Source organism: Pelobates fuscus, chromosome 4 (genome assembly GCF_036172605.1).
Source record: "Pelobates fuscus isolate aPelFus1 chromosome 4, aPelFus1.pri, whole genome shotgun sequence".
NCBI lineage: Eukaryota > Metazoa > Chordata > Amphibia > Anura > Pelobatidae > Pelobates > Pelobates fuscus.
In genome coordinates this window covers 388,540,539-389,064,781 of record NC_086320.1, presented here as the reverse complement: position 1 = coordinate 389,064,781, position 524,243 = coordinate 388,540,539, and the positions used below count along the sequence as shown (strand labels likewise).

The 524,243-nt window shown below is 45.4% G+C and overlaps 2 protein-coding genes across 5 annotated transcripts; both read left to right on the top strand.

Annotated features, from left to right (window-relative positions):
- Positions 1 to 45,395: 45,395 nt before the first annotated feature.
- On the top strand, positions 45,396 to 50,268 carry LOC134609507 (zinc finger protein ZFP2-like). The gene is made up of 6 exons (XM_063453167.1): positions 45,396 to 45,449; positions 45,809 to 45,935; positions 46,352 to 46,483; positions 48,193 to 49,038; positions 49,114 to 49,562; positions 49,873 to 50,268. Exons 1-6 carry the CDS (start codon positions 45,396 to 45,398, stop codon positions 50,134 to 50,136), a joined length of 1,872 nt encoding a protein of 623 aa, XP_063309237.1. The 3' UTR covers positions 50,137 to 50,268.
- Positions 50,269 to 51,228: 960 nt separating this feature from the next.
- Positions 51,229 to 436,938, top strand: LOC134609276 (protein HEG-like). Of its 4 annotated transcripts, XM_063452927.1 has the most exons (13): positions 51,232 to 51,617; positions 72,773 to 72,919; positions 118,548 to 118,694; positions 155,112 to 155,240; positions 208,935 to 209,050; positions 275,423 to 275,481; positions 292,235 to 292,383; positions 334,061 to 334,189; positions 334,550 to 334,592; positions 334,990 to 335,027; positions 342,438 to 342,522; positions 371,092 to 371,254; positions 436,546 to 436,938. In XM_063452927.1, exons 1-13 carry the CDS (start codon positions 51,524 to 51,526, stop codon positions 436,660 to 436,662), a joined length of 1,416 nt encoding a protein of 471 aa, XP_063308997.1. In that variant the 5' UTR covers positions 51,232 to 51,523; the 3' UTR covers positions 436,663 to 436,938. The 4 variants fall into 4 exon arrangements, with proteins under 4 accessions (XP_063309001.1, XP_063308998.1, XP_063308997.1 ...); XM_063452928.1 differs by lacking the exon at positions 155,112 to 155,240 and having other exon boundaries at positions 51,231 to 51,617; XM_063452929.1 differs by lacking the exon at positions 72,773 to 72,919 and having other exon boundaries at positions 51,233 to 51,617.
- The last annotated feature ends 87,305 nt before the right edge of the window (positions 436,939 to 524,243 follow it).

Below are 524,243 nucleotides of genomic sequence, written 5' to 3'. Positions count from 1 at the left end.
CATAAATTTAAACTCCTTAAAAGAAAATAATGGACAATTAGAACAGTGGGCTGGAACTGAATGGGTTGTTAGTTTTTTCTTAATGTTATTTAGGTGTTCTAGTATTCTAACCTTCAGAATCCTTTTTGTGCGTCCCACATACTGTTTTCCACACGGACATTGCAGCAGATAAACTACAAAGTCCGTGTGGCAACTAATTTCAGATTTCACCTTAAAGACCTCCCCCGAGATATTACTATGGAAGACCTTCGTTTTGAACAATGATGTGGTAGAGCAAGCCTTACAAATTCCACATCCCTTAAATAAACCAGAAATTGAAGAAGAATTGGTGTTCCTGTGTTTAATAGCATAACTAGGAGCCAATAGATTCTTGAGATTGTAATTTATATAGATTATATAGTAAAATGGGCCAGAATTATTGTAGGCTCTTTTTAATTTTATGGTGGTCAGTATTGTACTGGGTTATGAACGACGATTTAAAGTTTGCATTTTTATTTTTGGTCGAATTATATCGATCCTCTAACAGGGAGTTACGTTGTAATGAGCCAATGGAGCGGATTTCTTTATCCAATGAGTTTTTATTGTAACCCCTATCGATAAGTTTTTTCTTTATATGTAGTGATTGGGCCTTAAAATCCCCAAAGTTAGAGCAATTTCGTCTCACACGTGTAAACTGACTTCTAGCTATGCCCCGTAGCCATGGTTTATGGTGGCAGCTTTGTTGGTGTACAAAGCCATTGCCATCCGTCGGTTTGAAAAAACACCTTGTTTGTATTTGATCTTGGTCACAAAAAGGACAAGGTCCAAAAAATGGATTTCGTATTTGTTCCATTCTGGGGTGAATGAATTCTGGGGTTCTCATTAAGGTAACAAACAAAATTCTGAAAATCAACCGAAGACCCCTTCCAAATAATAATAACATCATCGATGTATCGCCGCCATAGGACCAGGCTCTCCCTCCAGCCATGCCCAGACCACACGAAGAGCTCCTCCCATCTTCTCATGTAGGTGTTGGCATAGCTGGGGGCGAACCTGGTACCCATGGCGTTCCCCGTGATCTGTAAATGATAATCACCATTAAAGAAAAAATAATTGTGATCCAAAATAAATTGAACTGAAAAAAAATAAAATCCCTGTGGTCTACCGATAATGTGTTATCTTGAGACATATAGTAATCAACTGATTCCAGGCCCAAGGAATGGCTAATTACGGTATACAGAGAGGTCACATCTAGTGTGGCCCAACTGTATTCCGACTTCCATTCAATACTTTCGAGCTCTGGTGGATTAGGGAGGCGTTTATGTGTTTTGGGGAGAAAATTAAATATTGGTATAACGGGGTGCTTTTTAAATAAAAAATCAAAAATTGTTTGAGTTATAATCCCATTGTTGAATGCTTTTTCCAATAAGATCCTAAGCTCTGAATTGAAACGGAATGTAGGATCATTTGGAAGAATAGTATAGGTATTTTTGTCTCCCAGGATATTGGCCGATTCTTCTAGATCAGTGATGGCGAACCTATGGCACGCGTGCCACAGGTGGCACGCCGGGCCCTCTCTGTGGGCACGCGGCCATAGCTTTGCCATCACTGCAGAGTAGGCGCCTGCCTGCCCAAAACGGCAGGCGCCTACTCTGCTTCCGTGTCGGCAGGACCGGAAGCAGGGGGGAGGGATCGAGGAAGCAGCTCTCCCGTCCTCCCGCGAGCTGTGTGGAGCGTTGCCGCGCGTTACCATGGCAACGCTCCACACAGCATCGCGCGGGAGGACAGGAGAGCTGCAGGACCTGTCCTCCTGTCCTGCATACCACCACCGGACCACCAGGGATGGCTGTGTTCCCCCCTCCCCTTCACCAAAGGTAACAAGAAGGGAAGGGGGGGGGATACTGATTTAATAACGTACCCTTACTCCCACTACCCCCAGCACCCCTACTCCTTCTACTCCCCCTACTCCCAGCACCCCTACTCCCACTACCCACAGCACCCCTACTCCCACTACCCCCAGCACCCCTACTCCTTCTACTCCCCCTACTCCCACTACCCCCAGCACCCCTACTCCCCCTACAGCCAGCACCCCTACCCCCCTTACCCCCAGCACCCCTACTCCCACTACTCCCAGCACCCCTACTTCCAGCACCCCTACCCCCCTACTCCCAGCACCCCTACTCCCAGCACCCCTACTCCCACTACCCCCAGCACCCCTACCCCCAGCACCCCTACCCCCTTACCCACAGCACCCCTACCCCCAGCACCCCTACCCCCCTTACCCCCAGCACCCCTACCCCCTTACCCACAGCACCCCTACTCCCCTTACCCACAGCACCGCTACCCACAGCACCCCTACTCCCCTTACCCACAGCACCCCTACCCCCCCTACCCCCAGCACCCCTACCCCCAGCACCCCTACACACAGCACCCATATCCACAGCACCCCTATCCCCCTACACACAGCACCCCTATCCACAGCACCCCTACCCCCCTACACACAGGACCCCTACCTACAGCAGCCCTACACACAGCACCCCTACCCCCCCCACACACACAGCACCCCTCCCCCTCCCCCACACACAGCACCCCTCCCCCTCCCCCACACACAGCACCCCTACCCCCCCCACACACAGCACCCCTACCCCCCCCCCACACACAGCACCCCTACCCCCCCCACACACAGCACCCCTACCCCCCACACACAGCACCCCTACCCCCCACACACAGCACCCCTACCCCCCCCCCACACAGCACCCCTACCCCCCCCCCACAGCACCCCTACCCCCCCCCCCCCCACAGCACCCCTACCCCCCACAGCACCCCTACCCCCTCACACAGCACCCCTACCCCCTCACACAGCACCCCTACCCCCTCACACAGCACCCCTACCCCCTCACACAGCACCCCTACCCCCCCACACTCACAGCACCCTTCCCCCCCACACTCACAGCACCCTTCCCCCCCCCACACTCACAGCACCCTTCCCCCCCCACTCACAGCACCCTTCCCCCCCACTCACAGCACCCTTCCCCCCCACACTCACAGCACCCTCCCCCCCACACTCACAGCACCCTTCCCCCCCCCAACTCACAGCCCCCTTCCCCCCCACACTCACAGCACCCTTCCCCCCCACACTCACAGCACCCTCCCCCCCCACACTCACAGCACCCTTTCCCCCAAACACACACAGCACCCTTTCCCACAAACACACACAGCACCCTTTCCCCCAAACACACACAGCACCCTTTCCCCCAAACACACACAGCACCCTTTCCCCCAAACACACACAGCACCCTTTCCCCCAAACACACACAGCACCCTTTCCCCCAAACACACACAGCACCCTTTCCCCCAAACACACACAGCACCCTACCCCCCCACACAAAGCACCCCACCCCCCCACACAACATTACACACAGACACATACACTGCACCCCTCAATGCAGTATATGTGTGTGTGTTCAGCAGTCTTTATGTATTCAGCAGTGTGTGTATTCAGCAGACTGCGTGTGTGTATTCAGCAGACTGCGTGTGTGTATTCTGCAGTGTGCGTGTGTGTATTCAGCAGACTGCGTGTGTTTATTCAGCAGACTGCGTGTGTGTATTCAGCAGACTGCGTGTGTGTATTCAGCAGACTGCGTGTGTGTATTCAGCAGACTGCGTGTGTGTATTCAGCAGACTGCGTGTGTTTATTCAGCAGACTGCGTGTGTGTATTCAGGCAGACTGCGTGTGTGTATTCAGCAGACTGCGTGTGTGTATTCAGCAGACTGCGTGCGTGTATTCAGCAGACTGCGTACCTCAGCATGTGCGTGTATTTAGCGGACTGTGTGTGTATTTAGCAGTCTGTCTGTGTCTCGGTGTGTATGTGTTCAGCAGTCTGTGTGTTTGTTGGAGATACTAATATAAGCTTAATTTATATCATTATTTAACATTTTTATAATTTAACTCTCTGTTGTGTTCTTCTTTTAAAACAAAAGATGTTAACTGTACGAGTAGTTTTTTTCTAAACGTAAACCTCAGTATTCAGGTTTAATTGCCATGTTGGCACTTTGAGGGGAAAAAAAGTTGGCATGTATTGCGGTTTGGGCACTCGGGCTCAAAAAGGTTCGCCATCACTGTTCTAGATAATAGGAGGTGGTCATCAGAACTATGCCACCTCCCTTATCCGCCTCCCTAATAACTAGGTCATCGCTTTCCATTAGATTTTTAAGAACCCTTTCTTCTCTCTTAGTAAGATTAGAAGTTTGTGATCTTTTAATGTCCTTTGTACTGAAAGACTTGAATGTTTGGTTTACCATGTGTTCTAATGTTTCTAGGAAAGGGCCCTTGCCTTTGTGCAGGAAAGAAGTGTGACTTCGGTTGGAATCTGTATTTGGAAGGAATTATTGAAATGTTCAAGGTATCATCTAAGGGTAATGGATTAAGGAGGAAGTGTCTCTTGATGGTTAGTGAGCGAATACATTTCTTTAGATCTATAAAAAGATTGAAATCATTAGAGGTCTTACTTGGGGCAAATTTAATTCCCTTAGATAGTAAGTTTTAATCTCTTCAGATGTCAAAGGAGTTTTGGTTAGATTAAAGATACCATTATCTATTTCCCTTTTGTTCTAATGAATAGGTAATTTGTGATGATTGATTTAATCCTCTGTTCTCACTCTTTTCGTGGGTGAGTTCTGGTACAGAGGGGTAAATCTGTTGGGATGTTCCCAAGTGTCCATTCTTGGGCGGAAATAATTGGTGATAGTTTTTTCCTTTGGGCCCCGGGGTCTCCCCTGAAAATTTTGTTCTCGATCATTATATTGAGTGTTGTTCCCACGGGTCTCTGTTCTATCCCTTGTGGTTCGAGCATGTGACTTTACATCATATGCTCTTTCTGGAGATTTCTGAGTGGATGGGAGTTAATTGATTCTTTATTGGGAAATGGAATAGGATGTATTTCTAACCTGTCATAATTGTATATTGTTTTATTTTTATACACGGTCCCTGAGGAAGTTCTTTATAGAACGAAACGCGTAGGACCATACCGTTGTTATATTTATTTTAATATATTTTATTGATGGTGATTATTCACCTTTTATCAATAAAAACATATTTTTTTCTACTACCACCCATTTGAAGTCCTGAGTATTATTAAGAAATCCAACGAGGAATCAAGGGATCATCAGCCCCCCATATCTACCGGGGGAGGCACCCTATGAGCGATTTATTCTCCGTTATCTTGTGAGTGCATTCTTATACAGCGCATGACATGTGTTAAACTGTACTTCACTATGTCTATGTATTTTGTATGTTCCTTTTAGAATTACTCTCAGCCGTATCCCGCAGTTTTGTTGTAGTGTTTGTGATTAATATCCTACAACCTGCCCCCACCCGGGGAATTAATATCCTATATCCTGCCCCCCCTGGGTATTAATATCCTACATCCTGCCCCCCCCGGGGTATTAATATCCTATAACCCGCCCCCACCTGTGGTATTAATATCCTATAACCTGCCCCCCCCGGGTATTAATATTCTATAACCCGCCCCCCGGGGTATTAATATCCTATAACCTGCCCCACCCGGGGTATTAATATCCTATATCCTGCCCCACCTGGGGTATTAATATCCCATATCCTGCCCCACCCAGGGTATTAATATCCCATAACCCGCCCCACCCAGGGTATTAATATCCTATAACCCGCCCCACCCGGGGTATTAATATCCTATAACCTGCCCCACCCGGGGTATTAATATCCTATAACCTGCCACACGGGGTATTAATATCCTATATCCTGCCCCACCCGGGGTATTAATATCCTATAACCCGCCCCCCCGTGGTATTAATATCCTATAACCTGCCCCCACCCGGGGTATTAATATCCTATATCCTTACCCCCCCCCCCTGGGTATTAATATCCTAGATCCTGCCCCACCCGGGGTATTAATATCCTAGATCCTGCCCCACCCGGGGTATTAATTACCTCTTTTCTCCCTCCCCTGTCCCTTAGTGTACCTCTCCCCTCCCTCCCCTGTCCCTTAGTGTTCCTCTCCCTTCCCTCCCCTGTCCCTTAGTGTCCCTCTCCCCTCCCTCCCCTGTCCCTTGGTGTACCTCTCCCCTCCCTCCCCTGTCCCTTAGTGTTCTACTCCCCTCCCTCCCCTGTCCCTTAGTGATACTTTCCCCTCCCTCCCTATCCCTTAGTGATACTCTCCCCTCCCTCCCCTGTCTATTAGTGTTCCTTTCCCCTCCTTTCCCTGTCCCTTAGTGTTCTTCTCCCCTCCCTCCCTGTCCCTTAGTGTTGCTCTCCCCTCCCTTCCCTGTCCCTTAGTGTACCTCTCCCCTCCCTCCCCTGTCCCTTGGTGTACCTCTCCCCTCCCTCCCCTGTCCCTTAGTGATACTTTCCCCTCCCTCCCTATCCCTTAGTGATACTCTCCCCTCCCTCCCCTGTCTATTAGTGTTCCTTTCCTCTCCTTTCCCTGTCCCTTAGTGTTCTTCTCCCTTCCCTCCCTGTCCCTTAGTGTTCTTCCCCCCTCCCTTCCCTGTCCCTTAGTGTACCTCTCCCCTCCCTCCCCTGTCCCTTAGTGTTCCTCTCCCCTCCTTCCCCTGTCCCTTAGTGTTCCTCTCCCCTCCTTCCCCTGTCCCTTAATGTTCCTCTCCCCTCCCTCCCCTGTCCCTTAGTGTTCCTCTCCCCTCCCTCCCTGTCCCTTAGTGTTCCTCTCCCCTCCCTACCCTGTCCCTTAGTGATCCTCTCCCCTCCCTCCCCTGTCCCTTAGTTTTCCTCTCCCCTCCCTCCCCGTCCCTTAGTGTACCTCTCCCCTAACTCCCCTGTCCCTTAGTGATCCTATCCCCTCCCTTCCCTGTCCCTTAGTGTTCCTCTCCCCTCCCTCCCCTGTCCCTTAGTGATCCTCTCCCCTCCCTTCCCTGTCCCTTAGTGTTCCTCTCCCCTCCCTCCCCTGTCCCTTAGTGATCCTCTTCCCTCCCTCCCCTGTCCCTTTGTGTTCCTCTCCTCTCCCCTCCCTTCCCTGTCCCTTAGTGTTCCTCTCCCCTCCCTTCCCTGTCCCTTAGTGATCTTCTCCCCTCCCTCCCTGCCCCTTAGTGTTCCTCTCCCCTCCCTCCCCTGTCCCTTAGTGATTCTCTCCCCTCCCTCCCTCCCCTGTCCCTTAGTGATTCTCTCCCCTCCCTCCCCGTCCCTTAGTGATTCTCTCCCCTCCCTCCCCGTCCCTTAGTGTTCCTCTCCCCTCCCTCCCCTGTCCCTTAGTGTTCCTGTCCCCTCCTTCCCCTGTCCCTTAGTGTTCCTCTCCCTTCCCTCCCCGTCCCTTAGTTTTCATCTCCCCTGTCCCTTAGTGTCCCTCTCCCGTCCCTCCCCTGTCCCTTAGTGTACCTCTCCCCTCCCTCCCCTGTCCCTTAGTGTACCTCTCCCCTCCCTTCCCTGTCCCTTAGTGTTCCTTTCCCATCCCTCCCCGTCCCTTAGTGTACCTCTCCCATCCCTTCCCTGTCCCTTAGTGTTCCTTTCCCCTCCCTCCCCGTCCCTTAGTGTACCTCTCCCTTCCCTTCCTTGTCCCTTAGTGTTCCTCTCCCTTCCCCCCGTCCCTTAGTGTTCCTCTCTCCTCCTTCCTCTGTCCCTTAGTGCTCCTCTCCCCTCCCTCCCCTGTCCCTTAGTGTTCCTCTCCCCTCCCTCCCCCGTCCCTTAGTGTTCCTCTCCCCTCCCTCCCCTGTCCCTTAGTGATCCTTTCCCCTCCCTCCCCTGTCCCTTAGTGCTCCTCTCCCCTCCCCTGTCCCTTAGTCTTCCTCTCCCCCACCCTCCCTTCCTTAGTGTTCCTCTCCCCTCCCTCCCTGTCCCTTAGTGTTCCTCTCCCCTCCCCCTGTCCCTTAGTGCTCCTCTCCCCTCCCTCCCCTGTCCCTTAGTGTTCCTCTCCCCACCCTCCCTTCCTTAGTGTACCTCTCCCCTCCCTCCCCTGTCCCTTAGTGTTCCTCTCTCCTCCTTCCTCTGTCCCTTAGTGCTCCTCTCCCCTCCCTCCCCTGTCCCTTAGTGTTCCTCTCCCCTCCCTCCCCGTCCCTTAGTGTTCCTCTCCACTCCCTCCCCTGTCCCTTAGTGATCCTTTCCCCTCCCTCCCCTGTCCCTTAGTGTACCTCTTCCCTACCTCCCCTGTCCCTTAGCGTTCCTCTCCCCTCCCCTGTCCCTTAGTGTTCCTCTCCCCTCCCTCCCTGTCCCTTAGTGATCCTCTCCCTTCCCTCCCTGTCCCTTAGTGATCCTCTCCTCTCCCTCCCCTGTCCCTTAGTGTTCCTCTCCCCACCCTCCCCTGTCCCTTAGTGCTCCTCTCCCCTCCCTCCCCTGTCCCTTAGTGCTCCTCTCCCCTCCCTCCCCTGTCCCTTAGTGATCCTCTCCCCTCCCTCCTCTGTCCCTTAGTGTTCCTCTCCCCTCCCTCCTCTGTCCCTTAGTGCTCCTCTCCCCTCCCTCCCCTGTCCCTTAGTGCTCCTCTCCCCTCCCTCCCCTGTCCCTTAGTGATCCTCTCCCCTCCCTCCCCTGTCCCTTAGTGATCCTCTCCCTCCTCTGTCCCTTAGTGTTTCTCTCCCCTCCCTCCTCTGTCCCTTAGTGCTCCTCTCCCCTCCCTCCCCTGTCCCTTCGTGATCCTCTTCCCTCCCTCCCCTGTCCCTTAGTGATCCTCTCCCCTCCCTCCCCTGTCCCTTAGTGATTCTCTCCCCTCCCTCCCCTGTCCCTTAGTGATCCTCTCCCCTCCCTCCTCTGTCCCTTAGTGTTCCTCTCCCCTCCCTCCTCTGTCCCTTAGTGATCCTCTCCCCTCCCTCCCCTTTCCCTTAGTGCTCCCCTCCCTCCACTGTCCCTTAGTGATCCTCTCCCCTCCCTCCCCTGTCCCTTAGTGATCCTCTCCCTCCTCTGTCCCTTAGTGTTTCTCTCCCCTCCCTCCTCTGTCCCTTAGTGCTCCTCTCCCCTCCCTCCCCTGTCCCTAAGTGATCCTCTTCCCTCCCTCCCCTGTCTCTTAGTGATCCTCTCCCCTCCCTCCCCTGTCCCTTAGTGATCCTCTCCCCTCCCTCCCTCCCCTGTCCCTTAGTGATTCTCTCCCCTCCCTCCCCTGTCCCTTAGTGATCCTCTCCCCTCCCTCCCCTGTCCCTTAGTGATCCTCTCCCCTCCCTCCCCTGTCCCTTAGTGATCCTCTCCCCTCCCTCCCCTGTCCCTTAGTGATCCTCTCCCTCCTCTGTCCCTTAGTGTTTCTCTCCCCTCCCTCCTCTGTCCCTTAGTGCTCCTCTCCCCCCCCCCTGTCCCTTAGTGATCCTCTTCCCTCCCCTGTCCCTTAGTGATCCTCTCCCCTCCCTCCCCTGTCCCTTAGTGATTCTCTCCCCTCCCTCCCCTGTCCCTTAGTGATCCTCTCCCCTCCCTCCTCTGTCCCTTAGTGTTCCTCTCCCCTCCCTCCTCTGTCCCTTAGTGATCCTCTCCCCTCCCTCCCCTGTCCCTTAGTGATCCTCTTCCCTCCCTCCCCTGTCTCTTAGTGATCCTCTCCCCTCCCTCCCCTGTCCCTTAGTGATCCTCTCCCCTCCCTCCCCTGTCCCTTAGTGATCCTCTCCCTCCTCTGTCCCTTAGTTTTTCTCTCCCCTCCCTCCTCTGTCCCTTAGTGCTCCTCTCCCCTCCCTCCCCTGTCCCTTAGTGATCCTCTTCCCTCCCTCCCCTGTCCCTTAGTGATCCTCTCCCCTCCCCTGTCCCTTAGTGATTCTCTCCCCTCCCTCCCCTGTCCCTTAGTGATCCTCTCCCCTCCCTCCCCTGTCCCTTAGTGATCCTCTCCCCTCCCTCCCCTGTCCCTTAGTGATCCTCTCCCCTCCTTCCCCTGTCCCTTAGTGATCCTCTCCCTCCTCTGTCCCTTAGTGTTTCTCTCCCCTCCCTCCTCTGTCCCTTAGTGTTCCTCTCCCCTCCCTCCCCTGTCCCTTAGTGATCCTCTTCCCTCCCTCCCCTGTCCCTTAGTGATCCTCTCCCCTCCCTCCCCTGTCCCTTAGTGACTCTCCCCTCCCTCCCCTGTCCCTTAGTGATCCTCTCCCCTCCCTCCCCTGTCCGTTAGTGATCCTCTCCCCTCCCTCCCCTGTCCCTTAGTGATCCTCTCCCCTCCCTCCTCTGTCCCTTAGTGCTCCTCTCCCCTCCCTCCTCTGTCCCTTAGTGCTCCTCTCCCCTCCCTCCCCTGTCCCTTAGTGCTCCTCTCCCCTCCCTCCCCTGTTGATACCGGAGAAACTGACGGAAGCCAAGCACAGAGAGATGGACACAGGTTTCTTCAGGAAGGAAGAGATTCTTTATTGGATCACCGATCGGGACTCAGAGGGACTAACGTCACCAAAATACAACAAGTTCTGAGCCCCGGACAATAGTGCAGGCTCCTTATATAGGCACATAACTCCTCCCATATTAAGCTCCACCCGCACATTCTCTTGACCAATCAACACAAATAAGAATTAACTTCCTGCTTGACCGCATGGCCTGTCCAGCACAATGGAGGAGGGGAATACTACATCCTGTATTCTTGCACATGCTCCGTACACTACTGATCGTATCTTGCCTCGTGCAACCAACTGATCGATACGTCAGCATATGCACGTACACATGCCACGTGGTAATCTCGGCCTACTAAATTTATTTTTACCGAGATTCCACCACATTCCCCCCTTTGATGCCTCTTGATATTTCACAATTACTTGAGGCATCACTTAACCTTAGTTTGCATACACCGCAAGTTACCTTGTACCAGACCAGACTTAACTTATGATGTGAATCTTTAACACTCATCTTCCTGCATTGGTTCTCCCTGATCTAGAGCCTTATATTTATAAATTGCCATTATCTGTGCAGCAGCCTTCCTCTCTGCTATATTTCCTATCAGACTTTGCACAGATCTAACTACTAAGGGTATAAGACACGGCAGGAGTAGACACAACATTAAAATCAGTAGGACTCCACCTACCACATGCGCTAGTTTTACCATATGGCTAGTAAGCTCAGCTATTGCTTGCCCTTCGTCATCTATTTGAAGACAGCAATTGCTCAGGTTAAACTTCCCACATACACCTCCCTCTACTGCCAAAAGGTAATCCAAGGCTAATCTATTTTGGTAGACTGCTGTCCTCATCCTGGTATTATGCTTCGCTAGAAGATTGAGCGCTTGTGAGGTCTCGTTAATAATAATCTCAACCACCGCCTGTAATCTTATAATACGGTTGAGCATATAAATAGGGGTTCTATAACCAAAGGTACCGTCTTCTGCCCACGTGGCTGGCCCATAATAATCTATAATACGCTGGGGAGGCCATTCATTATCTTCCCAGGCGCCTATCTCTATGGGTCCCCTTTTCTTCCTATGATTCACATCATATACTTTAACACCTAAAGTCTCACCTGTTTCAATGGGTAACAAGAAGAAGGATGGTTTGAGCATACCCAACACACATGCCCCTTCCCAGTCCTGTGGCAACTCCGAATAGGCTTTCTTACCACAGATCCAGTACAAATTTGCTGGGGCTCTCCAGGTAGATGTGATGGATAGATCAAACCACACATCCTTTAAATTGGCGTATCTAGCAAACGGGTTAGATGGTTCTGAGACATCTGAAGCCGACCACCAAGTTGTATTCTTTGTATCATCATCATAAGCTTTTTGCCCTAGACAAGTTAATTCTCCTACAGAAGTATTATACATTATTCCTTTCCTTGCTATGCAAACATAACCTATGATGGAGGTCTTTAATCTCCACTCAGATTTACCTCTAACACTCATATGATAATCGGCTTGTGTAGATATTAATTGGTCAACTGCCTCAGAACCGGACATTACCTCCTTTGCTTCCCAAGGCCATTGGTCTCCCATGTTAGTACCTCCACACACATAGCAGTTGGTAACATTAAGACTACCGGCAATACTTTCAGCTAAATCAATGAACAGGTTTTTAGCATTATGGGGGATCTTATTATCTATGTTCATCTCTTCATAAAAGGAATGGTATACTTGATGAGTCTGGGAGGATACCGTATCAGTCTCTATCCCTATAAACAATACTGTCCCAGGATCTAAACCCGTCCCATATATTTGAAACCCAAATAAATTACCATACTTGTCTAAGAACTTGTCGGGGTTATTTATAAGTATATGGACTGGGTTGCATTCCATAGACTTACAATATGGGCTGGTAGGCAACTTAGTCACTATCATGTCCTTGTCTACTGTCTGTCCCCAAGTTGCCCACCCCACACAAGACCAATATGGGCAAAAGTTATAATCTCTATTTGGGCATCTAGGACTCACATATTTATTTTTATTACTGGGACAAATATATTTATCGTTAGACCCATACGTCCTCTCCCATCTAAGATCCCCAAATACATTCCACGGCTTTCTACCACTTGATATCGCCTTACATGCATCAAATAGCAGAACACCCGAAGAATATACGGATTCTAATACTGTCTTGTTAATTAGGGTCCCCTGAGGATCTCCATTCCTGAGAGTCAACCAAATTGTACGAGGTTGATACTCTGGACTGAAGCACTTAGGTTCTCCTACTCCTAAATGGCACACACTATATTCTATATTAAGGTATCTACATCTTGATACATCTCCTTTACACTCGTATTGTGAATGCCAAATTAGGGTTTGGGAAATATGGTTACCTGTTCTTGTAGTCTTAATGCATACCTCACAGCTAGGAGTGTCGGTACCTCTACCTTCCTGAATATAAAAATACACATAAATAAACATTATCAAAAACACATCTTTCGTCGTCATCCTCAGTCTTCGTCCGTGCGAAGGCACCTCAGCTTCCAGGATGTAAGGGCTGCAGGGAATGGAGTTCTGCTCGTCTTCACAGGAGTCCCTTCGAGACTTTCCCTGGCTTATACACTATATGTCGGTGAGCGGACAGGCTTTATTATGGCCGTCTAAACACTCACTTCACCAAATCTCTGTAACAATAAAATTTATAATCCACAAAGTTCCTCGTTACTCCGACTGAGTCGTGCGTTTTAACCGGATCTTGCAGGGATTCTCTGGATCTGCTGTAACTTGCCAAGAATCGACTGCTGCTGGTTTAACCCTGGAGTGATGTATCCACTGAGTCACTTCGGCTACTTTTATCGCTGTAGGGGTAGACAAAAGAACAACATAAGGACCTCTCCACTTGGGCCCTAACTGTACATTATTCCACTCTTTAATCCACACTTGGTCTCCTGGGTGGTAACTATGAACTGGGGGATAAATATTCACAGGTAATCTATCTTGTACCCATTTCTGTACCTCCTCCATAGTCTTACCCAACTCTACAACCTGCTGCCGGGTAATTCCTTCTCCCAACTGACTCAAATCCCCCCTTAAGTTACCAAGTACGGGAGGTGGTCGCCCATACATGATTTCAAAAGGAGAGAGGCCCATCCTTCTGGTAGGGGTACTGCGGATTCGCAATAGAGCTATGGGTAAGAGAACGTTCCACTTAAGTTGGGTTTCCTGACACATCTTAGCCAACTGATTCTTAATAGTTCTATTCATTCTCTCTACCTTACCAGAACTCTGGGGTCTATATGCAGTATGAAGCCTCCACTTTATACCAAGCATATGAGTCAGTTGCTGTAGGCACTGGTGAACAAAAGCTGGACCATTGTCCGATCCTATAGAGCAGGGTAGTCCATATCGGGGTATTATTTCTCGTAACAGGAATCTCACAACTTCTCCTGCTTTCTCTGTACGAGTAGGACATGCTTCTACCCAGCCTGAATAGGTGCACACAATTACCAGCAGGTAACGATGTCCACCCGACTTAGGCATCACTGTAAAGTCAATTTGTAAATCGGACATGGGGAGTCCCCCCATAAACTGGACTCCTGGTGGCTTTACTGGTCCTTGTCTTGCATTATTTTTAGCACACGTTACACATCTTCGTACAATGGCCTGAGTCAAGTTGGACAATCTTGGTATGTAGAAATGTTTTCTGAGAGATTCTTCTGTGCTGTCTCTCCCAGAATGTGTCCCGTTGTGATAGTTTTGGACAATTTCTACCGCTAGTGATGCTGGAATGACTATTCTTCCATCTTCTAACTGATACCATTTGTTCTCCAAATACTTTCCAGATTCAGTCTTTAACCACTCCTCTTCTTGAGCTGTATAAACTGGAGTCCATTGAGACAGTGGAGTTGGTATAAGAGCAGCTATATGCCCCACATACTCCTGTCTTCCCGATTCAGCGGCACGCTTAGCTGTACTGTCTGCCATCCGATTTCCTTTAGTTACATCACCATCTCCTCTCAGATGCGCTCGACAATGTATAATACCGACTTCTTTCGGCTCCCACACTGCTTCCAATAGTTGTAGGATTTCAGCTGCATATTTGATTTCTTTGCCTTCTGAATTCAATAGTCCTCTTTCTTTATACAAAGCTCCGTGGGCATGAGTGGTTAAAAACGCATACTTGGAGTCCGTATAGATGTTCACTCTTAAACCTTCAGCCAATTGTAACGCTCGTGTCAGTGCTATCAATTCTGCCTTTTGTGCTGATGTTCCTTTTGCCAGTGGCCGAGCTTCTATCACCTTGTCTATTGTTGTTACTGCATATCCTGCATAGCGGATCCCTTCTTTCACATAACTACTGCCGTCGGTATAATATTGAACATCGGGGTTCTGGATGGGAAAATCACGAAGATCTGGTCTACTTGAAAATACTTCATCCATTACTTCCAAACAATCATGTTGACTTTCAGTAGGTTGTGGCAAAAGGGTAGCTGGATTTAAGGTGTTTACAGTCTCTAAATGCACTCTTGGGTTTTCACACAACATTGCTTGATACTTGGTCATACGGCTGTTACTAAACCAATGGTTTCCTTTGTAATCCAACAACGTCTGTACTGCATGTGGGACTCGTACATAAAGTTCTTGACCCAGAGTGAGTTTATCGGCTTCAGCTACTAGCAGGGCGGCTGCAGCTACGGCTCTTAGACAAGGTGGAAGTCCGCTGGCCACTGCATCCAGTTGCTTAGACATGTAGGCAACAGGTCTTTGCCATGATCCCAAGTACTGTGTCAATACTCCCACAGCCATTCTTCTTTGCTCATGTACATACAGGTAGAATGGTCGTGTGTGATCAGGTAGACCTAATGCTGAGGCACTCATCAAAGCCTTCTTCACATCTTTAAATGCCGTTTGCTGTTCTTGAGTCCATAAGAAGGGGTCGTGCTCTGTACCTTTGATAGCTGCATACAGAGGTTTTGCCAGTATCGCGTAGCTGGGAATCCATATCCTACAGAAGCCTGCTGCCCCCAAGAATTCTCGCACTTGTCTTCTATTCTTGGGTATCGGTATTTGGCACACAGCTTCTTTTCTCTCTGGCCCCATAATTCTTTGACCTTCAGAGATATGGAATCCCAGATATTTGACAGTTGGCAAACACAACTGAGCCTTCTTTCTAGACACCTTGTATCCTGCCTTCCAGAGAATGTGTAGTAGATCGTGCGTTGCTTGCTGACATATTTCCTTTGTAACTGCTGCTATCAACAAGTCATCTACATACTGTAACAATACACACTCTCCTGGGATGGACTCGAAATCCAGTAGATCTTGACTTAGAGCTGAACCAAATAGGGTAGGTGAATTTTTAAACCCTTGGGGCAGTCTTGTCCAGGTCATTTGGCGTTTTGAGCCCGTTACAGCGTTCTCCCATTGGAAAGCGAAAATACATTGACTTTCTGCGGCAATTCGGAGGCAAAAGAAGGCATCTTTGAGGTCTAAGACTGTGAAGTAAGTAGCCCCGCCCGGAATTAAAGCAAGCAGGTTATATGGATTGGGTACAACTGGATGTATACTAACAACCGCATCATTGACTGCTCTCAAGTCCTGCACAGGTCGATACTCATCTGTACCGGGCTTTTGAACAGGCAGCAATGGGGTGTTCCAGGGGGAAGTACAGAATTTTAGGATACCATACCGTATGAACTTATCCAGATAAGATTGTATGTTCTTCTTAGCCTTCTGCGGGATGTGATATTGTCTTAGGCTCACTGGATAAACCCCAAGTTTTAGTTCAATTTTAATAGGTGGAATATTGCGGGCCAGTCCTGGTGGGTTGTTCTCTGCCCAAACTCCTGGTATGTTGAATAAAGACTCATCACTCCTAGGGTTTTGGCTAGTCAACGCTGTATAAAGTCGCCACTCTTCTTCCTTTGGTACGGATAATGTCATAATACCTGAAGGTCCATTAAACTTTAAGGATGTTGTTCCATTTGGTAGGAACGTAATCTGCGCTTGTAATTTAGATAGCATATCACGTCCCAGCAATTGGACTGGACATTCAGGCATATAAAGGAATTGATGTTTTACTACGTGGCCTCCCAATGTACAGAGTCGACTTTTAAGAACCGGTTTTTCAGCACTTCTTCCAGTTGCTCCTATCACAGTAATAGTCCTTCCAGATGGAGGAGCAACTAGATTAGTCACCACCGAATGTTCAGCACCAGTGTCGATCATGAACGCACTCCTTTTTCCCCCTATTGATACATCGACCATAGGCTCCGCTCGACCAAGGGGGATGGAGCCCGGTCGGTATCAATAGTCCTCCATGACAGTGTCAGCCAATCCTACAAAGTCCCTGCCTTCTCTATCGCAGGACCTTTGCGCTGCTGGAAAATACCTGTCTTCCCTAACACTTCCTCTGTTCCCATTGCTCCCTCTATTACCATTACTCCCTCCGGGGCCTCCTCTACCTCTCGCTCTGCCTCTAAAGTTTCCGTATCCTGCCCTGGGTTGGTCTCTCTCGTACTGCTCTCTTTGCGGACACTCGTTCCTCCAATGCCCTTCTTCCTTGCAATACGCGCACTGATTCCTACTCAAAGGCTCCCTATTCCATCTACTATCGCCTCTATCTGGGCCCCGTCTATCTACGCCTGCGATCGCTACCGCTAGCATATCAGCCTTTTTACGCATCTTGCGCTCTTCCTCTTTCTTACTTTCTGTTTCCCTATTCATATACACTTTATTCGCTACCTCCATTAGTTGGGTGATAGACATTCCTGCAAACCCTTCTAACTTCTGTAGCTTGCGCTTAATATCTCCGTAAGCTTGGCTGACAAAGGCGGAGTTCACCATTCGGGAATTATCTGCGTCTTCCGGATTAAAGGGGGTATACAAGCGGTATGCCTCCAATAATCGGTCATAAAAGACACTGGGCGCTTCATCACTTTTCTGAATCACCTCAACTGTCTTCGACATGTTAATGGCTTTCTTTCCTCCGGCTTTCATGCCAGCAATTATAGCGTCTCTATAGGCTCTGAGTTGAACCATATCAGCACCATTTACATTCCAATCGGGATCGGTGTTAGGATAGTGTGTTGCGGCCCATGCTGCTGGATTGGCTTGATTCAAAGCACGGGCTCTATCCTCTAGCGCTTTAATGGCCGCTTGATTAATTCTTGTCCTTTCCTCATTGTTAAACAAAGTCATTAATAACTGCTGGCAATCAGCCCATGTCGGGTTATGTGTCTGAACTATCGAGGTGAACAGATCAGTCATAGCTTGTGGTTTCTCAGTATACGAGGAATTGTGGGTCTTCCAGTTTAAGAGATCGGTTGTAGTGAACGGGACATATACGAAGACTGGGTCAGCATGTGCCATTTGACCTGCGGCATCAATATAGGCTGACCCGGGATTCAGACGAAGAGGCATCTGATAATGTTTTAATTGTTGGGTACCGGTCAGTTGTCGGGTTTGTATGGGGCTATGTGGAAGGGCGTCAGTTATGGGTTCCAGTCGGGGAGAAATAGGGTATGAGGATGTAACGGCTACCCAGGTAGAGAGAGGGTATCAGCCGTTGAAGACGTCCTTTTTCCCTGCAAGCTGCTGTGGAGAAGTAAGCTGATGTAATCCCATCCACGATATCCAGAGCAATAATCAGGTTCAGCTGTAACAGGAGCAGAATAACATTCCCAAATAATCCCCTTCCAAGAACGAGACGAGGCTACGTTTTGAAGGGTCAAGATGAACTGAGGACTGGAACACCCAGCCTGCTTTTTATTAGAAAAGGGCACACACAGGACACTCCCAGGGGGAGGATAAAAACAACCAATTATACACAGGGTAACACCCCCACGTCTCCTCCCCTCAGATAACCACATAACACAATTATAACGTACAATATTTTACCCCAGTTCTGGATGTACCCCAAAAACAGGGGGTACACCTTTAAGTCCAGCACCGCTTGAGAGGTCTTGATTAGGGGAACAACCTGTCCAAAAATCAGCCCGTTTGGATGAATGGTTCGGGAGATATAGAGTTCCAAAGTTTTGACCGACCGCACAGACCAACTAGCCGAAAATAGTTCCATGAGTTCTGGCCTTGCGGTCGGTCTCTGTTCGCACGGTAAAAAGGTACGAAAATCCTGCCATCCATTCGAATCGCGGGGTTCGCTGAAATCCCCATAGATGATTGAGTATAACTACCGAATGGTGGGACGTTCGGTAGTTTCCGTACGAACTTATGGAGGTCTGGAGGACTCAGCGGTGTTTGCCTGTTTGCGTATCCGTTTTTAGTTCCATGCGGTTATAGGCAAACACCGCTGTTCGTACACAAGATGGCCGCGAACACGTGTAAAGTCCCGAAATGGCGGCCACCTATATTTCACATACGGGATTCGTACGGAATCAGACGAACAGATGAATGAACCGAATAGATGATTAAGTTGTGATTCCCTTGTTTGCTTCACAGCCACCAGAGATTTGTAAGGATCTGTTACACTGCTCCCCTTTTGTGGAACACTCCGGCAGACCCGGATTGATCCTTTTCGGGTCAACTTGGGGCTGTCCGGTCCCTTGTTAGGGCAATAGTTCTGTTTGCCTGGACAGACCATCGGCATTCCCATTAAACCTGCCAGGGCGGTATTGAATGGAGAAGTTGTAGGGTTGCAGTGCTAGGCTCCATCTCAATAAACGTCCATTATCTCCAGCTACTCTATTCAGCCATACCAGGGGGTTATGGTCGGTGATTAGTGTAAATTCTTGTCCGTACAAATATGGGGTGAGTTTCTTTAATGCCCAGACCAGGGCTAAGCATTCCTTTTCCACTGCCGCGTAACTCACTTCTCTAGGTAACAGTTTTCTACTGAGATACGCGACAGGGTGCTCGCCTCCATCTTCTCCGACCTGGCTTAGAACTGCCCCCAGTCCATACATGGATGCATCTGTATGAACGACAAATCTTTTGTTAGGGACGGGGGCAGACAGGACAGGTGCATGAATTAGAGCATTCTTTAGGGCCTGAAAGGCGGTTTCACAGGCGGGAGACCACAGGACTATCCTAGGCAAGTTCTTTTTGGTTAGGTCTGTCAAGGGTTTTGCGATGGTGCTATAGTCAGGGACAAACCTCCTATAATATCCTGCCGTCCCCAAAAATGCTAAGACTTGAGTTTTGGTGTGGGGTGTGGGCCAATTAGCTACAGCTTCAACTTTAGCGGGTTCTGGGCGCTGCTTCCCACATCCCACCCGGTGTCCCAGGTACTGGACTTCGGCCATGCCGAAGTTACACTTTTCTGGTTTCAGAGTCAAGCCTGCGGCCCGAATCTGATCCAGTACGGCCTCTACATGCCTTAAGTGCTCTCCCCAGGTTTCGCTATAAATCGCAATGTCATCCAGGTACGCGCAAGCGAAATCCTGGAAGCCATCAAGGAGGCGGTCCACTAAGCGCTGAAATGTAGCCGGGGCATTTTTCATCCCAAATGGCATGACCTTGAACTGGTACAAGCCAAATGGGGTGACAAAGGCCGACTTAGGGATAGCCTCCTTGGCCAGGGGAATCTGCCAATACCCTTTACATAAATCGATGGTGGTCAGATAACGTCCCCTGGCAATACGATCTAATAGCTCGTCTACTCGGGGCATGGGATATGCGTCTGTCATGGTTCTGTCATTGAGACGTCGATAATCGACACAGAACCGGGTAGTTCCATCTTTTTTGGGAACTAGGACCACAGGTGAGGCCCACGGACTGTCAGATGGCTCTATCACTCCTAGTCTTAACATCTCTTGGATTTCCTTCCTCATCTCCTCTTTTACTGCCTCCGGGATCCTATAGGGAGTTTGTCGGAGAGGGGTTTGTCCTGGGGTCTCTACATAGTGAGTGGCTAAGGGAGTGTATCCGGGCTCTTGGGAAAACGTCAACTCCTTTTCAGTCAGCAGTTGTCGGATCTGTCCCTTTTCAGCGGGGGTTAACCGCTCCCCTAGTTGTACGGTATTGAGCAGGGTCTTAGGTTCCGAGTTAGCTAATAGGTCGGGTATGGGTAAGCTGTCAGGGTCTTCAGTGGCTGGTATACATATGGCGGCTATATCCTCGGGTCTTTCTTGATATTCTTTTAATAAGTTTACGTGAAAGGACTTCTGGATCCTTTCATCTTTGCTGCTGGCAATTACATAGGTGGTGTCACAGACCTGTGCTACCACTTTGTAAGGGCCCTGCCAGGAGGTCTGGAGCTTATTCCCTTTGACAGGTCTAAGCACCAGCACCTTCTGGCCTACTTGGAACGTTCTCTGGCGGGCGCCCTGATCGTACCAACATTTCTGACGCCCCTGGGCCGCATGGAGATGGTCCCGTGCCATCCGGGCTAACTGTTCCATACGGTCCCGCATTTCTAGCACATATGGCATGATGGGGACACCCTCATGTTCCGTCTCTCCCTCCCAGTGCTCTCGGATGAGGTCGAGAGGGCCTCGTACTCTCCGGCCATAGAGCAGTTCAAAGGGAGAGAACCCTGTGGATTCCTGCGGCACCTCCCGATAAGCGAACAGGAGGTGCGGCAAGAATCGTTCCCAGTCTTTGTATTCCGCTGTAAAGGTCCGTAGCAATTGCTTTAGGGTACCGTTAAAGCGTTCACATAGACCGTTAGTCTGAGGGTGGTACGGGGAACTAAGTAGGGGCTTAATACCACAGACCTTCCATAGCTGCTGGGTTAGGTCTGCGGTAAACTGGGTCCCTCTATCGGACAAGATTTCCTGAGGGAATCCCACTCGGGTGAATATCCCGACTAGAGCACTGGCGACAGTGTCAGCCTGGATATTCGTCAGAGCGACGGCTTCCGGGTAGCGAGTAGCATAGTCCACTACGGTAAGGATGTATTTCTTACCAGAGGGACTGGGGTTAGGTAGGGGTCCCACTAGGTCGACTGCCACCCGGCTAAATGGTTCCTCGATCACAGGCATAGGTAACAGTCGAGCTTTAGGGTGATCCCCTCTCTTCCCTACCCGTTGGCATACGTCACAAGTACTGCAGTAACGTCGTACATCCTTTGAGATCCCCGGCCAAAAGAAGGTCTGGGTGATCCTGAAGGTGGTACGGTTACCCCCTAGGTGTCCTGCCAACGGAATGTCGTGGCCAATTCGAAGAAGTTCCAACTGGTATTTTCTGGGTACCACTAGTTGGCGCTTCTGCGAAGGGGGACAGCCTCTCTTTCTGCCTCCTGTCAGTCTGTATAACCTGTCCCCATCCCATAGAAAACGTTCCTGTTTGCCCCCCCTACTGTCTGCTAATTCTCGATACTTTTGGAGGGTGGGGTCCTCTCTAGTTTCCCTCCCAAACTCCTCTGGGGTGTCCCAAGTTATGGGCCTGTTTGTCGTAGTGGGGTTACATGTGGGTGCTGGGCTTACCTGGGTCTCCCGGCCTGTATTAGGATCATCTGCGACACGGGTCTGTGAGCGGGTGGTTACGGGACAAGCGGCAGCAGGTGTGGGCAAATATGCTGAAGTCAAGGGGCCAATGTCATTTCCCAATACGACCTCGGCAGGCAAGTTGTCCATAATGCCAACTGTGGTTTTTCCTGATCCGACTCCCCAGTCTAAGTGTACTCGGGCAGTGGGCAAGCGAAAACAGCGCCCCCTGCGACCCGAACAGCAACAGTGCGGGTAGACACATTCTCTGGCTTTACTAGGTGTTTTTGGATCAAAGTGATGGTAGCCCCGGTGTCTCTTAGGCCTTGTGCTATTTGTCCGTTCACCCGAACTTCCTGTCGATGATGTTGTCGGTTATCTGGAGAAGCAGCTTGTATGGGATCTGCTTCATACAAAATCCCCAGGCATTCCTCAGGGCCCATTTCGGCTTCCAGACAGTGAGCCGCAGAGGGTCGTGATGCAGGGGCCTCTGTGTTGGGAGTTGTGCGTCTCCAGTTGTTGTTATTCAATCTTAGGGGACAATATCGGGCAATATGTCCGAGGTTGCCGCAGTGATGGCACGTCACCTTTGACAAATCTCGGGGGTAGTTGGTAGGTCCCTGCGGACGTGGTGGTCCTGGTGGGACTGGAGCTCGAAACTCTGGGCGTGAGACAGCGGCTGGGGTACGTGGCTCTATCTTATGAGCTGGTCGTGTAGTACCCTGGCTTACTCTCCTTGTCTCGGCGTATTCATCGGCCAGCCGAGCCGCCTCATTTAAATTAGCGGGGCGCCGGTCTCGTACCCAGTCTTGTATGTCCGTAGCCAAATTTTGGAAGAAATGTTCCATTAAGAACAATTGCAATACCTCCTCTCCGGTGTTGGCCTTACACCCTTGGACCCAATGTGATGCCACTCTTTGTAGTCGATTGGCCCATTCCATGTGGGAGTCCACAGCTTTCTTTTTGGACTCCCGGAAGCGGCGACGGTATGCTTCTGGGGTTACCGCATACCTGGTGAGCAGTGCCTCTTTTACTTTTTGGTACTGCGTGATCTCCTCTGTAGTGAGTGCTCGAAAAGCCTCATTAGCTTTTCCTGACAATTTTCCCGCCAGGATAGTGACCCATTGCTCTGGCGGTATTTGATGTAGAGAGCACTGCCTTTCAAAGTCAGCCAAATACCCATCAATTTCCTCTTCATTTTCCACAAAGGTTTTAAATGCAGTGAAGGGAATTTTCTTTGCCGTAGTAGTGGGTAGCGGGGTAGGAACTGTCTGTGTAGTGAGCTGTCTGGCTCTTACCAGTTCCATTTCTTGTTCCCTCTTGGTTTGGATCTCTTCCCTTGTTTCCCGGAGCAGTTGGGTTATTAGTTCCATAGACGTGACTGAATACAACGCTAATCTCCGCTGTACAATTGCCGTAATCACATCGTCCTCACTGATGGGTGCCATGGGTTCAGTTACCTCCATGGACCTATCCATCTCGTCCAGCTCCAGCAGGTCAGCTATCAGCTCCCTCCGTGGTCTGTTGCTGGCACTCCTACCACGATTCTCCAATAAATCCTTTAGTGTGGGTCTTTTCAACTTGGCATACTGTGACTCCATTCAGTGCTTGTTCTTTGGATAAAAGGACCATCCCGCCGCTTGCCACCAATGTAACGGCTACCCAGGTAGAGAGAGGGTATCAGCCGTTGAAGACGTCCTTTTTCCCTGCAAGCTGCTGTGGAGAAGTAAGCTGATGTAATCCCATCCACGATATCCAGAGCAATAATCAGGTTCAGCTGTAACAGGAGCAGAATAACATTCCCAAATAATCCCCTTCCAAGAACGAGACGAGGCTACGTTTTGAAGGGTCAAGATGAACTGAGGACTGGAACACCCAGCCTGCTTTTTATTAGAAAAGGGCACACACAGGACACTCCCAGGGGGAGGATAAAAACAACCAATTATACACAGGGTAACACCCCCACGTCTCCTCCCCTCAGATAACCACATAACACAATTATAACGTACAATATTTTACCCCAGTTCTGGATGTACCCCAAAAACAGGGGGTACACCTTTAAGTCCAGCACCGCTTGAGAGGTCTTGATTAGGGGAACAACCTGTCCAAAAATCAGCCCGTTTGGATGAATGGTTCGGGAGATATAGAGTTCCAAAGTTTTGACCGACCGCACAGACCAACTAGCCGAAAATAGTTCCATGAGTTCTGGCCTTCGGTCTCTGTTCGCACGGTAAAAAGGTACGAAAATCCTGCCATCCATTCGAATCGCGGGGTTCGCTGAAATCCCCATAGATGATTGAGTATAACTACCGAATGGTGGGACGTTCGGTAGTTTCCGTACGAACTTATGGAGGTCTGGAGGACTCAGCGGTGTTTGCCTGTTTGCGTATCCGTTTTTAGTTCCATGCGGTTATAGGCAAACACCGCTGTTCGTACACAAGATGGCCGCGAACACGTGTAAAGTCCCGAAATGGCGGCCACCTATATTTCACATACGGGATTCGTACGGAATCAGACGAACAGATGAATGAACCGAATAGATGATTAAGTTGTGATTCCCTTGTTTGCTTCACAGCCACCAGAGATTTGTAAGGATCTGTTACAGAGGATGTGGGAGCTTGGTTTTGGGAAAAGGTAGTAAATAAAACACTTCGGGTCGAGCTAGAAGAAGCTTGACCGGAAGTCTGAAGTGGCGCCAAATCAGGATATTCAGATCTAATGGGGGTTGGCTCTGATTCCGGAAGGGGAGATTTAGTACGAGAGGGGGTGGATTCTGTACTGGAGGAGGAAGCGGAAGTGGATGAGGGCAATGAGGGAAGGGTTGCAGGACTTCCTGCATTTGCGTCACTAACTCTTAAAGGAAAGTAAGGGGGCGGTAAAGGGATCTCGGACTCAGGGGGCGTGTCCAAAATGGGCCTAACACCAGTCCTAGTGGACAAACAAGTCCTAGCCACCATGAGGCGACATTGCTCCTCGTGGCACGTCTGGATCCATTTTGGCGAGTCATTTACGGCCTGTCTCCAACAATCAATATAAGGAAACTGCCCGTAAAGTTCAGGCCTACCTGATACAGCCACGTGTAAGCGCTGTACCAGAGTTGGATCCAAACTGCCACGTGGCGGCCATGCCGCAACCAAAGTAGGCCACTCCCTAGTACACAAAGTGACCAAACGTACAGGAGACATTTTAACCCCAAAATCACAGGTTTTGAATCCCTTTTTAAAATTCTTCACCATACAACCTAAGGGATCCGGAATCGTTGACTGCGACGCGCCCATACTTATCAATGGAACGTCGTTGACAACGAATACTATGCACGCGTACTATTCAACAGTCACACCCGTTTCCTCTGGCAACAGCACCACGTGGTACGGTTACCAAGTGAAACGTATACAATAACACAATAAAAACTCAGGGAATTCCCGTACACACACAGCTGTTACACCAGTCACTAGATAATCAATATTATGCCCTTTGGCGAAACTATACAGTCACCCACGCTATAATTCTCTATATATGAATTACCCGTCTATAACACACCCCAGTAACATCGTCTTTTACAAATAGCGGTTACAGTACGGTTAGCATAGGTCAAAGCACAAGTTATGGTCACAATACAATTATTAGTGGTTATGGTGTTAAACATGCAATGGACGACAATTATTAGTACTTATATACAGTGTCAGTAAATATACACTGCAGCGCCACTCCAAACAAGCACCTCGAGGAGGACCCGCCCCCAACCATGGCATACTAAATCAACGCGCTACCTGCAAAGATGCTCCCGTTGTGCTGAACGCTCCTGGAGGAAGTCTCGTACACAATCAGACTTTCTCCATTATAGATTCATATTGTGTTCATACAGTGCAGCCCTTGCCCTTGCCAAACAGTCCTATTTTTCCACTCTCATTAGTTCATGTTCCCGCAACCCCAGGCGTCTCTTTCACACCTTTAATTCTCTTCTTCGCCCTGCTGTGGCCACCCCCAAAACTAACCTTACTGCTGATAACTTCGCATGTTACTTCACTGACAAGATTGAACAGCTAAGGAAAGAATTCTCCCCTCCTTGCCTTTCTGTTTCTCAATCACACATAGATCATGCCTTTCCTACCCTTCAGACATTCTCCCCAGCTACTGACCAAGAGGTGGCTGCTCTTCTTTGCTCCTCTCGCCCCACCACTTGCCCGCTCGATCCTGTCCCATCTCACCTTATTAGATCTCTCTCCACTTGTCTCGTGCCTTCTCTAACACACATCTTCAACTGCTCGCTCTCCTCTGGCATCGTCCCTGCTAACCTTAAACATGCCACTGTAGTACCTATACTAAAAAAAACATCCCTCGACCCATCCACCCCCTCTAACTACCGTCCCATATCCCTGCTCCCTTTTTCCTCAAAGCTTCTGGAAAGACTTGTCTTTAACCGTGTGTCTCATTTCCTCAATTCCAACTCTCTCCTTGACCCTCTTCAATCTGGCTTCCGCCCTCTCCACTCTACAGAGACTGCCCTTATCAAAGTTACTAACGACCTAATCGCAGCTAAATCCAAAGGCCACTACTCCATACTAATTCTTCTTGACCTCTCAGCGGCCTTTGACACCGTTGATCATGCTCTCCTTCTTCAAACTCTTCAATCGCTTGGTCTCTGTGACTCTGTCCTCTCATGGTTTTCCTCTTATCTCTCCCAACGCTCATTCAGTGTCTCCTTTTCTAATGATACCTCCTCCCCTTGCCCTGTCTCAGTTGGAGTTCCCCAAGGCTCCGTCCTTGGTCCCCTTCTATTTTCTCTTTGTAGCGGAATGCAGTAAGCCTGTCCTGCAAAATGCCTGTGTGACTGTGTTCGTATAATTTTTCCCTATGTTGAAATTGCTGTTCGTCTGTTTATTATGTGAATTATATGTTATTCGGTAGTTTCCATCCGTACTATATACTTATGGAAACTACCGAACGGAGGGGCCACCCCGGAGAGAAGTGTGCCAGCAATTAAGGTTCACATTCTTTCCAAACCGCAAGTTAACCGGCTCATTAACATTGTATCTGGGTGGCCGCCATTCGGCATGCGTACACGTGGCGGCGGCCATCTTACGCATGAAAATCCCAGCGGTGTTTGGTCGTCGAGTGTCTGGAACTCAAATCGGACACTCAGACAACCAAACACCGCTGAGACCTCCAGAGCTCCGTAACTGCCGAACGGAGAGACATAACGAATCCCCATTCGGTAGTAATAAAGTACCGAATGAGGGAATCACTATCTAGGTGAATGTAAATGTGGATGGCAATTGTAAATGTCTATTTTAACTACCGAACGGAGACCGACCGCAGGGCCCATTCTCATGGAACCCTTTTCGGATACCAACTCGTGTGCGGTCGGTCAAACTTCACTTGCCTGTAACTGCCGAACCCCTGGTCCGATCTGGGTGAATTTTGGATATTATATTCACCCAGATCAGGGCTACCCAGCGGTACCCTGATATTAAAGATATATGATGGTTTAGGGGTACATCCAAGTTTGGGGTAAACTACTGTACAACTTAAGGGGATTATGACTCACTCTGAGGGGAGGAGATGTGTGGGAGGTAGCAAGAATGGTATTGGTTACTGTCATAATTGCTGTAGTCCCCTCCCTTGCATGGGAGCAGGCTTTATAAGAAACCTTGGAATAAACGATTGTCAGTTCTACTCCTGAAACTGTGTGTCGTCCAGTTATTGGGAGTGCTGTGGGGATACTGCTGTACCGTTTTACCTGCTGGAAACTCTGCTGTGGATTTACTAATGACTTGTTCCTGAGCCTTCCTTGGATCTAAAGTGGAGAATAGCTGCGAGAAATCAGCTCTCCGCTACATTGGTTGGCAGCGCTGGGATCCAGACTCACAGAGGAACAAGGATTAATGGAGATTGACCTTTCTACGCTAAAAAGAACCACCTTGAAAGACCTTCTGGAAGCAAAAGGTGTTTCTGCCAGCAGCAAATCCAAAGCAACGCTTATCACCGAAGTAATGGCAGAATACAGAGCAGAGGAGGTCCAGGCCACGGAACAAAGACCTGAAACAGAACAGGAGGAGTTCCAAAGGCAATTACAATACAGACTGGCCTTCTATGGGGAAAACCCACCCACAGAGATCATCTCTAAAACCATGACAGAGGTGCAGGAATTTGTAAAGAGAAACAGGAGACCACAAACACCAGAAAGAGGTACCGCAGGAGCTATAGCACAAGAGGGTAAGCCCAAAATTCCCTACCAAGCTTTTAAAACGTATGTGGAAGCAGAGGAGGATATAGATGCCTTCCTACAGGACTTTGAGAGACTATGTACACTGCATAACATACCAAGGGAAGAGTGGGTACCCATATTAGCGGGACGGCTGTCAGGAAGGGCAGCGGAAGCCTACCGCACTGTACCAGATGTGGAAATTAGGAACTATAACCGGGTGAAAGAGATTATCTTGGCCCGGTATGCAATAACACCAGAGGCATACCGGAGACGTTTCAGGGAATTGAAAAAGGTGGACAAAGATTCACATGCGGAGTGGGCTTGCCGACTAGAAAGGGCAGCCCTTGGGTGGATGCAGTCGAGTAAAGCGAGGTCCATGGAGGACTTATTACAAATGCTGCTGTTGGAGCAGTTTTATGAGGGGATATCCTCAGAACTGCAGGAATGGGTGAGGGACCGTAACCCCACCACCCTCACCGAGGCTGCCAAAAAGGCAGATGACTTTATGGATGCTCGCAGACAAACCAAGACAGTGGGTAACAAACCGGCCATGCGGCCACTGGGGGTAAATTCATTTTCTCCTAACCCTCAACCCCCACCAAGATCCCTTCCTCCACCAGCACCAGCAGCAGCGCAGCCGAGATACCGCACACCTGCTTCTGTGCAATGCCACCGATGCCAGAGGTGGGGACATTACCAACGAGATTGTCCGCAGTCCAGGGAACGCAACACCTGGATCCGACCAGGGCCCCCACCACCACCACCGAGAGCAGCAGCACATCATTACCAGGATGAGGTACCACTTCCCTACAGCTCTGCCGTTCCAGTCACGACTGTGGAACAGTGGGAAGTGCTGCATGAGGCCAACCCCTTACAGGCACAGGCGGATAACCGCCAGCACCATAGGCAAACCGTATATCTGGAAGGGAAGCCTATGCAGGGGCTCAGAGACTCAGGAGCCACCATCACCCTGGTGCAAAGCCATTTGGTTCCAGATAAGGCCAAACTGAATAAGACTGTGGCTGTCAGGGTTGCAGGGGGAGCCGTGTATCGGCTAGACACAGCCAGGGTACATTTGCATTGGGGTGCGGGGTACGGGAATGTGGAAGTGGGACTAATGCCGCAATTACCTGCTGAGGTGGTCCTGGGGAATGACCTGGGCAAACTCACCTCCGCATTTGAACCACAACCTACTGAAGAAGCACACCCAGTAGTCACCAGGCAACAGGCCCGCACCCAACAAAACAACGCACTGCCGGAGGTCCAGGTAAGAGATTCCTCCCCTTCCCTAGACTGTATCCCTTGGGCCCCTCCTGACGAGTTTGTAGCCGAGGTAGTCACTGACCCCACCTTACAGGTATACCGAGACAAGGTCACCTCTATCCAACCGGGGGCGGAGGGGGAAAGATTTGTATGGGACCGACAGTTATTATACCGGGAATCAAGTAAACAGATAGATGGGTCAGACCCCATTACCACAAGACAGCTGGTGGTACCTCAGAGGTACCGAACCGAATTACTCCGGATAGCGCACGATATTCCGCTATCCGGACATTTGGGGGTCAGCCGTACCAGATATCGATTGACCCAGAGTTTCTTTTGGCCAGGGATTAGCCAGGAGGTACGCAGGTACTGTAATACCTGCGACACGTGCCAGAGGGTGGGAAAGAGGGGGGATAAGCATAAGGCGAAGCTGCACCCCCTACCCATAATTGAGGAACCCTTTCATAGGGTTGCCGTAGATATTGTAGGTCCCTTCCGGAAACCCAGCCCCTCGGGCAAACGATACATCCTGACTGTAGTGGACTATGCCACGCGCTACCCCGAGGCGGTAGCTTTAACTAATATACATGCAGAGACGGTGGCTGAGGCGCTGATGCAGGTTTTCTCCCGGATGGGGCTACCCAGGGAGATCATCTCGGATCAGGGCACTCAGTTCACGGCAGAGGTTACCCAACAACTCTGGAAGTTCTGTAAAATTAAGCCTATAATTAGTGCTCCGTACCACCCCCAGACTAATGGGCTCTGCGAACGGTTCAATGGCACCTTAAAGCAGATGCTCCGAACCTTCGCAGAGACTCACCGAGACTGGGAAAAATTCCTGCCGCACTTACTGTTTGCTTACAGGGAAGTGCCGCAGGAATCTACAGGATTTTCCCCTTTTGAGCTGCTATTCGGGAGGAGAGTAAGGGGACCCCTAGACTTGATTAGAGAACACTGGGAAGGAGACCGTAGCGTGGACGGTACCCCTATTGTACCATATGTGTTGGCCCTCCGAGATCGCCTGGAAGCACTCACCAAGACGGTAAAGGAAAACCTACAGGCAGCTCAGACGCGGCAGCGCACCTGGTACGATAGAGGCGCCAGGGACCGCAGCTTTCAGGTCGGACAGAAAGTTTTAATTTTAAAACCTGTTCGACACGATAAGCTACAGGCCGCCTGGCAAGGCCCTTATAGAGTGGTAGAACAACGATGTGACACCACGTATATAATTGGCCACTGCGCAGGGAATGGGGGGCGACGCATGATCCATGTGAACATGCTGAAACCTTACCAGGAACGTTCAGAGGAGGTGACAGCGATCTGCGCCCCCACCTCTGAAGAGAGCGACAGCCTACCCCTCCCCGATCTGTTAGAAGACGGACAGCTGGCTGGGGATTTAGGAGCAGTTGTATTGGGGGATCGGTTGAGCCCACAGGAGCGTATCGAGGTACAACAGCTACTGCAGGAAAAGCAGGAAACCTTTTCTAATGTACCTGGATACACCCCTCTGGCTACCCACCGAGTAGACACCCCAGGTCAACTCCCCATGCGCCAGACCCCGTACCGCATCCCTGAAGCGGTCCGGGAGAATATGCGCAAAGAAATTGAGGAGATGATACAATTAGGAGTGATTGAGCCCTCAGATAGTCCCTGGGCATCTCCAGTGGTCCTCGTACCAAAGCGGGACGGCACGACCCGCTTTTGCGTGGACTACAGGAGACTGAATGAGAAGACCGTATCCGACGCATACCCGATGCCTAGGATCGATGAGTTACTAGACCGGATGGCCAGGGGGCAATACCTTACCACGATTGATTTGTGCAAAGGGTATTGGCAGATTCCCCTGGCCCCGGACGCCATCCCCAAGTCCGCCTTTGTCACCCCATTCGGCCTGTACCAATTTAAGGTCATGCCGTTTGGGATGAAAAACGCGCCGGCTACCTTCCAGCGGATGGTGGACCGTCTCCTAGATGGGTTCCAAGACTATACCTGCGCATATCTCGATGATATTGCCATATTTAGCGATACCTGGCAGGAACACTTGGCCCATATAGGAGCGGTCCTAGACAGGATCAGGGAGGCGGGTTTGACCCTAAAACCTGCTAAATGTAGTATCGGGATGGCCGAGGTACAGTACCTGGGCCACCGAGTGGGCTGTGGTAAGCAGAAGCCGGAACCCGCCAAAGTAGAGGCAGTATCCCAGTGGCCTACCCCGACAACTAAAACCCAGGTGTTAGCCTTCTTAGGGACAGCAGGGTATTATCGGAAGTTTGTCCCCAATTATAGTGCCCTGGCCAAACCCCTCACTGACCTGACCCGTAAAAACCTTCCCCGCCAAGTAACCTGGACCCCGGAGTGTGAGCAGGCATTCCAAAACTTGAAAGATGCACTTGTTAATGCCCCTGTCTTGGCCGCTCCCAATCCAACTAAACGTTTTCTTGTTCACACAGACGCTTCTATGTTTGGATTGGGGGCAGTATTAAGCCAAGTCGGGGCCGATGGCGGAGAACATCCCGTGGCTTACATCAGTCGCAAACTTTTACCCCGGGAAGTAAGCTACGCCGCCATCGAGAAGGAATGCCTGGCTGTGGTGTGGGCCTTGAAGAAATTGCAACCCTATTTGTATGGACAGGCTTTTTCGCTGCTCACGGATCACAACCCGTTAGTCTGGCTGAACCGGGTGGCTGGGGACAATGCCAGGCTGCTGCGCTGGAGTTTGGCGCTACAGCCTTTTGACTTTAACATTCAATACCGCCCGGGTAAGCAAAACGGAAACGCCGACGGGTTGTCGCGACAAACTGATCTGGAGAAATGATCCGTGAGCACCCCGGTCATCCCCAAGCCGATCCGTGTGGGATCAGACTGTGTATGCCGGCTTGTGGGCAAGGGGGAGCAGTGTAGCGGAATGCAGTAAGCCTGTCCTGCAAAATGCCTGTGTGACTGTGTTCGTATAATTTTTCCCTATGTTGAAATTGCTGTTCGTCTGTTTATTATGTGAATTATATGTTATTCGGTAGTTTCCATCCGTACTATATACTTATGGAAACTACCGAACGGAGGGGCCACCCCGGAGAGAAGTGTGCCAGCAATTAAGGTTCACATTCTTTCCAAACCGCAAGTTAACCGGCTCATTAACATTGTATCTGGGTGGCCGCCATTCGGCATGCGTACACGTGGCGGCGGCCATCTTACGCATGAAAATCCCAGCGGTGTTTGGTCGTCGAGTGTCTGGAACTCAAATCGGACACTCAGACAACCAAACACCGCTGAGACCTCCAGAGCTCCGTAACTGCCGAACGGAGAGACATAACGAATCCCCATTCGGTAGTAATAAAGTACCGAATGAGGGAATCACTATCTAGGTGAATGTAAATGTGGATGGCAATTGTAAATGTCTATTTTAACTACCGAACGGAGACCGACCGCAGGGCCCATTCTCATGGAACCCTTTTCGGATACCAACTCGTGTGCGGTCGGTCAAACTTCACTTGCCTGTAACTGCCGAACCCCTGGTCCGATCTGGGTGAATTTTGGATATTATATTCACCCAGATCAGGGCTACCCAGCGGTACCCTGATATTAAAGATATATGATGGTTTAGGGGTACATCCAAGTTTGGGGTAAACTACTGTACAACTTAAGGGGATTATGACTCACTCTGAGGGGAGGAGATGTGTGGGAGGTAGCAAGAATGGTATTGGTTACTGTCATAATTGCTGTAGTCCCCTCCCTTGCATGGGAGCAGGCTTTATAAGAAACCTTGGAATAAACGATTGTCAGTTCTACTCCTGAAACTGTGTGTCGTCCAGTTATTGGGAGTGCTGTGGGGATACTGCTGTACCGTTTTACCTGCTGGAAACTCTGCTGTGGATTTACTAATGACTTGTTCCTGAGCCTTCCTTGGATCTAAAGTGGAGAATAGCTGCGAGAAATCAGCTCTCCGCTACACTCTTTATACTGCCTCTCTTGGCAAACTTATTACCTCTTTTGGATTTCACTACCACCTGTACGCTGATGACACCCAGCTATATCTCTCCTCCCCGGACCTCTCCCCTGCCGTCCTGCAACGTGTCACTGCTTGCCTTTCTTCCATCTCTGACTGGATGTCCTCCCGCTTTCTGAAACTCAATCTCTCAAAAACTGAGCTCCTTGTCTTTCCTCCTCCTAATACTGATCCTCCTCTTTCGCTCTCCCTCCAAGTTTGTGGTACCAACATCAGTCCATCCTTGCAAGCGCGCTGTCTTGGCGTCATACTTGACTCTGGTCTCACCTTTGAGCCTCACATCCAGCATGTTGCCAAATCCTGTAGATTCCATCTTAAAAACATAGCCCGCATCCGCCCCTTTCTTGCACCAGATACTACCAAGGAGCTTGTCCATGCTCTAGTAATTTCCCGCATGGATTATTGTAACCCTCTCCTGATTGGTCTCCCCAATAGCCGTACTGCACCCTTACAGTCCGTAATGAATGCTGCTGCTAGATTGATTTTCCTCTCTAGTCGTTTCTCTCACACCTCACCCCTCTGCCAGTCCTTACATTGGCTTCCTGTATGCTATAGGAGTCAATTCAAGGTACTAACTCACACCTATAAAGCACTGAACAACTCTAGCCCCTCTTATATCTCCTCACAGATCCATAGGTATGTCCCTTCTCGGTCTCTCCGTTCTGCCCGTGACCACCTCCTGTCCGTTGTCCGCACTCGTACGGCCAACTCGCGCTTGCAGGACTTCTCACGGGCGGCTCCCTTCCTATGGAATAGCCTGCCTACCGCCATCAGACTCTCCCCTAGTCTTGCATCTTTTAAGAAGTGCCTTAAAACCCATCTCTTTAGGAAAGCTTATGGCCTCCAAGACTAACCCTTACCTCACATACCTGTCTCTTGCCCTCTCCTAAAGGGCAGCCCACCTTATTTGATTGTAAATTCCTGTCTTAATGTGTTTTACACCCCACCTCCTATAGAATGTAAGCTCGTTTGAGCAGGGTCCTCTTCAACCTATTGTTCCTGTAAGTTTATTTGTAATTGTCCTATTTATAGTTAAATCCCCCTCTCATAATATTGTAAAGCGCTACGGAATCTGTTGGCGCTATATAAATGGCAATAATAAATAAATAAATATACAGGGTTATGGTACCGTGCACTATAATACAGCAACACACTATTAACACTCTCGCTAGACGGCTGAGCTCGCGCTATCTAACAAGATATACACTTTACTAAACAATCTTTAACACATTTACAATTCCCAACTAAACTATTGGCCAGTACCTTGAATGGACTACCTAAAACTATGTACACCCGTTTTGGTTAGCCACACTGCCCAAGCACCACATATAGCGAGCTAGAGGACCGAATTTACACAGGCGCCTCTTAGTCGATTACTATCAAAAGTCTAGTGGGTTCCAAATTTACACGCCTTCCCACTTAGCGAAGATAGGTTGAGAGCTAGCGAACCGAATTTACACAGGCGCCGCTTAGTCTCCCGGTCCCTCCGACCTAGCGAACGTAATATACACCCTAGAACGCTAGTCTAGACAAGACACCGGTGTCCGGCTAAGGCTATTTACACAGGACCCCGCCTGACTAACCAAATCAAACGGTCTGACTAAAGAGCGTTCGATTGAGCGGTGCGCCTTCGCTCCTTCCATCCGACAGAGGGGGCAGATTCCATACACAAATAACCCCTTATGGGCCTACCGCACAATCGGTATACCCCTAGTGGGTCTGCCGTCTAGAACAGCAGTTGTCTTACCTCCTCGTTCCTGAACCTGAGTTCACACTCATCGACGGGGACACCCCAGCACTTCTTACGTAGAGGCCGATGATCTCCTGGACAACAGACCAGTGGCGCCGAGACGAAGGGAGGTCCACGCAGAAGTTCAGGGGTGCAGCCGTAGAGAACGTGGGCAAAGATAGACCGTCTCACGCCTCTGCTTCTCAGCTACCGTTGAACGATGAGCTTCCCGGCCAATGCACCAAATGATACCGGAGAAACTGACGGAAGCCAAGCACAGAGAGATGGACACAGGTTTCTTCAGGAAGGAAGAGATTCTTTATTGGATCACCGATCGGGACTCAGAGGGACTAACGTCACCAAAATACAACAAGTTCTGAGCCCCGGACAATAGTGCAGGCTCCTTATATAGGCACATAACTCCTCCCATATTAAGCTCCACCCGCACATTCTCTTGACCAATCAATACAAATAAGAATTAACTTCCTGCTTGACAGCATGGCCTGTCCAGCACAATGGAGGAGGGGAATACTACATCCTGTATTCTTGCACATGCTCCGTACACTACTGATCGTATCTTGCCTCGTGCAACCAACTGATCGATACGTCAGCATATGCACGTACACATGCCACGTGGTAATCTCGGCCTACTAAATTTATTTTTACCGAGATTCCACCACACTGTCCCTTAGTGATCCTCTCCCCTCCCTCCCCTGTCCCTTAGTGATCCTCTCCTCTCCCTCCTCTGTCCCTTAGTGCTCCTCTCCCCTCCCTCCCCTGTCCCTTAGTGCTCCTCTCCCCTCCCTCCCCTGTCCCTTAGTGATCCTCTCCCCTCCCTCCTCGTGTTCCGCCTTATGGACGCGCCGGCCCTGCATCCGCTGGGCCACTGCCGCCTCTCACATTATCGGCAATATCGGTGTCAATAGTGGCCAATACCAATATTTGCCAAAATCCAGAATATTGGCTGATAATATTGGCTGAACCGATAATCGCGATTATGGCGATTTCTGAAAGATGGCGCAAACCAAACGTAGATTAAACTGCCCCAGTGTTTCTATTTGTATTGTGTGCCAGACTGTGCCATGACGCAACTGGATTGTGATGTCACTTGCTAAATCGTTAAAGGAACATAGTGACCCACACAGGGGCTTACCTGGGGTATTTACCTGGGGAGCACGGTGAGTGGACTCATGGGCTGCACTGGCCCACAACAGACAAGTACAAATACAATTATTTATATAGCGCCAACATATTCTGCAGCGCTGTGCAATAGGTAAACAATACAAAACACTAACACATACGGCAACTGTTGGCGAAAATGAGCTTACAATGTAAAGACCCCAGGCTGTCGGACAGCAGTGGTTATGGTCCTTTCATATAAAGCCACAGGATCAATTCTATTACTTTATTCTACAGTTTCCACAGTCACATGGTGTGCCCTATCATAGCGAGCACTGTGCACTGAGGCATGCCGGGAAATGTAGTTTTCTGCAGTACAAAAGACAGGAAGTGGAAAAAGGTTCCTGCACTCCCATCATGCACGGCGGTGACTGCAATGGACTGAAGCATCTAGGGAAAACTAGGGCTTAGGGACATGGTGAGAGACCTGACCCATCCTGCAGCATATTGCACCCTGACAGACCCATTCTGCAGCACATTGCACCCTGACAGACCCATTCTGCAGCACATTGCACCCTGACAGACCCATTCTGCAGCACATTGCACCCTGACAGACCCATTCTGCAGCACATTGCACCCTGACAGACCCATCCTGCAGCACATTGCACTCTGACAGACCCATCCTGCAGCACATTGCACCCTGACAGACCCATCCTGCAGCACATTGCACCCTGACAGACCCATTCTGCAGCACATTGCACCCTGACAGACCCATTCTGCAGCACATTGCACCCTGACAGACCCATCCTGCAGCACATTGCACCCTGACAGACCCATCCTGCAGCACATTGCACCCTGACAGACCCATTCTGCAGCACATTGCACCCTGACAGACCCATTCTGCAGCACATTGCACCCTGACAGACCCATCCTGCAGCACATTGCACTCTGACAGACCCATCCTGCAGCACATTGCACCCTGACAGACCCATCCTGCAGCACATTGCACCCTGACAGACCCATTCTGCAGCACATTGCACCCTGACAGACCCATTCTGCAGCACATTGCACCCTGACAGACCCATCCTGCAGCACATTGCACCCTGACAGACCCATCCTGCAGCACATTGCACCCTGACAGACCCATTCTGCAGCACATTGCACCCTGACAGACCCATTCTGCAGCACATTGCACCCTGACATACCCATCCTGCAGCACATTGCACCCTGACAGACCCATCCTGCAGCACAATGCACCCTGACAGACCCATCCTGCAGCACATTGCACCCTGACAGACCCATCCTGCAGCACATTGCACCCTGACAGACCCATCCTGCAGCACATTGCACCCTGACAGACCCATCCTGCAGCACATTGCACCCTGACAGACCCATCCTGCAGCACATTGCACCCTGACAGACCCATCCTGCAGCACATTGCACCCTGACAGACCCATCCTGCAGCACATTGCACCCTGACAGACCCATTATGCAGCACATTGCACCCTGACATACCCATTATGCAGCACATTGCACCCTGACAGACCCATTCTGCAGCACATTGCACCCTGACAGACCCATCCTGCAGCGCATTGCACCCTGACAGACCCATCCTGCAGCGCATTGCACTCTGACAGACCCATCCTGCAGCGCATTGCACCCTGACAGACCCATCCTGCAGTGCATTGCACTCTGACAGGCCCACCCTTCAGCGCATTGCACCCTGACAGAATTTCCTGCAGCACATTGCACTCTGACAAACTCACCCTGCAGCGCATTGCACTCTGACAGACCCATCCTGCAGCACATTGCACTCTGACAGACCCATCCTGCAGCACATTGCACCCTGACAGAACGTCCTGCAGCACATTGCACCCTGACAGACCCATTCTGCAGCACATTGCACCCTGACAGACCCATCCTGCAGCACATTGCACCCTGACAGAACGTCCTGCAGCACATTGCACCCTGACAGACCCATCCTGCAGCACATTGCACCCTGACAGACCCATCCTGCAGCACATTGCACCCTGACAGACCCATCCTGCAGCACATTGCACTCTGACAGACCCATCCTGCAGCACATTGCACTCTGACAGACCCATCCTGCAGCACATTGCACTCTGACAGACCCATCCTGCAGCACATTGCACCCTGAAAGACCCATCCTGCAGCACATTGCACCCTGACAGACCCATCCTGCAGCACATTGCACCCTGACAGACCCATCCTGCAGCACATTGCACCCCGACAGACCCATCCTGCAGCACATTGCACCCCGACAGACCCATCCTGCAACGCATTGCACCCTGACAGACCCATCCTGCAGCGCATTGCACTCTGACAGACCCAGCCTGCAGCGCATTGCACTCTGACAGACTCAGCCTGCAGCGCATTGCACTCTGACAGACTCAGCCTGCAGCGCATTGCACTCTGACAGACTCAGCCTGCAGCGCATTGCACTCTGACAGACTCAGCCTGCAGCGCATTGCACTCTGACAGACTCAGCCTGCAGCGCATTGCACCCTGACAGACTCAGCCTGCAGCGCATTGCACTCTGACAGAACTTCCTGCAGCACATTGCACTCTGACAAACTCATCCTGCAGCACATTGCACCCTGACAGACCTTCCTGCAGCACATTGCACCCTGACAGACCTTCCTGCAGCACATTGCACCCTGACAGGCCCAGCCTTCAGCGCATTGCACCCTGACAGAACTTCCTGCAGCACATTGCACTCTGACAAACTCATCCTGCAGCGCATTGCACCCTGACAGACCTTCCTGCAGCGCATTGCACCCTGACAGACCCATCCTGCAACACATTGCACCCTGACAGACCCATCCTGCAACACATTGCACCCTGACAGACCCAGCCTGCAGCACATTGCACCCTGACAGACCCAGCCTGCAGCACATTGCACCCTGACAGACCCAGCCTGCAGCACATTGCACCCTGACAGACCCAGCCTGCAGCACATTGCACCCTGACAGACCCAGCCTGCAGCACATTGCACCCTGACAGACCCAGCCTGCAGCACATTGCACCCTGACAGACTCAGCCTGCAGCGCATTGCACTCTGACAGACTCAGCCTGCAGCGCATTGCACTCTGACAGACTCAGCCTGCAGCGCATTGCACCCTGACAGACCTTCCTGCAGCAAATTGCACCCTGACAGACCTTCCTGCAGCACATTGCACCCTGACAGACCCATCCTGCAACACATTGCACCCTGACAGACCCATCCTGCAACACATTGCACCCTGACAGACCCATCCTGCAACACATTGCACCCTGACAGACCCATCCTGCAGCACATTGCACCCTGACAGACCCAGCCTGCAGCACATTGCACCCTGACAGACCCAGCCTGCAGCACATTGCACCCTGACAGACCCAGCCTGCAGCACATTGCACCCTGACAGACCCAGCCTGCAGCACATTGCACCCTGACAGACCCAGCCTGCAGCACATTGCACCCTGACAGACCCAGCCTGCAGCGCATTGCACCCTGACAGACCCAGCCTGCAGCGCATTGCACTCTGACAAACTCAGCCTGCAGCGCATTGCACTCTGACAAACTCAGCCTGCAGCGCATTGCACTCTGACAGACTCAGCCTGCAGCGCATTGCACTCTGACAGACTCAGCCTGCAGCGCATTGCACTCTGACAGACTCAGCCTGCAGCGCATTGCACTCTGACAGACTCAGCCTGCAGCGCATTGCACTCTGACAGACTCAGCCTGCAGCGCATTGCACTCTGACAGACTCAGCCTGCAGCGCATTGCACTCTGACAGACTCAGCCTGCAGCGCATTGCACTCTGACAGACTCAGCCTGCAGCGCATTGCACTCTGACAGACTCAGCCTGCAGCGCATTGCACTCTGACAGACTCAGCCTGCAGCGCATTGCACCCTGACAGACCTTCCTGCAGCAAATTGCACCCTGACAGACCTTCCTGCAGCACATTGCACCCTGATAGGCTGCGGTACAAGTTTCCCGGGTGTTCGTGGTGTCTCGTAGCCGACATACTTTTCCACACACTCAACAACCATGTACCGCTACCTGCGTTCGGGTGACAAAATGGCCGCCAATTCTTGGAGCACGTGTGTTCGGTTATACGAACAGTGGCCACACAGGGAAAGCACTTGAACTAGTTGCCCATTTGTGGTCGGTAATTATGAAGTGTATAGTGGCCTCCGGATTACCCGACCGGTTACAGCCGCTAATTCCCTTTCTTCAGCCGGTCTGGAACCACTTAAACTGCAACGAGACCCATTTTCCCCCAGTAACTGGACAAGACCTAGTTCTGGAGGTGCAACACAATTTTATTGGCCACACACGGCTTTTATGCATAACCCCGTGTAAGGTGAATCACATACACATCCCAAAATCCTCCCCCTCCCCGAGGTCCCAACGCGGGAAGGGACTCCGTTCTCTTTGTCCCCAAAGCCCGCCACTAAATCCCTGGGGTTCCCCATACCAACCGCCAGGGGTCTTCTTCCCAAGAAGCACAGGAAAAACCCGCCTGCGGGAAAAGAGCTGGTTTCTTTCTCCATCAGGCTCTTGAAAGCCCTCCAAAACTTGCCAGTGCCCACACCAATCTCAGGGATCCTCAGTCTGCTAGTCTCTGTTCACGAGGTCCAGGTGTGAAACCCAGACAAGGGAAGCGTCTCCTTTCTGGGTACGAATGCTCCTCCTGGATGGCGTTAGTCTGTACGAATGGCGGCCACCCAGGGGAACACTCAATTACTTTCCTTGTGGTTTCACACTTAGGTTTTAAGTGAGAATGTTCTGATTAATTGGTGCGAACGTTCTAATGGGGCACTGGGGAGGGGAGGTCCTCGTTCGGAAACTAACGAGTCAGGTAACAATCCACGAACGCTGGCGTTCATCTGTACCACTGGTGGCCCCCCAGGGGAGCGCTGATTAATGGTGCCGGTTTGACACCATGTTGCGAGGTGCAAAGATTCTAAATGAACATTTTAAATGGGGTTATCAGGGTGGTCCCCATTCGGGAGGTGAATGGATTCCCATTGTGGGGGCGCTTCTGAATGGGGAGCAGGCACAATATACAGGATGGGGAGAACACACATAATATAAAGAAATGCAATTCATGGACAGACAGCGGTCCCGCCACAAAGTGTGAACAAGGGGACCACACAGAGTTGGTTCAGTAAACAAACGGAGGGTGTACGGACAGCCGAACAACAGTAATAACATTTTATTTCACAAATCCATTCTACTGCAAGCTGTAACTAAGTATTTGGTGAGAACTGTTTACCAATGATCAGGGTGTGGAGGGTTGATTACTTATGGTCTGTGGGTAGATACTCCGTCTCTAGATTAATTGCTGATGGGCCGGTGGGTATTGATTACTGATGGCTGGTGATCTTACATCTCTGGATTGATTTGATTACTCATGTGCCGGTGGGTAGATATTCCATCTGGGGGCTTATTGATTACTGATGGGCCAGTGGGTAGATATTCCATCTGGGGGTTTATTGATTACTGATGGCTGGTGGGTAGATATTCCATCTGGGGGTTTATTGATTACTGATGGCTGGTGGGTAGATATTCCATCTGGGGGCTTATTGATTACTGATGGGCCAGTGGGTAGATATTCCATCTGGGGGTTTATTGATTACTGATGGCTGGTGGGTAGATATTCCATCTGGGGGTTTATTGATTACTGATGGGCCGGTGGGTAGATATTCCATCTGAGGGTTTATTGATTACTGATGGGCTGGTGGGTAGATATTCCATCTGGGGGTTTATTGATTACTGATGATCCGGTGGGTAGATATTCCATCTGGGGGTTTATTGATTACTGATGGGCTGGTGGGTAGATATTCCATCTGGGGGTTTATTGATTACTGATGGGCTGGTGGGTAGATATTCCATCTGGGGATTTATTGATTACTGATGATCCGGTGGGTAGATATTCCATCTGGGGGTTTATTGATTACTGATGGCTGGTGGGTAGATATTCCATCTGGGGGTTTATTGATTACTGATGGCTGGTGGGTAGATATTCCATCTGGGGGTTTATTGATTACTGATGGCCGGTGGGTAGATATTCCATCTGAGGGTTTATTGATTACTGATGGGCCGGTGGGTAGATATTCCATCTGGGGGTTTATTGATTACTGATGGGCCGGTGGGTAGATATTCCATCTGAGGGTTTATTGATTACTGATGGGCTGGTGGGTAGATATTCCATCTGGGGGTTTATTGATTACTGATGGGCTGGTGGGTAGATATTCCATCTGGGGGTTTATTGATTACTGATGGGCTGGTGGGTAGATATTCCATCTGGGGGTTTATTGATTACTGATGGGCTGGTGGGTAGATATTCCATCTGGGGGTTTATTGATTACTGATGATCCGGTGGGTAGATATTCCATCTGAGGGTTTATTGATTACTGATGAACCAGTGGGTAGATATTCCATCTGAGGGTTTATTGATTACTGATGGGCTGGTGGGTAGATATTCCATCTGGGGGTTTATTGATTACTGATGGGCTGGTGGGTAGATATTCCATCTGGGGGTTTATTGATTACTGATGATCCGGTGGGTAGATATTCCATCTGGGGGTTTATTGATTACTGATGATCCGGTGGGTAGATATTCCATCTGGGGGTTTATTGATTACTGATGGGCTGGTGGGTAGATATTCCATCTGGGGGTTTATTGATTACTGATGGGCTGGTGGGTAGATATTCCATCTGGGGGTTTATTGATTACTGATGATCCGGTGGGTAGTTATTCCATCTGAGGGTTTATTGATTACTGATGAGCTAGTGGGTAGATATTCCATCTGAGGGTTTATTGATTACTGATGGGCTGGTGGGTAGATATTCCATCTGAGGGTTTATTGATTACTGATGGGCTGGTGGGTAGATATTCCATCTGAGGGTTTATTGATTACTGATGATCCGGTGGGTAGATATTCCATCTGGGGGTTTATTGATTACTGATGATCCGGTGGGTAGATATTCCATCTGGGGGTTTATTGATTACTGATGATCCGGTGGGTAGATATTCCATCTGGGGGTTTATTGATTACTGATGATCCGGTGGGTAGATATTCCATCTGAGGGTTTATTGATTGCTGATGGGCTGGTGGGTAGATATTCCATCTGAGGGTTTATTGATTACTGATGGGCTGGTGGGTAGATATTCCATCTGGGGGTTTATTGATTACTGATGGGCTGGTGGGTAGATATTCCATCTGAGGGTTTATTGATTACTGATGATCCGGTGGGTAGATATTCCATCTGAGGGTTTATTGATTACTGATGATCCGGTGGGTAGATATTCCATCTGGGGGTTTATTGATTACTGATGATCCGGTGGGTAGATATTCCATCTGAGGGTTTATTGATTACTGATGGGCTGGTGGGTAGATATTCCATCTGGGGGTTTATTGATTACTGATGAGCTAGTGGGTAGATATTCCATCTGGGGGTTTATTGATTACTGATGGGCTGGTGGGTAGATATTCCATCTGGGGGTTTATTGATTACTGATGGGCCGGTGGGTAGATATTCCATCTGGGGGTTTATTGATTACTGATGAGCTAGTGGGTAGATATTCCATCTGAGGGTTTATTGGTTACTGATGGGCTGGTGGGTAGATATTCCATCTGGGGGTTTATTGATTACTGATGGGCCGGTGGGTAGATATTCCATCTGAGGGTTTATTGATTACTGATGGGCCGGTGGGTAGATATTCCATCTGGGGGTTTATTGATTACTGATGGGCTGGTGGGTAGATATTCCATCTGGGGGTTTATTGATTACTGATGGGCTGGTGGGTAGATATTCCATCTGGGGGTTTATTGATTACTGATGATCCGGTGGGTAGTTATTCCATCTGAGGGTTTATTGATTACTGATGAGCTAGTGGGTAGATATTCCATCTGAGGGTTTATTGATTACTGATGGGCTGGTGGGTAGATATTCCATCTGAGGGTTTATTGATTACTGATGGGCTGGTGGGTAGATATTCCATCTGAGGGTTTATTGATTACTGATGATCCGGTGGGTAGATATTCCATCTGGGGGTTTATTGATTACTGATGATCCGGTGGGTAGATATTCCATCTGGGGGTTTATTGATTACTGATGATCCGGTGGGTAGATATTCCATCTGGGGGTTTATTGATTACTGATGATCCGGTGGGTAGATATTCCATCTGAGGGTTTATTGATTGCTGATGGGCTGGTGGGTAGATATTCCATCTGAGGGTTTATTGATTACTGATGGGCTGGTGGGTAGATATTCCATCTGGGGGTTTATTGATTACTGATGGGCTGGTGGGTAGATATTCCATCTGAGGGTTTATTGATTACTGATGATCCGGTGGGTAGATATTCCATCTGAGGGTTTATTGATTACTGATGATCCGGTGGGTAGATATTCCATCTGGGGGTTTATTGATTACTGATGATCCGGTGTGTAGATATTCCATCTGAGGGTTTATTGATTACTGATGGGCTGGTGGGTAGATATTCCATCTGGGGGTTTATTGATTACTGATGAGCTAGTGGGTAGATATTCCATCTGGGGGTTTATTGATTACTGATGGGCTGGTGGGTAGATATTCCATCTGGGGGTTTATTGATTACTGATGGGCCGGTGGGTAGATATTCCATCTGGGGGTTTATTGATTACTGATGAGCTAGTGGGTAGATATTCCATCTGAGGGTTTATTGGTTACTGATGGGCTGGTGGGTAGATATTCCATCTGGGGGTTTATTGATTACTGATGGGCCGGTGGGTAGATATTCCATCTGAGGGTTTATTGATTACTGATGGGCCGGTGGGTAGATATTCCATCTGGGGGTTTATTGATTACTGATGGGCTGGTGGGTAGATATTCCATCTGGGGGTTTATTGATTACTGATGATCCGGTGGGTAGATATTCCATCTGAGGGTTTATTGATTACTGATGAGCTAGTGGGTAGATATTCCATCTGAGGGTTTATTGATTACTGATGGGCTGGTGGGTAGATATTCCATCTGGGGGTTTATTGATTACTGATGATCCGGTGGGTAGATATTCCATCTGAGGGTTTATTGATTACTGATGATCCGGTGGGTAGATATTCCATCTGAGGGTTTATTGATTACTGATGATCCGGTGGGTAGATATTCCATCTGGGGCTTTATTGATTACTGATGATCCGGTGGGTAGATATTCCATCTGAGGGTTTATTGATTACTGATGGGCTGGTGGGTAGATATTCCATCTGGGGGTTTATTGGTTACTGATGGGCTGGTGGGTAGATATTCCATCTGGGGGTTTATTGGTTACTGATGGGCTGGTGGGTAGATATTCCATCTGGGGGTTTATTGATTACTGATGGGCCGGTGGGTAGATATTCCATCTGAGGGTTTATTGATTACTGATGGGCCAGTGGGTAGATATTCCATCTGGGGGTTTATTGATTACTGATGGGCCAGTGGGTAGATATTCCATCTGGGGGTTTATTGATTACTGATGATCCGGTGGGTAGATATTCCATCTGGGGGTTTATTGATTACTAATGATCCGGTGGGTAGATATTCCATCTGGGGGTTTATTGATTACTGATGGGCCGGTGGGTAGATATTCCATCTGGGGGTTTATTGATTACTGATGGCTGGTGGGTAGATATTCCATCTGAGGGTTTATTGATTACTGATGGCCGGTGGGTCGATATTCCATCTGAGGGTTTATTGATTACTGATGATCCTGTGGGTAGATATTCCATCTGAGGGTTTATTAATTACTGATGGGCCGGTGGGTAGATAATTGGAATTTGTCTGTGTGAACCAATACAATCTGCATTCATGGAGGCAATTAACATAGTCTTGTTCTGTTCTAGGACTCTGTGACATTTGACGACGTGGCCATATGTTTTTCTGAGCATGAGTGGGCTTGGTTAGAGCAATGGCAGAAGGATCTGTACGTTGAGGTGATGTTGGAGAATTACCGGATCCTGCACTCTCTCGGTAAAAACCTAAAGAACTCTTAAATCCAATGTTCAGCCACTTTGCAAGCAGATTGGAGCTTTGTGATTAACCCTGTAACTGCTCACCATTGCACCCATCAAAAGCTCAACACTATAATCACTTGTGGATTTTTAGCACTGAATTTCTAACCTTGAATGTGGTTTCTTTCATATTGAATGGATTTTAATACACTGAATGGTATTCCCTCGACATCAATCTAGTATCAGTGCAGTTTGTCCATTACAGATCTAGTCTTACAGCATGCCCTCTGTTATGTTGAAATACTGGACTGTGTGTATAACAACGCTTCCACAATTAACTATATATTTTCGTTATCTGCCCATGTGCTTGTGTCTAATGAAAATATGCCATTTAGTAGATCCCACTGAGTGTTGGTTATTTGTTCCCCTCCCCAGACCCCGCTGCAGTGAAGCCGGAGATTATCTGGAATGTTTGTCACGGAGTGGAGTCGGACACAGATAATAAAAACTTTGCTCGAACTCTGGGCCAACCAGACAGAGAGTACGGACAGGCACCCCAAACTCCAGGTCAATATACCAGAGATTGCATTAAACTTTGGTTTGTTTGATAAAGATTTTGTGAATGTTTCCCATGTAGCGGGACACCTGGTAACCCGACTGGTTACCCCCACTAATTCCCTTCCTTCAGCCGATCAGGAACTCTTACATGGTTAGGGGACCTAGCTCTATGCGCTCCCAGCAAGCTGGAACAGCAGACACAGGGGTTAAATCTTCCTTCCCTCCAGTAACCAGACGAGACACCGTTCTGGAGGCTAAAACACAGATTTTATGCACAGACCCCCACAGGGGGTCTCCACTCAGTACAACACATCCCAGGCAGGAGGGGGTTGGGTTACAGATAGCCATCTCCCACTCTGGGAGATACCAATAGGATACACATGAAAAAACATTCCATACAGGGGGTAAAATTTGGGGCTCGGCGCCCCGGGAAGGAGTCACGTGGATCAAACCTATATCACTAGATAGCCCCGGGTCCCTTCTGGGTTCCCTGCCAATAGCGGGGCTATCGGATGTACGGAGCCCGAGATATCGGCGTCTAAAGTCTGGGGCTCGAGGCTCTGTACCTCCCCGAAATTAGTTCCATTGAGTTGCTTAGTTTATTCCGGCGAATCAAACTTCGCGCCTAAACCAAGCAACAACCAATCGGCTGAAAGGGCGCGATCAGTGCTCAGGGGAGGAGAAGAGTTTCTACGCCCAATTTAAAGACAGGGCGCTAAACTCGGTTGCACCAATTGGTGCTGGAGGAGGAGAGGGGTTCCTCCACCCAATCAGGAGAAAGGGTGCAAAACCCCATTTGAACGGGCTCTTCTTCTCTGATTGGTCGCCTGCGCCCAGCAGCGACCAATCAAGAGAATGTCGCAAACCCAGTTAATGGGCACGCCCACTCCCAATTGTAAGCACAGACTTCCATGCGGCCAGCGGGACTCTGCAGCCGTGGGACCGACTCACAGCTCCAGGGATTCCCTGCTGGCGCGCGCCTCCCTCTCTCTGGTAACTATCCCCACGCAGGTATCCACCGGAGAGAGAACTTTGTAGCTCCCGGGCAAAGGGGCGGAGGGAGAACCAATGATTATAGCTCCGTTGGGAGTGGGTTGGACGATCCCTGACACAGGGACGCGCAGGCCGCTTCGGGATATGAATGCTCCCCCTGGTGGGTGTTCGGTTTTACAAACCAGCGGCCACCCAGGGGAAGCACGCAACGCTTGTTTCCCTTGCGGTCTGCGGTTTTCACACCTTGTTAGCGAGGTGTGAACATTCTAAATGGAGTATTGGGTTGGTCCCCGTTCATCTGAGCTTTCCCAAACAGGGAGCAGGTTAAACACACAAATCCAACACAATTACATATAGATACATGGGGAAACTCGTGAGAATACGCGTTGGGAACACAAAATACAAGGGGAAAACATGCATAATCAGTGGGCATGGTACTTAGTAGCGGTATCCCGCCACATCCCATATGCAGGGTCAGCCTGGCAGAACGTGTGAGTATCTCCAAAGTTCCGGATGTAACTGAGAATGTTGTTTATAAAGTAAAAAAGGAGCAATGTCCAGTCTGCTCTGTGTGCGGCCCCTGCCCAGTCTGCTTTGCTATGTTCTGTATGCAGTGCTTATTGTTGGTAACTTGCAATCTGTCCAATGAAGTGAGCCATTCCCTCTTTGTGAGCTGAGTTTTGGGTCTATGTTTGGAATTTGATACAGTTTTTATCTTATTCCAGATCTGTTGCTCCAATTATCTTTGGATGAAATTAAGGACAACAATCAACGTCTTCCTATCTGTGGGTTTTATCCCAATGGTGACTCCTTCAATCTTAGATCCACCCAGCCTATGCCACAAACAAGCACATCTCTCAAGAGGACAACCCAACTCCTGGTGGAGGAATACACGATTGAAACAGGACTGAAAGAAAGAGGAAATTGCAAAACCAAACCTGCTCATAGAAGCAAGAGAATCAAAGAGAAGAGAAAAACTGGGAATAAGTATGAGCTTAAGGAGGACAATACTGTCAGCATCAATAGCGAGAAACCGGATTCTGGGGAGAAACTTTACATCTGTACCAAGTGTGGCAATACCTTCAGTATTTGGCAATCACTAGTTCGGCATTTCGGTGTTCATGCCACTGCCAAGCCATGCACATGCTCTGATTGTGGCAAATACTTCACTTATAAATCCAACTTCCTTCTTCACCAAAGGTCCCACTCTGGGTTAAAAGCGTTTCGGTGCTCTGAATGTGGGAAGAGTTTCATGCGTAAGTCATCACTGGTCGTACATGAGCGTTCTCACACAGGAGAGAGGCCGTATCAGTGCAACGACTGTGGTAAAGCTTTCATTGAGCATGCCAAGCTGCTTAGACATCAGCGGATTCACACTGGCGAGAGGCCGTTTGTATGTAACGCATGTGGGAAATCTTTCAATGACTCCTCTGTACTAAATCGTCATTATAAAGTGCACATTGCAGGTAGTGCTTTAAGCTGCAGCACCTGTGGAGAATTGTTCTATGAGCCGTCCACATACAACAAACACATTAAAATCCACAAACAGAAATCCCTCGAGAAAGAGAACAGTTGAATATTTTGTGGATGGGGAATGTTCGCTAGAAATGAAACACGTCATTGATGCTCGTAATGAGTGCTTACAGGACCTGGGCCTATTACTCCCAACTTGGACCAAACACGCAATGAAAGCACTGAATTCACGGTAGATTTGTTACAAAACTCTGAGCTGGTGGGAGCTTGTCCTGTGGAAGACTCCAATGGCAGTAGTAAGTGTGCAGCTAATATATTACAAAATTCCAAGCTGGTAAAGTGCCACACTTTGGTGGAAAAGAAAACATGGCTTGAGCATGGGAATGATTTGTTTAATTACCACTTCCAAAAACCTGATGCAAATCAAAATTGCCTTGATATGGAAGCTCAGGTCAGGACTTCTCCTGCAAGTAGTCTCAGACCAAGCAATCAGACCTTTATACCAATAACTCGCCAGGGTAAACACTTGCCGAAGTTACCCCATATTAAAGGTGAGGGTAATGAAAGCGTGCTTCTGAAGTCTGAGCCAACCTCTCCAAAAGAGCCTTGTGTTACTGGGGAAGTGAGTGCAAGCAGTGTGTGCGTGTTACAGGACACAGGGTTAATAACACATGAGATCATTGTGAAGAGACCACAATGGATGTATGGGGGAAAAAACAAAATGCATAAAACAAGAAAAGGTTGATAACGTTAAACCATACACATGTAACGAGTGCGGCTAAGCATTTGCCTATAATGCTCGCTTACTAATTCATCTGAAAAGTACAGAGGAGACATATCGCTGTGAGTGTGGGAAGAGCTTCCTGGAGATGATCCATCTTTTAACGCACAAGAAGACTCACTCCATCGATGAGCTCTTTAAACGCTCGTAGTGTGGGAAAGGGTTTACAGGTAATACCCACCTCTGCAAGCACCAGGGAACACACAAAGCAAAGAGGTTATTTGAGTGCTCCGAGTGTGGGAAAGGCTTTAAGGCCCCGGCCAAGCTGCGCAGACATCATAGGACCCACACAGGGGAGCGGCCTTTTCAGTGCCAAGACTGCGGCAAACGATTCAACGATTCCTCCATCCTGAAGAGGCACAGTAAAATCCACAGCATGAAAGCTCATACATGTGCAGGAAACGATTTGCTGTAATCTCTGAGCTCCACAGACATTCTCAATCTCATGACCGGTGACCCCACAAAATTGGGTTATCGCTCAGTGAGCAAAGCTCACCTATGGGGAAAGTTTGTGTTTATTAATTAAACGACAACCTGTTCTCACATGTATTCTTTGTTTACATTTAGTTATATGTTCTTTCTTTGATCACCAAAATTTCCTAAAGTTAAGCCAGGAATATTATTAGCTGAACCTCTCTTCTGATTTTGGCAGAATCCACTCTATTGAACCATCATTAAAGTAAACTTATCCTGGTCCAAAGGCCTCTAGCACTAGCAAGTTTCCCTGTTATAACTTAGCGCCAGTCTCCTTTGCCCCCCTCTAACTTTTAATGGGGGGCTGGGGGGAGAGGCGTTTTTGACATGATTAGAGCACATTGAGTGTACTCTGCCCTCCCGGAGATATTAGTAAATGGTTTAATATTGGCAGACATTGGCAGGTAAAAGTCACCCAAGGGTTGATGAATATGTATGTATCCATTTTATCTCTACTGCTGATGCCCGCCTATAGATAATATTTACCACCTATTCAGAGATCAGATTGAGTACACCTTACAAAATGCACATCTCAACTCAGTACGTTGACAGATCTCCCCTGCTTGTATGCGCTTAGTGCTGCGCTCTGAGTAGACTCCTGGGAATGGGAGTCTCATTATGTAGACAGATTTCCCTTGACTGACTGAGCCGTATTAATAATGCCGCATTATGTAATGTATGTATTGCCCGATGGGATACCACGTTATATAATGTATGTATTGCCCGATGGGATACCGCGTTATATAATGTATGTATTGCCCGATGGGATACCGCGTTATATAATGTATGTATTGCCCGATGGGATACCGCGTTATATAACCTATGTATTGCCTGATGGGATACCCCGTTATATAATGTATGTATTACGGGATGGGATACCGCGTTATATAATGTACATATTACCGGAATGGATACCGCGTTATATAATGTATGTATTACGGGATGGGATACCGCGTTATATAATATATTCTAATATGTGTTCCCTGAAATAAGGTTGGCATTCCTCTGGCTATTGATCTTGCAGTCACTGATTATCTGTATTCTCTCAGTAAAATTGTCAGATCAAAACCCTCTCAGTACATTACAGGGGAATGTCCGGTGGCTCCTCCCAGACAAATAGAGAGATTTGGACTCTGGTCTTCTTGTCCTGTCTCTCTGCGAACGCTTCCCTTGACACTGAAACTGCACGGGAAGACACAGTGTGTAATCTGTTTATTAGAAGGACATTCCTTTCTTCATTCATCAGGGACCCTTAAACGTGGAGAACAATGAACTCTTGATAGCTACATTATTTTATCCCAAACGATCTTTAGGGATCTTTCCACAAGATGTTCCTTGGAGCAGCCAGTAGACTTTGCTGGTGCCCTCAACTTATCATCACTTATCTGCTATGCCTCAGCCAGCTCCTCCTTGCCCAGAAAGGTGAGTCCTTGTTACTGCAGACCCAACAGAACTGGCCCAGTGATTAGTGAGTCCATGTTACTGCAGAACCTACAGAACTGGCCCAGTGATTAGTGAGTCCATGTTACTGTAGAACCAACAGAACTGGCCCAGTGATTAGTGAGTCCATGTTACTGCAGAACCTACAGAACTGGCCCAGTGATTAGTGAGTCCATGTTACTGCAGAACCTACAGAACTGGCCCAGTGATTAGTGAGTCCATGTTACTGCAGAACCTACAGAACTGGCCCAGTGATTAGTGAGTCCATGTTACTGCAGAACCTACAGAACTGGCCCAGTGATTAGTGAGTCCATGTTACTGCAGACCCAACAGAACTGGCCCAGTGATTAGTGAGTCCATATTAATGCAGACCCAACAGAACTGGCCCAGTGATTAGTGAGTCCATATTAATGCAGACCCAACAGAACTGGCCCAGTGATTAGTGAGTCCATATTAATGCAGACCCTACAGAACTGGCCCAGTGATTAGTGAGTCCATATTAATACAGAACCTACAGAACTGGCCCAGTGATTAGTGAGTCCATATTAATGCAGAACCTACAGAACTGGCCCAGTGATTAGTGAGTCCATGTTACTGCAGACCCAACAGAACTGGCCCAGTGATTAGTGAGTCCATATTAATGCAGAACCTACAGAACTGGCCCAGTGATTAGTGAGTTCTTGTTACTGCAGAACCTACAGAACTGGCCCAGTGATTAGTGAGTCCATATTAATGCAGAACCTACAGAACTGGCCCAGTGATTAGTGAGTTCTTGTTACTGCAAACTGCTCCAGCTATTGGTGAGTCTGTTTACTGAAGTACCAGTCCAGTGTCCAGTTTAATTTTATCCAAAAATAATTTTTCGATGTTTAATTAGATCCCAATTAATAGACAGTTGTTTCTCATGATGAATGTGAGTGATTTGGGTCTCTCTCTCTCTCTCTCTCTCTCTCACTCTGTCTCACTCTCTCACTCTCTCTCTCTCTCTCTCCCTTGCCACTTTCTGCGGGCCAGGCAATCTAAGTATGGGTTTTAGAAGTGTAACTTAATTAAAGAGCAAATGTATCTGGCTTCTTTTGGAGAAAGCTGTGATATTTACAATTAAATATATGGGTGGAACTACACCAGCCACCCGTCTGCCTCCAAGATTTACTGGCCCAGATTTAAATTTTACGGCTCCTTCAGGGAGGATCCATTAATGTCACACGGCTCCTTCAGGGAGGATCCATTAATGTCACACGGCTCCTTCAGGGAGGATCCATTAATGTCACACGGCTCCTTCATGGAGGATCCATTAATGTCACACGGCTCCTTCAGGGAGGATCCATTAATGTCACACGGCTCCTTCATGGAGGATCCATTAATGTCACACGGCTCCTTCAGGGAGGATCTATTAATGTCCCACGGCTCCTTCATGGAGGATCCATTAATGTCACACGGCTCCTTCATGGAGGATCCATTAATGTCACACGGTTCCTTCATGGAGGATCCATTAATGTCACACGGATCCTTCATGGAGGATCCATTAATGTCACACGGCTCCTTCAGGGAAGATCCATTAATGTCACACGGCTCCTTCAGGGAGGATCCATTAATGTCACACGGCTCCTTCAGGGAGGAACCATTAATGTCACACGGCTCCTTCAGGGAGGATCCATTAATGTCACACGGCCCCTTCATGGAGGATCCATTATTGTCACATGGCTCCTTTAGGGAGGATCCATTAATAATGTCACACGGCTCCTTCATGGAGGATCCATTAATGTCACACGGCTCCTTCAGGGAGGATCCATTAATGTCACACGGCTCCTTCATGGAGGATCCATTAATGTCACACGGCTCCTTCAGGGAAGATCCATTAATGTCACACGGCTCCTTCAGGGAGGATCCATTAATGTCACATGGCTCCTTCAGGGAGGAACCATTAATGTCACACGGCTCCTTCAGGGAGGATCCATTAATGTCACACGGCCCCTTCATGGAGGATCCATTAATGTCACACGGCTCCTTCAGGGAGGATCCATTAATGTCACACGGCTCCTTCAGGGAGGATCCATTTATATCACACGGCTCTTCTAGGGAGGATCCATTAATAATGTCACACGGCTCCTTCAGGGAGGATCCATTAATGTCACACGGCTCCTTCAGGGAGGATCCATTAATGTCACACGGCCCCTTCATGGAGGATCCATTAATGTCACACGGCTCCTTCAGGGAAGATCCATTAATGTCACACGGCTCCTTCATGGAGGATCCATTAATGTCACACGGTTCCTTCATGGAGGATCCATTAATGTCACACGGCTCCTTCAGGGAGGATCCATTAATGTCACACGGTTCCTTCAGGGAGGATCCATTAATGTCACACGGCTCCTTCAGGGAGGATCCATTAATGTCACACGGCTCCTTCATGGAGGATCCATTAATGGCACATGGCTCCTTCATGGAGGATCCATTTATATCACACGGCTCTTCTAGGGAGGATCCATTAATAATGTCACACGGCTCCTTCAGGGAGGATCCATTAATGTCACATGGCTCCTTCAGGGAGGATCCATTTATATCACACGGCTCTTCTAGGGAGGATCCATTAATGTCACACGGCTCCTTCATGGAGGATCCATTAATGTCACATGGCTCCTTCATGGAGGATCCATTTATATCACACGGCTCTTCTAGGGAGGATCCATTAATAATGTCACACGGCTCCTTCAGGGAGGATCCATTAATGTCACACGGCTCCTTCAGGGAGGATCCATTAATGTCACACGGCTCCTTCATGGAGGATCCATTAATGGCACATGGCTCCTTCATGGAGGATCCATTTATATCACACGGCTCTTCTAGGGAGGATCCATTAATAATGTCACACGGCTCCTTCAGGGAGGATCCATTAATGTCACATGGCTCCTTCAGGGAGGATCCATTTATATCACACGGCTCTTCTAGGGAGGATCCATTAATGTCACACGGCTCCTTCATGGAGGATCCATTAATGTCACATGGCTCCTTCATGGAGGATCCATTTATATCACACGGCTCTTCTAGGGAGGATCCATTAATAATGTCACACGGCTCCTTCAGGGAGGATCCATTAATGTCACACGGCTCCTTCAGGGAGGATCCATTAATGTCACATGGCTCCTTCAGGGAGGATCCATTAATGTCACACGGCTCCTTCATGGAGGATCCATTAATGTCACACGGCTCCTCCAGGGAGGATCCATTAATGTCACACGGCTCCTCCATGGAGGATCCATTTATATCACACGGCTCTTCTAGGGAGGATCCATTAATAATGTCACACGGCTCCTTCAGGGAGGATCCATTAATGTCACACGGCTCCTTCAGGGAGGATCCATTTATATCATACGGCTCTTCTTTTATTGCCGCCCAAGGCAGATTAGACAGTGTAGAGCATTGTTGGGCTTTTCATACAGCTAGGCTCTGATCTCTGCGTATTGTCTGACAACCTCCCACAATATCATTTAACGTCAGAGGGAGATACACCAAGGGTCTCCTGGCTTCATGCCACCACTAATTAATCAAATCATTCCTAAAGATCAGCAATCATCAAAAATGTAACTCGTCAAAAGTACTAGGTAAAATCCAATTCGTCATTATCCACTCATATAGAGGCAGCCTTCAGCGTTGTCTGCTAGACAAATCTCGCAATACATACACAACAGTCTATGCATTTCACATTAGGGATGTGCATGGGCAAAAAATTTGATTCAGTTCGGAAATTCGGGTAAGTAAATAAATTGGGCACTTCGGTTTAGTTCGGGACTTCGGCAATTCGGACATTCGTAAGCATCCCTCTTTTTCCACCACTACCAGTTACACATCTGTAGGGCTCCATAACCACCACATCCACATCTAGGGGTAGGGTTAGGTGCCCCGACTGCCACCACAACCACTTACACATCTGTAGGGCTCCCAGTGCCAGGAATTAGCTCTTTGTTCTAGATTCCTGTCATCATTCACGTAATTTTCCCTCCCTCTCTTGTTTTGCCACTTTTCAGAAATCCAAAGCACTTCGGCACTTCTGAAATTCTTCAATTCAGTTTGGCACTTCGGTAATTCGACACTTTGGCAATTCGGCTCTATTCGGTACTTCCAAAATTCAGTAATTTGGACATTACCGAATGTCCGAATTGCTAAAATTGTCCGAATTTACATTCAAAACGAATTGCACATGTCTATTTCACATTAACACATACTTTATTAAGACATTCTCCTGTGTACATTCTAAGGTAACTGCTCTTCAGTAGCGGATAGGTAGTATAATCCACAGGGTCTCCGCTGGTAGACAGGAAAAGCAGGTAATAATCCAAGTAGGCAGATACAGCATGCAATAATCCAGGTAGCGTTATAAGAATCCTTCCCTCCCAAGAACTAGACGACACATAGGCTGGAGGTCAACTGAGCTTTTAATCACAGGTCACCGTATTTATGGGATTCCCCATGCAAGGGGTTTCCCTACTGACATTTCAGGGGTTGTACCGTAGGGGACTACATGGGGAACTGAATAACCTGAACATTTCTCCCATCATGCACTGCTGCACGAGAGGGATACTCTCACTAGAATATACAGTTAAGTGGATTATCCCTCCGTGCAGCAGAACTGACAATTTACATTAAAACCCATAACTTTTATATTATTTGTTATATTTAAACGAATGGATGTTCGGTAGATAGCTGGGGTCTGAGCACACATTTCGTGAAAGTACCGCTCAGATCCCAGCTTAAATAACCGAACGCCGCATGAAATACACATTACATTTAAGTTCACTTCAAACTACCTATTTAACATATGGGAACAAACTACCGATTTAACATATGGGAACAAACTACCGAAGGACCGGGACTCCCGAACGGCTTGGAAGTCCAGCGGTATTCGTGCCGTCGAGTAGCCGATTTTGAGTTCCAGGCGCTCGACGACCAAATACCGCTGGGCTAACAAAGGATCCAAGATGGCCGACCGCCGCGTGGTCGGTAGCCGAACGGCGGCCACCCTGAATCCTTCTAATTACCGATTGCAACACTTGCAATCCTTAATGGGAGCCACACGACCTCCTGTGTGTGGTCTCCCTTCGGTAGTTTGGTTGTTTCACGAACAGTGTTGAAATTCACTATTCGTGAAACGATTTGCAGGAAGACTTGCGGCTTTCATGCCGCCAGCATATGAACGCCATTGTTTGCAAGAACCACACTACATACACTTGGTTCTTAAAGGCATACATACACATTTGTAACACAATACAGTAAATACAGTTTAAAGTGTCTGGATTTGCCACAAAAACTCATTTTTTTTTTGCTTTGTACATTAAACCTCTAGGATATCCTTCAGAATGAACACAGGTGTACTTAAAGGACCTGTTAACCCTGCAATGTTATTGATGCAGGAGTTCATAGGAAAGCATTGAATACAACGTGGAGAAGCAAGAATATGCGCAGCATTGGCCAGACATGCACATCAGCTCCCAATGTTCCTCTATGAGGCTGGACCTCCTTTATGAGGCAGAGAGTAAAAAGCTTTATTTTATTAATTTTTATGCAAAAGAAAGGGGTTCACCTATATATCACTACGGGCACTATAGAGTTAGGAATACACATCTGTACTCCTGACATTATAGTATTATTTTAAATAAACTATACCCCGCAAAGAACACAGATTGTGACAGAGCTCCTGTTCTCAGAGTACCTCCGCTCAGTTCGCTTCCTAGACGCTTGCCGGGACCCTGGGGCAGTTCAACCACAGTCAACAAAGCTTGATTGGGGTCTCTGCAGCTTTTCCACCTGAGTAGGCTGCAGCTCTCTCCTTACAGGCAGGTATCGTCCCTGTGGCAGGATCGCTGCCTGTTAGTGATTTGCTGTATGTCATTCCCTTTAATTTTCCCCTATATTGTGTGTTTTCTTTTGGTTTACCTACTCCCCATTCAGGAGTCCCCATACGAACGAGTTCTGTTCGCCTCCCGAATGGGGACCCCCTCGATACCCCATTTAGAATGTTTGTTTGGAACGTTCATACCACGTTAGAATGTTCACACCTAAGTCAACAAGGTGTGAAAACCACAAACCGCAAGGGAAGCCTCAACATGGCGGCCCGTTCCTTAAACAAACGCCATTCAGAGGGAGCATTCGCGGATTGCTTCACACTAATCAATTAAAACGTTGGCAACTTGCAACATAAATGTGAAACCGCAAATTAAGTAATTAATGAGCACTTCCGAGGGTGGCTGCTGTTTGTACAGACGAACGCCGGCCATGGGGAGACACTTCCCTTACTTGGTTTCACCCAGGGACCCCGCGAACGGAGACTGTTGATGTTCTGGGGCTCCCTAAAATTGCTGGGGAAACTCTTTGGGGACAATGGTGGTTTGGTGGGCTTTCTGTGCCTGGGAGCCCAGAAGGAGGGAGTCTTTCCCACGCTGGGACTCCCAGGTACAGAGGGTCCTGGGAAGAAGACCCCCTGCCACGGGAAGTGGGAAACCCTGTACTTGGGCGGCGGGAACTGGGGACAAAGGAACTGGAATCCCTGTCACACGCACAGGCCCCAGGGAGGGGGAGGACCCTGGTAGGTGACACCAAATGGAGGGACAAAGGGATTAGGGTCCGGTTCCGTCATCCAATCACTGGGAGGGCCCTGGGAGGGGACATTGTCTGTATGAGTGATCCACCCCTTGCATTGGAAAGTATAAAGCAGAGTATGGCTAATAAAGTCGTTGTTGTACCCCTGGAACTGTGTGTCGTCCGGTTACTGAGGAAAATGGGTCTCTTACTTTATTATTAGCGGGGGTAACAAGCCTATATCAAGGTCTCTGCGGTACAAGCCTATATCCTCGCACGGAAGAAAGGGCAAACCACCCACAATTAGATGAACGAAGGACCAGAGAGAGGTCCCCAGAAGGCCCGGCCCGAAAGGCCAAGTTGCCCTTTGCCGCCTTTAACCCCTTAAGGACCAAACTTCTGGAATAAAAAGGAATCATGACATGTCACACATGGCATGTGTCCTTAAGGGGTTAAAGAATTCAAGGAGGCAGAAGAAGGCATCAACGACTTCCTGCAGGACTTCGAACGCCAGTGCTTATTGCAGGAAGTCGCCCCCGCAGACTGGGTCACTATCTTGGCCATTACCCTAACAGGGAGGGCGGCAGAGGCATACTGTCATGACTGCTAGTGTGGTCCAGCATGCAGAACTATGTAACATCTACATAGACAGAACAGAAAATGATAGAACGTAAACCAGTCCTTAGAATGGCCGGACTAATACGTTAAAGACAGAGAAAGGTCAAGGGATAGCCGAGGTCAAGAAAGCCAGAAATATACAATATCAATAAACAAGCCAAGTCAGGGAAACCAGAAATCAGAATAGTCGGGAATAGCCAAGGTCAAAATACAGAGAATATCAAGAACAGGACAAGAAAACGCACTCTCTGGAACCAGGAACGGAAACCACGACAGGGCAATGAACTATGGAGCTTCTGAACCCAGAACGTGCGTGTGCGTCGTGACATCACACACACGTTTGTGTCACCCTGGGGGACGGAGCTATATATGGCCTCAAACGCATGGTCGGCACCATCTTTAATCCGGGCATGTGCCCAGGAGAACCCGACTGAGCAGCTCCTGTCTCACCGCTGAGCAGGTAAGCTCAGTTCTTCAGCACAGTCGCACCGGTTGGGTGCGACCGCACCTCGTGGCAAGCCGGGGGCCGTGACACCTTTCGAGATGTACCAGCAGACCAGATCCAGAAGTACGAGTAGGCCAAATAAGTCCTCCTAGCCTGGTATGTTGTAACCCCAGAGGCGTACTGCAGGAAGTTCAGAGGGACCAAGAAAGGTGAGAAGGATTCCCATGCGGAGTGGGCATGCCATATCATCCGAGCCACCAAGAGCTGGATGGCCTCACAACAGGCCAAGTCACCCGAAGAGATTCTCCATTCTTTTTTACAATGGGCTCCCCACAGAGGTGCAGGAATGGGTGAATGACTGGCAGCCCAAGACCGTGACCGAAGCAGCCAAATGGGCTGACGAGTATGCAAATACTCTCAACGCCCTGCTCCCTCTCTCAGCTACCGATTGTCAGGGTGGTGGTCCAGTGCCCGGGACCCAGACACTGTCCGGGCGGCGGTGCAGGACCGGGACCCAGTATGCCTGATGTTCAAAGTTGGAGTCACAGCGTGGAGGTGGATTAGCAGGGTAACCGCACGCCCCCTGGTGTTGAGCACCAGCGTTTGTGCAGCCACATACCAAGACCCTGAATCAGCTTCAGCGGATACCAGGAACTAAGAGCTTGGAAATTAAGCAGACCTCCCAGGAGCTGAATAGGGAGGTCAACAAGATTGTATCCAGTACTAGAAACAAGGCAAGACTAGAGATAGGCACCAAACATGAAAACAAGACAGAACTAATAGAACCCAGAACCAGAGAAGGATAGTAAGCTAAACCCAGAACATATACACAAGACATGAGGAAAACAAACATAACATGGGCATGACTAGACAGGACTGGGTATACAAACTAAAACAAGACAAGATAACAAGGCAAAACAAGAGGAGAAATAACTAAGTACTACATATGGAAATCATAGGGATTTAGTCACACTATATGATCATACATTGCATAAGCCTGCCAACAACGCCAATGTACCCCATATCTGGCAGGTCCTACACTGCCTAATGTATGCTAAAACAACCAAAAGACATATATAGCACTTAGCATAAAGAAAACCAGACATAGAATAGAAAACCAAAAACCAAGAAAAACTAAACAAGAATTGTAACAAGAGTACTGGATACTAGAAGCCAAGACCAGACATCTCCACAGAAAAGAGCAGGACGTGACACCGATCTCCTCATCCGACCTCTGCTACAACCCAACCCCTCAACCACAGCTCCCCTTCATGGCATCCTGGTCCGGTCACCCCCCCAGCGAGCTTTCCCCGGGGCAGAACTGCGATGTTTCCAGGGCCTCCACATAAAAATTAACAGTCCCTAAAACCGGGGAAAGCCCATGTGGGTCACCCCCGTAGTCCCTACTGGCTCTCTGCTACCACCATGACCCCACAGAGTTCCAGAGCCCTGACGAAGAAGCCTGGACCATCCTGCATGAGGCGAACCCAGTCCAGGCCGCCCATGATAACTGGGATCACCACCGACTGGCAGTGCGGCTGAACTGGCACAAGGTCCAGGGACTCTGAAAAATCAGAGCCTCTCTAACCCTGGTGGGACCCCAGCTTATCCCCGAAGAAGAATGGATAGGGGGTACTGTCGCCGTCCGAGTGGCAGGAGGGAACGTACACTACCTACCCACGGCCCATGTTCACCTCGGCCCATGTTCACCTCGGCCCATGTTCACCTAGGGGCGCCGGAGCCCAGAGACTAGAAGTGGACCTTATGGATCGACTAATTAAAACTCAAAATTTCTACTATAAAAGACCAATAGAGTGATCAGGAGTAATTGGAAATAGTGAAATAGGAATATAATTCAAACAGTAGGTTTAATGTCACGAATAGTTAGAAAAAAAAACATAGACCTGGATTAACATGGATCTGTTAAGTAGTAATATCGCTGAATAGACAAAGACTCTAAAAATCTAGATGCCTATTGCACAAGTTAAAGTCCAACTGGGTAAATCCAAGTGATAAAAATAAATAAATAATTGATAAATAATGGAGCTGTATCAGCTAGGTGGATCCCAGAACGATTGCCTACTATGGTATAAGTAGGAAAGAATACTGGTAAAGCTGGAGATAATGTAGTATCAGTCTAATAACCTTCAATGGAATTAAAACTGTGACAGAACCATCCGTCTGTCTATTTCTTTGGTGGATTCGGCTATTTTGTGCCATCCGTCTAAATGACTGATTTGATATATTATGAAGCATGTTTTACCGTTCCAGCCTGTTTCCAGCCGTTCGCATCATTTCGCACGAACTCCGTGTATAACATATAGGTGGCCGCCATTTCGGGACTTTTGCACGTGTTCGCGGCCATCTTGCGTGCGAACAGCGGTGTTTGCCTGTAAACGCATGGAGCTAAAAACGGATACACAAACAGGCGAACACCGCTGAGACCTCCATGCGCCCAGAAATTCGTGCTGGAACTACCGAACGACGGGCCATTCGGTAGTTACACGTAATCAGCTATGGGGAATCCAGCGAACTCGGAGATAGTTGTGGATGATGAGAATTTCGTATAGTTTTAACAGGCGAACGGAGACCGACTGCAGGGCCAAAACTTGTGGAACTCTTTTCGGCTAGAAAATCCGTGCAGTCGATCAAAACTTCAAACATCCATAACTCCCGAACCCCACAACCGAATGGGCTGGAATTTGGACAGAGTGTTCCCCTAACCAAGACCTTTCAAGCGGTGCTGGACTTAAAGGTGTACCCCCTGTTTTTGGGGTACATCCAGAACTGGGGTAAAATATTGTACGTTATAATTGTGTTATGTGTTTATCTGAGGGGAGGAGACGTGGGGGTGTTACCCTGTGTATAATTGGTTGTTTTCATCCTCCCCCTGGGAGTGTCCTGTGTGTGCCTTTTCCTAATAAAAAGCAGGCTGGGTGTTCCAGTCCTGAGATCTTGTTTGACCCTCAACACGGAGCTTCAGTCTAGTTATTGGGTGGATTCTTATTCACGCTTAAGGACTATTTATGGGAAACTTATGCCGCTTGGTGGATATCGTTTTTTGGTTGTTAGCGGCAGTTCGTGGAGTTCGGTTCGGGAACCTGAGTACATTCACGGATCCCGTTCGGGAGATTACCGCTTCCCCTGGTTATGGTTCGTGGATTATACATTATACGAACAAAGACTTGATACGGTGAGAGGGGAAGGTGGACTAAACGGCGATTTACTTATTAAGACAAAAGGTGTCTTAACAAAAACCAATACATAAATGATGAAATGATACAACCTAAACCAAGATATGTATCAGTTATGACCGCAGAGTGTTTGCAGTATACCAAGTCTGTGCCGGATTCTGTGATGTACAATAAAGAGACAGGGTGCTCTCTAGTAGAAATGTATTAAAAAGATGAACACTGTTAAAGACAGATAAATAAATATGCACTCATAGAAGGGTTCAAAGTCGTGGCATGAGATGCCAGGTCGGTAGCCTACAGACCAGAAAATCCTCGTAGCTCCCTCCTGCCGGCCGGATCGGGGGAAGTGTGGATCTCTGTGAGGTGTCAGACACTGGATACTTGATAAAGACCTTAACAGGTTGAAACATTGCAATAAATCTGCCTGGAGACAATCGCAGTGAGGGCCTGGGATTTTTTCTATTTGTACATATCCCTTGGGGTTCTTTGCTGACCTAAGCTCAGAAGCACCCTGTGTTTAATTGTTGTGTACCTTTTTTTCTAAGACACTGGATACACGACGCGTGCGTTCCACTCCGGCTCACGTATCGACTACCTCCAGAGATGCTGCTCGGCAACAACCTGGGACACCTCACCTCCATCTTTGTCTCCGTCCAGACCCTGGAAGAAGCCTACCCTGTGATAACCCGGCAGCCAGCCTGCACCACCCAAGTCAGCTCACACTCTGAGGCTCATGTGCCACTCTACACATCCCAGGTCCCGTAGAAGGCCCCATAAGCGAGCCTCCCGCATCAGTCCCCCACCCTTTGGGTGCTATTGCCATCCCTACACCAAGAGCCCTGGGATCCTACCCCTGACCTGGCCCCTATACCCTGGGATACCCCAACTGAGTTTGAGACAAGGATAAGGCAGCCCCGGGGGACATAGGGAAAGACGTGGAGCGGTACATCTGGGAAGGGGGCGGTTGTACCGCATTGCAGTGAGAAAGAAACCATCTACAGCCCCTACTACCACCAAGCAGCTGGTAGCGCCCAAGAAATATCGGTATGAGCTGCTGAAGCTAGCCCACGATATTCCCATGACCGGACATTTGGGAAGGAGTGGTACGGCTTCTCGGCTCACTCAAAGCTTCTGCTGGCCAGGCATCTCTAAGGATCTGAGGCAGTGCTTCCAGACCTGCGATGTCTGCCAGAAGCGGTGCAATCGACACAAGGCCCCGCCCCATCCCCTCCCCGTTATCGAAGATCCGTTCGACAGAGTAGCTGTCAATATCGTAGGCCCCGTAGCTAAGCCTAATCCCTCTGGGAAGAAGTACATTCTGACCATCGTGGAATACGCGATTCTGTATCCCGCGGCAGTCGCCCTGAGCAATATTCGGGCAGAGACTGTGGCTGAAGCCCTGATAAGAGTGTTCTCCCGGATCGGCTTTCCCCAGGAGATCCTCTCGGATGAGGGCACCCAATTCACTGCCGAAATGAATCACCAACTGTGGAGGTTATGCGGCATTAAACCGATTCTAAGTTCCCCAGACCAATGGCTTGTGTGAGCGCTTCAATGGTATGTTGAAGCAAATGCTCAGTACCTTTGCAGAGACTCACAAGGATTGGGAGAAATTCCTGCCCCATCTCCTGTTCGCTTATCAGGAGGTGCCCCAGGAATCTACAGGGTTTTCCCTGTTCAAGCTGATATTCAGGCGGAGGGTGAGGGGGCACCTAGACCTAGTTTGGGAACACTGGGAGGGAGCTGGGGAACAGAAAGGGACCCCCATCATCCCATATGTGCTGTAGTTTAGGGACCGACTGGAGGAACTCACCCATTTACTAAGCCTCCAGGCGTCCCAGAGACGTCCGTGCACGTGCTACGATCGGGGCACCAGGAGCCGTAGCTTTCAGGTCGGGCAGAAGGTTTTGCTACTGAAACCCGTCCGACATGACAGACTGCAGGCGGCCTAGCAGGGCCCATACTGGGTAGTGGAACAGAAAGAGGACGCTACCTATGTGATCGGCCCATGCTCGGGTACCGGAGTCAGACGCCTGTTACATGTTAACATGCTGAAGCTCTATCACGAGACAGAGGATATCGCTGCCATTTGTGCACCAGCCTAGGAAGATTACAGCACTCTTCCCTTGCCTGACCTGCTGGAGGATGGAGCTCAGGGAGGGTCCATAGAGGAGGGGCTGATTAACTGAGAGAGAGTGCAGACAGGCACAGCAGATGCTGTCTGCCAAGCGAACAACGTTCTCCATTCTGCCCGGGTATACCCCCCTGGCCACCCATAGAGTGGAGACCCCCAACCAACCGCCTCTGCGGAGGCTGTGCGGTGAAGTATGCTGCAGGAGATCCAGGAGAGGCAATGGTTAGGGGTCATAAAACCATCCACAAGCCCTTTGGCCTCCCCAGTAGTCCTGGTCCCAAAGAAAGGTGGGACTACCCAGTTCTGTGTGGACTACAGGATGCTCAACATTGGACGCATACCCTAAGCTCCGCATGGATTAGCTGCTGGATAGGATGGCTTTGGGCCAATGCCACACCACTATTGACCTTTGTAACGGCTACTGGCAGATCCCCCTAATGGTGGCTGCTGTCCCCAAGTCCGCCTTCGTCTATAGGAAATTTGTCCACAACTACAGTGCCCTTGCTAAACCCTTCACTGACCTGACCAAAAAGTCTTTGCCCCAGCAAGTACACTGGACCTGAGAGTGTGAGCAGGTGTTCCAAGCCTTCAAGGACGCCCTGACATTTGCCCCTGTCTTGACTGCACAGATACCTCCATGTTTGGGTTAGGAGCTGTACTGAGCCTGGTCGGGGATGATGGCTGTGGTGAAAGTGACCTCGCCACTGGCTTTTGAAGGAGCCTGTTTGCCAGCCTCCTACCTTGTGACTAAGGCCCCTGCAATAGACCTGGCTAAAATACTTCAAACAGGCTCCGTTCATGCAATTGGGACTATATGATTCATTTACCGAACAACCGCACGAACAGAGACCACCCTGGAGCTTGTTAACACCTATTAACAACTTTCTCACCACAGTGTTTTAATTGTTCGTCTGGATGGGCGCAATTCTTATGAACAACCACAAGGTGGCGCCCATCTTGTTTGCATGAACGCAGGCAGCAGTGTTTGGGCATGAATCTCATGGAACTGAAATCGGATACAGAAACTCCCGAACACCGCTGGACTTCCATCCATGCCTGCATTCGGTTCTATACCAGTTAGAAGAGCATTGTTCGGTGGGATCATTCGTCTGGATGAAGGGAACAAGCTCCAGGATAAGACTATTGACTCCGTTCAGTAGTTTGTTCATTTTCAAACTACCGAACCATTCCGACCGCAAGCCCTGATTCTCTGGAACTGTTTTGGGCATGGGACCATGCCTGCGTTCGGTCAAATAAATGACTTCCAAAGAATTTCTGAACACCTGAACTGATCTGGGTGATTTTTGGATATGTTGGTCGCCCAGATTCAGGGCTATCAGGGGATGTAACTTTTGCGGGGATATCATGTGTTTTGAGGTAATTTGGGGACTTTTTAGAAATGTATGTTTTTTCTGTGCATGGAGAAAATTGGATTAGAATTAGTAAATTACTGATCCAATTATCTCCCAAGCAGAGGAGAGGGATCGTGTGTCATGTATGGGAGTGGCTAACATTGGAAATGTGTTATTATTGTTTTTTAAGTTTGTGTCCCTGTTGCCAACAAGGTCCACGTGGGCATACCCCTTGCATGGGGACTTGCATAAAAGGCCAGTGTGGCTACAATTAAAACAGACTTACTTCCCCCTCAATCTAGTGTTCTGTCTCCTATTGTAGGGAACTGGTATACAGCTATCACTACTAGCTCTTGTAAGATCTCACAGCTACACTCTCCTGGAGGAGAAGCCTTCCCACTGAGTCCCTGGATCCAGGAGTTTGGTCCAGGGTGGGAAGGGACGGCGAGACCCCAACCGAGCTGCAGCGGTTTGTGGGGTCTATGGCGCTTATAGTGTCCAGTGCGGTGCGTATGGTCCTCCGCACCAGCTAGGAAGCGGTCTTGGCGGAGGTACCCAGGGATTCAGGGAGTACGGGGGGTACAGGGAGCTCCGTTACAATGGTGGAAAACACCCCTTGGCTTACCTCAGCAGGAAGCTGTTGCCCAGGGAGGTAAGCAGGGCTCGAGTCCTGCAGGAACGCGTGGGAACGGCGTTCCTGCACTTTTTTTACAGTGGGAATGCCGTTCCCGTTGCTCCTGCAGGAGCCCCCGTTTTCCCCGTATTATGGGGTCCAGTGGGGCTAAAGCCCGTCGGGCGGCGAGGGAGCTGCTGGTCTGTCTCCTCTGCTCCCTCGCGCGCTGTCTACGGAAGCCGAAATATGATGTCATATTCCGGCTCCCGGCATTAATAGACAGCCCGCGAGGGAGCAGAGGAGACAGACCAGCAGCTCCCTCGCCGCGTGTATCAGGCACCACCGCCGCCCGCCGGGCTTTAGCCCCACTGGACCCCAGGGACAAGTCCACGCCAGCTCTCCAGGTAGGGAGGCTGGGTGGACAATTGTTAAGCATTTTGTAAAAATGTATGTTTGTGAGTGTGAGTCTGGGAGTGTGTGTGTCTGGGAGTGTGAGTTTATGTGTGTGTGTGTATGTGTCTTTGTCTGTGAGTGTATGTATCTTTGTGTGTGTGTGTGTCTGTGAGTGTGAGCTTATGTGTGTGTGTGTGTTTAACTGTGAGTGTCGAAGTGTGAGTGTGTGTATGTGTCTTTGTCTGTGAGTGTATGTGTCTTTGTCTGGGAGTGTGTGTGTGTGTGTGGCTGTTAGTGTGTTTGTCTGTGAGTGTGTGTGTGTCTGGAAGTGTGTGTGTGTTTGTCTGTGAGTGTCTGGAAGTGTGTGTGTGTCTGTGAGTGTGTGTATGTGTCTTTGTGAGTGTATGTATCTTTGTCTGTGAGTGTGTGTTTGTCTGTGAGTGTTTGTTTTTCTGTGAGTGTGTTTGCCTGTGTGTCTGTCTGTGAGTGAGTGTGTGTCTGTGAGTGTGTGTGTGTATTTGTTTGTGAGTGTATTTGTGTGTGAGCCTGTCAGAGTGTGTGCGCATGAGTGTCATCAGTATGTGTGTGTGCGTGCGTGCGCCCGTGCATGCGTCTATGCATACAAGTGTATATTTGGGGGGGGGATCTCGGGTGAGTTCCCACACTTTTCCCCCCAGGACTTGACCTCTGGAGGTAAGCTATGCCGCCATTGAGAAAGAATGCCCGGCTGTGGTGTGGGCCCTCAAGCAGCTGCAGCCTTATCTGTATGGACAGCAATTTACCCTGCTCACATGGCTCAACCTGGTCACAGGGGACAATACCCAGGCTGCTACGGTGGAGCTTGACCCTACAGACCCGGTAAACAGAACCCAATGGGTTGTCCAGACAGACAGCCCTAGATAGACAGCCCTAGACAGCCCTAGATAAGTGATCCGTGAGTACTCCCCTGGACATCCCCAAGCCGATCTGTTGGGATCAGACTGTGTATGCCGGCTTGTGATTAAGGGAGAGCTGTGTGGCAGGACCGCTGCCTGTTAGTGATTTGCTTTATGTCTTTACCCGTAATTTTCCCCTATTCTGTGTGTATTCTTGTGGTTTACGTACTCCTCGTTCAGAATTCCCCATACGAACGAGTTCTGTTCGCCTCCTGAACGGGAACCACCTCGATACCCCATTTAGAATGTTTGTTTGGAATGTTGACACCTCGTTAGAATGTTTGCACCTAAGTCAACGAGGTGTGAAAACCACAAGGGAAGTCTCGGCGCATGAGTGGCGGCCCGTTCCTTAAACAAACACCATTCAGAGGAAGCATTCGTGGATTGCTTCCCACCTCATTCGGCACCCGAACGAGGACCTCCTCAGCACACTTGGAGTGTTCACACCAACCAATTAGAATGTTGGCAACTTGCAACATAAGGTTGAAACCAAAAGGAAGTAATTAATGAGCGCTTCCCTGGGTGGCCGCCGTTCATGTCCCAAAAGGAGACACTTCCCTTGCCTGGTTGCACCTATGGACCCCGCGAAAGAAGATGGTTGCCGTTCTGGGGTCCCTGAGATTGCTGGGGGCATTCTTTGGGGACAATGGTGGTTTGGCGGGCTTTCTGTGCATGGGAGCCAAGAAGGCGGAATATCTTTCTCGCACTGAGACTCCCAGGTATAGAGGGTCCTGGGAAGAAGACCCCCTGCCACGCGAAGTCGGAAACCCTGTACTTGTGTGGCGGGAACTGGGGACAAAGGAACTGGAGTCCCTGTCACACACACAGGCACCTGGGAGGGGACACCGAGTGGCGGGACAAAGGAATTAGGGTCCGGTTCTGTCATCTGACCTCTGGGAGGGGATATTGTCTGTATGATTGATCCACCCCTTGCATGGGGAAAGTATAACGCTGAGTGTGGCCAATAAAGTGGTTGTTGTACCCCTGGAACTGTGTGTCGTCCGGTTACTGGGGGAAATGGGTCTCTTACTTCATTACTAGGAATGATTGATACTGGATTTTATTAGTAGGAAGGATTAATACTGGGTATTATTTGTAAGAAGGATTGATATTGGGTATTATTACTAGGAAGGATTGATACTGGGTATTATTTGTTGGAAGGTATGATACTGGGTATTATTACTAGGAAGGATTAATACTGTGTATTATTAGTAGGAAGGATTAATACTGGATATTATTAGTAGGAAGGATTGATACTGGATATTATTACTAGGAAGGGTTAATACTGGGTATTATTAATAGGAAGGATTGATACTGGGTATTATTAGTAGGAAGGATTAATACTGGGTATTATTAATAGGAAGGATTGATACTGGGTATTATTAGTAGGAAGGATTGATACTGGATATTATTACTAGGAAGGGTTAATACTGGGTATTATTAATAGGAAGGATTGATACTGGGTATTATTAGTAGGAAGGATTAATACTGGGTATTAATAATAGGAAGGATTGATACTGGGTATTATAGTAGGAAGGAATAATACTGGGTATTATTTGTAAGAAGGATTGATATTGGGTATTATTACTAGGAAGGATTGATACTGGGTATTATTTGTTGGAAGGTATGATACTGGGTATTATTACTAGGAAGGATTAATACTGGATATTATTAGTAGGAAGGATTGATACTGGATATTATTACTAGGAAGGGTTAATACTGGGTATTATTAATAGGAAGGATTGATACTGGGTATTATTAGTAGGAAGGATTGATACGGGGTATTATTAATAGGAAGGAATAATACTGGGTATTATTTGTAAGAAGGATTGATATTGGGTATTATTACTAGGAAGGATTGATACTGGGTATTATTTGTTGGAAGGTATGATACTGGGTATTATTACTAGGAAGGATTAATACTGTGTATTATTAGTAGGAAGGATTGATATTGGGTATTATTAGTAGGAAGGATTGATACTGGGTATTATTACTAGGAAGGGTTAATACTGGGTATTATTAATAGGAAGGATTAATACTGGGTATTATTACTAGGAAGGGTTAATACGGGGTATTATTAGTAGGAAGGATTAATACTGGGTATTATTAATAGGAAGGATTAATACTGGGTATTATTAGTAGGAAGGATTGATACTGGGTATTATTAGTAGGAAGGATTGATACTGGGTATTATTACTAGGAAGGGTTAATACTGGGTATTATTAATAGGAAGGATTGATACTGGGTATTATTAATAGGAAGGATTGATACTGGGTATTATTAATAGGAAGGATTGATACTGGGTATTATAGAAGAAAGGAATAATACTGGGTATTATTTGTAAGAAGGATTGATATTGGGTATTATTACTAGGAAGGATTGATACTGGGTATTATTTGTTGGAAGGTATGATACTGGGTATTATTAGTAGGAAGGATTGATACTGGGTATTATTTGTAAGAAGGATTGATATTGGGTATTATTACTAGGAAGGATTGATACTGGGTATTATTTGTTGGAAGGTATGATACTGGGTATTATTAGTAGGAAGGATTGATACTGGGTATTATTACTAGGAAGGATTGATACTGGGTATTATTTGTTGGAAGGTATGATACTGGGTATTATTACTAGGAAGGATTAATACTGTGTATTATTTGTAGGAAGGATTGATATTGGGTATTATTAGTAGGAAGGATTGATACTGGGTATTATTACTAGGAAGGGTTAATACTGGGTATTATTAGTAGGAAGGATTAATACTGGGTATTATTAATAGGAAGGATTAATATTGGGTATTATTAGTAGGAAGGATTGATACTGGGTATTATTAATAGCAAGGATTGATACTGGGTATTATTACTAGGAAGGGTTAATACTGGGTATTATTAATAGGAAGGATTGATACTGGGTATTATTAATAGGAAGGATTGATACTGGGTATTATTAATAGGAAGGATTGATACTGGGTATTATTAATAGGAAGGATTGATACTGGGTATTATAGTAGGAAGGAATAATACTGGGTATTATTTGTAAGAAGGATTGATATTGGGTATTATTACTAGCAAGGATTGATACTGGGTATTATTTGTTGGAAGGTATGATACTGGGTATTATTAGTAGGAAGGATTGATACTGGGTATTATTTGTAAGAAGGATTGATATTGGGTATTATTACTAAGAAGGATTGATACTGGGTCTTATTTGTTGGAAGGTATGATACTGGGTATTATTAGTAGGAAGGATTGATACTGGGTATTATTAGTAGGAAGGATTGATACTGGGTATTATTAGTAGGAAGGATTGATACTGGGTACTATTTGTTGGAAGGTATGATACTGGGTATTATTAGTAGGAAGGATTTATACTGGGTATTATTAGTAGGAAGGATTGATACTGGGTACTATTTGTTGGAAGGATTGATACTGGGTGTTATTAGTTGGAAGGATTGATACTGGGTATTATTAGTAGGAAGGATTAATACTCCTTTTATTAGCAGGAAGGATTAATGCTGGGTATTATTAGTGGGAAGGATTAATACTGTGTATTATTTGTAGGAAGGATTGATATTGGGTATTATTAGTAGGAAGGATTGATACTGGGTATTATTACTAGGAAGGGTTAATACTGGGTATTATTAGTAGGAAGGATTAATACTGGGTATTATTAATAGGAAGGATTAATATTGGGTATTATTAGTAGGAAGGATTGATACTGGGTATTATTAGTAGCAAGGATTGATACTGGGTATTATTAGTAGCAAGGATTGATACTGGGTATTATTACTAGGAAGGGTTAATACTGGGTATTATTAATAGGAAGGATTGATACTGGGTATTATTAATAGGAAGGATTGATACTGGGTATTATTAATAGGAAGGATTGATACTGGGTATTATTAATAGGAAGGATTGATACTGGGTATTATAGTAGGAAGGAATAATACTGGGTATTATTTGTAAGAAGGATTGATATTGGGTATTATTACTAGGAAGGATTGATACTGGGTATTATTTGTTGGAAGGTATGATACTGGGTATTATTAGTGGGAAGGATTGATACTGGGTATTATTTGTAAGAAGGATTGATATTGGGTATTATTACTAGGAAGGATTGATACTGGGTCTTATTTGTTGGAAGGTATGATACTGGGTATTATTAGTAGGAAGGATTGATACTGGGTATTATTAGTAGGAAGGATTGATACTGGGTATTATTAGTAGGAAGGATTGATACTGGGTACTATTTGTTGGAAGGTATGATACTGGGTATTATTAGTAGGAAGGATTTATACTGGGTATTATTAGTAGGAAGGATTGATACTGGGTACTATTTGTTGGAAGGATTGATACTGGGTGTTATTAGTTGGAAGGATTGATACTGGGTATTATTAGTAGGAAGGATTAATACTCCTTTTATTAGCAGGAAGGATTAATGCTGGGTATTATTAGTGGGAAGGATTAATACTCCTTTTATTAGCAGGAAGGATTAATACTGGGTATTATTAGTAGGAAGGATTGATACTGGGTATTATTAGTAGGAAGGATTAATACTCATTTTATTAGTAGGAAGGATTAATGCTGGGTATTATTATTAGGAAGGATTAATACTCTTATTATTAGTAGGAAGGATTAATACTGGCTATTATTAGCAGGAAGGATTAATACTGGGTATTATTAGCAGGAAGGATTAATACTCTTATTATTAGCAGGAAGGATTAATGCTGGGTATTATTAGTAGGAAGGATTAATGCTGGGTATTATTATTAGGAAGGATTAATACTCTTATTATTAGTAGGAAGGATTAATACTGGGTATTATTAGTAAGAATAATCTATGCTGGAGAGGGCTTTAACTTGTGACATGTCTATTTTACAGAACCCCATGTGGATAGCATGATGTCAGAAGCAAGCATTTCACAGGTCACCAGTGAGAGAAATCCGTGGACATTCAATAATAGCTCAGGTATTGAAGGAGCCATCCAATCTACTCCAACATCTCCCCTCACTACGGAACCCTTAACAGGTCTGTATTCATAATTAGCTGAGTATTTAGTTACTCCATGTTCTGCCAAATACTCTAAGATTCATTGATAAACTCAACATTTATAGTAATGAGGAGTGGTATCAAATACCAAGAAGGATTAGTACTGGGTGTTTATAGTAAGAAGAATAGATACAGAGTATTAATAATATGAGGGATTGATACTGGGTATGATATGAAGAATGGATATAGAGTATTATTACCAAGAATGATTAGTACTGGGTGTTTATAGTAAGAAGAATAGATACAGAGTATTAATAATATGAGGGATTGATACTGGGTATGATATGAAGAATGGATATAGAGTATTATTACCAAGAAGGATTAGTACTGGGTGTTTATAGTAAGAAGAATAGATACAGAGTATTAATAATATGAGGGTGTAGCGGATTGGTACCGGGCTGTCCCACGACATGTATGAGAATAAGTGTATTTGGTCATATGGCTGGTTTAATGTGTATGTACATGTATAGAAAGCATGGTATCCGGGTATAATGACAGTTAAATGTATGTAAAGAATTGTATTCCTCTAGTTGTTCGGTAGAATCATTCAAATAAAACAAGGGAATGAAACTACCGAACAACCAGACCACCCAGGAATGAGTGTGCCTCCAATTACCGTTTGCAACAATGTTGCAAACAGGTAATTGGCAATCAGTGCAGTGTGGTCTTTGTCCTCTGGGTGGCCGCCATTCGGGAAACAAACACGTGGCGGCGGCCATCTTAAACTACCGAACAGCGGTGTTTTGCCGTCGAGTGTCTGGAACTAAAATCGGACACTTGACTAGGCAAACACCGCTGAGACCTCCATACTTCCAGAAATTCGTATGGAAACTACCGAATGACCCGCCGTTCGGTAGAAAGAGCCCCATAAACAAGGGAATTCATTCAAACCCTCTCCAGGCTCTATAACACAGGCAATTCGCCTGTTTTCATTCCCTTGTTTGTGACCGACCGCAGGGCCAAAATGCATGGAACTGTTTTCGGATACTTTACCCATGCGGTCGGTCAAATCTTTGGAACCCCATATCTCACGAACCATTCATCCGAATGGGCTAATTTTTAAGTATGTTGGTCCCCCAGAATAGAGCTATCTGGGGATGTTGGATTTGTGGATGTACCCCAAGTATTTAGGGTACATCCAAAACTCGGGGAAAACTGTGTACACAATAAGGGGATTATGATGCTAGAGGAGGGGAGGAGATCTGTGGGAGGTTACTACTTAGAGATTGGATAATGTCTTAAGTGTTAGAACCTCCTCCCTTGCATGGGAGAGGGCTTTATAAGGAACTGTGGAATAAAGCTAGTCAGTCTACTCCTGAAACTGTGTGTCGTCCAGTTATTGGGATTGCGATGGGGATACTGCTGTATTACTTTACCTGCTGGAAACCTTGCCTATGGACTTAACATCACCTTGTTCCTGAGCCTCACTGGAATCTCTAGTGGAGAATAGCTGTGCAAGATCGGCTCTCCGCTACATTGGTTGGCAGCGCTGGGATCCAAACTCACAGAGGAACAAGCGTAAATGGAGTACGGATGGAGATTGATTTTTCTGCGCTAAAACGCTCCACGCTAAAGGACCTCCTAGAGGCAAGGGGTATACAAGCCAGCAATAAGAAGAAAGCAGTACTTGTTACAGAACTCATGGCAGAGTACAGAATGGAGGGCGATTCAGTTCCGGCACAGAGGGAGCCGGGAGGAACACCACAAGGATCGGAATTCCAGAGGCAGGTTCAGTTCAGGCTATCCTTTTATGGGGAAAACCCCCCAACAGAAATTGTTACCAGGACAATGGCCGAGGTACAAGAATTCATCCTAAGGACACAGGCACCAGAACAAAGCTCTGCAATTAATGTGCCACAGGAAGGTAAGCCTAAAATACCATACCAGGCTTTTAAAACATATGTGGAGGCAGAGGAAGATATAGACGCTTTCCTGCAAGACTTTGAAAGACTGTGTGCACTGCATAAAATTAACGCAGAGGACTGGGTACCTATTTTGGCCGGAAGGTTAACCGGGAGGGCAGCAGAGGCATATCGGACTGTACCTAATGACGAAATAAGGAATTACAGTAAAGTGAAAGAAATTATACTCGCCAGGTATGCTATAACACCCGAGGCATACCGGCGGAGGTTCCGGGATCTAAAGAAAGCAGAGAAGGACTCGCACGCAGAGTGGGCATGCCAATTACAGGGGGCAGCGCTCGGGTGGGTGCAAGCTAGCAAGGCACGTTCTATGGAGGATGTAATACAAATGTTGCTGATGGAGCAGTTCTATGAGGGAGTAACCAATGAGGTCCAGAAATGGGTAAGGGACAGAAACCCTACTTCCCTTACCGAGGCGGCTAGGAAAGCGGATGACTACCTGGATGCACGCAGGTCACAAAAACCTGCAGCTCCAAAAGCAACCTTTAAAACATTCGGGGGAAACAACTACACCCCAGCTCCACCGAGACCGCTACCACCACCTCCACCACCCGCTGCACAGCCCCGGTTCCGACAACCCACCGCTGGCCCCTGTCATCACTGCCAGAAGTGGGGACATTATAAAAGGGAATGCCCGCAGCTACGGGACCGTTCCACCTGGATTCGTCCAGGCCCACCTCCACCCAGGGCGGCCGCAGCCCACCACTACCAGGACCTAGTCACCACCCCATATGGTTCCGCAGTCCCCATTACTACTGTGGAACAATGGGAGGTACTGCACGAGGCAGATCCGGTCCAGGCCAATGTGGATAATCTACGGCACCATCGACAGACGGTATATCTGAATGGTACAGCAGTCCGGGGATTACGAGATTCGGGAGCCACCATCACTTTGGTACAGAGCCACCTGATTTCAGATCAGGCAAAACTGAACAAAACTGTTGCCGTCCGGGTAGCTGGGGGAGCAGTGTACCGGCTACCTACAGCAAGGGTACATTTACATTGGGGAGTGGGGGCAGGGGAAGTGGAGGTGGGGTTGATGCCACATTTACCGGCGGAGGTTTTATTGGGGAACGATCTGGGGAGGCTCACTTCTGCTTTTGAGCCCCAGTCACCCACCACAGGAGAGGTCAACCCTGTAGTCACCCGACAACAGGCCCGCACCCAGGACCACAACACACTGCCGGAGGTCCAGGTAAGCAACCCTACCCCCCCTCTAGAATGTGTCCCCTGGGCTCCACCTAATGAATTTGTAGCTGAAGTCGCAACAGACCCCACGTTTCAGGTGTATAGGGACAAGGTTGGCACGGGTTCCCCCGGGGCGGAGGGAGAGAAGTTTATCTGGGATAAACAACTTTTATACAGGGAAACAACCAAACAGATTACGGGGTTAGACCCGATAGCGAGGAGACAATTAGTGGTACCACAGCGGTACCGGGCTGAATTACTCCGGATAGCGCATGATATTCCGCTATCCGGACATCTAGGGGTTAGTCGCACCAGGTACAGACTAACCCAGAGTTTCTTCTGGCCAGGGATTAGCCAGGAAGTACGCAGATATTGCACGACTTGCGATACCTGCCAGAGAGTGGGAAAAAGGGGGGATCGCAGGAAGGCTAAACTTCACCCCTTACCCATAATAGAGGAACCTTTTAGCCGAATAGCGGTGGATCTGATAGGCCCCCTCAATAAAGTTAGCCCGTCAGGAAAACGGTATATTTTAACGGTCGTAGATTATGCCACCAGGTATCCAGAAGCAGTGGCTCTGACCAACATCCACGCTGAGACGGTCGCGGATGCCCTCATGCGGATATTCTCCCGGATGGGATTACCCAGGGAGATTATCTCGGATCAGGGTACCCAGTTTACCGCAGAATTCACCCAACACCTCTGGAGGATCTGTGGCATTAAGCCTATTATCAGCGCCCCTTACCACCCCCAGACGAACGGGCTCTGCGAACGATTCAATGGTACCTTGAAGCAGATGCTCCGAACCTTCGCAGAGACCCACAAGGACTGGGAACGATTCCTGCCGCACCTCCTATTTGCATACCGGGAGGTGCCGCAGGAATCCACAGGGTTCTCCCCGTTTGAATTATTGTTTGGAAGGAGGGTCCGAGGCCCATTGGATCTTATTAGAGAGCATTGGGAGGGAGACCGGAGCACAGATGGCACTCCCATCCTACCATATGTGTTGGCCTTTCGGGACCGCCTAGAAGCGTTGACCAAGACGGTACGGGAAAACCTTCAGGAGGCCCAGACCCGCCAGCGTACATGGTATGATCGGGGAGCCAGGGACCGTAGCTTTCAGGTCGGGCAGAAGGTACTAATTTTAAAACCTGTCCGACATGATAAGTTACAGGCCGCCTGGCAGGGCCCATATAAGGTGGTGGAGCAAAGATGCGATACCACCTATATTATCGGCCCCTGCACAGGGACTGGGGGGCGACGCATGCTCCATGTGAACATGCTGAAGCCCTACCACGAGCGTACTGAGGAGGTAACCGCCATCTGTGCCCCTAACACGGAAGAGTTTGACAGCTTACCCCTCCCCGATTTGCTGGGGGATGGGCAGCTGTCCGGAGATTTAGGGGAGGTTACGCTGGGAGATCGGCTGAGCCCACAGGAGCGGATCGAGGTACAGCAACTATTGGAAGAGAAACGCGACACGTTCTCTAATGTACCTGGATACACGCCTCTGGCAACTCACCGGGTCGAGACCCCAGGGCAACTACCCATGCGCCAGACGCCATACCGCATTCCAGAAGCGGTACGGGCAAACATGCGTAAGGAGATCGACGAAATGCTCCAACTGGGGGTGATTGAACCGTCAGACAGTCCTTGGGCATCTCCTGTAGTCCTCGTACCAAAGCGAGACGGTACGACCCGCTTCTGCGTGGACTATAGGAGATTGAACGAGAAGACTGTATCTGACGCCTATCCGATGCCCCGGATAGACGAGTTACTGGACAGAATGGCCAGGGGCCAATACCTCACCACTATTGACTTGTGTAAAGGGTATTGGCAAATCCCCCTGGCCCCAGACGCCATCCCGAAGTCGGCCTTTGTCACCCCATTTGGCTTGTACCAGTTTAAGGTCATGCCATTTGGGATGAAAAACGCCCCAGCCACCTTCCAAAGGATGGTGGATCGACTCCTAGATGGATTCCAGGACTATACATGTGCCTACCTGGACGATATTGCTATTTTTAGCAATACGTGGCAGGAACACTTAGCTCACATCGGAGCTGTACTAGATAGGATAAGGGAAGCAGGTCTGACCTTGAAGCCGGCCAAGTGTAGTATCGGCATGGCTGAGGTACAATACCTGGGACATAGAGTAAGGTGCGGTAAACAAAAACCCGAACCCGCCAAAGTAGAGGCTGTAGCCCAGTGGCCCACCCCTAGGACTAAGACCCAGGTTTTAGCGTTTCTAGGGACAGCAGGGTATTACCGGAAGTTTGTTCCCAATTATAGCGCCCTGGCCAAACCCCTCACTGACCTGACCCGTAAGAACCTTCCCCGCCAAGTAAACTGGACCCCGGAGTGTGAGCAGGCATTCCAACAATTGAAAAATGCACTGATAAATGCCCCTGTCTTGGCAGCTCCCAATCCAACTAAACGTTTTCTTGTTCACACAGACGCTTCTATGTTTGGATTGGGGGCAGTACTGAGTCAAGTCGGGGCCGATGGCGGGGAACATCCAGTGGCTTACATCAGTCGCAAACTGTTACCTCGAGAAGTAAGCTACGCCGCCATCGAAAAGGAATGCCTGGCTGTGGTGTGGGCCCTAAAGAAGCTACAACCCTATTTATATGGACAGCCCTTTTCCTTGCTCACGGATCACAACCCGTTAGTCTGGCTGAACCGGGTGGCTGGAGACAACGCCAGGCTGCTGCGCTGGAGTTTGGCGCTACAGCCTTTTGACTTTAATATCCAGTACCGGCCGGGTAAGCAGAATGGAAATGCTGACGGGTTGTCAAGACAAACTGACTTAGAGAAATGATCCGTGAGCCCCCGGACATCCCCAAGCCGATCCGTGTTGGATCAGACTGTGTATGCCGGCTTGTGGGCAAGGGGGAGCAGTGTAGCGGATTGGTACCGGGCTGTCCCACGACATGTATGAGAATAAGTGTATTTGGTCATATGGCTGGTTTAATGTGTATGTACATGTATAGAAAGCATGGTATCCGGGTATAATGACAGTTAAATGTATGTAAAGAATTGTATTCCTCTAGTTGTTCGGTAGAATCATTCAAATAAAACAAGGGAATGAAACTACCGAACAACCAGACCACCCAGGAATGAGTGTGCCTCCAATTACCGTTTGCAACAATGTTGCAAACAGGTAATTGGCAATCAGTGCAGTGTGGTCTTTGTCCTCTGGGTGGCCGCCATTCGGGAAACAAACACGTGGCGGCGGCCATCTTAAACTACCGAACAGCGGTGTTTTGCCGTCGAGTGTCTGGAACTAAAATCGGACACTTGACTAGGCAAACACCGCTGAGACCTCCATACTTCCAGAAATTCGTATGGAAACTACCGAATGACCCGCCGTTCGGTAGAAAGAGCCCCATAAACAAGGGAATTCATTCAAACCCTCTCCAGGCTCTATAACACAGGCAATTCGCCTGTTTTCATTCCCTTGTTTGTGACCGACCGCAGGGCCAAAATGCATGGAACTGTTTTCGGATACTTTACCCATGCGGTCGGTCAAATCTTTGGAACCCCATATCTCACGAACCATTCATCCGAATGGGCTAATTTTTAAGTATGTTGGTCCCCCAGAATAGAGCTATCTGGGGATGTTGGATTTGTGGATGTACCCCAAGTATTTAGGGTACATCCAAAACTCGGGGAAAACTGTGTACACAATAAGGGGATTATGATGCTAGAGGAGGGGAGGAGATCTGTGGGAGGTTACTACTTAGAGATTGGATAATGTCTTAAGTGTTAGAACCTCCTCCCTTGCATGGGAGAGGGCTTTATAAGGAACTGTGGAATAAAGCTAGTCAGTCTACTCCTGAAACTGTGTGTCGTCCAGTTATTGGGATTGCGATGGGGATACTGCTGTATTACTTTACCTGCTGGAAACCTTGCCTATGGACTTAACATCACCTTGTTCCTGAGCCTCACTGGAATCTCTAGTGGAGAATAGCTGTGCAAGATCGGCTCTCCGCTACAGAGGGATTGATACTGGGTATGATATTAAGAATGGATATAGAGTATTATCATCAAGAAGGATTAGTACTGGGTGTTTATAGGAAGAAGAATAGATACAGAGTATTAATAATATGAGGGATTGATACTGGGTATGATACAAAGAATGGATATAGAGTATTATTACCAAGAAGGATTCGTACTGGGTGTTTATAGTAAGAAGAACAGATACAGAGTATTAATGATATGAGGTATTGATACTGGGTATGATATGAAGAATGGATACAGAGTATTAATAATATGAGGGATTGATACTGGGTATGATATGAAGAATGGATATAGAGTATTATTACCAAGGACGATTAGTACTGGGTGTTTATAGGAAGAAGAATGGATATAGAGTATTATTACCCAGAAGGATTAGTACTGGGTGTTTATAGTAAGAAGAATAGATACAGAGTATTAATAATATGAGGCATTGATACTGGGTATGATATGAAGAATGGATATAGAGTATTATTACCAAGAAGGATTAGTACTGGGTGTTTATAGTAAGAAGACTAGATACAGAGTATTAATAATATGAGGGATTGATGCTGGGTATGATACGAAGAATGGATATAGAGTATTATTACCAAGAAGGATTAGTACTGGGTGTTTGTAGTAAGAAGAATAGATACAGAGTATTAATAATATGAGGGATTGATACTGGGTATGACATGAAGAATGGATATAGAGTATTATTACCAAGAAGGATTAGTACTGGGTGTTTATAGTAAGAAGAATAGATACAGAGTATTAATAATATGATGGATTGATACTGGGTATGATATGAAGAATGGATATAGAGTATTATTACCAAGAAGGATTAGTACTGGGTGTTTATAGTAAGAAGAATGGATACAGAGTATTAATAATATGAGGGATTGATACTGGGTATGATATGAAGAATGGATATATACTACTATTACCAAGAAGGATTAGTACTGGGTGTTTATAGTAAGAAGAATAGATACAGAGAATTAATAATATGAGGGATTGATACTGGGTATGATACGAAGAATGGATATAGAGTATTATTACCAAGAAGGATTAGTACTGGGTGATTATAGTAAGAAGAATAGATACAGAGTATTAATAATATGATGGATTGATACTGGGTATGATATGAAGAATGGATATAGAGTATTATTACCAAGAAGGATTAGTACTGGGTGTTTATAGTAAGAAGAATGGATACAGAGTATTAATAATATGAGGGATTGATACTGGGTATGATATGAAGAATGGATATAGAGTATTATTACCAAGAAGGATTAGTACTGGGTGTTTATAGTAAGAAGAATAGATACAGAGTATTAATAATATTAGGGATTGATACTGGGTATGATATGAAGAATGGATATAGAGTATTATTACCAAGAAGGATTAGTACTGGGTGTTTATAGTAAGAAGAATAGATACAGAGAATTAATAATATGAGGGATTGATACTGGGTATGATACGAAGAATGGATATAGAGTATTATTACCAAGAAGGATTAGTACTGGGTGATTATAGTAAGAAGAATAGATACAGAGTATTAATAATATGAGGGATTGATACTGGGTATGATATGAAGAATGGATATAGAGTATTATTACCAAGAAGGATTAGTACTGGGTGTTTATAGTAAGAAGAATAGATACAGAGTATTAATAATATGAGGGATTGATACTGGGTATGATATGAAGAATGGATATAGAGTATTATTACCAAGAAGGATTAGTACTGGGTGTTTATAGTAAGAAGAATGGATACAGAGTATTAATAATATGAGGGATTGATACTGGGTATGATATGAAGAATGGATATAGAGTATTATTACCAAGAAGGATTAGTACTGGGTGTTCATAGTAAGAAGAATAGATACAGAGTATTAATAATATGATGTATTGATACTGGGTATGATATGAAGAATGGATATAGAGTATTATTACCAAGAAGGATTAGTACTGGGTGTTTATAGGAAGAAGAATAAATACAGAGTATTAATAATATGAGGGATTGATACTGGGTATGATATGAAGAATGGATATAGAGTATTATTACCAAGAAGGATTAGTACTGGGTGTTTATAGTAAGAAGAATAGATACAGAGTATTAATAATATGAGGGATTGATACTGGGTATGATATTAAGAATGGATATAGAGTATTATTACCAAGAAGGATTAGTACTGGGTGTTTATAGGAAGAAGAATAGATACAGAGTATTAATAATATGAGGGATTGATACTGGGTATGATACGAAGAATGGATATAGAGTATTATTACCAAGAAGGATTCGTACTGGGTGTTTATAGTAAGAAGAATAGATACAGAGTATTAATGATATGAGGTATTGATACTGGGTATGATATGAAGAATGGATATAGAGTATTATTACCAAGAAGGATTAGTACTGGGTGTTTATAGTAAGAAGAATAGATACAGAGTATTAATAATATGAGGGATTGATACTGGGTATGATATTAAGAATGGATATAGAGTATTATTACCAAGAAGGATTAGTACTGGGTGTTTATAGGAAGAAGAATAGATACAGAGTATTAATAATATGAGGGATTGATACTGGGTATGATACGAAGAATGGATATAGAGTATTATTACCAAGAAGGATTCGTACTGGGTGTTTATAGTAAGAAGAATAGATACAGAGTATTAATGATATGAGGTATTGATACTGGGTATGATATGAAGAATGGATACAGAGTATTAATAATATGAGGGATTGATACTGGATATGATATGAAGAATGGATATAGAGTATTATTACCAAGGACGATTAGTACTGGGTGTTTATAGGAAGAAGAATGGATATAGAGTATTATTACCCAGAAGGATTAGTACTGGGTGTTTATAGTAAGACGAATAGATACAGAGTATTAATAATATGAGGGATTGATACTGGGTATGATATGAAGAATGGATATAGAGTATTATTACCAAGAAGGATTAGTACTGGGTGTTTATAGTAAGAAGACTAGATACAGAGTATTAATAATATGAGGGATTGATGCTGGGTATGATACGAAGAATGGATATAGAGTATTATTACCAAGAAGGATTAGTACTGGGTGATTATAGTAAGAAGAAAAGATACAGAGTATTAATAATATGAGGGATTGATACTGGGTATGATATGAAGAATGGATATAGAGTATTATTACCAATAAGGATTAGTACTGGGTGTTTGTAGTAAGAAGACTAGATACAGACTATTAATAATATGAGGGATTGATACTGGGTATGACATGAAGAATGGATATAGAGTATTATTACCAAGAAGGATTAGTACTGGGTGTTTATAGTAAGAAGAATGGATACAGAGTATTAATAATATGAGGGATTGATACTGGGTATGATATGAAGAATGGATATATACTACTATTACCAAGAAGGATTAGTACTGGGTGTTTATAGTAAGAAGAATAGATACAGAGAATTAATAATATGAGGGATTGATACTGGGTATGATACGAAGAATGGATATAGAGTATTATTACCAAGAAGGATTAGTACTGGGTGATTATAGTAAGAAGAATAGATACAGAGTATTAATAATATGATGGATTGATACTGGGTATGATATGAAGAATGGATATAGAGTATTATTACCAAGAAGGATTAGTACTGGGTGTTTATAGTAAGAAGAATGGATACAGAGTATTAATAATATGAGGGATTGATACTGGGTATGATATGAAGAATGGATATAGAGTATTATTACCAAGAAGGATTAGTACTGGGTGTTTATAGTAAGAAGAATAGATACAGAGTATTAATAATATTAGGGATTGATACTGGGTATGATATGAAGAATGGATATAGAGTATTATTACCAAGAAGGATTAGTACTGGGTGTTTATAGTAAGAAGAATAGATACAGAGAATTAATAATATGAGGGATTGATACTGGGTATGATACGAAGAATGGATATAGAGTATTATTACCAAGAAGGATTAGTACTGGGTGATTATAGTAAGAAGAATAGATACAGAGTATTAATAATATGAGGGATTGATACTGGGTATGATATGAAGAATGGATATAGAGTATTATTACCAAGAAGGATTAGTACTGGGTGTTTATAGTAAGAAGAATAGATACAGAGTATTAATAATATGAGGGATTGATACTGGGTATGATATGAAGAATGGATATAGAGTATTATTACCAATAAGGATTAGTACTGGGTGTTTGTAGTAAGAAGACTAGATACAGACTATTAATAATATGAGGGATTGATACTGGGTATGACATGAAGAATGGATATAGAGTATTATTACCAAGAAGGATTAGTACTGGGTGTTTATAGTAAGAAGAATGGATACAGAGTATTAATAATATGAGGGATTGATACTGGGTATGATATGAAGAATGGATATATACTACTATTACCAAGAAGGATTAGTACTGGGTGTTTATAGTAAGAAGAATAGATACAGAGAATTAATAATATGAGGGATTGATACTGGGTATGATACGAAGAATGGATATAGAGTATTATTACCAAGAAGGATTAGTACTGGGTGATTATAGTAAGAAGAATAGATACAGAGTATTAATAATATGATGGATTGATACTGGGTATGATATGAAGAATGGATATAGAGTATTATTACCAAGAAGGATTAGTACTGGGTGTTTATAGTAAGAAGAATGGATACAGAGTATTAATAATATGAGGGATTGATACTGGGTATGATATGAAGAATGGATATAGAGTATTATTACCAAGAAGGATTAGTACTGGGTGTTTATAGTAAGAAGAATAGATACAGAGTATTAATAATATTAGGGATTGATACTGGGTATGATATGAAGAATGGATATAGAGTATTATTACCAAGAAGGATTAGTACTGGGTGTTTATAGTAAGAAGAATAGATACAGAGAATTAATAATATGAGGGATTGATACTGGGTATGATACGAAGAATGGATATAGAGTATTATTACCAAGAAGGATTAGTACTGGGTGATTATAGTAAGAAGAATAGATACAGAGTATTAATAATATGAGGGATTGATACTGGGTATGATATGAAGAATGGATATAGAGTATTATTACCAAGAAGGATTAGTACTGGGTGTTTATAGTAAGAAGAATAGATACAGAGTATTAATAATATGAGGGATTGATACTGGGTATGATATGAAGAATGGATATAGAGTATTATTACCAAGAAGGATTAGTACTGGGTGTTTATAGTAAGAAGAATGGATACAGAGTATTAATAATATGAGGGATTGATACTGGGTATGATATGAAGAATGGATATAGAGTATTATTACCAAGAAGGATTAGTACTGGGTGTTCATAGTAAGAAGAATAGATACAGAGTATTAATAATATGATGTATTGATACTGGGTATGATATGAAGAATGGATATAGAGTATTATTACCAAGAAGGATTAGTACTGGGTGTTTATAGGAAGAAGAATAGATACAGAGTATTAATAATATGAGGGATTGATACTGGGTATGATATTAAGAATGGATATAGAGTATTATTACCAAGAAGGATTAGTACTGGGTGTTTATAGGAAGAAGAATAGATACAGAGTATTAATAATATGAGGGATTGATACTGGGTATGATACGAAGAATGGATATAGAGTATTATTACCAAGAAGGATTCGTACTGGGTGTTTATAGTAAGAAGAATAGATACAGAGTATTAATGATATGAGGTATTGATACTGGGTATGATATGAAGAATGGATATAGAGTATTATTACCAAGGACGATTAGTACTGGGTGTTTATAGGAAGAAGAATAGATACAGAGTATTAATAATATGAGGGATTGATACTGGGTATGATATGAAGAATGGATATAGAGTATTATTACCAAGAAGGATTCGTACTGGGTGTTTATAGTAAGAACAATGGATATAGAGTATTATTACCCAGAAGGATTAGTACTGGGTGTTTATTGTAAGAAGAATAGATACAGAGTATTAATAATATGAGGGATTGATACTGGGTATGATATGAAGAATGGATATAGAGTATTATTACCAAGAAGGATTAGTACTGGGTGTTTATAGTAAGAAGACTAGATACAGAGTATTAATAATATGAGGGATTGATGCTGGGTATGATACGAAGAATGGATATAGAGTATTATTACCAAGAAGGATTAGTACTGGGTGATTATAGTAAGAAGAAAAGATACAGAGTATTAATAATATGAGGGATTGATACTGGGTATGACATGAAGAATGGATATAGAGTATTATTACCAAGAAGGATTAGTACTGGGTGATTATAGTAAGAAGAAAAGATACAGAGTATTAATAATATGAGGGATTGATACTGGGTATGACATGAAGAATGGATATAGAGTATTATTACCAAGAAGGATTAGTACTGGGTGTTTATAGTAAGAAGAATGGATACAGAGTATTAATAATATGAGGGATTGATACTGGGTATGATATGAAGAATGGATATATACTACTATTACCAAGAAGGATTAGTACTGGGTGTTTATAGTAAGAAGAATAGATACAGAGAATTAATAATATGAGGGATTGATACTGGGTATGATACGAAGAATGGATATAGAGTATTATTACCAAGAAGGATTAGTACTGGGTGATTATAGTAAGAAGAATAGATACAGAGTATTAATAATATGATGGATTGATACTGGGTATGATATGAAGAATGGATATAGAGTATTATTACCAAGAAGGATTAGTACTGGGTGTTTATAGTAAGAAGAATGGATACAGAGTATTAATAATATGAGGGATTGATACTGGGTATGATATGAAGAATGGATATAGAGTATTATTACCAAGAAGGATTAGTACTGGGTGTTTATAGTAAGAAGAATAGATACAGAGTATTAATTATATTAGGGATTGATACTGGGTATGATATGAAGAATGGATATAGAGTATTATTACCAAGAAGGATTAGTACTGGGTGTTTATAGTAAGAAGAATAGATACAGAGAATTAATAATATGAGGGATTGATACTGGGTATGATACGAAGAATGGATATAGAGTATTATTACCAAGAAGGATTAGTACTGGGTGATTATAGTAAGAAGAATAGATACAGAGTATTAATAATATGAGGGATTGATACTGGGTATGATATGAAGAATGTATATAGAGTATTATTACCAAGAAGGATTAGTACTGGGTGTTTATAGTAAGAAGAATAGATACAGAGTATTAATAATATGAGGGATTGATACTGGGTATGATATGAAGAATGGATATAGAGTATTATTACCAAGAAGGATTAGTACTGGGTGTTTATAGTAAGAAGACTAGATACAGAGTATTAATAATATGAGGGATTGATGCTGGGTATGATACGAAGAATGGATATAGAGTATTATTACCAAGAAGGATTAGTACTGGGTGATTATAGTAAGAAGAAAAGATACAGAGTATTAATAATATGAGGGATTGATACTGGGTATGATATGAAGAATGGATATAGAGTATTATTACCAATAAGGATTAGTACTGGGTGTTTGTAGTAAGAAGAATAGATACAGAGTATTAATAATATGAGGGATTGATACTGGGTATGACATGAAGAATGGATATAGAGTATTATTACCAAGAAGGATTAGTACTGGGTGTTTATAGTAAGAAGAATAGATACAGAGTATTAATAATATGATGGATTGATACTGGGTATGATATGAAGAATGGATATAGAGTATTATTACCAAGAAGGATTAGTACTGGGTGTTTATAGTAAGAAGAATGGATACAGATTATTAATAATATGAGGGATTGATACTGGGTATGATATGAAGAATGGATATAGAGTATTATTACCAAGAAGGATTAGTACTGGGTGTTTATAGTAAGAAGAATAGATACAGAGTAATAATAATATGATGGATTGATACTGGGTATGATATGAAGAATGGATATATACTATTATTACCAAGAAGGATTAGTACTGGGTGTTTATAGTAAGAAGAATAGATACAGAGAATTAATAATATGAGGGATTGATACTGGGTATGATACGAAGAATGGATATAGAGTATTATTACCAAGAAGGATTAGTACTGGGTGATTATAGTAAGAAGAATAGATACCGAGTATTAATAATATGATGGATTGATACTGGGTATGATATGAAGAATGGATATAGAGTATTATTACCAAGAAGGATTAGTACTGGGTGTTTATAGTAAGAAGAATGGATACAGAGTATTAATAATATGAGGGATTGATACTGGGTATGATATGAAGAATGGATATAGAGTATTATTACCAAGAAGGATTAGTACTGGGTGTTTATAGTAAGAAGAATAGATACAGAGTATTAATAATATTAGGGATTGATACTGGGTATGATATGAAGAATGGATATAGAGTATTATTACCAAGAAGGATTAGTACTGGGTGTTTATAGTAAGAAGAATAGATACAGAGAATTAATAATATGAGGGATTGATACTGGGTATGATACGAAGAATGGATATAGAGTGTTATTACCAAGAAGGATTAGTACTGGGTGATTATAGTAAGAAGAATAGATACAGAGTATTAATAATATGAGGGATTGATACTGGGTATGATATGAAGAATGGATATAGAGTATTATTACCAATAAGGATTAGTACTGGGTGTTTATAGTAAGAAGAATAGATACAGAGTATTAATAATATGAGGGATTGATACTGGGTATGATATGAAGAATGGATATAGAGTATTATTACCAAGAAGGATTAGTACTGGGTGTTTATAGTAAGAAGAATGGATACAGAGTATTAATAATATGAGGGATTGATACTGGGTATGATATGAAGAATGGATATAGAGTATTATTACCAAGAAGGATTAGTACTGGGTGTTTATAGTAAGAAGAATAGATACAGAGTATTAATAATATGATGGATTGATACTGGGTATGATATGAAGAATGGATATAGAGTATTATTACCAAGAAGGATTAGTACTGGGTGTTTATAGTAAGAAGAACGGATACAGAGTATTAATAATATGAGGGATTGATACTGGGTATGATATGAAGAATGGATATAGAGTATTATTACCAAGAAGGATTAGTACTGGGTGTTTATAGTAAGAAGAATAGATGCAGAGTATTAATAATATGAGGGATTGATACTGGGTATGATATGAAGAATGGATATAGATTATTATTACCAAGAAGGATTAGTACTGGGTGTTTATAGTAAGAAGAATAGATACAGAGTATTAATAATATGAGGGATTGATACTGGGTATGATATGAAGAATGGATATAGAGTATTATTACCAAGAAGGATTAGTACTGGGTGTTTATAGTAAGAAGACTAGATACAGAGTATTAATAATATGATGTATTGATACTGGGTATGATATGAAGAATGGATATAGAGTATTATTACCAAGAAGGATTAGTACTGGGTGTTTATAGTAAGAAGAATAGATACAGAGTATTAATAATATGAGGGATTGATACTGGGTATGATATGAAGATTGGATATATAGTATTATTACCAAGAAGGATTAGTACTGGGTGTTTATAGTAAGAAGAATAGATTGAGAGAATTAATAATATGAGGGATTGATACTGGGTATGATACGAAGAATGGATATAGAGTATTATTACCAAGAAGGATTAGTACTGGGTGATTATAGTAAGAAGAATAGATACAGAGTATTAATATGAGGGATTGATACTGGGTATGATATGAAGAATGGTTATAGAGTATTATTGCCAAGAAGGATTAGTACTGGGTGTTTATAGTAAGAAGAATAGATACAGAGTATTAATAATATGAGGTATTGATACTGGGTATGATATGAAGAATGGATATAGAGTATTATTACCAAGAATGATTAGTACTGGGTGTTTATAGTAAGAAGAATAGATACAGAGTATTAATAATATGAGGGATTGATACTGGGTATGATACGAAGAATGGATATAGAGTATTATTACCAAGAAGGATTAGTACTGGGTGTTTATAGTAAGAAGAATAGATACAGAGTATTAATAATATGAGGGATTGATACTGGGTATGATATGAAGAATGGATATAGAGTATTATTACCAATAAGGATTAGTACTGGGTGTTTTTAGTAAGAAGAATGGATACAGAGTATTAATAATATGAGGGATTGATACTGGGTATGATATGAAGAATGGATATAGAGTATTATTACCAAGAAGGATTAGTACTGGGTGTTTATAGTAAGAAGAATAGATACAGAGTATTAATAATATGATGTATTGATACTGGGTATGATACGAAGAATGGATATAGAGTATTATTACCAAGAAGGATTAGTACTGGGTGTTTATAGGAAGAAGAATAGATACAGAGTATTAATAATATGAGGGATTGATACTGGGTATGATATGAAGAATGGATATAGAGTATTATTACCAAGAAGGATTAGTACTGGGTGTTTATAGTAAGAAGAATAGATACAGAGTATTAATAATATGAGGGATTGTTACTGGGTATGATATGAAGAATGGATATAGAGTATTATTACCAAGAAGGATTAGTACTGGGTGTTTATAGTAAGAAGAATAGATACAGAGAATTAATAATATGAGGGATTGATACTGGGTATGATACGAAGAATGGATATAGAGTATTATTACCAATAAGGATTAGTACTGGGTGATTATAGTAAGAAGAATAGATACAGAGTATTAATAATATGAGGGATTGATACTGGGTATGATATGAAGAATGGATATATACTATTATTACCAAGAAGGATTAGTACTGGGTGTTTATAGTAAGAAGAATAGATACAGAGAATTAATAATATGAGGGATTGATACTGGGTATGATACGAAGAATGGATATAGAGTATTATTACCAAGAAGAATTAGTACTGGGTGATTATATTAAGAAGAATAGATACAGAGTATTAATAATATGATGGATTGATACTGGGTATGATATGAAGAATGGATATAGAGTATTATTACCAAGAAGGATTAGTACTGGGTGTTTATAGTAAGAAGAATGGATACAGAGTATTAATAATATGAGGGATTGATACTGGGTATGATATGAAGAATGGATATAGAGTATTATTACCAAGAAGGATTAGTACTGGGTGTTTATAGTAAGAAGAATAGATACAGAGTATTAATAATATTAGGGATTGATACTGGGTATGATATGAAGAATGGATATAGAGTATTATTACCAAGAAGGATTAGTACTGGGTGTTTATAGTAAGAAGAATAGATACAGAGAATTAATAATATGAGGGATTGATACTGGGTATGATACGAAGAATGGATATAGAGTATTATTACCAAGAAGGATTAGTACTGGGTGTTTATAGTAAGAAGAATAGATACAGAGTATTAATAATATGAGGGATTGATACTGGGTATGATATGAAGAATGGATATAGAGTATTATTACCAAGAAGGATTAGTACTGGGTGTTTATAGTAAGAAGAATGGATACAGAGTATTAATAATATGAGGGATTGATACTGGGTATGATATGAAGAATGGATATGGAGTATTATTACCAAGAAGGATTAGTACTGGGTGTTCATAGTAAGAAGAATAGATACAGAGTATTAATAATATGATGTATTGATACTGGGTATGATATGAAGAATGGATATAGAGTATTATTACCAAGAAGGATTAGTACTGGGTGTTTATAGGAAGAAGAATAGATACAGAGTATTAATAATATGAGGGATTGATACTGGGTATGATATTAAGAATGGATATAGAGTATTATTACCAAGAAGGATTCGTACTGGGTGTTTATAGTAAGAAGAATAGATACAGAGTATTAATGATATGAGGTATTGATACTGGGTATGATATGAAGAATGGATATAGAGTATTATTACCAAGGACGATTAGTAGTGGGTGTTTATAGGAAGAAGAATAGATACAGAGTATTAATAATATGAGGGATTGATACTGGGTATGATATGAAGAATGGATATAGAGTATTATTACCAAGAAGGATTAGTACTGGGTGTTTATAGTAAGAAGAATAGATACAGAGTATTAATAATATGATGTATTGATACTGGGTATGATATGAAGAATGGATATAGAGTATTATTACCAAGAAGGATTAGTACTGGGTGTTTAGAGGAAGAAGAATAGGTACAGAGTATTAATAATATGAGGGATTGATACTGGGTATGATACGAAGAATGGATATAGAGTATTATTACCAAGAAGGATTAGTACTGGGTGATTACAGTAAGAAGAATAGATACAGAGTATTAATAATATGAGGGATTGATACTGGGTATGATATGAAGAATGGATATAGAGTATTATTACCAAGAAGGATTAGTACTGGGTGTTTATAGTAAGAAGAATAGATACAGAGTATTAATAATATGAGGGATTGATACTGGGTATGATATGAAGAATGGATATAGAGTATTATTACCAAGAAGGATTAGTACTGGGTGTTTATAGTAAGAAGAATGGATACAGAGTATTAATAATATGAGGGATTGATACTGGGTATGATATGAAGAATGGATATGGAGTATTATTACCAAGAAGGATTAGTACTGGGTGTTCATAGTAAGAAGAATAGATACAGAGTATTAATAATATGATGTATTGATACTGGGTATGATATGAAGAATGGATATAGAGTATTATTACCAAGAAGGATTAGTACTGGGTGTTTATAGGAAGAAGAATAGATACAGAGTATTAATAAGATGAGGGATTGATACTGGGTATGATATTAAGAATGGATATAGAGTATTATTACCAAGAAGGATTCGTACTGGGTGTTTATAGTAAGAAGAATAGATACAGAGTATTAATGATATGAGGTATTGATACTGGGTATGATATGAAGAATGGATATAGAGTATTATTACCAAGGACGATTAGTAGTGGGTGTTTATAGGAAGAAGAATAGATACAGAGTATTAATAATATGAGGGATTGATACTGGGTATGATATGAAGAATGGATATAGAGTATTATTACCAAGAAGGATTCGTACTGGGTGTTTATAGTAAGAAGAATGGATATAGAGTATTATTACCCAGAAGGATTAGTACTGGGTGTTTATTGTAAGAAGAATAGATACAGAGTATTAATAATATGAGGGATTGATACTGGGTATGATATGAAGAATGGATATAGAGTATTATTACCAAGAAGGATTAGTACTGGGTGTTTATAGTAAGAAGACTAGATACAGAGTATTAATAATATGAGGGATTGATGCTGGGTATGATACGAAGAATGGATATAGAGTATTATTACCAAGAAGGATTAGTACTGGGTGATTATAGTAAGAAGAAAAGATACAGAGTATTAATAATATGAGGGATTGATACTGGGTATGATATGAAGAATGGATATAGAGTATTATTACCAATAAGGATTAGTACTGGGTGTTTGTAGTAAGAAGAATAGATACAGAGTATTAATAATATGAGGGATTGATACTGGGTATGACATGAAGAATGTATATAGAGTATTATTACCAAGAAGGATTAGTACTGGGTGTTTATAGTAAGAAGAATAGATACAGAGTATTAATAATATGAGGGATTGATACTGGGTATGATATGAAGAATGGATATAGAGTATTATTACCAAGAAGGATTAGTACTGGGTGTTTATAGTAAGAAGAATGGATACAGAGTATTAATAATATGAGGGATTGATACTGGGTATGATATGAAGAATGGATATAGAGTATTATTACCAAGAAGGATTAGTACTGGGTGTTTATAGTAAGAAGAATAGATACAGAGTATTAATAATATGAGGGATTGATACTGGGTATGATACGAAGAATGGATATAGAGTATTATTACCAAGAAGGATTAGTACTGGGTGATTATAGTAAGAAGAATAGATACCGAGTATTAATAATATGATGGATTGATACTGGGTATGATATGAAGAATGGATATAGAGTATTATTACCAAGAAGGATTAGTACTGGGTGTTTATAGTAAGAAGAATGGATACAGAGTATTAATAATATGAGGGATTGATACTGGGTATGATATGAAGAATGGATATAGAGTATTATTACCAAGAAGGATTAGTACTGGGTGTTTATAGTAAGAAGAATAGATACAGAGTATTAATAATATTAGGGATTGATACTGGGTATGATATGAAGAATGGATATAGAGTATTATTACCAAGAAGGATTAGTACTGGGTGTTTATAGTAAGAAGAATAGATACAGAGAATTAATAATATGAGGGATTGATACTGGGTATGATACGAAGAATGGATATAGAGTGTTATTACCAAGAAGGATTAGTACTGGGTGATTATAGTAAGAAGAATAGATACAGAGTATTAATAATATGAGGGATTGATACTGGGTATGATATGAAGAATGGATATAGAGTATTATTACCAATAAGGATTAGTACTGGGTGTTTATAGTAAGAAGAATAGATACAGAGTATTAATAATATGAGGGATTGATACTGGGTATGATATGAAGAATGGATATAGAGTATTATTACCAAGAAGGATTAGTACTGGGTGTTTATAGTAAGAAGAATGGATACAGAGTATTAATAATATGAGGGATTGATACTGGGTATGATATGAAGAATGGATATAGAGTATTATTACCAAGAAGGATTAGTACTGGGTGTTTATAGTAAGAAGAATAGATACAGAGTATTAATAATATGATGGATTGATACTGGGTATGATATGAAGAATGGATATAGAGTATTATTACCAAGAAGGATTAGTACTGGGTGTTTATAGTAAGAAGAACGGATACAGAGTATTAATAATATGAGGGATTGATACTGGGTATGATATGAAGAATGGATATAGAGTATTATTACCAAGAAGGATTAGTACTGGGTGTTTATAGTAAGAAGAATAGATGCAGAGTATTAATAATATGAGGGATTGATACTGGGTATGATATGAAGAATGGATATAGATTATTATTACCAAGAAGGATTAGTACTGGGTGTTTATAGTAAGAAGAATAGATACAGAGTATTAATAATATGAGGGATTGATACTGGGTATGATATGAAGAATGGATATAGAGTATTATTACCAAGAAGGATTAGTACTGGGTGTTTATAGTAAGAAGACTAGATACAGAGTATTAATAATATGATGTATTGATACTGGGTATGATATGAAGAATGGATATAGAGTATTATTACCAAGAAGGATTAGTACTGGGTGTTTATAGTAAGAAGAATAGATACAGAGTATTAATAATATGAGGGATTGATACTGGGTATGATATGAAGATTGGATATATAGTATTATTACCAAGAAGGATTAGTACTGGGTGTTTATAGTAAGAAGAATAGATTGAGAGAATTAATAATATGAGGGATTGATACTGGGTATGATACGAAGAATGGATATAGAGTATTATTACCAAGAAGGATTAGTACTGGGTGATTATAGTAAGAAGAATAGATACAGAGTATTAATATGAGGGATTGATACTGGGTATGATATGAAGAATGGTTATAGAGTATTATTGCCAAGAAGGATTAGTACTGGGTGTTTATAGTAAGAAGAATAGATACAGAGTATTAATAATATGAGGTATTGATACTGGGTATGATATGAAGAATGGATATAGAGTATTATTACCAAGAATGATTAGTACTGGGTGTTTATAGTAAGAAGAATAGATACAGAGTATTAATAATATGAGGGATTGATACTGGGTATGATACGAAGAATGGATATAGAGTATTATTACCAAGAAGGATTAGTACTGGGTGTTTATAGTAAGAAGAATAGATACAGAGTATTAATAATATGAGGGATTGATACTGGGTATGATATGAAGAATGGATATAGAGTATTATTACCAATAAGGATTAGTACTGGGTGTTTTTAGTAAGAAGAATGGATACAGAGTATTAATAATATGAGGGATTGATACTGGGTATGATATGAAGAATGGATATAGAGTATTATTACCAAGAAGGATTAGTACTGGGTGTTTATAGTAAGAAGAATAGATACAGAGTATTAATAATATGATGTATTGATACTGGGTATGATACGAAGAATGGATATAGAGTATTATTACCAAGAAGGATTAGTACTGGGTGTTTATAGGAAGAAGAATAGATACAGAGTATTAATAATATGAGGGATTGATACTGGGTATGATATGAAGAATGGATATAGAGTATTATTACCAAGAAGGATTAGTACTGGGTGTTTATAGTAAGAAGAATAGATACAGAGTATTAATAATATGAGGGATTGTTACTGGGTATGATATGAAGAATGGATATAGAGTATTATTACCAAGAAGGATTAGTACTGGGTGTTTATAGTAAGAAGAATAGATACAGAGAATTAATAATATGAGGGATTGATACTGGGTATGATACGAAGAATGGATATAGAGTATTATTACCAATAAGGATTAGTACTGGGTGATTATAGTAAGAAGAATAGATACAGAGTATTAATAATATGAGGGATTGATACTGGGTATGATATGAAGAATGGATATATACTATTATTACCAAGAAGGATTAGTACTGGGTGTTTATAGTAAGAAGAATAGATACAGAGAATTAATAATATGAGGGATTGATACTGGGTATGATACGAAGAATGGATATAGAGTATTATTACCAAGAAGAATTAGTACTGGGTGATTATATTAAGAAGAATAGATACAGAGTATTAATAATATGATGGATTGATACTGGGTATGATATGAAGAATGGATATAGAGTATTATTACCAAGAAGGATTAGTACTGGGTGTTTATAGTAAGAAGAATGGATACAGAGTATTAATAATATGAGGGATTGATACTGGGTATGATATGAAGAATGGATATAGAGTATTATTACCAAGAAGGATTAGTACTGGGTGTTTATAGTAAGAAGAATAGATACAGAGTATTAATAATATTAGGGATTGATACTGGGTATGATATGAAGAATGGATATAGAGTATTATTACCAAGAAGGATTAGTACTGGGTGTTTATAGTAAGAAGAATAGATACAGAGAATTAATAATATGAGGGATTGATACTGGGTATGATACGAAGAATGGATATAGAGTATTATTACCAAGAAGGATTAGTACTGGGTGTTTATAGTAAGAAGAATAGATACAGAGTATTAATAATATGAGGGATTGATACTGGGTATGATATGAAGAATGGATATAGAGTATTATTACCAAGAAGGATTAGTACTGGGTGTTTATAGTAAGAAGAATGGATACAGAGTATTAATAATATGAGGGATTGATACTGGGTATGATATGAAGAATGGATATGGAGTATTATTACCAAGAAGGATTAGTACTGGGTGTTCATAGTAAGAAGAATAGATACAGAGTATTAATAATATGATGTATTGATACTGGGTATGATATGAAGAATGGATATAGAGTATTATTACCAAGAAGGATTAGTACTGGGTGTTTATAGGAAGAAGAATAGATACAGAGTATTAATAATATGAGGGATTGATACTGGGTATGATATTAAGAATGGATATAGAGTATTATTACCAAGAAGGATTCGTACTGGGTGTTTATAGTAAGAAGAATAGATACAGAGTATTAATGATATGAGGTATTGATACTGGGTATGATATGAAGAATGGATATAGAGTATTATTACCAAGGACGATTAGTAGTGGGTGTTTATAGGAAGAAGAATAGATACAGAGTATTAATAATATGAGGGATTGATACTGGGTATGATATGAAGAATGGATATAGAGTATTATTACCAAGAAGGATTAGTACTGGGTGTTTATAGTAAGAAGAATAGATACAGAGTATTAATAATATGATGTATTGATACTGGGTATGATATGAAGAATGGATATAGAGTATTATTACCAAGAAGGATTAGTACTGGGTGTTTAGAGGAAGAAGAATAGGTACAGAGTATTAATAATATGAGGGATTGATACTGGGTATGATACGAAGAATGGATATAGAGTATTATTACCAAGAAGGATTAGTACTGGGTGATTACAGTAAGAAGAATAGATACAGAGTATTAATAATATGAGGGATTGATACTGGGTATGATATGAAGAATGGATATAGAGTATTATTACCAAGAAGGATTAGTACTGGGTGTTTATAGTAAGAAGAATAGATACAGAGTATTAATAATATGAGGGATTGATACTGGGTATGATATGAAGAATGGATATAGAGTATTATTACCAAGAAGGATTAGTACTGGGTGTTTATAGTAAGAAGAATGGATACAGAGTATTAATAATATGAGGGATTGATACTGGGTATGATATGAAGAATGGATATGGAGTATTATTACCAAGAAGGATTAGTACTGGGTGTTCATAGTAAGAAGAATAGATACAGAGTATTAATAATATGATGTATTGATACTGGGTATGATATGAAGAATGGATATAGAGTATTATTACCAAGAAGGATTAGTACTGGGTGTTTATAGGAAGAAGAATAGATACAGAGTATTAATAAGATGAGGGATTGATACTGGGTATGATATTAAGAATGGATATAGAGTATTATTACCAAGAAGGATTCGTACTGGGTGTTTATAGTAAGAAGAATAGATACAGAGTATTAATGATATGAGGTATTGATACTGGGTATGATATGAAGAATGGATATAGAGTATTATTACCAAGGACGATTAGTAGTGGGTGTTTATAGGAAGAAGAATAGATACAGAGTATTAATAATATGAGGGATTGATACTGGGTATGATATGAAGAATGGATATAGAGTATTATTACCAAGAAGGATTCGTACTGGGTGTTTATAGTAAGAAGAATGGATATAGAGTATTATTACCCAGAAGGATTAGTACTGGGTGTTTATTGTAAGAAGAATAGATACAGAGTATTAATAATATGAGGGATTGATACTGGGTATGATATGAAGAATGGATATAGAGTATTATTACCAAGAAGGATTAGTACTGGGTGTTTATAGTAAGAAGACTAGATACAGAGTATTAATAATATGAGGGATTGATGCTGGGTATGATACGAAGAATGGATATAGAGTATTATTACCAAGAAGGATTAGTACTGGGTGATTATAGTAAGAAGAAAAGATACAGAGTATTAATAATATGAGGGATTGATACTGGGTATGATATGAAGAATGGATATAGAGTATTATTACCAATAAGGATTAGTACTGGGTGTTTGTAGTAAGAAGAATAGATACAGAGTATTAATAATATGAGGGATTGATACTGGGTATGACATGAAGAATGTATATAGAGTATTATTACCAAGAAGGATTAGTACTGGGTGTTTATAGTAAGAAGAATAGATACAGAGTATTAATAATATGAGGGATTGATACTGGGTATGATATGAAGAATGGATATAGAGTATTATTACCAAGAAGGATTAGTACTGGGTGTTTATAGTAAGAAGAATGGATACAGAGTATTAATAATATGAGGGATTGATACTGGGTATGATATGAAGAATGGATATAGAGTATTATTACCAAGAAGGATTAGTACTGGGTGTTTATAGTAAGAAGAATAGATACAGAGTATTAATAATATGAGGGATTGATACTGGGTATGATACGAAGAATGGATATAGAGTATTATTACCAAGAAGGATTAGTACTGGGTGATTATAGTAAGAAGAATAGATACCGAGTATTAATAATATGATGGATTGATACTGGGTATGATATGAAGAATGGATATAGAGTATTATTACCAAGAAGGATTAGTACTGGGTGTTTATAGTAAGAAGAATGGATACAGAGTATTAATAATATGAGGGATTGATACTGGGTATGATATGAAGAATGGATATAGAGTATTATTACCAAGAAGGATTAGTACTGGGTGTTTATAGTAAGAAGAATAGATACAGAGTATTAATAATATTAGGGATTGATACTGGGTATGATATGAAGAATGGATATAGAGTATTATTACCAAGAAGGATTAGTACTGGGTGTTTATAGTAAGAAGAATAGATACAGATAATTAATAATATGAGGGATTGATACTGGGTATGATACGAAGAATGGATATAGAGTATTATTACCAAGAAGGATTAGTACTGGGTGATTATAGTAAGAAGAATAGATACAGAGTATTAATAATATGAGGGATTGATACTGGGTATGATATGAAGAATGGATATAGAGTATTATTACCAATAAGGATTAGTACTGGGTGTTTATAGTAAGAAGAATAGATACAGAGTATTAATAATATGAGGGATTGATACTGGGTATGATATGAAGAATGGATATAGAGTATTATTACCAAGAAGGATTAGTACTGGGTGTTTATAGTAAGAAGAATGGGTACAGAGTATTAATAATATGAGGGATTGATACTGGGTATGATATGAAGAATGGATATAGAGTATTATTACCAAGAAGGATTAGTACTGGGTGTTTATAGTAAGAAGAATAGATACAGAGTATTAATAATATGATGGATTGATACTGGGTATGATATGAAGAATGGATATAGAGTATTATTACCAAGAAGGATTAGTACTGGGTGTTTATAGTAAGAAGAACGGATACAGAGTATTAATAATATGAGGGATTGATACTGGGTATGATATGAAGAATGGATATAGAGTATTATTACCAAGAAGGATTAGTACTGGGTGTTTATAGTAAGAAGAATAGATACAGAGTATTAATAATATGAGGGATTGATACTGGGTATGATATGAAGAATGGATATAGAGTATTATTACCAAGAAGGATTAGTACTGGGTGTTTATAGTAAGAAGAATAGATACAGAGTATTAATAATATGAGGGATTGATACTGGGTATGATATGAAGAATGGATATAGAGTATTATTACCAAGAAGGATTAGTACTGGGTGTTTATAGTAAGAAGACTAGATACAGAGTATTAATAATATGAGGTATTGATACTGGGTATGATATGAAGAATGGATATAGAGTATTATTACCAAGAAGGATTAGTACTGGGTGTTTATAGTAAGAAGAATAGATACAGAGTATTAATAATATGAGGGATTGATACTGGGTATGATATGAAGATTGGATATATAGTATTATTACCAAGAAGGATTAGTACTGGGTGTTTATAGTAAGAAGAATAGATACAGAGAATTAATAATATGAGGGATTGATACTGGGTATGATACGAAGAATGGATATAGAGTATTATTACCAAGAAGGATTAGTACTGGGTGATTATAGTAAGAAGAATAGATACAGAGTATTAATATGAGGGATTGATACTGGGTATGATATGAAGAATGGATATAGAGTATTATTACCAAGAAGGATTAGTACTGGGTGTTTATAGTAAGAAGAATAGATACAGAGTATTAATAATATGAGGTATTGATACTGGGTATGATATGAAGAATGGATATAGAGTATTATTATCAAGAATGATTAGTACTGGGTGTTTATAGTAAGAAGAATAGATACAGAGTATTAATAATATGAGGGATTGATACTGGGTATGATACGAAGAATGGATATAGAGTATTATTGCCAAGAAGGATTAGTACTGGGTGTTTATAGTAAGAAGAATAGATACAGAGAATTAATAATATGAGGGATTGATACTGGGTATGATATGAAGAATGGATATAGAGTATTATTACCAAGAAGGATTAGTACTGGGTGTTTATAGTAAGAAGAATAGATACAGAGAATTAATAATATGAGGGATTGATACTGGGTATGATACGAAGAATGGATATAGAGTATTATTACCAAGAAGGATTAGTACTGGGTGATTATAGTAAGAAGAATAGATACAGAGTATTAATAATATGAGGGATTGATACTGGGTATGATATGAAGAATGGATATAGAGTATTATTACCAATAAGGATTAGTACTGGGTGTTTTTAGTAAGAAGAATAGATACAGAGTATTAATAATATGAGGGATTGATACTGGGTATGATACGAAGAATGGATATAGAGTATTATTACCAATAAGGATTAGTACTGGGTGATTATAGTAAGAAGAATAGATACAGAGTATTAATAATATGAGGTATTGATACTGGGTATGATATGAAGAATGGATATAGAGTATTATTACCAAGAAGGATTAGTACTGGGTGTTTATAGTAAGAAGAATAGGTACAGAGTATTAATAATATGATGTATTGATACTGGGTATGATATGAAGAATGGATATAGAGTATTATTACCAATAAGGATTAGTACTGGGTGTTTTTAGTAAGAAGAATAGATACAAAGTATTAATAATATGAGGGATTGATACTGGGTATGATATGAAGAATGGATATAGAGTATTTTTACCAATAAGGATTAGTACTGGGTGTTTTTAGTAAGAAGAATGGATACAGAGTATTAATAATATGAGGGATTGATACTGGGTATGATATGAAGAATGGATATAGAGTATTATTACCAAGAAGGATTAGTACTGGGTGTTCATAGTAAGAAGAATAGATACAGAGTATTAATAATATGATGTATTGATACTGGGTATGATATGAAGAATGGATATAGAGTATTATTACCAAGAAGGATTAGTACTGGGTGTTTATAGGAAGAAGAATAGATACAGAGTATTAATAATATGAGGGATTGATACTGGGTATGATATGAAGAATGGATATAGAGTATTATTACCAAGAAGGATTAGTACTGGGTGTTTATAGTAAGAAGAATAGATACAGAGTATTAATAATATGAGGGATTGATACTGGGTATGATATGAAGAATGGATATAGAGTATTATTACCAATAAGGATTAGTACTGGGTGATTATAGTAAGAAGAATAGATACAGAGTATTAATAATATGAGGGATTGATACTGGGTATGATATGAAGAATGGATATAGAGTATTATTACCAAGAAGGATTAGTACTGGGTGTTTTTAGTAAGAAGAATGGATACAGAGTATTAATAATATGAGGGATTGATACTGGGTATGATATGAAGAATGGATATAGAGTATTATTACCAAGAAGGATTAGTACTGGGTGTTTATAGTAAGAAGAATAGATACAGAGTATTAATAATATGAGGTATTGATACTGGGTATGATATGAAGAATGGATATAGAGTATTATTACCAATAAGGATTAGTACTGGGTGTTTTTAGTAAGAAGAATGGATACAGAGTATTAATAATATGAGGGATTGATACTGGGTATGATATGAAGAATGGATATAGAGTATTATTACCAAGAAGGATTAGTACTGGGTGTTTATAGTAAGAAGAATAGATACAGAGTATTAATAATATGATGTATTGATACTGGGTATGATACGAAGAATGGATATAGAGTATTATTACCAAGAAGGATTAGTACTGGGTGTTTATAGGAAGAAGAATAGATACAGAGTATTAATAATATGAGGGATTGATACTGGGTATGATATGAAGAATGGATATAGAGTATTATTACCAAGAAGGATTAGTACTGGGTGTTTATATTAAGAAGAATGGATACAGAGTATTAATAATATGAGGGATTGATACTGTGTATGATATGAAGAATGGATATAGAGTATTATTACCAAGAAGGATTAGTACTGGGTGTTTATAGTAAGAAGAATAGATACAGAGTATTAATAATATGAGGGATTGATACTGGGTATGATATGAAGAATGGATATAGAGTATTATTACCAATAAGGATTAGTACTGGGTGTTTTTAGTAAGAAGAATGGATACAGAGTATTAATAATATGAGGGATTGATACTGGGTATGATATGAAGAATGGATATAGAGTATTATTACCAAGAAGGATTAGTACTGGGTGTTTATAGTAAGAAGAATAGATACAGAGAATTAATAATATGAGGGATTGATACTGGGTATGATACGAAGAATGGATATAGAGTGTTATTACCAAGAAGGATTAGTACTGGGTGATTACAGTAAGAAGAATAGATACAGAGTATTAATAATATGAGGGATTGATACTGGGTATGATATGAAGAATGGATATAGAGTATTATTACCAAGAAGGATTAGTACTGGGTGTTTATAGTAAGAAGAATAGATACAGAGTATTAATAATATGATGTATTGATACTGGGTATGATATGAAGAATGGATATAGAGTATTATTACCAAGAAGGATTAGTACTGGGTGTTTAGAGGAAGAAGAATAGGTACAGAGTATTAATAATATAAGGGATTGATACTGGGTATGATATGAAGAATGGATATAGAGTATTATTACCAAGAAGGATTAGTACTGGGTGTTTATAGTAAGAAGAATAGATACAGAGTATTAATAATATGAGGGATTGATACTGGGTATGATACGAAGAATGGATATAGAGTATTATTACCAAGAAGGATTAGTACTGGGTGATTATAGTAAGAAGAATAGATACAGAGAATCAATAATATGAGGGATTGATACTGGGTATGATATGAAGAATGGATATAGAGTATTATTACCAAGAAGGATTAGTACTGGGTGTTTATAGTAAGAAGAATAGATACAGAGTATTAATAATATGAGGGATTGATACTGGGTATGATATGAAGAATGGATATAGAGTATTATTACCAAGAAGAATTAGTACTGGGTGATTATAGTAAGAAGAATAGATACAGAGTATTAATAATATGAGGGATTGATACTGGGTATTATACGAAGAATGGATATAACCTTTTTTTCCAAGTATATGTAGTAAATGTCCTTAATAAATTAAAGGGGCCGTAGTCACAGGGTAAAAGGCTCGCCAGTAGTCCCCTCCAAAACCCAGTGGCGAGGTTGTTTTCGTCACACAATGTAACTATGTAAGGAGACTGGGAATTCCAGGAACGGAATAAAGGAATGAACCCAGGAACCCAACATAAAGAAAACCAGACATAGAATAGAAAACCAGAAAAAGCAAGAAAAACTAAACAAGAATTTTAAAAAGAGTACTGGATACCAGAAGCCAAGGCCAGACATCTCCACAGAACGGAACAGGACGTGATAATATATTGTGCTCATTCTATAATTTAAAACTAGTTAAAAAATAATTAGCCAGATATTAAAATATAGGGATTTTATGGGAATGGATATCCTCATATGGAATTAAATAGTAGTTTCAACAATTCATTTGATACTAAGGAATATACTACTAAAATATGTACTAAAAACATGTACTAAAATATATAAATATATTGCTTTAAAAATAAATTACAAAATATGACATTTCATAGTGTTTAAATTAAAAATCCATTGCATCTCCACTTGACCATTTTTTTAAATCAGGTCCCTCCTCTCCAATTCATAGTTATTTTTTGAATACCCAAAAATTGCACATGTTGAGGATCACTGTATTGTTGAAGCTTAGAATGTAGGGAAACACTTGTTTCTCAAACCCATTTCCAATGTTCCTCACATGTTCTGGATTCTAATGCAGAGGTTCCCTCGTGGTTTTACCTGTATATGCTAGACCATAAGGACAAGTAATCATATAAATTACTTTGTAGAAAAAGGGGGTAGTACTAGCGCTAATTTAGTGGATGTGATATAAGTGAATAAGCTGCTTCAACACCAAATTCTTATCTTTAAACAATAGTGAAATAGTGGATACAAGGTGAAGCGCTGTATATTTTAAACAATAGGATAATACCTTAATTTCATACACAAAAGTCCATATGTGACATATAATACCTTGAAATAAAACACAAATAAAGACAAAAATAGTGTATCCTGTGATATAAATAGATTAGTATAGAATGAAGTAAATTTCCCACTCACACTTTTAAGAGCTAATAGATATAGCTCAATAAAATCGCTTGTAGGATCCGTAAAGGCGATCCTAATCCCTTCTTTTGGTGGGAGTTCTTCCTCTTCCTTGGTCTCTAAAATCAGGAGAGGTATATGGTGCAGTACCTTAGATATAAAATCTAAAAAAGGGTAAAGCAAAAGGGGTACTTACAAACCCAGAGCCATCCAAATCGGCTCTGATCAGGAGTGTATGTGGTTAAGGACCACAATCCTTCTTTGTGCAAATAAAAGTAGCAGGAACAATGCCAGTAGTGTTAAAAAATATAAATACCGTGTATACTCGAGTATAAGCCGAGTTTTTCAGCCCATTTTTTGGGCTGAAAAACCCCAACTCGGCTTATACTCGAGTCAAGGTCTGTATTATGGCAATTTGCATTGCCATAATACAGACTGGGGGGAGAGGGGGCTGGCAGAGCTGTAACTTACCTTTCCTGCAGCTCCTGTCAGCTCTCTCCTCCTCTGCGCCGTCCGGTCAGCACCTCGGTCAGCTCCCAGTGTAAATCTCGCGAGAGCCGCGGCTCTCGTGAGACTTACAGTGTAAGCTGACAGAAGAGCAGAACGGACGGCGCAGAGGAGGAGAGAGCTGACAGGAGCTGCAGAACAGGTAAGTTACAGCTCTGCCAGCCCCCCTCTCCCCCCCACTGAACTGCCACTGGACCACCAGGGAAGGAGAGCCCCCCTCCCTGCCATATATCAAGCAGGGAGGGGGGACGAAAAAAAAAAATAAAAAAAATAAGAAGAAATAATAAAAAAATAATAATAATAATAAAAAAATAATAATAACAAAAAAAAGGGGTATAAGGACCACTATGGGAGGGGGGGGGTATAAGGACCACTATGGGAGGGAGGGGGGTATAAGGACCACTATGGGAGGGTGGGGGTGGGTTAAGGACCACTATGGGAGGGAGGGGGGTATAAGGACCACTATGGGAGGGAGGGGGTATAAGGACCACTATGGGAGGGTGGGGGTGGGTTAAGGACCACTATGGGAGGGAGGGGGGTATAAGGACCACTATGGGAGGGAGGGGGGGGATAAGGACCACTATGGGAGGGAGGGGGTATATGGACCACTATGGGAGGGAGGGGGTGGGATAAGGACCACTATGGGAGGGAGGGGGTGGGATAAGGACCACTATGGGAGGGAGGGGGGGGTATATGGACCACTATGGGAGGGATGGGGGGGATAAGGAACACTATGGGAGGGAGAAGGGGGATAAGGACCACTATGAGAGGGAGGGGGTGGGATAAGGACCACTATGGGAGGGGAGAGTCAGGACCACTGGGGGGGGGGGTGAAGGAACACGGGGGTGGGGAGGTAAGGACCACTGAGGGAGGAGGAGGGGAAGTCAGGACATATGGGGGGGGAGGGGGCGGCAAAATTGTTTTTGCCTACGGCGGCAAATATCCTTGCACCGGCCCTGCACACACTGCATTCACACACTGCATTCATACACACACACACTGCATTCATGCACACACACACTGCATTCATGCACACACACACTGCACTCATACACACACACACTGCACTCATACACACACGCTGCACTCATACACACACGCTGCACTCATACACACACACATACGCACACACTGCATTCATTATACACACACTGTAAATAAATATTCAATTAATATATTTTTTTTAGGATCTAATTTTATTTAGAAATTTACCAGTAGCTGCTGCATTTCCCACCCTAGTCTTATACTCGAGTCAATAAGTTTTCCCAGTTTTTTGGGATAAAATTAGGGGCCTCGGCTTATACTCGAGTATATACGGTAAATACTTTATTTACATAAAAATATATAACATTATAAAAACACTTTACTAGGCATTAAAAAAGTCCAATTCCATGAAGACAAGTAATCTCCAAGTTCCCAGGACGCGTTTCGCTCTGTCAGTTTCCTCAACTGGATATGTAAAAATGGAAAAGTCTTTTCTTTGATGGAGTAACATGTGATCATTTGTTTAATTTTAAAAATGTTCTTATTCTCTTGTGGGTGATTAAATTCTTTTATTATTCATTTTTTGCTATTTGAGTTCCTACAGGCACCACATAAGCCTCAGCCATAAAATCCATTGGATTCATTAAAAAAAAACTCTATTTTTAATCGTCTTAGGTGGTATATGGTTGGGAACTAAATTGCTCTGTAGATTTTGCGCACCCCTATATGTTTTAGTGGGTTTCTCAGGAGTATGCTGTTTAAGATGGTATCGTTCTTTAAGATCTGCTAATATTTGTTAATAGTTTTCTTTATTTTTGCAGTTAAAATCACTAATAAAATGTAAGTGTTGATAGTCTGTGTCTTTAATTTTTTCTTTATATTGTATTAATGCACTCCTATCTGTACCCTTTACCTCATCATAAGCTGCCTCTAATAGATTATCCTGGTATCCTTTTTCTTTAAAATCATTTATTACTCTATCCGCCTGTTCCTGAAATGTTATCATCTCTGCAGTTATGTTTAATTTGCAATAATTGTGCTTTAGGCGCATTCAGCAGCCATGGAGATAAGTGGCAACTCTTCTCCCCATGTAGCTGTTGACGTCAACCTTCTCAAAGAAAGTGAAGGTTTTCAGTGCATTGCCATCTACGTAAATATTAAGGTCCAGAAAGTCCACTGACATTTTGCTGAAATTACTGGTCAGTGTGATACCCCAGTCATTACAATTCAAATAAGTTAAAAAAGTAGCTAATGATGGCTCATCTCCTTTCCATATAAAAAATGTCATCTATGTAACCGCGATAGACCGCAAGGTTGACAGCCCACCTATGATCACTATGAATAAATATATGTTTCCACAGTGCCATAAACAGAATTGCATAGCTGGGTGTGAACCTCATCCCCACAGCCGACCCACAAATTTGTAGAACAAATTGTTCACCGAACCAAAAATTATTATTTGTTAAAATCCACTGTATCCCTTCTATAATAAAATCAATTTGTGGGTCTAAAAAAATATCCTGATTTTTCTAAAAAAAATGTGACTTGGCAACTGCGTCTATTCGTGCCGGAAAGAACCGAACGGACCGACATTCGTGTGCTGGATGGCGGAGAAGGGAGGTCGGCGGTTTCAGTGGTGTTCGTGCAAAATAGTGTCCGTTTTCAGTTCCATAGTTTGGGTGCCGAAAACCGCTAGCCTTTCGGGACTTTAAAATGGCCGCCGTGGTAGTTACACGAACAGCGACCTCCCAACGTTTACCAAATAAGCTGCGGTTAACCGCAGCTCCTGGGAGGTCAATTGATGGCACACTCCAGCTCCCAGGTGGTCAATCGTTCGGCAGTTTATTCGGTAGTTTGTGAAATAAGTGAACGGAGGGTATGGACAGGCAATTAACCGAAAGATTAAACAAAGGCAACGGAATAGAGCATAGTTCCAAGACAGAGGGTTCTGTCACAGACACCATACAACCTGTACATGGAGGGGAATTTTTTACTTGGAAGACTTTGCTGGATACAAATATTAGTGTTTCAAAACAGTAAAATGTATTACAACGACGATATCGTCAGTGAAAGTGAATTTTTTTGCATTTTTCACACACAAATGGCACTTACACTGATGATATAATTGTTGTGATACATTTTACTTTTTTGAAACACTAATATTTGTGTTCAGCGAAGTCTCCCGAGTATAACAGCACCCCTCATGTACAGGTTTTATGGTGTTTTCAAAAGTCACAGAGTCAAATATAAGGCTTGCGTTTCAGTTTTTTCACATTAAAATTCGCCAGATTGGTTATGTTGTCTTTGAGACCAGGAATGAAAATTACCCCCATGATGGCATACCTTTTGCAATAGTAGACAACCCAAGGTATTGCAAATGGGGTATGTTCAGTCATTTTTAGTAGCCACTTAGTCACAAACACTGGCCAAAATTGGCGTTCAAAATAGTTTTTTGCATTTTCACATATTAACATTAACTTTGGCCAGTGTTTGTGACCAAGTGGCTAGTAAAAAAGACAGGACATACTCCATTTGCAATACCTTGGGTTGTCTACTATTGCAAATGGTATGCCCTCATGGGGTAATACTCATTCCTGGTCTCAAAGGCAACATAACCAATCTGGCGAATTTCAATGTGAAAAAACTGAAAAATGTAACATGCTATATTTGTAACATGCTACATCTGTAACTTCCCAAAACACCATAAAACCTGTACATAGGGGGTACTGTTTTACATGTGAGACATCGCTGAATACAAATATGTGTATTGTATTGCAGTAAAAGCAAACAGTATTATGACATTCACAGTTAGAATGTCACGTAGAGCTAAACATTTTAGAAAAAATCTTATTGTAACGGCACCCCAGGCATAAAGGGGTTAAACCGCTGTTTAGTAGATCTTCCCCTTCCAGAGACACAGGCACAGCTACTGCAGAACCCCAAACTCCCGAACAGGATACCAAGTAGCACTCCAAACTCCCGAACTGTCTCCTCTTTGGATACACAGCTCTGCTGCTGGAGGGGGAGACCGACTGTCTCCCCTTTGGCTAAAAAGCCCTGTTGCTGCAGGACAGGACCGACCGTCTCTGCCCCCGGTAGCTCAGCCTGCCGCTGGGGAATGGAGACTGGGCTCCCAATTCCCTGTACATTGCTCTGCCGCTGGGGAATGGAGACTGGGCCCCCAATTCCCTGTACATTGCTCTGCCGCTGGGGAATGGAGACTGGGCTCCGAATACCCTGCAATTCACTCTGCCAGTGGGGGGCAGGACCAGCTGTCTCTGCCCCCTGTAACTCAGCCTGCCGCTGGGGAATGGAGACTAGGATCCCAATTCCTAATAAAACACTCTGCCGCTGGGGAATGGAGAATGGGCTCCCTATTCCCTGCAGATCACACTGCCGCTGGGGAATGGAGACTGGGCTCCCAATTCCCTGCATATCACACTGCCGCTGGGGATCTGAGCCGACCGCCCAGCATCCCTGTAGCTCACCCTGCCGCTGGGAAGGGAGAACGCTGCTCTCCTCTCCCTGACCGGTACACTGCCACTGGGGAGGGGAAACGATGCTCTCCACTCCCTGCACTTCACACTGCCACTGGGGAAAGGAGACAGGGCTCTCTATTCCCTGCAAATCAATCTGCCGCTGGGGATCTGGGCTGACCGCCCAGCATCCCTGTAGGGCCAGTGGAGAGACCTCAGTCCCATCTCCACCTGCCGCCTGGGGTTCCTCCCAGTAAAGCTCTACAATATCTTCCCAGCTGAAGTGGTCTCGATCTGGGTCTGTCACCTTGCTGTCCTGCTGAGCCTTCCCAATGGAGTGGGAAGAGATCTCGGTAGTCCTGCTCCAGTTCCCACTCCAGGGTTGCTAGGTGAGCCAGGTCTTGCTCTACCTCATGGGGGTCATCCCAGTCATGCCTAGCCTCCCTCTCGTAGAAAATGTCCTGAGGTCTGGTCAGCGCAGGGCTCCCGAAGTCAGGCTCTGCAAAGGACTCCCATAACAAGCCAGGACCATCAAACTCCTCTCCCTCTGGCTTGTCATGCTCGGCTGTCCAGGGTATATACTGTGCCATATACCACCAGAGCGCCTGGTAGGCATCCTCCAGCCATAGCTTCTGCCATACCCGGTGCTCTAGTTCCTTCACCCATTCCTCCAGGGGCTGCACTCCCAGGAAGAGCATCCGCAGGGCCACTTGCTTCTGCAACCGCTGCTCTTCACTGGGGAGACTCTCACCCCGTTGGTATTGTACATTATCCAGGGCCTGGTGCCAGATGCCTTTCCTTAATGCATCCCGGCCATCCAGGTCCTCCTCCTCGTATAACACTGCTGGTTCCATTCTGTTGCTTTTAGGGTCGCTGTACTGGGACATGCGTTGCCCCCCAACTTGTAAATCCTCGGAATGGTGTCTCCTGTAGCTGTCCTTCTGGTTGTGGGAACGATCGTGCCGCTTGCCACCAATTGTAACGGCACCCCCAGGCATAAAAGGGGGTTAAAAGCCGTTTAGTAGATCTTCCCCTTCCAGAGACACAGGCACAGCTACTGCAGAACCCCAAACTCCCGAACAGGATACCAAGTAGCACTCCAAACTCCCGAACTGGAACCTCACAAATAGCTGCTAGCAGCTGAACAGGAAAAGCACCCAAGCGGCTTACACTCCTGGCAATCAGTCTCTAACAGCATACAGTAAATCCCCCCAAGAACGAGACAAAGCTCCGTGTTGAGGGTCAAGCAGTGAACTGACAGAGCTGTGGGTTTATTGTTCTTATATACACATTAGTACCACCCACAGGGTTTTGGAAAACAACCAATAAACACGTACAATACACACACACTCCCACACAAAATCCTCCCCTCTGCCTGTGACACAATTACCTTACACAATGGGTAATGTAATTATCACAGACAGAGAAATACAGTTTTTCCACATTATTCACAACTTTAAAAGTATGCATCACATTCACATAAAATTTTTCAGAATCAGCATACTCCAAATACCAACATACGTCAAAAGCATACAATTTAGTCCAGTGGGTCAAAAGTTAGATCAACGTCCTTTGTGACCAAATGAAGCATGGCTTTTCTGCCCAAAACCAGTTCCACATAGTCTTCTATCCTGGAGATAATTGGGAAGTAATCCAATTATCTCCAAGGACAGAGGCAAAACTCCATTAAGCACATGGCAGTAAAAAGACAGCAAAATACAATAAAATACACAAGGTTACATTTATTACATAAAATACAGACATGCAACATATCCCCAGATAGCTTAGGTCTGAGCACACATTATTACTGAATGGCGCTCAGACCACACACATACAGTTCAATTGCCATGGAGCCAAAGTTTTTCCTATAGTCTTTCATTATACGAATGGGCTCCATTGCATAGCTATCTGGGGTATCACCGCTCAAACAGGGCAAGCACCGAATGACCCAGCTTTCATGTCTTTGCAGGGGAAAATCAAGCGTTTCAAGATGGGGCCATTGTCTAAAGGCAGCAGGCGGGCAACCAGGCTCCTCCAATGCACAGTGGCGAGATTGGTCTCGTCACATGGGTATTATTAGCAGGAAGGATTAATACTGGGTATTATTAGTAGGAAGGTGTGAAGGATTTGTATGTATTTACCTGTGTGCCTTCAGTTATGCCTTCTCCCTGCAGTTGAAATTTGTGTAATAAGTTAAATTCAGTATGATAGGAGTTATGTATTTTTGTATCCTTTTGTGTTTTACTGGTAACATGTGCTCAATGGAGTCTGCCTCTATCCCTGGATATAATTGGATTATTTTCCCCATTGTCTCCAGGATAGAGGGCTCTGTAAAACCGGTTTGGGCCAGATAGCCATGCTGCCAGCCAGGCCCCAAAAGATACTTTACTAACTTCTGAACCCCTGGTCTGATTCATGCCATTTTTTTATATGTTGTTCCCCTGAATGGATTGATTGTGAATATATAATTTTTTATGTGAATGTGATGTATATTTTAGAAGTTATGAATATGCTGTAAAAACTGTATTTTTCCTGCCTGTGATAATTGCATCTTCTATTGTATAAGATAATTGAATCACAGGCAGAGGGGAGGATTTTGTGTGGGCTGTAACCTCTGTTTTATTGGCTACTGTAGATAACGTGTGTGTCCCTCCCCTGCATGGGAGCAGGGCATAAAAGAAACTGTAGCTTGAATACCTGTTGTTGTTACTTCCAGTAAAGTCTAGTTCCAGCATTAAGCTTTGGCTCATGTGTGGATTATTTTGTGTTACCAGAGATTGGGAATATTCTTTTATGGGGAAAAAGGGAATACTGGACAGTGATATAAACTACTACCGTCACAACTGGTGGCAAGCGGCGGGATTTTCCTTTCTTTTCCCCTGCACAGAGGATTCAAGGAAGGCACTAAGTGTATAGTGCATGGAGGGCAACGCTAGCACTCGTGCAGCGACCCTGGCTTCAGAGGAACTCAAGGGATAGAGCTAGCTATGGGCAGCGTCCCTATCCACAGCAACATGGAAGGATTGCTAGCAGCAAAACCAAGCAGGTCGTTATGGCTGAGTTAATGGAGCTAGACCGGGAGAACTTGGTTGCAGCAACACCAACCATTCAGGAGATGGAGACACCAGCGATTCGGGAGAATGAATTGCCAGCCAACAGGGAGATTCGGGAGATATTAGCGTGGTTCGGTCCGAACCCAACAGCTGACATTGTTCTACAGGTAATGAACATTGTAGCGAAAGAGGCAAAACAAAAGAGGGAAATAGAGCTGCAAATTAAGCTAGCTGAAACCCTGGCTTCGGAGGAACTCAAAGGGATGGAGCAAGCTAGCCCCCGGGCAGCGTCAACCTACGAGGAGGAGTTCTTATGGAGGCTACAAAATGCCTTGGCCCAGGAGTGTGGCCCTATTTCAGCCGAGGAAGAGCTGGCCTGGAGAGATGGGTTACGGCGAGATCTCTGGCACGAGGCCTTGGAGCGGACATGAGGTTCATGGGGAGAAAATCTCCTAAGTGAAGCACAGCGCAGTCAGAAACAAGCGGCGCTGAGGATGCCCTTCCTGGGGTGTCTACCCCAAGCTAGGGGGTGCTGGAACTGCAGAGGTTGATCGGAAAAGAACTGTGGCTGGATGAGGCATACCGGGCGCTACGGTGGTTCTCAGTCCAGAGGTGCCCCTGGATGGCTGAGAGGCCAGAGGGCAGTGACTATGATGGCCCTGGTCTGTTATGGGAGGCATTGGAGGAGGACAGTGACTTTGGCAGCACCAAGGAGTCCAGGTATTGGGACATCAGGGAATGGCGATTGGATGCACTGGAGCTCCCTGATGCTACTGACCTGGAACCAGATATCACCCGCCTGATCACCATCGAATGGGAGCTAGAACAGGATTACCATCAACTGTTCAACTTCGCCCAACCACTGTCCCTCAGCCCAGAGGGTCACCTGGACACCATACCCCCTTCTGTCCAACCAGCCCCAGAGGTGAGCGACCTTATAGAGCGGTCCTGGGGAGACCCACAGATAGCAGGTGGAGATGGGACCGAGGTCTCTCCACCGGCCCTACAGGGATGCTGGGTACCAGGCCCAGATCCCCAGCGGCAGTGCATATCACAGGGAGAGGAGACACCCGGTCTCTCTTCCCAGCGGCGGCCTGAGTTCCAGGAGGAGAGGATGGCAGATCCCTTCACCTTACAGCAACCAGCGTCCTGGGGAGGGGAGGCAACCGGCCTCCCTCTCCTCCACCAGCCAGAGGTACCGGAGATAGTAGACCTCATGGACTTGTTCTGGGGATGCACACAGATGGCAGGTGGAGATGGGACCGAGGTCTCTCCACCGGCCCTACAGGGATGCTGGGTACCCGGCCCAGATCCCCAGCGGCAGTGCATCTCACAGGGAGAGGAGACACCCGGTCTCTCTTCCCAGCGGCGGCCTGAGTTCCAGGAGGAGGTGATGGCAGATCCCTCCACCTTACAGCAACCAGTGGGGCCAGCCGGGCCCCCTCTCCCACCGCAGCAGGAGATGCTGGGTGAGGGGGATAACAACTCCAACTACACTGGCGCAGATGGGACCGCGGTCTCTGTGCCAGTCCTACAGGGATGCAGGACGGGCGGTCCACATCCCCAACCAACCCCGCAGGAATGCCAGGAGGAGGAGGTAAGCAAAACTTCCCCTCCCCAGCTACATCCCAACTGGGTCCTAGGGGCAGTGGATGAGCCTACAATACCCACTGACCCCCTCCCAGCAGCAGAGCTGGCATCTGGACAGAACGTGGTTTGCCTCTGCCCTCCCTTTCCCCTGGTCCAGAGCCTGGCTTACCAGGGGGTACCCCAGCGGAAGAGCTGGCATCAGGGCAGACCACTGCTGGCCTCTGCCCCCCAAGTAACCCCAGCTGTCTGCCTAGCTGCACCAGGGAGACCGTGGGTACTACACCATCCCACTACAACCTGGAACCTACAGACCAGTACCGTTTGTCGTGGGGGGGCTACTCTGCTAATTTTTATTCGTGGGTGGGCTGCCTGACTAACCGGGGTACTGACAGACGGAAGGTCAGGGACCTGCGCGCCTGGAGAGGACTACTCGCCGGCCTCTTGCCTTGGGATTATGGACCCAGGGAGGTCTGGCCCTTTGAATGCTGTATGTGGGCTGGCCCGCCAAACAGACTTATTCTGGGACTAATGACTGGCAGTCCCATCAGCCCCACTGGACCCGGAAAGGTCCAGTCATGTCTGCCGGAGCAGGGAGTAAAAGGGGGGCAATTGTGAAGAATCACCCTCCATTCATTCGGTACTTTCCCTCCCTGCTACTTTATTCATGGATTTATTACTGTGATGAAGTGCCCTTCGCCACTTGTGCCTGGAGAGGACTGCTTGCCTGCCTCTTGCCCTGTGACTATGTACCCTGGGAGATGTGGCCAATTCAATTCAGTATGATAGGAGTTATGTATTTTTGTATCCTTTTGTGTTTTACTGGTAACATGTGCTCAATGGAGTCTGCCTCTATCCCTGAATATAATTGGATTATTTTCCCCATTGTCTCCAGGATAGAGGGCTCTGTAAAACCGGTTTGGGCCAGATAGCCATGCTGCCAGCCAGGCCCCAAAAGATACTTTACTAACTTCTGAACCCCTGGTCTGATTCATGCCATTTTTTTATATGTTGTTCCCCTAAATGGATTGATTGTGAATATATAATTTTTTATGTGAATGTGATGTATATTTTAGAAGTTATGAATATGCTGTAAAAACTGTATTTTTCCTGCCTGTGATAATTGCATCTTCTATTGTATAAGATAATTGAATCACAGGCAGAGGGGAGGATTTTGTGTGGGCTGTAACCTCTGTTTTATTGGCTACTGTAGATAACGTGTGTGTCCCTCCCCTGCATGGGAGCAGGGCATAAAAAACTGTAGCTTGAATACCTGTTGTTGTTACTTCCAGTAAAGTCTAGTTCCAGCATTAAGCCTTGACTCATGTGTGGATTATTCGGCGATACCAGCGATTTATTACTCTGTGGATTACTTGCTGATTTTATTTTATGGGAAGAAGGGAATGCTTGACGGAGTAACGGATTGTACCGTCACAGAAGGATTAATACTGGGTATTGTTAGTAGGAAGGATTAATACTGTGGGGATATTTATGGGATAATAATAGTAAACAGTTGAGAATTGCCCACTATTTCAATTCTCAGATCCCAAAGATCGTTATCGTGTAAGTGAAATGTATTCCATATAAATAAAATCACAATTTGTTATAAAAATAGATACAATTTATTGTGACAATTTATATAATAATAATATGTAACATGCGTGATAATAATCAATGAATTTTAAGTATAACACGAGTATGCAATACAAATGGCAATACATTCCAATGGCTAAGACAGTATAGAATCTACAACATTAGCTGCCAAGAGAAGATTTATGACGATACTTCACAGAGAAACGAAAGTGAAACTTACACACAGACACAGAGCTGCAGCTTAAGGCCATAAAACTTTAGCTGACAGTTAGAGTAACTCTTTCAATGCTGGTTATACCTCCTAGGTAATTAAGATCTATTCTCATGTAATTTTAAATAAAATAACATTTAAACCAGCTCATTAGTCATTTCCTGGAACCATCCAATAAGAGTAATCTACCATGTTCTATAAGCAGAATTTTAACTTGCCTAAACAGATATTTTATCTTATTTTAGGGCAAATCAATACACCTGGATAAATATCACAATATTCTAACATGTGATATGTCACATTAATTTATATAATTATTCCTTTCTATCTGCAGAATAGAATGCTTAATTATATATTCTTTAGTAACTAAGATTTCTAAATATCGAAATCTGAACGTGATTTATCCAGTCATATATCATGCTATTAGAACATTTTAATTAAATTAGATTAATTAAATGAAACCAGTATAATTACCAGTTGAGTAGACATTCTCATCTGATGAGGAGGTAGTCTCAGGAACTGAATGGATGAGTGATGGTGTGTAAGAAATTCTGAGTGCCATGGAGTGGATATCTGTCATGGATTTCTCTGCATTGCCCCCGACTGCTCACCTCTTTGCTTCTTTGCTTCCTTTGCATCTCCCTCTCTCCCCTTTGTCTTAACTTTTTTAAAGGGAAAATTCACTAGGTGATAGACCAATAGAAAACTGGAGGGGTGGTTACCTTCCAGATAGCAATTTAAGTATTTGGTCTATAGAGGGCAGTCTCGTCCCAATAAACATTCCTATCCAGGAAAGAGTTAATTTTTCCTGGTGGCTATTTTGACGTCATTTACCTTATCTTTATGGTTGTCTATAACTTAAGTTTTCTGTCAGTTCAAAGAGTTTTTTTAGGCTTTCTTCAGACTATGTGTCTCCAATTCCTGCTGTAATTTCTAATATGACAGTTCGTAAACTAAGTTTCACCTTTCTCTTACAATGGTAATCTTATACAATATCGAAAGTAAAATTTAATTATTTAATCTTCTCTGTCATAAATGTCTGGTTTTAGAATTAATTATATTCCATTAGCATTTAGACAGTCTGTCCATCCCCCGTTCTCATTTCTTATCAACAGGTTTGTATATACTAAGCATTCCTTAGCTTCTGGCAAAGTGGTTAGTTTTACAGAAGGGATAGAAATCTTGTGTCTTTTGTTAACTTGAAAATAACAAAATGAAGTCTGCTCTGTTCAGAGTGATTCTGACAATATACATTTTAATTTCTATCATAGCACAAAATGTCTGCCGATATAAATACCCTGACAATGCTCTTATTATTAGCAGGAAGGATTAATACTGGGTATTATTAGTAAGAATAATCTATGCTGGCTTTAACTTGTGACATGTCTATTTTACAGAACCCCACGTGGATAGCACGATGTCAGGATCATACATTTCACAGGTCACCAGTGAGAGAAATCCTGGGACATTCAATAATAGCTCAGTTATTGAAGGAGCCATCCAATCTACTCCAACATATCCCCTCACTACGGAACCCATAACAGGTCTGTATTCATAATAAGCTGAGTATTTAATATCGTTTAACATCGTTTTTCCACCAGAAGCTTATATGGTATAATTTTTCCCTTTATGTTGAGGACTTTAATAGAGTTCACCAGACATAAAATTATTGCACCAGAGATGCTCCAGGCTTCTATTATGCCAATTTCTAAACCAGACAAAGATCCTGCATAATCTTCGAATTATAGGCCAATTTCAGCTATCAACCTAGACATTAAGGTGTACTCTAGAATTTTGGCCGATAGGCTCAAAGGGGTCATTATGCAGGTCAGCACCAGCCCCCCTTTGCTTTGGTTACCCTCGATGCCGAGAAGGCCTTACACCGTGTTGGATGGAGGTCTTGGGCTCTTTTGGCATTAGGGGCCCCTTTAGAGGTTATACTGTGGCCTTATATAGGGACATGCAAGCCAGGGTTTCAGGCTTTATGTTCCAGCCTGATTGGTTTCCAATACGAAATGGGACACGGCAGGGCTGCCCATTAGCTCAATTACTCTATATTCTTTCTATTGAACCCTTGGCAATAGCCATTGCACAGAATACAGATATTAGGGGGATAACTGTGAACACATCTGAGATTAAGATTTCACACTATGCAGATGATGTGCTCCTGTCTCTCACGGACCCTGACGGTTCACTCCCGGTAGTGTTTCGCCTGATTAAGGAATTCGGTAAACTCTCTGGTTACAAAGTCAACATTAAAAAGACACAAATTCTGATAAAGAGCCTAACTAGACCTAGAGTGGATACACTTAAGGAGGAATTTCAATTTGATTGGGAGGCGAAGAGTATAAACTATTTAGGTGTGAGACTATCTTTGGATCTGTTACACGTGTTGTTCGTGTTGTTACTGTCATCTAACTAACCCATGAAGTAACTCATATCGTTTCATGTGACGAACTACCGTACAAACTATAAGACTCCCAGGAATAGTCATGTGTGGCCCATTAAGCCTTGTTAACCTCTTTCACCCCTAAACCACCAAACAAAATGCTGAACGACAGACCACCTTGCATGTGGAGTGTGCCGCTTATTAGCCTCCCAGAAGCAGCAGTTTGCGGTTAACCGCAGCTTAATTGAAGAACGGCTGGGTGGTCGTCGTTCATACGAATGAACACGTGGCAGCAGCCATCTTAAACTGCCGAACGCCCAGCGGGGTATGTTGTCGACCACGTGGAACTGTTTTTGGTCACTGTTTTACACAAACACCCCTGGGACCTCCAGACTTTCATCCGTTTATAAACATACGAACGCAGCGTTGTTCGGTACTTTCATACTCACGAACTAGACCGACCCTGATGACAAAAAAATTATGGAACTAATCCTGGGCTGAATTATGCCGAACGGTCGTTGAGAAAACTTTAGCCCCATGGCGATGCAACTGTATTCGTGAGATCTGAGCGATTTTCGGATATATTGAGCGCTCAGAACCAAGCTATCCAGGGATATGTTGAACATAGGGTTTGAATTATGTATTGTCACAATTCTGGGAACCAAAACACGCTAACATACACACAGAAAAGGTGCAGTACCGGACCTTAGAGTGGCCGGGCTAAGCACACAAAGAATAGTCAGGAACAAGCCGAGTAAGGGGAACCAGAAGACAGAATAACGAGAGACAAGCCGAGGTCAAAGGGTAGGAGAAAGTCGCAAGGTCGGATAAATAAGCCAGAGAGTACGTAACCAGAGAGAAACACAAGTAGAACAGCAATACTAGAAAGCAAAGACCACAACAGGGCAGAGAGAGACAGGAAAGGTAAGTATTTAAACCCATTGCTTAACTCTGATTGGATAATTTCCAATCAGAGTTAACAATCACACGTGGGAGATATCTATACCTCCCACTGTGATTGAGTCACTGTGCCTTTAACGGCGGGTCAGGTGGCTGACCCCGGCGTTTACAAAACTGGGCTGTCTCCCAGCGTGCAGCGTCATGCATGCTGCCGCTGGGGGACGAAGAGGAAGACGCGGGCGGCATCCGAGGCTGGGAGGAGATTGATTGCTAGGAGTGTAAGCTGATGTCTGCTTTTCCTGTTCGTCTGCTAGCAGCTATTCGTGAGGTTCCAGTTTGGAGTGCTATTTTGTATCCAGTTCGGGAGTTTGGTGTTCTGCAGTAGCTGTGCCTTCTCTCAGAAAGGGGCATATCGCCTAAACGGATTTTAACCCCTTGTCTGCTGAAACAGACCGTTACAAAGACCATTCGTCCTGGTGCGCATTAGTGAAGCAGCGCAAATACAATTCCACAGACTGATTAGCACGTTCGGCTGCACCATTAGATTGCGGGTGATAGGAGGAAGCGAACGACAAGGAGACCCCCATCTCAGCACAAAAGCCCCTCCAGAACCAAGAGACAAATTGAGGGCCCCTGTCAGATACGATATCCCGAGGTACCCCATGTAAGCGGAACACTTCCTTGGCAAACACCTGAGCAAGCTGAACCGAAGAAGGCAGTTTCTTAAGCGGAATAAAGTGTGCCATTTTGGAGAACCTATCCGTCACAGTTAATATCACTGTCTGCCCATCAGAAGGAGGAAGGTCTACAATAAAATCCATGGATAAGTGGGTCCATTGTGTCTTGGGTACAGATAGAGGCATCAGTAGACCCAGGGGTCTAACATTAGACTGCATACAGACCCGACAAGCCTGTACAAAATCCACCACGTCTCGCTTAAGTGAAGGCCACCAGAACTGTTGAAGGAGGCCCTTATAAGTCTTGGTAACCCGCAGATGACCAGCAGTTTTGGCAGTGTGAAATAAAGTTAACAACTTTTTTCTGTCCTTTCTTTTAAAGTATAGTTTACCAGCCGGCGTCTCAGGGGGTGCTTGGGTTTGGTAAGTCTTAATACTATCAAGGAAAGGAGATGAGAGGAGTTCGGGAGTGGGGTTAACAGATTCTAAAGGTTCATACTGTCGAGAGATAGCGTCAGCTTTGGCAATACGGCAACCAGGTCTATATGTAATAACGTATTGGAAAGAAATAGAGACCATCTCGCCTGCCGGGCGAACAACCTTCTAGCATCAGCTATGTAGGAGAGGTTCTTATGATCTGTTATAACCAAAATTTTGTGTCTAGAACCCTCTAATAAGTACCTCCATTCCTTAAAAGCTAACACAATAGCTAATAGTTCCCTGTTCCCAACATCTTAATTCTTTTCTGAATCAGACAACCTTTTTGAAAAGTAACAACAGGGATGGAGGGGTTCGTTATACGATAACCTCTGTGACAGTACTGCTCCCACACCTGATTCAGAAGCAACTACTTCCATAACAAAGGGGAGAGAAGGATTAGGATGGTGTAGCACTGGGGCAGAGGCAAATGCCTTCTTGAGAGTTTCAAAGGCCTTAAGGGCTTCGGGAGTCCAAACCCTAGGGTGTAGACCTTTTTTAGTCAGCTTCGTTATAGGAGAGATAAGTGGTGAAAGGTTTTTTTATAAATTTCCTATAATAGTTGGCAAATCCTATAAAACGCTGGATAGCCTTCAGTCCTTGGGGAAGTGGCCAGGACAGTATGGCTTCCAATTTAGCAGGATGCATACTGAAACCCTGTTCGGAAATTATATATCCTAGGAATTGCACAGAGGTCCGTGAAGGAATGCGGAAGGAGATACAGGAGATGACCCAGCTTGGAGTTATCGAACACTCCGATAGCCCTAGGGCTTTGCCTGTAGTCATGGTGCCTAAGAAAGATGGGACCACCCAGTTCTGTGTGGACTACAGGCGGCTCAACGAGCAAACCACCACTGATGCCTACCCGATGCCCCGGGTAGACGAATTATTAGATCGTATTGCCAGGGGACGCTATCTGACCACCATAGACCTGTGTAAAGGCTATTGGCAGATGCCCCTGGCCGAGGATGCTATCCCCAAGTCGGCATTCGTCACCCCATTTGGCCTGTACCAGTTTAAGGTCATGCCCTTTGGGATGAAGAATGCTCCGGCTACATTCCAGCGTATGGTGGATAGACTCCTCGATGGCTTCCAGGAATTTGCTTGTGCATACCTGGATGACATTGCGATCTACAGTGAGTCCTGGGAAGAACACCTGGTTCATGTAGGGGTAGTGCTGGATAAGATTCGGGCCGCTGGCCTGACATTGAAGCCAGAGAAGTGCCATCTAGGCATGGCTGAAGTGCAATACCTGGGTCACCAAGTGGGGTGTGGGAGTCAGCGAACGGAGAACGGAGCCAGCCAAAATAGAGGCCCTGGCTAACTGGCCCACACCTATCACTAAGACCCAGGTATTAGCCTTCCTAGGGACGGCAGGGTACTACCGACGTTTTGTCCCTGAGTACAGTACTATCGCCAAGCCCCTGACTGACCTGACTAAGAAGAACCTCCCTAAGCAGGTCCTGTGGTCTCCAGCTTGTGAAGCCGCGTTTCAGGCACTAAAACAGGCTCTTGTAAATGCTCCTGTCCTGGCTGCCCCAGTCCCTAACAAACTTTTTCTTGTACATACAGATGTTTCCATGTATGGACTGGGGGTTGTGCTGAGCCAGGTCGGGGAAGATGGAGGAGAACACCCTGTCGCATATCTCAGCAGAAAGCTATTACGCCGGGAAGTGAGCTATGCGGCAGTGGAGAAGGAGTGTTTGGCCCTGGTCTGGGCACTGAAAAAGTTGAGCCCCTATTTGTATGGACAGGAATTTTCCCTCATCACGGACCACAATCCCCTTGTCTGGCTTAACCGGGTGTCAGGAGACAATGGTAGAATGCTGCGGTGGAGTTTAGCTTTACAACCTTACAACTTCACCATCAGCTACCGACCCGGTAAGCAGAACGGGAATGCTGATGGATTGTCCCGGCAAACTGACATCCCTACCACCTCCTAGTCCGGTCATCCCCAAGTTGACCCGCCAAAGGGTCAAGCCAGGTCTGCCGGAGTGTCCCACAAGGAGGGAGCCGTGTGACAGATCCGTCTGCATAGACTAAGATTGCTGGTTCGTCTGTTTGCCTCTATTTCGTTTAATTGCCTGTCCGTATGCCCCTGTTCGTGTATTTCTCTAAGTACCAATTGAAACTACCAAACGGACGGCCACCCAGGAGAGGAGTGTGCTGCTGGTTAACCTCTTGGACCCAATTAGAACGTTGTGGTTAACCGCAGACACCTCTCTATTCTATCCGTATGGGTGGTCGTCGTTCGTATCCGACCACGAGGCGGCGGCCATTTTGGAACACGCGAAGGACCAGCGGTGTTCGGCGAGGATTCTATGGAACTAAAAATAGACACTTTATCTACCGAACACCGCTGAAGACTACCGACCGCCGTCTATTTCGTCGAGGCATACGAACACCGGTCCGTTCGGGAGTTTGTAACGTACGCATGGACTTAACCCGGATAGCCATCCCATGGAGTCAATCGTATACCGAAAGACTTGTGAAAGACTTTGACTCCATGGCGATTGAACTGTGTACATTGGATCTGAGCGCTATTCGGTAGAAATATGCACTCAGATCCAGGCTATCTGGGGATACGTTACACGGAGAACCTACATTCGGTAATTTCAGAATTATGTATTTTATTGTATTTTTATTGTAATAGTTAAAATGGCGATTTGCCTCTATCCCTGGAGATAATTAGGTTTATTCCCAATTATCTCCAGGATAGAGAGGAGGGATTTATGTATGTATGGGGAGGGCTTACACCTAAGCCACTGCGATTGGATACTGTCCAATAAATTTCCCAGTCTTCCATCTGGTCCCCTAGGGGAGTGTCCACCAGGTGGGAGGCCTGCATAAATACCGGGCAGGTAGCCCCCATTAAACAGAATCCTGTTTTACCCTCAAGACGGAGCTTGGTCTCATTTGTGGGGGAATTGCTACTGGGAAAGTGTATTTCGTTTATTCTAGCCGTGAAGGGAGTTCGGGTGATTGGATGTTCGTGAGATACCGCACTTCCCTACATTCCGTTCGGGAGTTTGGCGGTCGGCTGTGCAAAGCCTGCATTTCTAAAAAGGGGGATTATCGACTAAGCGACGGCTTCACTTATTTCGGGGGTGAGTGTCGTAACAGTGGGTATTACTAGTAGGAAGGATTAATATTGGGTATTATTAGTAGGAAGCATTAATACTGGGTATTATTACTCGGAAGGATTAGTACTGGGTATTACTAGTAGGAAGGATTAATACTGGGTATTATTAGTAGGAAGGATTAATACTGGGTATTATCACTGGTAAGGAATAATACTGGGTATTATTAGTAGGAAGTATTAATACTAGGTATCATTACTAGGAATGATTAATACTGGGTATTATTACTAGGAAGGATTAATACTGGGTATTATTACTGGGAAGGATTAATACTGGGTATTATTAGTAGGAAGGATTGATACTGGGTATTATTAGTAGGAAGGATTAATACTGGGTATTATTAGTAGGAATGATTAATACTGTGTATTATTAGTAGGAAGGATTGATACTGGGTATTATTACTGGGAAGGATTAATACTGGGTATTATTAGTAGGAAGCGTTAATACTGGGTATTATTAGTAGGAAGGGTTAATACTGGGTATTATTACTGGGAAGGATTAATACTGGGTATTATTACTGGGAAGGATTAATACTGGGTATTATTACTAGGAAGGATTAATACTGGGTATTATTACTGGGAAGGATTAATACTGGGTATTATTAGTAGGAAGGACTGATACTGGGTGTTATTAGAAGGAAGCATTGATACTGGTTATCATTAGTAGGAATGATTAATACTGTGTATTATTAGTGGGAAGGATTGATACTGGGTATTATTACTGGGAAGGATTAATACTGGGTATTATTAGTAGGAAGCATTAATACTGGGTATTATTACTGGGAAGGATTAATACTGGGTATTATTACTAGGAAGGATTGATACTGGGTATTATTAGTAGGAATTAATTATACTGGGTATTATTAGTAGGAAGGATTGATACTGGGTATTATTACTGGGAAGGAATAATACTGGGTATTATTAGTAGGAAGTATTAATACTAGGTATCATTACTAGGAATGATTAATACTGGGTATTATTACTAGGAAGGATTGATACTGGGTATTATTACTGGGAAGGAATAATACTGGGTATTGTTAGTAGGAAGTATTAATACTGGGTATCATTACTAGGAATGATTAATACTGGGTATTATTACTAGGAAGGATTGATACTGGATATTATTAGTAGGAAGCATTAATACTGGGTATTATTAGTAGGAAGGATTAATACTGGGTATTATTAGTAGGAAGGATTAATACTGGGTATTATTAGTAGGAAGGATTAATACTGGGTATTATTAGTAGGAAGGATTGATGCTGTGTATTATTAGTAGGAAGGATTAATACTGGGTACTATTAGTAGGAAGGATTAATACTGGGTATTATTAGTAGGAAGGATTAATACTGGGTATTATTAGTAGGAAGGATTGATGCTGTGTATTATTAGTAGGAAGGATTAATACTGGGTATTATTAGTAGGAAGGATTAATACTGGGTATTATTAGTAGGAAGGATTGATACTGGGTATTATTAGTAGGAAGCATTAATACTGGGTATTATTAGTAGGAAGGATTGATACTGGGTATTATTACTGGGAAGGATTGATACTGGGTATTATTAGTAGGAAGGATTAATACTGGGTATTATTAGTAGGAAGGATTAATACTGGGTATTATTACTGGGAAGGATTCATACTGGGTATTATTAGTAGGGAGGATTAATACTGGGTATTATTAGTAGGAAGGATTAATACTGGGTGTAGCGGATTGGTACCGGGCTGTCCCACGACATGTATGAGAATAAGTGTATTTGGTCATATGGCTGGTTTAATGTGTATGTACATGTATAGAAAGCATGGTATCCGGGTATAATGACAGTTAAATGTATGTAAAGAATTGTATTCCTCTAGTTGTTCGGTAGAATCATTCAAATAAAACAAGGGAATGAAACTACCGAACAACCAGACCACCCAGGAATGAGTGTGCCTCCAATTACCGTTTGCAACAATGTTGCAAACAGGTAATTGGCAATCAGTGCAGTGTGGTCTTTGTCCTCTGGGTGGCCGCCATTCGGGAAACAAACACGTGGCGGCGGCCATCTTAAACTACCGAACAGCGGTGTTTTGCCGTCGAGTGTCTGGAACTAAAATCGGACACTTGACTAGGCAAACACCGCTGAGACCTCCATACTTCCAGAAATTCGTATGGAAACTACCGAATGACCCGCCGTTCGGTAGAAAGAGCCCCATAAACAAGGGAATTCATTCAAACCCTCTCCAGGCTCTATAACACAGGCAATTCGCCTGTTTTCATTCCCTTGTTTGTGACCGACCGCAGGGCCAAAATGCATGGAACTGTTTTCGGATACTTTACCCATGCGGTCGGTCAAATCTTTGGAACCCCATATCTCACGAACCATTCATCCGAATGGGCTAATTTTTAAGTATGTTGGTCCCCCAGAATAGAGCTATCTGGGGATGTTGGATTTGTGGATGTACCCCAAGTATTTAGGGTACATCCAAAACTCGGGGAAAACTGTGTACACAATAAGGGGATTATGATGCTAGAGGAGGGGAGGAGATCTGTGGGAGGTTACTACTTAGAGATTGGATAATGTATTAAGTGATAGAACCTCCTCCCTTGCATGGGAGAGGGCTTTATAAGGAACTGTGGAATAAAGCTTGTCAGACTACTCCTGAAACTGTGTGTCGTCCAGTTATTGGGATTGCGATGGGGATACTGCTGTATTACTTTACCTGCTGGAAACCTTGCCTGTGGACTTAACATCACCTTGTTCCTGAGCCTCACTGGAATCTCTAGTGGAGAATAGCTGTGCAAGATCGGCTCTCCGCTTCATTGGTTGGCAGCGCTGGGATCCAAACTCACAGAGGAACAAGCGTAAATGGAGTACGGATGGAGATTGATTTTTCTGCGCTAAAACGCTCCACGCTAAAGGACCTCCTAGAGGCAAGGGGTATACAAGCCAGCAATAAGAAGAAAGCAGTACTTGTTACAGAACTCATGGCAGAGTACAGAATGGAGGGCGATTCAGTTCCGGCACAGAGGGAGCCGGGAGGAACACCACAAGGATCGGAATTCCAGAGGCAGGTTCAGTTCAGGCTATCCTTTTATGGGGAAAACCCCCCAACAGAAATTGTTACCAGGACAATGGCCGAGGTACAAGAATTCATCCTAAGGACACAGGCACCAGAACAAAGCTCTGCAATTAATGTGCCACAGGAAGGTAAGCCTAAAATACCATACCAGGCTTTTAAAACATATGTGGAGGCAGAGGAAGATATAGACGCTTTCCTGCAAGACTTTGAAAGACTGTGTGCACTGCATAAAATTAACGCAGAGGACTGGGTACCTATTTTGGCCGGAAGGTTAACCGGGAGGGCAGCAGAGGCATATCGGACTGTACCTAATGACGAAATAAGGAATTACAGTAAAGTGAAAGAAATTATACTCGCCAGGTATGCTATAACACCCGAGGCATACCGGCGGAGGTTCCGGGATCTAAAGAAAGCAGAGAAGGACTCGCACGCAGAGTGGGCATGCCGATTACAGGGGGCAGCGCTCGGGTGGGTGCAAGCTAGCAAGGCACGTTCTATGGAGGATGTAATACAAATGTTGCTGATGGAGCAGTTCTATGAGGGAGTAACCAATGAGGTCCAGGAATGGGTAAGGGACAGAAACCCTACTTCCCTTACCGAGGCGGCTAGGAAAGCGGATGACTACCTGGATGCACGCAGGTCACAAAAACCTGCAGCTCCAAAAGCAACCTTTAAAACATTCGGGGGAAACAACTACACCCCAGCTCCACCGAGACCGCTACCACCACCTCCACCACCCGCTGCACAGCCCCGGTTCCGACAACCCACCGCTGGCCCCTGTCATCACTGCCAGAAGTGGGGACATTATAAAAGGGAATGCCCACAGCTACGGGACCGTTCCACCTGGATTCGTCCAGGCCCACCTCCACCCAGGGCGGCCGCAGCCCACCACTACCAGGACCTAGTCACCACCCCATATGGTTCCGCAGTCCCCATTACTACTGTGGAACAATGGGAGGTACTGCACGAGGCAGATCCGGTCCAGGCCAATGTGGATAATCTACGGCACCATCGACAGACGGTATATCTGAATGGTACAGCAGTCCGGGGATTACGAGATTCGGGAGCCACCATCACTTTGGTACAGAGCCACCTGATTTCAGATCAGGCAAAACTGAACAAAACTGTTGCCGTCCGGGTAGCTGGGGGAGCAGTGTACCGGCTACCTACAGCAAGGGTACATTTACATTGGGGAGCGGGGGCAGGGGAAGTGGAGGTGGGGTTGATGCCACATTTACCGGCGGAGGTTTTATTAGGGAACGATCTGGGGAGGCTCACTTCTGCTTTTGAGCCCCAGTCACCCACCACAGGAGAGGTCAACCCTGTAGTCACCCGACAACAGGCCCGCACCCAGGACCACAACACACTGCCGGAGGTCCAGGTAAGCAACCCTACCCCCCCTCTAGAATGTGTCCCCTGGGCTCCACCTAATGAATTTGTAGCTGAAGTCGCAACAGACCCCACGCTTCAGGTGTATAGGGACAAGGTTGGCACGGGTTCCCCCGGGGCGGAGGGAGAGAAGTTTATCTGGGATAAACAACTTTTATACAGGGAAACAACCAAACAGATTACGGGGTTAGACCCGATAGCGAGGAGACAATTAGTGGTACCACAGCGGTACCGGGCTGAATTACTCCGGATAGCGCATGATATTCCGCTATCCGGACATCTAGGGGTTAGTCGCACCAGGTACAGACTAACCCAGAGTTTCTTCTGGCCAGGGATTAGCCAGGAAGTACGCAGATATTGCACGACTTGCGATACCTGCCAGAGAGTGGGAAAAAGGGGGGATCGCAAGAAGGCTAAACTTCACCCCTTACCCATAATAGAGGAACCTTTTAGCCGAATAGCGGTGGATCTGATAGGCCCCCTCAATAAAGTTAGCCCGTCAGGAAAACGGTATATTTTAACGGTCGTAGATTATGCCACCAGGTATCCAGAGGCAGTGGCTCTGACCAACATCCACGCTGAGACGGTCGCGGATGCCCTCATGCGGATATTCTCCCGGATGGGATTACCCAGGGAGATTATCTCGGATCAGGGTACCCAGTTTACCGCAGAATTCACCCAACACCTCTGGAGGATCTGTGGCATTAAGCCTATTATCAGCGCCCCTTACCACCCCCAGACGAACGGGCTCTGCGAACGATTCAATGGTACCTTGAAGCAGATGCTCCGAACCTTCGCAGAGACCCACAAGGACTGGGAACGATTCCTGCCGCACCTCCTATTTGCATACCGGGAGGTGCCGCAGGAATCCACAGGGTTCTCCCCGTTTGAATTATTGTTTGGAAGGAGGGTCCGAGGCCCATTGGATCTTATTAGAGAGCATTGGGAGGGAGACCGGAGCACAGATGGCACTCCCATCCTACCATATGTGTTGGCCTTTCGGGACCGCCTAGAAGCGTTGACCAAGACGGTACGGGAAAACCTTCAGGAGGCCCAGACCCGCCAGCGTACATGGTATGATCGGGGAGCCAGGGACCGTAGCTTTCAGGTCGGGCAGAAGGTACTAATTTTAAAACCTGTCCGACATGATAAGTTACAGGCCGCCTGGCAGGGCCCATATAAGGTGGTGGAGCAAAGATGCGATACCACCTATATTATCGGCCCCTGCACAGGGACTGGGGGGCGACGCATGCTCCATGTGAACATGCTGAAGCCCTACCACGAGCGTACTGAGGAGGTAACCGCCATCTGTGCCCCTAACACGGAAGAGTTTGACAGCTTACCCCTCCCCGATTTGCTGGGGGATGGGCAGCTGTCCGGAGATTTAGGGGAGGTTACGCTGGGAGATCGGCTGAGCCCACAGGAGCGGATCGAGGTACAGCAACTATTGGAAGAGAAACGCGACACGTTCTCTAATGTACCTGGATACACGCCTCTGGCAACTCACCGGGTCGAGACCCCAGGGCAACTACCCATGCGCCAGACGCCATACCGCATTCCAGAAGCGGTACGGGCAAACATGCGTAAGGAGATCGACGAAATGCTCCAACTGGGGGTGATTGAACCGTCAGACAGTCCTTGGGCATCTCCTGTAGTCCTCGTACCAAAGCGAGACGGTACGACCCGCTTCTGCGTGGACTATAGGAGATTGAACGAGAAGACTGTATCTGACGCCTATCCGATGCCCCGGATAGACGAGTTACTGGACAGAATGGCCAGGGGCCAATACCTCACCACTATTGACTTGTGTAAAGGGTATTGGCAAATCCCCCTGGCCCCAGACGCCATCCCGAAGTCGGCCTTTGTCACCCCATTTGGCTTGTACCAGTTTAAGGTCATGCCATTTGGGATGAAAAACGCCCCAGCCACCTTCCAAAGGATGGTGGATCGACTCCTAGATGGATTCCAGGACTATACATGTGCCTACCTGGACGATATTGCTATTTTTAGCAATACGTGGCAGGAACACTTAGCTCACATCGGAGCTGTACTAGATAGGATAAGGGAAGCAGGTCTGACCTTGAAGCCGGCCAAGTGTAGTATCGGCATGGCTGAGGTACAATACCTGGGACATAGAGTAGGGTGCGGTAAACAAAAACCCGAACCCGCCAAAGTAGAGGCTGTAGCCCAGTGGCCCACCCCTAGGACTAAGACCCAGGTTTTAGCGTTTCTAGGGACAGCAGGGTATTACCGGAAGTTTGTTCCCAATTATAGCGCCCTGTCCAAACCCCTCACTGACCTGACCCGTAAGAACCTTCCCCGCCAAGTAAACTGGACCCCGGAGTGTGAGCAGGCATTCCAACAATTGAAAAATACACTGAAAAATGCCCCTGTCTTGGCAGCTCCCAATCCAACTAAACGTTTTCTTGTTCACACAGACGCTTCTATGTTTGGATTGGGGGCAGTACTGAGTCAAGTCGGGGCCGATGGCGGGGAACATCCAGTGGCTTACATCAGTCGCAAACTGTTACCTCGAGAAGTAAGCTACGCCGCCATCGAAAAGGAATGCCTGGCTGTGGTGTGGGCCCTAAAGAAGCTACAACCCTATTTATATGGACAGCCCTTTTCCTTGCTCACGGATCACAACCCGTTAGTCTGGCTGAACCGGGTGGCTGGAGACAACGCCAGGCTGCTGCGCTGGAGTTTGGCGCTACAGCCTTTTGACTTTAATATCCAGTACCGGCCGGGTAAGCAGAATGGAAATGCTGACGGGTTGTCAAGACAAACTGACTTAGAGAAATGATCCGTGAGCCCCCGGACATCCCCAAGCCGATCCGTGTTGGATCAGACTGTGTATGCCGGCTTGTGGGCAAGGGGGAGCAGTGTAGCGGATTGGTACCGGGCTGTCCCACGACATGTATGAGAATAAGTGTATTTGGTCATATGGCTGGTTTAATGTGTATGTACATGTATAGAAAGCATGGTATCCGGGTATAATGACAGTTAAATGTATGTAAAGAATTGTATTCCTCTAGTTGTTCGGTAGAATCATTCAAATAAAACAAGGGAATGAAACTACCGAACAACCAGACCACCCAGGAATGAGTGTGCCTCCAATTACCGTTTGCAACAATGTTGCAAACAGGTAATTGGCAATCAGTGCAGTGTGGTCTTTGTCCTCTGGGTGGCCGCCATTCGGGAAACAAACACGTGGCGGCGGCCATCTTAAACTACCGAACAGCGGTGTTTTGCCGTCGAGTGTCTGGAACTAAAATCGGACACTTGACTAGGCAAACACCGCTGAGACCTCCATACTTCCAGAAATTCGTATGGAAACTACCGAATGACCCGCCGTTCGGTAGAAAGAGCCCCATAAACAAGGGAATTCATTCAAACCCTCTCCAGGCTCTATAACACAGGCAATTCGCCTGTTTTCATTCCCTTGTTTGTGACCGACCGCAGGGCCAAAATGCATGGAACTGTTTTCGGATACTTTACCCATGCGGTCGGTCAAATCTTTGGAACCCCATATCTCACGAACCATTCATCCGAATGGGCTAATTTTTAAGTATGTTGGTCCCCCAGAATAGAGCTATCTGGGGATGTTGGATTTGTGGATGTACCCCAAGTATTTAGGGTACATCCAAAACTCGGGGAAAACTGTGTACACAATAAGGGGATTATGATGCTAGAGGAGGGGAGGAGATCTGTGGGAGGTTACTACTTAGAGATTGGATAATGTCTTAAGTGATAGAACCTCCTCCCTTGCATGGGAGAGGGCTTTATAAGGAACTGTGGAATAAAGCTTGTCAGACTACTCCTGAAACTGTGTGTCGTCCAGTTATTGGGATTGCGATGGGGATACTGCTGTATTACTTTACCTGCTGGAAACCTTGCCTGTGGACTTAACATCACCTTGTTCCTGAGCCTCACTGGAATCTCTAGTGGAGAATAGCTGTGCAAGATCGGCTCTCCGCTACACTGGGTATTATTAGTAGGAAGGATTAATACTGGGTATTATTAGTAGGAAGGATTAATACTGGGTATTATTAGTAGGAAGGATTAATACTGGGTATTATTAGTAGGAAGGATTGATACTGGTTATTATTAGTAGGAATGATTAATACTGTGTATTATTAGTAGGAAGGATTGATACTGGGTATTATTACTGGGAAGGATTAATACTGGGTATTATTAGTAGGAAGCATTAATACTGGGTATTATTACTGGGAAGGATTAATACTGGGTATTATTATTAGGAAGGATTGATACTGGGTATTATTAGTAGGAATTAATTATACTGGGTATTATTAGTAGGAAGGATTGATACTGGGTATTATTACTGGGAAGGAATAATACTGGGTATTATTAGTAGGAAGTATTAATACTAGGTATCATTACTAGGAATGATTAATACTGGGTATTATTACTAGGAAGGATTGATGCTGGGTATTATTACTAGGAAGGAATAATACTGGGTATTGTTAGTAGGAAGTATTAATACTGGGTATCATTACTAGGAATGATTAATACTGGGTATTATTACTAGGAAGGATTGATACTGGATATTATTAGTAGGAAGCATTAATACTGGGTATTATTAGTAGGAAGGATTAATACTGGGTATTATTAGTAGGAAGGATTAATACTGGGTATTATTAGTAGGAAGGATTAATACTGGGTATTATTAGTAGGAAGGATTGATGCTGTGTATTATTAGTAGGAAGGATTAATACTGGGTACTATTAGTAGGAAGGATTAATACTGGGTATTATTAGTAGGAAGGATTAATACTGGGTATTATTAGTAGGAAGGATTGATACTGGGTATTATTAGTAGGAAGCATTAATACTGGGTATTATTAGTAGGAAGGATTGATACTGGGTATTATTACTGGGAAGGATTGATACTGGGTATTATTAGTAGGAAGGATTAATACTGGGTATTATTAGTAGGAAGGATTAATACTGGGTATTATTACTGGGAAGGATTAATACTGGGTATTATTAGTAGGGAGGATTAATACTGGGTATTATTAGTAGGAATGATTAATACTGGGTATTATTACTGGGAAGGATTGATACTGGGTATTATTAGTAGGAAGGATTAATACTGGGTATTATTAGTAGGAATGATTAATACTGTGTATTATTAGTAGGAAGGATTAATACTGGGTATTATTACTGGGAAGGATTCATACTGGGTATTATTAGTAGGGAGGATTAATACTGTGTATTATTAGTAGGAAGGATTAATACTGGGTATTATTAGTAGGAAGGATTAATACTGGGTATTATTAGTAGGAAGGATTAATACTGGGTATTATTAGTAAGAAGGATTAATACTGGGTATTATTAGTAGGAAGGATTGATGCTGTGTATTATTAGTAGGAAGGATTAATACTGGGTATTATTAGTAGGAAGGATTAATACTGGGTATTATTAGTAGGAAGGATTGATACTGGGTATTATTAGTAGGAAGCATTAATACTGGGTATTATTAGTAGGAAGGATTGATACTGGGTATTATTACTGGGAAGGATTGATACTGGGTATTATTAGTAGGAAGGATTAATACTGGGTATTATTAGTAGGAAGGATTAATACTGGGTATTATTACTGGGAAGGATTAATACTGGGTATTATTAGTAGGGAGGATTAATACTGGGTATTATTAGTAGGAATGATTAATACTGGGTATTATTACTGGGAAGGATTGATACTGGGTATTATTAGTAGGAAGGATTAATACTGGGTATTATTAGTAGGAAGGATTAATACTGGGTATTATTACTGGGAAGGATTAATACTGGGTATTATTAGTAGGGAGGATTAATACTGTGTATTATTAGTAGGAAGGATTAATACTGGGTATTATTAGTAGGAAGGATTAATACTGGGTATTATTAGTAGGAAGGATGCATACTGGGTATTATTAGTAGGAAGGATTAATACTGGGTATTATTAGTAGGAAGGATTGATGCTGGGTATTATTAGTAGGAAGGATTAATACTGGGTATTATTAGTAGGAAGGATTAATACTGGGTATTATTAGTAGGAAGGATTGATACTGGGTATTATTAGTAGGAAGCATTAATACTGGGTATTATTAGTAGGAAGGATTGATACTGGGTATTATTACTGGGAAGGATTGATACTGGGTATTATTAGTAGGAAGGATTAATACTGGGTATTATTAGTAGGAAGGATTAATACTGGGTATTATTACTGGGAAGGATTAATACTGGGTATTATTAGTAGGGAGGATTAATACTGGGTATTATTAGTAGGAATGATTAATACTGGGTATTATTAGTAGGAAGGATTTATACTGGATATTATTACTAGGAAGGGTTAATACTGGGTATTATTAGTAGGAAGGATTGATACTGGGTATTATTAGTAGGAAGGGTTAATACTGGGTATTATTAGTAGGAAGGATTGATACTGGGTATTATTACTGGGGAGGATTAATACTGGGTATTATTAGTAGGAATGATTAATACTGGGTATTATTAGTAGGAAGGATTAATACTGGGTATTATTAGTAGGAAGGATTAATACTGGGTATTATTAGTAGGAAGTATTGATGCTGTGTATTATTAGTAGGAAGGATTAATACTGGGTATTATTAGTAGGAAGGATTAATACTGGGTATTATTAGTAGGAAGGATTGATACTGGGTATTATTAGTAGGAAGCATTAATACTGGGTATTATTAGTAGGAAGGATTGATACTGGGTATTATTACTGGGAAGGATTGATACTGGGTATTATTAGTAGGAAGGATTAATACTGGGTATTATTAGTAGGAAGGATTAATACTGGGTATTATTACTGGGAAGGATTAATACTGGGTATTATTAGTAGGGAGGATTAATACTGGGTATTATTAGTAGGAATGATTAATACTGGGTATTATTACTGGGAAGGATTGATACTGGGTATTATTAGTAGGAAGGATTAATACTGGGTATTATTAGTAGGAAGGATTAATACTGGGTATTATTAGTAGGAAGGATTAATACTGGGTATTATTAGTAGGAAGGATTAATACTGGATATTATTACTGGGAAGGATTAATACTGGGTATTATTAGTAGGAAGGATTAATACTGGGTATTATTAGTAGGAAGGATTTATACTGGGTATTATTAGTAGGAAGGATTAATACTGGGTATTATTAGTAGGAAGGATTGATACTGGGTATTATTTATAGGAAGGATTGATACTGGGTATTATTAGTAGGAAGGATTAATACTGGGTATTATTACTATGAAGGATTAATACTGGGTATTATTAGTAGGAAGGATTGATACTGGGTATTATTAGTAGGAAGGATTGATACTGGGTATTATTACTATGAAGGATTAATACTGGGTATTATTAGTAGGAAGGATTGATACTGGGTATTATTAGTAGGAAGGATTGATACTGGATATTATTACTGGGAAGGATTAATACTGGGTATTATTAGTAGGAAGGATTAATACTGGGTATTATTAGTAGGAAGGATTGATACTGGGTATTATTAGTAGGAAGGATTAATACTGGGTATTATTAGTAGGAAGGATTGATACTGGGTATTATTTATAAGAAGGATTGATACTGGGTAGTATTAGTAGGAAGGATTAATACTGGGTATTATTTATATGAAGGATTAATACTGGGTATTATTAGTAGGAAGGATTGATACTGGGTATTATTAATAGGAAGGATTAATACTGGGTATTATTACTATGAAGGATTAATACTGGGTATTATTAGTAGGAACGATTGATACTGGGTATTATTAGTAGGAAGGATTAATACTGGGTATTATTAGTAGGAAGGATTGATACTGGGTATTATTAGTAGGAAGGATTAATACTGGGTATTATTAGTAGGAAGGATTGATACTGGGTATTATTTATAGGAAGGATTGATACTGGGTATTATTAGTAGAAGGATTAATACTGGGTATTATTACTATGAAGGATTAATACTGGGTATTATTAGTAGGAAGGATTGATACTGGGTATTATTAGTAGGAAGGATTAATACTGGGTATTATTAGTAGGAAGGATTGATATTGGGTATTATTAGTAGGAAGGATTAATACTGGGTATTATTAGTAGGAAGGATTGATACTGGGTATTATTAGTAGGAAGGGTTAATACTGGGTATTATTAGTAGGAAGGATTAATACTGGGTATTATTAGTAGGAAGGATTGATACTGGGTATTATTAGTAGGATTTAATTATACTGGATATTATTCGTAGGAAGGATTAATACTGGACATTATCAGTAAGAATATATTTAATAAGGAATTATAATGAGTTTTTTGAGGAGGGCTATTTTGATGTATAGGTTATGCCCCTGCAGGCTCACTGCTTGATTGTCTGCCATTTCAGAGTTAAATTACTTTATACAGCCCTAGTCACACCTGCCTGGCTGTGCAGTGAGCCCTGTGCAGTAAACTGAGGAGGGAGTGATGCAGTGAGCAATGTGCAGTGAGCTTGGGAGGGAGCTATGTAGTGAGCAATGTGCAGTGAGCTTGGGAAGGAGCTATGCAGTGAGCAATGTGCAGTGAGCTTGGGAAGATGCTATGCAGTGAGCAATGTGCAGTGAGCTTGGGAGGGAGCTATGTAGTGAGCAATGTGCAGTGAGCTTGGGAAGGAGCTATGCAGTGAGCAATGTGCAGTGAGCTTGGGAGGGAGCTATACAGTGAGCAATGTGCAGTGAGCTTGGGAAGGAGCTATGCAGTGAGCAATGTGCAGTGAGCTTTGGAAGGAGCTATGCAGTGAGCAATGTGCAGTGAGCTTGGGAGGGAGCTATACAGTGAGCAATGTGCAGTGAGCTTGGGAAGGAGCTATGCAGTGAGCAATGCACAGTGAGCTTGGGAGGGAGTTATACAGTGAGCAATATGCAGTGAGCTTGGGAAGGAGCTATGCAGTGAGCAATGTGCAGTGAGCTTGGGAGGGAGCTATGCAGTGAGCAATGTGCAGTGAGCGTGGGAGGGAGCTATACAGTGAGCAATGTGCAGTGAGCTTGGGAGGGAGCTGCAGTACGCAATGTTCAGTGAGCTTGGGAGGGAGCTATGCAGTGAGCAATGTGCAGGGAGCTGGGGAGGGATCTATACAGTGAGCAATGTGCAGTGATCGTGGGAGGGAGCTATGCAGTGAGCATTGTGCAGTGAGCTTGGGAAGGAGCTATGCAGTGAGCAATGTGCAGTGAGCTTGGGAGGGAGCTATACAGTGAGAAATGTGCAGTGAGCTTGGGAAGGAGCTATGCAGTGAGCAATGTGCAGTGAGCTTGGGAGGGAGCTATGCAGTGAGCAATGTGCAGTGAGCGTGGGAGGGAGCTATACAGTGAGCAATGTGCAGTGAGCTTGGGAGGGAGCTGCAGTACACAATGTGCAGTGAGCTTGGGAGGGAGCTATGCCGTGAGCAATGTGCAGGGAGCTGGGGAGGGATCTATACAGTGAGCAATGTGCAGTGAGCGTGGGAGGGAGCTATGCAGTGAGCAATGTGCAGTGAGCTGGGGAGGGATCTATACAGTGAGCAATGTGCAGTGAGCTTGGGAGGGAGCTATGCAGTGAGCAATGTGCAGTGAGCTTGGGAGGGAGCTATGCAGTGAGCAATGTGCAGTGAGCTTGGGAGGGAGCTATGCAGTGAGCAATGTGCAGTGAGCTTGGGAGGGAGCTATGCAGTGAGCAATGTGCAGTGAGCTTGGGAGGGAGCTATACAGTGAGCAATGTGCAGTGAGCTTGGGAGGGAGCTATACAGTGAGCAATGTGCAGTGCGCTTGGGAGGGAGCTATGCAGTGAGCAATGTGCAGTGAGTGTGGGAGGGAGCTATGCAGTGAGCAATGTGCAGTGAGCTTGGGAGGGAGCTATGCAGTGAGAAATGTGCACTGAGCTTGGGAGGGAGCTATGCAGTGAGCAATGTGCAGTGAGCTTGGGAGGGAGCTATGCAGTGAGCAATGTGCAGTGAGCTTGGGAGGGAGCTATGCAGTGAGCAATGTGCAGTGAGCTTGGGAGGGAGCTATACAGTGAGCAATGTGCAGTGAGCTTTGGAGGGAGCTATGCAGTGAGCAATGTGCTGTGAGCTTGGGAGGGGGTGGCAGTGAGCAATGTGCAATGGTAAGATAGTGAGGTGTGCCATCAAGAGTTGTGATTTGAGTATTCTGCACTGAGGAAAGCGGGGTGTAAAGGATTTCCCTGTGTTTACCTGTACCCATTCGGTTATTTCCTCTCCCTGCTAGTTAAGTGACTTTAAAGTATTCGTTGTTTATTTCTGTGTTCAGGACATTTATTCGTTCTACCTAACGGAGACCACCCTGGGTAGCAATCAGAACTTAGAACACCAAGTAACCACGAAAACCGCAAGGTAATTGAGTGATTCTGGGTGGCCGCCATTCGGCATACGAACATGTGGCGAGAACAAAGGATGGCGGCTATCTTAAATCTCCCGAACGCGGCCAGGGGGACTTACTCATGGATTGCCTGGAACCATTTTCGGCATGGCAATCACACGAACACCCGGTCTCTAGTGTTGTCGCGAACCCGGCTTACATCAGTCGCAAACTTTTACCCCGGGAAGTAAGCTACGCCGCCATCGAGAAGGAATGCCTGGCTGTGGTGTGGGCCTTGAAGAAGTTGCAACCCTATTTATATGGACAGGCTTTTTCTTTGCTCACGGATCACAACCCGTTAGTCTGGCTGAACCGGGTGGCTGGGGACAATGCCAGGCTGCTGCGCTGGAGTTTGGCGCTGCAGCCTTTTGACTTTAACATTCAATACCGCCCGGGTAAGCAAAATGGAAACGCCGACGGGTTGTCACGACAAACTGATCTGGAGAAATGATCCGTGAGCACCCCGGTCATCCCCAAGCAGATCCGTATGGGATCAGACTGTGTATGCCGGCTTGTGGGCAAGGGGGAGCAGTGTAGCGGAATGCCGTAAGCCTGTCCTATAACATGCCTGTGTGATTGTATTCGGTATATTTGTCCTGTGTTAATTTTCCTATTCGTATGTTTTCGGTGTGAATTGTATGCTATTCGGTAGTTTCCATCCGTACCATATGCATATGGAAACTAACGAACGGAGGGACCACCCCAGAGAGAAGTGTGTTAGCAATTAAGGTTCACCTATTTCCTAAACCACAAGTTAACAAGCTCGTTAGGATTGTATCTGGGTGGCCGCCATTCGGCATGCGTACACGTGGCGGCGGCCATCTTACGCATGAAAATCTCAGCGGTGTTTGGTCGTCGAGTGTCTGGAACTCAAATCGGACACTCAAACAACCGAACACCGCTGAGACCTCCAGAGCTCCGTAACTACCGAACGGAGAGTCCTAACGAATCCCCATTCGGTAGAAACAAAGTACCGAATGAGGGAACCAATATCTAGGCGGATGGAAGTATGGATGGCAATTGTAAGAGTATGTTTTAACTGCCGAACGGAGACCGACCGCAGGGCCCAATCTTATGGAACCCTTTTCGGATACCAACTCGTGTGCGGTCGGTCAAACTTCACCTTCCCGTAACTACCGAACCACTGGTCCGATCTGGGTGAATTTTGGATATAATAGTCACCCAGATCAGGGCTACCTAGCGGTACCCTAATATTAATGTTATGTGATGGTTTAGGGGTACATCCAGGTTTGGGGTAAATTACTGTGCAAGTTAAGGGGATTATGACTCACTCTGAGGGGAGGAGAGGTGTGGGAGGTAACAAGCTCCCTTGCATGGGAGCAGGCTTTATAAGAAACCCTGGAATAAACGATAGCTAGTTCTACTCCTGAAACTGTGTGTCGTCCAGTTATTGGGAGTGCTGTGGGGATATTGCTGTACCGTTTTACCTGCTGGAAACTCTGCTGTGGATTTACTAATGACTTGTTCCTGAGCCTCCCTAGGATCTTAAGTGGAGAATAGCTGCGAGAAATGAGCTCTCCGCTACAATAGGGTCACTTGGCAGATATGGATTGACACCTGTCCTCAAAACCCCTGATACACACTGACACAGAGCAGAATAGAGACTGTTCCCCCTACATAGGGTCACTTGGCAGATATGGATTGACACCTGTCCTCAAAACCCCTGATACACACTGACACAGAGCAGAATAGGGACTGTTCCTCCTACATAGGGTCACTTGGCAGATATGGATTGACACCTGTCCTCAAAACCCCTGATACACACTGACACAGAGCAGAATAGGGACTGTTCCTCCTACATAGGGTCACTTGGCAGATATGGATTGACACCTGTCCTCAAAACCCCTGATACACACTGACACAGAGCAGAATGTTCCCCCTACATAGGGTCACTTGGCAGATATGGATTGACACCTGTCCTCAAAACCCCTGATACACACTGACACAGAGCAGAATAGAGACTGTTCCCTGTCCACAGAGACCATGATACACACTGACACAGAGCAGAATAGAGACTGTTCACCGTCCACAGAGACCATGATACACACCGACACAGAGCAGAATAGGGACTGTTCCCCCTACATAGGGTCACTTGGCAGATATGGATTGACACCTATCCTAATGATCCCTGATACACACTGACACAGAGCAGAATAGAGACTGTTCCCCCTACATAGGGTCACTTGGCAGATATGGATTGACACCTGTCCTCAAAACCCCTGATACACACTGACACAGAGCAGAATAGAGACTGTTCCCTGTCCACAGAGACCATGATACACACTGACACAGAGCAGAATAGAGACTGTTCACCGTCCACAGAGACCATGATACACACTGACACAGAGCAGAATAGGGACTGTTCCCCCTACATAGGGTCACTTGGCAGATATGGATTGACACTGTGACGAACCCTGCTGCATAAGACCTATATTGCTGGTTCGTCTGTTTTCATTGGATTCGTGGATTTCCTGTCTGTACGCTGTTGTTCGTACGTTTTCTAAAGTACCGATGGAAACTACCAAACATCGGCCACCCAGGAGAGGAGTGTGCGGCTCATTAACACCTTGACCACAAATTAGAACGTTGTGGTTAACCGCAAACACCTCTCCATTCCATTTCGTACGGGTGGTCGTCGTTCGTATGCCGAACACGAGGCGGCGGCCATTTTGGACACGAGGCGAATCAGCGGTGTTCGGTGCAAAACCCATGGATCTAAAAACGGACTCTTTATCTACCGAACACCGCTGGAGACGGCCGTCTCTCCTTCTATTCCCTTGGAGGCATACGAACACTGTTCCGTTCGGGAGTTTCTTTCATCCGTATGAACTTACCCAGATAGCCGTCCCATGGAGTCATTCGTATACCGAAGGACTTATGAGAGACTTTGACTCCATGGCGATTGGACTGTGTACATCGGACCTGAGCGCTATTCGGTAGGAATATGCCCTCAGATCCAGGCTATCTGGGGATACGTTGCACGAACACTATATATTCGGTACTTCTGATTTTATGTATTTTATTGCATTTTTTGTGTTTGGGTTTAAAATGGCGATGGTTCTCCCTAATTATCTCCAGGATAGGAAGAGATGTATTATGGGTAAAATGGGAAGAGCTTGTGTTATAGCCACTGTGATTGGCTACTGTTTAACATATTGTTCAGTCTTCCACCAGGTCCCCTAGGGGAGTGTCTACCTGGTGGAGACCTGCATAAATACTGGGCAGGTAGCCCCCATTAAACACATTCTGCTTGACCTTCAAAACGGAGCTTTGTCTCGTTTGTGGAGGGATTGACTATTGGGACAGCGTTTTCGTTTATTTCTAGCTGTGGAAGGATTTCGGATGGATTGCTGATCGGGAGTTACCGCATTCGTATGCTCCGTTCGGGAGTTTTATGATCGGTTATACTGGAATTGCATTTCTGGAGAAAGGGGATTATTGACTAAACGGCGGCTTCACTCTCCAGGCGGTGAGTGTCGTAACAGACACCTGTCCTCAAAACCTCTGATACACACTGACACAGAGCAGAATAGAGACTGTTCACCGTCCACAGAGACCATGATACACACTGACACAGAGCAGAATAGAGACTGTTCACCGTCCACAGAGACCATGATACACACTGACACAGAGCAGAATAGAGACTGTTCCCTGTCCACAGACACCATGATACACACTGACACAGAGTGTCCGCGTGAAATAGGGCCGTGAGTAATGACGTCACGGGTAGCCTGCCCATAGTATCGCATAGGGTGGAAGAGCTGATAGGACATCTGAAATGTATTGGGATGGAGATGCTTAATTGTTCTCCAAAATGCTTGACACCACCCCATAGTGAATCTCTGCAAACTTTAATACCATCAGAGGAGGAAGAATGTGGCAGCCCACTGGGATTATTCGAAAAATTTCAAATTGATGATTTTCCAGACCCTGGGGTTGACATTAGTCCAGATTTACATCTTGTGACCCATGAGGATGTTCCAGGCACTACTTGTGAAATAAAGACAGATAATAAAGTGAATGATCCTTCTCCTTGGGACTTGCACCCTGTCGTTGAAGGTGGAGTAGGCAATGGCAAGAGCATGCTGTGGGTAGTCAGTGCAAACACTCTCTTCCCGGTGAATAATGAGGAGACTAACTATGATGACGTTATTTGCGTTGAAAGTAATGATGCCAGAGATCTTTTGAAACCATATGGAAGGAACGAATTGGTTAAAAGAAAGGCAAGAGACCACCTGCATATAGACAAGAATACGCATAAGAGAAAGAAGAGAACAGGTGAAAAAGAGAAGCTGCAGACTGCCTATCTGTCACGATACCGGGGAACCCAACACGCTAACACACACACAGACACACACACAGAAAGTGTGCAGTACCGGTCCTTAGAGTGGCCGGGCTAAGCACACACAGAATAGTCAGGAGACAAGCCGAGTAAGGGGAACCAGAAAACAGAATAACGAGAAACAAGCCGAGGTCAAAGGGTAGGAGAAAGTCACAAAGTCAGTATAACAAGCCAGAGAGTACGTAACCAGAAAGCACACGTTCACAATCAATACTATGAAGCAAAGACCACAACAGGGCACAGAAAGACAGGAAAGGTAAGTATTTAAATCCTAGCCTGAATCCTGATTGGCTAACCACCAATCAGTATTAACAAACACACGTGGGGGATATCTATACCCCCCACTGTGTTTGTTGCACTGTAGCTTTAACGCCGGGTCACGTGAGTGACCCCGGCGCTTAGATAATAGTGCCGGCTCCCAGCGTGCAGCGTTAGACATGCTGCTGCTGGGAGGAGGAGAGGAGGACGCGAGCGGCGTGTCAAGAGGAGAGGACGCCGCTCGCTTATCGGTAAGGGGAGAAGGGACCGCGGGCGGCGACGGACCGAGGGTGAGTGCTACGAGAGGATTGCAGCCTCCCCTCACCGCCGCCCGCGGAGCCCTGACACTATCTGCAAATAGTTGAGTTATGTCCTGAAGATGTCCGTGTTACCACAGTGCAGACTCTGTTTGATACACTACTGAGGAGAGTCAGAGAAACCCCAGATCTTCACGTATTGGATGAGTCGGTGCGTGGAGTTGCAGAGAACGTAGAACAAGAAATATTTAAACTTTTCCTGTGTACGGACAGCAGATATACATAGGGTCACTTGGCAGATATGGATTGACACCTGTCCTCAAAACCCCTGATACACACTGACACAGAGCAGAATAGAGACTGTTCCCTGTCCACAGAGACCATGATACACACTGACACAGAGCAGAATAGGGACTGTTACCCCTACATAGGGTCACTTGGCAGATATGGATTGACAAATCCCTGACAAACAGCTACCACATGCAAGGAAGGCAGCAGGGGCGCAAATGACCCACTCCCGACGCGGGAAGGTAGTGACGACAAATAACAATACAGGACTCTTTAGAGGCCCTGTAATTGTAATCAGTCCACTTGAAATCCTTTAACTTTGATCAATTGGAGGGAAGTCTGGTGCAGAGCCACTGACCCATGCGCAGGGCCAGCCTTAGGCCTTTGGGCGCCCTGTGCAAGAAATCTTCACCCTGTCACACCCATGTGCAAGAAATCTTCACCCTGTCACACACACACACACAGGCAGACAGCCATACACACGCACACACACAACTGCGACTGACTAGGTTTGTCACCTCCTCAAAAGGACACATGAGCCTACAGGCATTGCGCATGAGCGTCCAGTAACGTGGCAAAAAAATTCCCAGCTCCCCAGAGGCTGTCCTAGCACCCCGGTCATACAAATATTCATTAACAGCTTTTTCTTGTTGGAGCAGGCGGTCGAACATTAGGAGTGTTGAATTCCAACGTGTAGGGCTGTCGCAAATCAAGCGCCTCACTGGCATGTTGTTTCGCCGCTGGATATCGGCAAAGTGAGCCATGGCCGTGTAGGAACGCCTGAAATGGCCACACACCTTCCTGGCCTGCTTCAGGACGTCCTGTAAGCCTGTGTACTTATGCACAAAGCGTTGTACGATCAGATTACACACATGTGCCATGCACGGCACATGTGTCAACTTGCCCAACTTCAATGCCGCTATCAAATTTTTTCCGTTGTCACACACCACTTTGCCGATATCCAGTTGCTGCGGAGTCAGCCACTTTTCCACCTGTGCGTTCAGGGCGGACAGGAGTGCTTGTCCGGTGTGACTCTCTGCTTTCAAGCAAGTCAAACCCAAGACGGCGTGACACTGCCATATCCGGGATGTGGAATAGTACCTGGGGAGCTGGGGGGGGTGCCGTTGATGTGGAGCAAGAAGCAGCGGCACAAGAGGACTCAGCCGAGGAGGTTATGGAAGAGGATGGAGTAGGAGGAGTAGAGGAGGTGGCAGCAGGACTGCCTGCAAAACTCCTCTGCAATGCCACGCATTCCTTGCTTGTCAGCCGTCAGCAGGTTTACCCAATGCGCAGTGTAGGTGATATACCTGCCCTGACCATGCTTTGCAGACCAGGTATCAGTGGTCAGATGGACCCTTGCCCCAACACTGTGTGCCAGACATGCCATGACTTCCTTTTGCACAATCGAGTACAAGTTGGGGATTGCCTTTTGTGAAAAGAAATTCCGGCCGGGTACCTTCCACTGCGGTGTCCCAATAGCTACAAATTTTTTGAACGCCTCAGACTCAACCAGATTGTATGGTAAAAGCTGGCGGGCTAATAGTTCGGACAAGCCAGCTGTCAGACGCTGGGCAAGGGGGTGACTTGGTGACATTGGCTTCTTACGCTCAAACATGTCCTTGACAGAAACACATGACTGTGGGCAGATGAGCGGGAACTGCTCAAGGCGGGAGACGGAGTGGCGGATGGTTGAGAGGGGGCAAGAAGGACAGCAGTGGTTGACGTGGCTGAAGATGCTGGACCAGGAGGAGGATGGCGGCTTAGAGTAGGCGTGCTGCTTGTACTCATGTGTTGATCCCATAGGCGTTTGTGATGTGAGATCATGTGCCTACGCAAAGCAGTTGTACCTAGGTGGGTGTTGGACCTCCCACGACTCAGTTTCCTTTGGCACAGGTTGCAAATGGCATCGCTGTTGTCAGAGGCAGACACACACAAAAAATGGCACACTGCTGAGCTCTGCAATGACGGCATTCTGGTGGTGGACACAGCATGCGTTGATTGGCGTGCTGTCGGGCTGACCCCGGGTGCCGATGCATGCTGTCTGACTGTGCCACTAGCTCCTTGCGACGACCCCCCCCCTGCTTCCAACTCGTCTCCTCCTCCTCCTCTCTGTCTCCCCATCTGAACTTTCGCCCTGTTCTTCTTCTTGCCGAGCGGGCACCCACGTGACATCCATGGACGCATCGTCATCATCAACCGCTTCGCTTGTATCTGACAACTCAGAAAAGGAAGCAGCAGCGGGTACAACATCATCATCATCACACCGTACCTCCATGTGTTTAATGCTGCCTGCCTGAGACATATCCCTGTTATCTACATCCTCTAGCAATAATGGTTGCGCATCACTCATTTCTTCAAACGGGTGTGTGAAAAACTCCTCTGACATACCAAGTAAAGCGGCTGTGGTGCTAGTTTTGGTGGTGGCGGCAGGCGGGTGAGTGCTATCTTGAGAGGTGCCGGAAGCTAAGCTGGAGGAGGATGGTGCGTCAAGGTTCCGAGCGGAGGCTGTACAAGATTGGGTGTCCTGTGTTAGCCAGTCAACTAAGTCCTCAGAACTTTTCAAGTTCAGGGTACGTGGCTTCTGAAAACTGGGCATTATTCTAGGGCAAAAGGGAATCACAGCACCATGACCACGACGGCCCCTGCGGGGTGGCCTGCCTCTGCCTGTCATTTTTTTTGGGATTAGTGGTACTATGCGTGCAAGCTACTGTGAGACCAGATATGATTGGCAATGTGCACTGGAACAGTTCTGCAGAGCACACGCTGAAGGAAGGACTGACAGAGCCGCTTGAAGACAAGTAACTGCTATTCAATCTATAACAGTGAAAAACAAATTTTGGTTTTAAAAGCACGCTATAGAGACACCAGATATGATTGGCAATGTGCACTGGAACAGTTCTGCAGAGCACACACTGTAGGCCTGAGACACCCGCTTGAAGACAAGTAACTGCTATTCAATCTATAACAGTGAAAAACAAATTTTGGTTTTAAAAGCACGTTATAGAGATACCAAATATGATTGGCAACTGTCAAAGCACGCTGGAACAGGTCTACAGAGCACACGCTGAAGTAGGCCTGACACCCAGACGCTTGCAGACAACTAACTGATCTTCTATTACAGTGAAAAAAAATGATTTCTTTAAAATCTAAAGCTTAAGCTATCGTTAAAACAGATATGAGTGGTGGCACTGACTGTGCAAATGGGCAAGGCATCCAACCTGACACAGAAGCTGGCAGGCAGGCAACTGCTCTTCTATTACAGTGAAAACAAATTATTTATTTTAAATGTAAAGCTTAACCAATTGTTAAAACAGATATGAGTGGTGGCACTGGGCTAGTGGGCACAGTATCCAATGTGAACCTCACACAGAAGCTGGCAGGCAGGCAACTGCTCTTCTATTACAGTGGAAACAAAATTTTGGTTGTAAAAGCACGCTATAGAGACACAAGATATGAGTGGCAACTGTCAAAGCACGCTGGCAGGGTTGTGCAGGGCACACGCTGAAGGAAGGCCTGACAGAGCCGCTTGAAGGACACTGACTGTCTGCTATTAGCTTACACTGGAAACCTTTTTTCTTTGTAAAAGCACGCTAAAGAGACACCAGATATGATTGGCAACTGTCAAAGCACGCTGGCACAGGTCTGCAGAGCACACGCTGAAGTAGGCCTGACACCCAGACGCTTGCAGACAACTAACTGATCTTCTATTACAGTGAAAAAAAATGATTTCTTTAAAATCTAAAGCTTAACCAATTGTTAAAACAGATATGAGTGGTGGCACTGGGCAAGTAGGCACAGTATCCAATGTGAACCTCACACAGAAGCTGGCAGGCAGGCAACTGCTCTTCTATTACAGTGGAAACAAAATTTTGGTTGTAAAAGCACGCTATAGAGACACAAGATATGAGTGGCAACTGTCAAAGCACGCTGGCACAGGTCTGCAGAGCACACGCTGAAGTAGGCCTGACACCCAGATGCTTGCAATCTTAAGCTATTGTTAAAACAGATATGAGTAGTGGCACTGACTGTGCAAATGGGCAAGGCATCCAACCTGACACAGAAGCTGGCAGGCAGGCAACTGCTCTTCTATTACAGTGAAAAAAATTATTTATTTTAAATCTAAAGCTTAACCAATTGTTAAAACAGATATGAGTGGTGGCACTGGGCTAGTGGGCACAGTATCCAATGTGAACCTCACACAGAAGCTGGCAGGCAGGCAACTGCTCTTCTATTACAGTGAAAAAAATTATTTATTTAAAATCTAAAGCTTAACCAATTGTTAAAACAGATATGAGTGGTGGCACTGACTGTGCAAATGGGCAAGGCATCCAACCTGACACAGAAGCTGGCAGGCAGGCAACTGCTCTTCTATTACAGTGAAAAAAATGATTTCTTTAAAATCTAAAGCTTAACCAATTGTTAAAACCGATATGAGTGGTGGCACTGGGCTAGTGGGCACAGTATCCAATGGGAACCTCACACAGAAGCTGGCAGGCAGGCACCTGCAATTACATTACACAGGAAAAAAAAAAAAAAAAGCAGCCTGATGTTCTAGCCCTAAAAAGGGCTTTTTGGGGTGCTGTCCTTACAGCAGAGATCAGATGAGTCCTTCAGGATTGTAGTGGACACTGAATACCCTAGCCTAACTATCAATTTCCCTATCTAATCAGCAGCAGCTAAACTTTCCCTCCTCTCACTAAGCATGCATCTTCCGAATGAATCGAAAATGGATGCTGGGAGGGAGGTTGGAGGGTGTGGAAGGGAGGGAGTGCTGCTGATTGGCTGGAATGTGTCTGCTGACCGAGAGGCACAGGGTCAAAGTTTGCCCAATGATGACGAATAGGGGGCGGATCGAACTGCGCATGTGTCCGCCCGCCGCGGCGAACGCGAACACGCTAATTTCGCCGGGAACTGTTCGCCGGCGGACAGTTCGGTACATCACTACCGGTCTCCATGGAAGTCCCGTCTGACCTATTTCCACTCACAGTATCAGACTGGCGTTCAGGAGTTTCAATCAACCGAATGAGGGGAGCTTTGTATCACACAGCCTGGTTACAATGCTGCTACCCATCCCATGTGTTCCCTATTAAGGGTTAATAAGTAAAGGGGTGTATATAAAAAATACCCCTTTCTGTCTCATTAGAGATATCTTTGCCAGAAGCTCAAGGAAGCAGGCTGAAGGGTCAGTGTTAGGACCCGCTTAGGGGGGGTCTGCCTTGACGTTGGCAGGCGGGCATCCCTCCAATGGCCATTGGAGCAACTAAATGACCTCCATTTGTCTAAATATACATAGGGATTAAGGAAAAAGCGCAAGTAACATTTTCTTTTCTTTGGTTTTTACTATATATTGGGGCTGATGTGTGTTGTAGTCTTTGCTGCTTTAGCGCAGGACTTCTCTTTTTGTATTAGCATTCACATGTAACCATATACCGTATAACTGTGGTGGTTTTCTGCACGAACGGAGACCGGCTCTTGCTACCAATTTCATGGAACTCAGATACAACCACACGGCGAGCCGGTCAAACTTCCACACGTTGCAACACAGAAACTACCAAACGGATTTTGCAATGTGCAGTGAGCTTGGGAGGGAGCTATACAATGAGCAATGTGCAGTGAGCTTGGGAAGGAGCTATGCAGTGAGCAATGTGCAGTGAGCTTGGGAGGGAGCTATGCAGTGAGCAATGTGCAGTGAGCTTGGGAGGGAGCTGCAGTACGCAATGTGCAGTGAGCTTGGGAGGGAGCTATGCCATGAGCAATGTGCAGTGAGCGTGGGAGGGAGCTATGCAGTGAGCAATGTGCAGTGAGCTTGGGAGGGAGCTATGCAGTGAGCAATGTGCAGTGAGCTTGGGAGGGAGCTATGCAGTGAGCAATGTGCAGTGAGCGTGGGAGGGAGCTATGCAGTGAGCAATGTGCAGTGAGCTGGGGAGGGATCTATACAGTGAGCAATGTGCAGTGAGCTTGGGAGGGAGCTATGCAGTGAGCAATGTGCAGTGAGCTTGGGAGGGAGCTATGCAGTGAGCAATGTGCAGTGAGCTTGGGAGGGGGCTATACAGTGAGCAATGTGCAGTGAGCTTGGGAGGGAGCTATACAGTGAGCAATGTGCAGTGAGCTTGGGAGGGAGCTATACAGTGAGCAATGTGCAGTGCGCTTGGGAGGGAGCTATGCAGTGAGCAATGTGCAGTGAGTGTGGGAGGGAGTAAAGGGGTGTATATAAAAAATACCCCTTTCTGTCTCATTAGAGATATCTTTGCCAGAAGCTCAAGGAAGCAGGCTGAAGGGTCAGTGTTAGGACCCGCTTAGGGGGGGTCTGCCTTGACGTTGTGCAGTGAGCAATGTGCAGTGAGCTTGGGAGGGAGCTATGCAGTGAGAAATGTGCACTGAGCTTGGGAGGGAGCTATGCAGTGAGCAATGTGCAGTGAGCTTGGGAGGGAGCTATGCAGTGAGCAATGTGCAGTGAGCTTGGGAGGGAGCTATGCAGTGAGCAATGTGCAGTGAGCTTGGGAGGGAGCTATACAGTGAGCAATGTGCAGTGAGCTTTGGAGGGAGCTATGCAGTGAGCAATGTGCTGTGAGCTTGGGAGGGGGCGGCAGTGAGCAATGTGCAGTGGTAAGATAGTGAGGTGTGCCATCAAGAGTTGTGATTTGAGTATTCTGCACTGAGGAAAGCGGGGTGTAAAGGATTTCCCTGTGTTTACCTGTACCCATTCGGTTATTTCCTCTCCCTGCTAGTTAAGTGACTTTAAAGTATTCGTTGTTTATTTCTGTGTTCGGGACATTTATTCGTTCTACCTAACGGAGACCACCCTGGGTAGCAATCAGAACTTAGAACACCAAGTAACCACGAAAACCGCAAGGTAATTGAGTGATTCTGGGTGGCCGCCATTCGGCATACGAACATGTGGCGAGAACAAAGGATGGCGGCTATCTTAAATCTCCCGAACGCGGCCAGGGGGACTTACTCATGGATTGCCTGGAACCATTTTCGGCATGGCAATCACATGAACACCCGGTCTCCATGGAAGTCCCGTCTGACCTATTTCCACTCACAGTATCAGACTGGCGTTCAGGAGTTTCAATCAACCGAATGAGGGGAGCATTCACATGTAACCATATACCGTATAACTGTGGTGGTTTTCTGCACGAACGGAGACCGGCTCTTGCTACCAATTTCATGGAACTCAGATACAACCACACGGCGAGCCGGTCAAACTTCCACACGATGCGACACAGAAACTACCAAACGGATTTTCGTGCAATTTGGATATGTTACTCACAGTATCCTCAGCTACCCAGGGATGTGGTTTTTATATTCCTATGTCATGTATAAAGTGTATTTCTAAAAATTTGGAAAATTGTTAATGTTTCTGGCCAGCAGATAATTGAGTTTAGTATTGTGGCGAAACCGACCTCACCACGTGTCCTTGGAGGGGGCTGATTGCCCGCCTCTTGCCTTTGGACTATGGACCAGACTTTATTGGAATGTGATACCCCAGATAGCCATACCATGGAGCATATTCATATAATGAAAGACTATGGGAAAGACTTTAGCTCCATGGCAATTGTACTGTGTGAGTAGGATCTGCGCTATTCGGTAGTTTTGTGCGCGCAGATCCCAGCTATCTGGGGATAGGTGAAATGTCTGTGTGTTATGTGTAAATGTGACTTTATGTATTTTAAAGTGTTTTATGTCGTTTTGCAACCATGTGGTTAATGGAGTCTGCCTCTAGTCCTGGATAATTGGATTACTTCTCCAATTAACTCCAGGGCAGAAGGGAGGAAACCAGGGTGCATTGTGGGGATGTTTTTCTGCCAGCCAGGAGGGACAAAAGATACTTTTAGTAACTTTTGAACCCCTTGTCGGATTCATGCCATTTTTTAATATGTTGTTCCCCTGAATGGATTGATTGTGGATATGTATTTTTATGTGAATGTGATGTATGGTTTTAAAGTTATGAAAGTTGTGTAAAAGTATATTTTGAACTGTATGCATAATAGGATTATGTGTCACACTAAGGGGAGGGGATGTGTGGGATGTAACATCTATGTCATTGGCTCTTTTATGCCTCCCCCTGGGTGTGGCCTGTATGTGTGAGTTGGAAATAAAAGCCAGGCTGGATGAGCCAGTCCAGAGTTCCTGTTTAACCCTCAAAATGAAGTATCGTCTCGTTCTTGGGGGGAATTGGATTGTAAGCTGACTGCCAGGAGTGTAAGCCGATGTCTGCTTTTCTTGTTCAGCTGTACCAGTGTTCGTGTGGCTCCAGTCGGGAGAACGGTGTTTGCAGTAGCTGCCTGTGCATCTGGAAAGGGGGATATCGCCTAAACTGGGTTTTATCCTCTTGTAAGTGAAATGGTCCGTTACAAGTATGTTGCTGAAACTCAATTATCTAGCATGGCCCAGAGGAGGAGTCTGTTACTGTTTAAATTGAATGCCTGTTGCTTCCAGTAAATCAGTCTTGTTCCAGCATTAAGCTTTGGCCCATGTGTGGATTATTTGGCGATACCAGCGTTATTTTACCCTGTGGATTATTGTTGCTATTCTGCTATTGGGAAAAAAGGAATATTAGACTGTAATACAAATCACTACCGTCACACGGGGAACCTAACATACCATATCCTATCTTTGTATAACGCTTCTTTACTAACATACCATGTCCTATCTCTGTATACCACGTTATTACTAACATACCATGTCCTATCTCTGTATACCACGTCATTACTAGCATACCATGTCCTATCTCTGTATAACACGACATTACTAACACACCACGTCCTATCTCTGTATACCACGTCATTACTTACATACCATGTCCTATCTTTGTATAACACTTCATTACTAACATACCATGTCCTATCTCTGTATACCACGTTATTACTAACATACCATGTCGTATCTCTGTATACCACGTCATTACTAACATACCATGTCCTATCTCTGTATACCACGTCATTACTAACATACCATGTCCTATCTCTGTATAACACGTCATTACTAACATACCATGTCCTATCTTTGTATAACATTTCATTACTAACATACCATGTCCTATCTCTGTATACCACATTATTACTAACATACCATGTCCTATCTCTGTATAACACGTCATTACTAACATACCATGTCCTATCTCTGTATAACATACCATGTCCTATCTCTGCAGAACACGTCATTACTAACATACCATGTCCTGTCTCTGTATAACACGTCATGACTAACATACCATGTCCTATCTCTCTATAACGCTTCATTACTAACATACCATGTCCTGTCTCTGTATAACACTTCATTACTAACATACCATGTCCTGTCTCTGTATAACACAATATTACTAACACACCACGTCCTATCTCTGTATACCACGTCATTACTTACATACCATGTCCTATCTTTGTATAACACTTCATTACTAACATACCATGTCCTATCTCTGTATACCACGTTATTACTAACATACCATGTCCTATCTCTGTATACCACGTTATTACTAACATACCATGTCCTATCTATGTATAACACGTCATTACTAACATACCATGTCCTATCTCTGTATACCACGTCATTACTAACATACCATGTCCTATCTCTGTATAACACGTCATTACTAACATACCATGTCCTATCTTTGTATAACACTTCATTACTAACATACCATGTCCTATCTCTGTATACCACGTTATTACTAACATACCATGTCCTATCTCTGTATAACATACCATGTCCTATCTCTGTATAACACGTCATTACTAACATACCATGTCCTGTCTCTGTATAACACATCATGACTAACATACCATGTCCTATCTCTGTATAACGCTTCATTACTAACATACCATGTCCTGTCTCTGTATAACACTTCATTACTAACATACCATGTCCTATCTCTGTATACCATGTTATTACTAACATAGCATGTCCTATCTCTGTATAACACTTCATTACTAACATACCATGTCCTATCTCTGTATACCATGTTATTACTAACATACCATGTCCTATCTCTGTATAACACTTCATTACTAACATACCATGTCCTATCTCTGTATAACACTTCATTACTAACATACCATGTCCTATCTCTGTATAACACGTCATTACTAACATACCATGTCCTATCTCTGTAAAACACGTCATGACTAACATACCATGTCCGATCTTTGTATAAAACACTTCATTACTAACATACCATGTCCTATCTCTGTATAGCACGTTATTACTAACATACCATGTCCTATCTTTGTATAACGCTTCATTACTAACATACCATGTCCTATCTCTGTATACCACGTTATTACTAACATACCATGTCCTATCTCTGTATAACACTTAATTCAGTATAGTCAGCTCGCCTCTCACTGTGTTTTACCTTCTCCTTCCAGGTGGTCTGAACTGCTCTCATCACACAGAATGCCCCCCGTTCAGCTCCTGTGTGTCCCCCTACAGTGGAGTCTCTATATGTCAGTGTGACATTGGGTATTATTTACATTCGGTCCTGGGCTGCGTTATGGGTAAGGGTTTCTTTGTCAATGCTGATTTATCTATTACAGTTTGTATGTACGACACATGGTAATTCATTGAGTGTCCATAGTGTGTAAACATTGATACATATGTGTGACGTGGTAAAAAGTGTGTCTGTGTGACGTGGTAAAAAGTGTGTCTGTGTGACGCGTGTGTGACATGGTACAAAGTGTGTCTGTGTGACGTGGTACAAAGTGTGTATGTGTGACGTGGTACAAAGTGTGGCTGTGTGACATGTATGTGTGACATGGTACAAAGTGTGGCTGTGTGACGTGTATGTGTGACATGGTACAAAGTGTGTCTGTATGACGTGTATGTGTGACGTGGTACAAAATGTGTATGTGTGATGTGGTACAAAGTGTGTCTGTGTGACGTGGCACAAAGTGTGTCTATGTGACGTGGCACAAAGTGTGTCTGTGTGATGTGGTACAAAGTGTGTCTGTGTGACGTGGTACAAAGTGTGTCTGTGTGATGTGGTACAAAGTGTGTCTGTGTGACGTGTATGTGTGACGTGGTACAAAGTGTGTCTGTGTGACATGTATCTGTGACGTGGTACAAAGTGTGTCTGTGTGATGTGTGTAACGGATCGGCGGGCACCCTGACTGGGTACCTACGTTGAAGGATGCTCCTAGCGCTTCCTGAGGACTCCAAGCACTGCAGCAGACACCACAACCACCGTAGACTCCTCCAGAGAACAAAACCGGAACCAGCTACTACAAGAGCTTAGCAGTTATTTAGCAATGGAGTATGACAAGCATAGCAATCCCTTGTAGCAGATTCCCCCAATAAGAGACGGCACTCCAACTTGAGGGGGAAGTTATACTCACTTTTAATGACACACACTCTGCTTTTATGCAATTCTCCCCTGCAAGGGAGACGCCCACATACAATTATACATTACCCAATCACACAATGGTTACATCCCACAGATTCCCTGCCCTTAGCCTGAGAGGTAACCCAATTATACGTACAATTTAAACTTCCTTTTACCCAACTTTCATAACTCTAAAACCATACATCCAATATTAACAACAGTTACATATTATCAGCACATTCCAAATACAAACATACCCAAAAACCATTCAAATCCGTCCAGCCGTTCGGGAGATAAGTATAAGTCACTTTTGACCGACCGCAAGCACATTTTCCTGCCCAAAACAGTTCCATGGATTTGGGCTATGCGGTCGATCTATTTTACAACGAGAAAATGACTAAGTCCCATTCAAAGGAGCATTCGAATCTTCGAACGGGACTTAGTCTCCAGCCGCGGTGTCGAAGAAGGTACGGGTCAGCGGTGTTTGTGCAATCGGGTAGCTGCAAACAGTTCCATAGATTTGGCTGCACACACCGCTGACCGCGTTCGAATAAGATAAAATGGCCGCCGCCATGTGTTTGTTTGTCGAATGGCGGCCACTTCAACGACTTCGGCACTTCGACGACTTCGGCACTTCGACTGCATTCGAAGTGCCAGTTTAAAAGTTGCAACACTGCTCCAAAGTATTTAAAGGGCCAGGAACAGCAGACAAAAACCCATTGTGCCCAAATCCAGTTCTTACAGAGTTAATACAGCCCAGGGCCATAGTCGCAGGGCAGGAGGCTAGCAACCAGGCTTCTCCAGTGCACAGTGGCGTGATTGGTTCCGCCACAATGTGTATGTGTGAAGTGGTACAAAGTGTGTCTGTGTGACAAGAATGTGTTAGCGATTTGGGAGTGTGATCATCTGCCTGGAAGTGAATCGTCTTCAGTTTATACGATTAGTTACATCATCTGCAGATACTGATATGTTGACGTTTGATGGCATGGCCTTTAATAAACAGAGTTAGACAGCTGGGCATCCGCCTCGAGAGAGCGGCTACAAAACCCTAATGTTCGTGTTATATTTAAATGTTCGTAGTGCTAGAATGAAAGTGAAATTACAAATATGTGCAAAACAATGCCTTACTAACACACTTTAAAAACATACAAAAGTTTCCATACACCACTCAAAAGAAGTTTCACAGAATTATTATTATGTTATTATGTTATTTATATAGCGCCATCAAATTCCGCAGCTCTTTACAATTTGTCTAGATATGTCCATACATTTAAATAAAAAAAGGGAAGAGAAAAATATATAAATGACGATATTCCTTCCGGGAGGTGGGATTTGTTACCACTTCCGTGCGTAGTGACGTAGGTAGCGTAATGAAGTATTTTGCAGTAATAGCTGCTTCCTCAGATATACCTTTCCATTGCCCGCACGTCACTTATAAGTCCACCCGGCGTGGGCGTATGCTTACTTCAGTCCGTAATCCCTATGAAATAGTTACATAGTTACATTGCTGAAAAGAGACTTGTGTCCAGCAAGTTCAGCCTTCCTCACATTTGTTTTAGCTGTTGATCCAAACATGGTATGTTAGTAATGAAGCATTATACAAAAAAACCTAGTCTGAAGCGCTTCCAATTTTGCAACAAACTTCTTGACCCCCAGAATGGTAGTCAGATTTATCCTTGGATCAAGCAGTTATTACCCTACATTAAAAGATTATATCCTTGAATATTCTGTTTTTTCTAGTATGCATCTAGTTGCTGTTTGAACATCTATATGGACTCTGATAAAACCACTTCTTCAGGCAGAGAATTCCACATCCTTATTGTTCTTACAGTAAAAAAACCTTTCCTTTGCCTTAGACGAAATCTTCTTTCTTCCAGTCTAAATGCATGGCCTCGTGTCCTATGTAAAGTCCGGTTTGTGAATAGATTTCCACACAATGATTTGTATTGGCCCGAATATATTTATATAATGTTATCATATCCCCTCTGTTTTTCTAAACTAAAGAGGTTTACATTTGTTAACCTTTCTTCATAGCTCATATATCTCCAAACTCAAAAAATCTCCAAACTCAAAAAATGTAGCAGAGGTACAATATTCTCCAGGTTATCTCCGCTTATAATCCAAGTGAGACTCAGGAACAAGGCAATATAAATCCACAGGCAAGGTTTCCAGCAGGTAAAGTAATACAGAAGTATCCCAACAGCAATCCCAATAACTGGACGACACACAGTTTCAGGAGCAGAACTGACAAGCTTTATTCCACAGTGCCTTATAAAGCATGCTACCATGCAAGGGAGGAGTTTTCCACAATTACTACAGTACCCAATCTGGGAATAGTAACCTCCCACATCTCTCCTCCCCTCAGCTTACATCATAATCCCCTTTTCACTGTACTTAGATTCCCCCAGTTCCTGGATGTACCCCTAAACTTAGGGGTACCCCTTTAAATGACACATCCCCTGATAGCCCTGATCTGGGTGAGTAACATACTCAAAAATCACCCAGATCGGACCAGGGGTTCGGGAGTTATGAGCAGTCAAAGATTTGACCGACCACATGGGTAAAGTATCCGAAAACCGTTCCATGCATTTTGGCCCTGCGGTCGGTCACAGACAACGGAATAAAACAGACGAATTGCCTGGGTTATGGAGCCTAAGGAGGATTTGAATGAATCCCCTAGTTCGTGGGGTTCTTTCTACCGAACGGCGGGCCGTTCGGTAGTTCCCACATGAACTACCGGAAGTCTGGAGGTCTCAGAGGTATTTGCCTAGTCGAGTGTCCGATTTGGGTTTCAGACACTCGACGGCAAAACACCGCTGTTCGGGAGTTTGCAAAATGGCCGCCACCACGTGTTCGTTTCCCGAATGGCGGCCACCCGGAGACAAAGGACCTACCGCATAGCTTGTTAATTACCCGTTTGCAACATTGTTGCCACGGGTAATTGAAGGCACACTTCACACAGGGGAGGTCTGGTTGTTCGGTAGTTTCATTCCCCTACTTTATTCGAATGAATCTACCGAACAATCAGAGGAATACATTTCTTTTAAACACATATAAAACTGGCAGGTTATACGAATACAGTTGTTCACACGAAATTTGTAGGACAGCCCAGGGTCATCCGCTACACTGCTCCCCCTTGCCCACAAGCCGGCATACACAGTCTGATCCAACACGGATCGGCTTGGGGATGTCCGGGGGCTCACAGATCATTTTTCCAGGTCAGTTTGTCTTGACAACCCGTCAGCATTTCCATTCTGCTTACCCGGGCGGTACTGAATGTTAAAATCAAAGGGCTGTAGCGCCAAGCTCCAGCGCAGCAGCCTAGCATTGTCCCCAGCCACCCGGTTCAGCCATACCAACGGGTTGTGATCCGTGAGCAAGGAAAAGGGCTGTCCATACAGATAGGGCTGCAGTTTCTTCAGGGCCTACACCACAGCCAGGCATTCCTTTTCGATGGCGGCGTAGCTTACTTCTCGAGGTAACAGTTTGCGACTGATGTAAGCCACGGGATGTTCTCTGCCATCGGCCCCGACTTGGCTCAGTACTGCCCCCAATCCAAACATAGAAGCGTCTGTGTGAACAAGAAATCGTTTAGTTGGATTGGGAGCTGCCAAGACAGGGGCATTTATCAGTGTATTTTTCAGGTGTTGGAATGCCTGCTCACACTCCGGGGTTCCTGTTCACTTGGCGGGGAAGGTTCTTATGGGTCAGGTCAGTGAGGGGTTTGGCCAGGGCGCTATAATTGGGGACAAACTTTCTGTAATACCCCGCTGTCCCTAGAAACGCTAAAACCCGGGTCTTAGTCCTAGTCGTACCGTCTCGTTTCGGCACGAGGACTACAGGAGAAGCCCATGGACTATCTGAGGGCTCAATCCCCCCCAGTTGGAGCATCTCATCGATCTCCTTGCGCATGTTTTCCCTCACCGCTTCTGGGATGCGGTAGGGGGTCTGGCGCATGGGTAGTTGCCCTGGGGTCTCGACCCGGTGAGTGGCCAGAGGGGTGTATCCAGGTACATTAGAGAACGTGTCTCGTTTCTCCTCTAATAGCTGCTGTACCTCGATCCGCTCCTGTGGGCTCAGCCGATCTCCCAGTGCAACCTCCCCTAAATCCCCAGATAACTGCCCATCTCCCAGCAAATCGGGAAGTGGTAAGCTGTCAAACTCCTCGGAGTTGGGCGCACATATGGCGGTTACCTCCTCTGCGCGCTCCTGGTAGGGCTTCATCATGTTCACATGGAGCATGCGTCGCCCTCCATTCCCTGTGCAGGGGCCTATGATATAGGTGGCGTCACATCTCTGTTCCACCACCTTATATGGTCCCTGCCAGGCGGCCTGTAACTTGTCATGTCGGACTGGTTTTAAAATTAGCACCTTCTGCCCGACTTGAAAGCTACGGTCCCTGGCTCCCAGATCATACCACGTGTGCTGGCGAGTCTGTGCTGCCTGAAGGTTTTCCCTTACCGTCCTAGTCAATGCTTCCAGGCGGTCTCGAAAGGCCAGCGCGTATGGTATGATGGGAGTGCTATCTGCGCTCCGGTCTCCCTCCCAATGCTCTCTAATAAGGTCTAAGGGACCTCTGACCCTCCTCCCAAACAGCAGTTCGAACTGAGAAAATCCTGTGGATTCCTGCGGCACCTCCCGGTATGCGAACAGGAGATGCGGCAGGAATCGTTCTCAGTCCTTGTGGGTCTCTGCGAAGGTTCGGAGCATCTGCTTCAAGGTACCATTGAACCGTTCGCAGAGCCCATTAGTCTGGGGGTGGTAAGGGGCACTGATAATAGGCTTAATGCCACAGATCCTCCAGAGGTGTTGGGTAAACTCTGCGGTAAATTGGGTACCCTGATCCGAGATAATTTCCCTGGGTAATCCCATCTGGGAGAATATCTGCATGAGGGCATCCGCGACCGTTTCAGCGTGGATGTTAGTCAGAGCTACTGCCCCTGGATATCTAGTGGCATATTCTACTACTGTTAAGATATACCTTTTACCTGACGGGCTAGCTTTCTTGAAGGGGCCTATCAAGTCTACCGCTATTCGGCTAAAGGGTTCCTCAATTATGGGTAGGGGATGGAGCTTCGCCTTCCTTCGGTCTCCCCTTTTCCCTACCCTCTGGCAGGTATCGCACGTAGTGCAATATCTGCGTACTTCCTGGCTGATCCCTGGCCAGAAGAAACTTTGGGTCAGTCTGTACCTAGTGCGACTGACCCCTAGATGCCCGGATAGCGTAATATCATGCGCTATCCGGAGTAACTCAGCTCGGTACCGCTGCGGCACCACTAGCTGCCTCATCACTATCGGGTCTGACCCAGCAATCTGCTTGTCTGTTTCTCGGTACAAAAGCTGCTTATCCCAGACAAATCTCTCTCCCTCCTCCCCGGGTGAATCTGTGACAACCTTGTCCCTATATACTTGAAGCGTAGGGTCTGTTACTACTTCGGCTGCAAATTCATTAGGTGGGGCCCAGGGAACACATTCTAAGGAAGGGGAAGGGTCTCTTACCTGGACCTCTGGCAGTGTGTTGTAATCCTGGGTGCGGGCCTGCTGTCGGGTGACCACAGGGTGTGCTTCTCCTGTGGTGGGCGTCTGGGGCTCAAAAGCAGAAGTGAGCCTCCCCAGATCGTTCCCCAATAAAACCTCCGCCGGTAACTGCGGCATCAACCCCACCTCCACGTGTCCTGCCCCCGCTCCCCAATGTAAATGTACCCTTGCTGTAGGTAGCCGGTACACTGCTCCCCCGGCTACCCGGACGGCCACAGTTTTGCTTAGTTTTGCCTGATCCGAAACCAGGTGGCTCTGTACCAGGGTGATAGAGGCTTCCGAGTCCCGTAGCCCTGCTTTACCCTCCAGGTATACGGTCTGTCGGTGATGTTGCAGATTATCGGTATTGGCCTGGATAGGATCCGCCTTGTGCAGTACCTCCCACTGTTCCACGGTAATGGGAACGGCTGAACCATATGGTGTGGCCACCATATCCTGGTAGTGGTGGGCTGTGGCTGCTCTTGGTGGTGGTGGGCCTGGACGGATTCAGGTGGAACGATCCCGCAGCTGTGGGCATTCCCTTTTATAATGTCCCCACTTCTGGCAGTGATGACAGGGGCCCGAAGTGGGTTGGCGGAACCGTGGCTGTGCAGCGGGTGGTGGTGGTGGTAGTGGTCTTGGGGGGCTTGGGGTGTAAGTGGTTCCGCCAAAGGTTTTAAATGAGGCTTTTGGAGCTGCAGGTTTTTGTTGCCTGCATGTATCCAGATACTCATGTGCCTTCCTGGCAGCTTCGGTGAGGGATGTAGGGTTTCTGTCCCTTACCCATTCCTGGACCTTGCTGGTTACTCCCTCATAGAACTGCTCCAACAGCATCATCTGGATTACATCCTCCATGGACCGTGCCTTGCTAGCTTGTCCCCACCCGAGTGCTGCCCTTTGTAATCTGCATGCGATTGCGAGTCTTTCTCCACCTTCTTTAAATCCCTGAATCTCCGCCGGTAGGCTTCCGGTGTTATAGCATACCTGGCCAGTATAATTTCTTTCACTTTGTTGTAATTCCGTATTTCCTCATTAGGTACAGTACGATATGCCTCTGCTGCCCTCCCAGTTAACTTTCCGGCCAAAATGGGTACCCAGTCCTCTGCGCTGATTTTATGCAGTGCACACAGCCTCTCAAAGTCTTGCAGAAAAGCGTCTATATCTTCCCCTGCCTCCACATATGTTTTAAAAGCCTGGTATGGTATCTTAGGCTTACCTTCTTGTGTCACATTTCTTGCGGAGCTGTGTTCTGGAGCTGCTGTCATCTGTTTCCTTAAAATAAATTCTTGGACCTCTGTCATAGTCTTTGAAATAATTTCCTCTGAGGGGTTTTCCCCATAAAAGGACAGCCTGAATCGAACCTGCCTCTGGAACTCCATCTGTTCCTGTGTTTCTCCCGGATCCCTCTGTTCGGGGACCGAATCGCCATCCATTCTGTACTCTGCCATAAGTTCAGTAATGAGTACCGCTTTCTTCTTGCTGCTGGCTTGTATACCCCTTGCCTCTAGGAGGTCCTTCAGCGTGGAGCGTTTTAGCGTAGTAAAATCAATCTCCATCCGTACTCCATTTATGCTTGTTCCTCTGTGAGTCTGGATCCCAGCACTGCCAACCAATGTAGCGGAGGTACAATATACTCCAGGTTATCTCCGCTTATAATCCAAGGGAGACTCAGGAGCAAGGCAATTATAAATCCACAGGCAAGGTTTCCAGCAGGTAAAGTAATACAGCAATATCCCAGCAGCAATCCCAATAACTGGACGACACACAGTTTCAGGAGCAGAACTGACAAGCTTTATTCCACAGTGCCTTATAAAGCAGCCCCATGCAAGGGAGGAGTTTTCCACAATTACTACAGTGTCCAATCTGGGAATAGTAACCTCCCACATCTCTCCTCCCCTCAGCTTACATCATAATCCCCTTTTCACTGTACTCAGATTCCCCCAGTTCCTGGATGTACCCCTAAACTTTGACACATCCCCTGATAGCCCTGATCTGGGTGAGTAACATACTCAAAAATCACCCAGATCGGACCAGGGGTTCGGGAGTTATGAGCAGTCAAAAATTTGACCGACCGCATGGGTAAAGTATCCGAAAACCGTTCCATGCATTTTGGCCCTGCGGTCGGTCACAGACAAGGGAATAAAACAGACGAATTGCCTGGGTTATGGAGCCTAAGGAGGATTCGAGTGAATCCCCTAGTTCCTGGGGTTCTTTCTACCGAACGGCGGGCCGTTCGGTAGTTCCCACACGATCTACTGGAAGTCTGGAGGTCTCAGCGGTATTTGCCTAGTCGAGTGTCCGATTTGGGTTCCAGACACTCGATGGCAAAACACAGTTGTTCGGGAGTTTGCAAAATGGCCGCCACCACGTGTTCGTTTCCCGAATGGCGGCCACCCGGAGACAAAGGACCTACCGCATAGCTTGTTAATGACCCGTTTGCAACATTGTTGCCACGGGTAATTGAAGGCACACTTCACACAGGGGAGGTCTGGTTGTTCGGTAGTTTCATTCCCCTACTTTATTCGAATGAATCTACCGAACAATCAGAGGAATACATTTCTTTTAAACACATATAAAACTGGCAGGTTATACGAATACAGTTGTTCACACGAAATTTGTAGGACAGCCCAGGGTCATCCGCTACAAAAAAGAAGAAGAGGAGGATCTGTCCCTCAAGAATATAAATATATGTATGTAGATATTGTAACAAACCACCTCTTTTACAGGTAGGGTTGTCACAGATCTTGCAGTAACCACCACATTCTAGGGTATATAAAGTCCAGGACACAGTCAGCTCGGTTTTCCTTTTTTTTTTATTCAATAAGAAAACAGGTGCTTCAAATAATAACAAAAACAAACAAAATCCTTGCTCTTACTAGAGCTCTTACTAGACAGGAAATTGCTATCTGCAATTGGGTGGCTTTCCCACTTACCAATTTTCCAAACAAAAGAAATGTCTTTGCAACAAACACAGTTGTCATTCACTCTCCTAGTTGTCTTTTCCTCCCTCACTCTGCAGCAGGCTGCCCTCTTCATTTAAAGGCCTGTCCACTAATTGACTAGCTACAGGTGAGTGTCAATTTAGTTAACTCTTAAGTCTGATCTAAATTGTGGTTTGTTACACAGCAACTAATGCTGTTGGAGCATTGGCCCACCCTACTCTCCAAATACTCCGCCCCAGGGACCCATACCATGTTTTGCAGAACCTCAGCAATGTAGATTGCAAACACTAACATCTCCCTGGGGCATTTAACTGAAAATTCTCAGGTTGCAGTTTAGCAAATCCGGCCTGATGTATCTTCCATCAACCACAATGCCACTTTCACGCTCACATATCCTCCCCCCCAGCTCATACCTATTGGTTTTTAACGGATTTTAAAAGCGTAGATGCCAATCCCCCTGCAACGAAACGGAGACACTCTGTCAGCCTTCAGTCTTGAGCACCACTGACCGATTCCCCGCTTCCTTCCGAACCACCCATTCCAGGAAAAGTACTGAACTTCTCAAAATACAAGCAAGAGATGGAACAGCCCATCGGGAGGCAAAGATCCACATAGTACTGGCCCTCAAAGTAGGTGAACTCCCCAGTAGGTGATGACACACGGAGTGTACGGGTAACAGCCAAAATGACATCTCGATGTCCACCTTGGCCATCAACGCCCCCGGTCCAGGGTCCCACCGAACCAGAATGCCAACCTGTGCCTAGGTCCATGCCTGGAAGCCACTAAGCGCCCCCCACTGGCCCACCCCCCGGCCCAGCACTCACACGGCTGGTCACGGCCGGTTCAGTCTCCCTCCTGGCACCATTTACTTCTGAGGGATCCGGGTTCAAGTGTTGCGGCGGCCTCCGCCCCATGCCAGATGCTGACCCCCACGGTCATCTTGCCCCGCCGCTTCCAGGACCGCTTCAAGTCTCTCCCGCAGTCACGGTGTCCTGTGCTGCTGCCTGTATCCCAGCCATCAGCTCCTCCAGAGACCGCTCAGCCATCCTGAAAAAGATAAAACAAGCTTACCAGGCCCAATCAATGAGCACACCAACTCAGCCTGGTAAGTCAATTAGTAATGGGCTTTTCTAAAATGGCTGACATTTATATCAGACCATCCCCTAAAACATACTCACCCAATTACCATCAGGCTCCCCCTAAGCCCACCTCCAAGCCCTGTCAAGGCTCCCTCTGCTAAGGTGCGCTTTTCTCCATGGGGCTACAATACCACCTGCCCATTCCCATTTCCAGGCTTCGGGTATAGTGTAGGCTCTGAATATTTTTTGTCCCTTTCCTAATTTTTCCAGAAATTCTATCTCTATATGTCTTTCTCTAGTCCTGCCTCAGGTTTTTACCATGTTCCATGTGTCCCTCTTTAGCTCATTAATGTTACTAATTAATAGTACTAATGATGAACCGTCCCATCTATTTTCAATAGACAGCCAATGCTTCAATCCTGTCTTCATCTACTGATATAAATCAGTGACAATTCCGTGTTCTCCGGTTACTCAACAGTCCCTACAACAGGCTGAAATCTCTCAGTTACTATATAGAACAGTACCATAACAGTTAAACAAACATGAACGGGCTCCCTCATCTTTGCCCATATTGCATTCCATAGGTTCATCCCCCAATGGACAGGCTTTGGCCATATGACCAGCCTCTTTGCACCTGAAACATTTGACCGTAAAATTTGTCCACCAATCAGTTCCTCTCCCAGGCCTATTAGACCTGGATGCCCCCCTGGTGTTTTGTGTATAGAGCTGCCGCTCTTCAGCTCCCCTTAAACCTTGAACAGTCTTACTAGGTCTTGCCGAATCATGGGGCTTAGGATTGCGAGGGTTTTCCTTTGAAGTAGGACATAGCAGTTCTCCTGCAGCCACATATCTTTCTACCAAGGCAATCAGTTAGTCAGCTGTATGGGGGTCACTTTGGCTGACCCAGCGACGTAGGGCAGCTGGTAAACCACGCAAAAAACGGTCCATAACTAGGGTTTCCACAATGTGGCTAGCTGAATGGATTTCAGGTTGTAGCCATTTCCGTGCAAGGTGTATGAGGTCAAACATTTGGGAGCGTGCGGCTTTGTCTGAATTATATGACCATGAGTGGAACCTTTGGGCACGTACTGCAGAGGTGACACCCAGTCGTGCCAAGATTTCAGCTTTCAATTTGCTGTAGTTACTTGCATCAGCTGGTTCTAGGTCATAATATGCTTTCTGTGGCTCTCCACTTAGGAACGATGCCAGTATGCTTGCCCACTCACCAGCCGGCCATCCCTCTCTCTCAGCAGTGCGCTCAAATGCCAGAAGGTACGCCTCAACATCATCGGATGTGGTCATTTTCTGAAGATAGTGGCTCGCCCGAATCGCCTTTGGCTGACCCTGGTATCCTCCATCAGGGTCTCCATTCAATTTTCCAGAGAGAGCTTGGATTTCCTGTTGTAGCCCCTGGGTGACTTTTTGCTGCTCCTCCCGGGCTACTTTAAACATCTCCGCTTGTGTCACAACAAGCTGTTTCACCAAGGACTCAGTGCACTCCATCTGTGTTTTGGCCAAGACTTTAGCACCCTCTGCCTGGGCCAGCACCAGTTGCTGCAGGGCTGCACTGTTTTCTGCAGCTCTCCTGTTAGTCTCCTGTTGCACAGAGGTGGACTGGATCAGAGCCTTGATAACATCCTCCATGTTGAGCTATAACTGACTTCTACCCTCAGGCTTACGTGGATGCCCGCATCCTCCACCATATGTAACAAACCACCTCTTTTACAGGTAGGGTTGTCACAGATCTTGCAGTAACCACCGCCTTCTAGGGTATATAAAGTCCAGGACACAGTCAGCTCGGTTTTCCTTTTTTTATTCAATAAGAAAACAGGTGCTTCAAATAATAACAAAAACAAACAAAATCCTTGCTCTTACTAGACAGGAAATTGCTATCTGCAATTGGGTGGCTTTCCCACTTACCAATTTTCCAAACAAAAGAAATGTCTTTGCAACAAACACAGTTGTCATTCACTCTCCTAGCTGTCTTTTCCTCCCTCACTCTGCAGCAGGCTGCCCTCTTCATTTAAAGGCCTGTCCACTAATTGACTAGCTACAGGTGAGTGTCAATTTAGTTAACTCTTAAGTCTGATCTAAATTGTGGTTTGTTACACAGCAACTAATGCTGTTGGAGCATTGGCCCACCCTACTCTCCAAATACTCCGCCCCAGGGACCCATACCATGTTTTGCAGAACCTCAGCAATGTAGATTGCAAACACTAACATCTCCCTGGGGCATTTAACTGAAAATTCTCAGGTTGCAGTTTAGCAAATCCGGCCTGATGTATCTTCCATCAACCACAATGCCACTTTCACGCTCACATATCCTCCCCCCCAGCTCATACCTATTGGTTTTTAACGGATTTTAAAAGCGTAGATGCCAATCCCCCTGCAACGAAACGGAGACACTCTGTCAGCCTTCAGTCTTGAGCACCACTGACCGATTCCCCGCTTCCTTCCGAACCACCCATTCCAGGAAAAGTACTGAACTTCTCAAAATACAAGCAAGAGATGGAACAGCCCATCGGGAGGCAAAGATCCACATAGTACTGGCCCTCAAAGTAGGTGAACTCCCCAGTAGGTGATGACACACGGAGTGTACGGGTAACAGCCAAAATGACATCTCGATGTCCACCTTGGCCATCAACGCCCCCGGTCCAGGGTCCCACCGAACCAGAATGCCAATCTGTGCCTAGGTCCACGCCTGGAAGCCACTAAGCGCCCCCCACTGGCCCACCCCCCGGCCCAGCACTCACACGGCTGGTCACGGCCGGTTCAGTCTCCCTCCTGGCACCATTTACTTCTGAGGGATCCGGGTTCAAGTGTTGCGGCGGCCTCCGCCCCATGCCAGATGCTGACCCCCACGGTCATCTTGCCCCGCCGCTTCCAGGACCGCTTCAAGTCTCTCCCGCAGTCACGGTGTCCTGTGCTGCTGCCTGTATCCCAGCCATCAGCTCCTCCAGAGACCGCTCAGCCATCCTGAAAAAGATAAAACAAGATTACCAGGCCCAATCAATGAGCACACCAACTCAGCCTGGTAAGTCAATTAGTAATGGGCTTTTCTAAAATGGCTGACATTTATATCAGACCATCCCCTAAAACATACTCACCCAATTACCATCAGGCTCCCCCTAAGCCCACCTCCAAGCCCTGTCAAGGCTCCCTCTGCTAAGGTGCGCTTTTCTCCATGGGGCTACAATACCACCTGCCCATTCCCATTTCCAGGCTTCGGGTATAGTGTAGGCTCTGAATATTTTTTGTCCCTTTCCTAATTTTTCCAGAAATTCTATCTCTATATGTCTTTCTCTAGTCCTGCCTCAGGTTTTTACCATGTTCCATGTGTCCCTCTTTAGCTCATTAATGTTACTAATTAATAGTACTAATGATGAACCGTCCCATCTATTTTCAATAGACAGCCAATGCTTCAATCCTGTCTTCATCTACTGATATAAATCAGTGACAATTCCGTGTTCTCCGGCTACTCAACAGTCCCTACAACAGGCTGAAATCTCTCAGTTACTATATAGAACAAGGCCAGGGGCGAACTGAGCACTCGGGCAAATCGTTCATGGACCGAGGGCCCGAGGCTCTGGGGGGCCCGCCCGCTCTGCAGTGAAGTAACAGCTGGGCTGGGGAGTTAATCATCTCCCCAGCCAGCCTGTACACAGCAAGGGGCCCGCACGGCACTCTGCGGGCCCCTGTTACAAAATACAATCTCCCCTTTGCCGGTCCCAGCAGGGCACACCGAGAGACAGCTAATGGGGTCTTTCCAAAGACCCCAATAGGCTGCCTCTCAGTGTGCCTGGAAGATAAACAGCACGAGAGCTGTCTGTAACAGATCAGGCAGCTCCGTGCTGCTCATTAAGCAGGAAATGACATCATGTGTCATAACCAAAAAGAGGTAAAAGCGCACACACACACCAACCGGGAGTGATTACCTTAAATCGAACAGATAGGTATCTCCTCCTTTATATACAATAATAAGATTCTCTATTGGAAAATCCCTATACAAAAAATATAAACACAGAGAAGAACATAGTGCAACCTGTATATTATATATAAAACAAAGGGAAATTCTGAGATGAAATCACTCACACTTTTATGAGCCGTTTAAAAGTAGGCTCAGGACTTATGCAACTTTCATGTCACTTAAATGGGACATGTGCATTTCCTTGAATCCTCAGGCCAGTTCCCCTTAGGTCTCAATGATCATCAAGCTTGGAGTCAGGAGTCAGGAGCCAGGAGCCAGGAGCCAGGAGTATCAGGATAAGTAGTTTTATTTTAACAAATAGTTAAAAGATAAATAATAAGAAGCAGTATTGCAACACAACGCGTTTCAACCAACTGTTTGTGGTCTTCCTCAGGTGCTCTTCCAAATCACAATGGATGTATCACAGTTTATATAGGGGGTAGTATTACATGCTTAATTGTTAAATCAGTAACATATGTATAGGTAATTACCCATATATGGTCCGGACCGGATGTGGTCTGCCACCTCCAATATGGCTCCACATCCGGTTCGGAGGAACACACAAAATCAAATACAGTAATACATAAGTAACAATAAAGCACAGTATTCATGGTAAAAACCATCTCCCATCGTAATCAACATCCATGATATAGTAAAATCGTGTGTGACTACGGAGAAGGGAGGTATTGGAAGTCATATCGGTATTCCGTTGCCCCACTTCCGGTCACGTGTCCAAAGATGGAGTCCGTCTGTCGCGTCACTTCCGGTGACGTGTATAGCAACTGAAACCGTCCGTGTCACTTCCGGTTTCACAATTCAATAACGAAAGGGGCTCTCTTTCCTCCTCTAAGGGTGTAGTCATGTCCGTTCTTAAATTGAGGATAAGGTGGCCATCTTAAGAGTGGGCAAAACGTCCTCATGTAAATATACTCATTTCAAGTGGCAAGTATTGCATACAAAGAAAAAGCAAAATAAAAAAACACATATTAGTTACATAATTCAACATAAATTCAAATAACTATATCCCTAATGATGCTCATTCATGTAAATAATAGGGAAATTCCAATATTAAAAAGAACATAAACTAAAAGTGGTACATAGACCCAATGCAGCATCACTACGCAAGGGTAACTTAAATCCTATATATTTATAAAAACAGCTGTCCAGCAAATTCTTGATCCCCAACTAGACAGAACAGAAAATCGAGTTTTCTCCAATAAATAAATAAAAACTATAAAACCCAATAAAAAAGGTAAAAAGGGCCATAAAGATAAGAGCTATATAAAAAATAAAAATAAAAAATAAAAAATTTTATTCAGGAAGATTTTTTAGATCTTAATATTTTTATTCAGGAGATTTTTTAGATCTTAATATTTTTATTCAGGAGATTTTTTAGATCTTAATATTTTTATTCAGGACCAGGTCTTAATGACCAAAACTTTTTTTAAAAAGGTAGACGTTAACAGTTTTATTGAACTGGATAGCTGCCACCATCGTCCCTGGTTGGACAACATACCGAAAGGACAGTTCCTCCGGATACGTAGGAACTGTACCAAAAAAGAAGACTATACCAGTCAAGCTACGTCACTTAAAAACCAATTAATACAAAAAGGGTATGATGGTGACGATCTACAAGAAAAAATAGATCAAGTTGGTGACATGGATAGGTTCCCTCTGTTACAATATAAACGGAAAAATAATTTAGGAGAACAGGACAAACAGATTCCTTTTATTTTTAACTTTTCTAGTAACATAGGTGCAATTAAGAAAATCATTAACAAGAACTGGCATATCCTACAACATGAAGAAGACATTAAACAATATATAGGGAACAAGCCGAAATTTATATTCAGGGGTGCGAAAAACCTCAAACAAATGGTTACATCTAGTTTTATTAAAACAGAAGTACCGAGAAACTTTCTGAGTGACTGGACACAAGAACAGAAAGGGTTTTTCCACTGTGGATCTTGCAGAGCCTGCTGCAACACCCAAAGACGTAATAATAAGAAAGTGGAAAAATTCCATTCTGCAGTCACTAAAAAAGAGTATCGGATTAAAACTCTAATTACCTGCCACTCTACCTATGTAATTTATCTCTTACAATGTAGTTGTGGATACCAGTATGTGGGGAAGACGTCCCGCCAACTTAAGATAAGGATTAGCGAACATCTTAGAAATATTCAGAAAGGGTTTCCGAACCATAGTGTATCTAGACACTTCTCACAACACCATGATTCGGATCCCAAGTTTCTAAGTTTTTTCGCTATCGAAAAAGTAGTAGGGCACTGGAGAGGTGGGGACATATCCAAAGCCCTTAGTTTAAAGGAATCAAAATGGATTTTTGAATTGCGTTCCCTGGCCCCAAAAGGTCTAAATATCGATTTTGAGATCAACAAGCTGCTATAATTGACGTCATCTAAGATTAATCAATATTTTTATTTTTTATATAGCTCTTATCTTTATGGCCCTTTTTACCTTTTTTATTGGGTTTTATAGTTTTTATTTATTTATTGGAGAAAACTCGATTTTCTGTTCTGTCTAGTTGGGGATCAAGAATTTGCTGGACAGCTGTTTTTATAAATATATAGGATTTAAGTTACCCTTGCGTAGTGATGCTGCATTGGGTCTATGTACCACTTTTAGTTTATGTTCTTTTTAATATTGGAATTTCCCTATTATTTACATGAATGAGCATCATTAGGGATATAGTTATTTGAATTTATGTTGAATTATGTAACTAATATGTGTTTTTTTATTTTGCTTTTTCTTTGTATGCAATACTTGCCACTTGAAATGAGTATATTTACATGAGGACGTTTTGCCCACTCTTAAGATGGCCACCTTATCCTCAATTTAAGAACGGACATGACTACACCCTTAGAGGAGGAAAGAGAGCCCCTTTCGTTATTGAATTGTGAAACCGGAAGTGACACGGACGGTTTCAGTTGCTATACACGTCACCGGAAGTGACGCGACGGACGGACTCCATCTTTGGACACGTGACCGGAAGTGGGGCAACGGAATACCGATATGACTTCCAATACCTCCCTTCTCCGTAGTCACACACGATTTTACTATATCATGGATGTTGATTACGATGGGAGATGGTTTTTACCATGAATACTGTGCTTTATTGTTACTTATGTATTACTGTATTTGATTTTGTGTGTTCCTCCGAACCGGATGTGGAGCCATATTGGAGGTGGCAGACCACATCCGGTCCGGACCATATATGGGTAATTACCTATACATATGTTACTGATTTAACAATTAAGCATGTAATACTACCCCCTATATAAACTGTGATACATCCATTGTGATTTGGAAGAGCACCTGAGGAAGACCAAAAAAAATTGGTTGAAACGCGTTGTGTTGCAATACTGCTTCTTATTATTTATCTTTTAACTATTTGTTAAAATAAAACTACTTATCCTGATACTCCTGGCTCCTGGCTCCTGGCTCCTGACTCCTGACTCCAAGCTTGATGATCATTGAGACCTAAGGGGAACTGGCCTGAGGATTCAAGGAAATGCACATGTCCCATTTAAGTGACATGAAAGTTGCATAAGTCCTGAGCCTACTTTTAAACGGCTCATAAAAGTGTGAGTGATTTCATCTCAGAATTTCCCTTTGTTTTATATATAATATACAGGTTGCACTATGTTCTTCTCTGTGTTTATATTTTTTGTATAGGGATTTTCCAATAGAGAATCTTATTATTGTATATAAAGGAGGAGATACCTATCTGTTCGATTTAAGGTAATCACTCCCGGTTGGTGTGTGTGTGCGCTTTTACCTCTTTTTGGTTGTGCATGTTTCTTTAAGTATATATAGTGGTGATATACTTGGTTTTGGCTGCACCATCCACCTATTTGACCCTTGAGCGCCACATCTATACCGTTTTCTGTTATTAATCATGTGTCATAAGTTCACTGAGCTGTGCGGAGCTGCCTGAGCACTGTTACAGACAGCAAGCAGTATGGGATACAGCATGCCACAGGTAAGGGAAAATAAACAGATTAATATAATCATCCCCCCTCTAACCCCTACAGCCCCTCTATCCCCTGTAGCCCACCTACCCCCTGGACCCATTCTAGCCCCCATAACCCCTCTATCCCCTGTAGCCCACCTACCCCCTGGACCCATTCTAGCCCCCATAACCCCTCTATCCCCTGTAGCCCACCTACCCCCTGGACCCATTCTAGCCCCCATAACCCCTCTATCCCCTGTAGCCCACCTACCCCCTGGACCCATTCTAACCCCTGCAGCCCCTATAACTCCTCTATCCCCTGTAGCCCACCTACCCCTGGACCCATTCTAGCCCCTGCAGCCCCTATAACCCCTCTATCCTCTGTAGCCCACCTACCCCCTGGACCCATTCTAACACCTGTAGCCCACCTACCCCCTGGACCCATTCTAACCCCTGCAGCCCCTATAACCCCTCTATCCCCTGTAGCCCACCTACCCCTTGGACCCATTCTAACCCCTGCAGCCCCTATAACCCCTCTATCCCCTGTAGCCCACCTACCCCTTGGACCCATTCTAGCCCCTGCAGCCCCTATAACCCCTCTACCCCCTACAGCCCTTCTACCGCCTGCAGCTCCTCTACACCCTGCAGACCCTACAACTCCCTTGCAGCCCCTATAACTCCCTTGCAGCCCCCTGCACCCTCTTACCCCCTGCAGCCCTTCTATCCCCTGCAGTCATACTAAACCCTGCAGCCCTTCTAACCACTGCAGCCCCCCTACAGTCTATAAACCTCCTACAGCCTCTCTACTCTCTAGAGCCCTTAAAATACCTGCACCTCTTACAGCCCTTAAAATATCTGCATCCCCTACAGACCCTTACCTCATACAGACCATCTACCCCCCGCAGCCCCTCTATCCCCTACAGCCCTTCTACCCCTTCAGCATCCCTACACGCTACAGCCCCTAAAATCCCCGCACACCCTACAACTGTTATATTCCCTACAGCCCCTATATTCCCTGCATCAACTAAAGCCCAATGAACCCCATGCACAAACTACAGACCATTCCCCCTACACCCACTACTGCATCTATTGATCTCTGCACTTACCACAGCCCCTATCCCTCCCCTACATCCACAATAGCCCCTATTACCCCTACCCCCACTATAGGCTCTATCACTCCCTGTCCCCACTAAAGTCCCTATAAACACTACAGCTTCTATGCCCCTGGCATCTACTGCAGCGTTTATCCCCCATGTCCCCTGCACACGCTACAGCCCCATTTTTGATTGTGGGGTCTTTTTATCCATTTAAATATATTTAAATGAACACTATAGACATCCAGACCATTTCAGCTCATTGAAGTGGTCTGAGTGCAGTTTCCCAGGTTCCTTAACCCCTTAAGGACCAAACTTCTGGAATAAAAGGGAATCATGACGTGTCACACACGTCATGTGTCCTTAAGGGGTTAAACCTGCAATGGCAATTTTTGCAGTTTTTGAGAAACTACAATAATTACCTTTCAGGGTTAACTCCATCTCTAGTGGCTGTCTACCAGACAGCCACTAGAGACTTTTGCTTCGCTAGGCAACTTTTGGTCACCTAAGTGACGCTGGACGTCCTTACGCTATGCATGAGGACATCTAGCTTCATACAAAACCCCATAGGAAAGCTTTATACAATGCTTTACTATGTGGGAAGTCCTAATGCGAGTGCAGCGCCTGAACCAGCACCGAGAGACATCAGCGCTGGATTCAGGTAAGTGACAGACGGGGTTTTTTATCTGTGGGTAACTATAGTGCCAGGAAAACAACTTGTTTCCCTTTAAATAAACTCTAATTCCACATATCCTGACACGACACACAAAGACATACATATATAATTACACCAGGGTTCACAGTGCATGTACACACAGAAGCATACATTCACGTTACATGCACATACAATCAAATAAACGGTACATCTACACCAGCACATACATTGATCTGCAGGGGGCCCGGATCCTAATTTTGCCCGGGGGCCCAAACCACTGTCAGTCCGTCCCTGAACAAGGCTCCGACATACCATTTCTGAGGGCGACGTGTGGGCTATCCTCACACATTTACATTCCTGCGCTGTCACCCGTCATTATGACGTCTCCATTTTATTTGAAGTTCAGTAAATTATTGGGAATAATTTGGGTGAATAGTCAATGAAAGCAGCCTCTCAAAGTCCCACTCCAAATGGACTTAGAAATACAACATAAAAAGGTAAGACTTTAAAATACACGTTCAAACTCCTGCAGAGGGCGCTAAACACCAACTAAAACAGATGTAAAAAATAATTATTTTTAAAAATGACTTGCCACTGAACTGTTGTTTTACCTCAGATTTAACGTCTGGAGCACAAAGCTGATGTGATTTGTGTAGCAGGCAAGTCCCGGCTCCTGTGGGATCTATGGGATAGATCGATGCAGGTAGCAGGTGTGATTCCACGTAAAGCTGATGTAGATTGTGGCCTCAATCTATCCCGGGTAACATCAGCTTCACATCTGTTTCAGTTATTAATATTATTTATAGTCTGGTGTTTAGCACCCTCTCTAGGATTTTGAAAGTATGTTTTAGCCTTACCTTTTTATGTTGATCTAATCAATATAAAAGCTGACAGGAAGGCTGTTGTCTCCTGCTGTCTTGTCACTCTCCTAAACATGTACTGTCTGAGTTCCTTAAACACCAGGTCTCACCTTACTATATCTACTCAAAAGCTGTAGCTCCCCAACCGTCTGTCACAGGACTCTTACCCCAACACGCAGGAAGAGTGGAAACCTACAAAAGGTGGATCCGAAAGACATATTACAGATAGTGATGTCCCGAACGGTTCGCTGGCGTGTTCGCGTTCGCCATGGATGGCGAACATATGCGATGTTCGGTCCGCCCTCTATTCATCATCATTGAGTAAACTTTGACCCTGTACCTCACAGTCAGCAGACACATTCCAGCCAATCAGCAGCAGACCCTCCCTCCCAGACCCTCTCACCTCCTAGACAGCATACAATTTAAATTAATTCTGAAGCTGAATTCATATTTTTTTTTGTGGTCTTTCAGCCAAATTTACTAATACTAAGTAAATATTACTTAGTATTAGTAAATTGTGCCCCTACTCGCAATATCGCGAGTAGGGGCATGTCTATTAAACAGTGAGCAGCCTGTGGCTGCTCACTGTTAAAAAAAAAAAAAAAAAAGGGTCCCCCCTCCCTGAGCGGGTGGGGGTCCTAAAGTAAATAAAACTGAGGGGGAAGAACTGAGTGGTGGGTGGGGGCCCTAAACACAAATTGGGGGGGGGACCTAATGTCCTCCCCCCTGGCCCCCACCCCTGAGTGGCGGGTGGGGGCCCTAAATACCAATAGTGTCACGATTCCGGGAACCAAACACGCTAACACACACACAGAAAAGGTGCAGTACCGGACCTTAGAGTGGCCGGGCTAAGCACACAAAGAATAGTCAGGAGACAAGCCGAGTAAGGGGAACCAGAAGACAGAATAACGAGAAACAAGCCGAGGTCAAAGGGTAGGAGAAAGTCACAAAGTCAGATAAACAAGCCAGAGAGTACGTAACCAGAAACACAAGTTCAGTAGCAATACTAGCAAGCAAAGACCACAACAGGGCAGAAAGGAACAGGAAAGATAAGTATTTAAATCCATAGGTTAATTCTGATTGGATAATTTCCAATCAGAAATAACAATCACACGTGGGAGATATCTAGACCTCCCACTGTGATTGAGGCACTGTGCCTTTAACGCCGGGTCAGGTGGCTGACCCCGGCGTTTATTAAAATGGGTGGTCTCCCAACATGCAGCGTCATGCATGCTGCTGCTGGGGGACGTAGAGGAAGACGCGGGCGGCATCCGTGGCTGGGAGGATGACGCCCGTCGAGCGCACGCCAGGAAGGGGACCGCGGATGGCTGGAGGGTGAGTGCCGCGAGCGGACTGCAGCCTCCCCTCGCAGCCACCCACGGGATCCTGACATTAACCCCCCTCGAAGACCACCCAGAGGGCAGGAAGCAGAAGGCTTCAAAGGAAACCGGGCATGAAAGGAGCGGACCAAAGAGGGAGCGTGCAAATCAGAGCTCAAAACCCAAGACCGCTCCTCAGGGCCGTAACCCTTCCAATCCACCAATCCACCAGATATTGCAGCCGACCCCTAGAAACACGAGAGTCGAGAAGGGCAGCCACTTCGTACACGTCACTAGAGACAGTGCGAGGGGAAACGGGCCGTCCGAGGGGACCAGAGAACCGGTTACACAGCAAGGGCTTCAAAAGCGAGACGTGAAATGTGTTCGGAATACGCATGGAAGGAGGCAAGTCCAGGGAGTAGGAAATGGGGTTAATCCTACGTAACACCTTGTAGGGACCAAGAAATCTGGTAGCAAACTTCATCGAGGGAACCTTGAGACGGAGGTTCCTGGAGGACAACCATACCCTATCACCCGGAGCATAAGAAGGGGCCGCACCCCTACGGCGATCAGCAAACTTCTTCTGAGCAGCTGCTGAACAAGACAGCGCAATATGGACCTGATCCCACATCTTCCGCAAAGAGGCGAGGTGCTGGTCCAAGGCGGGCATTCCCTTGTCGGAGAACGCACCGGGAAGGACAGAAGGCTGAAAACCTCAAAAGGACTTAAGCCAGTAGACGAATGAGACACCGTATTCCTGGCAAATTCAGCCCACGGAAGGAGGCGAGACCAGTTGTCCTGGTGCGCATTAGTGAAGCAGCGCAAATACAATTCCACAGACTGATTAGCACGTTCGGCTGCACCATTAGATTGCGGGTGATAGGAGGAAGTGAACGACAAGGAGACCCCCATCTCAGCACAAAAGCCCCTCCAAAACCGAGAGACAAATTGAGGGCCCCTGTCAGATACGATATCCTGAGGTACCCCATGCAAGCGGAACACTTCCTTGGCAAACACCTGAGCAAGCTGAATCGCAGAAGGCAGTTTCTTAAGCGGAATAAAGTGCGCCATTTTAGAGAACCTATCCGTCACAGTCAATATCACTGTCTGACCATCAGAAGGAGGAAGGTCTACAATAAAATACATGGATAAGTGGGTCCATGGTTTCTTGGGTACAGATAGAGGCATCAGTAGACCCTGGGGTCTCACATTAGGAGACTTACACTGCGTACAGACTCGACAAGCCTGTACAAAATCCACTACGTCTCGCTTAAGTGAAGGCCACCAGAACTGTTGAAGGAGGCCCTTATAAGTCTTGGTAACCCCCGGATGACCAGCAGTTTTGGCGGTGTGAAATAAAGTTAACAACTTTTTTCTGTCATTTACTTTAACGTATAGTTTACCAACAGGCGTCTCAGGGACTGCTTGGGTTTGGTATGTCTTAATATTATCAAGGAAAGGAGATGAAACAACCAAACGGGTAGCAGCTATTATCTGAGACGCAGGTACAATAGGTTCAGGAGTCGGGTTAACAAAATCTAAAGGTTCATACTGTCGAGAGATAGCGTCAGCTTTGGCATTACAGCAACCAGGTCTATAGGTAATAACGTATTGAAATAGAGACCATCTAGCCTGCCGGGCGGACAACCTTCTAGCATCAGCTATATAGGAGAGGTTCTTATGATCTGTTATAACCATAATTTTGTGTCTAGAACCCTCTAATAAGTACCTCCATTCCTTAAAAGCTAACACAATAGCTAATAGTCCCCTGTTCCCAACATCGTAATTATTTTCTGGATCAGACAACCTTTTTGAAAAGTAACAACAGGGATGGAGGGGTTCGTCATACGATAACCTCTGTGACAGTACTGCTCCCACACCACGACACAGACATGCAATAGATCCCTAAGGACATAATTTATGAGGTCCTGAAACACAGCAGGAGCATTACACAGTCCAAAAGGCATGACCAGATATTCGTAATGCCCACTACGCGTATTGAACGCTGTCTTCCACTCGTCATTCTCCTTTATACGGACAAGGTTATAAGCCCCCCTGAGGTCTAATTTAGTGAAGTACTTAGACCCTTTAACACGATCAAACAACTCAGTGATGAGGGGGATAGGGTAGGCGTTTTTAATCGTTATATTGTTCAGACCCCTGTAGTCTATACATGGCCTTAGGTCACCCTCCTTTTTGGCAATGAAAAAGAAACCAGCCCCAGCAGGAGAGGAGGACCTTCTGATAAAACCTTTACTTATGTACTCCTCCATGACCTGGTTCTCTTTTTCGGTAAGAGGATATACCTTACCCCTAGGCGGCATAGTACCAGGTAAGAGGTTTATGGCACAATCATATTCACGGTGCGGGGGCAGTTTATCTGCCTCCCTTTTTTCAAAAACCTTTGCTAGGTCTGCATACACAGGAGGGACAGAAACAGAAAGTGGTTTGGCTGTGGGAACATTAAGCAAGCTAACAGGACAAACACGGGTCATACAATCTCTTTGACAAGATTTCCCCCAGGAGAGAATCTCCAAACAACCCCAATCAATCATTGGGTTGTGTTTAACCAACCAGGGGAAGCCCAAAACGATAGAGGCTATAGGAGAGTCGATTATTTGAAAGGACAATCTTTCCTTGTGCAAGGCACCCACAGACATAACCAGTTCTTGGGTCTCATGGGTCACCAGAGGTTTCTCCAATGGTCTACCGTCTATGGCCTCCACGGCCAAGGGAGTAACCTTTTGGATCAGAGTCAAAGATGCAGTTTTAGCAAAACTCTCATCCATAAGATTGTCAGCAGCCCCTGAATCTATCAAGGCTATGGTAATCACAGTAGTATTTCTAACAAAAAGTGTAACCGTAATAAACGGTCTAGCAATGGGGACGTGAGGGGAAAACGACATAACACCCGGGGCCGACCCCTCTATAGGCCTTAGGTGCTGAAGTTTCCCTGCAATTCAGGGCAGGTTCTTAGAAGATGTCCCCTTTTCCCACAGTAAAGGCATAACCCTTCCCTTCTTCGATATGATTTTTCAACCTCAGTTAACCCAGTAGCACCCAATTGCATGGGTTCAGGGGGAGGTTGGCTAGAAGGAGGTAATGCTAGTAGCGCAGTATTGGGTAAAGCAGGTAACATCTGTGTATACATACGCCTCTGACTACGTCTCTCTCTAATACGATTATCAATTTGGATGATATAATCAATAAGATCATCCAGAAGGACAGGCAATTTCCTGGACGCTATTTCGTCCAGGATGTAAGCGGCCAAACCCTCCTGAAAGGCCGTTACGAGAGCGTCATTATTCCAAACCACTTCAGCTGCTAAAGTGCGGAATTCAATAGTGTAATCCGCTACCGATTTGTTCCCTTGTCGAACCCTAAGCAGAGCTTTGCCAGCAGAAGCAACCCTACCGGGTAGATCGAAAGTAAGTTTAAAGTACGTCAAAAACTCAGCAAAGGATGTAGGGGACGTATTTTCCCATATGGGATTAGCCCATGCTAAAGCTTTCCCGGATAGATGGTTAATAAGGAAAGCAATCTTGGCTCTATCAGTGGGATAGGAACTAGGATTCATTACTAAATGGATATCAATTTGGTTGAGGAAACCACGACATAATGCCGGATCACCCCTATAACGCTGTCGTGGCGTCATATGCACTACATGAGCAGGAGCGGGTACTGGCTCGGGAACAGGTTCTGGCGTTGTAGCAACTGATTCTTGGACACCAGGCTGCAAGTGAGCGGTACGAGCCAGTATGGTTTGTAAAGCCTGAGCAAATTGGTCCATACGGTGGTCTAAACCATCCATTCTAGCTTCCTGATTAACCAATAACTGTGGAATGTCAGCAGGTTCCATTATGGCCCTGTTGTAATCTCACGATTCCGGGAACCAAACACGCTAACACACACACAGAAAAGGTGCAGTACCGGACCTTAGAGTGGCCGGGCTAAGCACACAAAGAATAGTCAGGAGACAAGCCAAGTAAGGGGAACCAGAAGACAGAATAACGAGAAACAAGCCGAGGTCAAAGGGTAGGAGAAAGTCACAAAGTCAGATAAACAAGCCAGAGAGTACGTAACCAGAAATACAAGTTCAGTAGCAATACTAGCAAGCAAAGACCACAACAGGGCAGAGAGGAACAGGAAAGGTAAGTATTTAAATCCATAGGTTAATTCTGATTGGATAATTTCCAATCAGAATTAACAATCACACGTGGGAGATATCTAGACCTCCCACTGTGATTGAGGCACTGTGCCTTTAACGCCGGTGTCAGGCGGCTGACCCCGGCGTTTATTAAAATGGGCGGTCTCCCAGCATGCAGCGTAATGCATGCTGCCGCTGGGGGATGTAGAGGAAGACGCGGACGGCATCCGTGGCTGGGAGGATGCCGCCCGCCAAGCGCACACCAGGAAGGGGACCGCGGACGGCTGGAGGGTGAGTGCCGCGAGCGGACTGCAGCCTCCCCTCGCAGCCACCCGCGGGATCCTGACAAATAGGGGGGGGGGACCTATTGTCCGCCCCCCGGCCCCCACACCTGAGCGGCGGGTGTGGGCCCTAAATACCAATAGGGGGGGCGGACCTATAGTCCTCCCCCCGGCCCCCACCCCTGAGCGGCGGGTGGGGGCCCTAAATACTAATAGGGGGGACCTATTGTCCTCCCCCCGGACCACACCCCTGAGCAGCGGGTGGGGGCCCTAAATACCAATAGGGGGGACCTATTGTCCTCCCCCCCGGCCCTCACCCCTGGGTGGCGGGTGGGGACCCTAAATACCAATGGCGGGACCTAGGTGGGGGCCCTAAATACCAATAGGGGGGACCTATTGTCCTCCCTCCCGGCCCTCACCCCTGAGCGGCGGGTGGGGGCCCTAAATACCAATAGGGGGGACCTATTGTCCTCCCCCAGGCCCCCGCCCCTGAGCAGCGGTTGGGGGCCCTAAAAAAATGTCCCCCCCAGTTGACTAGGGGTCCCCAAACCCTAGTCACCCCCTCCTCCCCAAAAACAATGACCCCCTACCTACCCCCCTCACCCTAAAAATAATGAGGGGGGGACATTTAACTAAGAACCTGTAAAAAAAAAGAATAACTTACCATTCGATGTTTTCTTTCTTCTAAAATCTTCTTTTTTCAGACCCAAAAAAGGCCAAATAAATATCCATAATAACCGAAACAATAATAAAAAAAAAATAATTCCATCTTCATCCGGCGAGGGCTCCGCGCAGACTGAGTTTTGCAGGGCGGGGCAAGGCTTATAAAGTAAGTTATTAAGTAACCAATCAGAGAGTTATGAGTCAAATTACACAGCGTGGAAAAATTCCGAAGAACTTTCCCACGCTGTGTAAAATGACACAGAGCACTCGGATTGGTGGATTTCAAACCAACCAATCAGAGTGCTGTGACAGGTAAATGTAGAGACTTACCTGTCCGTCTCTTCATTGACCTGTCAGAGCACTCTGATTGGATGGCTTAAACCCACCAATCAAAGTGCTCTGAGCCTAATTGCAGGGCGGGGCAAGGCTTTCTAAGCCTTGCCCCGCCCTGCAGAGCTCAGTCTGCGCGGAGCCCTCGCCGGGTGAAGATGGATTTTTTTTTTTTTGGCCCTCGTTTTTTTTTTTTTCATTGCATCGGTTATTATGGATTTTTATTTGCCCTTTTTGGGGGCTGAAAAAAGAAGATTTTAGAAGAAAGAAAACATTGAATGGTAAGTTTTTTTTTTTTTTTACAGGTTCTTAGTTAAATGTCCCCCCTCATTAGTTTTAGGGTGAGGGGGGCATGTAGGGGGTCATTTTTTTGGGGGGGGAGGGGGTGACTAGGGGTTTGGGGACCCCTAGTCACCTGGGGGGGGCATTTCTTTTAGGGCCCCCACCCGCCGCTCAGGGGTGGGGGCCGGGGGGGAAGACAATAGGTCCCCCCCTATTGGTATTTAGGGCCCCCACCCGCCGCTCAGGGGTGGGGGCCGGGGGGAGGACATTAGGCCCCTTATTGGTATTTAGGGCCCCCACCCGCCGCTCAGGGGTGGGGGCCGGGGGGAGGACAATAGGTCCCCCCCATTGGTATTTAGGGCCCCCACCCGCCGCTCAGTGGTGGGGGTCGGGGGGAGGACATTAGGTCCCCCCTATTGGTATTTAGGGCCCCCACCCGCCGCTCAGGGGTGGGGGCCGGGGGGAGGACATTAGGTCCCCCCCTATTGGTATTTAGGGCCCCCACCCGCCGCTCAGGGGTGGGGGCTGGGGGGGAGGACAATAGGTCCCCCATTGGTATTTAGGGCCCCCACCCGCCGCTCAAGAGTGGGGGCCGTGGGGGAGGACAATAGGTCCCCCCTATTGGTATTTAGGGCCCCCACCCGCCGCTCAGGGGTGGGGGCCAGGGGGGAGGACATTAGGTCCCCCCCCTTATTCTTGTTTAGGGCCCCCACCCACCGCCCATCACTATTGCGGCCAGGAAGAGTCCCTGTGGGTTTTAAAATTCGCCTGCTATTGAAGTCTATGGCGGTTCGCCAGGTTCGCCCGTTCGTGAACATTTGCGGAAGTTCGCGTTCGCCATTCGCGAACGGAAAATTTAATGTTCGCGACATCACTAATTACAGAGCCTTAGAGTGGCCGGACTTAACGTATTAAAACAGCAAGAAACAAGGTCAGGGTAAGCCAAGGTCAGGAATACAGAAGCACACACAGAACGACGATCGGGAGGCATGAACTACAGAACAGGGGGAGCATTCGTTCCCTAACAGGGGGAGCATTTATCAGTGTTCGTGTGAGAACCCCCGAAAGATGACCGTTGCCTTGTTTTCTATGAAACTGATTTGGGGCAGCACCTCGTGGCCGACTGGTCAAAACTTCATTCGAATGGCGTTCCCAAACCACTAAAGGGATCTGAGCACTATTTCGATAGAGTGGGTGCTCAGACCCAAGCTATTTGGTTAATATGCCTTTCGTGCGGTTCCTATGTTATTAAAATTAATTTTTATGAGAATTTTTTATATTGTGCATGCTTCCTGTATCTGAGAGATAATTGAGTTATAGCTTTCTCACACAATTATCTCTCAGAAACAGAGACTCCTGGGAGTAAAACCCGTGTAACTTTTATATGGAAGCCCCATGCTGGGGGTCAGTGCATAAAAGCCATTTGTGGCCCAAATAAAATCAGTTGACACCCAGAGCTATGTGTCGTCTAGTTGCTTGGATTGCTACATTGCTTCTTTCAGCTACATGGAAAGAATTGCGGAGATACCTATGCTTGGTATTGGAGCTCTGCTACACAGGTTTATTGCCATTTGAAAAATAAAAACTGCTGTTTCAAGCATTCTAGGAGGTATAGTACTTTAATGATCTCTCACCTTGCACCCTTTGTGCAAATTCTTTTGACGGTCAGCTTCACCGTGTCACTATACCCCACTCCCTCTAACATGTAAGCTCACTGAGCAGGGCCCTCAATCCCTCTGTTACTGTGTCACTATACTCCACTCCCTCTAACATGTAAACTCACTGAGCAGGCCCTCAATCCCTCTGTTACTGTGTCACTATACCCCACTCCCTCTAACATGTAACCTCACTGAGCAGGGCCCTCAATCCCTCTGTTACTGTGTCACTATACCCCACTCCCTCTAACATGTAAACTCACTGAGCAGGTCCTCAGTCCCTCTGTTACTGTGTCACTATACCCCACTCCCTCTAACATGTAAGCTCACTGAGCAGGCCCTCAATCCCTCTGTTACTGTGTCACTATACCCCACTCCCTCTAACATGTAAACTCACTGAGCAGGCCCTCAATTCCTCTGTTACTGTGTCACTATACCCCACTCCCTCTAACATGTAAACTCACTGAGCAGGTCCTCAATCCCTCTGTTACTGTGTCACTATACTCCACTCCCTCTAACATGTAAACTCACTGAGCAGGTCCTCAGTCCCTCTGTTACTGTGTCACTATACCCCACTCCCTCTAACATGTAAGCTCATTGAGCAGGGCCCTCAATCCCTCTGTTACTGTGTCACTATACCCCACTCCCTCTAACATGTAAACTCACTGAGCAGGTCCTCAGTCCCTCTGTTACTGTGTCACTATACCCCACTCCCTCTAACATGTAAGCTCACTGAGCAGGCCCTCAATCCCTCTGTTACTGTGTCACTATACCCCACTCCCTCTAGCATGTAAACTCACTGAGCAGGGCCCTCAATCCCTCTGTTACTGTGTCACTATACCCCACTCCCTCTAGCATGTAAACTCACTGAGCAGGGCCCTCAATCCCTCTGTTACTGTGTCACTATACCCCACTCCCTCTAACATGTAAACTCACTGAGCAGGGCCTCAATCCCTCTGTTACTGTGTCACTATACCCCACTCCCTCTAACATGTAAACTCACTGAGCAGGGCCCTCAATCCCTCTGTTACTGTGTCACTATACCCCACTCCCTCTAACATGTAAGCTCACTGAGCAGGGCCCTCAATCCCTCTGTTATTGTGTCACTATACCCCACTCCCTCTAACATGTAAGCTCACTGAGCAGGCCCTCAATCCCTCTGTTACTGTGTCATTATACCCCACTCCCTCTAGCATGTAAACTCACTGAGCAGGGCCTCAATCCCTCTGTTACTGTGTCATTATACCCCACTCCCTCTAGCATGTAAACTCACTGAGCAGGGCCCTCAATCCCTCTGTTACTGTGTCACTATACCCCACTCCCTCTAGCATGTAAACTCACTGAGCAGGGCCTCAATCCCTCTGTTACTGTGTCATTATACCCCACTCCCTCTAGCATGTAAACTCACTGAGCAGGGCCCTCAATCCCTCTGTTACTGTGTCACTATACCCCACTCCCTCTAGCATGTAAACTCACTGAGCAGGGCCCTCAATCCCTCTGTTACTGTGTCACTATACCCCATTCCCTCTAGCATGTAAACTCACTGAGCAGGGCCCTCAATCCCTCTGTTACTGTGTCACTATACCCCACTCCCTCTAACATGTAAACTCACTGAGCAGGCCCTCAATCCCTCTGTTACTGTCACTATACCCCACTCCCTCTAACATGTAAACTCACTGAGCAGGGCCTCAATCCCTCTGTTACTGTGTCATTATACCCTACTCCCTCTAGCATGTAAACTCACTGAGCAGGGCCCTCAATCCCTCTGTTACTGTGTCACTATACCCCACTCCCTCTAGCATGTAAACTCACTGAGCAGGGCCCTCAATCCCTCTGTTACTGTGTCATTATACCCCACTCCCTCTAGCATGTAAACTCACTGAGCAGGGCCCTCAATCCCTCTGTTACTGTGTCACTATACCCCACTCCCTCTAGCATGTAAACTCACTGAGCAGGGCCTCAATCCCTCTGTTACTGTGTCACTATACCCCATTCCCTCTAGCATATAAACTCACTGAGCAGGGCCTCAATCCCTCTGTTACTGTGTCACTATACCCCACTCCCTCTAACATGAAAACTCACTGAGCAGGTCCTCAGTCCCTCTGTTACTGTGTAACTATACCCCACTCCCTCTAGCATGTAAGCTCATTGAGCAGGGCCCTCAACCCCTCTGTTCCTGTGTGTCCAACTTGTCTGGTTACAACTACATGTCTGTTTGTCCACCCATTGTAAATCGCTGCGGAATTTGTTGGTGTGATATAAATAATAACATAATAATAGTAATACATCGTTACAACAGATGAGCCTGATCTTCACTTAATTTTGTGAGTTTACCATTGAATACGACCCTGAACTTGAAATACATGCATGAAGTGGAACCCTTTGACGGCATTACTCGTTTTCACAAAACTTGGGATCTGTTTGGGAATATGAGGCTTACCTAATGGTGTAACCGCTTATATGTCTTCTGACTTCCTGTCTCCACGCTGTGCTCTCAGTTCTCAGGTACTTTATAGTTTTGTTCTATCTTGTTTACTCCTTTATTTTTCTTTCCTATCTTGCTATTAAAGGACCACTATAGTGCCAGGAAAGCATACTCGTTTTCCTGGCACTATAGTGCCCTGAGGGTGCCCCCACCCTCAGGGTCCCCCTCCCGCCGGGCTGGATGGAAAGGAAGGGGTTAAACTTACCTCTTTCTCCACCGCCGGGCGGGGGACTCTCGTCCTTCTCTCCGCCTCCTCTCCTCCTCTTCGGTTGAATGCGCATGCGTGGCAAGAGCCGCGCGCGCGCGCATTCAGCCAGTCTCATAGGAAAGCATTCTCAATGCTTTCCTATGGACGCTGGCGTCTTCTCACTGTGATTTTCACAGTGAGAAGCACGCAAGCGCCTCTAGTGGCTGTCAATGAGACAGCCACTAGAGGCTGGATTAACCCAAATATAAACGTTTATAGAAAAAAGGGTTAACCCTAGCTGGACCTGGCACCTGGCACCCTTCATTAAGCTGAAGTGGTCTGGGTGCCTATAGTGGTCCTTTAATAGCAATGACCCTTGACTGCTGCCTTTATCCTTTATCTAGTCCTCCTCTTCTACTTCATCTCTGGTCTTCTTCTTGTACCCAGAATTTGCCCCTTTTTTATACCATGCAGTAGATATTTACACGTTTGGTCCCTGCCATTCATTAACTGGTTTGTGTCTTCTCTTTACGACTTCTGGTTATTTCCTATCCATCTGCCTCCTCCAATTCTCTGATCGTTTGGGAAACTCCCTGCAGTTGTTTGTACAGTAACAATACCAGTATCTCTTCTTCTAAATGTCATCGCTAATTGCCCTGGAAAAAGCCAGTCATCTATTATTATTCTGTCATTTTTTATGTGTTGCTAGCTCTCAAACTCTGTTGCCTATTTTATACCTTCATTATTGTCTTTGTTATTCGATAATTTGCTAAAAAAAAACAAAAAACGAAATTACCAGAATAAAAATGATTTACTGACTCAGGAACCTAGCGAGCAGCACAGACGTTTATTGCATCAAGATTTGGCAGAACATGTTTACAGATATATTTTAAGGGTCTGAGCTTATCATAGGGCAAAATACAGTGATAACGGTAAATTGCTCGATCAAACAAGACATTGCAGACAAAAGCTGGGCAGGATATCAGTTTTATCTCCACATCAAGCTCCCGCTGGCACCAAACTCACTTACTTCATGTTAACACCTCATCATTTCATAAAATCCAGGATTTAATCAGTCTGTTAAATCTAAATCACCTTTACGGCTCCGTTCCAGCCTGGGAGAGTTGCAAAATGTGCAAATTACCCCAAGGACGATGTAATAAATAGCATCTAACACAGCGACATGTACAGACTGGCCATAAATAGAAAACAAAGAGAATTAGATTAAAGGACCACTAAGGTCACCTAGAGAAGTGTTTCTCAACCTTTTATGGAGAGGTTCTCCTGCAGGTCTAAAAACATTCCCAAGTGCCCCAGCCTCGAGAAAGTCATTTCTATTAATTTCAATTCCAATTCAAACGTGTAGACACTGATATTTACGTTTATCCCATATTGGAGAACAAGTCTGATTAAAGAGTAATTTTAAAATAAATATGAGACAATTAGGATAAACTCACAAAAAATATATATACTATAATAAATATATATATATAATATAAACACACGGACACACACACTTACACGTAGAGGACACTGACACACACACACACACACATTTACAACCAGAGGACATTGACACGTACACATTTACACTCAGAGGACACTGACACACACTCACATTTACACTCAGAGGACACTGACACACAGAGTACACTCTCACACACACACACACATTTACAACCAGAGGACACTGACACACACACACTTACACACAGAGGACACTGACACACACACACTTAAACAAAGAGGACACTGACACACACACACTTACACACAGAGGACACTGACACACACACACTTACACACAGAGGACACTGACACACACTCACATTTACACACATAGGATACTCACACACACACACACACATTTACACACAGAGGATACTGACACACACATTTAACCACAGAGGAAATTGACACACATATTTACCCACAGAGGACACTGACACACACTCACATTTACACTCAGAGGACACTGACACCTGCACATTTACACACAGAGTACACTCACACACACACACATTTACAACCAGAGGACACTGACACTCACACATTTACACACAGAGGACACTGACACACAATCACATTTACACTCAGAGGGAACTGACACACATACACATATAAAACACTGATGCACGCACATTTGCACACAAAGGAAACTGACACACACACTGTTATGGTTTTGACAGGATGAGCAGTAGAAAACCAAAAGCGAAGTACCAATAGGGATTAAGCAAAATCGTAGCCAAGGGAAGCCAAGGTCAGGGGCAGGCAGCATAGGTTCAGGAACGATTAACAGACAAACACAGGTCAGATGTAGATGCACCAAGGAGCACAGTATAACTGAGTAGTGAGTTAGCTGTGATTATGTAGGGGAGCAGGGCCGCCATCAGGGGGTGACAACCATGATGGTTGTCACGGGCCCGGCGGTCCTGGGGGGCCCGGACTGCTCTGGCAGTTCCGGGCCCCACTTTCCCTCTCTGCACACATAGATAGCGAATATCGCTATCTATGTGTGCAGCCGCGGGCCCCCGGCTCCCTGTTACCGCAGAGGGGGCCCAGCACACTGCCTCTTCTCTTCCCTTCTAATAACTCTTGTGATACGGGTATTAGAAGAGAGGAGAAGAGGCAGTGTGCTGGGCCCCCTCTGCGGTAACAGGAAGCCGGGGGGCCCCCCATGCCACCGGACCACCAGGGATGGAATCTCCCCCCTCCCTGGACACAGGTAAGAAGCAGGGAGGGGGAGAAACTGTGACGAGAGCAATCTCGCCATTGTGCATTGGAGAAGCCTAGTTGCCCGCCTGCTGCCTTTGGACTATGGACCGGCAGTTAAACGGTTCATTTTACTGTGCAGAAAGGTTTATTCATGCCTTTCTGCACAGCCGTTCGGTAGATTCTGTCTACCGCACGAACCGCCTTCTGTTAGCCTCCCCAGAGCCGTGGGGAGCCGGCAGGCGCTGTTAATTGGCCACCCAGAAGCTGGAGTGTGCTGCCAATTTACCTCCCTGAAGCCACGGTTAACTTTTACGTGCAGGCACTGCTGAGCCTCCAGCCCCCTGGTTCCTATTCGTGCGATTTAGCCGAACACCGGTTAATTCGGTAGTTTGTATATGTGAATGTGTTAACCCAGATAGCACAGCCATGGAGCCAATTCGTGTAATTAAAGACTCTGGCTCCATGGCAATTGAACTGTGTGAATAGGATCTGAGGGCTATTCGGTAGTTTTGTGCGCTCAGATCCCAGCTATCTGGGGATATGTGACATGTCTGTGTTTTATGTATAAAATTTAATATTATATGTTTTAATGTATTTTAATGTATTTTACTGTATTTGGGTCCCCACGTGTATAATAGAGTTTGCCTCTGTCCTGGGAGATAATTGAATTACTTCTCAATTATCTCCAGGATAGACGGAGGAAAATTAGGATGCATTGTGGGGATGTTGTACTTCTGTGTGTCTGAAATGTGATACATGTCTGTCTGTGTTACAGTCTTCCATCTGGTCCCCTAGGGGAGTGTCCACCAGGTGGGAGACCTGCATAAATACTGGGCAGGTAGCCCTGAATAAACAGACCACTGCTTGACCCTCAACACAGAGCCTTGTCTCGTTCTTGGGGAGATTCATTGTATGCTGATAGAGACTGATTGCCAGGAGTGTAAGCCGCTTGGGAGCTTTTCCTGTTCGTCTGCTAGCAGCTATTCGTGAGGTTTCGGTTCGGGAGTTTGGAGTGCTACCTTATTCCCTTGTATGCAGTTCGGAAGTTTGGTGCATTCACTTGTATTCAATTCGGGAGTTTGGTGTTCTACAGTAGCTGCCTTTATATCTGAAAGGGGAATATCGCCTAAACGGTTTTTAACCCCTTGTCTGCTGAAACCGTCCGTTACAATTGGTGGCAAGCGGCGGGATCGTTCCTACAGCCAGAAGGACAGCTACAGGAGACACCAATTCTTTGGATTTTACAATTTGTGGGCAACGCATGTCTCAGTACAGCGACCCTGACAGCACCAGGATGGAACCAGCAGTGGAGTACGATGAGGGTGTCATGGATGACCGAGATATGCAGTCCGCAAAGGCATCTGGTACCAGGCACTGGGTATTGTGGAGTACCAGCGGGACGAGAGATTCCCCAAGGAAGACCAGCGGTTGCAGAAGCGACTAGCCCTGCGGATGCCCTTCCTGGGAGAGCAGTCCCTGGAGGAATGGGTGAAGGAATTGGAGCTCCGGGTATGGCAGGAAATGTGGCTGGAGGATGCCTACCAGGCACTCTTGTGGTATGGGGCACAGTACCTGCCCTGGACAGCCGAGCATGACAAGCCAGAGGAAGAGGAGTTTGATGGTCCTGGCTTATTATGGGAGTCTTTTTCAGAGCTTGAATTTGGGAGCCCTACACAAGACCGGTTCAGTGATCTCTTGAAGTGGAGGAAGAGCAGGTATGACTGGGACGACACTCACGAGATGGAGCAAGACCTGGTCCACCTGGTGACCCGGGAGATGGAGCTAGAACAGGGGACAGCAGCTGTTCCAATACAGTGAGAAGGCTCAGCAGGAGAGCAGCATGACAGACCCAGAGCCAGACCCATTCAGCGGGGACAAGGTTGGTAAAGTTTTACTGGGAAAAACCCCAGGTGGCCGGTGGAGATGGGACCGAGGTTTCTCCACCGGTCCTGCAGGGAATTGGGAGCCCAGTCTCCATTCCCCAGCGGCAGTGTGAAGTGCAGGGAGAGGAGAGCAGCGTCCTCCCTCCCCAGTGGCAGGCTGAGTTACTGGGGGCAGAGGTAGTGGTTCCTGCCCTCCAGCAGCAGAGTGATATGCTGGGAAGGCAGTGTGAAGTGCAGGGAGAGGAGAGCAGCGTCCTCCCTCCCCAGCGGCAGGCTGAGTTACAGGGGGCAGAGGTAGTGGTTCCTGCCCTCCAGCAGCAGAGTGGTATGCCGGGAAGGCAGTGTGAAGTACAGGGAGAGGAGAGCAGCGTCCTCCCTCCCCAGCGGCAGGGTGAGCTACAGGGATGCTGGGCAGTCGGCTCAGATCCCCAGCGGCAGGGTTATTTTTGGGGAATTGGGAGCCCAGTCTCCATTCCCCAGCGGCAGAGTGTCCAGCAGGGAATAGAGAGCCCAGTCTCCTTTCCCCAGCAGCAGGTCTCTGTATTGGGAGTGGAGACAGTTGGTCTCCCTCCCCGCGGCTGGAAGTATATATGGGAGAGGAGCTTGCTACCCCCTCTCCCCAGTGGCAGATTATTAATGTGCAGGGAATAGAGAGCCCAGTCTCCTTTCCCCAGCGGCAGAGTGTTCTATCGGGAGAGGAGCCTGTTACCCCCTCTCCCCAGCGACAGCTTAGAGTACCGGGGGAGACTGTAGATATTTTTATTTAGTTTTGTAAAATGCTTCCAAAATTAAACAGAATAACAAAATAAATAACAAAATAACAATTGCAACCAACTCAAACATAATACCAAATGAAACATAAATACCCAAAAATTAAACATAAATACTGAAATAAACTCTGGAAAGGGTACTATTAGGGGAGTAAACCCATACCAAAATTAAATAACTGGGAAATAACAGGGAGAGGGATTAACATAAAGGGGGGGTGGGGGACTAAATCATAAGGGGAGAAATTTAAAAGGCGGGGGGCTCCATTACATCATGGAGCACTGGGGAGGGGAGGAGAAAGGCTGAAAATTTCTCTAAGGGGGTCTACATAACAAGGGGGTCTACATAACAAGGGGACAAAGGACCCAATTGACCTCAAGTCCACAGCCAGCTAAACATAACCACATACCAAAACATAATAATAATAATAGACATAATAATAAACCTAGTAAAACCCACCACCCACTTGGAGTCCATTTCTCTGTCCATCACCATAACCCACCACCCACATGGAGTCCATTTCTCAGTTCAAAACAGTTCAAAACCACACAACCCACCACCCACCTGAAAACAAGCCCATAACCCACCACCCAAAAGGAGTTCATTTTTCTGTTCAAACCACATAAACCCACCACCCACATGAAAATTCTTGTCCATAAACCCATCACCCATAACCCACCACCCACATGAAATCAAGTCCATAAACCCACCACCCGCAAGGAGTCCATTTCTCAGTTCAAACCCACAAAACCCACCACCCGCATGAAAATTCTTGTCCATAAACCCACCACCCACATGAAAACCATTTTGTTCAAACCCACCACCCTCAAGGAGTCCATCCCTCCGTCCATAAGACACCCTTAGTGTTTTACCCCCCACCCAAAAGCAGAATGTTCAATTGTCCATATTACAAAATCACACACAAAACCCACCCTAACCCAAACAGTACCAAAAACCGTGCAAAACCATTACCATAACCTAACTACCCTATGTAACGGAGCTCCGTGTACTCCGACCGAGTACCCTCCGTTGATGGATGCTCCTAGCGCTCTCAGAGGACTCCAAGCACTGCAGACGACACCACAACCACCGCAGGCTCCACAACCGCCGTAGCTTAACTGGAGCCGCGCCGTCTTCCTTCCACCCTGGATCGGCTTCTGTCCTCCAGGACCGTGTGGGGAAGACCTCTCCTCCAGGAGAGCGTATCCGGAACAAGCTCTTACAAGAGCTAAGTGATTAAGAGCTCAGGGGAATATGCAGCGCATAGCAATCCCCAGTGTGATATAGCAGTTCCCTCCAATAACGAGACAAGGCTACGTATTGAGGGTCAGAAGAGGTCTGAGGTGCTGGAACACCCAGCCTGGTTTTTATTACCATTTTGAAAATACAGGACCACCCACAGGGCGGGACAAAACAACCAATCATACACGTACATCATTAAAACCACTCCCAGTAATTACACACAAAATCCTCCCCTATGTCTGTGATATAATTATGCTACACAAGGGATTAACATAATTATCACAGACAGTAAAAATACAGTTTTTACACAACATTCATAACTCCCAAAATATACATCACATTCGCATAAAAATACATATTCACAATCAATCCATTCAGGGGAACAACATACTCAAAAATCATACGAATTGGACCAGGGGTTCAGAAGTTAGTACAAATGTGCATTTGACCTTCTGGAAGCATGGTTTTACAGGGCCCTCTATCCTGGAGACAATGGGGGGAAGTAATTCAATTATCCAGGACTAGAGGCAGACTCCATTAACCACATGGTTGCAAAACAACATAAAACACTTTAAAATACATAAAGTCACATTTTACACATAACACACAGACATTTCACATATCCCCAGATAGCTGGGATCTGAGCGCACAAAACTACCGAATAGCGCGCAGATCCTATTCACACAGTTCAATTGCCATGGAGCTAAAGTCTTTCCCATAGTCTTTCATTATATGAATAGGCTCCATGGCATAGCCATCTGGGGTATCACCGCTCACACAGGGCCATAGTCATAAGGAAGGAGGCTGGCAAATAGGCTTCTCCACAATCCAGGGAAGCAGGGCAATTTCTCATTTAAAGGGCCAGTTACAAATTGCGATTTGTAACACATCTCCCCTTTGGGGGGAAGACTAACCAGGCATCTGACCTTCTGTCGGTCAGTGCCTCCGTTAGTCGATCCACCAACCCACAATAAACAGATGTCCGAGTAGCCCCCCCACAACATCAAAGTACAGGAACAGCCCACCCACAACACACAGTCACTGCACCTGGGTATTTGGCTGTGGTAATGAGGCCACATGCCGAGGGTACTTGAAGGGCAGAGGCCAACTGCACTCTGCCCAGATGCCAGCTCTTCTGCTGGGGTAGCCTGCAGGACATCAGGCTCTGGACCAGGGAAAAAGGTAGGGCAGAGGCCGACTGCAATCTGCCCAGCTGCCAGCTCTTCTGCTGGGGTAGCCTGCAGGACATCAGGCTCTGGACCAGGGACAAAGGTAGGGCAGAGGCCGACTGCACTCTGCCCAGCTGCCAGCTCTTCGGCTGGGGTAGCCTGCGGGACATCCGGCTCTGGACCAGGGACAAAGGTAGGGCAGAGGCCGACTGCACTCTGCCCAGCTGCCAGCTCGTCTGCTGGGATGCTTGGGACATAGTCCGGCTCAGTAGCCAAGGGAACATGGACGTCAGTAGGGGTTAACATTGCCTCTGTTAACTCTGGTGCCACGCTAGGAGTTACCTGGGGAGGGGAATTTGTACTTACCCCCTCCTCTGGGTGTCCCGGTGAGGGTAGTTGGGGATCTGGAAAGGCTGTCCAGCATCCCTGTAGGTCAGGCACAGAGACCACGGTCCCATCTGCGCCGTCTGGGGGATTGGTGTCTCCCCTTGTTAGGGTAAGCTGCCGCTGGGGAGAGGGTGTGCTGTGCTCCTTTCCCGGAAACACAGGCTGCCGCTGGAGAGGGAGACCGCCTGTCTCCACTCCCGTAACATTGTCCTGTTGCTGTAGAGAGGGACCAACTGTCTCTGCTCTCTGTAGGACACACTGCTGCTGGGGGGGAAGGTCGGCACCTTCGGCCCCCTGGGGTACACACTGCCGCTGGAGAGGGAGACCGCCTGTCTCCACTCCCTTACCATTGTCCTGTTGCTGTAGAGAGGGACCAACTGTCTCTGCTCTCTGTAGGACACACTGCTGCTGGGGGGGAAGGACGGCACCTTCGGCTCCCTGACACTCACTCTGGGGTTGGGGATCTTCCCAGTAAACCTCTACGATATCCTTCCAGCTGAAGGGCTCTAGACCTGGTTCTGCTTGTCGGGTAGGTTGGGGCTGCACGGAGCTGAGCAGGTGTAGGTAGTCTTGCTCCAGCTCCCACTCCCTTGTTACCAGGTGGGTCATGTCTTCTCTCACCTCGCGTTCGTCAGCCCAGACATACATGCCCATCCGGTAGTCGTAGATGTCCCAAAACCTAGACTCCTCCGTGCTGCCGAAATCAAGATCCTCCTCCATGGCATCCTGAAGTAGACCAGGACCATCATAATCATCCCCCTCCGGTAGGTCGTGCTCGGCCGTCCAGGGAGTAAGTCGAATGGTATGCCACCAGAGGGCCTGGTATGCGTTGTCTAGCCCGATCTCTCGCCATACCAGGGTCTCCAGTCTTGCCACCCACTCATCTAGGGGCTGCTCCCCCAATAGACATATTCGCATTGCCACACGCTTCTGTAGCCGCTGCTCATCACTGGGGAGGCCCTCACCTCGCCGACACTGGGCCTCTTCCAGGGCATCATACCAGAGTTCCCTTCTGGCTGCATCCCTGTAATCTGCGGCCTCCTTCTCCTCCTCATCATGGAACGCTGTCCGCAAACCAGCTGATTCCATCCTGTTGTAGCCAGGGGCGCTGCCCAATGGCTAGCGTTGCCCTCAATTGTAACTCCAAACGTTACCAGTGTCTCTGAGCTGCTTCTCCTCGCACTAGGACGCCATCCCACCACTGCCACCAATGTAACGGAGCTCCGTGTACTCCGACCGAGTACCCTCCGTTGATGGATGCTCCTAGCGCTCTCAGAGGACTCCAAGCACTGCAGACGACACCACAACCACCGCAGGCTCCACAACCGCCGTAGCTTAACTGGAGCCGCGCCGTCTTCCTTCCACCCTGGATCGGCTTCTGTCCTCCAGGACCGTGTGGGGAAGACCTCTCCTCCAGGAGAGCGTATCCGGAACAAGCTCTTAATTAAGAGCTCAGGGGAATATGCAGCGCATAGCAATCCCCAGTGTGATATAGCAGTTCCCTCCAATAACGAGACAAGGCTACGTATTGAGGGTCAGAAGAGGTCTGAGGTGCTGGAACACCCAGCCTGGTTTTTATTACCATTTTGAAAATACAGGACCACCCACAGGGCGGGACAAAACAACCAATCATACACGTACATCATTAAAACCACTCCCAGTAATTACACACAAAATCCTCCCCTATGTCTGTGATATAATTATGCTACACAAGGGATTAACATAATTATCACAGACAGTAAAAATACAGTTTTTACACAACATTCATAACTCCCAAAATATACATCACATTCGCATAAAAATACATATTCACAATCAATCCATTCAGGGGAACAACATACTCAAAAATCATACGAATTGGACCAGGGGTTCAGAAGTTAGTACAAATGTGCATTTGACCTTCTGGAAGCATGGTTTTACAGGGCCCTCTATCCTGGAGACAATGGGGGGAAGTAATTCAATTATCCAGGACTAGAGGCAGACTCCATTAACCACATGGTTGCAAAACAACATAAAACACTTTAAAATACATAAAGTCACATTTTACACATAACACACAGACATTTCACATATCCCCAGATAGCTGGGATCTGAGCGCACAAAACTACCGAATAGCGCGCAGATCCTATTCACACAGTTCAATTGCCATGGAGCTAAAGTCTTTCCCATAGTCTTTCATTATATGAATAGGCTCCATGGCATAGCCATCTGGGGTATCACCGCTCACACAGGGCCATAGTCATAAGGAAGGAGGCTGGCAAATAGGCTTCTCCACAATCCAGGGAAGCAGGGCAATTTCTCATTTAAAGGGCCAGTTACAAATTGCGATTTGTAACACCCTACACTACCCTACCTATACGCAGAGGAAGGTACTCGTCTGCTAAAGTGTGGCAGCCTTCCATGAAAAGGAAAAAACAGTTCAAAATCTAAGGGGGAAAGGTGAAAACAGATTTGGAATTCCCTTTACCAAGACAAGGGCGCCCATGGAGCGGTTCAAGGCGGGTGGACCTTGAGATTTCGCCACAAACGCTGCCAAATGGACGAATCCATAGAGGCCCTTTCGGTGGTATAGATCCCACGAACCGCCCTCAGAATGTCTGCTACCACCACCTGACAGGAAAGGTCTTTACGTTGAAGGGAAACCTGACACCGTGCCATCCAAGTGAAATACTTAACCACTGAACTGACTACATAAAGAGTGCCCAAATCAAAAGCCCTCCTCCGTGAGTTGGACGTCCCGTACGCCCACTCCGCGTAAGTCCAGCGGGATAAGCAGGGGATGCCCAAGGCGGCTGAGACCTCTTTGTAGACCTGTACGTTAAAGGGGCACTCGAGGAGGAAGTGGTCCATGGACTCCACCTCCCCGGAAAATTCCACCCAAGGACAACCGCGATCCGTTATGTTCCTGTACTTCAAGTTCCCTCGAACGTAAAGTCTACCGTGGAAGGAGAGAAACGCCACGTCTCGGTATTTCTCCGGAAGGCGCCTGGAGTTGATGTTTTTCAATCCCGAGGCGAGAGTACTTGGCGGGCAGTCCTTCAAAGCAAGCTGAATGCCAAAGTGGGTGGCCAGGACCCTTCCGTCGAGAAGCTTCTTGGGAGTGTCCCGAACCTCCTCCACCGTGACGTTCCACCTGCGCAGAATTCCCACTCCCTCGATGACCGAAGTCGGAAGATAGCTAGAATGCCCTTCATGCTCTTCACCCTCCCACCCTGAAACCAGTCTACCAGGAAAGGTGTGACCCACTCCCTGAATATACATACCCAGCCAGGCTGCTCATCCTTCAGGAGAGCCCCAAAGTTCCTTTTCAGGAAGTTGTTAGTTAAAAAGACGATGGGGTTGACCATGGCCAAACCCCCGTCTTTTCTGGCCAGGTAAGTGACCTCTCTTTTGATGAGGTTCAGCCTGTTCCCCCACAACATGCGGAAGAACAACGCAAACATCCGAGCGTGGAGGGACCTGGGCAAAAGGAAGATGTTAGCTAGCCGAATACGGTCAGAACATAGGTTTTGATCAAGTTCACCCGTTCTCTGAACGTCAGTTTCCACCTGTGGCTCTCCTCCACCTTGCTGGAAGCTATGGCAAGCCGTTCGGTCCAGTTCCTGAGAGCCAGATCCCCTGGTCCGAACACCACCCCCAAGATCTTAATTTCAGGCTGGGCCCTCGGGAAACCGTCTGGAAGAGGGAACTGGTCCCCCCTCCTTCCCGCACCAGAAAACTACGCTCTTGTCCCTGTTGACACGAGAGGCTGAAGCGGCAGAATACGCTAGGATTAAATCATCCACCTCCGTGGCCTCCCGAGTATCGGAGACCACTATGGAGATGTCATCAGCGTAGGCAACAACCCGTAAAGGCCTCTCCGGAGCCCTGGCCACTCCCTGTAACGTGCTCGCCTCGACCCTTCGGATGAAGGGATCGACTGCAAACACGTACAAGAGTGGGCTGAGAGGACAGCCTTGCCGGACCCCGGATCGGATCCTAAACGTCCTGCCCCTCCACCCGTTCACAAGAGCGAAGCTTTCGGACCCTCTGTACAAGGTGATTATCCAATTGATGAATTTTCCCGGCAAGCCATACTTCCGCAAGACTGACCACAGATAACGGTGATCTACCCGATCAAAAGCTTTGGACTGATCAAGTGCCAGAAGGTATATCCCCCTTTCTCCGGCCCTGCACTTCTCGAGGGCTTCCCTGACTTCGAAAACGGCATCAAAGACAGTTCTGCCCCCGATTGAACAGTACTGGGAGGTGGATAGGACACGCCTCGCTAGGCCCTGTACTCGTTTCATCAAAATCTTTGCCAGGACCTTCCTGTCGACATTTAACAGGGATATGGGGCGCCAGTTCCCCACATCCGCTGTGTCGAGCACGTTCGGCTTGGACAGCAAGATCAGGGCAGAAGTCCTCATCGAGGGTGGCAATAATCCTTGAGCCAAGCTCTCATTAAACACCTCGGTCAGATGAGGGGCCAAGAGGTCGCAGAACTGTTGGTAAAACTCAGCCGTCAGACCATCAGGACCTGGCGACTTACACTTGTTCTGCTGTTGGATACTCTCTGTGACCTCTTCTATGGTGATCTCGCTGACCAACTCGTCAAAAGAGAGGTCGCTATGCTCAGGGAGCGTGAGCTAGTTTAAGAAGTCATCCACCCTTCTCCCGTGGGAGGTTCCCGCCTCGCTACATTGGGGGCTGCCCTTTCCGAGGAGCTCAATATAGTAGTCGCGGACCACCTTCAGAATCCCGCGAGGAGACTCCTCGAGGGTCCTGTCGGCGCCCCGCAGACTAGGGATGGACTTGGTACCTTCCTTCCGCTTGCAGCTAAGATAAGGATCGGGCGAGCGGTACGACCCATGATCCCTCTCTTTTACAAGGGAGGCGTACCTGTCATACTGATTACTCCTCATCAGGTCTTTAACCGCCGCAATGTCCTCGGGGTCACCTCCCTGCGAGATCAGGATGTCTAACCTCCCAAGCAGGCCCAGATACATCTTGTACCTGGAGGACTGCATGTTTCGGGCGAGATTGCGAAACAGCCGTTGAGTTCACCATCTCCCACCACTCAGACTTCGTTTGGCCTAAGTCGGCCAATGTCATCTGATCGTGAAAGAATTCCATGAAGGCTTGCTGAACTCTCTGTTCCACCAGGAGGTCTGAATTTAGCCGCCAGATCCCTCTACCCTTAGGTGGGGTACTATGGACGTTCAACTCGCAAGACAAAATGTGATGATCGGAGAACTCCACCGGTGTAAGCACGGGTGCCGCCACCGGGAAATTATCCTTAAAGAAAAACCTATCCTACTCTGACAGCTACCTCTGTGATAAGTGTACCCACCCGTGGGATTGGGAGTGTGATGAAGGTACACATCGACCAATCCAGCCTGACTAACCATCTTATTTAAAAAATAGGAGTCATACCCCAGCCTCTGAGTGGCGTCTCTCCTGTCTTGAGGCCTAGTTATGGTGTTAAAGTCACCGCCAAACAGGATTTGCTGGGATGTATAAAGGTAAGGCTCTATCTCAATAAACAGGCGCTTCCTCTCCCACTTAGATTGGGGGCCATAGATGTTAATTACCGTATATACTCGAGTATAAGCTGAGTTTTTCAGCACATTTTTTGTGCTGAAAAACCCCAACTCGGCTTATACTTGAGTCAATAGTCTGTATTATGGCAATTTACATTGCCATAATACAGACTGGGGGCTGCAGAGATGTTACTTACCTCTCCTGCAGCTCCTGTCAGCTCTCTCCTCTTCCGCGCCGTCCGTTCAGCACCTCGGTCAGCTCCCAGTGTAAATCTCGCGAGAGCCGCGGCTCTCGCGAGACTTACAGTGTGAGCTGACAGAGGGAGCTGACCGGACGGCGCGGAGGAGGAGAGAGCTGACAGGAGCTGCAGGAGAGGTAAGTAACATCTCTGCAGCCCCCACAGCCCCCCCCCACTGAACTACCAACCCCACTGGACCACCAGGGAAGGAGCCCCCCTCTCTGGCCAGCTAGCAAGCAGGGAGGGGGGGACGAAAAAAAAATTAATTAATAATAAAATAATAATAAAAAAAAAATAGCATTACAAATAATAAATAATAATAAAAACATATGAAAATAATGAAAAAAAATAATAAGTAAATAAAAAAAATAATAAAAAAAAAATATTAAAATAATGTAAAAAAAATAATAAAATTGCCCCCCCAAGGCTCTGCAACACACACATACACACACACACACATACACACACACTGCACTCATACACACACACTGCACTCATACACACACACTGCACTCATACACACTGCACTCATACACACACACACACTGCATTCATACACACTGCACTCATACACACTGCACTCATACACACACACTGCATTCATACACACTGCACTCATACACACACACACACACTGCACTCATACACACACTGCACTCATACACACACTGCACTCATACACACTGCACTCATACACACTGCACTCATACACACTGCACTCATACACACTGCACTCATACACACTGCACTCATATACACACACGCTGCACTCATATACACACACGCTGCACTCATATACACACACGCTGCACTCATATACACACACGCTGCACTCATATACACACACACACTGCACTCATATACACACACACTGCACTCATATACACACACACTGCACTCATACACACGCTGCACTCATACACACACACTGCAAATAAATATTCAATTAATATAATTTTTTTAGGATCTAATTTTATTTAGAAATTTACCAGTAGCTGCTGCATTTCCAACCCTAGTCTTATACTCGAGTCAATAAGTTTCCCCAGTTTTTTGGGGTAAAATTAGGGGCCTCGGCTTATATTCGGGTCGGCTTATACTCGAGTATATACGGTATCCTGAAAGGTTGCCTGCCCAGTGAGACATCTAAAACCACACACCGTCCTTTTTGCAACTCAATAACCCTGTTGATGCTAACATCAACGTCCTTAAGTAGGATGGCGATTCCGCCATATCTCTCTGTGGCTAGAGAGAAGTAGGAGGGCCCCCATCTCCAGTCCCGCTTTGCAGCGTGCAGGGCCGCGAGGGTTTCCAGCCGGGTCTCCTGTACCAAGATGACATTGTACGGAGCCCGGCTGAGGTGGTCGTAAACCAAAAAGCGGGCCCTGCTGGACTTAATGCTGTTTACATTCACCGTAGCCACAGAGAGTACCCACGGCAACAGGGGCACCAGGGGCACCAGGAACAACAGGGGGACCGGTTACACATGCAGACATAAGGGGAACACATAGGGAAGCAGGGGGAACAGACTGGAAGACAAACTTGGACACATCCAGGGAAACAGACTGGGAGACAAACAGGGGAGGAGACTTGCTGGCAGGGGAGAGCAGTGGAGCTTGCTCCAAGGGAGCAGAGGGAAAAGGAGGGCCACTACTCAGAAATGTTTGGTGCTGCCCAGCCCCAGCAGCTGCAGCAACCTTCATGGAAGGTCCAACAGTGCCGCTATTCCCCCCACAGGGACGCCCCGCTTCAGGAGCAACCACTATGGAGGGTCCAGCGACACAGTCTTTCCCCCCAACAGGCCGCACAGCGCCGGGAACTGCGGCAGCACCTTTCATGGAGCAGCCATCTACACCCTGCTCCAGACTGCTCCATCCAGTGCCATCCTGCCCAGCAGCCGCCTGAGGACAGGAGGCAGAGGTACCAGCCACCCCAGGGGACGCAACCACATGGAGAGGAAGGTCAGAGGGAAGGCAGGTAAGGGAGGGAGTAAGGGAAGGGCCCCTCCATGGGATCACCGGTACACGCCAAAGTACCGGCGGGGATGGTCTCCCTGTCACCATGGAGGGCGGCGGGGGGCCCAGATACTTCCACAGAGGCAGGTTGTGCAGGTTTCTGGGTCATACAGGTGTTGCCACCTGTAGGGTTAGTATCTCTGGCCCCAGGCTTCTGCAAGGCCTGAACATCATCATTGTACATATACTCAGTATTTGAGCACTCACCCTCCTCTGTGGAATCTCCAGACCCCCTGACAGAGGTCTCAGGCTGACGCTGGGCAATGTTTTTCTTTTTCTTCTTTTTCTTCTTTTTGTCCTTTACGGAGCCCTCCCCAAGTTCGTTTCCAAACTTGCACTTTCAGCTGCCACTCTTCACCTTTCTCTCCGTCCCACTCCTCTTCACTGTCCTTCTCTCTGGCCCTCCTCTCCGTCTCAGCAGCGCCCCCTGGAGTAGCAAGGGCAGAGGTACATGGCTCCCCAGGTGAGTGATGGGAGTTGGTATCCAAATCCTTGCTGGACTCCTCACCTGGGGACATGTCCCTCCTGCCCTCCATAGCCCTCTGCCTCCTGGACCTCGCAACGTCCTTGGCTCTCTGTTGCAGGATGGCCTGGATGTCTGCTATTTTCTTTTCAGTCTGGAGCAGGGTGTAGGATAGATGCTGCTCCACTAATTTTTTCTCAGCTATAGCGGCCCTCAAAGGACCTCTTTTGTAATTAGAGGTCCTGTTTGATTTTTCCCTCTGCTCCCTTAGCTCTGCCTGGACCCCAGCTAGGCCCGAGTCTGCCTCGGCATGCTGGGCCTTCAGGGACACAAGCAGACCCCGGAGCCTGTCAGAAGGTAGCCCCGTAAAGACCCTAGCCTCAACCCCCTCACCCTTTGCAGCCTCAGCATAGGTGAGGGAGGCCTGAGGGGCCTTGCTGGTACTAGCCACCTCAGGGGGGGTCTCAGGGACTACCTCCTCCTCGGTACCCTCTCCCACCTCCAGGGACGGGGGGGGGCTGCTCTAGGAAGTGGAGGCCACTGCTGGCAAGTTCACGGCACTCATCCAGCAGCCCAGAGAGCAGCTGGATATCGGCCCTGGTGTGGGCCGTGGCTCCCTGGGGGACCCCCACTCCCCTTTTCCATGCACCAAGCTTCCTGGACATCCCCCCGCCAGTTCCTCCAACAGGGAGACCTGGTTCCGGACTTGCCGGGAGAGGGCCTGGTGTTCAGTCCAGGACAGGCCCCTGGTATCTGCCTTACCTTCCCCAAAGGCCAGCTCAGCCTGCAGCTCGTCCAGCCTGACCTTCCATCCCCAGGCTGGGGAGGAAGGCCCGAGGGCCATGCTGCCTAGGCCCAGGCAGAGCCCCCTGCTGCAGTAGTCCTTAGCCCAGTAATTGAGCTCAAAAAACGGATACAAACACACTCAGAGTTCCTGGGAACACCCAGAGCAGGCAAGCAAATCTCCACTCCCCAGCAGCAGTAGCGAAACTCCCCCCACCCCAGTGGGAGGAGAGACTGTAAGCCCCACAGCTGTGCAGATGTGACCGTGGTCTCTGCACTTACCACACACGGGGTAGGGACGGCTGGTCCTGCCCCCCAACGAAAGGGCTGTTTAGCCAAAGGGTGGACAGTCGGTCTCCCCCTCCGGTAGCAGAGCTGTGCATCTAAAGGGGAGACAGTCGGTCTCCCCCTCCAACAGCAGAGCTGTGCATCTAAAGGGGAGACAGTCGGTCTCCAGCAATCAGGCTCCAACCAGACTACTCCCGTGGTAGTACTGGCACCAGGGCAGAGTACCGCTGGTCTCTGCCCACTCAGCAACCCACCAAGGCAGCCTACCAGTCCCCCACACAGCCGTGGTGAGGCACCTGGACATGGACAAGTTCCTCCCTTACTCAGGTGTAGTAACCAGTTATTGTGGGTGGGCTGTACTGCTGTTTCTGTTTTGTGGGTGGGCTGCTGGACTAACCAGGGCACTGACCGGCAGGAGGTCAGATACCCTGTTAGTCTGTTTGGAAAAGGGGAGAGATGTGACGAGAGCAATATCGCCACTGTGCATTGGAGGAGCCTGGTTGCCCGCCTGCTGCCTTTGGACTATGGACCGGCAGTTAAATGGTTCATTTTACTGTGCAGAAAGGTTTATTCATGCCTTTCTGCACAGCCGTTCGGTAAATTCTGTCTACCGCACGAACCGCCTTCTGTTAGCATCCCCAGAGCTGTGGGGAGCCGGCAGACGCTGTTAATTGGCCACCCAGAAGCTGGCGTGTGCCTTCAATCTACCTCCCTGAAGCCGCGGTTAACTTTTACGTGCAGGCACCGCTGAGCCTCCAGCCCCCTGGTTCCTATTCGTGCGATTTAGCCGAACACCGGTTAATTCGGCAGTTTGTATATGTGAATGTGCTAACCCAGATAGCTATGCCATGGAGCCAATTTGTGTAATTAAAGGCTCCATGGCAATTGAACTGTGTGAATAGGATCTGAGCGCTATTCTGTAGTTTTGTGCACTCAGATCCCAGCTATCTGGGGATATGTGACAAGTCTGTGTTTATGTGTCAAATGTAATATTATATGTTTTAATGTATTTTAATGTATTTTACTGTCTTTGGGTCCCCACGTGTATAATGGAGTTTGCCTCTGTCCTGGGAGATAATTGAATTACTTCTCAATTATCTCCAGGATAGAGGGAGGGAAATTAGGATGCATCGTGGGGATGCTGTACTTCTGTGTGTCTGAAATGTGATACATGTCTGTCTGTGTTACAGTCTTCCATCTGGTCCCCTAGGGGAGTGTCCACCAGGTGGGAGACCTGCATAAATACTGGGCAGGTAGCCCTGAATAAACAGACCACTGCTTGACCCTCAACACAGAGCCTTGTCTCGTTCTTGGGGAGATTCACTGTATGCTGATAGAGACTGATTGCCAGGAGTGTAAGCCGCTTGGGAGCTTTTCCTGTTCGTCTGCTAGCAGCTATTCGTGAGGTTCCAGTTCGGGAGTTTGGAATGCTACCTTATTCCCTTGTATGCAGTTCGGGAGTTTGGTGCATTCACTTGTATTCAATTCGGGAGTTTGGTGTTCTACAGTAGCTGCCTTTTGTATCTGAAAGGGGAAAATCGCCTAAACGGATTTTAACCCCTTGTCTGCTGAAACGGTCCGTTACAGAAACATTTAATTAATTTAATATAAAATGTTTTTGAAATTAATTGAAAATGCCCCCAGATTGCACATTTACACACACACTGCATACACTAATACAACGCACACACTGCATACACTAATACAACACACACACTGCATACACTAATACAACACATACACACTGCATACACTAATACAACACACACACTGCATACACTAATACAACGCACACACTGCATACACTAATACAACGCACACACTGCATACACTAATACAACGCACACACTGCATACACTAATACAACACACACTGCATACACTAATACAACACACACACTGCATACACTAACACAACACACACTGCATACACTAATACAACACACACACTGCATACACTAACACAACACACACTGCATACACTAATACAACGCACACACTGCATACACTAATACAACACACACTGCATACACTAATACAACACACACACTGCATACACTAATACAACGCACACACTGCATACACTAATACAACGCACACACTGCATACACTAATACAACACACACACACTGCATACACTAATACAACTCACACACTAATATAACACACACTAACGCACACACTGCATACACTAACACAACACACACACACACTGCATGCACTAATACAACGCACACACTGCATGCACTAACACAACACACACACTGCATACACTAATACAACACACACACTGCATACACTAACACAACACACACACACTGCATACACTAATACAACGCACACACTGCATACACTAACACAACACACACACTAATACAACACACACTAACGCACACACTGCATACACTAATACATCACACACACTGCATACACTAACACAACACACACACTGCATACACTAACAAAACACACACACTGCATACACTAACACAACACACACACTAATACAACACACACTACATACACTAACACAGCACACACACTGCATACACTAATACAACACACACACTGCATACACCAATACAATACACACACTGCATATACTAACACACACACTGCATACACTAATAAAACACACACTCTGCATACACTACTCTGACATACACTCTGCATACACTAGTACAACAAACACTCTGCATTCACTACACACTAACACACACTCTGCATTCACTACACTGACACACACTCTGCATTCACTACACTGACACACACTCTGCATTCACTACACATTAACACACGCTCTGCATTCACTACAATTACACACACACGGCATTAACTGTACACACAGCATCCACTACAGAAACATCCTGCATTCACAGTACACACACTACATCCACCAAAAATTTAAACACTCTGCATTTACTATACACAGACACTGCGTCTTATACACACACTACATCCACTACAGACACTGCATTCATTAAACACATTTCATCTAGTACACACAAACACTAAATCCACTACACAAACACACACTACATCACTGTACACACACTACATCCACTACTCAAACACACTCTGCGTTCACTATACACACTGCATCCGCTACACAAAAACACACTCTGCATTCACTGCACAAACAGTATCTAATACACACAAACACAACATCCATTACACACATTCTAATTCACTTCCACTATACACACCACATTCAGTCCTGCATCATTGTCAGCAGACTAGGTAGGGCGTGGGCGGGCCCGGGGGGGGGGGGGGGGGGCGGGGAGGGAAGGGGGCCCAGACCTTGTGCTTTGTCAGGGGCCCCAACATTTCTGATGGCGGCCCTGTAGGGAAGAGGTATCCACCTCTCCCAAACTATTGGTTTAGTAATCCGGCTCTTTAATTGTTGTGGGTCACTCTGGCCCTTTTAAAAGGTGGTCGTACTGGCACTCACGCAGCTAATTCTCCCCCTGCCTGCTTGTGTTAACTGCGGACCGTGGCTGGGCTGGGATTGCCACAGCACCGCTTTTAACTTGAAGAATGTCCGCCTCTTTTTCCCTGCAAGTCGGGATCTCCGGCATGCTGGGAGGAGAGACCACGTCGGCCACGATGTGAGACGCGTCGAGGGAGTTCCAGGTGTCATTGTGTATATACTGTGTCAGGGTGTGTGTGTCATTATGTATATATCACAATGTGTGTACCTGCCAGATATAATAAAGATGGATATTCCGGCTCTATTTCTCTCAGCCAGAGTTCAGTGGGAAAGGGGAACTCCTTGCACCATAACCACTAGAGCAGACTGTAATGGTTATGGTTCTATGGTGTTCCACAAGGGGGAAGTGGGAGAATCTCTGGGACCCAGCACTAACTTGGTTAAAACCAGTAAAGAAGGGAACGTGGCGGCACTGTAGCCATTGGGCACAGTTAATTTTGAATTAATACAATTCTGTTTATTTTCTGACATTAACAGCTCGGACATTCCCAGCTCGAATCTCCCTCTCGGGATTAAGGTTGAATCAAGATCTGTCAGAAGAGGAAATGCTTGATATGAAGATGGCATGGACTTCTGACCGTGTGAAGACTGTGGTAAGAAGATCATGGTAACGCAGGGGAGAGGAAATGTGGTCTTTATCTAGTAATTTTTACTAACCTCCTTTAAAAAAAATAGCTTAATAGTGATGAGATGAGGTGAGATAAGGTGGGGGAATTCTAGGTAGAAAAAAGCCACTGAGATTATTAAAGATGAAGCAATGGCTATTGGTTATAATATCTTTTTACTTAAAAGGGACACTCTAGACACCAATACTACTTTAATGCATGTTTTTGCATGTTTAAATATTTATAGTTTCTGCATAAAATAAATAAATGTTGGGTGGATGTAGTGGAAAGGATGCTCTTAATACACTTTTATTTCCTTTTGTTCGGCTGTCCGTACACCCCCGTTTATTTACCGAACCAACTCTCTGTGGTCCCTTTGTTCGCATCTTTTAAGTACCGACCACCCCTGGCTGTTAACCACAAATTGGTTATTAGTTCAAGTGCTTTCCCTGTGTGGCCGTCGTTTGTATTACCGAATACTCGTGTTCAAACAATTGGCGGCCATTTTGTCTCCCAAACGCGGGCAGCGGTACATGGTCATCGACAGCGTGGAACTGTTTTCGGCTACGTGACCCAACGAACACCCGATAAACTGGTACCACTGCCCATCCAACTTCCCAAACATTTATGAGAACGGCGTTCGGGAGACATGAACTACCAAACAGGGGTAGCATTCGTATCCTAACAGACAGGGAGAGCATTCGTCAGTGTTCACGCAAGAACCCTCTAAAGATTACCGGTTGTAGCCTTGTTTTCTCTGGAACTGTTTTGAGGCATCACCTCGTGGCCGGCCAGTCAAAACTTCATTCGAATGGCGTTCCTGAACCACCGAAGGGATCTGAGTGATATTTTGGCAAAGTGTGCGCTCAGATCTAAGCTATTCGTGATGTGACTTTCGTGGAAATCTCAAGTATTAAAATGCATTTTTGGGGTGTTTTAAAATATTGTAGATTTTTCTGTACCTGAGAGATAATTGATGTATAGCTTTCCTCATGCAATAATCTCTCAGGCACAGAGGATCTTGGGAGGAAAACTATTTTTGTATAGGAGACTGTAACAGAAATGTTTATGATGATATTTACCGTCCTGACAGGAATAGTTGTGCCCATCTGCAACCATGCGCCCGGATACCTGATAAACCCAGCATGTCTAGGGCCGCTGGCCGCTGCGGATCTATACCACTTTATAGCCCAATGGCCGCCCACATTGATGGCGACGTCGGCGTGCATTTGACCTCACGCCCACGCATGTTTTGGGGTCAAAGACCGGTTACAACCAAATTTAAGCTTAGTTTTACATTCTCTCATTGCCCTGTCATGGTTTCTGCCTGATGGTAATCCAAGAGTGCGTTCCTGATCTTTATTTTTTGGGATTTTACTTTGGCTTCGTTCTGACTTCCATGATTTCTAGTATCCTTGACTTTTGGCTTTTTCTCATCGCTGTGTCTGATTCTCTATCCCTGACCTCAGCAAGTATTCTGACTAGTCTTGGATAAGTTAAGTACGGCCATTCTAAGGTCCTGTTAAACGTTATCCTTAGTCCTAGGTGTGATACAGTTCTACGTGCGGGATCAATTCGTAATCCTGACAGAGACCCCATGTAGGGGTTTTTGCATAAAAGCTGGGTGTGGCCAAAATTAAATCAGTTGACTCCCAGAACTGTGTGTCATCCAATTACTTGGGAAATGGGCTATATCTACTAACCAGCACTTCCCTTCCAGCTCCAGAGGATTACAGCGGAGATATTCAGTCCCAGAATTGCAGCTCCGCTACAGGGGATAACATTGATTTTACCACGGAGACAACCTGATTTTACAGATTTTTAACCAGCACCACGAGAAATCCATGCCTGAAACCCAGATATCTAGTTTGGGGAACACATTGCCGATCGATTGATATATTTTTTGACGCACGTAGTGTTCCGGTACACAGGTTGACTGCCTCGGCTGCCTGCAGGAGCACTTGGAAGAGGGGAGACGGCCGATCCTCCAGCCGGAACTGTTCCTGTCTTTTTCTGTGCCCCATTTCCCTCCCCTCAGGACCTGTGGGGGATATCCAGGTCCCCATCTGGTAAACTACACAGTGCTCTGCAAGATGTTACTCTGCTCCAAAGATAATGACAGCCTAAGGCCTAACATCTGCTCAGAGACTTAAGCCTTCCTGAGCCCGAGAAACGTGGATATTCTCTGCTATAATCCTCTCACAGGCCCTAGATCGCCTCTGGGCTACAAAAAGCCAACGAGGGCTGGGATCGGCTACGGCCCAGACACCACAAGCATGCCACCCTAACCATTTGCAGCCTGTCAATGTATGTACACAGCTCAGCCATTGACTGTACTGAATGATCTGAACAACAAACTAACCTGCAATAGAAGGAAAGGACACCCAGGGAGACATAGTAAGGATATCACTCCATGTTTGTAATTTGTCTGACTGTCTGCAGCCAGGCTGTGAATCATAGACAGCCCATGCAGTGCTGTCAGTAGCTGAGACTGAGACATTTGATATGGAAGCCTTTCTGGCATGATGGGGAGTTAAAACATTTATTTATTTTGTGTAGAACTATGAATATTTGAGCAAGCAAAAAATACAGCATATTAATAAGGCTAAAACCTGGACTGTCCATTAATTATAAATGTAGATACATGTAAGTAATGTTCAGCGTTTTTATTGTGAGGATCTTAAAGGGACACTCTAGACCCCTAAAGCACTTTAGCTTGCTGATGTGCTTCATATGTGAAGATTGTGTACTCTGTGTTTCATTTTACACAAATTTTAGATGTCAATAAATCTTTTAAATAAACCTTGTTACACCCCCCTGGCTGTCAATCAGACACCAGTCCTGTTACTTCCTGGTTTGTTTAGATCAGTGGAGATAAATTCAAGAGGCAGCAATGGCTCTGAGCACCTGCCTTGCAAAAACTTCTCATTGAGCTGCATTGGGAAGTCTGTGATTGGAAAGCCACAAAGTGTGGGTGGGGTTAGAAGGGGAGGGCTTGCAAAGGCTGCAGACAAGAGATTTGCAGCTTTTATAAGCTGTTTTTAGATACACCCCTCCCCCCCATGAAAAAAATGCATTTTTAAATTCATGGATGTTTTAATTGGAAGTATATCTACTAAACAGTATACATGTTATTTGGGCAGCAGGGTGTCCCTTTAATGTCTGAACAAAGCCATATCATGCAACCAGTATGGCTTCTCAAGCACTTTGTGGGCAGCACCCATCGATAGGAGCAACACAGACGTGTAGGACATATAATGACTATTTCTAGATGTCTTACACTATAAAGGGACACTGTTACCTCTTTGGAATTTACACCAATACAACACTAAGCATCACCTACCTGGAAAACCCCAATGTACTCTGCCTGGAACATCCCAGTATATCCTACCTGGAACAATTCAGTGTATCCTACCTGGAACAACCCAGTGTACTCTGTGTAGCGGATTGGTACCGGGCTGTCCCACGACATGTATGAGAATAAGTGTATTTGGTCATATGGCTGGTTTAATGTGTATGTACATGTATAGAAAGCATGGTATCCGGGTATAATGACAGTTAAATGTATGTAAAGAATTGTATTCCTCTAGTTGTTCGGTAGAATCATTCAAATAAAACAAGGGAATGAAACTACCGAACAACCAGACCACCCAGGAATGAGTGTGCCTCCAATTACCGTTTGCAACAATGTTGCAAACAGGTAATTGGCAATCAGTGCAGTGTGGTCTTTGTCCTCTGGGTGGCCGCCATTCGGGAAACAAACACGTGGCGGCGGCCATCTTAAACTACCGAACAGCGGTGTTTTGCCGTCGAGTGTCTGGAACTAAAATCGGACACTTGACTAGGCAAACACCGCTGAGACCTCCATACTTCCAGAAATTCGTATGGAAACTACCGAATGACCCGCCGTTCGGTAGAAAGAGCCCCATAAACAAGGGAATTCATTCAAACCCTCTCCAGGCTCTATAACACAGGCAATTCGCCTGTTTTCATTCCCTTGTTTGTGACCGACCGCAGGGCCAAAATGCATGGAACTGTTTTCGGATACTTTACCCATGCGGTCGGTCAAATCTTTGGAACCCCATATCTCACGAACCATTCATCCGAATGGGCTAATTTTTAAGTATGTTGGTCCCCCAGAATAGAGCTATCTGGGGATGTTGGATTTGTGGATGTACCCCAAGTATTTAGGGTACATCCAAAACTCGGGGAAAACTGTGTACACAATAAGGGGATTATGATGCTAGAGGAGGGGAGGAGATCTGTGGGAGGTTACTACTTAGAGATTGGATAATGTCTTAAGTGATAGAACCTCCTCCCTTGCATGGGAGAGGGCTTTATAAGGAACTGTGGAATAAAGCTTGTCAGACTACTCCTGAAACTGTGTGTCGTCCAGTTATTGGGATTGCGATGGGGATACTGCTGTATTACTTTACCTGCTGGAAACCTTGCCTGTGGACTTAACATCACCGTGTTCCTGAGCCTCACTGGAATCTCTAGTGGAGAATAGCTGTGCAAGATCGGCTCTCCGCTACATTGGTTGGCAGCGCTGGGATCCAAACTCACAGAGGAACAAGCGTAAATGGAGTACGGATGGAGATTGATTTTTCTGCGCTAAAACGCTCCACGCTAAAGGACCTCCTAGAGGCAAGGGGTATACAAGCCAGCAATAAGAAGAAAGCAGTACTTGTTACAGAACTCATGGCAGAGTACAGAATGGAGGGCGATTCAGTTCCGGCACAGAGGGAGCCGGGAGGAACACCACAAGGATCGGAATTCCAGAGGCAGGTTCAGTTCAGGCTATCCTTTTATGGGGAAAACCCCCCAACAGAAATTGTTACCAGGACAATGGCCGAGGTACAAGAATTCATCCTAAGGACACAGGCACCAGAACAAAGCTCTGCAATTAATGTGCCACAGGAAGGTAAGCCTAAAATACCATACCAGGCTTTTAAAACATATGTGGAGGCAGAGGAAGATATAGACGCTTTCCTGCAAGACTTTGAAAGACTGTGTGCACTGCATAAAATTAACGCAGAGGACTGGGTACCTATTTTGGCCGGAAGGTTAACCGGGAGGGCAGCAGAGGCATATCGGACTGTACCTAATGACGAAATAAGGAATTACAGTAAAGTGAAAGAAATTATACTCGCCAGGTATGCTATAACACCCGAGGCATACCGGCGGAGGTTCCGGGATCTAAAGAAAACAGAGAAGGACTCGCACGCAGAGTGGGCATGCCGATTACAGGGGGCAGCGCTCGGGTGGGTGCAAGCTAGCAAGGCACGTTCTATGGAGGATGTAATACAAATGTTGCTGATGGAGCAGTTCTATGAGGGAGTAACCAATGAGGTCCAGGAATGGGTAAGGGACAGAAACCCTACTTCCCTTACCGAGGCGGCTAGGAAAGCGGATGACTACCTGGATGCACGCAGGTCACAAAAACCTGCAGCTCCAAAAGCAACCTTTAAAACATTCGGGGGAAACAACTACACCCCAGCTCCACCGAGACCGCTACCACCACCTCCACCACCCGCTGCACAGCCCCGGTTCCGACAACCCACCGCTGGCCCCTGTCATCACTGCCAGAAGTGGGGACATTATAAAAGGGAATGCCCACAGCTACGGGACCGTTCCACCTGGATTCGTCCAGGCCCACCTCCACCCAGGGCGGCCGCAGCCCACCACTACCAGGACCTAGTCACCACCCCATATGGTTCCGCAGTCCCCATTACTACTGTGGAACAATGGGAGGTACTGCACGAGGCAGATCCGGTCCAGGCCAATGTGGATAATCTACGGCACCATCGACAGACGGTATATCTGAATGGTACAGCAGTCCGGGGATTACGAGATTCGGGAGCCACCATCACTTTGGTACAGAGCCACCTGATTTCAGATCAGGCAAAACTGAACAAAACTGTTGCCGTCCGGGTAGCTGGGGGAGCAGTGTACCGGCTACCTACAGCAAGGGTACATTTACATTGGGGAGCGGGGGCAGGGGAAGTGGAGGTGGGGTTGATGCCACATTTACCGGCGGAGGTTTTATTGGGGAACGATCTGGGGAGGCTCACTTCTGCTTTTGAGCCCCAGTCACCCACCACAGGAGAGGTCAACCCTGTAGTCACCCGACAACAGGCCCGCACCCAGGACCACAACACACTGCCGGAGGTCCAGGTAAGCAACCCTACCCCCCCTCTAGAATGTGTCCCCTGGGCTCCACCTAATGAATTTGTAGCTGAAGTCGCAACAGACCCCACGCTTCAGGTGTATAGGGACAAGGTTGGCACGGGTTCCCCCGGGGCGGAGGGAGAGAAGTTTATCTGGGATAAACAACTTTTATACAGGGAAACAACCAAACAGATTACGGGGTTAGACCCGATAGCGAGGAGACAATTAGTGGTACCACAGCGGTACCGGGCTGAATTACTCCGGATAGCGCATGATATTCCGCTATCCGGACATCTAGGGGTTAGTCGCACCAGGTACAGACTAACCCAGAGTTTCTTCTGGCCAGGGATTAGCCAGGAAGTACGCAGATATTGCACGACTTGCGATACCTGCCAGAGAGTGGGAAAAAGGGGGGATCGCAGGAAGGCTAAACTTCACCCCTTACCCATAATAGAGGAACCTTTTAGCCGAATAGCGGTGGATCTGATAGGCCCCCTCAATAAAGTTAGCCCGTCAGGAAAACGGTATATTTTAACGGTCGTAGATTATGCCACCAGGTATCCAGAGGCAGTGGCTCTGACCAACATCCACGCTGAGACGGTCGCGGATGCCCTCATGCGGATATTCTCCCGGATGGGATTACCCAGGGAGATTATCTCGGATCAGGGTACCCAGTTTACCGCAGAATTCACCCAACACCTCTGGAGGATCTGTGGCATTAAGCCTATTATCAGCGCCCCTTACCACCCCCAGACGAACGGGCTCTGCGAACGATTCAATGGTACCTTGAAGCAGATGCTCCGAACCTTCGCAGAGACCCACAAGGACTGGGAACGATTCCTGCCGCACCTCCTATTTGCATACCGGGAGGTGCCGCAGGAATCCACAGGGTTCTCCCCGTTTGAATTATTGTTTGGAAGGAGGGTCCGAGGCCCATTGGATCTTATTAGAGAGCATTGGGAGGGAGACCGGAGCACAGATGGCACTCCCATCCTACCATATGTGTTGGCCTTTCGGGACCGCCTAGAAGCGTTGACCAAGACGGTACGGGAAAACCTTCAGGAGGCCCAGACCCGCCAGCGTACATGGTATGATCGGGGAGCCAGGGACCGTAGCTTTCAGGTCGGGCAGAAGGTACTAATTTTAAAACCTGTCCGACATGATAAGTTACAGGCCGCCTGGCAGGGCCCATATAAGGTGGTGGAGCAAAGATGCGATACCACCTATATTATCGGCCCCTGCACAGGGACTGGGGGGCGACGCATGCTCCATGTGAACATGCTGAAGCCCTACCACGAGCGTACTGAGGAGGTAACCGCCATCTGTGCCCCTAACACGGAAGAGTTTGACAGCTTACCCCTCCCCGATTTGCTGGGGGATGGGCAGCTGTCCGGAGATTTAGGGGAGGTTACGCTGGGAGATCGGCTGAGCCCACAGGAGCGGATCGAGGTACAGCAACTATTGGAAGAGAAACGCGACACGTTCTCTAATGTACCTGGATACACGCCTCTGGCAACTCACCGGGTCGAGACCCCAGGGCAACTACCCATGCGCCAAACGCCATACCGCATTCCAGAAGCGGTACGGGCAAACATGCGTAAGGAGATCGACGAAATGCTCCAACTGGGGGTGATTGAACCCTCAGACAGTCCTTGGGCATCTCCTGTAGTCCTCGTACCAAAGCGAGACGGTACGACCCGCTTCTGCGTGGACTATAGGAGATTGAACGAGAAGACTGTATCTGACGCCTATCCGATGCCCCGGATAGACGAGTTACTAGACAGAATGGCCAGGGGCCAATACCTCACCACTATTGACTTGTGTAAAGGGTATTGGCAAATCCCCCTGGCCCCAGACGCCATCCCGAAGTCGGCCTTTGTCACCCCATTTGGCTTGTACCAGTTTAAGGTCATGCCATTTGGGATGAAAAACGCCCCAGCCACCTTCCAAAGGATGGTGGATCGACTCCTAGATGGATTCCAGGACTATACATGTGCCTACCTGGACGATATTGCTATTTTTAGCAATACGTGGCAGGAACACTTAGCTCACATCGGAGCTGTACTAGATAGGATAAGGGAAGCAGGTCTGACCTTGAAGCCGGCCAAGTGTAGTATCGGCATGGCTGAGGTACAATACCTGGGACATAGAGTAGGGTGCGGTAAACAAAAACCCGAACCCGACAAAGTAGAGGCTGTAGCCCAGTGGCCCACCCCTAGGACTAAGACCCAGGTTTTAGCGTTTCTAGGGACAGCAGGGTATTACCGGAGGTTTGTTCCCAATTATAGCGCCCTGGCCAAACCCCTCACTGACCTGACCCGTAAGAACCTTCCCCGCCAAGTAAACTGGACCCCGGAGTGTGAGCAGGCATTCCAACAATTGAAAAATGCACTGATAAATGCCCCTGTCTTGGCAGCTCCCAATCCAACTAAACGTTTTCTTGTTCACACAGACGCTTCTATGTTTGGATTGGGGGCAGTACTGAGTCAAGTCGGGGCCGATGGCGGGGAACATCCAGTGGCTTACATCAGTCGCAAACTGTTACCTCGAGAAGTAAGCTACGCCGCCATCGAAAAGGAATGCCTGGCTGTGGTGTGGGCCCTAAAGAAGCTACAACCCTATTTATATGGACAGCCCTTTTCCTTGCTCACGGATCACAACCCGTTAGTCTGGCTGAACCGGGTGGCTGGAGACAACGCCAGGCTGCTGCGCTGGAGTTTGGCGCTACAGCCTTTTGACTTTAATATCCAGTACCGGCCGGGTAAGCAGAATGGAAATGCTGACGGGTTGTCAAGACAAACTGACTTAGAGAAATGATCCGTGAGCCCCCGGACATCCCCAAGCCGATCCGTGTTGGATCAGACTGTGTATGCCGGCTTGTGGGCAAGGGGGAGCAGTGTAGCGGATTGGTACCGGGCTGTCCCACGACATGTATGAGAATAAGTGTATTTGGTCATATGGCTGGTTTAATGTGTATGTACATGTATAGAAAGCATGGTATCCGGGTATAATGACAGTTAAATGTATGTAAAGAATTGTATTCCTCTAGTTGTTCGGTAGAATCATTCAAATAAAACAAGGGAATGAAACTACCGAACAACCAGACCACCCAGGAATGAGTGTGCCTCCAATTACCGTTTGCAACAATGTTGCAAACAGGTAATTGGCAATCAGTGCAGTGTGGTCTTTGTCCTCTGGGTGGCCGCCATTCGGGAAACAAACACGTGGCGGCGGCCATCTTAAACTACCGAACAGCGGTGTTTTGCCGTCGAGTGTCTGGAACTAAAATCGGACACTTGACTAGGCAAACACCGCTGAGACCTCCATACTTCCAGAAATTCGTATGGAAACTACCGAATGACCCGCCGTTCGGTAGAAAGAGCCCCATAAACAAGGGAATTCATTCAAACCCTCTCCAGGCTCTATAACACAGGCAATTCGCCTGTTTTCATTCCCTTGTTTGTGACCGACCGCAGGGCCAAAATGCATGGAACTGTTTTCGGATACTTTACCCATGCGGTCGGTCAAATCTTTGGAACCCCATATCTCACGAACCATTCATCCGAATGGGCTAATTTTTAAGTATGTTGGTCCCCCAGAATAGAGCTATCTGGGGATGTTGGATTTGTGGATGTACCCCAAGTATTTAGGGTACATCCAAAACTCGGGGAAAACTGTGTACACAATAAGGGGATTATGATGCTAGAGGAGGGGAGGAGATCTGTGGGAGGTTACTACTTAGAGATTGGATAATGTCTTAAGTGATAGAACCTCCTCCCTTGCATGGGAGAGGGCTTTATAAGGAACTGTGGAATAAAGCTTGTCAGACTACTCCTGAAACTGTGTGTCGTCCAGTTATTGGGATTGCGATGGGGATACTGCTGTATTACTTTACCTGCTGGAAACCTTGCCTGTGGACTTAACATCACCGTGTTCCTGAGCCTCACTGGAATCTCTAGTGGAGAATAGCTGTGCAAGATCGGCTCTCCGCTACACTCTGCCTGGAACAACCCAGTATATCCTACCTGGGACAACCCAATGTATTCTGCCTGGAACAACCCAGTGTACCATGCCTGGAACAACCCAGTGTACCATGCCTGGAACAACCCAATGTACTCTGCCTGGAACAACCCAGTGTACCCTACCTTGAACAACCCAGTGTACCCTACCTGGAACAACCCAATGTACTCTGCCTGGAACAATCCAGTGTATCCTACCTGGAACAATCCAGTGTACTCTGCCTGGAACAACCCAGTGTACTCTGCCTGGAACAACCCAGTGTACCCTACCTGGAACAACTCAGTGTACCCTACCTGGAACAACCCAGTGTACCCTACATGGAACAACCCAGTGTACTCTCCCTGGAACAACCCAGTGTATCCTACCTGGAACAATCCAGTGTACTCTGCCTGGAACAATCCAGTGTACTCTGCCTGGAACAACCCAGTGTACCCTGCCTGGAACAACCCAGTGTACCCTACCTGGAACAACCCAGTGTACTCTCCCTGGAACAACCCAGTGTATCCTACCTGGAACAATCCAGTGTACTCTGCCTGTAACAATCCAGTGTACTCTGCCTGGAACAACCCAGTGTACCCTACCTGGAACAACCCAGTGTACTCTGCCTGGAACAATCCAGTGTACTCTGCCTGGAACAATCCAGTGTACTCTGCCTGGAACAACCCAGTGTACCCTGCCTGGAACAACCCAGTGTACCCTACATGGAACAACCCAGTGTACTCTCCCTGGAACAACCCAGTGTATCCTACCTGGAACAATCCAGTGTAATCTGCCTGTAACAATCCAGTGTACTCTGCCTGGAACAACCCAGTGTACCATGCCTGGAACAACCCAGTGTACCCTACCTGGAACAACCCAGTGTACCCTGCCTGGAACAACCCAGTGTACCCTGCCTGGAACAACCCAGTGTACCCTGCCTGGAACAACCCAGTGTACCCTGCCTGGAACAACCCAGTGTACCCTGCCTGGAACAACCCAGTGTATCCTACCTGGAACAACCCAGTGTACTCTGCCTGGAACAATACAGTGTATCCTACCTGGAACAACCCAGTGTACTCTGCCTGGAACAATCCAGTGTACTCTGCCTGGAACAATCCAGTGTACCCTACCTGGAACAACCCAGTGTACCCTGCCTGGAACAACCCAGTGTACCCTGCCTGGAACAACCCAGTGTATCCTACCTGGAACAACCCAGTGTACTCTGCCTGGAACAATACAGTGTATCCTACCTGGAACAACCCAGTGTACTCTGCCTGGAACAATCCAGTGTACTCTGCCTGGAACAATCCAGTGTATCCTACCTGGAACAACCCAGTGTACCCTACCTGGAACAACCCAGTGTACCCTACCTGGAACAACACAGTGTACCCTACCTGGAACAACACAGTGGGCCCTACCTGGAACAACACAGTGTACCCTGCCTGGAACAACCCAGTGTATCCTATCTGGATCTATTAATACCCACAGTATACACATACCTAGCACTATAACAATCAACAGTACACACCCACTTGTAACTATAAGGACCTACAGCGTATAGTTTACACCTACGTAGAACTATAACATCCGAAACACATCAAGGGCTTTACCTATCATTTTCTGTTTAGTGGTGTCTCTGAGATTCATCTCTGGAGACCAATGAACAACAGACGTTCTTTACCTTGGGGTACAAACATGACAAGTGTGGTGCTGGTTAGAAATTTCTGACTGTAATGGCACCCCCAGGCATAAAAGAGTTAAAATGCCGTTTAGAGGATATTCCCTTCCAGATATATAGGCACTGGATACACTGGTGTAAGACACCAATCTGCCGAACAGGAAACCATATGAATGTTGTAAACAGCCGAACTGGAACCATACGAATGCTCCAAACAGTCGAATAGGAAAAACCATATGAAAGGTTTACACTCCTAGAAGTCGAACTGGAACAGCATACAATAAATCCACCCCAAGAACGAGACAAGGCTCCGTGTTGAGGGTCAAAACAGGAACAGACGAAGCTGTGTTTTTATTGTTCTTATATACACATTCTTACACATTAGTATCACCAACAGGGTTTTGTGGAACATCCAATCAAACATGTAATATACGTTTTTATATACAATGAACACTCCCATTCATTCCAGCAAAATCCTCCCCTCTTCCTGTGATATAATTACTGAATACAATGGGCTAACGTAATTATCACAGGCAGGAAAATACAGTTTTACCCAATATTCATAACTTTAAAAGTATACATCACATTCACATCAAACTTACATTTTCAGAATCCGCATACTCCAAATACAAACATACTCAAAAAAGACAATTCCCTGGTTTAAAAGTTAGGTCGAAAGTTCTTTGTGACCACTGAAGCATGACTTTTCTGCCCCAAACCAGTTCCACAGAGTCCTCTATCCTGGAGATAATTGGCTTAACTGGGTGTGGCAAGCCAACCATCTCCAGGCACAGAAAACATCTCCATTCACAACAACAGCAAAAACACACAAAAACACATAATGCCTATTGTGACGAAGTGCCCTTCGCCACTTTGTCCTGGAGAGGCCTGCTTGCCTGCCTCCTACCCACTGACTATGGCCCCTGGAAAACTGGTACATTTAAGGATTTATATTTGGGCTTGTTATACTGTATATTGCTGTTGCTGGCCCTTTTTAAAATCATCTAGGGAAAGATTGGGACTTTTGGGACTACTGTCCCTTTAAGACTGTGAAGCATATTCTAGTGTACTGCCTGTAATATTGTATATGTATTCATGTGTTAAGTTTAACCTGGGTGATATGTATGCAGCATTCATCTGATTGTTCACTCCATTCATTATATTGAGTGAAACTACCGAACAACCAGACCACCCAGGAATAAGTGTGCCTCCAATTACAGTTTGCAACAATGTTGCAAACGGGTAATTGCAATCAGTGTAATGTATTCTTTGTCCTCTGGGTGGCCGCCATTCGGGAAACAAACATGTGGCGGCGGCCATCTTAAACTACCGAACAGCGGTGTTTTGCCGTCGAGTGTCTGGAACTAAAATCGGACACTTGACTAGGCAAACACCGCTGAGACCTCCATACTTCCAGAAATTCGTATAGAAACTACCGAATGACCCGCCGTTCGGTAGAAAGAACCCCACAAACAAGGGAATTCATTCAAACCCTCTCCAGGCTCTATAACACAGGCAATTTGTCTGTTTTCATTCCCTTGTTTGTGACCGACCGCAGGGCCAAAATGCATGGAACTGTTTTCGGATACTTTACCCATGCGGTCGGTCAAATCTTTGGACTCCCATATCTCCCGAACCATTCATCCGAATGAACTGATTTTTGGACATGTTACCCTCCTGAATAAGAGCTATCCAGCGGTGCCGGATTTAAAGGTGTACCCCTTGGTTTTGGGGTACATCCAGAACTTGAGTAAAAATGTGGACATTTTAATTATGTTATGTGGTTATCTGAGGGGAGGAGACGTGGGGGTGTTACCATACGTATGATTGGTTGTTTTCATCCTCCCCCTGGGAGTGTCCTGTGTGTATTGGTTCCTAATAAAAAGCAGGCTGGGTGTTCCAGTCCTCAGTTCTTCTTGACCCTTCAAAACGTAGCCTCGTCTCGTTATTGGAGGGAATTGCTGTATCACACTGGGGATTGCTATGCTCTGCATATTCCCCTGAGCTCTTAATCACTTAGCTCTTGTAAGAGTTTGTTCCTGTTACGCTCTCCTGGAGGAGAGGTCTTCCCCATACGGTCCTGGAGGACAGAAGCCGATCCAGGGTGGACGGAAGACGGCGCGGCTCCAGTTAAGCTACGGCGGTTGTGGAGCCTGCGGTGGTTGTGGTGTCGTCTGCAGTGCTTGGAGTCCTCTGAGAGCGCTAGGAGCATCCATCAACGGAGGGTACTCGGTCGGGGTACACGGAGCTCCGTTACAGTGGTGGCAGCGGTGGGATGGCGTCCTAGTGCGAGGAGAAGCAGCTCAGAGACACTGGTATCGTATGAGAGTTATTGAGGGCAACGCTAGCCACTGCGCAGCATCCCTACCTACAGCAGCATGGAGCAAGCAAGACCCTGGAAAGCAGCCAGTGCATGGAAAATCCGCCTGGCACAGCACTGGGAGGGCGCTGATTTCATGAAGGTAGTAAAGAGGCGGCTGGCCTTGTATGGCCCAAACCCTTCAAATGAGTTGGTCCGTGACGTGATACGCCAGTTGAATGCGGAGAACCAAGCGGCACGGGACTTTGAGTACCAATTGTGGAGTTTGGGGGTATGGACACCCCGGCTCCAGCGAGAAAGTGAGTGTCAGGGAGCCGAAGGTGCCGTCCTTCCCCCCCAGCAGCAGTGTGTCCTACAGAGAGCAGAGACAGTTGGTCCCTCTCTACAGCAACAGGACAATGGTAAGGGAGTGGAGACAGGCGGTCTCCCTCTCCAGCGGCAGTGTGTACCCCAGGGGGCCGAAGGTGTCGACCTTCCCCCCCAGCAGCAGTGTGTCCTACAGAGAGCAGAGACAGTTGGTCCCTCTCTACAGCAACAGGACCATGGTACGGGAGTGGAGACAGGCGGTCTCCCTCTCCAGCGGCAGCCCGTGTTTCAGGGAGAGGAGCACCGCACCCCCTCTCCCCAGCGGCAGATTACCCTAACAAGGGGAGACACCAATCTCCCAGACGGCGCAGATGGGACCGTGGTCTCTGTGCCTGACCTACAGGGATGCTGGACAGCCTTTCCAGATCCCCAACTACCCTCACCGGGACAACCAGGGGAGGGGGTAAGTACAAATTCCCCTCCCCAGGTAACTCCTAGCGTGGCACCAGGGTTAACAGAGGCGATGTTAACCCCTACTGACGTCCATGTTCCCTTGGCTACCCCAGCAGAAGAGCTGGCAGCTGGGCAGAGTGCAGTTGGCCTCTGCCCTACCCTTGTCCCTGGTCCAGATCCTGATGCCCTGCAGGCTACCCCAGCAGAAGAGCTGGCATCAGGGCAGAGCACTGCGGGCCTCTGCCCTTCAAGTACCCTCAGCATGTTGCCTCACTACCACAGCCAAATACCCAGGTGCAGTGACTGTGTGTTGTGGGTGGGCTGTTCTTGTACTTTGGTGTTGTGGGGGGGCTACTCGGACATCTGTTTATTGTGGGTTGGTGGATCGACTAACGGAGGCACTGACCGACAGAAGGTCAGGTGCCTGGTTAGTCTTCCCCCCAAAGGGGAGATGTGTGACGAAGTGCCCTTCGCCACTTTGTCCTGGAGAGGCCTGCTTGCCTGCCTCCTACCCGCTGACTATGGCCCCTGGAAAACTGGTACATTTAAGGATTTATATTTGGGCTTGTTATACTGTATATTGCTGTTGCTGGCCCTTTTTAAAATCATCTAGGGAAAGATTGGGACTTTTGGGACTACTGTCCCTTTAAGACTGTGAAGCATATTCTAGTGTACTGCCTGTAATATTGTATATGTATTCATGTGTTAAGTTTAACCTGGGTGATATGTATGCAGCATTCATCTGATTGTTCGGTAGAATCACTCCATTCATTATATTGAGTGAAACTACCGAACAACCAGACCACCCAGGAATAAGTGTGCCTCCAATTACAGTTTGCAACAATGTTGCAAACGGGTAATTGCAATCAGTGTAATGTATTCTTTGTCCTCTGGGTGGCCGCCATTCGGGAAACAAACACGTGGCGGCGGCCATCTTAAACTACCGAACAGCGGTGTTTTGCCGTCGAGTGTCTGGAACTAAAATCGGACACTTGACTAGGCAAACACCGCTGAGACCTCCATACTTCCAGAAATTCGTATAGAAACTACCGAATGACCCGCCGTTCGGTAGAAAGAACCCCACAAACAAGGGAATTCATTCAAACCCTCTCCAGGCTCTATAACACAGGCAATTTGTCTGTTTTCATTCCCTTGTTTGTGACCGACCGCAGGGCCAAAATGCATGGAACTGTTTTCGGATACTTTACCCATGCGGTCGGTCAAATCTTTGGACTCCCATATCTCCCGAACCATTCATCCGAATGAACTGATTTTTGGACATGTTACCCTCCTGAATAAGAGCTATCCAGCGGTGCCGGATTTAAAGGTGTACCCCTTGGTTTTGGGGTACATCCAGAACTTGAGTAAAAATGTGGACATTTTAATTATGTTATGTGGTTATCTGAGGGGAGGAGACGTGGGGGTGTTACCATACGTATGATTGGTTGTTTTCATCCTCCCCCTGGGAGTGTCCTGTGTGTATTGGTTCCTAATAAAAAGCAGGCTGGGTGTTCCAGTCCTCAGTTCTTCTTGACCCTTCAAAACGTAGCCTCGTCTCGTTATTGGAGGGAATTGCTGTATCACACTGGGGATTGCTATGCTCTGCATATTCCCCTGAGCTCTTAATCACTTAGCTCTTGTAAGAGTTTGTTCCTGTTACGCTCTCCTGGAGGAGAGGTCTTCCCCATACGGTCCTGGAGGACAGAAGCCGATCCAGGGTGGACGGAAGACGGCGCGGCTCCAGTTAAGCTACGGCGGTTGTGGAGCCTGCGGTGGTTGTGGTGTCGTCTGCAGTGCTTGGAGTCCTCTGAGAGCGCTAGGAGCATCCATCAACGGAGGGTACTCGGTCGGGGTACACGGAGCTCCGTTACAGTGGTGGCAGCGGTGGGATGGCGTCCTAGTGCGAGGAGAAGCAGCTCAGAGACACTGGTATCGTATGAGAGTTATTGAGGGCAACGCTAGCCACTGCGCAGCATCCCTACCTACAGCAGCATGGAGCAAGCAAGACCCTGGAAAGCAGCCAGTGCATGGAAAATCCGCCTGGCACAGCACTGGGAGGGCGCTGATTTCATGAAGGTAGTAAAGAGGCGGCTGGCCTTGTATGGCCCAAACCCTTCAAATGAGTTGGTCCGTGACGTGATACGCCAGTTGAATGCGGAGAACCAAGCGGCACGGGACTTTGAGTACCAATTGTGGAGTTTGGGGGTATGGACACCCCGGCTCCAGCGAGAAAGTGAGTGTCAGGGAGCCGAAGGTGCCGTCCTTCCCCCCCAGCAGCAGTGTGTCCTACAGAGAGCAGAGACAGTTGGTCCCTCTCTACAGCAACAGGACAATGGTAAGGGAGTGGAGACAGGCGGTCTCCCTCTCCAGCGGCAGTGTGTACCCCAGGGGGCCGAAGGTGTCGACCTTCCCCCCCAGCAGCAGTGTGTCCTACAGAGAGCAGAGACAGTTGGTCCCTCTCTACAGCAACAGGACCATGGTACGGGAGTGGAGACAGGCGGTCTCCCTCTCCAGCGGCAGCCCGTGTTTCAGGGAGAGGAGCACCGCACCCCCTCTCCCCAGCGGCAGATTACCCTAACAAGGGGAGACACCAATCTCCCAGACGGCGCAGATGGGACCGTGGTCTCTGTGCCTGACCTACAGGGATGCTGGACAGCCTTTCCAGATCCCCAACTACCCTCACCGGGACAACCAGGGGAGGGGGTAAGTACAAATTCCCCTCCCCAGGTAACTCCTAGCGTGGCACCAGGGTTAACAGAGGCGATGTTAACCCCTACTGACGTCCATGTTCCCTTGGCTACCCCAGCAGAAGAGCTGGCAGCTGGGCAGAGTGCAGTTGGCCTCTGCCCTACCCTTGTCCCTGGTCCAGATCCTGATGCCCTGCAGGCTACCCCAGCAGAAGAGCTGGCATCAGGGCAGAGCACTGCGGGCCTCTGCCCTTCAAGTACCCTCAGCATGTTGCCTCACTACCACAGCCAAATACCCAGGTGCAGTGACTGTGTGTTGTGGGTGGGCTGTTCTTGTACTTTGGTGTTGTGGGGGGGCTACTCGGACATCTGTTTATTGTGGGTTGGTGGATCGACTAACGGAGGCACTGACCGACAGAAGGTCAGGTGCCTGGTTAGTCTTCCCCCCAAAGGGGAGATGTGTGACGAAGTGCCCTTCGCCACTTTGTCCTGGAGAGGCCTGCTTGCCTGCCTCCTACCCGCTGACTATGGCCCCTGGAAAACTGGTACATTTAAGGATTTATATTTGGGCTTGTTATACTGTATATTGCTGTTGCTGGCCCTTTTTAAAATCATCTAGGGAAAGATTGGGACTTTTGGGACTACTGTCCCTTTAAGACTGTGAAGCATATTCTAGTGTACTGCCTGTAATATTGTATATGTATTCATGTGTTAAGTTTAACCTGGGTGATATGTATGCAGCATTCATCTGATTGTTCGGTAGAATCACTCCATTCATTATATTGAGTGAAACTACCGAACAACCAGACCACCCAGGAATAAGTGTGCCTCCAATTACAGTTTGCAACAATGTTGCAAACGGGTAATTGCAATCAGTGTAATGTATTCTTTGTCCTCTGGGTGGCCGCCATTCGGGAAACAAACACGTGGCGGCGGCCATCTTAAACTACCGAACAGCGGTGTTTTGCCGTCGAGTGTCTGGAACTAAAATCGGACACTTGACTAGGCAAACACCGCTGAGACCTCCATACTTCCAGAAATTCGTATAGAAACTACCGAATGACCCGCCGTTCGGTAGAAAGAACCCCACAAACAAGGGAATTCATTCAAACCCTCTCCAGGCTCTATAACACAGGCAATTTGTCTGTTTTCATTCCCTTGTTTGTGACCGACCGCAGGGCCAAAATGCATGGAACTGTTTTCGGATACTTTACCCATGCGGTCGGTCAAATCTTTGGACTCCCATATCTCCCGAACCATTCATCCGAATGAACTGATTTTTGGACATGTTACCCTCCTGAATAAGAGCTATCCAGCGGTGCCGGATTTAAAGGTGTACCCCTTGGTTTTGGGGTACATCCAGAACTTGAGTAAAAATGTGGACATTTTAATTATGTTATGTGGTTATCTGAGGGGAGGAGACGTGGGGGTGTTACCATACGTATGATTGGTTGTTTTCATCCTCCCCCTGGGAGTGTCCTGTGTGTATTGGTTCCTAATAAAAAGCAGGCTGGGTGTTCCAGTCCTCAGTTCTTCTTGACCCTTCAAAACGTAGCCTCGTCTCGTTATTGGAGGGAATTGCTGTATCACACTGGGGATTGCTATGCTCTGCATATTCCCCTGAGCTCTTAATCACTTAGCTCTTGTAAGAGTTTGTTCCTGTTACGCTCTCCTGGAGGAGAGGTCTTCCCCATACGGTCCTGGAGGACAGAAGCCGATCCAGGGTGGACGGAAGACGGCGCGGCTCCAGTTAAGCTACGGCGGTTGTGGAGCCTGCGGTGGTTGTGGTGTCGTCTGCAGTGCTTGGAGTCCTCTGAGAGCGCTAGGAGCATCCATCAACGGAGGGTACTCGGTCGGGGTACACGGAGCTCCGTTACAGTGGTGGCAGCGGTGGGATGGCGTCCTAGTGCGAGGAGAAGCAGCTCAGAGACACTGGTATCGTATGAGAGTTATTGAGGGCAACGCTAGCCACTGCGCAGCATCCCTACCTACAGCAGCATGGAGCAAGCAAGACCCTGGAAAGCAGCCAGTGCATGGCAAATCCGCCTGGCACAGCACTGGGAGGGCGCTGATTTCATGAAGGTAGTAAAGAGGCGGCTGGCCTTGTATGGCCCAAACCCTTCAAATGAGTTGGTCCGTGACGTGATACGCCAGTTGAATGCGGAGAGCCAAGCGGCACGGGACTTTGAGTACCAATTGTGGAGTTTGGGGGTATGGACACCCCGGCTCCAGCGAGAAAGTGAGTGTCAGGGAGCCGAAGGTGCCGTCCTTCCCCCCCAGCAGCAGTGTGTCCTACAGAGAGCAGAGACAGTTGGTCCCTCTCTACAGCAACAGGACAATGGTAAGGGAGTGGAGACAGGCGGTCTCCCTCTCCAGCGGCAGTGTGTACCCCAGGGGGCCGAAGGTGTCGACCTTCCCCCCCAGCAGCAGTGTGTCCTACAGAGAGCAGAGACAGTTGGTCCCTCTCTACAGCAACAGGACCATGGTACGGGAGTGGAGACAGGCGGTCTCCCTCTCCAGCGGCAGCCCGTGTTTCAGGGAGAGGAGCACCGCACCCCCTCTCCCCAGCGGCAGATTACCCTAACAAGGGGAGACACCAATCTCCCAGACGGCGCAGATGGGACCGTGGTCTCTGTGCCTGACCTACAGGGATGCTGGACAGCCTTTCCAGATCCCCAACTACCCTCACCGGGACAACCAGGGGAGGGGGTAAGTACAAATTCCCCTCCCCAGGTAACTCCTAGCGTGGCACCAGGGTTAACAGAGGCGATGTTAACCCCTACTGACGTCCATGTTCCCTTGGCTACCCCAGCAGAAGAGCTGGCAGCTGGGCAGAGTGCAGTTGGCCTCTGCCCTACCCTTGTCCCTGGTCCAGATCCTGATGCCCTGCAGGCTACCCCAGCAGAAGAGCTGGCATCAGGGCAGAGCACTGCGGGCCTCTGCCCTTCAAGTACCCTCAGCATGTTGCCTCACTACCACAGCCAAATACCCAGGTGCAGTGACTGTGTGTTGTGGGTGGGCTGTTCTTGTACTTTGGTGTTGTGGGGGGGCTACTCGGACATCTGTTTATTGTGGGTTGGTGGATCGACTAACGGAGGCACTGACCGACAGAAGGTCAGGTGCCTGGTTAGTCTTCCCCCCAAAGGGGAGATGTGTGACGAAGTGCCCTTCGCCACTTTGTCCTGGAGAGGCCTGCTTGCCTGCCTCCTACCCGCTGACTATGGCCCCTGGAAAACTGGTACATTTAAGGATTTATATTTGGGCTTGTTATACTGTATATTGCTGTTGCTGGCCCTTTTTAAAATCATCTAGGGAAAGATTGGGACTTTTGGGACTACTGTCCCTTTAAGACTGTGAAGCATATTCTAGTGTACTGCCTGTAATATTGTATATGTATTCATGTATTAAGTTTAACCTGGGTGATATGTATGCAGCATTCATCTGATTGTTCGGTAGAATCACTCCATTCATTATATTGAGTGAAACTACCGAACAACCAGACCACCCAGGAATAAGTGTGCCTCCAATTACAGTTTGCAACAATGTTGCAAACGGGTAATTGCAATCAGTGTAATGTATTCTTTGTCCTCTGGGTGGCCGCCATTCGGGAAACAAACACGTGGCGGCGGCCATCTTAAACTACCGAACAGCGGTGTTTTGCCGTCGAGTGTCTGGAACTAAAATCGGACACTTGACTAGGCAAACACCGCTGAGACCTCCATACTTCCAGAAATTCGTATAGAAACTACCGAATGACCCGCCGTTCGGTAGAAAGAACCCCACAAACAAGGGAATTCATTCAAACCCTCTCCAGGCTCTATAACACAGGCAATTTGTCTGTTTTCATTCCCTTGTTTGTGACCGACCGCAGGGCCAAAATGCATGGAACTGTTTTCGGATACTTTACCCATGCGGTCGGTCAAATCTTTGGACTCCCATATCTCCCGAACCATTCATCCGAATGAACTGATTTTTGGACATGTTACCCTCCTGAATAAGAGCTATCCAGCGGTGCCGGATTTAAAGGTGTACCCCTTGGTTTTGGGGTACATCCAGAACTTGAGTAAAAATGTGGACATTTTAATTATGTTATGTGGTTATCTGAGGGGAGGAGACGTGGGGGTGTTACCATACGTATGATTGGTTGTTTTCATCCTCCCCCTGGGAGTGTCCTGTGTGTATTGGTTCCTAATAAAAAGCAGGCTGGGTGTTCCAGTCCTCAGTTCTTCTTGACCCTTCAAAACGTAGCCTCGTCTCGTTATTGGAGGGAATTGCTGTATCACACTGGGGATTGCTATGCTCTGCATATTCCCCTGAGCTCTTAATCACTTAGCTCTTGTAAGAGTTTGTTCCTGTTACGCTCTCCTGGAGGAGAGGTCTTCCCCATACGGTCCTGGAGGACAGAAGCCGATCCAGGGTGGACGGAAGACGGCGCGGCTCCAGTTAAGCTACGGCGGTTGTGGAGCCTGCGGTGGTTGTGGTGTCGTCTGCAGTGCTTGGAGTCCTCTGAGAGCGCTAGGAGCATCCATCAACGGAGGGTACTCGGTCGGGGTACACGGAGCTCCGTTACAGTGGTGGCAGCGGTGGGATGGCGTCCTAGTGCGAGGAGAAGCAGCTCAGAGACACTGGTATCGTATGAGAGTTATTGAGGGCAACGCTAGCCACTGCGCAGCATCCCTACCTACAGCAGCATGGAGCAAGCAAGACCCTGGAAAGCAGCCAGTGCATGGAAAATCCGCCTGGCACAGCACTGGGAGGGCGCTGATTTCATGAAGGTAGTAAAGAGGCGGCTGGCCTTGTATGGCCCAAACCCTTCAAATGAGTTGGTCCGTGACGTGATACGCCAGTTGAATGCGGAGAACCAAGCGGCACGGGACTTTGAGTACCAATTGTGGAGTTTGGGGGTATGGACACCCCGGCTCCAGCGAGAAAGTGAGTGTCAGGGAGCCGAAGGTGCCGTCCTTCCCCCCCAGCAGCAGTGTGTCCTACAGAGAGCAGAGACAGTTGGTCCCTCTCTACAGCAACAGGACAATGGTAAGGGAGTGGAGACAGGCGGTCTCCCTCTCCAGCGGCAGTGTGTACCCCAGGGGGCCGAAGGTGTCGACCTTCCCCCCCAGCAGCAGTGTGTCCTACAGAGAGCAGAGACAGTTGGTCCCTCTCTACAGCAACAGGACCATGGTACGGGAGTGGAGACAGGCGGTCTCCCTCTCCAGCGGCAGCCCGTGTTTCAGGGAGAGGAGCACCGCACCCCCTCTCCCCAGCGGCAGATTACCCTAACAAGGGGAGACACCAATCTCCCAGACGGCGCAGATGGGACCGTGGTCTCTGTGCCTGACCTACAGGGATGCTGGACAGCCTTTCCAGATCCCCAACTACCCTCACCGGGACAACCAGGGGAGGGGGTAAGTACAAATTCCCCTCCCCAGGTAACTCCTAGCGTGGCACCAGGGTTAACAGAGGCGATGTTAACCCCTACTGACGTCCATGTTCCCTTGGCTACCCCAGCAGAAGAGCTGGCAGCTGGGCAGAGTGCAGTTGGCCTCTGCCCTACCCTTGTCCCTGGTCCAGATCCTGATGCCCTGCAGGCTACCCCAGCAGAAGAGCTGGCATCAGGGCAGAGCACTGCGGGCCTCTGCCCTTCAAGTACCCTCAGCATGTTGCCTCACTACCACAGCCAAATACCCAGGTGCAGTGACTGTGTGTTGTGGGTGGGCTGTTCTTGTACTTTGGTGTTGTGGGGGGGCTACTCGGACATCTGTTTATTGTGGGTTGGTGGATCGACTAACGGAGGCACTGACCGACAGAAGGTCAGGTGCCTGGTTAGTCTTCCCCCCAAAGGGGAGATGTGTGACGAAGTGCCCTTCGCCACTTTGTCCTGGAGAGGCCTGCTTGCCTGCCTCCTACCCGCTGACTATGGCCCCTGGAAAACTGGTACATTTAAGGATTTATATTTGGGCTTGTTATACTGTATATTGCTGTTGCTGGCCCTTTTTAAAATCATCTAGGGAAAGATTGGGACTTTTGGGACTACTGTCCCTTTAAGACTGTGAAGCATATTCTAGTGTACTGCCTGTAATATTGTATATGTATTCATGTGTTAAGTTTAACCTGGGTGATATGTATGCAGCATTCATCTGATTGTTCGGTAGAATCACTCCATTCATTATATTGAGTGAAACTACCGAACAACCAGACCACCCAGGAATAAGTGTGCCTCCAATTACAGTTTGCAACAATGTTGCAAACGGGTAATTGCAATCAGTGTAATGTATTCTTTGTCCTCTGGGTGGCCGCCATTCGGGAAACAAACACGTGGCGGCGGCCATCTTAAACTACCGAACAGCGGTGTTTTGCCGTCGAGTGTCTGGAACTAAAATCGGACACTTGACTAGGCAAACACCGCTGAGACCTCCATACTTCCAGAAATTCGTATAGAAACTACCGAATGACCCGCCGTTCGGTAGAAAGAACCCCACAAACAAGGGAATTCATTCAAACCCTCTCCAGGCTCTATAACACAGGCAATTTGTCTGTTTTCATTCCCTTGTTTGTGACCGACCGCAGGGCCAAAATGCATGGAACTGTTTTCGGATACTTTACCCATGCGGTCGGTCAAATCTTTGGACTCCCATATCTCCCGAACCATTCATCCGAATGAACTGATTTTTGGACATGTTACCCTCCTGAATAAGAGCTATCCAGCGGTGCCGGATTTAAAGGTGTACCCCTTGGTTTTGGGGTACATCCAGAACTTGAGTAAAAATGTGGACATTTTAATTATGTTATGTGGTTATCTGAGGGGAGGAGACGTGGGGGTGTTACCATACGTATGATTGGTTGTTTTCATCCTCCCCCTGGGAGTGTCCTGTGTGTATTGGTTCCTAATAAAAAGCAGGCTGGGTGTTCCAGTCCTCAGTTCTTCTTGACCCTTCAAAACGTAGCCTCGTCTCGTTATTGGAGGGAATTGCTGTATCACACTGGGGATTGCTATGCTCTGCATATTCCCCTGAGCTCTTAATCACTTAGCTCTTGTAAGAGTTTGTTCCTGTTACGCTCTCCTGGAGGAGAGGTCTTCCCCATACGGTCCTGGAGGACAGAAGCCGATCCAGGGTGGACGGAAGACGGCGCGGCTCCAGTTAAGCTACGGCGGTTGTGGAGCCTGCGGTGGTTGTGGTGTCGTCTGCAGTGCTTGGAGTCCTCTGAGAGCGCTAGGAGCATCCATCAACGGAGGGTACTCGGTCGGGGTACACGGAGCTCCGTTACAGTGGTGGCAGCGGTGGGATGGCGTCCTAGTGCGAGGAGAAGCAGCTCAGAGACACTGGTATCGTATGAGAGTTATTGAGGGCAACGCTAGCCACTGCGCAGCATCCCTACCTACAGCAGCATGGAGCAAGCAAGACCCTGGAAAGCAGCCAGTGCATGGCAAATCCGCCTGGCACAGCACTGGGAGGGCGCTGATTTCATGAAGGTAGTAAAGAGGCGGCTGGCCTTGTATGGCCCAAACCCTTCAAATGAGTTGGTCCGTGACGTGATACGCCAGTTGAATGCGGAGAGCCAAGCGGCACGGGACTTTGAGTACCAATTGTGGAGTTTGGGGGTATGGACACCCCGGCTCCAGCGAGAAAGTGAGTGTCAGGGAGCCGAAGGTGCCGTCCTTCCCCCCCAGCAGCAGTGTGTCCTACAGAGAGCAGAGACAGTTGGTCCCTCTCTACAGCAACAGGACAATGGTAAGGGAGTGGAGACAGGCGGTCTCCCTCTCCAGCGGCAGTGTGTACCCCAGGGGGCCGAAGGTGTCGACCTTCCCCCCCAGCAGCAGTGTGTCCTACAGAGAGCAGAGACAGTTGGTCCCTCTCTACAGCAACAGGACCATGGTACGGGAGTGGAGACAGGCGGTCTCCCTCTCCAGCGGCAGCCCGTGTTTCAGGGAGAGGAGCACCGCACCCCCTCTCCCCAGCGGCAGATTACCCTAACAAGGGGAGACACCAATCTCCCAGACGGCGCAGATGGGACCGTGGTCTCTGTGCCTGACCTACAGGGATGCTGGACAGCCTTTCCAGATCCCCAACTACCCTCACCGGGACAACCAGGGGAGGGGGTAAGTACAAATTCCCCTCCCCAGGTAACTCCTAGCGTGGCACCAGGGTTAACAGAGGCGATGTTAACCCCTACTGACGTCCATGTTCCCTTGGCTACCCCAGCAGAAGAGCTGGCAGCTGGGCAGAGTGCAGTTGGCCTCTGCCCTACCCTTGTCCCTGGTCCAGATCCTGATGCCCTGCAGGCTACCCCAGCAGAAGAGCTGGCATCAGGGCAGAGCACTGCGGGCCTCTGCCCTTCAAGTACCCTCAGCATGTTGCCTCACTACCACAGCCAAATACCCAGGTGCAGTGACTGTGTGTTGTGGGTGGGCTGTTCTTGTACTTTGGTGTTGTGGGGGGGCTACTCGGACATCTGTTTATTGTGGGTTGGTGGATCGACTAACGGAGGCACTGACCGACAGAAGGTCAGGTGCCTGGTTAGTCTTCCCCCCAAAGGGGAGATGTGTGACGAAGTGCCCTTCGCCACTTTGTCCTGGAGAGGCCTGCTTGCCTGCCTCCTACCCGCTGACTATGGCCCCTGGAAAACTGGTACATTTAAGGATTTATATTTGGGCTTGTTATACTGTATATTGCTGTTGCTGGCCCTTTTTAAAATCATCTAGGGAAAGATTGGGACTTTTGGGACTACTGTCCCTTTAAGACTGTGAAGCATATTCTAGTGTACTGCCTGTAATATTGTATATGTATTCATGTGTTAAGTTTAACCTGGGTGATATGTATGCAGCATTCATCTGATTGTTCGGTAGAATCACTCCATTCATTATATTGAGTGAAACTACCGAACAACCAGACCACCCAGGAATAAGTGTGCCTCCAATTACAGTTTGCAACAATGTTGCAAACGGGTAATTGCAATCAGTGTAATGTATTCTTTGTCCTCTGGGTGGCCGCCATTCGGGAAACAAACACGTGGCGGCGGCCATCTTAAACTACCGAACAGCGGTGTTTTGCCGTCGAGTGTCTGGAACTAAAATCGGACACTTGACTAGGCAAACACCGCTGAGACCTCCATACTTCCAGAAATTCGTATAGAAACTACCGAATGACCCGCCGTTCGGTAGAAAGAACCCCACAAACAAGGGAATTCATTCAAACCCTCTCCAGGCTCTATAACACAGGCAATTTGTCTGTTTTCATTCCCTTGTTTGTGACCGACCGCAGGGCCAAAATGCATGGAACTGTTTTCGGATACTTTACCCATGCGGTCGGTCAAATCTTTGGACTCCCATATCTCCCGAACCATTCATCCGAATGAACTGATTTTTGGACATGTTACCCTCCTGAATAAGAGCTATCCAGCGGTGCCGGATTTAAAGGTGTACCCCTTGGTTTTGGGGTACATCCAGAACTTGAGTAAAAATGTGGACATTTTAATTATGTTATGTGGTTATCTGAGGGGAGGAGACGTGGGGGTGTTACCATACGTATGATTGGTTGTTTTCATCCTCCCCCTGGGAGTGTCCTGTGTGTATTGGTTCCTAATAAAAAGCAGGCTGGGTGTTCCAGTCCTCAGTTCTTCTTGACCCTTCAAAACGTAGCCTCGTCTCGTTATTGGAGGGAATTGCTGTATCACACTGGGGATTGCTATGCTCTGCATATTCCCCTGAGCTCTTAATCACTTAGCTCTTGTAAGAGTTTGTTCCTGTTACGCTCTCCTGGAGGAGAGGTCTTCCCCATACGGTCCTGGAGGACAGAAGCCGATCCAGGGTGGACGGAAGACGGCGCGGCTCCAGTTAAGCTACGGCGGTTGTGGAGCCTGCGGTGGTTGTGGTGTCGTCTGCAGTGCTTGGAGTCCTCTGAGAGCGCTAGGAGCATCCATCAACGGAGGGTACTCGGTCGGGGTACACGGAGCTCCGTTACAGTGGTGGCAGCGGTGGGATGGCGTCCTAGTGCGAGGAGAAGCAGCTCAGAGACACTGGTATCGTATGAGAGTTATTGAGGGCAACGCTAGCCACTGCGCAGCATCCCTACCTACAGCAGCATGGAGCAAGCAAGACCCTGGAAAGCAGCCAGTGCATGGCAAATCCGCCTGGCACAGCACTGGGAGGGCGCTGATTTCATGAAGGTAGTAAAGAGGCGGCTGGCCTTGTATGGCCCAAACCCTTCAAATGAGTTGGTCCGTGACGTGATACGCCAGTTGAATGCGGAGAGCCAAGCGGCACGGGACTTTGAGTACCAATTGTGGAGTTTGGGGGTATGGACACCCCGGCTCCAGCGAGAAAGTGAGTGTCAGGGAGCCGAAGGTGCCGTCCTTCCCCCCCAGCAGCAGTGTGTCCTACAGAGAGCAGAGACAGTTGGTCCCTCTCTACAGCAACAGGACAATGGTAAGGGAGTGGAGACAGGCGGTCTCCCTCTCCAGCGGCAGTGTGTACCCCAGGGGGCCGAAGGTGTCGACCTTCCCCCCCAGCAGCAGTGTGTCCTACAGAGAGCAGAGACAGTTGGTCCCTCTCTACAGCAACAGGACCATAGTACGGGAGTGGAGACAGGCGGTCTCCCTCTCCAGCGGCAGCCCGTGTTTCAGGGAGAGGAGCACCGCACCCCCTCTCCCCAGCGGCAGATTACCCTAACAAGGGGAGACACCAATCTCCCAGACGGCGCAGATGGGACCGTGGTCTCTGTGCCTGACCTACAGGGATGCTGGACAGCCTTTCCAGATCCCCAACTACCCTCACCGGGACAACCAGGGGAGGGGGTAAGTACAAATTCCCCTCCCCAGGTAACTCCTAGCGTGGCACCAGGGTTAACAGAGGCGATGTTAACCCCTACTGACGTCCATGTTCCCTTGGCTACCCCAGCAGAAGAGCTGGCAGCTGGGCAGAGTGCAGTTGGCCTCTGCCCTACCCTTGTCCCTGGTCCAGATCCTGATGCCCTGCAGGCTACCCCAGCAGAAGAGCTGGCATCAGGGCAGAGCACTGCGGGCCTCTGCCCTTCAAGTACCCTCAGCATGTTGCTTCACTACCACAGCCAAATACCCAGGTGCAGTGACTGTGTGTTGTGGGTGGGCTGTTCTTGTACTTTGGTGTTGTGGGGGGGCTACTCGGACATCTGTTTATTGTGGGTTGGTGGATCGACTAACGGAGGCACTGACCGACAGAAGGTCAGGTGCCTGGTTAGTCTTCCCCCCAAAGGGGAGATGTGTGACGAAGTGCCCTTCGCCACTTTGTCCTGGAGAGGCCTGCTTGCCTGCCTCCTACCCGCTGACTATGGCCCCTGGAAAACTGGTACATTTAAGGATTTATATTTGGGCTTGTTATACTGTATATTGCTGTTGCTGGCCCTTTTTAAAATCATCTAGGGAAAGATTGGGACTTTTGGGACTACTGTCCCTTTAAGACTGTGAAGCATATTCTAGTGTACTGCCTGTAATATTGTATATGTATTCATGTGTTAAGTTTAACCTGGGTGATATGTATGCAGCATTCATCTGATTGTTCGGTAGAATCACTCCATTCATTATATTGAGTGAAACTACCGAACAACCAGACCACCCAGGAATAAGTGTGCCTCCAATTACAGTTTGCAACAATGTTGCAAACGGGTAATTGCAATCAGTGTAATGTATTCTTTGTCCTCTGGGTGGCCGCCATTCGGGAAACAAACACGTGGCGGCGGCCATCTTAAACTACCGAACAGCGGTGTTTTGCCGTCGAGTGTCTGGAACTAAAATCGGACACTTGACTAGGCAAACACCGCTGAGACCTCCATACTTCCAGAAATTCGTATAGAAACTACCGAATGACCCGCCGTTCGGTAGAAAGAACCCCACAAACAAGGGAATTCATTCAAACCCTCTCCAGGCTCTATAACACAGGCAATTTGTCTGTTTTCATTCCCTTGTTTGTGACCGACCGCAGGGCCAAAATGCATGGAACTGTTTTCGGATACTTTACCCATGCGGTCGGTCAAATCTTTGGACTCCCATATCTCCCGAACCATTCATCCGAATGAACTGATTTTTGGACATGTTACCCTCCTGAATAAGAGCTATCCAGCGGTGCCGGATTTAAAGGTGTACCCCTTGGTTTTGGGGTACATCCAGAACTTGAGTAAAAATGTGGACATTTTAATTATGTTATGTGGTTATCTGAGGGGAGGAGACGTGGGGGTGTTACCATACGTATGATTGGTTGTTTTCATCCTCCCCCTGGGAGTGTCCTGTGTGTATTGGTTCCTAATAAAAAGCAGGCTGGGTGTTCCAGTCCTCAGTTCTTCTTGACCCTTCAAAACGTAGCCTCGTCTCGTTATTGGAGGGAATTGCTGTATCACACTGGGGATTGCTATGCTCTGCATATTCCCCTGAGCTCTTAATCACTTAGCTCTTGTAAGAGTTTGTTCCTGTTACGCTCTCCTGGAGGAGAGGTCTTCCCCATACGGTCCTGGAGGACAGAAGCCGATCCAGGGTGGACGGAAGACGGCGCGGCTCCAGTTAAGCTACGGCGGTTGTGGAGCCTGCGGTGGTTGTGGTGTCGTCTGCAGTGCTTGGAGTCCTCTGAGAGCGCTAGGAGCATCCATCAACGGAGGGTACTCGGTCGGGGTACACGGAGCTCCGTTACAGTGGTGGCAGCGGTGGGATGGCGTCCTAGTGCGAGGAGAAGCAGCTCAGAGACACTGGTATCGTATGAGAGTTATTGAGGGCAACGCTAGCCACTGCGCAGCATCCCTACCTACAGCAGCATGGAGCAAGCAAGACCCTGGAAAGCAGCCAGTGCATGGCAAATCCGCCTGGCACAGCACTGGGAGGGCGCTGATTTCATGAAGGTAGTAAAGAGGCGGCTGGCCTTGTATGGCCCAAACCCTTCAAATGAGTTGGTCCGTGACGTGATACGCCAGTTGAATGCGGAGAGCCAAGCGGCACGGGACTTTGAGTACCAATTGTGGAGTTTGGGGGTATGGACACCCCGGCTCCAGCGAGAAAGTGAGTGTCAGGGAGCCGAAGGTGCCGTCCTTCCCCCCCAGCAGCAGTGTGTCCTACAGAGAGCAGAGACAGTTGGTCCCTCTCTACAGCAACAGGACAATGGTAAGGGAGTGGAGACAGGCGGTCTCCCTCTCCAGCGGCAGTGTGTACCCCAGGGGGCCGAAGGTGTCGACCTTCCCCCCCAGCAGCAGTGTGTCCTACAGAGAGCAGAGACAGTTGGTCCCTCTCTACAGCAACAGGACCATGGTACGGGAGTGGAGACAGGCGGTCTCCCTCTCCAGCGGCAGCCCGTGTTTCAGGGAGAGGAGCACCGCACCCCCTCTCCCCAGCGGCAGATTACCCTAACAAGGGGAGACACCAATCTCCCAGACGGCGCAGATGGGACCGTGGTCTCTGTGCCTGACCTACAGGGATGCTGGACAGCCTTTCCAGATCCCCAACTACCCTCACCGGGACAACCAGGGGAGGGGGTAAGTACAAATTCCCCTCCCCAGGTAACTCCTAGCGTGGCACCAGGGTTAACAGAGGCGATGTTAACCCCTACTGACGTCCATGTTCCCTTGGCTACCCCAGCAGAAGAGCTGGCAGCTGGGCAGAGTGCAGTTGGCCTCTGCCCTACCCTTGTCCCTGGTCCAGATCCTGATGCCCTGCAGGCTACCCCAGCAGAAGAGCTGGCATCAGGGCAGAGCACTGCGGGCCTCTGCCCTTCAAGTACCCTCAGCATGTTGCCTCACTACCACAGCCAAATACCCAGGTGCAGTGACTGTGTGTTGTGGGTGGGCTGTTCTTGTACTTTGGTGTTGTGGGGGGGCTACTCGGACATCTGTTTATTGTGGGTTGGTGGATCGACTAACGGAGGCACTGACCGACAGAAGGTCAGGTGCCTGGTTAGTCTTCCCCCCAAAGGGGAGATGTGTGACGAAGTGCCCTTCGCCACTTTGTCCTGGAGAGGCCTGCTTGCCTGCCTCCTACCCGCTGACTATGGCCCCTGGAAAACTGGTACATTTAAGGATTTATATTTGGGCTTGTTATACTGTATATTGCTGTTGCTGGCCCTTTTTAAAATCATCTAGGGAAAGATTGGGACTTTTGGGACTACTGTCCCTTTAAGACTGTGAAGCATATTCTAGTGTACTGCCTGTAATATTGTATATGTATTCATGTGTTAAGTTTAACCTGGGTGATATGTATGCAGCATTCATCTGATTGTTCGGTAGAATCACTCCATTCATTATATTGAGTGAAACTACCGAACAACCAGACCACCCAGGAATAAGTGTGCCTCCAATTACAGTTTGCAACAATGTTGCAAACGGGTAATTGCAATCAGTGTAATGTATTCTTTGTCCTCTGGGTGGCCGCCATTCGGGAAACAAACACGTGGCGGCGGCCATCTTAAACTACCGAACAGCGGTGTTTTGCCGTCGAGTGTCTGGAACTAAAATCGGACACTTGACTAGGCAAACACCGCTGAGACCTCCATACTTCCAGAAATTCGTATAGAAACTACCGAATGACCCGCCGTTCGGTAGAAAGAACCCCACAAACAAGGGAATTCATTCAAACCCTCTCCAGGCTCTATAACACAGGCAATTTGTCTGTTTTCATTCCCTTGTTTGTGACCGACCGCAGGGCCAAAATGCATGGAACTGTTTTCGGATACTTTACCCATGCGGTCGGTCAAATCTTTGGACTCCCATATCTCCCGAACCATTCATCCGAATGAACTGATTTTTGGACATGTTACCCTCCTGAATAAGAGCTATCCAGCGGTGCCGGATTTAAAGGTGTACCCCTTGGTTTTGGGGTACATCCAGAACTTGAGTAAAAATGTGGACATTTTAATTATGTTATGTGGTTATCTGAGGGGAGGAGACGTGGGGGTGTTACCATACGTATGATTGGTTGTTTTCATCCTCCCCCTGGGAGTGTCCTGTGTGTATTGGTTCCTAATAAAAAGCAGGCTGGGTGTTCCAGTCCTCAGTTCTTCTTGACCCTTCAAAACGTAGCCTCGTCTCGTTATTGGAGGGAATTGCTGTATCACACTGGGGATTGCTATGCTCTGCATATTCCCCTGAGCTCTTAATCACTTAGCTCTTGTAAGAGTTTGTTCCTGTTACGCTCTCCTGGAGGAGAGGTCTTCCCCATACGGTCCTGGAGGACAGAAGCCGATCCAGGGTGGACGGAAGACGGCGCGGCTCCAGTTAAGCTACGGCGGTTGTGGAGCCTGCGGTGGTTGTGGTGTCGTCTGCAGTGCTTGGAGTCCTCTGAGAGCGCTAGGAGCATCCATCAACGGAGGGTACTCGGTCGGGGTACACGGAGCTCCGTTACACCTATCACACTGAACAGAACCCCCACATTCAACCTATCCCCAGATGGCTTGGATCTGAGCGCTCGATATATGCAAACAGCGCTCAGATCCCACAAACACAGTAAAATCGCCATGGGGTTTAAGTTTAGCATGGGCTGATGAGAGGGGCCATAGTCATGAGGCAGGAGGCTGGCAATAAGGCTTCTACATAACCCAGTGGCGAGGTTAGTTTAGCCACACTGACTTATCCTTGAAAGGTTCTTCATTACCGACTTGTATCTCTGAGTCATCATTTGCAGTTGGTTGAGTCAGAGTCTGTTTTTGGATCATGCCAAACCAAACCCCAAATATCAAAGTCGTTATATGATTGTTTGTGGTATGTGTTGGTCCACACCAGCCTGTTCTCTACTCTCTAGCTGTGATCGTAGCTGATTCACATAGCAGTGACACACACCAGATTGAGTGGTTATCATATACATCTTTGAGCCCTCAACCTGAACAAATAATTCAGGTGCCCATTTTTAATCTTTATGATACACCTGATACCAGACCAAGTCTCCTTCTACATAAGTTTGCAAATATTTTCTCACTCTCATTTTATCTTGCATAAATACTGGGCCGGTAGCCCTGAATAAACCAGACCACTGCTTGACCCTCAACACGGAGCTCTATCTCATCTTTGGGGGGATTAACTGGATGCTGTTAGAGACTGATTGCCAGGAGTGTAAGCCGCTTGGGAGCTTTTCCTGTTCGTCTGCTAGCAGATATTCGTGAGGTTTCGGTTCGGGAGTTTGGAGTGCTACCTTATTCCCTTGTATGCAGTTCGGGAGTTTGGTGCATTCACTTGTATTCAATTCGGGAGTTGAAACTGATTGCCAGGAGCCGCTTGGGTGCTTTTCCTGTTCGTCTGCTAGCAGCTATTCGTATGGTTCCAATTCGTGAGTTTGGAGCATTCCCTTTTATCCAGTTCGGGAGTTTGGTGTTCTGCAGTAGCGGTGCCTGTGTCTCTGGAAAGGAAGATCTACTAAACGGCCGTTTAACCCTTTTATGCCTGGAGGTGCCGTTACATTAAGTATTAGATGAAGGAGTTTTAACGTGGCTTGTTGTAACCTATTAGGAACCAGAACTCTCCATTTCGTAGTGTGAATTCTCTGGCTTGTAATAAGTAAGCTCGCTGTACATCAAAGCTGATTCTTGGCCAGCCTCCTCTCAAGTACTTTGACACAAGTTGTAATTCAGTATCATAATTTGTCTCCTTTGCAATCTCTCTGGCATGTACTATCCCCGTAAAACGCACACCTTAACAACTGGTGAGGAACTCCTTAGTGGGAGCCTTGGCATGGTATCAGCATTGCTATGGACGTCATGGGCCCAATATCTGCTATAGTAATTATATGCACCCAGGTTAGAGCGTATCGTTGCATCCTGGCTGCTATTGAAATTCCTTTCTTGAATTAAAAATTGTTAGTAGTGGCTTATGGATAGTTAGCAGAGTAAATTCCATTCCATAAATGTAGTTATGGAACTTCTTCACAGCTTATACTATGGCCAATGCTACCTTGTCTATTTGAGAATAATTCTTCTTGGCTGTCGTCAGAGAATGAGAAGCAAAGGCTACAAGACCTGTGGTGTATGGTCCTTTTAAACTGTTATTGGGGCATATTGAGACTTTTGGGAACAATGCCCCTTTAAGACTGTGTCCCCAGACCTTTAATATACTGTGCTCGTGGCTTCTTCCCACGTGGTTCGGTAAATGGGGCTTACCGAACTAAGTACTGTACAGGCGGACCACACAGAAGTGGAAGCGTGCGGCTAATTTACCTCCCAGGCTGGGAGGTTACTGTAGGTTAATTGCCGACTGTTAGGTGGCCGCCGTTCGTACAGACGAACACGTGGCGGTGGCCATCTTTATTTAGCCGAACGCGGTCAGTGGTGTGTGCAGCCAAATCTATGGAACTAAAATCGGCTACCCATTTGCATGAACACCGCTGACCCTTACCTTCTCCTCCACTTAGCCGCTGCGGCTGAAAACTAAGTCCCGTTCGGCGATTTGAGAGCACAGTGAGACTAAGCTATTTGCACGAACGGTGCCCCATTCGTGCATGCTAATGGGACTTAGTCATTTTTCTAAGTGAAATTGACCTACCGCACAGTCCAAATCTATGGAACAGTTTTGGGCAGGAACACATGCTTGCGGTCGGTCACAAAGGACTTCCAACTAACTTTTTAACCACTGGAGGGAATTGTATGATTTTTGGATATGTGTATATCTGAAGTATGTGCTTTGTATGGAGAATGGATGTATATTTTTAAATTATGGTAAATGTGTAAAAAGTATATTTTTCCTGCCTGTGATAATTACTTAAACCCATTGTGTACAGTAATTATATCACAGGCAGAGGGGAGAGTTTGTGTGTAATTGCTAGGAGTGTCTGACTGTACTGTACGTTGTTGATTGGTTGTTCCACAAGGCCACATGGTTGGTAACATTGTGGAGAAATATGTATAAAAGAAGCAATAAAGACACAGCTCTGTCTGTTCCTGTTTACACTCCAAAACTGTGTGTCGTCCTGTTATTGGAGGTTAGAAGCTTTGCTCCTGTGTCTGCTCATTAAAGTGACCACTTGGCTATATAACACCCAACAGTCCTTAAAGATAAATATCACCCTACCATCATGTGCACTTATAAAATTCTGAAGGAAATAAATAAACAAAAAAATATTATCTCCAAAAACTCGTTCATTACTCCTCTTATTTTTAATGAGGAATTTCCACCAGGTTTAGGGAGAGGAAACAGAATCTTTCCACCCTTGGTAACATTTTTTAAATGAACACAATAGACCAAATAAACAACAGGACTACAGTTTTCAGAGATACTATATAAAATCTCTTTTTACACTTGAAAAAGCCTTTATTGGTTAAACCCATTGTGTAAAATGTTAACATTTATGTTTTATTTCTTTTAAGCATTAAAGTATATTTGGTTTTAATTCACTTTGTTGTGATCAACCATTTATTACGCTTTGTATGCAATTTTACAATCTTATTTGTTCCTGGCACACCTGATTTCAAATCTGGACAACTATTTACCAACATATCCCTGGTGGGGATTATACCACCCATGCGCTTATATTTGAGCGACTTAACACTCTATTAAATGTGAGTATAATACATTTTTGTACTGCATCACATATTTATGTTTACAGTGAGAACTATTGGATATTTTATTTTTCTTTTATATACCTACCTGCATATCGAGGTATTTGCCTCATAATTTATATCCACCAGTGGGGATTGTACCGCTGCAAGCAATCTTACTTAGAGCTAGTTTAAGCTCCATAACATGTGAGTGCTACCTCATATACTGTTCTGAGTCCTATTTTCCTGCCAAAACAGTCTGCACTATTTTTTGTCACTTTGTGTCTCCCTACATATATTTGCAAGCACCTTAACCAAGAACCAACATTCTCCAAGAATCCAGAAACAGATGGGTTGCGATATTTTGAGTTTTTTAATATATTGTTTATAATTATATTAATTTATTGTTTTACGCCTTTTGGGAAAACCTGTTTACTTGTATTTTATAGAATCTCACATCTTACATTATAAAACAAATTTAACATAAGAAGCTCCTATATCAAAATCACGTACCTTTTTTGAAAAACTATGCAATATACAGGAACCCCACATTGGATTGATATCTAAAGTATATAGAATGTTAAATGAAAATAAAATATCTCACAAATCTTATTGTTTTAAGAAGTGGGAGACAGACTTTGGAATAGCTCTCTAAAATGAATGATGGGTTAAAATAGCGGTAATAACACATAAATGCTCATTATCCATAAAAATACAAGAGAATTCATACGAGATTTTGATCAGATGGTAATAGGGTCCCACATTTTGTACATAAAATAAAAAAAAAACAACAACTCAGAAAAATGTTGGCGATGTTCAGACACATATGGTGAAAACCAAAGAAAAAGTTACCTGCGCTCTCTCCCAAATCCCTCAGTATATTTAAACAAATGGAGGTCATTTAGTTACTCCAATGGCCATGAGACTTTAGCTCGCCTGCCGACATCAAGGCAGACCCCCCTCAGGTGGGTCCTACACTGACCTTTCACCTTGCTTCCTTCAGCTTCTAGCAAAAGATATCTCCAATGAGACAGAGAGGGGTATTTTTTATATACACCCCTATTTACTTATTAACCCTTAATAGGGAACACATGGGATGGGCGGCAGCATTGTAACAAGGCTGTGTGATACAAAAGTGAATACAAATACAAAAAAACAAGTCTTGCGCTCACTCCCATCCCTCCTGGGTGGCAGCAACATCCACAGTAGTCTGTCTCATTAGAGATATCTTTGCCAGAGGCTCAAGGAAGCAGGCTGAAGGGTCAGTGTAGGACCCACCTGAGGGGGTTTGATTTGACGTGGCAGGCGGGCATTTCCTTCAATGGCCATTGGAGTAACTAAATGGCCATTTGTTAAAATATACATAGGGATTTAGGAGAGAGCGAAAGGAACTTTTTCTTTGGTTTTCACTGTCTGTATTGGGGCTGATGTGTTCTGTGGCCGTTGCTGCTACCCAGGAGTGATGGGAGTGAGCGCAGGACCTTTTGTATTTGTATTCACATATGGTGGTTATGCTCCCCCTGGGAAAAACTATAAGCATTATAAAACTAGTAGACGATCAGGAGTTTAATATGAATCCTTCCCAAATTTTTATTTAGAAAACAAACCAATCAGTGAAATCGTATGCAACTTCTCTAACAATTAGACTAAAAAATTCTGCAAAAATATTAATCCCCAAATATTGGAGGCAAACACAAACTCCGCCACTGAAAGAATGGATATGTGTAGGCAATGAGATCTGTACTTCGGAACAGATAATATAAATATATATATATATGAATATATTTTTATTAAATTCTTTAGTTTTATGGTGCAAATATTTAACACACTTTCTTGCAATGCCCCAACGGCAGTGACAAGGATTGTACAGTAGATACATTAACAAGTACATTGTTGGAGTAGGTAGCAAGATCACAGGCTAGTCAAACATGTCCAAAGTATATATTAAAACAGATTATGTGATCAACCAAAAAACAACACAGAACTTCGGGATACGGCTGGAAGTTAATCTAAAGGAACATAAAAAAATGCAACAATAGTGAAGCACAGTTAACACGTTTTTTTGCGCTGAATACAAATGCACTCACAGAATAGAGTTGAATATATCGCTCATAAGGTGCCTCCCCTAGATGGATTGGGGGGTTGGTAATCCCTTGGCTCCGTAATCGGCTTCCTTAATGATGCTCAGGACTCCAAACGGGTAATGGTAGAAAACGATGTTTTTTATTGATTAAAAGTGAATAATCACCATCAATATAAAATATATTAAAAAGAAAAAACGGTATGGTCCTACGCGTTTCGTTCTGCAAAGAACTTCATCAGGGACCGTATACAGAATAAAGTAAAATCAATATGCAATTACAGCATGTGAAAAATACATCCTATTCCCCCCATCCCCGAGTCCTCTTTAAATAGGGCTACTCCCTATGTCCATTGGTGATTCCGTGGGTGGTGTCTGTCAGGGTACCTGGAGTCTCTACCTTTGAGAGAGGTAGAGACTTAGAAGGTTATCCGTCCGGACGCCATGTCTCCTCGGTCTCCCGCGGTTCACTCGGTCTTGCTAACGCCGGCCGCGAGGGAGTCACTTCCTTTTATAACAGAAGGACCGGAGGTAGACGTCATGACGCTAACCCGAAACATCCTGCCACTCAAATCTCGGGAGACGAATCAGGACTCGCCGGAGGCGTGTCCCCTCTCCCTAGCCAGGATACTTAACGGTGGTTCTCTCATTCACTCATTGCCCTGTCGTGGTTCTAGTCCGCCTAGTCACACAGTGCTTTATTATTCACTTGTCTTTTGGTTCTGACCCGGCTTTGTTGTTTACTCTCCTGCCTTTCTGTTATCCTTGACCCGGCTTGTCTCTCGCTTACCTGTCCTCTGTTATCCTCGACCTCGGCTTGTCTCTGACCATTCTATTGTAGTTATACGTTAGTCCGGCCATTCTAAGGACCGGTATACGTATCAGCTACTCTTTGTACTCTGCGTGTTGGATCCCTGACCCGATCCTGACATTACGACAGGGCCATGGATCCTGCAGGTACAAATTGTCAGCTTGGTTCTCCTGATCCTAGGTTTGACGCCATGGATCATAGGATGGATCAGATGGCTCTGGCGCTACAGGCGCTGCTGTCTCGCCCTATTAATCCACCTGAGGAGAGGCGTAACACTTCTGCTTCTTCTGTGGGTTCAGGGTTAGAGGTAGCTACTGTAGGTGCTTCTTCCCGAGTTACCCCACCTGTACGTTATGCTGGTTCCCCTGAGAGGTGTCGTGGCTTTTTGAACCAGATCAGTATTCATTTCGAGCTACAGCCCCGTTCATACCCTACTGATAGGGCAAAGGTGGGATTTATTATTACCTTACTCATTGAGAAAGCTCTGAGATGGGCGAATCCGTTGTGGGAGAATGATAATCCATTAGTCTATAACTATAATTCCTTTGTAGCTGCTTTTAAAAGAACTTTTGACCCTCCTGGCAGGAAGGCCAATGCAGCCAGATTACTGTTGCGCCTTAGACAAGACAACCAAACACTTGTGGATTATGCACTAGAGTTCAGGTCTTTGGCGGCAGAGGTAAAATGGAATGAACAGGCCTATATAGACGTATTCTTAAATGGATTATCTGATGTAATACTTGATGAGGTAGCTACAAGAGAACTTCCCGAGAATCTGGAGGACTTAATTTCCTTTATCTCTCGTATTGACGAACGACTAAGGGAGAGACAGAATACTCGAGATAGAACCGCTAAATCTTTCTCTAGACTAGTACCATCATTTCAAGTTGCTGAAACCAAAGATCCACAGGTTTCAGAACCTATGCAGTTAGGCCTTACTCGTCTCTCAGAGGAGGAGAGACAGTACAGGAGAAGAGAGGGACTGTGTATGTATTGTGGGTTCAGAGGTCATGTACGTTTGAGCTGTCCCAGCCGTCCGGGAAACGCTCGCACCTAAGTTTCTCTAGAGGACAGACCTTGGGTGTTTCGATTTTGTCCTCTACTCATAACTACAAAGAACATAGACTCCTATTACCGGTCTCTTTAACTTGGGAGAAGGGAACTTTAGAAACTATGGCATTGATAGACTCCGGCGCTGCTGAGAGTTTTATCGACCAAAAGTTTCTCACCAAACACACTATCCCATCCCAGTTAAGGAAGACACCCTTGGCTGTTGAAGCCATTGATGGTAGACCTTTAGTTGAGCCTGTGATTTCCCGGGAGACCACACCTCTTTACTTAACTATTGGTATTCTACACAAGGAGGAAATATCCCTACTACTCATTTCATCCCCTTCTGTTCCCATAGTCCTGGGATACTCCTGGCTTAAGAAACATAACCCCGTTATAGATTGGAGATCAGGGGAAATAGTTTCTTGGGGCCAGAATTGTCAAGAGAGTTGTTTAAAGAAAGTGTCACCTCTTTGTAGTGTCAACCCACTTAATAACGCTACTGACTCTACCAAAGTACAGATACCGTCCTTGTATCAAGATTTAAAGGCAGTATTTGACAAGAGAAAGGCTGATACCTTACCACCACATAGGCCTTTTGATTGCAAAATTAATTTACTCTCTGGTACCATGCCCCCCAGGGGTCATGTATATCCTTTGTCCACGAATGAAAACTTAGTTCTAGAAGAGTATATTCGTGAAAACCTAGACAAGGGGTTCATTAGAAGATCCTCCTCCCCTGCTGGGGCTGGATTCTTTTTTGTTAAAAAGAAGGATGGTTCTTTAAGACCTTGCATTGACTACCGAGGTCTTAACAAGATAACCATCAGAAATGTTTATCCGATTCCCTTGATCACCGAGCTTTTTGACCGATTAAAAAGTTCTAAAATTTTCACTAAGTTAGACCTTAGAGGTGCTTATAATTTGGTGAGAATCCACGACGGTGACGAGTGGAAAACTGCATTCAATACTCGATATGGGCACTATGAGTATACTGTAATGCCTTTTGGTCTCTGCAATGCTCCGGCAGTATTTCAGGACCTTATTAATGAGGTTCTTAGGGAGTTTCAAGATGACTGTGTAATTGTATACCTTGATGATATTCTTATACATTCCAGGGATATTGAGACTCACCACAGGCAAGTCAGGAGGGTTTTACACAAACTTCTTCAGCATGGCTTGTACTGCAAACTAGAGAAATGCAGCTTTGACCAATCCCAAACTACGTTTCTTGGTTATGTGATTTCTGGGGAAGGGTTTGAAATGGATCCGGAGAAGCTCCAATCCATACTAGACTGGCCTTTACCTCAGGGTCTCAAGGCTATCCAGAGATTCATTGGTTTCTCTAATTACTACAGACGTTTCATTAAGGGATACTCCTCTATCATTGCTCCCATCACTAACATGACCAAACAAGGGGCTGAGACTAAGAATTGGTCTACTGAAGCTCTTCGGGCTTTTGAGACACTCAAAGAGCTGTTTGCTTCCGCACCAATTTTAGTTCACCCTGATACTACCCTACCTTTCCTACTCGAAGTAGACGCTTCTGAGACAGGTATAGGTGCTGTTCTGTCCCAAAGGTTGGGTGTAGATAAACCATTACATCCTTGTGGATACTTTTCCAAAAAATTGTCCGGTACTGAAAGCAGATATGACATTGGTGACAGGGAACTACTAGCGGTTATAATGGCCTTGAAGGAGTGGAGACATTTATTGGAGGGTACTTTGCATCCTGTTACTATTTTGACGGATCATAAAAACTTATCCTATATTGGGGAGGCTAAACGACTATCATCTAGACAGGTTCGTTGGTCCATATTTCTCACTCACTTCAACTACGTACTCACATATAGGCCAGGTTCTAAGAATTCTAAAGCCGACGCCTTATCTCGCCAATATGAACCTGCTGCCGTATCTGAGCCGGTTTTGTCCTCTATAGTACCCAAGTGTAACATTATCGCTAACACTACTCTCAAAGTTCATTCCCCGCTACTTGATCAGATAAGGAACTTGCAGCATCTGGCACCTAGACTGACTCCGGTTTCCAGACTTTTCGTTCCTCCTGAACTTCAATTGGAGCTCTTACAGTGTCTTCACGAGAGTAAGGTGGCTGGTCATCCGGGTGTCCGCAAGACGTATTCTTTGATCTCCAAGGATTTCTGGTGGCCGTCGTTACGGAAGGATATTAAGGATTTTATCGGGGTTTGTGTGGTCTGTACTAAAACCAAACTACCGCATACGCTTCCTTGTGGCCTTCTACAACCGCTGGAAATTCCTGACAAACCTTGGTCCTGTGTGGCAATGGACTTTATTGTGGATCTGCCGGTTTCTAAAAAACACACTGTTATCCTCACCGTAGTCGATAGGTTTACCAAGATGGCACATTTCGTACCTTTGCCTAAACTCCCGACTTCTCCTGAATTGGCGGAGGTCTTTGCTAAAGAGATTTTTCGTTTGCATGGGATTCCTTCTGAGATCACTTCTGATAGAGGCTCCCAATTTGTTTCACGTTTTTGGAGGTCGTTCTGTTCTCAATTAGGCATCAAATTGAATTTTTCGTCCGCCTATCATCCTCAGTCTAACGGAGCTGCTGAACGAACTAACCAGAAGATTGAGCAATACTTACGTTGTTTTGTTTCCGAACACCAGGACGATTGGGTCGGTTTGATTCCTTGGGCAGAGTTTGCGCACAACAATCTTGTTTGTGACTCCACGCATTCAAGTCCCTTCTTCATGAACTATGGCTTTCATCCATCCATTCTTCCCCCGGTTTCTCCTTCCCAAGGAGTGCCGTCGGTTGATGTCCATGTGGCCAATTTGAGGAAGTTGTGGGATCAGACTCGACAGATTCTTCTACACAATTCTGTACTGGTAAAGAAACATGCTGACAAACGTAGAAGGGCGGCCCCGAATTTTGTTCCAGGCGATAGAGTGTGGTTGAGCACTAGGAATATTCGTCTTAAAGTTCCTTCCATGAAATTCGCTCCTCGTTATATTGGTCCCTACAGGATCTTGACTCGAATTAACCCAGTGGCATATCGTCTAGCTCTTCCAGCTACTTTACGCATCCCGAACTCCTTTCACGTGTCATTGTTGAAACCTCTAATCTGTAACAGATTCTCCTCCACAATCGCCCCTCCGCGCCCTGTTCAGGTGGAGGGTCAGGAGGAATATGAGGTTAACTCCATTATTGATTCTCGTGTCTCCCGGGGACGAGTACAATATTTAGTTGACTGGAAGGGATATGGTCCTGAGGAGAGGAGTTGGGTACCACAAGAGGATGTTCATGCTCCTCGTCTTCGCAGGGCATTTCACTCCCGCTTTCCATCTCGCCCCGGCTCCTTCCGCCCGGTGGGCGTATCTGAGGGGGGGGGTACTGTCAGGGTACCTGGAGTCTCTACCTTTGAGAGAGGTAGAGACTTAGAAGGTTATCCGTCCGGACGCCATGTCTCCTCGGTCTCCCGCGGTTCACTCGGTCTTGCTAACGCCGGCCGCGAGGGAGTCACTTCCTTTTATAACAGAAGGACCGGAGGTAGACGTCATGACGCTAACCCGAAACATCCTGCCACTCAAATCTCGGGAGACGAATCAGGACTCGCCGGAGGCGTGTCCCCTCTCCCTAGCCAGGATACTTAACGGTGGTTCTCTCATTCACTCATTGCCCTGTCGTGGTTCTAGTCCGCCTAGTCACACAGTGCTTTATTATTCACTTGTCTTTTGGTTCTGACCCGGCTTTGTTGTTTACTCTCCTGCCTTTCTGTTATCCTTGACCCGGCTTGTCTCTCGCTTACCTGTCCTCTGTTATCCTCGACCTCGGCTTGTCTCTGACCATTCTATTGTAGTTATACGTTAGTCCGGCCATTCTAAGGACCGGTATACGTATCAGCTACTCTTTGTACTCTGCGTGTTGGATCCCTGACCCGATCCTGACAGTGTCCAGTATCCGTTGCTTGATAGGTTCCATGAGGGAGCTGGACAGCTGCTTTCTATCTCCTTCATATTGCTGTAATCAAATTTTGGCGCGTTCGGCTAACCGGAACCGGAAGTGGGAATTGAACCGCACTTCCGCGTTCCACTTGCGTTCCATTTGCGTTCCACCAGCGGTTCATATGCGTTCCACCTTCGTTATAATTCAGCACAAATATATAACCGGAAAAAACAATATATTCTATCTACTGAAGAGAAAATAATATTAATAACCTTATTGATTGCATATTTTTGTGAGATTAGTAACAATTGTTTGCATAATCAATCGCTTATTGTCTGCTATGTTGAACAGTGACACACACTATTTCTTAAAGTGAAAGATGAACAAAATAGAAAAAAAATTTTTATGGTGTATATGGACTTAACAGAAAAAAACATATATACAAAGTGTAACATACACAACTTTATGTGATCAATGTGGACTACCTAGACATGTGAGTGGTAATATGGAAAAATAGTTCAATAACATGCTTATGAGACAGGAGTATGAAAAAAGAAAAATGAGCGAATAGATTTCCAGCCAGGCATATTTGTCAACATCAGGTTATTCGGTACAAGGCTATCTGTGCACATACCTAGCGGGTGTGTGAAAAAATTATAGAAATAGAAAATATCACAGTAGCTAGTTGAGAATACAGGAACTGTCCCCATGTCAGGCGTGAGACCTCTCAGAAGGGAGCAAACTTGTGGCTAACATGACGGTTCTGCCATATTGTTGCAAAAGTGGGTGAGTGCTCCGTAGGCTTGTGAGGTAGCCCTGTCATCTAATAAAAAAACAAAAGATAGATTGGGGTCTAACAACATACCCAAGTATTTGAAAGAGTGGACTGCGGTCAGTGTGCCATTTGAATTAGTTTTGATGGATAGGTGGGAATTGTGGAATTTGTGTAATTTAGATACTGTTCCAAAGATCATTGTGACAGTTTTGTCAGTGTTTAGGGAGAGTTGTTTTTTGCAATCCACTTTTCTACCTCTGTAAACTGGTCTTGGAGCACAGCCTCAAGCTGCGGTAGATCGGATTTGCTCGCATAGATCACGGTGTCGTCTGCGTAAGTGTGTACAATTGAGGATTTGCAGACATTAGGCAGATCATTTATAAACAATGTAAATAGTAGGGTGCCGAGAATGGAACCTTGGGGAACACCACACGTGACTGGGAGAGGGAGGGAGTCGCTGTCAGAAATGGACACATATTGCGAGCGATCCGATACATACGATCGAAACCAGGTTAGCGAACAATCACTAATACCTGAGTTTTTGAGTTTGTGCAGTAGAATGTAGTGGTCTAGTGTGTCAAAGGCCTCTGTGAAATCAAGGGACATATCTCCAGTTAGGTCTCCTTGTTCCATGCCAGTCTGGATGTCATTGCAAACTTTTAAGAGGGCAGTTGGGGTGGAGTGATTCTGGCGAAAGCCCGATTGATCAGGGGTCAGATAGCTTGATTGTTGGTAGTACTCACATAGTTGCGTATGGACACATTTTTCTAAGATTTTTGACAATACCGGGAGCAATGATATAGGGCGATAGTTAGAAACCAAATAGTGTCACCACTTTTATGGATAGGCACTACTCTCGCAGTCTTCCAAAGTTTGGGTATGTATCCAGACACCAAGGATTCATTAATTACGGTTGTGACAGGTTTAGCAATTGCCGGTGCACTGAGCTTTAGCAACATTGCTGGGATTTGATCAGGTCCAGACTGGTTTTTCATTTTTAAATTATTAAGGTGATTATTAACAACACAAACAGACAGAGGTCTAAAATTGAATTTCTCTATACAAGATCTTTGCAAATTTAGTCGGGAAGTTTAGTTCAGAATGCGTGTCATTTATTAGCTTGGCAATCAGAGTGGGGAAAGATCTGACAAAATAATTAATAAAGGCATTTTCTACATCTAAGTAGTGTTGCAGGGTTTGGTTGTCCACTTTGATAGTGGAAAGTTGGGAGTCGATTGGGGGAGTTTGTAAGTTGTTTATGATTTTCCAAAAGTTTCTAGGGTTTGAAATGTTATTGTTCATATACTGAAATATTGGGCTTTGGCCAATTTTGTTTGTTTTGTGCATGTATTTCGCCATTGTCTGTAGTCACAGTGATCGTTTATGGAGCCAGTACGCTTGAACTGTGACCACAACTTTGACCACAATGAATCTCAAAACTCGAATGAAGTCAGCTGTAATCCAATTCATATGTTTCCCCTTTTACTCTCACCTTACGCAGCGGGGCATGCAAATTCCAAACTTGTAGGAGTTCGGACTGAAAGAATTAAATTGCACAGTCTGGTGATTTTAACCTTGGGAGAGTATTAAGTAGCCTTTATTTTGCACACGCAGTACACTAATAAGTGATCACTGAAAGTGTTTGGGAGAACACCGGCCTCCTGGATTCTATCAGAAGTGGAGAGAATCCAAGTTAAGGTTTTTAATGTTTATGTGAGTTGGGAAGGAGATTATTTGCGTTAGTTGCAAAGTATTAAACATTGAGCAAGAACTATTATTTTTAGGATTCAGCCAATCAATATTAAAATCTGCAAAGACCAACAGTTCACTTTTTGGGTTTTGAGCTATGGTTTCACTGAGGAGATGGACTATGTAAGATAGGGAATGCACTGGGGAGCTAGGTGGGTGGTAGATTCCTGCAACAATTATTGATTTACTGCACGGGATCTCAATTGTGCCAGAAAGGAAATTAAAGGTGGCAGGAGGACTAAGGTTTTGTAAAGGGGTAAACTTTATGGAATTGCCACCATAAATGACAATGCCTCCTCCTCTTTTTGCTCTGCCATTTCTATGGCAATGGCTGTCAGGTATTTTTGTGGTTGGCCACGATTCAGAGAGCACAATGATTTTGGGTTTGTAATGTGAACACCATGCTTACAGTGCACGATTTTTGGTAGTAAGCTGCGGATATTACAATAAGCCTGTGGAGAGGCCTTTTTTAGCTGAACGGCTAGGAATGGAATCTGTTGGGGGACCAGTGTTAGACTCCACATCATTTGGAAGGGCGAGTAACATGAGTAATAGGAATTAGGACATAATCTTAGTATTGCACTTGTAGGGTTTTATACTTTTGTGGGGTGGGGGTGGTGTTATGGTACTTTTTAGCAGTAAACCAAAATGTTTAAATGTCTATCTGTTCCTGTCCAAATTAAGAAAATTGAATTGCGTATATACGCTGAAGTAATTAAGTCTGACACACGGAGTTCAGGTTAAAATAACTTCGAGAAAATTTATTGGCAAGTGAAGAAAAGCGGGCGCGCAGGCCCTTTTAAGAGGCATTTTGCGTCATCATTGATTATCAGAATATCAGTAAATATACATCATTAATTGGATTAATTGTTAAGTGTCTGGATTAGTGTCCACCTATCAATATAATTAATTGGCTCAAAAACTAAGTGGTTAGCTATGTGTCCACCCACCGAGAGGTGGTATTGTTCTGGACACGGGTGGGGACAAGGGGCTCAAGCGCCATTTCCCTTAGCATGAGGTTTACTCGGTGGAAAGGGGGGCTTGAGCGTCAATTTACACTGTCATGATGTCAGGTCTGTGGTCAGGTGCAAAGTCTCTTATGAATAGAACATTTCATTACTACAGTGTTCTCATGGCCTTCAATTTATACTATGTTGCGAGTTAGGGGAAATTCAGCAGTTCCTGAGTTAGTCATGTCTTTATAGAGAATACAGTCTTTGTCCATTGTGTTAGATGTGCTGGGAAATTCTGTCATGTAATGTAGTTTTAAAATGAAGGAGTCAGGTTATGAGGACAAAATGGAGGATTTGTCACAATATGAAGTTAAAATGGAGTTAGTACAATAATTCAATACAAGTTCAATAAAGATTTTCAATAATTCTACATCAGTCCCCCCTATGAAATGTTAGGTTCTAAGAGATAAAACTTTATTTGTTAGTACCAGAAGACGTGTTAACCCAAAGGCACAGAAACCCCGTGGCCGCTAGCTAGGTGTTAATGCAAAGTGCAAGTCTGTCCCTAGAGCTGACCCTAATAGGCTAACTCATCGTCAGCATGGCTCTCGAACACTTCACTCCCATGGGTGGCCCATGATGGCTTGCCCACCACTTCTCCACACGGGGTCTTTACCATTCACTGACAGATGCTGTCCCTAAGCTGGTCCCTTCCTAGAATTCTCGCACTTTATCAACAAAAGGGATAGTTTGCAGCGGTAAACAGGGTGAGTTGAGATCTTGGAAATCTTGGTCATCAACTTCGAGATGTGTGAAAGTGGGTGCCGCTTGGTCAACAGTCTTCATGAGGGATTTTCTCAGACAAGGGAGGACACAACAAAAGAGAAGAGCAAAGATAAAAAGAAAAATTAGTATTGCCATACCAATATGCATTAAAGCCTTTTGCCATCCTGTCATCCAACCAAACCATCTTTCCCAGGGATCTTTTATCCCAGAATTCCTTTTTAACTCTTCAGAAAGGTCATTTAATTTTTCTATGGCTAATGTAACTTTACCATTAGGGCCTGTGTTTTCTGGGATGTAGGTACAACATGTCATAGTGTCGGGCAAAATTTTACATACCCCTCCTTTTTCAGCTAGAATCATATCTAAGGCCATTCTATTCTGGAAGGCCATTTGGGATGTGGCCTGCAACTGTTCGGCCAATCCCTGGAGGGCATCTCTGGTATTAACAAAACGCTGTTGATTATAATAAATGTAATTTATCCAATTTAAATTCTTGTTTGTGGTAACTATGGCAAAACGTGATTCAAATCCTGCAGCAACTTCATCTCTTGCTTTAAATTCATTGGGCACCCCCCTAGGTACACCAATAGCATCAATATAAACATGGGGATCAAAACTTCCCTTCACTGGGGCTTCGCGCTTAACCTTAGTGTGACTGGACTCATGGGTGTTGAGGTGCGTGTCAGAGATAATGTGTATGGGCATGATGGCTTTAGCCAAAGTACACTCCCCCCACCATTCTTTGTCCATTCTGGATCTTAGCTGTAAATCCCCACACAACCAGTAAATATCCCCCAATGACCTAGTGTGAAATTGCAACAAGTTCATGGAGACATTTCTGTAGGTAGCACAATACCCCTTAGAGAAGTTACCCAAGAATTTACCAATTCCATCATAATTGGCATAACAAGTGTAATTACCTTTATATACTGTAATACCATCTGGGGGTTTGACATCCTTGGTTAGGAGAGGATACTCCTTTGTCCATGCTTTACATATGGACCTGTTGAAATCATAGTGATAGGCAAAAAGGCTCAACACACATGCTTCTATATCTACTGGCAGGGTTAAAGGCACAGTGCCCAGGTGAGGCCGGGCACCGCCACACACATAGCATGCGGTCTTATTATGCTTATTAGCATTATATTTCATCCATTCTAACCATAGATTAACATCATTAAAACCTGTTTCAGCGGCCATGGTATCTTCAAAGGTGGGGTTAGCAATGGCCATCATGTCTTGAAAGGTCTGGATGTGTGGTTTTAATGGGTTAGGGACCATATGAGTGGCCCCTTGCCACTCAGAAGAGTTGCACATATCTTTGCCGTAGAAATGCCCTAACTTGCGGTAGGAACCCTTTTTCCAATACATTCCCATCACATATTGGTCTGCATCTGTTGGACTTGGATGCTCAATATTAAGGATTAATTTCATTGGTGTACCTCCCCCAGGCTTTCTCAAAGTCATTCTCTGGAGAAGGGATCTACCATGATCATCTACTTTAGATAAGGCACTTCTTGGCTTGTAACCCCAGGCAGGCCCGGCATTCCATCCCGCCGCCCCCCAATGGTCACAATTGTGCCCCCATTGTTTGTCCACTACACAAACATATGGGTCTTTTGAATGGGGAATATCTCTATAGATATTCTGAATTTGTGATGTAGGGAACGGGCATTCTACAATATCACAATAATCAAAGGTATAGGTAGCTACATGGGTACATGATGAATTATACCAAAAGGTGTACCCACTAACATCCTTAGTAATGGCTACCTGTTGGGCTTTAATTGAGCTTATTAAGGAGATTATGTACCAGAGGTACATGCTTGTGCGGTATCTGCTTCCTCTGGGGCAGGAGACTTCTTGCAGTGGGAAGCGTGGATCCAATTTGGCCTGCCGGCCACTTTGACGGAGGTTGCGGTGATCAGGAGAACTTGGAATGGACCGTCAAATCTTGGTTCCAGGGTGTTTTTCCGCACAAATTTCTTAACCAGAACCCAATCTCCGGGAAGCAGGCTGTGGGTACCTGTATCCAAATCGGGATCTGGAATTGAAGAGAAAACTTGGGCATGTATTTTGTTTAAGGCACTTGCAAGTTCAGTTACATAGTCTACTAAAACATCTGATTGGAGCTGTAACTGTTGCGGAAAATAACAACCTAGTCTGGGTGCTGTCCCGAATAGAATCTCATATGGGGATAATGAGTGCTTCCCTCTAGGTGTGTGCCTAACACTGAATAAAGCTATTGACAGGCTTTCTGGCCAGGGCATCTTTGTTTCTTGTGACATTTTTAACATTCTGGCTTTTAAGGTGCCATTCATGCGCTCTACTTTACCACTACTTTGTGGGTGGTAAGGGGTGTGGAAGGCTAGGGTCACCCCTAGAGCAGTCCAAATTTCTTTAGTCACTGTTGCTGTAAAGGCTGGGCCTTGATCACTTTCAATGACTTCTGGAAGTCCGAATCTACATACAATATCTGTAAGTAGGCGTTTTGCGGTTGTTTTTGCAGTGATATTGGCCACTGGGTATGCTTCTGGCCAGCCTGAGAACATATCCACTATTACTAGTGCATATTCATGGGGCCCACTCTTGGGCATTTGGATGTGGTCAATTTGAATTCTCTGGAATGGGTACATGGGTTTTGCCAGGTGTTTTGAAGGCACTTTGATTGGTTTTCCTGGATTACATTTTGCACAAATGACACAGGCCCTGCAGAAGCTGTTGATCAATGTTGTGATTCCAGGTGCTTCATAATACTTTTGTATGAGGGCGGCCATTAAGTCTTTTGACAGGTGTGCAGGCCCATGTGCCCATTGGACAACTGCTGGATATAAATTTCTTGGAAGGCAGAATTTAAAGTTGTTGTAATATATTCCGTCCTTTAGGATGGCTCCTTTCTTTTTCCATTTCTGGATTTCTTCAGGGGTGATTGCAGCTTGCTGTTCTCGCAAAATTCTTAAATCAGTAGGAAGAGTTTGTAGAGCAAAAATAGGGACTTCTTCTTCTTCTTGTCCGGACACTTCTTCATCCACTTCCTGCAAATCTCTGGCTGCTTGCTTAGCGGCTTGGTCAGCCAAATGGTTGCCCTTTGCTTCATCTGTATCCAACTTCCCATGTGCCTTGACTTTCAAAACGGCCACTTCTTCAGGGAGTAGGAGGGCATCCATTAGTTCCTTGATTGCAGAGCTGTGTTTAACTGGTGTACCGGCGGTGGTAAGAAATCCTCTTGTCTTCCAAATGAGTCCGAAGTCATGTGCCACACCCAGAGCATATCTTGAATCTGTATAGATGTTGGCACATTTTCCTTCGGAAATTTTGCATGCTGAAGTCAGGGCTTGTAATTCAGCTTCTTGCGCAGACATTGCTGGCGGTAAAGATGATGATTTGATAACTTCATCTGTTGTGGTTACGGCATATCCTGTATGGTATTTTCCTTCTTCATCAGCATATCTTGAACCGTCCACAAACAGGGTAAAATCTGGGTCTGGTAATGGATTCTCATGCACAGTTGGTAAGTGCACTGTCTCCATTTTCATCTGTTCAAAACAGTCATGAGGTGTTTCTGGGTCATAATCATTCACTATGACCAAATCTTGGAACTCCTTTTCCAGGAAATGGCGTGGCCATACTTCCAGAAGGTCAGTTGTTGGGTATTTGGCAATACCATTTTCCTGTAGCTGTGTTTCATCCATGGTGGCCCATAGCTTTGCCATGGGCCCAAGATCATTCCATGACCTTGTTTTCAACTTGGTAACAGGAATATGTGGGATAGCAGTATCCCAATGACGGTACAGGTAATTGAGTTCTGGAGGTAATTGGATCAGAACCATGCTATTGCCTTCAGAGTCACAATAGAAATCTTGAGCAGTGAGCTTCACATCAATCCAGTGGTAAAGCTCATCTTCATAGCAAGGTTCGGGAGTAATGTTCGGCTTGTACCACATGGTACAGAAGGCGTAATCCGGGCCTTCACAAAGAGGTGTCTCATCTTCGTAAAATGTCAAATGTGGATGCATGACTTTCTTGATACATCCACAGAGCAGATAGATGTAGGTCTCATCCGTGATAAATCCATAGTAGATACCCCCCTCAGGGAGTGGAAGAAGAGTGGATGGATTAAGCACTTGACATCTTTGTATAGAAATGTTGTCAGGCAAAAGGAGATGACATTGCAGACGTAGGTGTCTAGCAGGAGACACGTGCTTGAGCTGGACTTGGTTGATAATGGCAGAGATGTCATGAGGGGCCAAAACAACCAGGGGGTGGCCAAGGACCAGGTCTGAAGTTCTTTCTATGAGTTCTCTTGCAGCAAAGACAGCCCTAAGGCATGAAGGAGTCCCTCTGGCCACAATGTCCAGTTGACATGAGAAATATCCAATAGGCCTCTGGCGGCCTCTTAAGTCATTAGTTTGGGTAAGAACTCCTGTAGCATGGCCTTGTCTTTCAGAGACAAACAATTTGAAAGGTTTGGTGTAGTCTGGTAGGCCTAAGGCAGGAGCAGAAGCAATTGCACGTTTAAGAGATTTGAAATTGTCCAGAGCTTCATTGGTCAGGCAGAATGGGTCTGACTTGAGTGCATCATAGAGAGGTTGCATAAGCAGAGAGACTTCTGGGATCCATGCTCTGCAGTAGGAAATGAGGCCTAAGAAGGCATGGAGAGATTTTGAAGTCCTTGGAGGTGGGATATCCAGTACTGCTCTTACCCGGTCCCGAGTAAGATGTCTGGTACCTTGAGATAGGCAATGTCCAAGGAAAATTACTGAAGGTTGGCAGAATTGCAGCTTGATAAGTGAAGCTTTGCATCCTTGTTCTGCCAAATAGCAAAGGAGACTAATTGAACACTTCTCAGTGGTGGGTATATCGTCTCCACAGAGTAGTAAATCATCCACATACTGGAGCAAAACAACTTCTGGGTGTTCAGCTTGCCATGGGTCAAGAATGGTGCCCATGGCTTTTGCAAATTGACTTGGAGAATTTTGTGCCCCTTGGGGCATGACAGTCCAGGTATACTGTTGCATTTCATGGGTGAAGGCATACAGGTATTGACAAGATGGGTCCAGTGGGACACTGAAAAAGGCGTTAGCCAGGTCAACGACTGTGAAAAACTTTGCAGATGGTGGGACTCCAGAGAGCAGAGTGTGAGGATTTGGTACAAGAGGGGTGTCCAGGACAGTAGCTTCATTGACGGCACGGAGATCCTGAACCATCCTGTACTTCTCTGGCTCACCTTTTGGAGTTTTCTTTTTCACAGGAAATAATGGAGTATTGCATTCCGATTTACATTTCACTTGAGCACCCTTCTCCAAGAGTGCTTTGATTTGGATAGAAATGGCTGCAGCCTGTGCTGGTTTTAAAGGGTATTGTGGTTTTCTTGGTAACTTAGCTCCTAGAATAAGCTTTACCACCACAGGAGGGACATTTAGGTGACCTATGTCCTCTGGGCCTGAGGACCATAATTTAGCAGGCACCTGTGTTTTTAACACGTCTGGGAAATTGGACCTCGGTTCTGCTGCCTCCCCACGGGGACCTTCTAAATGCAGCATCAGAGGTAGGGAGCACAAGGCTGAGGTGTCTGATTCAGATAGAGGTGTAGACATTTCTACTTGTCCGTCTGGAGTGAAGGTGATAGATGCTTGCAGGTGTGAGAAAACATCAGCGCCTAACAGGTTAATTGGGCATGTGGAGGATACCACAAAGCGAGCAAGCAGGCTAGTGCCAACTCGTAGTGGAGTTGTTAAAGGGCTGTGTCTTGGCTGGCCATCCACTCCAACACAAGAGACATCAATATTTGACAGAAAGGATGGGTCTGGCAGGTCTTGTTCTCGCAGAACACTTCGGGCTGCACCTGTGTTGGTGGTTGTGGTTGGTTGGCCCTCAATGGGTAAAGTCACTGTAGCAAGTGGCCCCCCCTTGTCCCCTGTAGACACTGCCATGACAGGGGTTAATGACACAGGCTTGCCACTGTCCTAATCATCAGGTTCCTCAACTAGTGGAACCGTGGTCTCGGCCTTAGGGGCCGGTGCTGGCCTGGACGGCTTTCTTGGCTCTCTTTTAGGTTCTGGGCAATCACTTTTAAAATGTCCTTTGGCTCTGCAATTGAAACAATAACCATCCTCCGGTTTGGTGCCTTTGGGAATAGGGGTGGTGCGGGACACCATAAGCGGAGCAGAACTGGGCCTTCTGGGGGTTTGGGCAGATTCTAGACCTCTAGCAACCAAGAGTAAAGTATCCAGAGGAACAACCTTATATTCTGGGCGTGCAGCAATGATTCCTTTACGGATGGAATCTTTGACACCTTGGACAAATGCACCGGACAGCATTTGTGAATGGATCTTATCAGTAAGATCAAACCCCAAATCTGTAAACATTTGATACAGTCTTGCATGAAACCTTTCCACTGATTCACCTTTATCTTGTATAACATCAGTAAGGCCAGCAGCCTGATCTGCAAGCTTGTCCTTAGCCCATTCTCTCAATTGGTTGCAAAAAGTCACTCCGGAGGGGTAATCAACATCACTGGAGAGCAGATCTGTACTGAGGTGGCGGGCCATGCTGGGCCAATATGCATCCCCTGCTTTAATTGCACAAATGCTCAGCAAATCACGCCATGCGGCGGAATAAGTCTTTTGAATTTGAACTATCCCTCGGTAAAAAGGCATAGGCTGCTTTTCTGGGTCAGGGAGTGATTTCATTAAAGCACTAGCTTGAACAACATATTTAGGAGGGGCCCGTTCTCCTCGACCCTTGTGTCCGAAGGGATCATCGATGGAACGATGAGCTGAAGCTCCCACAGCTTCCAATGAGTCCTGGGATACCCTGTCATCCTCTTCCTCATCTATTTCTACGATCTGGGCCCTCCTGCGTGAGGGGCCCGCTTGAGGTGTCAGGACCGGGGGGTGAGAGGGAGTCCCAGAAGCGGGGGTGGCTTGTGGGTCAGAGTCTTGGGAGAAGTAGTCGCCGGGAAGTACCGGCATCAGGGGTGCTGGATGACTGGGGGCCGCCATATTGGGGGCGTGAAAGGAAGCTGCATTGGGGTTAAGGGAAGAAGTGGCGGCCATGTTGGATATGGGCACATCCGGGGTAGACTGTGCCGTACTGGGCATGACCGGAACCTGGGGAGTGGCTTGGGGAAGGGGGTAGGGATAATTTGGATAGGGCAGGGCCATGGGATACGGGAAAGGGTATGGCCAGGCTGGGGAGGGCAGGAGAGTTGGGTGGGGATTTGGGAAGGAGGTGGGATATTGGACCGGGGTGGGGGCGGTTACGGGAGAGGACAGAGAGTGATTGGTAGGGGTGGGTGCAGAAGGAGGAGCCGGAGCAAGGGAGGAGGAGGTAGTTAGTTGGGCGGATGCAGATGGGAGGGGATTATCAACGGAGAGAGAGTGCAGGGAAGAAATGGCAGATGAAATGTTAGGATTAGGTACAGGCAGGGCCGGATTAACATAGGGGCTGATGGAGCTGCAGCTCCAGGCCCAGGCCCATGGAATAGGCCCATTGAAAAAAAAAAAAAAAATGTTTTTTTTTTTACATTTTTTTTTTTTACACACACACTACTCTTAGGTTTGCCACCTGACTGGTATTTTACTGGCACAGCCGGTATTTGAGACTGCCTGGCTGGCAATACAAATGCAGGTATTTTTCTCAGAATAAGTGGAGATTACTCTACAATACCAGCACCGGCCAGTAGGGGTCACTGTGTGTGGAGAGAAGCAGGGATAGGAAGTTACAGCATATCCCCATAGACATATAATACCTAGACGCCGCATTGACCTCGGGGGGCCATGAAATGCGGGCGCCATTTTGGGCCGGTCACCCGGTGTGGTATTATATGTCTATATATTAGGACTTCTGTCCCTAATTTTTTTTAATTTACTTTGCCTTAGTGACAAATCTCACTTTAGTAAATAGTGATGTGATTGTTTGTTCTCCTATTCTCTTTATGCTATCTCCATGCGGACTTCAAAGTGCAAAAGACAGAGCTCACAATAATAAAGAGTTGTAGATATCTTCATTTTATTTTGAACAGTTCTAAAATCCATATTAGTTAAAAATAGGTGAAAAGTAAATACATTACAAATCAGGCAAAGATCCAGTCCCACTTTAAAACATGTATATTAAGATGATAGATTGTGGGGTTAGTTCACTAAACTTGTAATTTTAGCAAACCTAAATCCAAATGCAATGCATAGTTTCAATCTGGAAATTCAAATAATTTCAATGTATTGAGTAAACTTAGTCGATAACGTAAATAACCATAGAGGTCTTAAAGTAGCAAATGTCAGTAAAGTTTATTTAATAACCCAGGATTAAACATCATGCTACTGGATCTATACACCCTCCAGGTGTATTTTAAGACTAACCATATTTACTTTGAGGACCTTGCTCTGCAGATCATAGACATATATATTCTATATATGTCTATGCTGCAGATCACACTGTGACCGATCCAAGATGGCGGCCCCGCGGCTCATCAGCGCCAAGTAGTATTTTAGGTCTATGCATATCCCTGCCTCTCTGTACTACTCACTGATCCATGGGGACCAGCAACACAGCACAGAGTCCAGACAGCAGCTCTACAGCTCAGATAAGTGAGGGATGGGGGGGAAAGGCAGCAGGGACACTGGGGGACCATGAGACACTAGGGGACACATGTGGACACTGAGACACTAGGGGACACTGAGACACTAGGGAACATATGGGGACACTGAGACACTAGGAGACACATGGGGACACAGACACTGGGAGACCTGGGAACACTGAGACACTTGGGGACACTGAGACACATGGGGATGCTGAGACACATGGGGACGCTGTTTCTCCCAGTGTCCCCCATCCAGTGTCGCTAGTGTCTCAGTGTCCCCAAGTTTCCCAGTGTCTGTGTCCCATGTCTCTGTGTGCCTAGTGTCACCATGTCTATGTCCACAACTGTCCCCATGTCTCCCAGTGTCCCCAAGTGTCTGTCTCCCAGCCAGTGTCCCCTAGTCTCCCAGTGTCCCATAGTCTCCCAGTGTCTGTGTTCCCATGTCTCTGTGTCCCTAGTGTCTTAGTGTCCCCAAATGTTTCAATGTCCCCATGTCTCCCAGTGTCTGTGTCCCTAGTGTCTGTGTCCCCATTTCTCCCAGTTTCCCTAAATGTCTGTGTCCCCATGTCTCTCAGTGTCCCCGGGTCTCTCAGTGTCCCCGGGTCTCAGTGACCCCATGTCTCTCAGTGTCCTAGTGACATGGGGACACACTGAGACACTGGGAGAAATGGGGACACTGAGACACTGGGAGACTAGGGGACTGGGCGGCATGGGGACACTGACACTGTGATACATAGGGACACTGAGACACTGGGTGACTTGTGAGACTGAGACACTGGGAGCAATCCATCTATACAGCAGAATCAAACTGTGAGTAGTTTGTTGGTGATGTTACAGAATTTTCTCTGATGTCACTCATTGTGATTATACAAAGGATTAAGGCTGGTATTTTGTTCCAAGAAAGGTGGCAACCTTAACTACTCTTCATATACTCTTGCTTAAAGTAGCACTATAGGGTCAGGAACACAATCATGTATTTCTGACCCTATTATGTTAAAACCACCACCCTGCCCCCTTCTTGCCTCCCTAAGTATAGTAAAATATAACTTGTATTCAAGTCTGCAGCTGCTGGCCCTGCCTCTGAACTGACTGTCTGCTGACATCATCAGAAGTGGTGGTCTGAGCAAATTACAATACTTCCCCATAGAATTGTCTGAGACTGTCAACTAGGCAGATCAAGGGCAGAGCCAGCACAAGTCATAGCCCTGGCCAATCAGCATCTCCACATAAAGATAAATTGAATCAATGCATCTCTATGAGGAAATTTCAGTGTCTGCATGCCAAGGGTGGAGACACTGAATGGCAGTGCTGCACACTAGGCAGTACTGCCCCAGGAAGCACCTCTAGCAGCCATCTAAGGAGTGGCCAGTGGAGTTATTTTATCTGAAAAGACAGTGTTTACTGCAAAAGGCCTGAATGGAATGATTCTACTAACCAGAACAAATACAATAAGCTGTAGTTGTTCTGGTGACTATAGTGTCCCTTTAAGTTTGGAAGCTTAAGAGGGATGTATGGGAACAAAACGTGTGTGGACTGGCTGACAATAAAATTAGTTTAGGTAATGCAGACGTTGGTCTCTCTAACACTGTGGCATGTCCCCATTCATCTACACTCACTACATACACCTTTTATCTGTCTCAGACTATATACCAGGAATTTCTGCCTGCTAGTAAGAAGGTAAGGAGACAAGTGGACCAGCGAGTGCTAGGGGACAGTCCTTAGAAAGCATTGAGTGAGCGCATCATTAGACGCATTTATGTCAAGCTCAGGGTGCTGCCTGCATAGTATGCCCTTAGTTGGACAGCCTGCATGATTGGCGGGCAGCCTGACATGCATTCATGCCAGGCTGTCCTTCAAATTCTTTCGACAGACATGCCCCCTTTTTGGGCATGTTCTCCCCTTTTGGCAGGTCTGGTCACGTGATTCGCACCAGTTGATTCTCACCCTTTTACCCCGCCCATTGACTGCCTGCTTCACTGGACACTGCTGTTAAGGGTTATGGATTTAATTGAAAGATGAAATATATAAATTAGAGAGAGATTAGCATAGAGTATGTGTTTTCTTATAGCTGCATCCTATGAGTTTCCCTCCAGCACCATCTCCATCAGATACATGACGATTGGGAGGTATGATTGTTTTAATGTTTTTGGTCGATAAGATTCCGTAATTAGGCCCATCATAATTGTCAGCACCAGGCCCAGTGTGCTCTTAATCCGGCCCTGGGTACAGGAGGTAGCGTAGGGATGGATGAGGATGATGGGAAGGTTAGAGACGGGGAAGGGGAAAAGAAAGATCCATCAGAATTCAGGACCGGGCAGACAGGGGAGGTGATGGGATGGGCATCGGGAGGATTGGGAGTGGGGAACATAGTCAGCTGGCTATCACCTATTGCTGACTGAACCTTGGGGATAGACATCCCCTGGGCGCCATTTTGGGGCGCTGGTTGAGGAAACACCCCAGCAACACAACTATTATGATACACAAACAATTTCACACCTTTGTGATTTATTTCTTCCTCAACCCAACCTTCCTGTTGAATAGCCTTCGCTACTCTGTACCATGCTTCAGCAGTCTTTAATAAATCATTATCTGTAAGCTTGCCTTTCTTCTCTGTCAGTAATCTACGCCAGCTTTCTGGTTGTAATCTACCACATGAAGGCACAGCAATTTTACACACTTTAGCAATTCTTTCAACACCTTTAACCATTTCCTCTCCCTCTCTGTCTTCAACTAAATCACATGCGAGCCAGCCCCTACCGGGCTTACCCAATTCCTGCCCCATATTCCCCCTCCCCCCTATACCAGCGTCCTAGATATAGGGATAGGAAAGGAAAAAGGAACAAGAGCGTCTACAATGCTCGACTGCCACTCAAGGAGAAGGGTGGGGAGGCCCTCCCTCAAGTGCGTCTTCCCAAACCGTAGACTAGTCACTGAATCCGCCTACCCGAGGTGGTAGACACGGATTGGAGCGAGGTGAGAAGTGTGTGACCAATCACTTCTCTATCAAGAGAAATAGGAGTGGATAGAATAATAATATAGGAAGTATAGAAAAGGGAAAAGGCAAGGAAAAATCCTTAGAGACAGACACAGGAGTTTAAATAACTCCTAATTACACAAACAAGACAACAGTACAACTGAAATACAGTGCATGCATCACAGTTCAAATAAAATCAACAGTAAACCTTTCCTTTACTCGTGTGCTTACTCCAAAGTCACCTCCCTCAACCCCGTAGTGTCCCCGCTCGGAGAACGACTTCCTCAAGTCTCACTACCAAAGGCCACGGAAAACAACTGACACCGGTCCGAGATCCGTTAGCCTCCCTTGTTACAGCAGCCCACTAAAAGTGGCCACCTCTATCCTCACTCTCGTAGTGCCCCTATGAAACCCACTCATAAGTCCCACTACCCCGTGGTGATGAAGACAGCAATGCCTGCCCGAATCCACACACCACAAATAAAAAATTGGAATGACTCCAGCTCAGCGCTCAAAGCTGGAGGGTACCACCTCTCTGCAAGCAGAGTAATGTGCACAATGAAGCTAGCTAGGCTACCAAAGTAACACCAGAAGGATCCCCAGGAAACTATGAGTCTACACAATCTCCACAGACCCAACTCGCCTCTTTTTCCATACAGCCACAGCCACGAGGCTCCTAAAAGAGGTAAACAGGCAAAGAAGACCCCCAGGAACACTTCCACAGGTCAACCCTCCTTTTTCCCTACAGCCACAGACCCGTGGCCCCTAAAAGGAGTAAAACAGGCAACAGGACTCCAGGCAAATCCCCCGGGTCCACCCCCCTTTAACCCAAAAGGGGTAAGCAAACACTCACTCAAACAGAAGACCCAGGCAAATCCCCTCAGGTCCACCCCCCTTTATCCCAAAAAGGGGAAAACAGGCAAAACAGAGAACCCCAGGCAAAACCCCCGCAGGTCCACCCCCCTTTATCTCAAAAAGGGGAAACAGGCAAAACAGAGGACCCCAGGCAAAACCCCCGCAGGTCCACCCCCCTTTATCTCAAAAAGGGGAAACAGGCAAACAATTCAAACACACCCAGGCAACAGATAGACTAAATGCAGGTAAACAAGTGAGTAACGAGACACCGGGCAAGATTTTACCTGTCTTTGATGTCCTCCCGGGAAGCAGTCACAGACACGTGGACGGGTCAATCAAAGGGGCCGGAACATACCGGTGGCTCTGCAGAAGTCTCTACCGTGTACCTGGAGGTGATCAGTCTCCTTTTCCTTCCCCCCGGATTCCTCCGTCCAACAGCGTCTTCCTTAGGACGGCTCACCGGCCGGACATAGCCCGGTGCTCCACGTTGGGCGCCAAGTTTGTTATGGTACTTTTTAGCAGTAAACCAAAATGTTTAAATGTCTATCTGTTCCTGTCCAAATTAAGAAAATTGAATTGCGTATATACGCTGAAGTAATTAAGTCTGACACACGGAGTTCAGGTTAAAATAACTTCGAGAAAATTTATTGGCAAGTGAAGAAAAGCGGGCGCGCAGGCCCTTTTAAGAGGCATTTTGCGTCATCATTGATTATCAGAATATCAGTAAATACACATCATTAATTGGATTAATTGTTAAGTGTCTGGATTAGTGTCCACCTATCAATATAATTAATTGGCTCAAAAACTAAGTGGTTAGCTATGTGTCCACCCACCGAGAGGTGGTATTGTTCTGGACACGGGTGGGGACAAGGGGCTCAAGCGCCATTTCCCTTAGCATGAGGTTTACTCGGTGGAAAGGGGGGCTTGAGCGTCAATTTACACTGTCATGATGTCAGGTCTGTGGTCAGGTGCAAAGTCTCTTATGAATAGAACATTTCATTACTACAGTGTTCTCATGGCCTTCAATTTATACTATGTTGCGAGTTAGGGGAAATTCAGCAGTTCCTGAGTTAGTCATGTCTTTATAGAGAATACAGTCTTTGTCCATTGTGTTAGATGTGCTGGGAAATTCTGTCATGTAATGTAGTTTTAAAATGAAGGAGTCAGGTTATGAGGACAAAATGGAGGATTTGTCACAGTATGAAGTTAAAATGGAGTTAGTGCAATAATTCAATACAAGTTCAATAAAGATTTTCAATAATTCTACATCAGTGGGAGGGCTTGATTTCAACACTCTCCACCAGCACTCAGCAGATAAATTACAGCAACAAAGCCGCCATGATATATAAGAATTTGGTTCTCAGTTTGTGGTGCTTATGAGGGTAGTGGTAGGAAAATTATTATTATTATTTTATTATTTATATAGCGCCATCACATTCCATAGCGCTGTGCAATGGGTGGACTAACAGACACGTAATTGTAACCAGACAATTGGACGCACAGGAACAGAGAGGTGGAGGGCCCTGCTCAATGAGCTTACATTCTAGAGGGAGTGTGCTATAGTGACACAAAGGGTAGAAGTAGGGGTACGAAGTAGGTTGTTAGAAACGTATTCATTGAAGGCTTAGTAGGTAATTTTTTACAGTTGCAGGAGAGGAGTCATGGGGGTGGGGGATAAAAACAGTTTAATTGATATGCTTTCTTGAAGAAGTGAGGTTTCAATGATTTTTTGAATGAGTGGGGACTGGGTGAAAGTCTTACGGAGGAGGGAAGGGAGTTCCACAGAAGAGGTGCAGCCCTGGAGAAATCTTGGAAGCGAGCATTAGAGGTGGGAGTACAAACAGGTAGACGTAGGTCTTTGGCAGAGCGTAGGGGCCTTGTGTATTAGGGAGGATAGGTAGGTTGGACCAGCCGTATGTAGGGACTTATAAGCAAGCACCAGAATTTTAAATTTAGCCCTATATTTAACTGGAAGCCAGTGCAGGGACTGACAGAGCGGGTAGGCATGGGAGGTGCATGCGGACAGGAAAATGAGCCTCGCCGCTGCATTCATTATAGATTGCAGCAGTGCAATCTGGGAACACGTAAGACCACTGAGAAGGGTATTGCAGAAGTCAAGGCGAGAGAGAACAAGAGCATGGACCAGCACCTGAGCCGCATTCAGGGTTAAATAGGGGCGAATGCGCGCTATGTTTTTGAGATGGAAGCGACAGGATTTTGCGATAGATTGGACATGAGGGGTGAAGGAGAGGTTGGAGTCAAAAAGAACACCCAGGCAGCGAGCCTTCAAGGTAGAAACATAGAAACATAGAATGTGACGGCAGATAAGAACCATTCGGCCCATCTTAGAGGTGATGGTAGCGCCGTTGACGTTGAGGGAGACAGACTCAGGAGTAGTGACACTTGAGGGAGGAAAGACCAGAAGTTCTGTTTTGGACAGGTTGAGTTTAAGGAAGTGAGCAGCCATCCAGTTGGAGATGGAAGAAAGGCAGTCAGAGACACGAGTCAAGATGGGAGGAGAGAGATCAAGAGAGGACAGGTAGATTTGCATGTCATCCACATAGAAATGATAACGGAAGCCAAAGGAGCTGATGAGTTTACCAAGGGAGGCAGTGTAGATAGAAAACAGTAGGGGACCAAGGACAGAACCTTGGGGGACACCGACAGAGAGTGGTTGGGGGAAGAGGCAGAGTCAGAGAAAGAAACACTGAAAGAGCGCTGGGAGAGGTAGGAGGAGCACCAGGAGACAGCAGTATCCCGTAGACCAAAATTACGGAGCATGCAAAGAAGCTGTTGATGATCAACAGTGTCAAAGGCAGCAGAAAGATCCAGGAGAATTAGGATAGAATAATGGCCGTGTGATTTAGCAGCAATTAAATCATTGGATACTTTGGTCACAGCCGTTTCGACAGAATGACCGGCGTGGAATCCAGACTGAAGGGGGTCAAGCAGAGAGTTGGATTCGAGAAAGTAGGTCAGTCTGATGTACACGACTCTCTCAAGGATCTTGGAGGCAAATGGCAATAGCGAGATAGGGCGGTAGTGTGAAGAGTGTTACAAGGAATTGTAATGGAGCTCCCTGTACCCAGACTGGGTACCTCCGCTAAGGACCGCTTCCTAACTGGAGCAGGGGAAAAAACCTCAGTGCCTCAGCGCTTCTGCCCTAGTCGCCGTGGCTTGACTGGGGTCCTGGAGCCTCTCCATCCTGGAGCAGGCTAGGCGACTAGCTCTATCCACTCCCAGAGACTGGAACAGCAAAAGCATATGTGAGGAAGGCTGAACTTGATGGACGCAAGTCTCTTTTCAGCTATGTAACTATGTAACTATGTAACTATACCAAGGATCACCAGCTCTCAAGAACAAAAATAACACCAATATCACATCCAAAAGAGACACTAATATCTACCCACAGATTAATACGCAAGCCCCAGTTTTATCATATCTAGAATGGGACAAGCACAATCTTCCAACCAAGCCGAAACATGATTTGCAAACAAGAGGACCCCACAAACAATACAAAGTTAAATAGCCCTGACCTGAAAACAATAAGCAGGCAAGCGAGTGGGCACATGTGGGCATGGTACTCAGGGACGGCGTTCCGTCACAGGAATATTAACACAGTCAAATTTAGAGCCATGTACAGGAGGGGAGGAGATGAAAACTAAAATTAAATAAGTTACAAATAATGCATATAAGGTGAGGACATAGTTCTTACACTACACATATGGCTAGGTACAGAACAGAAACATAAATGCAGCAAGCACAACAGTGTGTGGATAATAATAATGATTTAAAGCATTTTCTGTTGGTTTCCTCCTTGTGTCCTCCTTGGTAAACTCCTATGATTCAGGGCACTTATTAGCGCTTTATGGATAGTGGCACACAGATGGAATGTGCCTTGTGATAACGAGCATGTTTAATTCTGCAATCAGAACTTCCAGGATTATGTGCTCATGGGCGTCTGCAGGAATTTTTTCAGGGGGTGGCATATTTGTAATGACATCCATGTTCGACCCCTTTTTTCACTGCTAGACAGGGGGCTGCAAAGCAGCCCTGTAAAAAAATGTATCCTGGCCCCATAAGTCATTGTGCCATGTAGTGTGTGTGTGTAAATATGTGCGTGTGTGTATATATATATTATTGGTATGCTTCTTTTTCTAATTCAAAATATTGGTTCTCGCAGTGTAAAAAATGTAATTATACACTAAGCATAGGCACATCCAGACACAGACAGTCTTACTGACACAAGCACACAAGCTCATAAGTTCATTGATACACAGACTCACAGACAGACAATCTAATTGATACACATAAGCTCATTGACATAAAAGCACAAGCTCACTGATACACACAAATAGGGTCACTGACAGACAATCTCACTGACACACACAGACAAAGCTTACTGGTACGCACACACAAACTTAGTACAAACTCTGACAGTCACAAAAGGTTACTAGAGACAAACACATTGGTATACAAACACAAACTTACTACAGACAAGCTTACTGTCACACACACACTCACTACAGACAAGCTCACTGACACACACATGAGCTCACTACAGAAAAGCTCACGGACACACACAAGCTCACTGACACATATACACATACTCACTACAGACACGTACATGCTTACTGCAGAAAAGTTAGCTGACACACAAGCTCCCTACAGAAAAGCTCACTGGCACACACACACGCTCACTGCAGACGAGCTCACTGACATACACACACGCTCACAACAAACAAGCTCAGTGACACACACACACAAGCTCACTGACACCCATACACATGCTCACTACAGAAAAGCTCCCTGGCACACACATGCTCACTACAAACTCACTGACACACACATGCTCACTACAGAAAAGCTCACTTACACACATGCTCACTACAGACAAATGCACTGACATACACACACACGCATGCACTCACTACACCTATACAAATGCTTACTACAGACACACTCACTGAATCACATATGCTCACTACAGAAAAGCTAGCTGACACACAAGCTTGCTTACACATAAGCTCACAGACACACATACACATGCACATGCAAAGCCTGAATGCGGGAGCGGGGCATAGAGGCACTAAATAGCTGGGGATTTGGGAGGGAGCCTCACAATGCTCCCTCCGGCCCTCTGAAAGCCTAAATGTGGCCCCCAGTACCTCCCTCCTTCTTTCCCTCGAACTGAGTTGTCACAGTCTGAGGGAAAATTGGCTGTGTTGAGGCCCATGTATGTGCTCCACACCTATAACAGCTAATACGTTGCTTTTGCTTAATATTTACTGTCAGGAATAGTTTGTTTCTTTACACTGGAGAAAAATATTTCCTCTTCTTTAGTTTTAGATTGTGTTTGTAATAAACTAGTATCAGATGCAAACTCTAATGCTTTATGAAATGTCGAGCTCTCCTCATTGATTCTGTAGCGATACCCATAACGAGCCATATTCATGTAATCTCCAAAACTACAGGAGCTAGACAATGTCTTCAAACACAGATACAGTCTCACGCAACCCAGGTTGCACACCTACCTGTAACCATAAGGTGCTACAGTGTACACCTTTGTAGAACTACCCTACATAAAACTCTACTTTTGGTGTAAAATCTGAACCATTTAATCCATACTTTTAATGATTTTTTTGATTGCTGATAGCATTTTTAACAGACTGTGTCTAAACGTGTGGGGATCGGGTAGGATCTGGTGGGAATGTCTGTGATAGTCTGTTCTTGGTTTTCCCTAGTTCCATGCTGGTCTTGGGAGTATCGATGGCTACCTGTCGACGTCTATTCAGCAGCTGGAGTAAGTATGGAGTACCTACATATCTATTGGGCAGACTAGATGGTCCAAATGGTTATTTTCTGCCGTCACATTCTATGTTTCTATGTGACAAACTGTAGCGAGACCTGAGTAACCTGGCTGGTTATTCCCTTTGGTAAGGATAGATCACACCCATTTCCCCAGTAACTGGATGGGACACAATTCCAGGGTACAACTTTGACAATCTTTATTTGGGCACACAGCTTTTTATGCACAGACCCCCACAGGGGGTCTCCATCCAACACAACACAGGGACACGCATGAGTACACATTACAGACAGGGTGGTGAACTTTGGGGCTCAGCGCCCATGGACGGGAAGGGGGTACAGGGTTACACTTTATACGGATGAATAGCCCCGGGTCCCCCCTAGGATATCAGCGTTGAAAGACTGGGGCTCCAGGCTCTGTACATCCCCGAAATTAGTTCCATGGTGTTGCTTGGTTTAGCCCGATGAATTCAAACTTTGCGCCCAAACCAAGCAACAACCAATCAGCCGTAAGGGCGCAAACCAAATCGCGCCAATCAGTGTTAGGGGGAGGAAGGAGTTTCGCTGCCCAGTCCGAAGAAAGGAAGCAAAACTCTGCTGCACCAATCGATGTTCGGGGAGGAGAGGGGTTTTGCAGCACCAATCTGCTGAAAGGCGTGAACGCTATTCGCGCCAATCAGCGCCAATCAGCGCCCAGGGACGAAAGGGGTTTCACCGCGCAATCAGACGGAAGGGCGCGAAACCCCATTTGAACAAGCGCTCCTTCTCGGATTGGTCGTCCGCTCCCGGCGCTTACTCACGCCGACCAACCAGGAGAATGGCGCAAACCCAATTTGAATGGGTGGTCCTTCTCCCATTGGTCGGCACAGACTTCCATGCGGCCAACAGGAACCCTGTGGCCCGCGAGACCGACTCGCAGCCCCAGGGACTCCCTGCTGGTGCGCGTCCCTCTCTCCGGTTGATACCCACACTCAGGTATCCGCCGGAGAGAGCGTTGGCCTGGGTAGACACGAGCCTAGCCTTGTAGCTCCCAGGTTTGAGAGTGGCAAGTGATTATAGCTCCATTAGGAGCAGATAGGATGATCCCTGACACAGGGATTGAAACAGGGTACGCAGGCCGTTTCGGGAGTCGAATGCTCCCCCTGGTGGGCGTTTGGTGATACGAACCGGCGGCCACCCAGGGGAAGCACACATTCTAGGAGGGCACATCCACACATATAAAACAAGGCAATTCACAGTTAGGCAGCAGACCCGCCACACAAACCATCCCACCAGTAAGGTGTATATTATATGTGACATCGATACATGTGTACCTGACTTTAACCATTTCTCTCCCATACACCTCCATTATTATTATTATTATTATTATTATTATGTTATTTACATTGCGCCATTAAATTCCGCAGCGCTTTCCAATGGGTGGACGAACAGACATGTAGTTGTAACCAGACAAGTTGGACACACAGGGGTTGTCATCCCATTTTCACCATCTTTGGGGTTATTTAACTAAAACAGACATTTTAGGTAACAATGGCCAAAATTGAAATGTCCTATTCGGCTACATTTTGGTTTGTTAGTAAATTCCCAGCAAGTTTAATGAATAAACTGATAATTATGTTTTCTTACGTTTCTGGAGGGTTGCTCAGGGCTGCTGCAAGGATATCCATATCCGCCACTCGTGTCCCACTTACAGGCCCTGGGGAGATAGCGCAGCTAAGCGGACAAGGGCACATGTAGGCGTGTGGGGATAGATGCATGGGATTGGTTGGGAAAGAGTGTGTGGGTGGGATTATGTTCTGTGTAAGTTAGTGTGGGGGAGGTCTTACCTCAGTGCCACTTGGGATTCGGGCCAGCAAACAGCTTCCTGTCCTCCTGCTCCTGTTTGCCTGGGCCTGCAGATTTACACAGCTTGAGGGATGGAGGTTGAGGCTTGCTGGCTTCCCTCAGAGCTGCTGCAGCATGGATGGTGGCTGGCAACTCCTGATTCAGGTGCTCTCCTCTCCCCTCTCCATCTGGGGCCTTCCCTGTGGCCCCTACTTCCCTCTCCCATGGTGGCTGCCAGTGTGGGTGCTCCCCCCGCGGCCTGAGTCCCTCTGGGCCTTCCCTGTGGCCCCTGCTCCCCTCTCCCATGGTGGCTGCCGGTGTGGGTGCTCCCCCCCGTGGCCTGTCTCCATCTGGGGCCTTCCCTGTGGCCCATGCTCCCCTCTCCCCTGGGTGGCTGCCTGACTCCTCTCCCCTGGGGATGGCTGCTGGTGTGGGTGCTCCCCCCTGCGGCTTGTGTCCCTCTGGGGCCTTCCCTGTGGCCCCTGCCCACCTCTCCCATGGTGGCTGCCGGTGTGGGTGCTCCCCGCCGCGGCCTGGGTCCCTCTGGGGCCTTCCCTGTGGTATCTAACAGGCCCCTGCTCCCCCCTCCCCTAGCTGGCTGCCGGTGTGGGTTTCCCCCCCCCCCCCCGCGGCCTGTCTTCATCCATCTGGGGCCTTCTCTGTGGCCCCTGCTCATGGGGGCCGCGATGGTGCCAGCCAGCATTCCCGCCCGCCGGCTCTGCTACCCCCACTGATGCTGCTCCTCGGGCCCGGTTGAGGAGGTGGGGCCCGGGCCCGAGGCTTCACCCGGCCGCATGTCTGAGGCTCCAGACACGCGGCCTACAACTGCCACGGAGGATGCGCGGCCTACTACCGCCGCGCAGGACTTGCGGCCTCCCCCTCCTGCAGCTGGATCACGGGCTGCAGCCTCCGGCGTTGGGATTCGCGCCAGAGGCTGTGGGAGGCGGGCGGCGCATCCCGCGGCGCATCCCGCGCCTTGTGCGGACGGCCAGAAGCCTTCCTGAACCGCCGCATGGCGGGCGCGATGGCAGGGCCTGGGACTGGGCCCCGGCAGTGTGGGGGTGGGGGGACCAATGAGGATCGTGCCCGGGGGGGTCTCTCTCCCCTGCACCCCCCGGGGGGGTCTCTCTCCCCTGCACCCCCCCTTTTTTTCAGTTTCCCTCTGTCAGGGTACCTGTGGTCTCTACCTCCGAAAGAGGTAGAGACTTAGCTGTTCCTCCATCCAGACGGCCTGATGGCTCCCTTCCCCGCGGTCTATCCGGTCATGCTAGGCCGGCCGCGAGGGAGTGACTGCCTTTTACAGCATCTAGGCAGGAAGTAGTCATCAGGACACTCCCCCGGAACGACCTGTCAGTCAATTGCTGCAGGACCAATCAAGACGCCTTGGAGGCGTGGTTACTGCTCTGAACAGGGTATTTAACAGAGCTTCTTTCATTAGCTCATTGCCCTGTCGTGGTTCTAGCTTGTTCTAGTCACTCAGTGCTTGTGTATTCTATTATCCCTTTTGGTTTTGACCCGGCTTGTTTACCTTAATCTGCTTATCTCTGTTACCCTTGATTCGGCTTGTCTCTCGCTTACCTGTCTTCTGTTACCCTCGACCTCGGCTTGTCTTTGACCATTCTATACTGTACTACTTACGTTAGTCCGGCCATTCTAAGGTCCGGTATACGTATCTGGCTACTGTTTGTACTCTGCGTGTTGGATCCCTGTCCTGATCCTGACATTACGACAGGGCCAATGGATCCTGCAAGTACAAACAGTAAGCTGGCTGCTCCTGATCCTAGGTTTGAAGCCATGGATCACAGAATGGATCAGATGGCGCTTGCGCTACAGGCTCTATTAGCTTGTGCCAATAACCCACCAGAGGAGATACGTAATACCCCTGTTTCTCCTGTCGGTTCAGGTCTAGAGGTAGCCACAGTGGGTGCTTCTTCTCACATTACCCCCCCAGTACGCTATGGTGGGGCTCCTGAGAAGTGTCGTGGTTTTTTAAACCAAATTAGTATCCACTTTGAATTGCAACCTCGCTCTTATCCTACAGATAGGGCAAAAGTAGGATTTATTATCACCCTACTCATTGAGAAAGCTCTGAGATGGGCCAACCCACTATGGGAGAACGATAACCCATTAGTTTATAACTATAACGCATTTGTAGCTGCTTTTAGAAGAACATTTGACCCTCCAGGTAGAAAGGTTAATGCAGCCAGATTACTGTTGCGCCTGAGACAGGAGAACCGAACACTGGTGGATTATGCACTAGAGTTCAGGTCTCTGGCGGCAGAAATCAAGTGGAATGAGCAGGCGTATATGGATGTATTTTTGAATGGCCTATCTGATGTAATCCTTGATGAGGTTGCTACCAGAGAACTCCCTGAGAATTTAGAGGATTTAATTTCGTTCATCTCTCGTATAGATGAACGTCTAAGAGAGAGACCGAACACTCGAGAGAGGAACCAGAGACCTTCTTTTAGGTTAGCTCCCGCTTTTCCAAGTCCTGACTCCACGATATCTTTGTTTACTGAACCTATGCAGAAAGGGTATACCCGCCTCTCTGAGGAGGAAAGACAGCACAGGAGAAGAGAGGGTTTGTGTATGTACTGTGGGGCCAAGGGTCATTTACTCTCGAACTGTTCTAACCGCCCGGGAAACGCTCGCACCTAAGTCTCTCTAGAGGACAGGCCTTGGGTGTTTCTATTTTGTCCTCTACTCCTAATTATAAAGATCACAGGCTTCTGCTACCAGTTTCCTTAACTTGGGGGAAGGAAGTAGTAAGGGCTATGGCATTGATAGATTCCGGTGCTGCTGAGAATTTTATCGACCAAGCCTTTGCTAGTAAGAACAATTTCCCATCCCAGCTAACGGAGACACCTTTGGCCGTTGAGGCCATAGATGGTAGACCACTACTAGACCCTGTTATCTTTCGTGAAACCATACCCATTGAGTTAAATGTTGGTATCCTACACGTGGAGAAGTTATCTCTTATGCTCATTTCGTCTCCTTCCGTTCCCATAGTTCTGGGGTACCCATGGTTGAAAAAACATAACCCTATTATCGATTGGGAGTTAGGAGAGATACTCTCGTGGGGCCAGGGCTGCCAGGATCGGTGTTTGTGCAAGGTTTCCCCATTAGCTAATATTAACATACCAGAGAATCCCACTCAGTCCACAGAAAGACAAATACCAGACCTTTACCTAGACTTAAGGGCAGTGTTTGACAAGAAGAATGCCGATTCTTTGCCTCCACACAGGTCATTTGACTGTAAGATTAAGCTTCTACCCGGCACTATGCCTCCGAGGGGCCATGTATATCCTTTGTCTGTTCAGGAAAACTCGGTTCTAGAGGAGTATATTCGGGAGAATTTAGAAAAGGGATTCATCAGGAGGTCTTCTTCTCCGGCCGGGGCTGGGTTCTTTTTCATTAAGAAGAAGGATGGCACGCTGAGACCATGTATCGATTACCGAGGCTTGAATAAAATAACTGTCAGAAATGCCTATCCTATCCCACTGATTACCGAGTTATTTGATCGTCTTAAGGGCTCCAGAATCTTCACCAAGTTAGATCTCAGAGGGGCTTACAATTTGGTGAGAATCCAGCAAGGTCACGAGTGGATGACGGCATTCAATACCCTGTATGGCCATTACGAATACACTGTTATGCCATTTGGACTCTGCAATGCGCCTGCAGTATTTCAAGATTTGATTAATGAGGTACTTAGGGAGTTTCAGCATGATTGTGTTATTGTTTACCTGGACGACATACTAATACACTCTAAGGAGATTGAGACTCACCATAGACAGGTCAGAAAGGTATTACACAGGCTGCTGCAACATGGCCTATATTGCAAATTGGAGAAGTGCAGTTTTGATCAGTCTCAGGTAGACTTTCTTGGATACGTGATTTCTGGGGAGGGTTTTAAAATGGATCCTGTAAAACTCCAATCTATTTTAGACTGGCCCTTGCCCAAAGGACTCAAAGCTATCCAAAGGTTTATTGGTTTCTCCAACTACTATAGGCGCTTCATTAAAGGATACTCCTCTATCATTGCGCCTATTACCAATATGACCAAACAAGGGGCTGATACTAAGTTCTGGTCTAAGGAAGCTCTTGGTGCTTTCAAGACTCTCAAGGAACTTTTTGCCTTGGCTCCCATTCTAGTCCATCCTGATACGACTCTTGCTTGAGGTCGATGCCTCTGAGACAGCAGTTGGGGCTGTTCTGTCTCAAAGGTTAGGGGTGGATAAACCGTTACACCCTTGTGGTTTCTTCTCTAAGAAATTTTCTGGGCCTGAGAGCAGATATGACATCGGGGAAAGGGAACTGTTAGCAGTCATTAAAGCCTTAAAGGAGTGGAGACATTTGTTGGAGGGGACCCTACACCCTATTACGATTTTGACGGACCACAAAAACTTGTCCTATATTGGGGAGGCTAAGCGCTTATCCTCTAGACAAGCTCGTTGGTCCTTATTCCTGACTCACTTCAATTATGTACTGACTTACAGACCTGGTTCTAAAAACTCTAAAGCTGATGCATTATCTCGCCAATATGAACCTTCTACTGTACCTGAACCAGTTCTTTCTTCTATAGTTCCGAAATGCAATATCATTGCTAATACGATTCTCAGGATTCATTCTCCATTACTGGCCGAGATCATTAAGTTGCAACATCTAGCACCTAAACAGACTCCTGTGGGCCGTCATTTCGTTCCTCCTGCTCTTCAACTGGAACTTATACAGTGTTTACATAATAGCAAGATGGCGGGACATCCTGGTATTCGCAAAACTTACGCGTTGATCTCTAAGGACTTCTGGTGGCCTGCTTTACGGAGGGATATTGAGGAGTTCATCGCTGCATGTGAAGTTTGTACTAAAACCAAACAACCCCATACGCTTCCATGTGGATTCCTGCACCCCTTGGAGGTTCCAGAAAAACCATGGTCCTGTTTGGCCATGGACTTTATTGTCGATCTACCTATCTCTAAAAGACAGACTGTTATCCTCACCGTGGTTGACAGGTTTACTAAGATGGCACACTTCATTCCCCTGCCTAAACTCCCATCTTCTCCCGAATTGGCAGTGATATTCGCTAAGGAGATTTTTCGCCTACATGGGATACCCTCTCAAATTGTATCGGACAGAGGCTCCCAATTTGTTTCCCGCTTTTGGAGGTCCTTCTGCTCTCAACTTGGTATTAAATTAAACTTTTCTTCTGCCTATCATCCTCAGTCTAACGGAGCTGCTGAACGTACCAACCAGAAAATTGAACAATATTTACGATGCTTTGTTTCTGAACACCAGGATGATTGGGTCGGTTTGATTCCTTGGGCGGAGTTTGCACACAACAATCTCGTTTGCGATTCTACTCATTCAAGCCCCTTCTTCATGAATTATGGTTTTCATCCGTCTATTCTTCCTTCGGATTCTCCTTCCCAGGGGGTGCCGTCGGTTGATGTTCATGTTGCCAATTTGAGGAAGTTGTGGGATCAAACTCGACAAATCCTTGTGCACAACTCTATGTTGGTTAAGAAACACGCTGATAAACGTAGAAGGGCGGCTCCGGTCTTTGTTCCAGGTGATAGGGTATGGCTGAGCACGAGGAACATCCGTTTAAAAGTGCCATCCATGAAGTTCGCTCCTCGTTATATTGGACCCTACAGGGTGCTGACCCGTATCAATCCAGTTGCGTATCGTTTAGCTCTTCCTAATACCTTACGCATCCCGAACTCGTTTCACGTTTCATTGCTGAAACCACTCATATGTAACAGATTTTCCTCCACAATAGCCCCTCCTCGCCCCGTTCAGGTGGAGGGTCAGGAGGAGTATGAGGTTAACTCTATTATTGATTCTCGAATCTCCCGGGGGAGAGTACAATATCTGGTTGATTGGAAGGGATATGGTCCTGAGGAGAGGAGTTGGGTACCTCAGGAGGATGTTCATGCTCCCCGTCTCCGCAGGGCGTATCACTCTCGCTTCCCATCTCGTCCCGGTTCATTCCGCCCGGTGGGCGTATCTGAGAGGGGGGGTACTGTCAGGGTACCTGTGGTCTCTACCTCCGAAAGAGGTAGAGACTTAGCTGTTCCTCCATCCAGACGGCCTGATGGCTCCCTTCCCCGCGGTCTATCCGGTCATGCTAGGCCGGCCGCGAGGGAGTGACTGCCTTTTACAGCATCTAGGCAGGAAGTAGTCATCAGGACACTCCCCCGGAACGACCTGTCAGTCAATTGCTGCAGGACCAATCAAGACGCCTTGGAGGCGTGGTTACTGCTCTGAACAGGGTATTTAACAGAGCTTCTTTCATTAGCTCATTGCCCTGTCGTGGTTCTAGCTTGTTCTAGTCACTCAGTGCTTGTGTATTCTATTATCCCTTTTGGTTTTGACCCGGCTTGTTTACCTTACTCTGCTTATCTCTGTTACCCTTGATTCGGCTTGTCTCTCGCTTACCTGTCTTCTGTTACCCTCGACCTCGGCTTGTCTTTGACCATTCTATACTGTACTACTTACGTTAGTCCGGCCATTCTAAGGTCCGGTATACGTATCTGGCTACTGTTTGTACTCTGCGTGTTGGATCCCTGTCCCGATCCTGACACCCTCCCCCCCTCTTCTCGTCTTCGGTTTCTCCCCCCCCCCGTTGGCGTTTCCGGGGGGGGGGGCCTCATCTTCTCCCCTGGTGTCCCCCTGTTTTCTTTCTGTTCCTGGCGGTCCTTCTTTCTTTCCCCCCACCTTTTTTTCCCATCTCTCTGTTTTCTTCCTCCTTCCACTCTCTTTGTTTCTCTCCTCTATGTCCTCCCCCCCCCCACCCTTTTTCCTCACTTCCCCTGCTCTTACCTGTTTCTGGGTCTTCTCTGCCTTTTGCTCTTCTTCTCTCTCTGCCTTCTGCTCTTCTCTCTCTGCCTTCTGCTCTTCTCTCTGGTTACTTACCTCGGCTGCCTCCTGGTGGCACGTCCTCTCCATGCCCTTCTCACAGGTCCTGGCTGCAGTTCATAGAAATGCCCAGCAGGTGGCGCCTGGAACATCTTGGAAGAAAACAGTGGAAGCTGATTTCGATGTCTTCTGCCTGGACTTCTACACTTGTTATGCCGCGGGTGGTGCACCGGGCATTGGCTGGTGAGTACGTTGTCCCTTCTTGCGTCCGATCGGGTCCCCTTTAGAGCTGGGGGGGGGGTATTAGTGCGCACAAAAAAATAAAAAAATAAATAATAAATAAATAAAAATTATAGATACAAATTTCACACAAAAAAAAACTGAATGAATATATTAAGCATAAATTTGGAAATTAAAAAAAAAAAAAAAAAAGGCCTGAGTTGACTGAGAAATAAAAGATTAAAAAAAAAAAGAAGAGGAAAACGGTAAATGGACACCGGAGTCCACTCCGGCTATTTAACCCCCCCCCCCCCGTTTTATCAGTATTTATCATGTGTTATAGTACAGTTTCCTGCTGCATCCTGCGCAGCTTATAGCGCTGGCGTTGCCTCCCAAGAGGCAGGCGGTTAGGGTGGCTCTCGACGCTGCTGCGGGGTGCTAGTATGGCCTGCTTGACTTGCGCATGTCGCGTAATAATAGGGAGCAGTGGTGAGGGTTTTTTTTTTCTCAGTGATATGTTCCCTCAAACCCGTGCTTGGGTGATCGGTCGGGATGGGGGACGTGGGTGCTCTCCGAGCAGGACCTTTCGGCCCATATGAGACTTCCTTCGGGTGGTGCAGGAGCGGCTTACCAAGAAAACTTGGTAGGCTTACCTCCCGACCAATTTTAGGGGCTCCCGAAGTCCGCTCCGCGGGAACCCCCCCCCCCCCCCTTGGGACATGGTGCCTGTAGAGGGGCAGGGTCAATTTTGCATGATTTCTTATTTACTTTCTTCTTATTTACTTTTATTTATTTTCTGTTTCTGACAGTCAGTGTTCTGTGGCTATGTGCCTCTTAATGTGGCCCTCCTGGGTAAGCTGGGCTTTGCCTGTCGGTGTTGCCCTTGGGGCGTTATGGGGTTTTCCTTTTGGGCCTCCATTAACGGTGGCTTGTGCAATCGGGCCCCCTAAGTCCCTTCCACTGACTTCCACTTGTTGCCGCTGCAGCGGGTTTGGGGTTTTTTGGGGCCTAATTGGTTTTTATTCCCATGGTGTGCTGACTCTTGCTCCGTGAGCTGGCAAGCATCGGGGCTCTTGCAGACTGGTTGTCTTGGAGCTTCCCCATTCTGGTGGCATGGTAGGCGTGGGGTACCCAACTCCCAGACAGGTGGGTAGGTCTTCCATTGTGACAATCGTGGGGTGGTGCAGGCTGTCTGTATCATGTGGCAGTACCCTCTACCCCGGTGGTAACCTGGTTGCGGCGCCTAGCTCTGTGCTGCTTGAGTCTGCAAGTGTCTGGTCAGATGGGGTTTTTCCCGGGGTTCTATCTTGTTCACGGTAGGACGTACTTCAGGCGGGGGGCTCCGCGGGGCCAAATTATAAGGCAGTGGAGATGTGGTCGCGCGGTCCGGGGCCCGCTACAGTAAAGTGTGACCGATCAGGCTGGATGAGAGCATTTCCCTGGCGGCTTCCCGTTCGTCATCTGCAGGTGGGAAGGGGTTTTGGTGGATCGAGTAAGCATCGGAATGGACTTCCTTCAGGCTTCGCCGCTCGACAGCTGTTGTATTTGGGAAAGGTAAGTTGGTAGCGGTTGGCTGATTCATCAATAGAATCTGTTCCGTTCTTGGATGTTGTGGGGTTGACATAACCGGGCCCTTTCTGCTTTCTCTTGCGGTAGATGGAATGCACAGGGTAACGGTTAGGCTCCTAACAGGATGTGTTCGGTTCCCAGGATAGTTGGAAATATACCATTCCAATTGGGGGGAGCGCCGGGTTCCCACATGTGTCCTGTTTTCCTTCGGTGAGGGATTTTCCGCCCCTCGGTTGTTCATCCTCCTCTCCCATTGTTTGGTTCTCAAAGCCGGGTTTTATCGCCTGCGTCCATATCGTTGGGGTGCTCCAATTGGGGCTTGAATTCCTGGGTAAGGATGGTGGTGAGTTCAGGGGGCATTTCAGTCCGGTTAGGGGGCGGCTACAGACGCCGCAAGGCTGGGCGTGCTTGTGCCACTGGTTCACAGGGCTTGAATGGTGGGGTTCAGGTTGGTAGGTTCCTTGGGTTAACCCTGCCAGTCTACAAATGGATTTCTCTCCGCGGTTACTGTCTCTCCCCCCCCACCCCGGAATAAGGAGGGTGGGATGCTCATATGTCATTTGGGACGGGAGTGGAGGTTCGGTGGTCTGGCGCCAGATACATGAGGGAGGTGTGGCTCCTCCTCATCCTGGTTCAGCTGTCCCGCCTCCTAGGGGTACGGGTTTTTGTCATCTGTCTGGGTGGAATGACCTGGGTTCGGTGGCTATTTGGGATTTGGGTGCTCTTAAATCTGGACATGTTACGCATTCTGTTTCTTACCAGAGGTTCTCAGGGGCCGGGCTGAGGCTATCGCCCGTTCCTGTTGGCAGTGCGCTCAGCAATGTGAGTGCCCTGGTGCACTGCCATCGGGAATCGGACGAGATGGGTTTCTAGTTTTGTCTTGGGGGCTTGGGGGATTCCAGTTCACCTTGGGGTTTGGCCGGATGTGGCCTTGTTATCTCGAGGGGATGGGGGCGCTTGCTGGAGGTCAGATGAGGCCTATGTTAATGGTGCACTGAGGAGGACTCCGGCTGGAGTTGAAACGCGGTTGCTGCTAGACCAATGTATTGTATCTGGGACTTTTTCTTATTTACTCTGCGGTGTTTTATTTAGGCTTTGTGCTTCGTATATTTTACTATTTATACACTGCGTATTGTCCCTGTTTTAGTTGTTTATTTGTTCAATACATTTTGGATTCTGCACTTTGTATCCTGTGCTGCTCTCCTCAAGGATATCGTTTTAGCACCCTCCTGCATATTATACAGAGCCTGGGATGGCTTTAAATCCTGTGAGCTTTACTCTACATGAGGAGTCTATCATTATATATATATACATTTTCCACTATGTTGTGTTATTTGTGTTTTTTAGATTGATCACGAATTGTCATTTCATTTACTGGTGCAGTATTTATTCTATGTTAGTCTAGCACTGCGAGAAGTGGTGGAACAGGCCATGGCTGGTTGTGGTGGTGTGGGTATGTCCTTGCCAATTGAGTTTGAGGTTACGTTTAAGTATATGGAATGAGATGAACAAGTTTTTAAGGTCTCAAACCTCCCCTGCTCCAAAGGTTAAACTTTAGGTTGCCTGAGGTCTCGTGCCCATCGAGCGTGGATAAGGTCGGCTGATGGCGGGCATTGGAAAGATATGATTTTTATGACGAGGGGGGAGGTGAGAGGGATTGGTGATTTGGAACCACTGTATGTTTATTGGCAAGGACGGTTGGGTCACTGTATAACACTATGTGTGGAGTTATATATGTATATATGTTAATTTATGCTTATTTATGTCTAACGTTTTGGTTACAGAAAAGAAGAGATTGAATAAATAAAGTTATGGATGTGTTATGCAGTAATTTAGTTTGTGATAATAAATGCTGTGGCCTGTTTCATCCATACTAAGTGGTCTGTCGTTACAGGGGGGTTGAATGGGGTTAGATCTTGTTCTAGGCTGCATCGCGATTCCCCACTACGTACATACATGTCTCATTACCACCTCGGTTTGCATATACTTGTCAGTCATCCCATTGTACAGCATTACGGAATTTGCTGGTGCTATATAAATAATAAAATAATAATAATCTGTCCGTGTTTTCCTCTCTCTAATATTTGGTGTTTTCCTATCTTAGGCTGATCTTGCCTCTCTTCTCCAATCCACGCCAACTTTATAAAGCTGTCTCTGCCCCCTGACTTCTCTGCCCCAAGGGGAAATTTATCAAACAGTTCTAAAACTTGATCTAAAGTACTAAAATTGGGACTGTAACCACGGAAACCAGGGAACCCCTGATACATTCCCTTCTTTTATATTTTTTCTCCATGTTTCAGAACATTTCGACAAATCTACCTCATTATCTTTGCCCATCCTCTCGCTCTTCCCATACCATAATCTGTCACCCTAACCCCACCAGCGTCTTTCTCCAATTCACCATTCTCTATTTCCCCTCCTAGCATTTTCAACTGTTTATTAAACTCCTCTGCTATCTGTGAAGGGAGTTTTATGGGGGGCTATGTGTGTGGTGGGAGATTTGTGCCTGAATATGTGAAGGACATAGTATGTATTTTGGTGGTTGTGTGTGTAAGCATGTGAGGGCTGCATGTGTGTATTAGGAGCGGTGTGAGTGTATGTGTGAGAGTGTATGTGTGTGCTATAGTAGCTATGTGGGTGTATCTGTTTGTACCTATGTGAGTGTATGTGTGCAAGTGTATATATGTTATTGGACCTGTGTGAGCGTGTATGTGTGCTATAGTAGCCATGTGAGTGTATGTGTGCTATAGTAGCTCTGTGAGTGTATGTGTGAGAGTGTATGTGTGTTATAGAAGCTCTGTGAGTCTGTGTGAGAGTGTATGTGTGTTATAGTAGCTCTGTGAGTGTTTATGTGTGCTATAGTAGCTCTGTGAGTGTGAGTGTATGTGTGCTATATTAGCTCTGTGAGTGTATGTGTGTTATAGCAGCTCTGTGAGTGTATGTGTGAGAGTGTATGTGTGCTATAGTAGCTCTGTAAGTGTATGTGTGAGAGTTTATGTGTGCTATAGCAGCTCTGTGAGTGAATGTGAGAGTGTATGTGTGTTATAGTAGCTCTGAGTGTATGATAGTGTATGTGTGCTATAGTAGCTCTGTGAGTGTATGTGTGCTATAGTAGCTCTGTGAGTGTATGTGTGCTGTATTAGCTCTGTGAGTGTGTGCGAGTGTACGTGTGCTATAGTAGCTCTGTGAATGTATGTGTGAGTGTATGTTAGCTATATTAGCACTGTTAGTGAATGTGAGAGTGTATGTGTGCTATAGTAGCTCTGTGAGTGTAAGTGTGAGTGTATGTGTGCTATAGTAGCTCTGTGAGTGTATGTGTGCTGTATTAGCTCTGTGAGTGTGTGCGAGTGTACGTGTGCTATAGTAGCTGTGTGAGTGTATGTTAGCTATATTAGCACTGTTAGTGAATGTGAGAGTGTATGTGTGCTATAGTAGCTCTGTGAGTGTATGTGTGAGAGTGTATGTGTGTTATAGAAGCTCTGTGAGTCTGTGTGAGAGTGTATGTGTGTTATAGTAGCTCTGTGAGTGTTTATGTGTGCTATAGTAGCTCTGTGAGTGTAAGTGTGAGTGTATGTGTGCTATATTAGCTCTGTGAGTGTATGTGTATTATAGCAGCTCTGTGAGTGTTTGTGTGAGAGTGAATGTGTGCTATAGTAGCTCTGTAAGTGTATGTGTGAGAGTTCTATAGCAGCTCTGTGAGTGAATGTGAGAGTGTATGTGTGCTATAGTAGCTCTGATTGTATGATAGTGTATGTGTGCTATAGTAGCTCTGTGAGCGTAAGTGTGAGTGTATGTGTGCTATAGTAGCTCTGTGAATGTGTGTGAGAGTGTATGTGTGAGTGTATGTGTGCTACAGCAGCTCTGTGAGTGTGTGTGAGAATGTATGTGTGTTATAGAAGCTCTGTGAGTCTGTGGGAGAGTGTATGTGTGTTATAGTAGCTCTGTGAGTGTGTGAGTGTATATGTGTGCTATAGTAGCTCTGAGTGTATGATAGTGTATGTGTGCTATAGTAGCTGTGTGAGTGTATGTGTGCTATAGTAGCTCTGTGAATGTGTGTGAGAGTGTATGTGTGAGTGTATGTGTGCTACAGCAGCTCTGTGAGTGTGTGTGAGAATGTATGTGTGTTATAGAAGCTCTGTGAGTCTGTGTGAGAGTGTATGTGTGTTATAGTAGCTCTGTGAGTGTGTGAGTGTTTATGTGTGCTATAGTAGCTCTGTGAGTGTAAGTGTGAGTGTATGTGTGCTATATTAGCTCTGTTAGTGTATGTGAGAGTGTATGTGTGTTATAGCAGGTCTGTGAGTGTATGTGTGAGAGTGTATGTGTGCTATAGTAGCTCTGTAAGTGTATGTGTGAGAGTTTATGTGTGCTATAGCAGCTCTGTGAGTGAATGTGAGAGTGTATGTGTGCTATAGTAGCTCTGAGTGTATGATAGTGTATGTGTGCTATAGTAGCTCTGTGAATGTGTGTGAGAGTGTATGTGTGAGTGTATGTGTGCTACAGCAGCTCTGTTAGTGTATGTGTGAGTTTATGTGTGCTATAGTAGCTCTGTGAGTGTAAGTGTGAGTGTATGTGTGCTATAGTAGCTCTGTGAGTGTATGTGTGCTGTATTAGCTCTGTGAGTGTGTGTGAGAGTGTACGTGTGCTATAGTAGCTCTGTGAATGTATGTGTGAGTGTATGTTAGCTATATTAGCACTGTTAGTGAATGTGAGAGTGTATGTGTGCTATAGTAGCTCTGTGAGTGTAAGTGTGAGTGTATGTGTGCTACAGTAGCTCTGTGAATGTGTGTGAGAGTGTATGTGTGAGTGTATGTGTGCTACAGCAGCTCTGTGAGTGTATGTGTGAGAGTTTATGTGTGCTATAGTAGCTCTTTGAGTGTATGTGTGCTGTATTATCTCTGTGAATGTATGTGTGAGTGTATGTGTGCTATAGTAGCTCTGTGAATGTATATGTGAGTGTATGTTAGCTATATTAGCACTGTTAGTGAATGTTAGAGAGTGTGTGCTATAGTAGCTCTGTGAATGTGTGTGTGTCACGATACGGGGAACCCAACACGCTAAGACACACACACACACAGAAAAGGTGCAGTACCGGACCTTAGAGTGGCCGGGCTAAGCACACACAGAATAGTCAGGAGACAAGCCGAGTAAGGGGAACCAGAAGACAGAATAACGAGAAACAAGCCGAGGTCAAAGGGTAGGAGAAAGTCACAAAGTCAGATTAACAAGCCAGAGAGTACGTAACCAGAAGCACAAGTTCAGTATCAATACTAGCGAGCAAAGACCTCAACAGGGCAGGGAGGAACAGGAAAGGTAAGTATTTAAACCAGAAGGTTAATTCTGATTGGATAATTTCCAATCAGAATTAACAATCACACATGGGAGATATCTAAACCTCCCACTGTGATTGAGGCACTGTGCCTTTAATGCCGGGTCAGGTGGCTGACCCCGGCGTGTAACAAATTGGGCGGTCTCCCAGCGTGCAGCGTCATGCATTCTGCCGCTGGGGGACTTGGAGGAAGACGCGGGCGGCATCCATGGCTGGGAGGATGCCGCCCGCCGAACACATGGCAGGAAGGGGACCGCGGACGGCTGGAGTATGAGTGCCGCGAGCGGACTGCAGCCTCCCCTCGCAGCCGCCCGCGGGATCCTGACAGTGTGAGAGTGTATTTGTGCTATAGTTGCTCTATGAATGTATGTGTGAGTGTATGTGTGCTATAGTAGCTCTGTGAATGTATGTGTGAGTGTATGTGTGCTATAGTTGCTCTGTGAGTGTATGTGAGAGTGTATGTGTGCTATAGTAGCTCTGTGAGTGTGTGTGAGAGTGTATGTGTGCTATAGTAGCTCTGTGAATGTATGTGTGAGTGTATGTGTGCTATAGTAGCTCTGTGAGTGTGTGTGAGAGTGTATGTGTGCTATAGTAGCTCTGTAAGTGTGTGTGAGAGTGTATGTGTGCTATAGTAGCTCTGTGAGTGTGTGTGAGAGTGTGCTATAGTAGCTCTATGAATGTAAGTGAGAGTGTTTGTGTGTGATAGAAGCTAAATGTGTGAGAGTAGCAGGGTAACTACTGCATGCTCAGTGGGCCGATAAGGTGGACATAGGGCCATCGATGGAAATTGCTGATAAGGGTCGCTGCAGACCTTTGTGCCTGGGCCACCCGATGGACTTTTTGAATTGGATTCCTCATTGCTTCTTAACCAGTTTTAGTTCGGCCACTGTGTTTGAGTGTTTATTTGTATGTACACCGATATAGGATTAACTCTATCTCTTGTCTCTTGCAGCCTGCAGGGTGGACATATGGTGGTCCTGCATTATTTTTCCACACTGTTTCCCGTAACTGAGCAAATTCTGCAGGACGCTCTGACACAGTCTGCGACTCTATGCATGGAGGCAGATTACAGCTGTGTACTCAGCACAGACTCTTATCAGGGTAAGGCTGGGGCAATTACATTGTGGCAAAAGGGTAAGATATGAAATCTGCAGCAATAACCATAAACCATAACACCGCTTTGACTGTTTCAGGATAGTGTAACAGTGTACTGGTACAATTCTGGGCTTTTCATAGGCAGCTGTGTGAGACAAGGGAATAAGCACGAGGAACAAACCACTAACCTCTCATATCCAGAGAGTTCTTCCAGAAATACTGGATTCCTTGTAAAAAGTAGGAAAATGGTGGAGTTTGGGCGAAGCTCCAGATCTTTCACCAAGGAGCAGTAGGTCATCCTTACCTATTGTGGGAATAATTAGGGGTGTTGATGGAGCAATGTGGCCAGATTTACGTCAGGAAAGATTAAACGCCTGCTCCAAGGAGGGTCAGGAGTATGTACTCACACTCAGCCAAACAATGAGCTTCCTGTAGACAGATGCTAGATTTTAGTCTCAGAAGTTGGGAAAATGTATTCCACTTGAGAGGGTATGTCTTCAAGCTTCAAAAGTGGAAGTCCTGATTTCCTTGGTGTCATATGAAAGGTTTAATATGCTTATTAAGGGCCTTGGAGTCCCAGTGTGTTAATAGCACTGGCAACATTTGGAAGTAGAATAACCCGAGGAATAGCACAGTATAGAGAAGACAATAGACAGGTTGTCCCTGAGGATGACTGAGCCCTGGTTAGTGTGGATGTGGTACTGACTTAACAGGTAGGTCATCAGGGTTAGGCGTGATGTATGTTTTTATGTATTTTAATTGTCATTGAAAGCCCAATGAAAGTGGAAGGTGTTTTCCACCCTCTCCTGGCCTCGATGTAGATTCCTATTTAATAGTGGATATTTCGTAGTGGTCCTCATTTTACAACCTACCTGTTTTACGACAGCTCACACTTACGACCAGCTCTCTAGTGTGGGGGTAAGTGTGAGCCCTCGTGGGGATTAGAGGGATTCCCTGCTCTGCTGCGTTTGTCTATGTTCGGGAAATTTCCCCAAACATAGACAAGCGCACCAGAGCAGGGAATCCCTTAACTCCTCACTTACCAACCAATTAGTTCTACGGCCGGCTTGTAAGAATGGAACCCGGTTGGTAAGTGAGGAGTACATGTATTAGTAGAGTAAGAAAAAAGAGGGAGAAGAGTCAGCGCTAAGCTGCCACAGAGAAATATATAAAGCTTAATAAACGGCTACACACTTTAACATAGAAGGAGAGTTCCCTCTAATCCCCTAATAGTAAATAGAATACAAAAGTAGCACAAAACAGAAAAAAAGGGTGCGCCTAAAAACAATAAAATAATATAATAATAAAATAATAAATATGAGTCCAGAAAACTTTACGTAAGTCCAAAATGGTACAATCCTCTCGAATGTGGAAGGCACTTGAAAATGGAGTAGGTCTTTACGGATATGTGCTTGTAGTTCAGAAGAACATATAAGAAAGAAAGGGGAAAACAGGACTCCAATGGTACAGTATGTAAATGATACACACTAATAGGATAATGGAAATAAGTATTACTCACACTTTTCAGAGCTAAAATCCAGCTCTGATATTGAATGCGTGAAGTGGAATAATCCCCACTGAAGTATGTGTGAAGTGGCGCTGGTTGGCAGGTATGTCGGGTGAGTCAGAAGTCCAACGTTGGTACAATCCAGCCGAAAATTGTAAAAGAAAAAATATATATAGTGCTCTCTGTTTTGTAGATAAAACAATAATAAGAGATAAAAATGTACTCACGTTATATAGAGCAGGCTATACTGCTCGATGTAAGTGTATGGGTGGTATAATCCCCACCTATGGATTCTTTATGCTTCTTTCTTAAAGCGGCACTGTCATGCCGAACTTACCTTAATCTCTTCCTCTTCTCCCCCTCTCTCGGGATCTGTTCTTCTTTTCTTCCTGTCTTCTTTAGTTTTCTTTAAAATCATAAGACAAAGTAGGGACTCTTTGTCTTATGGAGGATTTCTCCGCTTGACCAGCTCAGACCAGCGGAGGAGCAAAGTGTGCTTCATTTCCGCTGGTCAGAGCAATTTTCCCATGATCCCTAGCTTTCCTCCCTGTTCCCACAATGCTTCCTGTCAGTATTGCCGAACGTCCTGTCACTTAGACAGAACGCCAGCAAAACTGCCGAATTGCATCCTAACAGAATGAGTACTGTTTCTCCATTGGTGTTAGGATGCAATTCGGTACTTTGATCGTATCGGAATTTCATTCTAATGAATGAAACTCCGATCCTATTCATTGCCGCGGCTGCATCTTGCAGCCGCTTAGTAGATAACTCCCTAATTCCCACGGTATCAGGGAGCTATCTACTAAAAGGCTGAAAGACCTAAATTGGTCTTTCAGCCAACTTTACTAATACTAAGTAAAGATTACTTAGTATTAGTAAATAATATGCCCCTAACCTAATAAACACCCCCCCCCCCCTGTGCGGGGGTTAAAGATGGGGGGGACCTACTGTCCTCCACCCTGGCCCCCACCCCTGCGCGGTGGGTGGGGGCCCTAATAAACCAATAAGGGGGGGACCTACTGTCCTCCCCCCCTGGCCCCCACCCCTGCGCGGTGGGTGGGGGCCCTAATAAAACAATAAGGGGGGGACCTATTGTCCTCCCCCCCCTGGCCCCCACCCCTGCACGGTGGGTGGGGGCCCTAATAAAACAATAAGGGGGGGGACCTATTGTCCTCCCCCCCGGCCCCCACCCCTGCGCGGTGGGTGGGGGCCCTATTAAAACAATAAGGGGGGACCTACTGTCCTCCCCCCTGGCCCCGACCCCTGAGCGGTGGGTGGGGGCCCTAATAAAACAATAAGGGGGGGGACCTACTGTCCTCCCCCCTGGCCCCCATCCCTGAGCGGTGGGTGGGGGCCCTAATAAAATAATAAGTGGGGGGGACCTACTGTCCTCCCCCCCCGCCCCCACCCCTGCGCGGTGGGTGGGGGCCCTAATAAAACAATAGGGGGGGGACCTACTGTCCTCCCCCCCGGCCCCCACCCCTGAGCGGTGGGTGGGGGCCCTAATAAAATAATAAGGGGGGGACCTACTGTCCTCCCCCCGGCCCCCACCCCTGAGCGGTGGGTGGGGGCCCTAATAAAACAATAAGGGGGGGGACCTACTGTCCTCCCCCCCTGGCCCCCACCCCTGAGCGGTGGGTGGGGGCCCTAATAAAACAATAAGGGGGGACCTACTGTCCTCCCCCCCTGGCCCCCACCCCTGCGCGGTGGGTGGGGGCCCTAAATGAACCCCCCCTTATCAAGGTGACTAGGGATCCCAAGCCCCTAGTCACCCCCCCCACCCAAAACATTCTATCCCCTACCTACCCCCCTCACCCTAAAAATAGTGAGGGGGAATAAAATAACTAACCTGTAAAAAAAAAATGAAACTTACCATTTGACGTCTTCTTTTTTCTAAATTCTCTTTCTTCAGCCCCCCAAAAGGCCAAATAAAAATCCATCATACCCGTCGCACTTTAAAAAACAAAAACAAAAACGAGCGCAAACAAAAATTAATCCATGTTCACCCATGGAGGGCACGCCGCGTACTGAGCTCCGCAGGGCGGGTCAATATAACCCTTTCAATGCTGGCTAGACCTCCTAGGTAATTAAGACCTATTCTCATGTAATTTTAAATAAAATAACATTTAAACCAGCTCATTAGTCATTTCCTGGAACCATCCAATAAGAGTAATCTACCATATTCTATAAACAGAATCTTAACTTGCCTAAACAGATATTTTACCTTATTTTAGGGCAAATCAATACACCTGGATAAATATCACTATATGCTAACATGTGATATGTCACATTAATATATATAATTATTCCTTTCTATCTGCAGAATAGAATATTATAACTATATATTCTTTAGTAACTAAGATATCTAAATATCGAAATTGGATCGTGATTTATCCAGTCATTTATCATGCTCTTAGAAAATTTTAATTAATTTAGATTAATTAAATGAAACCAGTATAATTACCAGTTGAGTAGATATTTTCAGAAGATTAGTAGGTAGTCTCAGGAACTGAATGGATGTGTGATTGGTGTGCAAGAAATTCTGAGTGCCCTAGAGTGGATATCTGTCATGGATTTCTCTGCATTGCCCCCGACTGCTCACCTCTTTGCTTCTTTGCTTCCTTTGCATCCCTCTGCATTACTCTGCATACCTCTCTCTTCCCTTTGTCTTAACTTTTAAAGGGAAAAATTCACTAGGTGATAGACCAATAGAAAATTGGAGGTGTGGTTACCTTCCAGATAGCAATGTAAGTATTTGGTCTATAGAGGGCAGTCTCGTCCCACTAAACATACCTATCCAGGAAAGAGTTAACTTTTCCTGGTGGCTATTTTGACGTCATTTAGCTTATCTTTATGGTTATTTATAATTTAAGTTTTCTGTCAGTTCAAAGAGTTTCTTTGGGCTTTCTTCAGACAATTCTGCTATAATTCCTAATATGACAGTTAGAACTAAATATGACCCCTAAACTTACAATGGGACGTTATACAATATCGAAAGTAAAATTAAATTATTTAATCTTCTCTTTCACAAATGTCTGGGTTTAGAATTAATTATATTCCATTAGCATTTAGACAGTCTGTCCATCCCCCGTTCTCATTTCTTATCAACAGGTTTGTATATACTAAGCATTCCTTAGCTTCTGGCAAAGTGGTCAGTTTTACAGAAGGGATAGAAATCTTGTGTCTTTTGTTAACTTGAAATCCAAAATGGAGTCTGCTCTGTTCAGAGTGACTCTGACAATATACACTTTCATTTCTATCATAGCACAAAATGTCTGCCGATATAAATACCCTGACAGAATATGTGGTGCCAAAATAGTTCCTTTATTACAATATATGTGTATATAAAAAGAGTATCTAAACGCGTTTCGCCTGAAAAGGCTTCTTCAAGTAGATAATAAAAAGAAAGACATGACCTGACATACATGAATTTATATAGAGTACAATAATATTTGAATTTCCCGCCATAGTGACGTCATAGTGATCTCATTAACATAGTGCATATAATAAAAAGTAGTTACAAAGTAATAGAAAATAGTGTAAAATACTAAGTAGATGCGGCCATTTTCGCCGCAAAATGAAGCTTATAAGTATGTTGAAAACGAAATAAAAGAGTCACGTGACGCGCAACTAGAATAATTCCGCGTCACGTGACAATCGGTGAAACGCATGCGTTCCGTATTAATGGAAAGCATGTAAAGTTCTCATTAATGACGCCCGAAAAGAGGGTAGGGTTAAAAAATCGTCATCTCCTACAGAGGAGTGACGAAAACGAAAATAATTAGATTGTCTGCCTGCTGAATGCAGGCAGACACTGAAATAGTGGGAAAAAGCATAAGTTCAAAGCCCAGAAAGGGCATATACATAAAAAATATAAAAAATGACAGATATAAGTTATAAAGATACATACAATGCAGGTGGTAGAATACATAATCAAGACTTATAAATTAAAAAGCAGTATATGTTATATATAATGAGATAATGAGAAGAGTCCAAAAGAGAAAGGCAAGAACGACAATAAATCAGACTAATGAGAAAGAATTGGGTATTTTCAATCTATCCCAAAAAGCACTTACATCCACCCAAATCTCAGTCCTACAAAAAGGGCTCAAATTTGCTCCTACGAACCCATTCAAACCATTCCAAGCATTCATTGACGTCAATAAATGTGTCAGGAAAGCCACCCTTAAAAGGTTTTTTGCTTGTAAAAATACAGAAACACTCACTTCCCAATCTCCGGTTATCCCACAATTAGGATCTCCTAATATAATATCTACTCCATTAAAGAAAAAAATCTACTTTCTTTCCTTCAAGTTTCAAATCAGGTCCTTTAGAAGTTTTTGAAAAGCTAGTCACAAAAGATTTAGAAAAACTTCAGAGAAAAAAATTTGATCATGATAACCTCACAAAATTCGAGCGAGAAGCATCACAACAACTGCAGAAAGACGAAAATATTGTCATCAAACCTGCTGACAAAGGGGGAGGTATAGTAATATTAACTAAGGGCATGTATATAGGAGAGGCTGTGAGACAACTCAGTGAAATCAATGTTTATGAAAAACACAAGACCCCACCTCTAAAATTCAACAAGTTTTAACTTCATTTTTAATTAGTGGTCGGGAACAAAACATTTTAAGTAAACAAGAATTAGATTTTTTTAAACGTGTCCCACCCTATAATTCCTGTTATTATTTTTTTACCTAAGATTCATAAAAATGTTACTAATCCTCCAGGTAGGCCCATTGTGTCAGGGATTAATACCATTTTATCCAATCTATCAGAATATTTGGATATTCTCCTACAGCCCTCAGTAAAATGTATGAAGTCATATTTAAAAGACTCTATGACTCTACTCCGGTTTTTAAACAATTTTATTTGGAAGAAAACGTACCTTTTAGTTACGTGTGATGTACAATATCTGTACACTATTATTCCTCACGACAAAGGGTGTGCAGCAGTTGAAAATATTTTAAGAGCTGAAAATAATATTCCAGACCACCAAATAGATTTTATTATCCAAGGTATTAGAATCATTTTAAATAATAATTATTTTTGTTTTTTGGATTTGTTATATTTGCAGAAACAAGGTACTAATATGGGGACCAGGTTTGCCCCCAGTTATGCCAACCTATTTATGGCAGATTGGGAATCCACTGCCATACTGGGGGGGCATGACTGGCAGGCAAACCTGGTCACATATTTTAGATATATAGATGATCTGTTTTTTATTTGGGAAGGTTCTGAAGATTCCCTCAACCAGTTCCTACAGCACTTAATAAAAATGATAGAGGTATTTTTTTAACTTGGGAGTATAGCAATTCTTTTATCCACTTTTTAGATTTAGAAATTTTTATCAAGAACGACATTATCAATACGGAAACTTTAAAAAAAAAAAAGTCTGTACCAATAATGTTATTGATGTTTCTAGTTGTTATCATAAACCTTGGCTTCATGGCATACCAAAAAGCCAGTTTCTACGTCTCCGGAGAAACTGCTCCCTTACCCAAGATTTTGAAGAACAATCCCAACTACCCTAAGAGTGATCTAGATCTCACATTAAAAAACATTAGTGAAAGAAATAGATCAGAATTATTAGAATATAAAAGTAAAAAAGCGCTCCTCTATTGCCAATTATTTTCGACTTCAATAACAAAAGTAATGGTATGAAGAAGATTATAAATAAACATTGGCATATATTGAAACAGGATGAGACTCTAGCTGGAATTATCCCTGACAAACCAAATGTTATATTTAGAGGGGCACCAAGCTTTAACTCTATCCTTACAAGTAATTATACTAAACAAAAACATAATAATCCTTCTCCTAATCTTCCCACTTTTTTATCTAAACCTAGTGTTTTTTTTAAATGCAATCGGTGTATAGTATGTAAACGTACGAGTGATATTATTAAGTACAAAAGTACCTCTTTTAAATCATCATCTACACAAAAAACATATCAGATTAAACATTTTATTCATTGTAACACAAGAAATGTCATTTATTTATTGGAATGTCCATGTGGGTTACAATATGTTGATATGACTACCAGAGAGTTAAAAACTAGATTGGCTGAACATTGCCGTAATATTTTAAAAGGTTATGAGAATCACTCAGTGTCCAAGCATTTCCTTAAGCATGGAAAGAATCCAAAATATCTCAAATGCATCGGTATAGATATCTGTAATGTTCCATGGAGAGGAGGAGACATCAAAAAAGTTTTGGGTAAAAAAGAAATGGAATGGGCTTACAATCTAAAAACCCTTAGCCCTAGAGGTCTTAATATAGACTTCGATCTTTTAAATTTTTTATAATAAATAAAGTATTAAATAAATCTTTTAACATAATTATATATGTATTTTTTATTAATAATAATTTTTTGTACTTTTAGCATATTTATTAAGTTTTTTTAATGCTTCCTATTATAGTGCTTATATGCTTAACATCACTTGTTATTTCATTGTATACAACATATTCTGTTTTTTAATTTATAAGTCTTGATTATGTACTCCACTATTTTTACTGTGAATATTTCTGTTTCTAGATAATATCACTTGTTATCTCATTATATATAACATATACTGCTTTTTAATTTGTAACGGATCGCCTGGCACCCCGACTGGGTACCTCCGTTAATGGATGCTCCTAGCGCTTCCTGAGGATTCCAAGCACTCTGGCAGACACCACAATCACCGAACCGATGCAGCATATGAATCTTCTCAAGCATAGGAATGCTGTAGACCGGTTTAGACAGGTTTTACATAGGCCTCTATCCTGGAGACAAAGAGGAAAGTAATCCAATTATCCAGGGCTAGAAGCAGACTCCATTAACCACATGGTTACAGAAAGACATAAAACACTTTAAAATACAGAAAGTCACCTTTTACACATAACACACAGACATTTCACGTATCCCCAGATAGCTGGGATCTGAGCGCACAAAACTATAGAATAGCGCGCAGATCCTATTCACACAGTTCAATTGCCATGGAGCTAAAGTCTTTCCCATAGTCTTTCATTATATGAATAGGCTCCATGGCATAGCTATCTGGGTTAACACATTCACAAAAAGTCTGGTCCATAGTCCAAAGGCAAGAGGCGGGCAAGCAGCCCCCTCCAAGGACACGTGGCGAGGTCGGTTTCGCCACACTTCTCCCCTTTACCCCCCAGACTAACAGGGTATCTGACCTCCTGCCGGTCAGTGCCCTGGTTAGTCCAGCAACCCACCCACAAAACAGAAACAGCAGTACAGCCCACCCACAATAACTGGTTACTACACCTGGGTAGAGGAGAACTTTGTCCAGGTCCAGGTGTCTCACCACGGCTGCGTGGGGGACTGGTAGTCTGCCTTGGTGGGTTGCTGAGTGGGCAGAGACCAGCGGTACTCTGCCCTGGTGGCCAGTACTACCGCGGAAGTAGCCTGGTTGGAGCCTGGTTGTGGGAGGGAGAGACCGACTGTCTCCCCTCTGGCTACACTGCTCTGTGGCTGGGGGAAAGGACCGACCGTCCCTACCCCTTGGGCTGTAAGTGCAGAGACTACGGTCCCATCTGCACAGTTGCGGGGCTCAACATCTCCTCTTGGTGGGTTAGGCTGCCGCTGGAGAGAGGGTGTAACAAGCTCCTCTCTCTGGACTGTCAACTGCTGCTGGGGACAGGGGTTAACAGGCTCCTCTCCCTGACACTCTCTCTGCTGGTGGAGAGGGGGACCAGCTGTCTCCCCTTTCATTATTTTGTCCTGCTGCTGGGGTGTGAGACTGACGGTCTCTGCTCCCTGCAGGACACACTGCCGCTGGGGAGGAAGGACGACACCTTCAGCTCCCTGGGGTACACACTGTCGCTGGGGAGGAAGGATTGCATCCTCAGCTCCCTGGGGTACATACTGCTGCCGGGGAGGAAGGATTGCACCCTCAGCTCCCTGGGGTACACGCTGCCGCTGGGGAGGAAGGACGGCACCTTCAGCTCCCTGTAACGTACACTGCCGCTGGGGATCTGGGCCGATTGTCCAGCATCCCTGTAGGGCCGGTAGAGAGACCTCGGTCCCATCTCCACCTGCCTACTGGGGGCCTTTCCAGTACCACTCTATGCAGTCCTCTACTTTGGGTTTCTCTGGTTTGTGTTGCAGGAGGATACCGGCTACCTCATCTCCTTGACCATGTCTCACCATTAACAGTATGAATTTGTGCTCGAGATCACGTGACCTCTGGTTCTCTTTAAGCAGTTGCTGCGCAGCTGCATCAATAATCTCCTCCGGGGGATTCGGGCCATATTTGGCTACTCTCCTCAGTAACTCAGTAGCAAAATCTACGCCTTCATATCGATAGAACATGACTGCTGGTGGGGACGCTGTTCGGAGACAAGCGTTGCCCTCAATATGCTCTCATACGATACCAATACGGGTGTCTCCAAGGTGCTTGCTCCTCACACTAGGACGCCATCCCACCGCTTGCCACCAATGTAACGGATCGCCTGGCACCCCGACTGGGTACCTCCGTTAATGGATGCTCCTAGCGCTTCCTGAGGACTCCAAGCACTCTGGCAGACACCACAATCACCGAACCGATGCAGCATATGAATCTTCTCAATCATAGGAATGCTGTAGACCGTTGAATAGGAACCATACGAATAGGCTTACACTCCTAGCAGTCAACTGGAACAGTATGCAATAAATCCTTCCCCCAATAATGAGACGACACTTCACTTTGAGGGTAAAACAGGAACTCTCGACTGGCACATCCAGCCTGGCTTTTATTACAAGAGTACACATACAGGCCACACCCAGGGGGAGGCATAAAATAACCAATGACATAGATGTTACCTCCCACACATCCCCTCCCCTTAGTGTGACACATAATCCCATTATTCATACAGTTTAAAATATACTTTTTACACAATATTTATAACTTCAAAACCATACATCACATTCACACAAAATTACATATCCACAACCAATCCATTCAGGGCAACAACATATTAAAAAATGGCATGGATCAGACCAGGGGTTCAAAAGTTACTAAAAGTATCTTTTGTCCCTTACTAGCCGCATGGCAAACCGGTTTAGACAGGTTTTACATAGGCCTCTATCCTGGAGACAAAGAGGAAAGTAATCCAATTATCCAGGGCTAGAAGCAGACTCCATTAACCACATGGTTACAGAAAGACATAAAACACTTTAAAATACAGAAAGTCACCTTTTACACATAACACACAGACATTTCACATATCCCCAGATAGCTGGGATCTGAGCGCACAAAACTACCGAATAGCGCGCAGATCCTATTCACACAGTTCAATTGCCATGGAGCTAAAGTCTTTCCCATAGTCTTTCATTATATGAATAGGCTCCATGGCATAGCTATCTGGGTTAACACATTCACAAGCAGCCCCCTCCATGGACACGTGGCGAGGTCGGTTTCGCCACATAATTTATAAGTCTGGATTATGTATTCTACCACGTGCATTGTATGTATCTTTATAACTTATATCTGTCATTTTTTATATTTTTTATGTATATGCCCTTTCTGGGCTTTGAACTTATGCTTTTCCCACTATTTCAGTGTCTGCCTGCATTCAGAAGGCAGACAATCTAATTATTTTCGTTTTCGTCACTCCTCTGTAGGAGATGACGATTTTTTAACCCTACCCTCTTTTCGGGCGTCATTAATGAGAACTTTACATGCGTTCCATTAATACAGAACGTATGCGTTTCACCGATTGTCACGTGACGCGGAAGTATTCTAGTTGCGCGTCACGTGACTCTCTTTTATTTAATTTTAAACATACTTATAAGCTTCGTTTTGCGGCGAAAATGGCCGCGTCTTGTTAGTATTTTACACTATTTTCTATTACTTTGTCTGTAACTACTTTTTATTATATGCACTATGTTAATGAGATCACTATGACGTCACTATGGCGGGAAATTCAAATATTATTGTACTCTATATAAATTCATGTATGTCAGGTCATGTCTTTCTTTTTATTATCTACATGAAGAAGCCTTTTCAGGCGAAACGCGTTTAGATACTATTTTTATATACACATATATTGTAATAAAGGAACTATTTTGGCACCACATATTCTGTCAGGGTACTTATATCGGCAGACATTTTGTGCTATGATAGAAATGAAAGTGTATATTGCCTAAATCATTCTGAACAGAGCAGACTCCATTTTGGATTTCAAGTTAACAAAAGACACAAGATTTCTATCCCTTCTGTAAAACTAACCACTTTGCCAGAAGCTAAGGAATGCTTAGTATATACAAACCTGTTGAAAAGAAATGAGAACGGGGGATGGACAGACTGTCTAAATGCTAATGGAATATAATTAATCCTAAACCCAGACATTTGTGACAGAGAAGATTAAATAATGTAATTTTACTTTCGATATTGTATAACGTCCCATTGTAAGTTTAGGGGTCATATTTAGTTCTAACTGTCATATTAGGAATTATAGCAGAATTGTCTGAAGAAAGCCCAAAGAAACTCTTTGAACTGACAGAAAACTTAAATTATAAATAACCATAAAGATAAGCTAAATGACGTCAAAATAGCCACCAGGAAAAGTTAACTCTTTCCTGGATAGGTATGTTTAGTGGGACGAGACTGCCCTCTATAGACCAAATACTTACATTGCTATCTGGAAGGTAACCACACCTCCAGTTTTCTATTGGTCTATCACCTAGTGAATTTTTCCCTTTAAAAGTTAAGACAAAGGGAAGAGAGAGGTATGCAGAGTAATGCAGAGGGATGCAAAGGAAGCAAAGAAGCAAAGAGGTGAGCAGTCGGGGGCAATGCAGAGAAATCCATGACAGATATCCACTCCAGGGCACTCAGAATTTCTTACACACCATCACTCATCCATTCAGTTCCTGAGACTACCTACTAATCTTCTGAAAATATCTACTCAACTGGTAATTATACTGGTTTCATTTAATTAATCTAAATTAATTAAAATTTTCTAAGAGCATGATAAATGACTGGATAAATCACGATCCAATTTCGATATTTAGATATCTTAGTTACTAAAGAATATATAGTTATAATATTCTATTCTGCAGATAGAAAGGAATAATTATATATATTAATGTGACATATCACATGTTAGCATATCGTGATATTTATCCAGGTGTATTGATTTGCCCTAAAATAAGGTAAAATATCTGTTTAGGCAAGTTAAGATTCTGTTTATAGAATATGGTAGATTACTCTTATTGGATGGTTCCAGGAAATGACTAATGAGCTGGTTTAAATGTTATTTTATTTAAAATTACATGAGAATAGGTCTTAATTACCTAGGAGGTCTAGCCAGCATTGAAAGGGTTATTCTAACTGTCAGCTAAAGTTTTATGGCCTTAAGCTGCAAGCTCTGTGTGTGTAAGTTTCACTTTCGTCTTTCTGTGAAGCCCATCATAAATCATTGTCTTGACAATTGCTATGTTAACCATTGGATTGTGTATTGCCATTGTATTGCATACCATGTTATACTGAATATTCATTGACTATTATCACGCATGTTACATATTATTATTATTTCATTTGTCACAATAAATTGTATCTATTTCTATAACAAATTGTGATTTTATTTATATGGAATACATTTCACTTACACGATAACGATCTTTGGGATCTGAGAATTGAAATAGTGGCCAATTCTCAACTGTTTACTATTATTATCCCATAAATATCCCCACAATTCTGACTGCCATATTCCTTTTTATTATATTTTATTATTTTACTTGTTTTAATATCTTTTTTTTTATGTACCTGACTACATTGATATTTAGAACTTAAGAAAGAAGCATAAAGAATCCATAGGTGGGGATTATACCACCCATATGCTTACATCGAGCAGTATAGCCTGCTCTATATATCGTGAGTACATTTTTATCTCTTATTATTGTTTTATCTACAAAACAGAGAGCACTATATATATTTTTTCTTTTACAATTTTCTGCTGGATTGTACCAACGTTGGACTTTTGACTCACCCGACATACCTGCCAACCAGCGCCACTTCACACATCCTTGAGTGGGAATTATTCCACTTCACGCATTCAATATCAGAGCTGCATTTTAGCTCTGAAAAGTCTGAGTAATACTTATTAGTGTATCATATACATACTGTACCATTGGAGTCCTGTTTTTCCCTTTCTTTCGTATATGTTCTTCTGAACTACAAGCACATATCCGTAAAGGCCTACTCCATTTTCAAGTGCCTTCCACATTCGAGAGGATTGTACCATTTTGGACTTAGGTAACGTTTTCTGGACTCATATTTATTATTTTATTATTATATTTTTTTATTGTATTTAGGCGCACCCTTTTTTTCTGTTTTGTGCTACTTTTGTATTCTAATTAGTAGAGTAAGGTTGGAATATCAGAGTGGGAAGCCTCATACCTCACTCCAGTACAGATGGTGCAAGACTGCATGAAGAATGACCAAAGAAGCCTTTCACACGTAAACCGTAGCAAAATGGCTGCACAAAAATCCTGTTTTAGACATTCTGGTGTGTTACGGTTGCCTCCAGGCTGGCTGGAAGTTGGACCGTAGAAAAGGATGCTCCTAGCGCTCACCAAAGGACCATCAGCACCGTAGACACCATAACTACTGCGTAGCCACCATAAGTACTGCAGACTCCACAAACCACCGCTGCTGGGCCGTCTGCTCTGCGCCCTGGACCTACGACCAGGCTCCAGGTTCCAGTAGGTGAACTCCTTCCTGTCATGTCTTAACTGCCGGCATTACCGTTACCCTGACACTTCCGGGTAGACGGAGCTTGGCCACACCCCCTTCTCTGACGCGGTCTCCCCACGCTACATAGGGAGACCGCGCCAGATTCAAAACGCTGGATTATTGAAAAGCTTTACCACGAATATCAAAACCGGCTAGCAAGAATCTTCTGAACCTTATGTGTATCGAACCCGGACTGGAAACTGTTGACCCACTCTCTCCTCACCTCGACCACGGATTGTAAAAGGACCTTCTCTTTCCTGCTAAAACCTCTCCCCTCCCCGGAGGAGAACTTAGGAAAACCTGGACTTCCACCATTGAAAAACTAAGTAATAATTTCAACCGTAATTGGATTCTGCCTGCTTGCAAGTCTGCTTACCTCTAACTCCAAACTAACTCTTACCTGCTGCAACTTACAAATCTTATTGCTTTGATTCCATGGACTGGCAAATTCCTTTCTGCTATACTGCATGCATATCAGAAGCTGCTTACTCCGTTTAACAATCCTCCACTTAATTAAAGATACAGTACCTGTGTTATTCTCTACTATCCTAGTCATTAATCTAAATCCTGAGATATCTGCAGTTGTGTTCCATTTAAATTCATGTAAGCATTACAGAATAATCCAGCCTTTGTAATGGATCCAGCAGATTTCAATTCTAAATTTACCGTATTGAATCAAAGAGTTGATACACTTGCCCAAGGCATGCAAGATATACAGGTTGCAAACAAACGGATTCTTACTTATGTAAGAGACTTACAAACACATACTCCTCATACTGTTATGCACTCGGCTAGCGACCCTGCTGTCTGTAATCCCGAAAGGTTTTCTGGAGATCGATCCAAATACAGGGAGTTTCTTAATTCCTGCAAATTATTGATTGCCTTAAAACCTAGATCTTATCCCACTGAAAGATCCAAGGTTTGTTCAGTTATCTATTTTCTAAGAGGTGAACCTATGGCCTGGGCCCATTCCTTTTTGGAGAACGATGACCCCATCTTAGACTCATTGGATGAATTTTTTGAAGCCATGTCTCTTCTTTATGAAGATCCCAATAAACAATCTACAGCGGATTTAACCATTAGAACCTTACATCAAAGAAATAGACCAGTCGAAGATTACATTGCTGAATTTAAAAGATGGGCTATAGAAACTCAATGGAATGACATAACCCTACGCAACCAGTTCCGAATGGGGTTATCAGAAACAGTAAAAGATGAACTCTCTAGAACTGAAGTCTGTGGCAAACCTAGCCACTTCTGAACTATATTCATTGCAGGTTGTCCGTGGGCTGAATGTATAACGTATTCCGTTGACTGTATGTGTATTGTACTGTGACCGTTCGCATGCTGACAGCCGTATGCCGCCAGCATACAAAGCATTCGTACGACGAAACACGGCTATCCTGGTCGTTCGCCGTACGAATGTGGACTCCCCAGGTGGACCACACATTCCCAGGTCGTGTGGCACCAATTAACCGATTGCAACATTGTTGCAATCGGTAATTAAGGGCTCTCCTAGGTGGCCGTCGATCCACTACCGACCATGCGGCGGTCGGCCATCTTGGATCCTTTGTCTCTGCAGCGGTGTTCGGTCGTCGAGAGCCTGGAACTGAAAACGGCTACTCAGTGATCCGAACACCGCTGGACTTCCAGAGCGTTCGGGAGTACCGCGTTCGGTACATTATGTGTCCCGTACTTATTCGGTACTTTTAAACTCACCTTGATGTTTAAATGTATTATGTGCGGCGTTCGGTCAAATCAGTTGGGATCGGAGCGGTATTCTCACAAAGTGTGCGCCCCGACCCCAGCTATCTACCGAACGTTCGGTTATTATAAAGTCGCCGAATATTTCGGGAATTATGTATTTTAATGTCAATTGTCGGTTTTGCTGCACGAGGGGATAATCCACTTAATCGTCCATTTTGGTGGGAGTATCCTTCTCGTGCAGCGATGCCTGTTGGGAAAGTCACAATGAATGTTGGGAGAAATCCCCTGGAATATCTGTATGGAAACCCCTTGCATGGGGAACTGCATAAATACGCTGCTTGTGAATAAACCGAGTTAGTTGACTCCCAAACTGTGTTTCGTCCGGTTATTGGGAGGATTGGGGATATTGCCTTGCTTTCTACTCTGACTGTGGATTTCCTGAAGATACCAACGGATATCGTGGACTAATATACTGCATTCCGTTACAATTGGTGGCAAGCGACGGGATCCGAACCTTACAGCCGAAAAGCAGCGTTCGTGTAAACTGGAACTACCGAACAAGGAAAGCAAGGGCAATTCGTATGGAGATTGATTATACCATACTGAAACGACAGACTTTAAAAGAACTATTGGAAGCCAGGGGTAAGATAGCCAGCAACAAATCTAAGGCTGTGCTGATCGCAGAACTGATGGAGGGAGACCAAGCCCGCAGCGCTACACCCCCACCAGCCATGGAAGAGACCCCATTCCAAAAAGAGCTACGAACCAGGTTGGCGTTCCTACCACAACCATTACCGCTGGAAATAATGACCGTGATGATATCGGATGTACAGGATTATCTGATGGCAACCAGCACACCAGCAACACCGCCTAGGGCAGAGTCTGTTACTGCCTCCACCTACGGACAGGTAAAACCCAAAGTCCCACATCACGCATTTAAAGCGTTTTGTGAAGAAAAGGACGAAATTGATGGGTATTTGCAGGATTTTGAGCGGCTGTGCGATTTGCACGATTTGGAACCCGCCACATGGGTGCCGCTGCTGGCAGGCAAATTATCGGGTAGGGCAGCTGAAGCCTACCGTGCTGTACCCCGAGAGGACAGCAAAGATTACCCTAAGGTAAAGAGGGCGATCTTAGAGAGATATGCTATTACCCCAGAGGCGTACCGGAGGAAATTCCGGGGCTTGCGCAAGCCTGAGAAAGATTCACATGCAGAATGGGCGCACAAGCTGGACCAAGCATCACTAGGCTGGATACAGGCCAGCAACGCTACAAACATGGAGGAGTTGAGGCAGTTAATGCTGCTGGAACAGTTTTTTAATGGTTTGTCCCCGGAAGCACAAGAATGGGTGAGGGACCGTAAACCACTCACCCTACCCGAAGCCGCTAAATTGGCGGATCAGCATTTTGATGCCAGGAGGCATCACGGTGCCCAAAATAAGACTCTCCCTCGGATTACAGGGACACCCAATAATTTTACCCCTACCAGCCCCACCGTACCCCTGCACCGGCCAGCACTGAATACTCCACCACCCCCCTCCCGATACAACGGCCGGGCTAACATTCAGTGTCACACATGCAAACAGTGGGGGCACATTTCTCGAGAGTGCACCCAAAACAGGAGCCGGCAAGCTTGGAATCAAGTGCGACAAAATTTGGCACCCAGGGCTGCTGCGCACCATTACCAGGTAGCCCCCGCCACCCAAGAATTGCTGAGTGCTCAAATTGAGGAGCCTCTAGGGGTGCTGCATGAGGTAATGTCGGTCAGGGCCACCGACAACCGACAACATCACCGGCAGCTAGTAACCCTGGAGGGGAAGGAGGTACAAGGGCTCCGGGATTCAGGAGCCACTCTAACTTTGGTTGCACCACATTTGGTACCAGGCGCAACCCACACTGGCGGCTCAGTGGCAGTACGGGTGGCAGGGGGAGCAGTATACCGGCTACCTACTGCCAAGGTCCATTTGGATTGGGGTGTGGGAGAGGGAACTGTGGAAGTGGGGCTGATGCAGAATTTACCTGCAGATGTTGTGCTGGGGAATGACTTGGGCCAAATGACTTCCGCTTTTATTCCCCAGGCTCCGTACCAGGAGGCACACCCCGTAACCACCCGACAACAGGCTCGCACCACGGCTACACCGATACACTCAGAGGCTCAGGTAAGAGACCCTGTTCCCCAACTGACCCCCATGTCCTGGGATACCCCGACGACTTTTGCGACCGAAGTCCAGACCGATCCCACCCTCCAAGTATATAGGGACAGGGCACAAACAGACCAAGCAGGGCTAGAGGGGGAGCGGTTCATCTGGGAGAAAGAGTTGCTATACCGTGTCACGGCAAAAGATGTGGGGGGGTCTGTCACCTTAACTAATAAACAGCTAGTGGTACCCCAGAAATATAGACAGGAGCTGCTGAGAATTGCGCATGACATTCCCTTGTCAGGACACCTAGGAATGACCCGTACCCGATACCGTTTGACCCATGCCTTCTTCTGGCCCGGGATCTCTCAGGATGTGCGCCAGTATTGCACCTCCTGCGACGTCTGCCAGCGTGTAGGTAAACGAGGGGATCGCCACAAGGCCAGGCTATGTCCCCTACCCATCATTGCAGAACCCTTCAGCCGAGTAGCGGTGGATATCGTAGGGCCCTTGCCAAAACCCAGTCCCTCTGGCAAAAGATATATCCTAACTATAGTGGACTACGCCACCAGGTACCCCGAAGCTGTAGCTCTCTCTAATATCCACGCTGAGACCGTAGCAGAAGCCTTAATGAAGGTATTTTCCCGAGTAGGGTTTCCCCAAGAGATCATCTCAGACCGAGGTACCCAATTTACGGCCGAAGTTACCCAACATCTGTGGAAGGTGTGTGGCATTAAGCCAATAGTTAATTCCGCCTACCACCCCCAGTCCAATGGGCTATGTGAGCGGTTCAACGGGACGCTGAAGCAGATGCTTCGGACGTTCGGGGAGACCCACAAAGACTGGGAGAGGTTTCTGCCTCACCTACTCTTTGCTTATAGAGAGGTTCCCCAGGAGTCAACAGGATTCTCCCCGTTTGAGCTACTATTTGGGAGGAGGGTGCGGGGACCCTTGAATTTGATTAGGGAACACTGGGAGGGGGAGAGTCCCACTAACGAAACCCCTATCATATCATACGTCCTGGAGTTCAGGGACCGTCTGGAGGCGCTAACTCAGGCGGTACACACCAACCTCCAGGCGGCCCAGCAACGCCAGCGACGCTGGTACGATAGAGGAGCCAGGGACCGCAGCTTTCAGGTGGGACAGAAGGTCTTGATCTTAAAGCCCGTCCGCACCGATAAGCTGCAGGCCATCTGGCAAGGCCCATACCAGGTAGTGGAGCAGCGATGCGACACTACCTATGTGATCGGCCCCTGCTCAGGGGTAGGGAAGAGACGCATGCTCCACGTGAACATGCTCAAACCCTACCATGAGAGGATCGAGGATGTGACGGCAATCTGTGCCTCCTCCTTAGAGGATCAGGAGAACCTACCCTTACCTGACCTACTAGAACCCGAGGAACAGATAGAGCCTTCCCGGGGAGTCCAGCTGGGGGAGCGGCTAAGCCCCCAGGAGCGTGCCCAGGTACAGGCGCTGATTGTAGCCAAAGGGACTACCTTCTCCAATTTACCTGGGTACACTCCGCTAGCCACCCACCGAGTAGAGACCCCGGGACAGCTACCTATGCGCCAGGCTCCATTTAGGGTTCCGGAATCAGTCCGTACCCATATGAAAGCCGAACTAGACGAAATGCTGCAGCTAGGGGTTATCGAACCCTCCGATAGCCCCTGGGCATCGCCGGTAGTCCTGGTACCTAAAAAGGATGGCACCACCCGATTCTGTGTCGACTACCGGAGGCTAAATGACAAAACGGTGTCTGATGCCTACCCGATGCCCCGGATAGACGAGCTGTTAGATAAGATGGCACGGGGCCAGTACCTCACTACCATTGATTTGTGTAAGGGGTACTGGCAGATTCCTCTAGCCGATGACGCCATCCCCAAGTCGGCGTTTGTCACCCCGTTTGGCCTGTACCAATTCAAGGTCATGCCTTTCGGGATGAAAAACGCTCCGGCTACCTTTCAGCGGATGGTAGATCGGCTACTGGATGGTTTTCAGGAGTATGCCTGTGCCTATCTAGATGATATAGCCATCTTTAGCCAGACCTGGGAAGACCACCTACACCACATAGGGGCGATCCTAGATCGCATTGGGGAGGCTGGGTTAACACTAAAACCTAGCAAGTGCCACATAGGTATGGCCGAGGTACAGTATGTTGGCCACCTTGTAGGATGTGGGCAACAGAGGCCTGAGCCAGCCAAGATTGAGGCCGTAGCAAAGTGGCCTACCCACAGGACTAAGACCCAGGTGCTGGCGTTCCTAGGGACGGCCGGCTATTACAGGAAGTTTGTCCCCGACTATAGCACCCTGGCCAAACCCCTTACGGACCTGACCAAAAAGAACCTTCCCCGACTGGTTGTCTGGGCCCCAGAGTGTGAGCAGGCATTCCAACAACTCAAAACAGCTCTCACCAATGCTCCTGTGTTAACTGCTCCTGATCCAACTAAAAGATTTCTTGTCCACACAGACGCTTCCATGTTTGGATTGGGGGCAGTACTGAGCCAAATGGGAGCCGATGGCGGAGAACACCCCGTAGCCTATCTAAGCCGCAAGCTACTACCCCGGGAAGTGAGCTACGCCGCCATCGAGAAAGAATGCCTGGCCGTGGTGTGGGCCCTTAAAAAGTTACAGCCCTATTTGTACGGACAACCTTTTTCCTTACTCACAGATCACAACCCGTTAGTGTGGCTAAACCGTGTGTCTGGAGACAATGCCCGGCTGCTGCGCTGGAGTTTGGCGCTGCAGCCCTTTGACTTTACTATCCATTACCGGCCAGGAAAACAAAACGGTAACGCTGACGGGTTATCCAGACAGACTGAACTCGAGAAGTGATCTGTGAGTACTCTCCGGGACATCCCCAAGCCGATCCGTTGGGATCAGACTGTGTATGCCGGCTTGGTTCTGGGGGAGCATTGTGGCAAACCTAGCCACTTCTGAACTATATTCATTGCAGGTTGTCCGTGGGCTGAATGTATAACGTATTCCGTTGACTGTATGTGTATTGTACTGTGACCGTTCGCATGCTGACAGCCGTATGCCGCCAGCATACAAAGCATTCGTACGACGAAACACGGCTATCCTGGCCGTTCGCCGTACGAATGTGGACTCCCCAGGTGGACCACACATTCCCAGGTCGTGTGGCACCAATTAACCGATTGCAACATTGTTGCAATCGGTAATTAAGGGCTCTCCTAGGTGGCCGTCGATCCACTACCGACCATGCGGCGGTCGGCCATCTTGGATCCTTTGTCTCTGCAGCGGTGTTCGGTCGTCGAGAGCCTGGAACTGAAAACGGCTACTCAGTGATCCGAACACCGCTGGACTTCCAGAGCGTTCGGGAGTACCGCGTTCGGTACATTATGTGTCCCGTACTTATTCGGTACTTTTAAACTCACCTTGATGTTTAAATGTATTATGTGCGGCGTTCGGTCAAATCAGTTGGGATCGGAGCGGTATTCTCACAAAGTGTGCGCCCCGACCCCAGCTATCTACCGAACGTTCGGTTATTCTAAAGTGCCGAATATTACGGGAATTATGTATTTTAATGTCAATTGTCGGTTTTGCTGCACGAGGGGATAATCCACTTAATCGTCCATTTTGGTGGGAGTATCCTTCTCGTGCAGCGATGCCTGTTGGGAAAGTCACAATGAATGTTGGGAGAAATCCCCTGGAATATCTGTATGGAAACCCCTTGCATGGGGAACTGCATAAATACGCTGCTTGTGAATAAACCGAGTTAGTTGACTCCCAAACTGTGTTTCGTCCGGTTATTGGGAGGATTGGGGATATTGCCTTGCTTTCTACTCTGACTGTGGATTTCCTGAAGATACCAACGGATATCGTGGACTAATATACTGCATTCCGTTACAAACTCCCTACTACATTGAACACTCTGATTCAACTTTGAATCAGCATTGACAGACGGCTTAGAGAAAGAAAAAGCTCTCTCGAGTTCATTATGGAAAAAAACATTCAGTCCTTCAAAGACACCTGAAAAACCATCAATACAAACAGAACCTGTAACGGAGCTCCGTGTACCCCGACCGAGTACCCTCCGTTGATGGATGCTCCTAGCGCTCTCAGAGGACTACAAGCACTGCAGACGACACCACAACCACCGCAGGCTCCACAACCGCCGTAGCTTAACTGGAGCCGCGCCGTCTTCCTTCCACCCTGGATCGGCTTCTGTCCTCCAGGACCGTGTGGGGAAGACCTCTCCTCCAGGAGAGCGTATCTGGAACAAGCTCTTAAAAGAGCTAAGTGATTAAGAGCTCAGGGGAATATGCAGAGCATAGCAATCCCCAGTGTGATATAGCAGTTCCCTCCAATAACGAGACACGGCTACGTATTGAGGGTCAGAAGAGGTCTGAGGACTGGAACACCCAGCCTGCTTTTTATTAGGATAAGGTACACACAGGACACTCCCAGGGGGAGGATGAAATTAACCAATAACAGCATAGTACAGCCCACAGGTTCCCTCCCCTCAGATAAACAGTTAAACCAATTATTACATACAATAAAAATACAGTTTTTACACACACACTGTAACTTTAAAACCATACATCCAATTTCAATAAAAGTTGCATATTCAGACTCAGCATACATCAGACATAAACACTTCCAAAAATCAGCCAAATCCCTCCAGTGGATCAAAAGTTAGCTGGAAGTCCTTTATGACCGACCGCAAGCACAATTTCCTGCCCAAAACAGTTCCATAGATTTGGGCTGTGCGGTCGGTCAATTTCATGCGAAAAAACGACTAAGTCCCATTTCGAACGGGACTTAGTCTCTGGAGCTGCAAGTTCAGTATGGGAGAAGGTAAGGGTCAGCGGTGTTCGGCAGAATGTGTAGCCGATTTTAGTTCCACAGAATCTTTAGCATACACCGCTGACCGCATTCGAGGAAACCAAGATGGCCGCCGCCACGTGCAATTGACCGGCAGTAACCTCACAGCCTGGGAGGTAAATTGCCTGCACACTTTAACTTCTGGGTGGTCCGCCTGTGTGGTACTTGGTTCAGTAAGCCCTATTTACTGAACCAAGTGGGGGAAAGCCAGGAACAAGTTATTTTACCGGTCTGGGGACATAGTCTTAAAGGGGCATTGTTCAGCAAAGTCACAATATGTCCCCAGACGGTTCTTAAAGGGCCATACACACCCAATAAATGTCAATAAGTTTTCAGGGGCACAATCTTCCAGGGGCCATAGTCATGAGGCAGGAGGCTGGCAAACATGCTTCTCCACAATCCAGGGAAGCAGGGCAATTTCTCATTTAAAGGGCCAGTTACAAATAGCGATTTGTAACACATCTCCCCTTTGGGGGAAGACTAACCAGGCAACTGACCTTCTGTCGGTCAGTGCCTCCGTTAGTCGATCCACCAACCCACAATAAACAGACGTCCGAGTAGCCCCCCCACAACATCAAAGTACAGGAACAGCCCACCCACAACACACAGTCACTGCACCTGGGTATTTGGCTGTGGTAATGAGGCCACATGCCGAGGGTACTTGAAGGGCAGAGGCCAACTGCACTCTGCCCAGATGCCAGCTCTTCTGCTGGGGTAGCCTGCAGGACATCAGGCTCTGGACCAGGGACAAAGGTAGGGCAGAGGCCGACTGCACTCTGCCCAGCTGCCAGCTCTTCTGCTGGGGTAGCCTGCAGGACATCAGGCTCTGGACCAGGGAAAAAGGTAGGGCAGAGGCCGACTGCACTCTGCCCAGCTGCCAGCTCTTCTGCTGGGGTAGCCTGCAGGACATCAGGCTCTGGACCAGGGAAAAAGGTAGGGCAGAGGCCGACTGCACTCTGCCCAGCTGCCAGCTCTGCCGCTGGGATGCTTGGGACATAGTCCGGCTCAGTAGCCAAGGGAACATGGACGTCAGTAGTGGTTAACATTGCCTCTGTTAACTCTGGTGCCACGCTAGGAGTTACCTGGGGAGGGGAATTTGTACTTACCCCCTCCTCTGGGTGTCCCGGTGAGGGTAGTTGGGGGTCTGGAAAGGCTGTCCAGCATCCCTGTAGGTCAGGCACAGAGACCACGGTCCCATCTGCGCCATCTGGGAGATTGGTGTCTCCCCTTGTTAGGGTCAGCTGCCGCTGGGGAGAGGGGGTGCTGTGCTCCTTTCCCGGAAACACAGGCTGCCGCTGGGGAGGGAGACCGCCTGTCTCCACTCTCGTAACATTGTCCTGTTGCTGTAGAGAGGGACCAACTGTCTCTGCTCTCTGCAGGACACACTGCTGCTGGGGGGGAAGGACGGCACCTTCGGCCCCCTGGGGTACACACTGCCGCTGGGGAGGGAGACCGCCTGTCTCCACTCCCTTACCATTGTCCTGTTGCTGTAGAGAGGGACCAACTGTCTCTGCTCTCTGTAGGACACACTGCTGCTGGGGGGGAAGGAGGGCACCTTCGGCCCCCTGGGGTACACACTGCCGCTGGGGAGGGAGATCGCCTGTCTCCACTCCCTTACCATTGTCCTGTTGCTGTAGAGAGGGACCAACTGTCTCTGCTCTCTGTAGGACACACTGCTGCTGGGGGGGAAGGACGACACCTTCAGCCCCCTGTAACTCACGCTGTTGTTGGGGCGCAGGGACGGAATACTTTGCCCTCACTGCCCGATATTCTGCTTCCATCTGCAGATACTCCGCCAGTTCTCTCCTCACTCTTGGTACAAGTTCCTCTGTTAGGAGGGGCCCGTAGACAGCCAACCGCCGCTTCAGCATAGCGTCAAACCGTACGTGACTATACCAATATTCCAGTTTTGTTTGGTGTTCCCAGGATGCTGTTCCTCGCACTAGGGAAGCCATCCTGTTGTAGCCAGGGGCGCTGCCCAATGGCTAGCGTTGCCCTCAATTGTAACTCCAAACGTTACCAGTGTCTCTGAGCTGCTTCTCCTCGCACTAGGACGCCATCCCACCGCTGCCACCAATGTAACGGAGCTCCGTGTACCCCGACCGAGTACCCTCCGTTGATGGATGCTCCTAGCGCTCTCAGAGGACTACAAGCACTGCAGACGACACCACAACCACCGCAGGCTCCACAACCGCCGTAGCTTAACTGGAGCCGCGCCGTCTTCCTTCCACCCTGGATCGGCTTCTGTCCTCCAGGACCGTGTGGGGAAGACCTCTCCTCCAGGAGAGCGTATCTGGAACAAGCTCTTAAAAGAGCTAAGTGATTAAGAGCTCAGGGGAATATGCAGAGCATAGCAATCCCCAGTGTGATATAGCAGTTCCCTCCAATAACGAGACACGGCTACGTATTGAGGGTCAGAAGAGGTCTGAGGACTGGAACACCCAGCCTGCTTTTTATTAGGATAAGGTACACACAGGACACTCCCAGGGGGAGGATGAAATTAACCAATAACAGCATAGTACAGCCCACAGGTTCCCTCCCCTCAGATAAACAGTTAAACCAATTATTACATACAATAAAAATACAGTTTTTACACACACACTGTAACTTTAAAACCATACATTCAATTTCAATAAAAGTTGCATATTCAGACTCAGCATACATCAAACATAAACCCTTCCAAAATCAGCCAAATCCCTCCAGTGGATCAAAAGTTAGCTGGAAGTCCTTTATGACCGACCGCAAGCACAATTTCCTGCCCAAAACAGTTCCATAGATTTGGGCTGTGCGGTCGGTCAATTTCATGCGAAAAAACGACTAAGTCCCATTTCGAACGGGACTTAGTCTCTGGAGCTGCAAGTTCCGTATGGGAGAAGGTAAGGGTCAGCGGTGTTCGGCAGAATGTGTAGCCGATTTTAGTTCCACAGAATCTTTAGCATACACCGCTGACCGCATTCGAGGAAACCAAGATGGCCGCCGCCACGTGCAATTAACCTGCAGTAACCTCACAGCCTGGGAGGTAAATTGCCTGCACACTTTAGCTTCTGGGTGGTCCGCCTGTGTGGTACTTGGTTCAGTAAGCCCTATTTACTGAACCAAGTGGGGGAAAGCCAGGAACAAGTTATTTCACCGGTCTGGGGACATAGTCTTAAAGGGGCATTGTTCAGCAAAGTCACAATATGTCCCCAGACGGTTCTTAAAGGGCCATACACACCCAATAAATGTCAATAAGTTTTCAGGGGCACAATCTTCCAGGGGCCATAGTCATGAGGCAGGAGGCTGGCAAACATGCTTCTCCACAATCCAGGGAAGCAGGGCAATTTCTCATTTAAAGGGCCAGTTACAAATAGCGATTTGTAACAGAACCTATGGACATAGGGGTAATAAGAAGTCCTCTTACTCCAGAAGAGAGAACCAGAAGACGACAATTAAACCTCTGCATGTACTGTGCCTCACAAGATCATGTGATCCCAGAATGTCCCTTATTGAAACGTCCAAAAGGCGGTAAGCATGCTTCTATCACTTCCATACTAAGTGCACTTCCCTCAAAGTCAACCGCTCAATTCTCCTCTATTTCTCTCATATTACAGTGGGACAAAGAAAGAATTACGACTGAAGCCATTATTGATTCTGGTGCAAACGGGGTGTTCATCGATTCATCCTTTGTCACAAAAAATGAAATTCCTTGTGTTCGCAAAAGCACTTCTGTTTCTGTCAAAGTGATTGATGGCTCCTTAATATCCTCGGGCCCTATACTAAACGAAACTATTCCTTTAAGAATAACTACTAACAATATTCATTCCGAATTTCTTATATTTGATGTTATCACATCACCTCTTTATCCGGTTATACTGGGAATCAACTGGTTAAGGACCCACAACCCACAAATTATATGGTCTCCCTTCTCTCTCACCTTTAGTTCTGCTTATTGTAAAGAAACATGCTTACAACATATTCCCATCTTTCAGGTTATTGAAGAACCGATTATACCTACCTGTTATTCTGAGTTCACAGATGTATTTAGTAAAAAGGAAGCTGAGACACTTCCACCTCATCGTCCCTATGATTGTCCAATAGACCTCATACCTGGTGCCCCTATCCCTTTTGGGCACATCTATCCTCTCTCTGAATCAAAATTAAAAAACCTCAAGGAATACTTGGATGAAAACCTACGTAAAGGGTTCATTAGACCTTCCAGCTCACCGGCTGCGTCCAGTATGTTTTTTGTAAGAAATAAAGACCAGGCTATACGTCCCATCATAGATTACAGAGCTTTAAACAAAATAACAGTTAAAAATCGTTATCCTCTTCCCCTGATAAATGAATTGATCGAACGGTTAAAAACAGCTACCATCTACACTAAGCTTGACCTCCGTGGGGCATATAACCTTATTAGAATTAAAGCTAACGATGAATGGAAAACTGCCTTCCGGACCCGATATGGCCTTTACGAGTATCTTGTTATGCCTTTTGGCCTCTTTAACGCCCCCGCAACCTTTCAACATTTTATAAACGACATCTTCAGAGATCTTCTAGATCAGGGGTAGGCAACCTTTTAGCAGCACTGTGCCGATATAGGAATGTGATGTCCCGTAGCGTGCCGGTCTTATTTTTTTATTTTTTTAATTGAGGTGTGTATGCTGCCGTATTCTGCTTGTGTTATTTTTACTGTAATTGCTTTGTATCGTTGTATTTGTGCGTATATGCAGGGCCGTCTTTAATAGTAACTGGACCCTGGGCAAAGCATTTGCTTGGGGCCTCCTGGACCCTCTCCCCCCTCCCCAGGCATGCAATCACGTCCACCACCTCAATGCAGTGGCGGACCTAAAGTAGAGAGGTGCAAGAATTTTTGGGGGTCTCCCTGTTGCCCGGGTGATTAAAAAGGTAGATCCCCATCTGTCGTGCAACTCCAGAAATGCATTGACAGCTAGGGCTCTACCATTTACCCATGTTTGCAGGTCTGTATTTAGCACTAAGCAGTTTTTGTGTGTTTTAATGTAAACAGGTTTTTGTATGGAATATGTTTGTATGTGGTGTTGGCGTGATTGCAAGCATGTATTTGCGTAGTGTTGGTTTTTAAATGCAGGGGTGTATTTACATATAATTTTGGTGTAAAACACAGACATGTGTTTGTAGTAAGTGTTGAAATTTGAATGCAGGGGTGTATTTGTGTGTAGTGTTAGTGTGTGAATGCTGAGATATATGCACATATACACACACACAGAGATATATACACACTGAAATTTGCATACACACACACACATACTGACACACACTAAGACATACTGACACACAGACATGCTGACACACACACAGACATGCTGACACACACACACACAGACATACTGACACACACACAGACATACTGACACACAAAGACATACTGACACACACAGATGACACACACAGATGACACACACACACTGACAGACATACTGACACAGACATACACTTTAAAACCCACCATCCAGTTTCCTACCTTTCCTGCTGGTGGCTGAAGGTGTTGGGAGTTGGGTCTAGCGCTCTTGGTCAGTCCCCCTCCAATATGCCTACTCTTCTTTCCCGCGCGCTCCTCTCTTTGTGGGAGGAAGTGATGCGCGGCCGTCACTTCCTCCCAGCCTGCTGCCGAAAAGGGCCCGCTTGCGCTGTTAAAGTGCCTCAGCGTGCAACCGGGCCCCGGCTGACAGAAGCCCACCGGGTGGTCCTTTGTGCATGGGCCACCCGGTGGGCCTCCTTAGCGTGCAGATTACCGGCCAGAGGGTTAGAAATAGTTGAGGCCAGCAGAGCTCACGGAGCAGCTGGCCAGTTTGCCCCGCGTTAAAGATGGCCCTGCGTATATGAGCTATTATATTGTATATGTTCATGAGTAGTTTATGGTATTGTGTATAATACATATGAATGTGGGCTGCGTATGGGGGCTGCTTGTGGAATTGTGTGTGTGGGGATGGATATGTCACAGTGTGTGTTTGGTAGTGTGTGGGGGCTGTTTGGGGTATTGCATGTGGCGTTGTGTGCATGTTTGTGGATTGTTAGTGGTGTTTCGTTTGTGCGGATTGTGTGTGTTTGTTTGTGGGCTGTCCGTATTATTTGTATGAGGGGAGGGTTATTCTGCATTTTTGTGTATATCTAGCAGTGTGGGTGGCTTCCAGTGGAGACTAGGCCGGCCAGGTACATGTCAAGGACAGGAGCTGCAACAGCAACTGTGAGCTGCTCTACTACAGTGTGGATTCCCATTCACAAGTGCTGGGAGGAGGTGATCTGAGGTCACTTCCTCTATGTGCTGCAATGCATAAACTGAGGATTGTCCTTCACCACCTTTTCGGATTAGCAGATATCTGAAGTTTTACTGGGACTCCTGATAGGTCAGAGCCTGTTTGGCTCTAGCAGCCTTGAGTGCCGTGCAAAGACACCTCGAGTGCCGTGCATGGCACTAGTGCCGTAGGTTGCCTACCCCTGTTCTAGATGTTTGTGTTATCATTTATTTAGATGACATACTTATATACTCTAACAGTCCCGAGGAACACAGGAAACACGTGAGATGGGTGTTATCCAGACTCAGAACTCACAAGTTATACGCTAAACCAGAAAAATGTATTTTCAATGTTAATGAAATTACCTTTTTAGGGTACGTTATTTCACCTCATTCGATAAGCATGGATAGTTCCAAAATCGATTGTATCCTCAACTGGCCCATTCCTACTAATGTAAAAGATTTACAACATTTTCTGTGATTTGCCAACTTCTATAGAAAATTCATTAAAAATTACTCCGACATAACTCATTCACTTAATCTACTTAACAGCAATAAACATCCTTTTACTTGGAATGAAAAGGCTCAAGCAGCCTTCCATGAATTAAAAAGAAGATTTACAACTGCTCCTATTCTTCAACTTCCAAACCCCGCATTTCTCTATGTCCTGGAAACAGATGCTTTAGAGACAGCTATCGGAGCTGTCCTTTCTCAAGACAAAACACCTCAAGATCCTCTTCATCCAGTTGCCTTCTTCTCACGATCCATGTCCCCTGCTGAAAAAAAACTACCCTATCGGTGAAAAAGAATTACTGAGTATAAAAGCAGCCTTCGAAACCTGGCGACATCTTCTTGAAGGAACACAAACTCCTATAATGGTATATACTGACCACAAAAACCTTGAATATCTTCACTCCAACAAAACTCTCTCTGCCAGACAAGTAAGATGGAATCTTTTTTTTTCTCGGTTTAATTTTCAAATTATTTTTAGACCCGGATCCAGAAACAAAAAGGCGGATGCCCTTTCCAGAATTCACCAAGATCTTGACTTGAGAGGTCCTCCTGTAATTGGAACTCCTCCTTATAAAGTCATTGGAATCATAACGTCCCTTCTAGATGACATAAAAGGTCTAAACGAAGACGCTCTTGAACTCCCCAAGTCAACCAAACTATCAAAGAAAAACGGTATCTACTACTTCAATAACAGGATTTACATTCCTCCCATATTCAGAAATAAAGTACTCAAATTAATTCATGATTCTCCTTTGGCTGGTCATCCTGGGATAAAAAAGACCCTAGAATTATCTAAGAGATATTATTAGTGGCCTCGCCAGGACAAAACCATCGAATCCTATGTCAAAACTTGCTCAACCTGCCAAAGATCCAAGTCTGAACATCATCAACCATTTGGTCAATTATTGAATCTACCGATCCCGGAAAGACCTTGGCAATCCATTTCTATGGACTTCTTGGTAGAACTCCCTCCTTCTCAACATCATACCACCATTTTAGTAGTAGTGGACCGCTTCACAAAAATGTCCCATTTTATCCCCTTGATGAAGTATTCATCGATAATATAGTGAAACTTCATGGACTTCCTGATGAAATCATCTCAGATCGAGGGACTCAGTTCACCTCCAAATTCTGGAACGCACTGTGTTCTTCTCTCCATATTCAACGCAAACTATCTTCAGCTTATCATCCCCAAACCAATGGGCAAACTGAAAGAATTAACCAATGCGTAGAGCAATAGTTACGATGTTATTGTTCTCACCTACAAGATGATTGGATCACATGGTTACCTATGGCAGAATTTGCATACAACAACTCGGTTCATACCAGTAGTAAAATGACTCCCTTCTTCTCAAATTATGGATTCCATCCCTCTTCGTTTCCTACTCATACCATTCCTTCTTCTAACCTCACCGTTTCAAATCAAAACTCTTTCATGTCTTCCCTGTTTCTTAAATTACATGAAAATCTTAAACTCGCATCGTTTAATCAAAAGAAGTTTTTTGATACTAAGAGGCAACCTCCTCCTGCTTATAAAATAGGTGATCTTGTCTGGCTCTCCTCAAAAAACATGTCCACCAACCGTCCTTCAAAGAAACTGAGTTCCCTCTTTCTTGGTCCTTTTCGAATATTGTCAATCATCAACCGTAACGTTGTTAAACTGAAGCTTCCACCTACTTTGAGACTTCACCCTGTCTTCCATGTTTCCTTGCTCAAACCTCACCTCTCCAACCCTTTCCATAGAGATGCAATTACTACTTCTGATCCTGTTTTGGTACAAGGTGAAGAAGAATACCAGATCCAAAAGATTCTGGATTCACGGATCCATCGTGGCTCCCTGCAGTACCTCATTAGGTGGAAAGGTTACGGAACTGATGAGGACACTTGGGAAAACTCCTCTGTGATCCATGCAAAGAGGTTAATTACCGCGTTTCACAGGCGCTATCCGTCTAAACAATGTTGATAGCACCCTGTGGGTGCTTCTTACAGGGGGGGTACTGTCATGTCTTAACTGCCGGCATTACCGTTACCCTGACACTTCCGGGTAGACGGAGCTTGGCCACACCCCCTTCTCTGACGCGGTCTCCCCACGCTACATAGGGAGACCGCGCCAGATTCAAAACACTGGATTATTGAAAAGCTTTACCGCGAATATCAAAACCGGCTAGCAAGAATCTTCTGAACCTTATGTGTATCGAACCCAGACTGGAAACTGTTGACCCACTCTCTCCTCACCTCGACCACGGATTGTAAAAGGACCTTCTCTTTCCTGCTAAAACCTCTCCCCTCCCCGGAGGAGAACTTAGGAAAACCTGGACTTCCACCATTGAAAAGCTAAGTAATAATTTCAACCGTAATTGGATTCTGCCTGCTTGCAAGTCTGCTTACCTCTAACTCCAAACTAACTCTTACCTGCTGCAACTTACAAATCTTATTGCTTTGATTCCATGGACTGGCAAATTCCTTTCTGCTATACTGCATGCATATCAGAAGCTGCTTACTCCGTTTAACAATCCTCCACTTAATTAAAGATACAGTACCTGTGTTATTCTCTACTATCCTAGTCATTAATCTAAATCCTGAGATATCTGCAGTTGTGTTCCATTTAAATTCATGTAAGCATTACACTTCCTTTTGTAGAGCGAAACAGGATCAGGAACAAGAGCTCTTACAAGAACTCAGTAGCTAAGGGAGTATGAAGAGCATAGCAATCCCTGTAGTGATTATAGCTGTCCCCTACAAACATGAGTCAAGGCTGCAAGTTAGAGGGACAAATCATTCTGTTTCATTGGCACCAAAAGAACCTTCTTTTATGCAGGATACCCTTAGATAGGACCACCCACAGGGCGTTACAAAATAACCAATCACACATGTACATTACAGAAAACACTCCCAGCAATTACACACAAAATCCTCCCCTCTGCCTGTGATATAATTATGTTACACAATGGGTTAACATAATTCACAGACAGGAAAAATACAGTTTTTACACATACACTGTAACTTTAAAACCATACATCCAATCTCCCAAAAAATTACATATATAAACTCTGCATACTTTAAACATAAACACTCTCAAAAATCATACCAATCCCTGCAGTGGATACAAAGTTAGACGGAAGTCCTTTATGCCCGACCGCAAGCACATTTTCCTGCCCAAAACAGTTCCATAGATTTGGGCTGTGCGGTCGGTCAATTTCATGCAGAAAAAGGACTAAGTCCCATTCGAACGTGCGTTCGAATCTTCAGCTCTCTGCAGCTGAAAGTTCAGTGTAGGAGAAGGTAAGGGACAGCAGTGTTCGTGGAAATGTGTAGCCGATTTTAGTTCCATGAATTTGGCTACACACACCGCTGACCTCGTTCGAATGAACAAAGATGGCCACCACCACGTGTTCCTTTGCACGAACTGCGGCCACCCAGCGGTCGCCAATTAACCGGCAGTAACCTCGCAAGCTGGGAGGTAAATTGCCTGCACACTTCCATTTCTGGGTGGTCCGCCTGTGTGGTACCTGGTTCAGTAAGCCCCATTTACTGAACCAAGTGGGAGAAAGCCAGGGACAAGTTATTTTACAGGTCTGGGGACATAGTCTTAAAGGGGCATTGTTCACCAAAGTCACAATATGTCCCCAGACGGTTCTTAAAGGGCCATACACACCCAATAAAAGTCCATAAGTTTTCAGGGGCACAATCTCCCAGGGGCCATAGTCATGAGGAAGGAGGCTGGCAAATAGGCTTCTCTATAACCCAGGGAAGCAGGGCAATTTGTCATTTAAAGGGCCAGTTACAAATGGCGGTTTGATAACCTATAGCAGGACAGCAGATCATGGGGCAGAGCTTATTTAATGTTTGGGGAATAGTGGGGGTAGCGGGGGGTGTAGTTTTATAGCATTCAAGGCCTAGGCTGCTGAGAACAGTACTTTTCATTGTGGGTAGACACGTTATGGCCAAGTGGAACACAAATCGTCTCTCTGTTGGAGGGTGAGTGTGGAGATATTTGTCATTTAAACTCCCACCGGTCTTCCTCTGGACTGTAGAAATGTAAATTTTTAAATAATGGGAAATACTAGAGGGATTCACAACCTGTACCCTCAGCCTACGCAGCCATCCTATTCGAAGACATTGACTCCACAGTGCTTCTACTTGGTGCTTCCATTCTCAGCCCAGAGAACTCCACCTAGCAATAAACAAATTATATGTTGAAATAACTATAGAATTATGTAAAACAATGATAAGCTTAGAGTCATGTCTACAAATGCTCGCAGTTTAGGGAATAAGATCCATGAACTTGTGGCAATAATGGCAACTGATAGTGTAGATTTAGTCGCTGTTACTGAGACATGGTATAATGAGAAAAATGACTGGGACATAGCAATACCAGGGTACTCTTTATATAGAAAAGACAGGGAAGGCAAGAAAGGGGGAGGGGTGGCCCTGTATGTGAAGGATAGCATAAAATCTAGCCTAATAAAGGTTAGTGAGGCGAACATAGAGTCAGTTTGGGTTACGTTAGAATTTGGTAATCACACAGTAACTCGTGTAGGTGTGATTTATAGGCCCCCAAGACAAATAGAAGAGTTAGATAATCTACTAGTTGAGGAAATAGCTAAAATGACAATAAAGGGGGAAGTTATCATCATGGGTGACTTTAATCTTCCTGATGTGAATTAGAAAACCAAAATAGCTGCTTGTGCTAGGAGCACACATATTCTAAACTCCCTACTGGGATTGTCTCTAAAACAAGTCGTTGAGGAGCCAACTCGTAAGGAGGCCATACGAGATTTAGTGTTAACAAATGGAGATTTGGTATCAGATATTACTGTAGGTGAAAGTTTAGGATCCAGTGATCATCAGTCAGTGTGGTTTAATATAAGAACAGTGACTGAGTCACACCACACAAAAACAAAAGTTTTAGACTTTAGAAAAACAGACTTTTCTAAAATTAGAATATGTGTAAAGGAGTCATTATCAGACTGGAGCAATTTAAATGGAGTCCAATAGAAATGGGATTATTTAAAAGTTGCACTGCTGAAGGAAACAGAAAATTGCATTAGGCTTGTCCGTAAAAGCAAAAAATTCAAGAAACCACTGTGGTGGTCCGCAAATGTGGCCAAAATAGTAAAAAACAAAAAGTTAGCATTTAGTAATTATAAAAAAAAACAGAGTGAGGAAGACAGAATGATCTATAAGATTAGGCAGAAAGAGGCTAAGCAAGTTATAAGAGCTTCCAAATCACACACAGAAGAGAAAATAGCACAGTCAGTAAAAAAGGGGACAAAACATTTTTTAGATACATAAATGAGAAAAGAAAAGTAAAACAAGGATTAGTTAGATTAAAAACAACAGAAGTAAGGTATGTAGAAGAGGATATAGGTCTAGCTGACTGCCTCAATGAATATTTTTGTTCAGTATTTACAGATAAAAATGAAGGAAAGGGACCTCCGTTAGGAAAAAGGACAAGTGAGTAATTTGTTACATGTGAGTTTACAGAGGAGGAGGTTCTATTTCAACTGTCAAAAGTAATGACAAAAAAGTCAATGGGACCTGATGGAATACACCCAACGTTATTAAAAGAGCTTAGTGGTGTACTAGCAAAACCATTAATAGATTTATTTAACCAATCATTGTTAACAGGATTGGAAGTTAGCGAATGTTGTGTCCATTCACAAGAAAGGTAATAGGGAGGAGTCGGGCAACTATAGGCCAGTAAGCCTTACTTCAGTAGTGGGGAAAGTAATGGAAACCATGTTAAAGGATCAGATTGTTGAACATCTAAAAACACATCTTATTGATTTTTTTGATTGGGTAACTAAAATAATAGATCAGGGTGGTGCAGTAGACATTGCTTATCGAGATTTCAGTAAGGCTTTTGACACTGTTGCACATAGAAGGCTTATCAATAAACTGCAATCTTTAAGTTTGGATTCCAATATTGTTGAATGGGTAAGGCAGTGGCTGAGTGACAGGCAACAGAAGGTTGTAGTCAATGGAGTATATTCAAAGCTAGATCATTGACTCCTGTCAATGATCCCTGGGTTTATAATTTCTGGGGATTCCTGTCAATGATCCCCAGGTTTATAGTTTCTGGGGATTCCTGTCACTGATCCCCGGGTTTATAGTTAAGTGGGGACTCCTGTCAATGATCCCCGGGTTTATAATTTCTGGGGACTCCTCTCACTGATCCCCGGGTTTATAGTTAAGTGGGGACTCCTGTCAATGATCCCCGGGTTTATAGTTTCTGGGGATTCCTGTCAATGATCCCCGAGTTTATAATTTCTGGGGACTCCTGTCAATGATCCCCGAGTTTATAATTTCTGGGGATTCCTGTCACTGATCCCCGGGTTTATAGTTAAGTTGGGACTCCTGTCAATGATCCCCGGGTTTATAATTTCTGGGGATTCCTGTCACTGATCCCCGGGTTTATAGTTAAGTTGGGACTCCTGTCAATGATCCCCGGGTTTATAGTTTCTGGGGATTCCTGTCAATGATCCCCGAGTTTATAATTTCTGGGGACTCCTGTCAATGATCCCCGAGTTTATAATTTCTGGGGATTCCTTCACTGATCCCCGGGTTTATAGTTAAGTGGGGACTCCTGTCAATGATCCCCGGGTTTATAATTTCTGGGGACTCCTGTCAATGATCCCCGAGTTTATAGTTAAGTGGGGACTCCTGTCAATGACCCCGGGTTTATAATTTCTGGGGACTCCTGTCAATGATCCCCGAGTTTATAGTTAAGTGGGGACTCCTGTCAATGATCCCCGGGTTTATAATTTCTGGGGATTCCTGTCAATGATCCCCGAGTTTATAATTTCTGGGGACTCCTGTCAATGATCCCCGAGTTTATAATTTCTGGGGATTCCTGTCACTGATCCCCGGGTTTATAGTTAAGTGGGGACTCCTGTCAATGATCCCCGGGTTTATAATTTCTGGGGACTCCTGTCAATTATCCCCGGGTTTATAGTTTCTGGGGATTCCTGTCAATGATCCCCGAGTTTATAATTTCTGGGGACTCCTGTCAATGATCCCCGAGTTTATAATTTCTGGGGATTCCTGTCACTGATTCCCGGGTTCATAGTTAAGTGGGGACTCCTGTCAATGATCCCCGGGTTTATAATTTCTGGGGACTCCTGTCAATGATCCCCGAGTTTATAGTTAAGTGGGGACTCCTGTCAATGATCCCCGGGTTTATAATTTCTGGGGATTCCTGTCACTGATCCCCGGGTTTATAGTTAAGTGGGGACTCCTGTCAATGATCCCCGGGTTTATAATTTCTGGGGATTCCTGTCACTGATCCCTGGGTTTATAGTTAAGTGGGGACTCCTGTCAATGATCCCCGGGTTTGTAATTTCTGGGGACTCCTGTCAATGATCACCGGGTTTATAGTTTCTGGGGACTCCTGTCAATGATCCCCGAGTTTATAATTTCTGGGGACTCCTGTCAATGATTCCCGAGTTTATAATTTATGGGGATTCCTGTCACTGATCCCCGGGTTTATAGTTAAGTGGGGATTCCTGTCAATGATCCCCGGGTTTATAATTTCTGGGGACTCCTGTCAATGATCCCCGAGTTTATAATTTATGGGGATTCCTGTCACTGATCCCCGAGTTTATAGTTAAGTGGGGACTCCTGTCAATGATCCCCGAGTTTATAATTTCTGGGGACTCCTGTCAATGATCCCCGAGTTTATAGTTAAGTGGGGACTCCTGTCAATGATCCCCGAGTTTATAATTTCTGGGGATTCCTGTCACTGATCCCCGAGTTTATAATTTATGGGGATTCCTGTCACTGATCCCCGGGTTTATAGTTAAGTGGGGACTCCTGTCAATGATCCCCGGATTTATAATTTCTGGGGACTCCTGTCAATGATCCCCGAGTTTATAGTTAAGTGGGGACTCCTGTCAATGATCCCCGGGTTTATAATTTCTGGGGACTCCTGTCAATGATCCCCAGGTTTATAGTTTCTGGGGATTCCTGTCAATGATCCCCGAGTTTATAGTTAAGTGGGGACTCCTGTCAATGATCCCCGGGTTTATAATTTCTGGGGATTCCTGTCAATGATCCCCGAGTTTATAATTTCTGGGGACTCCTGTCAATGATCCCCGAGTTTATAAATTCTGGGGATTCCTGTCACTGATCCCCAGGTTTATAGTTAAGTGGGGACTCCTGTCAATGATCCCCGGGTTTATAATTTCTGGGGACTCCCGTCAATGATCCCCGGGTTTATAGTTTCTGGGGATTCCTGTCAATGATCCCCGAGTTTATAATTTCTGGGGATTCCTGTCACTGATCCCCGAGTTTATAGTGGGGACTCCTGTCAATGATCCCCGGGTTTATAATTTCTGGGGACTCCTGTCAATGATCCCCAGGTTTATAGTTTCTGGGGATTCCTGTCACTGATCCCCAGGTTTATAGTTAAGTGGGGACTCCTGTCAATGATCCCCGGGTTTATAATTTCTGGGGACTCCTGTCAATGATCCCCAGGTTTATAGTTTCTGGGGATTCCTGTCAATGATCCCCGAGTTTATAATTTCTGGGGACTCCTGTCAATGATCCCCGAGTTTATAATTTCTGGGGATTCCTGTCACTGATCCCCGGGTTTATAGTTAAGTGGGGACTCCTGTCAATGATCCCTGGATTTATAATTTCTGGGGACTCCTGTCAACGATCCCCAGGTTTATAGTTTCTGGGGATTCCTATCAATGATCCCCGAGTTTATAATTTCTGGGGACTCCTGTCAATGATCCCCGAGTTTATAATTTCTGGGCATTCCCGTCACTGATCCCCGGGTTTATAGTTAAGTGGGGACTCCTGTCAATGATCCCCGGGTTTATAATTTCTGGGGACTCCTGTCAATGATCCCCGAGTTTATAATTTCTGGGGATTCCTGTCACTGATCCCCGGGTTTATAGTTAAGTGGGGACTCCTGTCAATGATCTCCAGGTTTATAGTTTCTGGGGACTCCTGTCAATGATCCCCAGGTTTATACTTTCTGGGGGATTCCTTTCAATGATTCCCAGGTTTAAAATGTCTGAGGTATGCCTGTCAAGTATCCCTGGGTTTATAGTTAATTGGGGATGTCACAAATGCACCCTACTTCAAGAGTGTGCGTGATGTAGTTGTGGTGATGAAAGGGTTAAAGTTCACTATTTGTCTACTCTAGACCGGAAATAATGACAAAATCCCCCTTAACACCACCCACACTTAAACATAATAATATAACTGATACTACTTTAACGCTGCCACCACCAAGACAATTGGTCCCCTAGGTAAATTAATAATAAAAACCCAATAAATACAACTAAGCACAATATCTAAGGAATTGCAAAAATACTAATTAGTCTCTTCAGATAACGTGATTATTTACCAAAGGCAGAACTTAATAAAGGAATATTTATTATGAGCAAAAAATAGTCACAGTGCATACAAAAAATAGATGATAAATTATTTACACCAACAACAGATAAAAACAAGAGGGATAAAATAACAGAAATCCTAATAACTTGCCCAGGGGGTCTCTGGTAAGAAAGATGGTGACTCACTTAGAATTAGATTTGGGCCCCAAGCAAGTAATAACACCTTTCAGAATCATTAGATAATACCCTGTGGATTACCAAGTCTTGCCATGGGGTGGAGTTAAGGCGTACTTATAGAAACAATAAGTGACCACCCCCTTGTGTTCCAGGCCAATTTCAATCCAAATTGAAACATTTGGTTATATCTCCTCTTATGTACTTGCCACAGAAATAATAATTGCATCTATGTATGTGTTACCATTTTTCCACTCCATAGATATGTAATACTCCTTACTTGTGACCCAATATAGCGGATATCACAATTCCTTCCCATATGGGTAAGTTACGCAAATCATGTTTAGGCTTGAGTAGAAGACTGTGCCTGTCCCATTCCAAATATAACAAAAATTAACCTAAATTATTATTCCGTGGGTAATTATTAATGTTTCTTTTGGATATGATACTGGAACACAAGGCTTGTTTTTACTTTCTTTTTTTTTTCTTTAAAGTTAATCATTAACATATCAAAGAAATCAACTCATCAATTACAAGGAACAGGCCATATGGCTGAAGTCAGCTGGTTTACATTGGAACTAGAATTCCAGGCCACTTATGTGTGACTTCTCACACCTTACAGAGCCTTTGATTAATCAAAGGATCCATCTATGTGGTAAACTGTGATGGTCTAAATAAGTATTACCCTCTGTCATTCCCTTATTCCAATAAAATAATATCGCCAGTAATCCACAGGTTAAAATATCGCTGGTGTCGCATAATAATCCACACATGAGCCAAAGCTTAATGCTGGAACAAAACTGGTTTAATGGCAAGAAAAGGCATTAAGTTTATACAGCATCAAACTCCTCCTCTGAGCCAGCGAGATAATTGAGTTTTGGAAACATACTAAACTCAATTATCTGCTGGCCAGAAAAAGTTTACAATTTCACATTTTTCAGAAATACCATATAAATGCATAAAATCCCACATATCCCTGGGTAGCTGAGCTTTATTGGAGCAACATACTAAAAATTCAGACAAATCCGTTTGGTGGTTTTCGAACGGCACCGTGTGGAAGTTTGACCGGTCTGCAATGAGGTTGAATCCGAAAAGGAGTTCCATAGAATTGGCAGCAAGAGCCGTTCTCCATTCGCGTGAATTCATATGAAAACCGCCATAGATGGAGTAAAGCTGATTCGTGCAGAATGCTCCTGTTTGTCTGATTTAACCCCTTAAGGACCAAACTTCTGGAATAAAAGGGAATCATGACATGTCGCACTTGTCATGTGTCCTTAAGGGGTTAAACTCCTGAATGCCGTTCGTCTACTGTACTGGGAAGTATTACATAGGGGACTTCCATATAGACGTTCATGCGAGAGCCATGCCAAAAACAGTTCCAGGCAGTCAACGACCAAGTCCCGCTGGCCGCGTTCGGTAGGCAAAATGGCCGCCGTCCATTGTTCTCACCACGTGCGTTTGTATGCACAAAATGACGGCCACCTAGGAGCATTCAATTAGTCTGCGGTTTTCGTATGGTTATACAGTGTTCCACGTTCTGATTAGTAATCAGGGTGGTCTCCGTTCGGTAAAATGAATGATTTACTGAACAACAAAACAAATAAAACGAATCACCAAGGGAATGAAGTAGCAGGGAGTGGAAATAACCGTACGGTTACTGGGAAATCCTTCACCTAAACCATCTGTCCCCTTTCACATTCCTATACAATTTGCATTACCACTTCCGTAATCTGACCCCCCTACCAAGTGGCCAATTCATATATGCACTACACAAATTACATTAAATGGCAATATTCTATAGTGCCGCAATGAATTATGCACCCTTGGCGTGACAGGGGACTCCTGTCAATGATCCCCAGGTTTATAGTTTCTGGGGGACTCATATCAATGATCCCCAGGTTTATAGTTTCTGGGGGACTCCTGTCAACGATCCCCAGGTTTATAGTTTCTGGGGGATTCCTGTTGATGATCCCCAGGTTTATAGTTAATTAGGGACAACTTTCAATGACCCCAAATTTATCGTTTCAAGGGGATTCCTGTCAATGATCCCCAGGCTTAAAGTTTCTGGGGGACTCCTGTGAGAAAGGGTGTAGTAAGGACTAATACATAAATGAGGGGTCCCCAGACTCCCTAATAATGAGAACACATGTATATTCTCCCTCACTGGAAGACAATGTGGATATTTATTGTGACAATGTCTCAAGGAAATACAAACTGACCATGTGTGATGATGTTAGTCATCCCTTAACAATAAACAAAACAGAATCTTATAAATAATGTGCTCCAAGGTTAAAATGTCATAAATAAATAAATAACATAGTCAAGAGTGTGCGAAAGAAGTGATGTAAGTGTTTTGTCTCCCATACATGGTCACTCTCTCCATTTGCAGTGCAAGGCTGGCTGGATGGTCGATATGGAGAGAAATACTGACATGGGGGCTGTTTATTCCTTTTCCTTTCCTTTGGTTCTAGGTTTCAGTCTCTGTGAGTTTGGTCTTTGTGATCCACCTGTCAGTACGAGTGAGTGCCAGAATGGCCTAATCTTCTGTGTCTGCCGGGAGGGGTATTACAAGAGTCACCCCTGGGACCATTCCTGTAAAGGTGAGTCATGTCCAACGCATTTCGATATAGATTATTAACTATGAGGTCACATGGCTTATAATGTCACTTGGCTAATGATGTCCGATGGCTAATGTTGTCACTTGGCTAATGATGTCCGATGGCTAATGTTGTCACTTGGCTAATGATGTCACTTGGCTAATGATGTCACTTGGCTCATGATGTCCCACAGCTAATGATGTCACACGGCTAATGATGTCCCACGGCTAATGATGTCACACGGCTAATGATGTCACATAGATCATGATGTCACGTAGATTATGATGTCACATGACATGCGTTGCTTCCAGCCAATTGGTGGTTATGATTCTCTCATTTCCTTGTTTTGTGCTGTTTTCTCAGCCTGTGGCAGTGGATTCCAATGGAAGGACGGCGACTGTCTGAGGTTTGTGAAATGCTCCGTGTCTGTGTAGATCTAATGTGCGATATACTGTCTGAAATCCCATAGGGTAAACAGGACAGGATTGGGTTGGGTTGGGTTGAGGCATAGAACTGGGGAAGGCTGCATAACATTTTTATTTGTACATAGCTCAATCTATATATTATACAGCTCTATCCGCTGTATTTATATTTATATAGAGCTCTATCTGCTGTATTTATATTTATATAAATTCGATCTGCGCTGTATCAGATAACTGTTATTTATATTTATATAGATTCTATCCGCGCTGTATTAAATAACTGTGTTCCCGTTTTTATTATGTGAATCTGCCAACTCCCAGGAGGGAAATTTAGTTTGTGTTAAAGAATTTCAATTCAATCCACATTTCATTCTTTGCTAGGTGTCCGTTTGGATTCGGTGGATTTAACTGTGAAGATTGTAAGTAAAGTGTTTCTGAAGCTGGTCCCTCAATCCTGCATCTGTGGCTGTGTGTTGTCTGCGTGGTTGTGTGTATGGTTCCAGTGTGATCGCAATCCATGGTTGTGTATAGTGTACGAGGTCCCAGTCTGATCGCAGTCCGTGGTTGTGTATCGTGTACGTGGTCCCAGTCTGATTGCAGTCCATGGTTGTGTATAGTGTATGTGGTCCCAGTCTGATCGCAGTGCGTGGTTGTGTATAGTGTGCGTGGTCCCTGTCTGACTGCAGTCCGTGGTTGTGTGTAGTGTGCGTTGTCCCAGTCTGATCGCAGTCTGTGGTTGTGTGTAGTGTACGTGGTCCCAGTCTGATTGCAGTCTGTGGTTGTGTGTAGTGTACGTGGTCCCAGTCTGATCGCAGTGCGTGGTTGTGTATAGTGTGCGTGGTCCCAGTCTGATTGCAGTCCGTGGTTGTGCATAGTGTGCGTGGTCCCAGTCTGATCGCAGTCCGTGGTTGTGTATAGTGTGCGTGGTCCCAGTCTGATCGCAGTCCGTGGTTGTGCATAGTGTGCGTGGTCCCAGTCTGATCGCAGTCCGTGGTTGTGTATAGTGTGCGTGATTCCATTCTGACCGCAGTCTGTGGTTGTGTGTAGTTGTCAGACCTTCCGGCATTTGCTAACCGTGGACTTCCGGGTTCTCGGAGCGCGGCCACTCCCCCTCCTATGACGTGGTCGTTCCCAGGGTTCATAGAGAGACCGCGTCAACACCACAGTGCTGGATCAACTCGAAAGCTCCCGCGAACTTCAAACTGAATATTTACTACTTCTACTGTGTATCGGACCCGGACTGTTTAATCGTTTACCCTCCTTCTCCTCTCCTACGACCTCGGACTGTTTTTGGATATTCTCTTGCCTGCTACAACCTCGATTCTCTGTGGAATCCCTATCACCAATTTGGATTATCGCTCCTTCATAAGTTAAGTAAACCAGATTGGCTCAAGCTTAATATATAACCATCCTAATTCTAAGTGGTTCGCTATCTGCTCCACCTAAACTCCTAAACCTTGTTTTCAACACCTACTAATTAATCATCTGCATCCTAATTTGGAACTTCTCGCTGGTTGTGTTAAATTTGCCTTATCTTAAAACAACTTCAACTCCGCTGCTGTTTATAACCTGCCAGGAATTAAAGAGACAGTTCAAATTGATTATCTTTTTTATTTAAAGCAATAACATTATCAAGCTCAGAAATCTGCAGTTGTTTCCATCTTATCAACAATTGAGCATTACAGATTGATCCAGCCTAATTAATGGATACAGCAGATCTCACTTCTGAAATCACCAGATTAAACCAAAGAGTGGATACTCTTACTCAAGGCATGCAAGATCTACAGATCACCAATGAAAGAATCCTTACTTATGTAAGGGACTTGCAAACACATACTCCTCACACAGTTACACACTCGGCTAGTGACCCTGCTGTCTCTAACCCCGAAAAATTCTCTGGAGACAGGTCCCAATACCGAGAGTTTATCAATTCTTGCAAGTTGTTGATTGCATTAAAACCCCGATCATATCCCACTGAAAGATCTAAAGTTTGTTCTGTTATTTCATTTTTGAGAGGTGAACCCATGGCCTGGGCTCATTCCTTTCTTGAGAATGATGATCCCATATTGGATTCTCTGGATGAATTCTTTGAAGCCATGTCTCTTCTTTACGAAGACCCAAACAAACAAGCGACTGCAGATTTAACCATTAGAACACTGCAGCAAAGAAACCGGCCTGTCGAAGATTACATTGCTGAATTCAAACGATGGGCACCAGAAACTCAGTGGAATGACATAACACTACGTAACCAGTTCCGTATTGGGTTATCTGAAGCTGTCAAGGATGAGCTCTCCAGAACTGAACTACCTACTACACTAAATACACTTATCCAACTGTCAATTAGTATCGACAGAAGACTTAGGGAAAGAAAAGCTGAGAAATCACTCACTAGCTCTCTATGGAAAAAACCCTTCACCTCTTCAAAGGCACCGGAGAAACCTATAACTCCCGCTGAACCTATGGAAATAGGGGTTGTGAGAAGTCCTCTTACTCCAGAAGAGAGAACCAGAAGAAGACAAATGAACCTCTGCATGTACTGTGCTTCGCAAGAACATGTGGTCCCAGACTGTCCCCTATTGAAACGTCCAAGAGGCGGTAAGCATGGTTCTACCACGACTGTAATGAGTGTACTTCCTTCTAAACCAACCTCTCATTTCTCCTCTGTTTCTCTCATATTACAGTGGGACAAAGAAAGAATTACGACTAAGGCCATTATTGATTCCGGTGCTAATGGGGTGTTCCTGGACTCATCCTTTGTTACAAAAAATAAAATTCCTTGTGTTCAAAAACGTAATTCCGTCTCTGTCAGAGTTATTGATGGCTCCTTAATCTCCTCGGGGCCCATTCGCCTTGAAACTGTCCCTTTAAGGACTACTACTAATTATGTCCATTCTGAATTTCTTGTTTTTGATGTCATAAATTCTCCTCTTTATCCAATAATATTAGGGATAGACTGGTTACGGACTCACAACCCACTTATTACATGGGCTCCTTTCTCTCTCACGTTTAACTCTGCATATTGCCAGGGAACATGTCTACAACACATCCCCATTTTGCATGTTACTGGGGAATCCACTATACCTTCCAGCTATTCAGAGTTCGCTGATGTGTTCAGTAAAAAGGAAGCAGAGACACTTCCTCCTCATCGACCCTATGATTGTCCGATTGACCTTGTTCCTGGTGCTCCTATCCCTTTTGGACATATTTATCCTCTCTCTGAATCAGAGTTAAAAACCCTCAAGGAATACCTGGATGAAAACCTCCGTAAGGGGTTCATTAGACCTTCCTGTTCACCAGCCGCTTCCAGCATGTTTTTTGTAAGAAACAAGGACCAGACTATACGGCCAATCATCGATTACAGGTCTTTAAATAAAATAACTATCAAGAATCGTTACCCTCTTCCCCTGATCAATGAGTTGATTGAAAGATTAAGAACAGCTACCATCTACACTAAACTTGACCTTCGTGGGGCATATAACCTTGTTAGAATCAAGGCCAATGATGAATGGAAAACGGCGTTCAGGACCCGATATGGTCTTTACGAATATCTTGTCATGCCCTTCGGGCTATGTAACGCCCCTGCAACCTTTCAGCATTTCATTAACGATATCTTCCGAGATCTCCTAGACGTTTGTGTCATCATTTACTTAGATGATATTCTCATCTACTCCAACAACCTTGAAGAACACAGAAAACACGTGAGATGGGTATTATCCAGATTAAGAACACACAAATTATACGCAAAACCAGAAAAATGTATATTTGAAGTCAATGAAATCACTTTTTTGGGATATGTTATCTCCCCTCATTCAATAAGTATGGATACCTCCAAAATAGATTGCATTGTCAACTGGTCTACTCCTACTAATACTAAAGACTTACAACGTTTTCTGGGATTTGCCAACTTCTATAGGAAGTTCATTAAAAATTACTCCAAGGTTGCTCATCCCCTCAACCTGCTCAATAGCAGTAAACGGTCCTTTGCTTGGAACGATAAGGCTCAAGCAGCCTTTGATGAATTAAAACGGAGATTCACAAGTGCTCCCATTCTTCAACTACCTAATCCTGCTTTTCTCTACGTCATGGAAACGGATGCTTCTGACACAGCTATCGGGGCTGTCCTCTCTCAACACCAAACGCCTCAAGATCCTCTCCATCCAGTAGCTTTTTTTTCACGATCTTTGTCTCCTGCTGAACGAAATTATCCTGTAGGAGAAAAAGAATTATTAAGTATTAAAGCTGCATTCGAAAACTGGCGTCACATACTTGAAGACACACGCACTCCTGTAATTGTTTATACCGACCACAGGAACCTTGAATATCTTCATTCCAACAAAACACTCTCTGCCAGACAAGTACGCTGGAATCTTTTCTTTTCCCGTTTCAATTTTCAAATCATCTACAGACCTGGATCCAGAAACAAAAAGGCAGATGCCCTGTCCAGAATTCACCAAGATCTTCCTGTAAACGAAACTCAACCTCCTAAAATCATAGGTATTATTTCGTCATTAATTGATGATATTAAACATCTTAAAGAAGAAGATCTTGAACTTCCCAAACAAAGCAATCTATCAAAAAAGGACGGTATGTACTACTTCAAAGACAGGTTATACATTCCTCCCTTGCTTAGGAATAAAATACTCTCCTTGATTCATGATTCCCCTCTGGCTGGTCATCCTGGTACAAGGAAAACACTGGAGCTGTCTAAAAGATATTACTGGTGGCCTCGCCAGGACAGAACCATAGAATCTTATGTCAAAAACTGCCCAACCTGTCTGAGATCAAAATCTGACCATCATCCACCATTCGGTCAATTACTGAGCCTACCTGTTCCAGAAAGACCTTGGCAGTCCATCTCAATGGACTTCTTGGTAGAACTCCCTCCTTCGCAACATCATACCACCATTCTGGTAGTGGTAGACCGTTTCACCAAGATGTCCCATTTTATTCCTTTAAAGAAATTACCCTCTTCATCTGAACTTGCAAAAATATTCATCAACAACATCGTGAAACTCCATGGTCTTCCTGAAGAAATCATATCAGACAGAGGAACACAGTTCACCTCCAAATTCTGGAATGAGATGTGTTCCTCCCTCAACATTCAACGTAAATTATCTTCAGCCTATCATCCCCAAACCAACGGACAAACAGAGAGAGTTAATCAATGTGTTGAACAATACTTGCGGTGTTATTGCTCTCATTTACAAGATGATTGGATCACGTGGTTACCAATGGCAGAGTTCTCATACAACAACTCGGTACACGCTAGTAGCAAAATGACTCCATTCTTCTCAAATTTTGGATTCCATCCTTCTTCATTCCCCGATCAAGGACTTCCTTCTTCTAATCCATACGTCTCCAACCATAACTCGTTCATGTCTGCCCTCTTCCTCAGGTTACGTGATAACCTTAAAAATGCATCATCTGCTCAGAAAAAGTTTTTCGATACTGGTAGACGACCTTCCCCTACTTACAAGGTTGGTGATCTAGTATGGCTCTCTTCAAAAAACATTGTCACCAACCGTCCCTCAAAGAAACTGAGTTCACTCTTCCTTGGCCCTTTTCGTATATTGTCGCTTATCAACGAAAACGTGGTTAGATTGAAACTTCCACCTACCATGAAACTACATCCAGTCTTCCATGTGTCATTGCTTAAACCACACCACTCCGACCCTTTCATGAGGGATGTTCTTACCACTCCTGATCCCATTCTGGTACAAGGTGAAGAGGAATACGAGGTCCAGAGGATTCTCGATTCACGAATCCATCGTGGTTCCTTACAATATCTTGTCCGGTGGAAGGGCTACGGAGTTGACGAAGATTCATGGGTGTCGTCCTCCGCGGTGCATGCTCGTCGACTTATCAATGCGTACCATGCTCGCTACCCATCCAGACCTCGTTGACAGCATCCGGTGGCTGCTTCTTATGAGGGGGGTTCTGTCAGACCTTCCGGCATTTGCTAACCGTGGACTTCCGGGTTCTCGGAGCGCGGCCACTCCCCCTCCTATGACGTGGTCGTTCCCAGGGTTCATAGAGAGACCGCGTCAACACCACAGTGCTGGATCAACTCGAAAGCTCCCGCGAACTTCAAACTGAATATTTACTACTTCTACTGTGTATCGGACCCGGACTGTTTAATCGTTTACCCTCCTTCTCCTCTCCTACGACCTCGGACTGATTTTGGATATTCTCTTGCCTGCTACAACCTCGATTCTCTGTGGAATCCCTATCACCAATTTGGATTATCGCTCCTTCATAAGTTAAGTAAACCAGATTGGCTCAAGCTTAATATATAACCATCCTAATTCTAAGTGGTTCGCTATCTGCTCCACCTAAACTCCTAAACCTTGTTTTCAACACCTACTAATTAATCATCTGCATCCTAATTTGGAACTTCTCGCTGGTTGTGTTAAATTTGCCTTATCTTAAAACAACTTCAACTCCGCTGCTGTTTATAACCTGCCAGGAATTAAAGAGACAGTTCAAATTGATTATCTTTTTTATTTAAAGCAATAAACATTATCAAGCTCAGAAATCTGCAGTTGTTTCCATCTTATCAACAATTGAGCATTACAGTAGTGTACGTGGTCCCAGTCTGATCGCAGTCCGTGGTTGGGTATAGTGTGCGTGGTTCCAGCCTGACCCCAGTCCGTGGTTGTGTATAGTGTGCGTGATTCCATTCTGAGTGCAGTCCGTGGTGGTGTGTAGTTTGCGTGGTTCCAGTCTGACCGCAATCCGTGGTTGTGTGTAGTGTGCGTGATTCCATTCTGAGTGCAGTCCGTGGTGGTGTGTAGTTTGCGTGGTTCCAGTCTGACCGCAGTCCGTGGTTGTGTGTAGTGTGCGTGATTCCATTCTGAGCACAGTCCGTGGTTGTGTCTAGTGTGCGTGGTTCCAGTCTGACCGCAGTCCGTGGTTGTGTGTAGTGTGCATGGTTCCAGTCTGAACGCAGTCCGTGGTTGGGTATAGTGTGCGTGGTTCCAGTCTGACCGCAGTCCGTGGTTGTGTGTAGTGTGCGTGATTCCATTCTGACCGCAGTGCGTGGTTGTGTGTAGTGTACGTGGTTCCAGTCTGACCGCAGTCAGTGGTTGTGTGTAGTGTGCCTGGTTCCAGTCTGACCGCAGTCCGTGGTTGTGTGTAGTGTACGTGGTTCCAGTCTGACCGCAGTCAGTGGTTGTGTGTAGTGTACGTGGTTTCAGTCTGAGCGCAGTCTATGGTTGTGTGTAGTGTGCGTGGTTCCATTCTGAACGCAGTCCGTGGTTGTGTGTAGTGTACGTGGTTTCAGTCTGAGCGCAGTCCATGGTTGTGTGTAGTGTGCGTGATTCCATTCTGACCGCAGTCCGTGGTTGTGTGTAGTGTGCGTGGTTCCAGTCTGAATGCAGTCCGTGGTTGGGTATAGTGTGCGTGGTTCCAGTCTGAGCGCAGTCCGTGGTTGTATGTAGTGTGCGTGATTCCATTCTGACCGCAGTGCGTGGTTGTGTGTAGTGTACGTGGTTCCAGTCTGACCGCAGTCAGTGGTTGTGTGTAGTGTGCCTGGTTCCAGTCTGACCGCAGTCCGTGGTTGTGTGTAGTGTACGTGGTTCCAGTCTGACCGCAGTCAGTGGTTGTGTGTAGTGTGCGTGGTTCCATTCTGAACGCAGTCCGTGGTTGTGTGTAGTGTACGTGGTTTCAGTCTGAGCGCAGTCCGTGGTTGTGTGTAGTGGACGTGGTTTCAGTCTGAGCGCAGTCCGTGGTTGTGTGTAGTGTACGTGGTTTCAGTCTGAGCGCAGTCCGTGGTTGTGTGTAGTGTGCGTGGTACAATCTCACTGACTGGTTCTGTTCATTTCCTTCAGCTTTCCTGCTGGCCGTGGTTGTGGAGTCTTGTGTAATCAGTGTCATTTTTCCAATGTTGGTTGTCCTGCTTTTTCATTATATACGGTGAGTCAGATGTTCCAGCAAACTAAACAATTTATTTGTGGCAGCTTCAGAGCATAAAGGCCACATGCGTCATGTCAGATAAGACACGACTGGTGTCTCACGTGGCTCTGTTGGCAGATTTAATAGTTAGATCATATTTATGTGACATAGAAACATAGAATGTGACGGCAGATAAGAACCATTTGGCCCATCTAGTCTGCCCAGTTTTCTAAATACTTTCATTAGTCCCTGGCCTTATCTTATAGTTAGGATAGCCTTATGCCTATCCCACGCATGCTTAAACTTCCTCACTGTGTTAACCTCTACCACTTCAGCTGGAAGGCTATTCCATGCATCCACTACCCTCTCAGTAAAGTAATACTTCCTGATATTATTTTTAAACCTTTGCCCCTCTAATTTAAGACTATGTCCTCTTGTTGTGGTAGTTTTTCTTCTTTTATCCCCTGAACCCCTTAAGGATACAGCTACATTTATTGCACCAACACATATTGTATACTGTTTGTTAGAGGGCAAACAGGGCTTTGATGTCACATATACAAAGATACATTCTCATTAATTATAAAAAAAGAAGCCCAAAAATGGGTTTGCCAATAATAGCGTGTGCATAATATGTCCAGCTTAGAAAAAGTAATTCAAAATAAATGCATTTATGTGTCCTGATTTATAGAATACATAATATGTGTAGGATTTCAGCGTATTTTGAAAGTTACAGGTCACAAAATACAAGGACTAAAATAAAATGTCAATGTGAAACAATTTTAGAAGTTGGTATGTTTGTCTTGTAGGTTTAGTAGCCATCACAGAAAAATAAATTGCCACACAAAAGTATATATTTATATAAAGTAGACATCACAGGCTATTTACCTAAGGTAAGTTTGATACTTTTTACGAAGCCATTTCATCGCCAATCTCTGCTAAATATTGGAGTATAATTGTGTTTTTTCTTTATTTTGGCATATATACATATAACAAGGTTTTTCTAATGTGTATTTTGTAAAGCTGGTGTGTGCTATCCCTGTACAGAACCCCTATATTGTGTTCAGCTACATCTGCTGAGTACAACGATACCCCCATTGTATGCCTTTGGCACTATTCTGTGAAGCTACAATGCCAAATAAGAGACAGGGCTATTTCAGTTTCTATAGTTAGAATTTTCATAGATTGATTTGACGGGCCTATGTCTCTTTTTGTGATATTATAACAGTTTAAATGTTATAATAAACCCACAAAGGGCTTTGTGACAGACCTCTTTGTCCCTGGATTTTGTATTTCTAATTATGAGTTAGTTGGTTTGTTCGGTGGTTTTAACTTCTCCTACGTACATTCTGATCTTGTTCGAATAACCAAACTAATTACCAAACTACCAACCACCGCGTAGTGGAGTGTGCTGCCTATTGACACCTCAACGTTCTGAGCGGTCGGCTGGGTGGTCATCGTTTCTATGCACGAACACGTGGCGGCGGCCATCTTAAACTGTCAAACGGCCAGCTGTGTTTTGTCGTAAAGTGTATGGAACTGTTTTCGGGCACTTGATCACACGAACACCGCTGGCAGTTCCAGACTTCCAGTAATTCGTTTTCCCTTCATACGAAAGCAGCGGCGTTTGGCACATTGAAGCATATGAACAAGAGACACTGGGGAATCATAGACACAAACAGTTCTTTCATTATTTTTATGTGTTTCCATACTCCTGAAATAGACCGGCCGACCCAGCTGAACTTATGGAACTATTCTGGGCAGTAGCCTCGTGGGTGGCCGGGCAGAAATGTGACCTCCAGCTAACTTTTGAACCCCTGAACCAATCTAGTATGTTGTTCCCCCAGATCGGGGCTACAGAATGTATGTTTTATGGGGTTCTCTTATGTTTTTGGGGTGTTTCCAAAAATGGGTAAAATACTTGTATTTTTCGTTTGGAGATAATTGAGTTGATACAGTCATAGGCGTGCGCAGCCTATTGCATTAGGGTGTGCACCCTAAAGCACAAACACACGCCGCATATATATATATATATATATATATATATATACACACACACACATACATATACTGCTGTTTGTGTGTGTGCTATGTGGGTGAGGGTGCTGGTAGTGTGCTGTGTGTGAGGGTGCGGTTTGTGTGTGAGGGTGCGGTTTGTGTGCTGTGTGTTAGGGTCCTGTTAGTGTGCTTTGTGTGTGAGGGTGCTGTTTGTGTGGTGTGTGTGTGAGGGTGCTGTTTGTGTGGTGTGTGTGTGTGAGGGTGCTGTTAGTGTGCTGTGTGTGAGTATGCTGTTTGTGTGAGGGTGCTGTGTGTGTTTGTGAGGGTGCTGTTAGTGTGCTGTGTGTGAGGGTGTTGTGTGTGCGCACTGTTTGTGTTAGGGTGCTGTGTGTGTGTGGGTGCTGTATGTGTGTGAGCTGTATGTTTGAGGGGATTGTGAAGGTGGGGGCAGATTAGTATATAACACCCCTCCATTCTTACCTTATGTAGGGAGGGGGGATCCTTGATGTCATGTGCCATCCCTGGTGGTCCAAGGGAGAGTGAACTCTAGCCTGCGGGGCTAGAAGTTCACTCTCGCGAGATCTGAGCATTGCCGCCGCACCGCTCAGATCTCGCGAGAGGAACCTGGCAGAGCTTCTGTCTAGAGCTCCCCGGGTCCTCTCCCGGGTCCTCTCCTGCTCCATGCTGCTGTGGGCTGGTGAGGTAGATCTTTGATCTCCCCACCGGCCCATGGAGGCTTAGAGCAGAGCCACACTTTATTCCTGGGGAATAAAGTGTGGGAACTCTCCCAAGATCCCCCCCCCAAAAAAAATATACACTTGTGTGTGTGTGTGTGTGTGTATATATATACATACACTCACACACACACTCAGACACACACACATATATTCACAGACACACACACTCACAGACACACACATACATTCACAGACACACACACACACACACACACTTACAGGCACACACACACACACACACACTTACAGGCACACACACACACACACACACACATAAACTCACAGACACTCACACACACAAACTCACAGACACACACACTTACAGACACACTCACACACATACACTCACAAACACACAAATTATTATTTTTTAATAAAAAATTGTCCACCCAGCCTCCCTACCTGGAGTGCTGGCGTGGACTTTGTCCCTGGGGTCCAGTGGGGCGGGCGCCTCTCTCCATATCAGCCGCGGCAAGGGAGCTGTGTGCTGTCTGCTCCCTCTCGCCGCGCGGGCTGTCTACAGTAGCTGGGAGCCGGAATATGACGTTGTAGCGAAAGCCACTTCGCCACTGTGGTTTGGAGGGGGCTGCTTGCCCGCCTCTTACCCTGTGACTACGGTCCCTGGGCGATTTGGCCCTTTATGCACGGTATTTGGGCATACTGTGGGTTATTGGGCTGCCCCAGGATTATGGGCCCTCTCATCAGCCCATACGAAACTTAAACCCCATGGCGTTTGAACTGTGTTTGTGGCATCTAAACGCTGTTTGGATATGTTGAGCGCTCAGATCCAAGCCATCTGGGGATAGGTTGAATGTGGGGGTTCTGTTTAGTATAACAGGAGTTATGTATTTTTATGTCTTTTGGTGGTTGCTGGTAACATGTGCTTAATGGAGGCTGTGTTTGTCCCTGGATATAATTAAATCAGCTTCTCCATTGTCTCCAGGATAGAGGATTCTGGGGAACTAGTTTGAGCTTCTAAAAACCATGCTTCCAGAAGGTCAAATGCACATTTGTACTAACTTTTGAACCCCTGGTCCAATTCGTATGATTTTTGAGTATGTTGTTCCCCCGAATGGATTGATTGTGTATATGTATTTTTATGCGAATGTGATGTATATTTTGGGAGTTATGAATGTTGTGTAAAAACTGTATTTTCCCTACCTAGGATAATTGTATTTTCCTGTGTGTACAGATAATTAGTTTACAGGTAGAGGGGAGGGCTATGTGTGGGATGTAACTATTGTGTGATTGGTTAATGTACGTTACTGTGTGTGTCCCTCCCCTTCATGGGAGCACCTAATAAAAAGGGCTGCAAGCTAGCAGCCAGAGAGTTCTATTTTTACCCTCAACTGGAGTCCTGTCTCTTATTGGGGGAATCTGCTACAAGGGATTGCTATGCTAGGCATATTCCCTTGCTATAATCACCGAGCTCTTGTAAGAGCTTGTTCCTGCTTCGTTCTGAAGGGAGATAGCTGCAGCCTGCGGTGCTTATGGTGTCTGGTGGAGTGCTTGGAGTCCTCTGGAAGCGCTAGGAGCATCTTTCAACGGAGGTACCCAGTCGGGGTGCCAGTGGATCCGTTACATTGGTGGCAAGCGGTGGGATGGCGTCCTAGTGCGAGGAGAAGCAGCTCAGAGACACCGGTAACGTGTGGAGTTGTGCAGCGTCCCTATCTTCAGCAACATAATGGAACCAGCAGTGGCTACAGCAAGCATGGCGTATAGCTACTCCGTACTAGAGTTTGGCACGATGGTAGGGTTGCGCCTGAAGTTTTACGGACCCAATCCAGAGGAGAAATACGTGCGGTTCGTGTGGGACATGGTGACCCGGAACCTACAACACAGGGCGTTGAGGGAAGGCCAGTGGGCACGTTGGGAGAAACTCCAGCCACAGGTAGAGTGGGACGAGGAAGAAACCGAGGTGGCCGGTGGAGATGGGACCGAGGTCTCTCTACCGGCCCTACAGGGATGCTGGGCACCCGGCCCAGATCCCCAGCGGCAGTATGTTTTACAGGGAGGGGAGACAGTCGGTCTCACTCCCCAGCGGCAGAATGTGTTATTGGAGGAAGAGACAACCGGTCTCCCTCCCCAACAGCAACCAGAGGTACCCGAGGTAGAGGACCTCATAGACTGGTCCTGGGAGGACCCCCTGCAGGCAGGTGGAGATGGGACTGAGATCTCTCCACCGGCCCTACAGGGATGCTGGGCAACCGGCCCAGATCCCCAACTAGAGCTGGAGTTACAGAAAGTGGAGAGCATCGACCTCCCCCCCCAGCAGCAGCCGGATTACCAGGGGGAGGTAAGTGATATTTCTCCTCCCCAGTCAACTCCTTTGTTCCCTGACCCCCCAGCAGAAGAGCTGGCAACTGGGCAGAGCGCCGCTGGCCTCTGTCCTCCCTTGTTTCCTTCCCCTGAGCCTGACTTTCTACAGGCTGCCTCAGCAGAAGAGCTGGCAACTGGGCAGAGCGCCGCTGGCCTCTGTCCTTCCTTTTTTCCTTACCCTGAGACTACCCCAGCTCTGACCCCGGAGCAGAGCACATCGGGCATCTGGCCCCCAAGTACTCACAGCCATTTGCCCAGCAAGGCCGAGGGTGCCACAGTTTCACCCCACAACTTGGTACCTACAGGCCAGTATGACTTATTGTTGGGGGGCTATTCTGTGAATTCTTTATTGTGGGGGGGCTACACTGCTAAATTTGTTTTGTGGGTTAGACCCTCTGTGAACTATGTACCGTGGGTGGGCCATTCTGTGAATTCTTTATTGTGGGGGGGCTACACTGCTAAATTTGTTTTGTGGGTGGGCTACTCTGCTAATTTTGTTTTATGGGTGGGCTGCCCGACTAATCTAGGTACTGACCGGCAGAAGGTCAGGTACCTGGTTAGTCTACCCCCGAATGGGAAGATATGTAGCGAAAGCCACTTCGCCACTGTGGTTTGGAGGGGGCTGCTTGCCCGCCTCTTACCCTGTAACTACGGTCCCTGGGCGATTTGGCCCTTTATGCACGGTATTTGGGCATACTGTGGGTTATTGGGCTGCCCCAGGATTATGGGCCCTCTCATCAGCCCATACGAAACTTAAACCCCATGGCGTTTGAACTGTGTTTGTGGCATCTAAACGCTGTTTGGATATGTTGAGCGCTCAGATCCAAGCCATCTGGGGATAGGTTGAATGTGGGGGTTCTGTTTAGTATAACAGGAGTTATGTATTTTTATGTCTTTTGGTGGTTGCTGGTAACATGTGCTTAATGGAGGCTGTGTTTGTCCCTGGATATAATTAAATCAGCTTCTCCATTGTCTCCAGGATAGAGGATTCTGGGGAACTAGTTTGAGCTTCTAAAAACCATGCTTCCAGAAGGTCAAATGCACATTTGTACTAACTTTTGAACCCCTGGTCCAATTCGTATGATTTTTGAGTATGTTGTTCCCCCGAATGGATTGATTGTGTATATGTATTTTTATGCGAATGTGATGTATATTTTGGGAGTTATGAATGTTGTGTAAAAACTGTATTTTCCCTACCTAGGATAATTGTATTTTCCTGTGTGTACAGATAATTAGTTTACAGGTAGAGGGGAGGGCTATGTGTGGGATGTAACTATTGTGTGATTGGTTAATGTACGTTACTGTGTGTGTCCCTCCCCTTCATGGGAGCACCTAATAAAAAGGGCTGCAAGCTAGCAGCCAGAGAGTTCTATTTTTACCCTCAACTGGAGTCCTGTCTCTTATTGGGGGAATCTGCTACAAGGGATTGCTATGCTAGGCATATTCCCTTGCTATAATCACCGAGCTCTTGTAAGAGCTTGTTCCTGCTTCCTTCTGAAGGGAGATAGCTGCAGCCTGCGGTGCTTATGGTGTCTGGTGGAGTGCTTGGAGTCCTCTGGAAGCGCTAGGAGCATCTTTCAACGGAGGTACCCAGTCGGGGTGCCAGTGGATCCGTTACAGACGTCATATTCCGGCTCCCGGCATCAGCAAGCGGTGCGCGGCGAGAGGGAGCAGACAGCACACAGCTCCCTCGCCGCGGATGGTGACAGGCACCCGACCGGGAGGGGGGGGGAGAGGTTTCCATCACCTCTTGCTGCTCCCCCATGACAGGGTGAACACGGGGGGGGGGAGGTGGAGGGCATTTGGGGGGGGGGGAAGAGTGCCTGCAGGAACAGTGGGAACATTGTTCCCACGCGTTCCTGCAGGACTCACAGGCGTGCCGCGGGTATTAGGGTGTGCCCACGCCTATGGATACAGTAATTAACTCAATTATCTCCCAAACAGAGGGGAGGGATTGTGTACACTGTATGGGAGTGTCTGAATGTTTTTATTGGCTTGTTGATCTTGTGTCCCTGTGCCCAACAAGGTGCCCCATTAAACCTTGAGTTCCTGATTTACCCTCAACACAGAGCCTCATCTCATGCTTGTAGGTAAAAGCGATATCAGCGATAATCCCTGCTCTTGGGATAGCTCTTTGGAGCAATAGAATCACTAGCTCTTCTAAGAGCTGTTGCTGCTCTGCTCTACAGCATCCCCCTCACAACAGGTTGGAAAGGACATCTCTCATGGTGGCGAAAACCCTTTACTCTATCGGGGTCCGCTACAGGCTTCCATTTGAGAAAGCAGACACCCAGGTATCTTATATGGTGTATATTGTGCCTTAATTTGTCACAATATTTTCACCAATTTATGTCAATGTTTGTGGTGAGGGGAAAAAAATGCATTTTTACATACATGTTACATTTCTGCTGAGTATTTCTTACACTTGATATGTACCACTGTCATAAAATCCCCAAAATTATGCTCAGTTACATCTTCTGAGTAAAACAATATGCCCAATGTGTGACCTAGACACTATTTTGTAAAGTTACAGTGCTGTAAAAGAGACGCCACAAGTTCAGGTTTTTAAGTGTGAATTTTCATAGATGGTTTTGATGGCTCCGTGGTTCCATTATGGAGCACTTCAGCAAACTTTATAGTTCACTACACCATAAAGGCATACCATTTCTTAAAGAAGACATCCCAGCGTATTTCAAAAGGCATTTTTGAACCTTAGCGTGGGATCATTTTTTCACTAGTTTGTTCCAAGTGTAGTGGTAATGAGCATTTTTTAATGTATGTTTTTAACTTTTTTAAACTTTGTTTACTTTTTAAAACTTGTTTTTAAACGTTTTTGTTTACTTATCACAATTTTTTTACTTTTTTAAACTTTCTTAAAACTTTTTTTACACTTTTAAAATTGTTATAAACTTTTTTTTATCATTAACCCCTTACAAATTCTAACTAATTCTGTCAGAGCGATCACAGCTGCAGGGACAGCGTGATCGGGTGCTCCCGGTCTGCCTTGAATACCGAGGCAGACCAGAGGAGCGATCTGGGGTTAATTTTGGTGCAATTTATTGATGAGCCTTCTATGTGGAACAGTATCAAAAGCCTTACTGAAATCTTCTGGGACTACTCCTGTTAACAATGATTGGATAAATAAATCTGTTAATGGTTTTGCTAGTACACCACTAAGCTCTTTTAATAACTTTGGGTGCATTCCATCAGGCCCCATCGACTTATTTGTCTTTACCTTTGACAGTTGAAATAAAACCTCTTCCTCTGTAAACTCACATGTAACAAATGACTCATTTGTACTTTTTCCTAACTGAGGCCCCTTTCATTCATTTTCATCTGTGAATACTGAACAAAAATATTCATTGTGGCAATCAGCTAGACCTTTATCCTCTTCTACGTACCTTCTTTCTTTTGTTTTTAATTATCAATCCCTTGTTTTACTTTCCTTTTCTCATTTCTATATCTAAAAAATGTTTTGTCCCCTTTTTTACTCACTGTGCTAATTTCTCTTCTGTGTGTGATTTGGAAGCTCTTATAACTTGCTTAGCCTATTTCTGTCTAATCTTATAGATCTGTCTGTCTTCCTCACTCTGGTTTTTTTATATAATTACTAAATGCTAACTTTTTGTTTTTTACTATTTTGCCCACATCTGCGGAGTACCACAGAGGTTTCTTAATTTTTGTGCTTTTACTGACAAACCTAATGCAGTTTTCTGTTGTCTTCAGCAGTGCAACTTTTAAATAATCCTATTTTTACTGGACTCAATTGAAATTGCTCCAGTCTGATAATGACTCCTTTACGCCTATTTTCATTTTAGAAAAGTCTGTATTTTTAAAGTCTAAAACTTTTGTTTTTGTGTGGTGTGACTCAGTCACTGTTCTTATATTAAACCACACCGACTGATATAAACAAAATTATAGGTTTAAACGAAGTGATATGACGGCAAGGTTAAACAAATGCCATTTTAACGAATGGATTAACTAATGCAAAGTAAACGAACGGAATTAGATGAACAGCATAATAAAGCTAAACAGATGGAGCCAATCCCAGCATTTGTTAGGCCCGAACGTGGGAATGCCGTGAACGGGTTCCCATGTGTACATACGTGAGCGTGCCGCGTCATGCGGCAGGAAGCCGGTTACAGGGAACAGGAACTGGGTAGGAGGCCCTGCGGTTGGATGAAGCTGCAAGCCGGGTTTGGAGAGCTATAAGCCGGGTCAGCGGCTGAAGACGAGTCTGTGGCTGCTTCTGGAGCAAATGGAGGGCCGAAGAAACCGGAAGTGCTGGTTGTCGTGGCAACAGTCACTCTTACAGGAACCCGCATAGGTAAGCAGGGGTATAGAGCTTTTATAGGGAAAACTCCTCCCACAAATTCAGGCCTATGGCCTTTTACATATGGGAAAAAATATATGGGTGGGAAAAAAGTGTGGATAAAAACCCCTTCCACCTGAAGTAAATGGATAGATAATACATTACTAAACACAAATACACACACCAGTCAAGCCATAAGACTTGCTTTTCCCACAGAAATCTCACTTTAACAGTGCTCTCCCTACTGCAAGGGATTCTGGGTAGGCGTATACAAATGAGCTCAACAAAGAACCACATTTTTGCCTCAATTCCACGGGATGGCTGCGGATCACCGGTCTAGGTAAGTCTGCAGGGACAGGGTAGCTAACGATCGTTAGGGCGTACTATGTCAAACTTGATGATCTCAGACAATCCAATGCTTTCCCAGAGGAAAGTATGGGGAGACTATTGTGCATGTATGGCAAAAAGCTGCGCAGCCAATCAGCATCTCCATGGGAAACGTACAGCGCCTCCATGCAGACCCAATCTAATACACTGCCCCCTCCTCCCATTAATACACGACTCTCCCCCCAATTTAATACACTGCCCCCTCCTCCCATTCCAACACACTGCCCCTCTTCCCATTTTAATACACTGCCCACAAATCCAATACACTCCCCCCCTCCTCCACTCTAATTCACTGCCCACAAATCCAATACACTGCCCCACCACATTCTAATACACTGCCCACCAATCCAACACACTGCCCCTCTTCCCATTCTAATACACTGCCCCTCCCCATTCTAATACACTGCCCACAAATCCAATACACTGCCCACCACTCGAATACACTGCCCACCAATCCAACACACTGCCCCTCTTCCCATTCTAATACACTGCCCACTAATCCAATACACTGCCCCCACCACATTATAATACACTGCCCACCAATCCAATACACTGCCCCCACCACATTATAATACACTGCCCACCAATCCAATACACTGCCCCACCACATTCTAATACACTGCCCCCTCCCCCATTCTAATGCACTGCCCACCAATCCAATACACTGCCCCTCTTCCCATTCTAATACACTGCCCCTCCCCATTCTAATACACTGCCCACAAATCCAATACACTGCCCCCACCACATTCTAATACACTGCCCACCAATCCAACACACTGCCCCTCTTCCCATTCTAATACACTGCCCCTCCCCCATTCTAATACACGGCCCACAAATCCAATACACTGCCCTCCCCCATTCTAATACACTGCCCCTCTCCCATTCTAATACACTGCCCACTAATCCAATACACTCCTCCCTCCACTCTAATATACTGCCCCCATCCCATTCTAATACACTGCCTGTGGCAAAAGCAGCCACTTTAAAACTATGTTTGTTTAAATATGTGTGTACCACTTTAAGAACCAAGCGTATGTATGTGTAATGTGGTTCAGGTGAACTATAGCGTTCGTATGCTGGCGGCATGAAAACCGCCAGCATTCATGCAATTGTTTCACGAACAGTGAATTTCAACACTGTTCGTGAAACGAACAAACTACCGAAGGGAGACCATACACAGGAGGCCGTGTGGCTCCCATTAAGGGTAATTAAGAGGATTCAGGGTGGCCATCGTTCGGTTACCAACCACGCGGCGGTCGGCCATCTTGGATCCTTTGTTAACCTAGCGGTATTTGGTCGTTGAGCGCCTGGAACTAAAATCGGCTACTCGGCGGCACGAATACTGCTGGACTTCCAAGCCGTTCGGGAGCCCCGGTCCTTCGGTAATGTGTTTACTAAGGTCAATCGGTAGTTTGAATGTAACTTAGAAATAATGTGTGTTTTGTGCGGCGTTCGGTTATTTAAGCTGGGATCTGAGCGGTACTTTCACGAAATGTGCGCTCAGACCCCAGCTATCTACCGAACGTCCATTCGTTTAAATCTAACGAATATTATAAAAGTTCTGTATTTTCATGTAGAATATTGGTTCGGCTGTACGGAGGGATAATCCACTTAACTGTATATTCTAGTGGGAGTATCCCTCTCGTACAGCAGTGCATGATGGGAGAAATGTCCAGGTTGTTCAGTTCCCCATGTAGTCCCCTACTGTACAACCCCTGTAATTTCAGTAGGGAAACCCCTTGCATGGGGAATCCCATAAATTCTGTGACCTGTGATTAAAAGCTCAGTTGACTCCCAGCCTATGTGTCGTCTAGTTCTTGGGAAGGAAGGATTCTTATAACGCTACCGGGATTATTGTCTGCTGTATTGATTTGCCTGGATTATTCTATGTTGTTCCTGTTACCCAGCGGAGATACTGTGGATTATACTACCTCTCCGCTACAATTGGTGGCAAGCGACGGGATTTCAACTACCCAGCAAAGCAACTTTCGGCAGAAATTCTAACGAATAGAGGAAAAGAAGCAGCAATTCGTGAGTTTACTCATTCGGATGAAACCGGAACCCGGGAACACGTGGAAACTCACGAACGGCCGGTGAATGGGCACGAATTATGCACTTTTAAAGCGAAGTACTTTGAAAGAGTTACTAGAGGCAAGAGGAACAATAGCCAGCAACAAGGCAAAGGCTATACTAATTGCAGAGCTGATGGAAGGAGACAGAGCCGCAGCACCTCCAAGGGAGGAAGAACCAAATGAATTTGCAAAGGAATACAGGAGCAGGGTGGATCTACTTCCAACAGCACCATCTGAAGAGATGGCCAACAGTATTTTTGCAGATGTGCAGGAATACATCATGCTTCGGAGGTCGCAGGAGAAAGAGCCATGACGCCTGTTAACATCATTCCAGGGAAAGCTAAAATTCCCTACCAAGCTTTTAAGAGCTATTCGGAAGCGGATGGTGGGGTAGATGACTACCTGCAGGACTTTGAAAGGTTGTGCCAACTACATAACATCAGTGAGGCCGACCGGGTACCGCTATTAGCAGGGAGATTATCTGGGCGTGCAGCAGAAGCGTACCGGGAGGTGCCAGACGAGGACAGCACAGACTATAACAAGGTGAAACAGGCCATTTTAGCCCGGTATGCGATTACCGCAGAGGCCTACCGCTTAAAGTTCAGAGACATTCAAAAGACTACGAAAGACACCCACGTAGAATGGGCACGTCGCCTACAACGCGCTGCAAAGGGGTGGTTAGAAGCCACACAAATTAGCACCATGGAGGACCTGTTCCAGTTAATGGTCATGGAACAGTTCTTCAAGGGGATATCGCCTCAACTACAGGATTGGGTCAGGGACCGCAAGCCACAGACCCTGCAAGGGGCAGCCAAGCTGGCGGATGAATACCTGGATACCCGGCGGGACCACACCATGCACAACCAAACCACCTACAAACCTACCCCGACGACACCCGCTGTGACTTCTACGTTCCAGCCACGACCTGGGGTAAGCCAAAACACTTACAACCCCAGGTACCCTGCACGCCCTCCAATTCGGTGACACACCTGCAACCAGCAGGGGCATATCCAGCGAGACTGTCCCCGTAACCGACCCAGACCCAGTTGGAATAATGCAGCACCCAGCAACCGAGCAGCCGTACACTGTGTGCAAGCAGAACCATATCGAGCACCCGAAACCATCACTCCCCGGGAAGAACCACTGGGGACACTACATGAAGTAAACCCCATTCAAGCTGCCTCTGACAACCGACAAAGTAATCGACAAGAGGTCCAGATGGAAGGGAAAAAGGTGCAAGGACTTTGTGACTCTGGCGCCACCTTAACACTGGTCCGGAACCACCTGGTCCCTAAGAGCAACCTAACGGGAGACTGTGTTTCTGTACGGGTGGCCGGGGGAGCCATTTATAAAGTACCGACTGCCAAGGTACATTTGAACTGGGGAGCGGGGCATGGCAATGTGGAGGTGAGGATGATGCAGGACCTACCCGCTGACGTCATTTTGGGCAACGACCTGGGGGAGCTTTTGTTCCTCAAACCGCAGTACAAGAGGCGTACCCGGTTGTGACCCGGCAGCAGGCCCGCACCACGGCTCCGCCTAACCACTCTGAGGCTCAGGTAAGCAATGTACCCCCCATGCCTAATGTCACACCCTGGGCATCCCCCCTAGAATTTGGTTCTGAAGTGGTCCTAGACCCCTCCTTGCAGATTTACAAAGATCGCAATAATAAAGACCAGGCAGGATTTGAAGGGGAGAGATATACCTGGGACAAGGGACTGCTGTACCGTCACGCAGAAAAGGTAGTGTCCGGGTCTATACCCATACCCATTAAGCAATTAATAGTGCCTCGGAAGTATAGACTAGAGCTATTGTGCATCGCCCACGACATTCCTCTGTCTAAGCACCTAGGGATTAGCCGTACTAATCACAGGCTGACCCAGAACTTCTTCTAGCCAGGGATCTCACAGGATGTCCGGCGATATTGCCAGACCTGTGATACCTGCCAGAGGGTAGGGAAGAGGGGAGACCAATACAAAGCCTGGCTCCGCTCTCTTCCCATAATTGAAGAACCGTTCCGTAGGGTGGCGGTAGATATTATAGGACCCCTAACTAAACCCAGCCCCTCCGGCAAGAAATATGTCCTGACCGTGGTGGACTATGCCACCAGGTACCCTGAAGCAGTGGCCTTAACTAATGTGCACGCAGAGACGGTAGCGGATGCCCTGATGCAAATATTTCCCCGGGTGGGATTTCCCAAGGAAATTATTTCGGATAGGGGCACCCAGTTTACCGCCGAAGTAGCACAACAACTCTGGAAGATATGTGGAGTTCAGCAGATATTGAACTCTGCAAATCACCCCCAGTCCAATGGGCTCTGTGAACGGTTTAACGGAACACTAAACAGATGATCCGTACATTCATAGACACTCAGAAGGACTGGGAAAGGTTTCTACCCCACTTACTGTTTGCCTATAGGGAAGTACCCCAGGAATCCACCGGGTTCTCTCCTTTCGAACTACTGTTCGGGAGGAGAGTGAGGGGCCCCCTGGACTTAATTCGGGAACACTGGGAGGGAGAAGAGACTATTAACGGCACCCCCATCATACCTTATGTGCTGGAGTTTAGGGACCGCCTGGAGGTACTGACCCAGAACGTACGCAACAACCTCCAGGCGGCCCAACAAAGGCAGCGCAGATGGTACGATAAGGGAGCCAGGGACCGCAGCTTTCAGGTGGGACAAAAGGTGTTAATTTTATGCCCCGTCCACAAGGACAAGCTGCAGGCCTCCTGGCAGGGCCCATACCAGGTGGTAGAGCAGATCTGTGATACCACCTATGTGATCGGTCCGGTCACAGGCGTGGGAGGCAAGCGCATGCTCCATGTGAACATGCTCAAGCCATACCATGAGCGCACAGAAGAGGTAAGCACGATCTGTGCACCTGCCACTGAAGATTACGACAACTTGCCACTCCCAGATCTCCTAGACCAAGAGGGCCAGAGCGGAGACCTGGGGAAAGTACAGTTAGGAGAACGGTTAAACCCCCAGGAGCGGACCCAGGTCCAAAGACTTATCCAGGAAAAGAGGGCCACGTTTTCTAACCGGCCCGGGTAAACTCCGTTAGCTACTCGTAAGGTAGAAACCCTAGACCAGACCCCCCTTCGCCAACCCCCTTATTGCATACCCGAATCTGTTAATGGAAGTATGCGGGGGGAAATTGAGGAAATGATACAGTTAGGAGTAATAGAACACTCTGACAGCCCCTGGGCCTCTCCAGTAGTCCTAGTACCGAAACGGGACGGCACGACCCGTTTCTGTGTGGACTACCGGAGGCTCAACGATAAGACTACCTCAGATGCCTACCCTATGCCCCGGATAGACGAGCTCCTAAACAAAATGGCCAGAGGCCAGTACCTCACCACAACAGATCTGTACAAAGGGTACTGGCAAATTCCGTTAGCCGAGGATGACATCCCCAAGTTGGCATTTGTCACCCTGTTTGGCCTATATCAGTTTACTGGGTAACCCCTTAAGGACCAAACTTCTGGAATAAAAGGGAATAATGACATGTCACACATGTCATGTGTCCTTAAGGGGTTAAGGTCATGCCATTCGGGATGAAAAATGCCCCGGCTACTTTTCAGAGGATGGTAGACCGGCTACTGGACGGGTTTCAGGAGTATGCGTGCGCATACTTGGATGATATAGCCATTTTTAGCTGCTCATGGCCCGAACACCTGACCCACATAGGAGCCATACTAGACCGGATTAGGGAGGCCGGACTGACCCTCAAACCCAGCAAGTGCCATATAGGGATGGCAGAAGTACAATACTTAGGGCACAGAGTAGGCAGCGGGCTACAGAAACCCGAACCCGCTAAGATAGAAGCAGTCGCCCAGTGGCCAACTCCTCGCACCAAAACCCAGGTGCTCGCATTCCTCGGTATCGCAGGGTACTACAGAAAATTTGTAGCCAACTATAGCACTATAGCGGAACCCCTCACGGATTTAACCCGTAAAAACCTCCCCAAGATAGTTGCATGGGCACCAGAGTGTGAACAGGCCTTTCAACAGCTCAAAACGGCGCTCAGTAAATCACCTGTACTTTCTGCTCCTGATCCAACTAAACCTTTTCTCGTCCATACAGACGCTTCTATGTTTGGATTGGGAGCAGTACTGAGCCAAGTCGGAGCAGATGGCGGCGAGCACCCTGTGGCTTATCTAAGCCGGAAACTTTTGCCCAGAGAAGTGAGCTACGCCGCCATTGAAAAAGAGTGCCTGGCTGTGGTGTGGGCCCTCAAAAAGCTGCAACCCTATTTGTATGGACAACTCACAGATCACAACCCGTTGGTGTGGCTGAACAGGGTGTCAGGAGACAATGCCAGGCTGCTGCGCTGGATTTTGGCGCTGCAGCCCTTTGACTTTACAATCCACTATCGCCCTGGGAAACAAAATGGCAACGCTGACGGGTTGTCCAGACAAACAGACATTGAACCATGATCTGTGAGTACTCCTCCGGACATCCCCAAGCCGATCCGTTGGGATCAGACTGTGTTTGCCGGCTTGGTTCTGGGGGAGCATTGTGACAAAAGCAGCCACTTTAAAACTATGTTTGTTTAAATATGTGTGTACCACTTTAAGAACCAAGCGTATGTATGTGTAATATGGTTCAGGTGAACTATAGCGTTCGTATGCTGGCGGCATGAAAACCACCAGCATTCATGCAATTGTTTCACGAACAGTGAATTTCAACACTGTTCGTGAAACGAACAAACTACCGAAGGGAGACCATACACAGGAGGTCGTGTGGCTCCCATTAAGGATTGTAACATTGTTGCAATCGGTAATTAAGAGGATTCAGGGTGGCCGTCGTTCGGTTACCAACCACGCGGCGGTCGGCCATCTTGGATCCTTTGTTAACCTAGCGGTATTTGGTCGTCGAGCGCCTGGAACTAAAATCGGCTACTCGGCGGCACGAATACTGCTGGACTTCCAAGCCGTTCGGGAGCCCCGGTCCTTCGGTAATGTGTTTACTAAGGTCAATCGGTAGTTTGAATGTAACTTAGAAATAATGTGTGTTTTGTGCGGCGTTCGGTTATTTAAGCTGGGATCTGAGCGGTACTTTCACGAAATGTGCGCTCAGACCCCAGCTATCTACCGAACGTCCATTCGTTTAAATCTAACGAATATTATAAAAGTTCTGTATTTTCATGTAGAATATTGGTTCGGCTGTACGGAGGGATAATCCACTTAACTGTATATTCTAGTGGGAGTATCCCTCTCGTACAGCAGTGCATGATGGGAGAAATGTCCAGGTTGTTCAGTTCCCCATGTAGTCCCCTACTGTACAACCCCTGTAATTTCAGTAGGGAAACCCCTTGCATGGGGAATCCCATAAATACTGTGACCTGTGATTAAAAGCTCAGTTGACTCCCAGCCTATGTGTCGTCTAGTTCTTGGGAAGGAAGGATTCTTATAACGCTACCGGGATTATTGTCTGCTGTATTGATTTGCCTGGATTATTCTATGTTGTTCCTGTTACCCAGCGGAAATACTGTGGATTATACCACCTCTCCGCTACACTGCCCACCAATCCAACACACTGCCCCTCTTCCCATTCTAATACACTGCCCACAAATCCAATACACTCCCCCTCCACTCTAATACACTGTCCCCTCCCCACATTCTAAAACACTGCCCACAAATCCAATACACTTCCCCTCTACTCTAACACACTGCCCCCTACCCCATTCTAATACACTGCCCACAAATCCAATACACTCCCCCACCACATTCTAATACACTGTCCCCTCCCCCCATTCTAATACACTGCCCACAAATCCAATACACTGCCCACAAATCCAATACACTCCCCCCTCCACTCTAATACACTGCCCCTCCCCCATTCTAATACACTGCCCACAAATTCAATACACTTCCCCCACCCCATTCTAATACACTGTCCCCTCCCCCCATTCTAATACACTGCCCACAAATCCAATACACTCCCCCTCCACTCTAATACACTGTCCCCTCCCCACATTCTAAAACACTGCCCACAAATCCAATACACTTCCCCTCTACTCTAACACACTGCCCCCTACCCCATTCTAATACACTGCCCACAAATCCAATACACTCCCCCACCACATTCTAATACACTGTCCCCTCCCCCCATTCTAATACACTGCCCACAAATCCAATACACTGCCCACAAATCCAATACACTCCCCCCTCCACTCTAATACACTGCCCCTCCCCCATTCTAATACACTGCCCACAAATTCAATACACTTCCCCCACCCCATTCTAATACACTGTCCCCTCCCCCCATTCTAATACACTGCCCACAAATCCAATACACTCCCCCTCCACTCTAATACACTGCCCACAAATCCAATACACTGCCCCTTCCCCCTATTCTAATACACTGCCCACAAATCCAATACACTGCCCCCACCCCATTCTAATACACTGCCCACAAATCCAATACACTGCCCCTCCCCATTCTAATACACTGCCCACCAATCCAACACACTGCCCCTCTTCCCATTCTAATACACTGCCACAAATCCAAAACACTCCCCCCTCCACTCTTACACACTGCCCTTTAATCTAATAAACTGCCCCTCCTCCCAGCACTCTAATTTAATACACTACCCTCCCTACCCCAATTTAATATACTGCCCTCCCTACCCCAATTTAACACACTGCGCCCTCCCACCACTCGAATACACTGCCCCACACCCTCCCCCAAATTAATAAAATGCCCACTCCCTCCACCAATTTAATACATTTCCTGCTGCTTTATTACATTGTTCAGACATCCCATCTTGCAAATTGCATTTCAGGGAGGTGGCTTCACCAGCTACAAAGCCACCCCCCCACCGCACGACACCCCTCGCACCCACCCTCCCTCCCCACACACACAGCCACCAAGCATGTATGAACACCTTGACACACACACACTATTATATCCACACACACACATACACAAACAATCAAATACACACTGACACAGATACACATATTAAAACACACACTGGCGCATACTCTCAGATACACACTGGCACATGCACACACACACAGATACACACAAACACTGGCACATACACATTGTCAAACACACTGGCACATACACATACAAGCACACAATTTAACACATACATGTCACACTTTGCATATTTACAGCCACCCTCCTGTTTGTTTTCGTTTGTGTCCTGGAGGTCTTTTTGTTTTTTACTATTTTGGCCACATCTGCGGAGTACCACAGTGGTTTCTTTATTTTTTGCTCTTACTGACAAGCCTTATGCAATTTTCTGTTGCCTTCAGCAGTGCAACTTTTAAATAATCCAATTTCTCTTGGACTCCATTTAAATTTCACCAGTCTGATAATGACTCCTTTACACATACTCTAATTTTAGAAAAGTCTGTTTTTCTAAAATCTAAAACTTTTGTTTTTGTGTGGTGTGACTCAGTCACTGTTCTTATATTAAACCACACTGACTGATGATCGCTGGATCCTAAACTTTCACCTACAGTAATATCTGATACCTAATCTCCATTTGTTAACACTAAATCTAGTATGGCCTCCTTACGAGTTGGTTATCTAACTCTTCTATTTGTCCTGGGGGCCTATAAATCACACCTACACGAGTTACTGTGTGATTACCAAATTCTAACGTAACCCAAACGGACTCTATGTTCGCCTCACTAACTTTTATTAGGCTAGATTTTATGCTATCCTTCACATACAGGGCCACTCATCCCCTTTCTTGCCTTCCCTGTCTTTTCTATGTAAAGAGTACCCTGGTATTGCTATGTCCCAGTCATTTTTCTCATTATACCATGTCTCAGTAACAGCGACTTTTTTTTTAGATACATAAATGAGAAAAGAAAAGTAAAACAAGGATTAGTTAGATTAAAAACAAAAGAAGGAAGGTATGTAGAAGAGGATAAAGGTCTAGCTGACTGCCTCAATTAATATTTTTGTTCGGTATTTACAGATGAAAATGAAGGAGAGGGACCTCAGTTAAGAAAAAGGATAAATTAGTTATTTATTACATGTGAGTTTACAGAGGAAGAGGTTCTATTTCAACTGTCAAAATACAAATAAGTCAATGGGACCTGATGGAATACACCCAACGCTATTAAAAGAGCTTAGTGGTGTACTAGCAAAACCATTAACAGATTTATTTAACCAATCATTGATAACAGGAGTAGTCCCAGAAGATTGGAAGTTGGCGAATGTTGTGCCCATTCACAAGAAAGGTAATAGGGAGGAGTCTGGCAACTATAGGCCAGTAAGCCTTACTTCAGTAGTGGGGAAAGTGATGGAAACCATGTTAAAGGATAGGATTGTTAAACATCTAAAATCACATGGATTTCAAGATCAGAGACAACATGGGTTTACTTCAGGGAGATCATGCCAAACTAATCTTATTGATTTTTTTGATTGGGTAACTAAAATTATAGATCAGGGTGGTGCAGTAAACATTGCTTACCTAGATTTCAGTAAGGCTTTTGACACTGTTGCACATAGAAGGCTTATCAATAAACTGCAATCTTTAAGTTTGGATTCCAATATTGTTGAATGGGTGAGGCAGTGGCTGAGTGACAGGCAACAGAGGGCTGTAGTCAATGGAGTATATTCGAAGCTTGGGCTTGTCACCAGTGGGGTACATCAGGGATCTGTACTTGGACCCATTCTCTTTAATATTTTTATTAGTGATATTGCAGAAGGTCTTGATGGTAAGGTGTGTCCTTTTGCTGATGATCCTAAGATATGTAACAGGGTTGATGTTCCAGGAGGGATAAGCCAAATGGCTAGTGATTTAGGTAAACTAGAAAAATGGTCAGAGTTGTGGCAACTGACATTTAATGTGGATAAGTGCAAGATAATGCATCTTGGACGTAAAAACCCAAGGGCAGAGTACAGAATATTTGATAGAGTCCTAACCTCAACATCTGAGGAAAGGGATTTAAGGGTGATTATTTCTGATGACTTAAAGGTAGGCAGACAATGTAATAGAGCAGCAGGAAATGCTAGCAGAATGCTTGGTTGTATAGGGAGAGGTATTAGCAGTAGAAAGAGGGAAGTGTGTTTACATGTTAGAGGGAGTGGGGTATAGTGACACAGTAACAGAGGGATTGAGGGCCTGCTCAGTGAGTTTACATGTTAGAGGGAGTGGGGTATAGTGACACAGTAACAGAGGGATTGAGGGCCCTGCTCAGTGAGTTTACATGTTAGAGGGAGTGGGGTATAGTGACACAGTAACAGAGGGATTGAGGGCCTGCTCAGTGAGTTTACATGTTAGAGGGAGTGGGGTATAGTGACACAGTAACAGAGGGATTGAGGGCCCTGCTCAGTGAGTTTACATGTTAGAGAGAGTGGGGTATAGTGACACAGTAACAGAGGGATTGAGGGCCCTGCTCAGTGAGTTTACATGTTAGAGGGAGTGGGGTATAGTGACACAGTAACAGAGGGATTGAGGGCCCTGCTCAGTGAGTTTACATGTTAGAGGGAGTGGGGTACAGTGACAGTAACAGAGGAATTGAGGGCCCTGCTCAGTGAGTTTACATGTTAGAGGGAGTGGGGTATAGTGACACAGTAACAGAGGGATTGAGGGCCCTGCTCAGTGAGCTTACATGTTAGAGGGAGTGGGGTATAGTGACAGTAACAGAGGGATGGAGGGCCCTGATCAGTGAGTTTACATGTTAGAGGGTGTAACGGACCGTTTCAGCATAAAAGGGAATAAAATCCATTTAGGCGATAATCCCCTTTTTGAGAAACAGGCACAGCTACTGCAGAACACCAAACTCCCGAACTGGATACAAGATAACACTCCGAACTGGAACAGCTGAACAAGAAAAGCATACAATCCGCTTACACTCCTGGCAGTCAGCTTACAATCCAATTCCCCCCAAGAACGAGACGACACTTCATTTTGAGGGTTAAACAGGAACTCTGGACTGGCTCATCCAGCCTGGCTTTTATTTCCAACTCACACATACAGGCCACACCCAGGGGGAGGTATAAAAGAACCAATGACATAGATGTTACCTCCCACACATCCCCTCCCCTTAGTGTGACACATAATCCCATTATGCATACAGTGTAAAATATACTTTTACACAACTTTCATAACTTTAAAACCATACATCACATTCACATACAAATACATATCCACAATCAATCCATTCAGGGGAACATATTTATTAAAAAATGGCATGAATCCGACCAGGGGTTCAAAAGTTACTAAAAGTATCTTTTGTCCCTCCTGTCTGGCAGAAAAACATCCCCACAATGCACCCTGGTTTCCTCCCTTCTGCCCTGGAGTTAATTGGAGAAGTAATCCAATTATCCAGGACTAGAGGCAGACTCCATTAACCACATGGTTGCAAAACGACATAAAACACTTTAAAATACATAAAGTCACTTTTATCCATAACACACAGACATTTCACCTATCCCCAGATAGCTGGGATCTGCGCGCACAAAGCTACCGAATAGCGCGCAGATCCTACTCACACAGTACAATTGCCATGGAGCTAAAGTCTTTCCCATAGTCTTTCATTATATGAATAGGCTCCATGGTATGGCTATCTGGAGTATCACATTCCCATAAAGTCTGGTCCATAGTCCAAAGGCAAGAGGCAGGCAAGCAGCCCCCTCCAAGGACACGTGGCAAGGTCGGTTTCGCCACAGAGGGAGTGGGGTATAGTGACACAGTAACAGAGGGATTGAGGGCCCTGCTCAGTGAGTTTACATGTTAGAGGGAGTGGGGTATAGTGACACAGTAACAGAGGGATTGAGGGCCCTGCTCAGTGAGTTTACATGTTAGAGGCAGTGGGGTATAGTGACACAGTAACAGAGGGATTGAGGGCCCTGCTCAGTGAGTTTACATGTTAGAGGAGTGGGGTATAGTGACACAGTAACAGAGGGATTGAGGGCCCTGCTCAGTGAGTTTACAGGTTAGAGAAGTGGGGTATAGCTCCCTGGGTCCTCTCCTGCCTCCCTCCATGCTGCTGTGGGCCGGTGAGGAGATCTCCCCGCCGGCCCATGGAGGCATAGAGCAGAGCCGGCACTCAGATAGCGCCGGCTCTGCGTGAGCTGACAGGGGAGATCTCCCCTGCCGGCAGGGTACAAGTCCTGTGGAATTATGTGTGGGAACTCTCCCAAGATTCCCACCCCCCCAAAAAAATAATACACAGTCGTGTGTGTATGTGTATATATATATATATATATATATATATGTATGTGTACACACACACTCACACACATTCACAGACACACACACATTCACAGACACACACAAACAGACACACACACACACACATTCACAGACACACACAAACATTCACAGACACACACATACAGACACACACACACACACACATTCAGACACACACACATTCACAGACACACATACACACACTCACAAATGTATTTTTTTTTATAAAAAAAAATTCCACCCAGCCTCCCTACCTGGAGAGTTGGTGTGGACTTGTCCCTGGGGTCCAGTGGGTCGGGTGCCTGTCTCCATATCACATGCGGCGAGGGAGCTGTGTGCTCTCTGCTGTAGCTGGGAGCCGGAATATGACGTCATATTCCGGCTCCCGGCATCAGCAAACGGCGCGGCGAGAGGGAGCAGAGAGCACACAGCTCTCTCGCCGCACGTGATATGGAGAGGACGGGGAGATCCATCACCTCTTGGCCCCTCCTCTCCCCCATGAAAGGGGAAACATGGGGGGAGGAAGGGGGCGCTGAGTGCCTGCAGGAATGGTGTTCCTGCTCAAAAAAAGTGCAGGAACGCTGTTCCTGCAGGACTCAATCCATAGGCGTGCCACGGGGATTAGGGTGTGCCCAGGCACACCCCGTGCGCACGCCTGTGATAGTGACACAGTAACAGAGGGATTGAGGGCCTGCTCAGTGAGTTTACATGTTAGAGGGAGTGGGATAATGTTACACAAAATGTAAGGGTAGGGTAGAAAGCTAGGTTGCTAGAAAAGTATTTACTGACAGATTAGTGTTTGGTGTATTTTTTTATTGCAGGAGAGGAATCAGGAATCGTGGTGCGGGGACTAAGAAGTCTAGAAAGCGAGCATTAGAGGTGGGAGTACGAACACAGGTTAGACGTAGGTCTTCGGCAGAGCGTAGGGGCCTAGACATACTCGTGAATTAGGAAGGATAGGTAGGTTGGAGCAGCATTGTGCAGTAGAGCTTTGTAAGAAAGAAGCTACATTTTAAATTGAGCCCCATATCCTACTGGAAGCCAATGCAAGGACTGTCAAAGGAGGGATGCGAGGGAGGAGCGGGCTGAGAGAAAGATGAGCATGTCTGTCATGGTCTTAAGCAGATCAGATAAGAGACTTTGGCCAGGGTTAACGTTTGGTTCTTTATTGGTAAATTTAGACATAGTAAAGTAGCATGAAATCCTATAGGTGAGATGAGAAGTGAAACCTATAAACAGAATCATAGGTGTAACGGATCGCCTGGCACCCCGACTGGGTACCTCCGTTGAAAGATGCTCCTAGCGCTTCCAGAGGACTCCAAGCACTCCACCAGACACCATAAGCACCGCAGGCTGCAGCTATCTCCCTTCAGAACGAAGCAGGAACAAGCTCTTACAAGAGCTCAGTGATTATAGCAAGGGAATATGCCTAGCATAGCAATCCCTTGTAGCAGATTCCCCCAATAAGAGACAGGACTCAAGTTGAGGGTAGAAATAGAACTCCCTGGCTGCTAGCTTGCAGCCCTTTTTATTCACAATCCACAAAACCTAGTACTGCTCACAGGGTTTTGCAGAACAACCAATAAACACATTACAACACATACAATGCAAGTACAGCAGCCAATCAGACACAATGGGACAATAGAAACACACCCAGCATATTCCTCCCCTCTGCTTAGGAGATAATTGAGTCAATTACTGTATCTACTCAATTATCTCCAAGCTGAAAAGTTACACTTTTTATACATTTTTATAACTTTGTGAGTTAACATCGTACATACATAAAACTTATATTATTTTAACCAGTATAACTTGGGGACAAACATATCCAAAATTCACTTGAATAGGTTCAGGGGTTTAACGGTTAGGTCGAAGTCCTTTGTTTTCACTTGCAAGCATGGCTTTTCCTTGTCCCTGGGACAACACCCTGCTGGAGAACAATGGATCCGGGGGAGGGGAAGAGGAAGTGTCCAAAAAGTTTCAGTATGTCCATACACTGTTTTTAAAAGGCCAGCACAGTACAATAAAAGTCTATTCACTGTGCTTAAAGGGCCAGTAGCCGCACGATAAAACACAGTATGCCCAAATACCGTGCATAAAGGGCTAAATCGCCCAGGGACCGTAGTCACACGGTAAGAGGCGGGCAAGCAGCCCCCTCCAAAACACAGTGGCGAAGTGGCTTTCGCTACAATAGGCAATAGGTAGAAGGTGAAATAATAGAAATAGAGATTTAGGCAATATACCCCAGGGCCCAGACAGGTTATTAACAGGATATAATTGGATAGTAAGATATCCTACAGTGGAAAGTACAGGATATTTAGAGAGATAAGTAAAACAGAACAGTAAGGTTTTAGAATTGCAAGTGAAATAGATGTTTAGGGAAACAGCCCAATGTTTGGAAGGAGCTCTGATAATTCAGGTAAATAACACCATGCAATAATGGTTAGTAGTGTAGATCAGGGTTGTGACGAAACCAATCTCGCCACATTGTATTGGAGGAGCCTGGTTGCCCGCCTGCTGCCTCTGGACTATGGACCGGCAGCTAAAGTGTTAATTTTACTGTGCAGAAAGGTTTATATTTCCCTTTCTGCACAGCCGTTCTATCTACCGAACAATCAGCTTCTTTTCAGCCTCCCCAGAGCCATGGGAAGCCGGCCGGCGTTGTTAAGGGGCCACCCAGAAGCTGGCGTGTGCCTCCTATTGACCTCCCTGAAGCCGCGGTTAACCGCAGCTTAACAAGCGTGTGCCGGCAATTGACCACCCAGTAGCTGCGGTTAACCACAGCTTAATTGATTGTTACTGGGTGGTCGCGTTTACACCTAGCCGCCACACGATGGCCGTGTTTTGGAGCTTCCCGGGCAGCCAGCGCTTGTCTGCCCGGCTTTCCTGCACTATAAGCGGACACTTTTGCGTGCAGGCACCGCTGAGCCTCCAGCCCCCTGGTTCTTATTCGGGACTTTGAATTTCTATCACAATCTATGTGAACTGTAGTAACCCAGATAGCCTGCCATGGAGCCTGTTCGTATAATTAAAGACTTTGGCTCCATGGCAATTAAAATGTATTTGTGTGATCTGGGTGCCATTCACCTAATAATGTGCACCCAGACCTGAGCTATCTGGGGATATGTAACATGTCTATGTTTTGTGTATAAAATGTGTCTGTATGTATTTTAAAGTGATAGTCTGTTTCTGTGTCACCATGTGCATAATGGAGTCTGGCCTTTGTCCTGGGAGATAATTGAATTACTTCATTAATTATCTCCAGGGCAGAGAGGAGGAAACCAAGATGCATGGTGGGAAGGTATTGTGGCTGTATGTACTAATCTGATACATGTCTGTCTGCTGTTTCAGTCTTCCATCTGGTCCCCTAGGGGAGTGTCCACCAGGTGGGAGACCTGCATAAATACAGGGGCAGGTAGCCCTGAATAAACAGACCACTGCTTGACCCTCAACACGGAGCCTTGTCTCGTTCTTGGGGGGATTCACTGTATGCTGCTGGAAGATTGATTGCTAGGAGTGTAAGCTGATGTCTGCTTTTCCTGTTCGTCTGCTAGCAGCTATTCGTGAGGTTCCAGTTGGAGTGCTACCTTATTCCCTTGTATGCAGTTCGGGAGTTTGGTGCATTCGTTTATATCCAAATTCGGGAGTTTGGGTGCTTTTACAGTAGCTGTGCCTTTTTGGGAAAAGGGGATTATCGCCTAAACGGATTTTTCCCCTTTTATGCTGAAACGGTCCGTTACAAGGGTGGAATAAAGTAGGTTGATAATGTAGATCAGGTTGGTATCAAGCAGCTTTGGAAGGTAAAGTAGATCAGTAGTGCAGATCAGGTTGGTATTCAACAGGCTGGTAACAAAGTAGGAAAGATTGTAGGAGACAGGAACAGAAGTCTTTCAAGTAGACCATCAACTTCACTGTAAAGGCCCAGTATTGAGCTGGTTGTATCCTTTTGTAGTATAAGTAACCAGCCCAGGCAGGTGAGGTATAGCGAATCAAGATCAGTCCTAGTGGTTAGGAAGGCCACTTGTGGTAGAAAACTGGAACTTGTAATTAAACAGAATAAAGGATCCTGACACGGTCACGGGAGTCTTACCCCAACACGCAGGACAGTAAAAACCCCAAAAGGTGGATCTGAAAGACATATTACGTATTAGTCTTAGAAAGGCCGGACGTATTAAAACAGCAAGAAACAAAGTCAAGGTAAGCCAAGGTCAGGAATATTGAAATACACAGAGTAATTACAAAGCCGAGGTCAGGATACCAGAAATCACAAGTCAAAATATGAAGCCGGGTCAGGATACCAGAAATCACAAGTCAAACACGCAGCCGAGGTCAGGACACCAGATATCTCAAGTCAAAATACGAAGCCGAGGTCAGGATACCAGAAATCACAAGTCAAATACAAAGCCTGATCAGGATACCAGGATCACAAGTCAAATACGAGCTGAGGTCAACAACAGGAATACTACAAGAGAGAATTATATATAGCATTAACGTGTATCAGGACAGAAACCACTATAGGGCAACGAGTAAAGGCTAGAAAAGGCCTTATATAGGTCCAGAAGAGTTCCCACGTCATCTCTGCAACCCCAAACAGCATTGAGTCTCCTAGATGACACAGTCCCTTTAAGGGCGTGACGTCATGGGCCGCGTGGCCACGTGGTGCAGGACTCAGTGCCGGTCCATACAGTGCTCAATGACAGTCCACATAGCGTTCATGCAGTGCTCAGTGCTGGTCCATACAGGGTCTATTACTCCATGCATGTCCATACCGGGTCCATTACTCCATGCTGGCACATACAGGGTCCATTACTCAATGCTTGTCCATGCAGGGTTCATTACTCAGTGCTGGTTCATACAAGGTCCATAAGTCAGTGCTGGTCTTTGGCCATACAGGGTCCATTACCCAGTGCTGGTCCATACGGGATCCATTACTCAGTGCTGGTCCTAACAGGGTCCATTACTCAGTGCTGGCCCATACAGGATCCATTACTCCTTGCTGGTCCCCTATTAGTCAGTGCTGGTCCTTGGCCATACAGGGTTTCTTACTCAATGCTGAGCCATACAGGATATTTTACTCAGTGCTGGTCCATACAGCATCCATGACTCACTGCTGGTCCATACAGGGTCCATTACTCAGTGCTGAGCTATACAGGGCTCATTACTCAGTGCTAATCCTGGTCCATACAGGGTCTATAACTCAGGGCTGGTCCATTAAGGGTCAATTATTCAGTGCTGGTCCATACAGGATCAATACAGTGCTCAGTGCTGGTCCATACAGAGTCCATTACTGAGTGCTAGTCCATACAGGATCCATGTGGAGTCCAGGTCACATGGACTTTGGGAAACCCATGTGATGGACAAACTGCTCAAGAAAAATTAGATCCAGAAACAGAGGACAGATCACAGAACTAAGGGTACCATAAACACATGTAGTGGTTATGGTGCTTAGGCTGCCTTTTTAATCAATGCATAATCTTGTCCCTCCATATATTTGTTCCCATGGAGAGAGGGTGCATAGTGTTGATCAGACCTAGGGTGGTACAAACCCTAAATACATCTCTGACTATTACTAATCCCAATCTTTTTGCCCATAGAGGGAAGAAGAAACCAGCAAAGCCCTTCATTGCTGACAGTATTATTGTACATGTTCCGAGTGACCAGCAAGTCTTCACGTTACCCAGGGCGCAGCTCTCCTGGAGGAGTAACTGGGAGTGGGAGCAGCCTCCACTGGGCCGAGAAACAGCTCACCCAGACAAGGTTAGTACTGGGGCAGTGATGGGAGTAGATTGCTTTTATTGGGGCAGAGCTGTTTTAATGGAGTAGCCCATATCCCCATTACAACCTCTATCTCCCAAGTACTGCCCCTAGTCTCATCACAACCTCTATCCCCCAAGTACTGCCACTATCCCCATCACAACCTCAATTCCCCAAGTACTGCCCCTATTCCAATCACAACCTATATCCCCCAAGTACTGCCCCTATCCCCATCACAACATCTATCCCCATGTACTGCCCCTATTCCCATCACAACCTCTATCCCCCCAGTACTGCCCCCATCCTGATCACAATATCTATCTCCCAAGTACTGCCCTATCCCAATCACAATATATATCCTTACCTCCAGTACTGCCCCTGTCCATATCACAACCTCTATCCCCTAAGTACTGCCACTATCCCCATCACAATACCTATCCCCAAAGTATTGCCCCTATTCTCATCACAACCTCTATCCCCCCAGTACTGCCCCTATCCCCATCACATCCTCTATCCCCCCAGTACTGCCCCTATCCCCATCACATCCTCTATCCCCCCAGTACTGCCCCTATCCCCATCACATCCTCTATCTCCCAAATACTGCCCATATCCCCATCATCAAAACCTCCACCCCCCCCCCACTTCTGCCACTATACCACATCTCTATAACACTTTTTTACTACTGCCCCGAACAACATCACAATCTCTATCCGCCCAGTACTGCTCATATCCCCTTCACAATCTCTATCCTCCCCCCACTACTGAACCTATTACTATCACAACCTCTATCCCCCCTCTCTTGAGCCTATCCCCCACTACTGCCTTGATCCACATCACAACCTCTATTCCCCCAGTATATTTATGGATTGCAGGATAAAACTTACCAGGAGAGGATCTTAACATGTATAGCTTGGTGGAAAGACGAGACGGGGGGGGGGGGGGGGGGGGGGGATAAGATAGAAACATTTAAATACATAAAGGGAATCAATACAGTAAAGGAAGAGACCATATTTAAAAGAAGAAAAACTACCACAACAAGAGGACATAGTCTTAAATTGAAGATTATGCTAGCGTTAGTGTACTTAGAATCTTAATTTTAGTAATGACAGGAGGCGAGTATTTTGCATTAAAATCTCTTTACTAACTCCACACAGCAGTAAAGAAAAGTGAAACATTAACCAATCAAAATGCAATAGGAAGCATAGTATTCACAGTGATGAGGCTCCTCACCCTCTTTCAAAAGCGACATCATGAATAAAGTTCCACAGAGTCCAAAGTCCAGTAACATGCACCAACGGGCAACTTTCCAAGACACAAAATTTGAACGGGTGAAGTTGCAAAGGTGTCCATCCTGAGAATGAGCTGTAAAGCCACGGATTTACACTGAAAGAGAATGTGAAATAGGTTAGGTACCGGTCTGGAAACCTAAAAGTAATGGCAATAACCCACGATTAGCTACAGGAATATCATATTATCGACTATAATGACTGATTAGCACACTCAGCGCAAGTAAAAACAAACCAAGTCTACTGACTATAAATATCCAGAGCCAGTATATACAAACAGAATCTGAAGCAAGATAGAGACAGAGATGATATCTGAGGTATATATACTTACTTGAGTCTTACCTCCCAAGGGAGAGACGGGCAGGAAAATACTCGCCTCCTGTCATTACAAAAATTAAGATTATAAATACATTAACGCTAGCATAATCTTCAAATTTACCACATGACAGGAGGCTTCCTATTTTGCATTTTTAACGCTGATGCAGGAGAGATGAGGCTGCTCCCGAGCTCGGGCGGAAGTAAAACGTCCGAAAGGTAGATTCTCGCGACCAGTCCGCGGATTGTAGGATATCCGCCAGCGAAGCTCACGCCGAGAAAGCCGAAGAAGCCGCCGCCCCGCGAACGGAGTGGGCTCCGAAGACCTCTTCCACTCCTGCCAGTGATAGAATCCATCTTATCCACCTGGCGAGGGTAGTAACCGAGACTGGCACGTGTGGTCTAACGTAAGACACCAAGAGCTGTCCCGAAGAGGAGACCCAGAGCGGAGATGTGACCTCCACATACCGACATAGGGTAGAAACCACGCAGAGCTGTGGATCAGAAGGGAAGAACGGGTAGAAGACCGACGTAGAGTCCGATTTCGTCTGACACAAGACTCGAAAGGTCCTCTGCTGAGACCAAAAGGCGTCGCTGTCGAACGCTCGGACGTCCGATACCCAGCGGAACGAGACTAGGCAGAGAAGGAGCATCATTTTAGCTGAGAGCTGTCAGAGGGAGAGTCTGCCATTGTCCGTCCAGTCCCTCAGGAATCGTAGGACAATTTCGACGTCCCATAAGCGAGAGTATTTGGGTTTTGGCGGCATCTGTAATCAAATGCCCCTCAGAAGTCTGCAGACCAAGGGGTCTTTCCCCATGGGGATCCCCATGACCGGGACGTGGGCCGCCAAAATCGCGGAGTGCACGACGTTTAGAGAGCGGTAAGAACGACCCGCGGAAAAAAGAAAGGAAAGCAAATTCAAGATGGCCGTTACAGGGGCAGTAAAGGGATCGATGTTCCGTTCACTGCACCAAGAGGACCAGGAATTCCAAGCCGATAGGTAACATCGCCTGGTTCCTGGAGCCCATGAATCCCATATGAGATCTCTAGCTGCCTGCGATAACTCGCTGGTTTGCCAGGCACCCCTGAAAGAGTCCAAGCCACCAAGATGAGACGGTCTTCCAGGATGAGAGGATGAGGGTTGCCTTTCGGGTCCGTGAGAAGGGGATCCATAGAGGACACTGCTAGGAGGTCCGGGAACCAGGGTTGGCCCCACCATAGGGGAGCGATGAGGAGCAGAGACCCACGTTGGGTCTTCAGGTACTGAATCGTCCTCGCTATCATGGCTTCCCTGGTTGGTCATGGTTGGAGGAATGCGTCCACTGCCCTGCTCTCCGGGTCCGGGAGCCAGCTGAAGTAGTTGGTTGTCTGTTTGTTGTTGCGTGATGCAAACAGATCCAGGTGAAAGGGACCTGTTCAAGAGGCGCTGGAAGATCTGTGGGTCCAGTCTCCAATCGCTGCTGTCTCACCAGTGGCGCAAGAACCAGTCCGCAGTCAGGTTCGTTTCTCCCGGAAGATATTCTGCTATGAGGGAGATTTTGCGTGGCAGGCAGAAGTCGAAGATCTTTTTCGTTATCTCTGAGAGGAGTCGGAATCGTGCACCTCCCAAGCGGTTGATGTAGCGGACCGCAGAGACGTTGTCCATCCGGAGGAGGATGCAGCAGTTCATCCTGTCTCTTGCCAGGCTGCGGATCGCGAAAGACCCCTGCCAGGAGTTCCAGACAATTTATGTGAAGGTCGAGGTCCTGGGAAGTCCAGGCGCCACCTGTCGACCTGCCTTCGCAAGTGGCGCCCCAGCCCCAGAGGCTGGCCTCCGATTCCAGGACTATGTCGGGTGTGCTCCTGAAGATGGCACGGCCATTCCATGCCTCCATGCTTTCCAACCACCATCTGAGTTCCTGTTTGACCTCCTCCGTTACCGGGATGGTTTGGTCGTAGGAAGGGTTTTGGCGAAGAAAGGAAGTCTTCAGGCATTGCATCGCCCTGTAGTGGAGCAGTCCCGGGAATATTGCCTGGATGGAAGCGGATAATAGGCCTACTATCCGCGCCAAGCTGCAGAGTGGAATGGAGTGGCAGCGAATGACCCTGCGTAGTTCTTTTCTGATAGCCGTGATCTTAGAAGCTGGCAGTCGCAGAGTGCTGGACGTGGAGTCTCCACGTCCAAGAATTGTATGGTCTGGGCTGGAGATATCGCCGACTTCTGGTAGTTCACCACAAATCCTAGGGACGTCAGGAATTGTATGGTATATCGTGTGTGTTGAGTCAGAAGCAGGTCATCCAGTTAGCCAATCCATGTGTTCTATAACAGCTGTTCTGAGTTCTCTTGCGTCCAAGCCGTTGTGAAACGCACTTCCGGATTGGTGGAACGCATGTGCGTTCCACAACGGCTAGGCGGAAGTCCATATATGGACTTGGACGCAAGAGAACTCAGAACAGCTGTTATAGAACACACGGATTGGCGGACAGGGCGTGGAATACGGCGTGAGGGACTTTTAAAAGAAGACAGAAGACATAGGACTTTTATTTATTTTTATTTATTTTTCATTTTTATTTGACACATATACAAAACATTTCCATCCACAATAGTATAAAAAAGGAACCATTATCCTCACATTGTATAGCATATAAAATTAATATATTGCCAATATTCCAAATCTTCTCTTGTGCTCAGAAATGTTATCATATAAAATTAATCCATATAACATGATAACCAAACATGCCAATATTTTAATCAACCTTTTTCTCTACAATTAAAGTGCATTATGTATAACCATACAGATCATCCTTATTTTTATTCTTACTTAGATAGCACCACAACATTGGCTAGTTGACTTCATGATCCTTCATTACTGTGATAGACATAACTCACATTACAAAAACAGACACTAACATCCATTGCATACTCTACTTGGGGAATATCAGTGGACCCTCTATTTCATTACCTTTTATTCAAAAAAAGAGAAAAAGCAAGAAAAAAGAAAGAAAAAACTCTAATTACTCTGTCCAGGGATTTGAGTATCTATACTCTCCATTTTTTTCCTCCCAAAATTACTGACATCTCTAATTTTACCTGACTGGTATCCCAATGCCTCCATAGTTAATTGATATTGGACTTGTGAGTATAATTGGACCTGTGTAAAATTCGCACTACTCTTCCAATTCCTTGCGATTATTATTTTTATCGCTGCCACGAAGTGGACATATATAAATGTTTCTTTAAATTGAAGTAATTGTAAATTTAAATGAAATAAACCATTATGATGGCCTCTAGGAATATTTCCCTCTATAAAATATACTCCAATGTTTCAAAGGCCATATACCACAGATCTTTGACCTTACTGCATTCCCACCATATATGTCCAAAAGTCCCCTCCTTTTCGTTACATCTCCAACACAATGGGGAATTGGAGGTATACATTTTAGATATTCTGGTGGGGACTAAATACCAGCGGTTCATTAATTTAAATAGTACCTCAAGAAGACTCAAACAATGAATTATTTTACTTGTTTGCATTAATACTTGATCCCATTCAGTCTTAAAGATCTGTACATTTAGTTCTTTGCTCCATTTTTGAATATTTACATTCGTAATTGGTGCTTCAATTTGAAGAAGAGCACTTCTTGCTTTTGAGGCTATTTGCGGTACTATCTTATTTTTTAATAAAGCAGTCAGATTTTCTATACCCTCTTTGGGTCGAGGTAACAAAAATTTTTAATAAAACCTCTAATTCTTAAGTAGTTATACCACTCCTTCCTAGGTAATGAAAATGATTGTGTCAAATTCTCAAATGACTTGATTTTATCTCCTGATATTATTTGGTTTATATACTTAATGCCTTTTCCTGTCCACTCCAGTTTCCCAATATTTTGTTATCTATTCCGCTGTGAATCCTCAACTTTTCCCATTCCATCAGGATTGATTTCAAACAATTATTTAAAGAACAAACTTTCTTAATTCTTTCATCCCGTTTAGTTAACCAAATCAGTTGATAAAAATTTTCCGTTTCTGACATCTCCATTTCTAAATGGTACCAGCCCTCTTCCTCAGAACTTAAAAGTTGCGTCTTATATATATGGAACATCATATTAGGTAATATTCACATTTGGAAAATTTATACCTCCATTCCTACTCTTCTGCATCAAGAGTTTTTTGTTCATTCTTGGCCTTTTTCCTTTCCATATAAAATAGTTTATATCTCGTTGCATCATAGCTAACCATTTGGGGAGTAAATACGAATTAACCAAATTAATTCTTCCCCACCAGGATAGTTCGATTTGTCTCCATCTTTTTAATGACTCATGAGTTGATCTAAATGTTTTTAAGAAATTTGTTTGCATCGTGTCTTTTAAATCATCAGTAAGTGTTATTACCAGATAAGAGTTTATTTTTATTACAATTAAAATTATATCTTTCTTTTATATGTTAACTACATTCCCTGGAGATGTTAATAGCTAAGAAGGTAGATTTAGTTACTTTTTTTTTTGTAGTTTGAAATCAGACTGTATTTATTTACCTCTTCCATCAGGGCACCAAGGGATTCGACAGCGTCGGTTAGGGTCAAAATTAAATCATCTGCATATAAATTAAGTTTACTTTCTTTATCTCTATATCTGAAACCTTTTATTCGGGAATTATTTCTTATATTAATAGCGAGGATCTCCATTGTCATAATATATAAAATGGGCGATAAGGGACTACCCTGTCTCGTTCCATTATTTAATGTAAACCCGTCTGCACATATGTTTGGGGCCACTGTTCTTGCCATTGGACCTTCATATAGCGCAATAATTGCATTAAGCATCCATCCCCGTATACCGAATTTTTCCATAGTTTTCTTTAAAAAAAAAACAACCGACCCTTTTGAAAGCTTTCTCTGCATCCACTGCCAATAGAAATAAAGGTTTTTTATTTCTTCGAGATGCGTCTATTAAATCCAACAGTCTTCTAGAATTATCTACTGGGTCTCTCCCCTGTACAAAACCAATTTGATCGTTTTATATGATGTTAACCATGAATCCCTTTAATCTATGGGCCAGAACTGATGAAAAGATCTTAACGTCTGTATTGATTAACGAAATAGGTCTATAATTTTCCACCTTTGAAGGATCTTTATTTGGTTTAAGAATCGGGAGGATATTTGCTCTCAACATTTCGGTGGGAAATTTACCTACTGACACTATTTCATTAAACATATTAGTTAAATGCAGAGCTATACGATTTTTAAAGGATTTATAAAATAAATTTGCAAAACCATCTGGACCTGGAGTCTTATCTGGTTTTAAATTACTTATTGCTTCCTCCACTTCTTGGACTGTGATAAGAGCATTTAGCTTATTTCTTTGTTCTACCGTGATATTAGGTGTATTAATTTTACTCAAATAGTCCTCCTCGTTTGTTATCGAAGGAGTTAAATTGTACAAAGCCTCATAATACTTATTAAATCTCTCTCCTATTTTTTTGGGTCCAAGTATTCACCTTCATCATCCAATATCTTTACTATTTTACTGGATGTAGGACTTTTATTGATGTATTTCATTTGATTGTACTACATGTTTTATTGTTATTGCTCCTGATGAAGTCTATTATATAGATGAAACGCGTAGAGCTGCCTGCAGTTTATGTAACTTCCATTCACCATCTTGGAGAGAGGGACACAGATCTTTGATGAACATTTTTATTTTCCACTTTTTGTAAGTGTTTCAATTAAAGCGTGTTTTTTATATTACTAAGATTTCACACTATGTCCAGTTCTGCTTTTTTCTGCATGTACCCTTGAGGAATTTCATTGCAAGATCTAAAGATACCTTGATAGGCTTGAACTACTCCTTTCTTCTGTGAGTGCAATATTTACAGCAGGGACATCTCTACTAAATGGTGTTTCCCTATGAGCGTTCTCTGCTTTTGTTTTTTCTAGGTGTATCTTGTTTTGTGCTTCCATCTTGAAATGCCTGTACATTACATATGTGTTGAGTCTCCTCAGATTTATGACGGGTCGGAAATCTCCTGATTTCTTTTTCACCAGAAATATATTGCTGAAGAAACCCCCTTCGTTGGGAGCGGATTTGATTGCTCCTTTCGTCAGGAGCTCTTGCAATTCGCCGTCAATGAGTTTGCGATCCTCCCCGAGCACTGTATAGGGTGCGGAGTGGTAGTCTGGTGTGGGAGGCCCACTAAATCAATGATGGCGGATCCATGTGTCCGCGGAGATGGTGGTCCAGTTCTGAAAAAACAGAGCGATACGACCTGCAGTATGTGGGGAAAATGGTACCGGAGTCAAAGTTCTGCTTACCTGTGGGGAAGCGTGCTCCGCCACGACCACTTGGTCCTCTGCCTCGGTAGGCTCCTCTGGTGTAGGAGAAGGGTTGTCTGAAGCCCACTTCCAGGTAGAAGGGCTGAGGTCTTTGGGAACGGGGGCCTAATGGCGAGAAGCGGCTGGCTGCACGGCCCCTATGGCGGCCAGCCCGTCTAAAAACACCCCGACTGGGGTAGCCCCTGAAGACCCGTTTCTTAAACGCTTCCCCAAACAATTTGCCCTGTGCCAGCGGTCCTCACTCCTTGGTGCCCAATTCCTCCAGCTTACCGTCAATGCGGAGCAATGCTGCTTTACGCCTCTCAGAGGAGAGGGCTATGTTGGTGTTACCAATGAAACAGAAGCACCTTTGTGCCCATTCCCTTATGTCATGAGCCCATTCTTTTTCCATGCTGGTATCAAACTGGTTAGTCCGTGCAAAAGCGTTGTCCTCCAAATACATGATGCCAGCAAGTGGGCCAATGGAGTCCAGCAATTTGTCCTGGACTCTGTTGAATCCTTTATCCACGCCTCTTCTGGGGTCACGGCCACCCCGAGACATGAAGGTAGTCATGACCTGGTCAAATTCAGGAGTCTGAGCTACGTGGTCAGGGAGCGAAAGGCGAGGGCATTCGGAGCGTAGGCGGTTGCACACTATTTTGTCCAGCGGTTTGCGGAGCCACAGATGCATAAATTTGGAGAGGTGTTCAGGGGGGGTCCAGTCTGCCGAGCGCGGATGTCTGATATTTTGAGGGTCGAAGAGGCGTTGTGCAGTGGGGTTCAGGATGGTTTCCCCCTCTTCTTGGGCAGATGCGAGGTCATCTGGTAGTTGGATGTCATCTAGGAATGTGCCTCGTAAGAAAACGGTATCGGATCCGGCGTCCAAGCCCCACTCATCATCATGCGAGTCGGAATCCGCGGCCTGGCGCTTGTCCAGCACGGCCATGGAGTGCGAGTGTTCTTCCCCCTCATCTGAGGAGTAGCAGTGTTGTGGGGCGGGGGTAGGTGGGGTCGGCTTATGGTGTTTGGCTGGAGCCTTGCCTTTGCCCGGGATAACGTTCCCCTTTTTGCCCTTCCAGTGGCGTTTGCTAGGTCGTGAGTCAGCTTGTGCCTGTGATTCTGAAGCCTCAAAATCATAGTCATGGTGTGGGGCTTTAGTGGATGACATGGTTAGATCGGCTGATGTCATTACCCTGGAAAGCGCTTTCTCCATAGATGCGGAGATGGCTTCAGTAATCATTGACTGAAAATCTGCAGGGTTCTGGGGAGTTTCCATAGTGTTTTAGGAGCAGGACCGGTATAGATCAAAATATTGTTTGGCACAGGGTGTACGTTGGGCTAGGGGTCAGTCTGTGGTGTATATGTATATATAAAATAAGAATGTAAGCACCCCAGCAGGGTGGGTATGTAAAATCCAAGTATGTGGTATAAGAATACCAGCTTCCCCAGCATGGTAGATTGGGTTTTGCACTGGGCCTCACCCAGGTATGTATATCTATAGGAAGATAGCACAAAATCCACCTTAATAGTAAAATTACAGGGCTTCAACTGATTATATACATATATAGGTGGCACAAAATTCACCTGAAAGCAGCAGTATTTAATGGGCCTCACCCAGTTATATATATATTGAGGTGGCACAAAATCCACCTGGTATCCGTAAAAGTATAGTGGTCCACCACTGTATGGGGCTGACAGCCGTTATAGCAGGTTAGATTGGCAAGAAACTAACCTGATGACCCCTGCTGGATGGAGCATTAGTGAGCCGTGTACTGTGCGGTCGGCAGCCGGAATGACACCGATCGCGGGTCTACTAAGATGGCGGCCGTAAATCTTGCGCGACGCGAGATCCAATATGGCCACCGGAGAGAGGAAAGGGGTTCCCCGCCGCGCCAGCGAGTGATTGCGGCTGAGAGGCCGCGAGGAGAGCGGTTAGGGCGGAGGGTGAGCGTTACCCTCAATAATAAAACCAACGATCCGATCTCGGGGAGAGTGAGGAAAATAAACTCAAACATAAAATAACATAATAAAATAGAATTAATATGAAGGAAAATACCAGCACACAAATACAAGTCCCTGAGGGCAGGGAGAGAAAGCAGCAAGGGAGAATCCCTGAGAGGAGACAGTACAATGTAAAAGGGGGACAGAAAGTCCTAAGAGACAGATAGCGAAAACCCTAGTATATAAACATCCATAGATAAGGAGAAATCATATAAAGTAACAAAAATCAATACAATTAAGGGAAGAGCCAAAAACTCTGACCTGTCTGCTGATGGAGCAGTAAAGAAAGAGGGGGAGGAGCCTGATATCTGTGAATATACCTCCTATTGCATTTTGATTGGTTAATGTTTCACTTTTCTTTACTGCTGTGTGGAGTTAGTAAAGAGAGTTTAAAGGACCACTATAGGCACCCAGACCACTTCAGCTTAATGAAGTGGTCTGGGTGCCTGGTCCACCTAGGATTAACCCTTTTTTATATAAACATAGCAGTTTCAGAGAAACTGCTATGTTTATATAAGGGTTAAGCCAGCCTCTAAATCCTCTGGTGGCTGTCTCACTGACAGCCGCTAGAGGCGCTTGCGTGATTCTCACTGTGAAAATCACAGTGAGAGCACGCAAGCGTCCATAGGAAAGCATTGATAATTGATAATGCTTTCCTATGAGTCCGGCTGAATGCGCGCGCAGCTCTTGCCGCGCATTCGCATTCAGCCGAAAGGGAGGATCGGAGGCGGAGAGGAGGAGGAGAGCTCCCCGCCCGGCGCTGGAATAAAGGTAAGTTTTTACCCTTTCCTCTCCCCAGAGCCGGCCGGGAGGGGGTCCCTGAGGGTGGGGGCACCCTCAGGGCACCATAGTGCCAGGAAAACAAGTATGTTTTCCTGGCACTATAGTGGTCCTTTAATGCAAAATAGGAAGCCTCCTGTCATGTGGTAAAATTAGAAGGGCAAAGGTTTAAAAATAATATCAGGAAGTATTACTTTACTGAGAGGGTAGTGGATGCATGGAATCAGGGCCGGTGCAAGGATTTTTGGGTACATAGGCGAAGATGCATTTTTCCGCCCCCCCCCCCCCCCTAAAATTAACATCTTCACCTATGTGCCTCCTAACCAGCCCCTCCCTCTTCCCCGTCCCTTAGTGTTCCTCTCCCCTCCCCCTCCTTTCCCTGTCCCTTGGTTTTTCTCTCCCCTCCCCTCTCTGTCCCTTGGTGCACCCCCCACCCTCTTAGCACACTCCCCTTAGAACACTCCCCTTCATGGTGTGCCTCCTACCTGTCTTGTAGCGTTGCGGAGCAGATCCTCTACAGGAGCTTCAGTTTTCTGTACCTGGCTGGACTGACAGGAAGTGCTCTCTCAGTGAGCACCTCCTCTCAGTCTGGCCGGGTACAGGAAACAGAAGCTCCTGTACTGCGCTCCGCTCCGCCACGCTACACTCAGTGGTGTATACACACTAACAGCCACAGACACTCAATGACAAACACACATACGTCACTGACAGACACAGACTCACTGATCTGACACACACTCATACATTGACAGACACACACGCAATCACAAACATACTCTCACTGATTTTACAGACACTCACAAGCACACACTCATACACTGACAGACACACACATTCATACAATCATTCACAGACACACACACAGACACATACACACATTCACAGACACACACATACACATACACACACACTCACAGACAAACACATACACAGACACACACTCACAGACAAACACATACACACAGTCACACATACACAGACACACACACTCACAGACAAACACATACAGACACACACTCACAGACATACACACACAAAGACAAACACATACACACACTGACAAACACATACACACACTGACAAACACATACACACACACACTGACAAACACATACACACACACACTGACAGACACATACACACACACACTGACAGACACATACACACACACTGACAGACACATACACACACACTCACAGACACATACACACACACTCACAGACAAACACATACACACACACTCACAGACAAACACACACTCACACATACACTTTCAGACACACACTCACAGACACACACTCACACATACACTTTCAGACACACACAAATTAATAATAATATCCACCCAGCTGGAGAGCTGGTGTGGATGTGTCCCTGGGGTCCAGTGGGGCTTCAGTGCGGCGGGCGGCAGCGTTCTAATGAGAGGCGGCGAGGGAGCTCTAACCTGTCTGCTCTGCTCCCTCGCGGGCTGTCCTCTGATGCCGGGAGCCGGAATATGACGTCATATTCCGGCTCCCGCAGCATCAGCACATGGCGCGCGAGGGAGCAAAGCATACAGGTTAGAGCTCCCTCGCCGCCTCTCATTAGAACGCTGCCGCCCGCCGGGGGTCCAGAAGGTGACCTGGCAGGAGGGAGCGCTTCCCTCCTGCCGGTCACCGAAATCTTGCGCCCCCAGAGCCGCTGCGCCCTAAGGCGGCCGCCTGTGCCGCCTTATGGACGCGCCGGCCCTGCATGGAATAGCCTTCCAGCTGAAGTGGTAAAACGTTAACACAGTAAAGGAGTTTAAGCATGCGTGGGATAGGCATAAGGCTATCCTAACTATAATATAAGGCCAGAGACTAATGAAAGTATTTAGAAAATTGGGCAGACTAGATGGGCCGAATGGTTCTTATCTGCTGTCACATTCTGTATTCCCCCCACGACAGCCCCTAGGTACCTTATTACAGCTCTTATTCCTCAAGTACTGCCCCTGTGGCAAAGATGCCTCTGCCACGAGCTCCTAGAGGAGCCTGCTGACTAGCCTCCTGCCCAAGGACTGTGGGTCATGTAAAAGACGTTGTTTGTGGGATTTCCTGTATGATTTGGGAACCAAACAAACTCCTGAACTAAGGACCACTTGGATGCTTGTAAAGCCCTACTGACACCTTTTAAAGGGACACTATAGTCGCCAGAACAACTCCAGCTTATTGAATTTGTTCTGGTGAGTAGAATCATTCCCTTCAGGCTTTTTGCTGTAAACACTGTCTTTTCAGAGAAAATGCAGTGTTTACATTACAGCCTAGTGATAACTTCACTGGCCACTCCTCAGATGGCTGTTAGAGATCCTTCCTGGGTCATGGCTGCCTAAAATGCATCCAAACATTCAGTATCTCCTCCCTCTGCATGCAGACACTGAACTTTCCTCATAGAGATTCATTGATTCAATTAATTTCTATGAGGAGATGCTGATTGGCCAGGGCTGTGTTTGAATCATGCTGGCTCTGTCCCTGATCTGCCTCTTTGTCAGTCTCAGCCAATCCTATGCAGAAGCATTGTGATTGGATCACACTACCACTTCTGATGATGTCAGCAGACTGCTTGTTTTTCTGAGGCAAACAGCATGCAGAGTTACAGCTTCAAGCTTGAATACAGTAAGATTTTACTATTTTTAGGGAGGCATGAGGGGCCCAGGGGGGTTAAATGAAGGTTTTAACACTATAGGGTCAGGAATACATGTTTGTGTTCACCTTGTATATACCAAAGCCAGTTAATGAGTTACGACAGGCATTTCGTGATGATACACTTTTCTTTTGCCCTCTTTATTACAGGCCTACTGCATTGTCGGTTCGGGCACACCACAACCGAATGGTGTTATTAACCAAGTTCTGTTTTATACGATTCATGTGTTATGCTACTACCACGACAATATTGCCCTGACCACAAATATATATATATACATACAGTGGGACCTCGGTTTACAAACGCCTCGGTTAACATAATTTTCAGTTTACAAATGAAAATCCATTGAAAATAATGTCTCGGTTTACAATTTTTTTCCGCAATACAAAGCAAGTTTCCCCAGGATGCATTGCACCTGGGAGGTTTATAGCGCCGCCCCCTGCATGCTGGAGCCTGTGGGTAGCACGTGGCGTCGAGGGTGGGGGTGTTGGAGCGGCTTTTGCATCGAGTTTTGGAGCCATTCTGGAAATTGTTTGCAGTTGTTTTGGGACTTTTTGGTGCATTTCTCAAGCTGTGGAAAGTTAGGGAGCTGAGCATTGTGGGTTGGTTTCCATGCCAGCACATTTTGGCTTTTTTCTGACCTCTAGAACGGACTAATTGGTTTTCAATGCATTCCTATGGGAAACGGCTTTCAGTTTACGAATTTTCCGCAATAAGAAACGTCCCGGAGAACGCATTAAATTCGTAAACCGAGGTCCCACTATGTATATATATATATATATATATATATATATATATATATATATATATATCTTCTATATAACGTCATGCTAAGTGGTTTTTTTTATTAATACACTTAGAGTAAAATTACACACATATATATATATAATAAAAAAATTATAATGGTTAAATATATATGTAATTTCATTTTAACTGTATTTTGATATTAATATATATATATATCAATTTACACTTAGAATGAAATGTTACATATATATATATATAAAATTAAATAAAAATAATACAAAATATACATATGTCCATATACATAATTACATAAATAATTTCATAAATATACACATAGACTTCTAATATATAAATATGTATATATATTTAAATTCTACATGCATATTTATGTAATATTTTTACATAATTAAGTATTTTATTGATTTCAATTTGCCTGATAACCCAGGCCGAAAGTCTATAGAATTTAATTTGCTAGCACTGTGCTTAACCCTGTAACTTTACATGACACCATAAAACCTGTACCTGGGGGGTTCTGTTTTTACTCGGGAGACTTCGCTGAATACAAATATTAGTCTTTCAAAACAGTAAAACATATCACACCGATCATATTGTCAGTGAAAGTGAAGTTTTTTGCATTTTTCACACACAAATGGAACTTTCACTGAGGATATCATTGTTGTGATACATTTTACTGTTTTGAAACACTAATATTTGTGTTCAGCGAAGTCTCCCAAGTATAACAGTACCCCCCATGTACAGGTTTTATAGTGTTTTTGAATGTTACAGGGTCAAATATAAGGAAATTTTTTCACATTAAAATTTGCCAGATTGGTTATGTTGCCTTTGAGAGCATATTGTAGCCCACTGACCAAAATTAGCGTTCATAATGTTTTTTTCATTTTTAACACACAAATAAATATAAATGCTTACTTTCGCTAGTGTTTGTGACTATGTGGCAACTAAAAAAGACTGGACACATGCCATATTGAATACCCTGGAGTTTTTTACATTTCAAAAATATATAGTTTGATTGGGGTAAAGTACATTGGCTGGCTTCAAACATGTCCCAAATAGGACATGGATGCATGATGACCAGCTGTGAAAATTCCAAGTTGATAAACTGGAATGCGCAGCCTCTAAATAAAGTATTTTAGCCCCCAGAGAACCCGAAACACCTGTACTGGGTGGTATCCCTGTACTCAGGAGATGTTGCTGAATACATATTGGGGTGCTCTTTGGTAGTAACCCTAATAGTTCTCAATACATGTATTCTTAAAGTGTGTCAAAAAAATCACCAATTATTATTGTTTTTTTAATTTGGCCTAGATTGGTGGTAAAATGGCTGCATGAAAAGAGTCTAAATACCCCAAGTTTAATACCTTAGGTTGTCTTCTTTTAAAAAAATATATACATGTGAAGGGTTATTCAGGGATTCCTGACAGATATCAGTGTTACAATGTAACTTGTGTTAATGTTGAAAAAAAATGGTTTGGAAATAGCAAAGTGCTACTTGTACTTATAGCCCTATAACTTTCCAAAAAAAAGAACATGTTAACATTGGATATTTCTAAACTCATGACAAAATTTAGAAACTATTTAGCACGGGTGTTTTTTGGTGGTTGTAGATGCGTAACAGATTTTGGGGGTCAAAGTTAGAAAAAGTGTGTTTTTTAAAAACATTTTCATCATATTTTATAAAAGATCCGAGTGTGCACACTCTAGGGCTCCCAAAATTGGAGAGGGGGAGAGTAGGGCAAAAAACTGACCCAACTCAAGGTATAAATGTAAAAAAAAAAATATATATATATATAGAATTGTGAAAAGAATATAAAAAATGATAAAATATATATCTACATGGAAATCCAGGACTTCTGGAGCTCTACAGTAAAAAGTGGGATAAAAAAAACAAAAAATAAATTAATAAATAAATTAAAAAAAATATATATATATATGGAGGGGATGCAGAAATTAGGTAAAATAGGAACAATAGAAACATAAAAAAATAAAATGTGTGTCTGTAAGGGGTACATTGAGTGTGTGTAAGAGATGCATTGTGTATTAGTGTGTGTTTCTCTGTGTGTAAGGGATGCAGTGTGTGTGTAAGGGATGCATTGTGTATTTTTGTGTATGTGTGCAAGGGGTGCATTGTCATTGTGTGTAAGGGGTGCATTGTGTGTGTGTGTGTGTATGTGTAATGGATGCTGTGTGTGTTTATCTGTGTGTAAGGGAAGCCTCTCTCCTCTTTTGTCACTTAGAGCTCTCCCCTCCTGTTCCTTCGTGCTCTCCCCTCCTGTCCCTTACTGCTGTATCCTGCCTCACTGTCCGTTATTGCTTTCCCCCGCCCCACTGTCCCTTAGAGCTCTCCCCTCCCATCAGTTAGAGCTCTCCTCTGTCCATTATTGGTCTCTTCTCCCCCACCCCGTCCCTTATTGGTCTCTCCTCTCTCATGCCCCCTCCAGTGATCTCCCTGCCCCCTTTCCTATAGTGCTCTCCACTCCCGTCCCTTAGTGCTCTCCCCTCCTGTCCCTTAGAGCTCTCCCCTCCTGTCCCTTAGAGCTCTCCCCTCCTGTCCCTTAGAGCTCTCCCCTCCTGTCCCTTAGAGCTCTCCCCTCCTGTACCTTAGACCTCTCCCCTCCTGTCCCTTAGAGCTCTCCCCTCCTGTCCCTTAGAGCTCTCCCCTCCTGTCCCTTTGAGCTCTCCCCTCCTGTACCTTAGAGCTCTCCCCTCCTGTACCTTAGAGCTCTCCCCTCCTGTCCCTTAGAGCTCTCCCCTCCTGTCCCTTAGAGCTCTCCCCTCCTGTCCCTTAGAGCTCTCCCCTCCTGTACCTTAGAGCTCTCCCCTCCTGTACCTTAGAGCTCTCCCCTCCTGTACCTTAGAGCTCTCCCCTCCTGTACCTTAGAGCTCTCCCCTCTCCCCCCCCGTCTCTTGGCGCCCCCCCGTCCCTCAGTACTCTCTCCTACCCCCCATCTTAGAGCTCTCCTCTGTCCTTTAGAGCTCTCCCTTCCATCCCTTAGAGCTCTCCCCTGCCCTTTAGTGTCTCTCCTCTCCCTCACCCCATTAGTGGTTTCTCTTCCCCCCCCCCTCATAGTGGTCTCTACTTCACCCCGCCTACCTCCCTTAATGGTCTCTCCTTAACCCCTCCCATAGTGGTCTTTTCTCCACACACAGACAATGCAACCTTTACACACAGAGACAAGGCAATACTCCACAGTCCCTCTATTATACAGTAAATGAGTACGAGGAAAATTACAGCTAAACACAAACACTGCATGTAATACATACCCGCCCTCTTATGAAAATGCTTTTACATTCTTTAAGAGTCAGAGAAGCAATATATCCCCTTTATTTGCATCTTTCCATTGACATGGCGCCTGCAGCTTTAGTAGATATATGAGAATGGCAGTGCAATGGAGAGCAGTCTAATACCTGCACGTAAACCGGCCCGGCAGCAGTCTCACAGCGGGGCCTCAGGCTGCACGAACATTAGTTTCTCAGTGATAATTGAATGGAATGTGGAGGATTCAGATAGTTAGCAATTCATCATTTTTTTTTTTTTTTAAAAGTGCCATTTATCTCTATTACTATGAAGGTCACATTATATTTCTTTATTAGTTCATTGCAATAAAACCCAACATACACATTAGGACATCATGTACAGTTGTATTTTGCAGGGGGTGGAGATATAAATGTCCATGTTTGAATGGAATCAACGAATGTCAGATAAAAGATAACAGTAACATGTTATCTCAACCTATTTACCAACGTTAATCTAACTTAGCATGACATCATCCATGGGGTTATTCCCACAGAGAGACAGGAGAAAGTACTTTAATGGCGCATGATCTCAGGATAAAATGTCCCTCAGTGGTGTTACAAGGGAGTTGAGGGGGGGTGCGGATTGCACCAGGTTGTGCATCACGGTGGGGGGGGGGGGGAGGGAAGGGTGACACCAGGGCCTTCGCGTCCTTTAGTGCTCACCGGTTCTGGGGATGCAGAATACGAGTGATCCTGGTGGAGGGAAGCACACAGCACTCCCTCCTGCCAGTCACTCTGAGTAGCGTGGCTGGGCGGCGCAGACCGTGGTACATGAGCTTCCTGTACCTGGACGGACTTACAGGAAGTGCTCTCTCAGTCTGGCCGGGTACGGGAAACCGTTCCTTTACCGTGGTCTGCGCCGCCCAGACACGCTACACAGGGAGGTAGGAGACACACAAGGGAAGGGGAGATACCACCGCGGGAGGGGAAATACCACCACGGGAGGGGGAGGGGAAATACCACCAGGGGGAGAGGGGAAATAACACCATGGGGGAGAGGGAGAGACCACCACGGGAGGAGGGAAAGAGGGGAGAGACCACCAGTGGACGGGGGGAGAGACCACAAGAGGAAGGAGGGAGAGGGGGAAGACCAGCAGGGGAAGGAGGGAGAGGGGAGAGACCACCAGGAGAGGGGAGAGAGACAACCTGGGGAGAGGGGAAAGACCACCAGGGGGCATGGAGGGAGAGGAGAGACCACTAAGGGACAGGGGAGGGGGGAGAACTCTAAGGGAAAGGGGGCAGGGAAGAGCACTAAGGGACAGGGGAGAACACTAAGGAACAGGGAAGCAGGAGAGAGCACTAAGGGACTGGAGGCGAGGGAAGTTTACTAAGGGACACACAGAGGGGCCTGGGGGGTGGGAGGGTTAATACACACAGAGGGGCCAGTTGATTGATATATATACGTCTTTTGTATATATAGTCTTGGGTCAAAGGCTTGCCACATTAATATACGTTTATATTAATGAAAAGTACTAATACGCAATCTGACTTACGGTTTCTTACGGTTTATTCTTAGTTTCTGATACATAATAAAACAACAAAGGATGTTACATGATCATGGATGTTCAACAGCAGATGGTAATTGCTGGACTCCTGAAGGGAGAGTTACATCATTGTACAGGAAGAAAAGCCAAGAGAGAGAGAGAGCGAGATAGAGACCTTGTGTCCCTTTTGTCAGGGCTCCGGGGTCGCTGTGAGGGGAGGCTGCAATCCCCTCGCAGCACTCACCCTCGGTCTCCTCTCCCCTTACCTGTCAGCGAGCGGCGTCCTCTCTTCTTGACACTCCGCTCGCGTCCTCCTCCCCTCCTCTCAGCGGCAGCATGTATAACGCTGCACGCTGGGAGCCGGCACAAATATCTGAACACAATAATCACAGTGGGAGGTATAGATATCCCCCACGTGTGATTGTTAATTCTGATTGAAAGTTATCCAATCAGAATTAAGCACAGGATTTAAATACTTACCTTTCCTGTCTCTCAGTGACCTGTTGTGGTCTTTGATATCTGTATTGCTTTTTGCTCGTGTGTCTCTCTGGTTACCGTATGTAACGGATCACCTGGCACCCCGACTTGGTACCTCCGTTAATGGATGCTCCTAGCGTTTCCTGAGGACTCCAAGCACTCTGGCAGACACCACAATCACCGAACCGATTCAGCATATGAACCTTCTCAAGCATATGAATGCTGTAGACCGTTGAATAGGAACCATACGAATAGGCTTACACTCCTAGCAGTCAACTGGAACAGCATGCAATAAATCCTTCCCCCAATAATGAGACGACACTTCACTTTGAGGGTTAAACAGGAACTCTGGACTGGCTCATCCAGCCCGGCTTTTATTACAATAATACACATACAGTCCACACCCAGGGGGAGGCATAAAATATCCAATCACATACATGGTTCAGCCCACACATCCCCTCCCCTCAGATAACATTAAACCCAATTATCCGGTACACCTTTTCAGCCAAGTTCTGGATGTACCCCAAAACCCGGGGGTACACCTTTAAATCCAGCATCGCTGGATAGCCCTTATTCAGGGGGACAACATATCCAAAATTCAGAGAAAAAGACTGGAGTGGAATAGTGGCACCAATAGAGATGACACAATTGGGCGACTATTCCACAGATTGATATCTCAAAATTTCAGTTAAAAATAATCATGGGATATACCCTTTATTTAGCCGCTTACGGACAAAACATACATACAGTGAAATAATGGTGAAAACACTCGTGTAAACTAAAGGTGAATTAAAACCTGGGTGGATGCAATTTGGATATTCCCCTGCAGTAGTGAGGGTGGTAGAGACAAAATATATATCTGAGAAAAAGTATTAATATATATAATACGGTATATAGTATAGTCTATATTTAGTCTACTTGGCACCCAGAACTAGCATGTATAGAGGACTTGGTACAAATCCCGGCTATTGAACGTGTCAGTTCCTTTCTATAGACTCTAAATTAGTGAGGGACAAAATACACACAATCTCTATATCGTAAATGGTCCGTCCGAATAACGGTTGATTAAATAGAGTCTAAAGTAGTTTTAGGAAGGTTGTACACTAGAAAGTGTCACTCGAAATGTACAGTATCGTGGTAGTACATACGAAACTGTTCAGTCAGTAAGGGCAGAAGTCAGTATCCATTAATCTATACCCAACTTTAGTGGATAGCAGATAGGGTCGTTTTCACCAGGTGTTGTCAGGTAAATAATGTCTCTGAGTCATAGTCTAGTAGTCTGCATAGAGTAGGGGTAACCTCATCCCGACTAATCTTTATGGTTGATTTGGTCAGGATGTAGTTTATTGTACCCTGCTAGGCAGCTGATGGTACAAGAAATATCTGTGGAACTTGTACGTGGCGCACCTGTATCGGGAGTCTCCCCAGGAGGTCAACACACAATACCAGATATAAGTGTGTGGATCAACCGGTCCAATTGCTATATATGCTTAATAGGGCTTAGATAAGACTGTTACTCTAAGGTAGCCTGCCATTATATAACACAGGAAACTGAGAGTATAGATCAGCCGGTCTAGTTCCTAAGTGCACTTTATTAGAACTTAGTTTAGCTGTAAAATCAAGGTAGCCCTCCGTTCTCTAGTGCAGGAGGGTTGTCTAGCTAGCCACAATGGTATCACACTTAGATCTGACTCCTGAGAATATTAAGTAGGTAAACTGCTGCTTCACGGCAGCCTAGCGTAATGTCTGTCCCATATGCTACCTATCTGACTCAAAAGATTCAAACTGAATAATAGACTACCCCCAAATCAAGTAGAGCCTAAAGCATCCCCCAGTATTAAAATAAAGTACGGCAACAAACGCTCGACGCGCGTTTCGGCGTGCTCACACGCCTTTGTCAAGAGCTACTGGCACAGCTGAGGAGAGGTGAATATAAACCGAGGGACGTCCCGCCCCTCTCGCTAAGTCTTCCAATCAGCTCGATTGCGGACTAGCCGGGGGCGGGGTTAGACCTCGAAGCACCTCCTCCGTACTCATAGGTTCATTAGTTGTAGGGTCACGTGTCTACAGCGCATCGGTCGCCATGGTGACGTGACTCGCATCATGGTGTGCGCGCGCAATGTCTAGTAGCTGCACACAGTCCTTCGTTTGGAACTCCAGTGCCGAAATTCAGTCTCCATTAAACGTTACATTTTCAAAGTGGCTACACTGACTACCAGTAGTTATATAGATTGGTCCACTTATTTAGTTGGAAGGTCTGAACTGGCATATCGGTCTAGATAAGGGAGTTAGGTCGCTATACCAATACCCAGAAAGATTCATCTAGGGCTTCCCTGTAGAGAATCATTCACTGTAGTGGGTCACTGATTCATATAGGTGTAGCTTTGAACTGCTGCTTAGCATTATTATTTTTTAGAGTTGGGTCAACAAGAAGACATCCCCAACTACCAAACACGCTATCAATCCAGGAACCCGAACAGGGGAGGAGGGGGAAGGGGGAGAGGGAGAACACGCAGGAGACGTTACTAACTAGAAATAGTAAGACCCCACCAACCCCGATACTAAAACAACATGTGATAAATCTATCTACATATGAGCTAAATGCACATCATATCAGGGTTTTGGAGAGGGGTTTGTCCTTTGTACCAACGCCCGTTTTCGACAGATTTACTTGGATCAAGGACCTCCATTTATTCGTACGAAAACTGGCTTTACACAAATACCACACAATCAATGAAGAGAAAAAAGCGGGAGCCTACGGTCTGTCCTGTAAAGATCTAGTTTTGGTGAATACACTAGTATCTCTTTTGGACGAAAATGATGTTCATTTACATACCGACTACACTAAACTAAAACCCAAGAGCCGATTCACTCCAAATTTCTCTAGCTTTAGGAACTTAGATCTGTTCTTAGAAGCAGTTAAGAGTGAAATCGAGGGTATCGACAGTAATAACTTTGAAGGTTTCCCTAACGACAATCTCTCCAGAACTGAACAAACAGCTTTGAAGTCACTGAAAGAGAATGACCAGCTGGTTATTAAACCAGCTGACAAGGGGGGCAACGTGGTGGTCATGAATACATCCGACTATGAGAACATGGTACAGAGAGTATTAGGGAATGATGACACATATATGTTGCTGAAAACTGACCCCACTAATCTCTTCTTATCTAAATACAAGGAGATACTGGATGAGGGCCGCAGTGGGGGGTTGCTATCCGGGGACGAGTACGCATTCATTCTGAATCGTTGTCCCAGGATAGCAACCTTCTACTGCCTGCCTAAAATCCATAAAGACACACAATTCCCACCGGGCCGTCCCATCGTCTCCGGTGTGGATAATTTAACTCAGAATGGGAGCCTGTACATCGAGAAAATACTGAGACCTTTTGTGGAACAGCTTCCCTCGTATATTAGGGACACAAAACAGGCACTGTCACTGTTCTCGAACCTACAATTACCAAGTTCAGCAAGTCTGTGTAGCCTTGATGTTGAGGCGCTATACTCCTCAATCCCCCACGAACGGGGTATTGAGCACACTGAATACTTTCTAGACCAAAGAGGCCCAACCCATACCCTACATACTAAATTTGTATTGAAATTATTAGGGTATATCCTGTCCCATAATTATTTTTTGTTCCACAACAAATTCTTTCATCAAATAAGGGGGACGGCGATGGGCACGGCGTGTGCACCCTCCTACGCCAATCTCCACCTAGGCTGGTGGGAGTCACAACTCACAAAACTGAGTACCCTTCAGACATACATACCCAAAATACATACATGGCTCAGGTATATAGACGACATCTTCATTGTCTGGCTAGGCATGGAAGATGAATTCAAAGAGTTCGTCTCTCTTCTGAACATCAACGAAGAGAATTTAAAATTTACAGCAGAATTTGGGGGTCAATCACTGAATTTCCTGGATATAACCATCTCCATTAACTTAAATGGCTCTCTGAAAACAACCCTCTATAAGAAGCCAACTGCATCTAATGCACTCTTGAGATGGGACAGCTGCCACCCTAGACCCCTGAAGCAGGGTATACCAGTCGGACAATACCTAAGAGTACGCAGAAATTGTACAGACCTATCAGACTTCAAAATAAAAGCAGCCTTACTAAGGCAACAATTCCGAGAAAAAGTCTACCCTAACAAATGTCTGAAAAAGGCATATAGACGAGCCCTAGAAATGGATAGAGATGACCTTATCCTGGATCAATCGAAACAAGCACCATCCAATAAACTCATCCGTATGATTGGAACTTTTGACACAGGATGGAACACAGTGAGAAAATCTATCGAGAAATTTTGGCCCATCCTGTTGAAAGACGTCCACTTGAAAGACGTCCTTAGCCCCAAAGCAACCATCACAGCCCGTAGAGGTAGAAATCTCCGCGACATGCTGGTACCGAGTCATTTCTCAATGAAACAAAGTAAAACAACATGGCTTGGACGTAACCCCCCATGCGGTTCGTTCGGTTGCGGCAGATGTGTCGCGTGCAAATATATCCTACGCGACTCAAAGAGAGTCCAAGACAGTGATGGAAAAGAGGTTTTTGAGATTACCCAGTTCTTCAATTGCAACACAGCTGGTGTGGTGTACCTTCTGGTCTGTAGCTGCAACTTGATGTATGTGGGTAAAACCTTTAGACCGTTTAAGGAAAGGATCAAAGAGCACGTGAGGTCCCCAAAAAACCGCATGGAAACCCCAATCTCCAGACACCTGAAGAATTTCCATGAGGGTGTCTCAAGTGAGATTAGGTTCTGTGGTCTGGAATGGGTGAAACGAGATCAGAGACGAGGTGACTTTGACAAACTGTTACGTCAAAAGGAGTGTAGGTGGATATATAAACTCAAGACCTTAAGTCCAAAAGGCCTAAATGAAGGTTTTTCTTTCTCCCCCTACATATAACCATCAGCATGCGATCCATTCGCAATCGTGACCCACCTCTCTGACCTAGCAACATATGTACATATATATAAAAAATAAATATACAAAAAATAAAACAAAAAAGACAGGATAAAAAATAAAAAATAGAAAATAAAAACAAAAAATAAAAATTAATAAATAAATAAAAAATAATTAGAAATACATACTCCAATAAAGTATATATATATGTATAAAATATAAAACACCAAAAATCTCACCCAAACACCATTAACAAAATATATGGCATTATTCCATTGTGAATAAGTCGCCACCTGTATATATTGTCATTCTACAATTATAATTTTTTTGATTTATTTATTATAATAATTTAGCACTGTATATACCCTACACCTGGCACAGGTTTAATACACAAAGATGATGAATATAGAACATATAGAACATGTAGGTGAATTATGTACATGACCTTTAATACTGAACTAATGTAATAAGACAGTCTGGTCAATAATGTACCATACTAGTTAACCCCTTCAGGACGGAGTCAATAGTGCACATTCTGATCAAAACAAAACATAAACAAAAACTGGAATTTGCGCTATATGTCTGTTCAACCGTAATTCACCTCCTTTCATATTAAATGCACACACACTTATTATATATCATTTTGATCAGGAGAAACAGGGCTTTCATTTCATATAAAATATTTATATATGAAACAATTTATTATTAATAAAATTAAAAAAAACTGTGAGAAATTTAATTTTTTTGTTTTAATTTGTAGTTCCGCCTCACATTTTAGCTGTAAATGTCATAATACTGTTAGGTTTTACTGCAACAAAATGCACATATTTGTAATCAGCGATGTCTCACGAGTACAACAGTACCCCCCATTAACAGGTTTTATGGTGTTTTGGAAAGTTACAGGGTCAAATATAGAACGTTCCATTTTCAAATTGAAATTTGCCAGATTAGTAATGTTACCTTTGAGACGGTGTGGTAGCCCAGGAATGAGAATTACCCCCATAATGGCATACCATTTGAAAAAGTAGACAACCCAAGGTATTGAATGTGGGGTATGTTTAGTCTTTTTTAGTAGCCACTTAGTCACAAACACTGGCCAAAGTTAGCGTTCATATTTGTTTTTGTGTGAAAAAAGCAAAAAACTAATATTTGGCCAGTGTTTGTGACTAAGTGGCTACTAAAAATGACTGGACATACCCCATTTGCAATACCTTGGGTTGTCTACTTTTGCAAATGGTATGCCATCATGGGGGTAATTCTTATTCCTGGGCTACCATACGGTCTCAAAGGCAACATAACTAATCTGGCAAATTTCAATGTCAAAAAAATGAAATGCAAGGCTTATATGTGACTCTCTAACTTTCCAAAACACCATAAAACCTGTACATGGGGGGTACTGTTATTCTCGGGAGATTTCACTAAACACAAATATTAGTGTTTTAAAACAGTAAAACATATTACAACAATAATATAGTCCATAAAAGTGCCGTTTGTTTGTAAAAAATGCAAAAAACGTCACTCTTACTTCAAATATCATCGTTGTAATACAATTTACCAGTTTTAAACACTAATATTTGAGTTCAGCGAAGTCTCCCGAGTAAAACAGTACCCCCTATATACAGGTTTTATGGTGTCTTGGAGAGTTACAGGGTCAAATATAGTGCTTGCGAATTAAATTCTCTGCACTTTCTCCCTGTGTTGTCAGGCATGTCAATCAAATTTTAATTAATCAAATGACATAATTATGTTAAAAAATTACTTAAATATACACGTAGAATTTTAATATATATGCATTTATAGGTATTTAAATTCTACGTGTATACTAATGTAATCTTTTATGTAATTATATGTATATATATAATATATATACATTTATTTTATTTTAACATGTGTATTTAATTTTTTTTTATACTTTCCTACCAGCAGGGGGACTGTTGTGATCGCTCTTTGAGAGCGATCACATGGCCCCCGGGGGCCTCATTTCTCAGGCAGCCCCCCAGAAGAGGATCGCGGCGGAGGTAAGTATAGCTTACCTCCTGGGGGCTTCAGCCGTTACTGCGTTCTATGCCGCCGCAACGGCTTTAAAGCCCTTTAAAGCCGCGACGGCATAGAACGCCGTAACGGCGTTAAGGGGTTATAACATGTAATTTATTGATAGAACTAAATAAATGAAAAAGCATCTTGATTTTGAAACCTATACTACTCATAGGACATAATAATAATGCTAAGCAGCAGTTCAAAGCTACACCTATATGAATCAGTGACCCACTACAGTGAATGATTCTCTACAGGGAAGCCCTAGATGAATCTTTCTGGGTATTGGTATAGCGACCTAACTCCCTTATCTAGACCGATATGCCAGTTCAGACCTTCCAACTAAATAAGTGGACCAATCTATATAACTACTGGTAGTCAGTGTAGCCACTTTGAAAATGTAACGTTTAATGGAGACTGAATTTCGGCACTGGAGTTCCAAACGAAGGACTGTGTGCAGCTACTAGACATTGCGCGCGCACACCATGATGCGAGTCACGTCACCATGGCGACCGATGCGCTGTAGACACGTGACCCTACAACTAATGAACCTATGAGTACGGAGGAGGTGCTTCGAGGTCTAACCCCGCCCCCGGCTAGTCCGCAATCGAGCTGATTGGAAGACTTAGCGAGAGGGGCGGGACGTCCCTCGGTTTATATTCACCTCTCCTCAGCTGTGCCAGTAGCTCTTGACAAAGGCGTGTGAGCACGCCGAAACGCGCGTCGAGCGTTTGTTGCCGTACTTTATTTTAATACTGGGGGATGCTTTAGGCTCTACTTGATTTGGGGGTAGTCTATTATTCAGTTTGAATCTTTTGAGTCAGATAGGTAGCATATGGGACAGACATTACGCTAGGCTGCCGTGAAGCAGCAGTTTACCTACTTAATATTCTCAGGAGTCAGATCTAAGTGTGATACCATTGTGGCTAGCTAGACTACCCTCCTGCACTAGAGAACGGAGGGCTACCTTGATTTTACAGCTAAACTAAGCTCTAATAAAGTGCACTTAGGAACTAGACCGGCTGATCTATACTCTCAGTTTCCTGTGTTATATAATGGCAGGCTACCTTAGAGTAACAGTCTTATCTAAGCCCTATTAAGCATATATAGCAATTGGACCGGTTGATCCACACACTTATATCTGGTATTGTGTGTTGACCTCCTGGGGAGACTCCCGATACAGGTGCGCCACGTACAAGTTCCACAGATATTTCTTGTACCATCAGCTGCCTAGCAGGGTACAATAAACTACATCCTGACCAAATCAACCATAAAGATTAGTCGGGATGAGGTTACCCCTACTCTATGCAGACTACTAGACTATGACTCAGAGACATTATTTACCTGACAACACCTGGTGAAAACGACCCTATCTGCTATCCACTAAAGTTGGGTATAGATTAATGGATACTGACTTCTGCCCTTACTGACTGAACAGTTTCGTATGTACTACCACGATACTGTACATTTCGAGTGACACTTTCTAGTGTACAACCTTCCTAAAACTACTTTAGACTCTATTTAATCAACCGTTATTCGGACGGACCATTTACGATATAGAGATTGTGTGTATTTTGTCCCTCACTAATTTAGAGTCTATAGAAAGGAACTGACACGTTCAATAGCCGGGATTTGTACCAAGTCCTCTATACATGCTAGTTCTGGGTGCCAAGTAGACTAAATATAGACTATACTATATACCGTATTATATATATTAATACTTTTTCTCAGATATATATTTTGTCTCTACCACCCTCACTACTGCAGGGGAATATCCAAATTGCATCCACCCAGGTTTTAATTCACCTTTAGTTTACACGAGTGTTTTCACCATTATTTCACTGTATGTATGTTTTGTCCGTAAGCGGCTAAATAAAGGGTATATCCCATGATTATTTTTAACTGAAATTTTGAGATATCAATCTGTGGAATAGTCGCCCAATTGTGTCATCTCTATTGGTGCCACTATTCCACTCCAGTCTTTTTCTCTGTACCAATTTGGGGTTCATGCCCCGTGATATCTCAGTAACCCCTTAGGAATCCAGGTTTGGATTTGATCCATTCCATAGTATTCCTCTATTTTTTCTATATCCAAAATTCAAGTCATTCGGATGAATGGTTCGGGAGATATGGGGTTCCAAAGATTTGACCGACCGCATGGGTAAAGTATCCGAAAACAGTTCCATGCATTTTGGCCCTGCGGTCGGTCACAGACAAGGGAATGAAAACAGACGAATTGCCTGTGTTATAGAGCCTGGAGAGGGTTTGAATGAATTCCCTTGTTTGTGGGGTTCTTTCTACCGAACGGCGGGTCATTCGGTAGTTTCTATACGAATTTCTGGAAGTATGGAGGTCTCAGCGGTGTTTGCCTAGTCAAGTGTCCGATTTTAGTTCCAGACACTCGACGGCAAAACACCGCTGTTCGGGAGTTTAAGATGGCCGCCGCCACGTGTTCGTTTCCCGAATGGCGGCCACCCAGAGGACAAAGAATACATTACATGGATTGCCAATTACCCGTTTGCAACAATGTTGCAAACGGTAATTGGAGGCACACTTATTCCTGGGTGGTCTGGTTGTTCGGTAGTTTCACTCAATATACTGAATGGAGTGATTCTACCGAATAATCAGATGAATGCTGCATACATATCCCAGGTTAAACTGAACACAGTATAACATATATAATATGAAAGGCAATATACTGAAATATGCTCCACAGTCTTAAAGGGACAGTAGTCCCAAAAGTCCCAATCTGTCCATAGATGATTTTAAAGGGCCAGTAGCCGCCATATAAAGTACAATATGCCCCAAATAACCCAGGGGCCATAGTCAGTAGGTAGGAGGCTAGCAAACAGGCTTCTCCAGGGCCCAGTGGCGAGGTTGGTTTCGCCACACCGTATATTTGGCTTGTTATTCCGATTCTCATGCTTTCTCCATTCCTTTGACCTCTCGTTCTCCTGTTTTCTGACTCCCTTTACTTGGCTTGTCTCCTGACTATTCTTAGTGTGCTTAACTCGGCCATTCTAAGGACCGGTACTGCACCCTTTACTATCTGTGACCTGTTAGCGTGTTAGGTTCCCGAATCGTGACACCTTTGTTCAGTTACTATATAGATGTGCCCCTACTGACATCAGAGTAGAACTCTAACCATAGAAGGACAAAACCCCCAACTTACATTCCAGAGCTCTCATACAAGAAAACCTTGTGACTTATTGATACCATCTGTTACTTATGTCTATCCAGACATCCATACATAATCAATAGAAACATAGAATTTGCAATATTCTACAGGGCCACAAACCCTCTCTTTCACACTACACACATACACAATGCTTCCTTACACACACACAGAAACACTTGATGCATCCTTACACACACACACACTCACCCACAATGCAGCCCTTGCACACACAATGCATCCCTTATATACAAAAACACACAATGCATTCCTCTCACACACACTCACCCACAATGCACCCCTTGCACATACAATGCATCCCTTATTACAAAAACACACAATGCATGCCTTACGCACACACAAAAACGCGCTGCTCTCTTACACACACGAAACACACCTTGCATCCTTTACACACCTGTGCCCAAAACAGTTCTATGAAATCAGTGCTAACGGTTGGTCAACTTCGGTAACATAAAAATGAATCAAATACCGAATGTAGTCTCTATTTGAACCATGGAGCTTGTGTAGGTGGACTTATGGTCGGGCCTTGTAGGCATACTCACAGTCAGGCCCTGGCAGCCCAGACCTTGATATGTGTAAAGTGTCTCAAAAAATTGAGCTGCTTCCTGTTCGTTGATTTTTGTGAGCAGAGTTACAAACAGCCTCCAGAGAGCCTGGTCCACACCTGACCAGTGGAGCCAGACTGCAGCCTGAGCCCATCATCAACCTCTGGTCCTCATCTGGTGGTAGGTAGTCTCACTAATCTCTTAATTTACATTAAAGGGACACTATAGTCACCAAAACCACAACATGTTGATGTAATGGTTTTGGTGTCTATAGCCTGTCCCTACAGGCTTTTTAATGTAAACACACTGCCTTTTCAGAGAAAAGACACTATGTGCAGCACTGGTGTTGGCCCATATGGCAGATCATATGGGTGGGGCATTGTGATGTCACATGGTGGGCAGAGCATATAAGGGGGTGGCAAATGTTTGTTTGCCTAGGGCGGCAAAAATCATTGCACCACCCTGATGGGAGTCATGATTTACGAGTTGCATTAGTAAAAAAAAGCAGACGAAAAAAACACATTATTAAGGGGGTTGAGGTGACACCGTGAGTTACCGCACCGGGTAACATCAACCCTAGTGACGCCACTGATGTTTCTAACTTTTCATGATAAGTTTTGGAGATAGTGGATTGAAGGTGACTCAGTTTAGCTCCAAAACACCAAGTGCTTTCACAGCCTTCAGAAATGGAGTTCTAGAGAGTCTTTAGTTAGATATTTCAGGGTGAGGTGAAAGAAATATAAACAGAAAAAAGTATAATCACTAAAGATATGAGAACGTATAACTGGAAGTGATCCCAGGTGTACTTCACAACCACCTATGAGCTCTAATCATTTTATATTTATTTAACGTATTCTGGGTGTTTTCCACTCTTTTGCTTAGTTGAGGTGAAAGAAACATTCAGGAAATGACCCAAAGAAGGAGATTCCTGTTACTAGTTTGAAGGTGTAACCACTGCTGGTTCCCTTATTTACCACTAGAACGTCTTAAAGCATAGAATTTAGCAGGACTAGACGTACGCAACTCTTGGTTTTGCCCCCATTAAAACGCAACTCTTGGTTTTGCCCCCATTTTTCATCAGCTGAACTCAAAGATCTAAGCCGTTTTCTATGTACACAAAGTTCTATTTCTCTCAAATATTGTTCACCAATCTGTCTAAATCTGTGTTAGTGAGCACTTCTCCTTTGCCGAAATAATCCATCCACCTTACAGGTGTGGCATATCAAGATGCTGATTATTGTTTGTAGAAGTGTACCAGTGTATTTGTCAAGCATTGGTTGTAGAGTCCAGTGATTCCAGTATTTGGCTTGATTTCTATCAGCATCAGTGTGGCGGAACCAACCTCGCCACTGGCCACTGGAGGAGCCTGGTCGCCCGCCTCCTGCCGCTGGACTATGGCCCCTGTTCTTTTTTCCCTGCAGAAAGGCTGGTTTGTGCCTTTCTGCGGACTGTTAAAGCCATGCTACCCCAGATAGCTATACCATGGAGCCCAGCCGTATACTGAAAGACTGTATGAAAGACTTTGGCTCCATGGCGATTGAACTGTAAGTATGTGATCTGAGCGCCATCCGGTAATAATGTGCGCTCAGATCTAAGCTATCTGGGGATAGGTAGAATGTTCTATGTGATAAATGTAATAGTATGTATTTTTATGTCTTTTATTGTCCTTTGTCTGCCATGTGGCTAATGGAGTTTTGCCTCTGTCCTTGGAGATAATTGGATTACTTCCCAATTATCTCCAGGATAGAGAAGAGGGATTGTGATGCATTGTGGGATTGTAAGCTTGTGATTGGTCAATAAAAAAAGGGGGGGTGAGGTTAGCGCTAATAATATATTAAACAGGCAGCGACCTTTAGAGGGTAACCCTCTAACCCTCTATATAAGAAATATACAGTGTGGCAGAAGCAGCCACCAAAACCCGCATTTACAATGTTATTTGTCCCTGTCAATGTATCTTACATATTATACCAGCATGTTAAAGAAGAATCCGTGTGTACATACCGTTATTGGGTCCGTGGGTGGCCGCCGTTCGCCTAATCTCCACGTGGCGGCGGCCATCTTAACTGCCGAACAGCGGTGTTTGGTCGTCGAGCGTCTGGAACTAAAATCGGACGCTCGACTACCCAGACACCGCTCCGACCTCCAGGATCCCCAAATCGTGTGATCCAAACTGCCGAACGGCCCGCCGTTCGGTAGTTTGCATTCCCCAGTTTAGGGGATTCATCCGAACCAAAGATTGGGGTCGGATGGCTGAGCTATTCGGCACTTTCTAGGCAGAGAAGTAGACCGACTACAGGGCCAGAATCTATGGAGCCGTTTTCGGCTACTGTGTCCCTGCAGTCGGTCAAATCTTTAAATACCTGTAACTCCCGAACCCCTGGTCTGATCTGGGTGAAATTTGAATATGTTACTCACCCAGAGCAGACCTACCAGGGGACCCCTCGTGTATCCCCGTACCCCCCGTATTTAGGGGTCATTCAGAAACTGGGGAAAACTCGGTTCCCTCTAATTAATTTACCTGTTAATCTAAGGGGAGGAGAGGGAGGGGAGGTGATTGTGAGGTGATTGGTTGTTTTGAGTTACCTCCCTTGCATGGGAAAAAGCCATAAAAGAAATTGTGTGAATAAAGCTGACAGTTGACCTCCAAGTTATGTGTCGTCTAGTTCTTGGAGGGAAGGGATTGTAACCACGCTACCCGTTTGATACCCGTATTGGATTGCTGTTCCTGTCTACCAGCGGAGCTACCTTGGATCGTACCTCTACTCCGCTACAATTGGTGGCAAGCGACGGGATCGTACTACACAGCAAGAGGCATTCAGCAGGAATTAAAAAGGACTGAATGGAAACAGATTATACCCTCTTGAAACGGGACACGCTAAAAGAGTTACTGGAAGCGAGAGGGAGGATAGCAAGCAACAAAACAAAGGCTATCCTAATCGCAGAACTCATGGAAGGAGACAGAGCCGCAGCTGCTGCAGCACCTCCAAGGGAGGGGGAAGAAACTGAGTTTACCAGAGAATATAGGGCCAGGATGGCTCTATTCTCACCAGCCATGGCAGCACAGAAAGCAGACCAGGTGTACAACGATGTACAGGCTCTCTTTATGCAGCGATCAGCGCAGGGAAGCGCAACAGCGGCCCCCACCCCACCAGCGAAAGCTAAAATACCGTACCAGGTATTCAAAGCATTTAATGATACCGAGGGGGACATTGATGGCTATTTACAGAACTTTGAACTTTTGTGCCAGCTACATGCCATTAGCACTGAAGAACAAGTACGAGTGCTAGCGGGTAACCTATCCGGCCGCGCAGCAGATGCCTACCGAGCTATGCCGGCAGAGGATATCAGGGACTATCAAAAGGTAAAACAAACCTTGCTCGCACGGTATGCCCTTACACCTGAAGCATACCGAACACAGTTCCGGGAATTACCCAAATCAGAAAAAGACTCACATGCAGAATTTGCACACCGCCTACAACGGGCAGCTGACGGGTGGCTTGAGGCAGCCAAAGCCGTCACGGCCCAAGAGATCAAGCAATTGATGATGCTGGAGCAGTTCTACCGACGTTTGTCTCCACAGTTACAGATCTGGGTAAGAGAACGTAAGCCCCATACTCTGCATGAGGCCGCTCAACTAGCAGATGAGCATCAGGACTCCCGACGGGAACAGCATGTATCCAGTAGAGTGCAATCTACGCCAGCTGTTCCCCAGCTTACCCCAGTAAATCCGCCCCGACCAGGGGGGACCTACCAGTCTCAAACCCCCCGGTACAACAACCGGGCATCTGTCCGGTGCCATGCATGCAACCAGCTGGGTCACATGCAACGAGACTGTCCCCAAAACCGGGCCAGACCAGCCTGGACCCCTCAACGACCACCAACCACCCCCCGAGCCGCGGTACACTGCTATCAGGGCAGGCCCTGGGCTCAACCTTTCACCTCTACCCAAATAGCAGAACCCTTGGGCACCCTCCATGAGGTAAACCCGGTCCAGGCGGCCTCAGACAACCGCCAGGGCCACCGACAAGTGGTCCATGTGGAGGGCAAGCGGCTGGAGGGGTTAAGAGATTCTGGGGCCACCATCACTCTGGTACGCAACCATTTAGTGGCCCCGAACCATCTCACTGGGGAGTGCATTGCAGTTCGAGTGGCAGGGGGAGCTATATACAAGGTACCCACTGCTAAACTACATTTGGACTGGGGAGCGGGGGCAGGACAAATTGAAGTGGGGATGATGCAGGACCTACCTGCCGATGTGATTTTGGGGAACGATTTGGGGGAGCTAACTTCCGCGCTTGTTACCCGGCCTCCTCCACAGGAAGCTTACCCGGTCGTCACCCGCCAACAGGCTCGCACCACGGCACCCCACCTTGACTCTGAGGCTCAGGTAAGCACAAACCCCCCTGATCACACTGTATTACCCTGGGCTGCCCCATTAGAATTTGGTAGCGAGGTCGCCCTGGACCCGTCCCTACAGGTTTACAAGGACAGAATAGATAAAGACCAGACTGGCAGAGAGGGGGAGAGATATGCTTGGGATAAGGGGTTATTATACCGGTATGCAGAAAAGGTAGTAGCCGGGTCGATTCCTGTACCCATTAAACAGTTAATTGTGCCTCGAAAGTATCGACAAGAGTTAATGCGAATCGCCCACGACATTCCCCTGTCTGGACACCTAGGGATCAGCCGAACCAAACATCGGCTGTTACAGAACTTCTTCTGGCCAGGGATATCACAGGATATTAAGCAATACTGTAATACTTGCGATACCTGTCAGAGAGTGGGAAAGCGGGGGGACCGATACAAGGCCAAACTACACACCCTGCCCATTATTGAAGAACCCTTTAGCCGAGTAGCGGTAGACATTATCGGACCACTGAAACAAAAAAGCCCGTCTGGTAAGAAATACATATTGACCGTGGTAGATTATGCCACTAGATATCCCGAAGCAGTAGCCCTAACGAATGTACACGCAGAGACCATAGTAGACGCCCTCATGCGTATCTTTACCCGTATGGGGATCCCCCGGGAGATCATTTCAGATCAGGGTACCCAATTCACGGCCGAGGTCACGCAACAGCTTTGGAAAGTATGCGGGGTCCGACCTATCCTTAATTCCCCATACCACCCCCAGTCCAATGGCCTCTGCGAACGGTTTAATGGGACCTTAAAACAAATGATCCGCACGTTCGTAGCCACTCAGAAGAACTGGGAGCGGTTCTTACCCCATCTCCTGTTCGCCTACCGAGAGGTGCCCCAAGAGTCCACTGGGTTCTCTCCCTTCGAACTGTTGTTCGGAAGGAGGGTAAGGGGACCCCTAGACCTAATAAGGGAACACTGGGAGGGGGGGACGACCATTGACGGCACCCCTATCGTACCCTATGTGTTGGAGTTTCGGAACCGCCTGGAGGAATTGACCCGAGCTGTGCGCAACAACCTCCAGGCGGCCCAGACACGCCAGCGCCACTGGTATGATAAGGGAGCTAGGGACCGCAGCTTTCAGGTCGGCCAGAAAGTACTAGTCTTACGCCCCGTCCCTACTGACAAGCTGCAGGCTTCCTGGCGGGGCCCATTCAAGGTGGTAGAGCAGGTCTGCGATACCACCTATATAATCGGCCCCTGCGCCGGGACCGGGGACCGACGCATGTTCCATGTGAACATGCTGAAGCCCTACCACGAGCGCACAGAGGAAGTATCTGCCATCTGCGCCTCGGCTGCAGAGGACACAGATAACCTACCCCTCCCTGACATGCTGGCCCGAGAAACGCTACAAGAGGATCTCGCAGCCGTACAGCTAGGAGACCGCTTGAATCCCCAGGAAAAAGCTCAGGCCCAAAGTTTAATTAGGGAAAAAGGAGCCACTTTTTCCAACCTCCCGGGATATACCCCGTTAGCTACCCATCGGGTAGAAACCCTAGATCCGGTCCCACTCCGTCAACCGCCCTACCGCATTCCCGAAGCAGTGAGGGGGAACATGTACAAGGAACTGAAGGAAATGTTGCAGTTAGGGGTAATTGAGCATTCAGATAGCCCCTGGGCATCCCCCGTAGTACTCGTGCCAAAGCGGGATGGAACTACCCGCTTCTGTGTAGATTACCGGAGGCTCAATGATAAAACCATATCCGATGCCTATCCCATGCCCCGGATAGACGAGCTATTAGACAAAATGGCTAGGGGGAAATACTTAACCACCATTGATCTTTGTAAAGGATATTGGCAAATTCCTCTAGCCGAGGACGCCATTCCCAAGTCGGCCTTCGTCACCCCATTTGGCCTGTACCAATTCCGGGTCATGCCATTTGGGATGAAGAACGCCCCGGCCACCTTCCAGAGGATGGTGGACCGACTATTGGACGGGTTTCAGGAGTACGCTTGCGCCTATCTAGACGACATAGCCATCTTTAGTTACTCCTGGGCCGATCATTTAGACCATATCGGAGCAGTACTAGACCGCATCCGGGAAGCCGGACTGACCCTCAAGCCCAGTAAATGCCATATAGGGATGGCCGAGGTCCAATACCTCGGACACCGAGTAGGCAGCGGCCACCAAAAACCCGAACCAGCCAAAATAGAGGCCGTAGCTAAATGGCCAACCCCCCGCACTAAAACCCAGGTACTAGCCTTTTTGGGGACGGCAGGATATTACCGAAAGTTTGTACCTAACTACAGCGCCCTAGCCAAGCCCCTTACCGACTTAACCCGCAAAAACCTTCCCAAATTAGTAGTATGGGCCCCAGAGTGTGAACAGGCCTTCCAACTCCTAAAAAATGCCCTTGTTAATGCCCCTGTGTTGGCTGCTCCCGATCCGACTAAACGCTTTCTCGTCCATACAGACGCTTCAATGTTCGGATTGGGAGCAGTACTGAGCCAGATCGGAGCCGATGGCGGTGAACACCCCGTAGCTTACCTCAGCCGAAAACTTTTACCCAGAGAAGTAAGCTACGCCGCCATCGAAAAGGAATGCCTTGCCGTGGTGTGGGCCCTCAAGAAACTACAGCCCTATTTGTATGGACAAACATTTTCCCTGCTCACAGATCACAACCCGTTGGTCTGGCTGAACCGGGTGTCCGGAGACAATGCCAGACTGCTGCGCTGGAGCTTAGCGCTTCAGCCCTTTGATTTCAATATCCAATATCGCCCGGGGAAGCTCAATGGAAATGCTGACGGGTTATCCCGACAGACGGAACTAGACCAGTGATCTGTGGGTACTCCTCCAGACATCCCCAAGCCGATCCGTTGGGATCAGACTGTGTATGCTGGCTTGGTTCTGGGGGAGCATTGTGGCAGAAGCAGCCACCAAAACCCGCATTTACAATGTTATTTGTCCCTGTCAATGTATCTTACATATTATACCAGCATGTTAAAGAAGAATCCGTGTGTACATACCGTTATTGGGTCCGTGGGTGGCCGCCGTTCGCCTAATCTCCACGTGGCGGCGGCCATCTTAACTGCCGAACAGCGGTGTTTGGTCGTCGAGCGTCTGGAACTAAAATCGGACGCTCGACTACCCAGACACCGCTCCGACCTCCAGGATCCCCAAATCGTGTGATCCAAACTGCCGAACGGCCCGCCGTTCGGTAGTTTGCATTCCCCAGTTTAGGGGATTCATCCGAACCAAAGATTGGGGTCGGATGGCTGAGCTATTCGGCACTTTCTAGGCAGAGAAGTAGACCGACTACAGGGCCAGAATCTATGGAGCCGTTTTCGGCTACTGTGTCCCTGCAGTCGGTCAAATCTTTAAATACCTGTAACTCCCGAACCCCTGGTCTGATCTGGGTGAAATTTGAATATGTTACTCACCCAGAGCAGACCTACCAGGGGACCCCTCGTGTATCCCCGTACCCCCCGTATTTAGGGGTCATTCAGAAACTGGGGAAAACTCGGTTCCCTCTAATTAATTTACCTGTTAATCTAAGGGGAGGAGAGGGAGGGGAGGTGATTGTGAGGTGATTGGTTGTTTTGAGTTACCTCCCTTGCATGGGAAAAAGCCATAAAAGAAATTGTGTGAATAAAGCTGACAGTTGACCTCCAAGCTATGTGTCGTCTAGTTCTTGGAGGGAAGGGATTGTAACCACGCTACCCGTTTGATACCCGTATTGGATTGCTGTTCCTGTCTACCAGCGGAGCTACCTTGGATCGTACCTCTACTCCGCTACATACAGTAAAGAAAAAAGGTTGCGCCACAAATAAAATGGATAAAAATAAAAGTAAAAACAACAATACAATTTAAAAATGAATAAAAATGAATAAAAATATAAATAGGTATAGTCCAGAATGGTTGGTCAGTTCCAATAGATGTCTTGAGGTAAAGTAGGTATAGTCACTAATTCCGCTGTGGGGGTAGGTTCTCTTGTTGTAGTATTTTCTACCGTCTTGTAGTATGGAAGACACAAGGTGAAAAGGACTAATCGTGCGGAGTGTATACACTTAATGTGATAGTAAAAAAATGATATATGTTACACTCACATTTAGTTGAGCTATAGCCAGCTCAGGGTTTGTAGGCATACAGCGGTATAATCCCCGCTTATGGGATATATTGTTGCTTGTCCTCCAAGGGGTACGTCCAACTCTCAGGAGAAGAGGGAAAATAAAAACAGCAGATAGTGCTCTCCGATTAAATTAAAAGGTGGTGAGTAAAATAAGATAAAATATACTCACAGGTAAAGTGCAGATCACACTGCACTTTAGTAATAGCGTTAGTGGTATAATCCCCACTTCAGGATATGTAGAATAAAAATGCCAGGAAAAAATAAAATAATAGTAATAATTGTGTATATAAAATGATAGTGGTACACTAATTTGACCAAAAAATCATTTATTATAAATAACACAATATAAATAACCATTTAACGCGTTTCACCGCTGGGGCTTTATCAAAAATGGAATCAAATTGTATTGTTGTTTTTACTTTTATTTTTATCCATTTTATTTGTGGCGCAACCTTTTTTCTTTATTGTGATTGGTCAATGCCCAATATGTTTCCCAGTCTTACATCTGGTCCCCTAGGGGAGTGTCCACCAGGGGGGAGACCTGCATAAAAGCCGGGCAGGTAGCCCCAGTAAATCAGTTCTGCTTGACCCTTAAACGAAGTGTCGTCTCGTTCTTGGGGGGAATTGGATTGTATGCTGTTACACTGCGACTGCCAGGAGTGTAAACTGTTCGTATGGTTTTTCCTGTTCGGCTGTTTACAGCATTCGTGTGTTTCCAGTTCGGGAGTTTGGAGCATTCCACTGGTTCCAGGTCAGTTGATTGGTGAATTCATGTGTTTGCAGTTCGGGAGTTTGAGTATTCATGTGTTTGCAGTTCAGAGATTGGTGATTGCAGTAGCTGTCTGTGCATCTGAAAAGGGGAATATCACCTAAACGGGTTTTAACCTCGTGTGCAAAACGGTCCGTTACAATCAGCGGTTATCATCGTGTTGATGGTATTGATATTGGTTGTTGCCATGGCATTTGTCTTTGTTAGTTTTTTCCTTGAAACATTTTTACACAGCTTATGATGTGTATAGATTGGATATCAATAATGATAATTATTCTCATATTCTTTTACAGAATAAATTCATTGATAGCATTTCCAAGACATTGTCTTAAGTGACATGGATCCCATTATAGTACATGTTATATTGATAAAGCAATCGATCTGTAAAGAAACATTAAGTTTTTTAGACCCGGACCCGAATGCGGACATATCACTGTATGTTCGGGTTGGAGTTCGGTGTTCGCCGATTTAATGGCGCGTTTTGAAAGGCTGCAGGGCAGCCAATCAACAAGCGTTTGACTTGTGTGCCCTTAGAAGCCATCACAGCCATGCCTACTAATGGCATGGCTGTGATTGGCCAGTGCAGCATGTGACCCAGCCTCTATATATAAGCTGGAGTCGCGTAGCGCCGCACGCACATGCGGTCTTATTAGTGAGAGGATGCAACCGCTGATAGGGACAGATTAGGAAAGAATTCTGCAAACTAGTACATTAGTGGGGTGCACTTCATATCTGAGAGTCAAATAGAAGCGTCTAATAGTGCGGTTACATCAGAGTTTTAAAAAGTCAATCTTTTTTGGTGCTAAATAGTACATAAGTGGGGTGCACTTCATATCTGAGAGTCAAATCGAAGCGTCTAATAGTGCGGTTACAGCACAATTGTAAACATTCTTATTTTCTGGGTGCTAATCTGCTAAATAGTACATTTTGGGGCGTGCCCTTCATATCTGAGAGTCCAATAGAAGCGTCTAATAGTGCGGTTACATTGCAGTTTTAAAGCTTAAAATGTTTTGGGTGCTAAACTGCTAAATATTACATTTTTTAAATTTGGGCCTGCACTTCATATCTGAGAGTCAAATAGAAGAGTTTTAGTGTGCTTACAGCGCAGTTGTAAACATTCTAATTGTTTTGGTGCTAAATAGTACATTTGGGGTGTGCACTTCATATTTAGTGTATGTGTGCAACACTAGCTAGTTACCGCTTCTCAAGAAAGTCTAAAGACAAATAAATGTTGCTCATGGTGCAGGTAGTATAGAAGGCAAGACTGAGACACATCATTCGGGTTACGTTTGCCTGTTTACATTAAAATTCAATAATCAATGAAAAAACACATTAAGTGTCATACAAAAATATGTATTATAGACAAGTTAAAAACAAGACTACAAGTCATGCTATAACAAAATTAAACACGTTTTAAAATATGTATGGGCCTACCAGTGGCTGTAGAAACAAAGTTTTACTGGTTACATTCATGACTACACACTCTAGTGAACAGGACCTTCATGTAGTAAAAATCATACAGCATCCTTTCATGTGCTTTTCAGATGTCATATTGTTAATTACCAATTTTTGTTTAGCCTGATTTTTTTTTTTTAAAGTAAAAAATAAGTGTTATTGTGATCGCTTCATATACAGAAGCATTAATATACATTTCTATATTGTGTAAAGACACAACTACAAAGTTACAGACCAAACACCAAAACAACATGCCAGACAATCTACCTGTGCATGGCTAGTGTGATACAATAAGTCTACATCTTAAAAATGCAATAACCCACAGAAGATGGGCGAGAATTTGTTTGGGCAAATGGAACTTTGATTTGAATTTACTACATCAGCATAAGAGGGAGCAGGATGCTAAAGCGGAGCGGGCGTCCCCTAGCGCTCGTCGGCATGTATTAGCTCTAGAATTACCACAGTTATCCAAGTAACAGATGGAGCGATCAAAGGAACCATAACTGATTTAATGAGTTGTTCTCAGTTTCACAGTCAGGACAACAGACCGGTGACCGGGACCCAGACACTGTCTGGGCGGTGGTCGGACGACCGGGACCCAGTATGCCTGATGTTGAAGTTAGGAGTCACAGTGTGGAATGGATTAGCAGGGTCTGGTGCAGGGTATCTGATGCAGTATATTTGATGTCTGTACATGTATGTACGTAGTGGGGAATCGCGATGCAGCCTAGAACAAAATCTAACCCCACTCAACCCCCCCAATAACGACAGACCACTTAGTATGTGTAACGGACCGTTTAAGCAGACAAGGGGTTAAAAAAGTTTAGGCGATAATCCCCTTTTCAAAGACAGGCACAGCTACTGTAGAATCACCAAAACTCACGAATTGGATATAGGTGAATGCACCAAACTCCCGAACTGCATACAAGGGAATAAGGTAGCACTCCAAACTCCCAAAGTGGAACCTCATGAATAGCTGCTAGCAGACGAACAGGAAAAGCTCCCAAGCGGCTTACACTCCTGGCAGTCAGTCCCTATCAGCATACAGTGAATCCCCCCAAGAACGAGACAAGGCTCCGTGTTGAGGGTCAAGCAGTGGTCTGTTTATTAAGGGTGTTATGGTACTTTTTGAAAGTAAACCAAAATGTTCAAATGTCTATCTGTTCCTGTCCAAATCAATAAAATTAAATTGCGTATATACGCTGAAGTAATTAAGTCTGACACACAAGGTTCAGGTTAAAATAACTTCGGGAAAGTTTATTGGCAAGTGAAGAAAAAGCGGGCGCGCAGGCCCTTTTAAGAGGCATTTTGCGTCATCATTGATTATTAGAATATCAGCAAATAAACACCATCAATTGGATTAATTGTTAAGTGTCGGTGTTAGTGTCTTACCTATTGGTTCAAAAATAAAAAAGGTCAGTCCCGTGCCCACCCATCAGAGGTGGGATTATTCTGGACACGGGTGGGGATAAGGGGGTCCTAAGCGTCATTTTACACGGTCAATGATATCAGGCTTCATGTCCAGGTGCAAGGTCTCTTATGAATAGAACATTTCATTACTACTGTGTTCTGTGGCCTTCAAACTATACTATCTTACAAATTCTAAGGAGTAGCCAGCAAGTCTTAAGGAGTAACCAGTACCTCCTGGTATTTGTCCTTGTAGGAAAACACAGTCTTTGTCTACTGTACTAATTGGGTTGGGAAGTTCAGTCACGTAATGTAGTTTTAAAATGAACAAGTTAAGTCATGAGGACAAAATGGAGGATTGAAGAAGTCAGGTTAGGAGGACAAAATGGAGGATTGTCACAATATAAGGTTAAAATGGAGTTAGTACAATAATTCAATACACGTACAATAGTAATTTTTAATAATTCCACATCAGTCCCCCCTATGAAATGTTAGATTCTAAGAGATAAAAACTTTATTATGTTAGTATCAGAAAACGTGTTAACCCAAAGGCACAGAAACCCCGTGGCCGCTAGCTAGGTGTTAATGCAAAGTGCAAGTCTGTCCCTAGAGCTGACCCTAATAATAGGCTAACTCATCCATCAGTATGGCTCTCGAACACTTCACACCCATGGGTATCCCATGGCAGCTAACCCACCACTTCTCCGCACGGGGCCTTTATCATTCACTGACAGATGCTATCCCTAAGCTAGTCCCTTCCTAGAATTCCTGCACTTTATCAACGAAAGGGAATGTTTGCAGCGGCAGACAGGGTGAATTGATGTCTTGGGATTCTTGGTCATCAACTTCGAGATGGGTGAAAGTGGGTGCCGCTTGGTCAACAGTCTTCATGAGGGATTTTCTCAGACATGGGAGGATACAACAAAAGAGAAGAGCAAAGATAAAAAGAAAAATTAGTATAGCCATACCAATCTGCATTAAAGCCTTTTGCCATCCTGTCATCCAACCAAACCATCTTTCCCAGGGATCTTTTATCCCAGAATTCCTTTTTAACTCTTCAGACAGGTCATTTAATTTTTCTATGGCTAATGTAACTTTACCATTAGGGCCTGTGTTTTCTGGGATATATGTACAACATGTCATGGTGTCGGGCAAAATTTTACAAACCCCTCCTTTTTCGGCTAAGATCATATCTAGGGCCATTCTATTCTGGAAAGCCATTTGGGATGTGGCCTGCAGCTGTTCGGCCAACCCCTGGAGGGCGTCTCTGGTGTAATTAACAAAACGCTGTTGATTATAATAAATGTAATTTATCCAATTTAAATTCTTGTTTGCGGTAACTATGGTAAAAATTGATTCAAATCCTGCGGCAACTTCATCCCTTGCTTTAAACTCATTGGGCACCCCCCTAGGCACTCCAATGGCATCAATATACAAATGAGGATCAAAACTTCCTTTCACTGGGGCGTCACGCTTAACCTTAGTGTGTTTGGACCCATGGGTGACGAGGTGTGTGTCAGAGATGATATGTATAGGCATAATAGCTTTAGCCAAAGTACACTCCCCCCACCACTGTTTGTCCATTCTGGATCTTAGCTGTAAATCCCCACACAACCAGTAAATATCCCCTAATGACCTGGTGTGAAACTGCAACAAGTCCATAGAGACATTTCTGTAGGTAGCACAATACCCCTTGGAGAAGTTACCCAAGAATTTACCTATTCCATCGTAATTAGCATAACAAGTGTAATTACCTTTATACACGGTAATACCATCTGGGGGTTTGACATCCTGGGTTAGGAGAGGATACTCCTTTGTCCATGCAATACATATGGACCTGTTAAAATTATAGTGATAGGCAAAAAGGCTTAAAACACATTCTTCTATATCTACTGGTAGGATTAAAGGCACGGTACCCAGGTGAGGCCGGGCACCGCCACACACATAACATGCAGTTCTATTATGCTTATTAGCATTATATTTCATCCATTCTAACCATAGATTTACATCATTAAAACCTGTTTCAGCGGCCATGGTATCTTCAAAAGTGGGGTTAGCAATGGCCATCATGTCTTGAAAGGTCTGGATATGAGGTTTTAATGGGTTAGGGACCATATGAGTGGCCCCTTGCCACTCAGAAGAGTTGCACATATCTTTGAGGTAGAAATGTCCTAACTTTTTATAGGAACCCTTTTTCCAATACATTCCCATCACATACTGGTCTGCATCTGTTGGGCTTGGATGCTCAATGTTAAGAATTAATTTCATTGGTGTACTCCCCCCAGGCTTTCTCAAAGTCATCCTCTGGAGGAGGGATCTACCATGATCATCTACTTTAGATACGGCACTTTTTGGTTTGTAACCCCAGGCAGGCCCGGCATTCCATCCCGCCGCCCCCCAATGGTCACAATTGTGCCCCCATTGCTTGTCAACTACACAAACATATGGGTCTTTCGAATGAGGGATATCTCTATAGATGCTCTGGATTTGTGGTGTGGGAAATGGGCATTCTACAATATCACAGTAGTCAAAGGTATAAGTAGCCACCTGGGTGCACGATGAATTATACCAGAAGGTGTACCCACTAATGTCTTTGGTAATGGCTACTTGCTGGGCCTTCATAAGGCTAATTAAGGAGAAGATGTACCAGAGATACATGTTTGTGCGATATTCGCTTCCTCTGGGGCAGGAGATTTCTTGCAGTGGGAAGCGTGGATCCAATTTGGCCTACCGGCCAATTTGACGGAGGTTGCGGTAATCAGGAGAACTTGGAATGGACCGTCAAATCTTGGTTCTAGGGTATTTTTCCGCACAAACTTCTTGACCAGGACCCAATCTCCGGGAAGTAGGTTATGAGAACCTGTATCCAATTCGGGATCTGGAATTGAAGAGAAAACTTGGGCATGTATTTTGTTTAGGACACTTGCAAGTTCAGTTACATAGTCTACTAAAACATCTGATTGGAGTTGCAACTGCTGTGGATAATAACAACCTAGCCTGGGTGCTGTCCCAAATAGAACCTCATATGGGGACAGCGAATGCTTCCCTCTAGGTGTGTGCCTAACACTAAATAAAGCTATTGGTAGGCTTTCTGGCCAGGGCATCTTTGTTTCTTGTGACATTTTTAACATTCTGGTTTTTAGAGTGCCATTCATGCGCTCCACTTTACCACTACTTTGTGGGTGGTAAGGGGTATGGAAGGCTAGAGTCACCCCTAGGGCAGTCCAAATTTCTTTAGTCACAGTTGCTGTAAAGGCTGGGCCTTGATCACTCTCAATGACTTCTGGGAGTCCGAATCTACATACAATATCTGTAAGTAGGCGCCTTGCGGTTGTTTTTGCAGTGATATTGGCCACTGGGTAGGCTTCTGGCCAGCCTGAGAACATGTCCACTATTACTAGTGCATATTCATGGGGCCCACTCTTGGGCATTTGGATGTGGTCAATTTGAATCCGCTGGAAGGGGTACATGGGCTTTGCCAGGTGTTTCGCAGGTACTTTAACTGGTCTTCCTGGATTGCATTTTGCACAAATGACACAGGCCTTGCAGAAGCTATTGATCAATGTTGTGATTCCAGGTGCTTCATAATACTTCTGTATGAGGGCGGCCATCAATTCTTTTGACAGGTGTGCAGGCCCATGTGCCCATTGGACAACTGCTGGATACAAATTTCTGGGAAGACAAAATTTGAAGTTGTTGTAATATATTCCGTCCTTTTGGACAGCTCCTTTCTTTTTCCATTTCTGGATTTCTTCAGGAGTGACTGCAGCTTGCTGTTCTCGCAAAATTCGTAAATCAGTAGGAAGAGTTTGCAGAGCAAAAATAGGAACTTCTTCTTCTTCTTGTCCGGACACTTCTTCGTCCACTTCCTGCAGATCCCTGGCCGCTAGCTTAGCAGCCTGATCAGCTAAATGGTTGCCCTTTGCTTCATCTGTATCCAATTTCCCATGGGCCTTGACTTTCAAAACGGCCACTTCTTTAGGGAGTAGGAGGGCATCCATTAGCTCCTTGATTGCAGTGCTGTGTTTGACTGGTGTACCGGCGGTGGTAAGAAATCCTCGTGTCTTCCAAATTAGGCCGAAGTCATGTGCCACACCCAGAGCATATCTTGAATCTGTATAGATGTTGGCACGTTTTCCTTCGGAAATTTTGCATGCTGAAGTCAGAGCCTGTAATTCAGCTTCTTGCGCAGACATTGCTGGCGGTAAGGATGATGATTTGATGACTTCGTCTGTTGTGGTTACGGCATATCCTGTGTGATATGTTCCTCCTTCATCGGCATATCTTGATCCGTCCACAAACAGGGTAAAATCTGGATCTGGTAATGGATTCTCATGCACAGTTGGTAAGTGCACTGTTTCCATTTTCATCTGTTCAAAACAGTCATGAGGTGTTTCTGGGTCATAATCATTCTTTATGACCAGATCTTGAAATTCCTTTTCCAGGAAATGGCGTGGCCATGCTTCTAGAAGGTCAGTTGTTGGGTATTTGGCAATACCATTTTCCTGTAGCTGTTCTTCATTCATGGTGGCCCATAGTTTTGCCATGGGCCCAAGATCATTCCATGACCTTGTCTTCAACTTGGTAACAGGAATATGTGGGATAGCGGTATCCCAATGGCGGTAGAGGTAGTTAAGTTGTTGAGGTAGCTGGACCAAGACCATGCTATTACCTTCAGAGTCACAATAGAAGTCTTGTGCAGTGAGCTTTACATCGGTCCAGTGGTAAAGCTCATCTTCATAGCAAGGTTCAGGAGTAATGTTCGGCTTGTACCACATGGTACAGAAGGCGTAATCCGGGCCTTCACAAAGAGGTGTCTCGTCTTCATAAAATGACAAATGTGGATGCATGACTTTCTTGATACATCCACAGAGCAGGTAAATGTAGGTTTCATCCGTGATAAATCCATAATAGATACCCCCCTCAGGGAGTGGAAGAAGAGTGGATGGATTAAGCACTTGACATCTTTGGATGGAAATGTTGTCAGGCAAAAGAAGATGACACTGTAGGCGCAGGTGTCTGGCTGGAGACACGTGCTTGAGCTGGACTTGGTTGATGATAGCAGAAATGTCATGAGGGGCCAAAACAACCAGAGGGTGGCCAAGGACCAGGTCTGAGGTTCTTTCTATGAGTTCTCTTGCAGCAAAAACAGCCCTGAGACAGGAGGGAGTCCCTCTGGCCACAATGTCCAGTTGACATGAGAAATATCCAATAGGCCTCTGGCGGCCTCTTAAGTCATTAGATTGGGTGAGAACTCCTGTTGCATGGCCTTGTCTTTCAGAGACAAATAATTTGAAAGGTTTGGAGTAGTCAGGTAGGCCTAAGGCAGGAGCAGAAGCAATGGCACGTTTTAGAGCAGTAAAATTGTCCAGAGCTTCATTGGTCAGACAGAATGGGTCAGACTTAAGAGCATCATAGAGAGGTTGCATAAGCAGAGAGGCTTCTGGGATCCATGCTCTGCAATAGGAAATGAGGCCTAGGAAGGCATGAAGAGACTTTGAAGTCCTCGGAGGTGGAATGTCCAGAACAGCTCTTACCCGGTCCCGAGTAAGATGTCTGGTACCTTGAGATAGGCAATGTCCAAGAAAAATCACTGAAGATTGGCAGAATTGCAACTTGGTGAGTGAAGCTTTGCATCCTTGTTCTGCCAAATAGGAAAGAAGGCTAATTGAACACCTTTCAGTAGTGGGGATATCATCTCCACAGAGCAGTAAATCATCCACATACTGGAGCAAGACAACTTCTGGGTGCTCAGCTTGCCATGGGTCAAGGATGGTACCCATGGCCTTTGCAAATTGACTTGGAGAATTTTGTGCTCCTTGGGGCATGACAGTCCAGGTATACTGTTGCATCTCATGAGTGAAAGCAAACAGGTATTGACAGGACGGGTCCAGTGGGACACTGAAAAAGGCATTGGCCAGGTCAATGACTGTGAAGAATTTAGCAGACGGTGGGACTCCAGAGAGCAGAGTATGGGGATTTGGTACAAGAGGGGTGTCCAGGACGGTAGCTTCATTGACAGCACGGAGATCCTGAACCATCCTGTACTTCTCTGGCTCACCCTTTGGAGTTTTCTTTTTCACAGGAAATAACGGGGTGTTGCATTCAGATTTACATTTTACCAGGGCACCCTTCTCCAAGAGTGCCTTGATGTGGATAGAAATGGCAGCAGACTGTGCCGGTTTTAATGGATATTGTGGTTTTCTTGGTAACTTAGCTCCTGGAATGAGCTTCACCACCACAGGGGGAACATTTAGGTGACCTATGTCCTCTGGGCCTGAGGACCATAACTTGGCGGGCACCTGTGTTTTTAATTCCTCTGGGAAATTAGACCTTAATTCTGCTGCTTCCTCACGGGGCTTTTCTAAATGCAGCATCAGAGGCAAGGAGCACAGGGCTGAGGTGTCTGATACAGATAGAGGTGTAAACATTTCTACCTGCCCATCCGGGGTAAAGGTGATGGATGCTTGCAGGCGTGAGAGAACATCAGCACCTAACAGGTTAATTGGACATGTGGAGGATACTACAAAGCGAGCGAGCAGGCTAGAACCAACTCGTAGTGGAGTTGTTAAAGGGCTATGTCTCGGCTGGCCATCCACTCCAACACAAGAGACATCAATATTCGACAGAAAAGATGGGTCCGGCAGGTCTTGTTCTCGCAGAACACTACGGGCTGCACCTGTGTCAACAAGGAATGTGGTAGGGTGGCCTTCAATGGGCAAAGTCACTGTGGCAAGTGGCCCCCCTTTATCCCCTGTAGACACTGCCATAACAGGGGTCACAGACACAGGCTTGCCAATTTCCTATTCATCGGGTTCCTCAACTATTGGAACCCCTTTTTCGGCCTTAGTGGCCGGGGCGGGCCTGGATGGCTTTCTTGGCTCTCTTTTGGGTTCCGGGCAATCATTTTTAAAATGACCTTTAGCTTTGCAATTAAAACAGAAACCATCCTCTGGTCTGGTGCCTCTGGAAACAGGGGTACTGCGTGATACCATAAGAGGAGCAGAGCTTGGCCTCCTGGGGGTCTGGGTAGATTCTAGGCCCCTAGCAACTAAAAGCAGAGTATCCAGGGGAACAACCTTATATTCAGGGCGTGCAGCAATAATTCCCTTGCGTATAGAGTCTTTAACACCTTGGACGAACGCACCTGACAGCATTTGTGAATGAATTTTGTCAGTAAGATCAAACCCCAAATCTGTGAACATTTGATACAGTCTTGCATGAAACCTTTCCACTGATTCTCCCTTGTCTTGAATAACATCAGTAAGGCCAGCAGCCTGATCTGCAAGTTTGTCCTTAGCCCATTCTCTTAATTGGGTGCAAAAGGTGACCCCGGAGGGGTAATCAACATCACTGGAAAGTAGATCTGTACTGAGGTGACGGGCCATGCTCGGCCAGTATGCATCCCCTGCTTTAATAGCACAAATGCTCAGCAAATCACGCCATGCGGCGGAATAGGTCTTTTGAATTTGAACTATCCCTCGGTAAAAAGGCATAGGCTGTTTTTCTGGGTCGGGGAGCGATTTCATTAATGCGCTAGCTTGAGTGGGGTTAAAGGCAACATATTTAGGAGGGGTCCGTTCACCCCGGCCCTTGTGTCCAAAGGGATCATCGATGGAACGATGAGTTGAGGCTCCTGCAGCCTCCGACGAGTCCTGGGATGAACTATCCTCATCTCTCTCATCTAATTCTATGATCTGAGCTTTCTTTCGTGCAGGGCCCGGGTAAGGTGACAGGACCGGAGGATGAGCGGGGGTCCCAGATGCGGGGGTGGCTAGCGAGTCATAACCGGGGGATAGGTAGTCACCGGGAATTACCGGCATCAGGGCTGTACTGGGGGCCGCCATATTAGTGGCCGGAAAGGGTACTGTATTAGGGTTAAGGGAAGAAGTGGCGGCCATGTTGGATGTGGGCACATCCGGAGCAGACTGTGCCGGTCTGGGCATGACCGGAACCTGGGGAGTGGCTTGGGGAAGGGGTAGTGGATATCCGGGATAGGGCAGGGCCATGGGATACGGGAAGGGGTAGGGCCAGGCTGGGGAGGGGAAGGAGGTGGGGTATTGGACTGGGGTGGAGATGGGAGGGGACGGAGAGGGATTGGTAGGGGTGGGTGTAGAGGGAGGAGTCGGGGCGAGGGTGGAAGAGGTGGTTAGTTGGGCGGATGAGGAGGGGAGGGGATCATGAACGGAGAGGGAGCGTAGGGAAGGAATGGCAGAGGAAATGTTAGGGAGAGGTACAGCAGGTAGCGTAGGGATGGATGAGGATGATGGGAATGTTAGGGACGGGGAGGGGGAAAAGAAAGATCCATCAGAATTCAGGACCGGGTAAACAGGGGAGGTGGCGGGATGGGTGTTAGGAGGATTGGGAGTGGGGAACATAGTCAGCTGGCTATCACCCACTGCTGACTGAACCTGGGGGATAGACGTCCCCTGGGCGCCACTTTGGGGCGCTGGCTGAGGATAGACCCCAGCAACACAATTCTGATGATACACAAACAATTTCACACCTTTGTGATTTATTTCTTCCTCAACCCAACCTTCTAGCTGAATAGCCTTCGCTACTCTGTACCATGCTTCAGCAGTCTTTAATAAACCATTATCTGTAAGCTTGCCTTTCATTTCTGCCAGTAACTTACGCCAACTTTCTGGTTGCAATCTTCCACCCGTTGGTACAGTAATTTTACATACTTTTGCAATCTTTACAACACCTTTAACCATCTCCTCACCCTCTCTGTTTTCTACCAGATCACATGCTAACCAGCCCTTATTGGGCTTGCTTAAATCCTGCCCCATAATCCCTTTACCCCTATACCAGCGTCCTAGATATAGAGAGAGAGAAGGAAAACGGAACAAGAACGTCTACAATGCTCGACTGCCACCCGAGAACCGTGGGACTTTCTCAGGTGCGTCTTCCCAAAACGTAGACTAGTCACTGAATCCGCCTACCCGGGGTGGTAGACGCGGATTGGAGCGAGGTGAGAAGTGTGTGACCAATCACTTCTCCTTTAAGAGGAATGGGAGTGGATAGTATAATAATATAGGAAGTACAGAAAAGATGAAAGGCAAGGAAAATCCTTAGAGACAGACACAGGAGTTCATGAGACTCCTATTAAACAAACAAGACAGCAATACAGTTGAAATGCAGTGCATGCATCACAATTCAAATGAAATCAACAGTAATTCCTTTCCTTTACTCATGTGCTTACTCCAAAGTCACCTCCCTCAATCCCGTAGTATCTTACTACCAACGGCCAAGGATAACAACTAACACCGGTCCGAAATCCATATGCCTCCCTCGTCACAGCATCCCACTAATAATGTCTGCGCTACCCTCACTCTTGTAGTGCCCCTATAAAGACCCACTTTATAAGTCCCACTACTCCGTGGTGATGAAGACAGCAATGCCTGCCCGAATTCACACACCACAAAATAAAAATTGGAATGGCTCCAGCCCAGCGCTCAAAGCTGGAGGGTACCACCACTCTGCAAGCAGAGTAACGTGCACAGAGAAGCTAGCTAGGCTATCAAAGTGACACAAGAAGGATCCCCAGGAAACTATGAGTCTACACAATCTCCACAGATCCAACACACCTCTTTTTCCCTACAGCCCCAGCCACGAGGCTCCTAAAAGAGTTAAACAGGAAAAGATGACCCCCAGGAACACATCCACAGGTCAACCCCCCTTTTTCCCTACAACCACAGCACCGTGGTTCCTAAAAGGGGTAAAACAGGCAACAGAAGACCTAGGCAAATCCCCTCAGGTCCACCCCCCTTTATCCCAAAAGAGGTAAAATACAAACAGATAGACAGACACACTGAAGACCCAGGCAAGTCCCCTCAGGTCCACCCCCCCCTTTATCCCAAAAAGGGGAAAACAAGCAAAACAGAGAACCCCAGGCAAATCCCCTGCAGGTCCACCCCCCTTTATCTCAAAATGGGGAAACAGGCAAACAATTCAAACACACCCAGGCAACAGATAGACTAAAATGCAGGTAAACAAGTGAGTAACGAGGCACCGGGCAAGATATTACCTGTCTTTGATGTCCTCCCGGGAAGCAGTCACAGACACGTGGACGGGTCAATCAAAGGGGCCGGAACATACCGGTGGCTCTGCAGAAGTCTCTACCGTGTACCTGGAGGTGATCAGTCTCCTTTCCTTCCCCCCGGATTCCTCCGTCCACCCTTGTCTTCCTTAGGACGGCTCACCGGCCGGACATAGCCCGATGCCCCACGTTGGGCGCCAAGTTGTTATGGTACTTTTTGAAAGTAAACCAAAATGTTCAAATGTCTATCTGTTCCTGTCCAAATCAATAAAATTAAATTGCGTATATACGCTGAAGTAATTAAGTCTGACACACAAGGTTCAGGTTAAAATAACTTCGGGAAAGTTTATTGGCAAGTGAAGAAAAAGCGGGCGCGCAGGCCCTTTTAAGAGGCATTTTGCGTCATCATTGATTATTAGAATATCAGCAAATAAACACCATCAATTGGATTAATTGTTAAGTGTCGGTGTTAGTGTCTTACCTATTGGTTCAAAAATAAAAAAGGTTAGTCCCGTGCCCACCCATCAGAGGTGGGATTATTCTGGACACGGGTGGGGATAAGGGGGTCCTAAGCGTCATTTTACACGGTCAATGATATCAGGCTTCATGTCCAGGTGCAAGGTCTCTTATGAATAGAACATTTCATTACTACTGTGTTCTGTGGCCTTCAAACTATACTATCTTACAAATTCTAAGGAGTAGCCAGCAAGTCTTAAGGAGTAACCAGCACCTCCTGGTATTTGTCCTTGTAGGAAAACACAGTCTTTGTCTACTGTACTAATTGGGTTGGGAAGTTCAGTCACGTAATGTAGTTTTAAAATGAACAAGTTAAGTCATGAGGACAAAATGGAGGATTGAAGAAGTCAGGTTAGGAGGACAAAATGGAGGATTGTCACAATATAAGGTTAAAATGGAGTTAGTACAATAATTCAATACACGTACAATAGTAATTTTTAATAATTCCACATCAAGGGCTACCTGCCCCTGTATTTATTCAGGTCTCCCACCTGGTGGACACTCCCCTAGGGGACCAGATGGAAGACTGTAACAACGGACAGACAAATACCAATTACAGACATACAGCAGTAAAACATCCCCACAATGCATCCTGGCTTCCTCCTCATCTGCCCTGGAGATAATTGAGAAGTAATTCAATTATCTCCCAGGACAAAGGCAAAACTCCATTACACACGTGGGGATACAAAAACAGCAAACACTTTAAAATACATAAAGTTACCTTTTAGACATAAAACATAGACATGTCGGGGGGCGGGGCCTGACTGCAGAGCTGAGAGGATGCTAGCCTCAGCAACTCCTGCAACAAACAACGAATAAAGCAGCTTCCAACAGCTAAAACCAAGATTAAACGTGACAAAATAGTCACTAAAGGTGCGGTGATACCGAGAGGAGCAATTTGATACCACCATAGTCAATCTACGAGTATAATCCGCTTGGCAAAGGTCTAAGGCCTACCCACATGACAGGCGCGGGAGGGACGGCCGCTTTCCCGGTGCCACACAAAGCAACTTGCAAACCTGGGTCTCCGTTCCCCCCCCTCTGGACCGGTGGGGGTTATCCTGGTCTACCTCCACACAGAGAGCATTCACCTCCGAGACACTACAAGGCACAACTTAAACCGTGCAGCACAAGGCCGAGCCAAGATGGCCGACCACACCGCAGCCCTGGCAGGCCAACAAAATGTAAGCGACTGGGCAAAGGCTTTTGAGGAAAAATTTGACGCCGTATGCAGGCGCTTCTGGGAGCGACTGGAAAACAAAAACTGGCCTCCTGCCAGACAACTGGCCTCCGACGCCAGACAAAACAAAACTCAGGTGTCTGGAACCCACTCACGTTCAGCTGGGACACCCGGCTACCCCCTCTCCACCACGGAAGCAGGGGAACTCGGAGAAGGGGAAATTACAGACCCCTGACTCACCTCATAGAGCACCCCGCACACTTACTATACGAGACAACACCAGCAAGCACAGCACGGGGGAACCCGGAGCAGCAGGATGGAGACCTTCATCACAGGCGACACGCCGAGCCCCTGCAGCAATTCGGAGAAAATACCTGAGCCTATCCCACCGATATGTCAAGACCCAACGGAGGCCTAGACAATCAGACGGCGTAAGAAATAAACGGCGTAAAAAGGGGCTGAAGAACTCTGCCTACCTCCGTGCGGACGGGCACAACCCTGAGGGCCCAGGGGAGCAAGGTACGCCAGCGATTGTCCCGCTCCTACACCGCCCCAGCCAGCCACACTGGCCCACGCTAGGGCCACAACATCAAAGACTCTGGCACTCCTGGGTCGCTGACCCCCCACTTATGGGCATCGGCTAAAGTGACTCACAACAACGTGGATGGAATTTTACGGACGCTGCATGTTTTAGAAAGAAGCCCGGTTTTGTATGTTGTTTATTTCCACTGACATCATTGACCCTAGACAGAAGGTCTTTTACCTTTAGCCTTCTAAGCACAGTCCTAAGTCAATCACTATATTGTTAAAGGTTGAGCAGGCTCTCCCTAAATACCCCATCTCTATGTCAGCCATCAGGTGACGTTTTACAAAGAATGCCTATACCTGGCCTTAGCTAGCTAGGCGGCAATCAACTGGGCATAAACCTAGATTAGTCACCAAGGGTATGCTTTTAATTCTGCATACTTAGTCTCAGCACCCTTTCTGACATATTACTCACTGGGCCCGGCAGAGTCGCTGCTTAGCCTGATATATACACGAGTTTCCTTGTGGGTCTCTAAGTATCTCTAGCCCAGATGTTGTGCCAATATCGGATCGGTGAACCTTTCATCACTTGTTTCTTTAACTAGTATTAATCATTATCATGATTATCTGGAGGGTCCTCATGGTCCTCAAACGTATACTCGGACCGATAGCTTTAACCTGATCCTTTGTTTTCCTTTACTCAACTTAAGGGTCTTAAACAGTATACTTAGCGTGAGAAACCATTAAGAAATGTCTCTCTCGATATGCCAGTTTACCATGATGTTATCATTATAGTATAAATTAGTGTCCGTTTATTCTTGCCCACAATGTTCTACCACTCGAGTATCAACTAATGGTCAATCGCTGTTGTGGCGTGATGTTTATATGTCCACTGCAAAAATAAAGAATAAAAAAACATAGACATGTCACATATTCCCAGATAGCTCAGGTCTGAGTGCACATTATTAGGTGAATGACACTCAGACCACACGAATACAGTTTAATCGCCATGGAGCCAAAGTCTTTAATTCCACGAACAGGCTCCATGGCATGGCTATCTGGGTTAAAACATTCCCATAAAATAAACCCCCGAAGTTCCAGGTGTTTGCTAAATTGTCCCGAATAGAAACCAGGGGGCTGGAGGCTCAGCGGTGCCTGCACGTAAAAGTGTCCGTTTTTAGTGCATGAAAGCCGGGCAGAAAAGCGCTGGCTGCCCGGGGAGCTCCAGAACACCGCCATCGTGTGGCGGCTAGGTGTAACCGCGACCACCCAGTAACAATCAATTAAGCTGCGGTTAACCGCAGCTACTGGGTGGTCAATTGCCGGCACACGCTCGTTAAGCCGCGGTTAACCGCGGCTTCAGGGAGGTAAATGGAGGGCACACGCCAGCTTCTGGGTGGCCAATTAACAGCGCCGGCCGGCTTCCCACGACTCTGGGGAGGTTGAAAAATGGCTGTTTGTTCAGTAGATAGAATCTACCGAACGGCTGTGCAGAAAGGAAGAAATAAATCTTTCTGCACAGTAAAATTAACCCTTTAACTGCCGGTGCATAATCCAAAGGCAGCAAGCGGGCAACCAGGCTCCTCCAAGCAATGTGGCGAGATTGGTCTCGTCACAGTATGGATGAAACAGGCCATAGCATTTATAATAAACTAAATTACTACATAACACATCCATAACTTTATTTTTTAAATCTCTTCTTTTCTGTAACCAAAATTGTTAGACATAAATAAGCATAAATTCACATATATACATATATAACTCCACATTCCAATGCCCGCCATCAGCCGACCTTATCCACGCTCGATGGGCACGAGACCTCAGGCAACCTAATGTTAACCGTTTGAAGCAGGGGAGGTTGAGACCTTAAAAACTTGTTCATCTCATTCCATATACTTAAACGTAACCCCTTAAACTCAAATGGCAAGGACATACCCCCGGCTAGCTGTGACTAAATATACTAATAGGGCGGGCGGGAGGGAAGCTGTTTGCTGGCCCGAATCCCAAGTGACACTGAGGTAAGACCTCCCCCACACTTACTTACACAGAACATTATCCCACCCACACACTCTTTCCCAGCCAACCCCATGCATCTATCCCCACACTCCTACATGTGCCCTTATCCGCTTAGCTGCGCTACCTCCCCAGGGCCTAATCAGTGTCACCTAGATTGTTTGCTCTATTTTTTGTTTATCCCTATCTCTACAACGGGGGAGTGAATAAAACCAAAGAAGGTTTTCTGTATACCTGAAATTCCAGATCTACCTGTTGTTCTGAGCCAATATCGAAAAAGGCTCAGAAAAATGTGAGTGTGTGGACATACTCTTTTGAATTGATTTGTCCATCGTTAGTAGTACAATATTACACTATTATATTCTCTCTCAGTTTGTTTTCCCTATATACATATGAGAAAAACCCCTATATATAACTGAGGGGTAAGTGTAATTTATCCAAGCGCTGCACCTTGTGTCTCTGAGTGTTAGGTGGTGGGATTATCACCTAAACCTAGGAGTCCGTTTTTGTGTTCACATTTTGTACTAAAGTGGAGTATTGGGAAATCCACTAACGGTGTTCTAGCTGCTGGTACTAGATTTATTTTTTCTGCTATAAACTGTGAAGCGCCTTCTATACACTATTTTTAGATTTGCACGCCTTCTGGTGTTGAGCACCAGCGTTTGTGCGGCCACATACCAGGACCCTGATGCAGCTTCAGCAAGTAGCAGCAGGCGATAGTGTTGTTTCAGCTGCAGCACGCACGGGTCAGTCACTCTGCACCAGACTTGCCCTCCAATTGATCAGAGTTAAAGGATTTCAAGTGGACTCATTACAATTACAGGGCCTCTAAAGAGTCCTGTATTGTTATTTGTCGTCACTACCTTCCCGCATCGGGAGTGGGTCATTTGCGCGCCTGCTGCCTTCCTTGCATGTAGTAGCAGTTTCTCAGGCTCCCTCTCCGGAATCGAACCCTGATTCCCCGTTACCCGTGGTCACCATGGTAGGCGCAGAAAGTGGCATCGAAAGTTGATATGGATGACATACAAATGCGTCGTCGCCTTGTTGTTGGGGAGCCCATTGAAAAAGTGCTCTAGCATGACGAGCTGGGTGATCTCCTCCGGGAACTTGGCTTGATGGGAGTTGAGCCAGTTCTGGGTGGCCCTTGTGATGCGGCATGCCCACTCCGCATGGGAGTCCTTCTCCCCTTTCCGGGTCTCCCTAAACTTTCGGCGGTATTGCTCGGGGGTGACCGCATACTGGGCCAGGAGGATTTGTGTAATAAAGGGATAGTCTCTGATCTGCTCTTCTGGTACAGCCCGGTAAATATCCATTGCCTGCCCCACTCGTTTGCTGGCCAGGATGGTGACCCAGTCGCTGGGGTCCACATCTTGGAGTAGGCACTGGTGCTCAAAGTCTTGTAAAAAGTCATCGATGCCTTCTTCTGCTTCCTTGAAGTCTTTGAAGGCATTGTATGGTAGCTTGTGGGCCAGGGTGGTTGTGCTTCCCGGCACCCTCTGCTCCCTTCTTCCTTCATCTGGGTTCATGGAGGTTGCCCTCTGTCTATTGGCAAGGACATAGGCTTGCACCTCCAAAAAGGTCCTGCTGACGATCTCCTCTGAGGGTGGCTCTCGGTAATATGCCAGGCGCCGTTACACCTCCTTGCGCACTTCCTCCTCATCTTCGGCTCTGGCTGGGGTTTGTTGCCTCACTGCATGCCTGGTCATCCTCCATGAGCACAGCAGTCAATTCGGCCTTGTTACGCCCACCAGGCGTTATTCCTCTGGCTCCACACAAGTCCTGCAGTGTAGGTCGCTTTAGAGCACTGTAGTCCATAGGTCTGTTGGCAGGGACATGGGATCCCGCCACTTGCCACCAATTGAAGCGGGACCTGGGTAACCGATGGTTATCCCCTTTGATTAGAATAGGTCAGACCCATTTCCCTAGTAACCGGATGGGACACAGTTCCAGGATACAACGTCTGACAATCTTTATTTGGGTACACAGCTTTGCCTCCAGTTGCCTCCTCCTCCTACTCCGCTTCTTCCTCCTCCTCTACCACCTCCTCATCTAGTCAGCATAAAACCTTCACCACCAACTTCAGCACAGCCAGGGGGAAACGACAGCAGGCTGTTTTAAAACTGATATGTTTTAGGGAAAAAACCCACACCGCGCAGGAGCACGGAACAACAGACCGATGAGTGGTTGTTGCCACTGAGCCTCAAGCCCGACCTGGTGGTGTGCGATAATGGGCGAAATCTCGTAGCAGTTTTGGGCTTAGCCGGTTTGACGCACATCCTTCATGAGACTGTGTGAGCAGTAGCAGGCGATAGTGGAGTTTCAGCTGCTGCACGCACAGGTCAGTCGCTCTGCGGAAAAGAGTTTTCTTTTTTTATATGTCCCAATATTTTGGGGCTACCCCAATTAAAACAAAACAAACAAAAAAAACAGTGTTGGCTACCTCCACCGCCGCTTCCACCTACATCGCCACGGTCACTGCCTCCTCAACCTATGGGTCACTTAGTATAAACTATGTACACAATAGCAGAGGCTTGTGAAGGCCTTTTCTCCATGCATCAGGAGTTGAGCTCAGTTTGATGGATAATTCTGGTAATCCTCCTGACAGCCATGCTTTAGATTTATGTTCTTCCAAAGCTAAAATCAAAGATTCCATATAGTGCTATTTTATGGCTCAGCTGTATTTTACATTTTTAGGTATTTTATGTTATTTTAAGTGATTTCCATATCCATATTTGTTTTCAGGGCACTTGTCCTACTCTTAACCCCATTTTACTTCCTTTTGCAGCCCTCTAGCCCTTTCCAGGACTTTTTTAAAGGCATTTTTGTGCCCAAAAGTTTGGGTCCTCATTGACTTCAATGGGGTTCGGGGTCAAATTCGGGGTCAAGTTCGATCCCGAACCCGCCGGACCCGAACATCCAGGTGTCCGCTCAACTCTAGTTAACAGCTAAAATCTGTGGAAAAAATCTTTACATTTGTTATACTTTGTATAATAATGATAGATGAAATAGTAACATAGTTAATCTTTCTAGTGTTTTGTTTTAGAGATAAACACCCTTGTATATGATTTAGATAAATAAGGATAATTCAAAGAAGCAAAGTATTTACCACCTTTCTTCACAATGGTATGTTTGACAAAACCCTCCTGTTTTGTGTGTAACAGGGCCTTTTCGTGCCTTTTCGTATGCTGTTCGAGCATTTGACACTATTCCCTTCTTTATTTCGTTTTGCCGACCTAATCACCAAACACCGACCACCCTCCTGGCTTGTTAACTTGAAACAAACCACAAGAATGCAGTGTTCTCTTTGTCACACGAACGCAGGCAGCGGGACTTGGTCGTCGAGCGCATGGAACTCTGAGGCAGCTACTAGACAACCCGAACACCGGTCAAAAAGCACGAACACCTCTTCTGGCTGCAGCAAGCTAGTGGAACCTGGTTCGACAGTTTGTTCGACTAAAACTACCGAACCATTCCCATACTGTGAGCCAGGGGATTCATTCACCTTTATTGTTGATTTCTTCACTTTCTGTTCGTATGAAAACACATGAACAAGACCGACCCTTATAGCTAAAAGCATGGTGTAACGGAACCGCTGGCACCCCGACCGGGTACCCTCCGCTGACGGATGATCCTAGTGTTTTCCGAGGTCTCCAAGCACTCTGCCTGACACCATAACCACTGCAGACCCCACGAACCGCCGCAGCTTGGTTGGGGTCTCGCCGACTCCACCCACTCTGGACCCAAGACCAGGGTCCAGCTTCCAGTAGGTGGACCTCTCCGAATTCCAGAGAGCAGGAACAGGGACAAGCTCTTAGCAGAGCTCAGCGATTATACCCTGGGGAGTATAGTGATTATAGAAATCCCCAGAGTGTAGTTCTCCAATCCCCCAAACATGAGCCGAAACTTCATGAAGGTACAAGATGATCTGAGGTGCTAGCACACCCAGTCTGGCTTTTATTACAGTTGTTGCAAATACAGGACCGCCCACAGGGAGGGATAAAACAACCAATCAAATCACAGTTACATCCCACATATCCCCTCCCCTTATCCCGAGAGGAAACTCAATTATGCATACAGTTAAAACATACTTTTTACCCAACTTTCATAACTCTAAAACCATACATCCAATCTCTATAAAAAATACATATTCACAATCAATCCATTCAGGGGAACAACATATTAAAAAATGGTGCGAATCAGACCAGTGGTTCAAAAGTTAAGGGAAAGTCCTTTGTTACCAAATGAAGCATGGCTTTTTTCCCAAAACAGTTCCACAGAGTCTCTATCCTGGAGATAATTGGGAAGTAATCCAATTATCTCCAAGGACAGAGGTAAAACTCCATTAGCCACATGGCAGACAAAGGACAATAAAAGACGTGAAAATACATACTGTTACATTTATCACATAGAACCTACACATTTACAATTTACCTAACACATAATAGCATACATAATATTGAAGACAGCCTGAATGCAATCTGCTACACAGTCTTAAAGGGACATTGTTCCTAAAAGTCATAATATGTCCACGGATGGTTTTTAAAGGGCCAGCAGCAGCACCATACAAATCCAATATGCCCAAAGGTTGCACCTGAAGGGCCAAATCTCCCAGGGACCATAGTCAACAGGTAAGAGGCTGGCAATCAGGCTCCTCCAACAGCCAGGGGTAAAGGGCAGCTTGTCACCAATAAACCCAGTGACAAAAGGCATTTCGTCACATCTCCCCTTTGGGGGGAGACTAACCAGGTACCTGACCTCTCGGTCAGTGCCTGAGTTAGTCGATAAACCCACCCACAGTGAACAAGTACATGAGTAGCCCACCCACAACACACATTTACTGCACCTGGTGGTTCCTCTGGTGCTGCTGGGCAACACGCTGTGGAGACTGGGGGGCAGAGGCCAACTGCGCTCTGCCCCGATGCCAGCTCTTCTGCTGGGGTAGCCTGGACGCAACTTGGTTGGGGAGGAGAGACATCGCTTACCTCTTCCACCTGGTGTTCTTGTGAGGGTAGTTGGGGATCTGGATAGACCGTCCAGCATCCCTGTATGTCGGGTGCATAGACTACGGTCTCATCTCCACCTTCTGGGGGATTAGGGTCTCCCCTTTGTGGGGTAAGTTGCCACTGGGAAGGGAGACCGGTTGCCTCCTCCCCGTGGAACTCACTCTGCTGCTGGGGAGTAAGGACAATACTTTTGGCTTCCTGGAACTCACACTGCCGCTGGGGAGAAAGGACGGCACCTTCGGCTCCCTGGAACTCATACTGCCGCTGGAGAGGAAGGACGACACCCTCTGCTCTCTGGGACTCACACTGCCGCTGGGGAGGAAGGACGACACCTTCAGCTCCCTTGAACTCACACTGCCGCTGGAGAGGAAGGACGACACCTTCTGCTCTCTGGGACTCACACTGCCGCTGGGGAGGAAGGACGGCACCTTCGGCTCCTTGGAACTCACACTGCCGCTGGAGAGGAAGGATGACACCTTCTGCTCTCTGGGGTACACACTGCCACTGGGGAGGAAGGATGGCACCTTCGGCTCCCTGGAACTCACGCTGCCACTGGGGAGGAAGGACGGCACCTTCGGCTCCCTGAAACTCACATTGCCGCTGGAGAGAAAGGACGACACCTTCTGCTCTCTGGGACTCACACTGCCGCTGGGGAGGAAGGACGACACCTTCAGCTCCCTGGAATTCACACTGCCGCTGGAGAGGAAGGACGACACCTTCTGCTCTCTGGGACTCACACTGCCGCTGGGGAGGAAGGATGGCACCTTCGGCTCCATGGAACTCACACTGCCGCTGGAGAGGAAGGACGACACCTTCTGCTCTCTGGGGTACACACTGCTGCTGGGGAGGAAGGACGGCACCGTCGGCTCCCTGGGACGCTGGTTGCTGCAAGGACAAGGGACCGATAATCTCCTCTCCCTGGGATGCGGGTTGCTGCAGGGAGGAGAGACTGATTGGCCACAGCCCCAATCTCCGAAATCAGAGCTCCAACTCCCATGCCGCTCGATTCTCCTCATCCAACTTGCGCACGGTGGCCAGGAGCGTCTCTACCGAAATATTCGGGCCATACCTGGTTAACCGCCTCTCTACCTCCTTCCTGTAAGCCTCGCCCTCAAAGCGATAAGTCATGTTTGCTGTGAATAGGGGCGCTGTACGAATACTAGCGTTGCCCTCAAATTGCAATTCCAAACGAACTGTGTCTCCGAGCTGCTTCTCCTCGCACTAGGACGCCATCCCACCGCTGCCACCACTGTAACGGAACCGCTGGCACCCCGACCGGGTACCCTCCGCTGACGGATGCTCCTAGTGCTTTCCGAGGTCTCCAAGCACTCTGCCTGACACCATAACCACTGCAGACCCCACGAACCGCCGCAGCTTGGTTGGGGTCTCGCCGACTCCACCCACTCTGGACCCAAGACCAGGGTCCAGTTTCCAGTAGGTGGACCTCTCCGAATTCCAGAGAGCAGGAACAGGAACAACTCTTAGCAGAGCTCAGCGATAATACCCTGGGGAGTATAGTGATTATAGCAATCCCCAGAGTGTAGTTCTCCAATCCCCCAAACATGAGCCGAAACTTCATGAAGGTACAAGATGATCTGAGGTGCTAGCACACCCAGTCTGGCTTTTATAAAGGTTGTTGCAAATACAGGACCGCCCACAGGGAGGGATAAAACAACCAATCATATCACAGTTACATCCCACATATCCCCTCCCCTTATCCCGAGAGGAAACTCAATTATGCATACAGTTAAAACATACTTTTTACCCAACTTTCATAACTCTAAAACCATACATCCAATCTCTATAAAAAATACATATTCACAATCAATCCATTCAGGGGAACAACATTAAAAAATGGTGCGAATCAGACCAGTGGTTCAAAAGTTAAGGGAAAGTCCTTTGTTACCAAATGAAGCATGGCTTTTTTCCCAAAACAGTTCCACAGAGTCTCTATCCTGGAGATAATTGGGAAGTAATCCAATTATCTCCAAGGACAGAGGTAAAACTCCATTAGCCACATGGCAGACAAAGGACAATAAAAGACGTAAAAATACATACTGTTACATTTATCACATAGAACCTACACATTTACAATTTACCTAACACATAATAGCATACATAATATTGAAGACAGCCTGAATGCAATCTGCTACACAGTCTTAAAGGGACATTGTTCCTAAAAGTCATAATATGTCCACGGATGGTTTTTAAAGGGCCAGCAGCAGCACCATACAAATCCAATATGCCCAAAGGTTGCACCTGAAGGGCCAAATCTCCCAGGGACCATAGTCAACAGGTAAGAGGCTGGCAATCAGGCTCCTCCAACAGCCAGGGGTAAAGGGCAGCTTGTCACCAATAAACCCAGTGACAAAAGGCATTTCGTCACACATGGAAATAATTCTGGACAGACTTATTCAGAACAGTCGGTGAAATCCTTTAACCCCATGGCCATTCAAATGTGTTCGTGGGATCTGAGCGCTTTTGGGATATATTGAGCGCTCAGACCCAAGCTATCTGGGGATATGTCGACTATGGGGGTTTGGTTATATGAAAGATGATCTTATGTATTTTTTTTTTTTTCAATACGTAGTTTATTGAACATTTTCAGGGAGAGGGTACAGAAAGAAAAAAGGGGATAGGTGGGGAGGGGTAAATATACACATACATGCGATTACAGGTCACACCTGGGAAGGTACCACTGGCTTGTTAAAGGCAAACATCGTATTGGGTCATCGCATTGTCCCCATAGGTTTGGGGCATTGACATAGTAAAACTACACCAGACATTACAGCGTATATTACAATTCATATGTATAAAAACTCCTAGAGTATCAGTATCGCTAGTTCGAAGGACCGAACAAGGTCTGTAAGGATTTCACTATCTCCCACCCAGCCCTATTTGCGAGTCCTCGGTACAATGTGAGCTTATACTATGTGCAGGTTTAAAAAAAAAAAAAAAAAAGGGGGGGGGGAGGGAGGGTGGTAATATGGACATTGCAGGTCTGTTTCTTCCTGCACTACCCATTGAGCATTGTGTTCCTGCGTCGTACCCGTGTGTTCCACCTGTTCCAGCCCTCCCATCTTACGTATTTTAAAGTGTTTTGTAAAATTTATAACTTTGAAATATTTTCTCTACCTGGAGATAATTAAGTTTACTACGGCCACTTAACCCAATTATCTCCAGGATAGAGAGGAGGGATTTTACAGTTTATGTGGGAGTCTTTCACATTGTACTGTATGTTGATTGGTTACTGTAAATTGTGTCCCAGTCCGCCACAAGGTCCATGTGGGAGTATCCCTTGCTGGAGGACCTGCATAAAAGGCCAAGCTGTGGCCACCATTAAACAGATTGTTTTACCCCTTCATGAAGTCTTGGCTCATGTTTGGGGGATTGGGAGCTCTAATTCACTACACCTTCAGCTACACTTGGATTTCGGGAGATTCTGCACGGATACACTCAGCTAGAGTATAGGAGATCCGTTATAGTATGTAAAATTACATTCTCTTTAAATGCTAAAAATACTCTTTTATTCAAAATCTCTCAATCTATTCAGAATCTGTTTAGTTATTAGATGGAAACAGATAGTAATTAAATTATTCATATCATGCATGAGCGCTTTCTTGACTCACTTTAAAAAAAATAATACATTTAAATCACCTAAAGCTCGCTCTGGAAAATATCCTTAAACAAATAAGATTCACATTGTTCCGCGTCCAATCTCACGAACGTGACTCTCCACAATGGCGGTCAGATCTTGGTAAAAATGTTAAGACAATTTTTGGGTGTTTCTGGTGTTTTTGTCTTGTTTGATACTAATTTCATATTTATTCCTTAATTTCATTGTTATTTACTTTTAGGATCCCGTTCTGGAGCCAGCACGAATCCAACTGAAAACATTTGGAGAATCTTCGCGATCCCACATCTGGAACCCTTCCCATGGCAGCCATAACCCGTCCTTCATAAGTGATAATTAATGGACCTTAAACCATATCTCTAGCCCACAAGAGTCACACAAGGGGGACCTCATCGCTTTAACTCCATGGACATATGTAAACATACTTACCAGTGGACACAAGCACACGTGGCTCTCCAATATGTAGACAGCAGAATCACATGTTTCTATTTATTGCTTCTCCAACTTGTTGAGCCCTGACAGGAGGTCGAAGTGGATATTGTGAATAAATCCCTCTTCAGTCAGCATGATCTGCAAATTAAACTATAAAATGTGATGAAACTGGAAATGTTTCACAAAAAAATAGTTTCACTCTGAAATATGCATCTTTCTTATTCTACTCAAATGTCCTTATAATTCTGATTATCTTGAAGCATGGGTGGATTAGCGTATGAAAGAAATGAAAAGGATAAAGCAGTTATAATGTATACCTATAGGGGGTCGTATAGGGTTATGGGTTTCTACATCAACACCTTCCAACTACAGCAAAGGGTGAATGGGCAGATTCTCAGGGTAAATGGACAGATTCTCAGGGTGAATGGGCAGATTCTCATGGTGAATGGACAGAATCTCAGGATTAATGGGACAGATTCTTTTAGTGTGAATGGGGCAGATTTCCAGGGTAAATGGGGCAGATTCCCAGGATTATCTGTGTTCGTGGGCTGGGCGTTCGACTGTCCAAGATGGCCGCCGCCACGTGTTCGTTCATACGAATGACGACCACCCAGTCGACCGTTCGAGAGTTGGAAGTGGCTGCGGTTAACCACAATGTTATTAAGGTCAGAAAGGTTAACGAGCAGCACACTTCCCAGCTGGGTGGCCCGCCATTCGGTAGTTTATTCGTCTTTTAGGGAATATAATCAGGAAACACACGAACAACCGGAGACTGGTGAACAAACAAAAAATAGTCTTTAAATAATAATCCAGAAGCAGGGAGGTCTGACACATCGGGCAATCCCACCATAAATGTTTAAAATCTGCTATTCGTTCAGGGCATCTCCAACATGCTGAGCAGGCTGTAGGATACATTTTCATAATTTTTTGAGGGGTTATATACCATCTATTCAATATCTTAGAATGGGTTTCATGCATATTCAGACAATGACAAGCTTTATACAAAATAATAAGAGAATTGTTCCATTATTTCATACTTATGTTTATATTCAAATCATGATTCCATTTTGCAATTGCCAAAAGAGTTGGCTGTACCGGTATTTTATAAATTAGTTTTTGACATTAATTGACTAGGTGGGTATAATCTGCTTTTTTAAGCAAATCATTCAAGATCCTACCTGGGGGCTCAAGAAAGTTACATTTTTAAATAACTTTTTAGAAAATAAATTATTCTTATATAATTGAGCCATTCCGTGGATTAAAAAACTATATTCGTCTTGGAGTTTGTCGAAATATTTAAAAATATTTCCTCTTACTAGATTAGAGATCTTTTTTATACCTTTGTAAATCCAAATTTCTAGATTTATATCTAACTTTAAATTTGATAATATTTTTAATTGTATAGCTGGTATTATTTTTTCTTTTATACCAATTTTTTTTATTTTTTTAAAGAAGCCAAGTTGTGAAAATTTGTTGGACTATTAGTGAATTTAAGGCTTTAATATAATGTGTATCTTCTTTATCTATTGACTATATAAAGGACTTATAGTCTTTATTACCTATGGTCAAGTTCTGTTCGCTGATATACCAGTTTTCATTCTTAGAGTCTCTTATTTACAATTAAAATATGTGCAAAAAAGCAAAAAAAGGCTGTGCCAATAGAGCTAGAAGTGATAGTCCAAAAAAAAAGTCTCACTAGAGCAGCAGGGTAGGGTCAGAAGTGCTTGTGAAGACTTTACCTCAGGAATAGGTCCGTCAGAGTGGCTCAAGATGTTCGTATATGTAAGGAGACAAGAGGGAGATACGAAAGTAGCCAATAGTGCAATAAGTCGACATCCAGAGATCTGATATATGTAAAAAGATGGTAGTGCACTCACATTTACAAGAGCTATGACCAGCTTTAGTGTAGAGGGCGTACAGCGGTATAATCCCCGCTTATGGGATATGCAGGAGAGGTTTGTCCGTCAATACACTCTGGATATCCAGGGCTCCAAAATAGGATAAAAGGACAACAATAGTGCTCTCAATATGACAGAATGTAGCATAAAATAAATAAAATTATACTCAATTCTAGAGCAGGAAACACTGCTCTATTGGTAAAGCGTTGGTGGTATGATCCCCACCTCGGATTGCTTTGAGTACAGGAACAGTAAAATGCCAGGGAAAATAAAAAAGTGCATATAAAATGCAATTAAAATAAAATTGGCACAACTTAAGTGACCAAAAGACTTTTATTGATAAAATTCACAAAAACATTAAAACATTAAAAACGCGTTTCACCATATGTGGCTTCTTCAAATTCACTCTCAGTTGTATCTCCATAATCTTCAGATGAGTCTTATATGCAAAGTATTCCCTAGGGTCCCTTTGAGTGCAGGTTAGATTGTATACCCAATGATAATAATCATTAAAAGCCTTCCCAATTTATTCTGGGGATAAACATGTCTCGTCCTTATATATCATTTTAGAAATGTTATTTTGTTTAGTTTTATTTCTGAATTTATTACATAGCATTTTATCTGTCCTGTTACCTTTGTAATAGAATGTGGCTTGTAATCTTTCAAGTGTTTTATTTGCTTTATTTATTAGAATTCCATTTATCTAATTTTATAAGGCAATAATTCTATTTGACAGCGCCTCAGAAGGGGATGCCTTATTGGCTCTTGAGACATTATACAATTGTACAGATAAGTTGGTTAGATCTTTTTCCCTAAATTCTTGATCTTCGTATCCTAGTTTAATTAATAGTCCTCTGGTTACCGCTTTGTATGCACACCATGTGACTGAGGGAGACATCTCTTCAGTTTGATTTTCGAAAAAAACAAACAAACCACAATCTGTTTTTTAATAGATTCGATATTATCTGGATTTGAAAGAATATAGTTATTTAGCCTCCATTCTGGTCTAGGAATGGAGAAAGAATCCTTAATCTCTACAATAAGTGCGTTGTGGTCTGACCATGTAATCTAATTTATTTTAATCATTTTTGTTTGATGGGCTAGTTTGAGGTCACCAAAAATAAGATCTATGCAGGAGTATGCATCATACAACTTAGAAAAACAAGTAAAATCCAAATATAAAGGATAAAAAAATTGCCAAATATCTAGTAAAGAGTAATTTTGAATAAGTAGCCTGAATTTCTGGGAAGTCTTAGTATTCCTTTATCTCTTATCTGACCAGTAATAGTTTGTTTTATCCAATAATGGATCGATTATGCAATTGAAATCAGCTAAAATCAACAGGATTCCTTGTTTAATCGTTTCTATTCTCTTTAAAACATTACTTATAAATGGTATCGATGACTGGTTTGGAGCATAAAGGTTGACTAATGTATAAATTAGATTATCGATCTATAACAATACTATATCTCCCCTCATTATCTTGTTCCGTATAAATGTTATTAGCCACCCCTCGTTTTTTGTTTTTTTTGATGCTCGAGGGATGCAGACATAACCATCGGCTAAACTTTAGATTTTAAATCAGTATTATTTTTATACTCCAATGAGTTTCCTGCACACCACATTCATCAATTTTCGGTTTCCTTAAATATTCCCAAAACAGCTCTCTTAAACGGGGAATTCATTGTTGCAATTCGAACCATATTCCCAGATTGTTATTCTCCCTCGTCCCCCAGTTCCCTCTGTCCCGAGTCCGATTGCCAAACTTGTAGCCACATTACAAAATAAATAACAAAAATACATTCAAATCGTAGAAGACCCCATTACTTAGGGTACCAATGTCTATACGGATACGTTCCCAAAACAAGGCACCGAGAGATAATTGCCATAAACAGATGGCATCATGAGTGGAGGACGATTTTGGAGAGTTTATTCTAAGAGAGAAAGAATAAAACAATATTTAAAAATATAAAAATCCTATCCCCTCCCTTACCCTTTATTTCTCCTTTATTGAAGTTTAATCATATCATTCTTCAGTCAGACTCTCCTTCTCTCACTCATTCACATCAGGAGCATCACTTGATATCGACCCACCTGCTTGGGGCTACCAATATTCCATCACTTAAGCCCTAAATATAATTTTGAATTGATTCAGAATAATGAAATTTGTTGTTAAAATGTTGTGTTCCCTATCTATTAAATAATATTCTTTCCTTAAAACACTCCTTCGTTTTGCCCATTATCTTTAACTCCTCCCTTCTTAGTCGGTGTCCCTTTTTCCTCTTTTACGAGGGAAGAGAAATTAAAGAAAAATGACATATTATTTGTATGCACGTTAGTGTGTCATTTGTTTATCTATGAATTTCTTCTTAATGTGTCTGTTAGGTGTTAATTAATGTATGTGGTAATCTTCTTAATGTGTCTGTGTTAGGTGTTAATTAATGTATGTGGTAATCTGAGCTTTTTAATGTAGTATACATTCTTTCCCTTCTCTCCCCTCCCTTTATATAATCTTCATAGTGTCAGTAATTTAGAACTGGGAATGATACTGCTATTCTTCCCTTTTTTATTTTTCTTCAACTTTCTTCTCTCTACCTGCTCCATTTTAAAGTGTTGGTGCATTAAGAATTGTTTTATTTAAAAGCTAGCTGTGTCAATGTTATACGGTGCAATTGTTACATATATAATTACCGTATATACTCGAGTATAAGCCGACCCGAATATAAGCCGAGGCCCCTAATTTTACCCCAAAAAACTGGGAAAACTTATTGACTCAAATATAAGACTAGGGTGGGAAATGCAGCAGCTACTGGTAAATTTCTAAATAAAATTATATCCCCCCAAAATTATATTAATTGAATATTTATTTACAGTGTGTGTGTATGAATGCAGTCTGTGTGTATTAGTGAAGTGTGTGTATATGAGTGCAGTGTGTGTATATGAGTGCAGTGTGTGTATATGAGTGCAGTGTGTGTATATGAGTGCAGTGTGTGTATATGAGTGCAGTGTGTGTATATGAGTGCAGTGTGTGTATATGAGTGCAGTGTGTGTATATGAGTGCAGTGTGTGTATATGAGTGCAGTGTGTGTATATGAGTGCAGTGTGTGTGTTGCAGAGCCTTGGTGGGGGGTGGGCATTTTTATTATTATTATTATTATTTTTTGTAATTATTTTAATAATTTTCTTTTTATTAGTTTTTGTTATATTATTATTTTTTAAAATATTATTTTATTATTTATATATATATATATATATATATATATATATATATTTTCATCCCCCCTCCCTGCTTGATACATGGCAGGGAGGGGGGCTCTCACTCTCTGGTGGTCCAGTGGCATTGGCAGTTCAGTGGAGGGGGCTAGCAGGAAGCTCTTACCTCTCCTGCAGCTCCTGTCAGCTCCCTTCTCCTCCGCGCCGGTCCGGTCAGCTCCCCCGGCAAGTCCCAGTGTAAGTCTCGCGGCCGCGCTATGACCCCCACGGCTCTCGCGAGACTTACACTGGGAGCTGACAGGGGAGCTGACCGGACCAGCGCGGAGGAGAAGGGAGCTGACAGGAGCTGCAGGAGAGGTAAGTTACAGCTCTCTGCCAGCCCCCTCCTACACAGCCCCCTGTCTGTATTATGGCAATATAAATTGCCATAATACAGACAGTGACTCGAGTATAAGTCGAGTTGGGGTTTTTCAGCACAAAAAATGTGCCGAAAAACTCGACTTATACTCGAGTATATACGGTATACATTTTTCCTCTCTTCCCTTCCTCACATGGATATAATAAAGTTAAGGTCTTTTTTTCTTTAAGCCAGCTTTTGGGTTTTTCAGTGGATTCGCATACAGTTGTGCTGTATTCGTAAGAGATAATTTTCGTAGGGTATCCCCATTTGTGTTTGATTTCTTTATTTCATAATATCTTCGTTAAATCTGCGTAGCATCTTCTTACGGATCTTGTATGGAAGGACAGACCTGGGAATGCTTTTATTTGTGCATATTCAGGAGGTAACTGGGTGTCTCTCGCTGCTTTGATAATTTGATCTTTGAGTGTAGATGATACGCAGCAAATGAGGACATCACGAGGCTTAGAAATGTGGATTGCAGGTGGTTTAAAAATCCCGTGGCATCTTTCCAGAGGTTCTCCGTATCGTGATATGTCTATGCCGAGAGTTAGATAAATTTCCAGTCCATCTTGAGTTATGGATTCTGGGATGTCCCTGAGCCTTAAATTATTTCTTCTGGCTCTTTCAGTTCGGCTATCCTTTTACCCATTGTGCTAATTCTGTTGTCTTGTTTTTTGTCTTCATGTTGTTGAATTGTGGCCTGTAATTGTGTCGTACATGCTTCATTTTCTTGAAGTGGTTTCATTAACTGCTGTAGCTGTTCTTTAATATCTCATAATATTATTAATCTCAGATTTAAATTTCTCTAATTGGGAATCAAATGCCCTTTCCAGAAAGGATTTAGTAATTACTTGGTCGTCCTTTCCTGTATCCAGGATAGAATGTTTGGGGGTTAGCTCTGGCATATTTAAAGAACTTTCCTCCAGGTCTGTTCTGTCTATAACCATTTTGTTCGTTTGAGGAGAGAAAAAGGAAAGTCGTTTCCCCGATTTATTATCTCTTCTATTCGGATTCTTTGGTTCGGCAGCCTTTTTAGTTGCCAATTCAATATTTCAATCCAGAAAAAAACAAAAAAAACATTTTCTCCCTTTACTTCTATCGCAATCTGTGCCAGACCACTGTGATTATTCGGAGTGGATTGGTTGAGTCTTAATCTAGATTGCAATATAATTATATTATATATTAAGATTTTACAGGCTCTCTTTCTTTTATTATCCCTTTGTATTGTCCTTTCTTTCTTCTTCCCTTTGTCTCAATTCATCTCACTTGCTATATCTATCTATCTTCGCCAGGTTTAGCTCACTTAAATCTAGACAAATGCTATGTTTTTATTTTATTACATTTGATGCCTTATAGGTGCATTCCATTACCAACTGGCTTGCTATTATCTATTTGTCCCAATTTATTCAGCTGTATATATATATCGTAGCTGTAGATTTTATTTAGTTTGCTGCCTTATGTGTGTTCAGCTAATTCAGAATACCCCTGCAACAATCAGCCCAAAAAAAAGAAGAAAAGAAAAGCGGCTCACGAAGACTCTAAGTCCCACAGCTGGTCAGTAAATATTACTCAGATTTAAGGCTCTCGAGATTATGAAGATATCAAAACTGGTAATCAGGGAGCAGATGGAACTATTACGTAAATAAACGTATCTGAGGGATGCTGTATATTTTCGGGTTCTTGTTTGTCCTAATGACGTCCTGTACGGCACCACGTTTCCTCTCTAAATTACCAGCTGGCTAGATGTCACTTGCGTGACCCCTGCACAGATAGGAGGTAGGAACATTATAACTACGTGTGTCTCTCCGATAATATGCAGGGCTGGGTTCCAGGTCAGGTGAGGACGCGCGTTTTGTTATAATAAGACCGCGTCCTACATGCCCTCCACTCTTAGTGCCGCGAGCGTAGCTACGTGCTGCATCATCGCTCCTCCCCCCTGAAATAACAGATTCTCAGTGTGAAGGGGTAGATTCTCCTGGTGAATGGGCAAAATCTGAGGGTGTAGGGGTACAGTAGCTTCCTAGTTAGTATTTTATCTCAAACTCCAAATTCCCACACAGTGGCGTACACGCAAACCATGGGGCCCCGGTGCGAAAATGATCCGTGGGCCCTTCCCCCCCAATTCCCCCCTGACAGACAGACACACACACACACACAGGCACATACATACATACAAACAGACAGGCACACACAGACACATACGGGAAAACAGGCATACAGACAGGCACACATACAAGACACACATACATACAAAGACACATACATAAAAAAAACAGACAGGCACACATACACACAGGCAGACACACACAACGAACATACATACAAACAGACAAGCACACACACACACACATACATACCTACATACAGACACACACATACAAACACACAAAATGTTTAAGTCACCCTCCTGTTTCCTACCTTTAAGGTGCAGGAGGGTGACTTTCCCTGGGGTCCAGTGGTGGCTCAGGTGGATGGGAGTCAGAGTTCTCACTCTGACTCCTTGGTCTTCCTCCCGCTCGGCTCTCAATGTTAGCTGGGAGGAGTGACGGACAGTCACTTGCTCCCAGCAGTGATGTAATCACAAGGGGCCCGGTCGCGCTGTTAAAGCGCCCAGCGCTGACCAGGCCCCCTGACAATCCATATCCATCGGGTGGCCCTGACAGCATGGGTCACCCGATGGACTCCTTGGATGGTGGCCCCGGCAGTTTGCCATGTGGGCCGGACCGCAAAAGATGATGGCGGCGGATACCTGGTCACAGGGGTCTGCAGGGCGGGCCGGGCCCCCTGGAATGCCGGGCCCGGTCGCAGCTGCGACCCCGGTATATACACCGCTGTTCCCACGCATGTCTTAAGATTAGTTGGACTTGCCTGTCAGAGTGGTCTTAATAAAATTGTGACCAAATGGCTACTGAAATGGACAATTTGCAATACCTTGTGTTGTCTACTTTTGCAAATGGTATGCCATCATGGGGGTTATTCTCATTCCTGGGCTACCATACGGTCTCAAAGGCAACATTACTAAGCTGGCAAATTTTAATGTGGAAAAAAAAAAAAATTGAATGTGCTATATTTGACCCTTTAACTTTCCAAAACTCCATAAAACCTGTTAATGGGGGCTACTGTTGTACACGTGAGACTTTGCTGAATCCAAATATGTGCTCCTTTTGCAGTAAAACCTAACAGTATTAGGACATTCACAGCTAAAATGTCAGGCGGTACTACACATTTTTAAAAAATCTTATTTTCTCACATTTTTTTTATTTTATTCATAATAAATTATGTTTCATATATGAATAGTTAATGATAAATTAAAGCCCTGTTTCTCCTGAACAAAATGATATATAATAAGTGTGGGTGCACTTAATGTGACAGCGGTGAATTACGGGTGAACAGACATATAGCGCAAATTCCAGTTTTTGTTTTGATCACAACGTGTACTATTGACTCCGTCCTGAAAGGGTTAATTGCACTTTTTTTTAAAATTACAATTTTCTTCTTTTCGTTGCTTTAGAAATACTGCTACGCCAAATTGTCATATTCTCAGTGTTTCTGCTTGTCTCAAGTCGCAGTTGGACTTTCTTTTTTGCTTGGTGACGTCTCACAGAGTCTTTGCACCTGCCGTCATTATCTTCTTGCCTTCAGGTTATTTGTCAAAGATCTAGTGATTGTCATTGCTCAGAGATGGCAGTCTGGTTTGGGGACAGTAATTTGTGACATTACCATTTACTGACTGGAAGAACAGGATTGTGAGGCCATAACTGGTTACTCGTGAAGCACAACGTGGAGTATCTGAGTTTAGAACGGTTTGCAGTAAGACAAAAATAAAGCTGTGGAACTGCACTCATTCCCATGTAGTATGTATCCGGGTGCAACCAGGCCAGTCCCAGGAACCAAACATTTTATAAGGAAACAATGGAAAACGGTCCAGGCACTCCGATTGAAAAGAAAAACACACACAATTTTACTACTAATAAATATATATATAAGAATCCAAGTAGATGGCTGCACTCACGGTTTTGTAAAAGTCCAAAGTTTATTGAAGTAGCATAAAAATATCTGCGATCAACGTTTCAGTCCTTCCAGGAGGACTTTCATCAGGATCATAAAAGCAAATATGGTACATTCAGCATTTTTATACAAGACATCATTAGTTAGATTAAACAAATTAAGTGAATTGGCTTACCCCAGGTGAACATTGCCGTCTGGCTGGCGTCCCTGTTTCTCCAGTGCGTCCAATAGAGTGACGTCATATAGAGTCAATAGAGTGACGTCGGTTACCATAGCGACGCAGGCATGCAGTACGTCGCTATGGGGATAAAGTAAAACGGACATATGGAACATAAGTATTTGTGAAGACACCGTGATTGATGTTATCAGTATGGCTGATGCCTATGATGAAATATGTATTCAATAAAGTTAAAAGGCGGAATAGTGATGTCTTTATGGGAAGTGATTAATAGTGATCCTGCAATATAATAATCTGGCAGAATGCCACTAGATTAATTGCTAAATAGTGCAAAATACATATAAAGTGTTAGAATTAAATTCTATTGTAACACCAAGAAGGATTGTCAGTGAATAACTGCAAATATAATCTATTAGTGCTAACTTTAAAGTGATAACTGTGCTGAAGAAGTGCTAACCAGTGCTCATAAAGTGACATAGTGGTGTTTATAAGTGCTAAATATATATACATTATATGCAGTGTATGAACATTAAATATCAAAGCAAGACTTACTATATACATATTCTATAAAAAGCCACACTTATTGATATACACCTAGGTAATCAATCTGAGATATATGGTATCACTTTAAACTATATATTCCTGTCCTAAGGAGTGCAACACAGTGTATATTAGAGCTAAGCACTATACTATTAATAATTGTAATTGCACAGGTTATATAGTGTGTTGGACCATTACTAACGATATCTCAGACTGTACCATTAAAATCATAAGTTAAAATAATATAACAAGCTGGAGCGCAGTTCTCATATTACTGCTAAGTCCATACATCTTCAATGAGTCATATTTCCTTAAATTGGTGGAGGCTGAAAGATTAATGCAAAAAACATTCTTCACATTTTTGAATTTTTTTGAAACAGACCTATACCATGAATGAAAATTAATAACAAGTATGACTGTTAGTTAAGGAAAATACATAGAAAGCCTGTTTGAAAACTTCTTTCAATGCATCTTTAGAGTAGAGTAGAGAGAGAAAATTATGCCGAAAAGTCCAATGAGACTATAAGAAAGAGTGAAAAGAAATGTGTTCATTTAACCCTTTCGGGGATACCGTATCCAACTCAAAAATCCAAAAAGTTTCTCTATTCAGCAATAGTTTTCCCCGGTCTCCAGCTCTATTTGATGCTGGGATGTGTTCGATGGCTACAAACTTCAAAGTAGCCAATGGATGTTTCATCTGCAAAAAGTGTTTGGCTACTGGTTTGTCGGATATTCCGTCTCTGTATGCCAACCTGATACTTGATCGGTGTTTCTGTTTTTCCTATGTATACTAAGCCACACGGACATGTTAATTTGTAGATAACGTGTGTGGTTCTACACGTTCTAGTACTCTTAATGGAGTATTGTTTGTTTGTATGCGGGTGTAGAAAACTTTTCCCTGGCGTCATGTGTCCACATATAACGCACCCGAGACATCGAACACAGCCTCGATTTTGAGTAGTAATGTTGTGTAGCTTAGAACAGGATCTGTACACACTAACAGGTCTGTTAAATTTTTGTTTCTTTTGAAACAAATGAGCGGTTTTTCATGGAAGACCTTAGGGAGAGTGTCATCCGATGCCAGAATTCTCCAGTTTTTTCTAATAACAGAAGAAATTGATTGAGTGGATTGATGGTGTGTGGTGGGAAAAAACAATCTTTGAGTTGATGTTTGATCTTTAGGTGCTCGAGGTTTCCTGGCATCTTTTAGTGCTTGGTCCAAGGTAGAGCGCTGATATCCTCGTTGTAAGAATTTTTCTGTCATTTCTGTCAGTTGTCTTTCTTTAATAGTGTCATCGGAATTATTTCTCATCACCCGAATTATTATTAATTCCGATGACATGATATATGTATGATATTTGCTTTTATGATCCTGATGAAAGTCCTCCTGGAAGGACTGAAACGTTGATCGCAGATATTTTTATGCTACTTCAATAAACTTTGGACTTTTACAAAACCGTTTGTGCAGCCATCTACTTGGATTTTTTGGATACATTAGCTATGTATGGCTGGCACCCGGTCATTAAGGGATGCATTAGCATGAGTGCAGGAATTATTTATATATATATATATATACACACTATAATCATATATATATTAATATCAAATTACACGTAGACTGATACTGATTAAATATATATATAAAAATAATTAAAGGTCATGTGGACGTGGAGCGGACGCAGGACGTAGGCGTGCGTCGAGAGGAGGGGATCGTGATGGCGTTCTGAGGGCTGTGAGATGCCGACATGCTGACACACCGATAGACCGATAAGCCGTCTGACGCTTCCCTGATTTACTAAGTCTCTTCTAAACCGAAATCTTCTAAGCTGAATTATCAAATTACTGAATCAACTTGCAGATCTGGAGTAAAACCGGAGCCTCTCCGGTCCGAGCGCCGGAACAGCGTGTAACATCGCTACCTTTAAAATAATACTCTGATGGTTCTGGTGTTCTACTCGCATCCCCTGAAAACTACCCAGATATTCTCCGAAATCCTCTGCAGCCGACAAGTCTACAAGTCAGCAACAGATTACCCGCTCATACAAGCTTGGAATAGCTGATGGTTAGACGCATGCTGGAAACTACAACTCCCAACACGGAAGGCTGAAATTCCATCCAAAAGATAAGGAACTTTTATTTTGTGTTCCCTTTCCTTTCTCATCCCTGTTATTATCTGACTTGGCCAATTTTTGACCTATAGAACTTACAGAATTTACAGAACTGTGATTATTCTATTTATTATTTTATTACATCACACTTGCTAAAAAAATATATATATATATATATAAAAAGAAAAAAAAGAAAGAAAGAAAGTAAATCCAAATATTAAAAAAAAGGGAAAGGGAAAGAAAGGAGAAAGAAGAGAAAAGAGAAAAAGAAAGGGAAAAAAGGGAAGGAAGAAAAAGGGAGAAAAGAGGAAAAAGAGGGAGAAAGAGGGAGAATTTTTTTTAAAGAAAAATAAATAAATAAGAAAAAAAAAGGAGGGAATAAACGGAAGGAAAAGGAAAAAAGAAAAAAGACACTTGTAAATAATAATTAAAAAGAAGAAAGCAAGTAAAGAGAAAACAGAAGGGGCGTAATATAGAAGGAAGCTGGTGGCTCCCAAAAAAAACAGTCCAAGATCCCAAACCTGCATCTAATCGAGATAAAGGAGATAACGGAGATAACGGGGATAAAGGAGATAAAGGAGATAAAGGAGATAAAGGAGATAAAGGAGATAACGGAGATAAAGGAGATAAAGGAGATAACGGTGATAACGGAGATGCAGGAGATAACGTAGATAAAGGAGATAACGTAGATAAAGGGGAAAACGGAGATGCAGGAGATGAAGGAGATGAAGGAGATGAAGGAGATAAAGGAGAAGGACACCAGGAAAAAACTTAGACGTATTTTTTCTCCCCAATCTAAAGATCCAAAAGGGATTAAACCGCGATTATCCTTAACAAATCAAAAGCTATCTACTATGGATATAAATAAAGACAACAAAGAGAAGGAAGAAATTACCACTAAAGTTTTGAATGAAAGTCTGCAATCTATCTTAGAAGAAATAAAGAAAGAAATTTCAAAAAACTCCACAGAAATGCGATACGAAATAAAAAGTGAAATCTCTAAACTAACTGAAAAATTCCAAGTTATGGAAGATCGACTGAGGAATGCCGACTTTCAAATAGTATCATTGAACGAAGAAGTAAATACACTGACATCAAAAATCCACAATCTTGAAAACAAAATAGAAGATCTTGAAGATAGATCTCGTAGGAAAAACCTCAGGTTTCATAATTTTAATGATTCTAATAAGCAAGAAAATCTGCAACATATGCTACACGACTACTTTAAAGCTTTGGGTTTAAAACTGGATGGCCATAATGAGAAAATCGATAGATGTCACAGACTGCACAAACCATCATATATAGCATCTGAAACTCCAAGAGACATAATCACCTGCTTTCACTCGTATGAATTCAAAGAGCAAGTATTAAAAGCTAACAGAGAAAAACCTATAAAGGACGGTCCGTATGCAAACATCATAGCACTCCCAGACCTATCCTATAATACCAGAAATAAGAGAAGAATGTTCACACCGGAAATTAACATTCTAAAGCAACATAACATCAGATTCAGATGGAGCTTCCCTACGAAGATGATTATCCAAATGGATGGAAAAACAGAGACTTTCGATCAACCAGACAAGCTAAAGACATGGGTACAGAATAAATCACTAAATTAATTTCTAATAGGGACTTTCACGGTTTTAGGAGCAGTTAGGTAGATTAAGAGGACGGAGAGAATCTGTCAGGATCGGGACAGGGATCCAACACGCAGCGTACAAACAGTAGCCAGATACGTATACCGGACCTTAGAATGGCCGGACTAACGTAAGTAGTACTGAGAGAATAGTCAAAGACAAGCCGAGGTCAAGGGTAACAGAAGGCAGGAGAGCGAGAGACAAGCCGAATCAAGGATACAGAAGTAAGCAGAGTAGAATAAACAAGCCGGGTCAAAACCAAAGGGGATAAGCAGAACACAAGCACTGAGTGACTAGAACAAGCTAGAACCACGACAGGGCAATGAGCTGACGAGAGAAGCTCCGTTAAATACCCTGTTCCGAAAAGTAACCACGCCTCTGAGGCGTCCTGATTGGTCCTGCAGCACTTGACTGACAGGTAGTTCCGGTAGTGTCCTGACGACTTCCGGACGTGAGGCTGTAAAAGGCAGTCACTCCCTCGCGGCCGGCTTTGCACGACCGGATAAACCGCGAGGAAGGAAGCCATCAGACCGTCCGGATGAAGGAACTGCTAAGTCTCTACCTCTTTCGGAGGTAGAGACCACAGGTACCCTGACAGAATCTAATTTATAATTTTATATACCGATGTTTACTGTAAGATAACGTTCTTTTGAATACTTTTTTACAAGATGAATATTCTGAAATAGGCACGCCTTATGGCATAAACAGGAAAATTAAGTATGGTTGTGGGTATTTGTCAACACAAAATTAATAAGATTTAAAAGGCGATAATTTCACATGCACAGTTTCTCAATCAATATACTTGTTTACTAATTTTTGGTTACCCATATATATTTAAAGGAAATACAAGATTAATATTTAGACACGCTTTCTGGCATAATAAAATGCTGAAAACGGTCGTGGATGCTCACTAACCTAAAGCTAACATGATGTAAAGATGATAACTTCACATGCAATTTTTTATTATTTACTATGTGTTCACAAATGTTATGTTCATTTTTTTTTACACTTATTTAAAGAAATAATACAAGGTTGGTAAGAACACTAAAGTAAATAGAAAGGAAAAAGGGCAATGTAGGTAGAATGAGGATTAACTTATATACCTATATATAAATATACACGATTTAAATAAAAATAAAAATTGAAGTAGATGAATAAAAAAGACATAAATTATTTGTTAAACACTCCATAAGTGTTTTTTTATTTTTATTTAATTTTTTTTTATTTTTTTATTATTTTTTTTTTTCTCTCCTCCTCTGCCCCTCACCTACCATATACAAATACATACTCCAAACTAAGCCTTCGGATGCTTGACCTTAATCCCCTCTTTCTGTGATGTATTCACAGATATCTCTTAATCTTCTAAGTTGGAAGATCAAGTGAACCCATGGCCATCAGCCTTGGGATCTAAATTGTTAAATGTTGTTGAAACGTCGATGTTTCATCAGAGGTTTTTATGTTGTGGTTTGTGTTGTTATTTGTATTGTTGCACTAATTAGTCTATGGTAAGTCTGAATAATATTATTTTTGTTTTTCAAACCATCTGGTACTATCGAGCTAGTATTCATCAAATCCTAGAAAGCTAATGTTGAAAATTACGTCTATAAACGTACAAGGTCTAAATACAAGGTGGAAAAAGCAAATGCTTTACGATTCCTTGGTCTCTAACCAAATACAAATAGCCTTCCTCCAAGAAACGCACTGTTTGCGATCTGAGTCGCTAAAATGGAGGGGGCATAAATATAACCATATATATCATGCATCTCTCCTAAATAATAAAAAATCTGGAGTGGCAATTATATTTGATTCTAACCTAAAACCTGAGGTAAAATTAATAGGTGGCAGATTTCTTATAATTATCTGCAAAATAGAAACCATAACTTACACATTGGTTAACATATACCTGCCAAATATTAATCCAACCGCCCTGTTTTAAAAAATTATGAATAGATTAGAAAATAAAAGTACAGGCACTCTGCTGATAGCAGGTGATTTTAACTGTGTTCTCGATCCAAAAATGGACAAAAAAAAAAAACATTCAGTTAAAGTCTGACAGCCAGTTATATAAACAATCTAAAATACTGTCTAACTTATGTGCTATGCGTGGTTTATATCAGTGCTCCCCAACCTTTTTATCGCCGCGGACCGGTAAACGTTTGATAATTTTTCCGTGGCCCGCTTGTTTTGATTTAATAAGACAAAAAAAAAACCAAACAGTCACATATATTAAAAAAAACACGCAGACACATACATAGTCAGAAAATCACAAACACAGTCACATAAAGACATAGACTCAAAATTGTGTGTATGTGTGTGTGAGCGGTGCAGTGTGTATGTGAGGGTGGCAGTGTGTGTGAGAGTTGCAGTGTGTTTGTGGGGGGCAGTGTTTGTGGGGCAGTGTGTGTAGTGTGTGTATGGGGGAAATGTTTGTGGGGCAGTGTGTGCAGTGTGTGTATGGGGGCAATGTTTGTGGGGCAGTGTTTGTGGGGCAGTGTGTGTATGGGGGCAGTGTTTGTGGGGCAGTGTGTGTATGGGGCAGTGTGTGTAGTGTGTGTATGGGGCAGTGTGTGTAGTGTGTGTATGGGGCAGTGTGTGTATGGGGCAATGTGTGTAGTGTGTTTATGGGGCAGTGTTTGTGGGGCAGTGTGTGCAGTCTGTGTATGGGGCAGTGTTTGTGGGGCAGTGTTTGTAGTGTGTGTATGGGGCAATGTGTGTAGTGTGTGTATGGGGCAGTGTTTGTGGGGCAGTGTGTGTATGGGGACAGTGTTTGTGGGGCAGTGTGTGTATGGGGCAATGTGTGTAGTGTGTGTATGGGGCAGTGTGTGTAGTGTGTGCATGGGGCAGTGTTTGTGGGGCAGTGTGTGTAGTGTGTGTATGGGGCAATGTGTGTAGTGTGTATGGGGCAGTGTTTGTGGGGCAATGTGTGTAGTGTGTGTATGGGGCAGTGTGTGTAGTGTGTGCATGGGGGCAGTGTTTGTGGGGCAGTGTGTGCATGGGGGCAGTGTTTGTGGGGCAGTGTGTGTAGTGTGTGCATGGGGGCAGTGTTTGTGGGGCAGTGTGTGTAGTGTGTGTATGGGGCAGTGTGTAGTGTGTGCATGGGGCAGTGTTTGCAGTGTGTGCATGGGGCAGTGTTTGTGGGGCAGTGTGTGTAGTGTGTTTATGGGGCAATGTGTGTAGTGTGTGTGGGGGGGCAGTGTGTGTAGTGTGTGCATGGGGGCAGTGTTTGTGGGGCAGTGTGTGCATGGGGGCAGTGTTTGTGGGGCAATGTGTGTAGTGTGTGCATGGGGCAGTGTGTGTATGGGGGGTAAGGAGGCTTTTTAAAAATTTATTTAATTAAAAATAATATATTGATGTCCCCCCTCCCTTCTTACCTTTACTGGGAGGAGGGGGGACATTTCTTAGTCCCTGGTGGTCCGGTGGGGAATCCCTGGTGGTCCGGTGGTGGTGAGATGAACTCTAGCCCAGTTACAGGGCTAGAGTTCACTCTCGCGAGATTTGGAGCATTGCCATGGTTACCGCGGCAACGCTCCAAATCTCGCGAGAGGAGGACCCGGAGGAGCTGCAGGTAAGAGCTCCCGGGTCCTCTCTCACTCCCTCCCCTGCCGGCTGTCAGCAATGTGCCTGCAGACCGGGGAGGGAGATCTCTGATCTCCCCTCCGGTCCGCAGGCACATTGCAGGGCTGGCACTTGGGCAATGCCAGCCCTGCATTAGCCGGCAGGCTCGCACACCCCACACCCCTGGGCGGCCCGGTACCGTTTGATCCACGGACCGGTACCGGTCCGCGGCCCGGGGGTTGGGGAACACTGGTTTATATGATGCCTGGCGGGTAACACATTCAGATTTACGGGACTTTACGCATCTGTCTAAAGTCCATAATTCATATTCACGAATAGATTTATGTTTAGTAAAAGCCAATACATTGAAAGAAATTAATACAATTCAAATTAAAGATAACACTTGGTCTAACCACAGTTTTGTAATGTTAGAAATGGGTAGGGTCTTGCAGACTCTCTTCAAATCTAAAATAAATCAAGATTCCATAATTAAACTCAAGTTTTTTTGGCTTGAAAATTCCATTCCCGATATTTTTTTAATTTTATTTTTTTGCAGTGCAAAGACATAACAACAAGTGTGGGGTACCCAAAAGGCATTCCTCACGCTGATTTTCATCGCTTATAACATTGGGGTATTCTGGGTACTTGCACATTTTTGTTAGTTAAGTGGGTGGTAGTTGTAGGATTAGACATGCAATTAATAAAGAAAGTGTGACAAGTAGCTTAAATGACAGGAGTTACAGGAGCCTTCCCCACTATGTGCAGCCCAGGCACCAAGAGAGTCCCTGTATAGTCCAGGCTTACCCAACCCCCAATTTGTATTGACTTTAACCTGATAGGAATGAGTCCAGCGTGGTGTTTGGCAAGAGGGGTGGGTAGTCTCGCTTCTGCCCGTTCTTTCTCGGGAAGCTGCAGGGATGTCTCGCTGGTCAGCAGTGTGCGCGGCTTTGCGTGGTGAGGGACCCAGTAGCGGAATCCGACTGCTTGTTGCCGCAGGGGCCGGGGGTCTCCCTTGTTGGTAGGTTAGGCAGTAGCTTGGTTGCTGTAAGGCGTCCCCCTGCTCTTCTAACATCAGTGCTGCATCGGGTGTTCCGTTCCGCTGTGCTTTGGTGGTCTCAGGCTGTGCCACCATTTCGGGTTCGCCCGCCATTCCGCCATTCTGGTAGCTGGGGCTCCCCCAGACCCGGGCGCTGTAAATCGCAAGGACAATTCTCCTGGGACCGGGATGACCCCCACCGGTCCAAAGGGGGGGGGGAAACGAGGCCCTTACCGCATGGCGTCAGAGTTCCAAGGGGAAACCACAGGGCAGGATAGCAAGGTGGCGGCCGTCCACCTCACTCACCGCCCGGGTAGGCCTCATGTGCCCTCTCAGGAGTCGTTACACTTGTTTTTCAGAGTGGCCTCAGCACTAGCGCCTCTTTGCCCGCAGGACCGTTGCTTCCAAACTGCAGAAGGGTAAATGATTTGCTTTTTGAGCTTATTAATGTTATTTAACTGCAGGAGCTCGCTTGTATGCGACCTCTATGCATGGCGGTCCGGCCCTGCCCCCCCACTCCCAATATTTTTGACTCCACTCTATGGTCTACATATAAAGCGGTTATTAGAGGCCACCTTATTAAAATAGAAAAACAAACTATGATAAACAGAGACCTAGCAGATTTAAACATTCAATACTTTAATGTGTCCAAAATGAATAAAGACTTCCCAACCATTCAATTAAGATCAACACTTTTAGAATTACAAAAACAAATTAATTTAAAGGTAGAAGAAAAGATTAGAAGAACAATTAACAAATTGAGACTAAATACTTACCATCAAAGTAATAAAGCAAATAAGAACTTAACTAAGATTAAAAAAGCAAAACTCAAATAATAGGGTTAATAAATTGGTTGAGGATCAAATTATATATTCTTCCCCGGAAAAAATTGGACAATTATTCAATGAATATTATAGTAAATTATACAATCTGGATACATCTTCAGATAGCCAAGATATTAAAAAATATTTGGATAATACCGATATTCCAAAAATCAACAAACAAGATTTAGCTCAACTCAATTATGAGTTTACGGTGAATGAGGTGGAAAGAGAGATCGATAGACTTGAACTAAATAAGACCCCCGGACCAGACGGATTTAGCAATTTCTTCTATAAAGTAATGAAAAAAGAAATAACTGCCCCTTTAACGGCTCTTTTTAATGAAATGGCAAAAAAAGCTAAAACTCCAAAGGAGTTGCTACAAGCCAATATCCTTCCAATACTAAAACCAAATAAAGAACCAACAGACGTTAAGAACTATAGACCAATCTCTTTAATTAATACAGATATGAAAATATACGCAGCAATATTAACATGTAGATTAAAATTATTTGTGGAGAGAGTCGTTCATTATGATCAGGTCGTTTTTTTGCCAGGTAGATCTTCTGATACCTGCACCAGAAGAATAGTGAACATTTTGGATGGTGCACTCCGTCAGGGGATTCCATTGCTGACCCTGTCATTAGATGCTGAAAAAGCTTTTGACAGGGTCGGTTGGGACTTCCTCGACGGAGTATTGACTTCCTTTGGATTCATAGGTTGGATTCATGATGCCATTATGGCACTTTACTCCGAACCAATAGCTAGAACTGTAGGAGTAAATATTCAATCAAGCTGGTTTAATCTACATAATGGCACACGGCAGGGATGTCCCATATCCCCCCTTCTCTATATCTTAACTTTAGAACCCTTAGCAATTAACATTAGGGCTAATTTGAATATCAGGGGTTTTCTAACTAACAACTCAGAAGCAAAAATATCACTTTATGCCGATGATATATTATTAACAATTACTTCTCCAGAATCCTCCCTCCCCCAAGTCTTATCTGCTATAAAAAGTTACTCTAATGTATCTAATTACAAACTTAACATATCCAAATCAATTGCTGTAACCACTAATGTCGACATCCACAGTTTAAAAGACCTGCGAGATAACTACGATTTTGTATGGTCTAACAATGTTTTTAATTACCTGGGCGTGATAATTTCAATTCAAGTTAACGATATTATGGAAATAAATGTATTGAATCTCCTGAAATATACAAATATAAAATTAAAAGAATGGCGCTTGACCGAATCCTCTTGGATCGGCAGGATCAACATAATTAACGCTTACATCATGCCTAAATGGTTGTATTTATTCAGGATGATTCCCCTTCAAATCCCAGATATCTGGTTAACCATGATACAATCCAGTTTTCAGAAATTCATCTGGAAAACGACAAGACCCAGAATAAGTTCTAAAGTTCTCTCTAGGAAACCCCAAAATGGAGGTTTAAATTACCCAAATATCAGAAATTGTTATTATGCTAACATCATTGGTCACATATATAAACTTCAGGTTGAATCGTTTAAAACAGACACATGGTACCAAATTTAATCCGAGGCGGTCGGAAAAGATAGATCAGAAAGGTATTTATGGCTTAAAAACAACAACAAAAACGACAGAATTTCTATGTAGTAAATCATTAATCCTGTCACAAATTATTAGTGCTTGGGAGATGATAAAAAAACAGCAAAAAATCTCCAATAAAATAATTAAGACATGCCATCTGACTGTCTTGGAGGATAGTATTGAGGATATTTCTTTAAATAACTGGTCCAAACTCCAATGGACGATTGGGGACATCCTCCAGGATGACCACATTTTACCCTTTGCTGATATTCAAGCCAAACTCCTTCTCCCTAACAAAGAACTCTTTTCTTATTTAAGAATTTAAAAATTCTTGAATAAGTTCTTACTAAAAACGTCGCCAAAAATTGATATTATTCAAACCATCTTTAGATATACTAAGGTTAATGCAATTATCTCAAAAGCTACTAACTTGTTATCCATCCTTGATCAACAACCCTTAAAGATACTCGATAAATGGAAAAAATATCTTAAATATTGACATAACTGAGAAGGAATAGTGTTCGTCTCTTAAAGATACCCGTAAACATATTCATTGCCAGGACTTAGTTGAATGTCAATATAAGATTATGTATAAATGGTACTTGACTCCATATAAATTAAGTAAGATGTATCCAGGTCAAATTCCTCATTGCTGGCGTTGTGGTTATTTAGAGGGAACACTCGTTCATATATGGTGGCATTGTAGTTCAGCTAAAAGTCTTTGGGAGTGGTCCTTTGAAATACTTAAATGTTTATTTAATATTACAATTAAAAAAGGCCCGGATACAGCACTGCTACATTGAAATTGGAAACTTTCTTCCACTTCTTCGAAGTGCCTTGTAAACCATTGCTTTTTGGCGGTAAATATATTAATAGCAAAACAATGGAAGTCGCATCTTCCTTTCCAGAGGAGTCAGCTTGTTAATCAAATTTTATTCCAACTCCGAATGGAAAAAGATTTACCGGTCTCCTCCATACTTCGTATAAATAAACAAGACCAATACATTAATTGGATTCGAATTTTGGAAAATAAATGAATTATCTCTTTTTATTTTTCTCTCTTTAGATTTCGATAGATAATTACATTGTAATTATATATTTTTTTCTATGATGTTTAGACTGACCATAGCCCATACTTATTCTGACAGCAGTTCTACAAGAAAGAATGTATCTTTTTATTAAGATATCCTCAGCTGTTTAGTTGGAGAATTATCTTACACTTTAGACTAGAACAGTTGTAATAAATGTAAAATGATATGTTGTTATTGTCACACTTGTTTTTGTCTTGTATGTAGACTGCACTATTTTGTCATATGTACGATAAAATGAGAAAACGTTTTCAATAAAAAAAAAAAAAAAAAAATAATAAAAAAATATATAGATGTGTGGTATTTCGTTCTAACTGTATTGTGATAATATATATATATATATATTTATATCAAAATACACGTAGAACAAAATAATATATATCTATATACATATATATCCCTATATATATATATATATACCTATATATAAATGCAAATATAAAAAAAATAATATAAATATATATACACATATGTATACATATATATATATATATATATATATATATATATATATATATATATATATATATATACCGTATATACTCGAGTATAAGCCGACCCGAATATAAGCCGAGGCCCCTAATTTTACCCCAAAAAACTGGGAAAACGTATTGACTCAAGTATAAGACTAGGGTGGGAAATGCAGCAGCTACTGGTAAATTTCTAAATAAAATTATATCCCCCCAAAATTATATTAATTAGATATTTATTTACAGTGTGTGTGTATGAATGCAGTGTGTGTATGAGTGCAGTGCGTGTGTATGAGTGCAGTGTGAGTCCAGTGTGTGTGTGTATGAGTGCAGTGTGTGTATATGAGTGCAGTGTTTGTGAATGAGTGCAGTGTTTGTGAATGAGTGCAGTGTTTGTGAATGAGTGCAGTGTTTGAGAATGAGTGCAGTGTTTGAGAATGAGTGCAGTGTTTGTGAATGAGTGCAGTGTTTGTGAATGAGTGCAGTGTTTGTGTATGAGTGCAGTGTGTGTGTATGAGTGCAGTGTGTGTGTATGAGTGCAGTGTGTGTGTATGAGTGCAGTGTGTGTATATGAGTGCAGTGTGTGTATGAATGCAGTGTGTGTATGAATGCAGTGTGTGTATGAATGCAGTGTGTGTGTATGAGTGCAGTGTGTGTGTGAGTGCAGTGCGTGTATATGAATGAAGTGTGAGTGTGTGTGATGCAGTGTGTGTTTGTGTATGTGTTGGTGGGGGTGGGCATTTTGATTATTGTTATTTTATTAATTATTATTTTAATCATTTTTTGTTATATTATTATTTGATTAATTATTATTTTAATTTTTTTGTTATATTGTTATTTTTTTAATTATTATTTTTAATATTTTATCATTATTATGTATTTATTTTTTTCCATCCCCCCTCCCTGCTTGACACATGGCAGGGAGGGGTCTCTCCTTCCCTGGTGGTCCAGTGGCATTGGTAGTTCAGTGGGGGGAGGAGGGGGGCTGGCTGAGAGTTTACTTACCTCTCCTGCAGCTCCTGTCAGCTCCCTCCTCCTCCGCCGGTCCGTGCAGCTCCTCTGTCAGCTCACAGTGTAAGTCTCGCGAGAGCCGCACTATGAACCCGCGGCTCTCGCGAGACTTACACTGGGAGCTGACCGAGGTGCTGAACGGACCGGCGCGGAGGAGAAGGGAGCTGACAGGAGCTGCAGGAGAGGTAAGTAACATCTCTGCAGCCCCCACAGCCCCCTGTCTGTATTATGGCCATATAAATTGCCATAATACAGACACTGACTCGAGTATAAGCCGAGTTGGGGTTTTTCAGCACAAAAAAATGTGCTGAAAAACTCGGCTTATACTCGAGTATATACGGTATATATATACACACACACACACACAAGCACAATTAAGTCTATATATACATAAGTGTAAGTGCACTTACCAATCATTCTCGTTGTGAATCCCTTCACCGAAAACTCATTTAAAACTGACAAAGGCATCGGGTGTACTCCTTTTCGTAAGGAAACAGATCGGAACACTTTGCTTCTGGCTACCAGTTTTCATCCAAAACATCTCATTGAATCACTTCCGATTTCACCGTTCATTCGAGTATTAAGATACAACAGTGATCCCGTACACATGAATAAACAACTACAACAAATGCAACAGAGATTTTTAGCTAGAGGTTATTCACCCCAAGTATCAACCCTAGCAGAAATTAAGGCAAAAGAAAGGATTCAGAAAACGGCAGAAATAACCAGTGATCGATCAAAGGAACGTATATTTCTTCCACTCACCTTTCATACTAATACCTTACAAATCAAGGATACCATATACAAACACTGGGATATACTAAAAGCAGATAAGTATCTATCACCAATCTTCCAAAACTCACCAGTCTTCAGTTATAAACGGAATAAAAGCTTGAGGGACATGTTAGTCCGCAATGATCCAGTACATTGTGATCAACAAGTCAAGACGATTAAGAAAAAAGGTTGCTACAGATGCACAGGATGTGTAACATGTAGCCACATGGTATCTGGCACATCCTTTGCCCACCCACAAACTGGTCAGCGGATTTCTATTCAGCATTATATCACCTGCATTACAGATCGTGTTATATACATGATCACATGTCCCTGTGGGCTATCATATGTGGGCAAAACGGACTTAACCCTTCGTGACAGAATAAGAGGTCACCGCTCAGGAATAACCACAGCTTTCCGAGATCAACCTTCCGAAAAAACAGTTGCCAAACAGTATTTGGCTCTACAACATCGATTGCCCACATTGAGGTTCACTGCGATTGACCATGTCCCACCTCTGCATCGCGGTGGAGACAGATCTAAAGTGTTGCTGCAGAGGGAGGCATATTGGATCCATCGTCTGGACACGGCATCCCCTAAAGGACTTAACGAACATGTCACGTAATCAATGTTTCTTTCAATTACAGCAGCCCAAAACTTGGCTCTTATTTACAATAGCATTAAATTCACATAGTTGTCATATGTTTAGTATTTACAATGAGTAACTAATTTAATTTAATTGATTCACTATGGTTAATTTTTTTTTTGATTTAGTGAATAGTCCCCTTTATTTAGAGGGTATAACAATATGTTTCAGCGTAGTCTATGGTCTCTGGGGTTTTGCAGAAAGGCTTTTTATGCTTAACCCCTTAAGGACACATGACATGTGTGACATGTCATGATTCCCTTTTATTCCAGAAGTTTGGTCCTTAAGGGGTTAAAGTTGAGCAAGCCTTTTTTTGGGTTCCTTCAATTTTTTCTAATTTTTTCTATTTTTTAGAAATATTTATTTAGTGAATATTCCCCTTTTTTTCTCTGTTTAGAGCAGAATGCTTTAGAACATTTAAGATGCACTTTTTGATTAGCTGCTATGTAAGAAAAGTGTTTGAAAACTTTGATTTAGTGAATAGTCCCCTTTATTTAGGGTGTACAACAATATGCCTCAGCGCAGTCCAGTTAATTGTGTATGGTTTCTGCTGCTAAGCAGGATGGCTTCTTATGTTTAAAGTTGAGTAAGCCCTCTTTTGTGATCCTTCAATTTTGTCAATTTTTTCTATTATTTCTTTTTTTTAGAAAAATGTATTTAGTGAATGTTTCCCTTTTTTTCTTTGTTTAGAGCAGAGTCCCTCAGAATATTGAGGATACACGTGTTTAGCTGCTATGTAAGACAGCATATAATATATACACTTATGATGTTAATAATTGTGGAACAAGATTTGGTTTATACTTTGTGAAATGTATTATCTCTAAATATTTTAACAGATATTGTTAGGATGCCTAGATACCACTTGTTTTAGTCACTTAGTTTTTTTCACACAATCTTTCACTCATTCACGTTTTTAGGCACATTCTTAATTAATTACAATTAGCGGGAGCTGCCTGACAACCCATGCTGAAAGTATAGGGAATTTAATTTTCTAGCACTATATTTAACCCTATAACTTTCCAAGACACCATAAAACCTGTACATGGGGGGTACTGTTTTACTCGGGAGACTTCGCTGAACACAAATATTAGTGTTTCAAAACAGTAAAATGTATTACAACGATGATATCGCCAGTAAAAGTGAAGTTATTTGCATTTTTCACGCACAAACAGCACGTACACGGATATTATTGCTGTGATACTTTTTACTGTTTTACAAATATTTGTGTTCAGCAAAGTCTCCCGAGTACAACAGTACCCCTCATGTACAGGTGTTATGGTGTTTTCAAAAGTTACAGCGTCAAATATAAGGCTTGTGTTTAATTTTTTTCACATTCAAATTCACCAGATTAGTTACGTTGCCTTTGAGACCCTATGGTAGCCCAAGAATTAAAGTTACCCCTATGATGACATACCATTTGCAATAGTAGACAACCCAAGGTATTGCAAATGGGGTATGTCCAGTCTTTTTTTAGTAGCCACTTAGTCACAAAAACTAGTGGCAGTGGGTTCAATAAAATTTTCCTTTTTTGTATCTTGGACCGTTTTCCATTTTTTCCTGCAGCAAAGAGTAAGACATGAGGCAATAATCTTATGTTTTATTGCTGCAATAATTCAGTGCTTTTACAGAGTCAGCATTTTATTAAAGACACGAAGGTGAATATCCTGAGCTGCTTTCTTTACTATCCCAAGCAGCACAGAGAATCAACAAAGTGCTATAAATGGGACCGATCGCGTTCCGTCCTGGGCACTCATTCCGCAGCAAAGTGCTATAAATGGGGCCGATCACGTTCCGTCCTTGGCACTCATTCCGCAGCAAAGTGCTATAACTGGGACCGATCACGTTCCGTCCTGGGGGCTCATTCCGCAGCAAAGTGCTATAACTGGGACCGATCACGTTCCGTCCTGGGTGCTCATTCCGCAGCAAAGTGCTATAAATGGGGCCGATCACGTTCCGTCCTGGGCGCTCATTCCGCAGCAAAGTGCTATAAATGGGACCGATCACGTTCCATCCTGGGTGCTCATTCCGCAGCAAAGTGCTATAAATGGGGCCGATCACGTTCCGTCCTGGGCGCTCATTCCGCAGCAAAGTGCTAGAAATGGGACCAATCACGTTCCGTCCTGGGCACTCATTCCGCAGCAAAGTGCTATAAATGGGGCCGATCACGTTCCGACCTGGGCGCTCATTCCGCAGCAAAGTGCTATAAGTGGGGCCGATCACGTTCCGTCCTGGGCACTCATTCCGCAGCAAAGTGCTATAAATGGGACCGATCGCGTTCCGTCCTGGGCGCTCATTCCGCAGCAAAGTGCTATAAATGGGGCCGATCACGTTCCGTCCTGGGCGCTCATTCCGCAGCAAAGTGCTATAACTGGGACCGATCACGTTCCGTCCTGGGCACTCATTCCGCAGCAAAGTGCTCTAACTGGGACCGATCGCGTTCCGTCCTGGGCGCTCATTCCGCAGCAAAGTGCTATAAATGGGGCCGATCACGTTCCATCCTGGGCACTCATTCCGCAGCAAAGTGCTATAACTGGGACCGATCACGTTCCGTCCTGGGGGCTCATTCCGCAGCAAAGTGCTATAACTGGGACCGATCACGTTCCGTCCTGGGTGCTCATTCCGCAGCAAAGTGCTATAAATGGGGCCGATCACGTTCCGTCCTGGGCGCTCATTCCGCAGCAAAGTGCTATAAATGGGACCGATCACGTTCCATCCTGGGCGCTCATTCCGCAGCAAAGTGCTATAAATGGGAACGATCGCGTTCCGTCCTGGGCGCTCATTCCGCAGCAAAGTGCTATAAATGGGACCGATCACGTTCCGTCCTGGGCGCTCATTCCGCAGCAAAGTGCTATAAATGGGACCGATCACGTTCCGTCCTGGGTGCTCATTCCGCAGCAAAGTGCTATAAATGGGACCGATCACATTTCATCCTGGGCGCTCATTCCGCAGCAAAGTGCTATAAATGGGACCGATCACGTTCCGTTGTTTTGACTTCCCTGATATCTGGTATCCTTGACGTTTGGCTTTCCCTCATGTTTGTGTCTGATTCTGTGTCCCTGACCTCGGCTAGTATTTTGACTATTCTTGGAGATGTTAAGTCCGGCCATTCTAAGGTCCAGTTATATCTTATCCTTAGTCCTAGGTGTGACACAGTACTGCGTGCTGGATCAACTTGAAATCTTGACAGTAAAGCAGTGGCTGAGTGACAGGCAACAGAGGGTTGTAGTCAATGGAGTATATTCGAAGCTTGGGCTTGTCACCAGTGGGCTACCTCACGGATCTGTACTTGGACCCATTCTCTTTAATATTTTTATTAGTGATATTGCAGAAGGTCTTGATGGTAAGGTATGTCTTTTTGCTGATGATACTAATATATGTAACAGGGTTAATGTTCCAGGAGGGATAAGCCAAATGGCAAATGATTTAGATAAACTAGAAAAATGGTCAGAGTTGTGTCAACTGACATTTAATGTGGATAAGTGCAAGATAATGCATCTTGGACGTAAAAACCCAAGGGCAGAGTACGGAATATTTGACAGAGTCCTAACCTCAACATCTGAGGAAAGGGATTTAGGGGTGATTATTTCTGATGACTTAAAGGTAGGCAGACAATGTAATAGAGCAGCAGGAAATGCTAGCAGAATGCTTGGTTGTATAGGGAGAGGTATTCGCAGTAGAAAGAGGGAAGTGCTCATGCCATTGTACAGAACACTGGTGAGACCTCACTTGGAGTATTGTACGCAGTACTGGAGACCGTATCTTCAGAAGGATATTGATACCTTAGAGAGAGTTCAGAGAAGGGCTACTAAACTGGTTCATGGATTGCAGGATAAAACTTACCAGGAAAGGTTAAAGGATCTTAACATGTATAGCATGGAGGAAAGACGAGACAGGGGGGATATGATAGAAACATTTAAATACATAAAGGGAATCAACACAGTAAAGGAGGAGACTATATTTAAAAGAAGAAAAACTACCACAACCAGAGGACATAGTCTAAAATTAGAGGGACAAAGTTTTAAAAATAATATCAGGAAGTATTACTTTACTGAGAGGGTAGTGGATGCATGGAATAGCCTTCCAGCTGAAGTGGTAGAGGTTAACACAGTAAAGGAGTTTAAGCACGCGTGGGATAGGCATAAGGCTATCCTAACTATAAGATAAGGCCAGGGACTAATGAAAGTATTTAGAAAATTGGGCAGAATAGATGGGCCAAATGGTTCTCATCTGCCGTCACATTCTATGTTTCTATGTTCTGGGCTATCATTCCGCCTCAAAGTGCTATAACGGGACCGATAACGTTCCGTCCTTGGCGATCATTACGCAGAAAAGTGCTATAACTGAACTGAACCCTGGTTATATGAAAAAAAATTGGCTTTTTTACTTTTGTGGTGAAATTCAGCTCTTCCAGATTTTGGAGCATCAAATCTTAGAATACCACTGTCCATATAGTCTGTGTTCAATTTATATCAGCTGGAAGCATCAATGATTATCATCAGGAACTCGATCTGCTCTGTAATAGTATGCTGTACTTTATTAAATGGTATTCTAATCTATCCGTCCAGCACTGTGCCTTTCATGTTAGTGTTAATCAATTATCTAAGTGTCCGTTCACTATGAGAGATGAATTAGATGAGAGAAAATGCCGGGGGGGGGGGGGGGGGGGAGTGGATTTTCCTCTCTGCTAAAAGTTCTTCTGTAACAGGACAGGTTCTGCAACATTTTGGGCTAACTCGCCAATCCACATTGTTGGCATTTTTGTGGGATAGGACCCCCTGTGTTTATATGTTAAAGATCATACCGACTGTAAGCATGACTTTTCTCTGCCCACTGGGGTGGATTAGATTTTTGTAAAATCCCTTCAAATGCCTGAATCATTAGAACCAGTGTGTGCGCCATTACAGAGTGTTTCAGAAACTGTCCGTACCGCTTCCGGATTCATTGTTCTCATGGTCCAAGTCAATTTAAACAGTTTATTTAGACATGGGTAAAGATAACATTTCGGCCTTACTCTTGGCCTCCCTAATAAAACGATGGATTGAGAGGTGAGCTGAACCATGTGTTCTCGAGTGTTCGGTACCGGATTGTGGGTCTGGGGTTTACACCGCCCATATAAATTGAGGCATTACAGAGGCTGCTCCCCGCTAAATGTTGGTATATAGACTGATTCATTTTTAAACCCATTAAGCAGTTTTTATAAGAATGAAATAATAGGTTTCTTATTATCCGTGATAAGATCATTTTATAGAATCTCACACTCACAATTACAACAATATTCGTGACGGTGTACCAGCTAGATCCACAATGTGATTACACTGCACCCATGCCCTTCACACTGGCATGGAACACCTGAGGCAATCAGTACATTATAACAGAGAGACGGGGGTCATAGCATGGGGTACAGAGGGCAATCAGTACATTATAACAGAGAGATGGGGGTCATAGCATGAGGTACAGGGGGCAATCAGTACATTATAGCAGAGAGACGGAGGTCATAGCATGGGGTACAGGGGGCAATCAGTACATTATAACAGAGAGACGGGGGTCATAGCATGGGGTACAGAGAGCAATCGGTACGTTATAACAGAGAGACGGGGGTCATAGCATGGGGTACAGAGGGCAATCAGTACATTATAACAGAGACGGGGGTCATAGCATGAGGTACAGGGGGCAATCAGTACATTATAGCAGAGAGACGGGGGTCATAGCATGGGGTACAGAGGGCAATCAGTACATTATAACAGAGACGGGGGTCATAGCATGGGGTACAGAGGGTAATCAGTACATTATAACAGAGAGATGGGGGTCATAGCATGGGGTACAGGGGGCAATCAGTACATTATAACAGAGAGACGGGGGTCATAGCATGGGGTACAGAGGGCAATCAGTACATTATAACAGAGACGGGGGTCATAGCATGGGGTACAGAGGGCAATCAGTACATTATAACAGAGAGACCGAGGTTATGGCATGGGGTACAGGGGGCAATCAGTACATTGTAACAGAGAGACGGGGGTCATAGCATGGGGTACAGGGGGCAATCAGTACATTATAACAGAGAGACAGGGGTCATAGCATGGGGTACAGAGGGCAATCAGTACATTATAACAGAGACGGGGGTCATAGCATGAGGTACAGGGGGCAATCAGTACATTATAGCAGAGAGACGGGGGTCATAGCATGGGGTACAGAGGGCAATCAGTACATTATAACAGAGAGACGAAGATCATAGCATGGGGTACAGGGGGCAATCAGTACATTATAACAGAGACGGGGGTCATAGCATGGGGTACAGAGGGTAATCAGTACATTATAACAGAGAGATGGGGGTCATAGCATGGGGTACAGGGGGCAATCAGTACATTATAACAGAGAGACGGGGGTCATAGCATGGGGTACAGAGGGCAATCGGTACGTTATAACAGAGAGACGGGGGTCATAGCATGGGGTACAGAGGGCAATCAGTACATTATAACAGAGACGGGGGTCATAGCATGAGGTACAGGGGGCAATCAGTACATTATAGCAGAGAGACGGGGGTCATAGCATGGGGTACAGAGGGCAATCAGTACATTATAACAGAGAGACGAAGATCATAGCATGGGGTACAGGGGGCAATCAGTACATTATAACAGAGACGGGGGTCATAGCATGGGGTACAGAGGGTAATCAGTACATTATAACAGAGAGATGGGGGTCATAGCATGGGGTACAGGGGGCAATCAGTACATTATAACAGAGAGACGGGGGTCATAGCATGGGGTACAGAGGGCAATCAGTACATTATAACAGAGAGATGGGGGTCATAGCATGGGGTACAGGGGGCAATCAGTACATTATAACAGAGAGACCGAGGTTATGGCATGGGGTACAGGGGGCAATCAGTACATTGTAACAGAGAGATGGGGGTCATAGCATGGGGTACAGGGGGCAATCAGTACATTATAACAGAGAGACGGAGGTTATGGCATGGGTACAGGGGGCAATCAGTACATTATAACAGAGGAAGGGGGGGTCATGGCATGGGGTACAGGGGGCAATCAGTACATTATAACAGAGATGGGGGTCATAGCAGGGGGTACAGGGGGCAATCAGTACATTATAGCAGAGGGATGGAGTTCATTGTATGGGGCACAGCAGGCAATCAGCAGGTTATAACAGAGAGATGGGGTCATGGTTTGGGGCACAGGGTGCAATCAGTACATTATAGCAGAGGGATGGGGGTCATGGTATGGGGCACAGGAGGCAATCAGTAGGTTATAACAGAGGGATGGGGGTCATGGTTAGGGGCACAGAGTACAATCAGTACATTATAGCAGAGGGATGGGAGTCATGGTTTTGGGCACAGTGGGCAATCAGTACATTATAACAGAAGGACGGGGTCATGGCATGGGGTAGAAGGGCAATCAGTACAGTACAACAGAGGGAAGGCAGTCATGGCATGGGGCACGGGGGCAATCAGTACATTATAACAGAGGGACGGGGTCAAGGCATGGAGCACAGGGGGCAATCAGTACATTTTAGCAGAGGGATGTGGTCCTGGTATGGGGCACAGGAGTCAATCAGTAGGTTACAACAGAGGGATGGGGTCAAGGCATGGGGCACAGGGGGAAATCAGTACATTGTAGCAGAGGGATGGAGTTCATTGTATGGGGCACAGTAGGCAATCAGCAGGTTATAACAGAGAGATGGGGTCATGGTTTAGGGCACAGGGTGCAATGAGTACATTATAGCAGAGGGATGGAGTTAATTGTATGGCGCACAGCAGGCAATCAGCAGGTTATCACCGAGTGATGGGGTCAAGGCATGGGGCACAGTACATTATAGCAGAGGGATGGGGGTCATGGTATGGGGCACAGGAGGCAATCAGTAGGTTATAACAGAAGGATGGGAGTCATGGTTTTGGGCACAGTGGGCAATCAGTACATTATAACAGAAGGACGGGGTCATGGCATGGGGTAGAAGGGCAATCAGTACAGTACAACAGAGGGAAGGCAGTCATGGCATGGGGCACAGGGGGCCAGGGCAGATCTTGCAGTCATTGACGCCTGGGTGCAAGAATATTTTTTGGCGCCCCCTCCCGTGTGGGTGTGGCTGTATTGCTAACTCCTCCCCATTACAAACATAACACTTCTAACCACACCCATTTTCTATGGAATTCACTCCACCTCCAACCCAGGTCACCCACTTCCTACAGTGCCAGATTTACCCCCAAAAGCTTACTAGTGCCATATTTGTGCCCAGCTTCCCAGTGACATCTCTCTGTCCCACTATAGCTAATCAGTGCCAGCTCTGTCCCAATACAGCTAATCAGTGCTCTCTCTTTCCCAATGTAGCAATCAGTGCCATCTCTCTGTCCCAATACAGCTAATCAGTGCCATCTCTGTCCCAATATAGCTAATCAGTGCCATCTCTCTGTCCCAATATAGCTAATCAGTGCCATCTCTCTGTCCCAATATAGCTAATCAGTGCCATCTCTCTGTCCCAATATAACTAATCAGTGCCATCTCTCTGTCCCAATATAGCTAATCAGTGCCATCTCTCTGTCCCAATACAGCTAATCAGTGCCATCTCTCTGTCCCAATATAACTAATCAGTGCCATCTCTTTCCCAATATAGCTAATCAGTGCCATCTCTCTTTCCCAATATAGCTAATCAGTGCCATCTCTCTGTCCCAATATAGCTAATCAGTTCCATCTCTGTCCCAATATAGCTAATCAGTGCCATCGCTCTGTCCCAATATAGCTAATCAGTGCCATACCTGTCCCAATATAACTAATCAGTGCCATCTCTCTGTCCCAATGTAGATAATCAGTGCCATCTCTCTGTCCCAATGTAGATAATCAGTGCCATCGCTATGTCCCAATACAGCTAATCAGTGCCCTCTCTCTGTCCCAATATAACTAATCAGTGCCATCTCTTTCCCAATATATCTAATCAGTGCCATCTCGCTTTCCCAGTATAGCTAATCAGTGCCATCTCTCTTTCCCAATATAGCTAATCACTGCCATCTCTGTCCCAATACAGCTAATCAGTGCAATCTCCCTGTCCCAATACAGCTAATCAGTGCCTTCTCTCTGCCCCAATATAAATAATCAGTGCCATCCCTCTTTCCCAATATAGCTAATCAGTGCCATCTCGCTTTCCCAGTATAGCTAATCAGTGCCATCTCTATTTCCCAATATAGCTAACCACTGCCATCTGTCCCAATACAGATAATCAGTGCCATCTTTCTGTCCCAATACAGTTAATCAGTGCCATCTCTCTTTCCCAATATAGCTAATGAGTGCCATCTCTCTTTCCCAATATAGCTAATCAGTGCCATCTCTCTTTCCCAATATAGCTAATGAGTGCCATCTCTCTTTCCCAATATAGCTAATCAGTGCCATCACTCTGTCCCAAGATAACTAATCAGTGCCATCTCTCTGCCCCAATATAGCTAATCAGTGCCATCTCTCTTTCCCAATATAGCTAATCAGTGCCATCTCTCTTTCCCAAGATAACTAATCAGTGCCATCTCTCTGTCCCAAGATAACTAATCAGTGCCATCTCTCTGTCCCAAGATAACTAATCAGTGCCATCTCTCTGTCCCAAGATAACTAATCAGTGCCATCTCTCTGTCCCAAGATAACTAATCAGTGCCATCTCTCTGTCCCCATAATAACTCATCAGCGCCATCTTTGTCCCAATAGCTAATTATTGCCATCTTAATTTAAAAATATCTTTATCCCCATCTTATCAGTGCCACTTTTGTGTCCAAATAGCTTAATAGTGCAATTTTCATGCCCAAATCGCTGACCAGTGTTATTGTTGTCCCAAAATTGCTAATCAGTGACATTTCTTTTTCCAAACAGCTTACCGGTGCCATCTTGTCCTCAGAGAGCGTGTCAGCTGGTAGTGTTTTTGTATGAACTGTGTGCAGACAATCAATGTATTTGTAATGCAGACATTTATTTATAGATGTGTGTGTATTCAAATGAATATTTGTGTATAATAATAATGTGTACAGATGCAGTTATTGAATATTTGTATAAAATGTGTAAGAATGTATTTGTAAAACGTGTGTGTGTTTGTATATATGAGTGTCCTTCACTGGACGTCACTGCGTGTGTGTGTGTGTGTTTGTATATATGAGTGTCCTTCACTGGACGTTACTGTGTGTGTGTGTGTGTGTGTGTTTGTATATATGAGTGTCCTTCACTGGACGTTACTGTGTGTGTGTGTGTGTGTGTGTTTGTATATATGAGTGTCCTTCACTGGACGTTACTGTGTGTGTGTGTGTTTGTATATATGAGTGTCCTTCACTGGACGTTACTGTGTGTGTGTGTGTGTGTTTGTATATATGAGTGTCCTTCACTGGACGTTACTGTGTGTGTGTGTGTGTGTTTGTATATATGAGTGTCCTTCACTGGACGTTACTGTGTGTGTGTGTGTGTGTTTGTATATATGAGTGTCCTTCACTGGACGTTACTGTGTGTGTGTGTGTGTGTTTGTATATATGAGTGTCCTTCACTGGACGTTACTGTGTGTGTGTGTGTGTGTTTGTATATATGAGTGTCCTTCACTGGACGTTACTGTGTGTGTGTGTGTGTGTTTGTATATATGAGTGTCCTTCACTGGACGTTACTGTGTGTGTGTGTGTTTGTATATATGAGTGTCCTTCACTGGACGTTACTGTGTGTGTGTGTGTGTGTTTGTATATATGAGTGTCCTTCACTGGACGTTACTGTGTGTGTGTGTGTGTGTTTGTATATATGAGTGTCCTTCACTGGACGTTACTGTGTGTGTGTGTGTGTGTTTGTATATATGAGTGTCCTTCACTGGACGTTACTGTGTGTGTGTGTGTGTGTTTGTATATATGAGTGTCCTTCACTGGACGTTACTGTGTGTGTGTGTGTGTGTTTGTATATATGAGTGTCCTTCACTGGACGTTACTGTGTGTGTGTGTGTGTGTTTGTATATATGAGTGTCCTTCACTGGACGTCACTGCGTGTGCATGCATTGCTGTTTTCAGCAGTATGTTTGTTTATTTTTCTAAATGTCCCTGTGTGACTTGTCTCACCGTTCTCTTTCACTTTTGGCTCTATCCCATCCCCAGAGGCGTTGCTATGTGGACTTCGGACTTTAATCTAAAGATCCATTTGATAACCCCTCCTATAGTTGACATTAAGCTTGCCCAATACTCCACCTCAGGTGTACTGTAAAAAAAAAAAAAAAAAGATTAAATGCGGCCGCCTCCTCATCAATGGCATGCACACCAAAACACGACCAAATCCATTATGCTATGAAGTGTGTGTAGTGAATAGTGTCTGAGTGTGTGCTGGGGATGCAGTGTGTTTCTGCGTCTGTGCAGGGAATGCAGTGTGTCTCTGTGTGCAGGGAATGTAGTGTGTGTAAAAAACACCCACAATTGTAAAAATATTTTCAAAAATATTCATTCCACAAATATGTAAACAGTATGTTAATAAGAGTCCCCTCAAGACCCCATTAGAGACTACAACGGAGGCCCTGGAGATTGTGTTCTCTAAAATGCTGGCCCCCATTCACAATATAGTGATATAACAAAGTTCTGTGATACCCAGCTCGAGCTGTCTCTTCTCACCTTAATTGCTGTGACTGGCAGGCTGCTGTGGTCAGCTGGCAGGCAGGCTGGCTGCTGTGGCTAGCCGGCTGGCGGGCGCTGGCAACTGTGGCTAGCCTCTTTCTTCCGCCTGCAGGCATCTATTTCCAACCCCTTTGTGTGTGTGTCTCTCCCCCAGCCCTTCTGTGTGTCTGCTCATCCCCGCAGCCCTTCTGCGTGCCTCTTTGTCTCCCCCAGCCCCTTTGTGTGTCTATTTCTCCCACAGCCAATTTGTGTATCTGTTTCTCCCCCAACTCCTTTGTGTGTCTCCTTTTCCTCTTCCACAGCCCCTCTCTGTCTCTCTGCCCCATGTGCTTCTATGTCCCTCTTTGTGCTCCCAGTCCCTCTGTGTGTATGTGCCCCTCAGCCCCTCTTTGTGTGTATATCTCCCCTCAGCTCCTCTTTGTGTCTTTGTCCCATCTGTGTGCCTTTCCCCCCGGCATCTCTGTGAGTCTCTTTAGCTCCCTCCCATCCTGTGCCCTCTTTATCCCCTTGTCTGCTTATGTAGCCCCCCTTGCCTCCTGTGCCCTCTTTAGACCCCTCCCCTCCTGTACCCTTATGTAACCCCACTCCTGTGCCCTCTTTAGCCCCCTCCTCTCCTGTGCAGTCTTTCGTCTCCCTCCCCACCTGTGCTCATCTTTTGGCCCCTCACCCTTTCCTGGGCCCACTTTAGCCCTTTCCCCTTCTGTGCTCATCTTTTGGCCCCTCTCCACCTCCTGTGCCCTTTTGACCCCTCTCCACCTCCAGTGCCCTTTTGACCCCTCTCCACCTCCAGTGCCCTTTTGACCCCTCTCCACCTCCAGTGCCCTTTTGACCCCTCTCCACCTCCAGTGCCCTTTTGACCCCTCTCCACCTCCAGTGCCCTTTTGACCTCTCTCCACCTCCAGTGCCCTTTTGGCCCCTTCGCCTACTGTGCCCTTTTGGCCCCTTCACCTACTGTGCCCTTTTGGCCCCTTCACCTACTGTGCCCTTTTGGCCCCTTCACCTACTGTGCCCTTTTGGCCCCTTCACCTACTGTGCCCTTTTGGCCCCTTCACCTACTGTGCCCTTTTGGCCCCTTCACCTACTGTGCCCTTTTGGCCCCTTCACCTACTGTGCCCTTGTGGGCCAGACACTGCTATGTATGTAATAATATAATATCATATAGCACATAGTATATATACTGAGAGCATACACCCAGACTGACACTGCTAGGTATGTAATAATATTATATCATATAGCACATAGTATATATACTGAGAGCATACACAGACTGACACTGCTCGGTAGGTAATAATAATATATCATATAGCACATAGTATATATACTGAGAGCATACACACAGACTGACACTGCCAGGTATGTGATAATATTATATCATATAGTACATAATATATGTACTGAGTGCATACACAGACTGACAGTGCTAGGTATGTTTCATAGTTACACAGTTACATAGCTGAAAAGAGACTTGCGTCCATCAAGTTCAGCCTTCCTCATATTTGTTTTTTGCTGTTGATCCAAAAGAAGGCAAAAAAAAACCCAGTTTGAAGCGCTTCCAATTTTGCAACAAGCTAGGAAAAAAATTCCTTCTTGACCCCAGAATGGCAGTCAGATTTATCCTTGGATCAAGCAGTTATTACCCTACATTGAAAGATTATATCCTTGAATATTCTGTTTTTGCAAGTATGCATCTAGTAGCTGTTTGAACATCTGTATGGACTGTAATAAAACCACTTCTTCAGGCAGAGAATTCCACATCCTGATTGTTCTTACAGTAAAAAAAAAACATTCCTTTGCCTTAGAGGAAATCTTCTTTCTTCCAGTCTAAACGCATGACCTCGTGTCCTATTTAAAGTCCGGTTTGTGAATAGATTTCCACACAATGGTTTGTATTGGCCCGAATATATTTGTATAATGTTATCATATCCCCTCTCAGGCGACGTTTTTCTAAACTAAATAGGTTTAAATTTGTTAACCTTTCTTTCATAGCTGATATGTTCCATTCCTTTTATTAATTTTGTAGCCCACCTCTGCACTTTTTCTAGTGTCATAATATCCTTCTTTAGAACAGGTGCCCAAAATTGCACAGCATATTCAATGTGTGGTCTTACCAGTGATTTATAAAGAGGCAAAATGATATTCTCGTCCCGAGAATGAATGCCATTTTTCATGCATGACAATACCTTACTGGCCTTGGCCACTGCTGATTGACATTGCACATTGTTGCATAGTTTGTTGTCTACAGGGAGTGCAGAATTATTAGGCAAATGAGTATTTTGACCACATCATCCTCTTTATGCATGTTGTCTTACTCCAAGCTGTATAGGCTCGAAAGCCTACTACCAATTAAGCATATTAGGTGATGTGCATCTCTGTAATGAGAAGGGGTGTGGTCTAATGACATCAACACCCTATATCAGGTGTGCATAATTATTAGGCAACTTCCTTTCCTTTGGCAAAATGGGTCAAAAGAAGGACTTGACAGGCTCAGAAAAGTCAAAAATAGTGAGATATCTTGCAGAGGGATGCAGCACTCTTAAAATTGCAAAGCTTCTGAAGCGTGATCATCGAACAATCAAGCGTTTCATTCAAAATAGTCAACAGGGTCGCAAGAAGCGTGTGGAGAAACCAAGGCGCAAAATAACTGCCCATGAACTGAGAAAAGTCAAGCATGCAGCTGCCAAGATGCCACTTGCCACCAGTTTGGCCATATTTCAGAGCTGCAACATCACTGGAGTGCCCAAAAGCACAAGGTGTGCAATACTCAGAGACATGGCCAAGGTAAGAAAGGCTGAAAGACGACCACCACTGAACAAGACACACAAGCTGAAACGTCAAGACTGGGCCAAGAAATATCTCAAGACTGATTTTTCTAAGGTTTTATGGACTGATGAAATGAGAGTGAGTCTTGATGGGCCAGATGGATGGGCCCGTGGCTGGATTGGTAAAGGGCAGAGAGCTCCAGTCCGTTTCAGACGCCAGCAAGGTGGAGGTGGAGTACTGGTTTGGGCTGGTATCGTCAAAGATGAGCTTGTGGGGCCTTTTCGGGTTGAGGATGGAGTCAAGCTCAACTCCCAGTCCTACTGCCAGTTTCTGGAAGACACCTTCTTCAAGCAGTGGTACAGGAAGAAGTCTGTATCCTTCAAGAAAAACATGATTTTCATGCAGGACAATGCTCCATCACACGGTCCAAGTACTCCACAGCGTGGCTGGCAAGAAAGGGTATAAAAGAAGAAAATCTAATGACATGGCCTCCTTGTTCACCTGATCTGAACCTCATTGAAAACCTGTGGTCCATCATCAAATGTGAGATTTACAAGGAGGGAAAACAGTACACCTCTCTGAACAGTGTCTGGGAGGCTGTGGTTGCTGCTGCACGCAATGTTGATGGTGAACAGATCAAAACACTGACAGAATCCATAGATGGCAGGCTTTTGAGTGTCCTTGCAAAGAAAGGTGGCTATATTGGTCACTGATTTGTTTTTGTTATGTTTTTGAATGTCAGAAATTTATATTTGTGAATGTTGAGATGTTATATTGGTTTCACTGGTAAAAATAAATAATTGAAATGGGTATATATTTGTTTTTTGTTAAGTTGCCTAATAATTATGCACAGTAATAGTCACCTGCACACACAGATATCCCCCTAAAATAGCTATAACTAAAAACAAACTAAAAACTACTTCCAAAAATATTCAGCTTTGATATTAATGAGTTTTTTGGGTTCATTGAGAACATGGTTGTTGTTCAATAATAAAATTAATCCTCAAAAATACAACTTGCCTAATAATTCTGCACTCCCTGTATAACAATTCCCAAGTCCTTTTCGTGTGTTGTTATCCCTAATTCGCTTCCATTAAGGGTATACGTTGCTTGTGTATTCTTTACGCCAAAGTGCATAACTTTGCATTTTTCAACATTAAATTTCATCTGCCATTTGAGTGCCCAGTCCTCCAGTCTATCTAAATCCCTCTGCAGCAAAGTAATATCTTGCTCACATTGTATTATTTTACAAAGTTTTGTGTCATCTGCAAACACTGAAACATGACTTTCAATGCTGTCTTCAAGATCATTTATAAACATGTTAAATAGAAGGGGTCCCAGAACAGACCCCTGAGGGACACCACTTGCCACCTCTGTCCAGCTTGAAAATTTACCATTAACGACAACTCTTTGTACTCTGTTTTTCATCTAGAACGATTTCCTTGAGTTGAACACTAATCTTCTGTGTGGAACTGTATCAAATGCCTTGGCAAAGTCCAAATAGATCACATCCACTGCAACACCCTGATCTATACTTCTACTTACTTCTTCGTAGAACGCAATCAAGTTAGTTTGACACGACCTGTGCTTCATAAAACCGTGCTGATTTTTGCTGATAACCATGTTCTTCTCAAGGAATTCTTGAATATAATCCCTTAATAACCTTTCAAATATTTTACCAGCCACAGAAGTTAAGCTCACAGGTCTATAATTTCCAGGCAAGGATTTTGAACCCTTTTTGAATATAGGAACCACATCTGCCTTCCTCCAATCCTCCGGAACACTTCCTGAAAGAAAAGAATCTTGAAAGATTAAAAACAGAGGTTCACTTATTTCTACACTTAGTTCCTTAAGTACACGTGGATGGATACCGTCAGGCCCTGGAGCTTTGTTTATATTAACTTTCTTTAGTTGCTGCAGCACATTGTCTTGAGTTAACCAATTACAATTATTCTGCAAGTTTTTAGTAGCAATCATTTGCACATCTATTGCCATGGGTTCTTCCTTAATATATACAGAGGAGAAATAGTTATTTAAAATTCCTGCCTTTTCCTGGTCTTCATTGACTAACACCCCAGTTTCAGTTTATAGTGTACCTACACTTTCGTTTTTTTTTTTTTTTAGAATTTATGTACTTAAAAAATGCTTTGGGGTTGGTTTTGCTCTCTTTAGCTATCATTTTTTCATTTTGAAGTTTAGCAAGTCTAATTGCCTTTTTGCACGCATTATTTGCTTCCTTATATGTTTTATAAGATGCATCTGATTTGTCCAATTTAAATGCTTTAAATGCCCTTTTCTTATTTTTAATCTCTTGTTTTACTTCTCTACTAAGCCACATTGGTTTTAATTTGTTTCTTTTATATTTATTTCCCAATGGTACATACCGAGAAATGTACCTTTCTAATATTTGTTGGAAGATGATCCATTTATCCTCAGTGTTCTTTTCACTAAAGAGTTTATGCCAGTCAATATATTGTAAAGCTTCCCTTAACTTATTGAAATTGGCCTTTTTAAAATTATATGTTTTAATATACCCCATGTGCTTTTGTTTTTTTGAGTTTATTTCAAAGGACACTATATTGTGATCACTATTTCCTCAGGGCTGGATTAACATAGGGGCTGATGGAGCTGCAGCTCCAGGCCCAGGCCCATGGAATAGGCCCATTTAAAAAAAAAAAAAAAATTTTTTTTTTTTTTACACCCTACTCATAGGTTTGCCACCTGACTGGTATTTTACTGGCACAGCCGGTATTTGAGGTTGCCTGGCCGTGCCGGTATTGCAGTAATACCAGCAATACAAATGCAGGTATTTTTCTCAGAATAAATGGAGATTACTCTGCAATACCAGCACCAGCCAGTAGGGGTCACTGTGTGTGGAGAGAGGCAGGTATAGGAAGTTACAGCATATCCCTGCCTCTCTCTACTACTCGCTGATCCATGAGGGAGCAGCAACACAGCACAGAGTCCAGACAACAGCTCTACAGCTCAGGTAAGTGAGGGATGGGGGGAAAGATAGTAGGGACACATGGGGACACTGAGACACTAGGGGACACTAAGGGACATATGGGGACACTCAGACACTAGGGGACACAGACACTAGGACATATGGGGACACAGACACTGGGAGACCTGGGAACACAGACACTTGGGGACACTGGAAAACATGGGGACACTGAGACACTAGGGGACACTGGGACACATGGGGATGCTGAGACACATGGGGATGCTGAGTCACATGGGGACGCTGTGAGACAGGGACATTGGGACACGGAGACACTATGTCCCCATTTCTCCCAGTGTCCCCATGTCCCCCAGCCAGTGTCCCTAGTGTCTCAGTGTCCCCAAGTCTCCCAGTGTGCCTAGTGTCCCCATGTGTCCCTATATGTCCCAGTGCCCCATGTCTATGTCAACAACTGTCCCCATGTCTCCCAGTGTCTGTCTCCCAGCCAGTGTCCCCTAGTCTCCCAGTGTCTGTGTTCCCATGTCTCTGTGTCTTAGTGTCCCCAAATGTTTCAGTGTCCCCATGTCTCAGTGTCTGTGTAAGCAGGGGAGGTTTGAGACCTTAAAAAAACTTGTTCATCTCATTCCATATACTTAAACGTATCCTCAAACTCAATTGGCAAGGACATACCCCCGGCTAGCTGTGACTAAATATACTAATAGGGCGGGTGGGAGGGAAGCTGTTTGCTAGCCCAAATCCCAAGTGGCACTGAGGTAAGACCTCCCCCACACTGTCTTACACAGAACATAATCACACCCACAGACTCTTTCCCAACCAATCCCATGCATCTATCCCCACACTCCTACGTGTGCCCTTGTCCACTTAGCTGCGCTATCTCCCCAGGGCCTGATTTGCAGCTTTCTCAAATTGCTCAAACAGCTGTTGTTCCTCATCAATATTAACATTAGGTGGTTTATAACATATCCAAACCAATAGTTGGTTTCCCTTCTTTTCCCCCAAGCAGATATTTACCCATAAAGCCTCCACATTTTCCTCATCGCATTCCACTTGCTTAAGATTTGGCTTTAAATCATGGTTGACATACAAACATACCCCACCACCCTTCTTGTTTTTCCTATCCTTCCTAAATAATGTGTACCCATTTAAGTTAACTGCCCAGTCATGTGTCTCATCCCACCATGTTTCAGTTATGCCTATTATATCATATTGTTTAGTGTATGCTAATGCCTCTAGTTCCCCCATTTTGTTATTTAGGCTCCTTGCATTAGTAAGCATACATTTAATATCATGCGTCACTTGTATATTTTGTGAATTATCAACATTACATAGCTTCTCTGTTCTGAGCTTGCCCCTCACCCCGTCTCCACCCCCCTTATACTGTGCTAAAGCCCATCTCCTTTCAGTCCTATCTCCATTTTGTAAATTGCTATGACCCTCCCCCCCTACTACTAGTTTAAAATCTCCTCCAACCTTCTAGCCATCCTATCCCCCAGCACTGCAGACCCTCTCCCGTTTAGGTGCAATCCATCACGACTATACAGGTTGTACCCAATCGCAAAGTCGGCCCAGTGCTCTAAAAACCCAAAACCCTCCTTCCTGCACCAAGACTTCAGCCACACATTAACCTCTCGAATGTAATAATATTATATCATATAGCACATATATATAATGAGAGCATACACACAGACTGACACTGCCAGGTATGTGATAATATTATATCATATATTATACATACTGAGAGCATACACCCAGACTGACACTGCTAGGTATGTAATAATATTATATCATATAGTACATAGTAAATATACTGAGTGCATACACCCTGACTGATGCTTCTAGGTATGTAATAATATTATATCATATAGCACATAGTATATATACTGAGAGTATACACAGACTGACACTGCTAGGTATGTAAAAATATTATATCATATATTATACATACTGAGAGCATACACCCAGACTGACACTGCTAGGTATGTAATAATATTATATCATATAGTACATAGTATATATGCTGAGAGCATACACCCAGACTGACACTGCTAGGTATGTAATAATATTATATCATATAGTACATAGTATATATGCTGAGAGCATACACCCAGACTGACACTGCTAGGTATGTAATAATATTATATCATATAGCACATAGTAAATATACTGAGTGCATACACCCTGACTGACGCTTCTAGGTATGTAATAATATTATATCATATAGCACATAGTATATATACACTGAGAGTATACACCCTGACTGACACTGCTAGGTATGTAATAATATTATATCATATAGCACATAGTAAATATACTGAGTGCATACACCCTGACTGACGCTTCTAGGTATGTAATAATATTATATCATATAGCACATAGTATATATACTGAGAGCATACACACAGACTGACACTGCTAGGTATGTGATAATATTATATCATATAGCACATATTATATATATACATATATACTGAGAACATACACACAGACTGACACTGCTAGGTAGGTAATAATATAAGATCATATAGAGACAGAAGATTTTAGAAGAAAGAAGACATCAAATGGTAAGTTTTATTTTAATTTACAGGTTAGTTCTTTTATTACCCCCTCACTATTTTTAGGGTGAGTGGGGTAGGTAGGGGATAACTTTTATTTGGGTGGGGGGTGACTAAAGGCTTGGGGACCCGGAGGGACGGAAGACCGGGGGCCTTCTCCTAGCATTAGATGCGGAGAAGGCCTTTGATCGCCTCAATTGGGAGTACATGTCGAGAGTCTTGTAGAGATACGGCTTTCCACCTGAAATGATTGATGGTATAAGAGCACTATACAGTGCTCCGGCGCCCAAGGTGTCAAATGGTGGGTTCCTCTCTGAGGAGTTCCGCATCACAAACGGAACGCATCAGGGATGCCCCCTATCCCCTCTATAATATATCCTTTCATTGGAGCCCCTGGCACTCAAAATACGAGAACACTCACAAGTTATGGGGATACAAGTCTTAGGCAGGGAACATAAGCTGGCATTATTTGCTGACGATGTCCTACTGTCCCTATAAAAACCAGAGCACTCCTTACCACACCTTATGAACATACTGGAAGAATTTGGCCAGGTGTCCCACTACCGTCTAAACCAAGACAAAACACAAGCACTACCCATAAACATACCCACTGAGCAAATACACCATATGCAGGACCGCTACCTCTTTGACTGGCGATCCACCTCCCTCACGTATCTCGGGGTGAAAATAGCAACATCAATTGCCACGACCATTAAACTAAATTACTCATTACTCCTGCACATCTGCAAATCAGAAACCCTGAAGTGGTCGCACACAAAGCTCTCATGGTTAGGGAGGATCAATGCATACAAAATGACCATACTACCCAAAATATTATACATCTTCCGTATGCCCCCCCTCCGGATACCGAACACTATACTCAAAACGCTCCAATCCACATGTAACTCATATATCTGGGACAACAAAAAACCCAGAATTCCTAACAAAGTGCTTCATAGACATATTAAACCAAGGTGGAGTAGGCCTCCCAAATATAAACCAGTACTACAAAGCCACAGCACTGGCATCGGGCATTCTTTCCCATTCCCCTTCAGGGACGTTACAGTGGGTGGACATGGAGAATGCACAACTACAAAGACACTATTGTTGACCTCATGTGGACGCCTAGGCACCTTAGGACCCATATCATAAAATTATTCCCCACCACAACCTTCACACTCCACATATGGGACATGTTTATGACCGCACTACAGTGCAGAGACACCTTCCATGCCAGAGCACGCCTGACAGCCCTAGAGGCTGCAACATCAGACATCCCACTAAAGTCGTGGACCTCAGCCGGAATCACCCATATTCAGCACTTACTAGACAATAGAGGTGTGATACCATTTACAGAACTTCAGACCCGGTGGCACCTACCGCCCAGTACTCTTTTCACATATCTAAGACTGAAAGGCATGATACAGGCACACGTGCAACTGCACACGACTGACCCTGACGACAAAATGGCACCCGCACAGGTCATCCTGGAAAGGTGCTGGTCCACCCCTGGGAAGCCTAAAGCCATATCCCTCTGCTACGCCCTATGGGAACACCTGCTACCTGTTCATATACCGCTCTGTAAACGGAAGTGGGAAACAGACTGCTCCCTAGATCTGTCCGACGCAGACTGGCTAGGGGCTCTAAACAACCTATCCAAACTCACAAGATGTTACACACATATAGAGGCCCACAGGAAACTGATGTACAGGTAGTATTTAACACCACATAAACTCCATCAGATATACCCATCGGTACCATCACTATGCTGAAGATGCTCAACAGCAGAGGGTACACTCCTACACCTCTGGTGGACGTGTCCGAACATACAAGCTCTATGGACGGAAGTCCAATGTACGCTAAAGGAATTGAACATTCCGACCATACCTAACAACCCAAAAACATATCTCCTACTCTTACTCTCCGCAGAGCTCACAAAAGCGAGGAGACAAGTGTGCGCCATCACACTTCTAGCTGCCAGGAACCTACTGGCCCTCAATTGGAAATCCCAAATATGCCCACCTAAAACACAACTCTGGGACAAAATACAGGAATACTATATCTTTGAGAGTATGACCTTGACCAATAGCAAAGAAACACTTACTTTTAGAGATACTTGGAAACCCTGGGTAGAACTGTATACATCCACTGTGTGTCACCACATGCCTTAGACCTCTGGACCCCCTATATATCTGCACACTTATACTCCTATATGAACTATATGTTGATGCTATGTCTCATGTAGGGCACCCTGACCATAAGCAGACAATATGTATCCACACTGTGACCTACATTGGTGCAACGCACTGAGATCGCTTGGCTAAACCTACCCTCTTTACCCCCACCCCTCTCGTCCAATACCTGGTTGTTGTTGTATGTACGATTGAGTTGCCTATATGTCAAATATGCTTCCCCTATCCCTTTTTCACTTCTGTACCCCATTCTTTGCAAAACAAATAAAAAATGTCAAAGTAAAGGCTTGGGGACCCTTAGTCACCTTGGAAGGGGGGGGGGGGATTTTCATTTAGGGCCCCCACCCACCGCTGAGGGGTGGGGGGCGGGGGTCCTTATTTAGGGTCCCCACCCACCACTCAGGGGTAGGGGCCAGGGGGGGGACAATAGCTCCCGAACTCGAACTTTTTGCCGAAGTTCGGCCGAACCCGAACATCCAGGTGTCCGCTCAACTCTACATATCTGCAAGACTTTAAAAAATGTTTTTTATTGCACCAAAAACAAATAACTTTAGGAGTTATATTCTGCCTTTGATTGTTAATTCTGCAATTTCTAGTTGAGAAAATTGGGATGGGCTCAGCTGTCTGTATCACTCTTTTACAAGGAGGAGTATCAAATCTGGACTCCTTTGTTTCACATTTCATTTTAACCCCTTCATTATTGGTTTCCCTCCATAAGTTATCCAAGAACAAAGCAACTTCTATCAAAGTTCTCTTTTCTTTAGCTATCACAATTGCAATTGGATCTAGATCTTTAAATTTTTTCACAAATTCAAGAATTAACTGATCTTCAGGAAAATTAGCAACAAGTCTATATGCACTTTCAAATTTTACAAGAAAACTAAAAATATCCTCATGATTGTGTGGTTTTAGTTTTTCCAACATTTCAATGTCAATCATTCCCTGATGTTAATTTTATTAATTGTGTTAATCTGTCTTGTCCATTCCCATACATTATTTCCTCATTGTCCAATTTGTCTTGTCCATTCCCATACATTATTTCCTCATTGTCCTCAAATCTTACAGACGCGGTCAGTCTACTTGCCATTTGAGTCGGCAGCCATATTTTAAACAATCGGTTCCTTTGTTCATCATTCAAATTATGTTTAGATAAATTAGACTCAAATACGTCTGCATTACCAAAGGCATCCATTGATGGATTATATGGAGGAATATCTCTGGTAACTTTCATCAGCTGCTCTTGAATTTTTAATTTAAGTTTTGCTGCCTTATCTAACAATTTTCTACGTTGCAAATCAGACTGAGATGATATTTCTGTGACATAAACAGGCTCTGGTATCAAATTATGATCACTCCTTGTAATTACACAACTGTTTGGCTTCAGTTCTAAGTTTACAAATCAGTTCAGATTTAAGATCCAACTGTTCTTCCAAGTCACAAACTTTTGCCTGAAGTCTATCACAGTTAGAACATTTCATTTCTGTTACACATACAGATTTATCTTAAATGTCTGTCTGTGTACTTTTTAAATCTTGCACCTTTACTTGTGCTGGTACTTGCAATTTTGTTGGAGCCACTCCTGTTCTAAGCATCATTGTGTCAAATGTTTCTACCCATTTTAAAACATTTCTAATCTTCTTTTTCGTTTTATTTAAACATAACAGTTTTTGTTAAATCAATAGCTGTATTTGCTTGTTTACATTGCTCATACAAACTTGCCTACAATTGACTATTAGAAATGTCGCGAACATAACATTTTCCATTCGCGAACGGCGAACGCGAATTTCCGCAAATGTTCGCGAATGGGCGAACGCCATAGACTTCAATAGGCAGGCGAATTTTAAAACCCACAGGGACTCTTTCTGGCCACAATAGTGATGGAAAAGTTGTTTCAAGGGGACTAACACCTGGACTGTGGCATGCCAGAGGGGGATCCATGGCAAAACTCCCATGGAAAATTACATAGTAGATGCAGAGTCTGGTTTTAATCCATAAAGGGCATAAATCACCTAACATTCCTAAATTGTTTAGAATAATGTGCTTTAAAACATCAGGTATGATGTATCGATCAGGTAGTGTAAGGGTTATGCCCGCTTCACAGTGACAGACCAAACTCCCCGTTTAACGCACCGCAAACAATCCATTTGCACAACCGCAAACTCCCCATTTGCACAAGGTTGGATACCAAGCTAGCCATGTCCCGTTCCTTGTCCTCGCTGATGTCATTGAAGGTCTCTTCCTCCACCCAGCCACATACAACACCAAGGGTCCTGGAAAGGTGTCAACAAGCCCCCTGGGATGCCTGTTGTGTTTGGTCTTCCACCTCCTCAAAGCCACCTTCCTCCTCTGACTCCTCTTCTTCAGACTCCTCTCTCTACATTGCCTCTCTCTGCGTTATTATAAGGTGTGTTAAGTAGTGCTATTCCTATCAGTTTAATCCCTGTTACGTCCCCTATCAGGGGACGTGTATATGGCATCGATTTTAGGAACCGGGAGAAGGAAAAAGATGCTTGGTCGGTCCTCCTACTTCAAATTTGGGGCACTGCGCGTGCAATCTAATGTGCCACCAGATAGGAGTGGTGTGTTAAGTAGTACTATTCTTATCAGTTTAATCCCTGTTACATCCCCCATATCAGGCCTTTTTTAGTCGAATGTATCGCCCACTGTCAGTCCCTTCTGGATCCATCCCTCATTCATCTTAATGAAGGTGAGATAATCTAGACTTTTTTGACCTAGGCGACTTCTCTTCTCAGTGACAATACCTCCTGCTGCACTGAAGGTCCTTTCTGACAGGACACTTGAAGCGGGGCAGGCCAGAAGTTCTATCGCAAATTGGGATAGCTCAGGCCACAGGTCAAGCCTGCACACCCAGTAGTCAAGGGGTTCATCGCTCCTCAGACTGTCGATATCTGCAGTTAAGGCGAGGTAGTCTGCTACCTGTCAGTCGAGTCGTTCTCTGAGGGTGGACCCCGAAGGGCTGTGGCGATGCGTAGGACTTAAAAAGCTCTGCATGTCATCCATCAACAACACGTCTGTAAAGCGTCCTGTCCTTGCCGGCGTGGTCATGGGAGGAGGAGGATTACTTTCACCTCTTCCCCTGTTAGATTCCCATTGTGCTGTGACATCACCCTTATACGCTGTGTAAAGCATACTTTTTAATTTATTTTGGAACTGCTACATCCTTTCCGACTTGCGGTAATTCGGTAACATTTCAGGCACTTTCTGCTTATACCACAGGTCTAGTAGTGTGGACACCAAGTACAGGTCGTTCTCCTTCAGTCTTTTTATACGAGGGTCCCTAAACAGGCACAACAGCATGAAAGACCCCATTTGCACAAGGTTGGATGCCGAGCTACTCATGTCCCGTTCCTCGTCCTCAGTGATCTCACTGAAGGTATGTTCTTCCCCCCAGCCACGTACAACACCACGGGTACCAGATAGGTGACAACGAGCACCCTGGGATGCCTGTTGTGGTTGGTCTCCCTCCTCCTCCTCAAAGCCACATTCCTCCTCTGACTCCTCTTCCTCACAATCCTCTTCCAGCGTTGCCGCAGGTCCAGCAAGCGATGCTGATAAGGCTGTTTCTGGTAGTGATGGTGACCACAACTCTTCCTCTTCCACTTCACGCTCATCTACGGCCTGATCCAGCACTCTTCGCAGGGCACGCTCCAGGAAGAAAACAAATGGTATGATGTCGCTGATGGTGCCTTCGGTGCGACTGACTAGGTTTGTCACCTCCTCAAAATGACGCATGAGCCTACAGGCATTGCGCATGAGCATCCAGTAACGTGGCAAAAAAAATCCCAGCTCCGCAGAGGCTGTCCTAGCACCCCGGTCATACGTCGTTAACGGCTTTTTCTTGTTGGAGCAGGCGGTCGAACATTAGGAGTGTTGAATTCCAGCGTGTCGGGCTGTCGCAAATCAAGCGCCTCACTGGCATGTTGTTTCGCCGCTGGATATCTGAAAAGTGCGCCATGGCCGTGTAGGAATGCCTGAAATGGCCACACACCTTCCTGGCCTGCTCCAGGACGTCCTGTAAGCCTGGGTACTTATGCACAAAGCGTTATACGATCAGATTACACACATGTGCCATGCACGGCACATGTGTCAACTTGCCCAAATTCAATGCCGCCAACAAATTTCTTCCATTGTCACAAACCACTTTGCCGATCTCCAGTTGGTGCGGAGTCAGCCACTGATCCACCTGTGCGTTCAGGGCGGACAGGAGTGCTGGTCCGGTGTGACTCTCTGCTTTCAGGCAAGTCAACCCCAAGACGGCGTGACACTGCCGTATCCGGGATGTGGAATAGTACCTGGGGAGCTGGGGGGGTTCCATTGATGTGGAGCAAGACGCAGCAGCAGAAGAGGACTCAGCCGAGGTGGTTATGGAAGAGGATGGAGTAGGAGGAGTAGAGGAGGTGGCAGCAGGCCTGCCTGCAAGTCGTGGTGGTGTCACCAACTCCTCTGCAGAGCCATGCATTCCATGCTTGGCAGCAGTCAGCAGGTTTACCCAATGCGCAGTGTAGGTGATATACCTGCCCTGACCATGCTTTGCAGACCAGGTATCAGTGGTCAGATGGACCCTTGCCCCAACACTGTGTGCCAGACATGCCATTACTTCCTTTTGCACAATCGAGTACTGGTTGGGGATTGCCTTTTGTGCAAAGAAATTTCGGCTGGGTACCTTCCACTGCGGTGTCCCAATAGCTACAAATTTTTGGAACGCCTCAGACTCCACCAGCTTGTATGGTAAAAGCTGGCGGGCTAAGAGTTCAGACAAGCCAGCTGTCAGATGCTGGGCAAGGGGGTGACTTTCTGACATTGGCTTCTTACGCTCAAACATGTCCTTGACAGGTACCTGACTGTGGGCAGATGAGCGGGAACTGCTCAAGGCGAGAGACGGAGTGGCGGATGGTTGAGAGGGGGCAAGGAGGACAGCAGTGGTTGACGTGGCTGAAGATGCTGGACCAGGAGGAGGATGGAGGCTTTGAGTTTGTGTGCTGCTTGTACTCATGTGTTGATCCCATAGGCGTTTGTGATGTGCGATCATGTGCCTACGCAAAGCAGTTGTACCTAGGTGGGTGTTGGACTTCCCACGACTCAGTTTCTTTTGGCACAGGTTGCAAATGGCATCGCTGTTGTCAGGCAGACACACAAAGAAAATGCCACACTGCTGAGCTCTGCAATGACTGCATTCTGGTGGTGGACACAGCATGCGTTGATTGCCGAGCGGGCACCCACGTGACATCCATGGGCGCATCGTCATCATCAACCGGTTCACTTGTATCTGACAACTCAGCAAAGGAAGCAGCAGCGGGTAGAACATCATCATCCTGACACCGTACGTCCATGTGTGTAATGCTGCCTGCCTGAGACATATCCCTGTTATCTACATCCTCTGGCAATAATGGTTGCGCATCACTAATTTCTTCAAACGGATGTGTAAATAACTCCTCTGACATACCAGTGAAGTGGCTGTGGTGCTAGTGTTGGTGGTGGCGGAAGGCGGGTGAGTGGTATCTTGAGAGGTGCCCGAAGCTAAGCTGGAGGAGGATGGTGCGTCAAGGTTCCGAGCGGAAGCTGTAGAAGATTGGGTGTCCTGTGTTAGCCAGTCAACTGTGTCCTCAGAACTTTTCGAGTGTGGCCTCTGAACACTGGGCATTATTTTAGGGCCAAAGGGAATCACAGCACCACGACCACGACGGCCCCTGCGGGGTGGCCTGCCTCTGCCTGTCATTTTTTTTTCGATTAGTGGTACTATGCATGCAAGCTACTGTGACAACAGATATGAGTGGCACTGTGCACTGGCAGAAGTTGGCAGAGTAGACGCTGTAGGCCTGACACACACGCTTGCAGACAACTAACTGCTATTCAATCTATTACAGTCAAAAATTTGCACACGTTTGAAGGAAACTGACTGCTATTATTTCACAGTCAAATTTCTATTTTTTTTTTTAATGTACACTACTGTTGCACCAGATATGAGTTGCACTGGTGTGACACTGTGCCCTGGCAGGCCCTGAAACGCACACGTGTGAAGGAAACTGACTATTATTTCACAGTCAAATTTCTATTTTTTCTTTTAATGTACACTACTGTTACACCAGATATGAGTTGCACTGGTGTGACACTGCCCTGGCAGGCCCTGAAACGCACACGTGTGAAGGAAACTGACTGCTATTATATTACAGTCAAAAAAGTTTTTGGGTTTTTTTAAATGCAAGCTATTGTGACACCAGATATGAGTGGTGCACTGGGCAAGTGGGCACAGTATACGCTGTGAGCCTGACACACACACTGGCAGGCAGGCAACTGCTATTAGATTACACAGGAAAAAAAAAAAGCAGACTGATGTTCTAACCCTAAAAAGGGCTTTTTGGGGTGCTGTCCTTACAGCAGAGATCAGATGAGTCCTTCAGGACTGTAGTGGACACTGAATACCCTAGCCTAGCTATCAATTTCCATATCAAATGAGCAGCAGCTACACTTTCCCTCCTCTATCTAAGAATGCAGCTTCAGAATTAATCTAAAATGGATGCTGTCCAGGAGGTGGGAGGGTCTGGGAGGGAGGGTCTGTTGCCGATTGGCTGGAATGTGTCTGCTGTCTGTGAGGTACAGGGTGAAAGTTTACTCAATGATGACGAATAGGGGGTGGATCGAACATCGCTTATGTTCGCCCGCCGTGGCGAACGCGAACAAGCTATGTTCGCCAGGAACTATTCGCCAGCGAACTATTTGGGACATCTCTATTGACTATCTGTATAGCAGCTATTAAACACAAAATCAAGTTGACTTTTCTCTGCAATATCAGTAACCATTATTACTCACCAGACAAGATTATCTTTAATGCACGACACAGTCTGCCTACACTCGTACAGCTGCGCACTGTGGATTCTCTTCTTGCCAATCTCTGCCATGTGCTTGCTTGCAGAATACACGTTGCATATTGTGCTGCTTTCTTTATAACACATGCTTTTGTCTGTTGTAGAATATCATCTTGGAACAGTCTTTGTGATTTGAAAAAAATATTTCTGACAAACACAGTTCTTCACACGATTCTTTTTCTGTATCTGGTTGCTCACACTTCAATTTAAGGTGCTTTAAGGAAGAGTAATTCGATCTGTCCTCTCTCTCTCTCTTCCTCTGCACTATGTCCCCCTTAATGGAAGTGTGAAATACCAGAAAAGTTTGGCTGGCTCCTCAATATAATAGATTTCTGTTTCTTCTTCTGGGTCTTTTTCCAGTTGATTGATATATACGTCTTTTTTATACATAGTCTTGGGCCAAAGGCTTGCCACATTAATATACATTTATATTAATGAAACGTACTTATACGCAATCTGACTAACAGTTTCTTACGGTTTATTCTTAGTTACTGATACATAATAAAACAACAAAGGATGTTACATGATCATGGATGGTCAACAGCAGATGGTAATTGCTGGACTCCTGAAGGGAGAGTTACATCGTTGCATAGCTGTACAGGAAGAAGAGCCAAGAGAGAGGCCTTGTGTCCCTTTGTTCAGTTACTATATAGATGTGCCCATACTGATGTCAGAGTATAACTCTAGCCATATAAGGACAAGACCCCCAAATCCACATTCCAGAGCTCTCATACAAGAAAACCTTATGACTAATTGATACCATCTGTTACTTATGCCAATCCAGACATCCATACATAATCAATAGAAACATAGAATATGCAATATTCTACATAAACAAACAAACAAACCAAAACAAGTGCATTACAAAATCATAAATAGACAAAACCAGACTATTACAGATCTTTTTTTTTATATAATTTACTTTCATTTTTTTTTAACAACTATACATACAATATCTTTTAAATTGCAATACATGTATTCAAAACATTTGACTTATTTCCATACAAAAAGAATATCTATGAATTGACATGGCTTACATAATAAAAATACATACAAAGAAGATCATTCTAACACACATTCACTCACCCCAAGGGATCATTTATACTTTATTTTTTATTGTCCATATTTCTATCTGCATTCCTTATTTCCTGTATTTATACTAAACACATTATATCTTATATTCCCTTGGGGCCCATTCATACCTCGGAGGCATTATACATTATATTTAACTGTAAACATTAATTACTTGCTGGGAGTTTTTCCCACAGTTTTTATCCATTTGTTAATTTTCATCAATCCATATGAATTCCTTTGAATTATTCCGATTTCCATTTTCCATTGATATATTGTTGTTGTTTTTTATATCATTCCACTCTAATACCTTTTTACTTTTCCAGTGCCTTGCCAAAACCATCTTTGATGCCGTCAAGATGTGTATTACCATCATACTTTTTTCAGTGGGCATAATGGGCCAGCCCTGATGCAATAAGAAGCTCTGGGGTGTGAAGGGTATATTTAGCTGGCAAATTGCGTATTTTTGATCATGAATGCTCTTCCATACATTTAACTATTTACATTGCCACCATATATGGAGATGGTCTCCTTTTCCTGTTTCACATCTCCAGCATTTATTTTGCTGATCTTTATATATTTTAGACAGTTTTTCTGGGACCATATACCATCTATTTACTAGCTTATAAAAGTTCTCAATATTTAGGCAATGTACCGTTTTATTCACATTGACTATAGCCCTTATCAGATCTAAATCTGTCATTTCTATATTGAGATCTTTTCCCCACTTAGTCTTCCACTCATTGTTCCTCTGTAGCTCTTTTAGAAATTCAAAACATCTAGTTATACGTCCTGTCTGTGATTATCAAGAATATTTATTAAATTATTAGTACTGTTATCTTCCTTAAATTCCAGATATTTCCCCAGAAAGAATTTTAATCTCAAATGAGTAAAGATCTCTTTACGATTAAGTCTAAACTCTGTTTGTAACTGATTAAAAGACTTAATTTCTTTTGTATCTATAGTCTGAATTCCCCCCTGTATCCATTTACTGATATTAATGTCTTTAATATTCCCCAGGATCACCTCCATGGGTAAAAAAAAAGAAACAATCTGTATTCTATTTTATAATCTTTTTTAATTTTATTCCAAACTAATAGTAAGTGAATTTTTTGTTATCCAAAAAAATATTCTGTGAAACTATCTACTGCTACTAATGCGGATTCTATTTGGTATAAGGCAGGGGTGGGGAACCTTCGGCTCTCCAGATGTTTTGGACTACACCTCCCATGATGCTTTGCCAGCATTATGTGTGTAAGAGCATTATGGGGGATGTCGTCCACAACATCTGGAGAGCCGAAGGTTGCATATCCCTGGTATAAGGCTTGGTCTTTTTAATCTCTACTTTGGGTGGTGATAGCATGTGCTTGCATGCAGGCATTATGATATTCTATTATATTTGGGGCTGCTAGTCCCACATCCTTTTTCTTTTTTGATATCAGATTTAAATTTATTCTGGGTTTTTCCCCTTTCCAAATAAATTTAGAAAAAGCTGACTATCATTTTTAGCCAGGGTATTGGGACTTGTATTGGTAACATTCTGAAAATATAATTGACTTAGGCAGACTGTATGATCGAATCGTATTTATACGTCCTATCCAGGAAATCTCCTTACTAACCCATTCTTTCAAGGTTTTGTTTGTATATTTTATAAGTGGGAGAAAATTGACCTCAATTACTTTATTTATGTTTCTTAGAATATAACCCGAGCATTACAAATCATAAACAGACAAAACCAGAGCATTACAAATCATAAACAGACAAAACCAGATGTGACGAGAGCAATCTCGCCACATTGCATTGGAGGAGCCTGGTTGCCCGCCTGCTGCCTTTGGACTATGGACCGGCAGTTAAACGGTTAATTTTACTGTGCAGAAAGGTTTATTCATGCCTTTCTGCACAGCCGTTCGGTAGATTCTGTCTAGCGCACGAACCGCCTCCTGTTAGCCTCCCCAGAGCTGTGGGGAGCCCAGAAGCTAGCGTGTGCCTTCAATCTACCACCCAGTAGCTGCAGTTAACCGCAGCTTAATTGACTGTTACTGGGTGGCCGCAATTACACTTAGCAGCCGCTAGGTGGCGGTGTTATGGAGCTCCCCAGCCGGCCAGCGGTGCTCAGCCCGGAATCAGTGCACTAAAAGCGGACACTTTTACGTGCAGGCACCGCTGAGCCTCCAGCCCCCTGGTTCCTATTCGTGCGATTTAGCCGAACACCGGTTAATTCGGTAGTTTGTATATGTGAATGTGTTAACCCAGATAGCTATGCCATGGAGCCAATTCGTGTAATTAAAGACTCTGGCTCCATGGCAATTGAACTGTGTGAATAGGATTTGAGCGCTATTCGGTAGTTTTGTGCGCTCAGATCCCAGCTATCTGGGGATATGTGACATGTCTGTGTTTTATGTATAAAATGCAATATTATATGTTTTAACGTATTTTACTGTATTTGGGTCCCCACGTGTATTATGGATTTTGCCTCTGTCCTGGGAGATAATTGAATTACTTCTCAATTATCTCCAGGACAGAGGGAGGGAAATGGGGATGCATTGTGGGGATGTTGTACTTCTGTGTGTCTGAAATGTGATACATGTCTGTCTGTGTTACAGTCTCCCATTTGGTCCCCTAGGGGAGTGTCCACCAGGTGGGAGACCTGCATAAATACAGGGGCAGGTAGCCCTCAATAAACAGACCACTGCTTGACCCTCAACACGGAGCCTTGTCTCGTTCTTGGGGGGATTCACTATATGCTGATAGGGACTGACTGCCAGGAGTGTAAGCCGCTTGGGAGCTTTTCCTGTTCGTCTGCTAGCAGCTATTCGTGAGGTTCCAGTTCGGGAGTTTGGAGTGCTACCTTATTCCCTTGCATGCAGTTCGGGAGTTTGGTGCATTCACTTGTATTCAATTCGGGAGTTTGGTGTTCTACAGTAGCTGCCTTTATATCTGAAAGGGGAATATCGCCTAAACGGATTTTAACCCCTTGTCTGCTGAAACGGTCCGTTACACCAGAGTATCACAAATCATAAATAGACAAAACCAGATGTTACGGTTGCCTCCAGGCTAGCTGAAAGACCGTATAAAGGATGCTCCTAGCGCTCACCAAAGGACCATCAGCACCGTAGACACCATAACTACTGAGTAGAAACCATAAGTACTGCAAACTCCACGAACCGCTGCTGCTGGGCTGGTATCTCGCTGTCTGCTATTCACCCTGGACCTATGACCAGGCTCCAGTAGGTGAACCTCTTCCTTCTGTAGAGCGAAGCAGGATCAGGAACAAGAGCTCTTACAAGAGCTCAGTAGCTAAGGGAGTATGAAGAGCATAGCAATCCCTGTAGTGATTATAGCTGTCCCCTACAAACATGAGTCAAGGCTGCAAGTTAGAGGGACAAGTCATTCTGTTTATTGGCACCAAAATAACTTTCTTTTATGCAGGATCCCCTTAGATAGGACCACCCACAGAGTTTTACAAAACAACCAATCATACACGTACATTCCCGAAAACACTCCCAGCAATTACACACAAAATCCTCCCCTCTGCCTGTGATATAATTATGTTACACAATGGTTTAACATAATTATCACAGACAGTAAAAATACAGTTGTTGGGGGGCGGGGCCTGACTGTCATGGAGGGTAGACGTGCCTTGCTGGAGCTCCTCGCTAATCTTGGCTATTAAGGCATTTACTGACCACAAACAGCTCCAAAATAAGACAACAAAGAGATTTACTGGCCCTCAGTCCTCACGGGAAACCGGTGAAGTGGCCCATGAGCGGACAACAGAACGACAGTCAAGCCCGTGAGAGCATGCGGCCTAGCACACGCCGGGCGGGAGAGGCGGCCGATCTCCCAGCCTGGAGATGCCTGGTACCCGTCTGCTGCAAGCGGGCACCCCGCAACCCCCCCCTTGGACCGGCGGGGATGATCCCGGTCCACCTATGGGGAGCCTCCCTGGCATGGCGGCAACGACTGGGAAGTTAGCCGGAGAACCGAGAGGCCACCTAAAATGGCGGAGACCACGCAGACCTCAAACAGCCATGAGGTGAAACATGACTACGTGTCCAACCTGGACCGAATATTCCGTAACTTCTGGCTACAACTCGAGCAAAAACTGCTACAGAGTGCCCCAACACTCCTAGACAGCCACTCACCTCGACAGCTGCCACCCGATCCACAGCACCAGCTTGCAGCCCCTGCGGGGAACAGAGCCGTGAAATGGCGGCGGAGGGACAAGCACCTCTCACCCCCACACATGGCGGCAAAGCGAAGGAAACCACTGCAACCAAGCACGGCACACAGACGGCTCCAAGCACGCAAGCGATGGGAGGCAAAGCACAACGTGAAAAAAACCATCTCACCAACTCATCCCCGCTTCCCTGGGCGACGTTCTGGAGGAAGGCGAGTCAACGCTCATAAGCCGGCAATAATAAAACAGACCAACGATCCAAACTCCAGCACGAGCTACCACATCCGTGGAGCTGAGATACGAGCTCTCTGCAGAGCCTGGGGCTGGAGGGACGCCGATCTCTGCCCCTGCCTTCTACCGCCCCACAGCTGCTTCCATGAGATCCAGAGCACAGGCGTAGGTTGAACATTAGCAACATCGGGCCTGGGAGATGACCACTCAATACGGGGGCCGAGGTGCAAGCACTGCGGGACACTGATGGACTTAAAATCTTTGTAGTTGCCTAGGTACCCTCATGCATACAGAGAATGCCCTAGCTACACATCTAGCTTAAAACAGCTAAATTCCATGCTTTTACCTTACCATAGGTTAACACTATAAGCAATTATAATACACCTGTGGTTTCATCTAATTGAGCTTTGTAACCAACGTATATGAACCTGTCTTAATTCAAGAAGCGCTAGCTACTGTCGCATTGTTTTATTACATTGCTTTATACATACTGAATTTAGGACATATGACTAAACTTAATGATGCCCACCAGGTTTTATTTTCTAGTTTTAACATAATACTTATTGTTTCTATATTACCTTTCACTCACTCTCACAGTAGAGGCACTAATGGCTGTTTTATGACCAGCGAGGCAAAGTTGATTAGCCTGTAATTCCTATATATAAATGCTAGAACCAACATATGTTTCTGCATGTCATGTCTACAGAGAACTAATGCACTATACAAACGACACTGCAGCGAGGATACTACATATTAATTATAAACTACCGTCACTAAACGACAACTCAATCCACTATGACAAGTGTAGTTACCCAGCCTGTACTTAGTGTGTATTGTTAATTTAAAAATGTTGTGCGTTTAAGCTAAATGCTGTATAGCAGTCGACGAAAATGTGTTTTTACAAGTGTTTGTAAATGTTGCTGTGGCATTATCGATGTGCGATTGTTCTTTCAAGCACAACAAAAATAAAGAATTAAAAAAAAAAAAATACAGTTGTTATACATTTCTTATAACTTACAAAATATACATACAATCTCCATAAAAGTTACATATTATTACTCAGCATACTTCAAATACAAACATACCCAAAATTCAGACAATTCCCTTTAGTGGTTAAAAGTTAGCTGGAAGTCCTTTGTGACCAACCGCAAGCATGCTTTTCTGCCCAAAACAGTTCCATAGGTTTGGGCTGTGCGGTCGGTCAATTTCACGCAGACAATTAACAGTCGCATTCGAATGCACGAACAGGCACAGTTTACCACAGTATACCATGGCGTTCGAATCATCAAACGCACTTCGACTTTAGCCGAAGCATTGAAGTGGAGGAGAAGATAAGGGTCAGCGGTGTTCGTGCAAATGGGTAGCCGATTTTAGTTCCATAGATCCAGGGACACACACCGCTGACCGCGTTCGACTGAATAAAGATGGTCGCTGCGACATATTCGCTGCGACATATTCTGCAGCCACCCAGCGGTCGGCAATTAACCTACAGTAACCCCACAGCCTGGGAGGTAAATTAGCCGCACACTCACACTTCTGGGTGGTTCACCTGTGTAGTACTTGGTTCAGTAAGCCCAATTTACTGAACCAAGTGGGAAAAAAGGCACGAACAAAGTAATTTAGGGGACTGGGGACACAGTCTGAAAGGGGCATTGTTCCCAAAAGTCTCAATATGTCCCCAGACGGTTTTTAAAGGGCCGTACACACCAGGGCCATATACACCAGGGCCACAGTCATGAGGAAGGAGGCTGGCAATTAGGCTTTTCCATAAGCAGGGCAATTTGTCACGTAAAATAACAGTTACAAAAGGCAGTTTGTAACACCAGAGTATTACAAATCATAAACAGACAAAACCAGAGCAATACAAATCATAAATAGACATGTATGTACGTAGTGGGGAATCGCGATGCAGCCTAGAACAAAATCTAACCCCATTCCACCCCCAGTAACGACAGACCACTTAGTATGGATGAAACAGGCCACAGCATTTATTATCACAAACTAAATTACTGCATAACACATCCATAACTTTATTTATTAAATCTCTTATTTTCTGTAACCAAAACATTAGACATAAATAAGCATAAATTAACATAGATACATATATAACTCCACCCATAGTGTTATACAGTGACCCAACCGTCCTTGCCAATAAAAACATGGAGTGGTTCCTAATCACCACTCCCTCTCACCTCCCCCCTCGTCATAAAAATCCTTCCAATGCCTGCCATCAGCCGACCTTATCCACGCTCGATGGGCACGAGACCTCAGGCAGCCTAAAGTTAAACATTTGAAGCAGGGGAGGTTGAAACTTGTCCATCTCATTCCATATACTTAAACGTAACCCCTCAAACTCAACTATATTTAGTCACAGCTAGCCGGGGGTAAGCTGTTTGCTGGCCCGAATCCCAAGTGGCACTGAGGTAAGACCTCCCCCACACAGAACATAATCCCATGCATCTATCCCCACACTCCTACATGTGCCATTGTCCGCTTAGCTGCGCTATCTCCCCAGGGCCTAAACCAGAGCAATACAAATCATAAACAGACAAAACCAGAGTATTAGAAATCATAAACAGACAATAACATATAAAAAGAATTACAAGTCTTGGTGCAGGAAGGAGGGTTTGGGGTTTTTAGAGCACTGGGCTGACTTTGCGATTGGGTACAACCTTTATAGTAGTGATGTGTTGCACCTAAACGGGAGAGGGTCTGCAGTGCTGGGGGATAGGATGGCTAGAAGGTTGGAGGAGATTTTAAACTAGTAGTAGGGGGGGAGGGTCATAGCAATCTACAAAATGGAGATAGGACAGATAGGAGATGGGCTTTAGCACAGTATAAGGGGGGTGGAGACGGGGTGAGGGGCAAGCTCAGAACAGAGAAGCTATGTAATGTTGATAATTCACAAAATATACAAGTGACGCATGATATTAAATGTATGCTTACTAATGCAAGGAGTCTAAATAACAAAATAGGGGAACTAGAGGCATTAGCATACACTAAACAATATGATATAATAGGCATAACTGAAACATGGTGGGATGAGACACATGACTGGGCAGTTAACTTAAATGGGTACACATTATTTAGGAAGGATAGGAAAAACAAGAAGGGTGGTGGGGTATGTTTGTATGTCAACCATGATTTAAAGCCAAATCTTAAGCAAATTGAATGCGATGAGGAAAATGTGGAAGCTTTATGGGTAAATATCTGCTTGGGGGAAAAGAAGGGAAACCAACTATTGGTTGGGATTTGTTATAAACCACCTAATGTTAATATTGATGAGGAACAACAGCTGTTTGAGCAAATTGAGAAAGCTGCAAATCTGGGTAACACTTTAATTATAGGAGATTTTAATTACCCGGATTTAATTGGGACAGAGGGACTAGCAGCTCAGCAAAGGGAATTAGGTTTTTAAACTTGTTAAATGACACCTTCGTGTCACAACTAGTACAAGCACCAACTAGAATGGACGTTTGTCTGGACCTCGTTTTAACAAACAACGTCGATCTTTTGACCAACATTCAAGTAGGTGAGCACTTGGGAAATAGTGATCACAATATAGTGTCCTTTGAAATAAACTCAAAAAAACAAAAGCACATGGGGTATACTAAAACATATAATTTTAAAAAGGCCAATTTCAATAAGTTAAGGGCAGCTTTACAATATATTGACTGGCATAAACTCTTTAGTGAAAAGAACACTGAGGATAAATGGATCATCTTCCAACAAATATTAGAAAGGTAAATTTTTCAGTATGTACCTGTTACAAAAACCTTATTTCACTGTGTGCCTTTAAGTGCTATTTTCACCTTTCTGACTTATTTGCAGCCGTTCGTATGGTTCAGCACGAATACTTTGTGTAAACGTATAGGTGGCCGCCATTTCGGGACTTTGCACGTGTTCGCGGCCATCTTACGTACGAACAGCGGTGTTTGCCAGCAATCGTCTGGAACTGAAAACGGAGACGCAAACAGGCGAACACCGCTGAGACCTCCAGGATAGCATAACTTCGTGCTGGACCTACCGAACGGTCCACCGTTCGGTAGGACTATTACTCTTCGCATGGGGAGTACAGCGACCCCCGGGATAACTATGGATGGCAATGGGTTTGTGGAGTTTTTCAGTACGAACAGAGACCGACCGCAAGGCCTAAACGTATGGAACTATTTTCGGCTAGAAAGTCTGTGCGGTCAGTCAAACATTTGGAAATCCATAACTCCCGAACCGTTCATCCGAACGAGCCAGTTTTCGGATATGTTGCTTCCCTGAACGAGGTCTATCCAGCGGTGCAGGATTTAAAGGCGTACCCCCTGGTTTTGGGGTACATCCAGAACTTGGGTGAAAATGTGTATAGCATAATTGTTTTAACTGTTTATCTGAGGGGAGGGGACATGTGGGTTGCACCCAATATGTGATTGGTGATTTTATGCCTCCCCCTGGGAGTGTCCCTTTTGTATGTGACCACAATAAAAAGCAGGCTGGGCACCCCAGTCCTCAGTTCTTGTTTGACCCTCAAATCGCAGCCTTGACTCGTTTTGTGGGCAGAAGGGTATCCTAGCTGTGCTATAGCTAGTGGGATTATTCTACATTTGCAGGACTCGCATGGAATACTATGGAAAGCAGCTTCTCCCCGCTCCAGCAATAGGAATCCAGACTACTAAGCGGTCCAGCTCTCAGCAAGACTAAGGGTAACCGTAACAGTACCATTGGGAAATAAATATAAAAGAAACTAATTAAAACCAATGTGGCTTAGTAGAGAAGTAAAACAAGGGATTAAAAACAAAGAAAAGGGCATTTAAATCATTTAAAATCGGACAAATCAGATGCATCTTATAAAAGATATAAGGAAACAAATAATGCGTGCAAAAAGGCAATTCGATTTGCTAAACTTCAGAATGAAAAAATGATAGCTAAAGAAAGCAAAACCAACCCCAAAGCATTCTTTAAGTACATAAATTCTAAAAAACCCAAAAATGAAAGTGTAGGTACACTAAAAACTGAAACGGGGGTGTTAGTCAATGAAGACCAGGAAAAGGCAGGAATTTTAAATAACTATTTCTCCTCTGTATATATTAAGGAAGAACCCATGGCAATAGATGTGCAAATGATTGCTACTAAAAACTTGCAGAATAATTGTTGTGACGAGACCAATCTCGCCACTTTGCATTGGTGGAGCCTGGTTGCCCGCCTGGTTGCTCGCCTGTTGCCTCTGGACTATGGCCCTGGAAGATTGGGCCCTTTAAAAACAGTATTCGGCCATACCAGAGTGTATGTCACTCACTCTGGCCCTATAAATACTGTTGGGGAAGGTTTGGCACTTTTTATATGGCACTTCGGATGCAGCCGAAGTGGTCGCCGTTCGACAAAGGAACTGTCAGGATCGGGACAGGGATCCAACACGCAGAGTACAAACAGTAGCCAGATACGTATACCGGACCTTAGAATGGCCAGACTAACGTAAGTAGTACAGTATAGAATGGTCAAAGACAAGCCGAGGTCGAGGGTAACAGAAGACAGGTAAGCGAGAGACAAGCCGAATCAAGGGTAACAGAGATAAGCAGAGTAAGGTAAACAAGCCGGGTCAAAACCAAAAGGGATAATAGAATACACAAGCACTGAGTGACTAGAACAAGCTAGAACCACGACAGGGCAATGAGCTAATGAAAAAAGCTCTGTTAAATACCCTGTTCAGAGCAGTAACCACGCCTCCAAGGCGTCTTGATTGGTCCTGCAGCAATTGACTGACAGGTCGTTCCGGGGGAGTGTCCTGATGACTACTTCCTGCCTAGATGCTGTAAAAGGCAGTCACTCCTTCGCGGCCGGCCTAGCATGACCGGATAGACCGCGGGGAAGGGAGCCATCAGGCCGTCTGGATGGAGGAACAGCTAAGTCTCTACCTCTTTCGGAGGTAGAGACCACAGGTACCCTGACAGTAACACGTTGCGGCGGCCATTTTAATTTAGTCGAATGCGGTCAGCGGTGTATGCTAAAGAATCTGTGGAACTAAAAATCGGCTACGCAAATACACGAACACCGCTGACCCTTACCGTCGCCTCCACTTCGACACTTCGTTAAAGTCGAAGTACGTTCGACAATTCGAACAGCCTGTTGCAATGTGCTATTTGCACGAACGGATCTGTTCGTGCCTTCAAAGCCGTTTTTCTGCAGGAAATTGACCGACCGCACAGCCCAAATCTATGGAACGGTTTTGGGCAGGAAAATGTGCTTGCGGTCGGTCATAAATGACTTCCATCTATCTTTTTATCCACTGGAGGGATTGATTTTTGAAAGTGTTTATGTTTAAAGTATGCCGAGTTCAAATATGTAATTTTTATGGAGATTGGATGTATGGTTTTAAAGTTACAGGGTATGAGTAAAAAACTGTATTTTTACTGTCTGTGATAATTATGTTAAACCATTGTGTAACATAATTATTGTAACGGACCGTTTCACTTACAAGAGGATAAAAACCGTTTAGGCGATAATCCCCTTTTCCATAGACCAGCAGCTACTGCAGAACACCAATCTCCCGAACTGCAAACTGTACGAATTCACCAACTCCCGAACTGGAAACACACGAACCCTGGAATTAGCCGAACAGGAAAAGCATACAATCCGCTTACACTCCTGGCAGTCAGCATACAATCCAATTCCCCCAAAAACGAGACGACACATCGGTTTGAGGGTCAAGCAGAATCTGAGGTGCTGGCACACCCAGCCTGTTTTTTATTGCAGTTGTTACAAATACAGGTCCGCCCACAGGGAGGTATAAAACAACCACTCACACATCAGTTACATCCCACATATTCCCTCCCCTTATCCTGAGAGGAAACTCAATTATACATACAGTTAAAACATACTTTCTACCCAACTTTCATAACTCTAAAACCATACATCACATTCACATAAAAATACATATCCACAATCAATCCATTCAGGGGAACGACATATTAAAAAATGGCATGAATCAGACCAGGGGTTCAAAAGTTAGTAAAGTATCTTGTAAAACCCCTGCCAGCATGTCTTTCCGGCTCAGACCGGTTTTACAGAGCCCTCTCTCCTGGAGACAATGGAGAAGTAATGCAATTACCTCCCAGGACAGAGACAGACTCCATTGAGCACATGGGGACACAAAGACAGTAAAACACTTTAAAATACATGAAGTCCCCTTTTACACCTAACACACAGACATTTCACATATCCCCAGATAGCTGGGATCTGAGCGCACAAAACTACCGAATAGCGCGCAGATCCTATTCACACAGTTCAAGTGCCATGGAGCCGAAGTCTTTAACTACACGAAAGGGCTCCATATCTATCTGGGTTAACACATTCACATAAAGTCTGGTCCATAGTCCAAAGGCAAGAGGCGGGCAAGCAGCCCCCTCCAAGGACACGTGGCGAGGTCGGTTTCGCCACAATTATATCACAGGCAGAGGGGAGGATTTTGTGTGTAATTGCTGGGAGTGTCTTCTGTAATGTACGTGTATAATTGGTTATTTTATAACACCCCGTGGGTGGTCCTACCTAAGGGAAACGGTTATAAAAGAAGGTTCTTTTGGTGCCAATAAACAGACCACTGCTTGACCCTCAAAACTGAGTTTTGTCTCGTCCTTGGGGGGGATTTACTGTATGCTGTTAGAGACTGATTGCCAGGAGTGTAAGCTAATTGTCTGCTTTTCCTGTTCGTCTGCTAGCAGCTATTCGTGAGGTTCCAATTCGGGAGTTGGAGTGCTGTTTTGTATCCAGTTCGGGAGTTTGGTGTTCTGCAGTAGCTGTGCCTATGTCTCTGGAAGGGGAAGATCTACTAAACGGCGGGTTAACCCTTTTATGCCTGGGGGTGCCGTTACAATTGGTGGCAAGGGATCGTTCCTACAGCCAGAAGGTCAGCTACAAGAGACACCATTTCTTTGGATTTCCAAGTTAAGGGCAACACATGTCCCAGTACAGCGACCCTGACAGCACCAGGATGGAACCAGCAGTGGCATACAGCTACTCCGAGAGTTTGACAATATGATGGAAATGCGGCTGAAGTACTACGGACCCAATCCACCGGAGAAATCGGTGCAGCTTATGAGGAACTTAGTGTTCAAGAATCTGCAATACCGGGCAGAAAGAGAAGGTCAGCTGGCACGTTGGGAGGAACTCCAGCGACAGGTACTGCAGGGAATTGGGAGCCCAGTCTCCATTCTGCAGCGGATGTGTGATTTATTGGGAATTGGGAGCCCAATCTCCATTCCCCAGTGGCCGTGTGATTTATTGGGAATTAGGAGCCCAGTCTCCATTCCCCAGCGGCAGAGTGATGTATTGGGAATTGGGAGCCCAGTCTCCATTCCCCAGGGGCAGGCTGAGTTACAGGGGACAGAGATAGTTGCTTCTGTCCCCCAGCAGCAGAGTGAATGCCAGGGAATTGGGAGACCAGTCTCCATTTCCCAGCGGCAGAGTGTCCTACAGGGAATAGAGAGCCCAGTCTCCTTTTCCCAGCAGCAGGACTCTGTATTGGGAGCAGAGACAGTCGGTCTCCTTCCCCGCGGCTGGAAGTATATATGGGAGAGGAGCTTGTTACCCCCTCTCCCCAGCGGCACCTTAACGTACCAGGGGGAGACAGTAAGCCCCACAACCGTGCAGATGGGACCGTGGTCTCTGCACTTACAGCACAGGGGGTAGGGATGGTCGGTCCTGCCCCCCCACGACAGGGCTGTTTAGCCAAAAGGGAGACAGTCGATCTCCAGCAGCAGAGCTGTGTATCTAAAGGGGAGACAGTCGGCCTCCCCCTCCCACAACCAGGCTCCAACAAAGCTACTGCCACGGTAGCGCTGGCACCAAGGCAGAGTACCGCTGGTCTCTGCCCACTCAGCAACAAATTTTTTTTTGGTTAACACCTGGGTAGGCCTCTGCTTATTTGCAAACAATAGCTAATTTAAACAGCAATCAATAGCAAGTAGCTAACTAATCAAATCAAATGCCTTATAATTACCAACAGGAAATTAAACCTTGTGCAATCAGTAACCTACCCACCAAGGCAACCTACCAGTCCCCCGCACAGATGTGGTGAGGCACCTGGACCTGGACAAAGTTCTCCTCTACCCAGGTGTAGTAACCATTTATTGTGGGTGGGCTGTACTGCTGATTGTGTTTTGTGGCCCTGGGAGATTGGGCCATTTAAAAACAGTATTCGGCCATACCAGAGTGTATGTCACTCATTCTGGCCCTTTAAATACTGTTGGGGAAGGTTTGGCACTTTTTATATGGCACTTCGGATGCAGCCGAAGTGGCCGCCGTTCGACAAAGGAACACGTTGCGGCGGCCATTTTAATTTAGTCGAATGCGGTCAGCGGTGTATGCTAAAGAATCTGTGGAACTAAAATCGGCTACGCAAATACACGAACACCGCTGACCCTTACCGTCGCCTCCACTTCGACACTTCGGTTAAAGTCGAAGTACGTTTGACAATTCGAACAGCCTGTTGCAATGTGCAATTTGCACGAACGGACCTGTTCGTGCCTTCGAAGGGGACTTAGCCGTTTTTCTGCAGGAAATTGACCGACCGCACAGCCCAAATCTATGGAACTGTTTTGGGCAGGAAAATGTGCTTGCGGTCGGTCATAAAATGGCCGGTGTTCTGCAGTAGCTGTGCCTGTGTCTCTGGAAGAGGAAGATCTACTAAACGGCGGTTTAACCCTTTTTTGCCTGGTGGTGCGTTACAATTGTAATTGGTTAACTCAAGACAAGGTGCTGCAGCAACTAAAGAAAGTTAATATAAACAAAGCTCCAGGACCTGACGGTATCCATCCACGAGTACTTAAGGAACAAAGTGTAGAAATAAACCTCTGTTTTTAATCTTTCAAGAGTCTTTTCTTTCAGGAAGTGTTCAGGAGGATTGGAGGAAGGCAGATGTGGTTCCTATATTCAAAAAGGGTTCAAAATCCTTGCCTGGAAATTATAGACCTGTGAGCTTAACTTCTGTGGCTGGTAAAATATTTTAAAGGTTATTAAGGGATAATATTCAAGAATTCCTTGAGAAGAACATGGTTATCAGCAAAAATCAGCACGGTTTTATGAAGCACAGGTCATGTCAAACTAACTTGATTGCGTTCTACGAAGAAGTAGGTAGAAGTATAGATCAGGGTGTTGCAGTGGATGTTACATAGTTACATAGCTGAAAAGAGACTTTCGACCATCAAGTTCAGCCTTCCTCACATTTGTTTTTTTGCGGTTGATCCAAAAAAAGGCAAAAAAACCCAGTTTGAAGCACAATTTTGAAACAAGCTAGGAAAAAAATCCTTCTTGACCCCAGAATGGCAGCCAGATTTATCCTTGGATCAAGCAGTTATTACCCTACATTGAAAGATTATATCCTTGAATATTCTGTTTTTGCAAGTATGCATCTAGTAGCTGTTTGAACATCTGTATGGACTCTGATAAAACCACTTCAGGCAGAGAATTCCACATCCTGATTGTTCTTACAGTAAAAAAAACCTTTCCTTTGCCTTAGACGAAATCTTCTTTCTTCCAGTCTAAACGCATGGCCTCGTGTCCTATGTAAAGTCCGGTTTGTGAATAGATTTCCACACAATGATTTGTATTGGCCCTGAATATATTTGTATAATGTTATCATATCCCCTCTCAGGCAACGTTTTTCTAAACTAACTCGGTTTAAATGTGTTAACCGTTCTTCATAGCTGATATGTTCCATTCCTTTTCATTTTGTAGCCCGCCTCTGCACTTTTTCTAGTGCCATAATATCCTTCTTTAGATATTGAGGATTGTTGAGGATTAAATCAGCCCGGAAGTGTTGAGGATTAAATCAGCCCGGAAGTGTTGAGGATTAAATCAGCCCGGAAGTGTTGAGGATTAAATCAGCCCGGACCCTTTGTGGATGATGGATATTTGCCAACTCATTCAGAGCTCTGGAAATTGGAAACGAATAGCAGAGACTTGTTCAATAACCAATTCAATGTTTAATTAAACGTCAGTAGCATTTATACCCCATTTTCATGTCGGTGGGGGTCATGAGCATTTATTACATAATGTGTTTTTCACAAGTTATAAACAGCTGTTTCTAGTTATAATCTTTCGTCATATAACGCATTAAGTTATAAGTGACTTATATAACCCGCACTTGTAAGTAAATAGCTCGGGTATCGGATTGGGAAACACTTCCTGATTAGTTTCAAAAGGCCAATTTCCATATTAAATCATGAGATAACTTATCAGTTTGCAATTCTAACAATAATCTCAATCATGACCTTGCGTCCTATGTCTCCTAATCACATCCCTATTTCGACGGTCCAGTCATATCCACACTTAATAAATGGGAATCCATCCTTGGTACACTCAACATACATCAATGACACATATAGTACATCCATGCCTGAGTAAGCTAACACTTCCTCTCTCTCCGGCTAACTCTACAAAAATAAAAATAACAAAATAGTTCAATAGTCCAGCAAAGTCCAGAAAAATAGAATAAGTCTTTCAAGGAGTATAAAGAATGTTAGACACCATAAACTTTGTTCCATAATCTTAGACACCATAACATAGCTAAGGGTAGCAATATGGCTGACAACAAGACAATGTCAGCTTCCACATAGTTCTTAATTCTTCTGTTTGCTGGATGTTCACCACAATGCTCTGTGCAACACCCCAATTGCTGAAAGGGTAATACAGACATAGCGGCATTAGACAGCACTGCACCTTCAGGACTTTCCAAGTTAGTTTATGTCCTCATTAAGTAAGCATCTCGGTTTCTTCGGCCAGCATGGAGTTTGACCAAACAGATTTAATTGCAAAAAGGTCGGTAGGCAGGCAGGTAGTTCAGCCAGAGAGATTGGTGTGTAGTCCCAAATATCAGGCGGTACAAATACTCCAGTATGGTCTCTATAATCATACAAACACAAGGATCAGTACGACATCAATAAAATTATCTAGACTAAACTCAAATTAGAGATTAAAGTTAAACCCTTAACTTGTGTAACATGTACCTCTCTCATTGTTGCTTATAATTCATTAAATTTGTCCTTTATACAATTTTAATACATAATTTTACCACATGACAGGAGGCGAATATTTGCATAGCTTTCTTTACTGAAAACTCCAGCAGCATAGAAACATAACAACCAATCAGAAAAAAGTTATGATGCCCATAAAAGGCCCTGTCTATGACATCACTTCCTCTTTCTTTGCTGCTCCAGCCTACAACAGGTCCAAGTATTTTGCCCCTCCTGTGTAACCTCATGTTTACAGACTATTTGTATTCGTTTTTCCTTTCATATTTCTTGCTAATATACCCCTGGCTCTCCTATACCTGTCCCTCCTAGACTGATACTGTATCCATGACTGTTTCTCACTGTCCCCTGGTATACTGGTGCTTTACCTGTAGAAGTTTTGTTTCCCTTGCTCGGTCCGCGGGCGTAACGGCTGCCCGTGCCGCACCCGCTCCGCGGACCTGTTCCCGCGGATCTGTTCTCCTTGTATTTCATTTTCCGGCACTGGGTGGGACTGTGTGGGGACGGGTGGAGGGAGGCCGGGGCGTTTTTTTCACCGTTGCGGACATTTGAGCGCGGACGGCGGTCATCTTGGATATCGTGTCTCGCGGGATCCACGTCGGCCACATTCCCTCTTGCTTTACAGATCGAGAATCACTCGATCTGCACCTTTAGTGTTGCCTTTTCCTCAGGATTGCTACTCACTGTTAGAAATCTAACATCACCAAATATACTTATGATGAATGTGTAAGACTGCCTGTCAGTTTTCCAATACACTTTCCCTCAGGATTGCCCTCACTATATCAAACTGCTCCATGTACTGCGGATGAGTGTTTTACACTGCCTGTCAGTTTCACATATAGGAACTAATAACCAATCCACTTGCTGGATATTTGAGCATGCAAATCATTAAAGGAGACTGAGTGTATTAAAGATTGCCCTGCACAGGGTGACATATATTTACTGTACCTAGTGTACGTTCTAAACGTGGGTGTCCTCTGGGTATTTTTTCATGGCACACCACCCGATCTGCACCTTAGCATTGGTTTCCTTTCTCAGGATCGCCTCCACAGTAAATCAGCTCAGCTCAAAGTGATCTCCACATACATATATGGATGTTTACACCTTGCTTGTCAGTTTTACATTAAAGCAACAGTACCACTCCGCTGGATACGATTTGAATGCAGGATCATTAAGGAAACTGAGTGTATTGCAGAGTACCCTTCACAGGGATACATATACCGTATATACTCGAGTATAAGCCGACCCGAATATAAGCCGAGGCCCCTAATTTTTCCCCAAAAAACTGGGAAAACGTATTGACTCGAGTATAAGACTAGGGTGGGAAATGCAGCAGCTACTGGTAAATTTCTAAATAAAATTAGATCCTAAAAAAAATATATTAATTGAATATTTATTTACAGTGTGTGTATAATGAATGCAGTGTGTGCGTATGAGTGCAGCGTGTGTGTGTATGAGTGCAGTGTGTGTATGAGTGCAGTGTGTGTGTGTATGAGTGCAGCGTGTGTATGAGTGCAGTGTGTGTATGAGTGCAGTGTGTGTGTGTATGAATGCAGTGTGTCTGAGTGCAGTGTGTGTGTATGAGTGCAGTGTGTGTATGAATGCAGTGTGTGTATGAATGCAGTGTATGAATGCAGTGTGTGCAGGGCCGGTGCAAGGATATTTGCCCGCCCCCCCATATGTCCTGACCTCCCCTCCTCCTCCCTCAGTGGTCCTTACCTCCCCACCCCCGTGTTCCTTCACCCCCCTCCCCCAGTGGTCCTGACTCACCCCTCCCCTAGTGGTCCTTACCCTCCCCTCCCCTAGTGGTCCTTACTTCCCCCTCCCCTCCCCTAGTGGTCCTTACTTCCCCCTCCCCTCCCCTAGTGGTCCTTATCCCCCCCTCCCTCCCATAGTGGTCCTTATCCCCCCCTCCCTCCCATAGTGGTCCTTATCCCCCTCCCTCCCATAGTGGTCCTTATCCCCCCCCTCCCTCCCTCCCCTAGTGGTCCTTATCCCCCCCTCCCTCCCATAGTGGTCCTTATCCCCCCCTCCCTCCCATAGTGTTCCTTTTCTCCCCCCCTCCCTCCCATAGTGGTCCTTATCCCACCCCCCTCCCTCCGATAGTGGTCCTTATCCCCCCCTCCCTTCCATAGTGGTCCTTATCCCCCCCCCTCCCTCCCATAGTGGTCCTTATCCCCCCCTCCCTCCCATAGCGGTCCTTATCCCCCCTCCCTCCCATAGCGGTCCTTATCCCCCCCCTCCCTCCCATAGCGGTCCTTATCCCCCCTCCCTCCCATAGCGGTCCTTATCCCCCCCCTCCCTCCCATAGCGGTCCTTATCCCCCCCCTCCCTCCCATAGCGGTCCTTATACCCCCCCTCCCTCCCATAGCGGTCCTTATACCCCCCCTCCCACAGTGGTCCTTATACCCCCCCCTCCCTCCCATAGTGGTCCTTATACCCCCCCCTCCCACAGTGGTCCTTATACCCCCTTTTTTATTATTATTTTTATTATTATTATTATTATTTTTTATTATTATTTCTTATTTTATTTATATTTTTATTTATTTTTCATCCCCCCTCCCTGCTTGATACATGGCAGGGAGGGGGGCTCTCCTTCCCTGGTGGTCCAGTGGCAGTTCAGTGGGGGGGAGTGCCAGCCCCCCTCTCCTCCAGTCTGTATTATGGCAATGTAAATTGCCATAATACAGACCTTGACTCGAGTATAAGCCGAGTTGGGGTTTTTCAGCCCAAAAAATGGGCTGAAAAACTCGGCTTATACTCGAGTATATACGGTATGTATATTTACTGTACCTAGTGTACATATTGAACGTGGGTGTCCTCTGGGTAATTTTTCATGGCACACCACCTGGGGTGACCCCCAGATATGCATACAATGCTTGTAAGGTGCCAATAATTATAACGTGGGTGTCCTCAGGGTTACCATGGCACACCACCTGGGTGGAACCCCAGCCGAATGCATGAGGGTCCTGCAGCTGCAGACCTTAAGGAGACAGGCCCCACACGCTTCTATAATAAGCCTGATTGTTAAAAAACGTGCATACAGCTCTGGCGTACATTTGTGGTGAACCCGGCTAACCAGACCAACACTACGGCTCTCAGTAGCCAGATTAAACTAATAGAGGTGACCCCTCTACACTTGGCACAAGTATTCATACACTCAGACAATCTAAAGCAGGCAATTCAAGCCGTTTAACCAGGGTGATCCCCAGTTCTACCAGGAGTCTAGCACCCCTACGTGCGGACCCTCCAACACTACTCCCACTGACTGCCACTATCGCCCAACAGGACGGGAACGAGTCATGGAGGACACTCTCAACCTTCCCAAGATTTCCAGGAAATGATAAATGCCGCAGTAGCGGCCTCAGTGGAGAAGGTTCTGTTATGAGCTCTGCCCCAAACTGCTTGATGGAGGCCTCAGTCTCAAAAGTCTCCAAGTCAAAACGGCAAGGGAAGGGCTCCAGCCCCCCTGCCACTAAGGTCAAGGGCAAGACGCCCATCAAACAGACCAAGTGGACGGAGCACCGGGAATCCAAACCCCGTCCATCACAATCTTCCGACAAAGAAGACTATTACCCACCACGCACTTTGGACATGGTAGATGAGTGGCACGAAGATGACTCGCCATCTAAAGGAAGAGGAATGGCAAGACCTACCCCACACTTCCTCGAAGTACGTTAGAGAAACCTTACTCGGTGACGACGGCTGAGGCAGAGATAGCAGTAGCGGCACTAAACCAGAGTAGCCGAAGACGGAACATTCCTGGATGAACAAGGGGCCCCCCTATTTGACCCCCGCAACATCCTGCATCCGCGGTCTTCAGAGTGGAGCCTCCCGGACCACCTAGCACGTTTCGTGCACTATTGGCTGCGCAACCCTCTGGAGATGGAAGTACGCGCACGCCTCAAGGCCGAATACCCCAGACCACTGCTACCAGACAAAGTGGCAGTTACACCCGAGTTCAACAACACTGTGGTAGTCTTCATTGCACACTCGGGACGAAACCCCCGCAATGGTGGGGAGAAAGACCTGAGGTCGACACACGATAAAGTACTTGATTTACCAGGCCTAATTGCAAAGATGCTTTATTTTGCGGATCTGGCGCTCAACCAGGGTACACAACTCAACCCTAACACCATCAGAGAATGGGCTCAATGCTAAATATGCCTCCTGGGCAACGCAAATGACACACTATGCGCCGAAAGACGCAAATCTGCACTGGTCCGCATCGACAACACACTCTTGAACTTAGGAACGAAAGAATTCGGTCCAAAAGCACCTACTATTTGCAGAAGCGTTCATTGCAGTTCATTGCAAGAAACACGTGAATTTATTCACTACACTAAATTAAGTCCAAACCTCACTAAAACAAGTCCTCCACACCCCTACGGGGAGAGGTGTTTTTGGGAGGACTGGTTGGTAGCGGAACCGAGCCACCAGCCGCTTCTGGGAGACAGGTTCCAGATTGTATACACAGTCCTCATATTTCTCCCATCTACTACACAAAGGACCTCATCCTACAGAGGCGTGGATAGAACCAGAGGCTTCAGAGGTCGGGGCCGCGGTCGCTTCTCTACTAGTGAGTCCCCCTACATACCTAACTGTTTCCAATTTTATGACCGACAGCCTGTCTCGGTTTTACAGAATTGGGAGACAATTACCAAAGACGCCTGGGTTCTTCAGACAGTACAAGGCTACGTCAGAGTTTATCACAGCCATTCCGGTCGCCCCTTCACCTCCAATACGCATGCTGGCGGAACAGGAACGCCTCGTGGACAAGGAAATCCGCACCCTCTTCAAGAAGGGCGCAATTCAATATGCACTGGAGGGGAAGGCTTCCTCAGCAATATTTTCCTGGTCAATAAGAAGCCAGGAGACTACATCAATTGAACTCCTACGTGGTATACAAACACTTTAAGATGGAGGAAATTAATCTTCTACAAGACCTCTTAAGCGATAACGACTGGTTTACACATCTGGACCTCAAGGACGCATACTTGTCAGTATCCGTTGCCCTAGACTGCCGACGTTTCCTCCGATTCCAGCGGAGAGGACAAACAAGGCAGTTTACGACTCCGTGGTGCTCACAAAGCTACTGAAACCAGTGAGGGCACGCATCAGAGAATTTGGGCGTGCGATATCTCGTATACCTGGAAGAGTTGTTGATCCTTTGCGAATACGGGCTACGATTGCAGACAAAATTTGTCATTCACTTTCTGGAATCCATGGGTTTTGTAGTACACAGACAAAGATCGCTTCTCCTTCCGAATCGGGCCAGTTCCTCGGTTTCGACATCGACTTGCAGAACTGCGTTCTGCGTCTGTCTACTGCAAAGATCGCCTCTATAAGAAAAGATATCCGACGCGCTCTAAGGTTGGATACGATTCCTCTCAGGATACCCGCCCGGATTGTGGGACTCCTCTCCTCCTCCATACAAGCGATATTCCCGGGCCCACTACACTACAGGGCCATGCAACAACTGAAGGCGAGATACCTACGCACCGGTCACTCATACGACCACTGGATCCCACTGTCAGCAGAAGTGAGGACGGAATTTCAATGGTGGTTACTTCACATACAAGCTTGGATTGGCAAAGCGATCTTTGGCTCTTCCTCCGGATCCGAACTGCGAAGCGGTGGATGAATTCCAGCAAACGTGGCCCAGCCGTTCTCCACGATAGCAAGGGTGCTTCGATACACACGCACCCACAAGATATCGCTCCTGCTCATAACACCCATCTGGCAGAGCCAACCGCGGTTCCCGGATCTCCTGGAGATATCTCACGAAAACCCCCTACTACTCCCTACCTTCCCTCTACTTCTGACGGGACCTCAAGGGGAAGCCCATTCCCTCGTCCTGGAAGGACAACTGGCGCTAGTGGCCTGGACGATTTCAGGGGATCCTGGTCAGTCTACGGCCTATCACAATCAACTAAAGACCTCCTATGGGACTCATGGGCTCCCGGCACCAGGAAATGCTATATTTCCGCCTGGTCGACCTGGAGTGATTGGTGTGTGGAAAGGGATTCCGATCCCTTTACTGCCCCTGCCTCACTGATCCTTAACTACCTCTCTCATTTGTTCTCGCTGGGACGATCATATCGATCCCTCAATGTGATCAGATCTGCCATATCAGCGGCACACGTTCCAGTACAAGGCAGACCAGTAGGTCAAGATCCACTGGTTTGTCTGGTACTGCGGGGTGCCAAATTAACGAGACCCCCAGCACCCAAGTATTCACGCCTCTGGCAGGTGGATGTGGTGCTGAAATTCCTTAGGGAATGGCTGGCCAACCCCATCTGTCGCTGAAACAACTCTCAGCCAAGCTGGCCCTCTGGTTATGCCTCGTCTCATTTTGACGGGTGGCAGACGTTAGAGTGGTCGATGTGGACGGTTTCTCTCTCACACAACACACGAAAAGGACTTGGGAATTGTTATAGACTACAAACTATGCAACAATGTGCAATGTCAATCAGCAGTGGCCAAGGCCAGTAAGGTATTGTCATGCATGAAAAAGGGCATTCTCAGGACAATAATATAATTTTGCCTCTTTATAAATCACTGGTAAGACCACATATTGAATATGCTGTGCAATTTTGGGCACCTGTTATAAAGAAGGATATTATGGCACTAGAAAAAGTGCAGAGGCGGGGTACAAAATTAAAAGGAATGAAACATATCCGCTATGAAGAAAGGTTAACAAATTTAAACCTATTTAGTTTAGAAAAACGTTGCCTGAGAAGGGATATGATAATATTATACAAACGTATTCGGGGCCAATACAAACCATTGTGTGGAAATCTATTCACAAACCGGACTTTACATAGGACACAAGGCCATGTGTTTAGACTGGAAGAAAGAAGATTTCGTCTAAGGCAAAGGAATGTTTTTTTTTTACTGTAAGAACAATCAGGATGTAGAATTCTCTGCCTGAAGAAGTGGTTTTATCAGAGTCCATACAGATGTTCAAACAGCTACTAGATGCATACTTGCAAAAACAGAATATTCAAGGATATAATCTTTCAATGTAGGGTAATAACTGCTTGATCCAAGGATAAATCTGACTGCCATTCTGGGGTCAAGAAGGAATTTTTTTCCTAGCTTGTTGCAAAATTGGAAGTGCTTCAAACTGGGTTTTTTTTTGCCTTCTTTTGGATCAACAGCAAGAAACAAATATGAGGACGGCTGAACTTGATGCACGCAAGTCTCTTTTCAGCTATGTAACTATGTAACAAATAACCACCATCAGCACTGTACTAAGCTCAATTATCTCCAGGCACAGAAAACATTCATTTTTACAAAAAAACACACAAAACCCCACAAAAGTTACAATCCCTTGATAGCCTGATCTTGGTGACCAACATATCCAAAAATCACCCAGTTCAGTTCAGGGGTTCAGGAATTTCCTGGTCATAATTTGACCGACCATCCGCATGGTCCCATGCCCAAAACAGTTGCAGAGATTCAGGGCTTCGGGCGGTCTAGTTCAGTAGTTTCAAAACGAATAAACTACCTGACAGACTCTATATTCATACCCTGGAGCCTAATCCCCTTGTTCGTGGGAACGTTTCCACCGAACATTGCCCTTCTAACTTGTGTTGAGCCGAATGCAAACGATGCTGGAAGTCCAGCGGTGTTCGGGACTGTGTGTCAGTTTTCAGTTCCATGAGATTCATGCCCAAACACCTCTGCCTGCGTTCACGGGAATAAGATGGCGACACTTCGTGGTCATCCATAGGAATTGCAGCCACCCAGAAGAACACTTAGAACACTGTGGTGGAAAGTAGCAATTAGGCTTAACAAGCTCCTGGGTGGTCTCCGGTTCGTGCGGTTGTTCGGTTTCCGAACCAAATATAAAGTCCCATGAACCAAGTCTGTTCGCATAGTTTTTTTTAAAGGGCCCATAGTCTTTTTGGTAAGAGGCTGGCCAGCAGGCCCCTCCAAGAACACGTGACGAGGCTCAGTTCGTCAAAAACACCAAAATGGCTTTGTAAGCATTTCCAATCAGTGGTATTGATACAATATGCTTGTTGGCATTTCTAATAACCTTATTAGGTCATCCCATGTTCCATGGACAGTCAGAAATACAAAAGAGCTTACAACACATTGTCATCTGTTCATGTCACTCAATATCAACCACACCTGTGAAATGCACGTAAGGAACATTTCCAAAATATAGAATATTTTACAAGAACATTTTGACAATTTATCTGGGTCCTGCTGCATGCTCATTGCCACCACCTCCCATGTTGGAAGCTTCTGCAAGGAACTCTTACTAGCTCCACTGAACCATGCCCTGTTGTAGTCAATCAGAGCCACCCTGTACTGCTGGTCTTAGCTCATTGCATGAGTGTCTGGAGTCCACACAAGGTGACAGCGGGTGCGTACCAGGTAAGTTGTCAAACCATTCTTAAAGAGTTTGACTACTTACCCTGGGAGGGAGCCAGAGCAGTCTGTAGTAGTTATGGTGCTTCCAGTGCTCCTGCTGTCATTATTTCTCTAGACAGTTTACTGTTCTCATTTGAGCTGAATCTGTATCATAATAAGAGAGGAACACGCTCATTTAATGAATTTACTAAATACACTTCCAGCCCGGAGCCAAGTCCTCACCATGTTATTACTTTACTGGACAAAAGGCTAACGTTACTGAGCAGCACATTCCGAGCCGGGGCAGTTGTGAAGCAGAGAGATTACTGTCTGAATGTGGTTATCTATTTTCCTCCCGGACTTCCCATTCTTGTTTTTTTGTAGCTAGGGTTGTAGTTTAATGGTTTTTGGTTGCTTGTCTTACACCTTGAAATTTGGAGAATACTATGAGCACTTCAGCCCTGTAGGTCTCCTTTTTGTGGATAATGTGTCTCATGGTCTTAGCAAGTCCAAAGCTCTCTGGTGTAGAACCAGGGGCAGACAGAGAACGAGTAAACAGAGCTGTTACAGAGAGTTAATGTATGTTTACTTCCATTAATATTTGACAGAAGGTGAAAGCACTGATAGTGTTTATCTATATGATGGGGCTGTTAGATTTCACAATTTCCAATGATATATCATAATAAATGGAGTTCAGCCAGCATCTGTGCTATATGAGGCCAATAGCGGTGTGACAGTCAAGGCTGATGAGAGGGGAGGTTAGTAAATTGTACTCAGGGTACACGCTCTGGATGGGATTTGATAATTATCACACCGGTTAGACAGCAGGTTATGGGTGATGATTATCACAGTGGCTGGTCTGGAGGTTATTATAAAACACTCTGGGGGGCAGTGAGTATAACACTAGGACAGGGGGTAATTATAGCACTGTGGGGGCAGTCTGAGGGGGCGGGGACTAACACTGGTTAAGCATGGGATTATCACACTGTCTGAGGGGGGGGCAAGGATTATCACACTGTCTGAGGGGGGGCAAGGATTATCACACTGTCTGAGGGGGGGCAAGGATTATCACACTGTCTGAGGGGGGGCAAGGATTATCACACTGTCTGAGGGGGGGCAAGGATTATCACACTGTCTGAGGGGGGGCAAGGATTATCACACTGTCTGAGGGAGGGCAAGGATTATCACACTGTCTGAGGGGGGGCAAGGATTATCACACTGTCTGAGGGGGGCAAGGATTATCACACTGTCTGAGGGGGGGCAAGGATTATCACACTGTCTGAGGGGGGCAAGGATTATCACACTGTCTGAGGGGGGCAAGGATTATCACACTGTCTGAGGGGGGGCAAGGATTATCACACTGTCTGAGGGGGGGGCAAGGATTATCACACTGTCTGAGGGGGCAAGGATTATCACACTGTCTGAGGGGGGCAAGGATTATCACACTGTCTGAGGGGGGGAAAGGATTATCACACTGTCTGAGGGGGGGCAAGGATTATCACACTGTCTGAGGGGGGGCAAGGATTATCACACTGTCTGAGGGGGGGCAAGGATTATCACACTGTCTGAGGGGGGCAAGGATTATCACACTGTCTGAGGGGGGCAAGGATTATCACACTGTCTGAGGGGGGGCAAGGATTATCACACTGTCTGAGGGGGGCAAGGATTATCACACTGTCTGAGGGGGGGCAAGGATTATCACACTGTCTGAGGGGGGGCAAGGATTATCACACTGTCTGAGGGGGGCAAGGATTATCACACTGTCTGAGGGGGGGCAAGGATTATCACACTGTCTGAGGGGGGGCAAGGATTATCACACTGTCTGAGGGGGGGCAAGGATTATCACACTGTCTGAGGGGGGGCAAGGATTATCACACTGTCTGAGGGGGGGCAAGGATTATCACACTGTCTGAGGGGGGGCAAGGATTATCACACTGTCTGAGGGGGGGCAAGGATTATCACACTGTCTGAGGGGGGCAAAGATTATCACACTGTCTGAGGGGGGCAAAGATTATCACACTGTCTGAGGGGGGCAAGGATTATCACACTGTCTGAGGGGGGCAAAGATTATCACACTGTCTGAGGGGGGCAAGGATTATCACACTGTCTGAGGGGGGCAAGGATTATCACACTGTCTGAGGGGGGGGCAAGGATTATCACACTGTCTGAGGGGGGCAAGGATTATCACACTGTCTGAGGGGGGCAAGGATTATCACACTGTCTGAGGGGGGGCAAGGATTATCACACTGTCTGAGGGGGGGCAAGGATTATCACACTGTCTGAGGGGGGGCAAGGATTATCACACTGTCTGAGGGGGGGCAAGGATTATCACACTGTCTGAGGGGGGGCAAGGATTATCACACTGTCTGAGGGGGGGCAAGGATTATCACACTGTCTGAGGGGGGGCAAGGATTATCACACTGTCTGAGGGGGGGCAAGGATTATCACACTGTCTGAGGGGGGGCAAGGATTATCACACTGTCTGAGGGGGGGCAAGGATTATCACACTGTCTGAGGGGGGGCAAGGATTATCACACTGTCTGAGGGGGGGCAAGGATTATCACACTGTCTGAGGGGGGGCAAGGATTATCACACTGTCTGAGGGGGGGCAAGGATTATCACACTGTCTGAGGGGGGGCAAGGATTATCACACTGTCTGAGGGGGACAAGGATTATCACACTGTCTGAGGGGGGCAAGGATTATCACACTGTCTGAGGGGGGCAAGGATTATCACACTGTCTGAGGGGGGCAAGGATTATCACACTGTCTGAGGGGGGCAAGGATTATCACACTGTCTGAGGGGGGCAAGGATTATCACACTGTCTGAGGGGGGCAAGGATTATCACACTGTCTGAGGGGGGGCAAGGATTATCACACTGTCTGAGGGGGGCAAGGATTATCACACTGTCTGAGGGGGGCAAGGATTATCACACTGTCTGAGGGGGGGCAAGGATTATCACACTGTCTGAGGGGGGCAAGGATTATCACACTGTCTGAGGGGGGGCAAGGATTATCACACTGTCTGAGGGGGGGCAAGGATTATCACACTGTCTGAGGGGGGGCAAGGATTATCACACTGTCTGAGGGGGGGCAAGTATTATCACACTGTCTGAGGGGGGCAAGGATTATCACACTGTCTGAGGGGGGCAAGGATTATCACACTGGTTATTATTATACGGTCTCAGGAAGGACAGTAAATAGGATACCAATGTATAGGAATGTACAGCCAACGCCCTGTCTAAGATGAACAGAACTTAGCTTGTTAGTCTAGGGCAGGCATAGGTGACCTTCGGCACTCCAGATGTTTTGGACTACACCTCCCATGATGCTTTGCCAGCATTATGGGTGTAAGAGCATTATGGGAGATGTAGTCCAAAACATCTGGAGTGCCGAAGGTTGCTTATCCCTGGTCTAGGGGCTTATTCACCAACATGTTGAAAATTAAGAAGCATAAAAAAAATATTCTATCACACACTGACACTACACACAGAAACTGTGATACAAGCTGACACTACACACAGAAACTCTGATACGTGCTGACATTGCCGACACAAACTGCAATACACACTGATACTACACACAGAGAAACTGTGATATAAACTGACACTGCACACAAAAACTCAGTTACATGCTGACACGGCATATAGAGAAACTGTGATACATGCAGACATTACACACAGAAGCAGTGATACATACTGACACTACACAGAGAAACAGTGATACATGCTGACACTACACAGAGACAGTGACACGCTGACACTACACAGAGAGAAACAGTGATACATGCTGACACTACACAGAGAGAGTGACATGCTGACACTACACACAGAGAAACAGTGATACACGCTGACACAACACAGAGACAGTGATACGCTGACACTACACAGAGAGAAACAGTGATACACGCTGACACTACACAGAGAGAAACACACAGAAACTGATACAAATGGACACTGCACACAGGAGAAACAGTGATACACGCTGACACTACACACAGAGAAACAGTGATACACGCTGACACTACACACAGAGAAACAGTGACACGCTGACACTACACAGAGACAGTGACACGCTGACACTACACACAGACAGTGATACACGCTGACACTACACACATAGAAACAGTGATACACGCTGACACTACACACAGAGAAACAGTGATACACGCTGACACTACACACAGAGAAACAGTGATACACGCTGACACTACACACAGAGAAACAGTGATACACGCTGACACTACACACAGAGAAACAGTGATACACGCTGACACTACACACAGAGAAACAGTGATACACGCTGACACTACACACAGAGAAACAGTGATACACGCTGACACTACACACAGAGAAACAGTGATACACGCTGACACTACACAGAGAGTGACACGCTGACACTACACAGAGAGACAGTGACACGCTGACACTACACAGAGAGACAGTGACACGCTGACACTACACAGAGAGACAGTGACACGCTGACACTACACAGAGAGACAGTGACACGCTGACACTACACAGAGAGACAGTGACACGCTGACACTACACACAGAGACAGTGACACTACACAAAGAGACAGTGACACGCTGACACTACACACAGAGAAACAGTGATACTGTCATGTTTCTGAGCAGGTCATAGAGGAGAATTATGCCGGGGTTGATTTGAGGTTTTTTATTTTGAACTTTAGGCATGTTTAGATAAGGAAACGATAAGAGTAACAGGATATAAAAGGGAAAAGGAACAAAGACAGGAAGAAAGCAGAACCTATAAGTAAAATAATAGGTTAGGAGGAAGAAGGAGAGGTTATAGAAATAACGAGGTAGGCAATATGCCCCAGCAGAAATAACGAGGTAGGCAATATGCCCCAGCAGAAATAACGAGGTAGGCAATATGCCCCAGCAGAAATAGCGAGGTAGGCAATATGCCCCAGCAGAAATAGCGAGTTAGGCAATATGCCCCAGCAGAAATAGCGAGGTAGGCAATATGCCCCAGCAGAAATAACGAGGTAGGCAATATGCCCCAGCAGAAATAACGAGGTAGGCAATATGCCCCAGCAGAAATAACGAGGTAGGCAATATGCCCCAGCAGAAATAGCGAGGTAGGCAATATGCCCCAGCAGAAATAACGAGGTAGGCAATATGCCCCAGCAGAAATAGCGAGGTAGGCAATATGCCCCAGCAGAAATAGCGAGGTAGGCAATATGCCCCAGCAGAAATAACGAGGTAGGCAATATGCCCCAGCAGAAATAGCGAGGTAGGCAATATGCCCCAAGTAGCTCATCAGGTAATGGGTATAATAAGAGTGGAAAGACCTAGAAGAGAAATTATAGGTAAGAGACAAACATATTATAAAACAGAGAAACCGAATATGAAAGTATAATGAAATCAGGTTAAATAGACATTTAGTAAATAGGAAGACTTTGGTTGAAGGCAGTAATGCTGTTATAGATAATTGCAGTAAGGTTACTCAGGATTGAAGCAATCCAGTATGGACAGTCAGTATTATCCAGCTAAGTAGTGATGGATCCAGTTAAATGTCCAATAGAATAGAAGCAATAAGGCACATTGGTATTAACAGTCCAGTAAGAATTAAAGCAGGGGGATATTGGTGTTCAGGTTTCGTTTTACCAAGTTTCTCTGAGAAGAGCAGACTGGAAACAAACAGGTTTGATGAGTAGATCAAGATGGTTCAAAGTAAATGAGATTTGAGCAGGTTTCTCAGGATGAGCCAGCAGCAGAAGACTTGTCAGGTTCAGAACAATAACTTCTCTCATTGTGACGGCCATTTGGTTCAGTTGGGTGTTGCTCTTTATAGCATAGTTCAGGTGATTATTTTATGCAGGTGTGAGAGACTTAGGATAGTCTAGATGAGGCCACTTGTGGTGGAAAACTGGTATTGCAATCAACTAAAATAGAATAAAAATAAATATATACCTGGTTGTCAGGATAGGATCCTGACAAATACACACTGACACTACACACAAAACTGTGATACACACTGACACTAAACACACACACCGAAACTGTGTTACACACTGACACTACACACACAGAAACTGATACACACGGACACTACACACCTAAACTGTGATACACACTGACACTACACACAGAAACTGATACACACTGACACTACACACACACACCGAAACTGTGTTACACACTGACACTACACACACACAGAAACTGATACACATGGACACTACACACCTAAACTGCGATACACACTGACACTACACACACAGAAACTGATACACACGGACACTACACACCTAAACTGTGATACACACAGACACTACACACACACACACCAAAACTGTGTTACACACTGACACTACACACACAGAAACTGATACACATGGACACTACACACCTAAACTGTGATACACACAGACACTACACACACACACACACGCACACACACCAAAACTGTGTTACACACTGACACTACACACACAGAAATTGATACACATGGACACTACACACCTAAACTGTGATACACACTGACACTACACACACACACACACACCGAAACTGTGTTACACACTGACACTACACACACAGAAACTGATACACACGGACACTACACACCTAAACTGTGATACACACAGACACTACACACACACACACACCAAAACTGTGTTACACACTGACACTACACACACAGAAACTGATACACATGGACACTACACACCTAAACTGTGATACACACTGACACTACACACACACACACACACACACCGAAACTGTGTTACACACTGACACTACACACACAGAAACTGATACACACGGACACTACACACCTAAACTGTGATACACACTGACACTACACACACACAGAAACTGATACACACGGACACTACACACACACAGAAACTGTGATACACACTGACACTACACACCGAAATGTGATACACACTGACACTATACACACAGTAACTGTGATACACACTGACACTACACACACAGTAACTGATACACACGGACACTACACACACACAGAAACTGTGATACACACTGACACTACACACCGAAATGTGATACACACTGACACTACACACACAGTAACTGATACACACGGACACTACACACATACAGAAACTGTGATACACACTAACACTACACACACAGAAACTGTGATACAAACTGACATTGCACACACAGAAACTGTGCTATACGCTGACACTACAAACAAAGAAACTGTGGTACACGCTGAAACTATACACACAGAAACTGTGATACACACTGACACTACACACACACAGAAACTGTGATACACACTGACACTACACACACACACAGAGAAACTGTGATAGAAACTGTGATATACGCTGACACTACAAACAAAGAAACTGTGATACACGCTGACACAACACACAGAAACTGTGATACACACTGAAACTACACACAGAAACTGTGATACACACTGGCACTACACACACACAGAAACTGTGATATACGCTGACACTACAAATAAAGAAACTGTGAAACACGCTGACACTACACACACAGAAACTGTGATACACACTGAAACTACACACAGAAACTGTGATATACGCGGACACTGCACACACAAAAACTGTGATACACACTGGCACTACACACACACAGAAACTGTGATACACGCTGACACTACACACACAGAAACTGTGATATACGCGGACACTGCACACACAAAAACTGTGATACACACTGACACTACACACACACAGA

Bases quoted from the DNA above. Each gene is read 5' to 3' on its own strand.
- LOC134609507 (XM_063453167.1), top strand. From the start codon at position 45,396: ATGGGCCAGTGGGTAGATATTCCATCTGGGGGTTTATTGATTACTGAT. The intron at 46,484-48,192 runs GTCAATATACCA...ATCTTATTCCAG, and splicing joins ACAGGCACCCCAAACTCCAG to ATCTGTTGCTCCAATTATCT. The intron at 49,039-49,113 runs GTTGAATATTTT...GAGTGCTTACAG, and splicing joins ATCCCTCGAGAAAGAGAACA to GACCTGGGCCTATTACTCCC.
- LOC134609276 (XM_063452927.1), top strand. From the start codon at position 51,524: ATGTTCCTTGGAGCAGCCAGTAGACTTTGCTGGTGCCCTCAACTTATC. The intron at 334,190-334,549 runs GTGAGTCATGTC...CTGTTTTCTCAG, and splicing joins CTGGGACCATTCCTGTAAAG to CCTGTGGCAGTGGATTCCAA. The intron at 334,593-334,989 runs GTTTGTGAAATG...ATTCTTTGCTAG, and splicing joins AAGGACGGCGACTGTCTGAG to GTGTCCGTTTGGATTCGGTG.